General features: G+C 41.3%; 2 long non-coding RNA genes and 1 pseudogene across 4 annotated transcripts; 1 reads left to right on the top strand and 2 right to left on the bottom strand.

Annotated features, from left to right (window-relative positions):
* The first annotated feature begins 68,167 nt into the window (after positions 1 to 68,167).
* LOC149122722 (uncharacterized) lies at positions 68,168 to 75,916 on the top strand. The gene is made up of 3 exons (XR_016219376.1): positions 68,168 to 68,577; positions 69,063 to 69,195; positions 75,814 to 75,916. It is a non-coding gene; the product is annotated as an uncharacterized LOC149122722 (long non-coding RNA).
* A 48,609-nt stretch (positions 75,917 to 124,525) lies between these two features.
* Positions 124,526 to 130,622, bottom strand: LOC149122721 (uncharacterized). Of its 3 annotated transcripts, XR_016219818.1 has the most exons (3): positions 129,267 to 130,622; positions 127,440 to 127,505; positions 124,526 to 126,028 (listed from the first exon to the last, which is right to left on the bottom strand). It is a non-coding gene; the product is annotated as an uncharacterized LOC149122721 (long non-coding RNA). The 3 variants fall into 3 exon arrangements; XR_016219819.1 differs by lacking the exon at positions 127,440 to 127,505; XR_016219817.1 differs by lacking the exon at positions 124,526 to 126,028 and having other exon boundaries at positions 126,124 to 127,505.
* Positions 130,623 to 202,342: 71,720 nt separating this feature from the next.
* On the bottom strand, positions 202,343 to 202,410 carry LOC149122720 (U6 spliceosomal RNA; annotated as a pseudogene).
* Between the last annotated feature and the right edge of the window lie 374,306 nt (positions 202,411 to 576,716).

Here is a 576,716-nt window from a genome sequence, read left to right as displayed (position 1 = left end):
TTTCTAAATAAACTCTGCTGGGCTACTTAACATTAACATGTATTGCAGAATTCTTTCATCAGTTTTTACTTTTAAAAAGTTTCTCTTTCAGTTTTATGGGAGAGGGTAGAAGTTTTCTGCTATGTAACTGAAAATTCATTCATTCATTAAACTTAAAAATATTTGTTGGAAATGAGTGGAATAATATTAATTCTTGTGTGATTTTCATGAAACTAAATACATTCTCTATTTTGTTTTGCTTAAAATTTCTGCATGTGTGGACTTCTTTTTTCCTTCTTGCCCCAAATCCCTTTGTGTATTGGGATGGCAAATGGGTTTTACACTGGAGAAAACATGTTATTTTGGCAAAGAAGTACTTAGCCTTCCTGCTTCAAGTATTCAAATATTACATTAGAAATCAGTAAATTTGTTTACTGTACAAATGTCTTTTATACAATTTTGTAATATTCTGGGATATGAGAGGGAGCAGGAAATAGGAGGGTTATGGGTGGGAGGGAAGTTATGGGGTAGGGGAACCTACTGTAATCCAAAAGCTGTACTTTGGAAATTTATATTTATTAAACAATTTTATAATATTCATCTTCCTTTTTATTTCGTCCTTTTTTTAAAAAAAGATTCATTTATTTTCCTTGAAAGTCAGTGTTACACACACAGAGAAGGAGAGAGAGAGAGAGAGCAGTCTTCCAACCACTAGTTCACTCCCCATTTGGCCACAATGGCTGGAGCTGTGCCGATCCATAGCCAGGAGCTAGCAGCATCTTTTGGGTCTCCTATGCAGGTGCAGGAGCCCAAGGGCCTGGGCCATCCTCTACTGCTGGATAGTAAGTCTTACTTGCCTAAAAAGTTGGATAGTAATTTGAGTAGCCAGGACTTGAACTGGCACCCATGTGGGATGTCAGCACTGCAAGCCACAGCTTTACTTGCTACACCACAGCATCGGATCCTTTATTCTTATGACTATTGCTACACTATTGGAATTTATAATTGATAATGCTGAACAATTGAAACTGTCTTATTTACAATTGTAGTACTGGATATGGCAATTTTACTTGAAGTAAATTATTTAGCCTGCTTATTGTATGATTTTTGGAAAAGCATGTATTTATATATAACAGCAGATCTGTTAATCATTTAAAAGTGAATTATCATGATTACCCAGATGTAAAGAATGCAATATGTGCTAATGAGTTAGCAGTCACAGACATTTAGAATTAGAGGGATTTTGGAACCTTTTCAATACTGCAGTTTTTATGAAAAACTAATAATTTTTTTATTTGACAGGTAGAGTTATAGACAGTGAGAAAGACAGAAAGGTCTTCCTTCCATTGGTTCACTCCCCAAATGGCTGCCACAGTTGGAGCTGTGCCCATCCAAAGCCAGGAGTCAGGTGCTTTCTCCTGGTCTCGCATCTGGGTGCAGGGCCCAAGCACTTGGGCCATCCTCCAATGCCTTCCTGGGCCATAGCAGAGAGCTGGAATGAAAGAGGAGCAACCAGGACTAGAACCCTTTGCCCATATGGGATACCCGCACTACAGGCAGAGAATTAACCAAGTGAGCCATGGCGCTGGCCTCCGATAAATTTACTTTTAACAAAATATCAAAATATCTTATTCAGTATAAAGTTAGTAGTGAAAAAGAGACTACCTTGTTGAACACAGAAATTTGAGATTATATTTCTTGGTATTAATTTGCATCTTAAGGCTTATTGCCTAGTTTATTTCAACATTTTAATCTAATATTACTAATAATATCTTGTACTTAGTGGTTCACTGTGTGCCAGACAATATTCTTTTGATTTTTTAAAGGATTTATTTATTTATTTGGAAGTCAGAGTTACACAGATAGTGAACAAGAGGAAGAGAGAGAGAGAGGTCCCCCATCTGCTGGTTCACTCCCCAGATGGCCTAAAAGGTCAGAGATATGCCAATCTGAAGCCAGGAGCCAGGATCTCTTCAGGGTCTCCCATGCAGATTCAGGGTCCCAAGGACTTGGGCCAACTTCCTACTGCTCTCCCAGGCTATAGCAGACAGCTGGATGGAAAGTGGAGCAGCTGGGACTTGAACCAGCCTCCATATGGGATGCCCCCACTGCATGCAGTGGCTTTACTGGCTACACCACAGCACTGGCCTCAAGACAGTGATCAATTTCAGTTCACAATTGATCATAATGAAAGGACTAAGAGTCAAAGGGAGCACATAAACAAGTCTAGTATCTGCTAACACCAACCGATAGAATAAATAAAGGGGAGAGTGATCCAACATGGGAAGCGAGATACTCAGCAGACTCATAGAATGGTGGATGTCCTAAATAGCACTCTGGCCTCAGAATCAGACCTAAAGGCACTCGGATCTGGCTGAAAAGCCCATGAGAGTATTTCAGGCATGGAAAGCCAAGACACTCTGGCAAAAAGATCTCTGTGAGTGAGATCCCAGTGGAAAGAACAGGTCTTCAAAGAGGGAGGTGCCTTTCTCTGAAGGGAGGAGAGAACCTCCACTTTGACTATGACCGTGTCTAAACAAGATAAGAGTCGGAGAACTCAAGGGGCTTCCATAGCCTTGGAAACTCATAACTGGTGCATAGGGAGATTACTGATGCCATAAACAGGAGTGTCAATTGGTAAAGTCAACAACAGGAGTCACTGTGCACTTACTCCTCATGTAGGATCTCTGTCCTTAACGTGCTGTACACTGAGGCTTAATGCTATAACGAGTACTCAAACAGTATATTTCACTTTGTGTTTCTATGGGGGTGCAAACAACTGAAATCTTTACTTAATGTACACTAAACTGATCTTCTGTAAAAAAAAAAAAAAAAAAGAAAAAAAAAAAGAAAGAAAGAAATTATCAATTCCCAACTTGAATCTCACTGGGATTAAACATGACAATAGGTCTGATCTGATTTCATCATCATTTAAAAAAAATCATCTATTATTTTTCACTTTATGTTTCTGTGTGGGAGCAAACTGTTGAAATACTTACTTAAGGTATACTAAGCTGATCTTCTGTATATTAAGATAATCGAAAATGAATCTTGATGTGAATGGAAGGGGAGAGGGAGTGGGAAAGGGGAGGGTTGTGGGTGGGAGGGACGGTATGGGGGGGAAGCCATTGTAACACATGAGTCGTACTTTGGAAATTTATATTCATTAAATAAAAGATTAAAAAAAAAAAAAGACAATGCTCTAAAATGATGCATTAATTATTCCCAAATATTGAAAAGTGGCATGGTACACATTTGAATGTGTTGTTTTGTACTAGTTGTAGAAAGAGTTTAAAATATATTTAGATTTAAAAATGTAAGCTTTGATCTAAAGTTTTACTTTCCCCTAAGGTGCCTGTTCGGAAACTGAGAGATCGTTGAAGTCTCAAGATAGAGTACAACTGATCTTATCCAAGCCTTCTTTATCACATGAGGATGCTAAATGCCAAGGCCCAGAGAAGTAAAGTGAATTGTTCAAGGTCACATAGGTAAGTTGTAGCAGGGATAATTCTGTATTAGCATTAGGTATCCTGATACATAGGCCACTGTTCTGTCAATTTCATACTCCTTCTGGAGTTAAAGATTCTAAGTTGTGGAAAATTAAGTTTGGAAATTTAGTGGTTGCTATGTTGTTATGGTGAGAAATTTCTGTGTATAGCTATGAGTTGCTTAAATTTTATTCAATATATTTTTCTAGTATGTTTGCTATTTATTTGAAATGTATAACAAGTAGCTTCATCTATTTGCCAAAAGAATTTTTTAAAGATTTATTTATATTATTTGAAAATCAGAATTACACAGAGAGAGAAGGAGAGGCAGAGAGAGTGGTCTTCCATTCACTGGTTCACTCCACAGTTGGCCTCCATGGCTGGAGCTGTGCCGACTGGAAGGCAGGAGCCAGGAGCCTCTTCCTGGTCTCCTATGCAGGTGCAGGGGCCCAAGGATTTGGACCATTTTATAGTGCTTTCCCAGGCCGTAGCAGAGAGCTGGATAGGAAGTGGAGCAGCCAGGTCTTGAACTGATGCCCCTATGGAATATCAGCACTGCAGGTGGCAGCCTCACCCACTATGGCACAGTGCCAGCCCTTGCCAAAAGAATTTATAGAAGCTATTCCATATATACACTTCACAATTATTTAGTTACTTGACACGAACTATCCCTGCATATTTGAAAATTTTGAATGGTATCACTTGGGTTTTAAGAATGTTATATTTTAGGTCTCTTAATATTTTTAGTGATGATGTTTTAAAGGCCCTTTCTGTTTTATGAAAAATGATAAGGATTTTGTTTTACAATGGCCATAGTATTACCACTTAAAGCAATAAATTAAATAACACTTTTAAACAAAGTCATTTAATACTGAATTCTAAAACACTGGTATATTTTAAGTGAGAAGCCGGATTTCTTTCAGATATTCTAAATAAGAATGATAATCAAAATTGAAGACATCTACAGTTTTTAATCACTTGTTTTAAATATTAGTCATAATGGTCCAATTTAGAGTTTTAATTTTCATTAGCTTTTAAAAGATTCAGTACGGTTTATAGAAAAAATTAAGAGAACATAATTATATACTCAACCTCCCTCCCTTCTTTTTCCTTCTTTGTCATTTTTTTTTAGCTTATGATATGACATTTTCCATTTACATTACATTAAAAAAGGGTGTTGAATCAAGGGACAAGTTTAACAGGCAAAAAGCAGAAAGATCGTAATTTAGAGGGAATACAGACAATGGCTCTAAACAATATTTGAATATCACATCTAAACAATATTTGAAGAAATTGATAAAATAAATATTTTAATTTCTCCTACTAAAATGCTCAGAGAAAGTCTTTCATTATTTATCAAATATTAGTGCAAATATATGGATTTAAATGATCCCAAAAAGTGATAATTTTTGTGTAATAAAGTCCAATTTTTGTCAAGGCTTTTTGACAGTCTCACAGAAAACTTATGTTTGTGAATGGGAAGAATAATATCAAAATGTCCATACTACCAAAAGCAATTTGCAAATTCAATGCAATTCCAATCAACATACCAACGATGTTCTCAGAGCTAGAAAAAATGATGCTAAAATTCATATAGAAACATGAGAGATGCTTAAAATCTAAAGAAATATTATAAAACAAAAAAAAAGCTGGAGACATCACACCATATTTTAAGACATATTACAGGGGTCAGCACTATGACAAAGCAGGTAAAGTCACCGTCTGCAGTGCCGGCATCTCATATGGGTGCCAGTATGTTTCCCAGCTGCTCCACTTCTTATACCCCTCTCTGGTATAGCCTGAGAAAAAAGTAGAAAATGGCCAGTCTTTGGGCCCCTGCACCTGCATAGAGACCTGGAAGAAGCTCCTGACACTTGGATTCAGATCAACAGAGCTCCGGCCATTGTGGCCATTTGGGGAGTAAACCAGTGGATGGAAGACCTCTCTCTCTCTCTGCCTCTACCTCTCTGTGACCCTGCCTTTCAAATAAATAAATAAACTGCAAAAAAAAAAAAAACACAAAAAGAAGAAGTGTTAGCACTGATATAATAACAGACACATAGTTCAATGGAAAAAACTAGGTAGCATAGAAATAAACCCAAATTTCTACCAGCAACTCATATTTAACAAAGGAACTAAAATGAACTGGAGAAAGAAGAATCTCTTTCACAAGTGGTGCAGAGGAACTTGATTATCCAAATGTAGAAGCCTGAAAATAGACTCCAACATCACTTACACTATGTGAAAGTGAACTCACAGTGAATGAAAAATGTAATCATAAGACCCAAACCCAAGTAAACATAGGGAAACTCTAAATATTGTCAACACACAATAGCTTTTCGGTAAGATTCCAATAGCAATAGTAACAAAAATAAAAACAGAGACATTTGAGTATATCCAACTAAGATACTTCTTCACAACAAAGTAAACATCAGAGTGTAGATACAATGAACAGATGGCAGGAAAAATTAAAACTCTGAATGTTTACAGATTTCCAGAACATTTACATGAATTGGAAAAACTCCAAAAAATACAGTGAAGAAACAGGCAAGGATCTGAATAGACATTTCTCAGAAGAAATGTAAATGGTCAAAACATGTGAATATGCCCGATGTCACTAGCCATTATGTAAATATAAATCAGAACACCATATCAGTCTCCAACACCTGTGGGAGAATACAACACTCAGGTGTTTGTGTGTGCAGCAAGTGGGTTTAGAGGACCCTGTTCACCTCTGGAGAGCAGAGTCTACGGGGAGACAAAGAAACCTTACTGCTTTCCTAATGGGCTTATTAAGTTCTTGACCAGTGCCTGTTAGTCTTGCCACAAACTTTCTAGTCTCACTACTTTCTTTCTTCTTCCTCTTCTCTGTGACTTGTAAAATAGTATACATTCTGTATGCTGTGGATACTTTAGATTTATTTTATTCCTTCGGTCTCCTATGAAGTTCCTCCACAAAAACACAGCCCTCAAAATATTCATTCATTTATGCAGTCTGCAGATTTCATGAGCTACTAAATTCCAAATAGTATATTAAAGGCAAGATCTAGGCCTAAGAGAAAAGTGGTCTGAATTCTGTGCCTAGAAGAGGATTTGGGACATAGTAGAATTTTGGTGAAGTGCTATGTGAATGACATGCACTCAGTAAACGAGTAATCTAAAGCATACACTGCATTCAAGCAACACAGCAGCCCTACTCACCTCAGGTAGAGCAATTGAGAGGAATAATGTGAACAAAAATAAGACATCAATAAGTTGAATAATAACAGAGAAAAAAACAAAATGAGATAGATGCCAACATTACTGACCTATTTTTGAGGAATTAAATTGATAGAGGGGCTGGCATTGTGGCTAAGTGGGGTAAGCTGCAATCTGTGAGGCCAGCATATCATGTGAGTTCCACTTTGAGCTTATGAATCTCCACTTCCAATTTAGCTCACTGCTAAACACCTGGGAAACCAGCAGAAGATGGACGAAGGACTTGGGTCCTTGCCACTGATGTGGGAGACTTGGATGAAGCTCCTGACTTCAGCATGCCCCAGGCTCAACTGTTGAAACTCTCTGGGGTGTGAGCCAGCAGATGAAAGCTATCTCTGTCTTTCCCCCTCTCTCTAAATCCACTTTTCAAATAAACAAAGATTTAATAAACAAATTAACTGATTTCAAAATACACAAAAACATGAACAATACTATATCATCTTTATGCCAAACTGATAAAAAATAACAAATGCTAGAGAGCACATGGGAAAAGAAAACCGTCATATATGGTGGGTGAAAACACAAGTTAGTACAGATGTTATGCAGAACAGTATGGCCATTCCTTAAAAAGGATAAAAATTGGGCCGGCGCTGTTGTGCAGCGCCTGAGGGGCCAGCATCCCATTTGGGTGCCAGTTCTAGTTCCAGCTGCTCTTCTTCCAATACAGCTCTCTGCTATCTCCTGGGATAGCAGTAGAAGATGGCCCAAGTCCTTGGGCCCATGCACCCATGTGGGAGACCCAGAGGAAGCTCCTGTCTCCAGGTTTCAGAATGGCATAACTCTGGCCTTTGTAGTCATCTGTAGAGCGAACCAGCTAATGGAGGACATCTCTGTGTCCCTATCTCCATTGTAACTCTTTCAAATAAATAACAAAAATTTAAAATAAGATAAAAATTGACCTACCATTTGAGAGTTATCTTGCTCTTGGCTATATATAATAAGGAACTTTTATTAGAAGGAAAGGAGAAGAGCATATCAAAGATACAGCAATTTTCCCATAACACAGCCACTATAACACAGTTCACTGCAGCCAGGATTTGAAACCAATCTAGCTATCCATCAATGAAAAAAATGGACAGGGGAACCTCTTTTAGATACAAAAAAAGAACAAAATATTATTAAATTAATTGAAATAAGCCAGAAGCAGGAACACAAATGTCACCTGGTCCTTGTCACATGTGGAAGTGAAAGAAAATAATGGATCTGAACACAGAACTGTGATTACTAGAGGCTGAGAAGGGAAGCAGCTAGGGATAGAGGGGGATTGGATAATAGGTAACAAAATACAAAGAGGCAGAAAGAACTTCTGGTGTCCCATAATATAATGAGATGACTACATTCAACCATATTAGGTTCTGTGTAAAGAACTGAAAGAGAGGAGCTGGTAGTCTCAAATCATGGAGAAGAATTAGAAACTGTAGTTGCTTGGGGGCCAGCATTATGGCACAGTGGGCTAACACCCTGGCCTGAAGCACCAGCATCCCCTGTGGGTACCAGTTCTAGTCCTGGCTGCTCCTCTTCTGACCCAACTCTCTGCTATGGCCTGGGAAAGCAGTAGAAGATGGCCCAAGTCCTTGGGTCCCTGCACCCAAGTGGGAGATCTGGAAGAAGCTCCTGGTTCCTGGCATCAGATTGGCAGAGCTCCGGCCATTGCGGCCACCTGGGGAGTGAACCAGCAGAGGAAGACCTCTCTCTCTCTCTGCTGCTACTTCTCTCTGTAACTCTGTCTTTCAAATAAATAAATCTTTAAAAAATTAATAAAACTGTAGTTGCTTAGCTTGATCACTTTTTACTGCATAAATGTGTGCAAATATTGCACTGCACCCTGTAATAATGCATGACTAGGACACATTAATCACAAATTATTTCAATGAAATTTTAAAAATTAGAAGCATTTCTTTATATTAACAATGAACTATTTGAAAATGAAATTAGAGAAACATTTCCATGCATAGCAGCATAAGAACCAGGAACAAATGTCTTCAATGTTATCAGTGATGAATCAGATTCACAGACCCCAGCACTCAGTTTTTGCCATAGACCTTACCATGGCAATTGTGGGCATATAGTAGTAAATCAATGGACAGGAATCCTTTGTCTCTATATCTGTTAAATAAATAAACAAGGAATTCATCAAAGAAAAAGAGATATCAATTTGGATGCCAGGTCACAAAAACACATGCACTTGAGCTATCCTCCAGTTTGTGATGCCAACAAATCTTTCAGACATGTTACATTTTCAGAGACTTTTCTGTAATCTTGCTAAGCTTTCTGGAAATCTGCCTTATAGCAAAGCGATTCCCAATTCCATTACACTCATGATTATTCTTTTGTGTGAGTTATTAGTTTACCATCTAGAGATAATTTATGGTACAAAACTTTTCTATGCATGCATGTTTTCTCATTTGTGAGTGTATTCATGGGAATTGAAGACTGATTTATAGCAGAAATACATTTTCCAAATTCATTGCATAGACTTTTGTTCCTTATGAATTCTCTGAAGTCTGTTGATGTCTAATTTCTGGCTAAAGGTTTTATCGTATTTACAGCATGCAAAGAGTACCACCTTTTGTGAATTCTGTATCTATACAAGCCTGAAACAAAGAAAATGTTTTTATACAATCAGTATACTCCTAAGAAACCACCTGTGTCAATTCTCTGATGTACCATTGACTTCTGACAAACAACCTTTTCACACTAATAATATTTATAAGCTTTCTCCTTTACATGAGTCTCTGTTGGATAGGATGTGATTTCCAGCAAAAGGTTTTGTCACAATACTTACATGAATTTTGGAGAAAAGCTCTTCCACATTCATTATATTGTTAAGGTCTCTCCCTTGTTCAAATTCCATGATGGATTATGAGGCATTACCTATGTGAAATGACTTTCTCACATTTATTTCATTCATTAGATATATATGTTGTGCATTCTGATATAAGGAGAGATTTGGGCAGAGCTTTCCAACACTCATTACACCCATAAGGTTTCTCTCCCACGTGAATTCCCTGTTGTCGTATGAGGTATGGCTTCTAATTAAAGGGATTTTACTTTCAAAGGAGTTTTTCCCTATATGAATTTGATGATGTACAATGAGGGCTGAATTATGGTAAAAGGCTCTGAGTCATTACATTCATAAAATTGCTCCCCATGAGAATTCTTTTATGTTTGATGAGGTCTGATTTGCACCACAAAGGCTTATTCACATGTATTACATTCATGCATTTCTCCCCTTGGTGAATTCTCTAATATTTCATGAGATATAACTTGCACAAAAAGGTCATGTAGAAAATTCCTTGTGTGGATTCTCTGATATCTTATGAGTTATGAAGTACAGCAAAGAGGCTTTCCACCATCCTTCCATCCATAAAACCTACCTAAATTGAGCAACAAAGATATAGAAAACGTAAACACACACATAACCGGATGGAAATGATATCAGTAATAAAGACCCTCGCCGCCAAGAAAACCCCAGGACTGGATGGCTTCACTGCTGAATTCTAACAGACATTTAAAGCACTAACTGCAATTCTTCTCAAGTTATTCAAAACAATTGAGAGAGAGGCGATTCTCCCAAATTCTTTCTATGAAGCCAGCATCACCTTCATTCCTAAACCTGAAAAAAGTGCAACAAAGAAAGTAATTATAGACCAACTTCCCTGATGAACATACATGCAAAGATCTGCAACAGAATTCTGGCCAATTGAATCCAACAATGCATCAGAAAGATCATCCACCCAGACCAAGTGGGATTTATCCTTGGTATGCAAGGATGGGACCAAAGGCATTTCCACAGTCATTTCCTTTATAAGCTTTCTCCATGGTGTGAAGGCTCTGATACTTTCTGAGGTTTGACTTCTCAGCAAAGGTTTTTCCACAGTCATTGCACTCATAAGGTTTCCCCCAGTACAAATTGTCTGATGCTTTGTGAGCTTTGACTTCTCAGCAAAGGCATTTCCACAATGATTGCATTCATAAGGTTTCTCCCCTGTGTGACTTCTCTGATGCATTTTGAGTTGTGATTTCTGGCCAAAGCTTTTTCCGCAGGCATTGCATTCATAATGCTTGTCTTCTGTGTGAATTCTCTGATGCTTTCTGAGGTTTGAATTCTGGCCTAAGGTTTTTCCACAGTCATTGCATTCATAAGCTTTCTCCCCTGTGTGAATTCTCTGATGCTTTCTGAGGTTTGCCTTCTGGCCAAAGGCTTTTCCACAGTCATTGCATTCATAAGGCATATCCCCTGTGTGAATTATCTGATGATTTATGAGGTGTGGCTTCTGGCCAAAGAGTTTTACATAGTCATTGCACTCATAAACGCTTATCCCCTGTGTGACTTCTCTGATGATTTATGAGGTTTGACTTCTGGCCCAAGGTTTTTCCACAGTCATTGCATTCATAAGGTTTCTCCCCTGTGTGACTTCTCTGATGATTTGTGAGTGTTGATTTCTGGCCAAAAGCTTTTCCACAATGATTACACTCATAAGGTTTCTCCCCTGTGTGAATTCTCTGATGATTTAGGAGGTTTGCCTTCTGGCCAAAGGATTTTCCACAGTCATTACATTCATAAGGTTTCTCACCTGTGTGAATTCTCTGATGATTTATGAGGTGTTTCTTCTGGCCAAAGAACTTCCCACAGTCATTACATTTATAAGATTTCAACCCTGTGTGAATTCTCTGATGTCTAATGAGATCTGACTTCTGGTGAGTGGTTTCTCCACAATCATTACACACATGAGGGTTTTCCACTTATATGAGTGCTGTGATGGAGGGTATGGCAGAATTTAATACTGAATGACTTCCCACAAGGTTTACATGCATAGGATTTCTTCCCTATATTTGGTCTATGATTCAGTCTAACATGTGATTGGTAAATAACAGGTTCCACAGGCCCAATATACTTATAAACGTTCTCTCTTTTGGGACTTTGTTGATGTATACTGAGGTTAGAATTCTTATGGAAATCTTGTACTATTTGAGTTGTCTTGCCAATAGTGGCAATTGACTTATTACAGGTTTCTACCATAAAAAGCTTCTCAGATTCACAGAATATATTCTTGCTTTTGAAGACTTTCCCTTGTCCAATTTGTTCAAGTGCCTGCTCCATGGTCTGAATATTGTGCTGTTGATTAAGAGGTTCACAGAACTGGAGAGTGTTCCCAGGTACCTTAGTGGCACAAAATTTCTCTCCAGCTTGTAGTTGATCAGGCCCACAATGGGGACACATATTGTGACATATACTGCATTCTTCAGGTTTTATTCCTGAATAGTTTCTCTTTTTGATACTCAGTTTTGGAATATGGCTTATACTTAAATTAAGTGTTTTTCTGAATTCATGTTAGTCATAACATCCTGATTCAGATTTTTCTCCAGACTGTTCTGGTTGGTCTTAATCAGTTCATCCAGTTTCATGGCAACTGAAGTGAGGAAAAAAATGATGTCACTACATCAAATATAATTGTTTCTTCTAGCATACTCGTGTAAAAGGAATGAAGTTACTTGTATTTAAGAGGGATAAGATGTTAGGAAAAGTTCTGCATTTGTGCCTCCTCACACAGGGCACCAAAATGTTAGGAAAAGAGTTGTAGAATAGAGGAGAAAGTGTATGAATTTACAGCCAGACAGAATTTATTCAGAGAAAATTAATCTACAGAGGTGGGTGACCAACTGCCTGTCTGTACAAGATGGAGCATGAAGGCCCCAATTCCCAGGGGCCAGACCTTTTTGAGGAGGGCTAAGGCTTGGCATGAGGGTAGGGGGCAGCAGTGGAGGGGAATTCCAGGAACTGGGTGGGGGCCTTAGGAACCTGGAAAATAATGCAGGGTGGGGTATGAAGGCAATAGGCTGTGAGACCCAATTGAGTTTCAAGGGCAAGGAATACATTCCAAAGTTTATCTACTTTGGGCAATGAGGGAGAATGGCTCAGGCTTATGTCCTCATTCCATCATAAGATTTTCAAAAAATGATTAGAAGATACATATTTATGAATATACAGGTTTTCTCCATTATACATTAATATATTAAATTGTATCCATAGATTTTCCAATGTTCATCCATGATCCTGTTTACTACCAGAATTTTTTCCAAGTATGATTGAATGGTTTTTGTGGTAAGATGTCTTAAGTCACTGCTTGGGATGCCTGTATCTCAAAACAGTGCCAGTTTAAGCCGAGGCTACTCTGCTTCCAATACAGCTCTGAGATAATAGATACTGGAAAGCAGCAGATAATGGTTCATGTGCTTGGGACCCTGTGATAGAGATGAGTAGGTGAAATTCCAGGCTTCTGGCTTCAGATTAGTCATAACTGTTGATAGTATTTGGGGAGAGAGTTAATAGAAAATCTATTCCTCACTGTTTCTCTCTCACTTTCTACTTTCACAAAAATGAATAAGGCTTCACAGAATGGACTAATATTTGATAAATATATTCACCTGTAATCTAGAAACCAATTTTTCCCTGTCCACTTCTTCAGTTCATTTTTTAATGTATTTTTATTTCTTTATTTGTGAGAGTTAGACTGTGAGAGACAGAGACAAAGATCTCCCTTCCATTGGCTCACCCCTCAAATGGCAAATACATTTGGATCTATGCCAATCCAAATCCAGGAGCCAGGTGCTTCCTCCTTATCTCCATTGTAGGTGCAGGGGCCCAAGCATTTGGGCCATCCTCCACTGCCCTCCCGGGCCACAGCAGAGAGCTGGACTGGAAGAGGAGCAACCAGGACTAGAACCCGGGGCCCATATGGGATGCTGGTGCTGCAGGGGGAGGATTAACCATGTGAGCCACGGCGCCAGCCCCTTTTTCAATTCATTTTTAAAAAATTGTGGGTTTTGTACTTCTGTGCTATTTCAACCATAAATATGGGGAAGTTTTACTAGATCATTTCCTTGAAGGTAAAGAGTGAAATGTGTCTATACTCTAAGCAGGATCACATTCATGGGACAAGATTTGAATATGTGGTTGTCTTGTGTTCTGTCTTCCCAGGCAAACAGCATTTGTGGGATTTTTCTAATGAAAATCTCTGTTTTATCTGCACTATTATAGTTTCCCCATATTTCTAAGGAAACCTGACATCCTAATCTTCTTAGAACTACAACAGTTACAGAAAGTTCCAATATACCACCTTGGCTATACATTCCCACCAGTTGAAATAATTTATTCCTGCAACCCAGAGTCTGCTCAATTATTGAAAATTGATTTCTAACTCATTGTGAAGACGTCAGCCCTGGTTACCTCCTCTTGTTTCTTTCTATAAACACTCCTCTATGATAATTTGAGTTTCTGGAGGTTTGTTGATTTTCACAGAAAACTTCATTTCCTTTGCCTTTACCAGAGATACTGATCTCCATAGATACTGTAGAATGTCTGTGTCTGAATCACAGGACCAGCTGTCTTCAGGAGTAAGACTTGGGAAAAACTCGTGGAAAGAACACCAGTCAATATCTGTTGCACTGCTTCTGCTTTGGCCTCCCTGCCCGTTATGTACACACTGATATGGAAGGCTCTGATGTAGGCATTCTTCCCCCATCCATGGCTCTGCTCCTTGCTCCAACTTGAAGATCAAGTCAGGTTTGGTCCTGCAGTGCCCTACTAATGGAAACAATATAGACTTTGTGAAATCACTATCTTGGGTTAATGAAAGGAGTACAGCTTGGTCCCGGAGCTATGCAACAAATGTTCCAATGTGAAATCCTTCCCAGGTGGTAGATATTCAGATTCTTCATGGACTCAAATTCTATACCTGTCCCTCATTCAACTTTATGAATAGTGCTCACTTAGTTGTCAAATAGCAAGAAAATGTTACCATTGGGCATGTGATGAGTGTCACTCACCCAGGGAGAACAGGCTGCTGTAGGTCTCCAGCATCACATCCCTGTACAGGATTTTCTGAGCTTGGTTCATGTTCTGCCATTCCTCCCAGGTAAAGTACACAGCCAGGTCTTCAAATGCTATCATCCCCTGTGACAGAACACTCCTGGTCAACATGTCAACTCTGTCACCTAACAAACAATGGCAGTTGTATATCTTCTACATGGGTATGGATGAAGAAGCAAGAATGCCATTTCATTTCAGATTTGTGAGCATTTGGGCAGCCACACAGAAGCATTCAACAGGGGATCAAACCTATGGTATAAAGGCTGTGAAAATTGCCCAAGCTGGAGGGAAACAGGAATTTCTGTTCACAAAGGCCAGACTATGTCAAGGGCAATTGCACAGTAGGCTGAAAGGGGGACAAGAGTCACTCTGGAATGAGCAGTGTTCAGAAGAATGTAGAAGTATTCAGGAAAAAAGACAAGAAACCATCAGGGAAGTTATGAAGGGATTGAACAGCGAAGAATTTCCAGAAAAACACTGTACACAGTCAATGCAATTATGGCAGAGAAAAAAATTTTTAAAAGAGACAGTAGGCATTTAACTTAGTGTTTATGATGCCAGCTCAGATACTCTCTCTCTGCATCAAATTTCCAAAGTTGGATTTCAGTGCCAGCTCCAGTTTCCAGCTCCCAGCTAATGCAGACCAGGGGAAGCAATGGTGATGCCAACCAAGAGGGAGGCCTAGATTCCATTCCTGACTCTTGGCTTCAGTTGTGCCCCACCTCTGCTTGATATTTTTATTTAGGCAGTGAAGAAGTGCATGGGAGCTTTCTAGCTTTCTCTCACTCCATCAATTTCTTTCTCTATCAGGCTCATAAATATTTTAAGTAAGGGAGGAGATTCAAGAAAGAATAGAAAGTAGCTTTTGCTTTTTCTATAATTATTCTACTCATAAACATTTAAAGAACTGAAATAACATGATAACAAATTAAAGTAAAAGCTATGGAGTTATTTACCCAAGAACAGAACCTGAGAAATTCTGTACTGTAATCTGCATTTGTGACTGAGGGAAATACAGAGAGCTTTGTTTGAGAACCTGCAGTAGGCACCAGCATTGTGGTACAGCAGGTAAGTCTCCACCTGCAATTCAGGCATCCCATGTGGACAGACAATTTGAGTCCTTGGTGCTCCACTTCCAATTGAGTTCCCTGCTAAAGTGGCTGAAAGAGCAGTGAAAGATGGCCTGAGTATTTGGGCCAATTCCACAAATATGGGAGACCCAGATAGAGTTCCAGACTCCTGGCTTTGGCCTGGCCAACCATTGTGGCCATTTGTTGAATGAACCAGCAGATGGAATATATCTCTTTCTCACTACCCATCTCTCCCTATCTCTATTACTCTGCCTTTCAAATAAGTTAATAAATAAACCTTGGGGCTGGCACTGTGGCACAGTGGGATAATGCCCTGGCCTAAAGCACCAGCATCCCATATGGGCACCGTTTCAAGACCCAGCTGCTCTACTTTTGATCCAGCTCTCTGCTATGACCTGAGAAAGCAGTAGAAGAAGGCCCACGGATTTGGGCCTTTGTAGCTGTGTGGGAGACCCAGAAAAACCTCCTGGCTTTAGATGGGTGCAGACCGGCCAGTGCAGCCAATTGGAGAGTGAAATGTTGAATGAAAGATCTCTCCTCTGTCTCTTTCTCTCTGCCTCTCCTCTCTCTGTGTAACTCTTTTAAATAAATAAATAAATTGTTAAATACAATCTTGAAACCTGAAAGAACATGCAGTAGATTATTTTCCCCACTGTGTTCTTACTCTAGCTGGGAATCAAGTTCATCTCCTCAAACTATTAAGGACTGCATTACTCTAACAATTAAAAAAATAAATGCAGCCAGCTCCGTGGCTCACTAGGCTAATCCTCCGCCTTGTGGCGCTGGCACACTTCATTCTAGTCCCAGTCGGGTTGCCAGATTCTGTCCCAGTTGCCCCTCTTCCAGGCCAGCTCTTTGCTGTGACCAGGGAGTGCAGTGGAGGATGGCCCAAGTCCTTGGGCCCTGCACCCCATGGGAGACCAGGATAAGTACCTGGTTCCTGCCATCAGATCAGCACAGTGGGCCGGCTGCAGTGCACCGGCCATGGTGGCCATTGGAGGGTGAACCAACGGCAAAGGAAGACCTTTCTCTCTGTCTCTCTCTCTCTCACTGTCCACTCTGCCTGTCAAAAAAAATAATAAATGTCACTGATTTGTGGTTTAGCCCTAGGTAAGTAATTCTCTTGCAGAATGCTAAGTGTTTATTTCCAGGGTGGAACTAAAACACTGCCCACTACATCATCTGTATAACACTAAAGAATGTGTTGGACATTATGACCCCAAAATTTAGAATATTGTCCTTGACTTCAATTGAAATCATATAACAAATATATATTTTGCTATGGCAACAGAAAATGAGAGATGGCATTGCCTTTTCTTGGATAAATGCAATGATTGATAGTCATGACAAATTCATCATACATCTTGTTTCTATATATTCCCTGAGAATAAAATTTACCTTCCTACATCCATTTTCATTAATAAATTATTATAAATCTAAAAACAAAACAGACAGAAAGCCGGGAATAATTAAGAAAACCACTTACAGGGGCCAGTGCTATCGCACAGTGGGTTAAAGCCCCAGTCCGCAGAACCACCACCAGATATTAATTCCCACCAAATCAGGTGTGAGTGCGATTTTCAGGTGAATTCAATCAGAATTCCACAGCCATTCAGCTGGGAGGGGTGGATGAATCCAGAAACAGCCAGTTTACATGGGACTAAATCAAGCCTAATATCACAAAGGACTTTTGCATTTCTTTGGCTTTTTTCACATTTGTCTTATTTATCATGATTTGTAATGAATTTTCTGATGTGAGCTTTAGTTTTCAGACTGGAATATGGAGCCCAGGGCACGGGAGGAATGGTCTTTTTCATTCAGGGCACAGATGTTGGCTTGCTCCAATTCTGGCTTGCTGTCATTGTTTTGGGTGCCTCAGCCGATTTTTGGTTTTGAGCAGCAATTTTCTAAATGTTTTCTTGGTCTGAGTTTCTTTTGCCTTCTTCCATCCCAAATTTTGTATTCTGACGCAGTACAAACAAGAAGTTAGACAGAGGATCCATTATGAAATAAAAAAAAAAAAAACACAATAAATTGGCTTTTCAGGCTTAGAAATCTACAGGCAGGATGACTAAGATGAATTTTTGTGTTTTGGAAAATGAAATGGAACCAATTTGCTGTGGGGACAGATATTAATTCACTCCAAATCGAGTTTGACTGTGATTTTCAGGAATATTCAATCAGAATTCCACAGCCAGTCAGCTGGGAGGGGTGGATGTATCCAGAAACAGCCGGTTTCCTTGTGACTAAATCAAGCCCAATATCACTAAGGACTCTTGCATTTCTTTGGCTTTTTTCACAGTTTTCTTATTTATCATGGTTTGTAATGAATTTTCTGATGTTAGCTTTGGTTTGGAGGCTGGAATAAGGAGTTCAGGGTACAGCAGGAATCATCTTTTTGAATCAGGGCATAGCTGTTGGCTTGCTCCAATTCTGGCTTTCTGTCACTGTTTTGTGTGCCTCTGCTAATTTTGGTACTTAAGCAGCAATTTTCTAAATGTTTTCTGGGTCTGAGTTGGTTTTGCCTTCTTCCTCCCAAAATTTTGTATTCTGATGCAATACAAACAAGAGTTCAGACAGAGTAGCTATTATGAAATAAAAAAAAAAAAAATTGGTGTTTCATGCTTAGAAATTTACAGGCAACGCAACCAACATGAGTTTTTGTGGTTTGGAAAAAGAAATGGAACCCTTTTACTTAGGGGACAGATATTAATTCCCTCCAAATCGAGTGGGAGTGGGATTTTCAGGTGAATTCAATCAGAATTCCACAGCCAGTCAGCTGGGAGGGGTGGATGAATCCAGAAACAGCCGGTTTCCTTGTGACTAAATCAAGCTGCTGCTCCCTGTGGACTTGTCCTCCTCAGCCTCTGACTAGAGCACACCCACCTCTCCAATGTTGATATCCTCTGACACATGTTTCACTCTTCTGTTCTCTCTAAACTGCAGACTCTTGGGCAACATATGTAACTCTAATGCATCAACTTGCATAGAAGCACACACCTGAGGACTCCAGAGTCTTGGATTTCAGGTTGTAATTAACTTTCCTTTTCAGAGGACTGGTGAAAAAACAAGTCTGGAAGCCAGGGTGTAGCCTTGTGGTTCAAATGCCTATGTCTCATATTGGAGTTTCTTGGTTTGATTCCTGGTTCCAGTACCTGCCTCCAAATTCCTGATAATGTAGACCCTGGGAGCTAGCAAGAAATGGCTCAGATGATTGGGTTCCCTACTCCTGGGACAGCCCTGGCCACTGGGGACATTTCAGCAGTGAACTAGAGGGTGAATACTACTTCTCTGTCTACTTGCTCATTTCTTTGCATCTCCAATTAAAAAACAAAAAAGTATGTTTGTATCATCCATTAAAATAACTTCCTCAATGGAAAAAAAGAGTTTCATTGTTAAATTGGGGAAAAATAATGCTTCTTGGTTGTGATATTAGAATAATGCATAACTGTACATCGGACATCCATTGTGGACAAGGAAGAGAAAGATGGAAGCAATAATTTTTACTTCTGGCTTTGGTACTTGTCATGTAACCTTGAAAAATTCATTTAAACTCATGGTGCCTGAGTGTCCTTAAAATTACAGGCTCATCTAGTTGAGGCAGGTGGTGTAAGGGGAGGTGGCAGGAAGCTGAGAGCTTTCCTTGTTTCTGTGCCAACAGAGCTAAGTGACATTAGCAAGTCATTTGACCCCTCTGGATCTTCCTCCCTTGTGAGATAAGATTGTCTTTATAGTTAAAGGATTTATTCTACACAGTCCTATCTTATGGTAAGGTTCACATGACTGTGAAGTGTTTTATAAACTGGCAGTGCAATAATCAAGTTGGCACTGAAGATGAAATGCTAAACAGCATAGAACTTCTAAAGCTTGTAGTTCTATGAGGAGCTACACAGAAACATTCAAGTTCAGGGGCATTTTTAAATTTAAAAACAGAATCATTGAATCACTGTTCAGAATCAGTATAGTTGCTAAAATTCTTATTTATAATCACTGAGATTGGCAGTGTAATTACTGATAGCATACTCCTAGTGTTGTATATTTTAGTTTATACAATACTTAGACTATATAAAATATAGGTAGCATGGGAAGTGCGATACACAGCAGTCTTGTAGAATGGCAGATGTCCTAAACAGCACTCTGGCCTCAGAATCAGCCCTTAAGGCCCTCAGATCTAGCTGAAGAGCCCATGAGAGTATTTTAGGTATGGAAAGCCACTCTGGCAAAAAAGAAAAAAAAGGACCTAAATAAAAGATCTCTGTGAGTGAGATCCCAGTAGAAAGAACGGGCCATCAAAGAAGGAGGTACCTTTCTCTGAAGGGAGGAGAGAACTTCCACTTTGACTATGACCTTGTCTAAATAAGATGGAAGTCAGTGAACTCAAGAGGCTTCCATAGCCTTGGCAACTCATGACTAGAGCCCAGGGAGATTTCTGATGCCATAAACAAGAGTGTCAGATTGTTCAGTCAACAACAGGAATCACTGTGTGCTTACTCCTTTTGTGGGATCTCTGTCCTTAATGTGTTGTCCAATGTGAAGTAATGCTATAACTAGTACTCAAACAGTATTTTACACTTTATGTTCTGTGTGCTGCAAACTGATGAAAACTTAATATAAACTAAATCGATCTTCTTTGTATAAAGATGATTGAAAAAGAATCTTGATGTAAATGGAATGGGAGAGGGAGTGGGAGATGGGCGGGGTGCTGGTGGGAGGGGAGTTATGGGGGGAAGCCTTTGTAATCCATACACTGTACTTTGGAAAATTATATTCACTAAATAAAAGTTTAAAAATATTAAAAAATAAAAATATAGGTAGCAATATTTAATGCTTCTCTTACTGTTCCTGGATTGGATTATAGCATACATTAATAAACCTTTTTTAAAGATTTATTTATTTATTTATTTGAAAGACAGCATTATAGAGAGTGACACATAAATAGAGATGATCTGTCTGCTGTTTTAATCCCCAGGTGGCTGCAAGCAGCTGCAGCTGGGCTAATCCAAAGCCAGGTGCTTCTTCCAGCTCTCTCACATGGATTCAGGCACCCAAGTATTTGGGCCACCTCCTGCTGCTTTCCCAGGCACATTAGCAGGGAGCTAGATTAGAAGCAGAGCAGCTGGGACATGAACTAGTGCCCATAGGGAATGCCAGCACTGCAGGTGGTGGCTTTACCTTATATGCCACAGCACCATCTACAGCCTATTCATTTTAAATTAATAACTAAAGATTATCTGCTGTTCAGCCTCAAGGCTTTGGCTTGGCCCAGCCTCTGCTGTTGTGGACATTTGGGGAGTGAACCAGAGGTTGAAAGATCTCTCTTCTTATGTCTCTCCCTCTCTAACCTTGCCTTTCAAATAAATAAATGAGTCTTTGAAATAAAAATACATGCATAAATACACACACACACATACACACACACACACGGTACCAACAAAGTGGGTAAAGCCATGGCCTGCTGTGCCAGCATCCCATATGGGTGCTGATTCAACTCCCAGCTGCTCCACTTCCAATCTAGCTCCCTGCTAATGTGCCTGGGAAAGCATCAGAAGGTGGCCCAAGTGCTCGAACCACTGCATTCATGTGGGAGGCCTGGCAGAAGCGCCTGGCTTTAGATTGGCTCAGCTGAGGCCAATTTGGGAAGTGAACCAGCAGATGGAAGATCTGTCTCTACCCCTTCTCTATAACTCTGCCTTTCAAATAAATAATAGATTTTTAAAATGGGGGAAAAGGGCAGTTTTGTTGCCTTCCCTTTACCTAGAGTAACATAATCAAAATCTGTTAGGCAAAGAATAAGGGAAATTCTGAGATCATGTATTGACCATAGAAGAGAATGGATTCCTTGTGCATTTTCTGGAAGCCCATGCTAGTTGGAACCAAGGGAAGGATAACAAAAAAGGGGAGGCCTATATCCCTCTTATTTGTCTTCTTTGTTCATTGGAGCAGTGGAGAGTTGAGTAATGTAATATTGGTGTTTGTCTCCATACAGTTCATGTCTATTTAGCTGGTTCTTTTTATTTGCATTTCTTTTTTATTTATTTTAAGAGATTTATTTGAAAGGCATAGAGACAGGGGTCTTCGATCTGCTGGTTTGATTCCCCAATGTTTGGGTGAGGCTGAAGGCCCATGAGCCCCCTCCCATCTCCCATGTCCTGTGGGGTCCAACCACCTGTCCATCACCACTGCACTCGTTGGCTGGAGTTGGAGAGGAAGTAGGGCGTCAGGGAATGGAACTGGTGCCCATGATGTGGGCCATGCAGGCTGTGGTTGCACCCCCATGCCATGAGTCCGTCCTCGATGAACCTTTCTTTAAAGTGGAATTAGGGGTAAAAATTGTCTGAGGTGCATGCACGTTTCTGTTGTGAGAGAGGCTGAGGCCCCGTGGGTGCCTGGGGGCCAACAGAAACACCTGAAGCCTTGGCCCCCAGGTCCCGGTTTCTCCCCTCTGCTTCTGCCCTGCCTGCAGGCCTGGCCCCGGGCTCCAGTGGTGCCTCAGGGATTTCGGCACCAAACTGGTCACTTTAGGTCACTTTGTGATGCCTGACTTCTGCCCAAAGAAGGAAGCAAGAAGGGGCCCAGCAGGCTTCCCCCGACCTCTGGAGCCCCGAGCCATGGTGCCGGCCCACGACCCAGGGAGCCCGTGATGATTCTGGACCAGCCATTGGGACCCACGACACCTGACCCCAGGCTCCAACCCCTTCGAGGTCACCACCGCAGCCTCCTATTTAGCTGGTTCTTAATCCTCAAGAAGGGATTTAGGTCAATGTTCTATTCTCATCAAAGACCTTAATGTTTAATTAAAGATTCTGTTAGTAATTTTAACCCTGGGTCGTTCTAAAGATGTGCTGTGACTTAGGTTTAGAAAAGAGCATCTTCCTTGCCACCCTCATCTCAGCTCTGGGGGCTGTCAGTTCTCCCTGCACAGATTCAGTAATGCATGCTTCTTCTCTACTACAAAGATCTTATGTTGGTCATATTTCCAGTTACCAAAATCAAATCAACTCACACCTGGACTCTGAGTATTCAATGACATTAGTTATCAAAATAAATGTATTCAAATATTCGAAGACCACTTCAAAGCTTAACTGCCTTCAAGAGTGTTTGGCACTTGGAACAGCCACTGTGGTTTTCTACACATGAGCACTCACTATTTTATATACCATTTAACAATTCAAACATCACTTCAGCTTCAGCAATACACAACAATAGAATGGATGATTCTACATAATAAACATGTTACATTAGTTTGGACTTAAAACCTAGAATTAAAACCATGTGGTAATATGGATGGATTTAAGGAAAGATGTATAGCTAGGTAGCTAAGGCTACAGAATCCCAGACCTATTGATTTTAAGTGAGTCTGGAACAACAGCATTCCATTGCATTATCTTCCATCTCAGAGTCCTGCTTTTCCAGTGAGACCCACCCCACTCAGACCACGTATTTCCTGCCTGTGTCTTCACGGTGGTGGAAGCTGTTCTCATACAGGCATCTCCTGGACAGTCACCAGCTTCCTGATTTACTACCTGAACTGGAATCCCCAGTTGTGAGGTATATTTCCCAAACACCCAGGCTGAATTGAATGTTCGTCTCTGGCAGTCAAAAACTTCTGCCTTAGGAAACAGAACATGTCCTCTACTCTGGGGCTCCTTTTTCTTCTCATGGGGTTCTGTGGTGATCTGTGGTTTTCAACACAAGTCTGGGAGCATTCTGACTCAAAAGAAAGACCAGGGATAAGAGTTCTTTCTGGGGGCTGGTGTTGTGGCATAGCAAGTTACACTGCTGCCTGCAGCACTAACAACCCACATGGATGCCGGTTTGACTCCCAGCTGCTCTACTTCTTCCACAACTCCTTGCTGGGTAAAGCAGCAGAGAATGGCCCAAGCGCTCGGTCCTCTGCCCCCACATGGGAGACCTGGAGGAAGCTGCTGGCTTCAGCCTGGCCCAGCCCTGGCCATTGTGGCCATTTAGGGAGTGAGCCAGCAGATGGACCGCTGTCTTTCCCTCTCTTTTTCTCTCTGTAACTCTGCCTTGCAAAAAAATACAACTTCAGAAAGTTATTCTCCATCAAGCAATACACCCTTTTCCAGGCAGTTGTAAAGCTGGGAGTCATAGCTTCTCTTATATTTTGGATAATAAGAGTTTTGGTTTGAAAGCATGTTCATCTGAAACAAAGATCACTCATTATCCTTTGTTAGAGAAGGGGGCTCTGCTCTTTGAAAGTGAAAATCAGAAGCTGTAATGTGTGATGAGCTCCACCTGCCAGGTCTGGGGAGACTTATTTGAAAGACAGGGCATCAGGAGAGGAAGCTTTTCAGATTCCCTGGCCCTTGCTTTAGTCTTATGTCTTTACTTCTTTTGTTGCTTCTTGATGTCAAGAGTGTACACTTTATGCTGAAATGAGGAATTGTGTCTAACCTCTTTTGGGCCTTCTTCTAAGAAGAGTGTATATATTTTTCTTGCATATAAGGATAGCTTCTGGGGTGGGTGGATTTTTTTGGAAGTTTTCACAAGCTAGCCAGTAGCCTATATTTTCTTCACAGAATTCAGTTTTTAAAAAAGCTTCCAATACAGCCAGACCATCTGTAGGTAGGGAAGAGCAGGCAGAAAAATAAAAAGAAACATGAGGAATATGAGGAAGCTAATGATCAAACATTCCCTTGTGCTTTTCTAGTACTAGGATTAGCTATTCTCTTGTTTTTACTCAATCCTGTAATCCTGCGGATTTAGCACTTTAAAGACAAAGATGCCAGTAGGCAAAATACTTAAGTTGGTTCCATACTACTAAAACAGAAATACTTCAGTTTGTTTTAGTGCCAAAAATGTATTTACAGGAGAGGCATAAATCCTCAGGGAACTAAGTCTCTTGCAAACACTGCATGCAATGAAAAGCATCCTCAGCCTCAACCAAGAGCACTGCCATTACAGAGCTTAAGGCTGATTTATCTTCCCCACCTGGTGTGAATATGTTGAGAAATAAGCGGAGATAAACAGACCTTCTAGGTTAAGTCAAATTCTCCTTGGTGAGCTGCTCATTTGAGGACACAGCCTTTCTGCACTCTTGTGATACTTGGAATGGATTCAATTCAAGCCTAATTCACAATTGCTGGCCAGCAGCTCCTGGAATGCTTCTGACCACAACAGTGCTTCCTTCGGGGAAGGTCTGCAAGAGCAGTTCTCTAATGAGTTGTGCTCAGAGCAGTTCCCCTCCCAGCTCAGCAGTGAGCTCTTCAGATTGCAAACACAGGAATCTCAACTTACTTGATGAAAGCTTGCTACCTGCTTTTCTTGCCAATTGTGGCCTTCCCAGGAATGGTGGAGTTTTGCCATAGGTAGCTCAACCCAGTCTTCAATACTCTTATTCTTACAAAAAAAAAAAAAAAAAAAAAAGACAATTCACTAAGTGGTCATCCTTGAATACACTACTGAGCCTGAATGCATTTTTACCAAATAAAGTTGCCCAATAGCTATAAACCAAAAGCCAACAACAGGCTTGCCCACCTAATATTACACTCAGCCCCGAAGTACTGAGCAGTTTCATCAGTTCCTCAGAATGTAACTACGCTGTGAGGACTACAGATAGGGATACCCAAATTTTAATTATCAATACACTGCACAGCTAATAAAGCAGATGCTGTCTCTTGCCCACAAAAGGAGACAGTTTCTCTGCAAGGTTAACCGCAATCGGGAGACATTTTGCACCTGATGGAACCCGCAGCGGGACTGCTTTGAGCCAGCTCCTCTCCTTCCCTTTCCACCTTCGGTCCAGGATGGGACAGAGACCATGCACAGGAGGTGCCACCAGTCACCCGTTTCCCCCTGTCCACCTGCAATGCTCCTGGGAGGCAGATGCCACAAAACAGTGATTTGTTCCATGATTGTCACTGTGTGAGATCAGCCCATCATGAGAAAATGACCATGGATTCCAATGAGATATGAACCGCAGAAGCACTGTCCCCAGCATCAGTGCAGGAGGGTGGATGATGGAAGGCACAGCATGGCCAGGATCTCTAGGGACCCCGCAGGACTCTGCTGCCCTGGATGCCTACAGCAGGCAGCAGCACAAAGGCCCAGTGCACCTCCAGCACCCTTCTACCAAACCCTTCCCCCTGTCTGCCTATGCAGACCACACAGATGCTGTCAGTGAGTAAATCAGCACCACACACTTGGTTTTCCTGATGAGACTTGGCCTTCATTGCTTGCCCAAGTGCAGCACGTGCTGCAAGCCTCAGCCAGCAGGGCTGGCAGGAGAGGTGGGCAGTCGCACTCACCAGGTCTATCTCTTCTTCTCCTGCCCCTCCTGACTCAGGGGCCACCGCCGGCATTTTAGCCCCAAGGCACGAAACGGGACGGCCAAGAACCTAACACCACCCATGTCATGCGCACACACTGCAAATACCAGCTGCCCACCAATGTCCACCAACTTTATAGCCAGCCTAGCATGGGGCGGGTCTGGCAGCACTGGTCCTGCCTCAGGGCAGCAACGATTGTCCTGTGGCCCCCTGCTGGACTGAGCCTGAACTGCCCTGCAGCAGATTCTGGAAGCAAGAGAGCTGCTGATGGCTGAGGCCCTGGCTCAGAGTACACTTAGAGAGACCCTATGCCTGGCAAGGGCACTGGGGCCCTGGACTTTCCCAGGCTGCAGTCCTAGGGTGGAGGCTGGCTTGGCCTTTCCTCCCCCAGCCCTGCCGCAGGTGGAGCGGGGTTCTCACGGGGGCATCTTCCTTCGAGGGAGAGCGGGTGAACCCCAAATGCCATGACTCACAGTGCCGGGTGCTGGCCTGCAGCCTTCCGGGAGGGAGTAGGTGACAGTGACTTTGTGGGGAGGTGACACTTAAGGTGGGCCTGTATTTTGGGTTAGTTCTGGATGCACATCCCAGTGCACCTGGACCTGCGGGTCTGCTGCAGGCCTCCTGGAGGCTCTGGGAGCTGGGCATCCTGGTGGCAAGGGCAGGAGGGTGGGAGTTCGAGGTGCTGAGCTCCCGCTGGGTGCACCAGACACTTTGGAGCTGTTCAGAGTAAGGAGTCGAGGTCACCTCCTGAACCACTCCTGGTCCCAAACTCCTGGTTTGGGATTTGCCAGAACCCTGAAGTAGGGGTGTGGTGGGGGTGGTAGTGGTTGGCTTCAATGCACTGTATTTGTGAATTCTTCAAACACAGCTTCTCCCTACTCCTGCAGGCTTTCAAGTGATTGACGAGGACAGAGTCCCTCAGCTGCAAAGTGACTGAAGTTTGAAAACTACGTCCAGAACTTCACAGTGTGTATTCAGGTGGTCATCCTTCAGGCCTGCAGGTGGACACCAAGAGCCACAGTAAGATATTAATTACTGTAGATACTCTCCTTTCTTTCCGGTAGACCCACCAAAAGAGAATGGGAGATGAGTACTTGAACATTGGAACCAGTCAGCATGCTAGGGTGAGCTGCCAGTACTTGGAGCTCAGGAGTGGACATGGAGAGCATTGTTACTAAAGAGGACAGTTAGGCATTTTACTGTGAAAAGGGAAATCATTTAGATGTGAACAAGACACCTTAAGAAAAGGTCTGTATAGTTATTTTTGTTTATTTGCAAGGCAGAGAGAGCCCTTCCATTTACTGCTCATTCCTCAAATGTCTGCACCAACCAGAGCTGGGTCAGGCTGAAGCCAGGAACTCAGTGTGGGTCTCCCACACAGGTGGCAGGGACTCAAGTACTTGAGCCATCAGCTGCTGCCTCCCAGGGTTCTGTTAGCAGGAAGCCAGAAGCAGAAGCAGGGCTAGGGCTTGAGCCCTGAGCATTCTGACTGGGATGTGGAAGGCTTTACCACTATGCCAAACACATGCTCCAGTAAGCTGTTTCAACACATTTGCAAAATGTAAGAATGTGGTTTTAAATATATGCTCTTCATCTTAAAAATTTGCATAATCTTATATTCAGTTTCATATGATTCAATACTTATTATTAAATACAAGTAACATTTAGACACATGCTTTCCTCACCAATACAAACCTCAGTAATTTTTTCACTTAGAACCTTGAATATTAGCATTCATTCAGACTGAAGTTCACTCATAGGCTGGGAATTCTGACAGAGACAGTAGGGAAAAAAATCTAGATGTGTATCTGATACCTAGTAAGATTCTGAACCTGACTGATAGAATCTCAGTAACTGTTCAGAGAGTCACTTCATACCTCTCCCCTCTGTAATGAGAAGACTGTGTCCTTTGGCCACTTTCACATGATGTTATGTAAATCTTACCTGAAAAGCCTTTTATAAATTCTGAAGTACCATACAGAAGCATATTATGCATTTCCATATGTGTGAAAAAAGGCAATGTCAAAGGCATAGCTATTCCAGAGAGAAGTTAGGAGGATTAGCTCAGTTTGTAAATGTGTAAGTACCATTAAATATCTACATATTTGAAATAGATTTATAGAGTGTGGAGTTCAAGATAGATATTGAATAAATGCACTCTGGATAATAAGCAAATATCAGAAATAATGCCACACCCATCAGTGTTTAAACTCTTCAGACAGCTCCGTGCCAGGGAAGTGCAGTGATCCCTGTAAATTAACAAAAATCAATCTGTGTATACCCATGGAAGCCACTGGTTTATATGCAGTCTATACTAGAGGTTTTTGTGCTTAGTAAAATTACTTGATTTTTTAATGAATGCTTTCAGACTGATACCTTATGCTGAGTGGCAGACAATTTTTTTCTGAAAAGTATGTGGTTGAGAAATATAAATATAAATCAGTTTATAATTTTTGTGTCTGAATATTTTTCTGCATTGAAACAAAACCTGCAATAATCAGAAGACTTTTCCTCAACAAGTTGCTATATTGATGCATCTTCATTTATGTATGTAATGTATGCTTAGGTAAAAGGAATAGAGAGAGAGATCTCTATCTTCCATCTGCTGGCTCACTTCCAGATGGCCACAAAAGCTGGGGCTGAGCCAGGCTGAAGCCAGGACCCTGGAACTCTGTCCCAGTCCCCCATGTGGGTGCAGGAACCCAAACTCTTGGGCAATCTTTGGTGCTTTCCCAAGCAAAGAGCTGGATGAGAAGTGAAGGTGGTGAGTCTCAAAGCAGTGCCATAAGGCATGCTGCTGTTGCAGTTGGCAACTTACTCCTTTGTACCACAATGCGGGCCCTGGATTGATGACGTATTGAAGTGCTGCCACTGGGTTTTGGCTAAATAGGATGACTTAACATGTGTTCCACTCTGTGGAAGAGGAACAAATAAGGCAGTTGGTTGTAAAAGTTGCCCATGGAAACCACAGCCTGAGAAAGATGAATCAACTCACCTTGCATTTTCCACCTTGCATCTACACCACCCTTTTCTGGACAAACATCTGATTGTATGCCCTTGTGATGGAGGTTCTCAGGGTGCTGGAACCTTTTGTAATTTTTTAAAAATATAGATTAAGAAGAAGGCAAATAAACAAAAAATTACAAACTGCTGCCAATACCAAGAAGAGATTATTGAGAGTAAAAGGTCACCTGTTGGAGCCAGCACTGTGGCACATCAGGTTAAAGCCCTGGCCTGAAATACAGGCATCCCATATGAGTGCTGGTAGAGTTCCGGCTGCACCACTTCCAGTCCAGCCTTCTGCTAATGCACCTGGGAAAGCAGTAGAGGATGGCCCAAGTCCTTGAGACCTTTTGCACATGTGGGAGACCCAGAAGAAACTCCTGGCTCCTGGCTTCAGTTCAGCTCAGCTCTGTCCATTGTAGCCATTTGGGCAGTGAACCAGCAGATAGAAGATTCTCTCTCTCTCTCTCTCTCTCTCTCTCTCTCTCCCTATCTATATAACTTTTTCAAATAAATAAAATAATTTTTCTAAAAAAAGGTATCCTGCCATACTTCTTTCTTCCCTGTTAATTCCTAGGAATTAAAAATTGTCGGGGCCAGCACTGTGGCAAAAATGGGTTATACCAACAGCTGCAGCACTAGCATCCTCTATGGGCACCAATTGCATGTTCTACTTCTGATCCAGCTCCCTGCTAACATACCTGGGAAAGCAGCAGAATATGGTACAAATCCTTGGGTCCTGCACCCAAGCTGGGACCTGGATGAAATTTCCCTGACTCCTGGCTTTTTTTTTAAAGATTTGTTTATTTATTTGAAAGAGTTACACACACACAGAGAGAGAGAGAGAGAAAGAGAGAGAGAGGGAGGGAAGACTTCCATCTGATGGTTTACTCCCCAACTGGTTGTAATGGCTGGAGCTGCACTGATCTGAAGCCAGGAACGAGGAACTTCTTCCACGTCTCCCACTTAGGCTTGGGCCCAAGGACTTGGGCCTTCTCCTACTGCTTTCCCAGGCCATAAGCTGAAAGCTTGATCAGAAGTTGAGCAGCCCGGTCTTGAACCAGCGCCCTTATGGGATGCCAGTGCTTCAGGCCAGGGTGTTAATCTGCTGGGCCATAGCTCTGGCCTCCCATGCATGTGCATGGGCCCAAGCACTTGGGCCATTTTCTACTGCTTTCCCAGGCCATAGCAAGTAGCTGGATCAGAAGTGGAGCAGCAAGGAGCAAGGACTCAAACCAGTTCCCAAATGGGATGCCCATAATGTTTTCTTTAATTGGAGAAATGTTCCTTTGATAGAATGAGCGTATGACCCCACAATATTCTCTACTTACTCATAATAGGGTCTGAGATGTAAAAGTCATGATTAATTTCTTAGAAGAAAATTTACATACCCAGAAGCAAAGAGAGAAAATTAACCTTTTGTTTTTCTCATGATTGAATCAGAGTTTCAAAACTAATACTTCAATTGTATTTTAGAGGAGTTAATGACTTAACCATCTCTTCTATTAGAAATACTATGTTGTGGCTAGTGCTGTGGCACAGTAGGTTAAAGCACTGGCCTGAATGCCAGCATCCCATATGGGCTCCGGTTCTAGTCCCGGCTGCTACTCTTCTGATCCAGCTCTCTGCTATGGCCTGGGAAAGCAGTAGAAGTTGGCCCAAGTCTTTGGGCTGTTCTGAGGCTCTTAAGGTAGTGAAGATATCTTAGATTCTCATTAGTGAAATCTTTAGAAATGTCAGAAAGCATGTAACTTTCTTTAACGATCTGAAACAGATATGAGATCCATAAGGGCAGAACTGCTCAGCAGCCACAATGCAGGAATATGTATCTTTCTGACGATATCTTCATCTGCTTCTTGCAGTTGCAGCCAATCTGTGAGCTTTGGTCTGTTTTCTGCCCTTGGGAGGGCCTAGGGTGCTCTATATTATCTGTAAGGATTCAAAATTTGTTGTATATTAGTGTCTAATCATAAAATTTCCAAAGTGACAAGCTGCATGTAATAAAATATGCAGGACTACAAAAAAAAATACAAACATGGTGTACTGTCTATAAATTACAGCGGGAAATCTCTATTATAGAGATACACATCTCTACATAATTCTCTCTTTCTTTCCCTCTGAAAGTCTACATTCAGCTCTCGATGGTGTGATTACTTAGGAATAGATTTCATATACTTACTTTCATAATCAGTGAACTCGGAATTATTATTGTAGTATTGAGGATTGTACTGACTAAAACACTATGTTTATTCCATGTTAAATAACATCATCCTATCTTTGGATTCCATTTGTCCTGCTACTGATGTATTCACAGGAGAGGGGAGGTGGGAGGAAAACCCAAGATCCATCAGGGTAGAGGAGGAATGTCAGAGGCTGTGGTTCTATTGTACTGCAGCTTGGGTTCTGGAAGAACACATTAATGGACCCAGATGGTTGGAAGCTAACTGAGGGCCTATGTTCTGTACACTTGTCTGTGGTACTGCATTTTCATTTATGTAAAATTTATTTTCTTCAAGCAATATATTAATTTGGATGAAAATGAAGATGTTAAGGAATTTTCAGAATGGGTCTGTTTAACCCTCATTGGCTTTGTTTTTAGGCACTTAACTCAGAAAAGAAAAGATAGAAAAATACATTTTGGGTTCTCTTCATCTATACCACGGCACTCTTTGGTTAAGATTTATCATTTTGTCATATTTGATTCTCTAGACTCCCTGAAAAATCCCCTACTTCATTAGATGGCGTCCGTGTCTCACCATGGCAGTGAAAAGTTTAAAATGTTCCAGCTGTGCATTTAGCTAGGCCATGGACACCTGCCATGGAAATTGCCAGCAAATTGTGTCAGGGGCATCATCTGAAGCAGAATTACTTGCATGAAAACAAGGAGTTGCAGATTCTTCCAGTGAAAGTGGAGAGGAGCAGGAGCTGCAGAACATTGCCAGGGGTGAGTGTGCCATGGGATGCCATGTGGTGGCTGGTGTCTGGGGTGCTGGTTCTGCAGAAGATAGGGCTTATGGGGGCTGGTGCTGTGGTGTAGCAGGTAAGTCTGCCGCCTGCAGTGCCAGCATCCCATATGGTCACTGGTTCAAGTCCCGCTGCTCCATTTCTGATCCAGCTCTACTATGGCCTGAGACAGCATTAGAAGATTGCCCACATCCTTGGACTCCTGAACCCACATGGGAGACCTGGAAGAAGCTCCTAACTCCTGGGTTTGGATCAGCTCAGCTCTGGCCATTGCATCCAATTGGGGAGTAAACCAGCAGATGGAAGATTCTCTCTCTCTCTCTCTCTCTCTCTCTCTCTGCCTCTCTTCTCTCTGTGTAACTCTGACTTTCAAATAAATAAATCTTTCTTTTTTTTAAAATAGCTTATGCTGATGGGTAGTGGTCATGGAAAATGTATGGGACATTTTTCAGCAAGATTTTGGTTGAATTTTCCAACCCCTGAACCTCCTAGAGATTGGAATAGACTTCTAATGCGTAACTTCCTCTTATGCTTAATTAGGTTTTTGTTTTGAATTGTTTTTGATGAAACAGCAAGGAATTCTGAGTTATAGACTTCCTATTTCAGAGACAGAAGAACACTGATGCCTGCATTATAATTAAATAATGCCTATCACCCTTTCTTAAGCAACAAATGATCACAGATTCCCTCTTTTCTGCTAAGTAATGAGCATGGTGATTCTTCCCTCCATAACCACCTTCCCACCTACACTCCCTCCCCTCTTCCTCCTTCCTCTCCTATTGACATGGAATGCCTTACATAGCTAGGGTGAACATTTAACCCGCTGGCCCTAGGTGTTCATACACTTCAACTGTGTGTAATTATTCATATTCCCTTTTTATGACCAAGCTTATGTCAGAACGACAAATTATATATTCACCTAATACTGAGAGTCATCAAATTGATTTCTATTTTCTTCTCTCTTAGGCAGTTCTTGAGGGGCAGAAATATTTATTTTGTATATCATGTATTTATTCAACTAAAAGACTGACTGTCAAGATGCTGAGTTTTAGTGTCAAAGCAAATATGTTTCTAGACCCCATGAAGTTTACAGTCTGACAAGAAAGAGCAATCTACCCAAAGAATATTGTTTAACATAGTAAATGCTGGTGTGAAGCCAGTGGATAAAATTGAAGCATTCTTAATCTAGCACCACCTCTAATCCCATGATCTCTAATTGAGAGAAGTAATCAGAAACACAGAACTCCATGTTACCCAGTTATCTCTTTGAATTTCTGATTAAAAAATAAAACATATCAAACAACACACAAATACCCAGGAGTGCATAATATTTATATACTATCTTGATATTAAAAATAAGAAAAACTAACCATTAAATAATAGCAACTTTGAATCTCCTTTGTTTTCTAGACAAGTTATAATCCTATGTGGTTCTTTACAGTAAATTATTATAGTAAATTACAGTACATCATTACAGTAAATTATTACAGTAAATAACTATAGTAAATTATTTTTGTAGGTACAATTCATCTCTCTCACATTTTTCCATTTGATAAATCAGATTATAAAAACTGAGACCCAAGAGAAAAGAAAGATTTTTAAGCTAGTGTTATATGTTGATTGGCTCTCTAAAAAAGATTTATTTATTTATTTGAAAGTCAGAGTTACACAGAGTAGAAGGCGAGAGAGAGAGAGAGACATCTTCCATCTTTTGGTTCACTCACCAATTGGTCACAATGGCTGGAGCTGTACTGCTCCAATGCCAGCAGCCAGGAGCTTCTTCTGGGTCTCCCACACAGGTGCAGCTTCCCAAGGACTTCGGCCATCTTCCACCACTTTCCCTGGCCATAGCAGAGAGTTGGATCAAAAGCAGAGTAGCCGGGACTCAACCTCCACCCATATGGAATGTCCATGCTGGCAGTAGCTTTACCTGCTATTTCACAGTGCTGGCCCCTTGATTAGACTTTATCTTAGACTTTTTAATGATATTAAAAAACACCATGCTTTTCTAAGCTCTTTCCATTCAGTTTCTACTTTGTAAATTCCAGATAATACTGTCCCCAGAATTAATCTAAGGTATAAATGCTATGATATAAGGCATTTAACCCCTTAACCTGTCTCCTTGAATACTCAGCTATGTTAGCTCTGTGTCCATTCTTCTGTCTCTGTACTAGATGAATAAAAAGACAGTGTAAAATGATTTGAAAAGAACTATAAGGGGTCGGTGCTGTGGTGCTGCTGCCAATTGGGGAGTGAACCAGCAGATGGAAAACACCTCTCTCTCTCTCTCTCTGTCTCTGCCTCTCCTTCTCTGTAACTCTGACTTCCAAATAAATAAATAAATCTTAAAAGAACTATAAACATCAATAAAACACAAATGAAAATTGTATTCTCAAAACTGGATATTAAACCATGCCTTCTACACCTCTGTTAAAAGTTACATTCTATCATAGTCATTTATGATTTCTAGGGCCAAAGTAGTAAATAAGATTTTTCTGGAAGAGACCGAGGTTATGAGGGAGCCAGGATTTGGGGTCAGTTGGCAGCAGTGAGTGTCACTCTTTCAGATTTGATTCAGGAAAGGAAGAACAGCAACTGATCCCTGAGATTTTGGGTTGGGAAGGAAAGGAAGGAGGGACTGAATAAAAGCAAAGGCCCTCTGGTTGTGGGCACCCACCCCCGACTGCAGCCTTTGGGGAGGCCCAGCTGGTGTCTCTAGGGATGCTGCGGACTGGACTCCATTTCCCAGAGTTCCCAGGAACTCCAACATATTCTGCTTCCCGAATGCCTGTGCACATGTGTGTAAAACTGCCAGTCCCTGGGGCTCTGAGTTGGACCAGAGGGAGTTCATTCCCTGATCAGGGTCAGCCCTGGGGGCTGTGGTGCTCCTTCTCTCTCATTTACTGCATCACCTGCTCTGCACGTGCAATCCCAGGCAGTTTCCAAGTGCTCACCCGAGCCTGCCTCCTGCTGCTTCTTCCCTCTTCATTGTCCACCTGTGGGACCCAGTTACCAGGGACTCTGTTCCCCACACTCCCTGCTTGGCTCCCCGTGTTTCTGGAAGAAAGCGTACCTGCTCTGGGACTTTCTGCTGCAGGTTTGGCATGCAGGAAGGGGTGGGGACATGTGTGGGAGAAGGGTGGGTGCCAGGGCACCAGGGATCCTGGCAGTTTCCCCCGAGGTCAGGGCTGGGACCTGGGCTGTTCTGTCTCCCACCTCTGCTTCTCAGGCTCCCAGTGCCTGGACTCTCTCCTGCAGAACCTCACCCAAACTGTCCCTAATGTGCTTAATTTAGTGGTTACAGGAGAGAGAGGGCAGCGTTCTGGGAACCTGCACACGCAGAGAAGGAAGGCGGAAAGACTCCCACTCTCCACAGTTAAATAAGCTGGGTTCCCACTGTGGGTGGTCTCAGAATGCAGTAGGGCTGGGCCTCTTGATGTTTCCTGGGCTCCTTTCTGCAGGGTGGGGCTGGATGGCCTTCAGCAGGGAGCCTGTGGCAGCAGAGGGGTGGGAAGAAGGATCTGACTAGGATCTGCCCCACTGCTCTCATCCTGCATCTCATCTTCCTTGTGGGGAGCAGTGTGAAGCGTGAATAGTTGCTTTGTGTGTTTATCCCTCTCATATTAATTATCAGATTTTTCCAATGTGGAATTTGAAGCTGTTCCAGAAACCTGGGGTGGGAAAACTCCCTTCTTTCAAACAGGCACAGAGACAGTGGAGGATCCAAGGAGTTTCTATTAATGGCCCTAGGCTCAGCTGGAATGATTTCCTGAGAACTGAGCATCAAATTCAAGTTTCTTAGCTGTTACAGCATTGGTGGGTTTAAATGGCAGCCTACATGACTTAGGACCACAATTTCCAATGGTCAGTGGGTCCAGTATGTTTGTAAAAGAGATGCCAGGGACAGATTTATTAGGACAGATTTATGACAGGAGTTTACAGAAGCAGAACTTAGGACATCTTCCCTCCCTAGATAAGATTTCAGTGGGCAGCTGTTTCACTCGTCAATTGTGAGCATCCACTTTTAAAGGTTTGTGTTGGATGAGGTCCACTTCTCTTTCTTTGATGATGTATTTGGCTGCTTTTCATTTTCTGTCTTCAGCTATCTCTTCTCCTGTTAGCAAGGCTGTCAACTGTTTTGACCTGCCACTGATCCCTTTGCAAAGTGAGAAGGGAACTAAAATTAATGCAAGTCTACTGTGTTGTCAATAACTGGAGCTACATTTTTAAAGATTTATTTATTCATTTGAAAGAGTTACACAGAGAGAGGAGAGAGAGAGAGAGAGAGAGAGAGAGAGAGAGAGACATCTTCCATCCGATTGTTCCCTCCCCAATTGGTAGCAACAGCTGGAGCTGTGCCAGTCTGAAGCCTGTAGCCAGGAACTTCTTCTGGGATGAAGCTGTTTTTTGAAATAATTATTTATTTATTTTAAAGGCAGAGTTACAGAGTGGCAGAAACAGAGATCAATGGCTGGAGCTGTTTGGATCCAAAACCAGAAGCCAGGAGCTTTGTCCAGGTCTCATAGGTGGGTGCAGGAGATGAGGGATTTGGGCCATCTTCTACTGTTTTCCCAGGCCACAGCAGAGAGCTGGATGGGAAGTGCAGCAGCCAGGATCCCAACCGGCACCCATATAGGATGCTGACACTGCAGGCAGTAGCTTTACCCACTAAGCAACAGTGCTGCCCACTAACGGGAGCTCATTTAATCTGAGTATGCATAAAGTGGAGAATTACAGCATCATAAATACAGATAAGTTACAGTTTTTCTCTGCGCAGTACTTTACAGTTACCCAGTGATCCACTGAGAATCTTACTTTCCACACTGTGTAAATAAGAAGGTCAGTTACTTGTCTTATTTTTGGTTCTGTGTTTAAACCCATGACATTTTTGACATGGGAGGATATTAGTTCTACAATTTCATAGAGACTGGTCTGTGGAAGCATCGATAGAAGTTATAACTGTGAGAGTGGTAAGAAAGAAGAAGGGAAGAAATAAGTGCCCCTTACGCCACACAGAGGTGTCCACAAATGGAGTAGAAGACGTGCCCTTGAAAACTATGGCTGACTTTCTGGGACAAACTGTGTTTGAGTGCTTCACATGTTCTGATAGAAAGGTGTTGCCACCAGGTTATTAGTATATTTATTTAGTTAGTTTTTAAAGATTTATTTATTTATTTGAAAATCAGAGCTACACAGAGAGAGAAGGAGAGGCAGAGAGAGAGAGAGAGAGAGGTCTTCCATCAGGTTCATTTCCCCAATGGCTTCATCATTGTGAACTTTGCTCAGTTCCTGACCTATACCTTTCCTTTAACCTAGTACTTTGCCATGTAGTAGCCCATGAAAACTGCAGACTGCATAAATGAATGAATACTTGGAGGGTTGTGATTTCTTAGAGGAACATCATGAGACAGAAGGAATAAAACAAAACAAAAGTATCCTCCGTATATAGAAGGTATACTGTTTTTGCAAGCCACAGCGAAGAGGAAGAAGCAGGAAAGTAGTGAGACTGGAAATTTTGTGGCAAAGTTAATAGGCACTGGTCAAGAATTTAACAAGCCCATTAGGAAAACATTAAGGTTTCCTTACTTCCATGTAGACTCTGCCCTCTTATGGTGAACAGGGTCCTCTAAACCCACTTGTTGCACAAATGAAAACCCAAGCATTGTCTTCTCCCACAGATGGAGTCTGCTATTGGTTTTGATTTACATTTCCCTAATGGCTAGTGATATTGGGCATGTTCATATATGTCTTGACCATTGAGATTTCTTCTTCTGAGAAACATCTATTCTGATCATTGCCCATTTCTTAGCTGTACATTTTGCTTCTTATTTGGAGATTTTCCAGTTCTATATATGTATGTTCTGGCTATCAATCTTTTGTCATAGTCAGAGTTTTCAATGTTTCCTGCCATTCTGTCCATTGTATCTTCACTCTGTTGAATACTTTGTTGTGAAGATGTATCTTAATTTGATATGCTCAAATTTGTATATTTTATTTTGTTACTTGTGCTTTTGGAATCTGACCCAAAACTGTTGTCTATGCTAATATTTTACAGTTTCTCATATGTTTACTTAGTTTTTGGTTTTATATTTAGACTTTTAATTCACCTTGAGTTGCTTTTACATAGTGTATAAGGTGTTGGGGTATCTTTTCAGGCTTCTACATATGGATAACCACTTTCCTTTAAACCATTTGCTAAAGGGATTCTTCTTTCTCCTGTTTGTTTTCTTTCCATTGTTAAATAGGAGTTACCTGTAGAAAAGTCGGTTTATTTCAGCTGCCTATTCTTTTCCATTGAACTATGTGTCTGTTTTTGCAACAGGGCTAACACTGCTTCTATTTTTTTAAGATTTATTTATTTATTGGAAAGGCCAGATGCTTCTTCCAAGTCTCTCATGTGGGTGCCAGCACCGTAGAACACAGTCCATCTTCCACCAATTTCCCAGGTGCATTAGTAGGGAGCTGGATTGGAAGTGGAGCACCTGGTCTCCTAGCAGCAACATATGGGATGCATGCACAGCAGGTCAAGGCTTTAACCCACTACACCACAGCACCAAACCCTTCCTTATTTACTTCTGCTGTGATCTTTCATTATTCACTTTTTTCTACTGCCCTGCATCTTGACTCATTCCTGTTTCTTTCTGGGTCCTGGAGGATGGTAGTAGGTTGCTTCTGGGATATCTTTTTTGTGTTAGTAGATACTTGGTAATCTAAAATCACAGTTTTTACTTTCTATATTTCTCTGCTATCACAAGGACCTTCTAGATGACAGCAGAAAATGCTGGCAGAAATGAGGATATATTAATTTGCTAAGAAAATACCACAGAGAATATGATGTAAATCATGGAATTTTACTTCTCAGAGTTGTAGAGGTTGAAAATGTAGATCAAGGGGCTTAAATAGGCTCAATTCTTCCAGAAGCCTTTCTCCGATGTGACAGACACATCTATCATTTTATCTACTTAAAAGCACTTTCTTCAGGTAGAGTCATGTTGGTGGTTAGCACTTTAGTGTTTGAGTTTTAGGGAGGCACATTTCAGTTCACAACAGCAAAAGGGTCCCTGTGGTCTACTTCAGTGACAGCCATCTCTGCGGAGGACAGAAAGTTTAAAATCAGCGTTAGGAATTCTCACAGTATTAATGTCTGCTATCTCCATCAAATGTGCATTCATGTACACACAAACAAAACTACCTGTACACATAAACACATTCAACAGTGGAAATGCCTGATGGTTATGTACAGGTAACATCAATATAATAATCCATAAGATGGCCTATTAGCAGACATTAAAAAGAGAATTAGAAAGAATGACAACAAAATCTGCAGTTACCTATATTTATGTCTATATGTATGATATTCAGTATTTATAGTTGCTAAAAGATGAATACTGATGTGTGGGAATTAAAGCTAAACCTTACCTTGCAATATTGCAGCCTAGTCTACATGAAAGCTGTCTTCCTAAAACCTTTCCCTGGGCCCACTCTGTGGCATAGTAGATTAAGCATCCACCTGCAGCACCAGCATCCCACATGGGCACCAGTTTGAGTCCCTGCTCCTGCACTTCCAATCCAGCTCTTTGCTAATGGCCTAGGAAAGCTGTGGAATATGCCCTGAGTGCTTGGGCCCCTGCACCCATGTGAGAGACCTGGAGGAAGCTGCTGACTCCTGGCTTCTGGCACCTGGCTTCAGATCAGCCCAGCTCCAGCCATTCTGGCCATTTAGGGGTTAACCAGTCGATAGAAGACCTCTCTTTCTCTTCCTCTCTATATCTGTAACTCTGCCTCACAATAAAGAAATACATTTTTTAAAAACCTTTCACATTTTAAATTTCTTAATTGTTTTAAAGATTCATTTATTTATTTATTTACAAGTCGAGTTACAGACAGAGAGGAGAGCCAGAGAGAAAGAGAGAGGTCTTCCATCTGATGTTCACTCCCTAATTGATTGCAACTGCCAGAGCTGTGCTGATCTGAAGCCAGGAGCCAGGAGCCAGTTCCAGGTCTCCCAGATGGGTACAGGGGCCCAAGGCCCAAGGCCATCTTCTACTACTTTGCCAGGCAATAGCAGAGAGCAGGATCAGAAGTGGAGCAGCTGAGTATTGAACCGGCCCCCATATGGGATGCTGGCACTTCAGTCCAGGGTGTTAACCTGCTCCACCACAGCACCAGTCCAACATTTTAAATTTCTGATACTCTAAAATAGCACAGGACTGCATTATATCTAGGAAAGATGCATTTAAAAATTATAAATCTAGTGCATTTTAGCAGAAGTTTTAACAAATACTTCTGATTTTCTCAGCATTATGTACTAAATAAATGACATAATGAGTCATTGTCAGATTTTTAGCTTTTGACAGCCACTTATAATATTTCACAGCTTTTTGAAATTTATTGCTAGTGTGTTTTTCTCAACACATGCACTGGATTTTACCTATAAGGTTGCCTCTTATAAGATTTGCATTTTAATGGGTTTTCATGGCACATGTAATCAACATCTGGAAAGCCTCAAAAACACATAAATAATAACATGAATCAGGCTTTTTTCTTAAAGATTCATTTATTTATTTGAAAGAGTTGCACAAATAGAGGAGAGGTAGAGAGAGACAGACAGACAGAGAGGTCTTCCATCTGCTGGTTTACTCCCAGTTGGCTGCAATGGCTGGTCTGTGTTGATCCGAAGCTAGGAGCTTCTTCCGGTCTCTCACATGTGTGCAAGGCCCCAAGGACTTGGGCCACCTTCTACTGCTTTCTCAGGCCATAGCAGAGAGCTGGTTCAGAAGTGGAGCAGCCACGACTTGAACTGGCACCCATATGGCTTGCCAGCACTGCAGGCAGCAACTTTATCTGCTATGCCACAGCGCCTGCCCCACATTGCATCTCTTTAAGATGATATGGATTTAAGTTCATGAGAAATTATTAGCATCGTGGGAACTGATAGATATGGATGAAGCAGGATGGACTTGTTAGGAAGGGTGATGTTAATTTTCTTATAAAATAAATAAATAAGAAATTAAATATGGTCAGACATAAATGAAGACTAAATTTTATTAGTGGTGATCCAGAAAACACAGATCTCAGGTCTTTTTCTTCCAGTATTAAGTTTACATTTTAAAATGCATATTAAGTGAACAAATTTCATGTAATTTATATATACAGTTTGAAGAGCAAACTGATAACATCCTATCCTATCTTCCCTTGGTCTCATATTTCCAACTTGCTCCTTCTCGTTTTATTTTCTTTTAATTTTGACAGCTGCATGCTTTGATTTTATTTTAGAATCACAAGCTTTAACCCTCTACAAAATAAAGAATTCAGCAAGTAGTAGAAGAAATATCAATGAGTATATGTTGTTTACTCTATCAAAGAGTACAGAAAAGTGCTATGAACAATACTCAAATCTCAAAATGTCATATTAACTCATGCTACTTTTCGTTGTCTATATATTAATTACCACCAGTCAGAGAAAACATATGGTATTTTTCTTTTGGGGACTGGCTTCTTTCATGAAGCATACTTTTTTCCAGTTCATCCATTTAGTTACAAAAGATAGGATTTCATTCACAATTATGGCTGAATAGTATTTTACACTGTATTTATAGCTCATATTCTTTTTCCAGTCACCAGTTGATGGACTTCTGGGTTGATTCCATGTTAGCTATTGTGAATTGAGTTGTAATAAACATGAGGTACAGATAACTCATGCCTATGCATATTCTATTTCATTTCTTGTGGATAAATTCCTAGGAGTCAGATGGCAGGATCATATGGTATGTTTGTTTTCAGATTTCTGAGGAACTTTGATACTGCCTTCCATAATGGCTGTACTAGCTTCATTCCCACCAACAGTGGGTTAGGATACATTTTTCTCTCCCTCTCCACCAGCCTTTATTGTTTGTTGACTTTTTCAAAAGAATTATTTATTTGAAAGGTGAAGTTTATTATAGGGAGAGGCAGTGGCAGAGAGACAGAAGTATTTTATCTGCCTGTTTATTCTCCATATGGCACAACAGGTGGTGCTGGTCCAATCGGAAGCCAGAGTTAGGAGCATCTCCCTGGTCACCCAAGTGGGTGCAGGGACCCAGGCACTTGGGCCATCCTCCACTGCCCTCCCAGTGCAGAGCAGAAAGCTGGACTGGAAGAGGAGCAACCGGGACCAGAACTGGCACCCATAGGGGATGCCAGCTCCACGGGTGGAGGATCAACCCAGTGTGCCACGGCACTGGCCCCCATCAGGGATATTTTTCTATAGTACTCTCTATCCACTGTATCTTTTCCTAGTTGAAGAATTAAGGTGATGCAGGATTAATCAAATGAGTTTGAGAGGATTGTCTCTCTTTCAATTCTTTTGAATAGTTTGAGAAGTATTGGAATTAGTTCTTTAAAAGTTCTGTAGAATTCAATAGTGAGGCTGTCTGATCCTGGACTTTTCCTTGTTGGGAGGGTCTTTATTACTCATCCAATCTCTGTCTTGGTTTTTGATTTCTTTAGCTTTTCTATGTGTCTTCATGACTCAATTTTGATATATTGTGTATGTCCAGGAATCTGTTGATTTTTCCTCTAGGATTTCCAATTTGTTAGCCATCACAACCGATGCCCACATCCTATATTGCAGTGCTAATCTGAGTTTTGGGTACTCCACTTCCAAACCAATTTCATGTTAATACCCCTAGGAAGCAACGGATAATAGCTCAAATTCTTTCCTTCCTGTCATCTAATTTGGAGAACTGTAACCTCAATGGGGACTTGAGAACCTGGTCTTGCACAGTTGTAGCCATATAGAAAGTGAACCAGCAGATGGGAGACCTCTCTGCTTCTCTTTCCTTCTCTCTTTGTCTCTGTGTCTCTCTGCCTTTTTTATCATATTAAAATATTTAATTACTTACTTGAAAGAGTTACAGAGAGAGGGAGAGACAGAAATCTTCCACCACCTAATTCATTTTTGAGATGACTTTAATAGCCAGAGTGTGGCCAGGTTGAAGCCAGGAGCTTTTCCTCCGATGTGTGTGGCATCATCCCAGGCACTTGGGCCATCTTTCCCTGCTTTTTCAGTCCATTGGTAAGGAGCTGGATCAGAAATGGAATAGCTGGTACTTGAACTGGTGCACATACAGGATGCCAATGTAACAGATAGCAACTTTGTCCACTGCACCACAACCACCAGCTCCTCTTTCTGCCTTTCCAATAAATAAATCTTTTGAAAAAGAACTTAAGGTAGTAAAAGTCATCATGACTGAGCAATGGCAAATTTATTGAAGTGATCTATTTTCTTAAAGATCTATTTATGAATTTGAAAGGCAGCACTAGAAAGAGAGAGTGGGAGAGATGGATCTTCCTCCTGGTTTGTTCACTCCTCAAATGGCTGCAATGACTGTGGCTAGGCAAGACTGATATCAGGAGCCGGGGGCTTCTTCCAGTTCTCTCACATGGGTGCAGGAGCCCCAATATTTGAGTCACCCTGTGCTGCTTTTCCAGACACATTAGCAGGGAACTGGATCCATTTGGAGCATTAATGTCTATGATACTCTCCTTGCAGTTGAAGGATTTAGAATCCGTTTCAATTATGGGTGGGCCAAGTACAACAGCTTCCAATTGTCCAAGGTTTGGATTAGATGGGATCTGAGAAATTTTGTTAAAATAGTTATTAATCATAACTCTGAGCTTAAGCATTTCTTACCAAATTTTCGTGTTTGCTGATGTTTATATCTATGGGAAAATTGGGTCTCTGGATTGCAACCAATGAAAGCATCCAGACTAACAGTAATAAGGTCAACAGTCAGCAGAATGATGTCCAGCTGAACTGAAATAGCTTTTCTTATTTGGTAGAGGGGTTACCTCCTGCATTATGCTGACATACTGACATAGACAGTAGATGTTGGAGCCTGTCCCTTCTGCCAAATGGAGAATAATACATTTTGGTCCATCATATATATATTTATATATTATAATATATATTATATTATATATTTCTATACATAATATAGAATTACATGTAATTATTATAAATATATAATTATATATGAATTTATTATTTATATATAAATCTATAATTATTTCTGATCCAGCTCCTTACCAATGGATTGAAAAAGCCGTGAAAGATGGTTCAAGTGCCTGGGTTGCTGTGACACAGAGCGGAGGAGAAGCTCCTGGTTTCAAACTGGCCACACGCTGGCTTTTGAAGTCATCTCAATAATATATATGTATATTATATATAATATTAATAATAAATTATATAATATCTGTTTATAATTATTATATATTATATAATATATTGTATGTTAAACTATAATATATTTTATATTGAATATATTTCTATACATAAATATATAAATAAATGTATATATATAAATTATTTATTTATGTATTTGACAGGTGTACTTACAGACAGTGAGAGGAAGAGACAGAGAAAGGTCTTCCATATGCTCATTTACTCCCCTAATGACTGCTGGGAGCACAAGGACAGTGCCTAGAGTTTATTTTGATGGATTTTAGCCCCTTTCATTGGAGGGAGGCCCAATGAAGCTGGACTGATTTGTAAACCTCAGAAGTGTCTTTTCAAGGTGAAGGCAAACTGAGACTGAGGGGTTTTTGGAAAAACTTGGAACAAAATGCATTTGCCACACTTGGTTAAGACACATCATTTATTTATTGATTTCATCAGATCTGTTAACATTGAGTATAAGGTACAGGGGACATGGTGGATGGCATATAGCAATATGATTTTAGTAATATATCATGAGGTGCTTTTTCTTTTAATGGATTTAGCAGGTAAAATTGGGCTACCTAATGGGATATAGCTGGAATAATCACCTTTTTACTAAATAAATCTGAGGTAATAAATATTAGTGTATGATGACATTGAGTTTTCTTTTATTGGGCCTTCTTGGTTATTTTAATCTGGGATTTGTGAATTCTCATTTTCTCTAGGCAAGTTTTAACTGAAAAATTTTATTTTATTCTTCATCATGTTGGACCAACTCTGCTGCTTCTGGGATTTTTTTAGTACATCTGACAATTGGAAATTTAGACAATAGTATAGTTAATATGAGATGTACCAAGTAAAGTACTTATTTTTATTCAGATACATATTTTCTAAAATTCCTATTGAGTATCCTTGTTAAATTTAGTTGCATCCCAGGTTAAGACGTATTGGAGACAGGTGCCATGGCTCAATAGGCTAATCCTCCAGCTGCGGCGCAGGCACACTGAGTTCTAGTCCTGCTGGGAGAGCCAGATTCTGTCCCAGTTGCTCCTCTTCCAGTCCAGCTCTCTGCTATGGCCCAGGAGTGCAGTGGAGGATGCACAAGTGCTTGGGCCCTGCACCTGCATGGGAGATCAGGAGGAAGCACCTGGCTCCTGCTTTTGGATCAGCGCAGTGTGCCAGCCGCAGCACACTGGCCACAGCGGCCACTGGGGGGTAAACCAACAGAAAAAGGAAGACCTTTCTCTCTGTCTCTCTCTCTCACTGTCCACTCTGCCTGTCAAACTAAAAAATAATTTTTATAAAAAAGACTTATTGGAGCCACTCTAGTGATTATACCCATGAAACTTTGTTAATTAATGCAAATAGAACCTGGGAAAATTGATGTATATCTTATGCTGTAGAGACTTAAGATTGAACATCTTTTTTATCTTTTTTAATTATATAATTTAAAAACAAATTTTAGATTTTTTTTGACTTTACTAAGCCACAGCTCTGGCCCCATTAATATGTCTTAACAATGTTTTTTCCTCTCAGACTTATCTCTATTGGTTCAGTTAACTGCATGCCTTTTCTTTGCATTCAGATTCTCTCAGCTGTCAAAGCTTATTCATCTTAATTCTGTTGTTCCTATTTCCCTCCCTTTTATTCTGTCCCTAGGCTAATTGAGGTCATGATTCTCCATTCCTTCTGTGTGGTGTCACAGTAGGCTTGAAGTGTTCTTTTTCTCTTCTGATTTCTAAAGAAAGAAATTATGTATTCCCCCAGTTTAGATATTTTAATAATTCATTCTAAAACAAAGGTTAAATGTTCTTAATTTGACAAGAATTTTCAGGGCCAGTGGTGTAGCATAGTGGGTAGAGCCACCACTTGTAGTGCTGGCAGCTCATATGGATCCAGATCTCTGCTAAAGCCTGGGAAAGCAGTAGAAGATGGCCCAAGTCCTGGGCCCCTGCACCCATGTGGGAGACCTGGAAGAAGCTCCTTGCTCCTGGCTTTGGATTGGCACAACTCTGGCCATTGCAGCCAACTGGGGAGTGAACCAGTCGATGGAAGACCCCTCTCTCTTCTCTGCCTCTCTCTGTGTAACTCTGACTTTAAAATAAATAAATAACTCTTTAAAAAAAGAATTTTTTCTAATTTTAGAATTGTTCTCCTTCATTGTCACTTCAGGGTGTGTGTAAAGAGTGCATATCCAGTTTTTCTATTTTGGATTTTTGGGATTTTGTATTAGCTCTGCTGTGTATTCATTTTTCTCGAGCATTGGTGATATCTTCTCCTTAGTTGTATTAAGAGAGAGAGCAATAGCCCTCATGTCTTTTTAGGTAAGTAAGACATATTAAAAACAGAGCATTCAGTATACATTCATAGTAGTTTGACTTGTTCAATTGATTTACGTGACCTCCCTTGGACATTCTTGGTCTCTGCTGTACAACTTTCTATACTCATTAATTCTTTGATATTCCCAAATCCAGAAAATGAATGACTCAACAGCTGTGTTCCTGTATTTGCTGGGACTCAGGGTAAGAAGCAAAGTGGAGGTGTTCAGGAATCTAAAGGTACATGCTACATAGCAAAGCACATCATTTCCTATACAAAGTGACTGGGAAATCCAGAATCTTTTGCACACATATTGGATCCTGAACTATTATTGGACTATTCAGTAAGATTTTAATGTATTTATTTTCTGTGTGTGTGTTTGTATTTCTAAATAAACTCTGCTGCGCTACTTAACATTAACATGTATTGCAGAATTCTTTCATCAGTTTTTACTTTTAAAAAATTTCTCCTTCAGTTTTATGGGAGAGGGTAGAAGCTTTCCGCTATGTAACTGAAAATTCATTGATTCATTAAAGTTAAAAATATTTGTTGGAAATGGGTGGAATACTATTAATTCTTGTGTGATTTTCATGAAACTAAATACATTCCCTATTTTGTTTTGCTTAAAATTTCTGCATGTGTGGACTTCTTTTTTCCTTCTTGCCCCAAATCCCTTTGTGTATTGGGATGGCAAATGGGTTTTACACTGGAGAAAACATGTTATTTTGGCAAAGAAGTACTTAGCCTTCCTGCTTCAAGTATTCAAATATTGCATTAGAAATCAGTATATTTGTTTACTGTACAAATGTCCTTCATACAATTTTGTAATCTTCTGGGATGGGAGAGGGAGCAGGAAATAGGAGGGTTATGGGTGGGTGGGGGAAGTTATGATTGTCAGTATAAATTATTGCCCTACACTTTTTATAGACACTCTTCAAAGCATATCCTCAAACTAATTCAATTAATTTAAAGGATTTATTAAATGATAGACTACATGAAATTTATCGATGTATTTTATCAAGCAATCATCCAATGTAAATGATTACCATATGTTTGCACTTCAGTGAATCATTCTATTGTGAATATTTTGGCATCAATATAATTTTGTTTAAAATTCCTTTATGAAAAAATATCTGGACTAGAATTCAATTGAATGCATTGCATGGTTTTGTTACCTAATGACAAATTGCCTTCACTGAGGTTTATAATTATTTATTCTTTCAACACTAATGTTATGTGTTTACCAAATACAGTAATATTAATATACATTTGGGGTTGGCACTGTGGCATAGCGGGTAAAGCTGCAGCCTGGCAGTGCTAGCATCCCAAATGGATGCCGGTTTGAGTCCCGGCTGCTCCATTTCTAAGCCACCTCTCTGCTAAGGCCTGGGAAAGCAATGGAAGATGGTCCAAGTCCATGAGCCCCAGAACTCACATGGGGGACCCAGAAGATGCTCCTGGCTCCTGGCTTTGGGTCAGTGCAGCTCTAGTCATTGCAGCCAATTGGGGAGTGAACCAGCAGATGGAAGACCTATCTCTCTTCTTTCTGCCTCTTCTTCTCTCTCTGTGTAACTCTGGCTTTCAAATAAATAAGTAAATAGATAAATAATTTTTAAAAGATACATTTGTTTGCAAACAATATGTGACATCAATACAACTACTTAAATTTTCTCATACAAGTAGTTTAATTTGGAGGCCTGAATTATGGCTGATTGGTTCTGTAGTCTAATGATATCTTTGAACCCAACTATTTTCCCCTTCTTTATGAATTTCAGTGTTGTATATTACTAGAATTCTGAAAAAAATTCACAGAAACTTTAGGCATCATCTAAACATCATAATCTCCAAAGAGCAAAAATCATTGCAAACTATGATTTTCTAGAATTATTTCTTTGGATAATGCTACAATTTTATTGTAGCTTTAAATTGAGCACACACACACACACACACCCATGTACCATACATACATTCACAAATGTACATACACAATCAGCAAGTCTCCAATGCATTTACCAAAGTGCATCAATGTGCTAGTTTAAGATTACTGCCAAAGAATAGTCCCTTTCTTTAAATACCAATTTACTCTATTGATTTATTTTTGACCAAAAATGATGCAGTTTAGTTACTGTTTTGACAAAGAGGCAGGTATCATCGCAAAGCACAAATGAGTGAATAAGTTACATTATCCAGATAAGAAATGGCTCACTCATCAAATTAAAAGGAATTGAATCTAGTTTGAGTTACCATGTCAAGCAAAATATGAAGTTTTACAAAACTTGAATGTATATAATTTCAAATAAATTTTGAGTTGTATCTAAATGTGTACACTACAACATTAAGCATAAAGGCACAGATATTTAAATACCTTTATTTAGGAAAATGTGAATAGATAATAATAATAATTGCTAACATTTATTTTATACCAGGTGATGTTTCCTGAATTTTATGTTTCCAGAAAAATGGAGGTAGCTCCTGTTATTTTAACTTTAAAGAAAATGCAACTGAGGCATGAAGAGGTAAGTAACTGGTTTGCCCAAGGATATATAATCATGAAGTGGCAAAGCCTTAGACTTGGCATGATCTGAATGGCAGCCATTTTTTTTTTCACAAATTCAATGTTTGATCTATTTCATATATTCACTAAAAGGATTTACTATCAAATGATACTTTCTGATAAAACCTATGAAAACTGCAGAGGAGTATTGCTCCAAAGCAAATACTTGAGGCTAGCATTACGTGTAGCAGGTAAAGCCATTGTCTTTAAATTTAGCAAAGATATGCCTTGTTAGATGAGTGTACTTTGTGTAATTCTTCTTGTCAGTGTATACACTTTAGAAATTGATTACAGGGCACAGCATGTTAAAACCCCAACCTAGGGTGCCAGCATCCCATATGGGTGCTGGTTTGAGTTCCAGTTGCTCCACTTCTGATCTGGCTCCTTGCTAATGCACCTGGGAAAGCATCAGAGGATGGCTCAAGTCCTTGGGCCCCTGCACCCGTGTGGGAGACCTGAGAAAAGCTCCTGGCTCCGGGCTTCAGATCAGCTCAGCTCCGGCTTTTGCAGCCAATTGGGAAGAGAACCAGCAGATTGAAGACTTTTCTCTCTGTCTCTACCTCTCTATATAACTCTGTCTTTCAAATAAATAAAAATAAATCTAGAAAAAAAGAAATTGATTACATCAGGCAACACATATGAACTTTTTTATAGAAAGATTGACCTTTAGAAAAATTTTAGACCTACAGAAAAAAAAATGTGGTACAAATGTGAACTTTTGAATAAAAATCTATTTTTCATGAAAGCATGGTGTTATAAAACAGAGCAATACCTCACTGAGAACCAAAAATAAATTGGACTATCTCATTCTGTGATTTGAAATCTAGGGACAAATGTCCTTTATTTTTCTTACAGAGAATGTAAATAGTGTTGTGATATCAAACTCATTCTAAGTTTAGGTACCCCATGGAAAGTTTGATCTAATGAAAGCAAATCTGTTGGATCATTTACCTCATACATTCCACTACCATGAAAATAATATATCTGTCATGATACATGAAGAAGAAAACATATTTATGCCTAAAAATACAAATTCAACTATTACAAGCTGTTCAGCAAAATTTAAATTGTATGTTTTCAATATTCTAAAATGGAACATTTTTCTTTGCTTCTCAATAAAAATGTGATACACTTTAACATCTTCAGAATAAGAACTGAGAGTGTACAAGGCAAAATTTATTTATTTATTTATTTATTTATTTATTTTTTGCCAGGCAGAGTTAGACAGTGAGAGAGACAGAGAGAAAGGTCTTCCTTCCATTGGTTCACCCACCAAATGGCCACCATGGCCTCCTGATCTCCCATGTGGGTGCAGGGCCCAAGCACTTGGGCCATCCTCCATTGCTCTCCTGGGCCACAGCAGAGAGATGGACTGGAAGAGGAGCAACCGGGACTAGAACCTGGGGTGCCAGCACTGCAGGCGGAGGATTAGCCTTGTGAGCCACGTACCCGGTGAAATATAGTTTAAGGAGAGAATTTATAACGTTCATTTTTAAAGTAACAAAAACATTTTTCACTTCTTGGTTTGCATTTTAAATTTGTACATATATATATATATATATATATATATTAGCCATCCTTACTGGTTATTGCAAATTACCACATCCCAAAAATAATTGCTTCTCAACATTTACAATTTGTTTCTTCACTTTAAAGAAAAATATTTGTGTCTCTTGAGTAAACAAGTAAATATAATGATTTGGCATCATTTTATAAAACTCAAATCTGTAAGAACTCAAAAACCACTGCAGAAATATTCTATAAGAATGTACTCATGCATATTGTTCTTACAATAGATTCACCCATGTCATAGGAGAGCAACTCCTTGCTCAACATTCAAAATGTTCACAGTCTTCGAAATATTCCTTTTAGCATAGTGACCACAGTTGTACACAAGAGAGTCTTTAAAATTAAAAGAAACAATTTGGGTATGCTGACTTTCCTAGTCTTCTTGTTTTCCTGGGACAGAGTATCTTTTTTGAATGTAGGCTGACAAGGATACAACCCCCACCACAAAGTAAAATGCCTAAACATTAGAGCACTGCTCCTGACCCCTGCTCACTTGTTCCTCTATGTGGGATTTATGAATGACTTGCATGAATGGAGAGATGAAAGAGGCAATGAGCTACCAACCCCCCTTTTCTTTATTTAGCACTTTTCTAGGATGCCTATGAGAACATGGGTTCTTGTCTGCCCTTTTTTATACTGTAAATTTAGCAAAAAACCTGTGCTCTGTAAGTGACTAGGTAAGGATGCAATGTAATGTACTAGGGCAATGGAAAGGAATTTTTGTTGCTAAGCACCAAGACCAACAACTCTGTGGGCTAGAAAGCTTACATTTTGACTTCTTTCCATGTCCAGCTTGAACCATTCAGAATTCAGAGAAAGTAGGAATGTAAGTTATGAACACACTTCACTGCCACAAATGTTATGATACTCATCAGTTTGTAATCAGGAATGACTTAAAATTTAACCAAAAATACCACAGTAAACTATGGCGGATTCATCAACACCTACACTTATAACTAACATCCACATTTATAATTGTATCTTTCTATGAAGGATCTGACAGGAATTATTATCTGGGATGGATAATTAACAACTCCTTATACAATTTTTATAATGTACCAAAAAAGTGAACTTTGAATCCTTTGGGAATTGGATAAGCTAAATATATTTGTATTTGATGAATTCAGGCTGAGAACTTGTAAGTATAATACCAACCATAATACCTACGAAAAATTAAATACCTTGGAATAAATTTAAGAATTTGAAAGATCTTCACAATGAAAATTACAAAATATTAAAGGAAGAAATAGAAGAACACACACAAAAATGGAAAAATATTTCATGTTTGTGCACTGGAAAAAATAATATCATCAAAATGTTCATACTACCCAAAGCGATTTATAGATTCAATGAGACCCCAATCAAAACTCCAAGAACATTCTTCTAAGATCTAGAAAAAAGAATGCTTAAATTTGTGTAGAAACACAAGAGACCCCCAAATAACTAAAGCAACATTAAACAAGAAAAAGTTGGAAGTATCAGAAGACCAGATTTCAAGACATACTACAGGGCAGTTACAAACAAAACAGCCTGGGACTGGAACAGAAAAAGACATGTATACCAATGAAACAAAATATAAACCAAAAAAATTAATCCATGCAGCTACAACCAACTAGTCTTTGACAAATGAGCTAAAATCAATCCCTGGAGAAAGGACAGTCTCTTCAACAAATAGTGTTGGGAAAATTGGATCTCAACATGCAGACATATGAAACAAAACCTGTACTTACACCCATACAAAAATCAACTCACAACTGATCATGACTCTAAATCTATGGCCTGATATCAACAAATTACTAGAGGAAAATATTGGGAAAACTGCAAGACATTAGCATAGGAAAGACTTCTTGGAAAAGACCCCAGAAGCACAGGCAATGAAAGCAGAAAGAGACAAAAGGGATTACATCAAGCTTAGAAGATTTGTGCTGCAAAGGAAACACTAAGCAAAGTGAAGAGTGGTAGAAAATATTTGCAAACTATATAACTGATAAAGGGTTAATATCTTGAAGTAACACCTTGACAGTAGGGACTCCACACCATGAGACTCTGGTCTGAGACTATGATCTAAAACAGTTGAATAATAGCAGTCCACTACATCACACTTGGCAGAGCACAGAAACCCCATAGTATGATCGCTCAAGCTTGGAAGTGAATAGACTACACCTGGGTTAATGATAAAAATGTAATTTGTCTATGTCCTATGTATGATTAAAACCAATACCTGGATTAATGTCAACATTATAATTGGAATTGTTAAGATTGTAACTGGTATTGTCAATATTATAATTGATACTAGCTTATTGATACTAGCTTATTGATACTAGATTATAATTGATACTAGTTTCACATAGGTTTTAGGTCAGTGACCAGTAACCAGTAACCATGTATTCCCCCCTATTCCTAGCAACCATGAATTCCCCTCCCAATTTTGTGGTTTTTGCCTTTATAAACCCTGTTGCTTTCGGCTTCAGGGTCGAGAGTTCTTTAGGGCATGAGCACACTCTCCACCACCTGCAATAAAGGACCACCAAATTTTATCAATCTGTGGAGCTCTTTTGTTTGCACTCACTCAGGTACAAACAGCAATCTGATGTTTATAAAGATCTTAAGAGACTCAACTTCAACAAAATAATGCAGTTAAGAAATGGGCAAAGGACATGCACAGAAAATTTTCAAAGGATGCAATCAATACAAATGGCCTACAGACAAATGAAAACATACTCAGCATCACTAACCATCAGGGAAATGCAAAGAAAACCATAAAGTTTCATCTCATCCCAGTTAGAATGTCTATCATCCAAAAATGAAAAAATAATAAATGCTGGTAAGGATGTTGGAGAAAAGGCACACTTATACGCTATTCATAGGAATGTACAGTAGTACAACCATTATGGAAGACAGTAAGGATATTCCTCAGAAATCTGAAAATAGATCTACTATATGACCCAGCCATCCCACCCATGGGAATTTACCCAAACAAGATGAAATCAGGCTTTGAAAGAGTTACTTATAACCCCCATGTTTACTGCACCTCAATTGGCAATAATTAAGATAAGCAATCAAATCAGATTCCCATTAACTGATGTCTGGAAAAAGAAAATGAGTAGTATGGAATACTGCTCAGTCATAAAAAAGAATGAAACCCTGTCTTGCAATACATGAATGCAACTGGAAACCATTATGCTTATTGAAATGAGCAATTCAAGAAAGATAAATGTCATTTCTTCCCTGATAAGTTCTGATTAATATAGGATACAAGAGTAGATAAGAATGAAATGGACTTATGATTTGATTATTGTTTTAAGCCCTTGTGGATACTCTAGTCAAACTGTGGTTTTGGATTTTTTTTATTTGTTGAATAGTATGGTTAGTGGTGCACTAAACCCAAGGTTCAAAAGAAAATTGTGAAATTATGTTTTTTTGAATTTATGTTTTTTGCAAAAATTATAGAGAAAAAGGAAAGGTGAATGGGGATTGATGGAGGGAGTGAGGGGACTATGGATATCTTCTTAGCATTGTATTTATAAAATACATGATATCTGTTCTCTTTATATTAATAATAAAATTTTGGAGAGCCTAAAGGTAAACATCTCCTACGAGCTGATCTTCAACAGAAATGCTAAGAATATTCACTGCAGAAAGGACAGTCTTTTCAATGAATGGTGCTTTGAATATTGAATATTCACACATAGAAGATTTAAACTTTATCTCTCATCATATACAAAACTGAACTCAAAGGTGTTCATTTACCCTAGGCATTAAGATGTCAGTTAAGATGCTAGTGTCTCATATCAAAGTACCTAGTAGATACCCAGCTCTGACTCCTGACTCCAGTTTCCTGCTAATGCAGATACTGGGAGGGAGTAGGGATAACTCAAGTACTGGGTTCCTTCCACCATGCAGGAAAGCTGGGTTGAATTCCACACTATTGGCTTCTGTTTGGCCCAGTCCTGTCCTTTGTGGGCATTTGTGGAGTCAATCAACATGAGAGCTCTCTCTTTTTGTTTATCTGCTCTCAAATAAATAATTTTACACTCAATTCAAAATTATTTAAAGACTTAAATGTAAGACCTGAAACTACTGGAAAAAAAATGCTTCAGGACATTGGATTGAGTAAGTATTTGAAGGATACGACAACAAAGCACTAGAAGAAAAAAAGCAAAAATAGTCAAATGGACTTTTTTATTTATTTAACAGGTAGAGTTACAGACAGTGAGAGACAGAGACAAAGAGAAAGGTCTCCCTTCCATTGGTTCACTCCAGAAATGGCCACTATGGCTGGCGCTGTGCCAATGCAAAGCCAGGAGCAAGGTGCTTCCTTGTGGTCTCCCATATGGGTGCAGGGCCCAAGCACTTGGGCCATCCTCCACTGCCATTCTGGGATGCAGCAGAGAGCTGTACTGGAAGAGGAGCCACTGGGACTAGAACCCAGCGCCCATATGGAATGCCGGCACTGCAGCAAGTGAGCCATGGCACTGGCCCTGGAATTTTACCAAATTAAAAAACTTCTGCAAAGAAACAAAATAATCAACATAACAAAGAGACAATATGAAATTGGAGAAAATACTTAGAAAGTATACACCTACAAAGGTGTATACACCCTTTAAGACATTTTAAAAACTCAATGAAAAATGAACAGATTTTAAAATTGGCATTAGATCTAAATGCTCATTTGTCAAAGAAAGGCATACAAATGGCCAAGAAGTACATGAAAAATGTTCAGCATCACTAATTAACAGGGAAATACAAATACAAATCAAAACCACAATTAGACACCAAGTTACTCCAGTTAGAATGCTTATTATCAAAGACAAAACAGTGGCTGGCATTGTCACACAGCAGGTTAAGCCATGCTCTGTGACACTGGCATCCCATATGAGCACTAGTTCAACTCCACATCCCATCCAGCTCCCTGCTAATGTGTCTGGGGAAGCAGCAGAAGGTGACCCAAGTGCTTGGGCCCCTGTCATCCACATGGGAGACCCAGATGGAGTTCCAGGCTTCTGGCTTCAGTCTGGCACAGACCAGCCATTGTGGTCATTTGTAGAGTGAACCAGTGATGAAAGATCTGTCTCTGTCTCACTATGTGTCTCTCTCTTTGTAACTGTTCCTTTCAAATAAATAAATTAATCGTATAAAAAAGAAAAATACACACTTGAAGGAATTGTATGCAAATTTAACAAAAACTTGGAGAACTCAGTAACAGGAAAATAAATGCCTTCAAATTTAAATACTGCCAGAATACATAGAGACAACGTAAAATGCATAATAAAATAAACATATACGGGGCTGGCACCATGCCTCACTTGGTTAATCCTCCACTTGTAGTGCTGGCATCCCATATGGGCACAGGGTTCTAGTCCCAGTTGCTCCTCTTCCAGTCCAGCTCTCTGTTGTGGCCTGGGAGTGCAGTGGAGGATGGCCCAAGTGCTTGGGCTCTGCACCCACGTCAGAGACCAGGAGGAAGCACCTGGCTCCTGGCTTCGGATCAGCATAGTTCCAGCCATAGTGGCCATTGGGGGGTGCACCAATGGAAGGAAGACCTTTCTCTCTGTCCCTCTCTTTCTTTCTCATTGTCTAACTCTATCTGTCAAATAAATAAAAAAGCATATAAACCAATCTGAATATTAGAGAATTCTGAGAAAAAGAAATGTACTGTACATAAAGGAAGAGCACATTTAGACAGCAACAAGATGGATACACTGTGTATCAGGATGGTTACACTTAAAAACACACATTACAAATGCTTTCAGGATAGAGTAGCAGAACATCTCATTCATTCCTGGTGAGAATGCATCATGGGGCAGATGCTTTATCAGACATCTTGGCATGTTATTAGGAATCCAACACCGTGTCATACACCATACATGTTCTAATATATTTACAGAGCTGGTGTGAAAATGTATGGCTTGATAAAAACTGACATGAAAATATATATAGCAGCTTTATTCACAATGGCTAAAGCTCATAGAAAACCACATTGTTCCTCAACAGTTAACCACATAACCAAACCTTCAAAGTGCATGGAGACCCTGGGAAGAGAACAGGAGATGAAGACACATGTGATGCTTAGGGTATAGGCATTTAGCATGGGGACACAAGAGAAAAGCCGAGGCTGAAGTCATAGGGGATCTAGAAGCCTAAGGAAGACAACAACTTCAAGCAAAGGGCAGAGAGGTATCTGAAGACTGCCATGAGCTGAAGTCACAGGCAATGAAGTCACTCTAGGGTAGCAGGATAATACTCCGGAGTAGAGATGCAGATAACTGATGGGAGATCACGGCTTCATGCAGTGGGGCTGGAGGACCTGACAGCTGGCTTGGGATGCAGGCACAGATGGACACTCAAGGAAAGATGTGATGGAGGGTCTGGCATTGTGGTGCAGTGGGTTACACCACTGCCTATAATGTTGGCATTCCATATGGGTGCTGGTTTGTATGCTGGCTGTTCCTGTTCAGATCCAGCTCCCTGCCAAAGACCTGGGAAAGCAGTGGAAGATGGCCTTACTGTTTTGTCCTCTGCCACCCACGTAGGAGACCCAGAAGAAGCTCCAAAGGCCTGGCTCCTGGCTTCAGATGGGCCCAACCCTGGCCATTGCAACCAACTGGGGAGTGAGCCAGAGGATGGAAGCTCTTTCTGTCTCTCTATGCCTCTGTCTCTCCCTCTATGGGATAAGGAAATAACGAGATATTAAATTTCATGGGTTTTTTTTGGACAGAGTTAGGCAATGAGAGAGAGATAAAGATCTTCCTTCCATTGATTCACACCCCAAATGGTTGCCACGGCCAGTGCATAGTGGCAATCCAAAGCCAGGAGCCAGGTGTTCCCTCCTGGTCTCCATGCGGGTGCAGGGTCCAAGTAGTTGAACCATCCTCCACTGCCTTCCCGGGCCACAGCAGAGAACTGGACTGGAAGAGGAGCAACCAGGACTACAACCTAGTGTGCCAGTGCCACAGCCAGAGGATTAGCCTAGTGAGCCATGGCACTGGCCCTCTATATAATTTTCAAATAAATCTTTTTTAAAAAGAGGTGCTGGAGACACAGGGGATGGAGACTTATGAAGGCACATGGAATAAGACTGTGTCTAGGGAGGCCGTTCATGCATCAGAATTCTGCTTCTCCACTGTCTGTCATGATAAAGCCTCCATTGAGCAACCACCATTTAAAGATGCCACGTGACAGACTCCTTGTCTCTGAGGCTAATATGTGTCTGTAAAGCCTACCTTAGAAGTAAGAAGTACAGATAATCATAACAAAAATTTGTGACTGCCTCTGGAAGACTGAGGGACAAGGGGGTGTGGAAAAACACAAAATTGGGGCCAGTGCCGTGGCTCACTTGGTTAATCCTCCACATGTAGTGCCAGCATCCTATATGGGTACTGGGTTCTAGTCCTGGCTACTCCTCTTGCAGTCCAGCTCTCCGCTGTGGCCCAGGAAGGCAGTGGAAGATGGCCCAACTGCTTGGGCCCTGCACCCACATGGGAGGCCATGAGGAGGTACCTGGCAGCTGGATTTGGATCAGTGCTGCACACCGGCCGTAGCAGCCATTTGGGTGGTGAACCAATGGAAGGAAGATTTTTCTCTATATCTCTCTCTCACCGTCTAACTTTGCCAAAAAATAAAAATAAAAAACACAAAATTTAATATCTCAATTTATTTCCTATGAATTCTTTTTTTAAAAATTTTCACAGCAATGTCTTGCAATCACTTGGAAACAGGTAACAACATAGGGACCTAACATATAGACTGAAAGGATTGCAGACTCAAAACGCAAATCTGGTTATTCACATCGAATGCACCTTTGCTCTAGAGTGACACTGACTGCTGACTGTGAGTTTCCAGCAGTTCTTAGGATGCCAAGTCTTCTGAAAACACTTTGAAACCTGTCTTCCCAGACTGAGAACCCATGGATAACAGGACTGGAGAGAGCAGTGCTCTAAGACTAGCTCAGTATCTGCTTCCACCCTTGGCAGTGAAGTGTCAGGGTCACCCCACACTGAGGGGGAGTAGCTGCATTCTCTGTGCCCTCCAGCAGGCGTGTGTACCAGGGTTCACTCCCAGCCCTGGGGCCTCCAGAAACCCTGCAGCCAGCCTTCCTCCACAGCCATGTGGTGGGGTCGTGGGTGGGCTCCCACAGGGTGTACGGGGCACCTGGTGGCCCTCACCCCCCACCATTCCCTGACCTCTGGTCTGGTGCCCCCACCTCCGGGTTGGAAAAATCCCAGAATCAGTTGAGAGCCACAGATAAGAAGGGAGGATTGGCACAGCACTGGCTGGGAGAGACCCAGAGGGGCCCAGTGGCACCCATGGGGTTGGCCTCAAGGTCCCAGGGTGGCTGCAGCAGGGCCTGCACAGGTCACCCCTGCACTCTCCCCAGACCCAGCTATCTGGAGTTCACAAGTACAGAGATCCTGCATCCTTCAGTGCTGGGAGCACACTTCCTCAGGGTCTCCCACAGCCAGAAGTTCACAAAGGGCCACCACTTCCTCCTGTGCATCCATTTCCTCACTCCTGAGTCAGCACCATCCATTTATGCTGAGTCATCATGAAATTTCTGCTGACTCATCATTACCACCTACCTGGTCCCCACATGTTCTCTTTAGAGACCTGAGCCCTGTCAAGGGGTCCTGAGAGATAGGGTGGTCCCCAGCAGCTCCATCCTGGTCTCTAGCAGGTATACATTGCCCCATCTGGGTCCCCAGGGCTCCATTCAGTCTCTAGGGCCTTCATACAGATCTGGTCTCCATCTGGGTCTCCAGGCCTCCAGCCAGGTCCCCAGGTCCTCCATCCAGGCACCGGGGCCTCCATCCAGGTCTCTAGGGCTCCATCCGGGTCTCTAGCAGGTGCACAGGGATCCATACAGTCTCTAGGAGCCTCATCTGGGTTTCCATGGCTCCATCTGGTTCTCCAGTGCTCCATCTGGGTCTCCAGAGCTCAATTTGGGTCCCCAGGGGCTCCATCCTGGTTTCCAGCAGGTGCATGGGGTCCTCAGGACCTCCATCCAGTCCCAGCAGGTGCAAGGGGCCCCTCCTTCCTTCCTTGCAACCTTGGGTTAGATTTAGGGGTAGAAGCATGACTCAGCTGGCCTGGTGCCATGACTCAGCAGGTTAGGTTTGATGTCAAGGTTAGGGTGGGGATGGGATTCGGGTTAGGGTTCATGTTTGAAGCATGACTCACCAAGTTTAGAAGCACGACTCAGGAGGTCTGGAAGCATGATTCGGCAATTTTAGAAGTGCAACTCACTGGCCTAAGAGTATGACTTGGCAGGTGTAGTTGTCTACCTTTGTGGGTAAGGATGCCTGGTAGGTAATGATGACTCAGCAGGTATAAAATGGTGACTCAGCAGAAGTTTCTCAATGACTCACCAGGTCTGGGATAATGAGGATTAAGTGGGTATGTATAATGATGGCTCACGAGGTGTGTGCTAGTGATGATTCAGCAGAATTTCCTGATGACTCAGCAGGAGTCTCAGCATGACTCATCCCTTCCTTCCTTCCCTCCCCTCTTTGCATTCATTTCTGGTCCACTTTCAATTTCCTAAACCCACTTCTGGTCATTCTAGACCCACTTCCAGTCCACTTCTGCATTCCCAGAGTCAATTCCAGTCAACTTCCCGATTCCTACAGTCACTAACTTCCAGCTAATTTATGTCACTTCGGGGTTCTCAGACTCACTTTAGTCTACTTCTGGGTTCCTAAGTCACTTCCGGTCCACTTCCGGCCATTGTATACCCATTTTCAGTCACTTTGGTTCTGTTTATACCCATTTTTGGGTACTTCTGGTGTACTTCCAGGTTCTTATAGTCACTTCCCAGAGGGTCTCTGTTGGTCCCTGGGGGTCTCTGTGGGTCCCAGTTGTCTCTGGGGTTCTCTCAGTGTCTTTCAGCATCTCTGGGGGTCTCTGAGGGTCTCTGGGGTCTCAGGTTTTCTGGGGGTTCTGGGGTTCTCTGAGAATCTCTGGGGGTCCCAGGGCTCTTGGTGGGGACACCTGTCCATCACCCATCACCCTTGTCCTTCACTAAGATACCTGTCCATCACTCAAAATAGACTTGTCACTCAGGAAAACATTATAATTCTCATACAAGTTTCTGTCAGTAAATTGGTCCTGGGTCCAAAAGACACCTTTTCTTACAGGGACTCCCTTGAGGTTTTGTCAGAGAAGTTTTGTCAGGATCCAATATGGCTATAGCTCCTGTCAAAACAATTGCCAGAATCCAAGATGGCCACCACTGACATCAGAAAACACACTGCCAGACTCCAACATGGCTGCCACTCCTGTCAGAAAAATTTACCAGCCTCCAAGATGCCTGTCATTCCTGTCATAATGAGAATTTGCCAGGATCCAACATTCTGCTGCTGACATCAGAACGAGAATTTGCCAGACTCCAATATGGCTGCCATCAGAAAATCTAAAAATACATTTCTTAAAAATTTCATTTAAAAATTTATTAAAAATTCATTAAAATTAAAAATTAATCCCATCCCATATGGCCACTGTTTGTGTCTCAGCTGCTGTACTTCCCATCTAGCTCTCTGCCAATACATCTGAGAAAGCAGCAGACAACACAAGTTCTTGAGTCCTTGCTGTCGCTCCCCCTCTTCGTGGAGGAATGACACTGAACCCTGCCTAGGCTTCATATCCGAGTAACAGCACCATTATGTCGCTCCCCCTCTTCGTGGAGGAACGACACTGAACCCTGCCTAGGCTTCATATCCGAGTCACGGCACCATTATGTCGCTCCCCCTCTTCGTGGAGGAACGACACAGGACCCTGCGCTGTTCTTTGGTCTGCTCGGCCCTCCCCGGGTTTGCTGCTGGTTCTTCCCGGGTTGGCTACTGTCCCTTCCACCTCCGTGGAAGGGCGGTTCCCCCTGGCCACATTCCCCACTTCCGCAGGGGAGCGGCACACCACCGGCCGGCTCTCTCGGGGGCTGCACAGGTGTTCCCCTTAGATGTTCCCCTTAGATGTTCCTGGTGCATGCCGTCTCTCTCCTCCTTTATAGTCCTCCTCTGCCAATCCCAACTCAGCTGCCCACACGCCTAGTATGCTGCTCTCCTCCAATCAGGAGCAAGTCCTGCTGTTTATTGGTTGAACTGGAGGCAGCTGGGTAGAAGCTGTTTTCTCCTCTCCCAGCGCCTTATTGTGGGAGAGCAGATGCATAGAATAAGTCTTAATTCCAGTAACTTAGTCTAGTCCGAGCTGCTTCCCACACTTGCCACCCATGAGGGAGACTTGGGTGGAGTTCCAGATCCTGGCTTTGATCTGACCCAGACCCAGCCATTGTGAGCATTTGGTGGGTTGACCTGCAGATGGAAGATCTCTCCCTCCCCCTCCCTGTCTCTCCTTCTTTATAACTCTGCCTTCTAGATAAATAAATCCTTTTCCCATATTTATTTTTCAACAATTTTTCTACTTACTTGCTAGTATAGCTTTCTCCCTTGGTGCTGCTGCTCCCTGTGGACTTGTCCTCCTCAGCCTCTGACTAGAGCACACCCACCTCTCCAATGCTGACATCCTCTGACACATATTTCACTCTTCTGTTCTCTCTAAACTGCAGACTCTTGGGCAACATAAGTAACTATCATGGATAAACGTGCATAGATACACACACCTGAGGACTCCAGAGTCTTGGATTTCAGGTTGTAATTAACTTTCCTTTTCAGAGGACTGGTGAAAAAACAAGTCTGGAAGCCAGGGTGTAGCCTTGTGGTTCAGATGCCTGTGTCCCACATGGGAGATTTTGGGTTTGGTTCCAGTCCCTGCCTCCAACTTCCTGATAATGCAGACCATGGAGCTAGTAACTGATGGCTCAGATGATTGAGTTCCCTGCTCCTGGGACAGCCCTGACCACTGTGGATATTTCAGCAGTGAACTAGAGGGTGAATACCACTTCTCTGTCTCCTTGTTCATTTCTTTGCATCTCAAATTAAAAAACAAAACAAGTATGTTTGTATCATCCATTAAAATAACTTCCTCAGTGGAAAAAAGTAGTTTCATTGTTAAATTTGGGGAAAAATAATGCTTCTTGGTTGTAAATGATATATGAATAATGCATAACTGTACATCAGACTTCCATTGTGGACAAGGAAGAGAAAGATGGAAGCAATAATTTTTACTTCTGGCTTTGGTACTTGTCATGTAACCTTGAAAAATTCATTTAAACTCATGGTGCCTGAGTGTCCTTAAAATTACAGGCTCATCTAGTTGAGGCAGGTGGTGTAAGGGGAGGTGGCAGGAAGCTGAGAGCTTTCCTTGTTTCTGTGCCAACAGAGCTAAGTGACATTAGCAAGTCATTTGACCCCTCTGGATCTTCCTCCCTTGTGAGATAAGATTGTCTTTATAGTTAAAGGATTTATTCTACACAGTCCTATCTTATGGTAAGGTTCACATGACTGTGAAGTGTTTTACAAACTGGCAGTGCAATAATCAAGTTGGCACTGAAGATGAAATGCTAAACAGCATAGAACTTCTAAGGCTTGTAGTTCTATGAGGAGCTACACAGAAACATTCAAGTTCAGGGGCATTTTTAAATTTAAAAACAGAATCATTGAATCACTGTTCAGAATCAGTATAGTTGCTAAAATTCTTATTTATAATCACTGAGATTGGTAGTATAATTACTGATAGTATACTCCTAGTGTTGTATATTTTACTTTATACAATACTTAGACTATATAAAATATAGGTAGCATGGGAAGTGCGATACACAGCAGTCTCGTAGAATGGCAGATGTCCTAAACAGCACTCTGGCCTCAGAATCAGCCCTTAAGGCCCTCAGATCTGGCTGAAGAGCCCATGAGAGTATTTTCGGTATGGAAAGCCACTCTGGCAAAAAAGAAAAAAAAAAAAGGACCTAAATAAAAGATCTCTGTAAGTGAGATCCCAGTAGAAAGAATGGGCCATCAAAGAAGGAGGTACCTTTCTCTGAAGGGAGGAGAGAACTTCCCCTTTGACTATGACCTTGTCTAAGTAACATCGAACTCAGTGAACTCAAGAGGCTTCCATAGCCTTGGCAACTCATGACTAGAGCCCAGGGAGATTTCTGATGCCATAAACAAGAGTGTCAGATTGTTCAGTCAACAACAGGAATCACTGTGTGCTTACTCCTTATGTGGGATCTCTGTCCTTAATATGTTTTCCAATGTGAAGTAATGCTATAACTAGTACTCAAACAGTATTTTACACTTTATGTTCTGTGTGCTGCAAACTGATGAAATCTTTACTTAATATATACTAAATCGATCTTCTGTGTATAAAGATAATTGAAAATTAATCTTGATGTGAATGGAGTGGGAGAGGGAGTGGGAGATGGGAGGGGTGCTGGTGGGAGGGAAGTTAAGGGGGGAAGCCTTTGTAATCCATAAACTGTACTTTGGAAAATTATATTTACTAAATAAAAGTTTAAAAAATTAAAACATAAAAAATAAATAATAATATAGGTAGTAATATTTAGTACTTCTCTTACTTTTACTGGATTGGATTATAGTATATGTTAATAAACCCTTTTTAAAGATTTATTTATTTATTTGAAAGACAGAATTATAGAGAGAGACACATAAATAAACAGAGATGTTCTGTCTGCTGTTTTACTCCCCACGTGGCTGCAAGCAGCTGGAGCTGGGCTAATCCAAAGCCAGGTGCTTCTTCCAGGTCTCCCACATGGATTCAGGCACCCAAGTATTTGGGCCATCTCCTGCTGCTTTCCCAGGCACATTAGCAGGGAGTTAGATTAGAAGCAGTGCAGCTGGGACATGAACCAGTGCCCATAATGTTTGCCAGCACTGCATGTGGTGGCTTTACCTTATATGCAACAGCACCAGCTACAGCCTATTCATTTTAAATTAATAACTAAAGATTATCTGCTTTTCAGCCTCAAGGCTTTGGCTTGGCCCAGCCTCTGCTGTTGTGGACATTTGGGGAGTGAACCAGAGGTTGAAAGATCTCTCTTCTTATGTCTCTCCCTCTCTAACCTTGCCTTTCAAATAAATAAATGTGTCTTTGCAATAAAAATACATACATACACAGACACACACACAAACACGGTACCAACACAGTGGGTAAAGCCATGGCCTGCTGTGCCAGCATCCCATATGGGTGCTGATTCAAGTCCCAGCTGCTCCACTTCCAATCTAGCTCCCTGCTAATGTGCCTGGGAAAGCATCAGAAGGTGGCCCAAGTGCTTGAACCACTGCATTCATGTGGGAGGCCTGGAAGAAGCGCCTGGCTTTAGATTGGCTCAGCTGAGGCCAATTTGGGAAGTGAACCAGCAGATGCAAGATCTGTCTCTACCCCTTCTCTATAACTCTGCCTTTCAAATAAATAATAGATTTTTTTTTTTTTTTGACAGGCAGAGTGGACAGTGAGAGAGAGAGACAGAGAGAAAGGTCTTCCTTTGCCGTTGGTTCACCCTCCAATGGCCGCCGCGGCCAGCGCGCTGCGGCCGGCGCACCGCGCTGATCCGATGGCAGGAGCCAGGAGCCAGGTGCTTTTCCTGGTCTCCCATGGGGTGCAGGGCCCAAGCACCTGGGCCATCCTCCACTGCACTCCCTGGCCACAGCAGAGGGCTGGCCTGGAAGAGGGGCAACCGGGACAGAATCCGGAGCCCCGACCGGGACTAGAACCCGGTGTGCCGGCGCCGCAAGGCGGAGGATTAGCCTAGTGAGCCGCGGCGCCGGCCAATAATAGATTTTTAAAATGGGGGAAAAGGGCAGTTTTGTTGCCTTCCCTTTACCTAGAGTAACATAATCAAAATCTGTTAGGCAAATGAATAAGGGAAATTCTGAGATCATGTATTGACCACAGCAGAGATTGTATTCCCTGTACATTTTCTGGAAGCCCATGCTAGTTGGAACCAAGGGTAGGATAACAAAAAAGGGGAGGCCTATATCCCTCTTATTTGTCTTCTTTGTTAATTGGAGCAGTGGAGAGTTGAGTAATGTAATATTGGTGTTTGTCTCCATACAGTTCACTTGTATTTAGCTGGCTCTTTTTTTTTTCGGCATTTCTTTTTTATTTATTTTAAGAGATTTATTTGAAAGGCATAGAGTCCTCCATCTGCTGGTTTGATCCCCCAATGTTTGGTGCATGTGCGGTTCCATTATGAGAGCAGCTGAGGCCCTGCGGGTGCCTGGGGGCCAACAGGAACACCTGCAGCCTTGGCCCACAGGTCCTGGGCATCTCCCATCTGCTTGTGCCCCGCCCGCATCCCGGCCCAGGCCCCAGTGGCAACTCTGGGATTTCTGCCTCGAACTGGTCACTTTAGGTCACTTTGTGATCCCTGACCTCTGCCCAAGGAAGGAAGCAGGAAGCGGTCTTTCCCTCTCTTTTTCTCTCTGTAACTCTGCCTTGCAAATAAATACAACTTCAAAAAGTTATTCTCCATCAAGCAATACACCATTTTCCAGGCAAGTGTAAAGCTGGGAGTCATGGCTTCTTGTATATTTTGGATAATAAGAGTTTTGTTTTGAAAGCATGTTCATCTGAAACAAAGATCACTCATTATCCTTTGTTAGAGAAGGGGGCTCTGCTCTTTGAAAGTGAAAATCAGAAGCTGTAATGTGTGATGAGCTCCACCTGCCAGGTCTGGGGAGACTTATTTGAAAGACAGGGCATCAGGAGAGGAAGCTTTTCAGATTCCCTGGCCCTTGCTTTAGTCTTATGTCTTTACTTCTTTTGTTGCTTCTTGATGTCAAGAGTGTACACTTTATGCTGAAATGAGGAATTGTGTCTAACCTCTTTTGGGCCTTTTTCTAAGAAGAGTGCATATATTTATCTTGGATATAACGATAGCTTCTGGGGTGGGTGGATTTTTTTTTTTTTGGAAGTTTTCACAAGCCATCCAGTAGCCTATATTTTCTTCACAGAATTCAGTTTTTAGAAAAGCCTCCAATACAGCCAGAGCATCTGTAGGTAGGGAAGAGAAGGTAGAAAAATAAAAAGAAGCATGAGGAATATGAGGAAGCTAATGATCAAATAATCCCTTGTGCTTTTCTAGTACTAGGATTAGCTATTCTCGTTTTTACTCAATCCTGTAATCCTGCGGATTTAGCTCTTTAAAGACAAAGATGCCTGTAGGCAAAATACTTAAGTTGGTTCCATACTACTAAAACAGAAACACTTCAGTTTGTTTTAATGCCAAAAATGTATTTACAGGAGAGGCATAAATCCTCAGGGAACTAAGTCTCTTGCAAACACTGCATGCAATGAAAAGCATCCTCAGCCTCAACCAAGAGCACTGCCATTACAGAGCTGAAGGCTGATTTATCTTCCCCACCTGGTGTGAATATGCTGAGAAATAAACAGAGATAAACAGACCTTCTAGGTTAAGTCAAATTCTGCCTGGTGAGCTGCTCATTTGAGGACACAGCCTTTCTGCACTCTTGTGATACTTGCAATGGATTCAATTCAAGCCTAATTCACAATTGCTGGCCAGCAGCTCCTGGAATGCTTCTGACCACAACAGTGCTTCCTTCGGGGAAGGTCTGCAAGAGCAGTTCTCTAATGAGTTGTGCTCAGAGCAGTTCCCCTCCCAGCTCAGCAGTGAGCTCTTCAGATTGCAAACACAGGAATCTCAACTTACTTGATGAAAGCTTGCTACCTGCTTTTCTTGCCAATTGTGGCCTTCCCAGGAATGGTGGAGTTTTGCCATAGGTAGCTCAACCCAGTCTTCAATACTCTTATTCTTACAAAAAAAAAAAAAAAAGACAATTCACTAAGTGGTCATCCTTGAATACACTACTGAGCCTGAATGCATTTTTACCAAATAAAGTTGCCCAATAGCTATAAACCAAAAGCCAACAACAGGCTTGCCCACCTAATATTACACTCAGCCCCGAAGTACTGAGCAGTTTCATCAGTTCCTCAGAATGTAACTATGCTGTGAGGACTATAGAGAGGGATGCCCAAATTTTAATTATCAATACACTGCACAGCTAATAAAGCAGATGCTGTCTCTTGCCCACAAAAGGAGACAGTTTCTCTGCAAGGTTAACCGCAATCGGGAGACATTTTGCACCTGATGGAACCTGCAGCGGGACTGCTTTGAGCCAGCTCCTCTCCTTCCCTTTCCACCTTCGGTCCAGGATGGGACAGAGACCATGCACAGGAGGTGCCACCAGTCACCCGTTTCCCCCTGTCCACCTGCAATGCTCCTGGGAGGCAGATGCCGCAGAACAGTGATTTGTTCCATGATTGTCACGGTGTGAGATCAGCCCACCATGAGAAAATGACCATGGACTCCAATGAGATATGAACCGCAGAAGCACTGTCCCCAGCATCAGTGCAGGAGGGTGGATGATGGAGGCACAGCATGGCCAGGATCTCTAGGGACCCCGCAGGACTCTGCTGCCCTGGATGCCTACAGCAGGCAGCTGCATGAGGGCCCAGTGCATCTCCAGCACCCTCCTACCAAACCCTTCCTTCTGACTGCCAATGCAGTCCACATAGATGCTGCATCAGTGAGCAAATAAGCACTGTGCACTAGGTTGTCCTGCTGAGACTCGGCCTTCATTGCTTCCCCAATTGCAGCACGTGCTGCAAGCCTGAGCTGGCGGGAGAGGTGGAAGGTCGCACTCACCAGGTCTGTCTCTTCTTCTCCTGCCCCTCCTGACTCTCGGGCCATCACCTGCATTCTAGCCCCAAGGTACAAAATGGACAAGAACCTAACAGCACACACGTCAACCGCACACACTGCAACTACAAGCTGCCCACCAATGACCACCACCTTTATAATCAGCCCAGCGTTTGGTGTTCTGGCAGCGCTGGTCCTGCCCCAGGGAACCGAGGATTGGCCCGAAGCCCTCCAATTGGCTGAGCCTGAGCTGCCCTGCAGCAGATTCTGGAAGCAAGGGAGCTGCTGACGGCTGAGGCCCTGGCTCAGAGCACACTTAGGGAGACTCCATGCTCGGCAAGGGTGCTGGGGCCCTGGACTTTCCCAGGCTGCAGTCCTAGGGTGGAGGCTGGCTCAGCCTTCTTCCCCAGCCCTGCTCACAGGTGGAGTGGGGTTCCCACAGGGGCACCTTCCTTCATGGGAGAGCAGGTTTACCGCAAATGCGGTCATTCCCAGTGCCAGGTGCTGGCCTGTGCCCTTCTGGGAGGGAGTAGGAGACAGAGACTTTGTGGGGAGGTGACACTTGAGCTGGGCCTGTATTTTGGGTTAGCTCTGGATGCACATCCCAGTGCACCTGGACCTGCGGGTCTGCTGCAGGCCTCCTGGAGGCTCTGGGAGCTGGGCATCCTGGTGGCAAGGGCAGGAGGATGGGAGGTCGAGGCGCTGAGCTCCCGCTGGGTGCACCAGGCACTTTGGAGCTGTTCAGAGTAAGGAGTCGAGGTCACCTCCTGAACCACTCCTGGTCCCAAACTCCTGGTTTGGGATTTGCCAGAACCCTGAAGTAGGGGTGTGGTGGGGGTGGTAGTGGTTGGCTTCAATGCACTGTATTTGTGAATTCTTCAAACACAGCTTCTCCCTACTCCTGCAGGCTTTCAGGTGATTGACGAGGACAGAGTCCCTCCACTGCAAAGTGACTGAAGTTTGGAAACTACGTCCAGAACATCACAGTGTGTATTCAGGTGGTCATCCTTCAGGCCTGCAGGTGGACAGCAAGAGCAACAGTAAGATATTAATTACTGTAGATACTCTCCTTTCTTTCCAGTAGACCCACCAAAAGAATATGGGAGATGAGTACTAGAACTTGGAACCAGTCAGTTTACTAGGGTGAGCTGCCAGTACTTGGAGCTCAGGAGTGAACATGGAGAGCAAAACATGCACTGTTACTAAAGAGGACAGTTAGGTATTTTACTGTGAAAAGGGAAATTATTTAGAAGTGAGCAAGACACCTTAAGAAAAGGTCTGTATAGTTATTTTTGTTTATTTGCAAGGCAGAGAGAGCCCTTCCATTTATTGCTCATTCCTCAAATGTCTGCACCAACCAGAGCTGGGTCAGGCTGAAGCTAGGAACTCAGCATGGGTCTCCACACAGGTGCCAGGGACTCAAGTACTTGAACCATCAGCTGCTGCCTCCCAGGGTTCTGTTAGCAGGAAGCCAGAAGCAGAAGCAGGGCTAGGGCTTGAGCCCTAGGCATTCTGACTGGGATGTGGAAGGCTTTACCACTATGCCAAACGTATGCTGCAGTAAGGTGTTTCAACACATTTGCAAAATGTAAGAATGCGGTTTTAAATATATGCTCTTCATCTTAAAAATTTGCATAATCTTATATTCAGTTTCATGTGATTCAATACTTATTATTAAATACAAGTAACATTTAGACACATGCTTTCCTCACCAATACAAACCTCAGTAATTTTTTCACTTAGAACCTTGAATATTAGCATTCATTCAGACTGAAGTTCACTCATAAGCTGGGAATTCTGACAAAGAGACAGTAGGGAAAAAAATCTAGATGTGTATCTGATACCTAATAAGATTCTGAACCTGACTGACAGAATCTGAGTAACTGTTCAGAGAGTCACTTCATACCTCTCCCCTCTGTAATGAGAAGACTGTGTCCTTTGGCCACTTTCACATGATGCTATGTAAATCTAACCTGAAAAGCCTTTTATAAATTCTGAAGTACCATACAGAAGCATATTATGCATTTCCATATGAGTGAAAAAAGGCAATGTCAAAGGCATAGCTTTTCCAGAGAGAAGTTAGGAGGATTAGCTCAGTTAGTAAGTGTGTAAGTACTATAAATATCAACATATTTGAAATAGATTTATATAGAGAGTGTGGAGTTCATGATAGATATTGAATAAATGCACTCTGGATAATAAGCAAATATCAGAAATAATGCCACAACCATCAGTGTTTAAACTCTTCAGACAGCTCCATGCCAGGGAAGTGCAGTGATCCCTGTAAATTAACAAAAATCAATCTGTGTATACCCATGGAAGCCACTGGTTTATATGCAGCCTATACTAGAGGTTTTTGTGTTTAGTAAAATAACTTGATTTTTTAATGATTGCTTTCAGACTGATACCTGACGCTGAGTGGCAGACAATTTTTTCTGAAAAGTATGTGGTTGAGAAATATAAATATAAACCAGTTTATAATTTTTGTGTCTGAATATTTTTATACATTGAGACAATACCTGCAATAATTGGAAGACTTTTCCTCAACAAGTTGCTATATTGATGCATTTTCATTTATTTATGTAATGTATGTTTAGGTAAAAGGAAGAGAGAGAGAGAGAGAGAGATCTATCTTTCATCTGCTGGCTCACTTCCAGATGGCCACAATAGCTGGGGCTGAGCCAGGCTGAAGCCAGTCCCCCATGTGGGTGCAGGAACCCAAACTCTTGGGCAATCTTTGCTCCTTTTCCAAGCAAAGAGCTGGATGAGAAGTGAAGGAAGTGAGTCTCAAAGCAGTGCCATAAGGCATCCTGCTGTTGCAGTTGGCAACTTACTCCTTTGTGCCACAATGCTGGCCCTGGATTGATGACATATTTGAGTGCTGCCACTGACTTTTGGCTAAATAGGATGACTTAACATGTGTTCCACTCTGTGGAAGAGGAACAAATAAGGCAGTTGGTTGTAAAAGTTGCCCATGGAAACCACAGCCTGAGAAAGATGAATCAACTCACCTTGCATTTTCCACCTTGCATCTACACCACCCTTTTCTGGACAAACATCTGATTGTATGCCCTTGTGATGGAGGTTCTCAGGGTGCTGGAACCTTTTGTAATTTTTTAAAAATATAGATTAAGAAGAAGGCAAATAAACAAAAAATTACAAACTGCTGCCAATACCAAGAAGAGATTATTGAGAGTAAAAGGTCACCTGTTGGAGCCAGCACTGTGGCACATCAGGTTAAAGCCCTGGCCTGAAATACAGGCATCCCATATGAGTGCTGGTAGAGTTCCAGCTGCTCCACCTCCAGTCCAGCCTCTTGCTAATGCACCTGGGAAAACAGTAGAGGATGGCCCAAGGACCATTTTGCTCATGTGGGAGACCCAGAAGAAGCTCCTGGCTCCTGGCTTCAGATCAGCTCAGCTCTGTCCATTGTAGCCATTTGGGCAGTGAACCAGCAGACAGAAGATTCTCTCTCTCTCTCTCTCTCTCTCTCTCTCTCTCTCTCTCTCTCTCCCTACCTCACTCTCTACCTCTCTATATAACTTTTTCAAATAAATAAAATAATTTTTTTTAAAAAAATGTATCCTGCCATACTTCTTTCTTTCCTGTTAATTCCTAGGAATTAAAAATTGTCAGGGCCAGCACTGTGGCAAAATGGGTTATACCAACATCTGCAGCACTAGCATCCTCTATGGGAACCAATTGCATGTTCTACTTCTGATCCAGCTCCCTGCTAACATACCTGGGAAAGCAGCAGAATATGGTACAAATCCTTGGGTCCTGCACCCAAGCGAGAGAACTGGATGATACTTCCCTGACCCCTGGCTTTTTTTAAAAGATTTGTTTATTTATTTGAAAGAGTTACACACACAGAGAGAGAGAGAGAGAGAGAGAGGGAGGGAGGTCTTCCATCTGACGGTCTACTCCCCAACTTGTTGCAATGGCAGGAGCTGTGCTGATCTGAGGCCAGGAACCAGGAGCTTCTTCCAGGTCTCCCACTTAGGTGCAGGGGTACAAGGACTTGGGCCATCTCCTACTGCTTTCCCAGTCCATAAGCTGAAAGCTTGATCAGCAGTGGAGCAGCCGGGACTTGAACCAGCGCCCTTATGGGATGCCAGTGCTTCAGGCCAGGGTGTTAATCTGCTGTGCATTGCACTGGTCCCTACTCCTTGCTTTACCCTGGCCCAGCCCCAGGTTTTCAGTAAGTTGGGGAGTGAAGCCACAGATGGAAGACCTTTCTCAAGTAAATAAAACAATTCTTAAAAATATATAAATATATTTATGTAATAATCATGTTCATGGTTTAGAAATTTAGGGACCAAAATACATGCTTTTAAAAACCCACTCAGTATCATTCTTTGCTTTGCTGTTTTCTATCATGAAGATGTTTCAGATCTTGAATTTATCAGTCCTGTAAGCTTTTTTATTCTATACCTTTGACAGATTAAGTGGTTTTTATTTTTATTTTGTAAAGGAAGGTTGATGCATGTATTTGAAAATGTAGCAGAGTGGAAGAGACAGATTATCTATCTGCTGGTGTACTCCTCAGGTGGCTGCAGTGGCCTGGGCTGGGCCAGACTGAAGACAGGAACTTCATCTGGGTGTCCCATGTGGGTGGCAGGGCCCCAGTTATCTTCTGTTGCTTTTCTGGGACCATTAGCAGGAAGCCGGATTGGAAGGGGAGCTGCTGGGACTCAGCTAGCACCCATATGGGATACCCACATTGCAGGCAGTGTCTTACCTCATGTTACAGCACTGGCACCAAGTGGTCACATTTTACCTAGGGAAAAGAAAAATTAAAACCTAGGAAATTAAATGCCATGGGCAAAGGATGTGGTGAGTGGAAAAACTGAAAACTTTTAGTACCTAGTTGTTGGTCATATGAAAGAAGTGGGACACTTACCTATATTATTTCCTTTAGTCCAGTTGGTGTTTCTTTAATTTTTTTTTACTTAATTGGGAGGCAGAGGGAGAGAGAATGAAAATGCACTCTGATTTACTTTACTCCCCAAAATGCCTGCAACAGCCAGAACTGGGTCAGGCTGAAGCCAGGAGTGTGAACTTAATTTTTTTTTAATTATTTGACAGGTAGAGATAAAGATAGTGAGAAAAACAGAAAGAAAGGTCTTCCATCTGCTGGTTCATTCCCCAAATGGCCACTACAGCTGGCACTATGCCAATTCAAAGCCCGGAGCCAGGTGCTTCTTCCTGGTCTCCCATGAAGTTGCAGGAGCCCAAGCACTTGGGCCATCCTCCACTGCCCTTCCGGGCCACAGCAGTGAGCTGGACTGGAAGAAGAATAACCAGGACTAGAACACGGCACCCAAATGGGATGCTGGTGCTACAGGCAGAGGATTAACCAAGTGAGCCATGGCACCAGCCCATGAACTCAATCTTAATCTTCCATGTGTGGGCAGAAACCTGAATACTTGAGCCATCAGTGCTGCCTTATAGGATCGGTATTTGCAGGAAGCTGGAGTTAGGAACCAGAGCTAGGCACTGAACCCCAGTACTCTGATGTAAGACTTGGACATCTTTTTTTTTTCCCAAAGATTGATTTATTTATTTGAAAGGCAGAGTTGCATAGAGAGAGAGAAGTCTTCCATCTGCTAGTTCACTTTCCAGTTGGCTGCAACAGCTGGAGCTGGGCTCATCCAAAGCCAAGAGCCAGGAGCTTCAAGGTCTCCCATGCATGTGCATGGGCCCAAGCACTTGGGCCATTTTCTACTGCTTTCCCAGGACATAGCCAGGAGCTAGATCAGAAGTGGAGCAGCAAGGCTCAAACCAGTGCCCATATGGGATGCCCATAATGTTTTCTTTAATTGGAGAAATGTTCCTTTGATAGAATGAGCGTATGACCCCACAATATTCTCTACTTACTCATAATAGGGTCTGAGATGTAAAAGTCATGATTAATTTCTTAGAAGAAAATTTACATACCCACAAGCAAAGAGAAAATTTTTTGTTCTAATGAATGAATCAGAGTTTCAAAACTAATACTTAACTTGTATTTTAGAGGAGTTAATGACTTAACCAACTCTTCTATTGGAAATACTACGTTGTGGCCAGTGCTGTGGCACAGTGGGTTAAAGCACTGTCCTGAAGTGCCAGCATCCCATATGGGTTCTGGTTCTAGTCCCAGCTGCTCCTCTTCTGATCCAGCTCTCTGCTATGGCCTGGGAAAGCAGTAGAAGATGGCCCAAGTCTTTGGGCTGTTCTGAGGCTCTTAGCATAGTGAAGATATCTTAGACACTCATTAGTGAAATCTTTAGAAGTGTCAGAAAGCATGTACCTTTCTTTAACAATCTGAAACAGAGATGAGATCCATAAGGGCAGAACTGCTCAGCAGCCACAATGCAGGAATATGTATCTTTCTGACGATATCTTCATCTGCTTCTTGCAGTTGCAGCCAGTCTATGAGCTCTTGGTCTGTTTTCTGCCCTTGGGAGGGCCTAGGGTGCTCTATATTGTCTGTAAGGATTCAAAATTTGTTGTATATTAGTGTCTAATCATAAAATTTCCAAAGTGAAAAGCTGGATGTAATAAACTATGCCAGAATGCAAAAAAAAATACAAACATGGTGTACTGTCTATAAAGTACAGCGGTAAATCTGTATTATAGAGATACACATCTCTACACAATTCTCTCTTTCTTTCACTCTGAAAGTCTACATTCAGCTCTCGATGTTATGATTACTTAGGAATAGATTTCTTATACTTACTTTCATAATCAGTGAACTCGGAATTATTATTGTAGTATTGAGGATTGTACTGACTAAAACACTATGTTTATTCCATGTTAAATAACATCATCGTATCTTTGGATTCCATTTGTCCTGCTACTGATGTATTCACAGGAGAGGGGAGGTGGGAGGAAAACCCAAGATCCATCAGGGTGGAGGAGGAATGTCAGAGGCTGTGGTTCTATTGTACTGCAGCTTGGGTTCTGGAAGAACACATTAATGGACCCAGATGGTTGGAAGCTAACTGAGGGCCTATGTTCTGTACACTTGTCTGTGGTACTGCATTTTCATTTATGTAAAATTTATTTTCTTCAAGCAATATATTAATTTGGATGAAAATGAAGATGTTAAGGAATTTTCAGAATGGGTCTGTTTAACCCTCATTGGCTTTGTTTTTAGGCACTTAACTCAGAAAAGAAAAGATAGAAAAATACATTTTGGGTTCTCTTCATCTGTACCACGGGACTCTCTGGTTAAGATTTGTCATTTTGTCATATTTGATTCTCTGGACTCCCTGAAAAATCCCCTACTTCATTAGATGGAGTCCGTGTCTCACCATGGCAGTGAAAAGTTTAAAATGTCCCAGCTGTGCATTTAGCTAGGTCATGGACACATGCCATGGAAATTGCCAGCCAATTGTGTCAGGGGCATCATCTGAATCAGAATTACTTGCATGAAAACAAGGAGTTGCAGATTCTTCCAGTGAAAGTGGAGAGGAGCAGGAGCTGCAGAACATTGCCAGGGGTGAGTGTGCCATGGGATGCCATGTGGTGGCTGGTGTCTGGGGTGCTGGTTCTGCAGAAGATAGGGCTTATGGGGGCTGGTGCTGTGGTGTAGCAGGTAAGGCTGCCTCCTGCAGTGCCAGCATCCCATATGGTCACCGGTTCGATTCCCGGCTGCTCCATTTCCGATCCAGCTGTGCTATGGCCTGAGAAAGCAGTAGAAGATGGCCCATATCCTTGAACCCCTGAAACCACATGGGAGACCTGGAAGAAGCTCCTAGCTCCTGGCTTTGGATCAGCTCACTCTGGCCATTGCATCCAATTGGGGAGTAAACCAGCAGATGGAAGATTCTCTCTCTCTCTCTCTCTCTCTCTGTGCCTCTCCTCTCTCTCTGTAACTCTGACTTTCAAATAAATAAATATTTTTTAAAAGAGCTTATGCTGATGGGTAGTGGTCATGGAAAATGTATGGGACATTTTGCAGCAAGATTTTGGATGAATTTTCCAACCCCTGAACCTCCTAGAGTTTAGAATAGACTTCTAATGCGTAACTTCCTCTTATGCTTAATTAGGTTTTTGTTTTGAATTGTTTTTGATGAAACAGCAAGGAATTCTGAGTTATAGACTTCCTATTTCAGAGACAGGAGAACACTGATGCCTGCATTATAATTAAATAATGCCTATCACCCTTTCTTAAGCAACAAATGATCACAGATTCTCTCTTTGCTGCTAAGTAATGAGCATGGTGATTCTTCCCACCGTAACCACCTTCCCACCTACACTCCCTCCCCTCTTTCTCCTTCCTCTCCTATTGACATGGAATGCCTTACATAGCTAGGGTGAACATTTATCCCGTTTGGCCCTAAGTGTTCATACACTTCAACTCTGTGTAATTATTCATATGCCCTTTTTATGACCAAGCTTATGTCAGAATGACAAATTATATATTCACCTAATACTGAGAGTCATCAAATTGATTTCTATTTTCTTCTCTCTTAGGCAGTTCTTGAGGGGCAGAAATATTTATTTTGTGTATCATGTATTTATTCAACTAAAAGACTGACTGTCAAGATGCTGAGTTTTAGTGTCAAAGCAAATATGTTTCTAGACCCCATGAAGTCTACAGTCTGGCAAGAAAGAGCCATCTACCCCAAGAATATTGTTTAACATAGTAAATGCTGGTGTGAAGCCAGTGGATAAAGATTGAAGCATTCTTAATCTAGCACCACCTCTAATCCCATGATCTCTAATTGAGAGAAGTAATCAGAAACACAGAACTCCATGTTACTCAGTTATCTCTTTGAATTTCTGATTAAAAATAAAACATATCAAACAACACACAAATACCTAGGAGTGCATAATATTTATATACTATCTTGATATTAAAAATAAGAACAAATAACCATGAAAAATAAAAACTTTGAATCTCCTTTGTTTTCTAGACAAGTTATAATCCTATGTGGTTCTTTACAGTACATTATTACTGTAAATTACAGTACATCATTACAGTAAATTATTACAGTAAATAATTACAGTAAATTATTTTTGTAGGTATTCTTCATCTCTTTCACATTTTTCCATTTGATAAATCAGATTTTAAAAACTGAGACACAAGACAAAAGAAATATCTTTAAGCAGGTATTATATATTGATTGACATTCTAAAAAACAGTTATTTATTTATTTGAAAGTCACAGTTACACAGAGAGGAAGGGGAGAGAGAGAGAGAGAGAGAAACATCTTCCATCTTTTGGTTCACCCACCAATTGGTCACAATTGCTGGAGCTGTACAGCTCCAATGCCAGCAGCCAGGAGCTTCTTCTGGGTCTCCCACACAGATGCAGCTGCCCAAGGACTTGGGCCATCTTCCACCACTTTCCCTGGCCATAGCAGAGAGTTGGATTGAAAGCAGAGTAGCCAGGACTCAACCTCCACCCATATGGAATGTCAAAGCTGGTGGTAGCTTTACCTGCTATTTCACAGTGCTGGCCCCTTGATTGGCCTTTAACTTAGACTTTTTAATGATATTAAAAAACACCATGCTTTTCTAAGCTCTTTCCATTCAGTTTCTACTTTGTAAACTCCAGATAATACTGTCCCCAGAATTAATCTAAGGTATAAATGCTATGATATAAGGCATTTAACCCCTTAACCTGTCTCCTTGAATACTCAGCTATGTTAGCTCTGTGTCCATTCTTCTGTCTCTGTACTAGATGAATAAAAAGACAGTGTAAAATGATTTGAAAAGAACTATAAGGAGTCGGTGCTGTGCTGCTGCCAATTGGGGACTGAACCAACAAATGGAAAACCTCTCTCTCTCTCTCTGTCTCTGCCTCTCCTTCTCTGTAACTCTGACTTCCAAATAAATAAATAAATCTTAAAAGAACTATAAACATCAATAAAACACAAATGAAAATTGTATTCTCAAAACTGGATATTAAACCATGCCTTCTACACCTCTGTTAAAAGTTACATTCTATCATAGTCATTTATGATTTCTAGGGCCAAAGTAGTAAATAAGATTTTTCTGGAAGAGACCGAGGTTATGAGGGAGCCAGGATTTGGGGTCAGTTAGCAGCAGTGAGTGTCACTCTTTCAGATTTGATTCAGGAAAGGAACAGCAACTGATCCCTGAGATTTTGGTGTGAGAAGGAAAGGAAGGAGGGACTTAACAAAAGCAAAGGCCCTCTGGTTGTGGGCACCCACCCCTGACTGCAGCCTTTGCGAGGGCCAGCTGGTGTCTCTAGGATTGCTGCGGCCTGGACTCCATTTCCCAAAGTTCCCAGGAGCTCTGACATATTCTGCCTTCCAAATGCCTGTGAGCATGCTCATGCCACTGCCAGTCCCTGGGGGTCTGAGTTGGACCAGAGGGAGTTCATTCCCTGATCAGGGTCAGCCCTGAGGGCTGTCCTGCTCCTACTCTGGCATTTACTGCATCTCCTGCTCTGCACGTGCAATCCCAGGCAGTTTCCGAGTGCTCACCCTGAGCCTGCCTCCTGCTGCTTCTTCCCTCTTCATTGTCCTCCTGTGGGTCCCATGTGCCAGGGACTCTCTTCCCCGCACTCCCCGCTTCACTCACTGTGTGTCTGGAAGAATGGGTACCTATTCCAGGGACTTTCTGCTACAGGTTTGGCATGCAGGAAGGGGCAGGGACATGTGTGGGAGAAGGGTGAGTGCCAGGGCACCAGTGATCATGGCAGCTTCCCCTGAGGTCAGGACTGGGACCCGGTCTGTTCTGTCTCCCACCTCCGCTTCCCAGGCTCCCAGTGCCTGGACTCTCTCCTGCAGAACCTCACCCAAACTGTCCCTAATGTGCTTTATTTAGTGGTTACAGGAGAGAGGGGGCAGCGTTCAGGGAACATGCACACACAGGGAAAGAAGGCAGAAAGACCCCTGCTCTCCACAGTTAAATAAGCTGGGTTCCCACTGTGGGTGGTTTCAGAATGCAGTCTGGCCTGGTCTCTTGATGTTTCCTGGGCTGGTTCCTGCAGGGTGGGGCTGGGTGGCCTTCAGCATGGAGCCTGGGGCAGCAGAGGGGTGGGAAGGAGGATCTGACTAGGATCTGCCCCACTGCTCTCATCCTGCACCTCATCTTCCTGGTGGGGAGCAGTGTGAAGCGTGAATAGCTGCTTTGCGCATTGATCCCTCTCAAGTATTAATTATCAGACTTTTCCAATGTGGAATTTGAAGCTGTTCCAGAAACCTGGGGTGGGAAAACTCCCTTCTTTCAAACAGGCACAGAGACAGTGGAGGATCCAAGGAGTTTCTATTAATGGCCCTAGGCTCAGCTGGAATGATTTCCTGAGAATTGAGCATCAAATTCAAATTTCTTAGCTGTTACAGCATTGGTGGGTTTAAATGGCAGCCTACATGACTTAGGGCCACTTTTCCAATGGTCAGTGGGTCCAGTATGTTTGTAAAAGAGATGCTGGGGACAGATTTATTAGGACAGATTTATGACAGGAGTTTACAGAAACAGAACTTAGGACATCTTCCCTCCCTAGATAAGATTTCAGTGGGCAGCTGTTTCACTCATTAATTGTGAGCATCCACTTTTAAAGGTTTGTGTTGGATGAGGTCCACTTCTCTTTCTTTGATGATGTATTTGGCTGCTTTTCATTTTCTGTCTTCAGCTATTTCTTCTCCTGTTAGCAAGGCTGTCAACTGTTTTGACCTGCCACTGATCCCTTTGCAAAGTGAGAAGGGAACTAAAATTAATGCAAGTCTACTGTGTTGTCAATAACTGGAACTACTTTTTTAAAGATTTATTTATTCATTTGAAAGAGTTACACAGAGAGAGGAGAGAGAGAGAAAGAGAGAGAGACGTCTTCCATCGGATGGTTCACTCCCCAAATGGTAGCAACAGGTGTAGCTGTGCCAGTCTGAAGCAAGTAGACAGGAGCTTCTTCTGGGATGAAGCTGTTTTTTAAAATAATTATTTATTTAATTGAAAGGCAGAGTTACAGAGTGGCAGAAACAGAGATAGATGGCTGGAGCTGTTTGGATCCACAACCAGAAGCCAGGAGCTTTGTCCAGGTCTCATAGGTGGGTGCAGGAGATGAGGGATTTGGGCCATCTTCTACTGTTTTCCCAGGCCACAGCAGAGAGCTGGATGGGAAGTGCAGCAGCCAGGATCCCAACCGGCACCCATATAGGATGCTGACACTGCAGGCAGTAGCTTTACCCACTATGCAACAGTGCTGCCCACTAACTGGAGCTCTTTTAATCTGAGTTTGCATAAAGTGGAGAATTACAGCATCATAAATACAGATAAGTAACATCTTTTTCTCTGCCCAGTACTTTACAGTTACCCAGTGATCCACTGAGAATCTTACATTCCACACTGTTTAATTAAGAAGGCCAGTTACTTGTCTTATTTTGGGTTCTATTATTAAACCCATGACATTTTTGAAATGGGAGGATATTAGCTCTACAATTTCATAGAGACTGGTCTGTGGAAGCATCGATAGAAGTTATAACTGTGAGAGTGGTAAGAAAGAAGAGGGGAAGAAATAAGTGCCCCTTACCCCACACAGAGATGTCCACAAATGGAGTAGATGTGCATTTGAAAACTATGGCTGACTTTCTGGGACAAACTGTGTTTGAGTGCTTCACATGTTCTGATAGAAAGGTGTTTAAAAAAAATCATCTATTATTTTTCACTTTATGTTTCTGTGTGGGAGCAAACTGTTGAAATACTTACTTAAGGTATGCTAGGCTGATCTTCTGTATATTAAGATAATCGAAAATGAATCTTGACGTGAATGGAGGGGGAGAGGGAGTGGGAAGGGGGGGTTGTGGGTGGGAGGGACGGTATGGGGGGGGAAGCCATTGTAACACATGAGTCGTACTTTGGAAATTTATATTCATTAAATAAAAGATAAAAAAAAAAGAAAGGTGTTGCCACCAGGTTTTTAGTATATTTATTTAGTTAGTTTTTAAAGATTTATTTATTTATTTGAAAATCAGAGCTACACAGAGAGAGAAGGAGAGGCAGAGAAAGAGAGAGAGAGAGAGAGATAGAGAGAGAGAGAGAGAGGTCTTCCATCAGGTTCATTTCCCCAATGGCTTCATCATTGTGAACTTTGCTCAGTTCCTGACCTATACCTTTCCTTTAACCTAGTACTTTGCCATGTAGTAGCCCATGAAAACTGCAGACTGCATAAATAAATGAATACTTGGAGGGTTGTGACTCCTTAGAGGAACATCATGAGACAATAGGAATAAAACAAAACAAAAATATCCTCCGTGTATAGAAGGTACACTGTTTTTGAAAGCCACAGAGAAGAGGAAGAAGAAGGAAAGTAGTGAGACTGGAAAGTTTGTGGCAAAGGTAATAGGCACTAGTCAAGAATTCAACAAGCCCATTAGGAAAGTATTAAGGATTCTTTACTTCCATGTAGACTCTGCCCTCTTATGGTGAACAGGGTCCTCTAAACCCACTTGTTGCACAAATGAAAACCCAATCATTGTCTTCTCCCACAGATGGAGTCTGCTATTGGTTTTGATTTGCATTTCCCTAATGGCTAGTGATATTGGGCATGTTCATTTATGTCTTGACCATTGAGATTTCCTCTTCTGAGAAACCTCTATTCTGATCATTGCCCATTTCTTACGTGTACATTTTACTTCTTGTTTGGAGTTTTTCCAGTTCTATATATGTATGTTCTGGCTATCAATCTTTTGTCATAATCAGAGTTTTCAATGTTTCCTGCCATTCTGTCCATTGTATCTTCACTCTGTTGAATACTTTGTTGTGAAGATGTATCTTAATTTGATATGCTCAAATTTCTATATTTTATTTTTGTTACTTGTGCTTTTGTAATCTTATGCAAACTGTTGTCTCTGCTAATGTTTTACAGTTTCTCATATGTTTACTTAGTTTTTGGTTTTATATTTAGACTTTTAATTCACCTTGAGTTGCTTTTACATAGTGTATGAGGTGTTGGGTATATTTTCAGGCTTATACATATGGATAATCACTTTCCTTTAAACCATTTGCGAAAGGGATTCTTCTTTTTCCTGTTTGTTTTCTTTCCTTTGTTAAATAGGAGTTGCCTGTAGAAAAGTCGGTAAATTTCAGCTGCCTATTCTTTTCCATTGAACTATGTGTCTGTTTTCCTACAGTGCTAACACTGCTTCTATTTTTTTAAGATTTATTTATTTATTTGCAAGGCCAGATGCTTCTTCCAAGTCTCTCATGTGGGTGCCAGCACCCTAGAACATGGTCCATCTTTCACCAATTTCCCAGGTGCATTAGTAGGGAGCTGGATTGGAAGTGGAGTACCTGGTCTTCTAGCAATAACATATGGGATGCATGCACAGCAGGTCAAGGCTTTAACCCACTACACCACAGAACCAAACCCTTCCTTATTTACTTCTGCTGTGATCTTTCATTATTCACTTTTTTCTACTGCCCTGTAACTTGAATCATTCCTGGTTTTTTCTGGGTTCTGGAGGATGCCAGTAGGTTGTTTCTGGGATATCTTTTTTGTGTTAGTAGATACTTGGTAATCTAAAATCACAGATTTGGTTTCTATATTTCTCTGCTAATCATGAGGACCTTCTAGATGACAGCAGAAAATGCTGGCAGAAATGAGGATATATTAATTTGCTAAGAAAATACCACAGAGAATATGATGTAAATCATGGAATTTTACTTCTCAGAGTTGTAGAGGTTGAACATATCAGATCAAGGTCCCGATAGGCTTGATTTTTCCAGAAGCCCTTCTCTGATGTGACAGAAACATCTATCATTTGATCTGCTTAAAACTACTTTCTTCAGGTAGAGTCATGTTGGTGGTTAGCACTTCAGTGTTTGAGTTTTAGGGAGGCACATTTCAGTCCACAACAGCAAAGGGGCCCTGTGGTCTACTTCAATGACAGCCATCTCTGCGGAGGACAGAAAGTTTGAAATCAGCATTAGGAGTTCTCACAGTATTACTGTCAGTGCTATCTCCATCAAATGTGCATTCATGTACACACAAACAAAACTACCTGTACACATAAACACATTCAACAGTGGAAATGCCTGATGGTTATGTACAGGTAACATCAATATAATAATCCATAAGATGGCCTATTAGCAGACATTAAAAAGAGAATTAGAAAGAATGACAACAAAATCTGCAGTTACCTATATTTATGTCTATATGTATGATATTCAGTATTTATAGTTGCTAAAAGATGAATACTGATGTGTGGGAATTAAAGATAAACCTTACCTTGCAATATTGCAGCCTAGTCTACATGAAAGATGTCTTCCTAAAACCTTTCCCTGGGCCCACTCTGTGGCATAGTAGATTAAGCATCCACCTGCAGCACCAGCATCCCACATGGGCACCAGTTTGAGTCCCTACTCCTGCACTTCCAATCCAGCTCTTTGCTAAAGGCCTAGGAAAACAGTGGAATATGCCCTGAGTGCTTGGGCCCCTGCACCCATGTGAGAGACCTGGAGGAAGCTGCTGACTCCTGGCTTCTGGCACCTGGCTTCAGATCAGCCCAGCTCCAGCCATTCTGGCCATTTAGGGGTGAACCAGTCGATAGAAGACCTCTCTTTCTCTTCCTCTCTATATCTGTAACTCTGCCTCACAATAAAGAAATACATTTTTTAAAAACCTTTCACATTTTAAATTTCTTAATTGTTTTAAAGATTTATTTATTTATTTATTTACAAGTCGAGTTACAGACAGAGAGGAGAGCCAGAGAGAAAGAAAGAGGTCTTCCATCTGATGTTCACTCCCTAATTGCAACTGCTAGAGCTGTGCTGATCTGAAGCCAGGAGCCAGGAGCCAGTTCCAGGTCTCCCAGATGGGTACAGGGGCCCAAGGGCTTGGGCCATCTTTTACTACTTTCCCAGGTCATAGTAGAGAGCAGGATCAGAAGTGGAGCAGCTGAGTATTGAACCGGCCCCCATATGGGATGCTGGAGCTTCAGGCCAGGGTGTTAACCTGCTCCACCACAGCACCAGTCCAACATTTTAAATTTCTGATACTCTAAGGTAGCACAGGACTACATTACATCTAGGAAAGATGCATTTAAAAATTATAAATCTAGTGCATTACAGCAGTTTTAACAAATACTTCTGATTTTCTCAGCATTATGTATAAATAAATGAGATAATGAGTCATTGTCAGATTTTTAGCTTTTGACAGCCACTTATAATATTTCACAGCTTTTTGAAATTTATTGCTAGTGTGTTTTTCTCAACACATGCACTGGATTTTACCAGTTTAGTGCACATGGAGTTGCCTCTTATAGGATTTGTATTTTGATGGCTTTTCATGGCACATGTAATCAACATCTGCAAAGCCTCAAAAACACATAAATAATAACATGAATCAGGCTTTTTTCTTAAAGATTCATTTATTTATTTGAAAGAGTTGCACAAATAGAGGAGAGGTAGAGAAAGAGAGACAGACAGACAGAGAGGTCTTCCATCTGCTGGTTTACTCCCAGTTGGCTGCAATGGCTGGTCTGTGTTGATCCGAAGCTAGGAGCTTCTTCCGGTCTCTCACATGTGTGCAAGGCCCCAAGAACTTGGGTCACCTTCTACTGCTTTCTCAGGCCATAGCAGAGAGCTGGTTCAGAAGTGGAGCAGCCACGACTTGAACTGGCACCCATATGGCTTGCCAGCACTGCAGGCAGCAACTTTATCTGCTATGCCACAGTGCCTGCCCCACATTGCATCTCTTTAAGATGATATGGATTTAAGTTCATGAGAAATTATTAGCATCGTGGGAACTGATAGATATGGATGAAGCAGGATGGACTTGTTAGGAAGGGTGATGTTAATTTTCTTATAAAATAAATAAATAAGAAATTAAATATGGTCAGACATAAATGAAGACTAAATTTTATTAGTGGTGATCCAGAAAACACTGATCTCAGGTCTTTTTCTTCCAGTGTTAAGTTTATATTTTTAAAGGCATATAAAGTGAACAAATTTCATGTAATTTATATATACAGTTTGAAGAGCAAACTGATAACATCCTATCCTATCTTCCCTTGGTCTCATATTTCCAACTTGCTCCTTCTCATTTTATTTTCTTTTAATTTTGACAGCTGCATGCTTTGATTTTATTTTAGAATCACAAGCTTTAACCCTCTACAAAATAAAGAATTCAGCAAGTAGTAGAAGAAATATCAATGAGTATATGTTGTATACTCTATCAAAGAGTACAGAAAAGTGCTATGAACAATACTCAAATCTCAAAATGTCCATTTAACTCATATGCTACTTTTCGTTGTCTATATATTAATTACCACCAGTCAGAGAAAACATATGGTATTTGTCTTTTGGGGGCTAGCTTTTTTCATGAAGCATACTTGTTTCCAGTTCATCCATTTAGTTACAGAAGATGGGATTTCATTCTCAAGTATGGCTGAATAGTATTTTACACTGTATATATAGCTCATATTTTTTTTCTAGTCACCAGTTGATGGACATCTGGGTTGATTCCATGTTAGCTATTGTGAATTGAGCTGTAATAAACATAGGGTACAGATAACTCATGACTATGCATATTCTATTTCATTTAATGTGGATAAATTCTCAGGAGTCAGATGACAGGATCATATGGTATGTTTGTTTTCAGATTTCTGAGGAACTTTGATACTGCCTTCCATAATGGTTGTACTAGCTTCATTCCCACCAACAGTGGGTTAGGGTACCTTTTTCTCTCCCTCTCCACCAGCCTTTATTGTTTGTTGACATTTTCAAAAGAATTATTTTTTTGAAAGGTGGAGTTACAGAGAGGGAGAGACAGAGGCAGAGGCAGAGAGACATAAGTATTTTATCTGCTTGTTTATTCTCCATATGGCACAACAGGTGGTGCTGGTCCAATCGGAAGCCAGAGTTAGGAGCATCTCCCTTGTCACCCAAGTGGGTGCAGGGACCCAGGCACTTGGGCCATCCTCTACTGCCCTCCCAGTCCAGTGCATAAAGCTGGACTGGAAGAGGAGCAACCGGGACCAGAACTGGCACCCATATGGGATGCCGGCTCCATGCGTGGAGGATCAACCCAGTGTGCCACGGCACTGGCCCCCATCAGGGATATTTTTCTATAGTTCCCTCTCTCCACTGTATCTTTTTCTAGTTGAAGAATTAAGGTGATGCAGGATTAATCGAAGGAGTTTGAGAGGATTGTCTCTCTTTCAATTCTTTTGAATAGTTTGAGAAGCATTAGTTCTTTAAAAGTCCTGTAGAATTCAATAGTGAGGCTGTCTGATCCTGGACTTTTCCTTGTTGGGAGGGTCTTTATTACTCATCCAATCTCTGTCTTGGTTTTTGATTTGTTTAGCTTTTCTATGTGTCTTCATGACTCAATTTTGGTATACCGTGTATGTCCAGGAATCTGTTGATTTTTCCTCTAGGATTTCCAATTTGTTAGCAGTCACAACAGATGCCCACATCCTATATTGCAGTGCTAATCTGAGTTTTGGGTACTCCACTTCCAAATCAATTTCATGTTAATATCCCTAGGAAGCAATAGATAATAGCTCAAATTCTTTCTTTCCTGTCATCTAATTTGGAGAACTGCAACCTCAATGGGGACTTGAGAACCTGGTCCTGCACAGTTGTAGCCATATAGAAAGTGAACCAGCAGATGGGAGATCTCTCTGCTTCTCTTTCCTTCTCTCTTTGTCTCTGTGTCTCTCTGCCTTTTTTATCATATTAAAATATTTAATTACTTACTTGAAAGAGTTACAGAGAGAGGGAGAGACAGAAATCTTCCACCACCTAATTCATTTTTGAGATGACTTTAATAGCCAGAGTGTGGCCAGGTTGAAGCCAGGAACTTTTCCTCCAATGTGCATGGCAGCATCCCAGGCATTTGGGCCATCTTTTCCTGCTTTTTCAGTCCATTGGTAAGGAGCTGGATCAGAAATGGAATAGCTGGTACTTGAACTGGTGCACATACAGGATGCCAATGTAACAGACAGCAGCTTTGTCATCTGCACCACAACCACCAGCTCCTCTTTCTGCCTTTCCAATAAATAAATCTTTTGAAAAAGAACTTAAGGTAGTAAAAGTCATCATGACTGAGCAATGGCAAATTTATTGAAGTGATCTATTTTCTTAAAGATCCTTTTATGAATTTGAAAGGCAGCACTAGAAAGAGAGAGTGGGAGAGATGGATCTTCCTCCTGGTTTGTTCACTCCTCAAATGGCTGCAATGAGTGTGGCTAGGCCAGACTGATACCAGGAGCCGGGGGCTTCTTTCAGGTCTCTCACATGGGTGCAGGAGCCCCAATATTTGAGTCACCCTGTGCTGCTTTTCCAGACACATTAGCAGGGAACTGGATCCGTTTGGAGCATTAATGTCTATGATACTCTCCTTGCAGTTGAAGGATTTAGAATCCATTTTGATTATGGGTGGGCCAAGTACAACAGCTCCCAATTGTCCAAGGTTTGGATTAGATGGGTTCTGAGAAATTTTGTTAAAATAGTTATTAATCATAACTCTCAGTTTAAGCTTTTCTTACCAAATTTTCGTGTTTGCTGATGTTTATATCTATGGGAAAATTGGGTCTCTGGATTGCAACCAATGAAAGCATCCAGACTAACAGTAATAAGGTCAACAGTCAGCAGAATGATGTCCAGCTGAACTGAAATAGCTTTTCTTATTTGGTAGAGGGGTTACCTCCTGCATTATACTGACATACTGACATAGACAGTAGATATTGGAGCCTGTCCCTTCTGCCAAATGGAGAATACCATATTTTGGTTCACCATATATATATTTATATATTATAATATATTATATTATATATTTCTATACATAATATAGAATTACATATAATTATTATAAATATATAATTATATAATTATTATATATGAATTTATTATTTATATAAAATATATAATTATTTCTGATCCAGCTCCTTACCAATGGATTGAAAAAGCAGTGAAAGATGCTCCAAGTACCTGGGTTGCTGGGACACACATCGGAGGAGAAGCTCCTGGCTTCAACCTGGACACACTCTGGCTATTGAAGTCATCTCAATAATATATATATAATATATAATACAATAAATTATATAATATTATCTGTTTATAATTATTATATTTATATACATAAATATATAAATAAATGTAAATATATATATAAAGAATTTATTTATGTAGTTGACAGGTTTACTTACAGAGAGTGAGAAGAAGAGACACAGAAAGGTCTTCCATATGCTCATTTACTCCCCTAATGACTGCAATGTCTGCAGCTGGGCCAATCTGAGCTAGGAGCTTCCAGGTCTCCCACATTTTGGCAGGGACCAAAGCACTTGGAACAGCTTCTACTGCTTTCCCAGGCTATTGCAGAGAGCTGGATGGGAAAAGGAGAAATGGGGACCAGAACTGGTGCTCATATGGGGTGCCAGCACTGCAGGTAAAGGATTACACCACTGCACCACAGTGCTGGCCCCAGTCTATCCTTTATTAAGAAGATCTCAGTAATCATGTTCAGGTATTGCTGTCCTATATTCATGGCCAAAGTCCTAGCAGACAACATGGTTTGGAGAATCGTAAGCACAAGGTGTGTAGGAGACTTCATTTCTCATACAGCACAGTTAATAACAAGGTTCCAAGAGGGGAAATTACTTGCATCTTAGTCTTTGAGAACTATTGGACATCACAGGTGATCTAAAGAATTTAGAAGGTTTGTGAGCCCCTAGAGTGAAAAAGTCACTGGGAGCACAAGGACAGTGCCTAGAGTTTATTTTGATGGATTTTAGCCCCTTTCATTGGAGGGAGGCCTGAAGAAGCTGGACTGATTTGTAAACCTCAGAAGTGTCTTTTCAAGATGAAGGCAAACTTAGACTGAGGGGTTTTTGGAAAAACTGAACAAAATGCATTAGCCACACTTGGTTAAGATACATCATTTATCTATTGATTTTCATCAGATCTGTTAGCATTAGGTATAAGGTACAGTGGACATGGTGGTTGGCATATAACAATATGATTTTAGTAATATATCATGAGGTGCTTTTATTTTTAGTGGATTTAGCTGGTAAAATTGGGCTACCTAATGGGATATAGCTGGAATAATCACCTTTTTGTTAAATAAATCTGAGGTAACAAATGTTAGTTAATGAAGACATTGAGTTTTCTTTTATTGGGCCTTCTTGGTTATTTTAATCTGGGATCTGCGAATTCTCATTTTCTCTAGGCAATTTGCAACTGAAAAATTTTATTTTATTCCTCATCATTTCAGACCAACTCTGCTGCTTCTGGGATTTTTAGTACATCTAACAATTGGAAATTTAGACAATAGTATAGTTAAAAAGAGATGTACCAATAAAGTATTTATATTTATTCTGATACATATTTTGGAATTCTTCTAAAATTCCTATTGAGTATCCTTGTTAAATTTAGTTGCATCCCAGGTTAAGATTTATTGGAGGCAGGCGCCATGGCTCAATAGGCTAATCCTCCAGCTGCAGTGCAGGCACACCGAGTTCTAGTCCTGCTGGAAGCACCAGATTCTGTCCCAGTTGCTCCTCTTCCAGTCCAGCTCTCTGCTATGGTCCAGGAGTGCAGTGGAGGATGGCCCAAGTGCTTGGGCCCTGCACCTCCATGGGAGACCTGGAGGAAGAACCTGGCTCCTGCTTTGGATCAGCGCAGTGTACCGGCCGAAGCACACTGGCCACAGCAGCCACTGGGGGGTAAACCAATAGAAAAAGGAAGACTTTTCTGTCTGTCTCTCTCTCTCACTGTCCACTCTGCCTGTCAAAATAAAAAATAATTTTTATAAAAAGACTTATTGGAGCCACTCTAGTGATTATACACATGAAACTTTGTTAATAAATGCAAATAGCACCTGGGAAAATTGATGTATATCTTATGCTGTAGAGACTTAAGATTGAACATCTTTTTTTTAATCTTTTTTAATTATATAATTTAAATCAAATTTTAGATTTTTTTTGACTTTACTAAGCCACAGCTCTGGCCCCATTAATATGTCTTAACAATGTTTTTTCCTCTCAGACTTATCTCTATTGGTTCAGTTAACTGCATGCCTTTTCTTTGCATTCAGATTCTCTCAGCTGTCAAAGCTTATTCATCTTAATTCTGTTGTTCCTATTTCCCTCCCTTTTATTCTGTCCCTAGGCTAATTGAGGTCATGATTCTCCATTCCTTCTGTGTGGTGTCACAGTAGGCTTGAAGTGTTCTTTTTCTCTTCTGATTTCTAAAGAAAGAAATTATGTATTCCCCCAGTTTAGATATTTTAATAATTCATTCTAAAACAAAGGTTAAATGTTCTTAATTTGACAAGAATTTTCAGGGCCAGTGGTGTAGCATAGTGGGTAGAGCCACCACTTGCAGTGCTGGCAGCTCATATGGATCCAGATCTCTGCTAAAGCCTGAGAAAGCAGTAGAAGATGGCCCAAGTCCTTGGCCCCTGCACCCATGTGGGAGACCTGGAAGAAGCTCCTTGCTCCTGGCTTTGGATTGGCACAACTCTGGCCATTGCAGCCAACTGGGGAGTGAACCAGTCGATGGAAGACCCCTCTCTCTTCTCTGCCTCTCTCTGTAATTCTGACTTTAAAATAAATAAATCTTTAAAAAAAGAATTTTTTCTAATTTTAGAATTGTTCTCCTTCATTGTCACTTCAGGGTGTGTGTAAGGAGTGCATATCCAGTTTTTCTATTTTGGATTTTTGGGATTTTGTATTAGCTCTGCTGTGTATTCATTTTTCTTGAGCATTGGTGATATCTTCTCCTTAGTTGTATTAAGAGAGAGAGCAATAGCCCTCATGTCTTTTTAGGTAAGTAAGACATATTAAAAACAGAGCATTCAGTATACATTCATAGTAGTTTGACTTGTTCAATTGATTTACGTGACCTCCCTTGGATATTCTTGGTCTCTGCTGTACAACTTTCTATACTCATTAATTCTTTGATATTCCCAAATCCAGAAAATGAATGACTCAACAGCTGTGTTCCCGTATTTGCTGGGACTCAGGGTAAGAAGCAAAGTGGAGGTGTTCAGGAATCTAAAGGTACATGCTACATAGCAAAGCACATCATTTCCTATACAAAGTGACTGGGAAATCCAGAATCTTTTGCACACATATTGGATCCTGAACTATTACTGGACTATTCAGTAAGATTTTAATGTATTTATTTTCTGTGTGTGTGTTTGTATTTCTAAATAAACTCTGCTGGGCTACTTAACATTAACATGTATTGCAGAATTCTTTCATCAGTGTTTACTTTTAAAAAGTTTCTCTTTCAGTTTTATGGGAGAGGGTAGAAGTTTTCTGCTATGTAACTGAAAATTCATTCATTCATTAAACTTAAAATATTTGTTTGAAATGGGTGGAATACTATTAATTCTTGTGTGATTTACATGAAACTAAATACATTCTCTATTTTGTTTTGCTTAAAATTTCTGCATGTGTGGACTTCTTTTTTCCTTCTTGCCCCAAATCCCTTTGTGTATTGGGATGGCAAATGGGTTTTACACTGGAGAAAACATGTTATTTTGGCTAAGAAGTACTTAGCCTTCTGGCTTCAAGTATTCAAATATTACATGAGAAATCAGTAAATTTGTTTACTGTACAAATGTCCTTCATACAATTTTGTAATATTCTGGAATGTGAGAGGAAGCAGGAAATAGGAGTTTTATGGGTGGGAAGGAAGTTTGGGGGGAGGGGAAACCACTGTAATCCAAAAGCTGTACTTTGGAAATTTATATTTATTAAATAAAAGTTAAACAATTTTGTAATCTCCATCTTCCTTTTTATTTTGTCCTTTTTTAAAAAAGATTCATTTATTTTTCTTTAAAGTCAGAGTTACATGCACAGAGAAGGAGAGAGAGAGAGGGAGAGCAGTCTTCCAACCACTGGTTCACTCCCCATTTGGCCACAATGGCTGGAGCTCTGCCAATCCAAAGCCAGGAGCCAGCAGCTTCTTTTGGGTCTCCTATGCAGGTGCAGGAGCCCAAGGGCTGGGCCATCCTCTACTGCTGGATACTTGCCTAAAAAGCTGGATAATAATTTGAGTAGCCAGGACTTGAACTGGCACCCTTGTGGAAAGTCAGCACTGCAAGCCACAGCTTTACTTGCTACTCCACAGCATCAGCCCCCTAAATACTTATGACTATTGCTACGCTATTGGAATTTATAATTGATAATGCTGAACAATTGAAACTGTCTTATTTACAATTGTAGGACTGGATATGGCAGTTTTACTTGAAGTACAGTATGTAGCCTGCTTATTGTATGATTTTTGGAAAAGCATGTATTTATATACAACAGCAGACCTGTAATCATTTAAAAGTGAATTATCATGATTACCCAGATGTAAAGAATGCAATATGTGCTAATGAGTTAGCAGTCACAGACATTTAGAATTAGAGGGATTTTGGAACCTTTTCAATACTGCAGTTTTTATGAAAAACTAATAATTTTTTTATTTGACAGGTAGAGTTATAGACAGTGAGAAAGACAGAAAGGTCTTCCTTCCATTGGTTCACTCCCCAAATGGCTGCCACAGTTGGAGCTGTGCCCATCCAAAGCCAGGAGTCAGGTGCTTTCTCCTGGTCTCCCATCCAGGTGCAGGGCCCAAGCATTTGGGCCATCCTCAACTGCCTTCCCGGGCCATTGCAGAGAGCTGGACTGAAAGCGGTGTAACCAGGACTAGAACCCTTTGCCCTTATGGGATACCAGCACCACAGGTGGAGAATTAACCAAGTGAGCCATGGCGCTGGCCCCCAATAAATTTACTCTTAACAAAATATCAAAATATCTTATTCAGTATAAAGTTAGTAGTGAAAAAGAGACTACCTTGTTGAACACAGAAATTTGAGATTATATTTCTTGGTATTAATTTGCATCTTAAGGCTTATTGCCTAGTTTATTTCAACATTTCCATCTAATATTACTAATAATATCTTGTACTTAGTGGTTCACTGTGTGCCACACAATATTCTTTTGATTTTTTAAAAGATTTATTTATTTATTTATTTATTTATTTATTTATTTGGAAGTCAGAGTTACACAGATAGTGAACAAGAGGAAGAGAGAGAGAGAGAGAGGTCCTCCATCTGCTGGTTCACTCCCCAGATGGCCTAAAAGGTCAGAGATATGCCAATCTGAAGCCAGGAGCCAGGACCTCTTCAGGGTCTCCCATGCAGATTCAGGGGCCCAAGGACTTGGGCCAACTTCCTACTGCTCTCCCAGGCTATAGCAGAGAGCTGGATGGAAAGTGGAGAAGCCGGGACTTGAACTGGTCTCCATATGGGATGCCCACACTGCATGCAGTGGCTTTACTGGCTACACCACAGCACTGGCCTCAAGACAATGCTCTAAAATGATGCATTAATTATTCCCAAATATTGAAAAGTGGCATGGTACACATTTGAATGTGTTGTTTTGTACTAGTTGTAGAAACAGTTTAAAATATATTTGTATTTAAAAATGTAAGCTATGATCTAAAGGTTTACTTTCCCCTAAGGTGCCTGTTTGGTAACTGAGAGATCGTTGAAGTCTCAAGTTAGAGTGCAACTGATATTATCCAAGCCTCCTTTATCACATGAGGATACTAAATGCCAAGGCCCAGAGAAGTAAAGTGAATTGTTCGAGGTCACATAGGTAAGTTGTAGCAGGGATAATTCTGTATTAGCATTAGGTATCCTGATACATAGGCCACTGTTCTGTCAATTTTGTACTCCTTCTGGAGTTAAAGATTCTAAGTTGTGGAAAATTAAGTTTGGAAATTTAGTGGTTGCTATGTTGTTATGGTGAGAAATTTCTGTGTATAGCTATGAGTTGCTTAAATTTTATTCAATATATTTTTCTAGTATGTTTGCAATTTATTTGAAATGTATAACAAGTAGCTTCATCTATTTGCCAAAAGAATTTTTTGAAGATTTATTTATATTATTTGAAAGTCAGAATTACACAGAGAGAGAAGGAGAGGCAGAGAGAGTGGTCTTCCATTCACTGGTTCACTCCACAGTTGGCCTCCATGGCTGGAGCTGTGCCGACTGGAAGGCAGGAGCCAGGAGCCTCTTCCTGGTCTCCTATGCAGGTGCAGGGGCCCAAGGATTTGGACCATTTTATAGTGCTTTCCCAGGCCGTAGCAGAGAGCTGGATAGGAAGTGGAGCAGCCAGGTCTTGAACTGATGCCCCTATGAAGAAGAAGTGTTAGCACTGACATAATAACAGACACATAGTTCAATGGAAAAGACTAGGTAGCATAGAAATAAACCCAAATTTCTACCAGCAACTCATATTTAACAAAGGAACTAAAATGAACTGGAGAAAGAAGAATCTCTTTCACAAGTGGTGCAGAGGAACTTGATTATCCATATGTAGAAGCCTGAAAAGAGATTCCAACATCTCTTACACTATCTGAAACTGAACTCACAGTGAATTAAACATCTAATCATAAGACCCAAACCCAAGTAAACATAGGGAAACTCTAAATATTGTCAACACACAATAGCTTTTCGGTAAGATTCCAATAGCAATAGTCACAAAAATAAAAACAGAGACATTTGAGTATATCCAACTAAGATACTTCTTCACAACAAAGTAAACATCAGAGTGTAGATACAATGAACAGATGGCAGGAAAAATTAAAACACTGAATGTCTACAGATTTCCAGAACATTTACATGAATTGGAAAAACTCCAAAAAATACAGTGAAGAAACAGGCAAGGATCTGAATAGACATTTCTCAGAAGAAATGTAAATGGTCAAAACATGTGAATATGCCCGATGTCACTAACCATTATGTAAATATAAATCAGAACACCATATCAGTCTCCAACACCTGTGGGAGAATACAACACTCAGGTGTGTGTTTGTGCAGCAAGTGGGTTTAGAGGACCCTGTTCACCTCTGGAGAGCAGAGTCTACAGGGAGACAAAGAAACCTTACTGCTTTCCTAATGGGCTTATTAAGTTCTTGACCAGTGCCTGTTAGTCTTCCCACAAACTTTCTAGTCTCACTACTTTCCTTCTTCTTCCTCTTCTCTGTGACTTGTAAAATAGTATACATTCTATATACTGTGGATACTTTTGATTTATTTTATTCCTTCAGTCTCCTATGAAGTTCTTCCACAAAAGCACAGCCCTTAAGATATTCATTCATTTATGCAGTCTGCAGATTTCATGAGCTACTAAATTCCAAATAGTATGTTAAAGGCAAGATCTAGGCCTAAGAGAAAAGTGGTCTGAATTCTGTGCCTAGAAGAGGATTTGGGACATAGTAGAACTTCAGTGAAGTGCTATGTAATCTAAAGCATACACTGCATTTAAGCAACACAGCAGCCCTACTCACCTCAGGTAGAGCAACTGAGAGGAATAATGTGAAGAAAAATAAGACATCAATAAGTTGAATAATAACAGAGAAAAAAACAAAATGAGATAGATGCCAACATTACTGACCTATTTTTGAGGAATTAAATTGATAGAGGGGCTGGCATTGTGGCTAAGTGGGGTAAGCTGCAATCTGTGAGGCCAGCATATCATGTGAGTTCCACTTTGAGCTTAGGAATCTCCACTTCCAATTTAGCTCACTGCTAAACACCTGGGAAACCAGCAGAAGACGGATGAAGGACTTGGGTCCTTGCCACTGATGTGGGAGACTTGGATGAAGCTCCTGACTTCAGCATGTCCCAGGCTCAACTGTTGAAACTCTCTGGGGTGTGAGCCAGCAGATGAAAGCTATCTCTGTCTTTCCCTCTCTCTCTAAATCCACCTTTCAAATAAAGATTTAATAAAGAAATTAACTGATTTCAAAATACACAAAAACATGAACAATAGTATATCATCTTTATGCCAAAATGATCAAAAATAACAAATGCTAGAGAGCATATGGGAAAAGAAAACCGTCATATATGGTGGGTGAAAACACAAATTAGTACAGATGTTATGCAGAACAGTATGGTCATTCCTTAAAAAGGATAAAAATTGGGGCCGGCGCTGTTGTGCAATGAGTTAAAGCCCTGGCCTGAAGGGCCAGCATCCCATTTGGGTGCCAGTTCTAGTTCCAGCTGCTCTTCTTCCAATACAGCTCTCTGCTATCTCCTGGGATAGCAGTAGATGGCCCAAGTCCTTGGGCCCATGCACCCATGTGGGAGACCCAGAGGAAGCTCCTGTCTCCAGGTTTCAGAATGGCATAACTCTGGCCTTTGTAGTTATCTGTAGAGTGAACCAGCTAATGGAGGACCTCTCTGTGTCTCTACCTCTATTGTAACTCTTTCAAATAAATAACAAAAATTTCAAATAAGATAAAAATTGACCTACCATGTGAAAGTTATCTTGCTCTTGGCTATATATAATAAGGAAATTTTATTAGAAGGAAAGGAGAAGAGCATATCAAAGATACAGCAACTTTACCATAACATAGTTCACTGCAGCCAGGATTTGAAACCAATCTAGCTGTCCATCAATGAAAAAAATGGACAGGGGAACTTCATTTAGATACAAAAAAGAACAAAATATTATTAAATTAATTGAAATAAGCCAGAAGCAGGAACACAAATGTCACCTGGTCCTTGTCACATGTGGAAGTGAGAGAAAATAATGGATCTGAACACAGAACTGTGATTACTAGAGGCTGAGAAGGGAAGCAGCTAGGGATAGAGGGGGATTGGATAATAGGTAACAAAATACAAAGAGGCAGAAAGAACTTCTGGTGTCCCATAATATAATGAGATGACTACATTCAACCATATTAGGTTCTGTGTAAAGAACTGAAAGAGAGGAGCTGGTAGTCTTAAATCATGGAGAAGAATTAGAAACTGTAGTTGCTTGGGGGCCAGCATTATGGCACAGTGGGCTAACGCCCTGGCCTGAAGCACCAGCATCCCATGTGGGTACCAGTTCTAGTCCTGGCTGCTCCTCTTCTGATCCAACTCTCTGCTATGGCCTGGGAAAGCAGTAGAAGATGGCCCAAGTCCTTGGGTCCCTGCACCCAAGTGGGAGATCTGGAAGAAGCTCCTGGTTCCTGGCATCAGATTGGCAGAGCTCCGGCCATTGCGGCCATCTGGGGAGTGAACCAGCAGAGGAAGACCTCTCTCTCTCTCTGCTGCTGCTTCTCTCTGTAACTCTGTCTTTCAAATAAATAACTCTTTAAAAATTTAATAAAACTGTAGTTGCTTAGCTTGATCACTTTTTACTGCATAAATGTGTGCAAATATTGCACTACACCCTGTAATAATGCATGACTAGGACACATTAATCACAAATTATTTCAATGAAATTTTAAAAATTAGAAACATTTCTTTATATTAACAATGAACTATTTGAAAATGAAATTAGAAAAACATTTCAATGCATAGCAGCATAAGAACCAGGAACCAATGTCTTCTGTGTTATCAGTGATGAATCAGATTCACAGCCCTCAGCACTGTTTTTACCATAGACCTTACCATGGCAATTGTGGGCATATAGTAGTAAATCAATGGACAGGAATCCTTTGTCTCTATATCTGTTAAATAAATAAACAAGGAATTCATCAAAGAAAAAGAGATATCAATTTGGATGCCAGGTCACAAAAACACATGCACTTGAGCTATCCTCCAGTTTGTGATGCCAACAAATCTTTCAGACATGTTACATTTTCAGAGACTTTTCTGTAATCTTGCTAAGCTTTCTGGAAATCTTCCTTATAGCAAAGCGATTCCCAATTCCATTACACTCATGATTTTTCTTTTGTGTGAGTTATTAGTTTACCATCTAGAGATAATTTATGGTACAAAACTTTTCTATGCATGCATGTTTTCTCATTTGTGAGTCTATTCATGGGAATTGAAGACTGATTTATAGCAGAAATACATTTTCCAAATTCATTGCATAGACTTTTGTTCCTTATGAATTCTCTGAAGTCTGTTGATGTCTAATTTCTGGCTAAAGGTTTTATCGTATTTACAGCATGCAAAGAGTACCACCTTTTGTGAATTCTGTATCTATACAAGCCTGAAACAAAGAAAATGTTTTTATACAATCAGTATATCAGTATACTCCTAAGAAACCACCTGTGTCAATTCTCTGATGTACCATTGACTTCTGACAAACAACCTTTTCACACTAATAATATTTATAAGCTTTCTCCTTTACATGAGTCTCTGTTGGATAGGATGTGATTTCCAGCAAAAGGTTTTGTCACAATACTTACATGAATTTTGGAGAAAAGCTCTTCCACATTCATTATATTGTTAAGGTCTCTCCCTTGTTCAAATTCCATGATGGATTATGAGGCATTACCTATGTGAAATGACTTTCTCACATTTATTTCATTCATTAGATATATATGTTGTGCATTCTGATATAAGGAGAGATTTGGGCAGAGCTTTCCAACACTCATTACACCCATAAGGTTTCTCTCCCACGTGAATTCCCTGTTGTCGTATGAGGTATGGCTTCTAATTAAAGGGATTTTACTTTCAAAGGAGTTTTTCCCTATATGAATTTGATGATGTACAATGAGGGCTGAATTATGGTAAAAGGCTCTGAGTCATTACATTCATAAAATTGCTCCCCATGAGAATTCTTTTATGTTTGATGAGGTCTGATTTGCACCACAAAGGCTATTCACATGTATTACATTCATGCATTTCTCCCCTTGGTGAATTCTCTAATATTTCATGAGATATAACTTGCACAAAAAGGTCAAGTAGAAAATTCCCTGTGTGGATTCTCTGATATCTTATGAGTTATGAAGTACAGCAAAGAGGCTTTCCACCATCCTTCCATCCATAAAACCTACCTAAATTGAGCAACAAAGATATAGAAAACCTAAACACACACATAACCAGATGGAAATGATACCAGTAATAAAGAACATAACTAGCAAGAAAACCCCAAAACTGGAAGGCTTCACTGCTGAATTCTAACAGACATTTAAAGCACTAACTGCAATTCTTCTCAAGTTATTCAAAACAATTGAGAGAGAAGCGATTCTCCCAAATTCTTTCTATGAAGCCAACATCACCTTCATTCCTAAACCTGAATAAAGTGCAACAAAGAAAGTAATTATAGACCAATTTCCCTGATGAACATACATGCAAAGATCTGCAACAGAATTCTGGCCAATTGAATCCAACAATGCATCAGAAAGATCATCCACCCAGACCAAGTGGGATTTATCCTTGGTATGCAAGGATGGGACCAAAGGCTTTTCCACAGTCATTTCATTTATAAGCTTTCTCCATGGTGTGAAGGCTCTGATACTTTCTGAAGTTTGACTTCTCAGCAAAGGTTTTTCCACAGTCATTGCACTCATAAGGTTTCCCCCCAGTACAAATTGTCTGATGCTTTGTGAGTTTTGACTTCTCAGCAAAGGCTTTTCCACAATGATTGCATTCATAAGGTTTCTCCCCTGTGTGACTTCTCTGATGCATTTTGAGTTTTGATTTCTGGCCAAAGCTTTTTCCGCAGGCATTGCATTCATAATGCTTGTCTTCTGTGTGAATTCTCTGATGCTTTCTGAGGTTTGAATTCTGGCCTAAGGTTTTTCCACAGTAATTGCATTCATAAGCTTTCTCCCCTGTGTGAATTCTCTGATTATTTATGAGGTGTGGCTTCTGGCCAAAGAGTTTTACATAGTCATTGCACTCATAAACGCTTATCCCCTGTGTGACTTCTCTGATGATTTATGAGGTTTGACTTCTGGCCCAAGGTTTTTCCACAGTCATTGCATTCATAAGGTTTCTCCCCTGTGTGACTTCTCTGATGATTTGTGAGTGTTGATTTCTGGCCAAAAGCTTTTCCACAATGATTACACTCATAAGGTTTCTCCCCTGTGTGAATTCTCTGATGATTTAGGAGGTTTGCCTTCTGGCCAAAGGATTTTCCACAGTCATTACATTCATAAGGTTTCTCACCTGTGTGAATTCTCTGATGATTTATGAGGTGTTTCTTCTGGCCAAAGAACTTCCCACAGTCATTACATTTATAAGATTTCAACCCTGTGTGAATTCTCTGATGTCTAATGAGATCTGACTTCTGGTGAGTGGTTTCTCCACAATCATTACACACATGAGGGTTTTCCACTTATATGAGTGCTGTGATGGAGGGTATGGCAGAATTTAATACTGAATGACTTCCCACAAGGTTTACATGCATAGGATTTCTTCCTTATATTTGGTCTATGATTCAGTCTAACATGTGATTGGTAAATAACAGGTTCCACAGTCCCAATATACTTATAAACGTTCTCTCTTTTGGGACTTTGTTGATGTATACTGAGGTTAGAATTCTTATGGAAATCTTGTACTATTTGAGTTGTCTTGCCAATAGTGGCAATTGACTTATTACAGGTTTCTACCATAAAAAGCTTCTCAGATTCACAGAATATATTCTTGCTTTTGAAGACTTTCCCTTGTCCAATTTGTTCAAGTGCCTGCTCCATGGTCTGAATATTGTGCTGTTGATTGAGAGGTTCACAGAACTGGAGAGTGTTCCCAGGTACCTTAGTAGCACAAAATTTCTCTCCAGCTTGTAGTTGATCAGGCCCACAATGGGGACACATATTGTGACATATACTGCATTCTTCAGGTTATATTCCTGAATAGTTTCTCTTTTTGATGCTCAGTTTTGGACTATGGCTTATACTTAAATTAAGTGTTTTTCTGAATTCAACTCCCTTGGGAGATAATGTCTTATTATTTGTCATAACATCCTGATTCAGATTTTTCTCCAGACTGTTCTGGTTGGTCTTAATCAGTTCATCCAGTTTCATGGCAACTGAAGTGAGGAAAAAAATGATGTCACTACATCAAATATAATTGTTTCTTCTAGCATACTCGTGTAAAAGGAATGAAGTTACTTGTATTTAAGAGGGATAAGATGTTAGGAAAAGTTCTGCATTTGTGCCTCCTCACACAGGGCACCAAAATGTTAGGAAAAGAGTTGTAGAATAGAGGAGAAAGTGTATGAATTTACAGCCAGACAGAATTTATTCAGAGAAAATTAATCTACAGAGGTGGGTGACCAACTGCCTGTCTGTACAAGATGGAGCATGAAGGCCCCAATTCCCAGGGGCCAGACCTTTTTAAGGAGGGCTAAGGCTTGGCATGAGGGTAGGGGGCAGCAGTGGAGGGGAATTCCAGGAACTGGGTGGGGGCCTTAGGAACCTGGAAAATAATGCAGGGTGGGGTATGAAGGCAATAGGCTGTGAGACCCAATTGAGTTTCAAGGGCAAGGAATACATTCCAAAGTTTATCTACTTTGGGCAATGAGGGAGAATGGCTCAGGCTTATATCCTCATTCCATCATAAGATTTTCAAAAATGATTAGAAGATACATATTTATGAATATACAGGTTTTCTCCATTATACATTAATATATTAAATTGTATCCATAGATTTTTCCAATGTTCATCCATGATCCTGTTTGCTACCAGAATTTTTTCCAAGTATGATTGAATGGTTTTTGTGGTAAGATGTCTTAAGTCACTGCTTGGGATGCCTGTATCTCAAAACAGTGCCAGTTTAAGCCGAGGCTACTCTGCTTCCAATACAGCTCTGAGATAATAGATACTGGAAAGCAGCAGATAATGGTTCATGTGCTTGGGACCCTGTGATAGAGATGAGTAGGTGAAATTCCAGGCTTCTGGCTTCAGATTAGTCATAACTGTTGATAGTATTTGGGGAGAGAGTTAATAGAAAATCTATTCCTCACTGTTTCTCTCTCACTTTCTACTTTCACTAAAATGAATAAGACTTCACAGAATGGACTAATATTTGATAAATATATTCACCTGTAATCTAGAAACCAATTTTTCCCTGTCCATTTTTTCAGTTCATTTTTAATGTATTTTTATTTCTTTATTTATTTGTGAGAGTTAGACTGTGAGAGACAGAGACAAAGATCTTCCTTCCATTGGCTCACCCCTCAAATGGCAAATATGCTTGGAACTATGCCAATCCAAATCCAGGAGCCAGGTGCTTCCTCCTTATCTCCATTGTAGGTGCAGGGGCCCAAGCATTTGGGCCATCCTCCACTGCCCTCCTGGGCCACAGCAGAGAGCTAGACTGGAAGAGGAGCAACCAGGACTAGAACCCGGGGCCCATATGGGATGCTGGCGCTGCAGGGGAAGGATTAACCAAGTGAGCCATGGCGCCAGCCCCTTTTTCAATTCATTTTTAGAAAAATTGTGGGTTTTGTACTTCTGTGCTATTTCAACCATAAATATGGGGAAGTTTTACTAGATCATTTCCTTGAAGGTAAAGAGTGAAATGTGTCTATACTCTAAGCAGGATCACATTCATGGGACAAGATTTGAATATGTGGTTGTCTTGTGTTCTGTCTTCCCAGGCAAACAGCATTTGTGGGATTTTTTGATGAAAATCTCTGTTTTATCTGCACTCTTACAGTTTCCCCATATTTCTAAGGAAACCTGACATCCTAATCTTCTTAGAACTACAACAGTTACAGAAAGTCCCAATATACCACCTTGGCTATGCATTCTCACCAGTTGAAATAATTTGTTTCTGCAACCCAGAGTCTGCTCAATTATTGAAAATTGATTCCTAACTCATTGTGAAGACGTCAGCCCTGGTTACCTCCTCTTGTTTCTTTCTATAAACACTCCTCTGTGATAATTTGAGTTTCTGGAGGTTTTTGATCAGTTGTTGATTTTCACAGAAAACTTCATTTTCTTTGCCTTTACCAGAGATACTGATCTCCATAGATACTGTAGAATGTCTGTGTCTGAATCACAGGACCAGCTGTCTTCAGGAGTAAGACTTGGGAAAAACTCATGGAAAGAACACCAGTCAATATCTGTTGCACTGCTTCTACTTTGGCCTCCCTGCCCGTTATGTACACACTGACCTGGTAGGCATTATTTCCCCATCCAGGGCTCTGCTCCTTGCTCCAACTTGAAGATCAAGTCAGGTTTGGTCCTGCAGTGCCCTACTAATGGAAACAATATAGACTTTGTGAAATCACTATCTTGGGTTAATGAAAGGAGTACAGCTTGGTCCAGGAGCTATGCAACAAATGTTCCAATGTGAAATCCTTCCCAGGTGGTAGATATTCAGATTCTTCATGGACTCAAATTCTATACCTGTCCCTCATTCAACTTTATGAATAGTGCTCACTTAGTTGTCAAATAGCAAGAAAATGTTACCATTGGGCATGCGATGAGTGTCACTCACCCAGGGAGAACAGGCTGCTGTAGGTCTCCAGCATCACATCCCTGTACAGGATTTTCTGAGCTTGGTTCATGTTCTGCCATTCCTCCCAGGTAAAGTACACAGCCAGGTCTTCAAATGCTATCATCACCTGTGACAGAACACTCCTGGTCAACATGTCAACTCTGTCACCTAACAAACAATGGCAGTTGTATATCTTCTACATGGGTATGGATGAAGAAGCAAGAATGCCATTTCATTTCAGATTTGTGAGCATTTGGGCAGCCACACAGAAGCATTCAACAGGGGATCAAACCTGTGGTATAAAGGCTGTGAAAATTGCCCAAGCTGGAGGGAAACAGGAATTTCTGTTCACAAAGGCCAGACTATATCAAGGGCAATTGCACAGTAGGCTGAAAGGGGGACAAGAGTCACTCTGGAATGAGCAATGTTCAGAAGAATGTAGAAGTATTCAGGGAAAAAGACAAGAAACCATCTGGGAAGTTATGCAGGGATTTGCAATTATGGCAGAAAAAAAAATTTTTTTAAAAGAGACAGTAGGCATTTAACTTAGTGTTTATGATGCCAGCTCAGATACTCTCTCTCTGCATCAAATTTCCAAAGTTGGATTTCAGTGCCAGCTCCAGTTTCCAGCTCCCAGCTAATGCAGACCAGAGGAAGCAATGGTGATGCCAACCAAGAGGGAGGCCTAGATTCCATTCCTGACTCTTGGCTTCAGTTGTGCCCCACCTCTGCTTGATATTTTTATTTAGGCAGTGAAGAAGTGCATGGGAGCTCTCTAGATTTCTCTCACTGCATCAATTTCTTTCTCTATCAGGCTCATAAATATTTTAAGTAAGGGAGGAGATTCAAGAAAGAATAGAAAGTAGCTTTTGCTTTTTCTATAATTATTCTACTCATAAACATTTAAAGAACTGAAATAACATGATAACAAATTAAAATAAAAGCTATGGAGTTATTTACCCAAGAACAGAACCTGAGAAATTCTGTACTGTAATCTGCATTTGTGACTGAGGGAAATACAGAGAGCTTTGTTTGAGAACCTGCAGTAGGCACCAGCATTGTGGTACAGCAGGTAAGTCTCCACCTGCAATTCAGGCATCCCATGTGGACAGACAATTTGAGTCCTTAGTGCTCCACTTCCAATTGAGTTCCCTGCTAAAGTGGCTGAAAGAGCAGTGAAAGATGGCCTGAGTATTTGGGCCAATTCCACAAATATGGGAGACCCAGATAGAGTTCCAGACTCCTGGCTTTGGCCTGGCCAACCATTGTGGCCATTTGTTGAATGAACCAGCAGATGGAAGATATCTCTTTCTCACTACCCATCTCTCCCTATCTCTATTACTCTGCCTTTCAAATAAGTTAATAAATAAACCTTGGGGCTGGCACTGTGGCACAGCAGGCTAATGCCCTGGCCTAAAGCACCAGCATCCCATATGGGCACCGTTTCAAGACCCAGCTGCTCTACTTTTGATCCAGCTCTCTGCTATGACCTGGGAAAGCAGTAGAAGAAGGCCCATGGATTTGGGCCTTTGTAGCTGTGTGGGAGACCCAGAAAAACCTCCTGGCTCCTGGCTTTAGATGGGTGCAGCCCGGCCAGTGCAGCCAATTGGAGAGTGAAATGTTGAATGAAAGATCTCTCCTCTCTCTCTTTCTCTCTGCCTCTCCTCTCTCTGTGTAACTCTTTCAAATAAATAAATTGTTAAATACAATCTTAAAACGTGAAAGAACATGCAGTAGATTATTTTCCCCACAGTGTTCTTACTCTAGCTGGGAATCAAGTTCATCTCCTCAAACTATTAAGGACTGCATTACTCTAACAATTAAAAAAATAAATGCGGCTGGCCCCACGGCTCACTAGGCTAATCCTCCGCCTGTGGCGCTGGCACACTTGGTTCTCGTCCCAGTCAGGGTGCCATATTCTGTCCCAGTTGCCCCTCTTCCAGGCCAGCTCTCTGCTGTGACCAGGGAGTGAAGTGGAGGATGGCCCAAGTCCTTGGGCCGTGCACCCCATGGGAGACCAGGATAAGTACCTGGTTCCTGCCATCAGATCAGCACAGTGTGCCAGCTGCAGTGCACCGGCCATGGTGGCCATTGGAGGGTGAACCAACGGCAAAGGAAGACCTTTCTCTCTGTCTCTCTCTCTCTCTCACTGTCCACTCTGCCTGTCAAAAAAAATAATAAATGTCACTGATTTGTGGTTTAGCCCTAGGTAAGTAATTCTCTTGCAGAATGCTAAGTGTTTATTTCCAGGGTGGAACTAAAACACTGCCCACTACATCATCTGTATAACACTAAAGAATGTGTTGGACATTATGACCCCAAAATTTAGAATATTGTCCTTGACTTCAATTGAAATCATATAACAAATATATATTTTGCTATGGCAACAGAAAATGAGAGATGACATTGCCTTTTCTTGGATAAATGCAATGATTGATAGTCATGACAAATTCATCATACATCTTGTTTCTATATATTCCCTGAGAATAAAATTTACCTTCCTACATCCATTTTCATTAATAAATTATTATAAATCTAAAAACAAAACAGACAGAAAGCTGGGAATAATTAACAAAACCACTTACAGGGGCCAGTGCTATCGCACAGTGGGTTAAAGCTCCAGCCCGCAGAACCAGCACCAGATATTAATTCCCACCAAATCAGGTGTGAGTGCGATTTTCAGGTGAATTCAATCAGAATTCCACAGCCATTCAGCTGGGAGGGGTCCATGAATCCAGAAACAGCCAGTTTACATGGGACTAAATCAAGCCTAATATCACAAAGGACTTTTGCATTTCTTTGGCTTTTTTCACATTTGTCTTATTTATCATGATTTGTAATAAATTTTCTGATGTGAGCTTTAGTTTTGAGACTGGAATATGGAGTTCAGGGCCCCGGAGGAATGGTCTCTTTCAATCAGGGCACAGATGTTGGCTTGCTCCAATTCTGGCTTGCTGTCATTGTTTTGGGTGCCTCAGCCGATTTGTGGTTTTGAGCAGCAATTTTCTAAATATTTTCTTGGTCTGAGTTTCTTTTGCCTTCTTCCATCCCAAATTTTGTATTCTGACGCAGTACAAACAAGAAGTTAGACAGAGGATCCATTATGAAATAAAAAACACAATAAATTGGCCTTTCAGGCTTAGAAATCTACAGGCAGGATGACCAAGATGAATTTTTGTGTTTTGGAAAATGAAATGGAACCAATTTGCTGTGGGGACAGATATTAATTCCCTCCAAATCGAGTTTGACTGCGATTTTCAGGTTAATTCCATCAGAATTCCACAGCCAGTCAGCTGGGAGGGGTGGATGTATCCAGAAACAGCTGGTTTCCTTGTGACTAAATCAAGCCCAATATCACCAAGGACTCTTGCATTTCTTTGGCTTTTTTCACAGTTTTCTTATTTATCATGATTTGTAATGAATTTTCTGATGTGAGCTTTGGTTTGGAGGCTGGAATAAGGAGTTCAGGGTACAGCAGGAATCGTCTTTTTGAATCAGGGCACAGCTGTTGGCTTGCTCCAATGCTGGCTTTCTGTCACTGTTTTGTGTGCCTCTGCTAATTTTGGTTTCTTATGCAGCAATTTATAAATGTTTTCTGGGTCTGATTTGGTTTTGCCTTCTTCCTCCCCAGATTTTGTATTCTGATGCAATACAAACAAAAGTTCAGACAGAGTAGCTAGTAAGAAATAAAAAAAAAAAATCCAAATTGGTGTTTCATGCTTAGAAATTTACAGGCAACGCAACCAACATGAGTTTTTGTGGTTTGGAAAAAGAAATGGAACCCTTTTACTGAGGGGACAGATATTAATTCCCTCCAAATCAAGTGGGAGTGAGATTTTCAGGTGAATTCAATCAGAATTCCACAGCCAGTCAGCTGGGAGGGGTGGATGAATCCAGAAACAGCCGGTTTCCTTGTGACTAAATCAAGCTGCTGCTCCCTGTGGACTTGTCCTCCTCAGCCTCTGACTAGAGCACACCCACCTCTCCAATGCTGACATCCTCTGACACATGTTTCACTCTTATGTTCTCTCTAAACTGCAGACTCTTGGGCAACATAAGTAAATCTAATGCATCAACTTGCATAGACACACACACCGGAGGACTCCAGAGTCTTGGATTTCAGGTTGTAATTAACTTTCCTTTTCAGAGGACTTGTGAAAAAACAAGTCTGGAAGCCAGGGTGTAGCCTTGTGGTTCAAATTCCTATGTCCCACTTTGGAGTTTCTTGGTTTGATTCCTGGTTCCAGTACTTGCCTCCAAATTCCTGATAATATAGACCCTGGGAGCTAGCAAGTAATGGCTCAGATGATTGGGTTCCCTACTCCTGGGACAGCCCTGGCCACTGGGGACATTTCAGCAGTGAACTAGAGGGTGAATACCACTTCTCTATCTACTTGTTCATTTCTTTGCATCTCAAATTAAAAAACAAATCAAGTATGTTTGTATCATCCATTAAAATAACTTCCTCAATGGAAAAAAAGAGTTTCATTGTTAAATTTGGGGAAAAATAATGCTTCTTGGTTGTGATATTAGAATAATGCATAACTGTACATCGGACTTCCATTGTGGACAAGGAAGAGAAAGATGGAAGCAATAATTTTTGCTTCTGGTTTTGGTACTTGTCATGTAACCTTGAAAAATTCATTTAAACTCATGGGGCCTGAGTGTCCTTAAAATTACAGGCTCATCTAGCTGAGGCAGGTGGTGTAAGGGGAGGTGGCAGGAAGCTGAGAGCTTTCCTTGTTTCTGTGCTCACAGAGCTAAGTGACATTAGCAAGTCATTTGACCCCTCTGGATCTTCCTCCCTTGTGAGATAAGATTGTCTTTATAGTTAAAGGATTTATTCTACACAGTCCTATCTTATGGTAAGGTTCACATGACTGTGAAGTGTTTTATAAACTGGCAGTGCAATAATCAAGTTGGCACTGAAGATGAAATGCTAAACAGCATAGAAATTCTAAAGCTTGTAGTTCTATGAGGAGCTACACAGAAACATTCAAGTTCATGGGCATTTTTAAATTTAAAAACAGAATCATTGAATCACTGTTCAGAATCAGTATAGTTGCTAAAATTCTTATTTATAATCACTGAGATTGGCAGTGTATTTACTGATAGCATACTCCTAGTGTTGTATATTTTAGTTTATACAATACTTAGACTATATAAAATATAGGTAGCATGGGAAGTGCGATACACAGCAGTCTTGTAGAATGGTAGATGTCCTAAACAGCACTCTGGCCTCAGAATCAGCCCTTAAGGCACTCAGATCTAGCTGAAGAGCCCATGAGAGTATTTTAGGTATGGAAAGCCACTCTGGCAAAAAAGAAAAAAAAGGACCTAAATAAAAGATCTCTGTGAGTGAGATCCCAGTAGAAAGAACGGGCCATCAAAGAAGGAGGTACCTTTCTCTGAAGGGAGGAGAGAACTTCCACTTTGACTATGACCTTGTCTAAATAAGATGGAAGTCAGTGAACTCAAGAGGCTTCCATAGCCTTGGCAACTCATGACTAGAGCCCAGGGAGATTTCTGATGCCATAAACAAGAGTGTCAGATTGTTCAGTCAACAACAGGAATCACTGTGTGCTTACTCCTTTTGTGAGATCTCTGTCCTTAATGTGTTGTCCAATGTGAAGTAATGCTATAACTAGTACTCAAACAGTATTTTACACTTTATGTTCTGTGTGCTGCAAACTGATGAAAACTTAATATAAACTAAATCGATCTTCTTTGTATAAAGATGATTGAAAAAGAATCTTGATGTAAATGGAATGGGAGAGGGAGTGGGAGATGGGCGGGGTGCTGGTGGGAGGGGAGTTATGGGGGGAAGCCTTTGTAATCCGTACACTGTACTTTGGAAAATTATATTCCTAAATAAAAGTTTAAAAATATTAAAAAATAAAAATATAGGTAGCAATATTTAATGCTTCTCTTACTGTTCCTGGATTGGATTATAGCATACATTAATAAAACTTTTTTAAAGATTTATTTAATTGAAAGACAGCATTATAGAGAGAGACACATAAATAGAGATGATCTGTCTGCTGTTTTGCTCCCCAAGTGGCTGCAAGCAGCTGCAGCTGGGCTAATCCAAAGCCAGGTGCTTCTTCCAGGTCTCCCACATGGATTCAGGGGCCCAAGTATTTGGGCCACCTCCTGCTGCTTTCCCAGGCACATTAGCAGGGAGCTAGATTAGAAGCAGAGCAGCTGGGACATGAACCAGTGCCCATAGGGGATGCCAGCACTGCAGGTGGTGGCTTTACCTTATATGCAACAGCACCATCTACAGCCTATTCATTTTAAATTAATAACTAAAGATTATCTGCTGTTCAGCCTCCAGGCTTTGGCTTGGCCCAGCCTCTGCTGTTGTGGACATTTGGGGAGTGAACCAGAGGTTGAAAGATCTCTCTTCTTATGTCTCTCCCTCTCTAACCTTGCCTTTAAAATAAATAAATGAGTCTTTGAAATAAAAATACATGCATACATACACAGACACAGACACACACACACACACACAGTACCAACATGGTGGGTAAAGCCATGGCCTGCTGTGCCAGCATCCCATATGGGTGCTGATTCAACTCCCAGCTGCTCCACTTCCAATCTAGCTCCCTGCTAATGTGCCTGGGAAAGCATCAGAAGGTGGCCCAAGTGCTTGAACTACTGCATTCATGTGGGAGGCCTGGCAGAAGCACCTGGCTTTAGATTGGCTCAATTTGGGAAGTGAACCAGCAGATGCAAGATCTGTCTCTACCCCTTCTCTATAACTCTGCCTTTCAAATAAATAATAGATTTTTAAAATGGGGGAAAAGGGCAGTTTTGTTGCCTTCCCTTTCCTTAGAGTAACATAATCAAAATCTGTTAGGCAAATGAATAAGGGAAATTCTGAGATCATGTATTGACCACAGAAGAGAATGGATTCCTTGTGCATTTTCTGCAAGCCCATGCTAGTTGGAACCAAGGGAAGCATAACAAAAAAGGGGAGGCCTATATCCCTCTTATTTGTCTTCTTTGTTCATTGGAGCAGTGGAGAGTTGAGTAATGTAATATTGGTGTTTGTCTCCATACAGTTCATGTCTATTTAGCTGGTTCTTTTTATTTGCATTTCTTTTTTATTTATTTTAAGAGATTTATTTGAAAGGCATAGAGACAGGGGTCTTCGATCTGCTGGTTTGATTCCCCAATGTTTGGGTGAGGCTGAAGGCCCATGAGCCCCCTCCCATCTCCCATGTCCTGTGGGGTCCAACCACCTGTCCATCACCACTGCACTCGTTGGCTGGAGTGGGAGAGGAAGTAGGGCATCATGGAATGGAACTGGTGCCCATGATGCGGGCCCTGCAGGCTGTGGTTGCACCCCCATGCCACGGTGCCGTCCTCGATAAACCTTTCTTTAAAGTGGAATTAGGGGTAAAAATGGTCTGAGGTGAATGTGCGTTTCTGTTGTGAGAGAGGCTGAGGCCCCGTGGGTGCCTGGGGGCCAACAGGAACACCTGAAGCCTTGGCCCCCAGGTCCCGGTGTCTCCCCTCTGCTTCTGCCCTGCCTGCAGGCCCGGCCCAGGCTCCAGTGGTGCCTCAGGGATTTCAGCACCAAACTGGTCACTTTAGGTCACTTTGTGATGCCTGACTTCTGCCCAAAGAAGGAAGCAAGAAGGGGCCCAGCAGGCTTCCCCCGACCTCTGGAGCCCCGAGCCATGGTGCCGGCCCACGACCCAGGGAGCCCGTGATGATTCTGACCAGCCATTGGGACCCACGACCCCTGACCCCAGTCTCCAACCCCTTCGAGGTCACCACCGCAGCCTCCTATTTAGCTGGTTCTTAATCCTCAAGAAGGGATTTAGGTCAATGTTCTATTCTCATTAAAGACCTTTATGTTTAATTAAAGATTCTGTTAGTAATTTTAACCCTGGGTCATTCTAAAGATGTGCTGTGACTTAGGTTTAGAAAAGAGCATCTTCCTTGCCACCCTCATCTCAGCTCTGGGGGCTGTCAGTTCTCCCTGCACAGATTCAGTAATGCATGCTTCTTCTCTACTACAAAGATCTTATGTTGATCATATTTCCAGTTACCAAAATCAAATCAACTCACACCTGGACTCTGAGTATTCAATGACATTAGTTATCAAAATAAATGTATTCAAATATTCAAAGACCACTTCAAAGCTTAACTGCCTTCAAGAGTGTTTGGCACTTGGAACATCCACTGTGGTTTTCTACACATGAGTACTCACTATTTTATATACCACTTAACAATTCAAACATCACTTCAGCTTCAGCAATACACAACAATAGAATGGATGATTCTACATAATAAACATGTTACATTAGTTTGGACTTAAAAACTAGAATTAAAACCATGCGGCAACATGGATGGATTTAAGGAAAGATGTAGAGCTAGGTAGCTAAGGCCACAGAATCCCAGACCTATTGATTTTAAGTGAGTCTGGAACAACAGCATTCCATTGCATTATCTTCCATCTCAGAGTCCTGCTTTTCCAGTGAGACCCACCCCACTCAGACCACGTATTTCCTGCCTGTGTCTTCACGGTGGTGGAAGCTGTTCTCATACAGGCATCTCCTGGACAGTCACCAGCTTCCTGATTTACTACCTGAACTGGAATCCCCAGTTGCGACATATATTTCCCAAACACTCAGGCTGAAATGAATGTTCGTCTCTGGCAGTCAAAAACTTCTGCCTTAGGAAACAGAACATGTCCTCTACTCTGGGGCTCCTTTTTCTTCTCATGGGGTTCTGTGGTGATCTGTGGTTTTCAACACAAGTCCTGGGAGCATTCTGACTCAAAAGAAAGACCAGGGATAAGAGTTCTTTCTGGGGGCTGGTGTTGTGGCATAGCAAGTTACACTGCTGCCTGCAGCACTAACATCCCACATGAATGCTGGTTTGACTCCCAGCTGCTCTTCTTCTTCCACAACTCCTTGCTGGGTAAAGCAGCAGAGAATGGCCCAAGCGCTTGGTCCTCTGCCCCCACATGGGAGACCTGGAGGAAGCTGCTGGCTTCAGCCTGGCCCAGCCCTGGCCATTGTGGCCATTTAGGGAGTGAGCCAGCAGATGGACCTCTGTCTTTCCCTCTCTTTTTCTCTCTGTAACTCTGCCTTGCAAAAAAATACAACTTCAGAAAGTTATTCTCCATCAAGCAATACACCCTTTTCCAGGCAGTTGTAAAGCTGGGAGTCATAGCTTCTTGTATATTTTGGATAATAAGAGTTTTGGTTTGAAAGCATGTTCATCTGAAACAAAGATCACTCATTATCCTTTGTTAGAGAAGGGGGCTCTGCTCTTTGAAAGTGAAAATCAGAAGCTGTAATGTGTGATGAGCTCCACCTGCCAGGTCTGGGGAGACTTATTTGAAAGACAGGACACCAGGAGAGGAAGCTTTTCAGATTCCCTGGCCCTTGCTTTAGTCTTATGTCTTTACTTCTTTTGTTGCTTCTTGATGTCAAAAGTGTACACTTTATGCTGAAATGAGGAATTGTGTCTAACCTCTTTTGGGCCTTTTTCTAAGCAGAATGTATATATTTTTCTTGAATATAAGGATAGCTTCTGGGGTGGGTGGATTTTTTTGGAAGTTTTCACAAGCTAGCCAGTAGCCTATATTTGCTTCACAGAATTCAGTTTTTAGAAAAGCCTCCAATACAGCCAGACCATCTGTAGGTAGGGAAGAGCAGGCAGAAAAATAAAAAGAAACATGAGGAATATGAGGAAGCTAATGATCAAATAATCCCTTGTGCTTTTCTAGTACTAGGATTAGCTATTCTCGTTTTTACTCAATCCTGTAATCCTGCGGATTTAGCTCTTTAAAGACAAAGATGCCTGTAGGCAAAATACTTCATTGGTTCCATACTACTAAAACAGAAATACTTCAGTTTGTTTTAGTGCCAAAAATGTATTTACAGGAGAGGCATAAATCCTCAGGGAACTAAGTCTCTTGCAAACACTGCATGCAATGAAAAGCATCCTCAGCCTCAACCAAGAGCACTGCCATTGCAGAGCTGAAGGCTGATTTATCTTCCCCACCTGGTATGAATATGCTGCGAAATAAGCGGAGATAAACAGACCTTCTAGGTTAAGTCGAATTCTCCTTGGTGAGCTGCTCATTTGAGGACACAGCCTTTCTGCACTCTTGTGATACTTGCAATGGATTCAATTCAAGCCTAATTCACAATTGCTGGCCAGCAGCTCCTGGAATGCTTCTGACCACAACAGTGCTTCCTTCGGGGAAGGTCTGCAAGAGCAGTTCTCTAATGAGTTGTGCTCAGAGCAGTTCCCCTCCCAGCTCAGCAGTGAGCTCTTCAGATTGCAAACACAGGAATCTCAACTTACTTGATGAAAGCTTGCTACCTGCTTTTCTTGCCAATTGTGGCCTTCCCAGGAATGGTGGAGTTTTGCCATAGGTAGCTCAACCCAGTCTTCAATACTCTTATTCTTACAAAAAAAAAAAAAAAAAAAAAAGACAATTCACTAAGTGGTCATCCTTGAATACACTACTGAGCCTGAATGCATTTTACCAAATAAAGTTGCCCAATAGCTATAAACCAAAAGCCAACAACAGGCTTGCCCACCTAATATTACACTCAGCCCCGAAGTACTGAGCAGTTTCATCAGTTCCTCAGAATGTAACTACGCTGTGAGGACTACAGATAGGGATACCCAAATTTTAATTATCAATACACTGCACAGCTAATAAAGCAGATGCTGTCTCTTGCCCACAAAAGGAGACAGTTTCCCTGCAAGGTTAACCGCAATCGGGAGACATTTTGCACCTGATGGAACCCACAGCGGGACTGCTTTGAGCCAGCTCCTCTCCTTCCCTTTCCACTTTGGGTCCAGGATGGGACAGAGACCATGCACAGGAGGTGCCACCAGTCACCCATTTCCCCCTGTCCACCTGCAATGCTCCTGGGAGGCAGATGCCGCAGAACAGTGATTTGTTCCATGATTGTCACGGTGTGAGATCAGCCCACCATGAGAAAATGACCATGGACTCCAATGAGATATGAACTGCAGAAGCACTGTCCCCAGCATCAGTGCAGGAGGGTGGATGATGGAAGGCACAACATGGCCAGGATCCCTAGGGACCCCGCAGGACTCTGCTGCCCTGGATGCCTACAGCAGGCAGCTGCACGAGGGCCCAGTGCACCTCCAGCACCCTTCTACCAAACCCTTCCCCCTGTCTGCCCATGCAGACCACACAGATGCTGTGTCAGTGAGTAAATCAGCACTGTGCACTAGGTTGTCCTGCTGAGACTTGGCCTTCATTACTTCCCCAAGTGCAGCACGTGCTGCAAGCCTCAGCCAGCAGGGCTGGTGGGAGAGGTGAGCAGTCGCACTCACCAGGTCTGTCTCTTCTTCTCCTGCCCCTCCTGACTCAGGGGCCACTGATGGCATTTTAGCCCCAAGGCACGAAACCGGACAGCCAAGAACCTAACACCACCCATGTCACGCGCACACACTGCAAATACCAGCTGCCCACCAATGACCACTGACTTTATAGGCAGCCTGGCATGGGGCGGGTCTTGCAGCACTGGTCCTGCCTCAGGGCAGCAAAGATTGTCCTGAGGCCCCCTGCTGGACTGAGCCTGAACTGCCCTGCAGCAGATTCTGGAAGCAAGAGAGCTGCTGATGGCTGAGGCCCTGGCTCAGAGTACACTTAGAGAGACCCTATGCCTGGCAAGGGCACCGGGGCCCTGGACTTTCCCAGGCTGCAGTCCTAGGGTGGAGGCTGGCTCGGCCCTTCCTTCCTCAGCCCTGCCCGCAGGTGGAGCAGGGTTCCCACGGGGGCATCTTCCTTCGTGGGAGAGCGGGTAAACCCCAAATGCCATGACTCCCGGTGCCGGGTGCTGGCCTGCAGCCTTCCGGGAGGGAGTAGGTGACAGTGACTTTGTGGGGAGGTGACACTTGAGCTGGGCCTGTATTTTTGGGTTAGTTCTAGATGCACATCCCAGTCACCTGGACCTGCGGGTCTGCTGCAGGCCTCCTGGAGGCTCTGGGAGCTGGGCGTCCTGGTGGCAAGGGCAGGAGGGTGGGAGGTCGAGGCGCTGAGCTCCCACTGGGTGCACCAGGCACTTTGGAGCTGTTCAGAGTAAGGAGTCGAGGTCACCTCCTGAACCACTCCTGGTTCCAAACTCCTGATTTGGGATTTGCCAGAACCCTGAATTAGGGGTGTGGTGGGGGTGGTAGTGGTTGCCTTCAATGCACTGTATTTGTGAATTCTTCAAACACAGCTTCTCCCTACTCCTGCAGGCTTTCAAGTGATTGACGAGGACAGAGTCCCTCAGCTGCAAAGTGACTGAAGTTTGGAAACTACGTCCAGAACTTCACAATGTGTATTCAGGTGGTCATCCTTGAGGCCTGCAGGTGGACAGCAAGAGCAACAGTAAGATATTAATTACTGTAGATACTCTCCTTTCTTTCCGGTAGACCCACCAAAAGAGAATGGGAGATGAGTACTTGAACATTGGAACCAGTCAGCATGCTAGGGTGAGCTGCCAGTACTTGGAGCTCAGGAGTGGACATGGAGAGCAAAACATGCATTGTTACTAAAGAGGACAGTTAGGCATTTTACTGTGAAAAGGGAAATCATTTAGATGTGAGCAAGACACCTTAAGTAAATGTCTGTATATTTATTTTTGTTTATTTGCAAGGCAGAGAGAGCCCTTCCATTTACTGCTCATTCCTCAAATGTCTGCACCAACCAGAGCTGGGTCAGGCTGAAGCCAGGAACTCAGTGTGGGTCCCCTACACAGGTGGCAGGGACTCAAGTACTTGAGCCATCAGCTGCTGCCTCCCAGGGTTCTGTTAGCAGGAAGCCAGAAGCAGAAGCAGGGCTAGGGCTTGAGCCCTGGGCATTCTGACTGGGATGTGGAAGGCTTTACCACTATGCCAAACACATGCTCCAGTAAGGTGTTTCAACACGTTTGCAAAATGTAAGAATGTGGTTTTAAATATATGCTCTTCATCTTAAAAATTTGCATAATCTTATATTCAGTTTCATATGATTCAATACTTATTATTAAATACAAGTAACATTTAGACACATGCTTTCCTCACCAATACAAACCTCAGTAATTTTTTCACTTAGAACCTTGAATAATAGCATTCATTCAGACTGAAGTTCACTCATAGGCTGGGAATTCTGACAAAGAGACAGTAGGGAAAAAAATCTAGATGTGTAGCTGATACCTAGTAAGATTCTGAACCTGACTGATAGAATCTCAGTAACTGTTCAGAGAGTCACTTCATACCTCTCCCCTCTGTAATGAGAAGACTGTGTCCTTTGGCCACTTTCACATGATGTTATGTAAATCTAACCTGAAAAGCCTTTTATAAATTCTGAAGTACCATACAGAAGCATATTATGCATTTCCATATGTGTGAAAAAAGGCAATGTCAAAGGCATAGCTATTCCAGAGAGAAGTTAGGAGGATTAGCTCAGTTTGTAAATGTGTAAGTACCATTAAATATCTACATATTTAAAATAGATTTATAGAGTGTGGAGTTCATGATAGATATTGAATAAATGCACTCTGGATAATAAGCAAATATCAGAAATAATGCCACACCCATCATTGTTTAAACTCTTCAGACAGCTCCGTGCCAGGGAAGTGCAGTGATCCCTGTAAATTAACAAAAATCAATCTGTGTATACCCATGGAAGCCACTGGTTTATATGCAGTCTATACTAGAGGTTTTTGTGCTTAGTAAAATTACTTGATTTTTTAATGAATGCTTTCATACTCATACCTGATGCTGAGTGGCAGACAATTTTTTTCGGAAAAGTATGTGGTTGAGAAATATAAATATAAATCAGTTTATAATTTTTGTGTCTGAATATTTTTATGCATTGAGACAGTACCTGCAATAATCAGAAGACTTTTCCTCAAAAAGTTGCTACATTGATGCATCTTCATTTATGTATGTAATGTATGTTTAGGTAAAAGGAAGAGAGAGAGAGAGATCTCTATCTTTCATCTGCTGGCTCAGTTCCAGATGGCCACAAAAGCTGGGGCTGAGCCAGGCTGAAGCCAGGACCCTGGAACTCTGTCCCAGTCCCCCATGTGGGTGCAGGAACCCAAACACTTGGGCAATCTTTGCTGCTTTCCCAAGCAAAGAGCTGGACGAGAAGTGAAGCAGGTGAGTCTCAAACAGTGCCATAAGGCATGCTGCTGTTGCAGTTGGCAACTTACCTCTTTGTACCGCAATGCTGGCCCTAGATTGATAACATGTTTAAGTGCTGCCACTGGCTTTTGGCTAAATAGGATGACTTAACATGTTTTCCACTCTGTGGAAGAGGAACGAATAAGGCAGTTGGTTGTAAAAGTTGCCCATGGAAACCACAGCCTGAGAAAGATGAATCAACTCACCTTGCATTTTCCACCTTGCATCTACACCACCCTTTTCTGGACAAACATCTGATTGTATGCCCTTGTGATGGAGGTTCTCAGGGTGCTGGAACCTTTTGTAATTTTTTAAAAATATAGATTAAGAAGAAGGCAAATAAACAAAAAATTACAAACTGCTGCCAATACCAAGAAGAGATTATTGAGAGTAAAAGGTCACCTGTTGGAGCCAGCACTGTGGCACATCAGGTTAAAGCCCTGGCCTGAAATACAGGCATCCCATATGAGTGCTGGTAGAGTTCCGGCTGCTCCACCTCCAGTCCAGCCTCTTGCTAATGCACCTGGGAAAACAGTAGAGGATGGCCCAAGGACCATTTTGCTCATGTGGGAGACCCAGAAGAAGCTCCTGGCTCCTGGCTTCAGATCAGCTCAGCTCTGTCCATTGTAGCCATTTGGGCAGTGAACCAGCAGACAGAAGATTCTCTCTCTCTCTCTCTCTCTCTCTCCCTACCTCACTCTCTACCTCTCTATATAACTTTTTCAAATAAATAAAATAATTTTTTTTAAAAAAAAGGTATCCTGCCATACTTCTTTCTTTCCTGTTAATTCCTAGGAATTAAAAATTGTCAGGGCCAGCACTGTGGCAAAATGGGTTATACCAACATCTGCAGTACTAGCATTCTCTATGGGCACCAATTGCATGTTCTACTTCTGATCCAGCTCCCTGCTAACATACCTGGGAAAGCAGCAGAATATGGTACAAATCCTTGGGTCCTGCACCCAAGCTGGGACCTGGATGAAATTTCCCTGACTCCTGGCTTTTTTTTTTTTTAAAGATTTGCTTATTTCTTTGAAAGAGTTACACACACACACACAGAGAGAGAGAGAGAGAGAGAGAGAGAGAGAGAGAGAGGGAGAAAGGGAAGTCTTCCATCTGATGGTTTACTCCCCAACTGGTTGTAATGGCTGGAGCTGCACTGATCTGAAGCCAGGAACGAGGAGCTTCTTCCACGTCTCCCACTTAGGCAGGGGCCCAAGGACTTGGGCCATCTCCTACTGCTTTCCCAGGCCATAAGCTGAAAGCTTGATCACAAGTGGAGCAGCCCGGTCTTGAACCAGCACCCTTATGGGATGCCAGTGCTTCAGGCCAGGTTGTAAATCTGCTGGGCCATAGCTCTGGCCTCCCATGCATGTGCATGGGCCCAAGCACTTGGGACATTTTCTACTGCTTTCCCAGGCCATAGCAAGTAGCTGGATCAGAAGTGGAGCAGTAAGGACTCAAACCAGTGCCCATATGGGATGCCCATAATGTTTTCTTTAATTGGAGAAATGTTCCTTTGATAAAATGAGTGTATGACCCCACAATATTCTCTACTTACTCATAATAGGGTCTGAGATGTAAAAGTCATGATTAATTTCTTAGAAGAAAATTTACATACCCAGAAGCAAAGAGTGAAAATTAACCTTTTGTTTTTCTCATGATTGAATCAGAGTTTCAAAACTAATACTTAACTTGTATTTTAGAGGAGTTAATGACTTAACCATCTCTTCTATTAGAAATACTATGTTGTGGCCAGTGCTGTGGCACAGTAGGTTAAAGCACTGGCCTGAAGTGCCAGCATCCCATATGGGCTCCGGTTCTGGTCCCAGCTGCTCCTCTTCTGATCCAGCTCTCTGCTATGGCCTGGGAAAGCAGTAGAAGATGGCCCAAGTCTTTGGGCTGTTCTGAGGCTCTTAAGGTAGTGAAGATATCTTAGATTCTCATTAGTGAAATCTTTAGAAATGTCAGAAAGCATGTAACTTTCTTTAACGATCTGAAACAGAGATGAGATAAATAAGGGCAGAACTGCTCAGCAGCCACACTGCAGGAATATGTATCTTTCTGACGATATCTTCATCTGCTTCTTGCAGTTGCAGCCAATCTGTGAGCTCTTGGTCTGTTTTCTGCCCTTGGGAGGGCCTAGGGTGCTCTATATTGTCTGTAAGGATTCAAAATTTGTTGTATATTAGTGTCTAATCATAAAATTTCCAAAGTGAAAAGCTGGATGTAATAAACTATGCCAGACTGCAAAAAAAAAAAAAAAATACAAACATGGTGTACTGTCTATAAAGTACAGCGGTAAATCTGTATTATAGAGATACACATCTCTACACTATTCTCTGTTTCTTTCCCTCTGAAAGTCTACATTCAGCTCTCGATGGTGTGATTACTTAGGAATAGATTTTATATACTTACTTTCATAATCAGTGAACTCGGAATTATTATTGTAGTATTGAGGATTGTACTGACTAAAACACTATGTTTATTCCATGTTAAATAACATCATTCTATCTTTGGATTCCATTTGTCCTGCTACTGATGTATTCACAGGAGAGGGGAGGTGGGAGGAAAACCCAAGATCCATCAGTTTGGAGGAGGAATATCAGAGGCTGTGGTTCTATTGTACTGCAGCTTGGGTTCTGGAAGAACACATTAATGGACCCAGATGGTTGGAAGCTAACTGAGGGCCTATGTTCTGTACACTTGTTTGTGATACTGCATTTTCATTTATGTAAAATTTATTTTCTTCAAGCAATATATTAATTTGGATGAAAATGAAGATGTTAAGGAATTTTCAGAATGGGTCTGTTTAACCCTCATTGGCTTTGTTTTTAGGCACTTAACTCAGAAAAGAAAAGATAGAAAAATACATTTTGGGTTCTCTTCATCTGTACCACGGCACTCTTTGGTTAAGATTTGTCATTTTGTCATATTTGATTCTCTAGACTCCTTGAAAAATCCCCTACTTCATTAGATGGAGTCCGTGTCTCACCATGGCAGTGAAAAGTTTAAAATGTTCCAGCTTTGCATTTAGCTAGGCCGTGGACACATGCCATGACACTTGCCAGCCAATTGTGTCAGGGGCATCATCTGAATCAGAATTACTTGCATGAAAACAAGGAGTTGCAGATTCTTGCAGTGAAAGTGGAGAGGAGCAGGAGCTGCAGAACATTGCCAGGGGTGAGTGTGCCATGGGATGCCATGTGGTGGCTGGTGTCTGGGGTGCTGGTTCTGCAGAAGATAGGGCTTATGGGGGCTGGTGCTGTGGTGTAGCAGGTAAGTCTGCCGCCTGCAGTGCCAGCATCCCATATGGTCACTGGTTCAAGTCCTGCTGCTCCATTTCTGATCCAGCTGTACTATGGCCTGAGACAGCATTAGAAGATTGCCCACATCCTTGGACTCCTGAACCCACATGGGAGACCTGGAAGAAGCTCCTAACTCCTGGCTTTGGATCAGCTCAGCTCTGGCCATTGCATCCAATTGGGGAGTAAACCAGCTGATGGAAGATTCTCTCTCTCTCTCTCTCTCTCTCTCTCTCTCTGCCTCTCCTCTCTCTGTGTAACTCTGACTTTCAAATAAATAAATCTTTCTTTTTTTTAAAAGAGCTTATGCTGATGGATAGTGGTCATGGAAAATGTGTGGGACATTTGGCAGCAAGATTTTGAATGAATTTTCCAACCCCTGAACCTCCTAGAGATTGGAATAGACTTCTAATGCGTAACTTCCTCTTATGCTTAATTAGGTTTTTGTTTTGAATTGTTTTTGATGAAACAGCAAGGAATTCTGAGTTATAGACTTCCTATTTCAGAGACAGAAGAACACTGATGCCTGCATTATAATTAAATAATGCCTATCACCCTTTCTTAAGCAACAAATGATCACAGATTCTCTCTTTGCTGCTAAGTAATGAGCATGGTGATTCTTCCCACCATAACCATCTTCCCACCTACACTCCCTCCCCTCTTCCTCCTTCCTCTCCTATTGACATGGAATGACTTACATAGCTAGGGTGAACATTTAACCCGCTGGCCCTAGGTGTTCATACACTTCAACTCTGTGTTATTATTCATATGCCCTTTTTATGACCAAGCTTATGTCAGAACGACAAATTATATATTCACCTAATACTGAGAGTCATCAAATTGATTTCTATTTTCTTCTCTCTTAGGCAGTTCTTGAGGGGCAGAAATATTTATTTTGTATATCATGTATTTATTCAACTAAAAGACTGACTGTCAAGATGCTGAGTTTTAGTGTCAAAGCAAATATGTTTCTAGACCCCATGAAGTTTACAGTCTGACAAGAAAGAGCAATCTACCCAAAGAATATTGTTTAACGTAGTAAATGCTGGTGTGAAGTCAGTGGATAAAGATTGAAGCATTCTTAATCTAGCACCAACTCTAATCCCATGATCTCTAATTGAGAGAAGTAATCAGAAACACAGAACTCCATGTTACCCAGTTATCTCTTTGAATTTCTGATTAAAAAATAAAACATATCAAACAACACACAAATACCTAGGAGTGCATAATATTTATATACTATCTTGATATTAAAAATAAGAACAAATAACCATGAAAAATAGCAACTTTGAATCTCCTTTGTTTTCTAGACAAGTTATAATCCTATGTGGTTCTTTACAGTAAATTATTATAGTAAATTACAGTACATCATTACAGTAAATTATTACAGTAAGTAACTATAGTAAATTACCTTTGTAGGTAAACTTCATCTCTCTCACATTTTTCCATTTGATAAATCAGATTTTAAAAACTGAGACCCAAGAGAAAAGAAAGATTTTTAAGCTCGTGTTATATGTTGATTGGCTCTCTAAAAATGATTTATTTATTTGTTTGAAAGTCAGAGTTACACAGAGTAGAAGGCGAGAGAGAGAGAGAGACATCTTCCATCTTTTGGTTCACTCACCAATTGGTCACAATGGCTGGAGCTGTACAGCTCCAATGCCAGCAGCCAGGGACTTCTTCTGGGTCTCCCACACAGGTGCAGCTGCCCAAGGACTTGGGCCATCTTCCACCACTTTCCCTGGCCATAGCAGAGAGTTGGGTCAAATGAAGAGTAGCCGGGACTCAACCTCCACCCATATGGAATGTCCATGCTGGCAGTAGCTTTACCTGCTATGCCACAGTGCTGGACCCTTGATTAGCCTTTATCTTAGACTTTTTAATGATATTAAAAAACACCGTATTTTTCTAAGCTCTTTCCATTCAGTTTCTACTTTGTAAATTCCAGATAATACTGTCCCCAGAATTAATCTAAGGTATAAATGCTATGATATAAGGCATTTAACCCCTTAACCTGTCTCCTTGAATACTCAGCTATGTTAGCTCTGTGTCCATTCTTCTGTCTCTGTACTAGATAAATAAAAAGACAGTGTAAAATGATTTGAAAAGAACTATAAGGGGTCAGTACTGTGGTGCTGCTGCCAATTGGGGAGTGAACCAGCAGATGGAAAACACCTCTCTCTCTCTCTCTCTCTGCCTCTCCTTCTCTGTAACTCTGACTTCCAAATAAATCAATAAATCTTAAAAGAACTATAAACATCAATAAAACACAAATGAAAATTGTATTCTCAAAACTGGATATTAAACCATGCCTTCTACACCTCTGTTAAAAGTTACATTCTATCATAGTCATTTATGATTTCTAGGGCCAAAGTAGTAAATAAGATTTTTCTGGAAGAGACAGAGGTTATGAGGGAGCCAGGATTTGGGGTCAGTTAGCAGCAGTGAGTGTCACTCTTTCAGATTTGATTCAGGAAAGGAAGAAAAGCAACTGATCCCTGAGATTTTGGGTTGGGAAGGAAAGGAAGGAGGGACTGAATAAAAGCAAAGGCCCTCTGGTTGTGGGCACCCACCCCTGACTGCAGCCTTTGGGGAGGGCCAGCTCGTGTCTCTATGGATGTTGCGGCCTGGACTCAGTTTCCCTGAGTTCCCAGGAGCTCCAACATATTCTGCCTTCTGAATGGCTGTGCCCATTCGCCTGCTACAGCCAGTCCCTGGGGCTCTGAGTTGGACCAGAGGGAGTTCATTCCCTGATCAGGGTCAGCCCTGGGGGCTGTGCTGCTCCTTCTCTGGCATTTACTGCATCTCCTGCTCTGCACGTGCAATCCCAGGCAGTTTCTGAGTGCTCACCCCGAGCCTGCCTCCTGCTGCTTCTTCCCTCTTCATTGTCCACCTGTGGGTCCCAGTTACCAGGGACTCTGTTCCCCACACTCCCTGCTTTGCTCCCCGTGTTTCTGGAAGAAAGTGTACCTGCTCTGGGACTTTCTGCTGCAGGTTTGGAATGCAGGAAGGGGCGGCAACATGTGTGGGAGAAGGGTGGGTGCCAGGGCACCAGAGATCTTGGCAGTTTCCCCCGAGGTCAGGGCTGGGACCTGGGCTGTTCTGTCTCCCACCTCTGCTTCCCAGGCTCCCAGTGCCTGGACTCTCTCCTGCAGAACCTTACCCAAACTGTCCCTAATGTGCTTTATTTAGTGGTTACAGGAGAGAGAGGGCAGCGTTCTGGGAACCTGCACATGCAGAGAAGGAAGGCAGAAAGACTCCCACTCTCCACAGTTAAATAAGCTGGGTTCCCACTGTGGGTGGTCTCAGAATGCAGTTGGGCTGGGCCTCTTGATGTTTTCTGGGCTGTTGCTTCCTGCAGGGTGGGGCTGTATGGCCTTCAGCAGGGAGCCTGTGGCAGCAGAGGGGTGGGAAGAAGGATCTGACAAGGATCTGCCCCACTGCTCTCATCCTGCACCTCATCTTCCTGGTGGGGAGCAGTGTGAAGCATGAATAGCTGCTTTGTGCATTGATCCCTCTCAAGTATTAATTATCAGACTTTTCCAATGTGGAATTTGAAGCTGTTCCAGAAACCTGGGGTGGGAAAACTCCCTTCTTTCAAACAGGCACAGAGACAGGGGAGGATCCAAGGAGTCTCTATTAATGGCCCTAGGCTCAGCTGGAATGATTTCCTGAGAACTGAGCATCAAATTCAAGTTTCTTAGCTGTTACAGCATTGGTGGGTTTAAATGGCAGCCTACATGACTTAGGACTGTTAGAGTTGGATTGCTCTTGCCACCCCCAAAACGCTCCAAGAGACCTTCTCTCATGCAATTAACAAAGGGTAAGGTTTATTGATGATCTGACATGTTGGGGCCCCCGTCCCAGTACAGGCGAGCGGCCCCAAATAGTCTTGGGTTAGGGTTTTTATACATGTTTAAACAAAGAAAATCAATCATTGCATAGATCAGACAGAGGTATAGAGTAAACAATTGATACAAGTTAAGTGATTTTACAACCAGTTGATTTATGAATACAGGGAGTACAGGATATCGAGTAAGGGCCCGATTAGACCTCAGAGAACCATATGGCCTATACAGGGAGTATCAAAAAGCCTCCTATTGCCAAAAGGGAGGGCCACACAACAAACATAACAAGGTTGCAGGAACTGCCTTGATGATACCTAGGAATGCAGCTGAATGGCGATAAGGGACACATGGTGGGGTCAGGGGTCCAGGAGGCAAAGAGATATATGGTGACTTCTTCTATCTTACTTAGGTGAAACTAAGGTTACGCTCACATTGGGGTAATTTACTGACTAATTAACTTTATAGAGAATGGCTATGCAGAGCAAGTCTAAGGAGGTCAGGAAAGCTCACCAGAGGAGGTTGGTGGGGGGAGCGGCTTTTAACTTTTTAACCCTTCATTCCCCACTCCTCTTAGGCCAGGGTCTCTAATCTTAGAGACCATCTGTTTCCCCTTCCCTGTGTGTTACATATTGTTGACGAATTACCATGAGTTTAACATTTTTAACTTGCTTTCGAAGAAATGTGACAAGCCTATTTAATATACAGGGTCCTATAGTAATAATTAGGAGCAGCACAACTAGGGGACCTGCCAGTGCTGATAATAACGTAGTCAGCCAGGGAGACTTAGTGAACCACGACTCAAACCATCCCTGTTGCTGAAGTCTGTCCCACTGTCTTTCCTCTAAGCGTTTACATAGTTGAGCCATGTTGTCCCTCGCCACCCCTGTCTTGTCTACATAGAAGCAGCATTCCTCCTTAAGGGCTGCGCATAACCCCCCCTCCTCTATGAAAATGAGATCCAACCCCCCACCTGTTCTGCAATACTGAAATGCAGATACTGGGCTGTATCTGGGAGGTTGTAGAAGATTTGTCAGGCAGAAGGGGTGGGGATCTCCACCTGGCAGGTTATCAGGTAGAAGGGGGCAGGGCAGGATGCAAAGGCTGGGCTTCCAGTGAAACATTGTCAGGATGACTGAGGTGCAGATGCATATGCTGGACACATTAGGCCTTTATGTCACACACACATAAGCTCATAACTGACTTTCTGCCTAATATTTTTCTTTCAAGAGGTAATACCCAAAATTCTTCTTTGGGATTATGGATGGAGTTCCGTTTTCTGTAACTTCTTCGAAGCTGGCATGTGGGCGTCGAGGGGGGTTTAGGTATTTCCTCTTGCTACCTGTCTTATGGTGTGCAACAGTGGCCTTGGAAAGACGGTGCCGCTCGGTCCAGAGGGCTGTTCAGGTAGTCCAGTGGAATGGGCTGGAAGCCTTGCCTGATGACCATTTGGAGTTTAACAGCTTTTAGTCTGTTAGAGACAAAACAAACAAGGGCATTAAAAACACACAGTGCAAAGAGAAGCATCAAGATTGCAGAAGTTATTGGGCCAAGGAGAGGAAACAGCCAGGATTTCTGTGACCAGATATCAGGCCAGAAATCCCAGCCCTGCTTTGCCTGCTCCTGGAGCTGTTTGGCTTTTTCCAGGAAAAGTACGAATTTGGATTTGTACCTGTCTAGTCTGATTGACCCAGAGACAACATTTTTCCTGGAACATGGCACAAATAGCTAACGTGCCATGCCATAACTATTGCATACCCTGAGAAGCAGGTCCAGTCTGACAAAGCTGCTTCCATCTGTGACTCAAACCTCATCTGCGTTAGTCAGGGGTTGTCTCTTGGGTCCCTTCTGCTGGCATAGATCAAGTCTATAGTCTCAGTACAGGAGTGGAAGGGACCACTTTCCCCTGGAACTGGCAGGGAGGGCTTTTTAAGTTTAATACTATTGGATGGACTTTTAAGGCCTGGCTGGGTGTGTGAGGCCCAGACCTATCCATGGGGTGCTGTTAAGAGAATTGTAAGAGATGCAAATCTCCCTTAAGGGAGGCACCCTGTTGACTTGCATTACATGGCTGGACTAGGAGGAGAGCTGAATAGGAGGCTGATAGAAATTGGCAACTTGCATTTTACTGACCCTAGGCCATCCCCAATAGCAGTGGCTGGAGCTGGAAGCTGGGCAGAGCCAAAGGCTTTTTAGCTCGGGGCCACAGGGTCTGTGGTTCTGAACCAGGAGTCCTTCGACACCCAGGGCAGTTCCATGTCCAGTGACCGTGCTCTTGGCAGAGCTGACAGAAGGCAGTCGCTGTTACAACAACTGCTTGCCCAATGCAACAGGCACCATTTGGGGTGCATTGGCTTTGCTGGGTTTCCTTGACAGTGGATCACCGTGTAAAGCAGCCACTGATTGGCCTGTTGCCCATCCTTACATCGCTCCTGCTGCTAGCTTGCTCCTCATTTCCCTGGTCTCTAATAAAGTGGACCAAGGAGGCAGCCTCTATGATGTCAGTCAAGGGGGTGCTCAACCCCGTCCCTGATTTTTGGAGTTTTTTTTTTATTTTATTTTATTTTAGGGTGAGCTAGAAAAACTATGGTCATGGGCAAATTCTGACACTTAGTATTTTTCTGTGAGTTAAGACCATGCCCATGAGAACTATGACCATTTAGGTAAGATTCACTGTGGTGACCTGCTTGTATACTTTGAGATTACTAGTGTAACTTTTTATCTATTTCTCAGTTTGGTTTAAAAGGGGAGTTCTGCCCATTTGCTGCGTGCACTGAAAAATCAATCTAGCTGTCACATTTTAACCTCTTATTCTGGCTATGTTGTTTGGTCCTCTATACTGTGACCAGGCATTATTATAGAAATGGTCAGTCATCCCTTACATAAGGTCTGGGGATCAAACTGTATATCACTGTGGAGAGTCCTGCAGAACAGTGGTAACTTCCCTTCTGGAAAAGAAAAGAGGAGAAGTGAGGCAGCGAGTCGGGTCTCTAGCCTGACTTCCTGGGCTTTCAGATTTAACCAGCGTTTAACCAGTGCTTACTGCGTAGCCTGACTTAGAGGAGAAATTGTGGCAGAGGTCTCTGCCATCCTTTGGCCTCCAGATATTTACCGTGAAGCCAGTGGGTTATGGGCCTGGGTTTCTGGGTTTTCACCGTGTAGCCTGTGGACACTAGAGCCTTTTTGGGCTCCTGGAACCGTTTTCTAGCATTTGCCACATAACCATCTCCCGTCGTCTCTAAGTCTCTTTTGGCACACTTTTTCCCTTTTGGCTAGACCTTCATTTGATCTACATTTGAACTAGCAATGCCTGGTTGTTACACAATAAATTACTTAGGCAGAACATGAATTCTATGTCTCTTGTTGTCAAATAAACCAGAAATAAAAACCCTGAACATTAGAGTTAGTACACAAAATTATCACATAACTCAGAATAATTTAACGGAGTCAAAAAGAGCTTACAGGACCTAATTTTAGAAATGGCAGGGTAGCCGATTAAGCAGACACTGTTAAAATAGACATTACAGTTTTTGTGAAAACAGATTTTAAGGTTTATGATTTAGACCATTTTTAAACATTTTAAAACTTTTTATGACTTGTTCACACCTTTGGAAACTTTACACCCGTAGTTACTTTTATATAGCCTTGAATTGTCATGTGTGGACAACCTATGAGAATACATGCTAACAAACTCAAACAGTCTATCTTATCGAATTTGAGATGTTAAAAGTACACATAATACACTCTCCCAAGTTTTACTTAGTACTGATGCCTAGATGTAAACTAGACATGTAAAGACATGTAAAACTGAGCAAGCAAGCCACTGAGCAAACCGAAGGGTATTTGCATTACCTCAATTTTCTGAACCAATCTGCATTGGCTTACTTTAGTTAACAACATAAAGGCTTGTATACACAGAATTTACTCTTATTTTTATAAGACCATTTTAGCTGGAAAGCAAAAACATGAATACAGCATAGGTCTGACACCATTTATAACATTTTAATACATTTTACATAATCTGAATTGACTCAAGCAGCTGTTACTTTAACAAATTCAGAGTCTCATCCTTTGAGAGTTCCAGGGATCCAACTGGAAGTCCAAAGTTGGAAGACTCGATTTAGAATTTAAGCTGTCAGAGTCAAACCATTTAGCCAAAATTAGTACATTTTTGATTAGTTGGGTAATCACTCAAACATTAAAAACAGATAAACAACATAGTCTCAGTACTACAAATAGAAAAACATGAAACCTTCAAGACAAATGAAACTCTTATCAGCTAAGTCAGGGACAGCAGCACAGAAAAGAGCTGATAAAAACCCATTTACATTTTGGAATAACCTGTTAAGAATTTTTAAATTAAGACAACATTTTTAAAGTTTTTATCATACAGTTTAGAACAGTTGGTTCTGAATGGAATTTTCCCATAATGTGTCCCCCTTGGTTGTACAAAACAAGAGATAAAGACCTCCGGAACAGGCACTGATCCGGAGTGAGATTGCTTCGCCCGCCTGGTGAACATGGAGCTGCAGGTTAAGGCCCATTTAGACTCTGTAGCTGCAGGGCCGTGGAGCCACAAACACATTTACACCACACACAAGCTCTTTTCCATTGCAGACACCAGGCAGGTCCCTGGTAGAGGGGCAACAGAAGCACCCCCCTTCCACACAAAGGCGGGCCTGAGTACTGAGTGCCCCAGGGTGACTTACCGGGTCCTGAAGTCCAGGAGATCCATCCATTTGCCCCATTTGGTTGGCCATGGGGAGTCAGTCTGGGGGGACGGGTATGGCTTGGGGAGTTAGGATCCTGAGGAATAAGTCAGGAGGCATGCCTTCCCATCCTCCGCCTGCCATTCCTGGGCTCCAGCTGAGTCCTGCAGGTTGAGGCTCAAAGGGCCAGCTTTGTTTGAACACACAGGGGGTTTCAGCACTTGCTAATGGCACAGCAGGGGTTTCCCTGCTGCCTGTGAAGGGAGAGTGGAGGGATCTGCTGGCCCTTGGGGAGCTGCTTCTTGTACCCTCTCCTGTGGACCCGCTGCTGGCCCCACAGCCACAGGCTGGTAGGGAGTAGGGAAAATCAAATCTTCAGAGTCGCCCTGTAAAACAGAATAGAGCGGCATCGAGGCTGAAGTCTTAGTTTGTTTTATCTGCTTTGCTGGGACAGTCCTGGACAACTAAAATCTTTTTTAAGGCTGTTTCTGAGGGAGTAAAAAAGGCTTTAACCAGGAAAGGGAGTTTTTACCAGATCTTGCCAGACCAGGATGTCAAGGGTGCCCTCAGGCACCCACCCTACTTCAAAGGTAGGCCAATCTGCAGAACAAAGGGTGGTTAGTCTCCCTTTCTAAGAGTTGTCTAAATCTGTCCCATTGTCTGAATTTCAGAAAGGAAATACAAATAGCCAAAAACAAATACCAAAGAGACTCACAAAAAGGCACTGAACAAAACAAAAAAAGACAAAAATGGAACGTCGGCCTCAAGCCGCACTGCGGAGCAACCCGCTTCCTTCCTACAGAGGTGGGGAGCCTGGCCCCCTACAGAGTCCCAGATGGGGTCCAAGAACCACACTGACACACAGACACAGATCGCAGGCTGACAGCACAATATACACGAATAGAGAGACAATGATGGAGATCAACACACAAAGACCTACAAACACAGACTCTGGAACCGCCTCAGAGCCCTGTGAGGATGCTGGCAATACGAATGCAAGTTCCGGAACCACTTCAGAACCTACAAATGCAGACTCTGGGACCACTTCAGAGTCTCGCGACAATGCTGGCAATCAACAAACAGCAAGACAACCAACAAAGTACCTTAACAAATGCAAAAGACCAAGGAGCTTGATCAGTTTCGCCTTCTTGACTGTCAAAGAGAGGTCATGGGCCCGGCTGCTTACCTCCAACCAATGATTCAAAGTTAGAGACAAAGGTGCAGACACAGTCTGGCCCATATTAGCAGTCAACACGATATACACGAACAAACAGTGTAGAAAATCAGCACACAAGGACCACACAAAGTGTCTACAAAGAATCTGAGATAAGCTACTGGTCGCGCAGACTCCAGGACCACTTCAGAGCCTTGCAACAATGCTGGCAATACATATGCAGATTCTAAACCTACCAAATGGGAGCCATCGCAGCGTCCCATACAAATGCTAAATAACAAGAGAATACAATCAACAAACAGCCAGACAACCAACAAAGTACCTTAACAAATGCAAAAGACCAACTAGCTTGATCAGATACCAAAATCTCAGCAGTACAAACAAAACATGAGTCTGAAAACAGTTTATGCAATAGAAAAAAAAAAAAAACAGAAAGAGAAAGGACGAACACTGATGCTGGCACCAAATTCCCAACCACGGGAATTCCCAATGGGAGTTTTCCCTGAGCTTCCTCAGTCTCCCAATCCTCCTTAGGCGTCCCTCAGGGCTGTAGCGTTTTGGCTTCCAGCCACCTCTGCCAGCCCAAACGTCTACCATGCCAGCCCAAACCGAAACCACTTCAGGCCTGAACCCAACCAGATACAGAAACAGAAACGCACGTGCACAGAGTCCCTATCCTTTAGGCGCCTTTACTTACCCCAAGAGATGTCCCTTGGAGACATCCGTGGGCAGCAGAGCTGTCTCGCTAGGGCCTCCAAATGTTAGCCTTGGATTGCTCTTGCCAACCCAAAACGCTCCAAGAGACCTTCTCTCATGCAATTAACAAAGGGTAAGGTTTATTGATGATCTGACATGTCGGGGCCCCCGTCCCAGTACAGGCGAGCGGCCCCAAATAGTCTTGGGTTAGGGTTTTTATACATGTTTAAACAAAGAAAATCAATCATTGCATAGATCAGACAGAGGTATAGAGTAAACAATTGATACAAGTTAAGTGATTTTACAACCAGTTGATTTATGAATACAGGGAGTACAGGATGTCGAGTAAGGGCCCGATTAGACCTCAGAGAACCATATGGCCTATACAGGGAGTATCAAAAAGCCTCCTATTGCCAAAAGGGAGGGCCACACAACAAACATAACAAGGTTGCAGGAACTGCCTTGATGATACCTAGGAATGCAGCTGAATGGCGATAAGGGACACATGGTGGGGTCAGGGGTCCAGGAGGCAAAGAGATATACGGTGACTTCTTCTATCTTACTTAGGTGAAACTAAGGTTACGCTCACATTGGGGTAATTTACTGACTAATTAACTTTATAGAGAATGGCTATGCAGAGCAAGTCTAAGGAGGTCAGGAAAGCTCACCAGAGGAGGTTGGTGGGGGGAGCGGCTTTTAACTTTTTAACCCTTCAGGACCACATTTCCAATGGTCAGTGGGTCCAGTATGTTTGTAGAAGAGATGCCGGGGACAGATTTATTAGGACAGATTTATGACTGGAGTTTACAGAAGCAGAACTTAGGACATCTTCCCTCCCTAGATAAGATTTCAGTGGGCAGCTGTTTCACTCATTAATTGTGAGCATCCACTTTTAAAGGTTTGTGTTGGATGAGGTCCACTTCTCTTTCTTTGATGATGTATTTGGCTGCTTTTCATTTTCTGTCTTCAGCTATTTCTTCTCCTGTTAGCAAGGCTCTCAACTGTTTTTACCTGACGCTGATCCCTTTGCAAAGTGAGAAGGGAACTAAAATTAATGCAAGTCTACTGTGTTGTCAATAACTGGAGCTACTATTTTAAAGATTTATTTATTCATTTGAAAGAGTTACACAGAGAGAGGAGAGAGAGAGAGAGAGAGAGAGAAAGAGAGAGACACCTTCCATCCGATTGTTCCCTCCCCAATTGGTAGCAACAGTTGGAGCTGTGCCAGTCTGAAGCCAGTAGCCAGGAATTTCTTCTGGGATGAAGCTGTTTTTTTAAATAATTATTTAGTTATTTGAAAGGCAGAGTTACAGAGTGGCAGAAACAGAAATCAATGGCTGGAGCTGTTTGGATCCAAAACCAGAAGCCAGGAGCTTTGTCCAGGTCTCATAGGTGGGTGCAAGAGATGAGGGATTTGGGCCATCTTCTACTGTTTTCCCAGGCCACAGCAGAGAGCTGGATGGGAAGTGCAGCAGCCAGGATCCCAACCGGCACCCATATAGGATGCTGACACTGCAGGCAGTAGCTTTACCCACTATGCAACAGTGCTGCCCACTAACGGGAGCTCTTTTAATCTGAGTATGCATAAAGTGGAGAATTACAGCATCATAAATACATGTAAGTTACAGTTTTTCTCTGCCCAGTACTTTACAGTTACCCAGTGATCCACTGAGAATCTTACTTTCCACACTGTGTAATTAAGAAGGTCAGTTACTTGTCTTATTTTGGGTTCTGTGTTTAAACCCATGACATTTTTGAAATGGGAGGATATTAGTTCTACAATTTCATAGAGACTGGTCTGTGGAAGCATCGATGGAAGTTATAACTGTGAGAGTGGTAAGAAAGAAGAATGGAAGAAATAAGTACCCCTTACGCCACACAGAGGTGTCCACAAATGGAATAGAAGATGTGCCCTTGAAAACTATGGCTGACTTTCTGGGACAAACTGTGTTTGAGTGCTTCACATGTTCTTATAGAAAGGTGTTGCCACCAGGTTATTAGTATATTTAGTTTTTAAAGATTTATTTATGTATTTGAAAATCAAAGTTTCACAGAGAGAGAAGGAGAGGCAGAGAGAGAGAGAGAAAGAGAGAGGTCTTCCATCAGGTTCATTTCCCCAATGGCTTCATCATTGTGAACTTTGCTCAGTTCCTGACCTATACCTTTCCTTTAACCTAGTACTTTGCCATGTAGTAGCCCATGAAAACTGAAGACTGCATAAATGAATGAATACTTGGAGGGTTGTGATTTCTTAGAGGAACATCATGAGACAAAAGGAATAAAACAAAACAAAAGTATCCTCCGTGTATAGAAGGTATACTGTTTTTACAAGCCACAGAGAAGAGGAAGAAGAAGGAAAGTAGTGAGACTGGGAAGTTTGCGGCAAAGGAAATAGGCACTGGTCAAGAATTTAACAAGCCCATTAGGAAATATTAAGGTTTCCTTACTTCCATGTAGACTCTGCACTATAATGTTAAACGGCGTCCTCTTAACCCACTTGTTGCACAAATGAAAACCCAAGCATTGTCTTCTCCCACAGATGGAATCTGCTATTGGTTTTGATTTACATTTCCCTTATGGCTAGTGATATTGGGCATGTTCATCTATGTCTTGACCATTGAGATTTCCTCTTCTGAGAAACATCTATTCAGATCATTCTCCATTTCTGAACTGTACATTTTGCTTCTTGTTTGGAGTTTTTCCAGTTCTATATAAGTATATTTTGGCTATCAATCTTTTGTCATAGTCAGAGTTTTCAATGTTTCCTGCCATTGCGTCCATTGTATGTTCACTCTGTTGATTACTTTGTTGTGAAGGTGTATCTTAATTTGATATGCTCAAATTTGTATATTTTATTTTGTTACTTGTGGGAATCTGACCCAAAACTGTTGTCGATGCTAATGTTTTACAGTTTCTCATATGTTTACTTAGTTTTTGGTTTTATATTTAGACTTTTAATTCACCTTGAGTTGCTTTTACATAGTGTATGAGGTGTTGGGGTATCTTTTCAGGCTTCTACATATGGATAATCACTTTCCTTTAAACCATTTGCTAAAGGGATTCTTCTTTCTCCTGTTTGTTTTATTTCCTTTATTAAATAGGGGTTGGCTGTAGAAAAGTCAGTTTATTTCAGCTGCCTATTTTTTCCATTGAACTATGTGTCTGTTTTTCCAACAGTGCTAACACTGCTTCTATTTTTTTTAAGATTTATTTATTTATTTGCAAGGCCAGATGCTTCTTCCAAGTCTCTCATGTGGGTGCCAAAACCGTAGAACACAGTCCATCTACCACCAATTTCCCAGGTGCATTAGTAGGGAGCTGGATTGGAAGTGGAGCACCTGGTCTCCTAGCAGCAACATATGAGATGCATGCACAGCAGGTCAAGACTTTAACCCACTACACCACAGCACCAAACCTTTCCTTATTTACTTCTGCTGTGATCTTTCATTATTCACTTTTTTCTACTGCCCTGCATCTTGACTCATTCCTGTTTTTTTCTGGGTCCTGGAGGATGGTAGTAGGTTGCTTCTGGGATATCTTTTTTGTGTTAGTAGATACTTGGTAATCTAAAATCACAGTTTTTAGTTTCTATATTTCTCTGCTATCACAAGGACCTTCTAGATGACAGCAGAAAATGCTGGCAGAAATGAGGATATATTAATTTGCTAAGAAAATACCACAGAGAATATGATGTAAATCATGGAATTTTACTTCTCAGAGTTGTAGAGCTTGAAAATATCAGATCAAGGTGCTTAAATAGGCTCGATTTTTCCAGAAGCCTTTCTCCGATGTGACAGACACATCTATCATTTTATCTACTTAAAAGTACTTTCTTCAGGTAGAGTCATGTTGGTGGTTTGCACTTCAGTGTTTGAGTTTTAGGGAGGCACATTTCAGTTCACAACAGCAAAAGGGGCCCTGTGGTCTACTTCAATGACAGCCATCTCTGCGGAGGACAGAAAGTTTGAAATCAGCGTTAGGAATTCTCACAGTATTACTGTCTGCTATCTCCATCAAATGTGCATTCATGTACACACAAACAAAACTACCTGTACACATAAACACATTCAACAGTGGAAATGCCTGATGGTTGTGTACAGGTAACATCAATATAATAATCCATAAGATGGCCTATTAGCAGACATTAAAAAGAGAATTAGAAAGAATGACAACAAAATCTGCAGTTACCTATATTTATGTCTATATGTATGATATTCAGTATTTATAGTTGCTAAAAGATGAATACTGATGTGTGGAAATAAGAGCTAAACCTTACCTTGCAATATTGCAGCCTAGTCTACATGAAAGATGTTTTCCTAAAACCTTTCCCTGGGCCCACTCTGTGGCATAGTAGATTAAGCATCCACCTGCAGCACCAGCATCCCACATGGGCACCAGTTTGAGTCCCTGCTCCTGCATTTCCAATTCAGCTCTTTGCTAATGGCCTAGGAAAGCTGTGGAATATGCCCTGAGTGCTTGGGCCCCTGCACCCATGTGAGAGACCTGGAGGAAGCTGCTGACTCCTGGCTTCTGGCACCTGGCTTCAGATCAGCCCAGCTCCAGCCATTCTGGCCACTTAGGGGTGAACCAGTCGATAGAAGACCTCTCTTTCTCTTCCTCTCTATATCTGTCACTCTGCCTCACAATAAATAAATGCATTTTTTAAAAACCTTTCACATTTTAAATTTCTTAATTGTTTTAAAGATTCATTTATTTATTTATTTACAAGTCGAGTTACAGAGAGGAGAGCCAGAGAGAAAGAGAGAGGTCTTCCATCTGATGTTCACCCCCTAATTGATTGCAACTGCCAGAGCTGTGCTGATCTGAAGCCAGGAGCCAGGAGCTAGTTCCAGGTCTCCCAGATGGGTACAGGGGCCCAAAGACTTGGGCCATCTTGTACTACTTTGCCAGGCCATAGCAGAGAGCAGGATCAGAAGTGGAGCAGCTGAGTATTGAACCGGCCCCCATATGGGATGCTGGCACTTCAGTCCAGGGTGTTAACCTGCTCCACCACAGCACCAGTCCAACATTTTAAATTTCTGATACTCTAAAGTAGCACAGGACTGCATTATATCTAGGAAAGATGCATGTAAAATTATAAATCTAGTGCATTTTAGCAGAAGTGTTAACAAATACTTCTGATTTTCTCAGCATTATGTATAAATAAATGAGATAATGAGTCATTGTCAGATTTTTAGCTTTTGACAGCCACTTATAATATTTCACAGCTTTTTGAAATGTATTGCTAGTGTGTTTTTCTCAACACATGCACTGGATTTTACCAGTTTAGTGCACAGTGTGTTGCCTCTTATAGGATTTGCATTTTAATGGGTTTTCATGGCACATATAATCAACATCTGCAAAGCCTCTAAAACACATAAATAATAACATGAATCAGGCTTTTTTCTTAAAGATTCATTTATTTATTTGAAAGAGTTGCACAAATAGAGGAGAGGTAGAGAGAGAGAGACAGACAGACAGAGACAGAGAGGTCTTCCATCTGCTGGTTTACTCCCAGTTGGCCGCAATGGGTGGTCTGTGTCAATCCGAAGCCAGGAGCTACTTCTGGATCTCTCATGTGTGCAAGGCCCCAAGGACTTGGGCCACCTTCTACTGCTTTCCCAGGCCATAGCAGAGAGCTGGTTCAGAAGTGGAGCAGCCACAACTTTAACTGGCACCCATATGGCTTGCCAGCACTGCAGGCAGCAACTTTATCTGCTATGCCACAGCACCAGCTCCACATTGCATCTCTTTAAGATGATTTGGATTTAAGTTCATGAGAAATTATTAGCATCGTGGGAACTGATAGATATGGATGAAGCAGGATGGACTTGTTAGGAATGGTGATGTTAATTTTCTTATAAAATAAATAAATAAGAAATTAAATATGGTCAGACATAAATGAAGACTAAATTTTATTAGTGGTGATCCAGAAAACACTGATCTCAGGTCTTTTTCTTCCAGTGTTAAGTTTATATTTTTAAATGCATATAAAGTGAACAAATTTCATGTAATTTATATATACAGTTTGAAGAGCAAACTGATAACATCCTATCCTGTCTTCCCTTGGTCTCATATTTCCAACTCGCTCCTTCTTGTTTTATTTTCTTTTAATTTTGACAGCTGCATGCTTTGATTTTATTTTAGAATCACAAGCTTTAACCCTCTACAAAATAAAGAACTCAGCAAGTAGTAGAAGAAATATCAATGAGTATATGTTGTTTACTCTATCAAAGAGTACAGAAAAGTGCTATGAACAATACTCAAATCTCAAAATGTCATATTAACTCATATGCTACTTTTCGTTATCTATATATTAATTACCACCAGTCAGAGAAAACATATGGTATTTGTCTTTTGGGGACTGGCTTCTTTCATGAAGCATACTTATTTCCAGTTCATCCATTTAGTTACAAAAGATAGGATTTCATTCTCAATTATGGCTGAATAGTATTTTACACTGTATTTATAGCTCATATTCTTTTTCCAGTCACCAGTTGATGGACTTCTGGGTTGATTCCATGTTAGCTATTGTGAATTGAGTTGTAATAAACATGAGGTACAGATAACTCATGCCTATGCATATTCTATTTTATTTCATGTGGATAAATTCCTAGGAGTCAGATGGCAGGATCATATGGTATGTTTGTTTTCAGATTTCTGAGGAACTTTGATACTGCCTTCCATAATGGTTGTACTAGCTTCATTCCCACCAACAGTGGGTTAGGGTACCTTTTTCTCTCCCTCTCCACCAGCCTTTATTGTTTGTTGACTTTTTCCAAAGAATTATTTATTTGAAAGGTAGAGTTACTTATAGGGAGAGGCAGAGGCAGAGGCAGAGAGACATAAGTATTTTATCTGCTTGTTTATTCTCCATATGGCACAACAGGTGGTGCTGGTCCAATCGGAAGCCAGAGTTAGGAGCATCTCCCTTGTCACCCAAGTGGGTGCAGGGACCCAGGCACTTGGGCCATCCTCCACTGCCCTCCCAGTCCAGAGCAGAAAGCTGGACTGGAAGAGGAGCAACCGGGACCAGAACTGGCACCCATAGGGGATGCCAGCTCAATGGGTGGAGGATCAACCCAGTGTGCCACAGCACTGGCCCCCATCAGGGATATTTTTCTATAGTACTCTCTCTCCACTGTATCTTTTTCTAGTTGAAGAATTAAGGTGATGCAGGATTAATCGAAGGAGTTTGAGAGGATTGTCTCTCTTTCAATTGAGTTGAATAGTTTCAGAAATACTGGAATTAGTTCTTTAAAAGTCCTGTAGAATTCAATAGTGAGCCTGTCTGATCCTGGACTTTTCCTTGTTGGGAGGGTCTTTATTACTCATCCCATCTCTGTTTTGGTTTTTGATTTGTTTAGCTTTTCTATGTGTCTTCATGACTTAATTTTGGTATATTGTGTATGTCCAGGAATCTGTTGATTTTTCCTCTAGGATTTCCAATTTGTTAGCCATCACAACCGATGCCCACATCCTATATTGCAGTGCTAATCTGAGTTTTGGGTACTCCACTTCCAAACCAATTTCATGTTAATACCCCTAGGAAGCAATGGATAATAGCTCAAATTCTTTCCTTCTTGTCATCTAATTTGGAGAACTGTAACCTCAATGGGGACTTGAGAACCTGGTCTTGCACAGTTGTAGCCATATAGAAAGTGAACCAGCAGATGGGAGACCTCTCTGCTTCTCTTTCCTTCTCTCTTTGTCTCTGTGTCTCTCTGCCTTTTTTATCATATTAAAATATTTAATTACTTATTTGAAAGAGTTACAGAGAGAGGGAGAGACAGAAATCTTCCACCACCTAATTCATTTTTGAGATGACTTTAATAGCCAGAGTGTGGCCAGGTTGAAGCCAGGAGCTTTTCCTCCGATGTGCGTGGCAGCATCCCAGCCACTTGGGCCATCTTTCCCTGCTTTTTCAGTCCATTGGTAAGGAGCTGGATCAGAAATGGCATAGCTGGTACTTGAACTGGTGCACATACAGGATGCCAATGTAACAGATAGCAACTTTGTCCACTGCACCACAACCACCAGCTCCTCTTTCTGCCTTTCCAATAAATAAATCTTTTGAAAAAGAACTGAAGGTAGTAAAAGTCATCATGACTGAGCAATGGCAAATTTATTGAAGTGATCGACTTTCTTAAAGATCTATTTATGAATTTGAAAGGCAGCACTAGAAAGAGAGAGTGGGAGAGATGGATCTTCCTCCTGGTTTGTTCACTCCTCAAATGGCTGCAATGACTGTGGCTAGGCAAGACTGATATCAGGAGCCGGGGGCTTCTTCCAGTTCTCTCACATGGGTGCAGGAGCCCCAATATTTGAGTCACCCTGTGCTGCTTTTCCAGACACATTAGCAGGGAACTGGATCCATTTGGAGCATTAATGTCTATGATACTCTCCTTGCAGTTGAAGGATTTAGAATCCATTTCGATTATGGGTGGGCTAAGTACAACAGCTTCCAATTGTCCAAGATGTGGATTAGATGGGTTCTGAGAAATTTTGTTAAAATAGTTATTAATCATAACTCTGAGCTTAAGCTTTTCTTACCAAATTTTCATATTTGCTGATGTTTATATCTATGGGAAAATTGGGTCTCTGGATTGCAACCAATGAAAGCATCCAGACTAACAGTAATAAGGTCAACAGTCAGCAGAATGATGTCCAGCTGAACTGAAATAGCTTTTCTTATTTGGTAGAGGGGTTACCTCCTGCATTATGCTGACATACTGACATAGACAGTAGATGTTGGAGCCTGTCCCTTCTGCCAAATGGAGAATACTACATTTTGGTCCATCATATATATATATATATTATAATATATATTATATTATATATTTCTATACATAATATAGAATTACATATAATTATTATAAATATATAATTATATATGAATTTATTATTTATATAAAATATATAATTATTTCTGATCCAGCTCCTTACCAATGGATTGAAAAAGCCATGAAAGATGGTCCAAGTGCCTGGGTTACTGTGACACAGAGCGGAGGAGAAGCTCCTGGTTTCAAACTGGCCACACGCTGGCTTTTGAAGTCATCTCAATAATATATATGTATATTATATATAATATTAATAATAAATTATATAATATCTGTTTATAATTATATATTATATAATATATTGTATGTTAAATTATAATATATTTTATATTGAATGTATTTATATACATAAATATATAAATAAATGTATATATATATAAATTATTTATTTATGTATTTGACAGGTGTACTTACAGACAGTGAGAGGAAGAGACAGAGAAAGGTCTTCCATATGCTTATTTACTCCCCTAATGACTGCTGGGAGCACAAGGACAGTGCCTAGAGTTTATTTTGATGGATTTTAGCCCCTTTCATTGGAGGGAAGCCCAATGAAGCTGGACTGATTTGTAAACCTCAGAAGTGTCTTTTCAAGGTGAAGGCAAACTGAGACTGAGGGGTTTCTGGAAAAACTTGGAACAAAATGCATTTGCCACACTTGCTTAAGACACATCATTTATCTATTGATTTCATCAGATCTGTTAACATTAAGTATAAGGTACAGGGGACATGGTGGATGGCATATAGCAATATGATTTTAGTAATATATCATGAGGTGCTTTTATTTTTAGTGGATTTAGCAGGTAAAATTGGGCTACCTAATGGGATGTAGCTGGAATAATCACCTTTTTGTTAAATAAATCTGAGGTAATAAATGTTAGTGTATGAAGACATTGAGTTTTCTGTTATTGGGCCTTCTTGGTTATTTTAATCTGGGATCTGCGAATTCTCATTTTCTTTATTTTATTCCTCATCATGTCGGACCAACTCTGCTGCTTTGGGGATTTTTTTAGTACATCTGACATTTGGAAATTTAGACAATTGTATAGTTAAAATGAGATGTACCAAGTAAAGTATTTTTATTCTGATACATATTTTGGAATTCTTCTAAAATTCCCATTGAGTATCCTTGTTAAATTTAGTTGCATCCCAGGTTAAGACTTATTGGAGACAGGTCCCATGGCTCAATAGGCTAATCCTCCACAAGCGGTGCAGGCACACCGAGTTCTAGTCCTGCTGGGAGAGCCAGATTCTGTCCCAGTTGCTCCTCTTCCAGTCCAGCTCTCTGCTATGGCCCAGGAGTGCAATGGAGGATGGCCCAAGTGCTTGGGCCCTGCACCTGCATGGGAGATCAGGAGGAAGCACCTGGCTCCTGCTTTTGTATCAGCACAGTGTGCCGGCCGCAGCACACTGGCCACAGAGGCCACTGGGGGGTAAACCAACAGAAAAAGGAAGACCTTTCTCTCTGTCTCTCTCTCTCACTGTCCACTCTGCCTGTCAAAATAAAAAATAATTTTTATAAAAAAGACTTATTGGAGCCACTCTAGTGATTATACCCATGAAACTTTGTTAATTAATGCAAATAGAACCTGGGAAAATTGATGTATATCTTATGCTGTAGAGACTTAAGATTGAACATCTTTTTTATCTTTTTTAATTATATAATTTAAAAACAAATTTTAGATTTTTTTTGACTTTACTAAGCCACAGCTCTGGCCCCATTAATATGTCTTAACAATGTCTTTTCCTCTCAGACTTATCTCTATTGTTTCAGTTAACTGCATGTCTTTTCTTTAGATTCAGATTCTCTCAGCTGTCAAAGCTTATTCATCTTAATTCTGTTGTTCCTATTTCCCTCCATTTTATTCTGTCCCTAGGCTAATTGAGGTCATGATTCTCCATTCCTTCTGTGTGGTGTCACAGTAGGCTTGAAGTGTTCTTTTTCTCTTCTGATTTCTAAAGAAAGAAATTATGTATTCCCCCAGTTTAGATATTTTAATAATGCACTCTAAAACAAAGGTTAAATGTTCTTAATTTGACAAGAATTTTCAGGGCCAGTGGTGTAGCATAGTGGGTAGAGCCACCACTTGCAGTGCTGGCAGCTCATATGGATCCAGATCTCTGCTAAAGCCTGGGAAAGCAGTAGAAGATGGCCCAAGTCCTGGGCCCCTGCACCCATGTGGGAGACCTGGAAGAAGCTCCTTGCTCCTGGCTTTGGATTGGCACAACTCTGGCCATTGCAGCCAACTGGGGAGTGAACCAGTCGATGGAAGACCCCTCTCTCTTCTCTGCCTCTCTCTGTGTAACTCTGACTTTAAAATAAATAAATAAATCTTTAAAAAAAGAATTTTTTCTAATTTTAGAATTGTTCTCCTTCATTGTCACTTCAGGGTGTGTGTAAAGAGTGCATATCCAGTTTTTCTATTTTGGATTTTTGGGATTTTGTATTAGCTCTGCTGTGTATTCATTTTTCTCGAGCATTGGTGATATCTTCTCCTTAGTTGTATTAAGAGAGAGAGCAATAGCCCTCATGTCTTTTTAGGTAAGACATATTAAAAACAGAGCATTCAGTATACATTCATAGTAGTTTGACTTGTTCAATTGATTTACGTGACCTCCCTTGGACATTCTTGGTCTCTGCTGTACAACTTTCTATACTCATTAATTCTTTGACATTCCCAAATCCAGAAAATGAATGATTCAACAGCTGTGTTCCTGTATTTGCTGGGACTCAGGGTAAGAAGCAAAGTGGAGGTGTTCAGGAATCTAAAGGTACATGCTACATAGCAAAGCACATCATTTCCTATACAAAGTGACTGGGAAATCCAGAATCTTTTGCATACTATATTGGATCCTGAACTATTACTGACCTATTCAGTAAGATTTTATTGTATTTATTTTCTGTGTTTGTGTTTGTATTTCTAAATAAACTCTGCTGGGCTACTTAACATTAACATGTATTGCAGAATTCTTTCATCAGTTTTCACTTTTAAAAAATTTCTCTTTCAGTTTTATGGGAGAGGGTAGAAGCTTTCTGCTATGTAACTGAAAATTCATTCATTCATTAAAGTAAAAATATTTGTTGGAAATGGGTGGAATACTATTAATTCTTGTGTGATTTTCATGAAACTAAATACATTCTCTATTTTGTTTTGCTTAAAATTTCTGCATGTGTGGACTTCTTTTTTCCTTCTTGCCCCAGATCTCTTTGTGTATTGGGATGGTAAATGGGTTTTACACTGGAGAAAACATGTTATTTTGGCAAAGAAGTACTTAGCCTTCCTGCTTCAAGTATTCAAATATTGCATTAGAAATCAGTATATTTGTTTACTGTACAAATGTCCTTCATACAATTTTGTAATATTCCGGGATGTGAGAGGGAGCAGGAAATAGGAGGGTTATGGGTGGGGGGGAAGTTATGATTGTCAGCATAAATTATTGCCCTACACTTTTTATAGACACTCTTCAAAGCATATCCTCAAACTAATTCAATTAATTTAAAGGATTTATTAAATGATAGACTACATGAAATTTATCGATGTATTTTATCAAGCAATCATCCAATGTAAATGATTACCATATGTTTGCACTTCAGGGAATCATTCTATTGTGAATATTTTGGCATCAATATAATTTTGTTTAAAATTTCTTTATGAAAAAATATCTAGACTAGAAATCAATTGAATGCGTTGCATGGTTTTGTTACCTAATGACAAATTGCCTTCACTGAGGTTTATAATTATTTATTCTTTCAACACTAATGTTATGTGTTTACCAAATACAGTAATGTTAATATACATTTGGGGTTGGCACTGTGGCATAGCGGGTAAAGCTGCAGCCTGGCAGTGCTAGCATCCCAAATGGATGCCAGTTTGAGTCCCAGCTGCTCCATTTCTGGGCCACCTCTCTGCTAAGGCCTGGGAAAGCAATGGAAGATGGTCCAAGTCCATGAGCCCCAGAACTCGCATGGGGGACCCAGAAGATGCTCCTGGCTCCTGGCTTTGGGTCGGTGCAGCTCTAGTCATTGCAGCCAATTGGGGAGTGAACCAGCAGATGGAAGACCTCCCTCTCTCCTTTCTGCCTCTTCTCTCTCTGTGTAACTCTGGCTTTCAAATAAATAAGTAAATAGATAAATAATTTTTAAAAAGATACATTTGTTTGCAAACAATATGTGACATCAATACAACTACTTAAATTTTCTCATACAAGTAGTTTAATTTGGAGGCCTGAATTATGGCTGATTGGTTCTGTAGTCTAATGATATCTTTGAACCCAACTATTTTCCCCTTCTTTATGAATTTCAGTGTTGTATATTACTAGAATTCTGAAAAAAATTCACAGAAACTTTAGGCATCATCTAAACATCAAAATCTCCAAAGAGCAAAAATCATTGCAAACTATGATTTTCTAGAATTATTTCTTTGGATAATGCTACAATTTTATTGTAGCTTTAAATTGAGCACACACACACACACACACACACACACCCATGTACCATACATACATTCACAAATGTACATACACAATCAGCAAGTCTCCAATGCATTTACCAAAGTGCATCAATGTGCTAGTTTAAGATTACTGCCAAAGAATAGTCCCTTTCTTTAAATACCAATTTACTCTATTGATTTATTTTTGACCAAAAATGATGCAGTTTAGTTACTGTTTTGACAAAGAGGCAGGTATCATCACAAAGCACAAATGAGTGAATAAGTTACATTATCCAGGGAATTAGATAAGAAATGGCTCACTCATCAAATTAAAAGGAATTGAATCTAGTTTGAGTTACCATGTCAAGCAAAATATGAAGTTTTACAAAACTTGAATGTATATAATTTCAAATAAATTTTGAGTTGTATCTAAATGTGTACACTACAACATTAAGCATAAAGGCACAGATATTTAAATACCTTTATTTAGGAAAATGTGAATAGATAATAATAATAATTGCTAACATTTATTTTATACCAGGTGATGTTTCCTGAATTTTATGTTTCCAGAAAAATGGAGGTAGCTCCTGTTATTTTAACTTTAAAGAAAATGCAACTGAGGCATGAAGAGGTAAGTAACTGGTTTGCCCAAGGATATATAATCATGAAGTGGCAAAGCCTTAGACTTGGCATGATCTGAATGGCAGCCATTTTTTTTTTCACAAATTCAATGTTTGATCTATTTCATATATTCACTAAAAGGATTTACTATCAAATGATACTTTCTGATAAAACCTATGAAAACTGCAGAGGAGTATTGCTCCAAAGCAAATACTTGAGGCTAGCATTACGTGTAGCAGGTAAAGCCATTGTCTTTAAATTTAGCAAAGATATGCCTTGTTAGATGAGTGTACTTTGTGTAATTCTTCTTGTCAGTGTATACACTTTAGAAATTGATTACAGGGCACAGCATGTTAAAACCCCAACCTAGGGTGCCAGCATCCCATATGGGTGCTGGTTTGAGTTCCAGTTGCTCCACTTCTGATCTGGCTCCTTGCTAATGCACCTGGGAAAGCATCAGAGGATGGCTCAAGTCCTTGGGCTCCTGCACCCGTGTGGGAGACCTGAGAAAAGCTCCTGGCTCCGGGCTTCAGATCAGCTCAGCTCCGGCTTTTGCAGTCAATTGGGAAGTGAACCAGCAGATTGAAGACTTTTCTCTCTGTCTCTACCTCTCTATATAACTCTGTCTTTCAAATAAATAAAAATAAATCTAGAAAAAAAGAAATTGATTACATCAGGCAACACATATGAACTTTTTTATAGAAAGATTGACCTTTAGAAAAATTTTAGACCTACAGAAAAAAAAATGTGGTACAAATGTGAACTTTTGAATAAAAATCTATTTTTCATGAAAGCATGGTGTTATAAAACAGAGCAATACCTCACTGAGAACCAAAAATAAATTGGACTATCTCATTCTGTGATTTGAAATCTAGGGACAAATGTCCTTTATTTTTCTTACAGAGAATGTAAATAGTGTTGTGATATCAAACTCATTCTAAGTTTAGGTACCCCATGGAAAGTTTGATCTAATGAAAGCAAATCTGTTGGATCATTTACCTCATACATTCCACTACCATGAAAATAATATATCTGTCATAATACATCAAGAAGAAAACATATTTATGCCTAAAAATACAAATTCAACTATTACAAACTGTTCAGCAAAATTTAAATTGTATGTTTTTAATATTCTAAAATGGAACATTTTTCTTTGCTTCTCAATAAAAATGTGATACACTTTAACATCTTCAGAATAAGAACTGAGAGTGTACAAGGCAAAATTTATTTATTTATTTATTTTTTGCCAGGCAGAGTTAGACAGTGAGAGAGACAGAGAGAAAGGTCTTCCTTCCATTGGTTCACCCACCAAATGGCCACCATGGCCTCCTGATCTCCCATGTGGGTGCAGGGCCCAAGCACTTGGGCCATCCTCCATTGCTCTCCTGGGCCACAGCAGAGAGATGGACTGGAAGAGGAGCAACTGGGACTAGAACCTGGGGTGCCAGCACTGCAGGCGGAGGATTAGCCTTGTGAGCCACGTACCCAGTGAAATATAGTTTAAGGAGAGAATTTATAACGTTCATTTTTAAAGTAACAAAAACATTTTTCACTTCTTGGTTTGCATTTTAAATTTGTACATATATATATATATATATATATATTAGCCATCCTTACTGGTTATTGCAAATTACCACATCCCAAAATTAATTGCTTCTCAACATTTACAATTTGTTTCTTCACTTTAAAGAAAAATATTTGTGTCTCTTGAGTAAACAAGTAAATATAATGATTTGGCATCATTTTATAAAACTCAAATCTGTAAGAACTCAAAAACCACTGCAGAAATATTCTATAAGAATGTACTCATGCATATTGTTCTTACAATAGATTCACCCATGTCATAGGAGAGCAACTCCTTGCTCAACATTCAAAATGTTCACAGTCTTCGAAATATTCCTTTTAGCATAGTGACCACAGTTGGACACAAGAGAGTCTTTAAAATTAAAAGAAACAATTTGGGTATGCTGACTTTCCTAGTCTTCTTGTTTTCCTGGGACAGAGTATCTTTTTTGAATGTAGGCTGACAAGGATACAACCCCCTCCACAAAGTAAAATGCCTAAACATTAGAGCACTGCTCCTGACCCCTGCTCACTTGTTCCTCTATGTGGGATTTATGAATGACTTGCATGAATGGAGAGATGAAAGAGGCAATGAGCTACCACCCCCCTTTTTCTTTATTTAGCACTTTTCTAGGATGCCTATGAGAACATGGGTTCTTGTCTGCCCTTTTTTATACTGTAAATTTAGCAAAAAACCTGTGCTCTGTAAGTGACTAGGTAAGGATGCAATGTAATGTACTAGGGCAATGGAAAGGAATTTTTGTTGCTAAGCACCAAGACCAACAACTCTGTGGGCTAGAAAGCTTACATTTTGACTTCTTTCCATGTCCAGCTTGAACCATTCAGAATTCAGAGAAAGTAGGAATGTAAGTTATGAGCACACTTCACTGCCACAAATGTTATGATACTCATCAGTTTGTAATCAGGAATGACTTAAAATTTAACCAAAAATACCACAGTAAACTATGGCAGATTCATCAACACCTACACTTATAACTAACATCCACATTTATAATTGTATCTTTCTATGAAGGATCTGACAGGAATTATTATCTGGGATGGATAATTAACAACTCCTTATACAATTTTTATAATGTACCAAAAAAGTGAACTTTGAATCCTTTGGGAATTGGATAAGCTAAATATATTTGTATTTGATGAATTCAGGCTGAGAACTTGTAAGTATAATATCAACCATAATACCTACTAAAAAATTAAATACCTTGGAATAAATTTAACTAAGAATTTGAAAGATCTTCACAATGAAAATTACAAAATATTAAAGGAAGAAATAGAAGAACACACACAAAAATGGAAAAATATTTCATGTTTGTGCACTGGAAAAAATAATATCATCAAAATGTTCATACTACCCAAAGCGATTTATAGATTCAATGAGACCCCAATCAAAACTCCAAGAACATTCTTCTCAGATCTAGAAAAAAAGAATGCTTAAATTTGTGTAGAAACACAAGAGACCCCCAAATAACTAAAGCAACATTAAACAAGAAAAAGTTGGAAGTATCAGAAGACCAGATTTCAAGACATACTACAGGGCAGTTACAAACAAAACAGCCTGGGACTGGAACAGAAAAAGACATGTATACCAATGAAACAAAATATAAACCAAAAAAATTAATCCATGCAGCTACAACCAACTAGTCTTTGACAAATGAGCTAAAATCAATCCCTGGAGAAAGGACAGTCTCTTCAACAAATAGTGTTGGGAAAATTGGATCTCAACATGCAGACATATGAAACAAAACCTGTACTTAACACCCATACAAAAATCAACTCACAACTGATCATGACTCTAAATCTATGGCCTGATATCAACAAATTACTAGAGGAAAATATTGGGAAAACTGCAAGACATTAGCATAGGAAAGACTTCTTGGTAAAGACCACAGAAGCACAGGCAATGAAAGGAGAAAGAGACAAAAGGGATTACATCAAGCTTAGAAGATTTGTGCTGCAAAGGAAACACTAAGCAAAGTGAAGAGTGGTAGAAAATATTTGCAAACTATATAACTGATAAAGGGTTAATATCTTGAAGTAACACCTTGACAGTAGGGACTCCATTTTGGAGCACTTGAGACTCCATTCTGGGAAGGTGCCCCCCCCACACCATGAGACTCTGGTCTGAGACTATGATCTAAAACAGTTGAATAATAGCAGTCCACTACATCTCACTTGGCAGAGCACAGAAACCCCCTAGCATGATCGCTCAAGCTTGGAAGTGGATAGACTACACCTGGGTTAATGATAAAAAATGTAATTTGTCTAAGTCCTACATATGATTAAAACCAATACCTGGATTAATGTCAAGATTATAATTGGAATTGTTAAGATTGTAACTGGTATTGTCAATATTATAATTGATACTAGCTTATTGATACTAGCTTATTGATACTAGATTATAATTGATACTAGTTTCACATAGGTTTTAGGTCAGTAACCAGTAACCAGTAACCATGTATTCCCCCCTATTCCTAGCAACCATGAATTCCCCTCCCGATTTTGTGGTTTTTGCCTTTATAAACCCTGTTGCTTTGGGCTTCAGGGTCGAGAGTTCTTTAGGGCATGAGCCCACTCTCCACCACCCGCAATAAAGGACCACCAAATTTTATCAATCTGTGGAGCTCTTTTGTTTGCACTCACTCAGGTACAACAATCTGATGTTCATAAAGATCTTAAGAGACTCAACTTCAATAAAATAATACAGTTAAGAAATGGGCAAAGGACATGCACAGAAAATTTTCAAAGGATGCAATCAATACAAATGGCCTACAGACACATGAAAAGATACTCAACATCACTAACCATCAGGGAAATGCAAAAACGCCATAAAGTTTCATCTCATCCCAGTTAGAATGTCTATCATCCAAAAATGAAAAAAATAATAAATGTTGGTAAGGATGTTGGAGAAAAGGCACACTTATACGCTGTTCATAGGAATGTAAAGTAGTACAACCATTATGGAAGACAGTAAGGATATTCCTCAGAAATCTGAAAATAGATCTACTATATGACCCAGCAATCCCACCCATGGGAATTTACCCAAACAAGATGAAATCAGGCTTTGGAAGAGTTATTTATAACCCCCATGTTTACTGCACCTCAATTGGCAATAATTAAGATAAGCAATCAAATCAGATTCCCATTAACTGATGTCTGGAAAAAGAAAATGAGTAGTATGGAATACTGCTCAGTCATAAAAAAGAATGAAACCCTGTCTTTGCAATACATGAATGCAACTGCAAACCATTATGCTTATTGAAATGAGCAATTCAAGAAAGATAAATGTCATTTCTTCCCTGATAAGTTCTGATTAATATAGGATACAAGAATAAATAAGAATGAAATGGATTTATGATTTGATTATTGTCTTTAGCCCTTGTGGATACTCTAGTCAAACTGTGGTTTTGGATTTTTTTTTATTTGTTGAATAGTATGGTTAGTGGTGCACTAAACCCAAGGTTCAAAAGAAAATTGTGAAATTATGTTTTTTTGAATTTATGTTTTTGCAAAACTTATAGAGAAAAAGGAAAGGTGAGTGGGGATTGATGGAGGGAGTGAGGGGACTATGGATATCTTCTTAGCATTGTATTTATAAAATACATGATATCTGTTCTCTTTATATTAATAAAAAATTTTGGAGAGCCTAAAGGTAAACATCTCCTACGAGCTGATCTTCAGCAGAAATGCTAAGAATATTCACTGCAGAAAGGACAGTCTTTTCAATGAATGGTGCTTTGAATATTGAATATTCACACATAGAAGATTTAAACTTTATCTCTCATCATATACAAAACTGAACTCAAAGGTGTTCATTTACCCTAGGCATTAAGATGTCAGTTAAGATGCTAGTGTCTCATATCAAAGTACCTAGTAGATACCCAGCTCTGACTCCTGACTCCAGTTTCCTGCTAATGCAGATACTGGGAGGGAGTAGGGATAACTCAAGTACTGGGTTCCTTCCACCATGCAGGAAAGCTGGGTTGAATTCCACACTATTGGCTTCTGTTTGGCCCAGTCCTGTCCTTTGTGGGCATTTGTGGAGTCAATCAATATGAGAGCTCTCTCTTTTTGTTTATCTGCTCTCAAATAAATAATTTTACACTCAATTCAAAATTATTTAAAGACTTAAATGTAAGATCTGAAAGTACTAGGAAAAAAATGCTTCAGGACATTGGATTGAGTAAGTATTTGAAGGATACGACAACAAAGCACTAGAAGAAAAAAGCAAAAATAGTCAAATGGACTTTTTTATTTATTTAACAGGTAGAGTTATAGACAGTGAGAGACAGAGACAAAGAGAAAGGTCTTCCTTCCATTGGTTCACTCCCCAAATGGCCACTATGGCTGGCGCCGTGCCAGGAGCAAAGCCAGGAGCAAGGTGCTTCCTTGTGGTCTCCCATATGGGTGCAGGGCCCAAGCACTTGGGCCATCCTCCACTGCCATTCTGGGATGCAGCAGAGAGCTGGACTGGAAGAGGAGCAACTGGGACTAGAACCCAGTGCCCATATGGAATGCCGGCACTGCAGCAAGTGAGCCACGGCACTGGCCCTGGAATTTTACCAAATTAAAAAACTTCTGCAAAGAAACAAAATAATCAACATAACAAAGAGACAATATGAAATTGGAGAAAATATTTAGAAAATATACACCTATTAAGGTGTATACACCCTTTAAGACATTTTAAAAACTCAATGAAAAATGAACAGATTTTAAAATTGGCATTAGATCTAAATGCTCATTTGTCAAAGAAAGGCATACAAATGGCCAAGAAGTACATGAAAAATGTTCAGCATCACTAATTAACAGGGAAATACAAATACAAATCAAAACCACAATTAGACACCAAGTTACTCCAGTTAGAATGCCTATTATCAAAGGCAAAACAGTGGCTGGTATTGTCACACAGCTGGTTAAGCCATGCTCTGTGACACTGGCATCCCATATGAGCACTAGTTCAACTCCACATCCCATCCAGCTCCCTGCTAATGTGTCTGGGGAAGCAGCAGAAGGTGACCCAAGTGCTTGGGCCCCTGTCATCCACATGGGAGACCCAGATGGAGTTCCAGGCTTCTGGCTTCAGTCTGGCACAGACCAGCCATTGTGGTCATTTGTAGAGTGAACCAGTGATGAAAGATCTGTCTCTCTGTCTCACTATGTGTCTCCCTCTTTGTAACTGTTCCTTTCAAATAAATAAATTAATCGTATAAAAAAGAAAAATACACACTTGAAGGAATTGTATGCAAATTTAACAAAAACTTGGAGAACTCAGTAACAGGAAAATAAATGCCTTCAAATTTAAATACTGCCAGAATACATAGAGACAACGTAAAATGCATAATAAAATAAACATATACAGGGCTGGCACCATGCCTCACTTGGTTAATCCTCCACTTGTAGTGCTGGCATCCCATATGGGCACAGGGTTCTAGTCCCAGTTGCTCCTCTTCCAGTCCAGCTCTCTGTTGTGGCCTGGGAGTGCAGTGGAGGATGGCCCAAGTGCTTGGGCTCTGCACCCACGTCAGAGACCAGGAGGAAGCACCTGGCTCCTGGCTTCGGATCAGCATAGTTCCAGCCATAGTGGCCATTGTGGGGTGCACCAATGGAAGGAAGACCTTTCTCTCTGTCCCTCTCTTTCTTTCTCATTGTCTAACTCTATCTGTCAAATAAATAAAAAAGCATATAAACCAATCTGAATATTAGAGAATTCTGAGAAAAAGAAATGTACTGTACATAAAGGAAGAGCACATTTAGACAGCAACAAGATGGATACACTGTGTATCAGGATGGTTACACTTAAAAACACACATTACAAATGCTTTCAAGGATAGAGTAGCAGGACATCTCATTCATTCCTGGTGAGAATGCATCATGGGGTAGATGCTTTATCAGACATCTTGGCATGTTATTAGGAATCCAACACCGTGTCATACACCATACATGTTCTAATATATTTACAGAGCTGGTGTGAAAATGTATGGCTTGATAAAAGCTGACATGAAAATATATATAGCAGCTTTATTCACAATGGCTAAAGCTCATAGAAAACCACATTGTTCCTCAACAGTTAACCACATAACCAAACCTTCAAAGTGCATGGAGACCCTGGGAAGAGAACAGGAGATGAAGACACATGAGATGTTTAGGGTGCAGGCATTTAGCATGGGGACACAAGAAAAAAGCCGAGGCTGAAGTCATAGGGGATCTAGAAGCCCAAGGAAGACAATGACTTCAAGCAAAGGGCAGAGAGGTATCTGAAGGCTGCCATGAGCTGAAGGCTCAGGCTATGAAGTCACTCCAGGGTAGCAGGAGAATACTCCGGAGTAGAGATGCAGATAACTGATGGGAGATCATGGCTTCATGCAGAGGGGCTGGAGGACCTGACAGCTGGCTTGGGATGCAGGCACAGATGGACACTCAAGGAAAGATGTGATGGAGGGTCTGGCATTGTGGTGCAGTGGGTTACACCACTACCTATAATGTTGGCATTCCATATGGGTGCTGGTTTGTATGCTGGCTGTTCCCGTTCAGATCCAGCTCCCTGCCAAAGACCTGGGAAAGCAGTGGAAGATGGCCTTACTGTTTTGTCCTCTGCCACCCACGTAGGAGACCCAGAAGAAGCTCCAAAGGCCTGACTCCTGGCTTCAGATGGGCCCAACCCTGGCCATTGCAACCAATTGGGGAGTGAGCCAGAGGATGGAAGCCCTTTCTCTCTCTCTATGCCTCTGTCTCTCCCTCTATGTGATAAGGAAATAACTTGAGATATTAAATTTCATGGGTTTTTTTTGGACAGAGTTAGGCAGCGAGAGAGAGATAAAGATCTTCCTTCCATTGATTCACACCCCAAATGGTTGCCACGGCCAGTGCATAGTGGCAATCCAAAGCCAGGAGCCAGGTGTTCCCTCCTGGTCTCCATGCGGGTGCAGGGTCCAAGTAAGTTGAGCCATCCTCCACTGCTTTCCCGGGCCACAGCAGAGAACTGGACTGGAAGTGGAGCAACCAGGACTAGAACCTAGAGTGCCAGTGCCACAGCCAGAGGATTAGCCTAGTGAGCCATGGCACTGGCCCTCTATGTAATTTTCAAATAAATCTTTTTTAAAAAGAGGTGCTGGAGACACAGGGGATGGAGACTTATGAAGGCACATGGAATAAGACTGTGTCTAGGGAGGCCATTCAGGCATCAGAATTCTACTTCTCCACTGTCTGTTTGTCATGATAAAGCCTCCCTTTGAGCAACCACCATTTAAAGATGCCACGTGACAGACTCCTTGTCTCTGAGGCTAATATGTGTCCGTAAAGCCTACTTTAGAAGTAAGAAGTACAGATAATCATAACAAAATCTGTGACTGCCTCTGGAAGACTGAGGGACCAGGGGGTGTGGAAAAACACAAAATTGGGGCCAGTGCTGTGGCTCACTTGGTTAATCCTCCACATGTAGTGCCAGCATCTTATATGGGCACCGGGTTCTAGTCCTGGCTGCTCCTCTTGCAGTCCAGCTCTCTGCTGTGGCCTGGGAAGGCAGTGGAAGATGGCTGAACTGCCTGGGCCCTGCACCCATATGAGAGACCATGAGGAGGTATCTGGCAGCTGGATTTGGATCAGTGCTGCACACTGGCTGTAGCAGCCATTTGGGGGGTGAACCAATGGAAGGAAGATTTTTCTGTCTCTCTCTCACTGTCTAACTTTGCCAAAAAATAAAAATAAAAAACACAAAATTTAATATCTCAATTTATTTCCTATCACTTTTTTTTTTTTTAATTTTCACAGCAATGTCTTGCAATCACTTGGAAACAGGTAACAACATAGGGACCTAACATATAGACTGAAAGGATTGCAGACTCAAAACACAAACCTGGTTATTCACATCGAATGTACCTTTGCTCTAGAATGACACTGACTGCTGACTGTGAGTTTCCAGCAGTTCTTAGGATGCCAAGTCTTCTGAAAACACTTTGAAACCTGTCTTCCCAGACTGAGAACCCATGGATAACAGGACTGGAGAGAGCAGTGCTCTAAGACTAGCTCAGCATCTGCTTCCACCCTTGGCAGGCACACTGAGGGGGAGTAGCTGCATTCTCTGTGCCCTCCAGCAGGCGTGTGTACTAGGGTTCACTCCCAGCCCTGGGGCCTCCAGAAACCCTGCAGCCAGCCTTCCTCCACAGCCATGTGGTGGGGTCATGGGTTGGCTCCCACAGGGTGCACGGGGCACCTGGTGGCCCTCACCCCCCACCATTCCCTGACCTCTGGTCTGGTGCCCCCACCTCCGGGTTGGAAAAATCCCAGAATCAGTTGAGAGCCAGAGATAAGAAGGGAGGATTGGCACAGCACTGGCTGGGAGAGACCCAGAGGGGCCCAGTGGCACCCACGGGATTGGCCTCAAGGTCCCAGGGTGGCTGCAGCAGGGCCTGCACAGGTCACCCCTGCACTCTCCCCAGACCCAGCTATCTGGAGTTCGCAAGTACAGAGATCCTGCATCCTTCAGTGCTGGAAGCACACTTCCTCAGGGTCTCCCACAGCCAGAAGTTCACAAAGGGCCACCACTTCCTCCTGTGCATCCATTTCCTCACTCCTGAGTCAGCACCATCCATTTATGCTGAGTCATCATGAAATTTCTGCTGACTCATCATTACCACCTACCTGGTCCCCACATGTTCTCTTTAGAGACCTGAGCCCTGTCAAGGGGTCCTGAGAGATAGGGTGGTCCCCAGCAGCTCCATCCTGGTCTCTAGCAGGTATACATTGCCCCATCTGGGTCCCCAGGGCTCCATTCAGTCTCTAGGGCCTTCATACAGATCTGGTCTCCATCTGGGTCTCCAGGCCTCCAGCCAGGTCCCCAGGTCCTCCATCCAGGCACCGGGGCCTCCATCCAGGTCTCTAGGGCTCCATCCGGGTCTCTAGCAGGTGCACAGGGATCCATACAGTCTCTAGGAGCCTCATCTGGGTTTCCATGGCTCCATCTGGTTCTCCAGTGCTCCATCTGGGTCTCCAGAGCTCAATTTGGGTCCCCAGGGGCTCCATCCTGGTTTCCAGCAGGTGCATGGGGTCCTCAGGACCTCCATCCAGTCCCAGCAGGTGCAAGGGGCCCCTCCTTCCTTCCTTGCAACCTTGGGTTAGATTTAGGGGTAGAAGCATGACTCAGCTGGCCTGGTGCCATGACTCAGCAGGTTAGGTTTGATGTCAAGGTTAGGGTGGGGATGGGATTCGGGTTAGGGTTCATGTTTGAAGCATGACTCACCAAGTTTAGAAGCACGACTCAGGAGGTCTGGAAGCATGATTCGGCAATTTTAGAAGTGCAACTCACTGGCCTAAGAGTATGACTTGGCAGGTGTAGTTGTCTACCTTTGTGGGTAAGGATGCCTGGTAGGTAATGATGACTCAGCAGGTATAAAATGGTGACTCAGCAGAAGTTTCTCAATGACTCACCAGGTCTGGGATAATGAGGATTAAGTGGGTATGTATAATGATGGCTCACGAGGTGTGTGCTAGTGATGATTCAGCAGAATTTCCTGATGACTCAGCAGGAGTCTCAGCATGACTCATCCCTTCCTTCCTTCCCTCCCCTCTTTGCATTCATTTCTGGTCCACTTTCAATTTCCTAAACCCACTTCTGGTCATTCTAGACCCACTTCCAGTCCACTTCTGCATTCCCAGAGTCAATTCCAGTCAACTTCCCGATTCCTACAGTCACTAACTTCCAGCTAATTTATGTCACTTCGGGGTTCTCAGACTCACTTTAGTCTACTTCTGGGTTCCTAAGTCACTTCCGGTCCACTTCCGGCCATTGTATACCCATTTTCAGTCACTTTGGTTCTGTTTATACCCATTTTTGGGTACTTCTGGTGTACTTCCAGGTTCTTATAGTCACTTCCCAGAGGGTCTCTGTTGGTCCCTGGGGGTCTCTGTGGGTCCCAGTTGTCTCTGGGGTTCTCTCAGTGTCTTTCAGCATCTCTGGGGGTCTCTGAGGGTCTCTGGGGGTCCCAGGGCTCTTGGCGGGGACACCTGTCCATCATCCAGTCACCCTTGTCCATCACTCAGAAACCTGTCCATCACTCAGAATAGACCTGTCACTCAGGAAAAACATTTTAATTCTCATACAAGTTTCTGTCAGCAAATTGGTCCTGGGTCTGAAAGACACCTTTTCTTACAGGGACTCCCTTGAGTTTTTGTCAGAGAAAATTTGTCAGGATCCAATATGGCTATAGCTCCTGTCAAAACAATTGCCAGAATCCAAGATGGCCACCACTGACATCAGAAAACACACTGCCACACTCCAACATGGCTGCCACTCCTGTCAGAAAAATTTGCCAGCCTCCAAGATGCCTGTCATTCCTGTCATAATGAGAATTTGCCAGGATCCAACATTCTGCTGCTGATGTCAGAACGAGAATTTGCCAGACTCCAATATGGCTGTCATCAGAATATCTAAAAATACATTTCTTAAAAATTTCATTTAAAAATTCATTAAAAATTAAAAATTAAGTAAAAATTAAAAATGTAAAAAGACATTCAAATTCCATTTAAAAATTCATTAAAATTGGCCGGCGCCGCGGCACACTAGGCTGATCCTCCGCCTTTCAGCACCAGCACACCGGGTTCTAGTCCCAGTCGGGGCACCGGATTCTGTCCCAGTTGCCCCTCTTCCAGTCCATCTCTCTGCTGTGGCCCAGGAGTGCAGTGGAGGATGGCCCAAGTGCTTGGGCCCTGCACCCCATGGGAGACCAGGAGAAGTACCTGGCGCCTGCCATCGGATCAGCGTGGTGCGCCGGCCGCAGCGCGCTGGCGGCAGCAGCCATTGGAGGGTGAACCAATGGCAAAGGAAGACCTTTCTCTCTGTCTCGCTCTCTCACTGCCCATTCTGCCTGTCAAAAAATTAAAAAAAAAATTCATTAAAATTCTTTTAAAATTAATTTAAAAAATAATTAAATAATTAGTGTGCATGAGTGGGATTGCCTAGCAATTTGCTTAAGCCAGAGGCCCTGAACGCACCTTTGAGGGATTGCCTAGCAACTGGGTTAAGCCCCACAGCCCCGGGCAAGCCTGCACGGGGTTGCCTAGCAACGAGAGAAAGCCAGAGGCGTGGAGGATGCCTTCATGGAGTTGCCTAGCCATGTTCCCACAGTCTGCATTTTCCACGGTTCTGGCCCAGGGGCCTTGGGGGTCCCCAGCTTTGGGGGGAGGGTTCCAGCTGGACTGGAAATGGAGCTCCTGGGGGCCCTGGGCACCTGCTGGGGACCTGGATGAAGCCCTGGGGACCCAGATGGAGGCCCGGTGCACTTGCTAGAGACCTGGGTGCAACCCCTGGAGACCCAATGGAGCCCTGGAGACCTGTATGGAGCCCCTAGATACCCAGATGGAGCCCCTGGAGACCTGGATGGAGCCCTAAAGACCTGGAAGGAGCTCCTGGGAGCCCCCGGCACCTGCTAGAGACCCAGATGGAGCCTCTAGAGACCCAGATGGAGCCCCTAGAGATATGGGTAGAGCCTTGGGGACCCAGATGGAGCCTTAGAGACCTGGATGAATCCCTGGAGACCCAGATGGAGCTCCTGCAGACTCGGATGGAGCCTTAAAGACCTGGATGGAGCTCCTGGGAGCCCCAGGCACTTGCTAGAGACCCAGATGGAGCCCTAGAGACCTGGATGGAGCTCCTTGGGGCCCAATGCACCTGTTAGAGATCTGGATGGAGCCCCTAGAGACCCAGATCGAGCCCCTAGAGATATGGGTAGAGCCTTGGGGACCCAGATGGAGCCTTAGAGACCTGGATGGATCCCTGGAGACCCAGATGGAGCCCCTAGAGACTCAGATGGAGCCCCTGTGCACTTGTTAGAGACCCAGATGCAGCCCCTGGAGACCCAGATGGAGCCCTAAAGACCCAGATGGGGCTCCTGGGAGCCCCAGGCACCTGCTAGAGACTCAGATGGAGCCTCTAGAGATATGGATGGAGCCATGGGGACCCGGATGGAGCCCTGTGCACCTGTTAGAGAACTGGTTGTAGCCCCCGAGACCCAGATGGAGCCCTAGAGACCTGGATGGAGCTCCTGGTGGGCCCATGCACCTGCTAGAGACCTGGATGGAGCCTTAGAGATCTGGATGGAGCCCCTGGAGATATGGATGGAGCCATGGGGACTTTGATAGAGCTCTGGAGACCCGGATGAAGCCCTAGAGACCCGTATGGAGCCCCTGGGGACCCATATGGAGCCTTTGAGACCCAGATGGAGACCTGTATGGAGCTTTAGAGACACCAATGCAGCCCCTGGTGCAGGCTTGGGGCCTGGACATGGGCAGGGCTATGGTGATTGATAGTCCTGATCCCCAACCCCATGTTCCCACAAGGTGTGGGTGGTGGGGAAGATGGCTCTGGAGTAGGGGACCTAGGGGTTTCTGGGAGCCAGAAGTGAGGGCGTGGCTTCTCCCAGGGGATTCTGAGCCAGACATGGGGGCCCCAAGGGCCTCTGGGAGCCAGATGTGGGAGCATTCCAGAGAGACCACAGAATCCACAGTCGTGTGCAATCAGTTTATGACATCAATGAGAAAGAGAAACTGAGAGCGAGCTGGGGACAGAGGCTTATGGGACATTCCAGAACATTCTGGAACATTCTGAAAACATCCCAGAACATTCCAGAAGCTTCCAGCAGAGATTGCAAGTGAGGGGCAGGGAGACGTTGGCTTTTTACCTGTTGGGGATGAGAAAAAAATGTGGAGCATTCTGGAAATGTCGCAGAATGCTCTGGAATGTTCCAGAATATTCCTGTTGCCTGAACATCTAGAACATTCTGGGATATTTCGGAAACACTCTAGAATGTTCCCCTGGGAAGGTGTGAGGACTGGCTGGCACCACACTGCTCACCTGGGCGTCAGCATCATCACTGGGGACAGGTGTCTGTCAGGGAGGAGAAATTGGCTGAGTCAGCACAGGATGGCCTGGTGGCTCCATGGAACGTTCTAGAGTTTTCTAGATTTTTCTGGAACCCCCTGGAATGTTCCACCCAGGCCACACCCACCAGTTCATTCCCCTCCACCCAGACCACACCTGATTCTCATCCATGTCAGCCATGCCCCCAGCTCACAGCCATGCCTCCACCCTGGCCACACCCCTGGCTCACTCATGACAGCCATGCCCATCCTGGCCATGAACCCTCCACACTGGCCACACCCCCAGCTCACCCATGCTGGCCACACACTCCATGTTCTCCCGGGGATCCCGTTCTCCTTCATTAACACCAAGAACTGTGCCAGGTGCTCATCGCTCAGCTCCTGGTCCTGGGCTGTGGGTGGCGCCAGCTGTATACACTTGCCCTGTCTAGTGGGCGCTGACTGTATACAGCCAGTCAGACGCACCTCAGGCAGCATGGGCTCCGTGCTGTGTACACCGAGGGTGCCTCTGTCTAGAGGGTGCCCACTAACTACCACTGGGTCTGCACCAACTGTATACAGTCACAGTCAGGATGGCTCCTTCTAGTGTGTGCTGACTGTATACAGTCAACCAAAATCACCCAGGATAGGATGGGGCTGGGATGGTTCTGTTCAGTAAGCACTGACTGTATACATTCAGCAAAACCTGCCCCAGATATCTAGTAGGTGCTGACTGTATGTGCTTGCCCCATCTAGTGGGTGCTGACTGTATACAGTCAGCCAAGCCCACCCCGGACAGGATGGGATCTACTTAGTATGCACTGACTGTATACAGCTGGCCGAGCCCCCCTCTAGGGTATGCTGGGGTTGAGGATCTTGTATTTAGTAGGTGCTGCCTGAACACAGCCAGGGTCAGGCTCTCTCTCTAGTGTGTGCCACCAGTATACAGCTGGCCAAGCCCCTCTAGGATGCACCAGGGTCAAAGTTATTCTGCATAGTAGGCACTGACTGTATACGGTCACGGTCAGAATGTATCTCTCTCTAGTGGGTGCTAACTGTATACAGCAGGGTCAGGCTTTCAGGTTGCAATGTGTGTCTCTAGTAGGAGCCGACTGTATACACTCAGGATCCATGTATACAGTCAGGGTCAAGCTCTGGACTGGCTGCATACACTCAGGGTCTGTGTATACAGTCAGGGTCAGACTCTCTTTCTAGCAGGTGCTGGCTGTATCCACATGTGTGTGCAGGGGGCTCACCAGCAGTAAGGGTGACGCAGGTGGCAGTGCCATCAGTGCCCACATTCTGATTGAGAAAGAAGATGTGGCCATTCTCCTGCACCAGGAACTTGAAGTAGTTCTGGCCTTCAACTTCAGGGGGAGAGGTGGGCATTCAGGGTGTGCCAGGGCATGCTGGAACATGGTGGAATGTTTCAGGGCATTGTGGAGCATGCTGGGACATCCTGGGGCATGCTGGGACGTTCCAGAAGCATTTTCTAGAACATTCTGGAACATTCTAGAACATTATGGAATTTTTCTGGAACACTCTGGATGCTTCCCTAGGGCCTGCTAGAGTCTACTGGGACTGTCTGTAACATTCCGGAATGTTCTGTAATATTCTGGGGGAGAGATTCTAGAACATTCCAGAACATCCTAGAATTGTTAGAAACAAAATTGGATAGATTCTGGAACATTCTAGAACATTGTGGAATTGTCTGGATGTGTTCTAGAACATCCTGGAATATTCTGGAACATTCCAGTTGCTCCCGTAGGGCCTGCTAGAGAGTCTATTGCAATCATCTGGAACATTCTGGAACATTCTAGGACATTATGGAACATTGCACAAATGATGCGAGTGATTGATACCTGGGCACAGGCCACGCCCACCACAAGGGCAAGAATGAGAGCCTTCATCATCGTCTTTTCGTCGTCTGGAACCGGCTGCTACCAGGCATCTCTTTATAGCCAGGGCTTGGGAGAAGTGGGCAGGGCTGAGGTTGTGCAAACATCCAGGTTGGCACTGGGATGGGATGAGGTCCTGGGGCATTCCAGAATGTTCCAGGAGCTTCCAGGAGCTTCCATTATGGATTCTCTGGGGCTAGGGATTTTCCAGAATTTTCTAGAATGTTTCAAGGACACTAGGCGAGTGTTTCTCAGGTCTTAGAATATTCTAGAATTTTATGGAGTTTTTTTTAGAACTTTCTAGAATGTTCTTAGAACTTTTTCTAGAATACCTGCTGAGTGTCTTCAGGGGTCATAGAATTTACTAAAACGTTCTAGAATACACTCAGAATTTTCAAGAATGCTCTCAGAAATTTTTCCAGAATGTTTCCAGAATGTTCTTGGAATTTTTCCTGAACACCAGGTAGGCATCATTGGGGTTTTAGAAATGTTCTAGAAACAATGGTGAATATTCTCAGAATTTTCTAGAATGTTCCCAGAACATGCAGTGAAAGTCTTTGGGGGTCCTGGAATTTTTTAGAATGTTCTCAGTATTTCTAGATTTTTGTAGAATGTCCTAGAACATTCCAGATTGCCCGGTGACCATCTTGGGGGGCCGAGGACCTCTTCTGATGGGCTGGAAATTACTACGGCCCCCAGAGATCAGCACAGGATGTCCTGGAGTGGCCACACCCCATTGACTCTCCTCCCATGTGTGCAGGTGCTTAGGCTATGTGCGCTGTGTAAATGTCAGCCGGGCTGGGCACAGCACCAGGACACCCGCCGCACCTGGCTGGGGAATTTCCACTCAGACCTGCATCCCAGAATTCCCCTAGGATCACTAGGTGGCATTTTGGAACATTCTGGAACATCCTACAAAATCTCTAGGACATTCTGGGAAAATTCTAGAATATTCTAGAATGCTCCAGAAGATTCCAGAATCTGGATTTTTTTTTTCCAACTTTTTCCCTGCCAGGTGTCCAGGCATGGTCTTGTGAGCTCCGGGGAGGTCATTCTGGGTCTCTGTCTCTCAGTGAAAAAACTGGCTTGGAGCAGTTTTGCAGCATGAAATCCTTTAATCCCATTTCCTACTCCAATGACCCCAGGGTTCTGGCTGGCTCCAGCCAAAACAAACTGCCCAGGGGAACCACAGGAGTTTGTGGGGGGCCCCCTGAGAACAGGCAGTGCCGAATCTGGAAGATGCTATGGTGTTCTGGCTTGTACTCTCTTGTACAAAAGTGGTTAAAAGACATCCTCATACTTAAGAATGAGGTATGCCTCCTAAGTAGTGGTTTACCCTGCTGCACCACAATGCTCATCCTTGGCATTTTATCTGATGTTTCCCTGGCATTTGGACTTGATTACCTAAGTTCATTTGTTGGAGCCAGTGTTGTGATGCATTAGGATAATCTGTTGCCACTGATGCTGGCATCCCATATGGCCACTGTTTGTGTCTCAGCTGCTGTACTTCCCATCCAGCTCTCTGCCAATGCATCTGAGAAAGCAGCAGACAACCCAAGTTCTTGAGTCCCTGCCACCCATGAGGGAGACTTGGGTGGAGTTCCAGATCCTGGCTTTGATCTGACCCAGTCCCAGCCATTGTGAGTATTTGGTGGGTTGACCTGCAGATGGAAGATCTCTCTCTCCCCCTCCCTGTCTCTCCTTCTTTATAACTCCGTCTTCCAGATAAATAAATCCTTTTCACATATTTGTTTTTCAACATTTTTTCTCCTTACTTGCTAGTATAGCATTCTCCCTTGGTGCTGCTGCTCTCTGTGGACTTGTCCTCCTCAGCCTCTGACTAGAGCACAGCCACCTCTCCAATGCTGACATCCTCTGACACATGTTTCACTCTTCTGTTCTCTCTAAACTGCAGACTCTTGGGCAACCTAAGTAACTCTCATGCATCAACTTGCATAGACACACACACCGGAGGACTCCAGAGTCTTGGATTTCAGGTTGTAATTAACTTTAATTTTCAGAGGACTGGTGAAAAAACAAGTCTGGAAGCCAGGGTGCAGCCTTATGGTTCAGATGTCTGTGTCCCACATTGGAGTTTTTGGGTTTGATTCCCGGTTCCAGCCCCTGACTCCAACTTTCAGATAATGTAGACCCTGGTAGCTAGCAAGTGATGGTTCAGATGATTAGGTTCCCTGCTCCTGGGCCAGCCCTGACTGCTGTGGACATTTCAGCAGTGAACTAGAGGGTGAATACCACTTCTCTGTCTACTTGTTCATTTCTTTGCATCTCAAAGTAAAAAACAAAACAAGTATGTTTGCATGATCCATTAAAATAACTTCCTCAATGGAAAAAGTAGTGTCATTGTTATTTTGGGGGAAAAATAATGCTTCTTGGTTGTAAATGATATTTGAATAATGCATAAGTGTACATCAAACTTCCATTGTGGACAAGGAAGAGAAAGATGGAAGCAATAATTTTTACTTCTGGCTTTGGTACTTGTCATGTAACCTTGAAAAATTCATTTAAACTCATGGGACCTGAGCATCCTTAAAATTACAGGCTCGTCTAGTTGAGGCAGGTGGTGTAAGGGGAGGTGGCAGGAAGGTGAGAGCTTTCCTTGTTTCTGTGCCAACAGAGCTAAGTGACATTAGCAAGTCATTTGACCCCTCTGGATCTTCCTCCCTTGTGAGATAAGATTGTCTTTGTAGTTAAAGGATTTATTCTACACAGTCCTATCTTATGGTAAGGTTCACATGACTGTGAAGTGTTTTATAAACTGGCAGTGTAAAAATCAAGTTGGCACCGAAGATGAAATGTTAAACAGCATAGAACTTCTAAGGCTTGTAGTTCTATGAGGAGCTACACAGAAACATTCAAGTTCATGGGCATTTTTAAATTTAAAAACAGAAACATTGAATCACTGTTCAGAATCAGTATAGTTGCTAAAATTCTTATTTATAATCACTGAGATTGGTAGTGTAATTACTGATAGCATACTCCTAGTGTTGTATATTTTAGTTTATACAATACTTAGACTATATAAAATATAGGTAGCATGGGAAGTGCGATACACAGCAGTCTTGTAGAATGGCAGATGTCCTAAACAGCACTCTGGCCTCAGAATCAGCCCTTAAGGCACTCAGATCTGGCTGAAGAGCCCATGAGAGTATTTTAGGTATGGAAAGCTGTGGGGAGCAACTCGGACTATACTGTTACTGGAATTAAGACTTATTCTATGCATCTGCTCTCCCACAATGTGGCGCTGGGAGAGAAGCGTACAGCTTCTACCCAGCTGCCCCTTACCAACTTGATAAGCTGCAAGAGCCGCTCCTGATTGGAGGAGAGCGGCGCGCTCGGCGTGTGGGTAGCAGAGCATGGATTGGTGGAGAGGACTATATAGGAGGAGAGAGACGGCATGGTGGTGTGGGTTGGTTGGAGAGTGCGTTGGAGAGTTCGCAGGGAAGTTCGTTACTTCATTCTTTCTCACTTCTCTCTACTCATTCTTGCTTTGGGAGTTTGCTGTTTACTTATTCTTACTTTACTATAGAAAGGACTTGTAAAAAAAGGGAACAACAAGCGTCCAGTCCGGTGTGGCTCCTCCGTGTGCGGAGGAGCAGCAAATGGTGCCGTGACTCAGATAGGAAACCTAGGAGGGAAAAAATGGGAAGAAGTGGGAAATTACCAGAGAGAGAGACTAGCAAAGAGCCTAGGGGAAGGCCGGACGGAAAGAGTGCCGGTGAAAAGCTAGTTAGAACCCAGGAAAAAAGCCGTGGGGGAAGAAAATTAGAAGCTAGGAAAGAGGTATTAACTGGGAACGTCTGGGAGACTCAGTCTTCCATTACGCCCACCGCTCCAACATGTCACAGACGGTACAGACAATGGAGTTCTTTGGCTACTCTTTGCCCACTGGCTACCTCTTCCTCCTGCTAGGCACCATTCTCTATTTCTCCCTAAAGATCATCCATTGTGGGCTGAATGTGGTTTCTCTCTCTTCCTACTCCCCACCTCCTCGCAGCTTTTCTTCTAAGCGAGGGAAACGAGGGGGCAGGAAAATTCATGCATTCGTAAGAGCAGTCGTGGAGACGTCCCCCTGGTTTCTACAGCAGTGGAGGCAGGTGGGACGGAAATTACGTGAGGCTGGGGAATCGATAGAAGTGCTGAAGCTGTGGCAACTCGTTGATCAGGTGCTTCAGGACCCCACGGAAGGGATCGAGTTGTTGCTTAATGAGGGGAGTGAATTGCAGGAAGAATTATGGCAGGGCAGCCAGGCGAGCAGCTATTGTAACAAACAGGTGAGAAGAAAATCAAAGAAGGATTTAGAGAGCCAGGAAGCTTACGTGGGGGAGAAGGAAGCTGAAGAGGGAACCTTGCCCCCGAGAGAGATGCCAAGAATATATCCTGGCCCTACAAGGCTGGCAAATTCAACCATAAAGGATGAATCACCACCCCGGTATCGCCCATTAGTACTACCAAAGTTTCCTCCTGTAAAGAAAAGCCCCTTTTTTCCACATGAGATTGAAGAAGAGTGGGAGGAGGAAAAAGGAGTGATGGAGGGAGTAGGTATGCAGGAGGAGATAGAAAGGCCGAGAACCGAAAGCAAGCAAAGGGGAGCTGTTTATAGAAAACCTGCTTGGGAGCAGTACCAGGAACCAGGCCAGGTGTTTCCTGTAATTCAGGATCAACAGGGAAACAGGGGTTGGACGCCTCTTGACCATAAATTACTTAAAGAGTTGCAACAATCAGTACAATTGTATGGGCCCCATGCAAGTTACACTCAGGCAATCCTTGATAACATTGGGCAGCAAGGCCTAATACCCAAGGATTGGAGAAACTTAGTAAAGGCGGTGTTGGGCGGGGGTGACTTCCTCTTATGGTTAGCTGCTTATAAAGAATTCACGCGAGAATATTCAAAGCAGAACTATCAAGCAGGGAATCAAGCATGGGATGAGGAAATGTTAAATGGAGAAGGGCGATTTGCCAATCCCGATGAGCAGGCCCGATTACCAACAGCTGTCCTCTTACAAGTGAGAGAGATAGCAAGAAGAGCCTGGAAGGTGATACCCAGAAAAGGAGAAATAAGACACAGCCTAACTAAGATAGTACAGGGCCCTACTGAACCTTATGCGACTTCGTGAACAGATTAATGGAAGCAGCAGGAAACATTTTTGAAACTGTGGAAGAAGCAATGCCCTTAGTCAGAAAATTGGCGTATGAACAGGCCAATAAAACATGTCGTGAAGCTCTTAGAAAATGGCAGCATAAAGACATCCCTACCTTTTTGAAAATCTGTAGGGATGTCATGGATGATGTAGCTTCTGGATCACATGCTGCAGTAGCTGTAACCCGACAATTTAGACAGAAAATGAGGGGACGAAAATGCTTTAGATGTGGTCGAGAAGGGCATCTAATGAGGGAATGTAGGGCGAAATTTCCAGCCCGAGATCGGCAGGGCATAGAGAACTCGAGAAGACCAGGCCTTTGCCCACGCTGTAGAAGAGGGAATCATTGGGTCAGTGAATGTTACTTTAAAATGAATAGCGCAGGCAATCCCCTGAGGATGCCAAATGAGCCGGGCCCCATAAGAAGATCAGGTGTATATGGACAACAGCAAAAAAACGGAATGTGGGCCCCTGCACACTGGGGCCAAAACAATCGGTGGGTGCCACGGTCCCAACAATACAAAAACCAAATATTTACTGCGCAGAGTTACGAGCCACTGAATATTCGGTACTAACACCTCAAATGGGGCCACAAGCCATAGAGGTGAGGGCAGAAACAATTTCAGCGGAGCATAAGGGACTTGGAATAATCATAGGAAAAGAAACAAATGCTTTAAGAGGCCTAATGGTCATTACCGGAGTCATTCAATTACCTTTTGATAAGTTAAAAGTGCTAATACAATCTACAAAGGGTATTATTCAAATCAAGCCAGAAGAACCTGTGGCTCAAATGCTGATCATGATTGGAGCACAGGATGTTCATGGACCCCAAGGGGAGAAATTTGCAGCCTTGTCCCTATCTTTAGCAGATCGACCTCTGTGGACCTTAACCATTAGAGGAAAGTCGATTCAGGGCCTGCTAGATACAGGTGCAGATGTAAGTATAATTTCAGAAAATGATTGGCCGAAGTCATGGCCCCTTCAGCCAGGAGATAATACTTTAGTAGGCCTAGGTGCGGCCATGACACCATCAAGAAGTGCTCAGGTGCTTCATTGGCAGGATCAAGAAGGGAACAAGGGAAATGTGCAACCTTATGTTAGTGCACTCCCCATCACATTATGGGGAAGAGACATTTTAGAACAATTGGGACTGACATTAACAAATGAGGACCAATTGGAGAGTTCTACAGGACGGCGTATTATGTATAAAAAGGGATATCAGGAGAGAGGATTAGGCTCCAGAGAAGGCAGAAGGGACCTAGCCCAGCCCAAAGGCGATTTTAAAAGACAGGACACGGGTTTTTCGTGGGGGCCACTGAGATGCAGCCGCTGCCATTGTCATGGCTGGACAACAAGCCAAAGTGGATACCACAGTGGCCCCTTACCCAGGAAAAGTTGGCTGCGGTAAATGATATAGTGTTACAACAATTAGAGGCAGGCCATTTGCAACCATCAACCTCCCCATGGAATACGCCAATATTCGTGATAAAGAAAAAATCGGGGAAATACCGGTTGTTGCATGATTTACGGGCTGTTAATCAGCAGATGCAACCCATGGGGGCATTACAACCCGGACTCCCGGTTCCTACTATGATCCCAAAGCATTGGCCATTAATAGTACTCGATCTGAAGGACTGCTTTTTTAGCATACCTCTACATGAACAAGACATTCAGAGGTTTGCTTTCACCGTACCTTCCATTAATCATCAAGGTCCCGACAAAAGATATGAATGGAAGGTGCTTCCCCAAGGAATGACTAACAGTCCTGCCATATGCCAGCTATATGTTGACCAGGCAGTAGAGCCGGTTCGACAACAGTGCCCAAAAGTACAAATTTTACACTACATGGATGATTTGTTAATAACGGCTGAAAGTGAAAGTCACCTTATGGAAGCATATAAGCTGCTGCTATTATATTTGGAAAAAGTTGGGTTACAAGTAGCGCCAGAGAAGATACAAAAAGGGGAAGTAGTACAGTACTTAGGGCTTTAAGTAACTTCTGAAAAGGTGACCCCATTAGAATTTGAAATTGCAATAGATGGGTTGCAGACCCTTAATGACTTCCAAAAATTATGTGGCAATTTAAATTGGTTGAGGCCCTATTGTAAATTAACCACCGAAGATATGATGCCATTATTCAATATTTTAGAAGGAGATGCCCAGCTTGATTCCCCTCGTAGATTGACAAAAGAAGCCCACTTGGCGTTACAGAAAATCAAAAAACAAATTAAAGCAATGCAGATGGAAAGATGTGATCCACAACAAGCCCTAGAAATATTAATTTTTATGGAACAGCTGTATCCGTTCGCAGTCATTTGGCAAGGAGGACCCTTGTTGTTTGTATACCCACATTCACATGCACCGCGTGTACTATACACCCAAGGCATAGCGGTGGCTGATTTGATATTAACAGCAATAAAAAAGGTGACAGAAATGGTGGGGAAGACTCCAAAGTGATGTGTAGTTCCCTTTGCTCAAGAGGCAGTAGAAGCCTTTACAAGGGAATGCTGGCAATGGGCATACATAGTTCTCATTCTACAAATAGAGATTGACAATCACTACCCTCGCCATCCATTTGTTAACTTCTGCACACAGGTTTCAATAAAACGGGTGCAGAAGGTGTGAAGGGATCCAATTCAAGGGGCAGTTACCATATTTACGGATGGAGCTAAAGGCGGAACAGGAGCAGCTATATTTAACAATCAACGATATTTTGTCTTAACAGCATCCCCTTCTCCACAACATGCAGAATTAGCTATTATCACAACAGTATTACGCAGAGAGAGCGCGCCCATGAATATTTTGTCTGATAGTGCATATGTGGTGAATGCAGTTCAGATGCTTGCTACACAGTGCCTTATTCTTAAATCCTCCTCAGTCTATTCTTATTTAAGTGAAAATCAGGGGTTATTAAATCAAAGAGAGCATGCTATTTACATAGGCCACATAAGAGCTCATTCTAATTTACCTGGCCCACTTACTCGAGGAAACATGATGGCAGATCATTATTCAAGATTCTTGCTTGCATGCACCGCTTTGGAACAAGCTAAAGAATATCACTCTAAATGGCATGTTAACACCCACACTTTAAGTTTTAAATTTAATATTCCCCGCAAGCAAGCAGAAGATATTATTAGATCCTGTGAAAAGTGCGTTGTTACCATAGTTCCAAAGATTCCTGCGGGAGCCAATCCCCGTGGCCTTAAACCAGGACATATCTGGCAGATGGACGTTACACATATCCCCTCTTTTGGGCGACAAAGCTGTGTTCACGTCACTGTAGATACATATTCAGGTGTAGTTATGGCCAGAGCCATGAATAAAGAAGGAGTACAACAAGTAATCCAACACTGCTTGCAGGCTTTTGCAGCCTGGGGAGTTCCTCATGTGATCAAAACGGATAACGGCCCAGCATATACATCAACTCGTTTTGCTGCATTTTTGAAAGAATTCGGAATCTCCCATATTACCGGTATTCCATACAATCCACAAGGGCAAGCTGTGGTAGAACGCACTCACTTATATTTAAAAAATTTAATAATTAAACAAAAAGGGGGAATAGGGGAAATGGCCACATCCAACAAGGATGCCTTGGCCCTAGCTCTTTATACAATTAATTTTTTGAACAAGAAAAAGAACGGTAAAACACCTGCAGAAATGCATGCTCAATCAGCTGATAAGGAATCAATACAGTGGGTAATGTGGAAGGATTTACAGGACAACCAATGGAAAGGCCCATTCCCCTTACTCAGAAGAATACGAGGCGCCGTTTGTTTTTTTCCACAGGTGCGGCACAACCAATATGGACACCTGAGAGAAGAATTCGGTTGGTAAACCTACCAGCAGAAGAGCTAGAAGAAAAAAACTCTATTTGAGGAAGAAAAACAATGAATAACCAATCCCTGGGATCTTGAATATGGGACATTTTTCAACGAACTCTGAAGTAGCACGACAAACAAGACAGTCAATAGCATGAAGATCACGCTGAACTTTACACAGGCGCGTATCAACGCCAAAAAAAAAAAAAGAAAGGGGGATCTGTGGGGAGCAACTCAGACTATACTGTTACTGGAATTAAGACTTATTCTATGCATCTGCTCTCCCACAATGTGGTGCTGGGAGAGGAGCGTACAGCTTCTACCCAGCTGCCCCTTACCAACTTGATAAGCTGCAAGAGCCGCTCCTGATTGGAGGAGAGCGGCGCGCTTGGCGTGTGGGTAGCAGAGCACGGATTGGTGGAGAGGACTATATAGGAGGAGAGAGACAGCATGGTGGTGTGGGTTGGTTGGAGAGTGCATTGGAGAGTTCGCGGGGAAGTTCGTTACTTTGTTCTTTCTCACTTCTCTCTACTCATTCTTGCTTTGGGAGTTTGCTGTTTACTTATTCTTACTTTACTATAGAAAGGACTTGTAAAAAAAGGGAACAACAAGCATCTGGTCCGGTGTGGCTCCTCCGCGTGCGGAGGAGCAGCAGAAAGCCACTCTGGCAAAAAAGAAAAAAAAAGGACCTAAATAAAAGATCTCTGTGAGTGAGATCCCAGTAGAAAGAACAGGCCATCAAAGAAGGAGGTACCTTTCTCTGAAGGGAGGAGAGAACTTCCCCTTTGACTATGACCTTGTCTAAGTAAGATCGAACTCAGTGAACTCAAGAGGCTTCCATAGCCTTGGCAACTCATGACTAGAGCCCAGGGAGATTTCTGATGCCATAAACAAGAGTGTCAGATTGTTCAGTCAACAACAGGAATAACTGTGTGCTTACTCCTTATGTGGGATCTCTGTCCTTAATGTGTTGTCCAATGTGAAGTAATGCTATAACTAGTACTCAAACAGTATTTTACACTTTATGTTCTGTGTGCTGCAAACTGATGAAATCTTAACTTAATATAAACTAAATCGATCTTCTGTGTATAAAGATAATTGAAAATTAATCTTGATATGAATGGAATGGGAGAGGGAGTGGGAAATGGGAGGGGTGCTGGTGGGAGGGAAGTTATGGGGGGGAAGCCTTTGTAATCCATAAACTGTACTTTGGAAAATTATATTTACTAAATAAAAGTTTAAAAAATTAAAAAATAAAAAATAAATAAAAATATAGGTAGCAATATTTAATGCTTCTCTTACTGTTCCTGGATTGGATTATAGTATATGTTAATAAACCCTTTTTAAAGATGTATTTATTAATTTGAAAGACAGAATTATAGAGAGAGACACAGAAATAGACAGAGATGTTCTGTCTGCTGTTTTACTCCCCACATGGCTGCAAGCAGCTGGAGCTGGGCTAATCCAAAGCCAGGTGCTTCTTCCAGTTCTCCCACATGGATTCAGGGGCCCAAGTATTTGGGCCATCTCCTGCTGCTTTCCCCGGCACATTAGCAGGGAGCTAGATTAGAAGCAGAGCAGCTGGGACATGAACCAGTGCCCATAGGGGATGCCAGCACTGCATGTGGTGGCTTCACCTTATATGCCACAGCACCAGCTACAGCCTATTCATTTTAAATTAATAACTAAAGATTATCTGCTGTTCAGCCTCCAGGCTTTGGCTTGGCCCAGCCTCTGCTGTTGTGGACATTTGGGGAGTGAACCAGAGGTTGAAAGATCTCTTTTCTTATGTCTCTCCCTCTCTAACCTTGCCTTTCAAATAAATAAATGAGTCTTTGAAATAAAAATACATACATACACACACACACACACACACACACAGTACCAACACAGTGGGTAAAGCCATGGCCTGCTGTGCCAGCATCCCATATGGGTGCTGATTCAAGTCCCAGCTGCTCCACTTCCAATCTAGCTCCCTGCTAATGTGCCTGGGAAAGCATCAGAAGGTGGCCCAAGTGCTTGAACTACTGCATTCATGTGGGAGGCCTGGCAGAAGCACCTGGCTTTAGATTGGCTCAGCTGAGGCCAATTTGGGAAGTGAACCAGCAGATGGAAGATCTGTCTCTACCACTTCTCTGTAACTCTGCCTTTCAAATAAATAATAGATTTTTAAAATGGGGGAAAAGGGCAGTTTTGTTGCCTTCCCTTTCCTTAGAGTAACATAATCAAAATCTGTTAGGCAAATGAATAAAGGAAATTCTGAGATCATGTATTGACCACAGAAGAGAATGGATTCCTTGTGCATTTTCTGCAAGCCCATGCTAGTTAGAACCAAGGGAAGCATAACAAAAAAGGGGAGGCCTATATCCCTCTTATTTGTCTTCTTTGTTCATTGGAGCAGTGGAGAGTTGAGTAATGTAATATTGGTGTTTGTCTCCATACAGTTCACTTCTATTTAGCTGGTTCTTTTTATTTTTGCATTTCTTTTTTATTTATTTTAAGAGATTTATTTGAAAGGCATAGAGACAGGGGTCTTCCATCTGCTGGTTTGATCCCCCAATGTTTGGGTGAGGTTGAAGGCCGATGAGCCCCCTTCCAGTTCTCCCATGTGGTGTGGGGTCCAAGCACCTGTCCATCACCACTGCACCTGTTGGCTGGAGTGGGACAGGAATTTGGGCGGCAAGGACTTCAATCAGCAACTGTGATGCAGGCCCTGCAGTTCTGGTTGCACCCCCAAACCATGGTGCCAGCCTTGATAAACTTTTCTTAAAAGTGGAATTAGGGGTAAAAACGATCTGAGGTGCATGTGCGGTTCCATTGTGAGAGGGGCTGAGGCCCCACGGGTGACCAGGGGCCAATAGGAACACCTGCAGCCTTGGCCCGCAGGTCCCAGGCATCTCCCCTCTCCTTCTGCCCCACCCACAGCAGCCCGGCCCAGGCCCAGTCATGCCTTAGGGATTTCCACCCCAAACTGGTCAATTCAGGTCACTTTGTGATCCCTGAACAGATTCAGTAATGCATGCTTCTTCTCTACTACAAAGATCTTATGTTGGTCATATTTCCAGTTACCAAAATCAAATCAACTCACACCTGGACTCTGAGTATTCAATGACATTAGTTATCAAAATAAATGTATTCAAATATTCAAAGACCACTTCAAAGCTTAACTACCTTCAAGAGTTTTTGGCACTGGAACAGCCACTGTGGTTTTCTACACATGAGCACTCACTATTTTATATACCATTTCACAATTCAAACATCACTTCAGCTTCAGCAATACACAACAATAGAATGGATGATTCTACATAATAAACATGTTACATTAGTTTGGACTTAAAACCTAGAATTAAAACCATGTGGTAATATGGATGGATTTAAGGAAAGATGTAGAGCTAGGTAGCTAAGGCCACAGAATCCCAGACCTATTGATTTTAAGTGAGTCTGGAACAACAGCATTCCATTGCATTATCTTCCATCTCAGAGTCCTGCTTTTCCAGTGAGACCCACCCCACTCAGACCACGTATTTCCTGCCTGTGTCTTCACGGTGGTGGAAGCTGTTCTCATACAGGCATCTCCTGGACAGTCACCAGCTTCCTGATTTACTACCTGAACTGGAATCAACAGTTGTGAGGGATGTTTCCCAAACACCCAGGCTGAACTGAATGTTTGTCTCTGGCAGTCAAAAACTTCTGCCTTAGGAAACAGAAATGTCCTCTACTCTGGGGCTCCTTTTTCTTCTCATGGGGTTCTGTGGTGATCTCTGGTTTTCAACACAAGTCCTGGGAGCATTCTGACTCAAAAGAAAGACCAGGGATAAGAGTTCTTTCAGGGGGCTGGTGTTGTGGCATAGCAAGTTACACTGCTGCCTGCAGCACTAACATCCCACATGGATGCCAGTTTGACTCCCAGCTGCTCTACTTCTTCCCTAGCTCCTTGCTGGGTAAAGCAGCAGAGAATGGCCCAAGCACTTGGTCCTCTGCCCCCACATGGGAGACCTGGAGGAAGCTGCTGGCTTCAGCCTGGCCCAGCCCTGGCCATTGTGGCCATTTAGGGAGTGAGTCAGCAGATGGACCTCTGTCTTTCCCTCTCTTTTTCTCTCTGTAACTATGCCTTGCAAAAAAATACAACTTCAGAAAGTTATTCTCCATCAAGCAATACACCCTTTTCCAGGCAGTTGTAAAGCTGGGAGTCATAGCTTCTCTTATATTTTGGATAATAAGAGTTTTGGTTTGAAAGCATGTTCATCTGAGACAAAGATCACTCATTATCCTTTGTTAGAGAAGGGGGCTCTGCTCTTTGAAAGTGAAAATTAGAAGCGGTAATGTGTGATGAGCTCCACCTGCCAGGTCTGGAGAGACTTATTTGAAAGACAGGACACCAGGAGAGGAAGCTTTTCAGATTCCCTGGCCCTTGCTTTAGTCTTATGTCTTTACTTCTTTTGCTGCATCTTGATGTCAAGAGTGTACTCTTTATGCTGAAATGAGGAATTGTGTCTTACCTCTTTTGGGCCTTTTTCTAAGAAGAGTGTATATATTTTTCTTGCATATAAGGATGGCTTCTGGGGTGGGTGGATCTTTTTTGGAAGTTTTCACAAGCCAGCCAGTAGCCTATATTTGCTTCACAGAATTCAGTTTTTAGAAAATCCTCCAATACAGCCAGACCATCTGTATGTAGGGAAGAGAAGGTAGAAAAATAAAAAGAAACATGAGGAATATGAGGAAGCTAATGATCAAATAATCCCTTGTACTTTTCTAGTACTAGGATTAGCTATTCTCTAGTTTTTACTCAACCCTGTAATCCTGCGGATTTAGCTCTTTAAAGACAAAGATGCCTGTAGGTAAAATACTTCAGTTGGTTCCATACTACTAAAACAGAAATACTTCAGTTTGTTTTAGTGCCAAAAATGTATTTACAGGAGAGGCATAAATCCTCAGGGAACTAAGTCTCTTGCAAACACTGCATGCAATGAAAAGCATCCTCAGCCTCAACCAAGAGCACTGCCATTGCAGAGCTGAAGGCTGATTTATCTTCCCCACCTGGTGTGAATATGCTGCAAAATAAATGGAGATAAACAGACCTTCTAGGTTAAGTCAAATTCTCCCTGGTGAGCTGCTGATTTGAGGACACAGCCTTTCTGCACTCTTGTGATACTTGCAATGGATTCAATTCAAGCCAAATTCACAATTGCTGGCCAGCAGCTCCTGGAATGCTTCTGACCACAACAGTGCTTCCTTAGGGGAAGGTCTGCAAGAGCAGTTCTCTAATGAGTTGTGCTCAGAGCAGTTCCCCTCCCAGCTCAGCAGTGAGCTCTTCAGATTGCAAACACAGGAATCTCAACTTACTTGATGAAAGCTTGCTACCTGCTTTTCTTGCCAATTGTGGCCTTCCCAGGAATGGTGGAGTTTTGCCATAGGTAGCTCAACCTGGTCTTCAATACTCTTATTCTTAAAAAAAATACAATTCACTAAGTGGTTATCCTTGAATACACTACTGAGCCTGAATGCATTTTTACCAAATAAAGTTGCCCAATAGCTATAAACCAAAAGCCAACAACAGGCTTGCCCATCTAATATTACACTCAGCCCCGAAGTACTGAGCAGTTTCATCAGTTCCTCAGAATGTAACTACGCTCTGAGGACTAAAGATAGGACTGCCCAAATTTTAATTATCAATACACTGCACAGCTAATAAAGCAGATGCTGTCTCTGGCCCACAAAAGGAGACAATTTCCCTGCAAGGTTAACCGCAATCAGGAGACATTTTGCACCTGATGGAACCCACAGCAGAACTGCCTTGAGCCGGCTCCTCTCCTTTCCTTTCCACCTTCGGTCCAGGATGGGCCAGAGACCATGCACAGGAGGTGCCATTGGTCACCCGTTGCCCCCTGTCTACCTGCAATGCTCCTGGTAGGAAGATGCTGCAGAACAGTGATTTGTCCCATGATTGTCACTGTGTGAGATCATCCCATCATGAGAAAATGACCATGGATTCCAATGAGATATGAACCGCAGAAGCACTTCCCCCAGCATCAGTGCAGGAGGGTGGATGATGGAAGGCACAGCATGGCCAGGACTCTAGGGACCCTGCAGGACTCTGCTGCCCTGGATGCCTATAGCAGGCAGCTGCATGCGGCCCAGTGTGCCAACAGCGCCCTCCTACGAAACCTTTCCCCCTGTCTGCCCATGCAGACCACACAGATGCTGTGTCAGTGAGTAAATCAGCACCGCACACTTGGTTTTCCTGATGAGACTTGGCCTTCATTACTTCCCCAAGTGCAGCACGTGCTGCAAGCCTCAGCCAGCAGGGCTGGTGGGAGAGGTGGGCGGTCGCACTCACCAGGTCTGTCTCTTCTTCTCCTGACCCTCCTGACTCTGGGGCCTCCACCTGCATTCTAGCCCCAAGGTACAAAACAGCCAAGAAGCTAAACGACCCACATCACCGGCCTACACTGCAACTACCAGCTGCCCAACAATGACTACCGCCTTTATAGCCAGCCTACATGGGGCGGGTCTGGCAGCACTGGTCCTGCCCCAGGGCAGGAAGGATTGGCCCGAGGTTCCCCCGCTGGGTGGAGCCTGAGCTGTCCTGCAGCAGATTCTGGAAGCAAGAGAGCTGCTGATGGCTGAGGCCCTGGCTCAGAGCACACTTAGTGAGACCCCATGCCTGGCAAGGGCGCTGGGGCCCTGGACTTTCCCAGGCTGCAGTCCTAGGGTGGAGGCTGACTCGGCCCTCCTTCCCAGCCCTGCCCACAGGTGGAGCGGGGTTCCCATGGGGCATCTTCCTTCATGGGAGCATGAGTGAACCCCAAATGCCGCGACTCCCAGTTCTGAGTGCTGGCCCGCAGCCTTCCGGGGGGAGTAGGATACAGAGACTTTGTGGGGAGGTGACACTTGAGCTGGGCCTGTATTTTGGGTTTGCTCTGGATGCACAACCCAGTGCGCCTGGACCTGCGGGTCTGCTGCAGGCCTCCTGGAGGCTCTGGGAGCCGGGCGTCCTGGTGGCAAGGGCAGGAGGGCGGGAGGTCGAGGCGCTGAGCTCCCGCTGGGTGCACCAGGCACTTTGGAGCTGTTCAGAGTAAGGAGTTGAGGTCACCTCCTGAACCACTGCTGGTCCCAAACTCCTGGTTTGGGATTTGCCAGAACCCTGAAGTAGGGGTGTGGTGGGGGTGGTAGTGGTTGGCTTCAATGCACTGTATTTGTGAATTCTTCAAACACAGCTTCTCCCTACTCCTGCAGGCTATCAGGTGATTGACGAGGACAGAGTCCCTCAGCTGCAAAGTGACTGAAGTTTGGAAACTACGTCCAGAACATCACAGTGTGTACTCAGCTGATCATCCTTCAGGCCTGCAGGTGGACAGCAAGAGCAACAGTAAGATATTAACTACTGTAGATACTCTCCTTTCTTTCCGGTAGACCCACCAAAAGAGAATGGGAGATGAGTACTTGAACATTGGAAGCAGTCAGCATGCTAGGGTGAGCTGCCAGTACTTGGAGCTCAGGAGTGGACATGGAGAGCAAAACATGCATTGTTACTAAAGAGGACAGTTAGGCATTTTACTGTGAAAAGGGAAATCATTTAGATGTGAACAAGACACCTTAAGTAAATGTCTGTATATTTATTTTTGTTTATTTGCAAGGCAGAGAGAGCCCTTCCATTTATTGCTCATTCCTCAAATGTCTGCACCAACCAGAGCTGGGTCAGGCTGAAGCCAGGAACTCAGTGTGGGTCTCCCACACAGGTGGCAGGGACTCAAGTACTTGAGCCATCAGCTGCTGCCTCCCAGGGTTCTGTTAGCAGGAAGCCAGAAGCAGAAGCAGGGCTAGGGCTTGAGGCCTGGGCATTCTAACTGGGATGTGGAAGGCTTTACCACTATGCCAAACACATGCTCCAGTAAGGTGTTTCAACACGTTTGCAAAATGTAAGAATGTGGTTTTAAATATATGCTCTTCATCTTAAAAATTTGCATAATCTTATATTCAGTTTCATGATTCAATACTTATTATTAAATACAAGTAACATTTAGATACATGCTTTCCTCACCAATACAAACCTCAGTAACTTTTTCACTTAGAACCTTGAATAATAGCATTCATTCAGACTGAAGTTCACTCATAAGCTGGGAATTCTGACAAAGAGACAGTAGGGAAAAAATCTAGATGTGTATCTGATACCTAAGAAGGTTCTGAACCTGATTGACAGAATCTGAGTAACTGTTCGGAGAGTCACTTCATACCTCTCCCCTCTGTAATGAGAAGACTGTGTCCTTTGGCCACTTTCACATGATGTTATGTAAATCTAACCTGAAAAGCCTTTTATAAATTCTGAAGTACCATACAGAAGCATATTATGCATTTCCATATGTGTGAAAAAAGGCAATGTCAAAGGCATAGCTATTCCAGAGAGAAGTTAGGAGGATTAGCTCAGTTTTTAAGTGTGTAAGTACCATTAAATATCAACATATTTAAAATAGATTTATATATAGAGTGTGGAGTTCATGATAGATATTGAATAAATGCACTCTGGATAATAAGCAAATATCAGAAATAATGCCACACCCATCAGTGTTTAAACTCTTCAGACAGCTCCATGCCAGGGAAGTGCAGTGATCCCTGTAAATTAACAAAAATCAATCTGTGTATACCCATGGAAGCCACTGGTTTATATGCAGCCTATACTAGAGGTTTTTGTGTTTAGTTAAATTACTTGATTTTTTAATGAATGCTTTCAGACTGATACCTGATGCTGAGTGGCAGACAATTTTTTCTGAAAAGTATGTGGTTGAGAAATATAAATATAAATCAGTTTATAATTTTTGTGTCTGAATATTTTTATGCATTGAGACAGTACCTGCAATAATCAGAAGACTTTTCCTCAAAAGGTTGCTACATTGATGCATCTTCATTTATGTATGTAATGTATGTTTAGGTAAAAGGAAGAGAGAGAGAGAGAGAGAGAGAGATCTATCTTTCATCTGCTGGCTCAGTTCCAGATGGCCACAATAGCTGGGGTGAGCCAGGCCGAAGCCAGGACCCTGGAACTCTGTCCCAGTCCCCCATGTGGGTGCAGGAACCCAAACTGTTGGGCAATCTTTGGTGCTTTCCCAAGCAAAGAGCTGGACGAGAAGTGAAGGAGGTGAGTCTCAAAGCAGTGCCATAAGGCATGCTGCTGTTGCAGTTGGCAACTTACTCCTTTGTGCCACAATGCTGGCCCTGGATTGATGACGTATTGAAGTGCTGCCACTGGCTTTTGGCTAAATAGGATGACTTAACATGTTTTCCACTCTGTGGAAGAGGAACAAATAAGGCAGTTGGTTGTAAAAGTTGCCCATGGAAACCACAGCCTGAGAAAGATGAATCAACTCACCTTGCATTTTCCACCTTGCATCTACACCACCCTTTTCTGGACAAACATCTGATTGTATGCCCTTGTGATGGAGGTTCTCAGGGTGCTGGAACTTTTTGTAATTTTTTTAAAAATATAGATTAAGAAGAAGGCAAATAAACAAAAAATTACAAACTGCTGCCAATACCAAGAAGAGATTATTGAGAGTAAAAGGTCACCTGTTGGAGCCAGCACTGTGGCACATCAGGTTAAAGCCCTGGCCTGAAATACAGGCATCCCATATGAGTGCTGGTAGAGTCCCAGCTGCTCCACTTCCAGTCCAGCCTCCTGCTAATGCACCTGGGAAAACAGTAGAGGATGGCCCAAGTCCTTGGGCCCTTTTGCTCATGTGGGTGACCCAGAAAAAGCTCCTGGCTCCTGGCTTCTGATCAGCTCACTCTCTACCTCTCCATAAAATTTTTTCAAATGAATAAAATATTTTTTTAAAAAAGGTATCCTGCCATACTTCTTTCTTCCCTGTTAATTCCTAGGAATTAAAAATTGTTACTGGGGAAGCACTGTGGCAAAATGGGTTATAGCAACACCTGCAGCACTAGCATCCTCTATGGGCCCCATTGCATGTTCTGCTTCTGATGCAGGTCTCTGAAAACATACTGGGAAAGCAGTAGAATATGGTAGAAATCCTTGAGTCTTGCACCCAAGCGAGAGACCTGGATGAAATTTCCCTGACCCCTGGCTTTTTTTTAAAGATTTGTTTATTTATTTGAAAGAGTTACAAACACCCACCCACACAGAGAGAGAGAGAGAGAGAGAGAGAGAGAGAGGTCTTCCATCTGATGGTTTACTCCCCAGCTGGTTGCAATGGCTGGAGCTGCGCTGATCTGAAGCCAGGAGCTAAGAGCTTCAAGTTCTCCCATGCATGTGCATGGGCCCAAGCACTTGGGCCATTTTCTACTGCTTTCCCAGGACATAGCCAGGAGCTAGATCAGAAGTGGAGCAGCAAGGACTCAAACCAGTGCCCATATGGGATGCCCATAATGTTTTCTTTAATTGGAGAAATGTTCCTTTGATAGAATGAGCGTATGACCCCACAATATTCTCTACTTACTCATAATAGGGTCTGAGATGTAAAAGTCATGATTAATTTCTTAGAAGAAAATTTACATACCCAGAAGCAAAGAGTGAAAATTAACCTTTTGTTTTTCTCATGAATGAATCAGAGTTTCAAAACTAATACTTAACTTGTATTTTAGAGGAGTTAATGACTTAACCATCTCTTCTATTAGAAATACTATGTTGTGGCCAGTGCTGTGGCACAGCAGGTTAAAGCACTGGCCTGAAGTGCCAGCATCCCATATGGGCTCCAGTTCTAGTCCCAGCTGCTCCTCTTCTGATCCAGCTCTCTGCTATGGCCTGGGAAAGCAATAGATGGCCCACATCTTTGGGCTGTTCTGAAGCTCTTAGCATAGTGAACATATATTAGATTCTCATTATTGAAATCTTTAGAAATGTCAGAAAGCATGTAACTTTCTTTAACGATCTGAAACAGAGATGAGATCCATAAGGGCAGAACTGCTCAGCAGCCACACTGCAGGAATATGTATCTTTCTGACGATATCTTCATCTGCTTCTTGCAGTTGCAGCTAGTCTATGAGCTCTTGGTCTGTTTTCTGCCCTTGGGAGGGCCTAGGGTGCTCTATATTGTCTGTAAGGATTCAAAATTTGTTGTATATTAGTGTCTAATCATAAAATTTCCAAAGTGACAAGCTGGATGTAATAAACTATTCCAGACTGGAAAAAAAAAAAAACAAGAAAATACAAACATAGTGTACTGTCTATAAAGTACAGCGGTAAATCTCTATTATAGAGATACACATGTCTGCACAATTCTCTGTTTCTTTCCCTCTGAAAGTCTACATTCAGCTCTCGATAGTACGATTACTTAGGAATAGATTTCATATACTTAGTTTAATAATCAGTGAACTCGGAATTATTATTGTAGTATTGAGGATTGTACTGACTAAAACACTATGTTTATTCCATGTTAAATAACATCATCGTATCTTTGGATTCCATTTATCCTGCTACTGATGTATTCACAGGAGAGGGGAGGTGGGAGGAAAACCCAAGATCCATCAGGGTGGAGGAGGAATGTCAGAGGCTGTGGTTCTATTGTACTGCAGCTTGGGTTCTGGAAGAACACATTAATGGACCCAGATGGTGTGAAGCTAACTGAAGGGCTATGTTCTGTACAATTGTCTGTGGTACTGCATTTTCATTTATGTAAAATTTATTTCCTTCAAGTAATATATTAATTTGGATGAAAATGAAGATGTTAAGGAATTTTCAGAATGGGTCTGTTTAACCCTCATTGGCTTTGTTTTTAGGCACTTAACTCAGAAAAGAAAAGATAGAAAAATACATTTTGGGTTCTCTTCATCTGTACCACGGCACTCTTTGGTTAAGATTTGTCATTTTGTCATATTTGATTCTCTAGACTCCTTGAAAAATCCCCTACTTCATTAGATGGAGTCCGTGTCTCACCATGGCAGTGAAAAGTTTAAAATGTTCCAGCTTTGCATTTAGCTAGGCCATGGACACATGCCATGGCACTTGCCAGCCAATTGTGTCAGGGGCATCATCTGAATCAGAATTACTTGCATGAAAACAAGGAGTTGCAGATTCTTGCAGTGAAAGTGGAGAGGAGCAAGAGCTGCAGAACATTGCCAGGGTTGAATGTGCCATGGGATGCTATGTGGTGGCTGGTGTCTGGGGTGCTGGTTCTGCAGAAGATAGGGCTTATGGGGGCTGGTGCTGTGATATAGCAGGTAAGGCTGCCTCCTGCAGTGCCAGCTTCCCATATGGTCACCGGTTGGAGTCCAGCCTGCTCCACTTCCAATCCAGGTGTGCTGTGGCCTGAGAAAGCAGTAGAAAATGGCCCATGTCCTTGGACCCCTGAACCCACATGGGAGACCTGGAAGAAGCTCCTAGCTCCTGGCTTTGGATCAGCTCAGCTCTGGCCATTGCATCCAATTGGGGAGTAAACCAGCAGATGGAAGATTCTCTCTCTCTCTCTCTCTCTCTCTGCCTCTCCTCTCTCTGTAATTCTGACTTTCAAATAAATAAATCTTTTTTTTTAAAAAAGCTTATGCTTAAGGGTAGTGTTTATGGAAAATGTGTGGGACATTTGGCAGCAAGATTTTAGATGAATTTTCCAACCCCTGAACCTCCTAGAGATTAGAATAGACTTCTAATGCACAACTTCCACTTATGCTTAATTAGGTTTTTGTTTTGAATTGTTTTTGATGAAACAGCAAGGAATTCTGAGTTATAGACTTCCTATTTCAGAGACAGGAGAACAGTGATGCCTGCATTTTAATTAAATAATGCCTATCACCCTTTCTTAAGCAACAAATGATCACAGATTCTCTCTTGGCTGCTAAGTAATGAGCATGGTGATTCTTCCCACCGTAACCACCTTCCCACCTACACTCCCTCCCCTCTTCCTCCTTCCTCTCCTATTGACATGGTATGCCTTACATAGCTAGGCTGAACATTTAATCCACTTGGCCCTAGGTGTTCATGCACTTCAACTCTGTGTGATTATTCATATGCCCTTTTTATGACAAGGCTTATGTCAGAATGACAAATTATATATTCACCTAATACTGAGAGTCATCAAATTGATTTCTATTTTCTTCTCTCTTAGGCAGTTCTTGAGGGGCAGAAATATTTATTTTGTATATCATGTATTTATTCAACTAAAAGACTGACTGTCAAGATGCTGAGTTTTAGTGTCAAAGCAAATATGTTTCTAGACCCCATGAAGTTTACAGTCTGGCAAGAAAGAGCCATCTACCCAAAGAATATTGTTTAACATAGTAAATGCTGGTGTGAAGTCAGTGGATAAAGATTGAAGCATTCTTAATCTAGCAGTAACTCTAATCCCATGATCTCTAATTGAGAGAAGTAATCAGAAACACAGAACTCCATGTTACCCAGTTATCTCTTTGAATTTCTGATTAAAAAATAAAACATATCAAACAACACACAAATACCTAGGAGTGCATAATATTTATATACTATCTTGATATTAAAAATAAGAACAAATAACCATGAAATAATAGCAACTTTGAATCTCCTTTGTTTTCTAGACAAGTTATAATCCTATGTGGTTCTTTATAGTAAAATATTACAGTAAATTACAGTACATCATTACAGTAAATTATTACAGTAAATAATTACAGTAAATTATTTTTGTAGGTACTCTTCATCTCACTCACATTTTTTCCTTTTGATAAATCAGATTTTAAAAACTGAGACCCAAGAGAAAAGAAAGATTTTTAAGCTAGTGTTATATGTTGATTGGCTCTCTAAAAAAGATTTATTTATTTATTTGAAAGTCAGAGTTACACAGAGTAGAAGGGGAGAGAGAGACAGAGAGACATCTTCCATCTTTTGGTTCACCCACCAATTGGTCACAATGGCTCGAGCTGTACTGATCTGATGCCAGCAGCCAGGAGCTTCTTCTGGGTCTCCCACACAGATGCAGCTGCCCAAGGACTTGGGCCATCTTCCACCGCTTTCCCTGGCCATAGCAGAGAGTTGGATCGAAAGCAGAGTAGCCGGGTTCAACCTCCACCCATATGGAATGTCAATGCTTTACATGCTATGCCACAGTGCTGGCCCCTTGATTGGCCTTTAACTTAGACTTTTTTATGATATTAAAAAACACCATGCTTTTCTAAGCTCTTTCCATTCAGTTTCTATTTTGTAAACTCCAGATAATACTGTCCCCAGAATTAATCTAAGGTATAAATGCTATGATATAAGGCATTTAACCCCTTAACCTGTCTCTGAATACGCAGCTATGTTAGCTCTGTGTCCATTCTTCTGTCTCTGTACTAGATGAATAAAAAGACAGTTTAAAATGATTTGAAAAGAACTATAAGGGGTCGGTGCTGTGCTGCTGCTGCCAATTGGGGAGTGAACCAGCAGATGGTAAACCTCTCTCTCTCTCTCTGTCTCTGCCTCTCCTTCTCTGTAACTCTGACTTCCAAATAAATCAATAAATCTTAAAAGAACTATAAACATCAATAAAACACAAATGAAAATTGTATTCTCAAAACTGGATATTAAACCATGCCTTCTACACCTCTGTTAAAAGTTACATTCTATCATAGTCATTTATGATTTCTAGGGCCAAAGTAGTAAATAAGATTTTTCTGAAAGAGACAGAGGTTATGAGGGAGCCAGGATTTGGGGTCAGTTAGCAGCAGTGAGTGTCACTCTTTCAGATTTGATTCAGGAAAGGAAGAAAGCAACTGATCCCTGAGATTTTGGTGGGGGGAAGGAAAGGAAGGAGGGACTGAATAAAAGCAAAGGCCCTCTGGTTGTGGGCACCCAGCCCTGACTACAGCCTTTGGGAGGGTCAGCTGGTGTCTCTAGGGATGCTGCGGCCTGTACTCCATTTCCCAGAGTTCCCAGGAGCTCGGATGTATTATGCCTTCTGAATGCCTGTGCACATTCGTGTGCTGCTGCCATTCCCTGGGGCCTGAGTTGGAACAGAGGGAGTTCATTCCCTGATCAGGGTCAGCCCTGGGGGCTGTGCTTCTCCTTCTCTGGCATTTACTCCATTTGCTGCTCTGCACGTGCGATCCCAGGCAGTTTCCAAGTGCTCACCCTAAGCCTGCCTCCTGCTGCGTCTTCCCTCTTCATCCTCCACCTGTGGGTCCCACTTACCAGGGAGTCTCTTCCCGCCACTCCCCGAATCGCTCCCCGCGTGTCCGGAAGAAAGGGTACCTGCTCCAGGGACTTTCTGCTGCAGGTTTGGCATGCAGGAAGGGGCAGGGACATGTGTGGGAGAAGGGTGGGTGCCAGGGTGCCATCAATCATGGCAGCTTCCCCCGAGGTCAGGACTGGGACCCGGGCTGTTCTGTCTCCCACCTCCACTTCCCAGGCTCCCAGTGCCTGGAATCTCTCCTGCAGGACCTCACCCAAACTGTCCCTAATGTGCTTTATTTAGTGGTTACAGGAGAGAGGGGGCAGCATTCTGGGAACATGCACACGCAGGGAAGGAAGGCAGAAAGACTCCGGCTCTCCACAGTTAAATAAGCTGGGTTCCCACTGTGGGTGGTCTCAGAATGCAGTCTGGCCAGGCCTCTTGATGTTTCCTGGGCTGGTTCCTGCAGGGTGGGGCTGGGTGGCCTTCAGCAGGGAGCCTGGGGCAGCAGAGGGGTGGGCAGGAGGATCTGACTAGGATCTGCCCCACTGCTCTCATCTTGCACCTCATCTTCCTGGTGGGGAGCAGTGTGAAGTGTGCATTGATCCCTCTCATATTAATTATCAGATTTTTCCAATGTGGAATTTGAAGCTGTTCCAGAAACCTGGGGTGGGAAAACTCCCTTCTTTCAAACAGGCACAGAGACAGTGGAGGATCCAAGGAGTTTCTATTAATGGCCCTAGGCTCAGCTGGAATGATTTCCTGAGAACTGAGCATCAAATTCAAGTTTCTTAGCTGTTACAGCATTGGTGGGTTTAAATGGCAGCCTTCATGACTTAGGTCCACATTTCCAATGGTCAGGGGGTCCAGTATGTTTGTAAAAGAGATGCCAGGGACAGATTTATTAGGATAGCTTTATGACTGGAGTTTACAGAAACAGAACTTAGGACATCTTCCCTCCCTAGATAAGATTTCAGTGGGCAGCTGTTTCACTCGTTAATTGTGAGCATCCACTTTTAAAGGTTTGTGTTGGATGGGGTCCACTTCTCTTTCTTTGATGATGTATTTGGCTGCTTTTCATATTCTGTCTTCAGCTATTTCTTCTCCTGTTAGCAAGGCTGTCAACTGTTTTGACCTGCCACTGATCCCTTTGCAAAATAAGAAGAGAACTAAAATTAATGCAAGTCTACTGTGTTGTCAATAACTGGAGCTACTTTTTTAAAGATTTATTTATTCATTTGAAAGAGTTACACAGAGAGAGGAGAGAGAGAGAAAGAGAGAGAGACGTCTTCTGTCCGATGGTTCACTCCCCAATTGGCAGCAACAGCTGGAGCTGTGCCAGTCTGAAGCCAGGAGCTTCTTCTGGGATGAAGCTGGTTTTTAAAATAATTATTTATTTATTTTAAAGGCAGAGTTACAGAGTGGTAGAAGCAGAGATGGATGGCTGGAGCTGTTTGGATCCAAAACCAGAAGCCAGGAGCTTTGTCCAGGTCTCATAGGTGGGTGCAGGAGATGAGGGATTTGGGCCATCTTCTACTGTTTTCCCAGTCCACAGCAGAGAGCTGGATGGGAAGTGCAGCAGCCAGGATCCCAACCGGCACCCATATAGGATGCTGACACTGCAGGCAGTAGCTTTACCCACTATGCAACAGTGTTGCCCACTAACTGGAGCCCTTTTAATCTGAGTTTGCATAAAGTGGAGAATTACAACATCATAAATACAGATAAGTAACAACTTTTTCTCTGCCCAGTACTTTACAGTTACCCAGTGATCCACTGAGAATCTTACATTCCACACTGTGTAATTAAGAAGGCCAGTTACTTGTCTTATTTTGGGTTCTGTGGTTAAACCCATGACATTTTTGAAATGGGAGGATATTAGTTCTACAATTTCATAAAGACTGCTCTGTGGAAGCATCAATAGAAGTTATAACTGTGAGAGTGGTAAGAAAGAAGAATGGAAGAAATAAGTACCCCTTACGCCACACAGAGATGTCCACAAATGGAGTAGAAGATGTGCCCTTGAAAACTATGGCTGACTTTCTGGGACAAACTGTGTTTGAGTGCTTCACATGTTCTTATAGAAAGGTGTTGCCACCAGGTTATTAGTATATTTATTTAGTTAGTTTTTAAAGATTTATTTATTTATTTGAAAATCAGAGCTACACAGAGAGAGAAGGAGAGACAGAGAGAGAGAGAGAGAGACAGAGAGAGAGAGAGGTCTTCCATCAGGTTCATTTCCCCAATGGCTACATCATTGTGAACTTTGCTCAGTTCCTGACCTATACCTTTCCTTTAACCTAGTACTTTGCCATGTAGTAGCCCATGAAAACTGCAGACTGCATAAATGAATGAATATTTGGAGGGTTGTGATTTCTTAGAGGAACATCATGAGACAGAAGGAATAAAACAAAACAAAAGTATCCTCCGTATATAGAAGATATACTGTTTTTGCAAGCTATAGAGAAGAGGAAGAAGAAGGAAAGTAGTGAGACTGGAAAGGTTGTGGCAAAGGTAATAGGCACTAGTCAAGAATTCAACAAGCCCATTAGGAAAGTATTAAGGATTCTTTACTTCCATGTAGACTCTGCCCTCTAATGGTGAACAGGGTCCTCTAAACCCACTTGTTGCACAAATGAAAACCCAAGCATTGTCTTCTCCCACAGATGGAGTCTGCTATTGGTTTTGATTTACATTTCCCTAATGGCTAGTGATATTGGGCATGTTCATTTATGTCTTGACCATTGAGATTTCTTCTTCTGAGAAACATCTATTCTGATCATTGCCCATTTCTTACGTGTACATTTTGTTTCTTGTTTGGAGTTTTTCCAGTTCTATATATGTATGTTCTGGCAATCAATGTTTTGTCATAGTCAGAGTTTTCAATGTTTCCTGACATTCCGTCCATTGTATGTTCACTCTGTTGATTACTTTGTTATGAAGATGTATCTTAATTTGATATGCTCAAATTTGTATATTTTATTTTGTTACTTGTGCTTTTGGAATCTGACCCAAAACTGTTGTCTATGCTAATGTTTTACAGTTTCTCATATGTTTACTTAGGTTTTCGTTTTTTTTTAACATACATAATTTTATTACAAAATTTTTTTAAAAAAAACAACACAGAATGCAACATCCTAACAAAAAATCCAAATTTACAAATGATACTAATTCCTACAACTTTGCTGTGCTACCATACACAAGTCAAGAAATTAAAGAAACCATTAAATATTTAGGAACATTCAACATCAGAAGCTTTAAAATCTAACTGTATGTAGTAGCCCCTCAAAAACTACAACCTGCATTTTTTAAAAAAAGTATTTTCTCTACAAAGAATCTTATCAGCTATACAAAAATCTGTACAGTTTTTTTATACTGAAGCTAATATTGAGCTGCACTTGAATTCACATTCTTAGCAAAACAACTGCCTGAGCACACACGCACACTCCACACTCATCATTACAGGATAGCCATTTATTCTTCATCTTCATCCTCTTCCTCATCATCTTCATCTTCTTCCTCTTCCTCTTCTTCCTCCTCATCTTCAGGTTCATTCTTCTTCTTTGAGCCTGTGGGCCTACCAGGGCCCTTCTTTCCCGCTTCACTTTTGCCCTTGGCACGGTATGCAGCAATATCCTTTTCATATTTCTCCTTTAGCTTAGCTGCTTTCTGTTCATATGGTTGTTTATCTTTGGCTGACTGTTCAGACCGCATCTCACCCAATTTTTTTGCAGTGTCCCCAATGGACAGGCCAGCGTGTTCACTTTTGATCTTTGGGTGATGTTCAGAGCAAAAGAGAAAGAAGGCAGATGGTGGTCTTTTAGGAGCATTAGGATCCTTTTTCTTTCCCTTCTTATCACCCTTGGGAGGAACGTAATTTTTCATCTCCCTGTCATAACGAGCTTTATCACTTTTTGCCATATCTTCAAACTTGGACTTTTCCTTTGCAGACATGGTCTTCCATCTCTCCGAGCATTTCTTAGAGAATTCTGTGAAACTGACCGAAGAGTCAGGGTGTTTCTTCTTGTGCTCTTCCCGGCACGTCTGCACGAAGAAGGCATAGGAGGACATTTTGCCCCTCGGCTTGTTGGGGTCTCCTTTACCCATGACAACGGAACGGCGGCCACCTGGTGCGAGTTGTTCCTCAGACTCCCGCAGAGCGGCCAGATCCGACGGCATTGCTTCCTTCCCTCAGCTCCGGCATGAACTCAGGATGTGAGGGCGATCTGGCTGCGACATCTGTCACCCCATTGATCGCCAGGGTTGCTTCGGCTGATCTGGCTGGCTAGGCGGGTGTCCCCTTCCTCCCTCACCACTCCATGTGCGTCCCTCCCGAAGCTGTGTGCTCGGTCGAAGAGGACGACCTTCCCCGCTAGAGGAGGACCTGTCTTCGGTCAAGGGTATACGAGTAGCTGCGCTCCCCTGCTAGAACCTCAAAACAAGCTCTCAAGGTTTTGGTTTTATATTTAGACTTTTAATTTACCTTGAGTTGCTTTTACATAGTGTATGAGGTGTTGGGGTATCTTTTCAGGCTTCTACATATGGATAATCACTTTCCTTTAAACCATTTGCTAAAGGGATTCTTCTTTCTCCTGTTTGTTTTATTTCCTTTATTAAATAGGGGTTGGCTGTAGAAAAGTCAGTTTATTTCAGCTGCCTATTTTTTCCATTGAACTATGTGTCTGTTTTTCCAACAGTGCTAACACTGCTTCTATTTTTTTAAGATTTCTTTATTTGAAAGGCCAGATGCTTCTTCCAAGTCTCTCATGTGGGTGCCAGCACCCAAGAACATGGTCCATCTTCCACCAATTTCCCAGGTGCATTAGTAGGGAGCTGGATTGGAAGTGGAGAACCTGGTCTTCTAGCAACAACATATGGGATGCATGCACAGCAGGACAAGGCATTAACCTACTACACCACAGCATCAAACCCTTCCTTATTTACTTCTGCTGTGATCTTTCATTATTCACTTTTCTACTGCCCCACAACTTGACTCATTCCTGTTTGGTTTTTTTTTTTTTCTGGGTCCTGGAGGATGGTAGTAGGTTGCTTCTGGGATATCTTTTTTATGTTAGTAGATACTTGGTAATCTAAAATCATAGTTTTTACTTTCTATATTTCTCTGCTAATCACAAGGACCTTCTAGATGACAGCAGAAAATGCTGGCAGAAATGAGGATATATTAATTTGCTAAGAAAATACCACAGAGAATATGATTTAAATCATGGAATTTTACTTCTCAGAGTTGTAGAGCTTGAAAATATCAGATCAAGATGCTAATAGGCTCGATTTTTCCAGAAGCCCTTCTCTGATGTGACAGACACATCTATCATTTGTTCTGCTTAAAAGCACTTTCTTCAGGTAGAGTTATGTTGGTGGTTAGCACTTCAGTGTTTGAGTTTTAGGGAGGCACATTTCAGTCCACAACAGCAAAGGGGCCCTGTGGTCTACTTCAATGACAGCCATCTCTGCGGAGGACAGAAAGTTTGAAATCAGCATTAGGAGTTCTCACAGTATTACTGTCAGTGCTATCTCAATCAAGTGTGCATTCATGTACACACAAACAAAACTACCTGTACACATAAACACATTCAACAGTGGAAATGCCTGATGGTTGTGTACAGGTAACATCAATATAATAATCCATAAGATGGCCTATTAGCAGACATTAAAAGAGAATTAGAAAGAATGACAACAAAATCTGCAGTTACCTATATTTATGTCTATATGTATGATATTCAGTATTTATAGTTGCTAAAAGATGAATACTGATGTGTGGAAATAAAAGCTAAACCTTACCTTGCAATATTGCAGCCTAGTCTACATGAAAGATGTCTTCCTAAAACCTTTCCCTGGGCCCACTCTGTGGCATAGTAGATTAAGCATCCACCTGCAGCACCAGCATCCCACATGGGCACCAGTTTGAGTCCCTGCTCCTGCACTTCCAATCCAGCTCTTTGCTAATGGCCTAGGAATGCAGTGGAATATGCCCTGAGTGCTTGGGCCCCTGCACCCATGTGAGAGACCTGGAGGAAGCTGCTGACTCCTGGCTTCTGGCACCTGGCTTCAGATCGGCCCAGCTCCAGCCATTCTGGCCATTTAGGGGTGAACCAGTGGATAGCAGACCTCTCTTTCTCTTCCTCTCTATATCTGTCACTCTGCCTCACAATAAATAAATACATCTTTTAAAAATCTTTCCCTTTTTAAATTTCTTAATTGTTTTAAAGATTTATTTATTTATTTATTTACAAGTTGAGTTACAGACAGAGAGGAGAGCCAGAGAGAAAGAGGGAGGTCTTCCATCTAATGTTCACTCCCTAATTGATTGCAACTACCAGAGCTGTGCTGATCCGAAGCCAGGAGCCAGGAGCTAGTTCCAGGTCTCCCAGATCGGTACAGGGGCCCAAGGACTTGGGCCATCTTCTACTACTTTGCCAGGCGATAGCAGAGAGCAGGATCAGAAGTGGAGCAGCTGAGTATTGAAGCGGCCCCCATATGGGATGCTGGAGCTTCAGGCCAGGGTGTTAACCTGCTCCACCACAGCACCAGTCCAACATTTTAAATTTCTGATACTCTAAAGTAGCAAAGGACTGCATTACATCTAGGAAAGATGTATTTAAAAATTATAAATCTAGTGCATTTTAGCAGAAGTCCTAACAAATACTTCTGATTTTCTCAACATTATGTATAAATAAATGATAGAATCAGTCATTGTCAGATTAATAGAAGTAGTTTGAGAGGATTGTCTCTCTTTCAATTGTGTTGAATAGTTTGAGAAGCATTAGTTCTTTAAAAGACTTGTAGAATTCAATAGTGAGGCTGTCTGATCCTGGACTTTTCTTTCTTGGGAGGGTCTTTATTACTCATCCAATCTCTGTCTTGGTTTTTGATATGTTTAGCTTTTCTATGTGTCTTCATGACTCAATTTTGGTATATTGTGTATGTCCAGGAATCTGTTGATTTTTCCTCTAGGTTTTCCAATTTGTTAACCATCACAACAGATGCCCGCATCATATATTGCAGTGCTAATCTGAGTTTTGGGTACTCCACTTCCAAATCAGTTTCATGTTAATATCCCTGGGAAGAAATGGATAATAGCTCAAATTCTTTCCTTCTTGTCATCTAATTTGGAGAACTGTAACCTCAATGGGGACTTGAAACCTGGTCTTGCACAGTTGTAGCCATATAGAAAGTGAACCAGCAGATGGGAGATCTCTCTGCTTCTCTTTCCTTCTCTCTTTGTCTCTGTGTCTCTCTGCCATTTTTTATCATATTAAAATATTTAATTACTTATTTGAAAGAGTTACAGAGAGAGGGAGAGACAGAAATCTTCCACCACCTAATTCATTTTTGAGATGACTTTAATAGCCAGAGTGTGGCCAGGTTGAAGCCAGGAGCTTTTCCTCCGATGTGCGTGGCAGCATCCCAGCACTTGGGCCAACTTTCCCTGCTTTTTCAGTCCATTGGTAAGGAGCTGGATCAGAAATGGAATAGCTGGTACTTGAACTGGTGCACATACAGGATGGCAATGTAACAGATAGCAACTTTGTCCACTGCACCACAACCACCAGCTCCTCTTTCTGGCTTTCCAATAAATAAATCTTTTGAAAAAGAATTTAAGGTAGTAAAAGTCATCATGACTGAGCAATGGCAAATTTATTGAAGTGATCGACTTTCTTAAAGGTCTATTTATGAATTTGAAAGGCAGCACTAGAAAGAGAGAGTGGGAGAGATGGATCTTCCTCCTGGTTTGTTCACTCCTCAAATGGCTGCAATGACTGTGGCTAGGACAGACTGATATCAGGAGCCAGGGGCTTCTTCCAGGTCTCTCACATGGGTGCAGGAGCCCCAATATTTGAGTCACCCTGTGCTGCTTTTCCAGACACATTAGCAGGGAACTGGATCCATTTGGAGCATTAATGTCTATGATACTCTCCTTGAGGTTGAAGGATTTAGAATCCATTTTGATTATGGGTGGGCTAAGTACAACAGCTCCCAATTGTCCAAGGTTTGGATTAGATGGGTTCTGAGAAATTTTGTTAAAATAGTTATTAATCATAACTCTCAGTTTAAGCTTTTCTTACCAAATTTTCATGTTTGCTGATGTTTATATCTATGGGAAAATTGGGTCTCTGGATTGCAACCAATGAAAGCATCCAGACTAACAGTAATAAGGTCAACAGTCAGCATAATTATGTCCAGCTGAACTGAAATAGCTTTTCTTATTTGGTAGAGGGGTTACCTCCTGCATTATACTGACATACTGACATAGACAGTAGATATTGGAGCCTGTCTCTTCTGCCAAATGGAGAATGCCGCATTTTGATCCATCGTATATATATTTATATATTATAATATATATTATATATTTCTATACATAATATAGAATTACATATAATTATCATAAATATATAATATATAATTATATATAAATATTATATATGAATTTATTTATATATAAATATATAATTATTTCTGATCCAGCTCCATACCAATGGATTGAAAAAGCAGTGAAAGATGGTCCAATTGCCTGGGTTGCTGCCACACACATTGGAGGAGGAGCTCCTGGCTTCAACCTGGCCACACTCTGGCTATTGAAGTCATCTCAATAATATATATATATATAATATATATAATAGTTATAGTAAATTATATAATATTATCTGTTTATAATTATTATATATTATATAATATATTATATGATACAGCATAATATATTTTATATATGAATATATTTATATACATAAATATATATAAATAAATGTAAATATATATATATAGAATTTATTTACGTATTTGACAGGTGTACTTACAGACAGTGAGAGGAAGAGACAGAGAGAAAGGTCTTCCATATGCTCATTTACTCCCCTAATGACTGCAATGTCTGCAGCTGGGCCAATCTGAGCTAGGAGCTTCCAGGTCTCCCACATTTTGGCAGGGACAGAAGCACTTGGAACAGCTTCTACTGCTTTCCCAGGCTATTGCAGAGAGCTGGATGGGAAAAGGAGAAATGGGGACTAGAACTGGTGCTCATATGGGGTGCCAGCACTGCAGGTAAAGGATTACACCACTGCACCACAGTGCTGGCCCCAGTCTATCCTTTATTAAGGAGATCTCAGTAATCATGTTCAGGTATTGCTGTCCTATATTCATGGCCAAAGTCCTAGCAGGCAACATGGTTTGGAGAATCGTAAGCACAAGGTGTGTAGGAGACTTCATTTCTCATACAGCACAGTTAATAACAAGGTTCCAAGAGGGGAAATTACTTGCATCATAGTCTTTGAGAACTAATGGACATCACAGGTGATCTAAAGAATTTAGAAGGTTTGTGAGCCCCTAGAGTGAAAAAGTCACAGGGAGCACAAGGACAGTGCCTAGAGTTTATTTTGATGGATTTTAGCCCCTTTCATTGGAGGGAGGCCCGAAGAAGCTGGACTGATTAGTAAACCTCAGAAGTGTCTTTTCAATGTGAAGGCAAACTGAGACTGAGGGGTTTTTGGAAAAACGTTGAACAAAAGACATTTCCCACACTTGGTTAAAACACATCATTTATCTACTGATTTTCATCAAATCTGTTAACATTAGGTATAAGGTACAGTGGACATGGTGGATGGCACATAGCAATATGATTTTAGTAATATATCATGAGGTGCTTTTTTTAAATGGATTTAGCAGGTAAAATTGGGCTACCTAATGGGATGTAGCTGGAATAATCACCTTTTTGTTAAATAAATCTGAGGTAATAAATGTTAGTGTATGAAAACATTGAGTTTTCTGTTATTGGGCCTTCTTGGTTATTTTAATCTGGGATCTGCGAATTCTCATTTTCTTTATTTTATTCCTCATCATGTCGGACCAACTCTGCTGCTTTGGGGATTTTTTTAGTACATCTGACATTTGGAAATTTAGACAATAGTATAGTTAAAATGAGATGTACCAAGTAAAGTATTTTTATTCTGATACATATTTTGGAATTCTTCTAAAATTCCTATTGAGTATCCTTGTTAAATTTAGTTGCATCCCAGGTTAAGACTTATTGGAGGCAGGCGCCATGGCTCAATAAGCTAATCCTCCACCTGCGGTGCAGGCACACCAAGTTCTAGTCCTGCTGGGAGAGCCAGATTCTGTCCCAGTTGCTCCTCTTCCAGTCCAGCTCTCTGCTATGGCCCAGGAGTGCAATGGAGGATGGCCAAAGTGCTTGGGCCCCGTACCTGCATGGGAGACCAGGAGGAAGCACTTGGCTCCTGGCTTTGGATCAGCGCCATGTGCCAGCCGCAGCACACTGGCCACAGCGGTCACTAGGGGGTAAACCAACAGAAAAAGGAAGACCTTTCTCTCTGTCTCTCTCACTGTCCACTCTGCCTGTCAAAATAAAAAATAATTTTTATAAAAAGACTTATTGGAGCCACTTTAGTGATTATACCCATGAAACTTTGTTAATAAATGCAAATAGAACCTGGGAAAATTGATGTATATCTTATGCTGTAGAGACTTAAGATTGAACATCTTTTTTTAATCTTTTTTAATTATATAATTTAAAAACAAATTTGAGATTTTTTTTTTTTTTTACTTTACTAAGTCACAGCTCTGGCCCCATTAATATGACTTAACAATGTTTTTTCCTCTCAGACTTATCTCTATTGTTTCAGTTAACTGCATGTCTTTTCTTTACATTCAGATTCCCTCAGCTCTCAAAGCTTATTCATCTTAATTCTGTTGTTCCTATTTCCCTCCCTTTTATTCTGTCCCTAGGCTAATTGAGGTCATGATTCTCCATTCCTTCTGTGTGGTGTCACAGTAGGCTTGAAGTGTTCTTTTTCTCTTCTGATTTCTAAAGAAAGAAATTATGTATTCCCCCAGTTTAGATATTTTAATAATGCACTCTAAAACAAAGGTTAAATGTTCTTAATTTGACAAGAATTTTCAGGGCCAGTGGTGTGGCATAGTGGGTAGAGCCACCACTTGCAGTGCTGGCAGCTCATATGGATCCAGATCTCTGCTAAAGCCTGGGAAAGCAGTAGAAGATGGCCCAAGTCCTGGGCCCCTGCACCCATGTGGGAGACCTGGAAGAAGCTCCTTGCTCCTGGCTTTGGATTGGCACAACTCTGGCCATTGCAGCCAACTGGGGAGAGAACCAGTGGATGGAAGACCCCTCTCTCCTCTCTGCCTCTCTCTGTACAACTCTGACTTTAAAATAAATAAATTTTAGATTTGTTCTACTTCATTGCCACTTCAGGGTGTGTGTAAGGAGTGCATATCCAGTTTTTCTATTTTGGAATTTTGGGATTTTGTATTAGCTCTGCTGTGTATTCATTTTTCTTGAGCATTGGTGATATCTTCTCCTTAGTTGTATTAAGAGAGAGAGCAATAGCCCTCATGTCTTTTTAGGTAAGTAAGACATATTAAAAACAGAGCATTCAGTATACATTCATAGTAGTTTGACTTGTTCAATTGATTTTCCTGAACTCCCTTGGATATTCTTGGTCTTTGCTGTACAACTTTCTATACTCATTAATTCTTTGATATTCCCAAATCCAGAAAATGAATGACTCAACAGCTGTGTTCCTGTATTTGCTGGGACTCAGGGTAAGAAGCAAAGTGGAGGTGTTCAGGAATCTAAAGGTACATGCTACATAGCAAAGCACATCATTTCCTATACAAAGTGACTGGGAAATCCAGAATCTTTTGCACACATATTGGATCCTGAACTATTACTGGACTATTCAGTAAGATTTTAATGTATTTATTTTCTGTGTTTGTGTTTGTATTTCTAAATAAACTCTGCTGGGCTACTTAACATTAACATGTATTGCAGAATTCTTTCATCAGTTTTTACTTTTAAAAAGTTTCTTTTTCAGTTTTATGGGAGAGGGTAGAAGTTTTCTGCTATGTAACTGAAAATTTATTCATTCATTAAACTTAAAAATATTTGTTGCAAATGGGTGGAATACTATTAATTCTTGTGTGATTTTCATGAAGCTAAATACATTCTCTATTTTGTTTTGCTTAAAATTTCTGCATGTGTGGACTTCTTTTTTCCTTCTTGCCCCAAATCCCTTTGTGTATTGGGATGGCAAATGGGTTTTACACTGGACAAAACATGTTATTTTGGCAAAGAAGTACTTAGCGTTCCTGCTTCAAGTATTCAAATATTGCATTGGAAATCAGTATATTTGTTTACTGTACAAATGTCCTTCATACAATTTTGTAATCTTCTGGGATGGGAGAGGAAGCAGGAAATAGGAGGATTATGGGTGGGAGGGAAGTTTTGGGGAGGGGAAGCCACTGTAATCCAAAAGCTGTACTTTGGAAATTTATATTTATTAAAAAAATTAAACAATTTTGTAATCTTCATCTTCCTTTTTATTTCATCCTTTTTAAAAAAAGATTCATTTATTTTACTTGAAAGTCAGAGTTACACAGAGAAGGAGAGAGCGAGAGGGAGAGCAGTCTTCCAACCACTGGTTCACTCCCCATTTGGCCACAATGGCTGGAGCTCTGCCAATCCAAAGCCAGGAGCCAGCAGCTTCTTTTGGGTCTCCTATGCAGGTGCAGGAGCCCAAGGGCTGGGCCATCCTCTACTGCTGGATAGTAAGTCTTACTTGCCTAAAAAGATGGATAGTAATTTGAGTAGCCAGGACTTGAACTGGCACCCAATTGGAATGTCAGCACTGCAAGCCACAGCTCTACTTGCTACTCCACAGCGTCGGCCCCCTAAATTCTTATGAGTATTGCTACATGATTGGAATTTATAATTGATAATGCTGAACAATTGAAACTGTCTTATTTACAATTGTAGGACTGGATATGGCAGTTTTACTTGAAGTAAAGTATGTAGCCTGCTTATTGTATGATTTTCGGAAAAGCATGTATTTATATATAACAGCAGATCTGTTAATCATTTAAAAGTGAATTGTCATGATTACCCAGATGTAAAGAATGCAATATGTGCTAATGAGTTAGCAGTCACAGACATTTAGAATTAGAGGGATTTTAGAACTTTTTCAATACTGCAGTTTTTATGAAAAACTAATAATTTTTTTATTTGACAGGTAGAGTTATATACAGTGAGAAATCAGAAAAGTCTTCCTTCCATTGGTTCAGTCCCCAAATGGCTGCCACAGTTGGAGCTGTGCCCATCCAAAGCCAGGAGTCAGGTGCTTTCTCCTGGTCTCCCATCCGGGTGCAGGGCCCAAGCACTTGGGCCATCCTCCACTGCCTTCCTGGGCCATAGCAGAAAGCTGGACTGAAAGAGGAGCAACCAGGACTAGAACACTTTGCCCATAAGGGATACCAGCACCACAGGTGGAGAATTAACCAAGTGAGCCACGGCGCTGGCCCCCGATAAATTTACTCTTAACAAAATATCAAAATATCTTATTTAGTATAAAGTTAGCAGTGAAAAGAGACTACCTTGTTGAACACAGAAATTTGAGATTATATTTCTTGGTATTAATTTGCATCTTAAGGCTTATTGCCTAGTTTATTTCAATATTTCAATCTAATATTACTAATAATATCTTGTACTTAGTGGTTCACTGTGTGCCAGACAATATTCTTTTGATTTTTTAAAGATTTATTTATTTATTCATTTGGAAGTCAGAGTTACACAGATATTGAACAAGAGGAAGAGAGAGAGAGAGAGAGGTCCTCCATCTGCTGGTTCACTCCCCAGATGGCCTAAAAGGTCAGAGATATGCCAATCTGAAACCAGGAGCCAGGACCTCTTCAGGGTCTCCCATGCAGATTCAGGGGCCCAAGGACTTGGGCCAACTTCCTACTGCTCTCCCAGGCTATAGCAGACAGCTGAATGGAAAGTGGAGCAGCCTGGACTTGAACCGGCCTCCATATGGGATGCCCCCACTGCATGCAGTGGCTTTACTAGGTACACCACAGCACTGGCCTCAAGACAATGCTCTAAAATGATGCATTAATTATTCCCAAATATTGAAAAGTGGCATGGTACACATTTGAATGTGTTGTTTTGTACTAGTTGTAGAAACAGTTTGAAATATATTTGTATTTAAAAATGTAAGCTATGATCTAAAGGTTTACTTTCCCTTAAGGTGCCTGTTTGGAAACTGAGAGATCATTGAAGTCTCAAGATAGAGTACAACTGATCTTATCCAAGCCTCCTTTATCACATGAGGATGCTAAATGCCAAGCCCAGAGAAGTTAAGTGAACTGTTCAAGGTCACATAGGTAAGTTGTGGCAGGGATAATTCTGTATTAGCATTAGGTATCCTGATACATAGGCCACTGTTCTGTCAATTTTGTACTCCTTCTGGAGTTAAAGATTCTAAGTTGTGGAAAATTGAATTTGGAAATTTAGTGGTTGCTATGTTGTTATGGTGAGAAATTTCTGTGTATAGCTATGAGTTGCTTAAATTTTATTCAATATATTTTTCTAGTATGTTTGCTATTTATTTGAAATGTATAACAAGTAGCTTCATCTATTTGCCAAAAGAATTTTTTGAAGATTTATTTATATTATTTGAAATTCAGAATTACACAGAGAGAGAAGGACAGGCAGAGAGAGTGGTCTTCCATTCACTGGTTCACTCCACAGTTGGCCTCCATGGCTGGAGCTGTGCTGACTGGAAGGCAGGAGCCAGGAGCCTCTTCCTGGTCTCCTATACAGGTGCAGGGGCCCAAGGACTTGGACCATTTTATAATGCTTTCCCAGGCCATAGGAGAGAGCTGGATAGGAAGTGGAGCAGCCAGGTCTTGAACTGATGCCCCTATGGAATACCAGCACTGCAGGTGGCAGCCTCACCCACTATGGCACAGTGCCAGCCCTTGCCAAAAGAATTTATAGAAGCTATTCCATATATACACTTCACAATTATTTAGTTACTTGACACGAACTATCCCTGCATATTTGAAAATTTTGAATGGTATCACTTGGGTTTTAAGAATTTTATATTTTAGGTCTCTTAATATTTTTAGTGATGATGTTTTAAAGGCCCTTTCTGTTTTATGAAAAATGATAAGGATTTTGTTTTACAATGGCCATAGTATTACTACTTAAAGCAATAGATTAAATAACACTTTTAAACAAAGTCATTTAATACTGAATTCTAACACACTGGTATATTTTAAAGTGAGAAACCGGATTTCTTTCAGATATTCTAAAGAAGAATGATAATCAAAATTGAAGACATCTACAGTTTTTAATCACTTGTTTTAAATATTGGTCATAATGGTCCAATTTTGAGTTTAATTTTAATTAGCTTTTAAATGATTCAATATGTTTTATAGAAAAAATTCGGAGAACATAATTATATACTCAACCTCCCTCCCTTCTTTTTCCTTCTTTGTCATTTTTTTTAGCTTATGAAATGACATTTTCAGTTTACATTACATTAAAAAGGGTTGTTGAGTCAAGGGACAAGTTTAACAGGCAAAAAGCAAAAAGATCCTAATTTAGAGGGAATACAGACAATGGCTCTAAACAATATTTGAATATCACATCTAAACAATATTTGAAGAAATTGATAAATATTTTAATTTCTCCTACTAAAATGCTCAAAGTCTTTAATTATTTATCAAATATTAGTGCAAAATTATGGATTTAAATGATCCCAAAAAGTGATGAATTTTTGTGTAATAAAGTCCAATTTTTGTCAAGGTTTTTTGACAGTCTCACAGAAAACTTGTGTTTGTGAATGGGAAGAATAATACCAAAATATCCATACTACCAAAAGCAATTTGCAAATTCAATGCAATCCCAATCAACATACCAACGATGTTCTCAGAGCTAGAAAAAATGATGCTAAAATTCACATAGAAACATGAGAGATGCTTAACATCTAAAGCAATATTATAAAGCAAAAAAAAGCTGGAGACATCACACCATATTTTAAGACATATTACAGGGGTCAGCACTATGACAAAGCAGGTAAAGTCACCGTCTGCAGTGCCGGCATCTCATATGGGTGCCAGTATGTTTCCCAGCTGCTCCACTTCTTATACCCCTCTCTGGTATAGCCTGAGAAAAAAGTAGAAAATGGCCAAAGTCTTTGGGCCCCTGCACCTGCATAGAGACCTGGAAGAAGCTCCTGACACTTGGATTCAGATCAACAGAGCTCTGGCCATTGTGGCCATTTGGGGAGTAAACCAGTGGATGGAAGACCTCTCTCTCTCTCTGCCTCTACCTCTCTGTAACTCTGCCTTTCAAATAAATAAACTGAAAAAAAAAAAAAAAAAGAAGAAGTGTTAGAACTGATATAATAACAGACACATAGTTCAATGGAAAAGACTTGGTAGCATAGAAATAAACCCAAATTTCTACCAGCAACTCATATTTAACAAAGGAACTAAAATGAACTGGAGAAAGAAGAATCTCTTTCACAAGTGGTGCAGAGGAACTTGATTATCCATATGTAGAAGCCTGAAAAGAGACTCCAACATCTCTTACACTATGTGAAAGTGAACTCATAGTGAATTAAAATGTAATCATAAGACCCAAACCCAAGTAAACATAGGGGAACTCTAAATATTGTCAACACACAATAGCTTTTGGGTAAGATTCCAATAGCAATAGTCACAAAAATAAAAACAGAGACATTTGAGTATATCCAACTAAGATACTTCTTCACAACAAAGTAAACATCAGAGTGTAGATACAATGAACAGATGGCAGGAAAAATTAAAACTCTGAATGTTTACAGATTTCCAGAACATTTACATGAATTGGAAAAACTCCAAAAAATACAGTGAAAAAACATCTGAATAGACATTTCTCAGAAGAAATGTAAATGGTCAAAACATGTGAATATGCCCGATGTCACTAGCCATTATGTAAATATAAATCAGAACACCATATCAGTCTCCAACACCTGTGGGAGAATACAACACTCAGGTGTTTGTGTGTGCAGCAAGTGGGTTTAGAGGACCCTGTTCACCTCTGGAGAGCAGAGTCTACAGGGAGGTAAAGAAACCTTACTGCGCAGGGGCATGCTAATCTTCTCTGTATCGTTCCAATTTTAGTATATGTGCTGCCGAAGCGAGCACATGTGCTGCCGAAGCGAGAAAGAGATGAAAAGAATTTATCTCAGCTAGCCACTAATATTCAAGAAACAAGGTCTTCAGGAAAGCCAACTCAACTGACATTTTCATGTCATTGTTAAATAAAGGAAAAATTATCTAGGTTCAGCAATACGTAGTTTATAAGAGAAAGACTACAGAGTAATTTCCTTGGCATAGAAATAACTTTGTCTTTTTTTTTATCTATGAGGGCTTGCTATCACCACCACACACCCACATCCCATATACAAATGCCTGGCTTGAGTGGTAGCTTCTCTGCTTTGAGGCAAGTTTCTGCTAGTGTGCACCCTGGGAGGAGACGGAGGATGGCAGAAGTGCTTGGGTCCCTGCACCCAAATGGGACATCCAGAATGAATTCCCAGTTCCTGGTTTTGGCTTGGTCAAGCTTTGGCTATTGCAAGTGTCTGGGGAGTGAAACAGTGGTTCCCTCTTCCTGTCACTCTGCCTTTCAAATCAATAACTGTTGTTGGTAATGACTAATAATGATATTCACTGATTGTCAAATTTTGAATCTATTAATTATAGACAATTTCTCTTTGTAATTTTAAACTTTCATAATGTTCTGTTGCCAATTTCATCACTAGAAATAAAAACTTTTCCTCAAAAAAAAAAAAGAAACCTTACTGCTTTCCTAATGTGCTTATTAAGTTCTTGACCAGCGCCTGTTAGTCTTGCTACAAACTTTCTAGTCTTACTACTTTCCTTCTTCTTCCTCTTCTCTGTGACTTGTAAAATAGTATACATTCTATATACTGTGGATACTTTTGATTTATTTTATTCCTTCAGTCTCCTATGAAGTTCCTCCACAAAAGCACAGCCCTTAAGATATTCATTCATTTATGCAGTCTGCAGATTTCATGAGCTACTAAATTCCAAGTAGTATGTTAAAGGTAAGATCTGGGCCTAAGAGAAAAGTGGTCTAAATTCTGTGCCTAGAAGAGGATTTGGGACATAGTAGAACTTCAGTGAAGTGCTATGTGAATGACATGCACTCATTAAATGAGTAATCTAAAGCATACACTTCATTTAAGCAACACAGCAGCCCTACTCACCTCAGGTAGAGCAATTGAGAGGAATAATGTGAACAAAAATAAGACATCAATAAGTTGAATAATAACAGAGAAAAAACAAAATGAGATAGATGCCAACATTACTGAGCTATTTTTGAGGAATTAAATTGATAGAGGGGCTGGCATTGTGGCCAAGTGGGGAAAGCTGCAATCTGTGAGGCCAGCATAACATCTGAGTTCCACTTTGAGTTTAGGAATCTCCACTTCCAATTTAGCTCACTGCTAAACACCTGGGAAACCAGCAGAAGATGGACGAAGGACTTGGGTCCTTGCCACTGATGTGGGAGACTTGGATGAAGCTCCTGACTCCAGCGTGCCCCAGGCTCAACTGTTGAAACTCTCTGGGGTGTGAGCCAGCAGATGAAAGCTATCTATGTCTTTCCCTCTCTCTCTAAATCCACCTTTCAAATAATAAAGATTTAATAAACAAATTAACTGATTTCAAAATACACAAAAACGTGAACAATACTATATCATTTTTATGCCAAACTGATAAAAAATAACAAATGCTAGAGAGCACATGGGAAAAGAAAACCGTCATATATGGTGGGTGAAAACACAAGTTAGTACAGATGTTATGCAGAACAGTATGGTCATTCCTTAAAAAGGATAAAAATTGGGCCGGCGCTGTTGTGCAGTGAGTTAAAGCCCTGGCCTGAAGGGCCAGCATCCCATTTGGGTGCCAGTTCTAGTTCCAGCTGCTCTTCTTCCAATACAGCTCTCTGCTATCTCCTGGGATAGCAGTAGAAGATGGCCCAAGTCCTTGGGCCCATGCACCCATGTGGGAGACCCAGAGGAAGCTCCTGTCTCCAGGTTTCAGAATGGCATAACTCTGGCCTTTGTAGTCATCTGTAGAGTGAACCAGCTGATGGAGGACCTCTCTGTGTCTCTACCTCTATTGTAACTCTTTCAAATAAATAACAAAAATTTCAAATAAGATAAAAATTGACCTACAATGTGAGAGTTATCTTGCTCTTGGCTATATATAATAAGGAAATTTTATTAGAAGGAAAGGAGGAGAGCATATCAAAGATACAGCAATTTTCCCATAACACAGCCACTATAACACAGTTCACTGCAGCCAGGATTTGAAACCAATCTAGCTGTCCATCAGTGAAAAACAATGGACAGGGCAACCTCTTTTAGATACAAAAAAAGAACAAAATATTATTAAATTAATTGAAATAAGCCAGAAGCAGGAACACAAATGTCACCTGGTCCTTGTCACATGTGGAAGTGAAAGAAAATAATGGATCTGAACACAGAACTGTGATTACTAGAGGCTGAGAAGGGAAGCAGCTAGGGATAGAGGGGGATTGGATAATAGGTATCAAAAATCAAAGAGGCAGAAAGAACTTCTGGTGTTCCATAATATAATGAGATGACTACATTCAACCATATTAGGTTCTGTGTAAAGAACTGAAGGAGAGGAGCTGGTAGTCTCAAATCATGGAGAAGAATTAGAAACTGTAGTTGCTTGGGGGCCAGCATTGTGGCACAGTGGGCTAACACCCTGGCCTGAAGCACCAGCATCCCCTGTGGGTACCAGTTCTAGTCCTGGCTGCTCCTCTTCTGATCCAACTCTCTGCTATGGCCTGGGAAAGCAGTAGAAGATGGCCCAAGTCCTTGGGTCCCTGCACCCAAGTGGGAGATCTGGAAGAAGCTCCTGGTTCCTGGCATCAGATTGGCAGAGCTCCGGCCATTGTGGCCATCTGGGGAGTGAACCAGCAGAGGAAGACCTCTCTCTCTCTCTGCTGCTACTTCTCTCTGTAACTCTGTCTTTCAAATAAATAACTCTTTAAAAACTTAATAAAACTGTAGTTGCTTAGCTTGATCACTTTTTACTGCATAAATGTGTGCAAATATTGCACTACACCCTGTAATAATGCATGACTAGGACACATTAATCACAAATTATTTCAATGAAATTTTAAAAATTAGAAGCATTTCTTTATATTAACAATGAACTATTTGAAAATGAAATTAGAAAAACATTTCCATGCATAGCAGCATAAGAACCAGGAACCAATGTCTTCAATGTTATCAGTGATGAATCAGATTCACAGACCCCAGCACTCAGTTTTTGCCATATACCTTACCATGGCAATTGTGGGCATATAGTAGTAAATCAATGGACAGGAATCCTTTGTCTCTAAATCTGCTAAATAAATAAACATGGAATTCATCAAAGAAAAAGAGATATCAATTTGGATGCCAGGCACAAAAACACATGCACTTGAGCTATCCTCCAGTTTGTGATGCCAACAAATCTTTCAGACATGTTACATTTTCAGAGACTTTTCTGTAATCTTGCTAAGCTTTCTGGAAATCTGCCTTATAGCAAAGGGTTTCCCAATTCCATTACACTCATGATTTTTCTTTTGTGTGATATATTAGTTTACCATCTAGAGATAATTTATGGTACAAAACTTTTCTATGCATGCATGTTTTCTCATTTGTGAGTCTATTCATGGGAATTGAAGACTGATTTATAACAGAAATACATTTTCCAAATTCATTGCATAGACTTTTGTTCCTTATGAATTCTCTGAAGTCTGTTGATGTCTAATTTCTGGCTAAAGGTTTTATTGTATTTACAGCATGCAAAGACTATCACCTTTTGTGAATTCTGTATCTATACAAGCCTGAAATAAAGAAAATGTTTTTGCACAATCAGTATACGCCTAAGAAACCACCTGTGTCAATTCTCTGATGTACCATTGACTTCTGACTCTAATAATATTTATAAGCTTTCTCCTTTACATGAGTCTCTGTTGGATAGGATGTGATTTCCAGCAAAAGGTTTTGTCACAATACTTACATGAATTTTGGAGAAAAGCTCTTCCACATTCATTATATTGTTAAGGTCTCTCCCTTGTTCAAATTCCATGATGGATTATGAGGCATTAGCTATGTGAAATGACTTTCTCACATTTATTTCATTCATTAGATATATATGTTGTGCATTCTGATATAAGGAGAGATTTGGGCAGAGCTTTCCAACACTCATTACACCCATAAGGTTTCTCTCCCACGTGAATTCCCTGTTGTCGTATGAGGTATGGCTTCTAATTAAAGGGATTTTACTTTCAAAGGAGTTTTTCCCTATATGAATTTGATGATGTACAATGAGGGCTGAATTATGGTAAAAGGCTCTGAGTCATTACATTCATAAAATTGCTCCCCATGAGAATTCTTTTATGTTTGATGAGGTCTGATTTGCACCACAAAGGCTATTCACATGTATTACATTCATGCATTTCTCCCCTTGGTGAATTCTCTAATATTTCATGAGATATAACTTGCACAAAAAGGTCAAGTAGAAAATTCCCTGTGTGGATTCTCTGATATCTTATGAGTTATGAAGTACAGCAAAGAGGCTTTCCACCATCCTTCCATCCATAAAACCTACCTAAATTGAGCAACAAAGATATAGAAAACGTAAACACACACATAACCAGATGGAAATGATACCAGTAATAAAGACCATCACTAGCAAGAAAACCCCAAAACTGGAAGGCTTCACTGCTGAATTCTAACAGACATTTAAAGCACTAACTGCAATTCTTCTCAAGTTATTCAAAACAATTGAGAGAGAGGCGATTCTCCCAAATTCTTTCTATGAAGCCAACATCACCTTCATTCCTAAACTTGAAAAAAGTGCAACAAAGAAAGTAATTATAGACCAATTTCCCTGATGAACATACATGCAAAGATCTGCAACAGAATTCTGGCCAATTGAATCCAACAATGCATCAGAAAGATCATCCACCCAGACCAAGTGGGATTTATCCTTGGTATGCAAGGATGGGACCAAAGGCTTTTCCACAGTCATTTCCTTTATAAGCTTTCTCCATGGTGTGAAGGCTCTGATACTTTCTGAGGTTTGACTTCTCAGCAAAGGTTTTTCCACAGTCATTGCAATCATAAGGTTTCCCCCAGTACAAATTGTCTGATGCTTTGTGAGCTTTGACTTCTCAGCAAAGGCTTTTCCACAATGATTGCATTCATAAGGTTTCTCCCCTCTGTGAATTCTCTGATGATTTATGAGGTTTGCCTTCTGGCAAAAGGATTTTCCATAGTCATTGCATTCATAAGGTTTCTCACCTGTGTGAATTCTCTGATGATTTATGAGGTGTTTCTTCTGGCCAAAGAACTTCCCACAGTCATTACATTTGTAAGATTTCAACCCTGTGTGAATTCTCTGATGTCTAATGAGATCTGACTTCTGGTGAGTGGTTTCCACACAATCATTACACACATGAGGGTTTTCCACAATATGAGTGCTGTGATGGAGGGTATGGCAGAATTTAATACTGAATGACTTCCCACAAGGTTTACATGCATAGGATTTCTTCCCTATATTTGGTCTATGATTCAGTCTAACATGTGATTGGTAAATGACAGGTTCCACAGTCCCAATATACTTATAAATGTTCTCTCTTTTCAGGTGAATACAATCAGAATTCCACAGTCAGTCAGCTGGGAGGGGTGGATGAATCCGGAAACAGCTGGTTTCCTTGTACTAAAACAAGCGCCATATCACAAAGGACTCTTACATTTCTTTTTCTTTTTTGCATTTTTCACATTTTCTTATTTATCATGGTTTGTAATAAATTTTCTGATGTGGGTTGTGGTTTTGAGGCTGGCTTAAGGACTTCAGGGAACCAGAGGAATGGTCTTTTTCAATTAGGGCACAGCTGTTGGCTCTCTCCAATTCTGGCTTTCTGTCATTGCTTTGGGTGCCTCAGCCAATTTTTCATTTTGAGCAACTTTTTCCTAAATGTTTTGTTGGTCTGAGTTGGTTTTGCCTTTTTCCTTTTCAAATTGTGTATTCTGATGCAATACAAACAAGGGTTTAGAACGAGGATCCATTATGAAATTGAAAAACAGAACATACTGGGTTTTGATGATTAGAAATCATAGGCAACATGACCAAGATGAGTTTTTGGGTTTTGGAAAATGACATAGACCCTTCCACTGAGGGGCAGATATTAATTTCCTCCAAATCGAGAGTGAGTGCGATTTTCAGGTGAATTCAATCAGAATTCCACAGCCAGTCAGCTAGGAGGGGTGGATGAATCCGGAAACAGCTGGTTTCCTTGTGTCTAAATGCAGCCAAATATCACAAAGGACTCTTGCATTTCTTTGGCTTTTTTCTCATTTTTCTTTTTTTCATGGTTTGTAATGAATTTTCGATATGAGTTTGGTTTTGAGGCTGCAATATAGAGTTCAGGGCACCGGAGGAATGGTCTTTTTGAAACACGGCACAGCTGTTGGCGTGCTCCAATTCTGGCTTTTGTCATTGTTTTGGGTGCCTCAGCTAACTTTTGGTTTCTTGAGTGGCAATTTCCTAAATGATTTCTGGGTCTCAGTCGGTTTTGCCTTCTTATTCCCAAATTTTGTATTCTGATGCAATACAAGCAAGATTTTGGACAGAGTAGCCATTATGAAAGAAAAAAAAAAAACAAAGCAAATTGCCCTTTCAGGATTAGAAATCTATAGGCAACACGACCAAGATGAGTTTCTGTGTTTTGGAAAATGGCATGGAAAGCTTCTGCTAAGGGGACAGATTATAATTCCCTCCAAATGGAGTGTGAGAGCAACTTTGAGGTGAATTCAATCAGAATTCCAAAGTCAATCTCTGGAAGGGGGGGATGAATCTGGTAACAGCCAGTTTCCTTGTGTCTAAATCCAGCCAAATATCAAAAAGGACTCTTGCATTTCTTTGGCTCTTTTCACATTTCCCTTATTTATCATGGTTTGTAATGAATTTTATGATGTTAGGTTTGGTTTTGTGGCTGCAATATGCAGTTCAGGGCACTGGAGGAATGGTCTTTTTCAAACAGGGCACAGCTGTTGGCTCGCTCCAATTCTGGCTTGCTGTCATTGTTTTGGGTGCCTCAGCTGAAATTTGGTTTCTTGAGTTTCACTGCGATTTTCAGGTTAATTCAGTCAGATTTCCACAGGCAATCAGCTGGAGGGGTGGATGAATCTGGGAACAGCCAGTTTCCTTGCAACTAAATCAAGCCCAATATCATTATGTATTCTTGCATTTCTTTGGCTTTTTTCTCTTTTTTCTTATTTATCATGGTTTGTAATGAATTTTCTGATGCGAGCTTTGGTTTTGAGGCTGGCATATTGAGTTCAGGGCACAAGAGGAAGGTTCTTTTTCAATCAGGGCACAGCTGTTGGCTTGCTCCACTTCTGTCTTGCTGTCATTGTTTTGAGTGCTTCAGCCGATTTGTGGTTTCTTGTGTGGCAATTTCCCAAATGTTTTCTGGGTCTGAGTTGGCTTTGCCTTCTTCCTTCCCAAATTTTGTATTCTGATGCAATGCTAAGAAGAGTTTGGACAGAGTAGCCATTATGAAATAAAAAACAGAGCAAATAGGCATTTGAAGCTTATAAATCTATAGGTAACATGACCAAGGTGAGTTTTTGTGTTTTGAAAAATACAGTGGAACACTTTGGCTGAGGTGACAGATATTAATTACCTCCAAACTGAGTTTCACTGTGATTTTCAGGTTAATTCAGTCAGAATTCCACAGGCAGTCAGCTGGAGGGGTGGATGAATCTGGGAACAGCTGGTTTCCTTGCAACTAAATCAAGCCCAATATCATTATGGATTCTTGTATTTTTTTTTTTGGCTTTTTTCTCTTTTTTCTTATTTATCATGGTTTGTAATGAATTTTCTGATGTGAGCTTTGGTTTTGAGGCTGGAATATTGAGTTCAGGGCACAAGAGGAAGGTTCTTTTTCAATCAGGACACAGCTGTTGGCATGCTCCAATTCTGGCTTGCTGTCATTGTTTTGGGTGCTTCAGCTGACTTTTGGTTTCTTGAGCAGCAATTTCTAAAATGATTTCTGGGTCTGAGTCGGTTTTGCTTCTTATTCCCAAATTTTGTATTCTGATGCAATACAAGCAAGACTTTGGACAGAGTAGCCATTATGAAAGAAAAAAAACAAACACAGCAAATTGCCCTTTCAGGATTAGAAATCTATAGGCAACACAACCAAGATGATTTTCTGTGTTTTTAAAAACAACATGGAATGCTTCTGCTGAGGTGACAGATTCTAATTCTCTCCATATTGAGTGTGAGTGCGATTTTGAGGTGAATTCAATCAGAATTCCAAAGTCAGTCTGTGGAAGTGGGGGATGAATCTGGAAACAGCCAGTTTCCTTGTGTCTAAATCCTGCCAAATATCACAAAGGACTCTTGCATTTCTTTGGCTTTTTCACATTTCCCTTATTTATCATGGTTTGTAATGAATTTTCTGATGTGAGCTTTGGTTTTGAGACTGCAATATGGAGTTCAGGGCACTGGAGGAATGGTCTTTTTCAATCAGGGCACAGCTGTTGGCTTGCTCCACTTCTGGCTTGCTGTCATTGTTTTGGGTGCCTCAGCTGATTTGTGGTTTCTTGTGTGGCAATTTCCTAAATGTGTTCTGGGTCTGGGTTGGCTTTGCCTTCTTCCTTCCCAAATTTTGTATTCTGACGCAATACAAACAAGAGTTTGGACAGAGTAGCCATTATGAAATAAAAAACACAACAAATAGGCGTTTGAAGCTTAGAAATCTACAGGTAACATGACCAAGGTGAGTTTTTGTGTTTTGGAAAATAAAATGGAACACTTTGGCTGAGGTGACAGATATTAATTGCCTCCAAACTGAGTTTCACTGCGATTTTCAGGTTAATTCAGTTAATTCAGTTAGGATTCCACAGGCTTGCATTTCTTTGGCTTTTTCACATTTCCCTTATTTATCATGGTTTGTAATGAATTTTCTGCTGTGAGCTTTGGTTTTGAGGCTGCAATATGGAGTTCAGGGTACTGGAGGAATGGACTTTTTCAAACAGGGCACAGCTGTTGGCTTGCTCCAATTCTGGCTTGCTGTCATTGTTTTGGGTGCCTCAGCTGAAATTTGGTTTCTTGAGTTTCACTACGATTGTCAGGTTAATTCAGTCAGAAATCCACAGGCAGTCAGCTTTAGTGGTGGATGAATCTGGGAACAGCCAGTTTCCTTGCAACTAAATCAAGCCCAATATCATTATGGATTCTTGCATTTCTTTGGCTTTTTTCTCTTTTTTCTTTTTTTCATGGTTTGTTATGAATTTTCTGATGTGAGCTTTGGTTTTGAGGCTGGCATATTGAGTTCAGGGCACAAGAGGATGGTTCTTTTTCAATCAGGGTACAGCTGTTGGCTTGCTCCACTTCTGGCTTGCTGTCATTGTTTTGGGTGCCTCAGCCGATTTGTGGTTTCTTGTGTGGCAATTTCCCAAATGTTTTCTGGGTCTGAGTTGGCTTTGCCTTCTTCCTTCCCAAATTTTGTATTCTGATGCAATGCTAAGAAGAGTTTGGACAGAGTAGCCATTATGAAATAAAAAACAGAGCAAATAGGCATTTGAAGCTTATAAATCTATAGGTAACATGACCAAGGTGAGTTTTTGTGTTTTGGAAAATACAATGGAACACTTTGACTGAGGTGACAGATATTAATTGCCTCCAAACTGAGTTTCACTGCGATTTTCAGGTTAATTCAGTCAGAATTCCACAGGCAGTCAGCTGGAGGGGTGGATGAATCCGGGAACAGCTGGTTTCCTTGTGAATAAATCAAGCCCAATATCATTATGGATTCTTGCATTTTTTTGGCTTTTTTCACTTTTCTCTTATTTATCATGGTTTGCAATGAATTTTCTGATGTGAGCTTTGGTTTTGAGGCTGCAATATGGAGTTCAGGGTACAAGAGGAAGGTTCTTTTTCAATCAGGACACAGCTGTTGGCTTGCTCAAATTCTGGCTTGCTGTCATTGTTTTGGGTGTTTCAGCTGACTTTTGGTTTCTTGAGCAGGAATTTCCAAAATGTTTTCTGGGTCTGAGTCGGTTTTGCCTTCTTATTTCCAAATTTTGTATTCTGATGCAATACAAGCAAGATTTTGGACAGAGTAGCCATTATGAAAGAAAAAAAAAAAAAAAAGACAGCGCATTGCCCTTTCAGGATTAGAAATCCATAGGCAACACAACCAAGATGAGATTCTGTGTTTTGGAAAATGACATGGAACGCTTCTGCTGAGGTGACAGATTCTAATTCCCTCCAAATGGAGTGTGAGAGTGATTTTGAGGTGAATACAATCAGAATTCCAAAGTCAGTCTGTGGAAGGGGGGGATGAATCTGGAAACAGCCAGTTTCTTTGTGTCTAAATCCTTTCAAATATCACAAAGGACTCTTGCATTTCTTTGGCTTTTTCACATTTCCCTTATTTATCATGGTTTGTAATGAATTTTCTGATGTGAGCTTTGGTTTTGAGGCTGGCATATTGAGTTCAGGACACAAGAGGATGGTTCTTTTTCAATCAGGGCACAGCTGTTGGCTTGCTCCACTTCTGGCTTGCTGTCATTGTTTTGAGTGCCTCAGCCGATTTGTGGTTTCTTGTGTGGCAATTTCCCAAATGTTTTCAGGGTCTGAGTTGCTTTGCCTTCTTCCTTCCCAAATTTTGTATTCTGATGCAATGCAAAGAAGAGTTTGTACAGAATAGCCATTATGAAATAAAAAACACAACAAATAGGCGTTTGAAGCTTAAAAATCTACAGGTAACATGACCAAGGTGAGTTTTTGTGTTTATGAAAATAAAATGGAACACTTTGGCTGAGGTGACAGATATTAATTGCCTCCAAACTGAGTTTCACTGCGATTTTCAGGTTAATTCAGTCAGAATTCCACAGGCAGTCAGCTGGAGGGGTGGATGAATCCGGGAACAGCCGGTTTCCTAGCGACTAAATCAAGCCCTATATCATTATGGATTCTTGCATTTTTTTGGCTTTTTTCAGTTTTTTCTTATGTATCATGGTTTGTAATGAATTTTCTGATGTGAGCTTTGGTTTTGAGGCTGGCATATTGAGTTCAGGGCACTGGAGGAATGGTCTTTTTCAATCAGGGCACAGCTGTTGGCTTGCTCAAATTCTGGCTTGCTGTCATTGTTTTGGGTGTTTCAGCTGACTTTTGGTTTCTTGAGCAGGAATTTCCAAAATGTTTTCTGGGTCTGAGTTGGTTTTGCCTTCTTATTCCCAAATTTTTATTCTGATGCAATACAAGCAAGATTTTGGACAGAGTAGCCATTATGAAAGAAAAAAAAAAAAGACAGCGCATTGCCCTTTCAGGATTAGAAATCCATAGGCAACACAACCAAGATGAGATTCTGTGTTTTGGAAAATGACATGGAACGCTTCTGCTGAGGTGACAGATTCTAATTCCCTCCAAATGGAGTGTGAGAGCGATTTTGAGTTGAATTCAATCAGAATTCCAAAGTCAGTCTGTGGAAGGGGGGGATGAATCTGGAAACAGCCAGTTTCCTTGTGTCTAAATCCTGCCAAATATCACAAAGGACTCTTGCATTTCTTTGGCTTTTTCACATTTCCCTTATTTATCATGGTTTGTAATGAATTTTCTGATGTGAGCTTTGGTTTTGAGACTGCAATATGGAGTTCAGGGCACTGGAGGAATGGTCTTTTTCAATCAGGGCACAGCTGTTGGCTTGCTGCAACAATTCTGGCTTGCTGTCATTGTTTTGGGTGCCTCAGCTGATTTGTGGTTTCTTGTGTGGCAATTTCCTAAATGTGTTCTGGGTCTGGGTTGGCTTTGCCTTCTTCCTTCCCAAATTTTGTATTCTGACGCAATACAAACAAGAGTTTGGACAGAGTAGCCATTATGAAATAAAAAACACAACAAATAGGCGTTTGAAGCTTAGAAATCTACAGGTAACATGACCAAGGTGAGTTTTTGTGTTTTGGAAAATAAAATGGAACACTTTGGCTGAGGTGACAGATATTAATTGCCTCCAAACTGAGTTTCACTGCGATTTTCAGGTTAATTCAGTTAATTCAGTTAGGATTCCACAGGCTTGCATTTCTTTGGCTTTTTCACATTTCCCTTATTTATCATGGTTTGTAATGAATTTTCTGCTGTGAGCTTTGGTTTTGAGGCTGCAATATGGAGTTCAGGGTACTGGAGGAATGGTCTTTTTCAAACAGGGCACAGCTGTTGGCTTGCTCCAATTCTGGCTTGCTGTCATTGTTTTGGGTGCCTCAGCTGAAATTTGGTTTCTTGAGTTTCACTACGATTGTCAGGTTAATTCAGTCAGAAATCCACAGGCAGTCAGCTTTAGTGGTGGATGAATCTGGGAACAGCCAGTTTCCTTGCAACTAAATCAAGCCCAATATCATTAAGGATTCTTGCATTTCTTTGGCTTTTTTCTCTTTTTTCTTTTTTTCATGGTTTGTTATGAATTTTCTGATGTGAGCTTTGGTTTTGAGGCTGGCATATTGAGTTCAGGGCACAAGAGGATGGTTCTTTTTCAATCAGGGTACAGCTGTTGGCTTGCTCCACTTCTGGCTTGCTGTCATTGTTTTGAGTGCCTCAGCCGATTTGTGGTTTCTTGTGTGGCAATTTCCCAAATGTTTTCTGGGTCTGAGTTGCTTTGCCTTCTTCCTTCCCAAATTTTGTATTCTGATGCAATGCTAAGAAGAGTTTGGACAGAGTAGCCATTATGAAATAAAAAACAGAGCAAATAGGCATTTGAAGCTTATAAATCTATAGGTAACATGACCAAGGTGAGTTTTTGTGTTTTGGAAAATACAATGGAACACTTTGACTGAGGTGACAGATATTAATTGCCTACAAACTGAGTTTCACTGCGATTTTCAGGTTAATTCAGTCAGAATTCCACAGGCAGTCAGCTGGAGGGGTGGATGAATCCGGGAACAGCCGGTTTCCTAGCGACTAAATCAAGCCCAATATCATTATGGATTCTTGCATTTTTTTGGCTTTTTTCACTTTTTTCTTATGTATCATGGTTTGTAATGAATTTTCTGATGTGAGCTTTGGTTTTGAGGCTGGCATATTGAGTTCAGGGCACTGGAGGAATGGTCTTTTTCAATCAGGGCACAGCTGTTGGCTTGCTCAAATTCTGGCTTGCTATCATTGTTTTGGGTGTTTCAGCTGACTTTTGGTTTCTTGAGCAGGAATTTCCAAAATGTTTTCTGGGTCTGAGTCGGTTTTGCCTTCTTATTTCCAAATTTTGTATTCTGATGCAATACAAGCAAGATTTTGGACAGAGTAGCCATTATGAAAGAAAAAAAAAAAGACAGTGCATTGCCCTTTCAGGATTAGAAATCCATAGGCAACACAACCAAGATGAGATTCTGTGTTTTGGAAAATGACATGGAACGCTTCTGCTGAGGTGACAGATTATAATTCCCTCCAAATGGAGTGTGAGAGCGATTTTGAGGTGAATACAATCAGCATTCCAAAGTCAGTCTGTGGAAGGGGGGGATGAATCTGGAAACAGCCAGTTTCTTTGTGTCTAAATCCTTTCAAATATCACAAAGGACTCTTGCATTTCTTTGGCTTTTTCACATTTCCCTTATTTATCATGGTTTGTAATGAATTTTCTGATGTGAGCTTTGGTTTTGAGGCTGGCATATTGAGTTCAGGACACAAGAGGATGGTTCTTTTTCAATCAGGGCACAGCTGTTGGCTTGCTCCACTTCTGGCTTGCTGTCATTGTTTTGAGTGCCTCAGCCGATTTGTGGTTTCTTGTGTGGCAATTTCCCAAATGTTTTCAGGGTCTGAGTTGCTTTGCCTTCTTCCTTCACAAATTTTGTATTCTGATGCAATGCAAAGAAGAGTTTGTACAGAATAGCCATTATGAAATAAAAAACACAACAAATAGGCGTTTGAAGCTTAGAAATCTACAGGTAACATGACCAAGGTGAGTTTTTGTGTTTATGAAAATAAAATGGAACACTTTGGCTGAGGTGACAGATATTAATTGCCTCCAAACTGAGTTTCACTGCGATTTTCAGGTTAATTCAGTCAGAATTCCACAGGCAGGCAGCTGGAGGGGTGGATGAATCCGGGAACAGCCGGTTTCCTAGCGACTAAATCAAGCCCTATATCATTATGGATTCTTGCATTTTTTTGGCTTTTTTCTCTTTTTTCTTATTTATCATGGTTTGTAATGAATTTTCTGATGTGAGCTTTGGTTTTGAGGCTGGCATATTGAGTTCAGGGCACTGGAGGAATGGTCTTTTTCAATCAGGGCACAGCTGTTGGCTTGCTCAAATTCTGGCTTGCTGTCATTGTTTTGGGTGCCTCAGCTGATTTGTGGTTTCTTGTGTGGCAATTTCCTAAATGTTTTCTGGGTCTGAGTTGGTTTTGCCTTCTTATTCCCAAATTTTGTATTCTGATGCAATACAAGCAAGATTTTGGACAGAGTAGCCATTATGAAAGAAAGAAAAAAAAAAAGACAGCGCATTGCCCTTTCAGGATTAGAAATCCATAGGCAACACAACCAAGATGAGATTCTGTGTTTTGGAAAATGACATGGAACGCTTCTGCTGAGGTGACAGATTATAATTCCCTCCAAATGGAGTGTGAGAGCGATTTTGAGGTGAATACAATCAGCATTCCAAAGTCAGTCTGTGGAAGGGGGGGATGAATCTGGAAACAGCCAGTTTCTTTGTGTCTAAATCCTTTCAAATATCACAAAGGACTCTTGCATTTCTTTGGCTTTTTCACATTTCCCTTATTTATCATGGTTTGTAATGAATTTTCTGATGTGAGCTTTGGTTTTGAGACTGCAATATGGAGTTCAGGGCACTGGAGGAATGGTCTTTTTCAAACAGGGTACAGCTGTTGGCTTGCTGCAACAATTCTGGCTTGCTGTCATTGTTTTGGGTGCCTCAGCTGATTTGTTGTTTCTTGTGTGGCAATTTCCTAAATGTGTTCTGGGTCTGGGTTGGCTTTGCCTTCTTCCTTCCCAAATTTTGTATTCTGACGCAATACAAACAAGAGTTTGGACAGAGTAGCCATTATGAAATAAAAAACACAACAAATAGGCGTTTGAAGCTTAGAAATCTACAGGTAACATGACCAAGGTGAGTTTTTGTGTTTTGGAAAATAAAATGGAACACTTTGGCTGAGGTGACAGATATTAATTGCCTCCAAACTGAGTTTCACTGCGATTTGCAGGTTAATTCAGTTAATTCAGTTAGGATTCCACAGGCTTGCATTTCTTTGGCTTTTTCACATTTCCCTTATTTATCATGGTTTGTAATGAATTTTCTGCTGTGAGCTTTGGTTTTGAGGCTGCAATATGGAGTTCAGGGTACTGGAGGAATGGTCTTTTTCAAACAGGGCACAGCTGTTGGCTTGCTCCAATTCTGGCTTGCTGTCATTGTTTTGGGTGCCTCAGCTGAAATTTGGTTTCTTGAGTTTCACTGCGATTGTCAGGTTAATTCAGTCAGAAATCCACAGGCAGTCAGCTTTAGTGGTGGATGAATCTGGGAACAGCCAGTTTCCTTGCAACTAAATCAAGCCCAATATCATTAAGGATTCTTGCATTTCTTTGGCTTTTTTCTCTTTTTTCTTTTTTTCATGGTTTGTTATGAATTTTCTGATGTGAGCTTTGGTTTTGAGGCTGGCATATTGAGTTCAGGGCACAAGAGGATGGTTCTTTTTCAATCAGGGTACAGCTGTTGGCTTGCTCCACTTCTGGCTTGCTGTCATTGTTTTGAGTGCCTCAGCCGATTTGTGGTTTCTTGTGTGGCAATTTCCCAAATGTTTTCTGGGTCTGAGTTGCTTTGCCTTCTTCCTTCCCAAATTTTGTATTCTGATGCAATGCTAAGAAGAGTTTGGACAGAGTAGCCATTATGAAATAAAAAACAGAGCAAATAGGCATTTGAAGCTTATAAATCTATAGGTAACATGACCAAGGTGAGTTTTTGTGTTTTGGAAAATACAATGGAACACTTTGACTGAGGTGACAGATATTAATTGCCTACAAACTGAGTTTCACTGCGATTTTCAGGTTAATTCAGTCAGAATTCCACAGGCAGTCAGCTGGAGGGGTGGATGAATCCGGGAACAGCCGGTTTCCTAGCGACTAAATCAAGCCCAATATCATTATGGATTCTTGCATTTTTTTGGCTTTTTTCACTTTTTTCTTATGTATCATGGTTTGTAATGAATTTTCTGATGTGAGCTTTGGTTTTGAGGCTGGCATATTGAGTTCAGGGCACTGGAGGAATGGTCTTTTTCAATCAGGGCACAGCTGTTGGCTTGCTCAAATTCTGGCTTGCTATCATTGTTTTGGGTGTTTCAGCTGACTTTTGGTTTCTTGAGCAGGAATTTCCAAAATGTTTTCTGGGTCTGAGTCGGTTTTGCCTTCTTATTTCCAAATTTTGTATTCTGATGCAATACAAGCAAGATTTTGGACAGAGTAGCCATTATGAAAGAAAAAAAAAAAAAGACAGTGCATTGCCCTTTCAGGATTAGAAATCCATAGGCAACACAACCAAGATGAGATTCTGTGTTTTGGAAAATGACATGGAATGCTTCTGCTGAGGTGACAGATTATAATTCCCTCCAAATGGAGTGTGAGAGCGATTTTGAGGTGAATACAATCAGCATTCCAAAGTCAGTCTGTGGAAGGGGGGGATGAATCTGGAAACAGCCAGTTTCTTTGTGTCTAAATCCTTTCAAATATCACAAAGGACTCTTGCATTTCTTTGGCTTTTTCACATTTCCCTTATTTATCATGGTTTGTAATGAATTTTCTGATGTGAGCTTTGGTTTTGAGGCTGGCATATTGAGTTCAGGACACAAGAGGATGGTTCTTTTTCAATCAGGGCACAGCTGTTGGCTTGCTCCACTTCTGGCTTGCTGTCATTGTTTTGAGTGCCTCAGCCGATTTGTGGTTTCTTGTGTGGCAATTTCCCAAATGTTTTCAGGGTCTGAGTTGCTTTGCCTTCTTCCTTCCCAAATTTTGTATTCTGATGCAATGCAAAGAAGAGTTTGTACAGAATAGCCATTATGAAATAAAAAACACAACAAATAGGCGTTTGAAGCTTAGAAATCTACAGGTAACATGACCAAGGTGAGTTTTTGTGTTTATGAAAATAAAATGGAACACTTTGGCTGAGGTGACAGATATTAATTGCCTCCAAACTGAGTTTCACTGCGATTTTCAGGTTAATTCAGTCAGAATTCCACAGGCAGGCAGCTGGAGGGGTGGATGAATCCGGGAACAGCCGGTTTCCTAGCGACTAAATCAAGCCCTATATCATTATGGATTCTTGCATTTTTTTGGCTTTTTTCTCTTTTTTCTTATGTATCATGGTTTGTAATGAATTTTCTGATGTGAGCTTTGGTTTTGAGGCTGGCATATTGAGTTCAGGGCACTGGAGGAATGGTCTTTTTCAATCAGGGCACAGCTGTTGGCTTGCTCCAATTCTGGCTTGCTGTCATTGTTTTGGGTGCCTCAGCTGATTTGTGGTTTCTTGTGTGGCAATTTCCTAAATGTTTTCTGGGTCTGAGTTGGTTTTGCCTTCTTATTCCCAAATTTTGTATTCTGATGCAATACAAGCAAGATTTTGGACAGAGTAGCCATTATGAAAGAAAGAAAAAAAAAAAGACAGCGCATTGCCCTTTCAGGATTAGAAATCCATAGGCAACACAACCAAGATGAGATTCTGTGTTTTGGAAAATGACATGGAACGCTTCTGCTGAGGTGACAGATTATAATTCCCTCCAAATGGAGTGTGAGAGCGATTTTGAGGTGAATACAATCAGCATTCCAAAGTCAGTCTGTGGAAGGGGGGGATGAATCTGGAAACAGCCAGTTTCTTTGTGTCTAAATCCTTTCAAATATCACAAAGGACTCTTGCATTTCTTTGGCTTTTTCACATTTCCCTTATTTATCATGGTTTGTAATGAATTTTCTGATGTGAGCTTTGGTTTTGAGACTGCAATATGGAGTTCAGGGCACTGGAGGAATGGTCTTTTTCAAACAGGGTACAGCTGTTGGTTTGCTGCAACAATTCTGGCTTGCTGTCATTGTTTTGGGTGCCTCAGCTGATTTGTTGTTTCTTGTGTGGCAATTTCCTAAATGTGTTCTGGGTCTGGGTTGGCTTTGCCTTCTTCCTTCCCAAATTTTGTATTCTGACGCAATACAAACAAGAGTTTGGACAGAGTAGCCATTATGAAATAAAAAACACAACAAATAGGCGTTTGAAGCTTAGAAATCTACAGGTAACATGACCAAGGTGAGTTTTTGTGTTTTGGAAAATAAAATGGAACACTTTCGCTGAGGTGACAGATATTAATTGCCTCCAAACTGAGTTTCACTGCGATTTGCAGGTTAATTCAGTTAATTCAGTTAGGATTCCACAGGCTTGCATTTCTTTGGCTTTTTCACATTTCCCTTATTTATCATGGTTTGTAATGAATTTTCTGCTGTGAGCTTTGGTTTTGAGGCTGCAATATGGAGTTCAGGGTACTGGAGGAATGGTCTTTTTCAAACAGGGCACAGCTGTTGGCTTGCTCCAATTCTGGCTTGCTGTCATTGTTTTGGGTGCCTCAGCTGAAATTTGGTTTCTTGAGTTTCACTACGATTGTCAGGTTAATTCAGTCAGAAATCCACAGGCAGTCAGCTTTAGTGGTGGATGAATCTGGGAACAGCCAGTTTCCTTGCAACTAAATCAAGCCCAATATCATTATGGATTCTTGCATTTCTTTGGCTTTTTTCTCTTTTTTCTTTTTTTCATGGTTTGTTATGAATTTTCTGATGTGAGCTTTGGTTTTGAGGCTGGCATATTGAGTTCAGGGCACAAGAGGATGGTTCTTTTTCAATCAGGGTACAGCTGTTGGCTTGCTCCACTTCTGGCTTGCTGTCATTGTTTTGGGTGCCTCAGCCGATTTGTGGTTTCTTGTGTGGCAATTTCCCAAATGTTTTCTGGGTCTGAGTTGGCTTTGCCTTCTTCCTTCCCAAATTTTGTATTCTGATGCAATGCTAAGAAGAGTTTGGACAGAGTAGCCATTATGAAATAAAAAACAGAGCAAATAGGCATTTGAAGCTTATAATTCTATAGGTAACATGACCAAGGTGAGTTTTTGTGTTTTGGAAAATACAATGGAACACTTTGACTGAGGTGACAGATATTAATTGCCTCCAAACTGAGTTTCACTGCGATTTTCAGGTTAATTCAGTCAGAATTCCACAGGCAGTCAGCTGGAGGGGTGGATGAATCCGGGAACAGCTGGTTTCCTTGTGAATAAATCAAGCCCAATATCATTATGGATTCTTGCATTTTTTTGGCTTTTTTCACTTTTCTCTTATTTATCATGGTTTGTAATGAATTTTCTGATGTGAGCTTTGGTTTTGAGGATGCAATATGGAGTTCAGGGCACAAGACGAAGGTTCTTTTTCAATCAGGGCACAGCTGTTGGCTTGCTCAAATTCTGGCTTGCTGTCATTGTTTTGGGTGCCTCAGCTGATTTGTGGTTTCTTGTGTGGCAATTTCCTAAATGTTTTCTGGGTCTGAGTTGGTTTTGCCTTCTTATTCCCAAATTTTTATTCTGATGCAATACAAGCAAGATTTTGGACAGAGTAGCCATTATGAAAGAAAAAAAAAAAAAAGACAGCGCATTGCCCTTTCAGGATTAGAAATCCATAGGCAACACAACCAAGATGAGATTCTGTGTTTTGGAAAATGACATGGAACGCTTCTGCTGAGGTGACAGATTCTAATTCCCTCCAAATGGAGTGTGAGAGCGATTTTGAGGTGAATACAATCAGAATTCCAAAGTCAGTCTGTGGAAGGGGGGGATGAATCTGGAAACAGCCAGTTTCCTTGTGTCTAAATCCTGCCAAATATCACAAAGGACTCTTGCATTTCTTTGGCTTTTTCACATTTCCCTTATTTATCATGGTTTGTAATGAATTTTCTGATGTGAGCTTTGGTTTTGAGGCTGGCATATTGAGTTCAGGGCACAAGAGGTTGGTTCTTTTTCAATCAGGGCACAGCTGTTGGCTTGCTCCACTTCTGGCTTGCTGTCATTGTTTTGAGTGCCTCAGCCGATTTGTGGTTTCTTGTGTGGCAATTTCCCAAATGTTTTCAGGGTCTGAGTTGCTTTGCCTTCTTCCTTCCCAAATTTTGTATTCTGACGCAATACAAACAAGAGTTTGGACAGAGTAGCCATTATGAAATAAAAAACACAACAAATAGGCGTTTGAAGCTTAGAAATCTACAGGTAACATGACCAAGGTGAGTTTTTGTGTTTTGGAAAATAAAATGGAACACTTTGGCTGAGGTTACAGATATTAATTGCCTCCAAACTGAGTTTCACTGCGATTTTCAGGTTAATTCAGTCAGAATTCCACAGGCAGTCAGCTGGAGGGGTGGATGAATCCGGGAACAGCCGGTTTCCTAGCGACTAAATCAAGCCCAATATCATTATGGATTCTTGCATTTTTTTGGCTTTTTTCACTTTTTTCTTATGTATCATGGTTTGTAATGAATTTTCTGATGTGAGCTTTGGTTTTGAGGCTGGCATATTGAGTTCAGGGCACTGGAGGAATGGTCTTTTTCAATCAGGGCACAGCTGTTGGCTTGCTCAAATTCTGGCTTGCTATCATTGTTTTGGGTGTTTCAGCTGACTTTTGGTTTCTTGAGCAGGAATTTCCAAAATGTTTTCTGGGTCTGAGTCGGTTTTGCCTTCTTATTTCCAAATTTTGTATTCTGATGCAATACAAGCAAGATTTTGGACAGAGTAGCCATTATGAAAGAAAAAAAAAAAAAGACAGTGCATTGCCCTTTCAGGATTAGAAATCCATAGGCAACACAACCAAGATGAGATTCTGTGTTTTGGAAAATGACATGGAACGCTTCTGCTGAGGTGACAGATTATAATTCCCTCCAAATGGAGTGTGAGAGCGATTTTGAGGTGAATACAATCAGCATTCCAAAGTCAGTCTGTGGAAGGGGGGGATGAATCTGGAAACAGCCAGTTTCTTTGTGTCTAAATCCTTTCAAATATCACAAAGGACTCTTGCATTTCTTTGGCTTTTTCACATTTCCCTTATTTATCATGGTTTGTAATGAATTTTCTGATGTGAGCTTTGGTTTTGAGGCTGGCATATTGAGTTCAGGACACAAGAGGATGGTTCTTTTTCAATCAGGGCACAGCTGTTGGCTTGCTCCACTTCTGGCTTGCTGTCATTGTTTTGAGTGCCTCAGCCGATTTGTGGTTTCTTGTGTGGCAATTTCCCAAATGTTTTCAGGGTCTGAGTTGCTTTGCCTTCTTCCTTCCCAAATTTTGTATTCTGATGCAATGCAAAGAAGAGTTTGTACAGAATAGCCATTATGAAATAAAAAACACAACAAATAGGCGTTTGAAGCTTAGAAATCTACAGGTAACATGACCAAGGTGAGTTTTTGTGTTTATGAAAATAAAATGGAACACTTTGGCTGAGGTGACAGATATTAATTGCCTCCAAACTGAGTTTCACTGCGATTTTCAGGTTAATTCAGTCAGAATTCCACAGGCAGGCAGCTGGAGGGGTGGATGAATCCGGGAACAGCCGGTTTCCTAGCGACTAAATCAAGCCCTATATCATTATGGATTCTTGCATTTTTTTGGCTTTTTTCTCTTTTTTCTTATTTATCATGGTTTGTAATGAATTTTCTGATGTGAGCTTTGGTTTTGAGGCTGGCATATTGAGTTCAGGGCACTGGAGGAATGGTCTTTTTCAATCAGGGCACAGCTGTTGGCTTGCTCCAATTCTGGCTTGCTGTCATTGTTTTGGGTGCCTCAGCTGATTTGTGGTTTCTTGTGTGGCAATTTCCTAAATGTTTTCTGGGTCTGAGTTGGTTTTGCCTTCTTATTCCCAAATTTTGTATTCTGATGCAATACAAGCAAGATTTTGGACAGAGTAGCCATTATGAAAGAAAGAAAAAAAAAAAGACAGCGCATTGCCCTTTCAGGATTAGAAATCCATAGGCAACACAACCAAGATGAGATTCTGTGTTTTGGAAAATGACATGGAACGCTTCTGCTGAGGTGACAGATTATAATTCCCTCCAAATGGAGTGTGAGAGCGATTTTGAGGTGAATACAATCAGCATTCCAAAGTCAGTCTGTGGAAGGGGGGGATGAATCTGGAAACAGCCAGTTTCTTTGTGTCTAAATCCTTTCAAATATCACAAAGGACTCTTGCATTTCTTTGGCTTTTTCACATTTCCCTTATTTATCATGGTTTGTAATGAATTTTCTGATGTGAGCTTTGGTTTTGAGACTGCAATATGGAGTTCAGGGCACTGGAGGAATGGTCTTTTTCAAACAGGGTACAGCTGTTGGCTTGCTGCAACAATTCTGGCTTGCTGTCATTGTTTTGGGTGCCTCAGCTGATTTGTTGTTTCTTGTGTGGCAATTTCCTAAATGTGTTCTGGGTCTGGGTTGGCTTTGCCTTCTTCCTTCCCAAATTTTGTATTCTGACGCAATACAAACAAGAGTTTGGACAGAGTAGCCATTATGAAATAAAAAACACAACAAATAGGCGTTTGAAGCTTAGAAATCTACAGGTAACATGACCAAGGTGAGTTTTTGTGTTTTGGAAAATAAAATGGAACACTTTGGCTGAGGTGACAGATATTAATTGCCTCCAAACTGAGTTTCACTGCGATTTTCAGGTTAATTCAGTTAATTCAGTTAGGATTCCACAGGCTTGCATTTCTTTGGCTTTTTCACATTTCCCTTATTTATCATGGTTTGTAATGAATTTTCTGCTGTGAGCTTTGGTTTTGAGGCTGCAATATGGAGTTCAGGGTACTGGAGGAATGGTCTTTTTCAAACAGGGCACAGCTGTTGGCTTGCTCCAATTCTGGCTTGCTGTCATTGTTTTGGGTGCCTCAGCTGAAATTTGGTTTCTTGAGTTTCACTACGATTGTCAGGTTAATTCAGTCAGAAATCCACAGGCAGTCAGCTTTAGTGGTGGATGAATCTGGGAACAGCCAGTTTCCTTGCAACTAAATCAAGCCCAATATCATTATGGATTCTTGCATTTCTTTGGCTTTTTTCTCTTTTTTCTTTTTTTCATGGTTTGTTATGAATTTTCTGATGTGAGCTTTGGTTTTGAGGCTGGCATATTGAGTTCAGGGCACAAGAGGATGGTTCTTTTTCAATCAGGGTACAGCTGTTGGCTTGCTCCACTTCTGGCTTGCTGTCATTGTTTTGGGTGCCTCAGCCGATTTGTGGTTTCTTGTGTGGCAATTTCCCAAATGTTTTCTGGGTCTGAGTTGGCTTTGCCTTCTTCCTTCCCAAATTTTGTATTCTGATGCAATGCTAAGAAGAGTTTGGACAGAGTAGCCATTATGAAATAAAAAACAGAGCAAATAGGCATTTGAAGCTTATAATTCTATAGGTAACATGACCAAGGTGAGTTTTTGTGTTTTGGAAAATACAATGGAACACTTTGACTGAGGTGACAGATATTAATTGCCTCCAAACTGAGTTTCACTGCGATTTTCAGGTTAATTCAGTCAGAATTCCACAGGCAGTCAGCTGGAGGGGTGGATGAATCCGGGAACAGCTGGTTTCCTTGTGAATAAATCAAGCCCAATATCATTATGGATTCTTGCATTTTTTTGGCTTTTTTCACTTTTCTCTTATTTATCATGGTTTGTAATGAATTTTCTGATGTGAGCTTTGGTTTTGAGGCTGCAATATGGAGTTCAGGGCACAAGACGAAGGTTCTTTTTCAATCAGGGCACAGCTGTTGGCTTGCTCAAATTCTGGCTTGCTGTCATTGTTTTGGGTGCCTCAGCTGATTTGTGGTTTCTTGTGTGGCAATTTCCTAAATGTTTTCTGGGTCTGAGTTGGTTTTGCCTTCTTATTCCCAAATTTTTATTCTGATGCAATACAAGCAAGATTTTGGACAGAGTAGCCATTATGAAAGAAAAAAAAAAAAAAGACAGCGCATTGCCCTTTCAGGATTAGAAATCCATAGGCAACACAACCAAGATGAGATTCTGTGTTTTGGAAAATGACATGGAACGCTTCTGCTGAGGTGACAGATTCTAATTACCTCCAAATGGAGTGTGAGAGTGATTTTGAGGTGAATACAATCAGAATTCCAAAGTCAGTCTGTGGAAGGGGGGGATGAATCTGGAAACAGCCAGTTTCCTTGTGTCTAAATCCTGCCAAATATCACAAAGGACTCTTGCATTTCTTTGGCTTTTTCACATTTCCCTTATTTATCATGGTTTGTAATGAATTTTCTGATGTGAGCTTTGGTTTTGAGGCTGGCATATTGAGTTCAGGGCACAAGAGGTTGGTTCTTTTTCAATCAGGGCACAGCTGTTGGCTTGCTCCACTTCTGGCTTGCTGTCATTGTTTTGAGTGCCTCAGCCGATTTGTGGTTTCTTGTGTGGCAATTTCCCAAATGTTTTCAGGGTCTGAGTTGCTTTGCCTTCTTCCTTCCCAAATTTTGTATTCTGATGCAATGCAAAGAAGAGTTTGTACAGAATAGCCATTATGAAATAAAAAACACAACAAATAGGCGTTTGAAGCTTAGAAATCTACAGGTAACATGACCAAGGTGAGTTTATGTGTTTATGAAAATAAAATGGAACACTTTGGCTGAGGTTACAGATATTAATTGCCTCCAAACTGAGTTTCACTGCGATTTTCAGGTTAATTCAGTCAGAATTCCACAGGCAGGCAGCTGGAGGGGTGGATGAATCCGGGAACAGCCGGTTTCCTAGCGACTAAATCAAGCCCAATATCATTATGGATTCTTGCATTTTTTTGGCTTTTTTCACTTTTTTCTTATTTATCATGGTTTGTAATGAATTTTCTGATGTGAGCTTTGGTTTTGAGGCTGGCATATTGAGTTCAGGGCACTGGAGGAATGGTCTTTTTCAATCAGGGCACAGCTGTTGGCTTGCTCAAATTCTGGCTTGCTGTCATTGTTTTGGGTGTCTCAGCTGATTTGTGGTTTCTTGTGTGGCAATTTCCTAAATGTTTTCTGGGTCTGAGTTGGTTTTGCCTTCTTATTCCCAAATTTTGTATTCTGATGCAATACAAGCAAGATTTTGGACAGAGTAGCCATTATGAAAGAAAGAAAAAAAAAAAGACAGCGCATTGCCCTTTCAGGATTAGAAATCCATAGGCAACACAACCAAGATGAGATTCTGTGTTTTGGAAAATGACATGGAACGCTTCTGCTGAGGTGACAGATTATAATTCCCTCCAAATGGAGTGTGAGAGCGATTTTGAGGTGAATACAATCAGCATTCCAAAGTCAGTCTGTGGAAGGGGGGGATGAATCTGGAAACAGCCAGTTTCTTTGTGTCTAAATCCTTTCAAATATCACAAAGGACTCTTGCATTTCTTTGGCTTTTTCACATTTCCCTTATTTATCATGGTTTGTAATGAATTTTCTGATGTGAGCTTTGGTTTTGAGACTGCAATATGGAGTTCAGGGCACTGGAGGAATGGTCTTTTTCAAACAGGGTACAGCTGTTGGCTTGCTGCAACAATTCTGGCTTGCTGTCATTGTTTTGGGTGCCTCAGCTGATTTGTTGTTTCTTGTGTGGCAATTTCCTAAATGTGTTCTGGGTCTGGGTTGGCTTTGCCTTCTTCCTTCCCAAATTTTGTATTCTGACGCAATACAAACAAGAGTTTGGACAGAGTAGCCATTATGAAATAAAAAACACAACAAATAGGCGTTTGAAGCTTAGAAATCTACAGGTAACATGACCAAGGTGAGTTTTTGTGTTTTGGAAAATAAAATGGAACACTTTGGCTGAGGTGACAGATATTAATTGCCTCCAAACTGAGTTTCACTGCGATTTTCAGGTTAATTCAGTTAATTCAGTTAGGATTCCACAGGCTTGCATTTCTTTGGCTTTTTCACATTTCCCTTATTTATCATGGTTTGTAATGAATTTTCTGCTGTGAGCTTTGGTTTTGAGGCTGCAATATGGAGTTCAGGGTACTGGAGGAATGGTCTTTTTCAAACAGGGCACAGCTGTTGGCTTGCTCCAATTCTGGCTTGCTGTCATTGTTTTGGGTGCCTCAGCTGAAATTTGGTTTCTTGAGTTTCACTACGATTGTCAGGTTAATTCAGTCAGAAATCCACAGGCAGTCAGCTTTAGTGGTGGATGAATCTGGGAACAGCCAGTTTCCTTGCAACTAAATCAAGCCCAATATCATTATGGATTCTTGCATTTCTTTGGCTTTTTTCTCTTTTTTCTTTTTTTCATGGTTTGTTATGAATTTTCTGATGTGAGCTTTGGTTTTGAGGCTGGCATATTGAGTTCAGGGCACAAGAGGATGGTTCTTTTTCAATCAGGGTACAGCTGTTGGCTTGCTCCACTTCTGGCTTGCTGTCATTGTTTTGGGTGCCTCAGCCGATTTGTGGTTTCTTGTGTGGCAATTTCCCAAATGTTTTCTGGGTCTGAGTTGGCTTTGCCTTCTTCCTTCCCAAATTTTGTATTCTGATGCAATGCTAAGAAGAGTTTGGACAGAGTAGCCATTATGAAATAAAAAACAGAGCAAATAGGCATTTGAAGCTTATAATTCTATAGGTAACATGACCAAGGTGAGTTTTTGTGTTTTGGAAAATACAATGGAACACTTTGACTGAGGTGACAGATATTAATTGCCTCCAAACTGAGTTTCACTGCGATTTTCAGGTTAATTCAGTCAGAATTCCACAGGCAGTCAGCTGGAGGGGTGGATGAATCCGGGAACAGCTGGTTTCCTTGTGAATAAATCAAGCCCAATATCATTATGGATTCTTGCATTTTTTTGGCTTTTTTCACTTTTCTCTTATTTATCATGGTTTGTAATGAATTTTCTGATGTGAGCTTTGGTTTTGAGGCTGCAATATGGAGTTCAGGGCACAAGACGAAGGTTCTTTTTCAATCAGGGCACAGCTGTTGGCTTGCTCAAATTCTGGCTTGCTGTCATTGTTTTGGGTGCCTCAGCTGATTTGTGGTTTCTTGTGTGGCAATTTCCTAAATGTTTTCTGGGTCTGAGTTGGTTTTGCCTTCTTATTCCCAAATTTTTATTCTGATGCAATACAAGCAAGATTTTGGACAGAGTAGCCATTATGAAAGAAAAAAAAAAAAAAGACAGCGCATTGCCCTTTCAGGATTAGAAATCCATAGGCAACACAACCAAGATGAGATTCTGTGTTTTGGAAAATGACATGGAACGCTTCTGCTGAGGTGACAGATTCTAATTACCTCCAAATGGAGTGTGAGAGTGATTTTGAGGTGAATACAATCAGAATTCCAAAGTCAGTCTGTGGAAGGGGGGGATGAATCTGGAAACAGCCAGTTTCCTTGTGTCTAAATCCTGCCAAATATCACAAAGGACTCTTGCATTTCTTTGGCTTTTTCACATTTCCCTTATTTATCATGGTTTGTAATGAATTTTCTGATGTGAGCTTTGGTTTTGAGGCTGGCATATTGAGTTCAGGGCACAAGAGGTTGGTTCTTTTTCAATCAGGGCACAGCTGTTGGCTTGCTCCACTTCTGGCTTGCTGTCATTGTTTTGAGTGCCTCAGCCGATTTGTGGTTTCTTGTGTGGCAATTTCCCAAATGTTTTCAGGGTCTGAGTTGCTTTGCCTTCTTCCTTCCCAAATTTTGTATTCTGATGCAATGCAAAGAAGAGTTTGTACAGAATAGCCATTATGAAATAAAAAACACAACAAATAGGCGTTTGAAGCTTAGAAATCTACAGGTAACATGACCAAGGTGAGTTTATGTGTTTATGAAAATAAAATGGAACACTTTGGCTGAGGTTACAGATATTAATTGCCTCCAAACTGAGTTTCACTGCGATTTTCAGGTTAATTCAGTCAGAATTCCACAGGCAGGCAGCTGGAGGGGTGGATGAATCCGGGAACAGCCGGTTTCCTAGCGACTAAATCAAGCCCAATATCATTATGGATTCTTGCATTTTTTTGGCTTTTTTCACTTTTTTCTTATTTATCATGGTTTGTAATGAATTTTCTGATGTGAGCTTTGGTTTTGAGGCTGGCATATTGAGTTCAGGGCACTGGAGGAATGGTCTTTTTCAATCAGGGCACAGCTGTTGGCTTGCTCAAATTCTGGCTTGCTGTCATTGTTTTGGGTGTCTCAGCTGATTTGTGGTTTCTTGTGTGGCAATTTCCTAAATGTTTTCTGGGTCTGAGTTGGTTTTGCCTTCTTATTCCCAAATTTTGTATTCTGATGCAATACAAGCAAGATTTTGGACAGAGTAGCCATTATGAAAGAAAAAAAAAAAAAAGACAGCAAATTGCCCTTTCAGGATTAGAAATCCATAGGCAACACAACCAAGATGAGATTCTGTGTTTTGGAAAATGACATGGAACGCTTCTGCTGAGGTGACAGATTCTAATTCCCTCCAAATGGAGTGTGAGAGCGATTTTGAGGTGAATACAATCAGAATTCCAAAGTCAGTCTGTGGAAGGGGGGGATGAATCTGGAAACAGCCAGTTTCCTTGTGTCTAAATCCTTTCAAATATCACAAAGGACTCTTGCATTTCTTTGGCTTTTTCACATTTCCCTTATTTATCATGGTTTGTAATGAATTTTCTGAGCTGAGCTTTGCTTTTGAGGCTGGCATATTGAGTTCAGGGCACAAGAGGATGGTTCTTTTTCAATCAGGGCAAAGCTGTTGGCTTGCTCCACTTCTGGCTTGCTGTCATTGTTTTGGGTGCCTCAGCTGATTTGTGGTTTCTTGAGCAGGAATTTCCAAAATGTTTTCTGGGTCTGAGTCGGTTTTGCCTTCTGATTCCCAAATTTTGTATTCTGATGCAATACAAGCAAGATTTTGGACAGAGTAGCCATTATGAAAGAAAAAAAAAAAAACACAGCGCATTGCCCTTTCAGGATTAGAAATCTACAGGCAACACGACCAAGATGAGTTTCTGTTTTTTGGAAAATGACATAGAACGCTTCTGCTGAGGGGACAGATTCTAATTCCCTCCAAAATGAGTGTGAGTGCGATTTTGAGGTGAATTCAATCAGAATTCCAAAGTCAGTCTGTGGAAGGGGGGGATGAATCTGGAAACAGCCAGTTTCTTTGTGTCTAAATCCAGCCAAATATCAAAAAGAACTCTTGCATTTCTTTGGCTTTTTCACATTTCCCTTATTTATCATGGTTTGTAATGAATTTTCTGATGTGAGCTTTGGTTTTGTGGCTACAATATAGAGTTCAGGGCATAGGAGGAATGGTGTTTTTTTTTTTTTAAACTTTTATTTAATGCATATAATTTTCCAAAGTACGACTTATGGATTACAATGGCTTCCCCCTCATACCGTCCCTCCCACCCACAACCCTCCCCTTTCCCACTCCCTCTCCCCTTCCATTCACATCAAGATTCATTTTCGATTATCTTAATATACAGAAGATCAGCTTAGTATACATTAAGTATGGATTTCAACAGTTTGCTCCCACACAGAAACATAAAGTGAAAAATAATAGATGATTTTTTTAAATGATGATGAAATCAGAGCAGACCTATTGTCATGTTTAATCCCAGTGAGAGTCAAGTTGGGAATTGATAATTTCTTTTTTTTTTTTACAGAGGATCAGTTTAGTATGCATTAAGTAAGGATTTCAACAGTTTGCACCCCCATAGAAACACAAAGTGAAATATATTGTTTGAGTACTCGTTATAGCATTAAATCTCAATGCACAGCACATTAAGGATAGAGATCCTACATGAGGAGTAAGTGCACAGTGACTCCTGTTGTTGACTTTACCAATTGACACTCCTGTCTATGGCATCAGTAATCTCCCTATGCTCCAGTCATGAGTTTCCAAGGCTATGGAAGCCCTCTGAGTTCTCCGACTCTTATCTTGTTTAGACAAGGTCATAGTCAAAGTGGAGGTTCTCTCCTCCCTTCAGAGAAAGGTACCTCCTTCTTTGAAGACCTGTTCTTTCCACTGGGATCTCACTCACAGAGATCTTTTGTCAGAGTGTCTTGGCTTTCCATGCCTGAAATACTCTCATGGGCTTTTCAGCCAGATCCAAATGCCTTTAGGGCTGATTCTGAGGCCAGAGTGCTATTTAGGACATCTGCCATTCTATGAGTCTGCTGAGTATCTCACTTCCCATGTTGGATCACTCTCCCCTTTATTTACTCCATCAGTTAGCGTTAGCAGGTACTAGACTTGTCTATGTGCTCCCTTTGACTCCCAGTCCCTTCACCATGACCAACTGTGAACTGAAAGTGATCACCTGGAACAGTGAGATGGCATTGGTACATGCCACCTCGATGGGATTGAATTGGAATCCCCTGGTATGCTTCCAACTCCACCACTTGGGGCAAGTCAGCCTGAGCATGTCCCAAATTATACATCTCTTCCCTCTCCCATTCCCACCACCATGTTCAACAGGCATCACATTTCAGTTAATTTTCAACACTTAAGAATAACTGTGCATCAATTACAGATCTAAACCAGTCATATTAAGTAGAACAGTTAAAAAAACTACTAAGAGGGATAATGTATTAAGTTGTTCATTAACAGTCAGGGCTATGCTGATCAAGCCACCATTTCCCATAGTGTCCACCTCACTCCAACAGGTTTCCCTCTTGGTGTTCAGTCAGTCGTCACCGATCAGGGAGAACATATGGTATTTGTCCCTTTGGGACTGGCTTCTTTCACTCAGCATGATGTGTTCCAGATTCCTCCATTTTGTTGCAAATGACTCTCACCACTGCTATTCAATATAGTTCTGGAGGTTCTAGCCAGAGCTATTAGGCAAGAAAAAGAAATTAAAGGGATACAAATTGGGAAGGAAGAACTCAAACTATCCCTCTTTGCAGATGACATGATTCTGTATTTAGGGGACCCAAAGAACTCCACTAAGAGACTATTGGAACTCATAGAAGAGTTTGGCAAAGTAGCAGGGTATAAAATCAATGCACAAAAATCAACAGCCTTTGTATACACAGACAATGCCATGGCTGAGGAAGAACTTCTAAGATCAATCCCATTCACAATAGCTACAAAAACAATCAAATACCTTGGAATAAACTTAACCAAAGACGTTAAAGAACTCTACGATGAAAATTACAAAACCTTAAAGAAAGAAATAGAAGAGGATACCAAGAAATGGAAAAATCTTCCATGCTCATGGATTGGAAGAATCAATATCATCAAAATGTCCATTCTCCCAAAAGCAATTTACAGATTCAATGAAATACCAATCAAGATACCAAAGACCTTCTTCTCAGATCTGGAAAAAATGGTGCTGAAATTTATATGGAGGCACAAGAGACCTCGAATAGCTAAAGCAATCTTGTACAACAAAAACAAAGCCGGAGGCATCACAATACCAGATTTCAGGACATACTACAGGGCAGTTGTAATTAAAACAGCATGGTACTGGTACAGAAACAGATGGATAGACCAATGGAACAGAATAGAAACACCAGAAATCAACCCAAACATCTACAGCCAACTTATATTTGATCAAGGATCTAAAACTAATTCCTGGAGCAAGGACAGTCTATTCAATAAATGGTGCTGGGAAAACTGGATTTCCACGTGCAGAATCATGAAGCAAGACCCCTACCTTACACCTTACACAAAAATCCACTCAACATGGATTAAAGACCTAAATCTACGACCTGACACCATCAAGTTACTAGAGAACATTGGAGAAACCCTTCAAGATATTGGCACAGGCAAAGAATTTCTGGAAAAGACCCGGGAGGCACAGGCAGTCAAAGCCAAAATCAACTATTGGGATTGCATCAAATTGAGAAGTTTCTGTACTGCAAAAGAAACAGTCAGGAGAGTGAAGAGACAACCGACAGAATGGGAAAAAATATTTGCAAACTATGCAACAGATAAAGGGTTAATAACCAGAATCTACAAAGAGATCAAGAAACTCCACAAAAACAAAACCAACAACCCACTTAAGAGATGGGCCAAGGACCTCAATAGACATTTTTCAAAAGAGGAAATCCAAATGGCCAACAGGCACATGAAAAAATGTTCAAGGTCATTAGCAATCAGGGAAATGCAAATCAAAACCACAATGAGGTTTCACCTTACCCCGGTTAGAATGGCTCACATGCAGAAATCTACCAACAACAGATGCTGGCGAGGATGTGGGGAAAAAGGGACACTAACCCACTGTTGGTGGGAATGCAAACTGGTCAAGCTACTATGGAAGTCAGTCTGGAGATTCCTCAGAAACCTGAAGATAACCCTACCGTTCGACCCAGCCATCCCACTCCTTGGAATTTTCCCAAAGGAATTTAAATTGGCAAATAAAAAAGCGGTCTGCACCCTAATGTTTATTGCAGCTCAATTCACAATAGCTAAGACCTGGAACCAACCTAAATGCCCATCAACGATAGACTGGATAAAGAAAATATGGGATATGTACTCTTTAGAATACTATACCGCAGTAAGAAACAACGAAATCCAGGAATGGTGTTTTTCAAACTGGGCACAGCTGTTGGCTTGCTCCAATTCTGGCTATTGTCTTTGTTTTGGGTGCCTCAGCTGAAATTTGGTTTCTTCAGTTTCACTGCGATTGTCAGGTTAATTCAGTCAGAATTCCACAGGTAGTCAGCTTTAGTGGTGGATGAATCTGGGAACAGCCAGTTTCCTTGCAGCTAAATCAAGCCCAATATCATTATGGATTCTTGTATTTCTTTGGCTTTTTTCTCATTTTTCTTATTTATCATGGTTTGTAATGAATTTTCTGATGTGAGCTTTGGTTTTGAGGCTGGCATATTGAGTTCAGGGCACAAGAGGATGGTTCTTTTTCAATCAGGGCACAGCTGTTGGCTTGCTCCACTTCTGGCTTGCTGTCATTGTTTTGAGTGCCTCAGCCGATTTGTGGTTTCTTGTGTGGCAATTTCCCAAATGTTTTCTGGGTCTGAGTTGGCTTTGCCTTCTTCCCTCCCAAATTTTGTATTCTGATGCAATGCAAAGAAGAGTTTGTACAGAATTGCCATTATGAAATAAAAAACACAACAAATAGGTGTTTGAAGCTTAGAAATCTACAGGTAACATGACCAAGGTGAGTTTTGTGTTTATGAAAATAAAATGGAACACTTTGGCTGAGGTGACAGATATTAATTGCCTCCAAACTGAGTTTCACTGCGATTTTCAGGTTAATTCAGTCAGAATTCCACAGGCAGTCAGCTGGAGGGGTGGATGAATCCGGGAACAGCCGGTTTCCTTGCGACTAAATCAAGCCCTATATCATTATGGATTCTTGCATTTTTTTGGCTTTTTTCTCTTTTTTCTTAATTTTCATGGTTTGTAATGAATTTTCTGATGTGAGCTTTGGTTTTGAGGCTGCAATATGGAGTTCAGGGCACAAGAGGAAGGTTCTTTTTCAATCAGGGCACAGCTGTTGGCTTGCTCAAATTCTGGCTTGCTGTCATTGTTTTGGGTGCCTCAGCTGATTTGTGGTTTCTTGTGTGGCAATTTCCTAAATGTTTTCTGGGTCTGAGTCGGTTTTGCCTTCTTCCTTCCCGAATTTTGTATTCTGATGCAATACAAGCAAGATTTTGGACAGAGTAGCCATTATGAAATAAAAAACACAACAAATAGGTGTTTGAAGCTTACAAATCTACAGATAACATGACCAAGGTGAGTTTTTGTGTTTTGGAAAATAAAATGGAACACTTTGGCTGAGGTGACAGATATTAATTGCCTTCAAACTGAGTTTCACTGCGATTTTCAGGTTAATTCAGTTAACTCAGTTAGGATTCCACAGGCTTGCATTTCTTTGGCTTTTTCACATTTCCCTTATTTATCATGGTTTGTAATGAATTTTCTGATGTGAGCTTTGGTTTTGACGCTGCAATATAGAGTTAAGGGCACCGGAGGAATGGTCTTTTTCAATCAGGGCACAGCTGTTGGCTTGCTCAAATTCTGGCTTGCTGTCATTGTTTTGGGTGTCTCAGCTGATTTGTGGTTTCTTGTGTGGCAATTTCCCAAATGTTTTCAGGGTCTGAGTTGGCTTTGCCTTCTTCCTTCCCAAATATTGTATTCTGATGCAATACTAGCAAGATTTTGGACAGAGTAGCCATTATGAAAGAAAGAAAAAAAAAACACAGCGCATTGCCCTTTCAGGATTAGAAATCCATAGGCAACACAACCAAGATGAGATTCTGTGTTTTGGAAAATGACATGGAACGCTTCTGCTGAGGTGACAGATTCTAATTCCCTCCAAATGGAGTGTGAGAGCAATTTTGAGGTGAATTCAATCAGAATTTCAAAGTCAGACCATGGAAGGGGAGGATGAATCTGTAAACAGCCAGTTTCTTTGTGTCTAAATCCTTTCAAATATCACAAAGGACTCTTGCATTTCTTTGGCTTTTTCACATTTCCTTATTTATCATGGTTTGTAATGAATTTTCTGATGTGAGCTTTGGTTTTGTGGCTGCAATATGGAGTTCAGGGTACTGGAGGAACGGTCTTTTTCAAAGAGGGTACAGTTGTTGGCTTGCTGCAACAATTCTGGCTTGCTGTCATTGTTTTGGGTTCCTCAGCCGATTTTTGGTTTCTTGTGTTTCAATTTCCTAAGTATTCTCTGGTTCTGAGTCGGCTTTGCCTTCTTCCTTCCCAAATTTTGTATTCTGATGCAATACAAGCAAGATTTTGGACAGAGTAGCCATTATGAAATAAAAAACACAACAAATAGGTTTTGAAGCTTACAAATCTACAGGTAACATGACCAAGCTGATTTTTGTGTTTATGAAAATAAAATGGAACACTTTGGCTGAGGTGACAGATATTAATTGCCTCCAAACTGAGTTTCTCTTCGATTTTCAGGTTTATTCAGTTAATTCAGTTAGGATTCCACAGGCTTGCATTTCTTTGGCTTTTTCACATTTCCCTTATTTATCATGGTTTGTAATGAATTTTCTGCTGTGAGCTTTGGTTTTGAGGCTGCAATATGGAGTTCAGGGTACTGGAGGAATGGTCTTTTTCAAACAGGGCACAGCTGTTGGCTTGCTCCAATTCTGGCTTGCTGTCATTGTTTTGGGTGCCTCAGCTGAAATTTGGTTTCTTGAGTTTCACTACGATTGTCAGGTTAATTCAGTCAGAAATCCACAGGCAGTCAGCTTTAGTGGTGGATGAATCTGGGAACAGCCAGTTTCCTTGCAACTAAATCAAGCCCAATATCATTATGGATTCTTGCATTTCTTTGGCTTTTTTCTCTTTTTTCTTTTTTTCATGGTTTGTTATGAATTTTCTGATGTGAGCTTTGGTTTTGAGGCTGGCATATTGAGTTCAGGGCACAAGAGGATGGTTCTTTTTCAATCAGGGTACAGCTGTTGGCTTGCTCCACTTCTGGCTTGCTGTCATTGTTTTGGGTGCCTCAGCCGATTTGTGGTTTCTTGTGTGGCAATTTCCCAAATGTTTTCTGGGTCTGAGTTGGCTTTGCCTTCTTCCTTCCCAAATTTTGTATTCTGATGCAATGCTAAGAAGAGTTTGGACAGAGTAGCCATTATGAAATAAAAAACAGAGCAAATAGGCATTTGAAGCTTATAAATCTATAGGTAACATGACCAAGGTGAGTTTTTGTGTTTTGGAAAATACAATGGAACACTTTGACTGAGGTGAAAGATATTAATTGCCTCCAAACTGAGTTTCACTGCGATTTTCAGGTTAATTCAGTCAGAATTCCACAGGCAGTCAGCTGGAGGGGTGGATGAATCCGGGAACAGCTGGTTTCCTTGCGAATAAATAAAGCCCAATATCATTATGGATTCTTGATATTTTTTGGCTTTTTTCTCTTTTTTCTTATTTATCATGGTTTGTAATGAATTTTCTGATGTGAGCTTTGGTTTTGAGGCTGCAATATGGAGTTCAGGGCACAAGACGAAGGTTCTTTTTCAATCAGGGCACAGCTGTTGGCTTGCTCCACTTCTGGCTTGCTGTCATTGTTTTGGGTGTTTCAGCTGACTTTTGGTTTCTTGTGTGGCAATTTCCAAAATGTTTTCTGGGTCTGAGTCGGTTTTGCCTTCTTATTCCCAAATTTTGTATTCTGATGCAATACAAGCAAGATTTTGGACAGAGTAGCCATTATGAAAAAAAAAAAAAAAAACACAGCGCATTGCCCATTCAGGATTAGAAATCCATAGGCAACACGACCAAGATGAGATTCTGTGTTTTGGAAAATGACATGGAACGCTTCTGCTGAGGTGACAGATTCTAATTCCCTCCAAATGGAGTGTGAGAGCGATTTTGAGGTGAATACAATCAGAATTCCAAAGTCAGTCTGTGGAAGGGGGGGATGAATCTGGAAACAGCCAGTTTCTTTGTACTAAATCCTTTCAAATATCACAAAGGACTCTTGCATTTCTTTGGCTTTTTCACATTTCCTTATTTATCATGGTTTGTAATGAATTTTCTGATGTGAGCTTTGGTTTTGAGGCTGGCATATTGAGTTCAGGGCACAAGAGGATGGTTCTTTTTCAATCAGGGCACAGCTGTTGGCTTGCTCCACTTCTGTCTTGCTGTCATTGTTTTGAGTGCCTCAGCCGATTTGTGGTTTCTTGTGTGGCAATTTCCCAAATGTTTTCAGGGTCTGAGTTGGCTTTGCCTTCTTCCTTCCCAAATTTTCTATTCTGATGCAATGCAAAGAAGAGTTTGTACAGAATAGCCATTATGAAATAAAAAACAGAACAAATAGGCATTTGAAGCTTAGAAATCTACAGGTAACATGACTAAGGTGAGTTTTTGTGTTTATGAAAATAAAATGAAACACTTTGGCTGAGGTGACAGATATTAATTGCCTCCAAACTGAGTTTCACTGCGATTTTCAGGTTAATTCAGTTAATTCAGTCAGAATTCCACAGCAGTCAGCAGGAGGGGTGGATGAATTCGGGAACAGCCGGTTTCCTAGTGACTAAATCAAGCCCAATATCATTATGGATTCTTGCATTTTTTTGGCTTTTTTCACTTTTTTCTTATTTATCATGGTTTGTAATGAATTTTCTGATGTGAGCTTTGGTTTTGAGGCTGCAATATGGAGTTCAGGGTGCAAGAGGAAGGTTCTTTTTCAATCAGGGCACAGCTGTTGGCTTGCTCAAATTCTGGCTTGCTGTCATTGTTTTGGGTGCCTCAGCTGATTTGTGGTTTCTTGTGTGGCAATTTCCTAAATGTTTTCTGGGTCTGAGTTGGTTTTGCCTTCTTCCTTCCCAAATTTTGTATTCTGATGCAATACAAGCAAGATTTTGGACAGAGTAGCCATTATGAAAGAAAAAAAAAACACAGCAAATTGCCCTTTCAGGATTAGAAATCCATAGGCAACACAACCAAGATGAGATTCTGTGATTTGGAAAATGACATGGAACGCTTCTGCTGAGGTGACAGATTCTAATTCCCTCCAAATGGAGTGTGAGAGCGATTTTGAGGTGAATTCAATCAGAATTCCAAAGTCAGTCTGTGGAAGGGGGGTATGAAGTTGGAAACAGCCAGTTTCTTTGTGTCTAAATCCTTTCAAAGATCACAAAGGACTCTTGCATTTCTTTGGCTTTTTTACATTTTTCTTCTTTATCATGGTTTGTAATGAATTTTCTGATGTGAGCTTTGATTTTGAGGCTGGAATACGGAGTTCAAGACCCAGAAGGAATGGTCTTTTTCAATCAGGGCACAGCTGTTGGCTTGCTCCAATTCTGGCTTTCTGTCATGGTTTTGGGTGCCTCAACCGAGTTTTGGTTTCTTGAGCAGCAATTTCCTAAAGGATTTCTGGGTCTGAGTTGGTTTTGCCTTCTTCCTTCCCAAATTTTGTATTCTGACGCAATACAAACACGAGTTTAGACAGCAGATCCATTATGAAATAAAAAAACCAAAACCAATTAGCGTGTCATGCTTAGAATTCTAGAGGCAGCACGACCAACATGAGGTTTTGTGTTTTGGACAAAGAAATGGAACCCTTTTGCAGAGGGGAACGATAATTAATGCCCCAAATCAGTTTGCCAGCGATTTTCAGGTGAATTGAATGAGTTTTCCAAAGCCAGTTAGCTGGGAGGGGTGGATGAATCCGGAAACAGCCTGTTTCCTTGTGACTAAATCAAGCCCACTATCAAAAAGGACTGTTCCATTTCTTTGGCTCTTTTCACAGTTTTCTTCTTTATCATGGTTTGTAATGAATTTTCTGAGGTGAGCTTTGATTTTGAGGCTGGAATATGGAGTTCAAGACACGGAAGGAATGGTCTTTTTCAATCAGGGCACAGCTGTTGGCTTGCTCCACTTCTGGCTTTCTGTCATGGTTTTGGGTGCCTCAGCCGAGTTTTGGTTTCTTGAGCGGCAATTTCCTAAAGGATTTCTGGGTCTGAGTTGGTTTTGCCTTCTTCCTTCCCAAATTTTGTATTCTGACGCAATACAAACACGAGTTTAGACAGCAGATCCATTATGAAAGAAAAAAAAAATGAAAACAAAACCAATTAGCGTGTCATGCTTAGAATTCTAGAGGCAGCACGACCAACATGAGTTTTTGTGTTTTGGACAAAGAAATGGAACCCTTTTGCAGAGGGGAACGATAATGAATTCCCCAAATTAGTTTGCCAGCGATTTTCAGGTGAATTGAATGAGTTTTCCAAAGCCAGTCAGCTGGGAGGGGTGGATGAATCCGGAAACAGCCTGTTTCCTTGTGACTAAATCAAGCCCACTATCAAAAAGGACTGTTCCATTTCTTTGGCTCTTTTCACAGTTTTCTTCTTTATCATGGTTTGTAATGAATTTTCTGAGGTGAGCTTTGATTTTGAGGCTGGAATATGGAGTTCAAGACACGGAAGGAATGGTCTTTTTCAATCAGGGCACAGCTGTTGGCTTGCTCCGATTCTGGCTTTCTGTCATGGTTTTGGGTGCCTCAGCCGAGTTTTGGTTTCTTGAGCGGCAAGTTCCTAAAGGATTTCTGGGTCTGAGTTGGTTTTGCCTTCTTCCTTCCCAAATTTTGTATTCTGACGCAATACAAACACGAGTTTAGACAGCAGATCCATTATGAAATAAAAAAAACAAAACCAATGAGCGTGTCATGCTTAGAATTCTAGAGGCAGCACGACCAACATGAGTTTTTGTGTTTTGGACAAAGAAATGGAACCCTTTTGCAGAGGGGAACGATAATGAATTCCCCAAATTAGTTTGCCAGCGATTTTCAGGTGAATTGAATGAGTTTTCCAAAGCCAGTCAGCTGGGAGGGGTGGATGAATCCGGAAACAGCCTGTTTCCTTGTGACTAAATCAAGCCCACTATCAAAAAGGACTGTTCCATTTCTTTGGCTCTTTTCACAGTTTTCTTCTTTATCATGGTTTGTAATGAATTTTCTGAGGTGAGCTTTGATTTTGAGGCTGGAATATGGAGTTCAAGACACGGAAGGAATGGTCTTTTTCAATCAGGGCACAGCTGTTGGCTTGCTCCGATTCTGGCTTTCTGTCATTGTTTTGGGTGCCTCAGCCGAGTTTTGGTTTCTTGAGCGGCAATTTCCTAAAGGATTTCTGGGTCTGAGTTGGTTTTGCCTTCTTCCTTCCCAAATTTTGTATTCTGACGCAATACAAACACGAGTTTAGACAGCAGATCCATTATGAAATAAAAAAAAACAAAACCAATTAGCGTGTCATGCTTAGAATTCTAGAGGCAGCACGACCAACATGAGTTTTAGTGTTTTGGACAAAGAAATGGAACCCTTTTGCAGAGGGGAACGATAATGAATGCCCCAAATTAGTTTGCCAGCGATTTTCAGGTGAATTGAATGAGTTTTCCAAAGCCAGTCAGCTGGGAGGGGTGGATGAATCCGGAAACAGCCTGTTTCCTTGTGACTAAATCAAGCCCACTATCAAAAAGGACTCTTGCATTTCTTTGGCTCTTTTCACATTTTTCTTCTTTATCATGGTTTGTAATGAATTTTCTGAGGTGAGCTTTGATTTTGAGGCTGGAATATGGAGTTCAAGACACGGAAGGAATGGTCTTTTTCAATCAGGGCACAGCTGTTGGCTTGCTCCAATTCTGGCTTTCTGTCATGGTTTTGGGTGCCTCAGCCGAGTTTTGGTTTCTTGAGCGGCAATTTCCTAAAGGATTTCTGGGTTTGAGTTGGTTTTGCCTTCTTCCTTCCCAAATTTTGTATTCTGACGCAATACAAACATGAGTTTAGACAGCAGATCCATTATGAAATAAAAAAAACCAAACCAATTAGCGTGTCATGCTTAGAATTCTAGAGGCAGCATGACCAACATGAGTTTTTGTGTTTTGGACAAAGAAATGGAACCCTTTTGCAGAGGGGAATGATAATTAATTGCCCAAATCAGTTTGCCAGGGATTTTCAGGTGAATTGAATGAGTTTTCCAAAGCCAGTCAGCTGGGAGGGGTGGATGAATCCGGAAACAGCCTGTTTCCTTGTGACTAAATCAAGCCCACTATCAAAAAGGACTCTTGCATTTCTTTGGCTCTTTTCACAGTTTTCTTCTTTATCATGGTTTGTAATGAATTTTCTGAGGTGAGCTTTGATTTTGAGGCTGGAATATGGAGTTCAAGACACGGAAGGAATGGTCTTTTTCAATCAGGGCACAGCTGTTGGCTTGCTCCGATTCTGGCTTTCTGTCATGGTTTTGGGTGCCTCAGCCGAGTTTTGGTTTCTTGAGCGGCAATTTCCTAAAGGATTTCTGGGTCTGAGTTGGTTTTGCCTTCTTCCTTCCCAAATTTTGTATTCTGACGCAATACAAACACGAGTTTATACAGCAGATCCATTATGAAATAAAAAAAACAAAAACAAAACCAATTAGCGTGTCATGCTTAGAATTCTAGAGGCAGCACGACCAACATGAGTTTTTGTGTTTTGGACAAAGAAATGGAACCCTTTTGCAGAGGGGAACGATAATTAATTGCCAAAATCAGTTTGCCAGCGATTTTCAGGTGAATTGAATGAGTTTTCCAAAGCCAGTCAGCTGGGAGGGGTGGATGAATCCGGAAACAGCCTGTTTCCTTGTGACTAAATCAAGCCCACTATCAAAAAGGACTGTTCCATTTCTTTGGCTCTTTTCACAGTTTTCTTCTTTATCATGGTTTGTAATGAATTTTCTGATGTGAGCTTTGATTTTGAGGCTGGAATATGGAGTTCAAGACACGGAAGGAATGGTCTTTTTCAATCAGGGCACAGCTGTTGGCTTGCTCCAATTCTGGCTTTCTGTCATGGTTTTGGGTGCCTCAGCCGAGTTTTGGTTTCTTGAGCGGCAATTTCCTAAAGGATTTCTGGGTCTGAGTTGGTTTTGCCTTCTTCCTTCCCAAATTTTGTATTCTGACGCAATACAAACACGAGTTTAGACAGCAGATCCATTATGAAATAAAAAAAAAAACAAAACCAATTAGCGTGTCATGCTTAGAATTCTAGAGGCAGCACGACCAACATGAGTTTTTGTGTTTTGGACAAAGAAATGGAACCCTTTTGCAGAGGGGAACGATAATGAATTCCCCAAATTAGTTTGCCAGCGATTTTCAGGTGAATTGAATGAGTTTTCCAAAGCCAGTCAGCTGGGAGGGGTGGATGAATCCGGAAACAGCCTGTTTCCTTGTGACGAAATCAAGCCCACTATCAAAAAGGACTCTTGCATTTCTTTGGCTCTTTTCACAGTTTTCTTCTTTATCATGGTTTGTAATGAATTTTCTGAGGTGAGCTTTGATTTTGAGGCTGGAATATGGAGTTCAAGACACGGAAGGAATGGTCTTTTTCAATCAGGGCACAGCTGTTGGCTTGCTCCAATTCTGGCTTTCTGTCATGGTTTTGGGTGCCTCAGCCGAGTTTTGGTTTCTTGAGCGGCAATTTCCTAAAGGATTTCTGGGTCTGAGTTGGTTTTGCCTTCTTCCTTCCCAAATTTTGTATTCTGACGCAGTACAAACACGAGTTTAGACAGCAGATCCATTATGAAAGAAAAAAAAAAAAACCAATTAGCGTGTCATGCTTAGAATTCTAGAGGCAGCACGACCAACATGAGTTTTTGTGTTTTGGACAAAGAAATGGAACCCTTTTGCAGAGGGGAACGATAATGAATTCCCCAAATTAGTTTGCCAGCGATTTTCAGGTGAATTGAATGAGTTTTCCAAAGCCAGTCAGCTGGGAGGGGTGGATGAATCCGGAAACAGCCTGTTTCCTTGGGACTAAATCAAGCCCACTATCAAAAAGGACTCTTGCATTTCTTTGGCTCTTTTCACAGTTTTCTTCTTTATCATGGTTTGTAATGAATTTTCTGATGTGAGCTTTGATTTTGAGGCTGGAATATGGAGTTCAAGACACGGAAGGAATGGTCTTTTTCAATCAGGGCACAGCTGTTGGCTTGCTCCGATTCTGGCTTTCTGTCATGGTTTTCTGTGCCTCAGCCGAGTTTTGGTTTCTTGAGCGGCAATTTCCTAAAGGATTTCTGGGTCTGAGTTGGTTTTGCCTTCTTCCTGCCCAAATTTTGTATTCTGACGCAATACAAACACGAGTTTAGACAGCAGATCCATTATGAAATCAAAAAAAAAAAAACAAAACCAATTAGCGTGTCATGCTTAGAATTCTAGAGGCAGCACGACCAACATGAGTTTTTGTGTTTTGGACAAAGAAATGGAACCCTTTTGCAGAGGGGAACGATAATGAATTCCCCAAATCAGTTTGCCAGGGATTTTCAGGTGAATTGAATGAGTTTTCCAAAGCCAGTCAGCTGGGAGGGGTGGATGAATCCGGAAACAGCCTGTTTCCTTGTGACTAAATCAAGCCCACTATCAAAAAGGACTCTTCCATTTCTTTGGCTCTTTTCACATTTTTCTTCTTTATCATGGTTTGTAATGAATTTGCGGATGTGAGCTTTGATTTTGAGGCTGGAATATGGAGTTCAAGACACGGAAGGAATGGTCTTTTTCAATCAGGGCACAGCTGTTGGCTTGCTCCGATTCTGGCTTTCTGTCATGGTTTTGGGTGCCTCAGCCGAGTTTTGGTTTCTTGAGCGGCAATTTCCTAAAGGATTTCTGGGTCTGAGTTGGTTTTGCCTTCTTCCTTCCCAAATTTTGTATTCTGACGCAATACAAACACGAGTTTAGACAGCAGATCCATTATGAAATAAAAAAAAACAAAACCAATTAACGTGTCATGCTTAGAATTCTAGAGGCAGCATGACCAACATGAGTTTTTGTGTTTTGGACAAAGAAATGGAACCCTTTTGCAGAGGGGAACGATAATTAATTGCCCAAATCAGTTTGCCAGGGATTTTCAGGTGAATTGAATGAGTTTTCCAAAGCCAGTCAGCTGGGAGGGGTGGATGAATCCGGAAACAGCCTGTTTCCTTGTGACTAAATCAAGCCCACTATCAAAAAGGACTCTTGCATTTCTTTGGCTCTTTTCACAGTTTTCTTCTTTATCATGGTTTGCAATGAATTTTCTGAGGTGAGCTTTGATTTTGAGGCTGGAATATGGAGTTCAAGACACGGAAGGAATGGTCTTTTTCAATCAGGGCACAGCTGTTGGCTTGCTCCGATTCTGGCTTTCTGTCATGGTTTTGGGTGCCTCAGCCGAGTTTTGGTTTCTTGAGCGGCAATTTCCTAAAGGATTTCTGGATCTGAGTTGGTTTTGCCTTCTTCCTTCCCAAATTTTGTATTCTGACGCAATACAAACACGAGTTTAGACAGCAGATCCATTATGAAATAAAAAAAAAAAAACAATTAGCGTGTCATGCTTAGAATTCTAGAGGCAGCATGACCAACATGAGTTTTTGTGTTTTGGACAAAGAAATGGAACCCTTTTGCAGAGGGGAACGATAATGAATTCCCCAAATCAGTTTGCCAGCGATTTTCAGGTGAATTGAATGAGTTTTCCAAAGCCAGTCAGCTGGGAGGGGTGGATGAATCCGGAAACAGCCTGTTTCCTTGTGACTAAATCAAGCCCACTCTCAAAAAGGACTCTTCCATTTCTTTGGCTCTTTTTACAGTTTTCTTCTTTATCATGGTTTGTAATGAATTTTCTGAGGTGAGCTTTGATTTTGAGGCTGGAATATGGAGTTCAAGACACGGAAGGAATGGTCTTTTTCAACCAGGGCACAGCTGTTGGCTTGCTCCGATTCTGGCTTTCTGTCATGGTTTTGGGTGCCTCAGCCGAGTTTTGGTTTCTTGAGCGGCAATTTCCTAAAGGATTTCTGGGTCTGAGTTGGTTTTGCCTTCTTCCTTCCCAAATTTTGTATTCTGACGCAATACAAACACGAGTTTAGACAGCAGATCCATTATGAAATAAAAAAAAAACCAAACCAATTAGCGTGTCATGCTTAGAATTCTAGAGGCAGCATGACCAACATGAGTTTTTGTGTTTTGGACAAAGAAATGGAACCCTTTTGCAGATGGGAACGATAATTAATTGCCCAAATCAGTTTGCCAGCGATTTTCAGGTGAATTGAATGAGTTTTCCAAAGCCAGTCAGCTGGGAGGGGTGGATGAATCCGGAAACAGCCTGTTTCCTTGTGACTAAATCAAGCCCACTATCAAAAAGGACTCTTCCATTTCTTTGGCTCTTTTCACAGTTTTCTTCTTTATCATGGTTTGTAATGAATTTTCTGAGGTGAGCTTTGATTTTGAGGCTGGAATATGGAGTTCAAGACACGGAAGGAATGGTCTTTTTCAATCAGGGCACAGCTGTTGGCTTGCTCCGATTCTGGCTTTCTGTCATGGTTTTGGGTGCCTCAGCCGAGTTTTGGTTTCTTGAGCAGCAATTTCCTAAAGGATTTCTGGGTCTGAGTTGGTTTTGCCTTCTTCCTTCCCAAATTTTGTATTCTGACGCAATACAAACACGAGTTTAGACAGCAGATCCATTATGAAATAAAAAAAAAAAAACAATTAGCGTGTCATGCTTAGAATTCTAGAGGCAGCACGACCAACATGAGTTTTTGTGTTTTGGACAAAGAAATGGAACCCTTTTGCAGAGGGGAACGATAATGAATTCCCCAAATCAGTTTGCCAGCGATTTTCAGGTGAATTGAATGAGTTTTCCAAAGCCAGTCAGCTGGGAGGGGTGGATGAATCCGGAAACAGCCTGTTTCCTTGTGACTAAATCAAGCCCACTATCAAAAAGGACTGTTCCATTTCTTTGGCTCTTTTCACAGTTTTCTTCTTTATCATGGTTTGTAATGAATTTTCTGATGTGAGCTTTGATTTTGAGGCTGGAATATGGAGTTCAAGACACGGAAGGAATGGTCTTTTTCAATCAGGGCACAGCTGTTGGCTTGCTCCGATTCTGGGTTTCTGTCATGGTTTTGGGTGCCTCAGCCGAGTTTTGGTTTCTTGAGCGGCAATTTCCTAAAGGATTTCTGGGTCTGAGTTGGTTTTGCCTTCTTCCTTCCCAAATTTTGTATTCTGACGCAATACACACACGAGTTTAGACAGCAGATCCATTATGAAAGAAAAAAAAAAAAAACAATTAGCGTGTCATGCTTAGAATTCTAGAGGCAGCACGACCAACATGAGTTTTTGTGTTTTGGACAAAGAAATGGAACCCTTTTGCAGAGGGGAACGATAATGAATTCCCCAAATCAGTTTGCCAGCGATTTTCAGGTGAATTGAATGAGTTTTCCAAAGCCAGTCAGCTGGGAGGGGTGGATGAATCCGGAAACAGCCTGTTTCCTTGTGACGAAATCAAGCCCACTATCAAAAAGGACTCTTCCATTTCTTTGGCTCTTTTCACAGTTTTCTTCTTTATCATGGTTTGTAATGAATTTTCTGAGGTGAGCTTTGATTTTGAGGCTGGAATATGGAGTTCAAGACACGGAAGGAATGGTCTTTTTCAATCAGGGCACAGCTGTTGGCTTGCTCCGATTCTGGCTTTCTGTCATGGTTTTGGGTGCCTCAGCCGAGTTTTGGTTTCTTGAGCGGCAATTTCCTAAAGGATTTCTGGGTCTGAGTTGGTTTTGCCTTCTTCCTTCCCAAATTTTGTATTCTGACGCAATACAAACACGAGTTTAGACAGCAGATCCATTATGAAATAAAAAAAAAAAACCAAACCAATTAGCGTGTCATGCTTAGAATTCTAGAAGCAGCACAACCAACATGAGGTTTTGTGTTTTGGACAAAGAAATGGAACCCTTTTGCAGAGGGGAACGATAATGAATTCCCCAAATCAGTTTGCCAGCGATTTTCAGATGAATTGAATGAGTTTTCCAAAGCCAGTCAGCTGGGAGGGGTGGATGAATCCGGAAACAGCCTGTTTCCTTGTGACTAAATCAAGCCCACTCTCAAAAAGGACTCTTGCATTTCTTTGGCTCTTTTCACAGTTTTCTTCTTTATCATGGTTTGTAATGAATTTTCTGAGGTGAGCTTTGATTTTGAGGCTGGAATATGGAGTTCAAGACACGGAAGGAATGGTCTTTTTCAATCAGGGCACAGCTGTTGGCTTGCTCCGATTCTGGCTTTCTGTCATGGTTTTGGGTGCCTCAGCCGAGTTTTGGTTTCTTGAGCGGCAATTTCCTAAAGGATTTCTGGGTCTGAGTTGGTTTTGCCTTCTTCCTTCCCAAATTTTGTATTCTGACGCAATACAAACACGAGTTTAGACAGCAGATCCATTATGAAATAAAAAAAAAAAAACAATTAGCGTGTCATGCTTAGAATTCTAGAGGCAGCATGACCAACATGAGTTTTTGTGTTTTGGACAAAGAAATGGAACCCTTTTGCAGAGGGGAACGATAATGAATTCCCCAAATCAGTTTGCCAGCGATTTTCATGTGAATTGAATGAGTTTTCCAAAGCCAGTCAGCTGGGAGGGGTGGATGAATCCGGAAACAGCCTGTTTCCTTGTGACTAAATCAAGCCCACTCTCAAAAAGGACTCTTCCATTTCTTTGGCTCTTTTTACAGTTTTCTTCTTTATCATGGTTTGTAATGAATTTTCTGAGGTGAGCTTTGATTTTGAGGCTGGAATATGGAGTTCAAGACACGGAAGGAATGGTCTTTTTCAACCAGGGCACAGCTGTTGGCTTGCTCCGATTCTGGCTTTCTGTCATGGTTTTGGGTGCCTCAGCCGAGTTTTGGTTTCTTGAGCGGCAATTTCCTAAAGGATTTCTGGGTCTGAGTTCGTTTTGCCTTCTTCCTTCCCAAATTTTGTATTCTGACGCAATACAAACACGAGTTTAGACAGCAGATCCATTATGAAATAAAAAAAAAACCAAACCAATTAGCGTGTCATGCTTAGAATTCTAGAGGCAGCATGACCAACATGAGTTTTTGTGTTTTGGACAAAGAAATGGAACCCTTTTGCAGAGGGGAACGATAATTAATTGCCAAAATCAGTTTGCCAGGGATTTTCAGGTGAATTGAATGAGTTTTCCAAAGCCAGTCAGCTGGGAGGGGTGGATGAATCCGGAAACAGCCTGTTTCCTTGTGACTAAATCAAGCCCACTATCAAAAAGGACTCTTCCATTTCTTTGGCTCTTTTCACAGTTTTCTTCTTTATCATGGTTTGTAATGAATTTTCTGAGGTGAGCTTTGATTTTGAGGCTGGAATATGGAGTTCAAGACACGGAAGGAATGGTCTTTTTCAATCAGGGCACAGCTGTTGGCTTGCTCTGATTCTGGCTTTCTGTCATGGTTTTGGGTGCCTCAGCCGAGTTTTGGTTTCTTGAGCAGCAATTTCCTAAAGGATTTCTGGGTCTGAGTTGGTTTTGCCTTCTTCCTTCCCAAATTTTGTATTCTGACGCAATACAAACACGAGTTTACACAGCAGATCCATTATGAAATAAAAAAAAAAAAACAATTAGCGTGTCATGCTTAGAATTCTAGAGGCAGCACGACTAACATGAGTTTTTGTGTTTTGGACAAAGAAATGGAACCCTTTTGCAGAGGGGAACGATAATGAATTCCCCAAATCAGTTTGCCAGCGATTTTCAGGTGAATTGAATGAGTTTTCCAAAGCCAGTCAGCTGGGAGGGGTGGATGAATCCGGAAACAGCCTGTTTCCTTGTGACTAAATCAAGCCCACTATCAAAAAGGACTGTTCCATTTCTTTGGCTCTTTTCACAGTTTTCTTCTTTATCATGGTTTGTAATGAATTTTCTGATGTGAGCTTTGATTTTGAGGCTGGAATATGGAGTTCAAGACACGGAAGGAATGGTCTTTTTCAATCAGGGCACAGCTGTTGGCTTGCTCCGATTCTGGCTTTCTGTCATGGTTTTGGGTGCCTCAGCCGAGTTTTGGTTTCTTGAGTGGCAATTTCCTAAATGATTTCTGGGTCTGAGTTGGTTTTGCCTTCTTCCTTCCCAAATTTTGTATTCTGACGCAATACAAACACGAGTTTAGACAGCAGATCCATTATGAAATAACAAAAAAAAAACCAATTAGCGTGTCATGCTTAGAATTCTAGAGGCAGCATGACCAACATGAGTTTTTGTGTTTTGGACAAAGAAATGGAATCCTTTTGCAGAGGGGAACGATAATGAATTCCCCAAATCAGTTTGCCAGGGATTTTCAGGTGAATTGAATGAGTTTTCCAAAGCAGTCAGCTGGGAGGGGTGGATGAATCCGGAAACAGCCTGTTTCCTTGTGACGAAATCAAGCCCACTATCAAAAAGGACTCTTGCATTTCTTTGGCTCTTTTCACAGTTTTCTTCTTTATCATGGTTTGTAATGAATTTTCTGAGGTGAGCTTTGATTTTGAGGCTGGAATATGGAGTTCAAGACACGGAAGGAATGGTCTTTTTCAATCAGGACACAGCTGTTGGCTTGCTCCGATTCTGGCTTTCTGTCATGGTTTTGGGTGCCTCAGCCGAGTTTTGGTTTCTTGAGCGGCAATTTCCTAAAGGATTTCTGGGTCTGAGTTGGTTTTGCCTTCTTCCTTCCCAAATTTTGTATTCTGACGCAATACAAACACGAGTTTAGACAGCAGATCCATTATGAAATAAAAAAAAAAAACCAAACCAATTAGCGTGTCATGCTTAGAATTCTAGAAGCAGCACAACCAACATGAGGTTTTGTGTTTTGGAAAAAGAAATGGAACCCTTTTGCAGAGGGGAACGATAATGAATTCCCCAAATCAGTTTGCCAGCGATTTTCAGATGAATTGAATGAGTTTTCCAAAGCCAGTCAGCTGGGAGGGGTGGATGAATCCGGAAACAGCCTGTTTCCTTGTGACTAAATCAAGCCCACTCTCAAAAAGGACTCTTGCATTTCTTTGGCTCTTTTCACAGTTTTCTTCTTTATCATGGTTTGTAATGAATTTTCTGATGTGAGCTTTGATTTTGAGGCTGGAATATGGAGTTCAAGACACGGAAGGAATGGTCTTTTTCAATCAGGGCACAGCTGTTGGCGTGCTCCGATTCTGGGTTTCTGTCATGGTTTTGGGTGCCTCAGCCGAGTTTTGGTTTCTTGAGCGGCAATTTCCTAAAGGATTTCTGGGTCTGAGTTGGTTTTGCCTTCTTCCTTCCCAAATTTTGTATTCTGACGCAATACAAACACGAGTTTAGACAGCAGATCCATTATGAAAGAAAAAAAAAAAACCAATTAGCGTGTCATGCTTAGAATTCTAGAGGCAGCATGACCAACATGAGTTTTTGTGTTTTGGACAAAGAAATGGAACCCTTTTGCAGAGGGGAACGATAATTAATTGCCCAAATCAGTTTGCCAGGGATTTTCAGGTGAATTGAATGAGTTTTCCAAAGCAGTCAGCTGGGAGGGGTGGATGAATCCGGAAACAGCCTGTTTCCTTGTGACTAAATCAAGCCCACTATCAAAAAGGACTGTTCCATTTCTTTGGCTCTTTTCACAGTTTTCTTCTTTATCATGGTTTGTAATGAATTTTCTGATGTGAGCTTTGATTTTGAGGCTGGAATATGGAGTTCAAGACACGGAAGGAATGGTCTTTTTCAATCAGGGCACAGCTGTTGGCGTGCTCCGATTCTGGGTTTCTGTCATGGTTTTGGGTGCCTCAGCCGAGTTTTGGTTTCTTGAGCGGCAATTTCCTAAAGGATTTCTGGGTCTGAGTTGGTTTTGCCTTCTTCCTTCCCAAATTTTGTATTCTGACGCAATACAAACACGAGTTTAGACAGCAGATCCATTATGAAATAAAAAAAAAAAAAAAAACAAAACCAATTAGCGTGTCATGCTTAGAATTCTAGAAGCAGCATGACCAACATGAGTTTTTGTGTTTTGGACAAAGAAATGGAACCCTTTTGCAGAGGGGAACGATAATGAATTCCCCAAATCAGTTTGCCAGGGATTTTCAGGTGAATTGAATGAGTTTTCCAAAGCCAGTCAGCTGGGAGGGGTGGATGAATCCGGAAACAGCCTGTTTCCTTGTGACTAAATCAAGCCCACTCTCAAAAAGGACTCTTGCATTTCTTTGGCTCTTTTCACAGTTTTCTTCTTTATCATGGTTTGTAATGAATTTTCTGATGTGAGCTTTGATTTTGAGGCTGGAATATGGAGTTCAAGACACGGAAGGAATGGTCTTTTTCAATCAGGGCACAGCTGTTGGCTTGCTCCGATTCTGGCTTTCTGTCATGGTTTTGGGTGCCTCAGCCGAGTTTTGGTTTCTTGAGCGGCAATTTCCTAAATGATTTCTGGGTCTGAGTTGGTTTTGCCTTCTTCCTTCCCAAATTTTGTATTCTGACGCAATACAAACACGAGTTTAGACAGCAGATCCATTATGAAATAAAAAAAAAAAAACAATTAGCGTGTCATGCTTAGAATTCTAGAGGCAGCACGACCAACATGAGTTTTTGTGTTTTGGACAAAGAAATGGAACCCTTTTGCAGAGGGGAACGATAATGAATTCCCCAAATCAGTTTGCCAGCGATTTTCAGGTGAATTGAATGAGTTTTCCAAAGCCAGTCAGCTGGGAGGGGTGGATGAATCCGGAAACAGCCTGTTTCCTTGTGACTAAATCAAGCCCACTCTCAAAAAGGACTCTTGCATTTCTTTGGCTCTTTTCACAGTTTTCTTCTTTATCATGGTTTGTAATGAATTTTCTGAGGTGAGCTTTGATTTTGAGGCTGGAATATGGAGTTCAAGACACGGAAGGAATGGTCTTTTTCAATCAGGGCACAGCTGTTGGCTTGCTCTGATTCTGGCTTTCTGTCATGGTTTTGGGTGCCTCAGCCGAGTTTTGGTTTCTTGAGCGGCAATTTCCTAAAGGATTTCTGGGTCTGAGTTGGTTTTGCCTTCTTCCTTCCCAAATTTTGTATTCTGACGCAATACAAACACGAGTTTAGACAGCAGATCCATTATGAAAGAAAAAAAACAAAACCAATTAGCGTGTCATGCTTAGAATTCTAGAGGCAGCATGACCAACATGAGTTTTTGTGTTTTGGACAAAGAAATGGAACCCTTTTGCAGAGGGGAACGATAATGAATTCCCCAAATCAGTTTCCCAGCGATTTTCAGGTGAATTGAATGAGTTTTCCAAAGCCAGTCAGCTGGGAGGGGTGGATGAATCCGGAAACAGCCTGTTTCCTTGTGACGAAATCAAGCCCACTATCAAAAAGGACTCTTGCATTTCTTTGGCTCTTTTCACAGTTTTCTTCTTTATCATGGTTTGTAATGAATTTTCTGAGGTGAGCTTTGATTTTGAGGCTGGAATATGGAGTTCAAGACACGGAAGGAATGGTCTTTTTCAATCAGGGCACAGCTGTTGGCTTGCTCCGATTCTGGCTTTCTGTCATGGTTTTGGGTGCCTCAGCCGAGTTTTGGTTTCTTGAGCGGCAATTTCCTAAAGGATTTCTGGGTCTGAGTTGGTTTTGCCTTCTTCCTTCCCAAATTTTGTATTCTGACGCAATACAAACACGAGTTTAGACAGCAGATCCATTATGAAATAAAAAAAAAAACAAAACCAATTAGCGTGTCATGCTTAGAATTCTAGAAGCAGCACAACCAACATGAGGTTTTGTGTTTTGGAAAAAGAAATGGAACCCTTTTGCAGAGGGGAACGATAATGAATTCCCCAAATCAGTTTGCCAGCGATTTTCAGATGAATTGAATGAGTTTTCCAAAGCCAGTCAGCTGGGAGGGGTGGATGAATCCGGAAACAGCCTGTTTCCTTGTGACTAAATCAAGCCCACTCTCAAAAAGGACTCTTGCATTTCTTTGGCTCTTTTCACAGTTTTCTTCTTTATCATGGTTTGTAATGAATTTTCTGATGTGAGCTTTGATTTTGAGGCTGGAATATGGAGTTCAAGACACGGAAGGAATGGTCTTTTTCAATCAGGGCACAGCTGTTGGCGTGCTCCGATTCTGGCTTTCTGTCATGGTTTTGGGTGCCTCAGCCGAGTTTTGGTTTCTTGAGCGGCAATTTCCTAAAGGATTTCTGGGTCTGAGTTGGTTTTGCCTTCTTCCTTCCCAAATTTTGTATTCTGACGCAATACAAACACGAGTTTAGACAGCAGATCCATTATGAAAGAAAAAAAACAAAACCAATTAGCGTGTCATGCTTAGAATTCTAGAGGCAGCATGACCAACATGAGTTTTTGTGTTTTGGACAAAGAAATGGAACCCTTTTGCAGAGGGGAACGATAATTAATTGCCCAAATCAGTTTGCCAGGGATTTTCAGGTGAATTGAATGAGTTTTCCAAAGCCAGTCAGCTGGGAGGGGTGGATGAATCCGGAAACAGCCTGTTTCCTTGTGACTAAATCAAGCCCACTATCAAAAAGGACTGTTCCATTTCTTTGGCTCTTTTCACAGTTTTCTTCTTTATCATGGTTTGTAATGAATTTTCTGATGTGAGCTTTGATTTTGAGGCTGGAATATGGAGTTCAAGACACGGAAGGAATGGTCTTTTTCAATCAGGGCACAGCTGTTGGCTTGCTCCGATTCTGGCTTTCTGTCATGGTTTTGGGTGCCTCAGCCGAGTTTTGGTTTCTTGAGCGGCAATTTCCTAAAGGATTTCTGGGTCTGAGTTGGTTTTGCCTTCTTCCTTCCCAAATTTTGTATTCTGACGCAATACAAACACGAGTTTAGACAGCAGATCCATTATGAAATAAAAAAAAAAAAAACAAAACCAATTAGCGTGTCATGCTTAGAATTCTAGAAGCAGCATGACCAACATGAGGTTTTGTGTTTTGGACAAAGAAATGGAACCCTTTTGCAGAGGGGAACGATAATTAATTGCCCAAATCAGTTTGCCAGGGATTTTCAGGTGAATTGAATGAGTTTTCCAAAGCCAGTCAGCTGGGAGGGGTGGATGAATCCGGAAACAGCCTGTTTCCTTGTGACTAAATCAAGCCCACTATCAAAAAGGACTGTTCCATTTCTTTGGCTCTTTTCACAGTTTTCTTCTTTATCATGGTTTGTAATGAATTTTCTGAGGTGAGCTTTGATTTTGAGGCTGGAATATGGAGTTCAAGACACGGAAGGAATGGTCTTTTTCAATCAGGGCACAGCTGTTGGCGTGCTCCGATTCTGGGTTTCTGTCATGGTTTTGGGTGCCTCAGCCGAGTTTTGGTTTCTTGAGCGGCAATTTCCTAAAGGATTTCTGGGTCTGAGTTGGTTTTGCCTTCTTCCTTCCCAAATTTTGTATTCTGACGCAATACAAACACGAGTTTAGACAGCAGATCCATTATGAAATAAAAAAAAAAAACAAAACCAATTAGCGTGTCATGCTTAGAATTCTAGAAGCAGCATGACCAACATGAGGTTTTGTGTTTTGGACAAAGAAATGGAACCCTTTTGCAGAGGGGAACGATAATGAATTCCCCAAATCAGTTTGCCAGGGATTTTCAGGTGAATTGAATGAGTTTTCCAAAGCCAGTCAGCTGGGAGGGGTGGATGAATCCGGAAACAGCCTGTTTCCTTGTGACTAAATCAAGCCCACTATCAAAAAGGACTCTTGCATTTCTTTGGCTCTTTTCACAGTTTTCTTCTTTATCATGGTTTGTAATGAATTTTCTGAGGTGAGCTTTGATTTTGAGGCTGGAATATGGAGTTCAAGACACGGAAGGAATGGTCTTTTTCAATCAGGGCACAGCTGTTGGCTTGCTCCGATTCTGGGTTTCTGTCATGGTTTTGGGTGCCTCAGCCGAGTTTTGGTTTCTTGAGTGGCAATTTCCTAAAGGATTTCTGGGTCTGAGTTGGTTTTGCCTTCTTCCTTCCCAAATTTTGTATTCTGACGCAATACAAACACGAGTTTAGACAGCAGATCCATTATGAAAAAAAAAAAAAAACAAAACCAATTAGCGTGTCATGCTTAGAATTCTAGAGGCAGCACGACCAACATGAGTTTTTGTGTTTTGGACAAAGAAATGGAACCCTTTTGCAGAGGGGAACGATAATTAATTGCCCAAATCAGTTTGCCAGGGATTTTCAGGTGAATTGAATGAGTTTTCCAAAGCCAGTCAGCTGGGAGTGGTGGATGAATCCGGAAACAGCCTGTTTCCTTGTGACTAAATCAAGCCCACTATCAAAAAGGACTGTTCCATTTCTTTGGCTCTTTTCACAGTTTTCTTCTTTATCATGGTTTGTAATGAATTTTCTGATGTGAGCTTTGATTTTGAGGCTGGAATATGGAGTTCAAGACACGGAAGGAATGGTCTTTTTCAATCAGGGCACAGCTGTTGGCTTGCTCCGATTCTGGGTTTCTGTCATGGTTTTGGGTGCCTCAGCCGAGTTTTGGTTTCTTGAGTGCAATTTCCTAAAGGATTTCTGGGTCTGAGTTGGTTTTGCCTTCTTCCTTCCCAAATTTTGTATTCTGACGCAATACAAACACGAGTTTAGACAGCAGATCCATTATGAAATAAAAAAAAAAAAAAAAAACCAATTAGCGTGTCATGCTTAGAATTCTAGAAGCAGCATGACCAACATGAGGTTTTGTGTTTTGGACAAAGAAATGGAACCCTTTTGCAGAGGGGAACGATAATGAATTCCCCAAATCAGTTTGCCAGGGATTTTCAGGTGAATTGAATGAGTTTTCCAAAGCCAGTCAGCTGGGAGGGGTGGATGAATCCGGAAACAGCCTGTTTCCTTGTGACTAAATCAAGCCCACTCTCAAAAAGGACTCTTGCATTTCTTTGGCTCTTTTCACAGTTTTCTTCTTTATCATGGTTTGTAATGAATTTTCTGATGTGAGCTTTGATTTTGAGGCTGGAATATGGAGTTCAAGACACGGAAGGAATGGTCTTTTTCAATCAGGGCACAGCTGTTGGCTTGCTCCGATTCTGGCTTTCTGTCATGGTTTTGGGTGCCTCAGCCGAGTTTTGGTTTCCTGAGCGGCAATTTCCTAAAGGATTTCTGGGTCTGAGTTGGTTTTGCCTTCTTCCTTCCCAAATTTTGTATTCTGACGCAATACAAACACGAGTTTAGACAGCAGATCCATTATGAAACAAAAAAAAACAAAACCAATTAGCGTGTCATGCTTAGAATTCTAGAGGCAGCATGACCAACATGAGTTTTTGTGTTTTGGACAAAGAAATGGAACCCTTTTGCAGAGGGGAACGATAATTAATTGCCCAAATCAGTTTGCCAGCGATTTTCAGGTGAATTGAATGAGTTTTCCAAAGCCAGTCAGCTGGGAGGGGTGGATGAATCCGGAAACAGCCTGTTTCCTTGTGACTAAATCAAGCCCACTATCAAAAAGGACTCTTCCATTTCTTTGGCTCTTTTCACAGTTTTCTTCTTTATCATGGTTTGTAATGAATTTTCTGAGGTGAGCTTTGATTTTGAGGCTGGAATATGGAGTTCAAGACACGGAAGGAATGGTCTTTTTCAATCAGGGCACAGCTGTTGGCTTGCTGCGATTCTGGGTTTCTGTCATGGTTTTGGGTGCCTCAGCCGAGTTTTGGTTTCTTGAGCGGCAATTTCCTAAAGGATTTCTGGGTCTGAGTTGGTTTTGCCTTCTTCCTGCCCAAATTTTGTATTCTGACGCAATACAAACACGAGTTTAGACAGCAGATCCATTATGAAATAAAAAAAAAAAAAAAACAAAACCAATTAGCGTGTCATGCTTAGAATTCTAGAAGCAGCATGACCAACATGAGGTTTTGTGTTTTGGACAAAGAAATGGAACCCTTTTGCAGAGGGGAACGATAATGAATTCCCCAAATCAGTTTGCCAGGGATTTTCAGGTGAATTGAATGAGTTTTCCAAAGCCAGTCAGCTGGGAGGGGTGGATGAATCTGGAAACAGCCTGTTTCCTTGTGACGAAATCAAGCCCACTATCAAAAAGGACTCTTGCATTTCTTTGGCTCTTTTCACAGTTTTCTTCTTTATCATGGTTTGTAATGAATTTTCTGATGTGAGCTTTGTTTTTGAGGCTGGAATATGGAGTTCAAGACACGGAAGGAATGGTCTTTTTCAATCAGGGCACAGCTGTTGGCGTGCTCCGATTCTGGCTTTCTGTCATGGTTTTGGGTGCCTCAGCCGAGTTTTGGTTTCTTGAGCGGCAATTTCCTAAAGGATTTCTGGGTCTGAGTTGGTTTTGCCTTCTTCCTGCCCAAATTTTGTATTCTGACGCAATACAAACACGAGTTTAGACAGCAGATCCATTATGAAACAAAAAAAAGCAAAACCAATTAGCGTGTCATGCTTAGAATTCTAGAAGCAGCACGACCAACATGAGTTTTTGTGTTTTGGACAAAGAAATGGAACCCTTTTGCAGAGGGGAACGATAATGAATTCCCCAAATCAGTTTGCCAGGGATTTTCAGGTGAATTGAATGAGTTTTCCAAAGCCAGTCAGCTGGGAGGGGTGGATGAATCCGGAAACAGCCTGTTTCCTTGTGACTAAATCAAGCCCACTCTCAAAAAGGACTCTTGCATTTCTTTGGCTCTTTTCACAGTTTTCTTCTTTATCATGGTTTGTAATGAATTTTCTGATGTGAGCTTTGATTTTGAGGCTGGAATATGGAGTTCAAGACACGGAAGGAATGGTCTTTTTCAATCAGGGCACAGCTGTTGGCGTGCTCCGATTCTGGCTTTCTGTCATGGTTTTGGGTGCCTCAGCCGAGTTTTGGTTTCTTGAGCAGCAATTTCCTAAAGGATTTCTGGGTCTGAGTTGGTTTTGCCTTCTTCCTTCCCAAATTTTGTATTCTGACGCAATACAAACACGAGTTTAGACAGCAGATCCATTATGAAAGAAAAAAAACAAAACCAATTAGCGTGTCATGCTTAGAATTCTAGAGGCAGCATGACCAACATGAGTTTTTGTGTTTTGGACAAAGAAATGGAACCCTTTTGCAGAGGGGAACGATAATTAATTGCCCAAATCAGTTTGCCAGGGATTTTCAGGTGAATTGAATGAGTTTTCCAAAGCCAGTCAGCTGGGAGGGGTGGATGAATCCGGAAACAGCCTGTTTCCTTGTGACTAAATCAAGCCCACTATCAAAAAGGACTGTTCCATTTCTTTGGCTCTTTTCACAGTTTTCTTCTTTATCATGGTTTGTAATGAATTTTCTGATGTGAGCTTTGATTTTGAGGCTGGAATATGGAGTTCAAGACACGGAAGGAATGGTCTTTTTCAATCAGGGCACAGCTGTTGGCTTGCTCCGATTCTGGCTTTCTGTCATGGTTTTGGGTGCCTCAGCCGAGTTTTGGTTTCTTGAGCGGCAATTTCCTAAAGGATTTCTGGGTCTGAGTTGGTTTTGCCTTCTTCCTTCCCAAATTTTGTATTCTGACGCAATACAAACACGAGTTTAGACAGCAGATCCATTATGAAATAAAAAAAAAAACAAAACCAATTAGCGTGTCATGCTTAGAATTCTAGAGGCAGCACGACCAACATGAGTTTTTGTGTTTTGGACAAAGAAATGGAACCCTTTTGCAGATGGGAACGATAATTAATTGCCCAAATCAGTTTGCCAGGGATTTTCAGGTGAATTGAATGAGTTTTCCAAAGCCAGTCAGCTGGGAGGGGTGGATGAATCCGGAAACAGCCTGTTTCCTTGTGACTAAATCAAGCCCACTATCAAAAAGGACTGTTCCATTTCTTTGGCTCTTTTCACAGTTTTCTTCTTTATCATGGTTTGTAATGAATTTTCTGATGTGAGCTTTGATTTTGAGGCTGGAATATGGAGTTCAAGACCCGGAAGGAATGGTCTTTTTCAATCAGGGCACAGCTGTTGGCTTGCTCCGATTCTGGCTTTCTGTCATGGTTTTGGGTGCCTCAGCCGAGTTTTGGTTTCTTGAGCGGCAATTTCCTAAAGGATTTCTGGGTCTGAGTTGGTTTTGCCTTCTTCCTTCCCAAATTTTGTATTCTGACGCAATACAAACACGAGTTTAGACAGCAGATCCATTATGAAATAAAAAAAAAAAAACAAAACCAATTAGCGTGTCATGCTTAGAATTCTAGAAGCAGCATGACCAACATGAGGTTTTGTGTTTTGGACAAAGAAATGGAACCCTTTTGCAGAGGGGAACGATAATGAATTCCCCAAATCAGTTTGCCAGGGATTTTCAGGTGAATTGAATGAGTTTTCCAAAGCCAGTCAGCTGGGAGGGGTGGATGAATCCGGAAACAGCCTGTTTCCTTGTGACTAAATCAAGCCCACTCTCAAAAAGGACTCTTGCATTTCTTTGGCTCTTTTCACAGTTTTCTTCTTTATCATGGTTTGTAATGAATTTTCTGATGTGAGCTTTGATTTTGAGGCTGGAATATGGAGTTCAAGACACGGAAGGAATGGTCTTTTTCAATCAGGGCACAGCTGTTGGCTTGCTCCGATTCTGGCTTTCTGTCATGGTTTTGGGTGCCTCAGCCGAGTTTTGGTTTCCTGAGCGGCAATTTCCTAAAGGATTTCTGGGTCTGAGTTGGTTTTGCCTTCTTCCTTCCCAAATTTTGTATTCTGACGCAATACAAACACGAGTTTAGACAGCAGATCCATTATGAAACAAAAAAAAACAAAACCAATTAGCGTGTCATGCTTAGAATTCTAGAGGCAGCATGACCAACATGAGTTTTTGTGTTTTGGACAAAGAAATGGAACCCTTTTGCAGAGGGGAACGATAATTAATTGCCCAAATCAGTTTGCCAGCGATTTTCAGGTGAATTGAATGAGTTTTCCAAAGCCAGTCAGCTGGGAGGGGTGGATGAATCCGGAAACAGCCTGTTTCCTTGTGACTAAATCAAGCCCACTATCAAAAAGGACTCTTCCATTTCTTTGGCTCTTTTCACAGTTTTCTTCTTTATCATGGTTTGTAATGAATTTTCTGAGGTGAGCTTTGATTTTGAGGCTGGAATATGGAGTTCAAGACACGGAAGGAATGGTCTTTTTCAATCAGGGCACAGCTGTTGGCTTGCTGCGATTCTGGGTTTCTGTCATGGTTTTGGGTGCCTCAGCCGAGTTTTGGTTTCTTGAGCGGCAATTTCCTAAAGGATTTCTGGGTCTGAGTTGGTTTTGCCTTCTTCCTGCCCAAATTTTGTATTCTGACGCAATACAAACACGAGTTTAGACAGCAGATCCATTATGAAATAAAAAAAAAAAAACAAAACCAATTAGCGTGTCATGCTTAGAATTCTAGAAGCAGCATGACCAACATGAGGTTTTGTGTTTTGGACAAAGAAATGGAACCCTTTTGCAGAGGGGAACGATAATGAATTCCCCAAATCAGTTTGCCAGGGATTTTCAGGTGAATTGAATGAGTTTTCCAAAGCCAGTCAGCTGGGAGGGGTGGATGAATCTGGAAACAGCCTGTTTCCTTGTGACTAAATCAAGCCCACTCTCAAAAAGGACTCTTGCATTTCTTTGGCTCTTTTCACATTTTTCTTCTTTATCATGGTTTGTAATGAATTTTCTGATGTGAGCTTTGATTTTGAGGCTGGAATAGGGAGTTCAAGACACGGAAGGAATGGTCTTTTTCAATCAGGGCACAGCTGTTGGCTTGCTCCAATTCTGGCTTTCTGTCATGGTTTTGGGTGCCTCAGCCGAGTTTTGGTTTCTTGAGCGGCAATTTCCTAAAGGATTTCTGGGTCTGAGTTGGTTTTGCCTTCTTCCTTCCCAAATTTTGTATTCTGATGCAATACAAACACGAGTTTAGACAGCAGATCCATTATGAAACAAAAAAAAGCAAAACCAATTAGCGTGTCATGCTTAGAATTCTAGAAGCAGCACGACCAACATGAGTTTTTGTGTTTTGGACAAAGAAATGGAACCCTTTTGCAGAGGGGAACGATAATGAATTCCCCAAATCAGTTTGCCAGCGATTTTCAGGTGAATTGAATGAGTTTTCCAAAGCCAGTCAGCTGGGAGGGGTGGATGAATCCGGAAACAGCCTGTTTCCTTGTGACTAAATCAAGCCCACTCTCAAAAAGGACTCTTGCATTTCTTTGGCTCTTTTCACAGTTTTCTTCTTTATCATGGTTTGTAATGAATTTTCTGATGTGAGCTTTGATTTTGAGGCTGGAATATGGAGTTCAAGACACGGAAGGAATGGTCTTTTTCAATCAGGGCACAGCTGTTGGCGTGCTCCGATTCTGGCTTTCTGTCATGGTTTTGGGTGCCTCAGCCGAGTTTTGGTTTCTTGAGCGGCAATTTCCTAAAGGATTTCTGGGTGTGAGTTGGTTTTGCCTTCTTCCTTCCCAAATTTTGTATTCTGACGCAATACAAACACGAGTTTAGACAGCAGATCCATTATGAAACAAAAAAAAAACAAAACCAATTAGCGTGTCATGCTTAGAATTCTAGAGGCAGCATGACCAACATGAGTTTTTGTGTTTTGGACAAAGAAATGGAACCCTTTTGCAGAGGGGAACGATAATGAATTCCCCAAATCAGTTTGCCAGGGATTTTCAGGTGAATTGAATGAGTTTTCCAAAGCCAGTCAGCTGGGAGGGGTGGATGAATCCGGAAACAGCCTGTTTCCTTGTGACTAAATCAAGCCCACTATCAAAAAGGACTGTTCCATTTCTTTGGCTCTTTTCACAGTTTTCTTCTTTATCATGGTTTGTAATGAATTTTCTGATGTGAGCTTTGATTTTGAGGCTGGAATATGGAGTTCAAGACACGGAAGGAATGGTCTTTTTCAATCAGGGCACAGCTGTTGGCGTGCTCCGATTCTGGCTTTCTGTCATGGTTTTGGGTGCCTCAGCCGAGTTTTGGTTTCTTGAGCGGCAATTTCCTAAAGGATTTCTGGGTCTGAGTTGGTTTTGCCTTCTTCCTTCCCAAATTTTGTATTCTGACGCAATACAAACACGAGTTTAGACAGCAGATCCATTATGAAATAAAAAAAAAAAAAACAAAACCAATTAGCGTGTCATGCTTAGAATTCTAGAAGCAGCATGACCAACATGAGGTTTTGTGTTTTGGACAAAGAAATGGAACCCTTTTGCAGAGGGGAACGATAATGAATTCCCCAAATCAGTTTGCCAGGGATTTTCAGGTGAATTGAATGAGTTTTCCAAAGCCAGTCAGCTGGGAGGGGTGGATGAATCCGGAAACAGTCTGTTTCCTTGTGACTAAATCAAGCCCACTCTCAAAAAGGACTCTTGCATTTCTTTGGCTCTTTTCACAGTTTTCTTCTTTATCATGGTTTGTAATGAATTTTCTGATGTGAGCTTTGATTTTGAGGCTGGAATATGGAGTTCAAGACACGGAAGGAATGGTCTTTTTCAATCAGGGCACAGCTGTTGGCGTGCTCCGATTCTGGCTTTCTGTCATGGTTTTGGGTGCCTCAGCCGAGTTTTGGTTTCTTGAGCGGCAATTTCCTAAAGGATTTCTGGGTCTGAGTTGGTTTTGCCTTCTTCCTTCCCAAATTTTGTATTCTGACGCAATACACACACGAGTTTAGACAGCAGATCCATTATGAAACAAAAAAAAAACAAAACCAATTAGCGTGTCATGCTTAGAATTCTAGAGGCAGCATGACCAACATGAGTTTTTGTGCTTTGTACAAAGAAATGGAACCCTTTTGCAGAGGGGAACGATAATGAATTCCCCAAATCAGTTTGCCAGCGATTTTCAGGTGAATTGAATGAGTTTTCCAAAGCCAGTCAGCTGGGAGGGGTGGATGAATCCGGAAACAGCCTGTTTCCTTGTGACTAAATCAAGCCCACTATCAAAAAGGACTCTTCCATTTCTTTGGCTCTTTTCACAGTTTTCTTCTTTATCATGGTTTGTAATGAATTTTCTGAGGTGAGCTTTGATTTTGAGGCTGGAATATGGAGTTCAAGACACGGAAGGAATGGTCTTTTTCAATCAGGGCACAGCTGTTGGCTTGCTCCGATTCTGGCTTTCTGTCATGGTTTTGGGTGCCTCAGCTGAAATTTGGTTTCTTGAGCGGCAATTTCCTAAAGGATTTCTGGGTCTGAGTTGGTTTTGCCTTCTTCCTTCCCAAATTTTGTATTCTGACGCAATACAAACACGAGTTTAGACAGCAGATCCATTATGAAAAAAAAAAAAACAAAACCAATTAGCGTGTCATGCTTAGAATTCTAGAGGCAGCATGACCAACATGAGTTTTTGTGTTTTGGACAAAGAAATGGAACCCTTTTGCAGAGGGGAACGATAATTAATTGCCCAAATCAGTTTGCCAGCGATTTTCAGGTGAATTGAATGAGTTTTCCAAAGCCAGTCAGCTGGGAGGGGTGGATGAATCCGGAAACAGCCTGTTTCCTTGTGACTAAATCAAGCCCACTATCAAAAAGGACTGTTCCATTTCTTTGGCTCTTTTCACAGTTTTCTTCTTTATCATGGTTTGTAATGAATTTTCTGATGTGAGCTTTGATTTTGAGGCTGGAATATGGAGTTCAAGACACGGAAGGAATGGTGTTTTTCAATCAGGGCACAGCTGTTGGCTTGCTCCGATTCTGGGTTTCTGTCATGGTTTTGGGTGCCTCAGCCGAGTTTTGGTTTCTTGAGCGGCAATTTCCTAAAGGATTTCTGGGTCTGAGTTGGTTTTGCCTTCTTCCTTCCCAAATTTTGTATTCTGACGCAATACAAACACGAGTTTAGACAGCAGATCCATTATGAAATAAAGAAAAAACCAAAAAAATTAGCGTGTCATGCTTAGAATTCTAGAGGCAGCACGACCAACATGAGTTTTTGTGTTTTGGACAAAGAAATGGAACCCTTTTGCAGAGGGGAACGATAATGAATTCCCCAAATCAGTTTGCCAGCGATTTTCAGATGAATTGAATGAGTTTTCCAAAGCCAGTCAGCTGGGAGGGGTGGATGAATACGGAAACAGCCTGTTTCCTTGTGACTAAATCAAGCCCACTATCAAAAAGGACTGTTCCATTTCTTTGGCTCTTTTCACAGTTTTCTTCTTTATCATGGTTTGTAATGAATTTGCGGATGTGAGCTTTGATTTTGAGGCTGGAATATGGAGTTCAAGACACGGAAGGAATGGTCTTTTTCAATCAGGGCACAGCTGTTGGCTTGCTCCGATTCTGGCTTTCTGTCATGGTTTTGGGTGCCTCAGCCGAGTTTTGGTTTCTTGAGCGGCAATTTCCTAAAGGATTTCTGGGTCTGAGTTGGTTTTGCCTTCTTCCTTCCCAAATTTTATATTCTGACGCAATACAAACACGAGTTTAGACAGCAGATCCATTATGAAATAAAAAAAAAACCAAAACCAATTAGCGTGTCATGCTTAGAATTCTAGAAGCAGGACGACCAACATGAGTTTTTGTGTTTTGGACAAAGAAATGGAACCCTTTTGCAGAGGGGAACGATAATGAATTCCCAAAATCAGTTTGCCAGCAATTTTCAGATGAATTGAATGAGTTTTCCAAAGCCAGTAAGCTGGGAGGGGTGGATGAATCCGGAAACAGCCTGTTTCCTTGTGACTAAATCAAGCCCACTCTCAAAAAGGACTCTTGCATTTCTTTGGCTCTTTTCACAGTTTTCTTCTTTATCATGGTTTGTAATGAATTTTCTGATGTGAGCTTTGATTTTGAGGCTGGAATATGGAGTTCAAGACACGGAAGGAATGGTCTTTTTCAATCAGGGCACAGCTGTTGGCTTGCTCCGATTCTGGCTTTCTGTCATGGTTTTGGGTGCCTCAGCCGAGTTTTGGTTTCTTGAGCGGCAATTTCCTAAAGGATTTCTGGGTCTGAGTTGGTTTTGCCTTCTTCCTTCCCAAATTTTGTATTCTGACGCAATACAAACACGAGTTTAGACAGCAGATCCATTATGAAATAAAAACAAAACCAATTAGCGTGTCATGCTTAGAATTCTAGAGGCAGCACGACCAACATGAGTTTTTGTGTTTTGGACAAAGAAATGGAACCCTTTTGCAGAGGGGAACGATAATGAATTTCCCAAATCAGTTTGCCAGCGATTTTCAGGTGAATTGAATGAGTTTTCCAAAGCCAGTCAGCTGGGAGGGGTGGATGAATCCGGAAACAGCCTGTTTCCTTGGGACTAAATCAAGCCCACTATCAAAAAGGACTGTTCCATTTCTTTGGCTCTTTTCACAGTTTTCTTCTTTATCATGGTTTGTAATGAATTTTCTGATGTGAGCTTTGATTTTGAGGCTGGAATATGGAGTTCAAGACACGGAAGGAATGGTCTTTTTCAATCAGGGCACAGCTGTTGGCTTGCTCCGATTCTGGGTTTCTGTCATGGTTTTGGGTGCCTCAGCCGAGTTTTGGTTTCTTGAGCGGCAATTTCCTAAAGGATTTCTGGGTCTGAGTTGGTTTTGCCTTCTTCCTTCCCAAATTTTGTATTCTGATGCAATACAAACACGAGTTTAGACAGCAGATCCATTATGAAACAAAAAAAAACAAAACCAATTAGCGTGTCATGCTTAGAATTCTAGAGGCAGCATGACCAACATGAGTTTTGGTGTTTTGGACAAAGAAATGGAACCCTTTTGCAGAGGGGAACGATACTTAATTGCCCAAATCAGTTTGCCAGCGATTTTCAGGTGAATTGAATGAGTTTTCCAAAGCCAGTCAGCTGGGAGGGGTGGATGAATCCGGAAACAGCCTGTTTCCTTGTGACTAAATCAAGCCCACTATCAAAAAGGACTCTTCCATTTCTTTGGCTCTTTTCACAGTTTTCTTCTTTATCATGGTTTGTAATGAATTTTCTGAGGTGAGCTTTGATTTTGAGGCTGGAATATGGAGTTCAAGACACGGAAGGAATGGTCTTTTTCAATCAGGGCACAGCTGTTGGCTTGCTCCGATTCTGGCTTTCTGTCATGGTTTTGGGTGCCTCAGCCGAGTTTTGGTTTCTTGAGCGGCAATTTCCTAAAGGATTTCTGGGTCTGAGTTGGTTTTGCCTTCTTCCTTCCCAAATTTTATATTCTGACGCAATACAAACACGAGTTTAGACAGCAGATCCATTATGAAATAAAAAAAAAAACCAAAATCAATTAGCGTGTCATGCTTAGAATTCTAGAGGCAGCACGACCAACATGAGTTTTTGTGTTTTGGACAAAGAAATGGAACCCTTTTGCAGAGGGGAACGATAATGAATTCCCCAAATCAGTTTGCCAGCGATTTTCAGATGAATTGAATGAGTTTTCCAAAGCCAGTCAGCTGGGAGGGGTGGATGAATCCGGAAACAGCCTGTTTCCTTGTGACTAAATCAAGCCCACTATCAAAAAGGACTGTTCCATTTCTTTGGCTCTTTTCACAGTTTTCTTCTTTATCATGGTTTGTAATGAATTTTCTGAGGTGAGCTTTGATTTTGAGGCTGGAATATGGAGTTCAAGACACGGAAGGAATGGTCTTTTTCAATCAGGGCACAGCTGTTGGCTTGCTCCGATTCTGGCTTTCTGTCATGGTTTTGGGTGCCTCAGCCGAGTTTTGGTTTCTTGAGCGGCAATTTCCTAAAGGATTTCTGGGTCTGAGTTGGTTTTGCCTTCTTCCTTCCCAAATTTTGTATTCTGACGCAATACAAACACGAGTTTAGACAGCAGATAAATTATGAAATAAAAAAAACCAAAACCAATTAGCGTGTCATGCTTAGAATTCTAGAGGCAGCACGACCAACATGAATTTTTGTGTTTTGGACAAAGAAATGGAACCCTTTTGCAGAGGGGAACGATAATTAATTGCCCAAATCAGTTTGCCAGGGATTTTCAGGTGAATTGAATGAGTTTTCCAAAGCCAGTCAGCTGGGAGGGGTGGATGAATCCGGAAACAGCCTGTTTCCTTGTGACTAAATCAAGCCCACTCTCAAAAAGGACTCTTGCATTTGTTTGGCTCTTTTCACAGTTTTCTTCTTTATCATGGTTTGTAATGAATTTTCTGATGTGAGCTTTGATTTTGAGGCTGGAATATGGAGTTCAAGACACGGAAGGAATGGTCTTTTTCAATCAGGGCACAGCTGTTGGCTTGCTCCGATTCTGGCTTTCTGTCATGGTTTTGGGTGCCTCAGCCGAGTTTTGGTTTCTTGAGCGGCAATTTCCTAAAGGATTTCTGGGTGTGAGTTGGTTTTGCCTTCTTCCTTCCCAAATTTTGTATTCTGACGCAATACAAACACGAGTTTAGACAGCAGATCCATTATGAAATAAAAAAAACAAAACCAATTAGCGTGTCATGCTTAGAATTCTAGAGGCAGCATGACCAACATGAGTTTTTGTGTTTTGGACAAAGAAATGGAACCCTTTTGCAGAGGGGAACAATAATTAATTGTCCAAATCAGTTTGCCAGGGATTTTCAGATGAATTGAATGAGTTTTCCAAAGCCAGTCAGCTGGGAGGGGTGGATGAATCCGGAAACAGCCTGTTTCCTTGTGACTAAATCAAGCCCACTATCAAAAAGGACTGTTCCGTTTCTTTGGCTCTTTTCACAGTTTTCTTCTTTATCATGGTTTGTAATGAATTTTCTGATGTGAGCTTTGATTTTGAGGCTGGAATATGGAGTTCAAGACCCGGAAGGAATGGTCTTTTTCAATCAGGGCACAGCTGTTGGCTTGCTCCGATTCTGGCTTTCTGTCATGGTTTTGGGTGCCTCAGCCGAGTTTTGGTTTCTTGAGCGGCAATTTCCTAAAGGATTTCTGGGTCTGAGTTGGTTTTGCCTTCTTCCTTCCCAAATTTTGTATTCTGACGCAATACAAACACGAGTTTAGACAGCAGATCCATTATGAAAGAAAAAAAACAAAACCAATTAGCGTGTCATGCTTAGAATTCTAGAGGCAGCATGACCAACATGAGTTTTTGTGTTTTGGACAAAGAAATGGAACCCTTTTGCAGAGGGGAACAATAATTAATTGTCCAAATCAGTTTGCCAGGGATTTTCAGATGAATTGAATGAGTTTTCCAAAGCCAGTCAGCTGGGAGGGGTGGATGAATCCGGAAACAGCCTGTTTCCTTGTGACTAAATCAAGCCCACTATCAAAAAGGACTGTTCCGTTTCTTTGGCTCTTTTCACAGTTTTCTTCTTTATCATGGTTTGTAATGAATTTTCTGATGTGAGCTTTGATTTTGAGGCTGGAATATGGAGTTCAAGACCCGGAAGGAATGGTCTTTTTCAATCAGGGCACAGCTGTTGGCTTGCTCCGATTCTGGCTTTCTGTCATGGTTTTGGGTGCCTCAGCCGAGTTTTGGTTTCTTGAGCGGCAATTTCCTAAAGGATTTCTGGGTCTGAGTTGGTTTTGCCTTCTTCCTTCCCAAATTTTATATTCTGACGCAATACAAACACGAGTTTAGACAGCAGATCCATTATGAAATAAAAAAAAAAACCAAAATCAATTAGCGTGTCATGCTTAGAATTCTAGAGGCAGCACGACCAACATGAGTTTTTGTGTTTTGGACAAAGAAATGGAACCCTTTTGCAGAGGGGAACGATAATGAATTCCCCAAATCAGTTTGCCAGCGATTTTCAGATGAATTGAATGAGTTTTCCAAAGCCAGTCAGCTGGGAGGGGTGGATGAATCCGGAAACAGCCTGTTTCCTTGTGACTAAATCAAGCCCACTATCAAAAAGGACTGTTCCATTTCTTTGGCTCTTTTCACAGTTTTCTTCTTTATCATGGTTTGTAATGAATTTTCTGATGTGAGCTTTGATTTTGAGGCTGGAATATGGAGTTCAAGACACGGAAGGAATGGTCTTTTTCAATCAGGGCACAGCTGTTGGCTTGCTCCGATTCTGGCTTTCTGTCATGGTTTTGGGTGCCTCAGCCGAGTTTTGGTTTCTTGAGCGGCAATTTCCTAAAGGATTTCTGGGTCTGAGTTGGTTTTGCCTTCTTCCTTCCCAAATTTTGTATTCTGACGCAATACAAACACGAGTTTAGACAGCAGATAAATTATGAAATAAAAAAAACCAAAACCAATTAGCGTGTCATGCTTAGAATTCTAGAGGCAGCACGACCAACATGAATTTTTGTGTTTTGGACAAAGAAATGGAACCCTTTTGCAGAGGGGAACGATAATTAATTGCCCAAATCAGTTTGCCAGGGATTTTCAGGTGAATTGAATGAGTTTTCCAAAGCCAGTCAGCTGGGAGGGGTGGATGAATCCGGAAACAGCCTGTTTCCTTGTGACTAAATCAAGCCCACTCTCAAAAAGGACTCTTGCATTTGTTTGGCTCTTTTCACAGTTTTCTTCTTTATCATGGTTTGTAATGAATTTTCTGATGTGAGCTTTGATTTTGAGGCTGGAATATGGAGTTCAAGACACGGAAGGAATGGTCTTTTTCAATCAGGGCACAGCTGTTGGCTTGCTCCGATTCTGGCTTTCTGTCATGGTTTTGGGTGCCTCAGCCGAGTTTTGGTTTCTTGAGCGGCAATTTCCTAAAGGATTTCTGGGTCTGAGTTGGTTTTGCCTTCTTCCTTCCCAAATTTTGTATTCTGACGCAATACAAACACGAGTTTAGACAGCAGATCCATTATGAAATAAAAAAAACAAAACCAATTAGCGTGTCATGCTTAGAATTCTAGAGGCAGCATGACCAACATGAGTTTTTGTGTTTTGGACAAAGAAATGGAACCCTTTTGCAGAGGGGAACAATAATTAATTGTCCAAATCAGTTTGCCAGGGATTTTCAGATGAATTGAATGAGTTTTCCAAAGCCAGTCAGCTGGGAGGGGTGGATGAATCCGGAAACAGCCTGTTTCCTTGTGACTAAATCAAGCCCACTATCAAAAAGGACTGTTCCGTTTCTTTGGCTCTTTTCACAGTTTTCTTCTTTATCATGGTTTGTAATGAATTTTCTGATGTGAGCTTTGATTTTGAGGCTGGAATATGGAGTTCAAGACCCGGAAGGAATGGTCTTTTTCAATCAGGGCACAGCTGTTGGCTTGCTCCGATTCTGGCTTTCTGTCATGGTTTTGGGTGCCTCAGCCGAGTTTTGGTTTCTTGAGCGGCAATTTCCTAAAGGATTTCTGGGTCTGAGTTGGTTTTGCCTTCTTCCTTCCCAAATTTTGTATTCTGACGCAATACAAACACGAGTTTAGACAGCAGATCCATTATGAAATAAAAAAAACAAAACCAATTAGCGTGTCATGCTTAGAACTCTAGAGGCAGCATGACCAACATGAGTTTTTGTGTTTTGGACAAAGAAATGGAACCCTTTTGCAGAGGGGAACAATAATTAATTGTCCAAATCAGTTTGCCAGGGATTTTCAGATGAATTGAATGAGTTTTCCAAAGCCAGTCAGCTGGGAGGGGTGGATGAATCCGGAAACAGCCTGTTTCCTTGTGACTAAATCAAGCCCACTATCAAAAAGGACTGTTCCGTTTCTTTGGCTCTTTTCACAGTTTTCTTCTTTATCATGGTTTGTAATGAATTTTCTGATGTGAGCTTTGATTTTGAGGCTGGAATATGGAGTTCAAGACCCGGAAGGAATGGTCTTTTTCAATCAGGGCACAGCTGTTGGCTTGCTCCGATTCTGGCTTTCTGTCATGGTTTTGGGTGCCTCAGCCGAGGTTTGGTTTCTTGAGCGGCAATTTCCTAAAGGATTTCTGGGTCTGAGTTGGTTTTGCCTTCTTCCTTCCCAAATTTTGTATTCTGACGCAATACAAACACGAGTTTAGACAGCAGATCCATTATGAAAGAAAAAAAAACAAAACCAATTAGCGTGTCATGCTTAGAATTCTAGAGGCAGCACGACCAACATGAGTTTTTGTGTTTTGGACAAAGAAATGGAACCCTTTTGCAGAGGGGAATGATAATTAATTGCCCAAATCAGTTTGCCAGGGATTTTCAGGTGAATTGAATGAGTTTTCCAAAGCCAGTCAGCTGGGAGGGGTGGATGAATCCGGAAACAGCCTGTTTCCTTGTGACTAAATCAAGCCCACTATCAAAAAGGACTGTTCCATTTCTTTGGCTCTTTTCACAGTTTTCTTCTTTATCATGGTTTGTAATGAATTTTCTGATGTGAGCTTTGATTTTGAGGCTGGAATATGGAGTTCAAGACACGGAAGGAATGGTCTTTTTCAATCAGGGCACAGCTGTTGGCATGCTCCGATTCTGGCTTTCTGTCATGGTTTTGGGTGCCTCAGCCGAGTTTTGGTTTCTTGAGCGGCAATTTCCTAAAGGATTTCTGGGTGTGAGTTGGTTTTGCCTTCTTCCTTCCCAAATTTTGTATTCTGACGCAGTACAAACACGAGTTTAGACAGCAGATCCATTATGAAATAAAAAAAAAAACCAAAACCAATTAGCGTGTCATGCTTAGAATTCTAGAGGCAGCACGACAAACATGAGTTTTTGTGTTTTGGACAAAGAAATGGAACCCTTTTGCAGAGGGGAACGATAATGAATTCCCTAAATCAGTTTCCCAGCGATTTTCAGGTGAATTGAATGAGTTTTCCAAAGCCAGTCAGCTGGGAGGGGTGGATGAATGCGGAAACAGCCTGTTTCCTTGTGACGAAATCAAGCCAACTATCAAAAAGGACTCTTGCATTTCTTTGGCTCTTTTCACAGTTTTCTTCTTTATCATGGTTTGTAATGAATTTTCTGATGTGAGCTTTGATTTTGAGGCTGGAATATGGAGTTCAAGACACGGAAGGAATGGTCTTTTTCAATCAGGGCACAGCTGTTGGCTTGCTCCGATTCTGGCTTTCTGTCATGGTTTTGGGTGCCTCAGCCGAGTTTTGGTTTCTTGAGCGGCAATTTCCTAAAGGATTTCTGGGTCTGAGTTGGTTTTGCCTTCTTCCTTCCCAAATTTTGTATTCTGACGCAATACAAACACGAGTTTAGACAGCAGATAAATTATGAAATAAAAAAAACCAAAACCAATTAGCGTGTCATGCTTAGAATTCTAGAGGCAGCACGACCAACATGAATTTTTGTGTTTTGGACAAAGAAATGGAACCCTTTTGCAGAGGGGAACGATAATTAATTGCCCAAATCAGTTTGCCAGGGATTTTCAGGTGAATTGAATGAGTTTTCCAAAGCCAGTCAGCTGGGAGGGGTGGATGAATCCGGAAACAGCCTGTTTCCTTGTGACTAAATCAAGCCCACTCTCAAAAAGGACTCTTGCATTTCTTTGGCTCTTTTCACAGTTTCCTTCTTTATCATGGTTTGTAATGAATTTTCTGATGTGAGCTTTGATTTTGAGGCTGGAATATGGAGTTCAAGACCCGGAAGGAATGGTCATTTTCAATCAGGGCACAGCTGTTGGCTTGCTCCGATTCTGGCTTTCTGTCATGGTTTTGGGTGCCTCAGCCGAGTTTTGGTTTCTTGAGCGGCAATTTCCTAAAGGATTTCTGGGTCTGAGTTGGTTTTGCCTTCTTCCTTCCCAAATTTTGTATTCTGACGCAATACAAACACGAGTTTAGACAGCAGATCCATTATGAAATAAAAAAAACAAAACCAATTAGCGTGTCATGCTTAGAATTCTAGAGGCAGCATGACCAACATGAGTTTTTGTGTTTTGGACAAAGAAATGGAACCCTTTTGCAGAGGGGAACAATAATTAATTGTCCAAATCAGTTTGCCAGGGATTTTCAGATGAATTGAATGAGTTTTCCAAAGCCAGACAGCTGGGAGGGGTGGATGAATCCGGAAACAGCCTGTTTCCTTGTGACTAAATCAAGCCCACTATCAAAAAGGACTGTTCCGTTTCTTTGGCTCTTTTCACAGTTTTCTTCTTTATCATGGTTTGTAATGAATTTTCTGATGTGAGCTTTGATTTTGAGGCTGGAATATGGAGTTCAAGACCCGGAAGGAATGGTCTTTTTCAATCAGGGCACAGCTGTTGGCTTGCTCCGATTCTGGCTTTCTGTCATGGTTTTGGGTGCCTCAGCCGAGGTTTGGTTTCTTGAGCGGCAATTTCCTAAAGGATTTCTGGGTCTGAGTTGGTTTTGCCTTCTTCCTTCCCAAATTTTGTATTCTGACGCAATACAAACACGAGTTTAGACAGCAGATCCATTATGAAAGAAAAAAAAACAAAACCAATTAGCGTGTCATGCTTAGAATTCTAGAGGCAGCACGACCAACATGAGTTTTTGTGTTTTGGACAAAGAAATGGAACCCTTTTGCAGAGGGGAATGATAATTAATTGCCCAAATCAGTTTGCCAGGGATTTTCAGATGAATTGAATGAGTTTTCCAAAGCCAGTCAGCTGGGAGGGGTGGATGAATCCGGAAACAGCCTGTTTCCTTGTGACTAAATCAAGCCCACTATCAAAAAGGACTGTTCCATTTCTTTGGCTCTTTTCACAGTTTTCTTCTTTATCATGGTTTGTAATGAATTTTCTGATGTGAGCTTTGATTTTGAGGCTGGAATATGGAGTTCAAGACACGGAAGGAATGGTCTTTTTCAATCAGGGCACAGCTGTTGGCTTGCTCCGATTCTGGCTTTCTGTCATGGTTTTGGGTGCCTCAGCCGAGTTTTGGTTTCTTGAGCGGCAATTTCCTAAAGGATTTCTGGGTGTGAGTTGGTTTTGCCTTCTTCCTTCCCAAATTTTGTATTCTGACGCAGTACAAACACGAGTTTAGACAGCAGATCCATTATGAAATAAAAAAAAAAAACCAAAACCAATTAGCGTGTCATGCTTAGAATTCTAGAGGCAGCACGACAAACATGAGTTTTTGTGTTTTGGACAAAGAAATGGAACACTTTTGCAGAGGGGAACGATAATGAATTGCCCAAATCAGTTTGCCAGGGATTTTCAGGTGAATTGAATGAGTTTTCCAAAGCCAGTCAGCTGGGAGGGGTGGATGAATGCGGAAACAGCCTGTTTCCTTGTGACGAAATCAAGCCAACTATCAAAAAGGACTCTTGCATTTCTTTGGCTCTTTTCACAGTTTTCTTCTTTATCATGGTTTGTAATGAATTTTCTGATGTGAGCTTTGATTTTGAGGCTGGAATATGGAGTTCAAGACACGGAAGGAATGGTCTTTTTCAATCAGGGCACAGCTGTTGGCTTGCTCCGATTCTGGCTTTCTGTCATGGTTTTGGGTGCCTCAGCCGAGTTTTGGTTTCTTGAGCGGCAATTTCCTAAAGGATTTCTGGGTCTGAGTTGGTTTTGCCTTCTTCCTTCCCAAATTTTGTATTCTGACGCAATACAAACATGAGTTTAGACAGCAGATCCATTATGAAATAAAAAAAAAAAAAACAATTAGCGTGTCATGCTTAGAATTCTAGAGGCAGCACGACCAACATGAGTTTTTGTGTTTTGGACAAAGAAATGGAACCCTTTTGCAGAGGGGAACGATAATGAATTCCCTAAATCAGTTTCCCAGCGATTTTCAGGTGAATTGAATGAGTTTTCCAAAGCCAGTCAGCTGGGAGGGGTGGATGAATGCGGAAACAGCCTGTTTCCTTGTGACGAAATCAAGCCCACTATCAAAAAGGACTGTTCCATTTCTTTGGTTCTTTTCACAGTTTTCTTCTTTATCATGGTTTGTAATGAATTTTCTGATGTGAGCTTTGATTTTGAGGCTGGAATATGGAGTTCAAGACACGGAAGGAATGGTCTTTTTCAATCAGGGCACAGCTGTTGGCTTGCTCCGATTCTGGCTTTCTGTCATGGTTTGGGTGCCTCAGCCGAGTTTTGGTTTCTTGAGCGGCAATTTCCTAAAGGATTTCTGGGTCTGAGTTGGTTTTGCCTTCTTCCTTCCCAAATTTTGTATTCTGACGCAATACAAACACGAGTTTAGACAGCAGATCCATTATGAAAGAAAAACAAAACAAAGCAAAACCAATTAGCGTGTCATGCTTAGAATTCTAGAGGCAGCACGACCAACATGAATTTTTGTGTTTTGGACAAAGAAATGGAACCCTTTTGCAGAGGGGAACGATAATTAATTCCCCAAATCAGTTTGCCAGGGATTTTCAGGTGAATTGAATGAGTTTTCCAAAGCCAGTCAGCTGGGAGGGGTGGATGAATCCGGAAACAGCCTGTTTCCTTGTGACTAAATCAAGCCCATTATCAAAAAGGACTGTTCCATTTCTTTGGCTCTTTTCACAGTTTTCTTCTTTATCATGGTTTGTAATGAATTTTCTGATGTGAGCTTTGATTTTGAGGCTGGAATATGGAGTTGAAGACACGGAAGGCATGGTCTTTTTCAATCAGGGCACAGCTGTTGGCATGCTCCGATTCAGGCTTTCTGTCATGGTTTTGGGTGCCTCAGCCGAGTTTTGGTTTCTTGAGCGGCAATTTCCTAAAGGATTTCTGGGTCTGAGTTGGTTTTGCCTTCTTCCTTCCCAAATTTTGTATTCTGACGCAATACAAACACGAGTTTAGACAGCAGATCCATTATGAAAGAAAAACCAAAACCAATTAGCGTGTCATGCTTAGAATTCTAGAGGCAGCATGACCAACATGAGTTTTTGTGTTTTGGACAAAGAAATGGAACCCTTTTGCAGAGGGGAACGATAATTAATTGCCCAAATCAGTTTGCCAGGGATTTTCAGATGAATTGAATGAGTTTTCCAAAGCCAGTCAGCTGGGAGGGGTGGATGAATCCGGAAACAGCCTGTTTCCTTGGGACGAAATCAAGCCCACTATCAAAAAGGACTGTTCCATTTCTTTGGCTCTTTTCACAGTTTTCTTCTTTATCATGGTTTGTAATGAATTTTCTGATGTGAGCTTTGATTTTGAGGCTGGAATATGGAGTTCAAGACACGGAAAGAATGGTCTTTTTCAATCAGGGCACAGCTGTTGGCTTGCTCCGATTCTGGCTTTCTGTCATGGTTTTGGGTGCCTCAGCCAAGTTTTGTTTTCTTGAGCGGCAATTTCCTAAAGGATTTCTGGGTCTGAGTTGGTTTTGCCTTCTTCCTTCCCAAATTTTGTATTCTGACGCAATACAAACACGAGTTTAGACAGCAGATCCATTATGAAATAAAAAAAAAAAAAAACCAAAACCAATTAGCGTGTCATGCTTAGAATTCTAGAGGCAGCACGACCAATATGAGTTTTTGTGTTTTGGACAAAGAAATGGAACCCTTTTGCAGAGGGGAACGATAATGAATTCCCCAAATCAGTTTCCCAGCGATTTTCAGATGAATTGAATGAGTTTTCCAAAGCCAGTCAGCTGGGAGGGGTGGATGAATCCGGAAACAGCCTGTTTCCTTGTGACTAAATCAAGCCCACTCTCAAAAAGGACTCTTGCATTTGTTTGGCTCTTTTCACATTTTTATTCTTTATCATGGTTTGTAATGAATTTTCTGATGTGAGCTTTGATTTTGAGGCTGGAATATGGAGTTGAAGACACGGAAGGAATGGTCTTTTTCAATCAGGGCACAGCTGTTGGCTTGCTCCAATTCTGGCTTTCTGACATGGTTTTGGGTGCCTCAGCCGAGTTTTGGTTTCTTGAGCGGCAATTTCCTAAAGGATTTCTGGGTCTGAGTTGGTTTTGCCTTCTTCCTTCCCAAATTTTGTATTCTGACGCAATACAAACACGAGTTTAGACAGCAGATCTATTATGAAAGAAAAAAAACAAAACCAATTAGCGTGTCATGCTTAGAATTCTAGAGGCAGCATGACCAACATGAGTTTTTGTGTTTTGGACAAAGAAATGGAACTCTTTTGCAGAGGGGAACGATAATTAATTGCCCAAATCAGTTTGCCAGGGATTTTCAGGTGAATTGAATGAGTTTTCCAAAGCCAGTCAGCTGGGAGGGGTGGATGAATCCGGAAACAGCCTGTTTCCTTGTGACTAAATCAAGCCCACTCTCAAAAAGGACTGTTCCATTTCTTTGGCTCTTTTCACATTTTTCTTCTTTATCATGGTTTGTAATGAATTTTCTGATGTGAGCTTTGATTTTGAGGCTGAAATATGGAGTTGAAGACACGGAAGGAATGGTCTTTTTCAATCAGGGCACAGCTGTTGGCTTGCTCCGATTCTGGCTTTCTGTCATGGTTTGGGTGCCTCAGCCGAGTTTTGGTTTCTTGAGCGGCAATTTCCTAAAGGATTTCTGGGTCTGAGTTGGTTTTGCCTTCTTCCTTCCCAAATTTTGTATTCTGACGCAATACAAACACGAGTTTAGACAGCAGATCCATTATGAAAGAAAAACCAAAACCAATTAGCGTGTCATTCTTAGAATTCTAGAGGCAGCATGACCAACATGAGTTTTTGTGTTTTGGACAAAGAAATGGAACCCTTTTGCAGAGGGGAACGATAATTAATTGCCCAAATCAGTTTGCCAGGGATTTTCAGGTGAATTGAATGAGTTTTCCAAAGCCAGTCAGCTGGGAGGGGTGGATGAATCCGGAAACAGCCTGTTTCCTTGGGACTAAATCAAGCCCACTATCAAAAAGGACTGTTCCATTTCTTTGGCTCTTTTCACAGTTTTCTTCTTTATCATGGTTTGTAATGAATTTTCTGATGTGAGCTTTGATTTTGAGGCTGGAATATGGAGTTCAAGACACGGAAGGAATGGTCTTTTTCAATCAGGGCACAGCTGTTGGCTTGCTCCAATTCTGGCTTTCTGTCATGGTTTTGGGTGCCTCAGCCGAGTTTTGGTTTCTTGAGCGGCAATTTCCTAAAGGATTTCTGGGTCTGAGTTGGTTTTGCCTTCTTCCTTCCCAAATTTTGTATTCTGACGCAATACAAACACGAGTTTAGACAGCAGATCTATTATGAAAGAAAAGAAACAAAACCAATTAGCTTGTCATGCTTAGAATTCTAGAGGCAGCACGACCAATATGAGTTTTTGTGTTTTGGACAAAGAAATGGAACCCTTTTGCAGAGGGGAACGATAATGAATTCCCCAAATCAGTTTCCCAGCGATTTTCAGATGAATTGAATGAGTTTTCCAAAGCCAGTCAGCTGGGAGGGGTGGATGAATCCGGAAACAGCCTGTTTCCTTGTGACTAAATCAAGCCCACTCTCAAAAAGGACTCTTGCATTTGTTTGGCTCTTTTCACATTTTTATTCTTTATCATGGTTTGTAATGAATTTTCTGATGTGAGCTTTGATTTTGAGGCTGGAATATGGAGTTGAAGACACGGAAGGAATGGTCTTTTTCAATCAGGGCACAGCTGTTGGCTTGCTCCAATTCTGGCTTTCTGTCATGGTTTTGGGTGCCTCAGCCGAGTTTTGGTTTCTTGAGCGGCAATTTCCTAAAGGATTTCTGGGTCTGAGTTGGTTTTGCCTTCTTCCTTCCCAAATTTTGTATTCTGACGCAATACAAACACGAGTTTAGACAGCAGATCTATTATGAAAGAAAAAAAACAAAACCAATTAGCGTGTCATGCTTAGAATTCTAGAGGCAGCATGACCAACATGAGTTTTTGTGTTTTGGACAAAGAAATGGAACTCTTTTGCAGAGGGGAACGATAATTAATTGCCCAAATCAGTTTGCCAGGGATTTTCAGGTGAATTGAATGAGTTTTCCAAAGCCAGTCAGCTGGGAGGGGTGGATGAATCCGGAAACAGCCTGTTTCCTTGTGACTAAATCAAGCCCACTCTCAAAAAGGACTCTTGCATTTGTTTGGCTCTTTTCACATTTTTATTCTTTATCATGGTTTGTAATGAATTTTCTGATGTGAGCTTTGATTTTGAGGCTGAAATATGGAGTTCAAGACACGGAAGGAATGGTCTTTTTCAATCAGGGCACAGCTGTTGGCTTGCTCCGATTCTGGCTTTCTGTCATGGTTTGGGTGCCTCAGCCGAGTTTTGGTTTCTTGAGCGGCAATTTCCTAAAGGATTTCTGGGTCTGAGTTGGTTTTGCCTTCTTCCTTCCCAAATTTTGTATTCTGACGCAATACAAACACGAGTTTAGACAGCAGATCCATTATGAAAGAAAAACAAAACAAAGCAAAACCAATTAGCGTGTCATGCTTAGAATTCTAGAGGCAGCACGACCAACATGAATTTTTGTGTTTTGGACAAAGAAATGGAACCCTTTTGCAGAGGGGAACGATAATTAATTCCCCAAATCAGTTTGCCAGGGATTTTCAGGTGAATTGAATGAGTTTTCCAAAGCCAGTCAGCTGGGAGGGGTGGATGAATCCGGAAACAGCCTGTTTCCTTGTGACTAAATCAAGCCCATTATCAAAAAGGACTGTTCCATTTCTTTGGCTCTTTTCACAGTTTTCTTCTTTATCATGGTTTGTAATGAATTTTCTGATGTGAGCTTTGATTTTGAGGCTGGAATATGGAGTTGAAGACACGGAAGGCATGGTCTTTTTCAATCAGGGCACAGCTGTTGGCATGCTCCGATTCAGGCTTTCTGTCATGGTTTTGGGTGCCTCAGCCGAGTTTTGGTTTCTTGAGCGGCAATTTCCTAAAGGATTTCTGGGTCTGAGTTGGTTTTGCCTTCTTCCTTCCCAAATTTTGTATTCTGACGCAATACAAACACGAGTTTAGACAGCAGATCTATTATGAAAGAAAAAAAACAAAACCAATTAGCGTGTCATGCTTAGAATTCTAGAGGCAGCATGACCAACATGAGTTTTTGTGTTTTGGACAAAGAAATGGAACTCTTTTGCAGAGGGGAACGATAATTAATTGCCCAAATCAGTTTGCCAGGGATTTTCAGGTGAATTGAATGAGTTTTCCAAAGCCAGTCAGCTGGGAGGGGTGGATGAATCCGGAAACAGCCTGTTTCCTTGTGACTAAATCAAGCCCACTCTCAAAAAGGACTCTTGCATTTGTTTGGCTCTTTTCACATTTTTATTCTTTATCATGGTTTGTAATGAATTTTCTGATGTGAGCTTTGATTTTGAGGCTGAAATATGGAGTTCAAGACACGGAAGGAATGGTCTTTTTCAATCAGGGCACAGCTGTTGGCTTGCTCCGATTCTGGCTTTCTGTCATGGTTTGGGTGCCTCAACCGAGTTTTGGTTTCTTGAGCGGCAATTTCCTAAAGGATTTCTGGGTCTGAGTTGGTTTTGCCTTCTTCCTTCCCAAATTTTGTATTCTGACGCAATACAAACACGAGTTTAGACAGCAGATCCATTATGAAAGAAAAACAAAACAAAGCAAAACCAATTAGCGTGTCATGCTTAGAATTCTAGAGGCAGCACGACCAACATGAATTTTTGTGTTTTGGACAAAGAAATGGAACCCTTTTGCAGAGGGGAACGATAATTAATTCCCCAAATCAGTTTGCCAGGGATTTTCAGATGAATTGAATGAGTTTTCCAAAGCCAGTCAGCTGGGAGGGGTGGATGAATCCGGAAACAGCCTGTTTCCTTGTGACTAAATCAAGCCCATTATCAAAAAGGACTGTTCCATTTCTTTGGCTCTTTTCACAGTTTTCTTCTTTATCATGGTTTGTAATGAATTTTCTGATGTGAGCTTTGATTTTGAGGCTGGAATATGGAGTTGAAGACACGGAAGGAATGGTCTTTTTCAATCAGGGCACAGCTGTTGGCTTGCTCCAATTCTGGCTTTCTGTCATGGTTTTGGGTGCCTCAGCCGAGTTTTGGTTTCTTGAGCGGCAATTTCCTAAAGGATTTCTGGGTCTGAGTTGGTTTTGCCTTCTTCCTTCCCAAATTTTGTATTCTGACGCAATACAAACACGAGTTTAGACAGCAGATCTATTATGAAAGAAAAAAAACAAAACCAATTAGCGTGTCATGCTTAGAATTCTAGAGGCAGCATGACCAACATGAGTTTTTGTGTTTTGGACAAAGAAATGGAACTCTTTTGCAGAGGGGAACGATAATTAATTGCCCAAATCAGTTTGCCAGGGATTTTCAGGTGAATTGAATGAGTTTTCCAAAGCCAGTCAGCTGGGAGGGGTGGATGAATCCGGAAACAGCCTGTTTCCTTGTGACTAAATCAAGCCCACTCTCAAAAAGGACTCTTGCATTTGTTTGGCTCTTTTCACATTTTTATTCTTTATCATGGTTTGTAATGAATTTTCTGATGTGAGCTTTGATTTTGAGGCTGAAATATGGAGTTCAAGACACGGAAGGAATGGTCTTTTTCAATCAGGGCACAGCTGTTGGCTTGCTCCGATTCTGGCTTTCTGTCATGGTTTGGGTGCCTCAGCCGAGTTTTGGTTTCTTGAGCGGCAATTTCCTAAAGGATTTCTGGGTCTGAGTTGGTTTTGCCTTCTTCCTTCCCAAATTTTGTATTCTGACGCAATACAAACACGAGTTTAGACAGCAGATCCATTATGAAAGAAAAACAAAACAAAGCAAAACCAATTAGCGTGTCATGCTTAGAATTCTAGAGGCAGCACGACCAACATGAATTTTTGTGTTTTGGACAAAGAAATGGAACCCTTTTGCAGAGGGGAACGATAATTAATTCCCCAAATCAGTTTGCCAGGGATTTTCAGGTGAATTGAATGAGTTTTCCAAAGCCAGTCAGCTGGGAGGGGTGGATGAATCCGGAAACAGCCTGTTTCCTTGTGACTAAATCAAGCCCATTATCAAAAAGGACTGTTCCATTTCTTTGGCTCTTTTCACAGTTTTCTTCTTTATCATGGTTTGTAATGAATTTTCTGATGTGAGCTTTGATTTTGAGGCTGGAATATGGAGTTCAAGACACGGAAGGAATGGTCTTTTTCAATCAGGGCACAGCTGTTGGCTTGCTCCGATTCTGGGTTTCTGTCATGGTTTTGGGTGCCTCAGCCGAGTTTTGGTTTCTTGAGCGGCAATTTCCTAAAGGATTTCTGGGTCTGAGTTGGTTTTGCCTTCTTCCTTCCCAAATTTTGTATTCTGACGCAATACAAACACGAGTTTAGACAGCAGATCCATTATGAAAGAAAAACCAAAACCAATTAGCGTGTCATGCTTAGAATTCTAGAGGCAGCATGACCAACATGAGTTTTTCTGTTTTGGACAAAGAAATGGAACCCTTTTGCAGAGGGGAACGATAATTAATTGCCCAAATCAGTTTGCCAGGGATTTTCAGATGAATTGAATGAGTTTTCCAAAGCCAGTCAGCTGGGAGGGGTGGATGAATGCGGAAACAGCCTGTTTCCTTGGGACTAAATCAAGCCCACTATCAAAAAGGACTCTTCCATTTCTTTGGCTCTTTTCACAGTTTTCTTCTTTATCATGGTTTGTAATGAATTTTCTGATGTGAGCTTTGATTTTGAGGCTGGAATATGGAGTTCAAGACACGGAAGGAATGGTCTTTTTCAATCAGGGCACAGCTGTTGGCTTGCTCCAATTCAGGCTTTCTGTCATGGTTTTGGGTGCCTCAGCCGAGTTTTGGTTTCTTGAGCGGCAATTTCCTAAATGATTTCTGGGTCTGAGTTGGTTTTGCCTTCTTCCTTCCCAAATTTTGTATTCTGACGCAATACAAACACGAGTTTAGACAGCAGATCCATTATGAAAGAAAAACCAAAACCAATTAGCGTGTCATGCTTAGAATTCTAGAGGCAGCATGACCAACATGAGTTTTTGTGTTTTGGACAAAGAAATGGAACCCTTTTGCAGAGGGGAACGATAATGAATTCCCCAAATCAGTTTGCCAGGGATTTTCAGATGAATTGAATGAGTTTTCCAAAGCCAGTCAGCTGGGAGGGGTGGATGAATCCGGAAACAGCCTGTTTCCTTGGGACTAAATCAAGCCCACTATCAAAAAGGACTGTTCCATTTCTTTGGCTCTTTTCACAGTTTTCTTCTTTATCATGGTTTGTAATGAATTTTCTGATGTGAGCTTTGATTTTGAGGCTGGAATATGGAGTTGAAGACACGGAAGGAATGGTCTTTTTCAATCAGGGCACAGCTGTTGGCTTGCTCCGATTCTGGGTTTCTGTCATGGTTTTGGGTGCCTCAGCCGAGTTTTGGTTTCTTGAGCGGCAATTTCCTAAAGGATTTCTGGGTCTGAGTTGGTTTTGCCTTCTTCCTTCCCAAATTTTGTATTCTGACGCAATACAAACACGAGTTTAGACAGCAGATCCATTATGAAAGAAATACAAAACAAAGCAAAACCAATTAGCGTGTCATGCTTAGAATTCTAGAGGCAGCACGACCAACATGAATTTTTGTGTTTTGGACAAAGAAATGGAACCCTTTTGCAGAGGGGAACGATAATTAATTCCCCAAATCAGTTTGCCAGGGATTTTCAGGTGAATTGAATGAGTTTTCCAAAGCCAGTCAGCTGGGAGGGGTGGATGAATCCGGAAACAGCCTGTTTCCTTGTGACTAAATCAAGCCCATTATCAAAAAGGACTGTTCCATTTCTTTGGCTCTTTTCACAGTTTTCTTCTTTATCATGGTTTGTAATGAATTTTCTGATGTGAGCTTTGATTTTGAGGCTGGAATATGGAGTTGAAGACACGGAAGGCATGGTCTTTTTCAATCAGGGCACAGCTGTTGGCTTGCTCCAATTCAGGCTTTCTGTCATGGTTTTGGGTGCCTCAGCCGAGTTTTGGTTTCTTGAGCGGCAATTTCCTAAATGATTTCTGGGTCTGAGTTGGTTTTGCCTTCTTCCTTCCCAAATTTTGTATTCTGACGCAATACAAACACGAGTTTAGACAGCAGATCCATTATGAAAGAAAAACCAAAACCAATTAGCGTGTCATGCTTAGAATTCTAGAGGCAGCATGACCAACATGAGTTTTTGTGTTTTGGACAAAGAAATGGAACCCTTTTGCAGAGGGGAACGATAATTAATTGCCCAAATCAGTTTGCCAGGGATTTTCAGATGAATTGAATGAGTTTTCCAAAGCCAGTCAGCTGGGAGGGGTGGATGAATCCGGAAACAGCCTGTTTCCTTGGGACTAAATCAAGCCCACTATCAAAAAGGACTGTTCCATTTCTTTGGCTCTTTTCACAGTTTTCTTCTTTATCATGGTTTGTAATGAATTTTCTGATGTGAGCTTTGATTTTGAGGCTGGAATATGGAGTTCAAGACACGGAAGGAATGGTCTTTTTCAATCAGGGCACAGCTGTTGGCTTGCTCCAATTCTGGCTTTCTGTCATGGTTTTGGGTGCCTCAGCCGAGTTTTGGTTTCTTGAGCGGCAATTTCCTAAAGGATTTCTGGGTCTGAGTTGGTTTTGCCTTCTTCCTTCCCAAATTTTGTATTCTGACGCAATACAAACACGAGTTTAGACAGCAGATCTATTATGAAAGAAAAGAAACAAAACCAATTAGCTTGTCATGCTTAGAATTCTAGAGGCAGCACGACCAATATGAGTTTTTGTGTTTTGGACAAAGAAATGGAACCCTTTTGCAGAGGGGAACGATAATGAATTGCCCAAATCAGTTTGCCAGGGATTTTCAGATGAATTGAATGAGTTTTCCAAAGCCAGTCAGCTGGGAGGGGTGGATGAATGCGGAAACAGCCTGTTTCCTTGGGACTAAATCAAGCCCACTATCAAAAAGGACTCTTCCATTTCTTTGGCTCTTTTCACAGTTTTCTTCTTTATCATGGTTTGTAATGAATTTTCTGATGTGAGCTTTGATTTTGAGGCTGGAATATGGAGTTCAAGACACGGAAGGAATGGTCTTTTTCAATCAGGGCACAGCTGTTGGCTTGCTCCAATTCAGGCTTTCTGTCATGGTTTTGGGTGCCTCAGCCGAGTTTTGGTTTCTTGAGCGGCAATTTCCTAAATGATTTCTGGGTCTGAGTTGGTTTTGCCTTCTTCCTTCCCAAATTTTGTATTCTGACGCAATACAAACACGAGTTTAGACAGCAGATCCATTATGAAAGAAAAACCAAAACCAATTAGCGTGTCATGCTTAGAATTCTAGAGGCAGCATGACCAACATGAGTTTTTGTGTTTTGGACAAAGAAATGGAACCCTTTTGCAGAGGGGAACGATAATGAATTCCCCAAATCAGTTTGCCAGGGATTTTCAGATGAATTGAATGAGTTTTCCAAAGCCAGTCAGCTGGGAGGGGTGGATGAATCCGGAAACAGCCTGTTTCCTTGGGACTAAATCAAGCCCACTATCAAAAAGGACTGTTCCATTTCTTTGGCTCTTTTCACAGTTTTCTTCTTTATCATGGTTTGTAATGAATTTTCTGATGTGAGCTTTGATTTTGAGGCTGGAATATGGAGTTGAAGACACGGAAGGAATGGTCTTTTTCAATCAGGGCACAGCTGTTGGCTTGCTCCGATTCTGGGTTTCTGTCATGGTTTTGGGTGCCTCAGCCGAGTTTTGGTTTCTTGAGCGGCAATTTCCTAAAGGATTTCTGGGTCTGAGTTGGTTTTGCCTTCTTCCTTCCCAAATTTTGTATTCTGACGCAATACAAACACGAGTTTAGACAGCAGATCCATTATGAAAGAAATACAAAACAAAGCAAAACCAATTAGCGTGTCATGCTTAGAATTCTAGAGGCAGCACGACCAACATGAATTTTTGTGTTTTGGACAAAGAAATGGAACCCTTTTGCAGAGGGGAACGATAATTAATTCCCCAAATCAGTTTGCCAGGGATTTTCAGGTGAATTGAATGAGTTTTCCAAAGCCAGTCAGCTGGGAGGGGTGGATGAATCCGGAAACAGCCTGTTTCCTTGTGACTAAATCAAGCCCATTATCAAAAAGGACTGTTCCATTTCTTTGGCTCTTTTCACAGTTTTCTTCTTTATCATGGTTTGTAATGAATTTTCTGATGTGAGCTTTGATTTTGAGGCTGGAATATGGAGTTGAAGACACGGAAGGCATGGTCTTTTTCAATCAGGGCACAGCTGTTGGCTTGCTCCAATTCAGGCTTTCTGTCATGGTTTTGGGTGCCTCAGCCGAGTTTTGGTTTCTTGAGCGGCAATTTCCTAAATGATTTCTGGGTCTGAGTTGGTTTTGCCTTCTTCCTTCCCAAATTTTGTATTCTGACGCAATACAAACACGAGTTTAGACAGCAGATCCATTATGAAAGAAAAACCAAAACCAATTAGCGTGTCATGCTTAGAATTCTAGAGGCAGCATGACCAACATGAGTTTTTGTGTTTTGGACAAAGAAATGGAACCCTTTTGCAGAGGGGAACGATAATTAATTGCCCAAATCAGTTTGCCAGGGATTTTCAGATGAATTGAATGAGTTTTCCAAAGCCAGTCAGCTGGGAGGGGTGGATGAATCCGGAAACAGCCTGTTTCCTTGGGACTAAATCAAGCCCACTATCAAAAAGGACTGTTCCATTTCTTTGGCTCTTTTCACAGTTTTCTTCTTTATCATGGTTTGTAATGAATTTTCTGATGTGAGCTTTGATTTTGAGGCTGGAATATGGAGTTCAAGACACGGAAGGAATGGTCTTTTTCAATCAGGGCACAGCTGTTGGCTTGCTCCAATTCTGGCTTTCTGTCATGGTTTTGGGTGCCTCAGCCGAGTTTTGGTTTCTTGAGCGGCAATTTCCTAAAGGATTTCTGGGTCTGAGTTGGTTTTGCCTTCTTCCTTCCCAAATTTTGTATTCTGACGCAATACAAACACGAGTTTAGACAGCAGATCTATTATGAAAGAAAAGAAACAAAACCAATTAGCTTGTCATGCTTAGAATTCTAGAGGCAGCACGACCAATATGAGTTTTTGTGTTTTGGACAAAGAAATGGAACCCTTTTGCAGAGGGGAACGATAATGAATTCCCCAAATCAGTTTCCCAGCGATTTTCAGATGAATTGAATGAGTTTTCCAAAGCCAGTCAGCTGGGAGGGGTGGATGAATCCGGAAACAGCCTGTTTCCTTGTGACTAAATCAAGCCCACTCTCAAAAAGGACTCTTGCATTTGTTTGGCTCTTTTCACATTTTTATTCTTTATCATGGTTTGTAATGAATTTTCTGATGTGAGCTTTGATTTTGAGGCTGGAATATGGAGTTGAAGACACGGAAGGAATGGTCTTTTTCAATCAGGGCACAGCTGTTGGCTTGCTCCAATTCTGGCTTTCTGTCATGGTTTTGGGTGCCTCAGCCGAGTTTTGGTTTCTTGAGCGGCAATTTCCTAAAGGATTTCTGGGTCTGAGTTGGTTTTGCCTTCTTCCTTCCCAAATTTTGTATTCTGACGCAATACAAACACGAGTTTAGACAGCAGATCTATTATGAAAGAAAAAAAACAAAACCAATTAGCGTGTCATGCTTAGAATTCTAGAGGCAGCATGACCAACATGAGTTTTTGTGTTTTGGACAAAGAAATGGAACTCTTTTGCAGAGGGGAACGATAATTAATTGCCCAAATCAGTTTGCCAGGGATTTTCAGGTGAATTGAATGAGTTTTCCAAAGCCAGTCAGCTGGGAGGGGTGGATGAATCCGGAAACAGCCTGTTTCCTTGTGACTAAATCAAGCCCACTATCAAAAAGGACTGTTCCATTTCTTTGGCTCTTTTCACATTTTTCTTCTTTATCATGGTTTGTAATGAATTTTCTGATGTGAGCTTTGATTTTGAGGCTGAAATATGGAGTTCAAGACACGGAAGGAATGGTCTTTTTCAATCAGGGCACAGCTGTTGGCTTGCTCCGATTCTGGCTTTCTGTCATGGTTTGGGTGCCTCAGCCGAGTTTTGGTTTCTTGAGCGGCAATTTCCTAAAGGATTTCTGGGTCTGAGTTGGTTTTGCCTTCTTCCTTCCCAAATTTTGTATTCTGACGCAATACAAACACGAGTTTAGACAGCAGATCCATTATGAAAGAAAAACAAAACAAAGCAAAACCAATTAGTGTGTCATGCTTAGAATTCTAGAGGCAGCACGACCAACATGAATTTTTGTGTTTTGGACAAAGAAATGGAACCCTTTTGCAGAGGGGAACGATAATTAATTCCCCAAATCAGTTTGCCAGGGATTTTCAGGTGAATTGAATGAGTTTTCCAAAGCCAGTCAGCTGGGAGGGGTGGATGAATCCGGAAACAGCCTGTTTCCTTGTGACTAAATCAAGCCCATTATCAAAAAGGACTGTTCCATTTCTTTGGCTCTTTTCACAGTTTTCTTCTTTATCATGGTTTGTAATGAATTTTCTGATGTGAGCTTTGATTTTGAGGCTGGAATATGGAGTTCAAGACACGGAAGGAATGGTCTTTTTCAATCAGGGCACAGCTGTTGGCTTGCTCCGATTCTGGGTTTCTGTCATGGTTTTGGGTGCCTCAGCCGAGTTTTGGTTTCTTGAGCGGCAATTTCCTAAAGGATTTCTGGGTCTGAGTTGGTTTTGCCTTCTTCCTTCCCAAATTTTGTATTCTGACGCAATACAAACACGAGTTTAGACAGCAGATCCATTATGAAAGAAAAACCAAAACCAATTAGCGTGTCATGCTTAGAATTCTAGAGGCAGCATGACCAACATGAGTTTTTGTGTTTTGGACAAAGAAATGGAACCCTTTTGCAGAGGGGAACGATAATTAATTGCCCAAATCAGTTTGCCAGGGATTTTCAGATGAATTGAATGAGTTTTCCAAAGCCAGTCAGCTGGGAGGGGTGGATGAATGCGGAAACAGCCTGTTTCCTTGGGACTAAATCAAGCCCACTATCAAAAAGGACTCTTCCATTTCTTTGGCTCTTTTCACAGTTTTCTTCTTTATCATGGTTTGTAATGAATTTTCTGATGTGAGCTTTGATTTTGAGGCTGGAATATGGAGTTCAAGACACGGAAGGAATGGTCTTTTTCAATCAGGGCACAGCTGTTGGCTTGCTCCGATTCTGGCTTTCTGTCATGGTTTTGGGTGCCTCAGCCGAGTTTTGGTTTCTTGAGCGGCAATTTCCTAGAGGATTTCTGGGTCTGAGTTGGTTTTGCCTTCTTCCTTCCCAAATTTTGTATTCTGACGCAATACAAACACGAGTTTAGACAGCAGCTCCATTATGAAAGAAAAGAAACAAAACCAATTAGCTTGTCATGCTTAGAATTCTAGAGGCAGCACGACCAACATGAGTTTTTGTGTTTTGGACAAAGAAATGGAACCCTTTTGCAGAGGGGAACGATAATTAATTCCCCAAATCAGTTTGCCAGCGATTTTCAGGTGAATTGAATGAGTTTTCCAAAGCCAGTCAGCTGGGAGGGGTGGATGAATCCGGAAACAGCCTGTTTCCTTGGGACTAAATCAAGCCCACTATCAAAAAGGACTCTTGCATTTGTTTGGCTCTTTTCACATTTTTCTTCTTTATCATGGTTTGTAATGAATTTTCTGATGTGAGCTTTGATTTTGAGGCTGGAATATGGAGTTCAAGACACGGAAGGAATGGTCTTTTTCAATCAGGGCACAGCTGTTGGCTTGCTCCGATTCTGGCTTTCTGTCATGGTTTTGGGTGCCTCAGCCGAGTTTTGGTTTCTTGAGCGGCAATTTCCTAAAGGATTTCTGGGTCTGAGTTGGTTTTGCCTTCTTCCTTCCCAAATTTTGTATTCTGACGCAATACACACACGAGTTTAGACAGCAGATCCATTATGAAAGAAAAGAAACAAAACCAATTAGTTTGTCATGCTTAGAATGCTAGAGGCAGCACGACCAATATGAGTTTTTGTGTTTTGGACCAAGAAATGGAACCCTTTTGCAGAGGGGAACGATAATGAATTCCCCAAATTATTTTGCCAGCGAATTTCAGGTGAATTGAATGAGTTTTCCAAAGCCAGTCAGCTGGGAGGGGTGGATGAATCCAGAAACAGCCTGTTTCCTTGTGACTAAATCAAGCCCACTATCAAAAAGGACTCTTCCATTTCTTTGGCTCTTTTCACATTTTTCTTCTTTATCATGGTTTGTAATGAATTTTCTGATGTGAGCTTTGATTTTGAGGCTGGAATATGGAGTTCAAGACACGGAAGGAATGGTCTTTCTCAATCAGGGCACAGCTGTTGGCTTGCTCCAATTCTGGCTTTCTGTCATGGTTTTGGGTGCCTCAGCCGAGTTTTGGTTTCCTGAGCAGCAATTTCCTAAATGAATTCTGGGTCTGAGTTGGTTTTGCCTTCTTCCTTCCCAAATTTTGTATTAAGACGCAATACACACACGAGTTTAGACAGCAGATCCATTATGAAAGAAAGAAACAAAACCAATTAGCTTGTCATGCTTAGAATTCTAGAGGCAGCACGACGAACATGAGCTTTTGTGTTTTGGACAAAGAAATGGAACCCTTTTGCAGAGGGGAACGATAATGAATTCCCCAAATCAGTTTGCCAGCGATTTTCAGGTGAATTGAATGAGTTTTCCAAAGCCAGTCAGCTGGGAGGTGTGGATGAATCCGGAAACAGCCTGTTTCCTTGTGACTAAATCAAGCCCACTATCAAAAAGGACTCTTGCATTTCTTTGGCTCTTTTCACATTTTTCTTCTTTATCATGGTTTGTAATGAATTTTCTGATGTGAGCTTTGATTTTGAGGCTGGAATATGGAGTTCAAGACACGGAAGGAATGGTCTTTTTCAATCAGGGCACAGCTGTTGGCTTGCTCCAATTCTGGCTTTCTGTCATGGTTTTGGGTGCCTCAGCCGAGTTTTGGTTTCTTGAGCGGCAATTTCCTAAAGGATTTCTGGGTCTGAGTTGGTTTTGCCTTCTTCCTTCCCAAATTTTGTATTCTGACGCAATACACACACGAGTTTAGACAGCAGATCCATTATGAAAGAAAAGAAACAAAACCAATTAGCTTGTCATGCTTAGAATTCTAGAGGCAGCACGACCAACATGAGTTTTTGTGTTTTGGAAAAAGAAATGGAACCCTTTTGCAGAGGGGAACAATAATTAATTCCCCAAATCAGTTTGCCAGCGATTTTCAGGTGAATTGAATGAGTTTTCCAAAGCCAGGCAGCTGGGAGGGGTGGATGAATCCGGAAACAGCCTGTTTCCTTGGGACTAAATCAAGCCCACTATCAAAAAGGACTCTTGCATTTCTTTGGCTCTTTTCACATTTTTCTTCTTTATCATGGTTTGTAATGAATTTTCTGATGTGAGCTTTGATTTTGAGGCTGGAATATGGAGTTCAAGACCCGGAAGGAATGGTCTTTTTCAATCAGGGCACAGCTGTTGGCTTGCTCCAATTCTGGCTTTCTGTCATGGTTTTGGGTGCCTCAGCTGAGTTTTGGTTTCTTGCGTGGCAATTTCCTAAAGGATTTCTGGGTCTGAGTTGGTTTTGCCTTCTTCCTTCCCAAATTTTGTATTCTGACGCAATACAAACACGAGTTTAGACAGCAGATCCATTATGAAATAAAAAAACAAAACCAATTAGCGTGTCATGCTTAGAATTCTAGAGGCAGCACGACCAACATGAGTTTCTGTGTTTTGGAATACGAAATGGAACCCTTTTGCAAAGGGGAACGATAATTAATTCGCCAAATCAGTTTGCCAGCGATTTTCAGGTGAATTGAATGAGTTTTCCAAAGCCAGTCAGCTGGGAGGGGTGGATGAATGCGGAAACAGCCTGTTTCCTTGTGACTAAATCCAGCCCACTATCAAAAAGGACTCTTCCATTTCTTTGGCTCTTTTCACATTTTTCTTCTTTATCATGGTTTGTAATGACTTTTCTGATGTGAGCTTTGTTTTTGAGGCTGGAATATGGAGTTCAAGACACGGAAGGAATGGTCTTTTTCAAACAGGGCACAGCTGTTGGCTTGCTCCAATTCAGGCTTTCGGTCATGGTTTTGGGTGCCTCAGCCGAGTTTTGGTTTCTTGAGCAGCAATTTCCTAAAGGATTTCTGGGTCTCAGTTGGTTTTGCCTTCTTCCTTCCCAAATTTTGTATTCTGACGCAATACAAACACGAGTTTAGACAGCAGATCCATTATGAAATAAAAAAAAAATAAAACAAAACCAATGAGCGTGTCATGCTTAGAATTCTAGAGGCAGCACGACCAACATGAGTTTTTGTATTTTGGAAAAAGAAATGGAACCCTTTTGCAGAGGGGAACGATAATTAATTGCCCAAATCAGTTTGTCAGCGATTTTCAGGTGAATTGAATGAGTTTTCCAAAGCCAGTCAGCTGGGAGGGATGGATGAATGCGGAAACAGCCTGTTTCCTTGTGACTAAATCAAGCCCACTATCAAAAAGGACTCTTGCATTTCTTTAGCTCTTTTCACATTTTTCTTCTTTATCATGGTTTGTAATGAATTTTCTGATGTGAGCTTTGATTTGAGGCTGGAATATGGAGTACAAGACACGGAAGGCATGGTCTTTTTCAATCAGGGCACAGCTGTTGGCTTGCTCCAATTCTGGCTTTCTGTCATGGTTTTGGGTGCCTCAGCCGAGTTTTGGTTTCTTGAGCGGCAATTTCCTAAAGGATTTCTGGGTCTGAGTTGGTTTTGCCTTCTTCCTTCCCAAATTTTGTATTCTGACACAATACAAACACGAGTTTAGACAGCAGATCCATTATGAAATAAAAAAACAAAACCAATTAGCGTGTCATGCTTAGAATTCTAGAGGCAGCACGACCAACATGAGTTTTTGTGTTTTGGACAAAGAAATGGAACCCTTTTGCAGAGGGGAACGATAATGAATTCCCCAAATTAGTTTGCCAGCGATTTTCAGGTGAATTGAATGAGTTTTCCAAAGCCAGTCAGCTGGGAGGGGTGGATGAATCCGGAAACAGCCTGTTTCCTTGTGACTAAATCAAGCCCACTATCAAAAAGGACTCTTCCATTTCTTTGGTCTTTTCACATTATTCTTCTTTATCATGGTTTGTAATGAATTTTCTGATGTGAGCTTTGATTTTGAGGCTGGAATATGGAGTTCAAGACCCGGAAGGAATGGTCTTTTTCAATCAGGGCACAGCTGTTTGCTTGCTCCAATTCTGGCTTTCTGTCATGGTTTTGGGTGCCTCAGCTGAGTTTTGGTTTCTTGCGTGGCAATTTCCTAAAGGATTTCTGGGTCTGAGTTGGTTTTGCCTTCTTCCTTCCCAAATTTTGTATTCTGACGCAATACAAACACGAGTTTAGACAGCAGATCCATTATGAAATAAAAAAACAAAACCAATTAGCGTGTCATGCTTAGAATTCTAGAGGCAGCACGACCAACATGAGTTTCTGTGTTTTGGAATAAGAAATGGAACCCTTTTGCAGAGGGGAACGATAATTAATTCCCCAAATCAGTTTGCCAGCGATTTTCAGGTGAATTGAATGAGTTTTCCAAAGCCAGTCAGCTGGGAAGGGTGGATGAATCCGGAAACAGCCTGTTTCCTTGTGACTAAATCAAGCCCACTATCAAAAAGGACTCTTCCATTTCTTTGGCTCTTTTCACATTTCTCTTCTTTATCATGGTTTGTAATGACTTTTCTGATGTGAGCTTTGATTTTGAGGCTGGAATATGGAGTTCAAGACACGGAAGGAATGGTCTTTTTCAATCAGGGCACAGCTGTTGGCTTGCTCCAATTCTGGCTTTCTGTCATGGTTTTGGGTGCCTCAGCCGAGTTTTGGTTTCTTGAGTGGCAATTTCCTAAAGGATTTCTGGGTCTGAGTTGGTTTTGCCTTCTTCCTTCCCAAATTTTGTATTCTGACGCAATACAAACACGAGTTTACACAGCAGATCCATTATGAAATAAAAAAACAAAACCAATTAGCTTGTCATGCTTAGAATTCTAGAGGCAGTACGACCAACATGAGTTTTTGTGTTTTGGAAAAAGAAATGGAACCCTTTTGCAGAGGGGAAAGATAATGAATTCCCCAAATCAGTTTGCCAGCGATTTTCAGGTGAATTGAATGAGTTTTCCAAAGCCAGTCAGCTGGGAGGGGTGGATGAATCCGGAAACAGCCTGTTTCCTTGTGACTAAATCAAGCCCACTATCAAAAAGGACTCTTCCATTTCTTTAGCTCTTTTCACATTTTTCTTCTTTATCATGGTTTGTAATGAATTGTCTCATGTGAGCTTTGATTTTGAGGCTGGAATATGGAGTTTAAGACACGGAAGGCATGGTCTTTTTCAATCAGGGCACAGCTGTTGGCTTGCTCCGATTCTGGCTTTCTGTCATGGTTTTGGGTGCCTCAGCCGAGTTTTGGTTTCTTGAGCGGCAATTTCCTAAATGATTTCTGGGTCTGAGTTGGTTTTGCCTTCTTCCTTCCCAAATTTTGTATTCTGACGCAATACAAACACGAGTTTAGACAGCAGATCCATTATGAAATAAAAAAACAAAACCAATTAGCATGTCATGCTTAGAATTCTAGAGGCAGCACGACCAACATGAGTTTTTGTGTTTTGGAAAAAGAAATGGAAACCTTTTGCAGAGGGGAACGATAATTAATTGCCCAAAGCAGTTTGCCAGCGATTTTCAGGTGAATTGAATGAGTTTTCGAAAGCCAGTCAGCTGGGAGGGATGGATGAATGCGGAAACAGCCTGTTTCCTTGTGACTAAATCAAGCCCACTATCAAAAAGGACTCTTCCATTTCTTTAGCTCTTTTCACATTTTTCTTCTTTATCATGGTTTGTAATGAATTGTCTCATGTGAGCTTTGATTTTGAGGCTGGAATATGGAGTACAAGACACGGAAGGAATGGTCTTTTTCAATCAGGGCACAGCTGTTGGCTTGCTCCAATTCAGGCTTTCTGTCATGGTTTTGGGTGCCTCAGCCGACTTTTGGTTTCCTGAGCGGCAATTTCCTAAAGGATTTCTGGGTCTGAGTTGGTTTTGCCGTCTTCCTTCCCAAATTTTGTATTCTGTCGCAATACAAACACGAGTTTAGACAGCAGATCCATTATGAAATAAAAAAAAAAAACAATTAGTTTGTCATGCTTAGAATGCTAGAGGCAGCACGACCAACATGAGTTTTTGTGTTTTGGACAAAGAAATGGAACCCTTTTGCAGAGGGGAACGATAATGAATTCCCAAAATCAGTTTGCCAGCGATTTTCAGGTGAATTGACTGAGTTTTCCAAAGCCAGTCAGCTGGGAGGGGTGGATGAATGCGGAAACAGCCTGTTTCCTTGTGACTAAATCAAGCCCACTATCAAAAAGGACTCTTCCATTTCTTTGGCTCTTTTCACATTTTTCTTCTTTCTCATGGTTTGTAATGAATTGTCTGATGTGAGCTTTGATTTTGAGGCTGGAATATGGAGTTCAAGACACGGAAGGAATGGTCTTTTTCAATCAGGGCACAGCTGTTGGCTTGCTCCAATTCTGGCTTTCTGTCATGGTTTTGGGTGCCTCAGCCGAGTTTTGGTTTCTTGAGCGGCAATTTCCTAAAGGATTTCTGGGTCTGAGTTGGTTTTGCCTTCTTCCTTCCCAAATTTTGTATTCTGACGCAATACAATCACGACTTTAGACAGCAGATCCATTATGAAATGAAAAAAAAAAGAAACAATTAGCGTGTCTTGCTTAGATTTCTAGAGGCAACACGACCAACATGAGTTTTTGTGTTTTGGACAAAGAAATGGAACCCTTTTGCAGAGGGGAACGATAATGAATTCCCCAAATCAGTTTGCCAGCGATTTTCAGGTGAATTGAATGAGTTTTCCAAAGCCAGTCAGCTGGGAGGGGGGGATGAATCCGGAAACAGCCTGTTTCCTTGTGACTAAATCAAGCCCACTATCAAAAAGGACTCTTGCATTTCTTTGGCTCTTTTCACATTTTTCTTCTTTATCATGGTTTGTAATGAATTGTCTGATGTGAGCTTTGATTTTGAGGCTGGAATATGGAGTTCAAGACCCGGAAGGAATGGTCTTTTTCAATCAGGGCACAGCTGTTGGCTTGCTCTGATTCTGGCTTTCTGTCATGGTTTTGGGTGCCTCAGCCGAGTTTTGGTTTCTTGAGCGGCAATTTCCTAAAGGATTTCTGGGTCTGAGTTGGTTTTGCCTTCTTCCTTCCCAAATTTTGTATTCTGACGCAATACAAACACGAGTTTACACAGCAGATCCATTATGAAATAAAAAAACAAAACCAATTAGCGTGTCATGCTTAGAATTCTAGAGGCAGCACGACCAACATGAGTTTTTGTGTTTTGGAAAAAGAAATGGAACCCTTTTGCAGAGGGGAACGATAATGAATTCCCCAAATCAGTTTGCCAGCGATTTTCAGGTGAATTGAATGAGTTTTCCAAAGCCAGTCAGCTGGGAGGTGTGGATGAATCCGGAAACAGCCTGTTTCCTTGTGACTAAATCAAGCCCACTATCAAAAAGGACTCTTGCATTTCTTTGGCTCTTTTCACATTTTTCTTCTTTATCATGGTTTGTAATGAATTTTCTGATGTGAGCTTTGATTTTGAGGCTGGAATATGGAGTTCAAGACACGGAAGGAATGGTCTTTTTCAATCAGGGCACAGCTGTTGGCTTGCTCCAATTCTGGCTTTCTGTCATGGTTTTGGGTGCCTCAGCCGAGTTTTGGTTTCTTGAGCGGCAATTTCCTAAAGGATTTCTGGGTCTGAGTTGGTTTTGCCTTCTTCCTTCCCAAATTTTGTATTCTGACGCAATACACACACGAGTTTAGACAGCAGATCCATTATGAAAGAAAAGAAACAAAACCAATTAGCGTGTCATGCTTAGAATTCTAGAGGCAGCACGACCAACATGAGTTTTTGTGTTTTGGAAAAAGAAATGGAACCCTTTTGCAGAGGGGAACGATAATTAATTGCCCAAATCAGTTTGCCAGCGATTTTCAGGTGAATTGAATGAGTTTTCCAAAGCCAGGCAGCTGGGAGGGGTGGATGAATCCGGAAACAGCCTGTTTCCTTGGGACTAAATCAAGCCCACTATCAAAAAGGACTCTTGCATTTCTTTGGCTCTTTTCACATTTTTCTTCTTTATCATGGTTTGTAATGAATTTTCTGATGTGAGCTTTGATTTTGAGGCTGGAATATGGAGTTCAAGACCCGGAAGGAATGGTCTTTTTCAATCAGGGCACAGCTGTTGGCTTGCTCCAATTCTGGCTTTCTGTCATGGTTTTGGGTGCCTCAGCTGAGTTTTGGTTTCTTGCGTGGCAATTTCCTAAAGGATTTCTGGGTCTGAGTTGGTTTTGCCTTCTTCCTTCCCAAATTTTGTATTCTGACGCAATACAAACACGAGTTTAGACAGCAGATCCATTATGAAATAAAAAAACAAAACCAATTAGCGTGTCATGCTTAGAATTCTAGAGGCAGCACGACCAACATGAGTTTCTGTGTTTTGGAATACGAAATGGAACCCTTTTGCAAAGGGGAACGATAATTAATTCGCCAAATCAGTTTGCCAGCGATTTTCAGGTGAATTGAATGAGTTTTCCAAAGCCAGTCAGCTGGGAGGGGTGGATGAATGCGGAAACAGCCTGTTTCCTTGTGACTAAATCCAGCCCACTATCAAAAAGGACTCTTCCATTTCTTTGGCTCTTTTCACATTTTTCTTCTTTATCATGGTTTGTAATGACTTTTCTGATGTGAGCTTTGTTTTTGAGGCTGGAATATGGAGTTCAAGACACGGAAGGAATGGTCTTTTTCAAACAGGGCACAGCTGTTGGCTTGCTCCAATTCAGGCTTTCGGTCATGGTTTTGGGTGCCTCAGCCGAGTTTTGGTTTCTTGAGCAGCAATTTCCTAAAGGATTTCTGGGTCTCAGTTGGTTTTGCCTTCTTCCTTCCCAAATTTTGTATTCTGACGCAATACAAACACGAGTTTAGACAGCAGATCCATTATGAAATAAAAAAAAAATAAAACAAAACCAATGAGCGTGTCATGCTTAGAATTCTAGAGGCAGCACGACCAACATGAGTTTTTGTATTTTGGAAAAAGAAATGGAACCCTTTTGCAGAGGGGAACGATAATTAATTGCCCAAATCAGTTTGTCAGCGATTTTCAGGTGAATTGAATGAGTTTTCCAAAGCCAGTCAGCTGGGAGGGATGGATGAATGCGGAAACAGCCTGTTTCCTTGTGACTAAATCAAGCCCACTATCAAAAAGGACTCTTGCATTTCTTTAGCTCTTTTCACATTTTTCTTCTTTATCATGGTTTGTAATGAATTTTCTGATGTGAGCTTTGATTTGAGGCTGGAATATGGAGTACAAGACACGGAAGGCATGGTCTTTTTCAATCAGGGCACAGCTGTTGGCTTGCTCCAATTCTGGCTTTCTGTCATGGTTTTGGGTGCCTCAGCCGAGTTTTGGTTTCTTGAGCGGCAATTTCCTAAAGGATTTCTGGGTCTGAGTTGGTTTTGCCTTCTTCCTTCCCAAATTTTGTATTCTGACACAATACAAACACGAGTTTAGACAGCAGATCCATTATGAAATAAAAAAACAAAACCAATTAGCGTGTCATGCTTAGAATTCTAGAGGCAGCACGACCAACATGAGTTTTTGTGTTTTGGACAAAGAAATGGAACCCTTTTGCAGAGGGGAACGATAATGAATTCCCCAAATTAGTTTGCCAGCGATTTTCAGGTGAATTGAATGAGTTTTCCAAAGCCAGTCAGCTGGGAGGGGTGGATGAATCCGGAAACAGCCTGTTTCCTTGTGACTAAATCAAGCCCACTATCAAAAAGGACTCTTCCATTTCTTTGGTCTTTTCACATTATTCTTCTTTATCATGGTTTGTAATGAATTTTCTGATGTGAGCTTTGATTTTGAGGCTGGAATATGGAGTTCAAGACCCGGAAGGAATGGTCTTTTTCAATCAGGGCACAGCTGTTTGCTTGCTCCAATTCTGGCTTTCTGTCATGGTTTTGGGTGCCTCAGCTGAGTTTTGGTTTCTTGCGTGGCAATTTCCTAAAGGATTTCTGGGTCTGAGTTGGTTTTGCCTTCTTCCTTCCCAAATTTTGTATTCTGACGCAATACAAACACGAGTTTAGACAGCAGATCCATTATGAAATAAAAAAACAAAACCAATTAGCGTGTCATGCTTAGAATTCTAGAGGCAGCACGACCAACATGAGTTTCTGTGTTTTGGAATAAGAAATGGAACCCTTTTGCAGAGGGGAACGATAATTAATTCCCCAAATCAGTTTGCCAGCGATTTTCAGGTGAATTGAATGAGTTTTCCAAAGCCAGTCAGCTGGGAGGGGTGGATGAATGCGGAAACAGCCTGTTTCCTTGTGACTAAATCAAGCCCACTATCAAAAAGGACTCTTCCATTTCTTTGGCTCTTTTCACATTTCTCTTCTTTATCATGGTTTGTAATGACTTTTCTGATGTGAGCTTTGATTTTGAGGCTGGAATATGGAGTTCAAGACACGGAAGGAATGGTCTTTTTCAATCAGGGCACAGCTGTTGGCTTGCTCCAATTCTGGCTTTCTGTCATGGTTTTGGGTGCCTCAGCCGAGTTTTGGTTTCTTGAGTGGCAATTTCCTAAAGGATTTCTGGGTCTGAGTTGGTTTTGCCTTCTTCCTTCCCAAATTTTGTATTCTGACGCAATACAAACACGAGTTTACACAGCAGATCCATTATGAAATAAAAAAACAAAACCAATTAGCTTGTCATGCTTAGAATTCTAGAGGCAGTACGACCAACATGAGTTTTTGTGTTTTGGAAAAAGAAATGGAACCCTTTTGCAGAGGGGAAAGATAATGAATTCCCCAAATCAGTTTGCCAGCGATTTTCAGGTGAATTGAATGAGTTTTCCAAAGCCAGTCAGCTGGGAGGGGTGGATGAATCCGGAAACAGCCTGTTTCCTTGTGACTAAATCAAGCCCACTATCAAAAAGGACTCTTCCATTTCTTTAGCTCTTTTCACATTTTTCTTCTTTATCATGGTTTGTAATGAATTGTCTCATGTGAGCTTTGATTTTGAGGCTGGAATATGGAGTTTAAGACACGGAAGGCATGGTCTTTTTCAATCAGGGCACAGCTGTTGGCTTGCTCCGATTCTGGCTTTCTGTCATGGTTTTGGGTGCCTCAGCCGAGTTTTGGTTTCTTGAGCGGCAATTTCCTAAATGATTTCTGGGTCTGAGTTGGTTTTGCCTTCTTCCTTCCCAAATTTTGTATTCTGACGCAATACAAACACGAGTTTAGACAGCAGATCCATTATGAAATAAAAAAACAAAACCAATTAGCATGTCATGCTTAGAATTCTAGAGGCAGCACGACCAACATGAGTTTTTGTGTTTTGGAAAAAGAAATGGAAACCTTTTGCAGAGGGGAACGATAATTAATTGCCCAAAGCAGTTTGCCAGCGATTTTCAGGTGAATTGAATGAGTTTTCGAAAGCCAGTCAGCTGGGAGGGATGGATGAATGCGGAAACAGCCTGTTTCCTTGTGACTAAATCAAGCCCACTATCAAAAAGGACTCTTCCATTTCTTTAGCTCTTTTCACATTTTTCTTCTTTATCATGGTTTGTAATGAATTGTCTCATGTGAGCTTTGATTTTGAGGCTGGAATATGGAGTACAAGACACGGAAGGAATGGTCTTTTTCAATCAGGGCACAGCTGTTGGCTTGCTCCAATTCAGGCTTTCTGTCATGGTTTTGGGTGCCTCAGCCGACTTTTGGTTTCCTGAGCGGCAATTTCCTAAAGGATTTCTGGGTCTGAGTTGGTTTTGCCGTCTTCCTTCCCAAATTTTGTATTCTGTCGCAATACAAACACGAGTTTAGACAGCAGATCCATTATGAAATAAAAAAAAAAAAACAATTAGTTTGTCATGCTTAGAATGCTAGAGGCAGCACGACCAACATGAGTTTTTGTGTTTTGGACAAAGAAATGGAACACTTTGGCAGAGGGGAACGATAATGAATTCCCAAAATCAGTTTGCCAGCGATTTTCAGGTGAATTGACTGAGTTTTCCAAAGCCAGTCAGCTGGGAGGGGTGGATGAATGCGGAAACAGCCTGTTTCCTTGTGACTAAATCAAGCCCACTATCAAAAAGGACTCTTCCATTTCTTTGGCTCTTTTCACATTTTTCTTCTTTCTCATGGTTTGTAATGAATTGTCTGATGTGAGCTTTGATTTTGAGGCTGGAATATGGAGTTCAAGACACGGAAGGAATGGTCTTTTTCAATCAGGGCACAGCTGTTGGCTTGCTCCAATTCTGGCTTTCTGTCATGGTTTTGGGTGCCTCAGCCGAGTTTTGGTTTCTTGAGCGGCAATTTCCTAAAGGATTTCTGGGTCTGAGTTGGTTTTGCCTTCTTCCTTCCCAAATTTTGTATTCTGACGCAATACAATCACGACTTTAGACAGCAGATCCATTATGAAATGAAAAAAAAAAGAAACAATTAGCGTGTCTTGCTTAGATTTCTAGAGGCAACACGACCAACATGAGTTTTTGTGTTTTGGAAAAAGAAATGGAACCCTTTTGCAGAGGGGAACAATAATTAATTCCCCAAATCAGTTTGCCAGCGATTTTCAGGTGAATTGAATGAGTTTTCCAAAGCCAGGCAGCTGGGAGGGGTGGATGAATCCGGAAACAGCCTGTTTCCTTGGGACTAAATCAAGCCCACTATCAAAAAGGACTCTTGCATTTCTTTGGCTCTTTTCACATTTTTCTTCTTTATCATGGTTTGTAATGAATTTTCTGATGTGAGCTTTGATTTTGAGGCTGGAATATGGAGTTCAAGACCCGGAAGGAATGGTCTTTTTCAATCAGGGCACAGCTGTGGGCTTACTCAACTTCAGGCTTTCTGTCAAGGTTTTGGGTGCCTCAGCTGAGTTTTGGTTTCTTGAGCGGCAATTTCCTAAATGATTTCTGGGTCTGAGTTGGTTTTGCCTTCTTCCTTCACAAATTTTGCATTCTGACGCAATACAAACACGAGTTTAGACAGCAGATCCATTATGAAATAAAAAAACAAAACCAATTAGCGTGTCAAGCTTAGAATTTTAGAGGCAGCACGACCAACATGAGTTTCTGTGTTTTGGAAAAAGAAATGGAACCCTTTTGCAGAGGCGGACGATAATTAATTCGCCAAATCAGTTTGCCAGCGATTTTCAGGTGAATTGAATGAGTTTTCCAAAGCCAGTCAGCTGGGAGGGATGGATGAATGCGGAAACAGCCTGTTTCCTTGTGACTAAATCAAGCCCACTGTCAAAAAGGACTCTTCCATTTCTTTGGCTCTTTTCACAGTTTTCTTCTTTATCATGGTTTGTAATGAATTTTCTGATGTGAGCTTTGATTTTGAGGCTGGAATATGGAGTTCAAGACACGGAAGGAATGGTCTTTTTCAAACAGGGCACAGCTGTTGGCTTGCTCCAATTCAGGCTTTCGGTCATGGTTTTGGGTGCCTCAGCCGAGTTTTGGTTTCTTGAGCAGCAATTTCCTAAAGGATTTCTGGGTCTGAGTTGGTTTTGCCTTCTTCCTTCCCAAATTTTGTATTCTGACGCAATACAAACACGAGTTTAGACAGCAGATCCATTATGAAATAAAAAAAAAATAAAACAAAACCAATGAGCGTGTCATGCTTAGAATTCTAGAGGCAGCACGACCAACATGAGTTTTTGTGTTTTGGACAAAGAAATGGAACCCTTTTGCAGAGGGGAACGATAATTAATTCCCCAAATCAGTTTGCCAGCGATTTTCAGGTGAATTGAATGAGTTTTCCAAAGCCAGTCAGCTGGGAGGGATGGATGAATGCGGAAACAGCCTGTTTCCTTGTGACGAAATCAAGCCCACTATCAAAAAGGACTCTTCCATTTCTTTGGCTCTTCTCACATTATTCTTCTTTATCATGGTTTGTAATGAATTTTCTGATGTGAGCTTTGATTTTGAGGCTGGAATATGGAGTTCAAGACCCGGAAGGAATGGTCTTTTTCAATCAGGGCACAGCTGTTGGCTTGCTCCAATTCTGGCTTTCTGTCATGGTTTTGGGTGCCTCAGCTGAGTTTTGGTTTCTTGCGTGGCAATTTCCTAAAGGATTTCTGGGTCTGAGTTGGTTTTGCCTTCTTCCTTCCCAAATTTTGTATTCTGACGCAATACAAACACGAGTTTAGACAGCAGATCCATTATGAAATAAAAAAACAAAACCAATTAGCGTGTCATGCTTAGAATTCTAGAGGCAGCACGACCAACATGAGTTTCTGTGTTTTGGAATAAGAAATGGAACCCTTTTGCAAAGGGGAACGATAATTAATTCGCCAAATCAGTTTGCCAGCGATTTTCAGGTGAATTGAATGAGTTTTCCAAAGCCAGTCAGCTGGGAGGGGTGGATGAATGCGGAAACAGCCTGTTTCCTTGTGACTAAATCCAGCCCACTATCAAAAAGGACTCTTCCATTTCTTTGGCTCTTTTCACATTTTTCTTCTTTATCATGGTTTGTAATGACTTTTCTGATGTGAGCTTTGATTTTGAGGCTGGAATATGGAGTTCAAGACACGGAAGGAATGGTCTTTTTCAAACAGGGCACAGCTGTTGGCTTGCTCCAATTCAGGCTTTCGGTCATGGTTTTGGGTGCCTCAGCCGAGTTTTGGTTTCTTGAGCAGCAATTTCCTAAAGGATTTCTGGGTCTCAGTTGGTTTTGCCTTCTTCCTTCCCAAATTTTGTATTCTGACGCAATACAAACACGAGTTTAGACAGCAGATCCATTATGAAATAAAAAAAAAATAAAACAAAACCAATGAGTGTGTCATGCTTAGAATTCTAGAGGCAGCACGACCAACATGAGTTTTTGTGTTTTGGAAAAAGAAATGGAACCCTTTTGCAGAGGGGAACGATAATTAATTGCCCAAATCAGTTTGTCAGCGATTTTCAGGTGAATTGAATGAGTTTTCCAAAGCCAGTCAGCTGGGAGGGATGGATGAATGCGGAAACAGCCTGTTTCCTTGTGACTAAATCAAGCCCACTATCAAAAAGGACTCTTGCATTTCTTTAGCTCTTTTCACATTTTTCTTCTTTATCATGGTTTGTAATGAATTTTCTGATGTGAGCTTTGATTTGAGGCTGGAATATGGAGTACAAGACACGGAAGGCATGGTCTTTTTCAATCAGGGCACAGCTGTTGGCTTGCTCCAATTCTGGCTTTCTGTCATGGTTTTGGGTGCCTCAGCCGAGTTTTGGTTTCTTGAGCGGCAATTTCCTAAAGGATTTCTGGGTCTGAGTTGGTTTTGCCTTCTTCCTTCCCAAATTTTGTATTCTGACACAATACAAACAAGAGTTTAGACAGCAGATCCATTATGAAATAAAAAAAAAAAAACAATTAGCGTGTCATGTTTAGAATTCTAGAGGCAGCACGACCAACATGAGTTTTTGGGTTTTGGAAAAAGAAATGGAACCCTTTTGCAGAGGGGAACGATAATGAATTCCCCAAATTAGTTTGCCAGCGATTTTCAGGTGAATTGAATGAGTTTTCCAAAGCCAGTCAGCTGGGAGGGGTGGATGAATCCGGAAACAGCCTGTTTCCTTGTGACTAAATCAAGCCCACTATCAAAAAGGACTCTTCCATTTCTTTGGTCTTTTCACATTATTCTTCTTTATCATGGTTTGTAATGAATTTTCTGATGTGAGCTTTGATTTTGAGGCTGGAATATGGAGTTCAAGACCCGGAAGGAATGGTCTTTTTCAATCAGGGCACAGCTGTTGGCTTGCTCCAATTCTGGCTTTCTGTCATGGTTTTGGGTGCCTCAGCTGAGTTTTGGTTTCTTGCGTGGCAATTTCCTAAAGGATTTCTGGGTCTGAGTTGGTTTTGCCTTCTTCCTTCCCAAATTTTGTATTCTGACGCAATACAAACACGAGTTTAGACAGCAGATCCATTATGAAATAAAAAAACAAAACCAATTAGCGTGTCATGCTTAGAATTCTAGAGGCAGCACGACCAACATGAGTTTCTGTGTTTTGGAATAAGAAATGGAACCCTTTTGCAGAGGGGAACGATAATTAATTCCCCAAATCAGTTTGCCAGCGATTTTCAGGTGAATTGAATGAGTTTTCCAAAGCCAGTCAGCTGGGAGGGGTGGATGAATGCGGAAACAGCCTGTTTCCTTGTGACTAAATCAAGCCCACTATCAAAAAGGACTCTTCCATTTCTTTGGCTCTTTTCACATTTCTCTTCTTTATCATGGTTTGTAATGACTTTTCTGATGTGAGCTTTGATTTTGAGGCTGGAATATGGAGTTCAAGACACGGAAGGAATGGTCTTTTTCAATCAGGGCACAGCTGTTGGCTTGCTCCCATTCTGGCTTTCTGTCATGGTTTTGGGTGCCTCAGCCGAGTTTTGGTTTCTTGAGCGGCAATTTCCTAAAGGATTTCTGGGTCTGAGTTGGTTTTGCCTTCTTCCTTCCCAAATTTTGTATTCTGACGCAATACAAACACGAGTTTACACAGCAGATCCATTATGAAATAAAAAAACAAATCCAATTAGCGTGTCATGCTTAGAATTCTAGAGGCAGTACGACCAACATGAGTTTTTGTGTTTTGGAAAAAGAAATGGAACCCTTTTGCAGAGGGGAACGATAATGAATTCCCCAAATGAGTTTGCCAGCGATTTTCAGGTGAATTGAATGAGTTTTCCAAAGCCAGTCAGCTGGGAGGGGTGGATGAATCCGGAAACAGCCTGTTTCCTTGTGACTAAATCAAGCCCACTATCAAAAAGGACTCTTCCATTTCTTTAGCTCTTTTCACATTTTTCTTCTTTATCATGGTTTGTAATGAATTGTCTCATGTGAGCTTTGATTTTGAGGCTGGAATATGGAGTTTAAGACACGGAAGGCATGGTCTTTTTCAATCAGGGCACAGCTGTTGGCTTGCTCCGATTCTGGCTTTCTGTCAAGGTTTTGGGTGCCTCAGCCGAGTTTTGGTTTCTTGAGCGGCAATTTCCTAAATGATTTCTGGGTCTGAGTTGGTTTTGCCTTCTTCCTTCCCAAATTTTGTATTCTGACGCAATACAAACACGAGTTTAGACAGCAGATCCATTATGAAATAAAAAAACAAAACCAATTAGCATGTCATGCTTAGAATTCTAGAGGCAGCACGACCAACATGAGTTTTTGTGTTTTGGAAAAAGAAATGGAAACCTTTTGCAGAGGGGAACGATAATTAATTGCCCAAAGCAGTTTGCCAGCGATTTTCAGGTGAATTGAATGAGTTTTCGAAAGCCAGTCAGCTGGGAGGGATGGATGAATGCGGAAACAGCCTGTTTCCTTGTGACTAAATCAAGCCCACTATCAAAAAGGACTCTTCCATTTCTTTAGCTCTTTTCACATTTTTCTTCTTTATCATGGTTTGTAATGAATTGTCTCATGTGAGCTTTTATTTTGAGGCTGGAATATGGAGTACAAGACACGGAAGGAATGGTCTTTTTCAATCAGGGCACAGCTGTTGGCTTGCTCCAATTCAGGCTTTCTGTCATGGTTTTGGGTGCCTCAGCCGACTTTTGGTTTCCTGAGCGGCAATTTCCTAAAGGATTTCTGGGTCTGAGTTGGTTTTGCCGTCTTCCTTCCCAAATTTTGTATTCTGTCGCAATACAAACACGAGTTTAGACAGCAGATCCATTATGAAATAAAAAAAAAAAAAACAATTAGCGTGTCATGCTTAGAATTCTAGAGGCAGCACGACCAACATGAGTTTTTGTGTTTTGGACAAAGAAATGGAACACTTTGGCAGAGGGGAACGATAATGAATTCCCAAAATCAGTTTGCCAGCGATTTTCAGGTGAATTGACTGAGTTTTCCAAAGCCAGTCAGCTGGGAGGGGTGGATGAATGCGGAAACAGCCTGTTTCCTTGTGACTAAATCAAGCCCACTATCAAAAAGGACTCTTCCATTTCTTTGGCTCTTTTCACATTTTTCTTCTTTCTCATGGTTTGTAATGAATTGTCTGATGTGAGCTTTGATTTTGAGGCTGGAATATGGAGTTCAAGACACGGAAGGAATGGTCTTTTTCAATCAGGGCACAGCTGTTGGCTTGCTCCAATTCTGGCTTTCTGTCATGGTTTTGGGTGCCTCAGCCGAGTTTTGGTTTCTTGAGCGGCAATTTCCTAAAGGATTTCTGGGTCTGAGTTGGTTTTGCCTTCTTCCTTCCCAAATTTTGTATTCTGACGCAATACAATCACGACTTTAGACAGCAGATCCATTATGAAATGAAAAAAAAAAAGAAACAATTAGCGTGTCTTGCTTAGATTTCTAGAGGCAACACGACCAACATGAGTTTTTGTGTTTTGGACAAAGAAATGGAACCCTTTTGCAGAGGGGAACGATAATGAATTCCCCAAATCAGTTTGCCAGCGATTTTCAGGTGAATTGAATGAGTTTTCCAAAGCCAGTCAGCTGGGAGGGGGGGATGAATCCGGAAACAGCCTGTTTCCTTGTGACTAAATCAAGCCCACTATCAAAAAGGACTCTTGCATTTCTTTGGCTCTTTTCACATTTTTCTTCTTTATCATGGTTTGTAATGAATTGTCTGATGTGAGCTTTGATTTTGAGGCTGGAATATGGAGTTCAAGACCCGGAAGGAATGGTCTTTTTCAATCAGGGCACAGCTGTTGGCTTGCTCTGATTCTGGCTTTCTGTCATGGTTTTGGGTGCCTCAGCCGAGTTTTGGTTTCTTGAGTGGCAATTTCCTAAAGGATTTCTGGGTCTGAGTTGGTTTTGCCTTCTTCCTTCCCAAATTTTGTATTCTGACGCAATACAAACACGAGTTTACACAGCAGATCCATTATGAAATAAAAAAACAAAACCAATTAGCGTGTCATGCTTAGAATTCTAGAGGCAGCACGACCAACATGAGTTTTTGTGTTTTGGAAAAAGAAATGGAACCCTTTTGCAGAGGGGAACGATAATGAATTCCCCAAATCAGTTTGCCAGCGATTTTCAGGTGAATTGAATGAGTTTTCCAAAGCCAGTCAGCTGGGAGGGGTGGATGAATCCGGAAACAGCCTGTTTCCTTGTGACTAAATCAAGCCCACTATCAAAAAGGACTCTTCCATTTCTTTAGCTCTTTTCACATTTTTCTTCTTTATCATGGTTTGTAATGAATTGTCTCATGTGAGCTTTGATTTTGAGGCTGGAATATGGAGTTTAAGACCCGGAAGGCATGGTCTTTTTCAATCAGGGCACAGCTGTTGGCTTGCTCCGATTCTGGCTTTCTGTCATGGTTTTGGGTGCCTCAGCCGAGTTTTGGTTTCTTGAGCGGCAATTTCCTAAATGATTTCTGGGTCTGAGTTGGTTTTGCCTTCTTCCTTCCCAAATTTTGTATTCTGACGCAATACAAACACGAGTTTAGACAGCAGATCCATTATGAAATAAAAAAACAAAACCAATTAGCATGTCATGCTTAGAATTCTAGAGGCAGCACGACCAACATGAGTTTTTGTGTTTTGGACAAAGAAATGGAACCCTTTTGCAGAGGGGAACGATAATTAATTGCCCAAAGCAGTTTGCCAGCGATTTTCAGGTGAATTGAATGAGTTTTCGAAAGCCAGTCAGCTGGGAGGGATGGATGAATGCGGAAACAGCCTGTTTCCTTGTGACTAAATCAAGCCCACTATCAAAAAGGACTCTTCCATTTCTTTAGCTCTTTTCACATTTTTCTTCTTTATCATGGTTTGTAATGAATTGTCTCATGTGAGCTTTGATTTTGAGGCTGGAATATGGAGTACAAGACACGGAAGGAATGGTCTTTTTCAATCAGGGCACAGCTGTTGGCTTGCTCCAATTCAGGCTTTCTGTCATGGTTTTGGGTGCCTCAGCCGACTTTTGGTTTCCTGAGCGGCAATTTCCTAAAGGATTTCTGGGTCTGAGTTGGTTTTGCCGTCTTCCTTCCCAAATTTTGTATTCTGTCGCAATACAAACACGAGTTTAGACAGCAGATCCATTATGAAATAAAAAAAAAAAAACAATTAGCGTGTCATGCTTAGAATTCTAGAGGCAGCACGACCAACATGAGTTTTTGTGTTTTGGACAAAGAAATGGAACACTTTGGCAGAGGGGAACGATAATGAATTCCCAAAATCAGTTTGCCAGCGATTTTCAGGTGAATTGACTGAGTTTTCCAAAGCCAGTCAGCTGGGAGGGGTGGATGAATGCGGAAACAGCCTGTTTCCTTGTGACTAAATCAAGCCCACTATCAAAAAGGACTCTTCCATTTCTTTGGCTCTTTTCACATTTTTCTTCTTTCTCATGGTTTGTAATGAATTGTCTGATGTGAGCTTTGATTTTGAGGCTGGAATATGGAGTTCAAGACACGGAAGGAATGGTCTTTTTCAATCAGGGCACAGCTGTTGGCTTGCTCCAATTCTGGCTTTCTGTCATGGTTTTGGGTGCCTCAGCCGAGTTTTGGTTTCTTGAGCGGCAATTTCCTAAAGGATTTCTGGGTCTGAGTTGGTTTTGCCTTCTTCCTTCCCAAATTTTGTATTCTGACGCAATACAATCACGACTTTAGACAGCAGATCCATTATGAAATGAAAAAAAAAAGAAACAATTAGCGTGTCTTGCTTAGATTTCTAGAGGCAACACGACCAACATGAGTTTTTGTGTTTTGGACAAAGAAATGGAACCCTTTTGCAGAGGGGAACGATAATGAATTCCCCAAATCAGTTTGCCAGCGATTTTCAGGTGAATTGAATGAGTTTTCCAAAGCCAGTCAGCTGGGAGGGGGGGATGAATCCGGAAACAGCCTGTTTCCTTGGGACTAAATCAAGCCCACTATCAAAAAGGACTCTTGCATTTCTTTGGCTCTTTTCACATTTTTCTTCTTTATCATGGTTTGTAATGAATTGTCTGATGTGAGCTTTGATTTTGAGGCTGGAATATGGAGTTCAAGACCCGGAAGGAATGGTCTTTTTCAATCAGGGCACAGCTGTTGGCTTGCTCTGATTCTGGCTTTCTGTCATGGTTTTGGGTGCCTCAGCCGAGTTTTGGTTTCTTGAGTGGCAATTTCCTAAAGGATTTCTGGGTCTGAGTTGGTTTTGCCTTCTTCCTTCCCAAATTTTGTATTCTGACGCAATACAAACACGAGTTTACACAGCAGATCCATTATGAAATAAAAAAACAAAACCAATTAGCGTGTCATGCTTAGAATTCTAGAGGCAGCACGACCAACATGAGTTTTTGTGTTTTGGAAAAAGAAATGGAACCCTTTTGCAGAGGGGAACGATAATGAATTCCCAAAATCAGTTTGCCAGCGATTTTCAGGTGAATTGAATGAGTTTTCCAAAGCCAGTCAGCTGGGAGGGGTGGATGAATCCGGAAACAGCCTGTTTCCTTGTGACTAAATCAAGCCCACTATCAAAAAGGACTCTTCCATTTCTTTAGCTCTTTTCACATTTTTCTTCTTTATCATGGTTTGTAATGAATTGTCTCATGTGAGCTTTGATTTTGAGGCTGGAATATGGAGTTTAAGACACGGAAGGCATGGTCTTTTTCAATCAGGGCACAGCTGTTGGCTTGCTCCGATTCTGGCTTTCTGTCATGGTTTTGGGTGCCTCAGCCGAGTTTTGGTTTCTTGAGCGGCAATTTCCTAAAGGATTTCTGGGTCTGAGTTGGTTTTGCCTTCTTCCTTCCCAAATTTTGTATTCTGACGCAATACAAACACGAGTTTAGACAGCAGATCCATTATGAAATAAAAAAAACAAAACCAATTAGCATGTCATGCTTAGAATTCTAGAGGCAGCACGACCAACATGAGTTTTTGTGTTTTGGACAAAGAAATGGAAACCTTTTGCAGAGGGGAACGATAATTAATTCCCCAAATCAGTTTGCCAGCGATTTTCAGGTGAATTGAATGAGTTTTCGAAAGCCAGTCAGCTGGGAGGGATGGATGAATGCGGAAACAGCCTGTTTCCTTGTGACTAAATCAAGCCCACTATCAAAAAGGACTCTTCCATTTCTTTAGCTCTTTTCACATTTTTCTTCTTTATCATGGTTTGTAATGAATTGTCTCATGTGAGCTTTGATTTTGAGGCTGGAATATGGAGTACAAGACACGGAAGGAATGGTCTTTTTCAATCAGGGCACAGCTGTTGGCTTGCTCCAATTCAGGCTTTCTGTCATGGTTTTGGGTGCCTCAGCCGACTTTTGGTTTCCTGAGCGGCAATTTCCTAAAGGATTTCTGGGTCTGAGTTGGTTTTGCCGTCTTCCTTCCCAAATTTTGTATTCTGTTGCAATACAAACACGAGTTTAGACAGCAGATCCATTATGAAATAAAAAAAAAAAACAATTAGCGTGTCATGCTTAGAATTCTAGAGGCAGCACGACCAACATGAGTTTTTGTGTTTTGGACAAAGAAATGGAACACTTTGGCAGAGGGGAACGATAATGAATTCCCAAAATCAGTTTGCCAGCGATTTTCAGGTGAATTGACTGAGTTTTCCAAAGCCAGTCAGCTGGGAGGGGTGGATGAATGCGGAAACAGCCTGTTTCCTTGTGACTAAATCAAGCCCACTATCAAAAAGGACTCTTCCATTTCTTTGGCTCTTTTCACATTTTTCTTCTTTCTCATGGTTTGTAATGAATTGTCTGATGTGAGCTTTGATTTTGAGGCTGGAATATGGAGTTCAAGACCCGGAAGGAATGGTCTTTTTCAATCAGGGCACAGCTGTTGGCTTGCTCCAATTCTGGCTTTCTGTCATGGTTTTGGGTGCCTCAGCCGAGTTTTGGTTTCTTGAGCGGCAATTTCCTAAAGGATTTCTGGGTCTGAGTTGGTTTTGCCTTCTTCCTTCCCAAATTTTCTATTCTGACGCAATACAATCACGACTTTAGACAGCAGATCCATTATGAAATGAAAAAAAAAAAGAAACAATTAGCGTGTCTTGCTTAGATTTCTAGAGGCAACACGACCAACATGAGTTTTTGTGTTTTGGACAAAGAAATGGAACCCTTTTGCAGAGGGGAACGATAATGAATTCCCCAAATCAGTTTGCCAGCGATTTTCAGGTGAATTGAATGAGTTTTCCAAAGCCAGTCAGCTGGGAGGGGGGGATGAATCCGGAAACAGCCTGTTTCCTTGTGACTAAATCAAGCCCACTATCAAAAAGGACTCTTGCATTTCTTTGGCTCTTTTCACATTTTTCTTCTTTATCATGGTTTGTAATGAATTGTCTGATGTGAGCTTTGATTTTGAGGCTGGAATATGGAGTTCAAGACCCGGAAGGAATGGTCTTTTTCAATCAGGGCACAGCTGTTGGCTTGCTCTGATTCTGGCTTTCTGTCATGGTTTTGGGTGCCTCAGCCGAGTTTTGGTTTCTTGAGCGGCAATTTCCTAAAGGATTTCTGGGTCTGAGTTGGTTTTGCCTTCTTCCTTCCCAAATTTTGTATTCTGACACAATACAAACACGAGTTTAGACAGCAGATCCATTATGAAATAAAAAAACAAATCCATTTAGCGTGTCTTGCTTAGAATTCTAGAGGCAGCACGACCAACATGAGTTTCTGTGTTTTGGAAAAAGAAATGGAACCCTTTTGCAGAGGGGCACGATAATTAATTCCCCAAATCAGTTTGCCAGCGATTTTCAGGTGAATTGAATGAGTTTTCCAAAGCCAGTCAGCTGGGAGGGGTGGATGAATCCGGAAACAGCCTGTTTCCTTGTGACTAAATCAAGCCCACTATCAAAAAGGACTCTTCCATTTCTTTGGCTCTTTTCAGATTTACTTCTATGTCATGGTTTATAATGAATTTTCTGATGTGAGCTTTGATTTTGAGGCTGGAATGTGGAGTTCAAGACACGGAAGGAATGGTCTTTTTCAGTCAGGGCACAGCTGTTGGCTTGCTCCAATTCTGGCTTTCTGTCATGGTTTTGGGTGCCTCAGCTGAGTTTTGGTTTCTTGAGCGGCAATTTCCTAAAGGATTTCTGGGTCTGAGTTGGTTTTGCCTTCTTCCTTCCCAAATTTTGTGTTCTGTCGCAATACAAACACGAGTTTAGACAGCAGATCCATTATGAAATAAAAAAAAACAAAAACAATTAGCGTGTCATGCTTAGAATTCTAGAGGCAGCACGACCAACATGAGTTTTTGTATTTTGGACAAAGAAATGGAACCCTTTTGCAGAGGGGAACGATAATTAATTCCCCAAATCAGTTTGCCAGCGATTTTCAGGGGAATTGAATGAGTTTTCCAAACCCAGTCAGCTGGGAGGGGTGGATGAATCCGGAAACAGCCTTTTTCCTTGTGATTAAATCAAGCCCACTATCAAAAAGGACTCTTCCATTTCTTTGGCTCTTTTCACATTTTTCTTCTTTATCATGGTTTGTAATGAATTTTCTGATGTGAGCTTTGATTTTGAGGCTGGAATATGGAGTTGAAGACACGGAAGGAATGGTCTTTTTCAATCAGGGCACAGCTGTTGGCTTGCTCCAATTCTGGCTTTCTGTCATGGTTTTGGGTGCCTCAGCCGAGTTTTGGTTTCTTGAGCGGCAATTTCCTAAAGGATTTCTGGGTCTGAGTTGGTTTTGCCTTCTTCCTTCCCAAATTTTGTATTCTGACGCAATACAAACACGAGTTTAGACAGCAGATCCATTATGAAATAAAAAAAAAAAAACAAAACCAAGTAGGGTGTCATGCTTAGAATTCTAGAGGCAGCACAACCAACATGAATTTCTGTGTTTTGGAAAAAGAAATGGAACCCTTTTGCAGAGGGGGACGATAATGAATTCCCCAAATCAGTTTGCCAGCGATTTTCAGGTGAATTGAATGAGTTTTCCAAAGCCAGTCAGCTGGGAGTGATGAATGAATGCGGAAACAACCTGTTTCCTTGTGACTAAATCAAGCCCACTATCAAAAAGGACTCTTGGATTTCTGTGGCTCTTTTCACATTTTCTTATTTCTCATGGTTTGTAATGAAGTTTCTGATGTGAGCTTTGATTTTGAGGCTGGAATATGGAGTTCAAGACCTGGAAGGAATGGTCTTTTTCAATCAGGGCACAGCTGTTGGCTTGCTCCAATTCTGGCTTTCTGTCATGGTTTTGGGTGCCTCAGCCGAGTTTTGGTTTCTTGAGCGGCAATTTCCTAAAGGATTTCTGGGTCTGAGTTGGTTTTGCCTTCTTCCTTCCCAAATTTTGTATTCTGACGCAATACAAACACGAGTTTAGACAGCAGATCCATTATGAAATAAAAAAAACAAAACCAATTAGCGTGTCATGCTTAGAATTCTAGAGGCAGCACGACCAACATGAGTTTCTGTGTTTTGGAAAAAGAAATGGAACCCTTTTGCAGAGGGGAACGATAATTAATTCCCCAAATCAGTTTGCCAGCGATTTTCAGGTGAATTGAATGAGTTTTCCAAAGCCAGTCAGCTGGGAGGGGTGGATGAATGCGGAAACAGCCTGTTTCCTTGTGACGAAATCAAGCCCACTCTCAAAAAGGACTCTTGCATTTCTTTGGCTCTTTTCACATTTTTCTTCTTTATCATGGTCTTTAATGAATTGTCTGATGTGAGCTTTGATTTTGAGGCTGGAATATGGAGTTCAAGACCCGGAAGGAATGGTCTTTTTCAATCAGGGCACAGCTGTTGGCTTGCTCCAATTCTGGCTTTCTGTCATGGTTTTGGGTGCCTCAGCCGAGTTTTGGTTTCTTGAGCGGCAATTTCCTAAAGGATTTCTGGGTCTGAGTTGGTTTTGCCTTCTTCCTTCCCAAATTTTGTATTCTGATGCAATACACACACGAGTTTAGACAGCAGATCCTTTATGAAATAAAAAAAAAACAAAACCAATTAGCGTGTCATGCTTAGAATTCTGGAGGCAGCACGACCAATATGAGTTTTTGTGTTTTGGACAAAGAAATGGAACCCTTTTACAGAGGGGAACGCTAATTAATTCCCCAAATCAGTTTGCCAGCGATTTTCAGGTGAATTGAATGAGTTTTCCAAAGCCAGTCAGCTGGGAGGGGTGGATGAATCTGGAAACAGCCTGTTTCCTTGTGACTAAATCAAGCCCACTATCAACAAGGACTCTTCCATTTCGTTGGCTCTTTTCACATTTTTCCTCTTTATCATGGTTTGTAATGAATTTTCTGATGTGAACTTTGATTTTGAGGCTGGAATATGGAGTTCAAGACCCGGAAGGCCTGGTCTTTTTCAATCAGGGCACAGCTGTTGGCTTGCTCCGATTCTGGCTTTCTGTCATGGTTTTGGGTGCCTCAGCCGAGTTTTGGTTTCTTGAGCGGCAATTTCCTAAAGGATTTCTGGGTCTGAGTTGGTTTTGCCTTCTTCCTTCCCAAATTTTGTATTCTGACGCAATACACACACGAGTTTGGACAGCAGATCCATTATGAAATGAAAAAAACAAAACCAATTCGTGTGTCATGCTTAGAATTCTAGAGGCAGCACGACCAACATGAGTTTTTGTGTTTTGGAAAAAGAAATGGAACCCTTTTGCAGAGGGGAACGATAATTAATTCCCCAAATCAGTTTGCCAGCGATTTTCAGGTGAATTGAATGAGTTTTCCAAAGCCAGTCAGCTGGGAGGGGTGGATGAATCCGGAAACAGCCTGTTTCCTTGTGACTAAATCAAGGCCACTATCAAAAAGGACTCTTCCATTTCTTTGGCTCTTTTCACATTTTTCTTCTTTATCATGGTTTGTAATGACTTTTCTGATGTGAGCTTTGATTTTGAGGCTGGAATATGGAGTTCAAGACACGGAAGGAATGGTCTTTTTCAAACAGGGCACAGCTGTTGGCTTGCTCCAATTCAGGCTTTCGGTCATGGTTTTGGGTGCCTCAGCCGAGTTTTGGTTTCTTGAGCAGCAATTTCCTAAAGGATTTCTGGGTCTCAGTTGGTTTTGCCTTCTTCCTTCCCAAATTTTGTATTCTGACGCAATACAAACACGAGTTTAGACAGCAGATCCATTATGAAATAAAAAAAAATAAAACAAAACCAATGAGCGTGTCATGCTTAGAATTCTAGAGGCAGCACGACCAACATGAGTTTTTGTGTTTTGGAAAAAGAAATGGAACCCTTTTGCAGAGGGGAACGATAATTAATTGCCCAAATCAGTTTGTCAGCGATTTTCAGGTGAATTGAATGAGTTTTCCAAAGCCAGTCAGCTGGGAGGGATGGATGAATGCGGAAACAGCCTGTTTCCTTGTGACTAAATCAAGCCCACTATCAAAAAGGACTCTTGCATTTCTTTAGCTCTTTTCACATTTTTCTTCTTTATCATGGTTTGTAATGAATTTTCTGATGTGAGCTTTGATTTGAGGCTGGAATATGGAGTACAAGACACGGAAGGCATGGTCTTTTTCAATCAGGGCACAGCTGTTGGCTTGCTCCAATTCTGGCTTTCTGTCATGGTTTTGGGTGCCTCAGCCGAGTTTTGGTTTCTTGAGCGGCAATTTCCTAAAGGATTTCTGGGTCTGAGTTGGTTTTGCCTTCTTCCTTCCCAAATTTTGTATTCTGACACAATACAAACACGAGTTTAGACAGCAGATCCATTATGAAATAAAAAAACAAAACCAATTAGCGTGTCATGCTTAGAATTCTAGAGGCAGCACGACCAACATGAGTTTTTGTGTTTTGGACAAAGAAATGGAACCCTTTTGCAGAGGGGAACGATAATGAATTCCCCAAATTAGTTTGCCAGCGATTTTCAGGTGAATTGAATGAGTTTTCCAAAGCCAGTCAGCTGGGAGGGGTGGATGAATCCGGAAACAGCCTGTTTCCTTGTGACTAAATCAAGCCCACTATCAAAAAGGACTCTTCCATTTCTTTGGTCTTTTCACATTATTCTTCTTTATCATGGTTTGTAATGAATTTTCTGATGTGAGCTTTGATTTTGAGGCTGGAATATGGAGTTCAAGACCCGGAAGGAATGGTCTTTTTCAATCAGGGCACAGCTGTTTGCTTGCTCCAATTCTGGCTTTCTGTCATGGTTTTGGGTGCCTCAGCTGAGTTTTGGTTTCTTGCGTGGCAATTTCCTAAAGGATTTCTGGGTCTGAGTTGGTTTTGCCTTCTTCCTTCCCAAATTTTGTATTCTGACGCAATACAAACACGAGTTTAGACAGCAGATCCATTATGAAATAAAAAAACAAAACCAATTAGCGTGTCATGCTTAGAATTCTAGAGGCAGCACGACCAACATGAGTTTCTGTGTTTTGGAATAAGAAATGGAACCCTTTTGCAGAGGGGAACGATAATTAATTCCCCAAATCAGTTTGCCAGCGATTTTCAGGTGAATTGAATGAGTTTTCCAAAGCCAGTCAGCTGGGAGGGGTGGATGAATGCGGAAACAGCCTGTTTCCTTGTGACTAAATCAAGCCCACTATCAAAAAGGACTCTTCCATTTCTTTGGCTCTTTTCACATTTCTCTTCTTTATCATGGTTTGTAATGACTTTTCTGATGTGAGCTTTGATTTTGAGGCTGGAATATGGAGTTCAAGACACGGAAGGAATGGTCTTTTTCAATCAGGGCACAGCTGTTGGCTTGCTCCAATTCTGGCTTTCTGTCATGGTTTTGGGTGCCTCAGCCGAGTTTTGGTTTCTTGAGTGGCAATTTCCTAAAGGATTTCTGGGTCTGAGTTGGTTTTGCCTTCTTCCTTCCCAAATTTTGTATTCTGACGCAATACAAACACGAGTTTACACAGCAGATCCATTATGAAAAAAAAAACAAAACCAATTAGCATGTCATGCTTAGAATTCTAGAGGCAGCACGACCAACATGAGTTTTTGTGTTTTGGAAAAAGAAATGGAACCCTTTTGCAGAGGGGAACGATAATGAATTTCCCAAATCAGTTTGCCAGCGATTTTCAGGTGAATTGAATGAGTTTTCCAAAGCCAGTCAGCTGGGAGGGGTGGATGAATCCGGAAACAGCCTGTTTCCTTGTGACTAAATCAAGCCCACTATCAAAAAGGACTCTTCCATTTCTTTAGCTCTTTTCACATTTTTCTTCTTTATCATGGTTTGTAATGAATTGTCTCATGTGAGCTTTGATTTTGAGGCTGGAATATGGAGTTTAAGACACGGAAGGCATGGTCTTTTTCAATCAGGGCACAGCTGTTGGCTTGCTCCGATTCTGGCTTTCTGTCATGGTTTTGGGTGCCTCAGCCGAGTTTTGGTTTCTTGAGCGGCAATTTCCTAAATGATTTCTGGGTCTGAGTTGGTTTTGCCTTCTTCCTTCCCAAATTTTGTATTCTGACGCAATACAAACACGAGTTTAGACAGCAGATCCATTATGAAATAAAAAAACAAAACCAATTAGCATGTCATGCTTAGAATTCTAGAGGCAGCACGACCAACATGAGTTTTTGTGTTTTGGAAAAAGAAATGGAACCCTTTTGCAGAGGGGAACGATAATTAATTGCCCAAAGCAGTTTGCCAGCGATTTTCAGGTGAATTGAATGAGTTTTCGAAAGCCAGTCAGCTGGGAGGGATGGATGAATGCGGAAACAGCCTGTTTCCCTGTGACTAAATCAAGCCCACTATCAAAAAGGACTCTTCCATTTCTTTAGCTCTTTTCACATTTTTCTTCTTTATCATGGTTTGTAATGAATTGTCTCATGTGAGCTTTGATTTTGAGGCTGGAATATGGAGTACAAGACACGGAAGGAATGGTCTTTTTCAATCAGGGCACAGCTGTTGGCTTGCTCCAATTCAGGCTTTCTGTCATGGTTTTGGGTGCCTCAGCCGACTTTTGGTTTCCTGAGCGGCAATTTCCTAAAGGATTTCTGGGTCTGAGTTGGTTTTGCCGTCTTCCTTCCCAAATTTTGTATTCTGTCGCAATACAAACACGAGTTTAGACAGCAGATCCATTATGAAATAAAAAACAAAAACAAAACCAATTAGCGTGTCATGCTTAGAATTCTAGAGGCAGCACGACCAACATGAGTTTTTGTGTTTTGGACAAAGAAATGGAACACTTTGGCAGAGGGGAACGATAATGAATTCCCAAAATCAGTTTGCCAGCGATTTTCAGGTGAATTGACTGAGTTTCCAAAGCCAGTCAGCTGGGAGGGGTGGATGAATGCGGAAACAGCCTGTTTCCTTGTGACTAAATCAAGCCCACTATCAAAAAGGACTCTTCCATTTCTTTGGCTCTTTTCACATTTTTCTTCTTTATCATGGTTTGTAATGAATTGTCTGATGTGAGCTTTGATTTTGAGGCTGGAATATGGAGTTCAAGACCCGGAAGGAATGGTCTTTTTCAATCAGGGCACAGCTGTTGGCTTGCTCCAATTCTGGCTTTCTGTCATGGTTTTGGGTGCCTCAGCCGAGTTTTGGTTTCTTGAGCGGCAATTTCCTAAAGGATTTCTGGGTCTGAGTTGGTTTTGCCTTCTTCCTTCCCAAATTTTGTATTCTGACGCAATACAATCACGACTTTAGACAGCAGATCCATTATGAAATAAAAAAACAAAACCAATGAGCGTGTCATGTTTAGAATTCTAGAGGCAGCACGACCAACATGAGTTTTTGTGTTTTGGAAAAAGAAATGGAACCCTTTTGCAGAGGGGAACGATAATGAATTCCCCAAATCAGTTTGCCAGCGATTTTCAGGTGAATTGAATGAGTTTTCCAAAGCCAGTCAGCTGGGAGGGGTGGATGAATCCGGAAACAGCCTGTTTCCTTGTGACTAAATCAAGCCCACTATCAAAAAGGACTCTTGCATTTCTTTGGCTCTTTTCACATTTTTCTTCTTTATCATGGTTTGTAATGAATTGTCTCATGTGAGCTTTGATTTTGAGGCTGGAATATGGAGTTTAAGACACGGAAGGCATGGTCTTTTTCAATCAGGGCACAGCTGTTGGCTTGCTCCGATTCTGGCTTTCTGTCATGGTTTTGGGTGCCTCAGCCGAGTTTTGGTTTCTTGAGCGGCAATTTCCTAAATGATTTCTGGGTCTGAGTTGGTTTTGCCTTCTTCCTTCCCAAATTTTGTATTCTGACGCAATACATACACGAGTTTAGACAGCAGATCCATTATGAAATAAAAAAACAAAACCAATTAGCATGTCATGCTTAGAATTCTAGAGGCAGCACGACCAACATGAGTTTTTGTGTTTTGGAAAAAGAAATGGAAACCTTTTGCAGAGGGGAACGATAATTAATTGCCCAAAGCAGTTTGCCAGCGATTTTCAGGTGAATTGAATGAGTTTTCGAAAGCCAGTCAGCTGGGAGGGATGGATGAATGCGGAAACAGCCTGTTTCCTTGTGACTAAATCAAGCCCACTATCAAAAAGGACTCTTCCATTTCTTTAGCTCTTTTCACATTTTTCTTCTTTATCATGGTTTGTAATGAATTGTCTCATGTGAGCTTTGATTTTGAGGCTGGAATATGGAGTACAAGACACGGAAGGAATGGTCTTTTTCAATCAGGGCACAGCTGTTGGCTTGCTCCAATTCAGGCTTTCTGTCATGGTTTTGGGTGCCTCAGCCGACTTTTGGTTTCCTGAGCGGCAATTTCCTAAAGGATTTCTGGGTCTGAGTTGGTTTTGCCGTCTTCCTTCCCAAATTTTGTATTCTGTCGCAATACAAACACGAGTTTAGACAGCAGATCCATTATGAAATAAAAAAAAAAAAACAATTAGCGTGTCATGCTTAGAATTCTAGAGGCAGCACGACCAACATGAGTTTTTGTGTTTTGGACAAAGAAATGGAACACTTTGGCAGAGGGGAACGATAATGAATTCCCAAAATCAGTTTGCCAGCGATTTTCAGGTGAATTGACTGAGTTTTCCAAAGCCAGTCAGCTGGGAGGGGTGGATGAATGCGGAAACAGCCTGTTTCCTTGTGACTAAATCAAGCCCACTATCAAAAAGGACTCTTCCATTTCTTTGGCTCTTTTCACATTTTTCTTCTTTATCATGGTTTGTAATGAATTGTCTGATGTGAGCTTTGATTTTGAGGCTGGAATATGGAGTTCAAGACCCGGAAGGAATGGTCTTTTTCAATCAGGGCACAGCTGTTGGCTTGCTCCAATTCTGGCTTTCTGTCATGGTTTTGGGTGCCTCAGCCGAGTTTTGGTTTCTTGAGCGGCAATTTCCTAAAGGATTTCTGGGTCTGAGTTGGTTTTGCCTTCTTCCTTCCCAAATTTTGTATTCTGACGCAATACAATCACGACTTTAGACAGCAGATCCATTATGAAATGAAAAAAAAAAAGAAACAATTAGCGTGTCTTGCTTAGATTTCTAGAGGCAACACGACCAACATGAGTTTTTGTGTTTTGGACAAAGAAATGGAACCCTTTTGCAGAGGGGAACGATAATGAATTCCCCAAATCAGTTTGCCAGCGATTTTCAGGTGAATTGAATGAGTTTTCCAAAGCCAGTCAGCTGGGAGGGGTGGATGAATCCGGAAACAGCCTGTTTCCTTGTGACGAAATCAAGCCCACTATCAAAAAGGACTCTTGCATTTCTTTGGCTCTTTTCACATTTTTCTTCTTTATCATGGTTTGTAATGAATTGTCTGATGTGAGCTTTGATTTTGAGGCTGGAATATGGAGTTCAAGACCCGGAAGGAATGGTCTTTTTCAATCAGGGCACAGCTGTTGGCTTGCTCTGATTCTGGCTTTCTGTCATGGTTTTGGGTGCCTCAGCCGAGTTTTGGTTTCTTGAGTGGCAATTTCCTAAAGGATTTCTGGGTCTGAGTTGGTTTTGCCTTCTTCCTTCCCAAATTTTGTATTCTGACGCAATACAAACACGAGTTTACACAGCAGATCCATTATGAAATAAAAAAACAAAACCAATTAGCGTGTCATGCTTAGAATTCTAGAGGCAGCACGACCAACATGAGTTTTTGTGTTTTGGAAAAAGAAATGGAACCCTTTTGCAGAGGGGAACGATAATGAATTCCCCAAATCAGTTTGCCAGCGATTTTCAGGTGAATTGAATGAGTTTTCCAAAGCCAGTCAGCTGGGAGGGATGGATGAATCCGGAAACAGCCTGTTTCCTTGTGACTAAATCAAGCCCACTATCAAAAAGGACTCTTCCATTTCTTTAGCTCTTTTCACATTTTTCTTCTTTATCATGGTTTGTAATGAATTGTCTCATGTGAGCTTTGATTTTGAGGCTGGAATATGGAGTTTAAGACACGGAAGGCATGGTCTTTTTCAATCAGGGCACAGCTGTTGGCTTGCTCCGATTCTGGCTTTCTGTCATGGTTTTGGGTGCCTCAGCCGAGTTTTGGTTTCTTGAGCGGCAATTTCCTAAAGGATTTCTGGGTCTGAGTTGGTTTTGCCTTCTTCCTTCCCAAATTTTGTATTCTGACGCAATACAAACACGAGTTTAGACAGCAGATCCATTATGAAATAAAAAAACAAAACCAATTAGCATGTCATGCTTAGAATTCTAGAGGCAGCACGACCAACATGAGTTTTTGTGTTTTGGAAAAAGAAATGGAAACCTTTTGCAGAGGGGAACGATAATTAATTGCCCAAGGCAGTTTGCCAGCGATTTTCAGGTGAATTGAATGAGTTTTCGAAAGCCAGTGAGCTGGGAGGGATGGATGAATGCGGAAACAGCCTGTTTCCTTGTGACTAAATCAAGCCCACTATCAAAAAGGACTCTTCCATTTCTTTAGCTCTTTTCACATTTTTCTTCTTTATCATGGTTTGTAATGAATTGTCTCATGTGAGCTTTGATTTTGAGGCTGGAATATGGAGTACAAGACACGGAAGGAATGGTCTTTTTCAATCAGGGCACAGCTGTTGGCTTGCTCCAATTCAGGCTTTCTGTCATGGTTTTGGGTGCCTCAGCCGACTTTTGGTTTCCTGAGCGGCAATTTCCTAAAGGATTTCTGGGTCTGAGTTGGTTTTGCCGTCTTCCTTCCCAAATTTTGTATTCTGTCGCAATACAAACACGAGTTTAGACAGCAGATCCATTATGAAATAAAAAAAAAAAAACAATTAGCGTGTCATGCTTAGAATTCTAGAGGCAGCACGACCAACATGAGTTTTTGTGTTTTGGACAAAGAAATGGAACACTTTGGCAGAGGGGAACGATAATGAATTCCCAAAATCAGTTTGCCAGCGATTTTCAGGTGAATTGACTGAGTTTTCCAAAGCCAGTCAGCTGGGAGGGGTGGATGAATGCGGAAACAGCCTGTTTCCTTGTGACTAAATCAAGCCCACTATCAAAAAGGACTCTTCCATTTCTTTGGCTCTTTTCACATTTTTCTTCTTTATCATGGTTTGTAATGAATTGTCTGATGTGAGCTTTGATTTTGAGGCTGGAATATGGAGTTCAAGACCCGGAAGGAATGGTCTTTTTCAATCAGGGCACAGCTGTTGGCTTGCTCCAATTCTGGCTTTCTGTCATGGTTTTGGGTGCCTCAGCCGAGTTTTGGTTTCTTGAGCGGCAATTTCCTAAAGGATTTCTGGGTCTGAGTTGGTTTTGCCTTCTTCCTTCCCAAATTTTGTATTCTGACGCAATACAATCACGACTTTAGACAGCAGATCCATTATGAAATGAAAAAAAAAAAGAAACAATTAGCGTGTCTTGCTTAGATTTCTAGAGGCAACACGACCAACATGAGTTTTTGTGTTTTGGACAAAGAAATGGAACCCTTTTGCAGAGGGGAACGATAATGAATTCCCCAAATCAGTTTGCCAGCGATTTTCAGGTGAATTGAATGAGTTTTCCAAAGCCAGTCAGCTGGGAGGGGTGGATGAATCCGGAAACAGCCTGTTTCCTTGTGACGAAATCAAGCCCACTATCAAAAAGGACTCTTGCATTTCTTTGGCTCTTTTCACATTTTTCTTCTTTATCATGGTTTGTAATGAATTGTCTGATGTGAGCTTTGATTTTGAGGCTGGAATATGGAGTTCAAGACCCGGAAGGAATGGTCTTTTTCAATCAGGGCACAGCTGTTGGCTTGCTCTGATTCTGGCTTTCTGTCATGGTTTTGGGTGCCTCAGCCGAGTTTTGGTTTCTTGAGTGGCAATTTCCTAAAGGATTTCTGGGTCTGAGTTGGTTTTGCCTTCTTCCTTCCCAAATTTTGTATTCTGACGCAATACAAACACGAGTTTACACAGCAGATCCATTATGAAATAAAAAAACAAAACCAATTAGCGTGTCATGCTTAGAATTCTAGAGGCAGCACGACCAACATGAGTTTTTGTGTTTTGGAAAAAGAAATGGAACCCTTTTGCAGAGGGGAACGATAATGAATTCCCCAAATCAGTTTGCCAGCGATTTTCAGGTGAATTGAATGAGTTTTCCAAAGCCAGTCAGCTGGGAGGGATGGATGAATCCGGAAACAGCCTGTTTCCTTGTGACTAAATCAAGCCCACTATCAAAAAGGACTCTTCCATTTCTTTAGCTCTTTTCACATTTTTCTTCTTTATCATGGTTTGTAATGAATTGTCTCATGTGAGCTTTGATTTTGAGGCTGGAATATGGAGTTTAAGACACGGAAGGCATGGTCTTTTTCAATCAGGGCACAGCTGTTGGCTTGCTCCGATTCTGGCTTTCTGTCATGGTTTTGGGTGCCTCAGCCGAGTTTTGGTTTCTTGAGCGGCAATTTCCTAAAGGATTTCTGGGTCTGAGTTGGTTTTGCCTTCTTCCTTCCCAAATTTTGTATTCTGACGCAATACAAACACGAGTTTAGACAGCAGATCCATTATGAAATAAAAAAACAAAACCAATTAGCATGTCATGCTTAGAATTCTAGAGGCAGCACGACCAACATGAGTTTTTGTGTTTTGGAAAAAGAAATGGAAACCTTTTGCAGAGGGGAACGATAATTAATTGCCCAAGGCAGTTTGCCAGCGATTTTCAGGTGAATTGAATGAGTTTTCGAAAGCCAGTGAGCTGGGAGGGATGGATGAATGCGGAAACAGCCTGTTTCCTTGTGACTAAATCAAGCCCACTATCAAAAAGGACTCTTCCATTTCTTTAGCTCTTTTCACATTTTTCTTCTTTATCATGGTTTGTAATGAATTGTCTCATGTGAGCTTTGATTTTGAGGCTGGAATATGGAGTACAAGACACGGAAGGAATGGTCTTTTTCAATCAGGGCACAGCTGTTGGCTTGCTCCAATTCAGGCTTTCTGTCATGGTTTTGGGTGCCTCAGCCGACTTTTGGTTTCCTGAGCGGCAATTTCCTAAAGGATTTCTGGGTCTGAGTTGGTTTTGCCGTCTTCCTTCCCAAATTTTGTATTCTGTCGCAATACAAACACGAGTTTAGACAGCAGATCCATTATGAAATAAAAAAAAAAAAAAACAATTAGCGTGTCATGCTTAGAATTCTAGAGGCAGCACGACCAACATGAGTTTTTGTGTTTTGGACAAAGAAATGGAACACTTTGGCAGAGGGGAACGATAATGAATTCCCAAAATCAGTTTGCCAGCGATTTTCAGGTGAATTGACTGAGTTTTCCAAAGCCAGTCAGCTGGGAGGGGTGGATGAATGCGGAAACAGCCTGTTTCCTTGTGACTAAATCAAGCCCACTATCAAAAAGGACTCTTCCATTTCTTTGGCTCTTTTCACATTTTTCTTCTTTCTCATGGTTTGTAATGAATTGTCTGATGTGAGCTTTGATTTTGAGGCTGGAATATGGAGTTCAAGACACGGAAGGAATGGTCTTTTTCAATCAGGGCACAGCTGTTGGCTTGCTCCAATTCTGGCTTTCTGTCATGGTTTTGGGTGCCTCAGCCGAGTTTTGGTTTCTTGAGCGGCAATTTCCTAAAGGATTTCTGGGTCTGAGTTGGTTTTGCCTTCTTCCTTCTCAAATTTTGTATTCTGACGCAATACAATCACGACTTTAGACAGCAGATCCATTATGAAATGAAAAAAAAAAGAAACAATTAGCGTGTCTTGCTTAGATTTCTAGAGGCAACACGACCAACATGAGTTTTTGTGTTTTGGACAAAGAAATGGAACCCTTTTGCAGAGGGGAACGATAATGAATTCCCCAAATCAGTTTGCCAGCGATTTTCAGGTGAATTGAATGAGTTTTCCAAAGCCAGTCAGCTGGGAGGGGGGGATGAATCCGGAAACAGCCTGTTTCCTTGTGACTAAATCAAGCCCACTATCAAAAAGGACTCTTGCATTTCTTTGGCTCTTTTCACATTTTTCTTCTTTATCATGGTTTGTAATGAATTGTCTGATGTGAGCTTTGATTTTGAGGCTGGAATATGGAGTTCAAGACCCGGAAGGAATGGTCTTTTTCAATCAGGGCACAGCTGTTGGCTTGCTCCAATTCTGGCTTTCTGTCATGGTTTTGGTTGCCTCAGCCGAGTTTTGGTTTCTTGAGCGGCAATTTCCTAAAGGATTTCTGGGTCTGAGTTGGTTTTGCCTTCTTCCTTCCCAAATTTTGTATTAAGACGCAACACAAACACGAGTTTAGACAGCAGATCCATTATGAAATAAAAAAACAAAACCATTTAGCGTGTCTTGCTTAGAATTCTAGAGGCAGCACGACCAACATGAGTTTCTGTGTTTTGGAAAAAGAAATGGAACCCTTTTGCAGAGGGGCACGATAATTAATTCCCCAAATCAGTTTGCCAGCGATTTTCAGGTGAATTGAATGAGTTTTCCAAAGCCAGTCAGCTGGGAGGGGGGGATGAATCCGGAAACAGCCTGTTTCCTTGTGACTAAATCAAGCCCACTATCAACAAGGACTCTTCCATTTCTTTGCCTCTTTTCACATTTTTCCTCTTTATCATGGTTTGTAATGAATTTTCTGATGTGAGCTTTGATTTTGAGGCTGGAATATGGAGTTCAAGACCCGGAAGGCCTGGTCTTTTTCAATCAGGGCACAGCTGTTGGCTTGCTCCGATTCTGGCTTTCTGTCATGGTTTTGGGTGCCTCAGCCGAGTTTTAGTTTCTTGAGCGGCAATTTCCTAAAGGATTTCTGGGTCTGAGTTGGTTTTGCCTTCTTCCTTCCCAAATTTTGTATTCTGACGCAATACACACACGAGTTTGGACAGCAGATCCACTATGAAATGAAAAAAACAAAACCAATTCGTGTGTCATGCTTAGAATTCTAGAGGCAGCACGACCAACATGAGTTTTTGTGTTTTGGACAAAGAAATGGAACCCTTTTGCAGAGGGGAACGATAATGAATTCCCCAAATCAGTTTGCTAGCGATTTTCAGGTGAATTGAATGAGTTTTCCAAAGCCAGTCAGCTGGGAGGGGTGGATGAATCCGGAAACAGCCTGTTCCCTTGTGACTAAATCAAGGCCACTATCAAAAAGGACTCTTCCATTTCTTTGGCTCTTTTCACATTTTTCTTCTTTCTCATGGTTTGTAATGAATTTTCTGATGTGAGCTTTGATTTTGAGGCTGGAATATGGAGTTGAAGACACGGAAGGAATGGTCTTTTTCAATCAGGGCACAGCTGTTGGCTTGCTCCAATTCTGGCTTTCTGTCATGGTTTTGGGTGCCTCAGCCGAGTTTTGTTTTCTTGAGCGGAAATTTCCTAAATGATTTCTGGGTCCGAGTTCGTTTTGTCTTCTTCCTTCCCAAATTTTGTATTCTGACGCAATACAAACACGAGTTTAGACAGCAGATCCATTATGAAATGAAAAAAACTAAACCAATTAGCGTGTCATGCTTAGAATGCTAGAGGCAGCACGACCAACATGAGTTTTTGTGTTTTGGAAAAAGAAATGGAACCCTTTTACAAAGGGGAACGATAATGAATTCCCCAAATCAGTTTGCCAGCGATTTTCAGGTGAATTGAATGAGTTTTCCAAAGCCAGTCAGCTGGGAAGGGTGGATGAATGCGGAAACAGCCTGTTTCCTTGTGACCAAATCAAGCCCACTATCAACAAGGACTCTTCCATTTCTTTGGCTCTTTTCACATTTTTCTTCTTTATCATGGTTTGTAATGAATTTTCTGATGTGAGCTTTGATTTTGAGGCTGGAATATGGAGTTCAAGACACGGAAGGAATGGTCTTTTTCAATCAGGGCACAGCTGTTGGCTTGTTCCAATTCTGGCTTTCTGTCATGGTTTTGGGTGCCTCAGCCGAGTTTTGGTTTCCTTAGCGGCAATTTCCTAAAGGATTTCTGGGTCTGAGTTGGTTTTGCCTTCTTCCTTCCCAAATTTTGTATTCTGACGCAATACAAACACGAGTTTAGACAGCAGATCCATTTTGAAAGAAAAACCAAAACCAATTAGCGTGTCATGCTTAGAATTCTAGAGGCAGCACGACCAACATGAGTTTTTGTGTTTTGGACAAAGAAATGGAACCCTTTTGCAGAGGGGAACGATAATTAATTCCCCAAATCAGTTTGCCAGCGATTTTCAGGTGAATTGAATGAGTTTTCCAAAGCCAGTCAGCTGGGAGGGATGGATGAATCCGGAAACTGCCTGTTTCGTTGTGACGAAATCAAGCCCACTATCAACAAGGACTCTTCCATTTCTTTGGCTCTTTTCACATTTTTCTTCTTTATCATGGTTTGTAATGAATTTTCTGATGTGAGCTTTGATTTTGAGGCTGGAATAGGGAGTTCAAGACACGGAAGGAATGGTCTTTTTCAATCAGGGCACAGCTGTTGGCTTGCTCCAATTCTGGCTTTCTGTCATGGTTTTGGGTGCCTCAGCCGAGTTTTGGTTTCTTGAGCGGCAATTTCCTAAAGGATTTCTGGGTCTGAGTTGGTTTTGCCGTCTTCCTTCCCAAATTTTGTATTCTGACGCAATACACACACGAGTTTAGACAGCAGCTCCATTATGAAATAAATAAAACAAAACCAATGAGCATGTCATGCTTAGAATTCTAGAGGCAGCACGACCAACATGAGTTTTTGTGTTTTGGACAAAGAAATGGAACCCTTTTGCAGAGGGGAACGATAATGAATTCCCCAAATCAGTTTGCCAGCGATTTTCAGGTGAATTGAATGAGTTTTCCAAAGCCAGTCAGCTGGGAGGGGTGGATGAATCCAGAAACAGCCTGTTTCCTTGTGACTCAATCAAGCCCACTATCAACAAGGACTCTTCCATTTCTTTGGCTCTTTTCACATTTTTCTTCTTTATCATGGTTTGTAATGAATTTTCTGATGTGAGCTTTGATTTTGAGGCTGGAATATGGAGTTCAAGACACGGAAGGAATGGTCTTTTTCAATCAGGGCACAGCTGTTGGCTTGTTCCAATTCTGGCTTTCTGTCATGGTTTTGGGTGCCTCAGCCGAGTTTTGGTTTCCTTAGCGGCAATTTCCTAAAGGATTTCTGGGTCTGAGTTGGTTTTGCCTTCTTCCTTCCCAAATTTTGTATTCTGACGCAATACAAACACGAGTTTAGACAGCAGATCCATTTTGAAAGAAAAACCAAAACCAATTAGCGTGTCATGCTTAGAATTCTAGAGGCAGCACGACCAACATGAGTTTTTGTGTTTTGGACAAAGAAATGGAACCCTTTTGCAGAGGGGAACGATAATTAATTCCCCAAATCAGTTTGCCAGCGATTTTCAGGTGAATTGAATGAGTTTTCCAAAGCCAGTCAGCTGGGAGGGATGGATGAATCCGGAAACTGCCTGTTTCGTTGTGACGAAATCAAGCCCACTATCAACAAGGACTCTTCCATTTCTTTGGCTCTTTTCACATTTTTCTTCTTTATCATGGTTTGTAATGAATTTTCTGATGTGAGCTTTGATTTTGAGGCTGGAATAGGGAGTTCAAGACACGGAAGGAATGGTCTTTTTCAATCAGGGCACAGCTGTTGGCTTGCTCCAATTCTGGCTTTCTGTCATGGTTTTGGGTGCCTCAGCCGAGTTTTGGTTTCTTGAGCGGCAATTTCCTAAAGGATTTCTGGGTCTGAGTTGGTTTTGCCGTCTTCCTTCCCAAATTTTGTATTCTGACGCAATACACACACGAGTTTAGACAGCAGCTCCATTATGAAATAAATAAAACAAAACCAATGAGCATGTCATGCTTAGAATTCTAGAGGCAGCACGACCAACATGAGTTTTTGTGTTTTGGACAAAGAAATGGAACCCTTTTGCAGAGGGGAACGATAATGAATTCCCCAAATCAGTTTGCCAGCGATTTTCAGGTGAATTGAATGAGTTTTCCAAAGCCAGTCAGCTGGGAGGGGTGGATGAATCCGGAAACAGCCTGTTTCCTTGTGACTAAATCAAGCCCACTATCAACAAGGACTCTTCCATTTCTTTGGCTCTTTTCACATTTTTCTTCTTTATCATGGTTTGTAATGAATTTTCTGATGTGAGCTTTGATTCTGAGGCTGGAATATGGAGTTGAAGACACGGAAGGCATGGTCTTTTTCAATGAGGGCACAGCTGTTGGCTTGCTCCGATTCTGGGTTTCTGTCATGGTTTTGGGTGCCTCACCCGAGTTTTGGTTTCTTGAGTGGCAATTTCCTAAAGGATTTCTGGGTCTGAGTTGGTTTTGCCTTCTTCCTTCCCAAATTTTGTATTCTGACGCAATACAAACACGAGTTTAGACAGCAGATCCATTATGAACGAAAAAACAAAATCAATTAGCGTGTCATGCTTAGAATTATAGAGGCAGCACGACCAACATGAGTTTTTGTGTTTTGGACAAAGAAATGGAACCCTTTTGCAGAGGGGAACGATAATTAATTGCCCAAATCAGTTTGCCAGCGATTTTCAGGTGAATTGAATGAGTTTTCCAAAGCCAGTCAGCTGGGAGGGGTGGATGAATCCGGAAACAGCCTGTTTCCTTGGGACTAAATCAAGCCCACTATCAACAAGGACTCTTCCATTTCTTTGGCTCTTTTCACATTTTTCTTCTTTCTCATGGTTTGTAATGAATTTTCTGATGTGAGCTTTGATTTTGAGGCTGGAATAGGGAGTTCAAGACACGGAAGGAATGGTCTTTTTCAATCAGGGCACAGCTGTTGGCTTGCTCCAATTCTGGCTTTCTGTCATGGTTTTGGGTGCCTCAGCCGAGTTTTGGTTTCTTGAGCGGCAATTTCCTAAATGATTTCTGGGTCCGAGTTCGTTTTGTCTTCTTCCTTCCCAAATTTTGTATTCTGACGCAATACAAACACGAGTTTAGACAGCAGATCCATTATGAAATGAAAAAAACTAAACCAATTAGCGTGTCATGCTTAGAATGCTAGAGGCAGCACGACCAACATGAGTTTTTGTGTTTTGGAAAAAGAAATGGAACCCTTTTGCAGAGGGGCACGATAATTAATTCCCCAAATCAGTTTGCCAGCGATTTTCAGGTGAATTGAATGAGTTTTCCAAAGCCAGTCAGCTGGGAGGGGGGGATGAATCCGGAAACAGCCTGTTTCCTTGTGACTAAATCAAGCCCACTATCAACAAGGACTCTTCCATTTCTTTGCCTCTTTTCACATTTTTCCTCTTTATCATGGTTTGTAATGAATTTTCTGATGTGAGCTTTGATTTTGAGGCTGGAATATGGAGTTCAAGACCCGGAAGGCCTGGTCTTTTTCAATCAGGGCACAGCTGTTGGCTTGCTCCGATTCTGGCTTTCTGTCATGGTTTTGGGTGCCTCAGCCGAGTTTTAGTTTCTTGAGCGGCAATTTCCTAAAGGATTTCTGGGTCTGAGTTGGTTTTGCCTTCTTCCTTCCCAAATTTTGTATTCTGACGCAATACACACACGAGTTTGGACAGCAGATCCACTATGAAATGAAAAAAACAAAACCAATTCGTGTGTCATGCTTAGAATTCTAGAGGCAGCACGACCAACATGAGTTTTTGTGTTTTGGAAAAAGAAATGGAACCCTTTTGCAGAGGGGAACGATAATGAATTCCCCAAATCAGTTTGCTAGCGATTTTCAGGTGAATTGAATGAGTTTTCCAAAGCCAGTCAGCTGGGAGGGGTGGATGAATCCGGAAACAGCCTGTTCCCTTGTGACTAAATCAAGGCCACTATCAAAAAGGACTCTTCCATTTCTTTGGCTCTTTTCACATTTTTCTTCTTTCTCATGGTTTGTAATGAATTTTCTGATGTGAGCTTTGATTTTGAGGCTGGAATATGGAGTTGAAGACACGGAAGGAATGGTCTTTTTCAATCAGGGCACAGCTGTTGGCTTGCTCCAATTCTGGCTTTCTGTCATGGTTTTGGGTGCCTCAGCCGAGTTTTGTTTTCTTGAGCGGAAATTTCCTAAATGATTTCTGGGTCCGAGTTCGTTTTGTCTTCTTCCTTCCCAAATTTTGTATTCTGACGCAATACAAACACGAGTTTAGACAGCAGATCCATTATGAAATGAAAAAAACTAAACCAATTAGCGTGTCATGCTTAGAATGCTAGAGGCAGCACGACCAACATGAGTTTTTGTGTTTTGGAAAAAGAAATGGAACCCTTTTACAAAGGGGAACGATAATGAATTCCCCAAATCAGTTTGCCAGCGATTTTCAGGTGAATTGAATGAGTTTTCCAAAGCCAGTCAGCTGGGAAGGGTGGATGAATGCGGAAACAGCCTGTTTCCTTGTGACCAAATCAAGCCCACTATCAAAAAGGACTCTTCCATTTCTTTGGCTCTTTTCACATTTTTCTTCTTTATCATGGTTTGTAATGACTTTTCTGATGTGAGCTTTGATTTTGAGGCTGGAATATGGAGTTCAAGACACGGAAGGAATGGTCTTTTTCAATCAGGGCACAGCTGTTGGCTTGCTCCAATTCTGGCTTTCTGTCATGGTTTTGGGTGCCTCAGCCGAGTTTTGGTTTCCTTAGCGGCAATTTCCTAAAGGATTTCTGGGTCTGAGTTGGTTTTGCCTTCTTCCTTCCCAAATTTTGTATTCTGACGCAATACAAACACGAGTTTAGACAGCAGATCCATTTTGAAAGAAAAACCAAAACCAATTAGCGTGTCATGCTTAGAATTCTAGAGGCAGCACGACCAACATGAGTTTTTGTGTTTTGGACAAAGAAATGGAACCCTTTTGCAGAGGGGAATGATAATTATTTCCCCAAATCAGTTTGCCAGCGATTTTCAGGTGAATTGAATGAGTTTTCCAAAGCCAGTCAGCTGGGAGGGGTGGATGAATCCGGAAACAGCCTGTTTCCTTGGGACTAAATCAAGCCCACTATCAACAAGGACTCTTCCATTTCTTTGGCTCTTTTCACATTTTTCTTCTTTCTCATGGTTTGTAATGAATTTTCTGATGTGAGCTTTGATTTTGAGGCTGGAATAGGGAGTTCAAGACACGGAAGGAATGGTCTTTTTCAATCAGGGCACAGCTGTTGGCTTGCTCCAATTCTGGCTTTCTGTCATGGTTTTGGGTGCCTCAGCCGAGTTTTGGTTTCTTGAGCGGCAATTTTCTAAAGGATTTCTGGGTCTGAGTTGGTTTTGCCTTCTACCTTCCCAAATTTTGTATTCTGACGCAATACACACACGAGTTTAGACAGCAGCTCCATTATGAAATAAATAAAACAAAACCAATGAGCGTGTCATGCTTAGAATTCTAGAGGCAGCACGACCAACATGAGTTTTTGTGTTTTGGACAAAGAAATGGAACCCTTTTGCAGAGGGGAACGATAATGAATTCCCCAAATCAGTTTGCCAGCGATTTTCAGGTGAATTGAATGAGTTTTCCAAAGCCAGTCAGCTGGGAGGGGTGGATGAATGCGGAAACAGCCTGTTTCCTTGTGACTAAATCAAGCCCACTATCAAAAAGGACTCTTCCATTTCTTTGGCTCTTTTCACATTTTTCTTCTTTATCATGGTTTGTAATGAATTTTCTGATGTGAGCTTTGATTTTGAGGCTGGAATATGGAGTTCAAGACACGGAAGGAATGGTCTTTTTCAATCAGGGCACAGCTGTGGCTTGCTCCTATTCTGGCTTTCTGTCATGGTTTTGGGTGCCTCAGCCGAGTTTTGGTTTCTTGAGCGGCAATTTCCTAAAGGATTTCTGGGTCTGAGTTGGTTTTGCCTTCTTCCTTCCCAAATTTTGTATTCTGTCGCAATACAAACACGAGTTTAGACAGCAGATCCTTTATGAAAGAAAAACCAAAACCAATTAGCGTGTCATGCTTAGAATTCTAGAGGCAGCACGACCAACATGAGTTTTTGTGTTTTGGAAAAAGATAGGGACCCCTTTTGCAGAGGGGAACGATAATTAATTCCCCAAATCAGTTTGCCAGCGATTTTCAGGTGAATTGAATGAGTTTTCCAAAGCCAGTCAGCTGGGAGGGGTGGATGAATCCAGAAACAGCCTGTTTCCTTGTGACTCAATCAAGCCCACTATCAACAAGGACTCTTCCATTTCTTTGGCTCTTTTCACATTTTTCTTCTTTATCATGGTTTGTAATGAATTTTCTGATGTGAGCTTTGATTTTGAGGCTGGAATATGGAGTTCAAGACACGGAAGGAATGGTCTTTTTCAATCAGGGCACAGCTGTTGGCTTGTTCCAATTCTGGCTTTCTGTCATGGTTTTGGGTGCCTCAGCCGAGTTTTGGTTTCCTTAGCGGCAATTTCCTAAAGGATTTCTGGGTCTGAGTTGGTTTTGCCTTCTTCCTTCCCAAATTTTGTATTCTGACGCAATACAAACACGAGTTTAGACAGCAGATCCATTTTGAAAGAAAAACCAAAACCAATTAGCGTGTCATGCTTAGAATTCTAGAGGCAGCACGACCAACATGAGTTTTTGTGTTTTGGACAAAGAAATGGAACCCTTTTGCAGAGGGGAACGATAATTAATTCCCCAAATCAGTTTGCCAGCGATTTTCAGGTGAATTGAATGAGTTTTCCAAAGCCAGTCAGCTGGGAGGGATGGATGAATCCGGAAACTGCCTGTTTCGTTGTGACGAAATCAAGCCCACTATCAACAAGGACTCTTCCATTTCTTTGGCTCTTTTCACATTTTTCTTCTTTATCATGGTTTGTAATGAATTTTCTGATGTGAGCTTTGATTTTGAGGCTGGAATAGGGAGTTCAAGACACGGAAGGAATGGTCTTTTTCAATCAGGGCACAGCTGTTGGCTTGCTCCAATTCTGGCTTTCTGTCATGGTTTTGGGTGCCTCAGCCGAGTTTTGGTTTCTTGAGCGGCAATTTCCTAAAGGATTTCTGGGTCTGAGTTGGTTTTGCCGTCTTCCTTCCCAAATTTTGTATTCTGACGCAATACACACACGAGTTTAGACAGCAGCTCCATTATGAAATAAATAAAACAAAACCAATGAGCATGTCATGCTTAGAATTCTAGAGGCAGCACGACCAACATGAGTTTTTGTGTTTTGGACAAAGAAATGGAACCCTTTTGCAGAGGGGAACGATAATGAATTCCCCAAATCAGTTTGCCAGCGATTTTCAGGTGAATTGAATGAGTTTTCCAAAGCCAGTCAGCTGGGAGGGGTGGATGAATCCGGAAACAGCCTGTTTCCTTGTGACTAAATCAAGCCCACTATCAACAAGGACTCTTCCATTTCTTTGGCTCTTTTCACATTTTTCTTCTTTATCATGGTTTGTAATGAATTTTCTGATGTGAGCTTTGATTCTGAGGCTGGAATATGGAGTTGAAGACACGGAAGGCATGGTCTTTTTCAATGAGGGCACAGCTGTTGGCTTGCTCCGATTCTGGGTTTCTGTCATGGTTTTGGGTGCCTCACCCGAGTTTTGGTTTCTTGAGTGGCAATTTCCTAAAGGATTTCTGGGTCTGAGTTGGTTTTGCCTTCTTCCTTCCCAAATTTTGTATTCTGACGCAATACAAACACGAGTTTAGACAGCAGATCCATTATGAACGAAAAAACAAAATCAATTAGCGTGTCATGCTTAGAATTATAGAGGCAGCACGACCAACATGAGTTTTTGTGTTTTGGACAAAGAAATGGAACCCTTTTGCAGAGGGGAACGATAATTAATTGCCCAAATCAGTTTGCCAGCGATTTTCAGGTGAATTGAATGAGTTTTCCAAAGCCAGTCAGCTGGGAGGGGTGGATGAATCCGGAAACAGCCTGTTTCCTTGTGACTAAATCAAGCCCACTATCAAAAAGGACTCTTCCATTTCTTTGGCTCTTTTCACATTTTTCTTCTTTATCCTGGTTTGTAATGAGTTTTCTGATGTGAGCTTTGATTCTGAGGCTGTAATATGGAGTTCAAGACACGGAAGGCATGGTCTTTTTCAATCAGGGCACAGCTGTTGGCTTGCTGCAATTCTGGCTTTCTGTCATGGTTTTGGGTGCCTCAGCCGAGTTTTGGTTTCTTGAGCGGCAATTTCCTAAAGGATTTCTGGGTCTGAGTTGGTTTTGCCTTCTTCCTTCCCAAATTTTGTATTCTGACGCAATACTAACAAGTGTTTAGACAGCAGATCCATTTTGAAAGAAAAACCAAAACCAATTAGCGTGTCATGCTTAGAATTTTAGAGGCAGCACGACCAATATGAGTTTTTGTGTTTTGGAAAAAGAAATGGAACCCTTTTGCAGAGGGGAATGATAATTAATTCCCCAAATCAGTTTGCCAGCGATTTTCAGGTGAATTGAATGAGTTTTCCAAAGCCAGTCAGCTGGGAGGGGTGGATGAATCCGGAAACAGCCTGTTTCCTTGTGACTAAATCAAGCCCACTATCAAAAAGGACTCTTCCATTTCTTTGGCTCTTTTCACATTTTTCTTATTTCTTATGGTTTGTAATGAGTTTTCTGATGTGAGCTTTGATTTTGAGGCTGGAATATGGAGTTCAAGACACGGAAGGAATGGTCTTTTTCAATCAGGGCACAGCTGTTGGCTTGCTCCAATTCTGGCTTTCTGTCATGGTTTTGGGTGCCTCAGCCGAGTTTTGGTTTCTTGAGTGGCAATTTCCTAAAGGATTTCTGGGTCTGAGTTGGTTTTGCCTTCTTCCTTCCCAAATTTTGTATTCTGACGCAATACAAACACGAGTTTAGACAGCAGATCCATTATGAACGAAAAAACAAAATCAATTAGCGTGTCATGCTTAGAATTCTAGAGGCAGCACGACCAACATGAGTTTTTGTGCTTTGGACAAAGAAATGGAACCCTTTTGCAGAGGGGAACGATAATTAATTCCCCAAATCAGTTTGCCAGCGATTTTCAGGTGAATTGAATGAGTTTTCCAAAGCCAGTCAGCTGGGAGGGGTGGATGAATCCGGAAACAGCCTGTTTCCTTGTGACTAAATCAAGCCCACTATCAAAAAGGACTCTTCCATTTCTTTGGCTCTTTTCACATTTTTCTTCTTTATCCTGGTTTGTAATGAGTTTTCTGATGTGAGCTTTGATTCTGAGGCTGGAATATGGAGTTCAAGACACGGAAGGCATGGTCTTTTTCAATCAGGGCACAGCTGTTGGCTTGCTCAAATTCTGGCTTTCTGTCATGGTTTTGGGTGCCTCAGCCGAGTTTTGGTTTCTTGAGCGGCAATTTCCTAAATGATTTCTGGGTCTGAGTTGGTTTTGCCTTCTTCCTTCCCAAATTTTGTATTCTGACGCAATACAAACAAGTGTTTAGACAGCAGATCCATTATGAACGAAAAAACAAAATCAATTAGCGTGTCATGCTTAGAATTCTAGAGGCAGCACGACCAACATGAGTTTTTGTGTTTTGGAAAAAGAAATGGAACCCTTTTGCAGAGGGGAATGATAATTATTTCCCCAAATCAGTTTGCCAGCGATTTTCAGGTGAATTGAATGAGTTTTCCAAAGCCAGTCAGCTGGGAGGGGTGGATGAATCCGGAAACAGCCTGTTTCCTTGGGACTAAATCAAGCCCACTATCAACAAGGACTCTTCCATTTCTTTGGCTCTTTTCACATTTTTCTTCTTTATCATGGTTTGTAATGAATTTTCTGATGTGAGCTTTGATTCTGAGGCTGGAATATGGAGTTCAAGACACGGAAGGCATGGTCTTTTTCAATGAGGGCACAGCTGTTGGCTTGCTCCGATTCTGGGTTTCTGTCATGGTTTTGGGTGCCTCAGCCGAGTTTTGGTTTCTTGAGCGGCAATTTCCTAAAGGATTTCTGGGTCTGAGTTGGTTTTGCCTTCTTCCTTCCCAAATTTTGTATCTGACGCAATACAAACAAGAGTTTAGACAGCAGTTCCATTATGAACAAAAAAACAAAATCAATTAGCGTGTCATGCTTAGAATTCTAGAGGCAGCACGACCAACATGAGTTTTTGTGTTTTGGAAAAAGAAATGGAACCCTTTTGCAGAGGGGAACGATCATTAATTCCCCAAATCAGTTTGCCAGCGATTTTCAGGTGAATTGAATGAGTTTTCCAAAGCCAGTCAGCTGGGAGGGGTGGATGAATGCGGAAAAAGCCTGTTTCCTTGGGACTAAATCAAGCCCACTATCAAAAAGGACTCTTCCATTTCTTTGGCTCTTTTCACATTTTTCTTCTTTATCATGGTTTGTAATGAGTTTTCTGATGTGAGCTTTGATTTTGAGGCTGGAATATGGAGTTCAAGACACGGAAGGAATGGTCTTTTTCAATCAGGGCACAGCTGTTGGCTTGCTCCAATTCTGGCTTTCTGTCATGGTTTTGGGTGCCTCAGTCGAGTTTTGGTTTCTTGAGTGGCAATTTCCTAAAGGATTTCTGGGTCTGAGTTGGTTTTGCCTTCTTCCTTCCCAAATTTTGTATTCTGACGCAATACAAACACGAGTTTAGACAGCAGATCCATTATGAACGAAAAAACAAAATCAATTAGCGTGTCATGCTTAGAATTCTAGAGGCAGCACGACCAACATGAGTTTTTGTGCTTTGGACAAAGAAATGGAACCCTTTTGCAGAGGGGAACGATAATGAATTCCCCAAATCAGTTTCCCAGCGATTTTCAGGTGAATTGAATGAGTTTTCCAAAGCCAGTCATCTGGGAGGGGTGGATGAATCCGGAAACAGCCTGTTTCCTTGTGACTAAATCAAGCCCACTATCAAAAAGGACTCTTCCATTTCTTTGGCTCTTTTCACATTTTTCTTATTTCTTATGGTTTGTAATGAGTTTTCTGATGTGAGCTTTGATTTTGAGGCTGGAATATGGAGTTGAAGACACGGAAGGAATGGTCTTTTTCAATCAGGGCACAGCTGTTGGCTTGCTCCAATTCTGGCTTTCTGTCATGGTTTTGGGTGCCTCAGCCGAGTTTTGGTTTCTTGAGTGGCAATTTCCTAAAGGATTTCTGAGTCTGAGTTGGTTTTGCCTTCTTCCTTCCCAAATTTTGTATTCTGACGCAATACAAACACGAGTTTAGACAGCAGATCCATTATGAACGAAAAAACAAAATCAATTAGCGTGTCATGCTTAGAATTCTAGAGGCAGCACGACCAACATGAGTTTTTGTGCTTTGGACAAAGAAATGGAACCCTTTTGCAGAGGGGAACGATAATTAATTCCCCAAATCAGTTTGCCAGCGATTTTCAGGTGAATTGAATGAGTTTTCCAAAGCCAGTCAGCTGGGAGGGGTGGATGAATCCGAAAACAGCCTGTTTCCTTGGGACTAAATCAAGCCCACTATCAAAAAGGACTCTTCCATTTCTTTGGCTCTTTTCACATTTTTCTTCTTTATCCTGGTTTGTAATGAGTTTTCTGATGTGAGCTTTGATTCTGAGGCTGGAATATGGAGTTCAAGACACGGAAGGCATGGTCTTTTTCAATCAGGGCACAGCTGTTGGCTTGCTGCAATTCTGGCTTTCTGTCATGGTTTTGGGTGCCTCAGCCGAGTTTTGGTTTCTTGAGCGGCAATTTCCTAAATGATTTCTGGGTCTGAGTTGGTTTTGCCTTCTTCCTTCCCAAATTTTGTATTCTGACGCAATACAAACAAGTGTTTAGACAGCAGATCCATTATGAACGAAAAAACAAAATCAATTAGCGTGTCATGCTTAGAATTCTAGAGGCAGCACGACCAACATGAGTTTTTGTGTTTTGGAAAAATAAATGGAACCCTTTTGCAGAGGGGAATGATAATTAATTCCCCAAATCAGTTTGCCAGCGATTTTCAGGTGAATTGAATGAGTTTTCCAAAGCCAGTCAGCTGGGAGGGGTGGATGAATCCGGAAACAGCCTGTTTCCTTGGGACTAAATCAAGCCCACTATAAAAAAGGACTCTTCCATTTCTTTGGCTCTTTTCACATTTTTCTTCTTTCTCATGGTTTGTAATGAATTTTCTGATGTGAGCTTTGATTTTGAGGCTGGAATATGGAGTTGAAGACACGGAAGGAATGGTCTTTTTCAATCAGGGCACAGCTGTTGGCTTGCTCCAATTCTGGCTTTCTGTCATGGTTTTGGGTGCCTCAGCCGAGTTTTGGTTTCTTGAGTGGCAATTTCCTAAAGGATTTCTGGGTCTGAGTTGGTTTTGCCTTCTTCCTTCCCAAATTTTGTATTCTGACGCAATACAAACACGAGTTTAGACAGCAGATCCATTATGAACGAAAAAACAAAATCAATTAGCGTGTCATGCTTAGAATTCTAGAGGCAGCACGACCAACATGAGTTTTTGTGTTTTGGACAAAGAAATGGAACCCTTTTGCAGAGGGGGACGATCATGAATTCCCCAAATCAGTTTGCCAGCGATTTTCAGGTGAATTGAATGAGTTTTCCAAAGCCAGTCAGCTGGGAGGGGTGGATGAATCCGGAAACAGCCTGTTTCCTTGGGACTAAATCAAGCCCACTATCAACAAGGACTCTTCCATTTCTTTGGCTCTTTTCACATTTTTCTTCTTTCTCATGGTTTGTAATGAATTTTCTGATGTGAGCTTTGATTTTGAGGCTGGAATATGGAGTTGAAGACACGGAAGGAATGGTCTTTTTCAATCAGGGCACAGCTGTTGGCTTGCTCCAATTCTGGCTTTCTGTCATGGTTTTGGGTGCCTCAGCCGAGTTTTGGTTTCTTGAGTGGCAATTTCCTAAAGGATTTCTGGGTCTGAGTTGGTTTTGCCTTCTTCCTTCCCAAATTTTGTATTCTGACGCAATACAAACACGAGTTTAGACAGCAGATCCATTATGAACGAAAAAACAAAATCAATTAGCGTGTCATGCTTAGAATTCTAGAGGCAGCATGACCAACATGAGTTTTTGTGTTTTGGACAAAGAAATGGAACCCTTTTGCAGAGGGGAACGATAATTAATTGCCCAAATCAGTTTGCCAGGGATTTTCAGGTGAATTGAATGAGTTTTCCAAAGCCAGTCAGCTGGGAGGGGTGGATGAATCCGGAAACAGCCTGTTTCCTTGTGACTAAATCAAGCCCACTATCAAAAAGGACTCTTCCATTTCTTTGGCTCTTTTCACATTTTTCTTCTTTATCCTGGTTTGTAATGAGTTTTCTGATGTGAGCTTTGATTCTGAGGCTGGAATATGGAGTTCAAGACACGGAAGGCATGGTCTTTTTCAATCAGGGCACAGCTGTTGGCTTGCTGCAATTCTGGCTTTCTGTCATGGTTTTGGGTGCCTCAGCCGAGTTTTGGTTTCTTGAGCGGCAATTTCCTAAATGATTTCTGGGTCTGAGTTGGTTTTGCCTTCTTCCTTCCCAAATTTTGTATTCTGACGCAATACAAACAAGTGTTTAGACAGCAGATCCATTATGAACGAAAAAACAAAATCAATTAGCGTGTCATGCTTAGAATTCTAGAGGCAGCACGACCAACATGAGTTTTTGTGTTTTGGAAAAAGAAATGGAACCCTTTTGCAGAGGGGAATGATAATTAATTCCCCAAATCAGTTTGGCAGCGATTTTCAGGTGAATTGAATGAGTTTTCCAAAGCCAGTCAGCTGGGAGGGGTGGCTGAATGCGGAAACAGCCTGTTTCCTTGGGACTAAATCAAGCCCACTATCAAAAAGGACTCTTCCATTTCTTTGGCTCTTTTCACATTTTTCTTCTTTATCATGGTTTGTAATGAATTTTCTGATGTGAGCTTTGATTTTGAGGCTGGAATATGGAGTTCAAGACACGGAAGGAATGGTCTTTTTCAATCAGGGCACAGCTGTTTGCTTGCTCCAATTCTGGCTTTCTGTCATGGTTTTGGGTGCCTCAGCCGAGTTTTGGTTTCTTGAGTGGCAATTTCCTAAAGGATTTCTGGGTCTGAGTTGGTTTTGCCTTCTTCCTTCCCAAATTTTGTATTCTGACGCAATACAAACACGAGTTTAGACAGCAGATCCATTATGAACGAAAAAACAAAATCAATTAGCGTGTCATGCTTAGAATTCTAGAGGCAGCACGACCAACATGAGTTTTTGTGTTTTGGAAAAAGAAATGGAACCCTTTTGCAGAGGGGGACGATCATTAATTTCCCAAATCAGTTTGCCAGCGATTTTCAGGTGAATTGAATGAGTTTTCCAAAGCCAGTCAGCTGGGAGGGGTGGATGAATCCGGAAACAGCCTGTTTCCTTGGGACTAAATCAAGCCCACTATCAAAAAGGACTCTTCCATTTCTTTGGCTCTTTTCACATTTTTCTTATTTCTTATGGTTTGTAATGAGTTTTCTGATGTGAGCTTTGATTTTGAGGCTGGAATATGGAGTTCAAGACACGGAAGGAATGGTCTTTTTCAATCAGGGCACAGCTGTTGGCTTGCTCCAATTCTGGCTTTCTGTCATGGTTTTGGGTGCCTCAGCCGAGTTTTGGTTTCTTGAGTGGCAATTTCCTAAAGGATTTCTGGGTCTGAGTTGGTTTTGCCTTCTTCCTTCCCAAATTTTGTATTCTGACGCAATACAAACACGAGTTTAGACAGCAGATCCATTATGAAAGAAAAAAAAAAAAAAACCAATAGGCGTGTCATGCTTAGAATTCTAGAGGCAGCACGACCAACATGAGTTTTTGTGTTTTGGAAAAAGAAATGGAACCCTTTTGCAGAGGGGAACGATAATTAATTCCCCAAATCAGTTTGCCAGGGATTTTCAGGTAAATTGAATGAGTTTTCCAAAACAGTCAGCTGGGAGGGGTGGATGAATCTGGAAACAGCCTGTTTCCTTGTGACTAAATCAAGCCCACACTCAAAAAGAACTCCTCCATTTCTTTGGCTCTTTTCACATTTTTCTTCCTTATCCTGGTTTGTAATGAATTTTCTGATGTGAGCTTTGATTTTGAGGCTGGAATATGGAGTTCAAGACACGGAAGGAATGGTCTTTTTCAATCAGGGCACAGCTGTTGGCTTGCTCCAATTCTGGCTTTCTGTCATGGTTTTGGGTGCCTCAGCCGAGTTTTGGTTTCTTGAGCGGCAAGTTCCTAAAGGATTTCTGGGTCTGAGTTGGTTTTGCCTTCTTCCTTCCCAAATTTTGTATTCTGACGCAATACAAACACGAGTTTAGACAGCAGATCCATTATGAAAGAAAAAAAAAAAAAACAAAACCAATGAGCGTGTCATGCTTAGAATTCTAGAGGCAGCACGACCAACATGAGTTTTTGTGTTTTAGACAAAGAAATGGAACCCTTTTGCAGAGGGGAACGATAATTAATTCCCCAAATCAGTTTGCCAGCGATTTTCAGGTGAATTGAATGAGTTTTCCAAAGCCAGTCAGCTGGGAGGGGTGGATGAATCCGGAAACAGCCTGTTTCCTTGGGACTAAATCAAGCCCACTATCAAAAAGGACTCTTCCATTTCTTTGGCTCTTTTCACATTTTTCCTCTTTATCATGGTTTGTAATGAATTTTCTGATGTGAGGTTTGATTTTGAAGCTCTAATATGGAGTTCAAGACACGGAAGGAATGGTCTTTTTCGATCAGGGCACAGCTGTTGGCTTGCTCAAATTCTGGCTTTCTGTCATGGTTTTGGGTGCCTCAGCCGAGTTTTGGTTTCTTGAGCGGCAAGTTCCTAAATGATTTCTGGGCCTGAGTTCGTTTTGCCTTCTTCCTTCCCAAATGTTGTATTCTGACGCAATACAAACACGAGTTTACACAGCAGATCCATTATGAAATAAAGAAAAAACAAAACCAATTAGCGTGTCATGCTTAGAATTCTAGAGGAAACATGACCAATATGAGTTTTTGTGTTTTGGAAAAAGAAATGGAACCCTTTTGCAGAGCGGAATGATAATTATTTCCCCAAATCAGTTTGCCAGCGATTTTCATGTGAATTGAATGAGTTTTCCAAAGCCAGTCAACTGGGAGGGGTGGATGAATCCGGAAACAGCCTGTTTCCTTTGACTAAATCAAGCCCAATATCAAAAAGGACTCTTCCATTTCCTTGGCGGTTTTCACATTTTTCTTCTTTATCATGGTTTGTAATGAATTTTCTGATGTGAGCTTTGATTTTGAGGCTGGAATATGGAGTTCAAGACACGGAAGGAATGGTCTTTTTCAATCTGGGCACAGCTGTTGGCTTGCTCCAATTCTGGCTTTCTGTCATGGTTTTGGGTGCCTCAGCCGAGTTTTGGTTTCTTGAGCGGCAATTTCCTAAAGGATTTCTGGGTCTGAGTTGGTTTTGCCTTCTTCCTTCCTAAATTTTGTATTCTGACGCAATACACACACGAGTTTAGACAGCAGATCCATTATGAAATAAAGAAAAAACAAAACCAATTAGCGTGTCATGCTTAGAATTCTAGAGGCAACATGACCAACATGAGTTTTTGTGTTTTGGACAAAGTAATGGAACCCTTTTGCAGAGGGGAACGATAATTAATTCCCCAAATCAGTTTGCCAGCGATTTTCAGGTGAATTGAATGAGTTTTCCAAAGCCAGTGAGCTGGGAAGGGTGGATGAATCTGGAAACAGCCTGTTTCCTTTGACTAAATCAAGCCCACTATCAAAAAGGACTCTTCCATTTCTTTGGCTCTTTTCACATTTTTCCTCTTTATCATGGTTTGTAATGAATTTTCTGATGTGAGGTTTGATTTTGAAGCTGGAATATGGAGATCAAGACACGGAAGGAATGGTCTATTTCAATCAGGGCACAGCTGTTGGCTTGCTCCAATTCTGGCTTTCTGTCATGGTTTTGGGTGCCTCAGCCGAGTTTTGGTTTCTTGAGCGGCAATGTCCTAAAGGATTTCTGGGTCTGAGTTGGTTTTGCCTTCTTCCTTCGCAAATTTTGTATTCTTTTTTTTTTTTTTTAATGATGACGAAATCAGATCAGACCTATTGTCATGTTTAATCCCAGTGAGAGTCAAGTTGGGAGTTGATAGTTTCTTTTCTTTTCTTTTTCTTTTTCTTTTTTTTTTTTTTACAGAGGATGAGTTTAGTATGCATTAAGTAAAGATTTCAACAGTTTGCACCCCCATAGAAACACAAAGTGAAATATATTATTTGAGTACTTGTTATAGCATTAAATCTCAATGCACAGCACATTAAGGACAGAGATCCTACATGAGGAGTAAGTGCACAGTGACTCCTGTTGTTGACTTTACCAATTGACACTCCTGTCTATGGCATCAGTAATCTCCCTATGCTCCAGTCATGAGTTCCCAAGGCTATGGAAGCCCTCTGAGTTCTCCGACTCTTATCTTGTTTAGACAAGGTCATAGTCAAAGTGGAGGTTCTCTCCTCCCTTCAGAGAAAGGTACCTCCTTCTTTGAAGACCTGTTCTTTCCACTGAGATCTCACTCACAGAGATCTTTTGCCAGAGTGTCTTGGCTTTCCATGCCTGAAATACTCTCATGGGAGGCGTTGGTGGTATAGTGGTGAGCATAGCTGCCTTCCAAATTTTGTATTCTGACGCAATACAAACACGAGTTTAGACAGCAGATCCATTATGAAAGAAAAAAAAAAAAAACCAATTAGCGTGTCATGCTTAGAATTCTAGAGGCAGCACGACCAACATGAGTTTTTGTGTTTTGGACAAAGAAATGGAACCCTTTTGCAGAGGGGAACGATAATTAATTGCCCAAATCAGTTTGCCAGCGATTTTCAGGTGAATTGAATGAGGTTTCCAAAGCCAGTCAGCTGGGAGGGGTGGATGAATCCGGAAACAGCCTGTTTCCTTGTGACTAAATCAAGCCCACTATCAAAAAGCACTCTTCCAGTTCTTTGGCTCTTTTCACATTTCTCTTCTTTATCATGGTTTGTAATGAATTTTCTGATGTGAGCTTTGATTCTGAGGCTGGAATATGGAGTTCAAGACCCGGAAGGAATGGTCTTTTTCAATCAGGGTACAGCTGTTGGCTTGCTCCAATTCTGGCTTTCTGTCATGGTTTTGGGTGCCTCAGCCGAGTTTTGGTTTCTTGAGCGGCAAGTTCCTAAAGGATTTCTGGGTCTGAGTTGGTTTTGCCTTCTTCCTTCCCAAATTTTGTATTCTGACGCAATACAAACACGAGTTTAGACAGCTGCTCCATTATGAAATAAAAAAAAACAAAACCAATTAGCGTGTCATGCTTAGAATTCTAGAGGCAGCACGACCAACATGAGTTTTTGTGTTTTGGACAAAGAAATGGAACCCTTTTGCAGAGGGGGACGATAATTAATTGCCCAAATCAGTTTGCCAGGGATTTTCAGGTGAATTGAATGAGTTTTCCAAAGCCAGTCAGCTGGGAGGGGTGGATGAATCCGGAAACAGCCTGTTTCCTTGTGACTAAATCAAGCCCACTATCAAAAAGGACTCTTGCATTTCTTTGGCTCTTTTCACATTGTTCTTCTTTATCATGGTTTGTAATGAATTTTCTGATGTGAGCTTTGATTTTGAGGCTGGAATATGGAGTTCAAGACACGGAAGGCATGGTCTTTTTCAATCAGGGCACAGCTGTTGGCTTGCTCCAATTCTGGCTTTCTGTCATGGTTTTGGGTGCCTCAGCCGAGTTTTGGTTTCTTGAGCGGCAATTTCCTAAAGGATTTCTGGGTCTGAGTTGGTTTTGCCTTCTTCCTTCCTAAATTTTGTATTCTGACGCAATACAAACACGAGTTTAGACAGCAGATCCATTATGAAATAAAAAAAAATAAAACCAATTAGCGTGTCATGCTTAGAATTCTAGAGGCAGCACGACCAACATGAGTTTTTGTGCTTTGGACAAAGAAATGGAACCCTTTTGCAGAGGGGAACGATAATTAATTCCCCAAATCAGTTTGCCAGCGATTTTCAGGTGAATTGAATGAGGTTTCCAAAGCCAGTCAGCTGGGAGGGGTGGATGAATCCGGAAACAGCCTGTTTCCTTGTGACTAAATCAAGCCCACTATCAAAAAGGACTCTTCCATTTCTTTGGCTCTTTTCACATTTTTCTTCTTTCTCATGGTTTGTAATGAATTTTCTGATGTGAGCTTTGATTTTGAGGCTGGAATATGGAGTTCAAGACACGAAAGGAATGGTCTTTTTCAATCAGGGCACAGCTGTTGCCTTGCACCGATTCTGGGTTTCTGTCATGGTTTTGGGTGCCTCAGCCGAGTTTTGGTTTCTTGAGCGGCAAGTTCCTAAATGATTTCTGGGCCTGAGTTCGTTTTGCCTTCTTCCTTCCCAAATGTTGTATTCTGACGCAATACAAACACGAGTTTACACAGCAGATCCATTATGAAATAAAGAAAAAACAAAACCAATTAGCGTGTCATGCTTAGAATTCTAGAGGAAACATGACCAATATGAGTTTTTGTGTTTTGGAAAAAGAAATGGAACCCTTTTGCAGAGCGGAATGATAATTATTTCCCCAAATCAGTTTGCCAGCGATTTTCATGTGAATTGAATGAGTTTTCCAAAGCCAGTCAACTGGGAGGGGTGGATGAATCCGGAAACAGCCTGTTTCCTTTGACTAAATCAAGCCCAATATCAAAAAGGACTCTTCCATTTCCTTGGCGGTTTTCACATTTTTCTTCTTTATCATGGTTTGTAATGAATTTTCTGATGTGAGCTTTGATTTTGAGGCTGGAATATGGAGTTGAAGACACGGAAGGAATGGTCTTTTTCAATCTGGGCACAGCTGTTGGCTTGCTCCAATTCTGGCTTTCTGTCATGGTTTTGGGTGCCTCAACCGAGTTTTGGTTTCTTGAGCGGCAATTTCCTAAAGGATTTCTGGGTCTGAGTTGGTTTTGCCTTCTTCCTTCCTAAATTTTGTATTCTGACGCAATACACACACGAGTTTAGACAGCAGATCCATTATGAAATAAAGAAAAAACAAAACCAATTAGCGTGTCATGCTTAGAATTCTAGAGGCAACATGACCAACATGAGTTTTTGTGTTTTGGAAAAAGAAATGGAACCCTTTTGCAGAGGGGAACGATAATGAATTCCCCAAATCAGTTTGCCAGCGATTTTCAGGGGAATTGAATGAGTTTTCCAAAGCCAGTGAGCTGGGAAGGGTGGATGAATCCGGAAACAGCCTGTTTCCTTTGACTAAATCAAGCCCACTATCAAAAAGGACTCTTCCATTTCTTTGGCTCTTTTCACATTTTTCCTCTTTATCATGGTTTGTAATGAATTTTCTGATGTGAGCTTTGATTTTGAGGCTGGAATATGGAGTTCAAGACACGGAAGGCATGGTCTTTTTCAATCAGGGCACAGCTGTTGGCTTGCTCCAATTCTGGCTTTCTGTCATGGTTTTGGGTGCCTCAGCCGAGTTTTGGTTTCTTGAGCGGCAAGTTCCTAAAGGATTTCTGGGTCTGAGTTGGTTTTGCCTTCTTCCTTCCCAAATTTTGTATTCTGACGCAATACAAACACGAGTTTAGACAGCAGATCCATTATGAAAGAAAAAAAAAATAAACCAATGAGCGTGTCATGCTTAGAATTCTAGAGGCAGCATGACCAACACGAGGTTTTGTGTTTTGGACAAAGAAATGGAACCCTTTTGCAGAGGGGAACGATAATTAATTCCCCAAATCAGTTTGCCAGCGATTTTCAGGTGAATTGAATGAGTTTTCCAAAGCCAGTCAGCTGGGAGGGGTGGATGAATCCGGAAACAGCCTGTTTCCTTGTGACTAAATCAAGCCCACTATCAAAAAGGACTCTTCCATTTCTTTGGCTCTTTTCACATTTTTCTTCTTTCTCATGGTTTGTAATGAATTTTCTGATGTGAGCTTTGATTTTGAGGCTGGAATATGGAGTTCAAGACACGGAAGGCATGGTCTTTTTCAATCAGGGCACAGCTGTTGGCTTGCTCCAATTCTGGCTTTCTGTCATGGTTTTGGGTGCCTCAGCCAAGCTTTGGTTTCTTGAGCGGCAATTTCCTAAATGATTTCTGGGTCTGAGTTGGTTTGGCCTTCTTCCTACCCAAATTTTGTATTCTGACGCAATACAAACACGAGTTTAGACAGCAGATCCATTATGAAATAAAAAAACAAAACCAATTAGCGTGTCATGCTTAGAATTCAAGAGGCAGCACGACCAACATGAGTTTCTGTGTTTTGGAATAAGAAATGGAACCCTTTTGCAAAGGGGAACGATAATTAATTGCCCAAATCAGTTTGCCAGCGATTTTCAGGTGAATTGAATGAGTTTTCCAAAGCCAGTCAGCTGGGAGGGGTGGATGAATGCGGAAACAGCCTGTTTCCTTGTGACTAAATCAAGCCCACTATCAAAAAGGACTCTTCCATTTCTTTGGCTCTTTTCACAGTTTTCTTATTTATCATGGTTTGTAATGAATTTTCTGATGTGAGCTTTGGTTTTGAGGCTGGCATATTGAGTTCAGTGCACAAGAGGGATGTTCTTTTTCAATCAGGGCACAGCTGTTGGCTTGCTCCAATTCTGGCTTCCTTTCATTGCTTTGGGTGCCTCAGCTGACCTTTGGTTTCTTGAGTGGCAATTTCCTTAATGTTTTCTGGGTCTGAATTGGTTTTGCCTTGATCCTTCCCAAATTTTGTATTCTGACACAATACAAACAAGAGTTTGGACAGAGTAGCCATTATGAAATAAAAAACACAACACATAAGCGTTTGAAGCTTATACATCTACAGGTAACAAGAGCAAGGTGAGTTTTTGTTTTTTGGAAAATAAAATGGAACACTTTGGCTGAGGTGACAGATATTAATTGCCTCCAAACTCAATTTCACTGCAATTTTCAGGTTAATTCAGTCAGAATTCCACAGGCAGTCAGCTGGAGGGGTGGATGCATCTGGGAACAGCCGGTTTCCTTGCGACTAAATCCAGCCCATATCATCATGGATTCTTGCATTTCTTTGGCTTTTTTCTCATTTTTCTTATTTATCGTGGTTTGTAATGAATTTTCTGATGTGAGCTTTGGATTTGAGGCTGGCATATGGAGTTCAGGGCATAAGAGGAAGGTTCTTATTCAATCAGGGCACAGCTGTTGGCTTGCTCCAATTCTGGCTTGCTGTCATTGTTTTGGGTGCCTCTGCCGATTTGAGGTTTCTTGAGTGGCAATTTCCTAAACGTTTTCTTAGTCTGAGTTGGTTTTGTCCTCTTCCTTCCCAAATTTTGTATTCTGACGCAATAGAAACAAGAGTTTGGGCAGAATAGCCATTATGAAATAAAAAACACATCAAATAGGCTTTTGAAAGCTACAGGTAACACGACCAAGGTGAGATTTTGTTTTGGATAATAAAATGGAACACTTTGGCTGTGGTGACAGATATTAACTGCCTCCGTTCAGGTTAATTCAGTCAATATTCCTCAGGCAGTCAGCTGGAGGGGTGGATGAATCTGGGAATAGCCGTCTTCCTTTCGACTAAATCAATCCCAATATCATTATGGATTCTTGCATTTCTTTGGCTTTTCTCTCATTTTTCTTATTTATCGTGGTTTGTAATGAATTTTCTGATGTGAGCTTTGGTTTTGAGGCTGGAATATGGAGTTCAGGGCACAAGAGGAAGGTTCTTATTCAATCAGGGCACAGCTGCTAGCTTGCTACAAATATGGCTTGCTTTCATTGTTTTGGGTGCCTCCGCTGATTTGCGGTTTCTTGAGCATGAATTTGCTAAATATTTTATGAGTCTCAGTTGGTTTTCCTTCTTCCTTCCCAAATTTTGTAATCTGACGCAATAGAACAAGAGTTTGGGCAGAGTAGCCATTATGAAATAAAAAACACAACAAATAGGCTTTTGAAGCTACAGGTAACACGAACAGGGTGACATTTTGTGTTTTGGAAAATAAAATGGAACACGTTTTCTGTGGTGACAGATATTAACTGCCTCCGTTCAGGTTAATTCAGTCAGAATTCCACAGGCAGTCAGCTGGAGGGGTGGATGAATCTGGGAATAGCCGGTTTCCTTGCGACTAAATCAAGCCCATTATAATTATGGATTCTTGCATTTCTTTGGGTTTATTCTGATTTTTCTTATTTATCATGGTTTGTAATGAATTTTCTGATGTGAGCTTTGGTTTTGAGGCTGCAATATGGAGTTCAGGGCACCAGAGTAATGGTGTTTTTCAATCAGAGCACAGCTGTTGGCTTGCTCCAATTCTGGCTTGCTGTCATTGTTTTGGGTGCCTCCGCCGATTTGAGGTTTCTTGAGTGGCAATTTCCTAAACGTTTTCTGAGTTTCAGTTGGTTTTGCCTTCTTTCCTTTCCAAATTTTGTATTCTGACGCAATACAAACAAGAGTTTGGACAGACTAGCCATTATGAAAAAAAAAAAAAAAAACATCAAATAGGCTTTTGAAGCTACAGGTAACACGAACAAGGTGACATTTTGTGTTTTGGAAAATAAAATGGAACACGTTGGCTGAGGTGACAGATATTAACTGCCTCCGTTCAGGTTAATTCAGTCAATATTCCAGAGGCAGTCAGCTGGATGGGTGGATGAATCCGGGAATAGCCGGTTTCCTTGCGACTAAATCAAGCCCAATATCATTATGGATTCTTGCATTTCTTTGGCTTTTTTCTCATTTTTCTTATTTATCATTGTTTGTAATGAATTTTCTGATGTGAGCTTTGGTTTTGAGGCTGGCATATTGAGTTCAGGGCACAAGAGGAATGTTCTTTTTCAATCAGGGCACAGCTGTTGGCTTGCTCCAATTGTGGCTTGCTGTCATTGTTTTGAGTGCCTCAGCTGACTTTTGGTTTGTTGAGCAGCAATTTCCTAAATGTTTTCTGGTTCTGAGTTGGTTTTACCTTCCTCCTTCCCAAATTTTGTATTCTGATGCAATAGAAACAAGAGTTTGGACAGAGTAGCCATTATGAAATAAAAAACACAGCAAATAGGCGTTTGCAGCTTAGAAATCTACAGGTAACATGACCAAGGTGAGTTTTTGTGTTTTGGAAAATAAAGTGGAACACTTTGGCTGAGGTGACAGATACTAATTGCCTCCAAACTGAGTTTCACTGCAATTTTCAGGTTAATTCAGTCAAAATTCCACAGGCAGTCAGCTGGAGGGGTGGATTAATCCGGGAACAGCCGGTTTCATTGCGACTAAATCAAGCCCAATATCATTATAGATTCTTGCATTTCTTTGGCTTTTTTTCCCCTTATTCTTTTTATCATGGTTTGTAATGAATTTTCTGATGTGAGCTTTGGTTTTGAGGTTGGCATATTGAGTTCAGGTCACTTTTTCAATCAGGGCACAGCTGTTTGCTTGCTCCAATTCTGGCTTGCTGTCATTGTTTTGGATGTCTCAGCTGACTTCTGGTTCCTTGAGCGTCAATTTCCTAAATGTTTTCAGGTTCTGAGTTGGTTTTGCCTCCTTCCTTCCCAAATTTTGTATTCTGACCCAATACAAACGAGAGTTTGGACACAGTAGCCATTAAGAAATAAAAAACACAACAAATAAGCATTTGAAGCTTATACATGTACAGGTAACACAACCAAGGTGAGTTTTTGTGTTTTGGAAAATAAAATGGAACACTTTGGCTGAGGTGACAGATAGTAATTCCCTCCAAACTGAGTTTCACTGCGATTTTCAGGTTAATTCAGTCAGAATTCCACAGGCAGTCAGCTGGAGGGGTGGATAAATCCGGGAACAGCCGGTTTCCTTTAGACTAAATCAAGCCCAATATCATTATAGATTCATGCATTTCTTTGGCTTTTTTCTCTTTTTTCTCATTTACCATGGTTTGTAATGAATTTTCTGATGTGAACTTTGATTTTGAGGCTGCAATATGGAGTTCAGGGCACCGGAGGAATGGTCTTTTTCAAACAGCCACAGCTGTTGGCCTGCTCCAATTCTGGCTTGCTGTCATTGTTTTGAGTGCCTCAGCCGATCTGTGTTTCCTTGAGCAGCAATTTCCTAAATGTTTTCTGGGTCTGATTTGGTTTTGCCTTCTTCCTTCCCAAATTTTGTATTCTGATGCAATAGAAACAAGAGTTTGGGCAGAGTTTCCATTATGAAATAAAAAACACAACAAATAGGCGTTTGAAGCTTATACATCTACAGGTAACACGACCAAGGTGAGTTTTTGTGTTTTGGAAAATCAAATGGAACACTTTGGCTGAGGTGACAGATATTAATTACCTCCAAACTGAGTTTCACTACGATTTTCAGGTTAATTCAGTCCGAATTCCACAGGCAGTCAGCTGGAGGGGTGGATGAATCCTGGAACAGCCAGTTTCCTTGCGACTAAATCAAGCCCAATATCATTATGGATTCTTGAATTTCTTTGGCTTTTTTCTCCGTTTTGTTATTTATCATGGTTTGTAATGAATTTTCTAATGTGAGTTTTGGTTTTGAGGCTGCAATATGGAGTTCAGGGCACCGGGGGAATGGTCTTTTTCAAACAGGGCACAGCTGTTGGCCTGCTCAATTCTGGCTTGCTGTCATTGTTTTGGGTGCTTCAGCTGACTTTTGGTTTCTTGAGCAGAAATTTTAAATGTTTTCTGGGTCTGAGTTGGTTTTGCCTTCTTCCTTTCCAAATTTTGTATTCTGACGGCATACAAACAAAGTTTCTGCAGAGTAGCCATTATGAAATAAAAAACACAACAAATAGGCATTTGAAGCTTTGAAATCTACAGGTCACACGACCTAGGTGAGTTTGCGTGTTTTGGAAAATAAATTGGAACAGTTTGGCTGAGGTGACAGATATTAATTGCCTCCAAACTGAGTTTCACTGCGATTTTCAGGTTAATTCTGTCCGAATTCCACAGGCAGTCAGCTGGGAGGTGTGGATGCATCCGGGAACAGCCGGTTTCCATGCTACTAAATCCAGCCCAATATCATTATGGATTCATGCATTTCTTTGGCTTTTTTCTCATCTTTCTTATTTATCATGGTTTGTAATGAATTTTCTGATGTGAGCTTTGGTTTTGAGGTTGGCATATTGAGTTCAGGTCACTTTTTCAATCAGAGCACAGCTGTTTGCTTGCTCCAATTCTGGCTTGCTGTCATTGTTTTGGGTGTCTCAGCTGACTTCTGCTTCCTTGAGCGTCACTTTCCTAAATGTTTTCTGGTTCTGAGTTGGTTTTACCTTCTTCCTTCCCAAATTTTGTATTTTGACCCAATACAAACAAGAGTTTAGACACAGGAGCCATTATGAATTAAAAAACACAACAAATATGCATTTGAAGCTTATACATGTACAGGTAACACAACCAAGGTGAGTTTTTGTGTTTTGGAAAATCAAATGGAACACTTTGGCTGAGGTGACAGATATTAATTGCCTCCAAACTGAGTTTCACTGCGATATTCAGGTTAATTCAGTCAGAATTCCACAGGCAGTCAGCTGGAGGGGAGGATGAATCCGGGAACAGCAGGTTTCTTGTGACTAAATCCAGCCTAACATCATTATGGATTCTTGCATTTCTTTGGCTTTTTTCTCTTTTTTCTTATTTACCATGGTTTGTAATGAATTTTCAGATGTGAGCTTTGGTTTTGAGGCTGCAATATGTAGTTCAGGGAACAAGAGGAAGGTTCTTTTTCAAACAGGGCACAGCTGTTGGCCTGCTCCAATTCTGGCTTGCTGTCATTGTTTTGAGTGCCTCAGCCGATTATTGGTTTCTTGAGCGGCAATTTCTTAAATGTTTTCTGGGTCTGAGTTGGTTTTGCATTCTTCCTTCCCAAATTTTGTATTCTGACGCAATACAAACAAGAGTTTGGACAGAGTAGCCATTATGAAATAAAAAACACAACAAATAGGCTTTTGAAGCTTAGAAATCTACAGGTAACATGACCAAGGTGAGTTTTTGTGTTTTGGAAAATCAAATGGAACACTTTGGCTGAGGTGACAAACTGAGTTTCACTGCGATATTCAGGTTAATTCAGTCAGAATTCCACAGGCAGTCAGCTGGAGGGGTGGATGAATCCGGGAACAGCCGGTTTCCTTGTGACTGAATCAAGCCCAATATCATTACGGATTCTTGCATTTCTTTGGCTTTTTTCTCATTTTTCTTATTTATCGTGGTTTCTAATTAATTTTCTGATGTGAGCTTTGGTTTTGAGGCTGGCATATGGAGTTCAGGGCACAAGAGAAAGGTTCTTTCAATCAGGGCACAGCTGTTGGCTTGCTCTAATTCTGGCTTGCTGTCATTGTTTTGGGTGCCTCAGCTGACTTTTGGTTTATTGAGCGACAATTTCCTAAATGTTTTCTGGGTCTGAGTTGGTTTTGCCTTCTTCCTTCCCAAATTTTGTATTCTGACGCCATACAAACAAGAGTTTGGACAGAGTAGCCATTATGAAATAAAGAACACAACAAATAGGCGTTTGAAGCTTAGAAATCTACAGGTAACACGACGAAGGTGAGTTTTTGTGTTTTGGAAAATAAAGTGGAACACTTTGGCTGAGGTTGCAGATATTAATTGCCTCCAAACTGAGTTTCACTGCGATTTTCAGGTGAATTCCGTCAGAATTCCACAGGCAGTCAGCTGGAGGGGTGGATGAATCCGGCAACAGCCGGTTTCCTTGCGACTAAATCCAGCCCAATATCATTATGGATTCTTGCATTTCTTTGGCTTTTTTCTCATATTCTTATGTATCATGGTTTGTAATGTATTTTCTGATGTGAGCTTTGGTTTTGAGGCTGGCATATTGAGTTCAGGGCACCGGAGGAATGGTCTTTTTCAAACTGGGCACAGCTGTTGGCCTGCTCCAATTCTGGCTTGCTGTCATGGTTTTGTGGGCCTCAGCTGATTATTCGTTTCTTGAGCGGCAATTTCCTAAATGTTTTCTGGGTCTGAGTTGGTTTTGCCTTCTTCCTTCCCAAATGTTGTATTCTGATGCAATACAAACAAGACTTTGGACAGAGTACCATTATGAAAGAAAAAAAATTGCCCTTTCAGGAGTAGAAATCTACAGGTAACATGACCAAGATGAGTTTCTGTGTTTTGGAAAAAGACATGGAACACTTTGGCTGAGGTGACAGATATTAATTGCCTCCAAACCGAGTTTCACTGCGAATTTCATTTTAATTCAGTCAGAAACCACAGACACTCAGCTGGGAGGTGTGGAAAAATCTGGAAACAGACATTAACAAGGGAGTAAATCAAGTCCAATATCACTAAGAACTCCTGCATTTCTTTGGATTTTTTCTGATTTTTCTTATTTATCATGGTTTGTAATGAATTTCCTGATGTGAGGTTTGGTTTTGAGGTTGCAATATCGAGTTCAGGGCAGAAGAGGAAGGTTCTTTTTCAATCAGGGCACAGCTGTTGGCTTGCTCCAATTCTGTCTTGCTTTCAAGGTTTTGGATGCCTCCGCGGCCCTTTGTTTCTTGAGCGGCAATTTCCTAAATGTTTTCTGGGTCTGAGTTGGTTTTGCCTTCTTCCTTCCCAAAATTTGTATTCTGCCCAAATACAAACAAGAGTTTGGGCAGAGTAGCCATTATGAAACAAAAAACACAACAAATAGGCGTTTGCAGCTTAGAAATCTACAGGTAACACGACCAAGGTGAGTTTTTGTGTTTTGGAAAATCAAATGGAACACTTTGGCTGAGGTGGCAGATATTAATTGCCTCCAAACTGAGTTTCACTGCGATTTTCAGGTTAATTCAGTCAGAATTCCACAGGAACTCAGCAGGAGGGTTGGATGAATCTGGGAACATCCAGTTTCCTTGCGTCTAAATCAAGCCCAATATCATTATGGATTCTTGCGTTTCTTTGGCTTTTTTCTCATTTTTCTTATTTATCATGGTTTGTAATGAATTTTCTGATGGGAGCTTTGGTTTTGAGGCTGCAATATCGAGTTCAAGGCACAAGAGGAAGGTTCTTTTTCAATCAGGGCACAGCTGCTGGCTTGCTCCAATTCTGGCTTGCGGTCATTGTTTTGGATGCCTCAGCCAATTTGTGGTTTCTAGTGTGGCAATTTCTTAAATGTTTTCTGAGTCTCAGTTGATTTTGCCTTCTTCCTTCCCAAATTTTGTATTTTGACCCAATACAAACAAGAGTTTGAACAGAATAGCCATTATGAAATAAAAAAAACTACAAATAGGCTTTTGAAGCTACAGGTAACATGACCAAGGTGAGATTTTTTGTTTTGGAAAATAAATTGGAACACTCTTGCTGTGGTGACAGATATTAACTGCCTCCAAACTCAGTTTCACTGCAATTTTCAGGTTAATTCAGTCAGAATTCCACAGGCAGTCAGCTGGAGGAGTGGATGCATATGGGAACAGCCGGTTTCCTTACGACTAAATCCAACCCAATATCATCATGGATTCTTGCATTTCTTTGGCTTTTTTCTCATTTTTCTTATTTTTTGTGGTTTGTAATGAATTTTCTGATGTGAGCTTTGGATTTGAGGCTGCCATATGGAGTTCAGGGCATAAGAGGAAGGTTCTTATTCAATCAGGGCACAGCTGTTGGCTGGCTCCAATTCTGGCTTGCTGTCATTGTTTTGGGTGCCTCAGCTGACTTTTGGGTTCTTGAACAGCAATTATCTAAACGTTTTCTGGGTCTGAGTCGGTTTTGCCTTCTTCCTTCCCAAATTTTGTATTCTCACGCAATACAAACAAGAGTTTGGACAGAGTAGCAATTATGAAATAAAAAACACAACAAATAGGCATTTGAAGCTTTGAAATCTACAGGTAACATGACCAAGTGAGTTTTAGTGTTTTGGAAAATCAAATGGAACACTTTGGCTGAGGTGACAGATAGTAATTGCCTCCAAACTGAGTTTCACTGCGATTTTCAGGTTAATTCAGTCCGAATTCCACAGGCAGTTAGTAGGAGGGGTGGATGAATCCGGGAACAGCCGGTTTCCTTGTGACTAAATCAAGCCAAATATCATTATGGATTCTTGCATTTCTTTGGCTTTTTTCTCATATTCTTATGTATCATGGTTTGTAATGAATTTTCTGATGTGAGCTTTGGTTATGAGGCTGCAATATGGAGTTCAAGGCACTGGGGGGATGGTCTTTTTCAAACAGGGCACAGCTGTTGGCCTGCTCCAATTCTGGCTTGCTGTCATTGTTTTGAGTGCCTCAGTCGATTTGCAGTTTCTTGTGCGGCAATTTCCTACATGTTTTCTGGGTCTGAGTTGGTTTTGCCTTCTTTCTTCCCAAATTTTGTATTCTGACGCAATACAAACAAGAGTTTCTGCAGAGTAGCCATTATGAAATAAAAAACACAACAAATAGGCATTTGAAGATTATACATCTACAGGTAACACGACCAAGGTGAGTTTTTGTGTTTTGGAAAATCAAATGGAACACTTTGGCTGAGGTGACAGATATTAATTGCCTCCAAACTGAGTTTCACTGCGATTTTCAGGTTAATTCTGTCCGAATTCCACAGGCAGTCAGCTGGAGGGGTGGATGAATCCAGGTACAGCCGGTTTCCTTGCGACTGAATCAAGCCCAATATCATTATGGATTCTTGCATTTCTTTCTTTTTTTCTCATTTTTCTTATTTATCCTGGTTTGCAATGAATTTTCTGATGTGAGCATTGGATTTGAGGCTGCAATATGGAGTTCAGGGCACCAGGGGAATGGTCTTTTTCAAACAGGCACAGCTGTTGGCCTGCTCCAATTCTGGCTTGCTGTCATTGTTTTGAGTGCCTCAGCCGATTTGTGGTTCCTTGAGTGGTAATTTCCTAAATGTTTTCTGGGTCTGAGTTGGTTTTGCCTTCTTCCTTCCCAAATTTTTTATTCTGACGCAATACAAACAAGAGTTTGGGCAGAGTTTCCATTATGAAATAAAAAACACAACCAATAGGCATTTGAAGCGTAGAAATCTACACGTTACACAACCAAGGTGAGTTTTTGTGTTTTGGAAAATCAAATGGAACACTTTGGCTGAGGTGACAGATATTAATTGCCTCCAAAGTGAGTTTCACTGCGATTTTCAGGTTAATTCAATCCGAATTCTATGGGCAGTCAGCTGGAGGGGTGGATGAATCCGGGAATCGCCAGTTTCCTTGCGACTAAATCAAGCCCAATATCATTATGGATTCTTGCATTTCTTTCGCTTTTTTCTCCGTTTTCTTATTTATCATGGTTTTTAATGAATTTTCTGATGTGAGCTTTGGTTTTGAGGCTGCAATATAGAGTTCAGGGCACCACAGGAATGGTCTTTTTCAAGCAGGGCACAGCTGTTGGCCTGCTCCAATTCTGGCTTGCTGTCATTGTTTTGAGTGCCTCAGCCAAGCTGTGGTTTCTTGAGTGGAAATTTTAAATGTTTTCTGGATCCAAGTTGGTTTTGATTTCTTCCTTCCCAAATTTTGTATTCTGATGCCATAGAAACAAGAGTTTGGGCAGAGTAGCCATTATGAAATAAAAAACACAACAAATTGCTTTTGAAGCTTAGAAATCTACAGGTAACACGACCAAGGTGAGTTTTTGTGTTTTGGAAAATCAAATGGAACACTTTGGCTGAGGTGACAGATATTAATTGCCTCCAAACTGAGTTTCACTGCGATTTTCAGGTTAATTCAGTCAGAATTCCACAGGCAGTCAGCTGGAGGGGTGGATGAATCCGGGAACAGCCGGTTTCCTTGCGACTAAATCAAGCCCATTATCATTACGGATTCTTGCATTTCTTTGGCTTTTTTCTCCGTTTTCTTATTTATCATGGTTTGTAATGAATTTTCTGATGTGAGCTTTGGTTTTGAGGCTGTAATATGGAGTTCAGTGCACCGCAGGAATGCTCTTTTTCAAACAGGGCACAGCTGTTGGCGTGCTCCAATTCTGGCTTGCTGTCATTGTTTTGAGTACCTCACCTGACTTTTGGTTTCTTGAGCAGCAATTTCCCAAATGTTTTCAGGGTCTGAGTTGGCTTTGCCTTCTTCCTTCCCAAATTTTGTATTCTCACGCAATACAATCAAGAGTTTCGGCAGAGTAGCCATTATGAAATAAAAAACACAACAAATATGCGTTTGAAGCTTAGAAATCTACAGGTTACACAACCAAGGTGAGTTTTTGTGTTTTGGAAAATCAAATGGAACACTTTGGCTGAGGTGACAGATATTAATTGCCTCCAAACTGAGTTTCACTGCGATTTTCAGGTTAATTCAGTCAGAATTCCACAGGCAGTCAGCTGGGAGGTGTGGATGCATCTGGGAACAGCCGGTTTCCATGCTACTAAATCCAGCCCAATATCATTATGGATTCTTGCATTTCTTTCGCTTTTTTCTCATTTTTCTTATTTATCATGGTTTGTAATGAATTTTCTGATGTGAGCTTTGGTTTTAAGGTTGGCATATTGAGTTCAGGTCACTTTTTCCATCAGGACACAGCTGTTTGCTTGCTCCAATTCTGGCTTGCTGTCATTGTTTTGGGTGTCTCAGCTGACTTCTAGTTCCTTGAGCATCAATTTCCTAAATGTTTTCTGTTTCTGAGTTGGTTTTACCTTCTTCCTTCCCTAATTTTGTATTCTGACGCAATACAAACGTTTGGACACAGTAGCCATTATGAAATAAAAAACACAACAAATATGCATTTGAAGCTTATACATGTATAGGTAACACAACCAAGGTGAGTTTTTGTGTTTTGGAAAATCAAATGGAACACTTTGGCTGAGGTGACAGATATTAATTGCCTCCAAACTGAGTTTCACTGCGATTTTCAGGTTAATTCAGTCCGAATTCCACAGGCAGTCAGCTGGAGGGGTGGATGAATCCGGGAACACCCGGTTTCCTTTCGACTAAATCAAGCCCAATATCATTATGGATTCTTGCATTTCTTTGGCTTTTTTCTCATTTTTCTTATTTACCATGGTTTGTAATGAATTTTCTGATGTGAACTTTGGTTTTGAGGCTGCAATATGGAGTTCAGGGCACCGGAGGAATGGTCTTTTTCAAACAGCCACAGCTGTTGGCCTGCTCCAATTCTGGCTTGCTGTCATTGTTTTGAGTGCCTCAGCTGACTTTTGGTTTGTTGAGCAGCAATTTCCTAAATATTTTCTGGGTCTGAGTTGGTTTTGCCTCCTTCCTTCCCAAATTTTGTATTCTGCCGCAATACAAACAAGAGTTTGGGCAGAGTTTCCATTATGAAATAAAAAACACAACCAATAAGCGTTTGAAGCTTAGAAATCTACATTAACACAACCAAGGTGAGTTTTTGTGTTTGGAAAATCAAATGGAGCACTTTGGCTGAGGTGACAGATATTAATTGCCTCCAAACTGAGTTTCACTGCGATTTTCAGGTTAATTCAGTCCGAATTCCACAGGCAGTCAGCTGGAGGGGTGGATGAATCCGGGAACAGCCGGTTTCCTTTCGATTAAATCAAGCCCAATATCATTATGGATTCTTGCATTTCTTTGGCTTTTTTCCACTTATTCTTATTTATCATGGTTTGTAATGAATTTTCTGATGTGAGCTTTGGTTTTGAGGCTGCAATATGGAGTTCAGGGCACCGCAGGAATGCTCTTTTTCAATCAGGGCACAGCTGTTGGCGTGCTCCAATTCTGGCTTGCTGTCATGGTTTTGTGGGCCTCAGCCGATTATTGGTTTCTTGAGCGGCAATTTCTTACATGTTTTCTGGGTCTGAGTTGGTTTTGCCTTCTTGCTTCCCAAATTTTGTATTCTGAAAAATACAAACAAGAGTTTTGGCAGAGTAGACATTATGAAATAAAAAACACAACAAATAGGTGTTTGAAGCTTAGAAATCTACAGGTAACACAACCAAGGTGAGTTTTTGTGTTTTGGAAAATCAAATGGAACACTTTGGCTGAGGTGACAGATATTAATTGCCTCCAAACTGAGTTTCACTGCGATTTTCAGGTTAATTCAGTCAGAATTCAACAGGCAGTCAGCTGGAGGGGTGGATGAATCCGGGAACAGCCGGTTTCCTTGCGACTGAATCAAGCCCAATATCATTATGGTTTCTTGCATTTCTTTCTCTTTTTTCTCATTTTTCTTATTTATCATGGTTTGGAATGAATTTTCAGATGTAAGCTTTGGTTTTGAGGCTGCAATATGGAGTTCAGGGCACCAGGGGAATGGTCTTTTTCAAACAGGGCACAGCTGTTGGCTGTTCCAATTCTGGCTTTCTGTCATTGTTTTGAGTGCCTCAGCCGATTTATGGTTTCTTGAGCAGCAATTTCCTAAATGTTCTCTGGGTCTGAGTTGGTTTTGCCTTCTTCCTTCCCAAATTTTATATTCTGACGCAATACAAACAAGAGTTTGGGCAGATTAGCCATTATGAAATAAAAAAACACAACAAATAGGCGTTTGAAGCTTAGAAATCTACAGGTAACACAACCAAGGTGAGTTTTTGTGTTTTGGAAAATCAAATGGAACACTTTGGCTGAGGTGACTGATATTAATTGCCTCCAAACTGAGTTTCACTGCGATTTTCAGGTTAATTCAGTCAGAATTCCACAGGCAGTCAGCTGGGAGGTGTGGATGCATCTGGGAACAGCCGGTTTCCATGCTACTAAATCCAGCCCAATATCATTATGGATTCTTGCATTTCTTTCGCTTTTTTCTCATCTTTCTTATTTATCATGGTTTGTAATGAATTTTCTGATGTGAGCTTTGGTTTTGAGGTTGGCATATTGAGTTCAGGTCACTTTTTCCATCAGGGCACAGCTGTTTGCTTGCTCCAATTCTGGCTTGCTGTCATTGTTTTGGGTGTCTCAGCTGACTTCTAGTTCCTTGAGCATCAATTTCCTAAATGTTTTCTGTTTCTGAGTTGGTTTTACCTTCTTCCTTCCCTAATTTTGTATTCTGACGCAATACAAACGTTTGGACACAGTAGCCATTATGAAATAAAAAACACAACAAATATGCATTTGAAGCTTATACATGTACAGGTAACACAACCAAGGTGAGTTTTTGTGTTTTGGAAAATCAAATGGAACACTTTGGCTGAGGTGACAGATATTAATTGCCTCCAAACTGAGTTTCACTGCGATTTTCAGGTTAATTCAGTCCGAATTCCACAGGCAGTCAGCTGGAGGGGTGGATGAATCCGGGAACAGCCGGTTTCCTTGCGACTAAATCAAGCCCAATATCATTATGGATTCTTGCATTTCTTTGGCTTTTTTCTCAGATTCTTATGTATCATGGTTTGTAATGAATTTTCTGATGTGAGCTTTGGTTTTCAGGCTACAATATGGAGTTCAGGGTACCGGAGGATTGGTCTTTTTCAAACTGAGCACAGCTGTTGGCCAGCTCCAATTCTGGCTTGCTGTCATTATTTTGGGTGCTTCAGCTGACTTTTGGTTTCTTGAGCAGCAAATTCCTAAATGTTTTCTGGGTCTGAGTTGGTTTTGCCTTCTTCCTTCCCAAATTTTGTATTCTGACGCAATACAAACAAGAGTTTCGGCAGAGTAGCCATTATGAAATAAAAAACACAACAAATAGACGTTTGAACCGTAGAAATCAACAGGTAACATGACCAAGGTGAGTTTTAGTGTTTTGGAAAATAAAGTGGAACACTTTGGCTGAGGTTGCAGATAGTAATTGCCTCCAAACTGAGTTTCACTGCGATTTTCAGGTCAATTCCGTCAGAATTCCACAGGCAGTCAGCTGGAGGGGTGGATGAATCCGGGAACAGCCGGTTTCCTTGTGACTAAATCAAGCCAAATATCATTATGGATTCTTGCATTTCTTTGGCTTTTTTCTCATATTCCTATGTATCATGGTTTGTAATGAATTTTCTGATGTGAGCTTTGGTTTTGAGGCTGCAATATGGAGTTCAGGGCACCGGAGGAATCGTCTTTTTCAAACAGCCACAGCTGTTGGCCTGCTCCAATTCTGGCTTGCTGTCATTGTTTTGAGTGCCTCAGCCGATCTGTGTTTCCTTGAGTGGTAATTTCCTAAATGTTTTCTGGGTCTGAGTTGGTTTTGCCTTCTTCCTTCCCAAATTTTGTATTATGCCGCAATACAAACAAGAGTTTGGGCAGAGTTTCCATTATGAAATAAAAAACACAACAAATAGGCGTTTGAAGCTTAGGAATCTACAGGTAACACGACCAAGGTGAGTTTTTGTTTTTGGAAAATAAAGTGGAACACTTTGGCTGAGGTGACAAATATTAATTGCCTCCAAATTGAGTTTCACTGTGATTTTCAGGTTAATTCAGTCAGAATTCCACAGGCAGTCAGCTGGAGCGGTGGATGAATCCGGGAACAGCCGGTTTCCTTGCAACTAAATGAAGCCGAATATCATTATGGATTCTTGCATTTCTTTGGCTTTTTTCTCATATTCTTATGTATCATGGTTTGTAATGAATTTTCTGATGTGAGCTTTGGTTTTGAGGCTGGCATATTGAGTTCAGGGCACCGGAGGAATGGTCTTTTTCAAACTGGGCACAGCTGTTGGCCTGCTCCAATTCTGGCTTGCTGTCATGGTTTTGTGGGCCTCAGCCGATTATTGGTTTCTTGAGCGGCAATTTCCTAAATGTTTTCTGGGTCTGAGTTGGTTTTGCCTCCTTCCTTCCCAAATTTTGTATTCTGATGCAATACAAACGAGAGTTTTGGCAGAGTAGCCATTATGAAATAAAAAACACAACAAATAGGCGTTTGAAGCTTAGAAATCTACAGGTAACACAATCAAGGTGAGTTTTTGTGTTTTGGAAAATCAAATGGAACACTTTGGCTGAGGTGACAGATAGTAATTGTCTCCAAACTGAGTTTCACTGCGATTTTCAGGTTAATTCAGTCAGAATTCCACAGGCAGTCAGCTGGGAGGTGTGGATGCCTCTGGGAAGAGCCGGTTTCCATGCTACTAAATCCAGCCCAATATCATTATGGATTCTTGCATTTCTTTGGCTTTTTTCTCATCTTTCTTATTTATCATGGTTTGTAATGAATTTTCTGATGTGAGCTTTGGTTTTGAGGTTGGCATATTGAGTTCAGGTCACTTTTTCAATCAGGGCACAGCTGTTTGCTTGCTCCAATTCTGGCTTGCTGTCATGGTTTTGAGTGCCTTAGCTAACTTTTGGTTTCTTGAGCGGCAATTTCCTAAATGTTTTCTGGGTCTGAGTTGGTTTTACCTTCTTCCTTCCCAAATTTTGTATTCTGAGGCCACACAAACAAGAATTTGGGCAGAGTAGCCATTATGAAATAAAAAACATAACAAATAGGCGTTTGAAGCTTAGAAATCTACAGGTAACACGACCAACGTTAGTTTTGGAGTTTTGGAAAATAAAATGGAACACTTTGGCTGAGGTGACAGATATTAATTGCCTCCAAACTGAGTTTCACTGTGATTTTCAGGTTAATTCAGTCAGAATTCCACAGGCAGTCAGCTGGAGGGGTGGATGAATCCGGGAACAGCCGGTTTCCTTGCGACTGAATCAAGCCCAATATCTTTATGGATTCTTACATTTCTTTGGCTTTTTTCTCCTTTTTCTTATGTATCATGGTTTGTAATGAATTTTCTGATGTGAGCTTTGGTTTTGAGGCTGCAATATGGAGTTTAGGGCACTGGAGGAATTGTCTTTTTGAAACAGGTCACAGCTTTTGGCTTGCTCCAATTCTGGCTTGCTGTCATTGTTTTGGGTGCCTCAGCTGACTTTTGGTTTCTTGAGCAGCAATTTCCTACATGTTTTCTGGGTCTGAGTCGGTTTTGCATTCTTATTCTCAAATTTTGTATTCTGATTCAATACAAGCAAGATTTTGGACAGAGTAGCCATTAGGAAAGAAAAAAAAAAAACACAGCAAATTGCCCTTTCGGGATTAAAAATCTACAGGCAACATGACCAAGATGAGTTTCTGTTTTTGGGAAATGACATGGAACCCTTTTCCTGAGGGGACAAATTCTAACTCCCTAAAAATTGAGTGTGAGTGTGATTTTGAGGTGAATTCACTCAGAATTCCAAAGTCAGTCTGAGGAAGGGGGCAATGAATCTGGAAACAGCCAGTTTCCTTGTGTCTAAATCCAGCCAAATATCACAAAGGACTCTTGCATTTCTTTGGCTTTTTCACATTTCCCTTATTTATCATGGTTTGTAATGAATTTTCTGATGTGAGCTTTGGTTTTGAGGCTGGCATATTGAGTTCATGGCACAAGAGAAGCTTATTTTTCAATCATGGCACAGCTGTTGGCTTGCTCCAATTCTGGCTTGCTGTCACTGTTTTGGATGCCTCAGCGGATTTGTGGTGTCTTCAGTGGCAATTTCCTACATGTTTTCTGGGTCTGAGTCGGTTCTTGCCTTCTTATTCCCAAATTTTGTATTCTGATGCAATACAAACAAGAGTTTGGACAGAGTAGCCATTATGAAATAAAAAACACAACAAATAGGCGTTTGAAGCTTAGAAATCTACAGGTAACACGACCAAGGTGAGTTTTTGTGTTTTGGAAAATAAAATGGAACACTTTGGCTGAGGTGATAGATATTTATTGCCTCCAAACTGAGCTTCCCTGCGATTTTCAGGTTAATTCAGTCAGAATTCCACAGGCAATCAGCCGGAGGGGTGGATGAATCCGGGATTGGCTGGTTTCCTTGCGACTAAATCAAGTCCAATATCATTATGGATTCTTGCATTTCTATGGCTTTTTTCTCTTTTTTCTTATGTATCATGGTTTGTAATGAATTTTCTGATGTGAGCTTTGGTTTTGAGGCTGCAATATGGAGTTCAGGGCACAAGAGGAAGGTTCTTTTTCAATCAGGGCACAGCTGTTGGCTTACACCAATTCTGGGTTGCTGTCATTGTTTTGGGTGCCTTAGCCGATTTGTGGTTTCTTGAGTGGCAATTTCCTACATATTTTCTGGGTCTGAGTCGGTTTTGCCTTCTTATTCCCAAATTTTGTATTCTGATGCAATACAAGCAAGATTTTGGACAGAGTAGCCATTAGGAAAGAAGAAAAAAACACAGTAAATTGGCCTTTCAGGATTAGAAATCTACAGGCAACACGACCAAGATGAGTTTCTGTGTTTTGGAAAATGACTTGGAACCCTTCTGCTGAGGGGACAGATACTAATACCCTCCAAATTGAGTGTGAGTGCGATTTTCAGGTGAATTCAATCAGATTCCAAAATCAGTCTGTGGAAGGGGGACGAATCTGGAAACAGCCAGTTTCCTTGTGTCTAAATCCAATCAAATATTACAAAGGACTCTTGCATTTCTTTGGTTTTTTTCACATTTCCCTTATTTATCATGGTTTGTAATGAATTTTGTGATGTGAGCTTTGGTTTTGAAGCTGGAATATGGAGTTCAGGACATGGGAGGAATGGTCTTTTTCAAACAGGGCACAGCTGTTGGCTTGCTCCAATTCTGGCTTTCTGTCATTGTTTTGGGTGCCTCAGCTGATTTTGGTTTCTTGAGCGTCAATTTCCTAAATGTTTTCTGGGTCTGAGTTGGTTTTGCCATCTTCCTTCCCAAATTTTGTATTCTGACACAATACAAACAAGAGTTTGGACAGAGTAGCCATTATGAAATAAAAAACACAACAAATAGGCGTTTGAAGCTTAGGAATCTACAGGTAACACGACCAAGGTGAGCTTTTGTGTTTTGGAAAATCAAATGGAACACTTTGGCTGAGGTGACAAATATTAATTGCCTCCAAATTGAGTTTCACTGTGATTTTCAGGTTAATTCAGTCAGAATTCCACAGGCAGTCAGCTGGAGCGGTGGATGAATCCGGGAACGGTCGGTTTCCCTGCGACTAAATCAAGCCCAATAACATTATGGATTCTTGCATTTCTTTGGATTTCTTCTCTTTTTTCTTATGTATCATGGTTTGTAATGAATTTTCTGATGTGAGCTTTGGTTTTGAGGCGGCAATATTGAGTTCAGGGCACAAGAGTAATGGTCTTTTTCAATCAGGGCACAGCTGTTTGCTTGCTCCAATTCTGGCTTGCTGTCATTGTTTTGGGTGCCTCAGGTGACTTTTGGTTTCTTGAGTGTCAATTTCCTACATGTTTTCTGGGTCTGAGTCGGTTTTGCCTTCTTCTTTCCCAAATTTTGTATTCTGATGCAATACAAGCAAGATTTTGGATAGAGTTAGCTCTGTGTCCATTCTTCTGTCTCTGCACTAGATGAATAAAAAGACAATGTAAAATGATTTGAAAAGAACTATAAGTGGTCGGCGCTGTGGTGCTGCTGCCAATTGGGGAGTGAACCAGCAGATGGAAAACACCTCTCTCTCTCTCTCTCTCTGTGCCTCTCCTTCTCTGTAACTCTGACTTCCAAATAAATAAATGAATCTTAAAGGAAGTATAAATATCAATAAAACACAAATGAAAATTGTATTCTCAAAACTGGATATTAAACCATGCCTTCTTCACCTCTGTTATAAGTTACATTCTATCATAGTCATTTATGATTTCTAGGACCAAAGTAGTAAATAAGATTTTTCTGGAAGAGAAAGAGTTTATGAGGGAGCCAGGATTTGGGGTCAGTTAGCAGAAGTGAGTGTCACTCTTTCAGATTTGATGCAGGAAAGGAACAGCAACTGATCCCTGAGATTTTGGTGTGGGAAGGAAAGGAAGGAGGGACTTAACAAAAGCAAATGCCCTCTGGTTGTGGGCACCCACCCCTGACTGCAGCTTTTCGGAGGAACAGCTGGTGTCTCTAGGGATGCTGCAGCCTGGACTCCATTTCCCAGAGTTCCCAGTAGCTCTGAGGTATTCTGCTTTCCAAATACCTGTGGGCATGCACCTGCCACTGCCAGTCCCTGGGGCTCAGAGTTGGACCAGGGGAGTTCATTCCTTGATCAGTGTCAGCCCTGGGGGCTGTGCTGCTCCTTCTCTGGCATTTACTGCAGCTCCTGCTCTGCATGTGCGATCCCAGGCAGTTTCCGAGTGCTCACCCTGAGCCTGCCTCCTGCTGCTTCTTCCCTCTTCATCCACCAACTGTGGGTCCCACATGTCAGGGCCTCTCTTCCCCACACTCCCAATTTCACTCCCCGTGTGTCCGGAAGAAAGGGTACCTGCTCCAGGGACTTTCTGCTGCAGGTTTGGCATGCAGGAAGGGGCGGAGACACATGTGGGAAAAGTGTGCCAGCGATCCTGGCAGCTTCTCCCGAGGTCAGGGCTGGGACCCAGGCTGCTCTGTCTCCCACCTCTATTTCCCAGGCTCAAAGTGCCCAGACTCTCTCCTGCAGAACCTCACCTAAACTGTCCCTAATGCACTTTATTTAGTGGTTACAGGAGAGAGGGGGCAGCGTTCTGGGAACCTGCACTCACAGGGAAGGAAGGCAGAAAGACTCCTGATCTCCACAGTTAAATAAGCCAGGTTCCCACTGTGGGTGGTCTCAGAATGCAGTCTGGCCTGGTCTCTTGATGTTTCCTGGGCTGGTTCCTGCAGGGTGGGGCTGGATGGCCCCCAGGAGGGAGCCTGGGGCAGCAGAGGGGTGGGCAGGAGGATCTGTCTAGGATCTGCCCCACTGCTCTCATCCTGCACCTCATCTTCCTGGTGGGGATCAGTGTGAAGCGTGAATAGCTGCTTTGTGTGTTGATCCCTCTCAAGTATTAATTATCAAATTTTTCCAATGTGGAATTTGAAGCTGTTCCAGAAACCTGGGGTGGGAAAACTCCCTTCTTTCAAACAGGCACAAAGACAGTGGAGGATCCAAGGAGTTTCTATTAATGGACCTAGGCTCAGCTGGAATGATTTCCTGAGAATTGAGCATCAAATTCAAGTTTCTTAGCTGTTACAGCATTGGTGGGTTTAAATGGCAGCCTACATGATTAGAACCACATTTCCAATGGTCAATGGGTCCAGTATGTTTGTAAAAGAGATTTGGAATCTTACCCTAAACTGTTGTCTATGCTTATGTTTTATAGTTTCTCATATGCTTACTTAGTTTCTGGTTTTATATTTAGACTTTTAATTCACCTTGAGTTGCTTTTACATAGTGTATGAGGTTTTGGGTATATTTTCAGGCTTCTACATATGGATTTATTAGGACAGATTTATGACTGGAGTTTACAAAAGCAGAACTTAGGACATCTTCCCTCCCTAGACAAGATTTCAGTGGGCAGCTGTTTCACTCATTAATTGTGAGCATCCACTTTTAAAGGTTTGTGTTGGATGGGGTCCACTTCTCTTTCTTTGATGATGTATTTGGCTGCTTTTCATTTTCTGTCTTCAGCTATCACTTCTCCTGTTAGCAAGGCTGTCAACTGTTTTGACCTGCCACTGATCCCTTTGCAAAGTGAGAAGGGAACCAAAATTAATGCAAGTCTACTGTGTTGTCAATAACTGGAGCTAATTTTTTAAAGATTTATTTATTCATTTGAAAGAGTTACACAGAGAGAGGAGAGAGAGAGGGAGAGAAAGAGAGAGAGGTCTTCCATCCGATGGTTCATTCCCCAATTGGCAGCAATAGCTGGAGGTATGCCAATTTGAAGCCAGTAGCCAGGAGCTCCTTCTGAGATGAAGCTGTTTTTTTAAATAATTATTTATTTATTTGAAAGGCAGAACTTTGTCCAGGTCTCATAGGTGGGTGCAGGAATTGAGGGATTTGGGCCAACTTCTACTGTTTTCCCAGGCCACAGCAGAGAGCTGGATGGGAAGTGCAGCAGCCAGGATCCCAACCGGCACCCATATAGGATGATGACAAGGCAGGCAGTAGCTTTACCCACTATGCAATAGTGCTGCCCACTAACGGGAGCTATTTTAATCTGCGTTTGCATAAAGAGAAGAATTACAGCATCATAAATACAGATAAGTAACAGTTTTTCTCTGCCCAGCACTTTACATTACCCAGTGCTCCACTGAGAATCTTACATTTCACACTGTGTAATGAAGAAGGCCAGTTACTTATCTTATTTTGGGTTCTGTGTTTAAACCCATGACACTTTTGACATGGGAGGATATTAGTTCTACAATTTCATAGAGACTGGTCTTTGGAAGCATCGATAGAAGTTATAACTGTGAGAGTGGTAAGAAAGAAGAGGGGAAGAAATAAGTGCCCCTTACCCCCCACAGAGATGTACACAAGTGCAGTAGAAGATATGGCCTTATGGTTGACTTTCTGGGACAAACTGTGTTTGAGTGCTTCACATGTTCTGATAGAAAGGTGTTGCCACCAGGTTATTAGTATATTTATTTTGTTAGTTTTTAAAGATTTATTTATTTATTTGAAAATCAGAGTTACACAGAGAGAGAAGGAGAGGCAGAGAGAGAGAGAGAGAGAGAGAGGTCTTCCATCAGGTTCATTTCCCCAATGGCTTCATCATTGTGAACTTTGCTCAGTTCCTGACCTATACCTTTCCTTTAACCTAGTACTTTGCCATGTAGTAGCCCATGAAAACTGCAGACTGCATAAATGAATGAATACTTGGAGGGTTGTGATTTCTTAGAGGAACATCATGAGACAGAAGGAATAAAACAAAACAAAAGTATCCTCCATATATAGAAGGTACACTGTTTTTACAAGCCACAGAGAAGAGGAAGAAGCAGGAAAGTAGTGAGACTGGAAAGTTTGTGGCAAAGGTAATAGGCACTGATCAAGAATTTAACAAGCCCATTAGGAAAACATTAAGGTTTCCTTACTTCCATGTAGACTCTGCCCTCTTATGATGAACAGGGTCCTCTAAACCCACTTGTTGCACAAATGAAAACCCAAGCATTGTCTTCTCCCACAGATGGAGTCTGCTATTGGTTTTGATTTACATTTCCCTAATAGCTAGTGATATTGGGCATGTTCATATATGTCTTGACCATTGAGATTTCTTCTTCTGAGAAACATCTGTTTTGATCCTTGCCCATTTCTTAGCTGTACATTTTGCTTCTTATTTGGAGATTTTCCCAGTTCTATATATGTATGTTCTGGCTATCAATCTTTTGTCATAATCAGAGTTTTCAATGTTTCCTGCCATTCTGTCCATTGTATGTTCACTCTGTTGATTACTTTGTAGTGAAGATGTATCTTAATATGATATGCTCAAATTTCTATATTTTATTTTTTAACTTGTGCTTTTGGAATCTTACCCAAAACTGTTGTCTATGCTTATGTTTTATAGTTTCTCATATGTTTACTTAGTTTCTGGTTTTCTATTTAGACTTTTAATTCACCTTGAGTTGCTTTTACATAGTGTATGAGGTTTTGGGTATATTTTCAGGCTTATACATATGTATAATCACTTTCCTTTAAACCATTTGCTAAAGGGGTTCTTCTTTCTCCTGTTTGTTTTCTTTCCTTTGTTATATAGGAGTTGCCTGTAGAAAAGTCGGTTTATTTCAGCTGCCTATACTTTTACATTGAACTATGAGTCTGTTTTCCAACAGTGCTAACATTGTTTCTATATTTTTAACATTTATTTATTTATTGGAAAGGCCAGATGCTTCTTCCAAGTCTCTCATGTGGGTGCCAGCACCGTAGAACACAATCCATCTTCCACCAATTTCCCAGGTGCATTAGTAGGGAGCTGGATTGGAAGTGGAGCACCTGGTCTCCTAGCAGCAACATATGGGACGCATGCACAGCAGATCAAGGCTTTAACCCACTACACCACAGAACCAAACCCTTCCTTATTTACTTCTGCTGTGATCTTTCATTATTCACTTTTTTCTACTGCCCTGCATCTTGACTCCTTCCTGTTTTTTTTTTTCTGGGTCCTGGAGGATGGTAGTAGGTGGCTTCTGGGATATCTTTTTGTGTTAGTAGATACTTGGTAATCTAAAATCATAGTTTTTAGTTTCTATATTTCTCTGCTAATCACTAGGACCTTCTGGATGACAATAGAAAATGCTGGCAGAAATGAGGATATATTAATTTGCTAAGAAAATACCACAGAGAATATGATTTAAATCATGGAATTTTACTTCTCAGAGTTGTAGAGCTTGAAAATATCAGATCAAGGTGCTTAAATAGGCTCGATTTTTCCAGAAGCCTTTCCGATGTGACAGACACATCTACCATTTGATCTACTTAAAAGCACTTTCTTCAGGTAGAGTCATGTTGCTGGTTAGCACTTCCGTGTTAGAGTTTTAGGGAGGCACATTTCAGTCCATAACAGCAAAAGGGACCCTGTGGTCTACTTCAATGACAGCCATCTCTGTGGAGGACAGAAAGTTTGGAATCAGCGTTAGGATTTCTCACAGTATTACTGTCAGTGCTATCTCCATCAAATGTGCATTCATGTACACACAAATCTACCTGTACTCATAAACACATTCAACAGTGGAAATGCCTGATGGTTGTGTATAGGTAACATCAATATAATAATCCATAAGATGGCCTATTAGCAGACATTAAAAAGAGAATTAGAAAGAATGACAACAAAATCTGCAGTTACCTATATTTATGTCTATATGTATGATATTCAGTATTTATAGTTGCTAAAAGATGAATACTGATGTGTGGGAATAAAAGCTAAACCTTACCTTGCAATATTGCAGCCTAGTCTACATGAAAGCTGTCTTCCTAAAACCATTCACTGGGCCCACTCTGTGGCATAGTAGATTAAGCATCCACCTGCAGCACCAGCATCCCACATGGGCACCAGTTTGAGTCCCTGCTCCTGCACTTCCAATCCAGCTCTTTACTAATGGCCTAGGAAAGCAGTGCAATATGCCCTGAGTGCTTGGGCCCCTGCACCCATGTGAGAGACCTGGAGGAAGCTGCTGACTCCTGGCTTTTGGCACCTGGCTTCAGATCGGCCCAGCTCCAGCCATTCTGGCCATTTAGGGGTGAACCAGTCGATAGAAGACCTCTCTTTCTCTTCCTCTCTATATCTGTAACTCTGCCTCACAATAAAGAAATACATTTTTTAAGAACCTTTCACATGTTAAATTTCTTAATTGTTTTAAAGATTTATTTATTTATGTACAAGTCGAGTTACAGAGAGGAGAGCCAGAGAGAAAGAGAGAGGTCTTCCATCTGATGTTCACTCCCTAATTGATTGCAACTGCCAGAGCTGTGCTGATCCGAAGCCAGGAGCCAGGAGCTAGTTCCCAGTCTCCCAGCGCATTGCCCTTTCAGGATTAGAAATCTACAGGCAACACGACCAAGATGAGTTTCTGTTTTTTGGAAAATGACATAGAACGCTTCTGCTGAGGGGACAGATTCTAATTCCCTCCAAAATGAGTGTGAGTGCGATTTTGAGGTGAATTCAATCAGAATTCCAAAGTCAGTCTGTGGAAGGGGGGGATGAATCTGGAAACAGCCAGTTTCTTTGTGTCTAAATCCAGCCAAATATCAAAAAGAACTCTTGCATTTCTTTGGCTTTTTCACATTTCCCTTATTTATCATGGTTTGTAATGAATTTTCTGATGTGAGCTTTGGTTTTGTGGCTACAATATAGAGTTCAGGGCACAGGAGGAATGGTGTTTTTTTTTTTTTTAAACTTTTATTTAATGCATATAATTTTCCAAAGTACGACTTATGGATTACAATGGCTTCCCCCTCATACCGTCCCTCCCACCCACAACCCTCCCCTTTCCCACTCCCTCTCCCCTTCCATTCACATCAAGATTCATTTTCGATTATCTTAATATACAGAAGATCAGCTTAGTATACATTAAGTATGGATTTCAACAGTTTGCTCCCACACAGAAACATAAAGTGAAAAATAATAGATGATTTTTTTTAAATGATGATGAAATCAGAGCAGACCTATTGTCATGTTTAATCCCAGTGAGAGTCAAGTTGGGAATTGATAATTTCTTTTTTTTTTTACAGAGGATCAGTTTAGTATGCATTAAGTAAGGATTTCAACAGTTTGCACCCCCATAGAAACACAAAGTGAAATATATTGTTTGAGTACTCGTTATAGCATTAAATCTCAATGCACAGCACATTAAGGATAGAGATCCTACATGAGGAGTAAGTGCACAGTGACTCCTGTTGTTGACTTTACCAATTGACACTCCTGTCTATGGCATCAGTAATCTCCCTATGCTCCAGTCATGAGTTTCCAAGGCTATGGAAGCCCTCTGAGTTCTCCGACTCTTATCTTGTTTAGACAAGGTCATAGTCAAAGTGGAGGTTCTCTCCTCCCTTCAGAGAAAGGTACCTCCTTCTTTGAAGACCTGTTCTTTCCACTGGGATCTCACTCACAGAGATCTTTTGTCAGAGTGTCTTGGCTTTCCATGCCTGAAATACTCTCATGGGCTTTTCAGCCAGATCCAAATGCCTTTAGGGCTGATTCTGAGGCCAGAGTGCTATTTAGGACATCTGCCATTCTATGAGTCTGCTGAGTATCTCACTTCCCATGTTGGATCACTCTCCCCTTTATTTACTCCATCAGTTAGCGTTAGCAGGTACTAGACTTGTCTATGTGCTCCCTTTGACTCCCAGTCCCTTCACCATGACCAACTGTGAACTGAAAGTGATCACCTGGAACAGTGAGATGGCATTGGTACATGCCACCTCGATGGGATTGAATTGGAATCCCCTGGTATGCTTCCAACTCCACCACTTGGGGCAAGTCAGCCTGAGCATGTCCCAAATTATACATCTCTTCCCTCTCCCATTCCCACCACCATGTTCAACAGGCATCACATTTCAGTTAATTTTCAACACTTAAGAATAACTGTGCATCAATTACAGATCTAAACCAGTCATATTAAGTAGAACAGTTAAAAAAACTACTAAGAGGGATAATGTATTAAGTTGTTCATTAACAGTCAGGGCTATGCTGATCAAGCCACCATTTCCCATAGTGTCCACCTCACTCCAACAGGTTTCCCTCTTGGTGTTCAGTCAGTCGTCACCGATCAGGGAGAACATATGGTATTTGTCCCTTTGGGACTGGCTTCTTTCACTCAGCATGATGTGTTCCAGATTCCTCCATTTTGTTGCAAATGACTCTCACCACTGCTATTCAATATAGTTCTGGAGGTTCTAGCCAGAGCTATTAGGCAAGAAAAAGAAATTAAAGGGATACAAATTGGGAAGGAAGAACTCAAACTATCCCTCTTTGCAGATGACATGATTCTGTATTTAGGGGACCCAAAGAACTCCACTAAGAGACTATTGGAACTCATAGAAGAGTTTGGCAAAGTAGCAGGGTATAAAATCAATGCACAAAAATCAACAGCCTTTGTATACACAGACAATGCCATGGCTGAGGAAGAACTTCTAAGATCAATCCCATTCACAATAGCTACAAAAACAATCAAATACCTTGGAATAAACTTAACCAAAGACGTTAAAGATCTCTACGATGAAAATTACAAAACCTTAAAGAAAGAAATAGAAGAGGATACCAAGAAATGGAAAAATCTTCCATGCTCATGGATTGGAAGAATCAATATCATCAAAATGTCCATTCTCCCAAAAGCAATTTACAGATTCAATGCAATACCAATCAAGATACCAAAGACCTTCTTCTCAGATCTGGAAAAAATGGTGCTGAAATTTATATGGAGGCACAAGAGACCTCGAATAGCTAAAGCAATCTTGTACAACAAAAACAAAGCCGGAGGCATCACAATACCAGATTTCAGGACATACTACAGGGCAGTTGTAATTAAAACAGCATGGTACTGGTACAGAAACAGATGGATAGACCAATGGAACAGAATAGAAACACCAGAAATCAACCCAAACATCTACAGCCAACTTATATTTGATCAAGGATCTAAAACTAATTCCTGGAGCAAGGACAGTCTATTCAATAAATGGTGCTGGGAAAACTGGATTTCCACGTGCAGAATCATGAAGCAAGACCCCTACCTTACACCTTACACAAAAATCCACTCAACATGGATTAAAGACCTAAATCTACGACCTGACACCATCAAGTTACTAGAGAACATTGGAGAAACCCTTCAAGATATTGGCACAGGCAAAGAATTTCTGGAAAAGACCCGGGAGGCACAGGCAGTCAAAGCCAAAATCAACTATTGGGATTGCATCAAATTGAGAAGTTTCTGTACTGCAAAAGAAACAGTCAGGAGAGTGAAGAGACAACCGACAGAATGGGAAAAAATATTTGCAAACTATGCAACAGATAAAGGGTTAATAACCAGAATCTACAAAGAGATCAAGAAACTCCACAAAAACAAAACCAACAACCCACTTAAGAGATGGGCCAAGGACCTCAATAGACATTTTTCAAAAGAGGAAATCCAAATGGCCAACAGGCACATGAAAAAATGTTCAAGGTCATTAGCAATCAGGGAAATGCAAATCAAAACCACAATGAGGTTTCACCTTACCCCGGTTAGAATGGCTCACATGCAGAAATCTACCAACAACAGATGCTGGCGAGGATGTGGGGAAAAAGGGACACTAACCCACTGTTGGTGGGAATGCAAACTGGTCAAGCTACTATGGAAGTCAGTCTGGAGATTCCTCAGAAACCTGAAGATAACCCTACCGTTCAACCCAGCCATCCCACTCCTTGGAATTTTCCCAAAGGAATTTAAATTGGCAAATAAAAAAGCGGTCTGCACCCTAATGTTTATTGCAGCTCAATTCACAATAGCTAAGACCTGGAACCAACCTAAATGCCCATCAACGATAGACTGGATAAAGAAAATATGGGATATGTACTCTTTAGAATACTATACCGCAGTAAGAAACAACGAAATCCAGGAATGGTGTTTTTCAAACTGGGCACAGCTGTTGGCTTGCTCCAATTCTGGCTATTGTCTTTGTTTTGGGTGCCTCAGCTGAAATTTGGTTTCTTCAGTTTCACTGCGATTGTCAGGTTAATTCAGTCAGAATTCCACAGGTAGTCAGCTTTAGTGGTGGATGAATCTGGGAACAGCCAGTTTCCTTGCAGCTAAATCAAGCCCAATATCATTATGGATTCTTGTATTTCTTTGGCTTTTTTCTCATTTTTCTTATTTATCATGGTTTGTAATGAATTTTCTGAGGTGAGCTTTGGTTTTGAGGCTGGCATATTGAGTTCAGGGCACAAGAGGATGGTTCTTTTTCAATCAGGGCACAGCTGTTGGCTTGCTCCACTTCTGGCTTGCTGTCATTGTTTTGAGTGCCTCAGCCGATTTGTGGTTTCTTGTGTGGCAATTTCCCAAATGTTTTCTGGGTCTGAGTTGGCTTTGCCTTCTTCCCTCCCAAATTTTGTATTCTGATGCAATGCAAAGAAGAGTTTGTACAGAATTGCCATTATGAAATAAAAAACACAACAAATAGGTGTTTGAAGCTTAGAAATCTACAGGTAACATGACCAAGGTGAGTTTTGTGTTTATGAAAATAAAATGGAACACTTTGGCTGAGGTGACAGATATTAATTGCCTCCAAACTGAGTTTCACTGCGATTTTCAGGTTAATTCAGTCAGAATTCCACAGGCAGTCAGCTGGAGGGGTGGATGAATCCGGGAACAGCCGGTTTCCTAGCGACTAAATCAAGCCCTATATCATTATGGATTCTTGCATTTTTTTGGCTTTTTTCTCTTTTTTCTTAATTTTCATGGTTTGTAATGAATTTTCTGATGTGAGCTTTGGTTTTGAGGCTGCAATATGGAGTTCAGGGCACAAGAGGAAGGTTCTTTTTCAATCAGGGCACAGCTGTTGGCTTGCTCCAATTCTGGCTTGCTGTCATTGTTTTGAGTGCCTCAGCTGATTTGTGGTTTCTTGTGTGGCAATTTCCTAAATGTTTTCTGGGTCTGAGTCGGTTTTGCCTTCTTCCTTCCCAAATTTTGTATTCTGATGCAATACAAGCAAGATTTTGGACAGAGTAGCCATTATGAAATAAAAAACACAACAAATAGGTGTTTGAAGCTTACAAATCTACAGGTAACATGACCAAGGTGAGTTTTTGTGTTTTGGAAAATAAAATGGAACACTTTGGCTGAGGTGACAGATATTAATTGCCTTCAAACTGAGTTTCACTGCGATTTTCAGGTTAATTCAGTTAACTCAGTTAGGATTCCACAGGCTTGCATTTCTTTGGCTTTTTCACATTTCCCTTATTTATCATGGTTTGTAATGAATTTTCTGATGTGAGCTTTGGTTTTGAGGCTGCAATATAGAGTTAAGGGCACCGGAGGAATGGTCTTTTTCAAACAGGGCACAGCTGTTGGCTTGCTCCAATTCTGGCTATTGTCTTTGTTTTGGGTGCCTCAGCTGAAATTTGGTTTCTTGAGTTTCTCTGCGATTGTCAGGTTAATTCAGTCAGAATTCCACAGGCAGTTAGCTTTAGTGGTGGATGAATCTGGGAACAGCCAGTTTCCTTGCAACTAAATCAAACCGAATATCATTATGGATTCTTGAATTTCTTTGGCTTTTTTCTCTTTTTTCTTATTTATCATGGTTTGTTATGAATTTTCTGATGTGAGCTTTGGTTTGAGGCTGGCATATTGAGTTCAGGGCACAAGAGGATGGTTCTTTTTCAATCAGGGTACAGCTGTTGGCTTGCTCCACTTCTGGCTTGCTGTCATTGTTTTGAGTGCCTCAGCCAATTTGTGGTTTCTTGTGTGGCAATTTCCCAAATGTTTTCAGAGTCTGAGTTGGCTTTGCCTTCTTCCTTCCCAAATTTTGTATTCTGATGCAATGCAAAGAAGAGTTTGTACAGAATAGCCATGATGAAATAAAGAAAACACAACAAATAGGCATTTGAAGCTTAGAAATCTACAGGTAACATGACCAAGGTGAGTTTTTGTGTTTATGAAAATACAATGGAACACTTTGGCTGAGGTGACAGATATTAATTGCCTCCAAACTGAGTTTCAATGCGATTTTCAGGTTAATTCAGTCAGAATTCCACAGGCAGTCAGCTGGAGGGGTGGATGAATCCGGGAACAGCCAGTTTCCTAGCGACTAAATCAAACCCTATATCATTATTGATTCTTGCATTTTTTTGGCTTTTTTCAGTTTTTTCTTATGTATCATGGTTTGTAATGAATTTTCTGAAGTGAGCTTTGGTTTTGAGGCTGCAATATGGAGTTCAGGGCACAAGAGGAAGGTTCTTTTTCAATCAGGGCACAGCTGTTGGCTTGCTGAAATTCTGGCTTGCTGTCATTGTTTTGGGTGCCTCAGCTGATTTGTGGTTTCTTGTGTGGCAATTTCCTAAATGATTTCTGGGTCTGAGTTGGTTTTGCCTTCTTCCTTCCCAAATATTGTATTCTGATGCAATACAAGCAAGATTTTGGACAGAGTAGCCATTATGAAAGAAAAAAAAAAACACAGCGCATTGCCCTTTCAGGATTAGAAATCCATAGGCAACACAACCAAGATGAGATTCTGTGATTTGGAAAATGACATGGAACGCTTCTGCTGAGGTGACAGATTCTAATTCCCTCCAAATGGAGTGTGAGAGTGATTTTGAGGTGAATTCACTCACAATTCCAAAGTCAGTCTGAGGAAGGGGGCAATGAATCTGGAAACAGCCAGTTTCCTTGTGTCTAAATCCAGCCAAATATCACAAAGGACTCTTGCATTTCTTTGGCTTTTTCACATTTCCCTTATTTATCATGGTTTGTAATGAATTTTCTGATGTGAGCTTTGATTTTGAGGCTGGAATATGGAGTTCAAGACACGGAAGGTATGGTCTTTTTCAATCAGGGCACAGCTGTTGGCTTGCTCCAATTCTGGCTTTCTGTCATGGTTTTGGGTGCCTCAGCCGAGTTTTGGTTTCTTGAGCGGCAATTTTCTAAATGATTTCTGGGTCTGAGTTGGTTTTGCCTTCTTCCTTCCCAAATGTTGTATTCTGACGCAATACAAACCAGAGTTTAGAGAGCAGATCCATTATGAAATAAAAAACAAAAGAAATAAGCCAGTCAGCTGGGAGGGGTGGATGAATCCGGAAACAGCCTGTTTCCTTGTGATGAAATCAAGCCCACTATCAAAAAGGACTCTTGCATTTCTTTGGCTCTTTTCACAGTTTTCTTCTTTATCATGGTTTGTAATGAATTTTCTGATGTGAGCTTTGATTTTGAGGCTGGAATATGGAGTTCAAGACACGGAAGGAATGGTCTTTTTCAATCAGGGCACAGCTGTTGGCTTGCTCCAATTCTGGCTTTCTGTCATGGTTTTGGGTGCCTCAGCCGAGTTTTGGTTTCTTGAGCGGCAATTTCCTAAATGATTTCCGGGTCTGAGTTGGTTTTGCCTTCTTCCTTCCCAAATTTTGTATTCTGACGCAACAAACACACGAGTTTAGACAGCAGATCCATTATGAAATGAAAAAAACCAAAACCAATTAGCGTGTCATGTTAGAATTCTAGAGGCAGCACGACCAACATGAGGTTTTGTGTTTTGGACAAAGAAATGGAACCCTTTTGCAGAGGGGAACGATAATGAATTCCCCAAATCAGTTTGCCAGTGATTTTCAGGTGAATTGAATGAGTTTTCCAAAGCCAGTCAGCTGGGAGGGGTGGATGAATCCAGAAACAGCCTGTTTCCTTGGGACTAAATCAAGCCCACTATCAAAAAGGACTCTTGCATTTCTTTGGCTCTTTTCACAGTTTTCTTCTTTATCATGGTTTGTAATGAATTTTCTGATGTGAGCTTTGATTTTGAGGCTGGAATATGGAGTTCAAGACCCGGAAGGAATGGTCTTTTTCAATCAGGGCACAGCTGTTGGCTTGCTCCAATTCTGGCTTTCTGTCATGGTTTTGGGTGCCTCAGCCGAGTTTTGGTTTCTTGAGCGGCAATTTCCTAAAGGATTTCTGGGTCTGAGTTGGTTTTGCCTTCTTCCTTCCCAAATTTTGTATTCTGACGCAATACAAACACGAGTTTAGACAGCAGATCCATTATGAAATAAAAAAAAAAAACCAATTAGCGTGTCATGCTTAGAATTCTAGAGGCAGCACGAACAACATGAGTTTTTGTGTTTTGGACAAAGAAATGGAACCCTTTTGCAGAGGGGAACGATAATGAATTGCTCAAATCAGTTTGCCAGGGATTTTCAGGTGAATTGAATGAGTTTTCCAAAGCCAGTCAGCTGGGAGGGGTGGATGAATCCGGAAACAGCCTGTTTCCTTGTGACTAAATCAAGCCCACTATCAAAAAGGACTCTTGCATTTCTTTGGCTCTTTTCACATTTTTCTTCTTTATCATGGTTTGTAATGAATTTTCTGATGTGAGCTTTGATTTTGAGGCTGGAATATGGAGTTCAAGACACAGAAGGAATGGTCTTTTTCAATCAGGGCACAGCTGTTGGCTTGCTCCAATTCTGGCTTTCTGTCATTGTTTTGGGTGCCTCAGCCGAGTTTTGGTTTCTTGAGCGGCAATTTCCTAAAGGATTTCTGGGTCTGAGTTGGTTTTGCCTTCTTCCTTCCCAAATTTTGTATTCTGACGCAATACAAACACGAGTTTAGACAGCAGATCCATTATGAAATAAAAAAAAAACAAAACAAAACCAATTAGCATGTCATGCTTAGAATTCTAGAGGCAGCACGACCAACATGAGTTTTTGTGTTTTGGACAAAGAAATGGAACCCTTTTGCAGAGGGGAACGATAATGAATTGCCCAAATCAGTTTGCCAGCGATTTTCAGGCGAATTGAATGAGTTTTCCAAAGCCAGTCAGCTGGGAGGGGTGGATGAATCCGGAAACAGCCTGTTTCCTTGTGACGAAATCAAGCCCACTATCAAAAAGGACTCTTCCATTTCTTTGGCTCTTTTCACAGTTTTCTTCTTTATCATGGTTTGTAATGAATTTTCTGAGGTGAGCTTTGATTTTGAGGCTGGAATATGGAGTTCAATACCCGGAAGGAATGGTCTTTTTCAATCAGGGCACAGCTGTTGGCTTGCTCCAATTCTGGCTTTCTGTCATGGTTTTGGGTGCCTCAGCCGAGTTTTGGTTTCTTGAGCGGCAATTTCCTAAAGGATTTCTGGGTCTGAGTTGGTTTTGCCTTCTTCCTTCCCAAATTTTGTACTCTGACACAATACAAACACGAGTTTAGACAGCAGATCCATTATGAAATAAAAAAAACAAAACCAATTCGCGTGTCATGCTTAGAATTCTAGAGGCAGCACGACCAACATGAGTTTTTGTGTTTTGGACAAAGAAATGGAACCCTTTTGCAGAGGGGAACGATAATGAATTCCCCAAATTAGTTTGCCAGCGATTTTCAGGTGAATTGAATGAGTTTTCCAAAGCCAGTCAGCTGGGAGGGGTGGATGAATCCGGAAACAGCCTGTTTCCTTGTGACGAAATCAAGCCCACTATCAAAAAGGACTCTTGCATTTCTTTGGCTCTTTTCACAGTTTTCTTCTTTATCATGGTTTGTAATGAATTTTCTGAGGTGAGCTTTGATTTTGAGGCTGGAATATGGAGTTCAAGACACGGAAGGAATGGTCTTTTTCAATCAGGGCACAGCTGTTGGCTTGCTCCGATTCTGGCTTTCTGTCATGGTTTTGGGTGCCTCAGCCGAGTTTTGGTTTCTTGAGCGGCAATTTCCTAAAGGATTTCTGGGTCTGAGTTGGTTTTGCCTTCTTCCTTCCCAAATTTTGTATTCTGACGCAATACAAACACGAGTTTAGACAGCAGATCCATTATGGAATAAAAAAAACAAAACCAATTAGCGTGTCATGCTTAGAATTCTAGAGGCAGCATGACCAACATGAGCTTTTGTGTTTTGGACAAAGAAATGGAACCCTTTTGCAGAGGGGAACGATAATGAATTCCCCAAATCAGTTTGCCAGCGATTTTCAGGTGAATTGAATGAGTTTTCCAAAGCCAGTCAGCTGGGAGGGGTGGATGAATCCGGAAACAGCCTGTTTCCTTGTGACTAAATCAAGCCCACTATCAAAAAGGACTCTTCCATTTCTTTGGCTCTTTTCACATTTTTCTTCTTTATCATGGTTTGTAATGAATTTTCTGATGTGAGCTTTGATTTTGAGGCTGGAATATGGAGTTCAAGACCCGGAAGGAATGGTCTTTTTCAATCAGGGCACAGCTGTTGGCTTGCTCCGATTCTGGCTTTCTGTCATGGTTTTGGGTGCCTCAGCCGAGTTTTGGTTTCTTGAGTGGCAATTTCCTAAAGGATTTCTGGGTCTGAGTTGGTTTTGCCTTCTTCCTTCCCAAATTTTGTATTCTGACGCAATACAAACACGAGTTTAGACAGCAGATCCATTATGAAATAAAAAAAAAACCAAACCAATTAGCGTGTCATGCTTAGAATTCTAGAGGCAGCATGACCAACATGAGTTTTTGTGTTTTGGACAAAGAAATGGAACCCTTTTGCAGAGGGGAACGATAATTAATTGCCCAAATCAGTTTGCCAGGGATTTTCAGGTGAATTGAATGAGTTTTCCAAAGCCAGTCAGCTGGGAGGGGTGGATGAATCCGGAAACAGCCTGTTTCCTTGTGACTAAATCAAGCCCACTATCAAAAAGGACTCTTCCATTTCTTTGGCTCTTTTCACAGTTTTCTTCTTTATCATGGTTTGTAATGAATTTTCTGAGGTGAGCTTTGATTTTGAGGCTGGAATATGGAGTTCAAGACACGGAAGGAATGGTCTTTTTCAATCAGGGCACAGCTGTTGGCTTGCTCCGATTCTGGCTTTCTGTCATGGTTTTGGGTGCCTCAGCCGAGTTTTGGTTTCTTGAGCGGCAATTTCCTAAAGGATTTCTGGGTCTGAGTTGGTTTTGCCTTCTTCCTTCCCAAATTTTGTATTCTGACGCAATACAAACACGAGTTTAGACAGCAGATCCATTATGAAATCAAAAAAAAAAAAAACAAAACCAATTAGCGTGTCATGCTTAGAATTCTAGAGGCAGCACGACCAACATGAGTTTTTGTGTTTTGGACAAAGAAATGGAACCCTTTTGCAGAGGGGAACGATCATTAATTCCCCAAATCAGTTTGCCAGCGATTTTCAGGTGAATTGAATGAGTTTTCCAAAGCCAGTCAGCTGGGAGGGGTGGATGAATCCGGAAACAGCCTGTTTCCTTGTGACGAAATCAAGCCCACTATCAAAAAGGACTCTTCCATTTCTTTGGCTCTTTTCACAGTTTTCTTCTTTATCATGGTTTGTAATGAATTTTCTGAGGTGAGCTTTGATTTTGAGGCTGGAATATGGAGTTCAAGACACGGAAGGAATGGTCTTTTTCAATCAGGGCACAGCTGTTGGCTTGCTCCGATTCTGGCTTTCTGTCATGGTTTTGGGTGCCTCAGCCGAGTTTTGGTTTCTTGAGCGGCAATTTCCTAAAGGATTTCTGGGTCTGAGTTGGTTTTGCCTTCTTCCTGCCCAAATTTTGTATTCTGACGCAATACAAACACGAGTTTAGACAGCAGATCCATTATGAAATAAAAAAAAACAAAACCAATTAGCGTGTCATGCTTAGAATTCTAGAGGCAGCATGACCAACATGAGGTTTTGTGTTTTGGACAAAGAAATGGAACCCTTTTGCAGAGGGGAACGATAATGAATTCCCCAAATCAGTTTGCCAGCGATTTTCAGGTGAATTGAATGAGTTTTCCAAAGCCAGTCAGCTGGGAGGGGTGGATGAATCCGGAAACAGCCTGTTTCCTTGTGACTAAATCAAGCCCACTATCAAAAAGGACTCTTGCATTTCTTTGGCTCTTTTCACAGTTTTCTTCTTTATCATGGTTTGTAATGAATTTTCTGATGTGAGCTTTGATTTTGAGGCTGGAATATGGAGTTCAAGACACGGAAGGAATGGTCTTTTTCAATCAGGGCACAGCTGTTGGCTTGCTCCAATTCTGGCTTTCTGTCATGGTTTTGGGTGCCTCAGCCGAGTTTTGGTTTCTTGAGCGGCAATTTCCTAAAGGATTTCTGGGTCTGAGTTGGTTTTGCCTTCTTCCTTCCCAAATTTTATATTCTGACGCAATACAAACACGAGTTTAGACAGCAGATCCATTATGAAATAAAAAAAAAACAAAACTAATTAGCGTGTCATGCTTAGAATTCTAGAGGCAGCACGACCAACATGAGTTTTTGTGTTTTGGACAAAGAAATGGAACCCTTTTGCAGAGGGAAACGATAATGAATTCCCCAAATCAGTTTGCCAGCGATTTTCAGGTGAATTGAATGAGTTTTCCAAAGCCAGTCAGCTGGGAGGGGTGGATGAATCCGGAAACAGCCTGTTTCCTTGTGACTAAATCAAGCCCACTATTAAAAAGCACTCTTGCATTTCTTTGGCTCTTTTCACATTTTTCTTATTTCTCATGGTTTGTAATGAATTTTCTGAGGTGAGCTTTGATTTTGAGGCTGGAATATGGAGTTCAAGACACGGAAGGAATGGTCTTTTTCAATCAGGGCACAGCTGTTGGCTTGCTCCGATTCTGGCTTTCTGTCATGGTTTTGGGTGCCTCAGCCGAGTTTTGGTTTCTTGAGCGGCAATTTCCTAAAGGATTTCTGGGTCTGAGTTGGTTTTGCCTTCTTCCTGCCCAAATTTTGTATTCTGACGCAATACAAACACGAGTTTAGACAGCAGATCCATTATGAAATAAAAAAAAACCAAAACCTATTAGCGTGTCATGCTTAGAATTCTAGAGGCAGCACGACCAACATGAGTTTTTGTGTTTTGGACAAAGAAATGGAACCCTTTTGCAGAGGGGAACGATAATGAATTCCCCAAATCAGTTTGCCAGCGATTTTCAGATGAATTGAATGAGTTTTCGAAAGCCAGTCAGCTGGGAGGGGTGGATGAATCCGGAAACAGCCTGTTTCCTTGTGACTAAATCAAGCCCACTATCAAAAAGGACTCTTGCATTTCTTTGGCTCTTTTCACAGTTTTCTTCTTTATCATGGTTTGTAATGAATTTTCTGATGTGAGCTTTGATTTTGAGGCTGGAATATGGAGTTCAAGACACGGAAGGAATGGTCTTTTTCAATCAGGGCACAGCTGTTGGCTTGCTCCAATTCTGGCTTTCTGTCATGGTATTGGGTGCCTCAGCCGAGTTTTGGTTTCTTGAGCGGCAATTTCCTAAAGGATTTCTGGGTCTGAGTTGGTTTTGCCTTCTTCCTTCCCAAATTTTGTATTCTGACGCAATACAAACACGAGTTTAGACAGCAGATCCATTATGAAATAAAAAAAAAAAACCAAAACCAATTAGCGTGTCATGCTTAGAATTCTAGAGGCAGCACGACCAACATGAGGTTTTGTGTTTTGGAAAAAGAAATGGAACCCTTTTGCAGAGGGGAACGATAATGAATTCCCCAAATCAGTTTGCCAGCGATTTTCAGGTGAATTGAATGAGTTTTCCAAAGCCAGTCAGCTGGGAGGGGTGGATGAATCCGGAAACAGCCTGTTTCCTTGTGACTAGATCAAGCCCACTATCAACAAGGACTCTTCCATTTCTTTGGCTCTTTTCACAGTTTTCTTCTTTATCATGGTTTGTAATGAATTTTCTGATGTGAGCTTTTATTTTGAGGCTGGAATATGGAGTTGAAGACACGGAAGGAATGGTCTTTTTCAATCAGGGCACAGCTGTTGGCTTGCTCCGATTCTGGCTTTCTGTCATGGTTTTGGGTGCCTCAGCTGAGTTTTGGTTTCTTGAGCGGCAATTTCCTAAAGGATTTCTGGGTCTGAGTTGGTTTTGCCTTCTTCCTTCCCAAATTTTGTATTCTGACGCAATACAAACACGAGTTTAGACAGCAGATCCTTATGAAAGAAAAAAAAAACCAAAACCTATTAGCGTGTCATGCTTAGAATTCTAGAGGCAGCACAACCAACATGAGTTTTTGTGTTTTGGACAAAGAAATGGAACCCTTTTGCAGAGGGGAACGATAATGAATTCCCCAAATCAGTTTGCCAGCGATTTTCAGATGAATTGAATGAGTTTTCGAAAGCCAGTCAGCTGGGAGGGGTGGATGAATCCGGAAACAGCCTGTTTCCTTGTGACTAAATCAAGCCCACTATCAAAAAGGACTCTTCCATTTCTTTAGCTCTTTTCACAGTTTTCTTCTTTATCATGGTTTGTAATGAATTTTCTGATGTGAGCTTTGATTTTGAGGCTGGAATATGGAGTTCAAGACACGGAAGGAATGGTCTTTTTCAATCAGGGCACAGCTGTTGGCTTGCTCCGATTCTGGCTTTCTGTCATGGTTTTGGGTGCCTCAGCCGAGTTTTGGTTTCTTGAGCGGCAATTTCCTAGAGGATTTCTGGGTCTGAGTTCGTTTTGCCTTCTTCCTTCCCAAATTTTGTATTCTGACGCAATACAAACACGAGTTTAGACAGCAGATCCATTTGAAATAAAGAAAAAACCAAAACCAATGAGCGTGTCATGCTTAGAATTCTAGAGGCAGCACGACCAACATGAGTTTTTGTGTTTTGGACAAAGAAATGGAACCCTTTTGCAGAGGGGAACGATAATGAATTCCCCAAATCAGTTTGCCAGCGATTTTCAGGTGAATTGAATGAGTTTTCCAAAGCCAGTCAGCTGGGAGGGGTGGATGAATCCGGAAACAGCCTGTTTCCTTGTGACTAAATCAAGCCCACTATCAAAAAGGACTCTTGCATTTCTTTGGCTCTTTTCACATTTTTCTTCTTTATCATGGTTTGTAATGAATTTTCTGAGGTGAGCTTTGATTTTGAGGCTGGAATATGGAGTTCAAGACACGGAAGGAATGGTCTTTTTCAATCAGGGCACAGCTGTTGGCTTGCTCCGATTCTGGCTTTCTGTCATGGTTTTGGGTGCCTCAGCCGAGTTTTGGTTTCTTGAGCGGCAATTTCCTAAAGGATTTCTGGGTCTGAGTTGGTTTTGCCTTCTTCCTTCCCAAATTTTGTATTCTGACGCAATACAAACACGAGTTTAGACAGCAGATCCATTATGAAAGAAAAAAAAAAAAACAAAACCAATTAGCGTGTCATGCTTAGAATTCTAGAGGCAGCACGACCAACATGAGTTTTTGTGCTTTGGACAAAGAAATGGAACCCTTTTGCAGAGGGGAACGATAATGAATTCCCCAAATCAGTTTGCCAGCGATTTTCAGGTGAATTGAATGAGTTTTCCAAAGCCAGTCAGCTGGGAGGGGTGGATGAATCCGGAAACAGCCTGTTTCCTTGTGACTAAATCAAGCCCACTATCAACAAGGACTCTTCCATTTCTTTGGCTCTTTTCACAGTTTTCTTCTTTATCATGGTTTGTAATGAATTTTCTGATGTGAGCTTTTATTTTGAGGCTGGAATATGGAGTTCAAGACACGGAAGGAATGGTCTTTTTCAATCAGGGCACAGCTGTTGGCTTGCTCCGATTCTGGCTTTCTGTCATGGTTTTGGGTGCCTCAGCTGAGTTTTGTTTTCTTGAGCGGCAATTTCCTAAAGGATTTCTGGGTCTGAGTTGGTTTTGCCTTCTTCCTTCCCAAATTTTGTATTCTGACGCAATACAAACACGAGTTTAGACAGCAGATCCATTATGAAAGAAAAAAAAAACCAAAACCTATTAGCGTGTCATGCTTAGAATTCTAGAGGCAGCACAACCAACATGAGTTTTTGTGTTTTGGACAAAGAAATGGAACCCTTTTGCAGAGGGGAACGATAATGAATTTCCCAAATCAGTTTGCCAGCGATTTTCAGATGAATTGAATGAGTTTTCGAAAGCCAGTCAGCTGGGAGGGGTGGATGAATCCGGAAACAGCCTGTTTCCTTGTGACTAAATCAAGCCCACTATCAAAAAGGACTGTTCCATTTCTTTGGCTCTTTTCACAGTTTTCTTCTTTATCATGGTTTGTAATGAATTTTCTGATGTGAGCTTTGATTTTGAGGCTGGAATATGGAGTTCAAGACACGGAAGGAATGGTCTTTTTCAATCAGGGCACAGCTGTTGGCTTGCTCCGATTCTGGCTTTCTGTCATGGTTTTGGGTGCCTCAGCCGAGTTTTGGTTTCTTGAGCGGCAATTTCCTAAAGGCTTTTTGGGTCTGAGTTCGTTTTGCCTTCTTCCTTCCCAAATTTTGTATTCTGACGCAATACAAACACGAGTTTAGACAGCAGATCCATTTGAAATAAAGAAAAAACCAAAACCAATGAGCGTGTCATGCTTAGAATTCTAGAGGCAGCACGACCAACATGAGTTTTTGTGTTTTGGACAAAGAAATGGAACCCTTTTGCAGAGGGGAACGATAATGAATTCCCCAAATCAGTTTGCCAGCGATTTTCAGGTGAATTGAATGAGTTTTCCAAAGCCAGTCAGCTGGGAGGGGTGGATGAATCCGGAAACAGCCTGTTTCCTTGTGACGAAATCAAGCCCACTATCAAAAAGGACTCTTCCATTTCTTTGGCTCTTTTCACAGTTTTCTTCTTTATCATGGTTTGTAATGAATTTTCTGAGGTGAGCTTTGATTTTGAGGCTGGAATATGGAGTTCAAGACACGGAAGGAATGGTCTTTTTCAATCAGGGCACAGCTGTTGGCTTGCTCCGATTCTGGCTTTCTGTCATGGTTTTGGGTGCCTCAGCCGAGTTTTGGTTTCTTGAGCGGCAATTTCCTAAAGGATTTCTGGGTCTGAGTTGGTTTTGCCTTCTTCCTTCCCAAATTTTGTATTCTGACGCAATACAAACACGAGTTTAGACAGCAGATCCATTATGGAATAAAAAAAACAAAACCAATTAGCGTGTCATGCTTAGAATTCTAGAGGCAGCATGACCAACATGAGCTTTTGTGTTTTGGACAAAGAAATGGAACCCTTTTGCAGATGGGAACGATAATTAATTGCCCAAATCAGTTTGCCAGGGATTTTCAGGTGAATTGAATGAGTTTTCCAAAGCCAGTCAGCTGGGAGGGGTGGATGAATCCGGAAACAGCCTGTTTCCTTGTGACTAAATCAAGCCCACTATCAAAAAGGACTCTTGCATTTCTTTGGCTCTTTTCACAGTTTTCTTCTTTATCATGGTTTGTAATGAATTTTCTGATGTGAGCTTTGATTTTGAGGCTGGAATATGGAGTTCAAGACACGGAAGGCATGGTCTTTTTCAATCAGGGCACAGCTGTTGGCTTGCTCCGATTCTGGCTTTCTGTCATGGTTTTGGGTGCCTCAGCCGAGTTTTGGTTTCTTGAGCGGCAATTTCCTAAAGGATTTCTGGGTCTGAGTTGGTTTTGCCTTCTTCCTTCCCAAATTTTATATTCTGACGCAATACAAACACGAGTTTAGACAGCAGATCCATTATGAAATAAAAAAAAAAAAACAAAACTAATTAGCGTGTCATGCTTAGAATTCTAGAGGCAGCACGACCAACATGAGTTTTTGTGTTTTGGACAAAGAAATGGAACCCTTTTGCAGAGGGAAACGATAATGAATTCCCCAAATCAGTTTGCCAGCGATTTTCAGGTGAATTGAATGAGTTTTCCAAAGCCAGTCAGCTGGGAGGGGTGGATGAATCCGGAAACAGCCTGTTTCCTTGTGACTAAATCAAGCCCACTATCAAAAAGGACTCTTGCATTTCTTTGGCTCTTTTCACAGTTTTCTTCTTTATCATGGTTTGTAATGAATTTTCTGAGGTGAGCTTTTATTTTGAGGCTGGAATATGGAGTTCAAGACAGGGAAGGAATGGTCTTTTTCAATCAGGGCACAGCTGTTGGCTTGCTCCGATTCTGGCTTTCTGTCATGGTTTTGGGTGCCTCAGCCGAGTTTTGGTTTCTTGAGCGGCAATTTCCTAAAGGATTTCTGGGTCTGAGTTCGTTTTGCCTTCTTCCTTCCCAAATTTTGTATTCTGACGCAATACACACACGAGTTTAGACAGCAGATCCATTATGAAAAAAAAAAAACAAAACCAATTAGCGTGTCATGCTTAGAATTCTAGAGGCAGCATGACCAACATGAGTTTTTGTGTTTTGGACAAAGAAATGGAACCCTTTTGCAGAGGGGAACGATAATTAATTGCCCAAATCAGTTTGCCAGCGATTTTCAGGTGAATTGAATGAGTTTTCCAAAGCCAGTCAGCTGGGAGGGGTGGATGAATCCGGAAACAGCCTGTTTCCTTGTGACTAAATCAAGCCCACTATCAAAAAGGACTCTTGCATTTCTTTGGCTCTTTTCACAGTTTTCTTCTTTATCATGGTTTGTAATGAATTTTCTGATGTGAGCTTTGATTTTGAGGCTGGAATATGGAGTTCAAGACACGGAAGGAATGGTCTTTTTCAATCAGGGCACAGCTGTTGGCTTGCTCCGATTCTGGCTTTCTGTCATGGTTTTGGGTGCCTCAGCCGAGTTTTGGTTTCTTGAGCGGCAATTTCCTAAAGGCTTTTTGGGTCTGAGTTCGTTTTGCCTTCTTCCTTCCCAAATTTTGTATTCTGACGCAATACAAACACGAGTTTAGACAGCAGATCCATTTGAAATAAAGAAAAAACCAAAACCAATGAGCGTGTCATGCTTAGAATTCTAGAGGCAGCACGACCAACATGAGTTTTTGTGTTTTGGACAAAGAAATGGAACCCTTTTGCAGAGGGGAACGATAATGAATTCCCCAAATCAGTTTGCCAGCGATTTTCAGGTGAATTGAATGAGTTTTCCAAAGCCAGTCAGCTGGGAGGGGTGGATGAATCCGGAAACAGCCTGTTTCCTTGTGACGAAATCAAGCCCACTATCAAAAAGGACTCTTCCATTTCTTTGGCTCTTTTCACAGTTTTCTTCTTTATCATGGTTTGTAATGAATTTTCTGAGGTGAGCTTTGATTTTGAGGCTGGAATATGGAGTTCAAGACAGGGAAGGAATGGTCTTTTTCAATCAGGGCACAGCTGTTGGCTTGCTCCGATTCTGGCTTTCTGTCATGGTTTTGGGTGCCTCAGCCGAGTTTTGGTTTCTTGAGCGGCAATTTCCTAAAGGATTTCTGGGTCTGAGTTGGTTTTGCCTTCTTCCTTCCCAAATTTTGTATTCTGACGCAATACAAACACGAGTTTAGACAGCAGATCCATTATGGAATAAAAAAAACAAAACCAATTAGCGTGTCATGCTTAGAATTCTAGAGGCAGCATGACCAACATGAGCTTTTGTGTTTTGGACAAAGAAATGGAACCCTTTTGCAGATGGGAACGATAATTAATTGCCCAAATCAGTTTGCCAGGGATTTTCAGGTGAATTGAATGAGTTTTCCAAAGCCAGTCAGCTGGGAGGGGTGGATGAATCCGGAAACAGCCTGTTTCCTTGTGACTAAATCAAGCCCACTATCAAAAAGGACTCTTGCATTTCTTTGGCTCTTTTCACAGTTTTCTTCTTTATCATGGTTTGTAATGAATTTTCTGATGTGAGCTTTGATTTTGAGGCTGGAATATGGAGTTCAAGACACGGAAGGCATGGTCTTTTTCAATCAGGGCACAGCTGTTGGCTTGCTCCGATTCTGGCTTTCTGTCATGGTTTTGGGTGCCTCAGCCGAGTTTTGGTTTCTTGAGCGGCAATTTCCTAAAGGATTTCTGGGTCTGAGTTGGTTTTGCCTTCTTCCTTCCCAAATTTTATATTCTGACGCAATACAAACACGAGTTTAGACAGCAGATCCATTATGAAATAAAAAAAAAAAAACAAAACTAATTAGCGTGTCATGCTTAGAATTCTAGAGGCAGCACGACCAACATGAGTTTTTGTGTTTTGGACAAAGAAATGGAACCCTTTTGCAGAGGGAAACGATAATGAATTCCCCAAATCAGTTTGCCAGCGATTTTCAGGTGAATTGAATGAGTTTTCCAAAGCCAGTCAGCTGGGAGGGGTGGATGAATCCGGAAACAGCCTGTTTCCTTGTGACTAAATCAAGCCCACTATCAAAAAGGACTCTTGCATTTCTTTGGCTCTTTTCACAGTTTTCTTCTTTATCATGGTTTGTAATGAATTTTCTGAGGTGAGCTTTGATTTTGAGGCTGGAATATGGAGTTCAAGACAGGGAAGGAATGGTCTTTTTCAATCAGGGCACAGCTGTTGGCTTGCTCCGATTCTGGCTTTCTGTCATGGTTTTGGGTGCCTCAGCCGAGTTTTGGTTTCTTGAGCGGCAATTTCCTAAAGGATTTCTGGGTCTGAGTTCGTTTTGCCTTCTTCCTTCCCAAATTTTGTATTCTGACGCAATACACACACGAGTTTAGACAGCAGATCCATTATGAAAAAAAAAAAACAAAACCAATTAGCGTGTCATGCTTAGAATTCTAGAGGCAGCATGACCAACATGAGTTTTTGTGTTTTGGACAAAGAAATGGAACCCTTTTGCAGAGGGGAACGATAATTAATTGCCCAAATCAGTTTGCCAGCGATTTTCAGGTGAATTGAATGAGTTTTCCAAAGCCAGTCAGCTGGGAGGGGTGGATGAATCCGGAAACAGCCTGTTTCCTTGTGACTAAATCAAGCCCACTATCAAAAAGGACTCTTGCATTTCTTTGGCTCTTTTCACAGTTTTCTTCTTTATCATGGTTTGTAATGAATTTTCTGATGTGAGCTTTGATTTTGAGGCTGGAATATGGAGTTCAAGACACGGAAGGAATGGTCTTTTTCAATCAGGGCACAGCTGTTGGCTTGCTCCGATTCTGGCTTTCTGTCATGGTTTTGGGTGCCTCAGCCGAGTTTTGGTTTCTTGAGCGGCAATTTCCTAAAGGATTTCTGGGTCTGAGTTGGTTTTGCCTTCTTCCTTCCCAAATTTTGTATTCTGACGCAATACAAACACGAGTTTAGACAGCAGATCCATTATGAAAGAAAAAAAAAAAAACCAAAACCAATGAGCGTGTCATGCTTAGAATTCTAGAGGCAGCACGACCAACATGAGGTTTTGTGTTTTGGACAAAGAAATGGAACCCTTTTGCAGAGGGGAACGATAATGAATTCCCCAAATCAGTTTGCCAGCGATTTTCAGGTGAATTGAATGAGTTTTCCAAAGCCAGTCAGCTGGGAGGGGTGGATGAATCCGGAAACAGCCTGTTTCCTTGTGACGAAATCAAGCCCACTATCAAAAAGGACTCTTCCATTTCTTTGGCTCTTTTCACAGTTTTCTTCTTTATCATGGTTTGTAATGAATTTTCTGAGGTGAGCTTTGATTTTGAGGCTGGAATATGGAGTTCAAGACACGGAAGGAATGGTCTTTTTCAATCAGGGCACAGCTGTTGGCTTGCTCCGATTCTGGCTTTCTGTCATGGTTTTGGGTGCCTCAGCCGAGTTTTGGTTTCTTGAGCGGCAATTTCCTAAAGGATTTCTGGGTCTGAGTTGGTTTTGCCTTCTTCCTTCCCAAATTTTGTATTCTGACGCAATACAAACACGAGTTTAGACAGCAGATCCATTATGGAATAAAAAAAACAAAACCAATTAGCGTGTCATGCTTAGAATTCTAGAGGCAGCATGACCAACATGAGCTTTTGTGTTTTGGACAAAGAAATGGAACCCTTTTGCAGATGGGAACGATAATTAATTGCCCAAATCAGTTTGCCAGGGATTTTCAGGTGAATTGAATGAGTTTTCCAAAGCCAGTCAGCTGGGAGGGGTGGATGAATCCGGAAACAGCCTGTTTCCTTGTGACTAAATCAAGCCCACTATCAAAAAGGACTCTTGCATTTCTTTGGCTCTTTTCACAGTTTTCTTCTTTATCATGGTTTGTAATGAATTTTCTGATGTGAGCTTTGATTTTGAGGCTGGAATATGGAGTTCAAGACACGGAAGGCATGGTCTTTTTCAATCAGGGCACAGCTGTTGGCTTGCTCCGATTCTGGCTTTCTGTCATGGTTTTGGGTGCCTCAGCCGAGTTTTGGTTTCTTGAGCGGCAATTTCCTAAAGGATTTCTGGGTCTGAGTTGGTTTTGCCTTCTTCCTTCCCAAATTTTATATTCTGACGCAATACAAACACGAGTTTAGACAGCAGATCCATTATGAAATAAAAAAAAAAAAACAAAACTAATTAGCGTGTCATGCTTAGAATTCTAGAGGCAGCACGACCAACATGAGTTTTTGTGTTTTGGACAAAGAAATGGAACCCTTTTGCAGAGGGAAACGATAATGAATTCCCCAAATCAGTTTGCCAGCGATTTTCAGGTGAATTGAATGAGTTTTCCAAAGCCAGTCAGCTGGGAGGGGTGGATGAATCCGGAAACAGCCTGTTTCCTTGTGACTAAATCAAGCCCACTATCAAAAAGGACTCTTGCATTTCTTTGGCTCTTTTCACAGTTTTCTTCTTTATCATGGTTTGTAATGAATTTTCTGAGGTGAGCTTTGATTTTGAGGCTGGAATATGGAGTTCAAGACAGGGAAGGAATGGTCTTTTTCAATCAGGGCACAGCTGTTGGCTTGCTCCGATTCTGGCTTTCTGTCATGGTTTTGGGTGCCTCAGCCGAGTTTTGGTTTCTTGAGCGGCAATTTCCTAAAGGATTTCTGGGTCTGAGTTCGTTTTGCCTTCTTCCTTCCCAAATTTTGTATTCTGACGCAATACACACACGAGTTTAGACAGCAGATCCATTATGAAAAAAAAAAAACAAAACCAATTAGCGTGTCATGCTTAGAATTCTAGAGGCAGCATGACCAACATGAGTTTTTGTGTTTTGGACAAAGAAATGGAACCCTTTTGCAGAGGGGAACGATAATTAATTGCCCAAATCAGTTTGCCAGCGATTTTCAGGTGAATTGAATGAGTTTTCCAAAGCCAGTCAGCTGGGAGGGGTGGATGAATCCGGAAACAGCCTGTTTCCTTGTGACTAAATCAAGCCCACTATCAAAAAGGACTCTTGCATTTCTTTGGCTCTTTTCACAGTTTTCTTCTTTATCATGGTTTGTAATGAATTTTCTGATGTGAGCTTTGATTTTGAGGCTGGAATATGGAGTTCAAGACACGGAAGGAATGGTCTTTTTCAATCAGGGCACAGCTGTTGGCTTGCTCCGATTCTGGCTTTCTGTCATGGTTTTGGGTGCCTCAGCCGAGTTTTGGTTTCTTGAGCGGCAATTTCCTAAAGGATTTCTGGGTCTGAGTTGGTTTTGCCTTCTTCCTTCCCAAATTTTGTATTCTGACGCAATACAAACACGAGTTTAGACAGCAGATCCATTATGAAAGAAAAAAAAAAAAACCAAAACCAATTAGCGTGTCATGCTTAGAATTCTAGAGGCAGCACGACCAACATGAGGTTTTGTGTTTTGGACAAAGAAATGGAACCCTTTTGCAGAGGGGAACGATAATGAATTCCCCAAATCAGTTTGCCAGCGATTTTCAGGTGAATTGAATGAGTTTTCCAAAGCCAGTCAGCTGGGAGGGGTGGATGAATCCGGAAACAGCCTGTTTCCTTGTGACTAAATCAAGCCCACTATCAACAAGGACTCTTCCATTTCTTTGGCTCTTTTCACAGTTTTCTTCTTTATCATGGTTTGTAATGAATTTTCTGATGTGAGCTTTTATTTTGAGGCTGGAATATGGAGTTGAAGACACGGAAGGAATGGTCTTTTTCAATCAGGGCACAGCTGTTGGCTTGCTCCGATTCTGGCTTTCTGTCATGGTTTTGGGTGCCTCAGCTGAGTTTTGGTTTCTTGAGCGGCAATTTCCTAAAGGATTTCTGGGTCTGAGTTGGTTTTGCCTTCTTCCTTCCCAAATTTTGTATTCTGACGCAATACAAACACGAGTTTAGACAGGAGATCCATTATGAAAGAAAAAAAAAACCAAAACCTATTAGCGTGTCATGCTTAGAATTCTAGAGGCAGCACAACTAACATGAGTTTTTGTGTTTTGGACAAAGAAATGGAACCCTTTTGCAGAGGGGAACGATAATGAATTTCCCAAATCAGTTTGCCAGCGATTTTCAGATGAATTGAATGAGTTTTCGAAAGCCAGTCAGCTGGGAGGGGTGGATGAATCCGGAAACAGCCTGTTTCCTTGTGACTAAATCAAGCCCACTATCAAAAAGGACTGTTCCATTTCTTTGGCTCTTTTCACAGTTTTCTTCTTTATCATGGTTTGTAATGAATTTTCTGATGTGAGCTTTGATTTTGAGGCTGGAATATGGAGTTCAAGACACGGAAGGAATGGTCTTTTTCAATCAGGGCACAGCTGTTGGCTTGCTCCGATTCTGGCTTTCTGTCATGGTTTTGGGTGCCTCAGCCGAGTTTTGGTTTCTTGAGCGGCAATTTCCTAAAGGCTTTTTGGGTCTGAGTTCGTTTTGCCTTCTTCCTTCCCAAATTTTGTATTCTGACGCAATACAAACACGAGTTTAGACAGCAGATCCATTTGAAATAAAGAAAAAACCAAAACCAATGAGCGTGTCATGCTTAGAATTCTAGAGGCAGCACGACCAACATGAGTTTTTGTGTTTTGGACAAAGAAATGGAACCCTTTTGCAGAGGGGAACGATAATGAATTCCCCAAATCAGTTTGCCAGCGATTTTCAGGTGAATTGAATGAGTTTTCCAAAGCCAGTCAGCTGGGAGGGGTGGATGAATCCGGAAACAGCCTGTTTCCTTGTGACGAAATCAAGCCCACTATCAAAAAGGACTCTTCCATTTCTTTGGCTCTTTTCACATTTTTCTTCTTTATCATGGTTTGTAATGAATTTTCTGATGTGAGCTTTGATTTTGAGGCTGGAATATGGAGTTCAAGACACGGAAGGAATGGTCTTTTTCAATCAGGGCACAGCTGTTGGCTTGCTCCGATTCTGGCTTTCTGTCATGGTTTTGGGTGCCTCAGCCGAGTTTTGGTTTCTTGAGCGGCAATTTCCTAAAGGATTTCTGGGTCTGAGTTGGTTTTGCCTTCTTCCTTCCCAAATTTTGTATTCTGACGCAATACAAACACGAGTTTAGACAGCAGATCCATTATGAAAGAAAAAAAAAAAAACCAAAACCAATTAGCGTGTCATGCTTAGAATTCTAGAGGCAGCACGACCAACATGAGGTTTTGTGTTTTGGACAAAGAAATGGAACCCTTTTGCAGAGGGGAACGATAATGAATTCCCCAAATCAGTTTGCCAGCGATTTTCAGGTGAATTGAATGAGTTTTCCAAAGCCAGTCAGCTGGGAGGGGTGGATGAATCCGGAAACAGCCTGTTTCCTTGTGACTAAATCAAGCCCACTATCAACAAGGACTCTTCCATTTCTTTGGCTCTTTTCACAGTTTTCTTCTTTATCATGGTTTGTAATGAATTTTCTGATGTGAGCTTTTATTTTGAGGCTGGAATATGGAGTTGAAGACACGGAAGGAATGGTCTTTTTCAATCAGGGCACAGCTGTTGGCTTGCTCCGATTCTGGCTTTCTGTCATGGTTTTGGGTGCCTCAGCTGAGTTTTGGTTTCTTGAGCGGCAATTTCCTAAAGGATTTCTGGGTCTGAGTTGGTTTTGCCTTCTTCCTTCCCAAATTTTGTATTCTGACGCAATACAAACACGAGTTTAGACAGGAGATCCATTATGAAAGAAAAAAAAAAACCAAAACCTATTAGCGTGTCATGCTTAGAATTCTAGAGGCAGCACAACTAACATGAGTTTTTGTGTTTTGGACAAAGAAATGGAACCCTTTTGCAGAGGGGAACGATAATGAATTTCCCAAATCAGTTTGCCAGCGATTTTCAGATGAATTGAATGAGTTTTCGAAAGCCAGTCAGCTGGGAGGGGTGGATGAATCCGGAAACAGCCTGTTTCCTTGTGACTAAATCAAGCCCACTATCAAAAAGGACTGTTCCATTTCTTTGGCTCTTTTCACAGTTTTCTTCTTTATCATGGTTTGTAATGAATTTTCTGATGTGAGCTTTGATTTTGAGGCTGGAATATGGAGTTCAAGACACGGAAGGAATGGTCTTTTTCAATCAGGGCACAGCTGTTGGCTTGCTCCGATTCTGGCTTTCTGTCATGGTTTTGGGTGCCTCAGCCGAGTTTTGGTTTCTTGAGCGGCAATTTCCTAAAGGCTTTTTGGGTCTGAGTTCGTTTTGCCTTCTTCCTTCCCAAATTTTGTATTCTGACGCAATACAAACACGAGTTTAGACAGCAGATCCATTTGAAATAAAGAAAAAACCAAAACCAATGAGCGTGTCATGCTTAGAATTCTAGAGGCAGCACGACCAACATGAGTTTTTGTGTTTTGGACAAAGAAATGGAACCCTTTTGCAGAGGGGAACGATAATGAATTCCCCAAATCAGTTTGCCAGCGATTTTCAGGTGAATTGAATGAGTTTTCCAAAGCCAGTCAGCTGGGAGGGGTGGATGAATCCGGAAACAGCCTGTTTCCTTGTGACGAAATCAAGCCCACTATCAAAAAGGACTCTTCCATTTCTTTGGCTCTTTTCACATTTTTCTTCTTTATCATGGTTTGTAATGAATTTTCTGAGGTGAGCTTTGATTTTGAGGCTGGAATATGGAGTTCAAGACACGGAAGGAATGGTCTTTTTCAATCAGGGCACAGCTGTTGGCTTGCTCCGATTCTGGCTTTCTGTCATGGTTTTGGGTGCCTCAGCCGAGTTTTGGTTTCTTGAGCGGCAATTTCCTAAAGGATTTCTGGGTCTGAGTTGGTTTTGCCTTCTTCCTTCCCAAATTTTGTATTCTGACGCAATACAAACACGAGTTTAGACAGCAGATCCATTATGGAATAAAAAAAACAAAACCAATTAGCGTGTCATGCTTAGAATTCTAGAGGCAGCATGACCAACATGAGCTTTTGTGTTTTGGACAAAGAAATGGAACCCTTTTGCAGATGGGAATGATAATTAATTGCCCAAATCAGTTTGCCAGGGATTTTCAGGTGAATTGAATGAGTTTTCCAAAGCCAGTCAGCTGGGAGGGGTGGATGAATCCGGAAACAGCCTGTTTCCTTGTGACTAAATCAAGCCCACTATCAAAAAGGACTGTTCCATTTCTTTGGCTCTTTTCACAGTTTTCTTCTTTATCATGGTTTGTAATGAATTTTCTGATGTGAGCTTTGATTTTGAGGCTGGAATATGGAGTTCAAGACACGGAAGGCATGGTCTTTTTCAATCAGGGCACAGCTGTTGGCTTGCTCCGATTCTGGCTTTCTGTCATGGTTTTGGGTGCCTCAGCCGAGTTTTGGTTTCTTGAGCGGCAATTTCCTAAAGGATTTCTGGGTCTGAGTTGGTTTTGCCTTCTTCCTTCCCAAATTTTATATTCTGACGCAATACAAACACGAGTTTAGACAGCAGATCCATTATGAAATAAAAAAAAAAAAACAAAACTAATTAGCGTGTCATGCTTAGAATTCTAGAGGCAGCACGACCAACATGAGTTTTTGTGTTTTGGACAAAGAAATGGAACCCTTTTGCAGAGGGAAACGATAATGAATTCCCCAAATCAGTTTGCCAGCGATTTTCAGGTGAATTGAATGAGTTTTCCAAAGCCAGTCAGCTGGGAGGGGTGGATGAATCCGGAAACAGCCTGTTTCCTTGTGACTAAATCAAGCCCACTATCAAAAAGGACTCTTGCATTTCTTTGGCTCTTTTCACAGTTTTCTTCTTTATCATGGTTTGTAATGAATTTTCTGAGGTGAGCTTTGATTTTGAGGCTGGAATATGGAGTTCAAGACACGGAAGGAATGGTCTTTTTCAATCAGGGCACAGCTGTTGGCTTGCTCCGATTCTGGCTTTCTGTCATGGTTTTGGGTGCCTCAGCCGAGTTTTGGTTTCTTGAGCGGCAATTTCCTAAAGGATTTCTGGGTCTGAGTTCGTTTTGCCTTCTTCCTTCCCAAATTTTGTATTCTGACGCAATACAAACACGAGTTTAGACAGCAGATCCATTATGAAAAAAAAAAAACAAAACCAATTAGCGTGTCATGCTTAGAATTCTAGAGGCAGCATGACCAACATGAGTTTTTGTGTTTTGGACAAAGAAATGGAACCCTTTTGCAGAGGGGAACGATAATTAATTGCCCAAATCAGTTTGCCAGCGATTTTCAGGTGAATTGAATGAGTTTTCCAAAGCCAGTCAGCTGGGAGGGGTGGATGAATCCGGAAACAGCCTGTTTCCTTGTGACTAAATCAAGCCCACTATCAAAAAGGACTCTTGCATTTCTTTGGCTCTTTTCACAGTTTTCTTCTTTATCATGGTTTGTAATGAATTTTCTGATGTGAGCTTTGATTTTGAGGCTGGAATATGGAGTTCAAGACACGGAAGGAATGGTCTTTTTCAATCAGGGCACAGCTGTTGGCTTGCTCCGATTCTGGCTTTCTGTCATGGTTTTGGGTGCCTCAGCCGAGTTTTGGTTTCTTGAGCGGCAATTTCCTAAAGGCTTTTTGGGTCTGAGTTCGTTTTGCCTTCTTCCTTCCCAAATTTTGTATTCTGACGCAATACAAACACGAGTTTAGACAGCAGATCCATTTGAAATAAAGAAAAAACCAAAACCAATGAGCGTGTCATGCTTAGAATTCTAGAGGCAGCACGACCAACATGAGTTTTTGTGTTTTGGACAAAGAAATGGAACCCTTTTGCAGAGGGGAACGATAATGAATTCCCCAAATCAGTTTGCCAGCGATTTTCAGGTGAATTGAATGAGTTTTCCAAAGCCAGTCAGCTGGGAGGGGTGGATGAATCCGGAAACAGCCTGTTTCCTTGTGACGAAATCAAGCCCACTATCAAAAAGGACTCTTCCATTTCTTTGGCTCTTTTCACATTTTTCTTCTTTATCATGGTTTGTAATGAATTTTCTGAGGTGAGCTTTGATTTTGAGGCTGGAATATGGAGTTCAAGACACGGAAGGAATGGTCTTTTTCAATCAGGGCACAGCTGTTGGCTTGCTCCGATTCTGGCTTTCTGTCATGGTTTTGGGTGCCTCAGCCGAGTTTTGGTTTCTTGAGCGGCAATTTCCTAAAGGATTTCTGGGTCTGAGTTGGTTTTGCCTTCTTCCTTCCCAAATTTTGTATTCTGACGCAATACAAACACGAGTTTAGACAGCAGATCCATTATGGAATAAAAAAAACAAAACCAATTAGCGTGTCATGCTTAGAATTCTAGAGGCAGCATGACCAACATGAGCTTTTGTGTTTTGGACAAAGAAATGGAACCCTTTTGCAGATGGGAACGATAATTAATTGCCCAAATCAGTTTGCCAGCGATTTTCAGGTGAATTGAATGAGTTTTCCAAAGCCAGTCAGCTGGGAGGGGTGGATGAATCCGGAAACAGCCTGTTTCCTTGTGACTAAATCAAGCCCACTATCAAAAAGGACTGTTCCATTTCTTTGGCTCTTTTCACAGTTTTCTTCTTTATCATGGTTTGTAATGAATTTTCTGATGTGAGCTTTGATTTTGAGGCTGGAATATGGAGTTCAAGACACGGAAGGCATGGTCTTTTTCAATCAGGGCACAGCTGTTGGCTTGCTCCGATTCTGGCTTTCTGTCATGGTTTTGGGTGCCTCAGCCGAGTTTTGGTTTCTTGAGCGGCAATTTCCTAAAGGATTTCTGGGTCTGAGTTGGTTTTGCCTTCTTCCTTCCCAAATTTTATATTCTGACGCAATACAAACACGAGTTTAGACAGCAGATCCATTATGAAATAAAAAAAAAAAACAAAACTAATTAGCGTGTCATGCTTAGAATTCTAGAGGCAGCACGACCAACATGAGTTTTTGTGTTTTGGACAAAGAAATGGAACCCTTTTGCAGAGGGAAACGATAATGAATTCCCCAAATCAGTTTGCCAGCGATTTTCAGGTGAATTGAATGAGTTTTCCAAAGCCAGTCAGCTGGGAGGGGTGGATGAATCCGGAAACAGCCTGTTTCCTTGTGACTAAATCAAGCCCACTATCAAAAAGGACTCTTGCATTTCTTTGGCTCTTTTCACAGTTTTCTTCTTTATCATGGTTTGTAATGAATTTTCTGAGGTGAGCTTTGATTTTGAGGCTGGAATATGGAGTTCAAGACACGGAAGGAATGGTCTTTTTCAATCAGGGCACAGCTGTTGGCTTGCTCCGATTCTGGCTTTCTGTCATGGTTTTGGGTGCCTCAGCCGAGTTTTGGTTTCTTGAGCGGCAATTTCCTAAAGGATTTCTGGGTCTGAGTTCGTTTTGCCTTCTTCCTTCCCAAATTTTGTATTCTGACGCAATACAAACACGAGTTTAGACAGCAGATCCATTATGAAAAAAAAAAAACAAAACCAATTAGCGTGTCATGCTTAGAATTCTAGAGGCAGCATGACCAACATGAGTTTTTGTGTTTTGGACAAAGAAATGGGACCCTTTTGCAGAGGGGAACGATAATTAATTGCCCAAATCAGTTTGCCAGCGATTTTCAGGTGAATTGAATGAGTTTTCCAAAGCCAGTCAGCTGGGAGGGGTGGATGAATCCGGAAACAGCCTGTTTCCTTGTGACTAAATCAAGCCCACTATCAAAAAGGACTCTTGCATTTCTTTGGCTCTTTTCACAGTTTTCTTCTTTATCATGGTTTGTAATGAATTTTCTGATGTGAGCTTTGATTTTGAGGCTGGAATATGGAGTTCAAGACCCGGAAGGAATGGTCTTTTTCATTCAGGGCACAGCTGTTGGCTTGCTCCGATTCTGGCTTTCTGTCATGGTTTTGGGTGCCTCAGCAGAGTTTTGGTTTCTTGAGCGGCAATTTCCTAAAGGATTTCTGGGTCTGAGTTGGTTTTGCCTTCTTCCTTCCCAAATTTTGTATTCTGACGCAATACAAACACGAGTTTAGACAGCAGATCCATTATGAAATAAAAAAAAAACCAAAACCTATTAGCGTGTCATGCTTAGAATTCTAGAGGCAGCACGACCAACATGAGTTTTTGTGTTTTGGACAAAGAAATGGAACCCTTTTGCAGAGGGGAACGATAATGAATTCCCCAAATCAGTTTGCCAGCGATTTTCAGATGAATTGAATGAGTTTTCGAAAGACAGTCAGCTGGGAGGGGTGGATGAATCCGGAAACAGCCTGTTTCCTTGTGACTAAATCAAGCCCACTATCAAAAAGGACTCTTCCATTTCTTTGGCTCTTTTCACAGTTTTCTTCTTTATCATGGTTTGTAATGAATTTTCTGAGGTGAGCTTTGATTTTGAGGCTGGAATATGGAGTTCAAGACACGGAAGGAATGGTGTTTTTCAATCAGGGCACAGCTGTTGGCTTGCTCCGATTCTGGCTTTCTGTCATGGTTTTGGGTGCCTCAGCTGAGTTTTGGTTTCTTGAGCGGCAATTTCCTAAAGGATTTCTGGGTCTGAGTTGGTTTTGCCTTCTTCCTTCCCAAATTTTGTATTCTGACGCAATACAAACACGAGTTTAGACAGCAGATCCATTATGAAATAAAGAAAAAACCAAAACCAATTAGCGTGTCATGCTTAGAATTCTAGAGGCAGCACGACCAACATGAGTTTTTGTGTTTTGGACAAAGAAATGGAACCCTTTTGCAGAGGGGAACGATAATGAATTCCCCAAATCAGTTTGCCAGCGATTTTCAGGTGAATTGAATGAGTTTTCCAAAGCCAGTCAGCTGGGAGGGGTGGATGAATGCGGAAACAGCCTGTTTCCTTGTGACTAAATCAAGCCCACTCTCAAAAAGGACTCTTGCATTTCTTTGGCTCTTTTCACATTTTTCTTCTTTATCATGGTTTGTAATGAATTTTCTGATGTGAGCTTTGATTTTGAGGCTGGAATATGGAGTTCAAGACACGGAAGGAATGGTCTTTTTCAATCAGGGCACAGCTGTTGGCTTGCTCCGATTCTGGCTTTCTGTCATGGTTTTGGGTGCCTCAGCCGAGTTTTGGTTTCTTGAGCAGCAATTTCCTAAAGGATTTCTGGGTCTGAGTTGGTTTTGCCTTCTTCCTTCCCAAATTTTATATTCTGACGCAATACAAACACGAGTTTAGACAGCAGATCCATTATGAAATAAAAAAACAAAACCAATTAGCGTGTCATGCTTAGAATTCTAGAGGCAGCATGACCAACATGAGTTTTTGTGTTTTGGACAAAGAAATGGAACCCTTTTGCAGAGGGGAACGATAATTAATTCCCCAAATCAGTTTGCCAGCGAATTTCAGATGAATTGAATGAGTTTTCCAAAGCCAGTCAGCTGGGAGGGGTGGATGAATCCGGAAACAGCCTGTTTCCTTGTGACTAAATCAAGCCCACTATCAAAAAGGACTCTTGCATTTCTTTGGCTCTTTTCACAGTTTTCTTCTTTATCATGGTTTGTAATGAATTTTCTGATGTGAGCTTTGATTTTGAGGCTGGAATATGGAGTTCAAGACACGGAAGGAATGGTCATTTTCAATCAGGGCACAGCTGTTGGCTTGCTCCGATTCTGGCTTTCTGTCATGGTTTTGGGTGCCTCAGCCGAGTTTTGGTTTCTTGAGCGGCAATTTCCTAAAGGATTTCTGGGTCTAAGTTGGTTTTGCCTTCTTCCTTCCCAAATTTTGTATTCTGACGCAATACACACACGAGTTTAGACAGCAGATCCATTATGAAATAAAAAAAACAAAACCAATTAGCGTGTCATGCTTAGAATTCTAGAGGCAGCATGACCAACATGAGTTTTTGTGTTTTGGACAAAGAAATGGAACCCTTTCAGAGGGGAACGATAATTAATTGTCCAAATCAGTTTGCCAGGGATTTTCAGGTGAATTGAATGAGTTTTCCAAAGCCAGTCAGCTGGGAGGGGTGGATGAATCCGGAAACAGCCTGTTTCCTTGTGACTAAATCAAGCCCACTATCAAAAAGGACTGTTCCGTTTCTTTGGCTCTTTTCACAGTTTTCTTCTTTATCATGGTTTGTAATGAATTTTCTGATGTTAGCTTTGATTTTGAGGCTGGAATATGGAGTTCAAGACACGGAAGGAATGGTCTTTTTCAATCAGGGCACAGCTGTTGGCTTGCTCCGATTCTGGCTTTCTGTCATGGTTTTGGGTGCCTCAGCCGAGTTTTGGTTTCTTGAGCGGCAATTTCCTAAAGGATTTCTGGGTCTGAGTTGGTTTTGCCTTCTTCCTTCCCAAATTTTATATTCTGACGCAATACACACACGAGTTTAGACAGCAGATCCATTATGAAATAAAGAAAAAACCAAAACCAATTAGCGTGTCATGCTTAGAATTCTAGAGGCAGCACGACCAACATGAGTTTTTGTGTTTTGGACAAAGAAATGGAACCCTTTTGCAGAGGGGAACGATAATGAATTCCCCAAATCAGTTTGCCAGCGATTTTCAGGTGAATTGAATGAGTTTTCGAAAGCCAGTCAGCTGGGAGGGGTGGATGAATCCGGAAACAGCCTGTTTCCTTGTGACTAAATCAAGCCCACTATCAACAAGGACTCTTCCATTTCTTTGGCTCTTTTCACAGTATTCTTCTTTATCATGGTTTGTAATGAATTTTCTGATGTGAGCTTTGATTTTGAGGCTGGAATATGGAGTTCAAGACACGGAAGGAATGGTGTTTTTCAATCAGGGCACAGCTGTTGGCTTGCTCCGATTCTGGCTTTCTGTCATGGTTTTGGGTGCCTCAGCCGAGTTTTGGTTTCTTGAGCGGCAATTTCCTAAAGGATTTCTGGGTCTAAGTTGGTTTTGCCTTCTTCCTTCCCAAATTTTGTATTCTGACGCAATACACACACGAGTTTAGACAGCAGATCCATTATGAAATAAAAAAAACAAAACCAATTAGCGTGTCATGCTTAGAATTCTAGAGGCAGCACGACCAACATGAGGTTTTGTGTTTTGGACAAAGAAATGGAACCCTTTGCAGAGGGGAACGATAATTAATTGTCCAAATCAGTTTGCCAGGGATTTTCAGGTGAATTGAATGAGTTTTCCAAAGCCAGTCAGCTGGGAGGGGTGGATGAATCCGGAAACAGCCTGTTTCCTTGTGACTAAATCAAGCCCACTATCAAAAAGGACTGTTCCGTTTCTTTGGCTCTTTTCACAGTTTTCTTCTTTATCATGGTTTGTAATGAATTTTCTGATGTGAGCTTTGATTTTGAGGCTGGAATATGGAGTTCAAGACACGGAAGGAATGGTCTTTTTCAATCAGGGCACAGCTGTTGGCTTGCTCCGATTCTGGCTTTCTGTCATGGTTTTGGGTGCCTCAGCAGAGTTTTGGTTTCTTGAGCGGCAATTTCCTAAAGGATTTCTGGGTCTGAGTTGGTTTTGCCTTCTTCCTTCCCAAATTTTGTATTCTGACGCAATACAAACACGAGTTTAGACAGCAGATCCATTATGAAATAAAAAAAAACAAAACCAATTAGCGTGTCATGCTTAGAATTCTAGAGGCAGCATGACCAACATGAGTTTTTGTGTTTTGGACAAAGAAATGGAACCCTTTTGCAGAGGGGAACGATAATTAATTGCCCAAATCAGTTTGCCAGGGATTTTCAGGTGAATTGAATGAGTTTTCCAAAGCCAGTCAGCTGGGAGGGGTGGATGAATCCGGAAACAGCCTGTTTCCTTGTGACTAAATCAAGCCCACTATCAAAAAGGACTGTTCCATTTCTTTGGCTCTTTTCACAGTATTCTTCTTTATCATGGTTTGTAATGAATTTTCTGATGTGAGCTTTGATTTTGAGGCTGGAATATGGAGTTCAAGACACGGAAGGAATGGTCTTTTTCAATCAGGGCACAGCTGTTGGCATGCTCCGATTCTGGCTTTCTGTCATGGTTTTGGGTGCCTCAGCCGAGTTTTGGTTTCTTGAGCGGCAATTTCCTAAAGGATTTCTGGGTCTGAGTTGGTTTTGCCTTCTTCCTTCCCAAATTTTGTATTCTGACGCAGTACAAACACGAGTTTAGACAGCAGATCCATTATGAAATAAAAAAAAAAAACCAAAACCAATTAGCGTGTCATGCTTAGAATTCTAGAGGCAGCACGACAAAGATGAGTTTTTGTGTTTTGGACAAAGAAATGGAACCCTTTTGCAGAGGGGAACGATAATGAATTCCCCAAATCAGTTTGCCAGCGATTTTCAGGTGAATTGAATGAGTTTTCCAAAGCCAGTCAGCTGGGAGGGGTGGATGAATGCGGAAACAGCCTGTTTCCTTGTGACGAAATCAAGCCCACTATCAAAAAGGACTCTTGCATTTCTTTGGCTCTTTTCACAGTTTTCTTCTTTATCATGGTTTGTAATGAATTTTCTGATGTGAGCTTTGATTTTGAGGCTGGAATATGGAGTTGAAGACACGGAAGGAATGGTCTTTTTCAATCAGGGCACAGCTGTTGGCTTGCTCCGATTCTGGCTTTCTGTCATGGTTTTGGGTGCCTCAGCCGAGTTTTGGTTTCTTGAGCGGCAATTTCCTAAAGGATTTCTGGGTCTGAGTTGGTTTTGCCTTCTTCCTTCCCAAATTTTATATTCTGACGCAATACAAACACGAGTTTAGACAGCAGATCCATTATGAAATAAAAAAACAAAACCAATTAGCGTGTCATGCTTAGAATTCTAGAGGCAGCATGACCAACATGAGTTTTTGTGTTTTGGACAAAGAAATGGAACCCTTTTGCAGAGGGGAGCGATAATTAATTCCCCAAATCAGTTTGCCAGCGAATTTCAGATGAATTGAATGAGTTTTCCAAAGCCAGTCAGCTGGGAGGGGTGGATGAATCCGGAAACAGCCTGTTTCCTTGTGACTAAATCAAGCCCACTATCAAAAAGGACTCTTTCATTTCTTTGGTTCTTTTCACAGTTTTCTTCTTTATCATGGTTTGTAATGAATTTTCTGATGTGAGCTTTGATTTTGAGGCTGGAATATGGAGTTCAAGACACGGAAGGAATGGTCTTTTTCAATCAGGGCACAGCTGTTGGCTTGCTCCGATTCTGGCTTTCTGTCATGGTTTTGGGTGCCTCAGCCGAGTTTTGGTTTCTTGAGTGGCAATTTCCTAAAGGATTTCTGGCTCTGAGTTGGTTTTGCCTTCTTCCTTCCCAAATTTTGTATTCTGACGCAGTACAAACACGAGTTTAGACAGCAGATCCATTATGAAAGAAAAAAAAAAAAACCAATTAGCGTGTCATGCTTAGAATTCTAGAGGCAGCATGACCAACATGAGTTTTTGTGTTTTGGACAAAGAAATGGAACCCTTTTGCAGAGGGGAACGATAATTAATTGCCCAAATCAGTTTGCCAGCGATTTTCAGGTGAATTGAATGAGTTTTCGAAAGCCAGTCAGCTGGGAGGGGTGGATGAATCCGGAAACAGCCTGTTTCCTTGTGACTAAATCAAGCCCACTATCAACAAGGACTCTTCCATTTCTTTGGCTCTTTTCACAGTATTCTTCTTTATCATGGTTTGTAATGAATTTTCTGAGGTGAGCTTTGATTTTGAGGCTGGAATATGGAGTTCAAGACACGGAAGGAATGGTCTTTTTGAATCAGGGAACAGCTGTTGGCTTGCTCCGATTCTGGCTTTCTGTCATGGTTTTGGGTGCCTCAGCCGAGTTTTGGTTTCTTGAGCGGCAATTTCCTAAAGGATTTCTGGGTCTAAGTTGGTTTTGCCTTCTTCCTTCCCAAATTTTGTATTCTGACGCAATACACACACGAGTTTAGACAGCAGATCCATTATGAAATAAAAAAAACAAAACCAATTAGCGTGTCATGCTTAGAATTCTAGAGGCAGCACGACCAACATGAGGTTTTGTGTTTTGGACAAAGAAATGGAACCCTTTGCAGAGGGGAACGATAATTAATTGTCCAAATCAGTTTGCCAGGGATTTTCAGGTGAATTGAATGAGTTTTCCAAAGCCAGTCAGCTGGGAGGGGTGGATGAATCCGGAAACAGCCTGTTTCCTTGTGACTAAATCAAGCCCACTATCAAAAAGGACTGTTCCGTTTCTTTGGCTCTTTTCACAGTTTTCTTCTTTATCATGGTTTGTAATGAATTTTCTGATGTGAGCTTTGATTTTGAGGCTGGAATATGGAGTTCAAGACACGGAAGGCATGGTCTTTTTCAATCTGGGCACAGCTGTTGGCTTGCTCCGATTCTGGCTTTCTGTCATGGTTTTGGGTGCCTCAGCAGAGTTTTGGTTTCTTGAGCGGCAATTTCCTAAAGGATTTCTGGGTCTGAGTTGGTTTTGCCTTCTTCCTTCCCAAATTTTGTATTCTGACGCAATACAAACACGAGTTTAGACAGCAGATCCATTATGAAATAAAAAAAAACAAAACCAATTAGCGTGTCATGCTTAGAATTCTAGAGGCAGCATGACCAACATGAGTTTTTGTGTTTTGGACAAAGAAATGGAACCCTTTTGCAGAGGGGAACGATAATTAATTGCCCAAATCAGTTTGCCAGGGATTTTCAGGTGAATTGAATGAGTTTTCCAAAGCCAGTCAGCTGGGAGGGGTGGATGAATCCGGAAACAGCCTGTTTCCTTGTGACTAAATCAAGCCCACTATCAAAAAGGACTGTTCCATTTCTTTGGCTCTTTTCACAGTATTCTTCTTTATCATGGTTTGTAATGAATTTTCTGATGTGAGCTTTGATTTTGAGGCTGGAATATGGAGTTCAAGACACGGAAGGAATGGTCTTTTTCAATCAGGGCACAGCTGTTGGCATGCTCCGATTCTGGCTTTCTGTCATGGTTTTGGGTGCCTCAGCCGAGTTTTGGTTTCTTGAGCGGCAATTTCCTAAAGGATTTCTGGGTCTGAGTTGGTTTTGCCTTCTTCCTTCCCAAATTTTGTATTCTGACGCAGTACAAACACGAGTTTAGACAGCAGATCCATTATGAAATAAAAAAAAAAAAACAAAACCAATTAGCGTGTCATGCTTAGAATTCTAGAGGCAGCACGACAAAGATGAGTTTTTGTGTTTTGGACAAAGAAATGGAACCCTTTTGCAGAGGGGAACGATAATGAATTCCCCAAATCAGTTTGCCAGCGATTTTCAGGTGAATTGAATGAGTTTTCCAAAGCCAGTCAGCTGGGAGGGGTGGATGAATGCGGAAACAGCCTGTTTCCTTGTGACGAAATCAAGCCCACTATCAAAAAGGACTCTTGCATTTCTTTGGCTCTTTTCACAGTTTTCTTCTTTATCATGGTTTGTAATGAATTTTCTGATGTGAGCTTTGATTTTGAGGCTGGAATATGGAGTTGAAGACACGGAAGGAATGGTCTTTTTCAATCAGGGCACAGCTGTTGGCTTGCTCCGATTCTGGCTTTCTGTCATGGTTTTGGGTGCCTCAGCCGAGTTCTGGTTTCTTGAGCGGCAATTTCCTAAAGGATTTCTGGGTCTGAGTTGGTTTTGCCTTCTTCCTTCCCAAATTTTGTATTCTGACGCAATACAAACATGAGTTTAGACAGCAGATCCATTATGAAATAAAAAAAAAAAAACAAAACCAATTAGCGTGTCATGCTTAGAATTCTAGAGGCAGCACGACCAACATGAGTTTTTGTGTTTTGGACAAAGAAATGGAACCCTTTTGCAGAGGGGAACGATAATGAATTCCCCAAATCAGTTTGCCAGCGAATTTCAGATGAATTGAATGAGTTTTCCAAAGCCAGTCAGCTGGGAGGGGTGGATGAATGCGGAAACAGCCTGTTTCCTTGTGACTAAATCAAGCCCACTCTGAAAAAGGACTCTTGCATTTCTTTGGCTCTTTTCACAGTTTTCTTCTTTATCATGGTTTGTAATGAATTTTCTGATGTGAGCTTTGATTTTGAGGCTGGAATATGGAGTTCAAGACACGGAAGGAATGGTCTTTTTCAATCAGGGCACAGTTGTTGGCTTGCTCCGATTCTGGCTTTCTGTCATGGTTTTGGGTACCTCAGCCGAGTTTTGGTTTCTTGAGCGGCAATTTCCTAAAGGATTTCTGGGTCTGAGTTGGTTTTGCCGTCTTCCTTCCCAAATTTTGTATTCTGACGCAATACAAACACGAGTTTAGACAGCAGATCCATTATGAAATAAAAAAAAAAAAAAAACCAATTAGCGTGTCATGCTTAGAATTCTAGAGGCAGCACGACCAACATGAGTTTTTGTGTTTTGGACAAAGAAATGGAACCCTTTTGCAGAGGGGAACGATCATTAATTCCCCAAATCAGATTGCCAGCGATTTTCAGGTGAATTGAATGAGTTTTCCAAAGCCAGTCAGCTGGGAGGGGTGGATGAATCCGGAAACAGCCTGTTTCCTTGTGACGAAATCAAGTCCACTATCAAAAAGGACTCTTGCATTTCTTTGGCTCTTTCAACAGTTTTCTTCTTTATCATGGTTTGTAATGACTTTTCTGATGTGAGCTTTGATTTTGAGGCTGGAATATGGAGTTGAAGACTCGGAAGGAATGGTCTTTTTCAATCAGGGCACAGCTGTGTGCTTGCTCCGATTCTGGCTTTCTGTCATGGTTTTCTGTGCCTCAGCCGAGTTTTGGTTTCTTGAGCGGCAATTTCCTAAAGGATTTCTGGGTCTGAGTTGGTTTTGCCTTCTTCCTGCCCAAATTTTGTATTCTGACGCAATACAAACACGAGTTTAGACAGCAGATCCATTATGAAATAAAAAAAAAAAAAAAAAAAACCAATTAGCGTGTCATGCTTAGAATTCTAGAGGCAGCACGACCAACATGAGTTTTTGTGTTTTGGACAAAGAATGGAACCCTTTTGCAGAGGGGAACGATAATGAATTCCCCAAATCAGTTTGCCAGCGATTTTCAGATGAATTGAATGAGTTTTCCAAAGCCAGTCAGCTGGGAGGGGTGGATGAATCCGGAAACAGCCTGTTTCCTTGTAACTAAATCAAGCCCACTATCAAAAAGGACTCTTGCATTTCTTTGGCTCTTTTCACAGTTTTCTTCTTTATCATGGTTTGTAATGAATTTTCTGATGTGAGCTTTGATTTTGAGGCTGGAATATGGAGTTGAAGACACGGAAGAAATGGTCTTTTTCAATCAGGGCACAGCTGTTGGCTTGCTCCGATTCTGGTTTTCTGTCATGGTTTTGGGTGCCTCAGCCGAGTTTTGGTTTCTTGAGCGGCAATTTCCTAAAGGATTTCTGGGTCTGAGTTGGTTTTGCCTTCTTCCTTCCCAAATTTTGTATTCTGACGCAATACAAACACGAGTTTAGACAGCAGATCCATTATGAAATAAAAAAAAAAAAACCAAAACCAATTAGCGTGTCATGCTTAGAATTCTAGAGGCAGCACGACCAATATGAGTTTTTGTGTTTTGGACAAAGAAATGGAACCCTTTTGCAGAGGGGAACGATAATTAATAGTCCAAATCAGTTTGCCAGGGATTTTCAGATGAATTGAATGAGTTTTCCAAAGCCAGTCAGCTGGGAGGGGTGGATGAATCCGGAAACAGCCTGTTTCCTTGTGACTAAATCAAGCCCACTCTCAAAAAGGACTCTTGCATTTGTTTGGCTCTTTTCACATTTTTATTCTTTATCATGGTTTGTAATGAATTTTTTGATGTGAGCTTTGATTTTGAGGCTGGAATATGGAGTTCAAGACCCGGAAGGAATGGTCTTTTTCAATCAGGGCACAGCTGTTGTCTTGCTCCAATTCTGGCTTTCTGTCATGGTTTTGGGTGCCTCAGCCGAGTTTTGGTTTCTTGAGCGGCAATTTCCTAAAGGATTTCTGGGTCTGAGTTGGTTTTGCCTTCTTCCTTCCCAAATTTTGTATTCTGACGCAATACAAACACGAGTTTAGACAGCAGATCTATTATGAAAGAAAAAAAACAAAACCAATTAGCGTGTCATGCTTAGAATTCTAGAGGCAGCATGACCAACATGAGTTTTTGTGTTTTGGACAAAGAAATGGAACTCTTTTGCAGAGGGGAACGATAATTAATTGCCCAAATCAGTTTGCCAGGGATTTTCAGGTGAATTGAATGAGTTTTCCAAAGCCAGTCAGCTGGGAGGGGTGGATGAATCCGGAAACAGCCTGTTTCCTTGTGACGAAATCAAGCCCACTATCAAAAAGGACTGTTCCATTTCTTTGGCTCTTTTCACAGTTTTCTTCTTTATCATGGTTTGTAATGAATTTTCTGATGTGAGCTTTGATTTTGAGGCTGAAATATGGAGTTCAAGACACGGAAGGAATGGTCTTTTTCAATCAGGGCACAGCTGTTGGCTTGCTCCGATTCTGGCTTTCTGTCATGGTTTGGGTACCTCAGCCGAGTTTTGGTTTCTTGAGCGGCAATTTCCTAAAGGATTTCTGGGTCTGAGTTGGTTTTGCCTTCTTCCTTCCCAAATTTTGTATTCTGACGCAATACAAACATGAGTTTAGACAGCAGATCCATTATGAAAGAAAAACAAAACAAAGCAAAACCAATTAGCGTGTCATGCTTAGAATTCTAGAGGCAGCACGACCAACATGAATTTTTGTGTTTTGGACAAAGAAATGGAACCCTTTTGCAGAGGGGAACGATAATTAATTGCCCAAATCAGTTTGCCAGCGATTTTCAGGTGAATTGAATGAGTTTTCCAAAGCCAGTCAGCTGGGAGGGGTGGATGAATCCGGAAACAGCCTGTTTCCTTGGGACTAAATCAAGCCCACTATCAAAAAGGACTCTTCCATTTCTTTGGCTCTTTTCACATTTTTCTTCTTTCTCATGGTTTGTAATGAGTTTTCTGATGTGAGCTTTGATTTTGAGGCTGGAATATGGAGTTCAAGACACGGAAGGAATGGTCTTTTTCAATCAGGGCACAGCTGTTGGCTTGCTCCGATTCTGGCTTTCTGTCATGGTTTTGGGTGCCTCAGCCGAGTTTTGGTTTCTTGAGCGGCAATTTCCTAGAGGACTTCTGGGTCTGAGTTGGTTTTGCCTTCTTCCTTCCCAAATTTTGTATTCTGACGCAATACAAACACGAGTTTAGACAGCAGATCCATTATGAAAGAAAAGAAACAAAACCAATTAGCTTGTCATGCTTAGAATTCTAGAGGCAGCACGACCAACACGAGTTTTTGTGTTTTGGACAAAGAAATGGAACCCTTTTGCAGAGGGGAACGATAATTAATTCCCCAAATCAGTTTGCCAGCGATTTTCAGGGGAATTGAATGAGTTTTCCAAAGCCAGTCAGCTGGGAGGGGTGGATGAATGCGGAAACAGCCTGTTTCCTTGTGACTAAATCAAGCCCACTATCAAAAAGGACTCTTGCATTTCTTTGGCTCTTTTCACATTTTTCTTCTTTATCATGGTTTGTAATGAATTTTCTGATGTGAGCTTTGATTTTGAGGCTGGAATGTGGAGTTCAAGACCCGGAAGGAATGGTCTTTTTCAATCAGGGCACAGCTGTTGTCTTGCTCCAATTCTGGCTTTCTGTCATGGTTTTGGGTGCCTCAGCCGAGTTTTGGTTTCTTGAGCGGCAATTTCCTAAAGGATTTCTGGGTCTGAGTTGGTTTTGCCTTCTTCCTTCCCAAATTTTGTATTCTGACGCAATACACACACGAGTTTAGACAGCAGATCCATTATGAAAGAAAAGAAACAAAACCAATTAGTTTGTCATGCTTAGAATGCTAGAGGCAGCACGACCAACATGAGTTTTTGTGTTTTGGACAAAGAAATGTAAGCCTTTTGCAGAGGGGAACGATAATGAATTCCCCAAGTTATTTTGCCAGCGAATTTCAGGTGAATTGAATGAGTTTTCCAAAGCCAGTCAGCTGGGAGGGGTGGATGAATCCAGAAACAGCCTGTTTCCTTGTGACTAAATCAAGCCCACTATCAACAAGGACTCTTCCATTTCTTTGGCTCTTTTCACATTTTTCTTCTTTATCATGGTTTGTAATGAATTTTCTGATGTGAGCTTTGATTTGAGGCTGGAATATGGAGTTCAAGACACGGAAGGAATGGTCTTTTTCAATCAGGGCACAGCTGTTGGCTTGCTCCAATTGTGGCTTTCTGTCATGGTTTTGGGTGCCTCAGCCGAGTTTTGGTTTCTTGAGCGGCAATTTCCTAAAGGATTTCTGGGTCTGAGTTGGTTTTGCCTTCTTCCTTCCCAAATTTTGAATTAAGACGCAATACAAACACGAGTTTAGACAGCAGATCCATTATGAAAGAAAGAAACAAAACCAATTAGCTTGTCATGCTTAGAATTCTAGAGGCAGCACGACCAACATGAGTTTTTGTGTTTTGGACAAAGAAATGGAACCCTTTTGCAGAGGGGAACGATAATGAATTCCCCAAATCAGTTTGCCAGCGATTTTCAGGTGAATTGAATGAGTTTTCCAAAGCCAGTCAGCTGGGAGGGGTGGATGAATCCGGAAACAGCCTGTTTCCTTGTGACTAAATCAAGCCCACTATCAAAAAGGACTCTTCCATTTCTTTGGCTCTTTTCACATTTTTCTTCTTTATCCTGGTTTGTAATGAGTTTTCTGATGTGAGCTTTGATTCTGAGGCTGGAATATGGAGTTCAAGACACGGAAGGCATGGTCTTTTTCAATCAGGGCACAGCTGTTGGCTTGCTGCAATTCTGGCTTTCTGTCATGGTTTTGGGTGCCTCAGCCGAGTTTTGGTTTCTTGAGCGGCAATTTCCTAAAGGATTTCTGGGTCTGAGTTGGTTTTGCCTTCTTCCTTCCCAAATTTTGTATTCTGACGCAATACAAACACGAGTTTAGACAGCAGATCCATTATGAACGAAAAAACAAAATCAATTAGCGTGTCATGCTTAGAATTCTAGAGGCAGCACGACCAACATGAGTTTTTGTGTTTTGGAAAAAGAAATGGAACCCTTTTGCAGAGGGGAATGATAATTAATTCCCCAAATCAGTTTGCCAGCGATTTTCAGGTGAATTGAATGAGTTTTCCAAAGCCAGTCAGCTGGGAGGGGTGGATGAATCCGGAAACAGCCTGTTTCCTTGTGACTAAATCAAGCCCACTATCAAAAAGGACTCTTCCATTTCTTTGGCTCTTTTCACATTTTTCTTCTTTATCCTGGTTTGTAATGAGTTTTCTGATGTGAGCTTTGATTTTGAGGCTGGAATATGGAGTTCAAGACACGGAAGGAATGGTCTTTTTCAATCAGGGCACAGCTGTTGGCTTGCTCCAATTCTGGCTTTCTGTCATGGTTTTGGGTGCCTCAGCCGAGTTTTGGTTTCTTGAGTGGCAATTTCCTAAAGGATTTCTGGGTCTGAGTTGGTTTTGCCTTCTTCCTTCCCAAATTTTGTATTCTGACGCAATACAAACACGAGTTTAGACAGCAGATCCATTATGAACGAAAAAACAAAATCAATTAGCGTGTCATGCTTAGAATTCTAGAGGCAGCACGACCAACATGAGTTTTTGTGTTTTGGACAAAGAAATGGAACCCTTTTGCAGAGGGGAACGATAATGAATTCCCCAAATCAGTTTGCCAGCGATTTTCAGGTGAATTGAATGAGTTTTCCAAAGCCAGTCAGCTGGGAGGGGTGGATGAATCCGGAAACAGCCTGTTTCCTTGTGACTAAATCAAGCCCACTATCAAAAAGGACTCTTCCATTTCTTTGGCTCTTTTCACATTTTTCTTCTTTATCCTGGTTTGTAATGAGTTTTCTGATGTGAGCTTTGATTCTGAGGCTGGAATATGGAGTTCAAGACACGGAAGGCATGGTCTTTTTGAATCAGGGCACAGCTGTTAGCTTGCTGCAATTCTGGCTTTCTGTCATGGTTTTGGGTGCCTCAGCCGAGTTTTGGTTTCTTGAGCGGCAATTTCCTAAATGATTTCTGGGTCTGAGTTGGTTTTGCCTTCTTCCTTCCCAAATTTTGTATTCTGACGCAATACAAAAAAGTGTTTAGTCCGCAGATCCATTATGAACGAAAAAACAAAATCAATTAGCGTGTCATGCTTAGAATTCTAGAGGCAGCACGACCAACATGAGTTTTTGTGTTTTGGAAAAAGAAATGGAACCCTTTTGTAGAGGGGAATGATAATTAATTCCCCAAATCCGTTTGCCAGCGATTTTCAGGTGAATTGAATGAGTTTTCCAAAGCCAGTCAGCTGGGAGGGGTGGATGAATCCGGAAACAGCCTGTTTCCTTGTGACTAAATCAAGCCCACTATCAAAAAGGACTCTTCCATTTCTTTGGCTCTTTTCACATTTTTCTTCTTTATCATGGTTTGTAATGAATTTTCTGATGTGAGCTTTGATTTGGAGGCTGGAATATGGAGTTCAAGACACGGAAGGAATGGTCTTTTTCAATCAGGGCACAGCTGTTGGCTTGCTCCAATTCTGGCTTTCTGTCATGGTTTTGGGTGCCTCAGCCGAGTTTTGGTTTCTTGAGTGGCAATTTCCTAAAGGATTTCTGGGTCTGAGTTGGTTTTGCCTTCTTCCTTCCCAAATTTTGTATTCTGACGCAATACAAACACGAGTTTAGACAGCAGATCCATTATGAACGAAAAAACAAAATCAATTAGCGTGTCATGCTTAGAATTCTAGAGGCAGCACGACCAACATGAGTTTTTGTGTTTTGGAAAAAGAAATGGAAGCCTTTTGCAGAGGGGGACGATCATTAATTCCCCAAATCAGTTTGGCAACGATTTTCAGGTGAATTGAATGAGTTTTCCAAAGCCAGTCAGCTGGGAGGGGTGGATGAATCCGGAAACAGCCTGTTTCCTTGTGACGAAATCAAGCCCACTATCAACAAGGACTCTTGGATTTCTTTGGCTCTTTTCACATTTTTCTTCTTTCTCATGGTTTGTAATGAATTGTCTGATGTGAGCTTTGATTTTGAGGCTGGAATATGGAGTTCAAGACACGGAAGGAATGGTCTTTTTCAATCAGGGCACAGCTGTTGGCTTGCTCCAATTCTGGCTTTCTGTCATGGTTTTGGGTGCCTCAGCCGAGTTTTGGTTTCTTGAGTGGCAATTTCCTAAAGGATTTCTGGGTCTGAGTTGGTTTTGCCTTCTTCCTTCCCAAATTTTATATTCTGACGCAATACAAACACGAGTTTAGACAGCAGATCCATTATGAACGAAAAAACAAAATCAATTAGCGTGTCATGCTTAGAATTCTTGAGGCAGCACGACCAACATGAGTTTTTGTGCTTTGGACAAAGAAATGGAACCCTTTTGCAGAGGGGAACGATAATTAATTCCCCAAATCAGTTTGCCAGCGATTTTCAGGTGAATTGAATGAGTTTTCCAAAGCCAGTCAGCTGGGAGGGGTGGATGAATCCGGAAACAGCCTGTTTCCTTGTGACTAAATCAAGCCCACTCTCAAAAAGGACTCTTCCATTTCTTTGGCTCTTTTCACATTTTTCTTCTTTATCCTGGTTTGTAATGAGTTTTCTGATGTGAGCTTTGATTCTGAGGCTGGAATATGGAGTTCAAGACACGGAAGGCATGGTCTTTTTCAATCAGGGCACAGCTGTTGGCTTGCTGCAATTCTGGCTTTCTGTCATGGTTTTGGGTGCCTCAGCCGAGTTTTGGTTTCTTGAGCGGCAATTTCCTAAAGGATTTCTGGGTCTGAGTTGGTTTTGCCTTCTTCCTTCCCAAATTTTGTATTCTGACGCAATACAAACAAGTGTTTAGACCGCAGATCCATTATGAACGAAAAAACAAAATCAATTAGCGTGTCATGCTTAGAATTCTAGAGGCAGCACGACCAACATAAGTTTTTGTGTTTTGGAAAAAGAAATGGAACCCTTTTGCAGAGGGGAATGATAATTAATTCCCCAAATCAGTTTGCCAGCGATTTTCAGGTGAATTGAATGAGTTTTCCAAAGCCAGTCAGCTGGGAGGGGTGGATGAATCCGGAAACAGCCTGTTTCCTTGGGTCTAAATCAAGCCCACACTCAAAAAGGACTCTTCCATTTCTTTGGCTCTTTTCACATTTTTCTTCTTTATCCTGGTTTGTAATGAGTTTTCTGATGTGAGCTTTGATTCTGAGGCTGGAATATGGAGTTCAATACCCGGAAGGAATGGTCTTTTTCAATCAGGGCACAGCTGTTGGCTTGCTGCAATTCTGGCTTTCTGTCATGGTTTTGGGTGCCTCAGCCGAGTTTTGGTTTCTTGAGTGGAATTTCCTAAAGGATTTCTGGGTCTGAGTTGGTTTTGCCTTCTTCCTTCCCAAATTTTGTATTCTGACGCAATACAAACACGAGTTTAGACAGCAGATCCATTATGAACGAAAAAACAAAATCAATTAGCGTGTCATGCTTAGAATTCTAGAGGCAGCACGACCAATATGTGTTTTTGTGTTTTGGAAAAAGAAATGGAACCCTTTTGCAGAGGGGGACGATAATGAATTCCCCAAATCAGTTTGCCAGCGATTTTCAGGTGAATTGAATGAGTTTTCCAAAGCCAGTCAGCTGGGAGGGGTGGATGAATCCGGAAACAGCCTGTTTCCTTGTGACGAAATCAAGCCCACTATCAACAAGGACTCTTGCATTTCTTTGGCTCTTTTCACATTTTTCTTCTTTATCATGGTTTGTAATGAATTTTCTGATGTGAGCTTTGATTTTGAGGCTGGAATATGGAGTTCAAGACACGGAAGGCATGGTCTTTTTCAATCAGGGCACAGCTGTTGGCTTGCTCCGATTCTGGCTTTCTGTCATGGTTTTGGGTGCCTTAGCCGAGTTTTGGTTTCTTGAGCGGCAATTTCCTAAAGGATTTCTGGGTCTGAGTTGGTTTTGCCTTCTTCCTGCCCAAATTTTGTATTCTGACGCAATACAAACACGAGTTTAGACAGCAGATCCATTATGAAAGAAAAAACAAAACCAATAAGCGTGTCATGCTTAGAATTCTTGAGGCAGCACGACCAACATGAGTTTTTGTGTTTTGGAAAATGAAATGGAACCCTTTTCCAGAGGGGGACGATAATTAATTCCCCAAATCAGTTTGCCAGCGATTTTCAGGTGAATTGAATGAGTTTTCCAAAGCCAGTCAGCTGGGAGGGGTGGATGAATCCGGAAACAGCCTGTTTCCTTGGGACTAAATCAAGCCCACTATCAAAAAGGACTCTTCCATTTCTTTGGCTCTTTTCACATTTTTCTTCTTTATCCTGGTTTGTAATGAGTTTTCTGATGTGAGCTTTGATTTTGAGGCTGGAATATGGAATTCAAGACACGGAAGAAATGGTCTTTTTCAATCAGGGCACAGCTGTTGGCTTGCTCCAATTCTGGCTTTCTGTCATGGTTTTGGGTGCCTCAGCCGAGTTTTGGTTTCTTGAGTGGCAATTTCCTAAAGGATTTCTGGGTCTGAGTTGGTTTTGCCTTCTTCCTTCCCAAATTTTGTATTCTGACGCAATACAAACACGAGTTTAGACAGTAGATCCATTATGAAAGAAAAAACAAAACGAATAAGCGTGTCATGCTTAGAATTCTAGAGGCAGTACGACCAACATGAGTTTTTGTGTTTTGGAAAATGAAATGGAACCCTTTTGCAGAGGGGGACGATAATTAATTCCCTAAATCAGTTTGCCAGCGATTTTCAGGTGAATTGAATGAGTTTTCCAAAGCCAGTCAGCTGGGAGGGGTGGATGAATCCGGAAACAGCCTGTTTCCTTGGGACTAAATCAAGCCCACTATCAAAAAGGACTCTTCCATTTCTTTGGCTCTTTTCACATTTTTCTTCTTTATCATGGTTTGTAATGAGTTTTCTGATGTGAGCTTTGATTTTGAGGCTGGAATATGGAGTTCAAGACACGGAAGGAATGGTCTTTTTCAATCAGGGCACAGCTGTTGGCTTGCTCCAATTCTGGCTTTCTGTCATGGTTTTGGGTGCCTCAGCCGAGTTTTGGTTTCTTGAGTGGCAATTTCCTAAAGGATTTCTGGGTCTGAGTTGGTTTTGCCTTCTTCCTTCCCAAATTTTGTATTCTGACACAATACAAACACGAGTTTAGACAGCAGATCCATTATGAAAGAAAAAAAAAAATCAATTAGCGTGTCATGCTTAGAATTCTAGAGGCAGCACGACCAACATGAGTTTTTGTGTTTTGGAAAAAGAAATGGAACCCTTTTGCAGAGGGGAACGATAATTAATTCCCCAAATCAGTTTGCCAGGGATTTTCAGGTAAATTGAATGAGTTTTCCAAAACAGTCAGCTGGGAGGGGTGGATGAATCCGGAAACAGCCTGTTTCCTTGTGACTAAATCAAGCCCACACTCAAAAAGGACTCCTCCATTTCTTTGGCTCTTTTCATATTTTTCTTCCTTATCCTGGTTTGTAATGAATTTTCTGATGTGAGCTTTGATTTTGAGGCTGGAATATGGAGTTCAAGACACGGAAGGAATGGTCTTTTTCAATCAGGGCACAGCTGTTGGCTTGCTCCAATTCTGGCTTTCTGTCATGGTTTTGGGTGCCTCAGCCGAGTTTTGGTTTCTTGAGCGGCAATGTCCTAAAGGATTTCTGGGTCTCAGTTGGTTTTGCCTTCTTCCTTCCCAAATTTTGTATTCTGACGCAATACAAACACGAGTTTAGACAGCAGATCCATTATGAAAGAAAAAATAACAAAACAAAACCAATGAGCGTGTCATGCTTAGAATTCTAGAGGCAGCACGACCAACATGAGTTTTTGTGTTTTAGACAAAGAAATGGAACCCTTTTGCAGAGGGGAACGATAATTAATTCCCCAAATCAGTTTGCCAGCGATTTTCAGGTGAATTGAATGAGTTTTCCAAAGCCAGTCAGCTGGGAGGTGTGGATGAATCCGGAAACAGCCTGTTTCCTTGGGACTAAATCAAGCCCACTATCAAAAAGGACTCTTCCATTGCTTTGGCTCTTTTCACATTTTTCCTCTTTATCATGGTTTGTAATGAATTTTCTGATTTTAGGTTTGATTTTGAAGCTCTAATATGGAGTTCAAGACACGGAAGGAATGGTCTTTTTCAATCAGGGCACAGCTGTTGGCTTGCTCCAATTCTGGCTTTCTGTCATGGTTTTGGGTGCCTCAGCCGAGTTTTGGTTTCTTGAGCGGCAAGTTCCTAAATGATTTCTGGGCCTGAGTTCATTTTGCCTTCTTCCTTCCCAAATGTTGTATTCTGACGCAATACAAACACGAGTTTACACAGCAGATCCATTATGAAATAAAGAAAAAACAAAACCTATTAGCGTGTCATGCTTAGAATTCTAGAGGAAACATGACCAATATGAGTTTTTGTGTTTTGGAAAAAGAAATGGAACCCTTTTGCAGAGCGGAATGATAATTATTTCCCCAAATCAGTTTGCCAGCGATTTTCATGTGAATTGAATGAGTTTTCCAAAGCCAGTCAACTGGGAGGGGTGGATGAATCCGGAAACAGCCTGTTTCCTTTGACTAAATCAAGCCCAATATCAAAAAGGACTCTTCCATTTCCTTGGCGGTTTTCACATTTTTCTTCTTTATCATGGTTTGTAATGAATTTTCTGATGTGAGCTTTGATTTTGAGGCTGGAATATGGAGTTCAAGACACGGAAGGAATGGTCTTTTTCAATCTGGGCACAGCTGTTGGCTTGCTCCAATTCTGGCTTTCTGTCATGGTTTTGGGTGCCTCAGCCGAGTTTTGGTTTCTTGAGCGGCAATTTCCTAAAGGATTTCTGGGTCTGAGTTGGTTTTGCCTTCTTCCTTCCTAAATTTTGTATTCTGACGCAATACACACACGAGTTTAGACAGCAGATCCATTATGAAATAAAGAAAAAACAAAACCAATTAGCGTGTCATGCTTAGAATTCTAGAGGCAACATGACCAACATGAGTTTTTGTGTTTTGGACAAAGAAATGGAACCCTTTTGCAGAGGGGAACGATAATTAATTCCCCAAATCAGTTTGCCAGCGATTTTCAGGGGAATTGAATGAGTTTTCCAAAGCCAGTGAGCTGGGAAGGGTGGATGAATCCGGAAACAGCCTGTTTCCTTTGACTAAATCAAGCCCACTATCAAAAAGGACTCTTCCATTTCTTTGGCTCTTTTCACATTTTTCCTCTTTATCATGGTTTGTAATGAATTTTCTGATGTGAGGTTTGATTTTGAAGCTGGAATATGGAGATCAAGACACGGAAGGCATGGTCTTTTTCAATCAGGGCACAGCTGTTGGCTTGCTCCGATTCTGGCTTTCTGTCATGGTTTTGGGTGCCTCAGCCGAGTTTTGGTTTCTTGAGCGGCAATGTCCTAAAGGATTTCTGGGTCTGAGTTGGTTTTGCCTTTTTCCTTCGCAAATTTTGTATTCTTTTTTTTTTTTTTAATGATGACGAAATCAGATCAGACCTATTGTCATGTTTAATCCCAGTGAGAGTCAAGTTGGGAGTTGATAGTTTCTTTTCTTTTCTTTTTCTTTTTCTTTTTTTTTTTTTTTACAGAGGATGAGTTTAGTATGCATTAAGTAAAGATTTCAACAGTTTGCACCCCCATAGAAACACAAAGTGAAATATATTATTTGAGTACTCGTTATAGCATTAAATCTCAATGCGCAGCACATTAAGGACAGAGATCCTACATGAGGAGTAAGTGCACAGTGACTCCTGTTGTTGACTTTACCAATTGACACTCCTGTCTATGGCATCAGTAATCTCCCTATGCTCCAGTCATGAGTTCCCAAGGCTATGGAAGCCCTCTGAGTTCTCCGACTCTTATCTTCTTTAGACAAGGTCATAGTCAAAGTGGAGGTTCTCTCCTCCCTTCAGAGAAAGGTACCTCCTTCTTTGAAGACCTGTTCTTTCCACTGAGATCTCACTCACAGAGATCTTTTGCCAGAGTGTCTTGGCTTTCCATGCCTGAAATACTCTCATGGGAGGCGTTGGTGGTATAGTGGTGAGCATAGCTGCCTTCCAAATTTTGTATTCTGACGCAATACAAACACGAGTTTAGACAGCAGATCCATTATGAAAGAAAAAAAAAAAAAACCAATTAGCGTGTCATGCTTAGAATTCTAGAGGCAGCACGACCAACATGAGTTTTTGTGTTTTGGACAAAGAAATGGAACCCTTTTGCAGAGGGGAACGATAATTCATTCCCCAAATCAGTTTGCCAGCGATTTTCAGGGGAATTGAATGAGGTTTCCAAAGCCAGTCAGCTGGGAGGGGTGGATGAATCCGGAAACAGCCTGTTTCCTTGTGACTAAATCAAGCCCACTATCAAAAAGCACTCTTCCAGTTCTTTGGCTCTTTTCACAGTTTTCTTCTTTATCATGGTTTGTAATGAATTTTCTGATGTGAGCTTTGATTTTGAGGCTGGAATATGGAGTTCAAGACCCGGAAGGAATGGTCTTTTTCAATCAGGGCACAGCTGTTGGCTTGCTCCAATTCTGGCTTTCTGTCATGGTTTTGGGTGCCTCAGCCGAGTTTTGGTTTCTTGAGCGGCAATTTCCTAAAGGATTTCTGGGTCTGAGTTGGTTTTGCCTTCTTCCTTCCCAAATTTTGTATTCTGACGCAATACAAACACGAGTTTAGACAGCTGCTCCATTATGAAATAAAAAAAACAAAACCAATTAGCGTGTCATGCTTAGAATTCTAGAGGCAGCACGACCAACATGAGTTTTTGTGTTTTGGACAAAGAAATGGAACCCTTTTGCAGAGGGGAACGATAATTAATTCCCCAAATCAGTTTGCCAGCGATTTTCAGGTGAATTGAATGAGTTTTCCAAAGCCAGTCAGCTGGGAGGGGTGGATGAATCCGGAAACAGCCTGTTTCCTTGTGACTAAATCAAGCCCACTATCAAAAGGACTCTTCCATTTCTTTGGCTCTTTTCACATTTTTCTTCTTTCTCATGGTTTGTAATGAATTTTCTGATGTGAGCTTTGATTTTGAGGCTGGAATATGGAGTTCCAGACACGAAAGGAATGGTCTTTTTCAATCAGGGCACAGCTGTTGCCTTGCACCGATTCTGGGTTTCTGTCATGGTTTTGGGTGCCTCAGCCGAGTTTTGGTTTCTTGAGCGGCAATTTCCTAAAGGATTTCTGGGTCTGAGTTGGTTTTGCCTTCTTCCTTCCCAAATTTTGTATTCTGACGCAATACAAACACGAGTTTAGACAGCAGATCCATTATGAAAGAAAAAAAAAAAATAAACCAATGAGCGTGTCATGCTTAGAATTCTAGAGGCAGCACGACCAACACGAGGTTTTGTGTTTTGGACAAAGAAATGGAACCCTTTTGCAGAGGGGAACGATAATTAATTCCCCAAATCAGTTTGCCAGCGATTTTCAGGTGAATTGAATGAGTTTTCCAAAGCCAGTCAGCTGGGAGGGGTGGATGAATCCGGAAACAGCCTGTTTCCTTGTGACTAAATCAAGCCCACTATCAAAAAGGACTCTTCCATTTCTTTGGCTCTTTTCACATTTTTCCTCTTTATCATGGTTTGTAATGAATTTTCTGATTTTAGGTTTGATTTTGAAGCTCTAATATGGAGTTCAAGACACGGAAGGAATGGTCTTTTTCAATCAGGGCACAGCTGTTGGCTTGCTCCAATTCTGGCTTTCTGTCATGGTTTTGGGTGCCTCAGCCGAGTTTTGGTTTCTTGAGCGGCAGTTTCCTAAAGGATTTCTGGGTCTGAGTTGGTTTTGCCTTCTTCCTTCCCAAATTTTGTATTCTGACGCAATACAAACACGAGTTTAGACAGCAGATCCATTATGAAATTAAGAAAAAACAAAACCAATTAGCGTGTCATGCTTAGAATTCTAGAGGCAGCACGACCAACATGAGTTTTTGTGCTTTGGAAAAAGAAATGGAACCCTTTTGCAGAGGGGAATGATAATTAATTCCCCAAATCAGTTTGCCAGCGATTTTCAGGTGAATTGAATGAGTTTTCCAAAGCCAGTCAACTGGGAGGGGTGGATGAATCCGGAAACAGCCTGTTTCCTTGTGACTAAATCAAGCCCACTATCAAAAAGGACTCTTCCATTGCTTTGGCGGTTTTCACATTTTTCTTCTTTCTCATGGTTTGTAATGAATTTTCTGATGTGAGCTTTGATTTTGAGGCTGGAAGATGGAGTTCAAGACACGGAAGGCATGGTCTTTTTCAATCTGGGCACAGCTGTTGGCTTGCTCCAATTCTGGCTTTCTGTCATGGTTTTGGGTGCCTCAGGCGAGTGTTGGTTTCTTGAGCGGCAATTTCCTAAAGGATTTCTGGGTCTGAGTTGGTTTTGCCTTCTTCCTACCCAAATTTTGTATTCTGACGCAATACAAACACGAGTTTAGACAGCAGATCCATTATGAAATAAAAAACAAAACAAATAAGCCAGTTAGCTGAGAGGGGTGGATGATTCCGGAAACAGCCTGTTTCCTTGTGACTAAATCAAGCCCACTATCAAAAAGGACTCTTCCATTTCTTTGGCTCTTTTCACTTGTTTCTTCTTTATCATGGTTTGTAATGAATTTTCTGATGTGAACTTTGATTTTGAGGCTGGAATATGGAGTTCAAGACACGGAAGGAATGGTCTTTTTCAATCAGGGCACAGCTGTTGGCTTGCTCCAATTCTGGCTTTCTGTCATGGTTTTGGGTGCCTCAGCCAAGTTTTGGTTTCTTGAGCGGCAAGTTCCTAAAGGATTTCTGGGTCTGAGTTGGTTTTGCCTTCTTCCTTCCCAAATTTTGTATTCTGACGCAATACAAACACGAGTTTAGACAGCAGATCCATTATGAAAGAAAAAAAAAAAATAAACCAATGAGCGTGTCATGCTTAGAATTCTAGAGGCAGCACGACCAACACGAGGTTTTGTGTTTTGGACAAAGAAATGGAACCCTTTTGCAGAGGGGAACGATAATTAATTCCCCAAATCAGTTTGCCAGCGATTTTCAGGTGAATTGAATGAGTTTTCCAAAGCCAGTCAGCTGGGAGGGGTGGATGAATCCGGAAACAGCCTGTTTCCTTGTGACTAAATCAAGCCCACTATCAAAAAGGACTCTTCCATTGCTTTGGCTCTTTTCACATTTTTCCTCTTTATCATGGTTTGTAATGAATTTTCTGATTTTAGGTTTGATTTTGAAGCTCTAATATGGAGTTCAAGACACGGAAGGAATGGTCTTTTTCAATCAGGGCACAGCTGTTGGCTTGCTCCAATTCTGGCTTTCTGTCATGGTTTTGGGTGCCTCAGCCGAGTTTTGGTTTCTTGAGCGGCAGTTTCCTAAAGGATTTCTGGGTCTGAGTTGGTTTTGCCTTCTTCCTTCCCAAATTTTGTATTCTGACGCAATACAAACACGAGTTTAGACAGCAGATCCATTATGAAATTAAGAAAAAACAAAACCAATTAGCGTGTCATGCTTAGAATTCTAGAGGCAGCACGACCAACATGAGTTTTTGTGCTTTGGAAAAAGAAATGGAACCCTTTTGCAGAGGGGAATGATAATTAATTCCCCAAATCAGTTTGCCAGCGATTTTCAGGTGAATTGAATGAGTTTTCCAAAGCCAGTCAACTGGGAGGGGTGGATGAATCCGGAAACAGCCTGTTTCCTTGTGACTAAATCAAGCCCACTATCAAAAAGGACTCTTCCATTGCTTTGGCGGTTTTCACATTTTTCTTCTTTCTCATGGTTTGTAATGAATTTTCTGATGTGAGCTTTGATTTTGAGGCTGGAAGATGGAGTTCAAGACACGGAAGGCATGGTCTTTTTCAATCTGGGCACAGCTGTTGGCTTGCTCCAATTCTGGCTTTCTGTCATGGTTTTGGGTGCCTCAGGCGAGTGTTGGTTTCTTGAGCGGCAATTTCCTAAAGGATTTCTGGGTCTGAGTTGGTTTTGCCTTCTTCCTACCCAAATTTTGTATTCTGACGCAATACAAACACGAGTTTAGACAGCAGATCCATTATGAAAGAAAAAACAAAACAAATAAGCCAGTTAGCTGAGAGGGGTGGATGATTCCGGAAACAGCCTGTTTCCTTGTGACTAAATCAAGCCCACTATCAAAAAGGACTCTTCCATTTCTTTGGCTCTTTTCACTTGTTTCTTCTTTATCATGGTTTGTAATGAATTTTCTGATGTGAACTTTGATTTTGAGGCTGGAATATGGAGTTCAAGACACGGAAGGAATGGTCTTTTTCAATCAGGGCACAGCTGTTGGCTTGCTCCAATTCTGGCTTTCTGTCATGGTTTTGGGTGCCTCAGCCAAGTTTTGGTTTCTTGAGCGGCAAGTTCCTAAAGGATTTCTGGGTCTGAGTTGGTTTTGCCTTCTTCCTTCCCAAATTTTGTATTCTGACGCAATACAAACACGAGTTTAGACAGCAGATCCATTATGAAATAAAAAAAACAAAACCAATGAGCGTGTCATTCTTAGAATTCTAGAGGCAGCAGGAACAACATGAGTTTTTGTGTTTTAGACAGAGAAATGCAACCCTTTTGCAGAGGGGAACGATAATTAATTCCCCATATCAGTTTGCCAGCGATTTTCAGGTGAATTGAATGAGTTTTCCAAAGCCAGTCAGCTGGGAGGGGTGGATGAATCCGGAAACAGCCTGTTTCCTTGTGACTAAATCAAGCCCACTATTAACAAGGACTCTTCCATTTCTTTGGCTCTTTTCACGTTTTTCTTCGTTGTCATGGTTTGTAATGAATTTTCTGATGTGAGCTTTGATTTTGAGGCTGGAATATGGAGTTCAAGACACGGAAGGAATGGTCTTTTTCAATCAGGGCACAGCTGTTGGCTTGCTCCAATTCTGGCTTTCTGTCATGGTTTTGGGTGCCTCAGCCGAGCTTTGGTTTCTTGAGCGGCAATTTCCTAAATGATTTCTGGGTCTGAGTTGGTTTGGCCTTCTTCCTACCCAAATTTTGTATTCTGACGCAATACAAACACGAGTTTAGACAGCAGATCCATTATGAATTAAGAACCAAAACCAATTAGCGTGTCATGCTTAGAATTCTAGAGGCAGCAGGAACAACGTTTGAAGCTACAAGTAACATGACCAATGTGAGATTTTTTGTTGTGGAAAATAAAATGGAACACTTTGGCTGTGGTGACAGATAGTAATTACCTCCGTTCAGGTTATTTCAGTCAATATTCCACAGGCAGTCAGCTGAAGGGGTGGATGAATCGGGGAATAGCCGCTTTCCTTGCGACTAAATCAAGCCCAATATCATTATGGATTCTTGAATTTTTGGCTTTTTTCTTATTTTTCTTATTTATCATGGTTTGTATTGAATTTTCTCATGTGAGCTTTGGTTTTGAGGCTGGCATATTGAGTTCAGTGCACAAGAGGGATGTTCTTTTTCAATCAGTGCACAGCTGTTGGCTTGCTCCAATTCTGGCTTCCTTTCATTGCTTTGGGTGCCTCAGCTGACCTTTGGTTTCTTGAGTGGCAATTTCCTTAATGTTTTCTGGGTCTGAATTGGTTTTGCCTTGATCCTTCCCAAATTTTGTATTCTGACACAATACAAACAAGAGTTTGGACAGAGTAGCCATTATGAAATAAAAAACACAACACATAAGCGTTTGAAGCTTATACATCTACAGGTAACAAGAGCAAGGTGAGTTTTTGTTTTTTGGAAAATAAAATGGAACACTTTGGCTGAGGTGACAGATATTAATTGCCTCCAAACTCAATTTCGCTGCAATTTTCAGGTTAATTCAGTCAGAATTCCACAGGCAGTCAGCTGGAGGGGTGGATGCATCTGGGAACAGCCGGTTTCCTTGCGACTAAATCCAGCCCAATATCATCATGGATTCTTGCATTTCTTTGGCTTTTTTCTCATTTTTCTTATTTATCATGGTTTGTAATGAATTTTCTGATGTGAGCTTTGGATTTGAGGCTGGCATATGGAGTTCAGGGCATAAGAGGAAGGTTCTTATTCAATCAGGGCACAGCTGTTGGCTTGCTCCAATTCTGGCTTGCTGTCATTGTTTTGGGTGCCTCTGCCGATTTGAGGTTTCTTGAGTGGCAATTTCCTAAACGTTTTCTTAGTCTGAGTTGGTTTTGTCCTCTTCCTTCCCAAATTTTGTATTCTGACGCAATAGAAACAAGAGTTTGGGCAGAATAGCCATTATGAAATAAAAAACACATCAAATAGGCTTTTGAAAGCTACAGGTAACACGACCAAGGTGAGATTTTGTTTTGGATAATAAAATGGAACACTTTGGCTGTGGTGACAGATATTAACTGCCTCCGTTCAGGTTAATTCAGTCAATATTCCTCAGGCAGTCAGCTGGAGGGGTGGATGAATCTGGGAATAGCCGTCTTCCTTTCGACTAAATCAATCCCAATATCATTATGGATTCTTGCATTTCTTTGGCTTTTCTCTCATTTTTCTTATTTATCGTGGTTTGTAATGAATTTTCTGATGTGAGCTTTGGTTTTGAGGCTGGAATATGGAGTTCAGGGCACAAGAGGAAGGTTCTTATTCAATCAGGGCACAGCTGCTAGCTTGCTACAAATATGGCTTGCTTTCATTGTTTTGGGTGCCTCCGCTGATTTGCGGTTTCTTGAGCATGAATTTGCTAAATATTTTATGAGTCTCAGTTGGTTTTCCTTCTTCCTTCCCAAATTTTGTAATCTGACGCAATAGAACAAGAGTTTGGGCAGAGTAGCCATTATGAAATAAAAAACACAACAAATAGGCTTTTGAAGCTACAGGTAACACGAGCAGGGTGACATTTTGTGTTTTGGAAAATAAAATGGAACACATTTTCTGTGGTGACAGATATTAACTGCCTCCGTTCAGGTTAATTCAGTCAGAATTCCACAGGCAGTCAGCTGGAGGGGTGGATGAATCCGGGAATAGCCGGTTTCCTTGCGACTAAATCAAGCCCAATATAATTATGGATTCTTGCATTTCTTTGGGTTTATTCTGATTTTTCTTATTTATCATGGTTTGTAATGAATTTTCTGATGTGAGCTTTGGTTTTGAGGCTGCAATATGGAGTTCAGGGCACCAGAGTAATGGTGTTTTTCAATCAGAGCACAGCTGTTGGCTTGCTCCAATTCTGGCTTGCTGTCATTGTTTTGGGTGCCTCCGCCGATTTGAGGTTTCTTGAGTGGCAATTTCCTAAACGTTTTCTGAGTCTCAGTTGGTTTTGCCTTCTTTGCTTTCCAAATTTTGTATTCTGACGCAATACAAACAAGAGTTTGGACAGACTAGCCATTATGAAAAAAAAAAAAACATCAAATAGGCTTTTGAAGCTACAGGTAACACGAACAAGGTGACATTTTGTGTTTTGGAAAATAAAATGAACACGTTGGCTGAGGTAACATATTAACTGCCTCTATTCAGGTTAATTCAGTCAGAATTCCACAGGCAGTCAGCTGGAGGGGTGGATGCATCTGGGTACAGCCAGTTTCCTTGCAGCTAAATCCAGCCCAATATCATTATGGATTCTTGCATTTCTTTGTCTTTTTTCTCTTTTTTCTTATTTATCATGGTTTGTAATGAATTTTCTGATGTGAGCTTTGGTTTTGAGGCTGGCATATTGAGTCCAGGGCACCAGAGGAATGGTCTTTTTCAAACTGGGCACAGCTGTTGGCTTGCTCCAATTCTGGCTTGCTGTCATTGTTTTGGGTGCCTCAGCTGACTTTTAGTTTCTTGAACGGCAATTTCCTAAATGTTTTCTGGGTCTGAGTTGATTTTGCCTTCTTCCTTCCCAAATGTTGTATTCTGATGCAATACAAACAAGAGTTTGGACAGAGTACCATTATGAAAGAAAAAAAAAATTGCCCTTTCAGGAGTAGAAATCTACAGGTAACACGACCAAGATGAGTTTCTGTGTTTTGGAAAAAGACATGGAACACTTTGGCTGAGGTGACAGATATTAATTGCCTCCAAACCGAGTTTCACTGCGAATTTCATTTTAATTCAGTCAGAAACCACAGACACTCAGCTGGGAGGTGTGGAAGAATCTGGAAACAAACATTAAAAAGGGAGTAAATCAAGCCCAATATCACTAAGAACTCCTGCATTTCTTTGGATTTTTTCTGATTTTTCTTATTTATCATGGTTTGTAATGAATTTCCTGATGTGAGGTTTGGTTTTGAGGTTGCAATATCGAGTTCAGGGCACAAGAGGAAGGTTCTTTTTCAATCAGGGCACAGCTGTTGGCTTGCTCCAATTCTGTCTTGCTTTCAAGGTTTTGGATGCCTCCGCGGCCCTTTGTTTCTTGAGCGGCAATTTCCTAAATGTTTTCTGGGTCTGAGTTGGTTTTGCCTTCTTCCTTCCCAAAATTTGTATTCTGCCCAAATACAAACAAGAGTTTGGGCAGAGTAGCCATTATGAAACAAAAAACACAACAAATAGGCGTTTGAAGCTTAGAAATCTACAGGTAACATGACCAAGGTGAGTTTTTGTGTTTTGGAAAATCAAATGGAACACTTTGGCTGAGGTGGCAGATATTAATTGCCTCCAAACTGAGTTTCACTGCGATTTTCAGGTTAATTCAGTCAGAATTCCACAGGCAATCAGCCGGAGGGGTGGATGAATCTGGGAACATCCGGTTTCCTTGCGTCTAAATCAAGCCCAATATCATTATGGATTCTTGCGTTTCTTTGGCTTTTTTCTCATTTTTCTTATTTATCATGGTTTGTAATGAATTTTCTGATGTGAGCTTTGGTTTTGAGGCTGGAATATCGAGTTCAAGGCACAAGAGGAAGGTTCTTTTTCAATCAGGGCACAGCTGCTGACTTGCTCCAATTCTGGCTTGCGGTCATTGTTTTGGATGCCTCAGCCAATTTGTGGTTTCTAGTGTGGCAATTTCCTAAATGTTTTCTGAGTCTCAGTTGATTTTGCCTTCTTCCTTCCCAAATTTTGTATTCTGACCCAATACAAACAAGAGTTTGAACAGAATAGCCATTATGAAATAAAAAAAACTACAAATAGGCTTTTGAAGCTACAGGTAACATGACCAAGGTGAGATTTTTTGTTTTGGAAAATAAAATGGAACAATCTTGCTGTGGTGACAGATATTAACTGCCTCCAAACTCAGTTTCACTGCAATTTTCAGGTTAATTCAGTCAGAATTCCACAGGCAGTCAGCTGGAGGAGTGGATACATCTGGGAACAGCCGGTTTCCTTGCGACTAAATCCAGCCCAATATCATCATGGATTCTTGCATTTCTTTGGCTTTTTTCTCATTTTTCTTATTTTTCATGGTTTGTAATGAATTTTCTGATGTGAGCTTTGGATTTGAGGCTGGCATATGGAGTTCAGGGCATAAGAGGAAGGTTCTTATTCAATCAGGGCACAGCTGTTGGCTAGCTCCAATTCTGGCTTGCTGTCATTGTTTTGGGTGCCTCAGCTGACTTTTGGGTTCTTGAACAGCAATTATCTAAACGTTTTCTGGGTCTGAGTCGGTTTTGCCTTCTTCCTTCCCAAATTTTGTATTCTGACACAATACAAACAAGAGTTTGGACAGAGTAGCCATTATGAAATAAAAAACACAGCAAATAGGCGTTTGCAGCTTAGAAATCTACAGGTAACATGACCAAGGTGAGTTTTTGTGTTTTGGAAAATAAAGTGGAACACTTTGGCTGAGGTGACAGATACTAATTGCCTCCAAACTGAGTTTCACTGCAATTTTCAGGTTAATTCAGTCAAAATTCCACAGGCCGTCAGCTGGAGGGGTGGATTAATCCGGGAACAGCCGGTTTCCTTGCGACTAAATCAAGCCCAATATCATTATAGATTCTTGCATTTCTTTGGCTTTTTTTCCCCTTATTCTTTTTATCATGGTTTGTAATGGATTTTCTGATGTGAGCTTTGGTTTTCAGGCAGAAATATGGAGTTCAGGGCACCAGGGGAATGGTCTTTTTCAAACAGGGCACAGCTGTTGGCCTGCTCCAATTCTGGCTTGCTGTCATTGTTTTGGGTGCTTCAGCTGAATTTTGGTTTCTTCAGCAGCAATTTCCTAAATGTTTTCTGGGTCTGAGTTGGTTTTGCCTTCTTCCTTCCCAAATTTTGTATTCTCACGCAATACAAACAAGAGTTTGGACAGAGTAGCCATTATGAAATAAAAAACACAACAAATAGGTGTTTGAAGCTTAGAAATCTACAGGTAACACGACCAAGGTGAGTTTTTGTGTTTTGGAAAATCAAATGGAACACTTTGGCTGAGGTGACAGATAGTAATTGCCTCCAAACTCAGTTTCACTGCGATTTTCAGGTTAATTCAGTCAGAATTCCACAGGCAGTCAGCTGGAGGGGTGGATGAATCCGGGAACAGCCGGTTTCCTTTAGACTAAATCAAGCCCAATATCATTACGGATTCTTGCATTTCTTTGGCTTTTTTCTCATCTTTCTTATGTATCATGGTTTGTAATGAATTTTCTGATGTGAGCTTTGGTTTTGAGGTTGGCATATTGAGTTCAGGTCACTTTTTCAATCAGGGCACAGCTGTTTGCTTGCTCCAATTCTGGCTTGCTGTCATTGTTTTGGATGTCTCAGCTGACTTCTGGTTCCTTGAGCGTCAATTTCCTAAATGTTTTCAGGTTCTGAGTTGGTTTTACCTTCTTCCTTCCCAAATTTTGTATTCTGACCCAATACAAACGAGAGTTTGGACACAGTAGCCATTAAGAAATAAAAAACACAACAAATAAGCATTTGAAGCTTATACATGTACAGGTAACACAACCAAGGTGAGTTTTTGTGTTTTGGAAAATAAAATGGAACACTTTGGCTGAGGTGACAGATAGTAATTCCCTCCAAACTGAGTTTCACTGCGATTTTCAGGTTAATTCAGTCAGAATTCCACAGGCAGTCAGCTGGAGGGGTGGATAAATCCGGGAACAGCCGGTTTCCTTTAGACTAAATCAAGCCCAATATCATCATAGATTCATGCATTTCTTTGGCTTTTTTCTCTTTTTTCTCATTTACCATGGTTTGTAATGAATTTTCTGATGTGAACTTTGATTTTGAGGCTGCAATATGGAGTTCAGGGCAGCGGAGGAATCATCTTTTTCAAACAGCCACAGCTGTTGGCCTGCTCCAATTCTGGCTTGCTGTCATTGTTTTGAGTGCCTCAGCCGATCTGTGTTTCCTTGAGCAGCAATTTCCTAAATGTTTTCTGGGTCTGATTTGGTTTTGCCTTCTTCCTTCCCAAATTTTGTATTCTGATGCAATAGAAACAAGAGTTTGGGCAGAGTTTCCATTATGAAATAAAAAACACAACAAATAGGCGTTTGAAGCTTAGGAATCTACAGGTAACACGACCAAGGTGAGTTTTTGTGTTTTGGAAAATCAAATGGAACACTTTGGCTGAGGTGACGGATATTAATTGCCTCCAAACTGAGTTTCACTACGATTTTCAGGTTAATTCAGTCCGAATTCCACAGGCAGTCAGCTGGAGGGGTGGATGAATCCTGGAACAGCCAGTTTCCTTGCGACTAAATCAAGCCCAATATCATTATGGATTCTTGAATTTCTTTGGCTTTTTTCTCCGTTTTGTTATTTATCATGGTTTGTAATGAATTTTCTAATGTGAGTTTTGGTTTTGAGGCTGCAATATGGAGTTCAGGGCACCGGGGGAATGGTCTTTTTCAAACAGGGCACAGCTGTTGGCCTGCTCAATTCTGGCTTGCTGTCATTGTTTTGGGTGCTTCAGCTGACTTTTGGTTTCTTGAGCGGAAATTTTAAATGTTTTCTGGGTCTGAGTTGGTTTTGCCTTCTTCCTTTCCAAATTTTGTATTCTGACGGCATACAAACAAAGTTTCTGCAGAGTAGCCATTATGAAATAAAAAACACAACAAATAGGCATTTGAAGCTTTGAAATCTACAGGTCACACGACCTAGGTGAGTTTGCGTGTTTTGGAAAATAAATTGGAACAGTTTGGCTGAGGTGACAGATAGTAATTGCCTCCAAACTGAGTTTCACTGCGATTTTCAGGTTAATTCTGTCCGAATTCCACAGGCAGTCAGCAGGGAGGTGTGGATGCATCCGGGAACAGCCGGTTTCCATGCTACTAAATCCAGCCCAATATCATTATGGATTCTTGCATTTCTTTGGCTTTTTTCTCATCTTTCTTATTTATCATGGTTTGTAATGAATTTTCTGATGTGAGCTTTGGTTTTGAGGTTGGCATATGGAGTTCAGGTCACTTTTTCAATCAGAGCACAGCTGTTTGCTTGCTCCAATTCTGGCTTGCTGTCATTGTTTTGGGTGTCTCAGCTGACTTCTGCTTCCTTGAGCGTCACTTTCCTAAATGTTTTCTGGTTCTGAATTGGTTTTACCTTCTTCCTTCCCAAATTTTGTATTTTGACCCAATACAAACAAGAGTTTAGACACAGGAGCCATTATGAATTAAAAAACACAACAAATATGCATTTGAAGCTTATACATCTACAGGTAACACAACCAAGGTGAGTTTTTGTGTTTTGGAAAATAAAATGGAACACTTTGGCTGAGGTGACAGATATTAATTGCCTCCAAACTGAGTTTCACTGCGATTTTCAGGTTAATTCAGTCAGAATTCCACAGGCAGTCAGCTGGAGGGGTGGATGAATCCGGGAACAGCAGGTTTCTTGTGACTAAATCCAGCCTAACATCATTATGGATTCTTGCATTTCTTTGGCTTTTTTCTCTTTTTTCTTATTTACCATGGTTTGTAATGAATTTTCAGATGTGAGCTTTGGTTTTGAGGCTGCAATATGTAGTTCAGGGAACAAGAGGAAGGTTCTTTTTCAAACAGCCACAGCTGTTGGCCTGCTCCAATTCTGGCTTGCTGTCATTGTTTTGAGTGCCTCAGCCGATCTGTGTTTCCTTGAGCAGCAATTTCCTAAATGTTTTCTGGGTCTGAGTTGGTTTTGCCTTCTTCCTTCCCAAATTTTGTATTCTGATGCAATAGAAACAAGAGTTTGGGCAGAGTTTCCATTATGAAATAAAAAACACAACAAATAGGCGTTTGAAGCTTAGGAATCTACAGGTAACACGACCAAGGTGAGTTTTTGTGTTTTGGAAAATCAAATGGAACACTTTGGCTGAGGTGACGGATATTAATTGCCTCCAAACTGAGTTTCACTACGATTTTCAGGTTAATTCAGTCCGAATTCCACAGGCCGTCAGCTGGAGGGGTGGATGAATCCGGGAACAGCAGGTTTCTTGTGACTAAATCCAGCCTAACATCATTATGGATTCTTGCATTTCTTTGGCTTTTTTCTCTTTTTTCTTATTTACCATGGTTTGTAATGAATTTTCAGATGTGAGCTTTGGTTTTGAGGCTGCAATATGTAGTTCAGGGAACAAGAGGAAGGTTCTTTTTCAAACAGGGCACAGCTGTTGGCCTGCTCCAATTCTGGCTTGCTGTCATTGTTTTGAGTGCCTCAGCCGATTATTGGTTTCTTGAGCGGCAATTTCTTAAATGTTTTCTGGGTCTGAGTTGGTTTTGCATTCTTCCTTCCCAAATTTTGTATTCTGACGCAATACAAACAAGAGTTTGGACAGAGTAGCCATTATGAAATAAAAAACACAACAAATAGGCTTTTGAAGCTTAGAAATCTACAGGTAACATGACCAAGGTGAGTTTTTGTGTTTTGGAAAATCAAATGGAACACTTTGGCTGAGGTGACAAACTGAGTTTCACTGCGATATTCAGGTTAATTCAGTCAGAATTCCACAGGCAGTCAGCTGGAGGGGTGGATGAATCCGGGAACAGCCGGTTTCCTTGTGACTGAATCAAGCCCAATATCATTACGGATTCTCGCATTTCTTTGGCTTTTTTCTCATTTTTCTTATTTATCGTGGTTTCTAATTAATTTTCTGATGTGAGCTTTGGTTTTGAGGCTGGCATATGGAGTTCAGGGCACAAGGGAAAGGTTCTTTCAATCAGGGCACAGCTGTTGGCTTGCTCTAATTCTGGCTTGCTGTCATTGTTTTGGGTGCCTCAGCTGACTTTTGGTTTATTGAACGGCAATTTCCTAAATGTTTTCTGGGTCTGAGTTGGTTTTGCCTTCTTCCTTCCCAAATTTTGTATTCTGACGCCATACAAACAAGAGTTTGGACAGAGTAGCCATTATGAAATAAAAAACACAACAAATAGGCGTTTGAAGCTTAGAAATCTACAGGTAACACGACGAAGGTGAGTTTTTGTGTTTTGGAAAATAAAGTGGAACACTTTGGCTGAGGTTGCAGATATTAATTGCCTCCAAACTGAGTTTCACTGCGATTTTCAGGTGTATTCCGTCAGAATTCCACAGGCAGTCAGCTGGAGGGGTGGATGAATCTGGCAACAGCCGGTTTCCTTGCGACTAAATCCAGCCCAATATCATTATGGATTCTTGCATTTCTTTGGCTTTTTTCTCATATTCTTATGTATCATGGTTTGTAATGAATTTTCTGATGTGAGCTTTGGTTTTGAGGCTGGCATATTGAGTTCAGGGCACCGGAGGAATGGTCTTTTTCAAACTGGGCACAGCTGTTGGCCTGCTCCAATTCTGGCTTGCTGTCATGGTTTTGTGGGCCTCAGCTGATTATTCGTTTCTTGAGCGGCAATTTCCTAAATGTTTTCTGGGTCTGAGTTGGTTTTGCCTTCTTCCTTCCCAAATGTTGTATTCTGATGCAATACAAACAAGACTTTGGACAGAGTACCATTATGAAAGAAAAAAAATTGCCCTTTCAGGAGTAGAAATCTACAGGTAACATGACCAAGATGAGTTTCTGTGTTTTGGAAAAAGACATGGAACACTTTGGCTGAGGTGACAGATATTAATTGCCTCCAAACCGAGTTTCACTGCAAATTTCATTTTAATTCAGTCAGAAACCACAGACACTCAGCTGGGAGGTGTGGAAAAATCTGGAAACAGACATTAACAAGGGAGTAAATCAAGTCCAATATCACTAAGAACTCCTGCATTTCTTTGGATTTTTTCTGATTTTTCTTATTTATCATGGTTTGTAATGAATTTCCTGATGTGAGGTTTGGTTTTGAGGTTGCAATATCGAGTTCAGGGCAGAAGAGGAAGGTTCTTTTTCAATCAGGGCACAGCTGTTGGCTTGCTCCAATTCTGTCTTGCTTTCAAGGTTTTGGATGCCTCCGCGGCCCTTTGTTTCTTGAGCGGCAATTTCCTAAATGTTTTCTGGGTCTGAGTTGGTTTTGCCTTCTTCCTTCCCAAAATTTGTATTCTGACACAATACAAACAAGAGTTTGGGCAGAGTAGCCATTATGAAACAAAAAACACAACAAATAGGCGTTTGAAGCTTAGAAATCTACAGGTAACATGACCAAGGTGAGTTTTTGTGTTTTGGAAAATCAAATGGAACACTTTGGCTGAGGTGGCAGATATTAATTGCCTCCAAACTGAGTTTCACTGCGATTTTCAGGTTAATTCAGTCAGAATTCCACAGGCAATCAGCCGGAGGGGTGGATGAATCTGGGAACATCCGGTTTCCTTGCGTCTAAATCAAGCCCAATATCATTATGGATTCTTGCGTTTCTTTGGCTTTTTTCTCATTTTTCTTATTTATCATGGTTTGTAATGAATTTTCTGATGTGAGCTTTGGTTTTGAGGCTGCAATATCGAGTTCAAGGCACAAGAGGAAGGTTCTTTTTCAATCAGGGCACAGCTGCTGGCTTGCTCCAATTCTGGCTTGCGGTCATTGTTTTGGATGCCTCAGCCAATTTGTGGTTTCTAGTGTGGCAATTTCTTAAATGTTTTCTGAGTCTCAGTGGATTTTGCCTTCTTCCTTCCCAAATTTTGTATTTTGACCCAATACAAACAAGAGTTTGAACAGAATAGCCATTATGAAATAAAAAAAACTACAAATAGGCTTTTGAAGCTACAGGTAACATGACCAAGGTGAGATTTTTTGTTTTGGAAAATAAAATGGAACACTCTTGCTGTGGTGACAGATATTAACTGCCTCCAAACTCAGTTTCACTGCAATTTTCAGGTTAATTCAGTCAGAATTACACAGGCAGTCAGCTGGAGGAGTGGATGCATATGGGAACAGCCGGTTTCCTTACGACTAAATCCAACCCAATATCATCATGGATTCTTGCATTTCTTTGGCTTTTTTCTCATTTTTCTTATTTTTTGTGGTTTGTAATGAATTTTCTGATGTGAGCTTGGGATTTGAGGCTGGCATATGGAGTTCAGGGCATAAGAGGAAGGTTCTTATTCAATCAGGGCACAGCTGTTGGCTGGCTCCAATTTTGGCTTCCTATCATTGTTTTGGGTTCCTCAGCTGACTTTTGGGTTCTTGAACAGCAATTATCTAAACGTTTTCTGGGTCTGAGTCGGTTTTGCCTTCTTCCTTCCCAAATTTTGTATTCTCACGCAATACAAACAAGAGTTTGGACAGAGTAGCAATTATGAAATAAAAAACACAACAAATAGGCATTTGAAGCTTTGAAATCTACAGGTAACACGACCAAGTGAGTTTTAGTGTTTTGGAAAATCAAAAGGAACACTTTGGCTGAGGTGACAGATATTAATTGCCTCCAAACTGAGTTTCACTGCGATTTTCAGGTTAATTCAGTCCGAATTCCACAGGCAGTCAGTAGGAGGGGTGGATGAATCCGGGAATAGCCGGTTTCCTTGTGACTAAATCAAGCCCACTATCAAAAAGGACTCTTCCATTTCTTTGGCTTTTTTCTCATATTCTTATGTATCATGGTTTGTAATGAATTTTCTGATGTGAGCTTTGGTTATGAGGCTGCAATATGGAGTTCAAGGCACTGGGGGGATGGTCTTTTTCAAACAGGGCACAGCTGTTGGCCTGCTCCAATTCTGGCTTGCTGTCATTGTTTTGAGTGCCTCAGTCGATTTGCAGTTTCTTGTGCGGCAATTTCCTACATGTTTTCTGGGTCTGAGTTGGTTTTGCCTTCTTTCTTCCCAAATTTTGTATTCTGACGCAATACAAACAAGAGTTTCTGCAGAGTAGCCATTATGAAATACAAAACACAACAAATAGGCATTTGAAGCTTAGAAATCTACAGGTAACACGACCAAGGTGAGTTTTTGTGTTTTGGAAAATCAAATGGAACACTTTGGCTGAGGTGACAGATATTAATTGCCTCCAAACTGAGTTTCACTGCGATTTTCAGGTTAATTCTGTCCGAATTCCACAGGCAGTCAGCTGGAGGGGTGGATGAATCCAGGTACAGCCGGTTTCCTTGCGACTGAATCAAGCCCAATATCATTATGGATTCTTGCATTTCTTTCTTTTTTTCTCATTTTTCTTATTTATCCTGGTTTGCAATGAATTTTCTGATGTGAGCATTGGTTTTGAGGCTGCAATATGGAGTTCAGGGCACCAGGGGAATGGTCTTTTTCAAACAGGCACAGCTGTTGGCCTGCTCCAATTCTGGCTTGCTGTCATTGTTTTGAGTGCCTCAGCCGATTTGTGGTTCCTTGAGTGGTAATTTCCTAAATGTTTTCTGGGTCTGAGTTGGTTTTTCCTTCTTCCTTCCCAAATTTTGTATTCTGCCGCAATACAAACAAGAGTTTGGGCAGAGTTTCCATTATGAAATAAAAAACACAACCAATAGGCGTTTGAAGCGTAGAAATCTACACGTTACACAACCAAGGTGAGTTTTTGTGTTTTGGAAAATCAAATGGAACACTTTGGCTGAGGTGACAGATATTAATTGCCTCCAAACTGAGTTTCACTGCGATTTTCAGGTTAATTCAATCCGAATTCTATGGGCAGTCAGCTGGAGGGGTGGATGAATCCGGGAATCGCCAGTTTCCTTGCGACTAAATCAAGCCCAATATCATTATGGATTCTTGCATTTCTTTCGCTTTTTTCTCCGTTTTCTTATTTATCATGGTTTTTAATGAATTTTCTGATGTGAGCTTTGGTTTTGAGGCTGCAATATAGAGTTCAGGGCACCACAGGAATGGTCTTTTTCAAGCAGGGCACAGCTGTTGGCCTGCTCCAATTCTGGCTTGCTGTCATTGTTTTGAGTGCCTCAGCCGAGTTGTGGTTTCTTGAGTGGAAATTTTACATGTTTTCTGGATCCAAGTTGGTTTTGATTTCTTCCTTCCCAAATTTTGTATTCTGACGCCATAGAAACAAGAGTTTGGGCAGAGTAGCCATTATGAAATAAAAAACACAACAAATTGCTTTTGAAGCTTAGAAATCTACAGGTAACACGACCAAGGTGAGTTTTTGTGTTTTGGAAAATCAAATGGAACACTTTGGCTGAGGTGACAGATATTAATTGCCTCCAAACTGAGTTTCACTGCGATTTTCAGGTTAATTCTGTCCGAATTCCACAGGCAGTCAGCTGGAGGGGTGGATGAATCCGGGAACAGCCGGTTTCCTTGCGACTAAATCAAGCCCATTATCATTACGGATTCTTGCATTTCTTTGGCTTTTTTCTCCGTTTTCTTATTTATCATGGTTTGTAATGAATTTTCTGATGTGAGCTTTGGTTTTGAGGCTGTAATATGGAGTTCAGTGCACCGCAGGAATGCTCTTTTTCAAACAGAGCACAGCTGTTGGCGTGCTCCAATTCTGGCTTGCTGTCATTGTTTTGAGTACCTCACCTGACTTTTGGTTTCTTGAGCAGCAATTTCCCAAATGTTTTCAGGGTCTGAGTTGGCTTTGCCTTCTTCCTTCCCAAATTTTGTATTCTCACGCAATACAATCAAGAGTTTCGGCAGAGTAGCCATTATGAAATAAAAAACACAACAAATATGCGTTTGAAGCTTAGAAATCTACAGGTTACACAACCAAGGTGAGTTTTTGTGTTTTGGAAAATCAAATGGAGCACTTTGGCTGAGGTGACAGATATTAATTGCCTCCAAACTGAGTTTCACTGCGATTTTCAGGTTAATTCAGTCAGAATTCCACAGGCAGTCAGCTGGAGGGGTGGATGAATCCGGGAACAGCCGGTTTCCTTTCGACTAAATCAAGCCCAATATCATTATGGATTCTTGCATTTCTTTGGCTTTTTTCTCATTTTTCTTATTTACCATGGTTTGTAATGAATTTTCTGATGTGAACTTTGGTTTTGAGGCTGCAATATGGAGTTCAGGGCACCGGAGGAATGGTCATTTTCAAACAGCCACAGCTGTTGGCTTGCTCCAATTCTGGCTTGCTGTCATTGTTTTGAGTGCCTCAGCTGACTTTTGGTTTGTTGAGCAGCAATTTCCTAAATGTTTTCTGGGTCTGAGTTGGTTTTTCCTTCTTCCTTCCCAAATTTTGTATTCTGCCGCAATACAAACAAGAGTTTGGGCAGAGTTTCCATTATGAAATAAAAAACACAACCAATAAGCGTTTGAAGCTTATACATCTACAGGTAACACGACCAAGATGAGTTTTTGTGTTTTGGAAAATCAAATAGAACACTTTGGCTGAGGTGACAGATATTAATTTCCTCCAAACTGAGTTTCACTGCGATTTTCAGGTTAATTCAGTCAGAATTCCACAGGCAGTCAGCTGGAGGGGTGGATGAATCTGGGAACAGCCAGTTAGCTTGCGACTAAATCAAGCCCAATATCATTATAGATTCTTGCATTTCTTTGGCTTTTTTCTCATTTTTCTTATTTACCATGGTTTGTAATGAATTTTCTGATGTGAACTTTGATTTTGAGGCTGCAATATGGAGTTCAGGGCACCAGAGGAATCGTCTTTTTCAAACAGCCACAGCTGTTGGCCTGCTCCAATTCTGGCTTGCTGTCATTGTTTTGAGTGCCTCAGCCGATTTGTGGTTCCTTGAGTGGTAATTTCCTAAATGTTTTCTGGGTCTGAGTTGGTTTTGCCTTCTTCCTTCCCAAATTTTGTATTCTGACGCAATACAAACAAGAGTTTGGGCAGAGTTTCCATTATGAAATAAAAAACACAACCAATAAGCGTTTGAAGCTTAGAAATCTACAGTAACACAACCAAGGTGAGTTTTTGTGTTTTGGAAAATCAAATGGAGCACTTTGGCTGAGGTGACAGATAGTAATTCCCTCCAAACTGAGTTTCACTGCGATTTTCAGGTTAATTCAGTCAGAATTCCACAGGCAGTCAGCTGGAGGGGTGGATGAATCCGGGAACAGCCGGTTTCCTTTCGATTAAATCAAGCCCAATATCATTATGGATTCTTGCATTTCTTTGGCTTTTTTCCACTTATTCTTATTTATCATGGTTTGTAATGAATTTTCTGATGTGAGCTTTGGTTTTGAGGCTGCAATATGGAGTTCAGGGCACCGCAGGAATGCTCTTTTTCAATCAGGGCACAGCTGTTGGCGTGCTCCAATTCTGGCTTGCTGTCATGGTTTTGTGGGCCTCAGCCGATTATTGGTTTCTTGAGTGGCAATTTCTTACATGTTTTCTGGGTCTGAGTTGGTTTTGCCTTCTTGCTTCCCAAATTTTGTATTCTGAAAAATACAAACAAGAGTTTTGGCAGAGTAGACATTATGAAATAAAAAACACAACAAATATGCGTTTGAAGCTTATACATGTACAGGTAACACAACCAAGGTGAGTTTTTGTGTTTTGGAAAATCAAATGGAACACTTTGGCTGAGGTGACAGATATTAATTGCCTCCAAACTGAGTTTCACTGCGATTTTCAGGTTAATTCAGTCAGAATTCAACAGGCAGTCAGCTGGAGGGGTGGATGAATCTGGGAACAGCCGGTTTCCTTGCGACTAAATGAAGCCAAATTTCATTATGGATTCTTGCATTTCTTTGGCTTTTTTCTCTTTTTTCTCATTTACCATGGTTTGTAATGAATTTTCAGATGTGAGCTTTGGTATTGAGGCTGCAATATGGAGTTCAGGGAACAAGAGGAAGGTTCTTTTTCAATCAGGGCACAGCTGTTGGCCTGCTCCAATTCTGGCTTTCTGTCATTGTTTTGAGTGCCTCAGCCGATTTGTGGTTTCTTGAGCGGCAATTTCCTAAATGTTTTCTGGGTCTGAGTTGGTTTTGCCTCCTTCCTTCCCAAATTTTGTATTCTGACGCCATAGAAACAAGAGTTTGGGCAGAGTAGCCATTATGAAATAAAAAACACAACAAATAGGCGTTTGAAGCTTAGAAATCTACAGGTAACACGACCAAGGTGAGTTTTTGTGTTTTGGAAAATAAATTGGAACACTTTGGCTGAGGTGACAGATATTGATTGCCTCCAAACTTAGTTTCACTGTGATTTTCAGGTTAATTCAGTCAGAATTCCACAGGCAGTCAGCTGGAGGGGTGGATGAATCCGGGAACAGCCGGTTTCCTTGCGACTGAATCAAGCCCAATATCATTATGGTTTCTTGCATTTCTTTCTCTTTTTTCTCATTTTTCTTATTTATCATGGTTTGGAATGAATTTTCAGATGTAAGCTTTGGTTTTGAGGCTGCAATATGGAGTTCAGGGCACCAGGGGAATGGTCTTTTTCAAACAGGGCACAGCTGTTGGCCTGCTCCAATTCTGGCTTTCTGTCATTGTTTTGAGTGCCTCAGCCGATTTATGGTTTCTTGAGCAGCAATTTCCTAAATGTTCTCTGGGTCTGAGTTGGTTTTTCCTTCTTCCTTCCCAAATTTTATATTCTGACGCAATACAAACAAGAGTTTGGGCAGATTAGCCATTATGAAATAAAAAAACACAACAAATAGGCGTTTGAAGCTTAGAAATCTACAGGTAACACAACCAAGGTGAGTTTTTGTGTTTTGGAAAATCAAATGGAACACTTTGGCTGAGGTGACAGATATTAATTGCCTCCAAACTGAGTTTCACTGCGATTTTCAGGTTAATTCAGTCAGAATTCCACAGGCAGTCAGCTGGGAGGTGTGGATGCATCTGGGAACAGCCGGTTTCCATGCTACTAAATCCAGCCCAATATCATTATGGATTCTTGCATTTCTTTCGCTTTTTTCTCATCTTTCTTATTTATCATGGTTTGTAATGAATTTTCTGATGTGAGCTTTGGTTTTAAGGTTGGCATATTGAGTTCAGGTCACTTTTTCCATCAGGGCACAGCTGTTTGCTTGCTCCAATTCTGGCTTGCTGTCATTGTTTTGGGTGTCTCAGCTGACTTCTAGTTCCTTGAGCGTCACTTTCCTAAATGTTTTCTGGTTCTGAGTTGGTTTTACCTTCTTCCTTCCCTAATTTTGTATTCTGACCCAATACAAACAAGCGTTTGGACACAGTAGCCATTATGAAATAAAAAACACAACAAATATGCATTTGAAGCTTATACATGTACAGGTAACACAACCAAGGTGAGTTTTTGTGTTTTGGAAAATCAAATGGAACACTTTGGCTGAGGTGACAGAAATTAATTACCTCCAAACTGAGTTTCACTGCGATTATCAGTTTAATTCAGTCAGAATTCCACAGGCAGTCAGCTGGAGGGGTGGATGAATCCGGGAACAGCCGGTTTCCTTTTGACTAAATCAAGCCCAATATCATTATAGATTCTTGCATTTCTTTGGCTTTTTTCTCATTTTTCTTATTTACCATGGTTTGTAATGAATTTTCTGATGTGAACTTTGGTTTTGAGGCTGCAATATGGAGTTCAGGGCACCGGAGGAATGGTCTTTTTCAAACTGGGCACAGCTGTTGGCCTGCTCCAATTCTGGCTTGCTGTCATGGTTTTGAGTGCCTCAGCCGATCTGTGTTTCCTTGAGTGGTAATTTCCTAAATGTTTTCTGGGTCTGAGTTGGTTTTGCCTTCTTTCTTCCCAAATTTTGTATTCTGCCGCAATACAAACAAGAGTTTGGGCAGAGTTTCCATTATGAAATAAAAAACACAACAAATAGGCGTTTGAAGCTTAGAAATCTACAGATAACACGACCAAGGTGAGTTTTAGTGTTTTGGAAAATAAAGTGGAATACTTTGGCTCAGGTTGCAGATAGTAATTGCCTCAAAACTGAGTTTCACTGCGATTTTCAGGTCAATTCCGTCAGAATTCCACAGGCAGTCAGCTGGAGGGGTGGATGAATCCGGGAACAGCCGGTTTCCTTGCGACTAAATGAAGCCGAATATCATTATGGATTCTTGCATTTCTTTGGCTTTTTTCTCAGATTCTTATGTATCATGGTTTGTAATGAATTTTCTGATGTGAGCTTTGGTTTTCAGGCTGCAATATGGAGTTCAGGGTACCGGAGGATTGGTCTTTTTCAAACTGGGCACAGCTGTTGTCCAGCTCCAATTCTGGCTTGCTGTCATTATTTTGGGTGCTTCAGCTGACTTTTGGTTTCTTGAGCAGCAATTTCCTAAATGTTTTCTGGGTCTGAGTTGGTTTTCCCTTCTTGCTTCCCAAATTTTGTATTCTGACGCAATACAAACAAGAGTTTCGGCAGAGTAGCCATTATGAAATAAAAAACACAACAAATAGACGTTTGAAGCGTAGAAATCAACAGGTAACATGACCAAGGTGAGTTTTAGTGTTTTGGAAAATAAAGTGGAACACTTTGGCTGAGGTTGCAGATAGTAATTGCCTCCAAACTGAGTTTCACTGCGATTTTCAGGTCAATTCCGTCAGAATTCCACAGGCAGTCAGCTGGAGGGGTGGATGAATCCGGGAACAGCCGGTTTCCTTGTGACTAAATCAAGCCAAATATCATTATGGATTCTTGCATTTCTTTGGCTTTTTTCTCATATTCCTATGTATCATGGTTTGTAATGAATTTTCTGATGTGAGCTTTGGTTTTGAGGCTGCAATATGGAGTTCAGGGCACCGGAGGAATCGTCTTTTTCAAACAGCCACAGCTGTTGGCGTGCTCCAATTCTGGCTTGCTGTCATTGTTTTGAGTGCCTCAGCCGATCTGTGTTTCCTTGAGTGGTAATTTCCTAAATGTTTTCTGGGTCTGAGTTGGTTTTGCCTTCTTCCTTCCCAAATTTTGTATTATGCCGCAATACAAACAAGAGTTTGGGCAGAGTTTCCATTATGAAATAAAAAACACAACAAATAGGCGTTTGAAGCTTAGGAATCTACAGGTAACACGACCAAGGAGAGTTTTTGTGTTTTGGAAAATCAAATGGAACACTTTGGCTGAGGTGACAGATAGTAATTGCCTCCAAACTGAGTTTCACTGCGATTTTCAGGTTAATTCAGTCAGAATTCCACAGGCAGTCAGCTGGGAGGTGTGGATGCCTCTGGGAACAGCCGGTTTCCATGCTACTAAATCCAGCCCAATATCATTATGGATTCTTGCATTTCTTTGGCTTTTTTCTCATCTTTCTTATTTATCATGGTTTGTAATGAATTTTCTGATGTGAGCTTTGGTTTTGAGGTTGGCATATTGAGTTCAGGTCACTTTTTCAATCAGGGCACAGCTGTTTGCTTGCTCCAATTCTGGCTTGCTGTCATGGTTTTGAGTGCCTTAGCTAACTTTTGGTTTCTTGAGTGGCAATTTCCTAAATGTTTTCTGGTTCTGAGTTGGTTTTACCTTCTTCCTTCCCTAATTTTGTATTCTGAGGCCACACAAACAAGAATTTGGGCAGAGTAGCCATTATGAAATAAAAAACATAACAAATAGGCGTTTGAAGCTTAGAAATCTACAGGTAACACGACCAACGTTAGTTTTGGAGTTTTGGAAAATAAAATGGAACACTTTGGCTGAGGTGACAGATATTAATTGCCTCCAAACTGAGTTTCACTGCGATTTTCAGGTTAATTCAGTCAGAATTCCACAGGCAGTCAGCTGGAGGGGTGGATGAATCCGGGAACAGCCGGTTTCCTTGCGACTGAATCAAGCCCAATATCTTTATGGATTCTTGCATTTCTTTCTCTTTTTTCTCCTTTTTCTTATGTATCATGGTTTGTAATGAATTTTCTGATGTGAGCTTTGGTTTTGAGGCTGCAATATGGAGTTTAGGGCACTGGAGGAATTGTCTTTTTGAAACAGGTCACAGCTTTTGGCTTGCTCCAATTCTGGCTTGCTGTCATTGTTTTGGGTGCCTCAGCTGACTTTTGGTTTCTTGAGCAGCAATTTCCTACATGTTTTCTGGGTCTGAGTCGGTTTTGCATTCTTATTCTCAAATTTTGTATTCTGATTCAATACAAGCAAGATTTTGGACAGAGTAGCCATTAGGAAAGAAAAAAAAAAAAACACAGCAAATTGCCCTTTCGGGATTAAAAATCTACAGGCAACACGACCAAGATGAGTTTCTGTTTTTGGGAAATGACATGGAACCCTTTTCCTGAGGGGACAAATTCTAACTCCCTAAAAATTGAGTGTGAGTGTGATTTTGAGGTGAATTCACTCAGAATTCCAAAGTCAGTCTGAGGAAGGGGGCAATGAATCTGGAAACAGCCAGTTTCCTTGTGTCTAAATCCAGCCAAATATCACAAAGGACTCTTGCATTTCTTTGGCTTTTTCACATTTCCCTTATTTATCATGGTTTGTAATGAATTTTCTGATGTGAGCTTTGGTTTTGAGGCTGGCATATTGAGTTCATGGCACAAGAGAAGCTTATTTTTCAATCATGGCACAGCTGTTGGCTTGCTCCAATTCTGGCTTGCTGTCACTGTTTTGGATGCCTCAGCGGATTTGTGGTGTCTTCAGTGGCAATTTCCTACATGTTTTCTGGGTCTGAGTCGGTTCTTGCCTTCTTATTCCCAAATTTTGTATTCTGATGCAATACAAACAAGAGTTTGGACAGAGTAGCCATTATGAAATAAAAAACACAACAAATAGGCGTTTGAAGCTTAGAAATCTACAGGTAACACGACCAAGGTGAGTTTTTGTGTTTTGGAAAATAAAATGGAACACTTTGGCTGAGGTGATAGATATTTATTGCCTCCAAACTGAGCTTCCCTGCGATTTTCAGGTTAATTCAGTCAGAATTCCACAGGCAATCAGCCGGAGGGGTGGATGAATCCGGGATTGGCTGGTTTCCTTGCGACTAAATCAAGTCCAATATCATTATGGATTCTTGCATTTCTATGGCTTTTTTCTCTTTTTTCTTATGTATCATGGTTTGTAATGAATTTTCTGATGTGAGCTTTGGTTTTGAGGCTGCAATATGGAGTTCAGGGCACAAGAGGAAGGTTCTTTTTCAATCAGGGCACAGCTGTTGGCTTACACCAATTCTGGGTTGCTGTCATTGTTTTGGGTGCCTCAGCCGATTTGTGGTTTCTTGAGTGGCAATTTCCTACATATTTTCTGGGTCTGAGTCGGTTTTGCCTTCTTATTCCCAAATTGTGTATTCTGATGCAATACAAGCAAGATTTTGGACAGAGTAGCCATTAGGAAAGAAGAAAAAAACACAGTAAATTGGCCTTTCAGGATTAGAAATCTACAGGCAACACGACCAAGATGAGTTTCTGTGTTTTGGAAAATGACTTGGAACCCTTCTGCTGAGGGGACAGATACTAATACCCTCCAAATTGAGTGTGAGTGCGATTTTCAGGTGAATTCAATCAGATTCCAAAATCAGTCTGTGGAAGGGGGACGAATCTGGAAACAGCCAGTTTCCTTGTGTCTAAATCCAATCAAATATTACAAAGGACTCTTGCATTTCTTTGGTTTTTTTCACATTTCCCTTATTTATCATGGTTTGTAATGAATTTTGTGATGTGAGCTTTGGTTTTGAAGCTGGAATATGGAGTTCAGGACATGGGAGGAATGGTCTTTTTCAAACAGGGCACAGCTGTTGGCTTGCTCCAATTCTGGCTTGCTGTCATTGTTTTGGGTGCCTCAGCTGCTTTTGGTTTCTTGAGCGTCAATTTCCTAAATGTTTTCTGGGTCTGAGTTGGTTTTGCCATCTTCCTTCCCAAATTTTGTATTCTGACACAATACAAACAAGAGTTTGGACAGAGTAGCCATTATGAAATAAAAAACACAACAAATAGGCGTTTGAAGCTTAGGAATCTACAGGTAACACGACCAAGGTGAGCTTTTGTGTTTTGGAAAATCAAATGGAACACTTTGGCTGAGGTGACAAATATTAATTGCCTCCAAATTGAGTTTCACTGTGATTTTCAGGTTAATTCAGTCAGAATTCCACAGGCAGTCAGCTGGAGCGGTGGATGAATCCGGGAATGGTCGGTTTCCCTGCGACTAAATCAAGCCCAATAACATTATGGATTCTTGCATTTCTTTGGATTTCTTCTCTTTTTTCTTATGTATCATGGTTTGTAATGAATTTTCTGATGTGAGCTTTGGTTTTGAGGCGGCAATATTGAGTTCAGGGCACAAGAGTAATGGTCTTTTTCAATCAGGGCACAGCTGTTTGCTTGCTCCAATTCTGGCTTGCTGTCATTGTTTTGGGTGCCTCAGGTGACTTTTGGTTTCTTGAGTGTCAATTTCCTACATGTTTTCTGGGTCTGAGTCGGTTTTGCCTTCTTCTTTCCCAAATTTTGTATTCTGATGCAATACAAGCAAGATTTTGGATAGAGTTAGCTCTGTGTCCATTCTTCTGTCTCTGCACTAGATGAATAAAAAGACAATGTAAAATGATTTGAAAAGAACTATAAGGGGTCGGCGCTGTGGTGCTGCTGCCAATTGGGGAGTGAACCAGCAGATGGAAAACACCTCTCTCTCTCTCTCTCTCTGTGCCTCTCCTTCTCTGTAACTCTGACTTCCAAATAAATAAATGAATCTTAAAGGAAGTATAAATATCAATAAAACACAAATGAAAATTGTATTCTCAAAACTGGATATTAAACCATGCCTTCTACACCTCTGTTAAAAGTTACATTCTATCATAGTCATTTATGATTTCTAGGGCCAAAGTAGTAAATAAGATTTTTCTGGAAGAGAAAGAGTTTATGAGGGAGCCAGGATTTGGGGTCAGTTAGCAGAAGTGAGTGTCACTCTTTCAGATTTGATGCAGGAAAGGAACAGCAACTGATCCCTGAGATTTTGGTGTGGGAAGGAAAGGAAGGAGGGACTTAACAAAAGCAAATGCCCTCTGGTTGTGGGCACCCACCCCTGACTGCAGCTTTTCGGAGGAACAGCTGGTGTCTCTAGGGATGCTGCAGCCTGGACTCCATTTCCCAGAGTTCCCAGTAGCTCTGAGGTATTCTGCTTTCCAAATACCTGTGGGCATGCACCTGCCACTGCCAGTCCCTGGGGCTCAGAGTTGGACCAGGGGAGTTCATTCCTTGATCAGTGTCAGCCCTGGGGGCTGTGCTGCTCCTTCTCTGGCATTTACTGCAGCTCCTGCTCTGCATGTGCGATCCCAGGCAGTTTCCGAGTGCTCACCCTGAGCCTGCCTCCTGCTGCTTCTTCCCTCTTCATCCACCAACTGTGGGTCCCACATGTCAGGGCCTCTCTTCCCCACACTCCCAATTTCACTCCCCGTGTGTCCGGAAGAAAGGGTACCTGCTCCAGGGACTTTCTGCTGCAGGTTTGGCATGCAGGAAGGGGCGGAGACACATGTGGGAAAAGTGTGCCAGCGATCCTGGCAGCTTCTCCCGAGGTCAGGGCTGGGACCCAGGCTGCTCTGTCTCCCACCTCTATTTCCCAGGCTCAAAGTGCCCAGATTCTCTCCTGCAGAACCTCACCTAAACTGTCCCTAATGCACTTTATTTAGTGGTTACAGGAGAGAGGGGGCAGCGTTCTGGGAACCTGCACTCACAGGGAAGGAAGGCAGAAAGACTCCTGATCTCCACAGTTAAATAAGCCAGGTTCCCACTGTGGGTGGTCTCAGAATGCAGTCTGGCCTGGTCTCTTGATGTTTCCTGGGCTGGTTCCTGCAGGGTGGGGCTGGATGGCCCCCAGGAGGGAGCCTGGGGCAGCAGAGGGGTGGGCAGGAGGATCTGTCTAGGATCTGCCCCACTGCTCTCATCCTGCACCTCATCTTCCTGGTGGGGATCAGTGTGAAGCGTGAATAGCTGCTTTGTGTGTTGATCCCTCTCAAGTATTAATTATCAAATTTTTCCAATGTGGAATTTGAAGCTGTTCCAGAAACCTGGGGTGGGAAAACTCCCTTCTTTCAAACAGGCACAAAGACAGTGGAGGATCCAAGGAGTTTCTATTAATGGACCTAGGCTCAGCTGGAATGATTTCCTGAGAATTGAGCATCAAATTCAAGTTTCTTAGCTGTTACAGCATTGGTGGGTTTAAATGGCAGCCTACATGATTAGAACCACATTTCCAATGGTCAATGGGTCCAGTATGTTTGTAAAAGAGATTTGGAATCTTACCCTAAACTGTTGTCTATGCTTATGTTTTATAGTTTCTCATATGCTTACTTAGTTTCTGGTTTTATATTTAGACTTTTAATTCACCTTGAGTTGCTTTTACATAGTGTATGAGGTTTTGGGTATATTTTCAGGCTTCTACATATGGATTTATTAGGACAGATTTATGACTGGAGTTTACAAAAGCAGAACTTAGGACATCTTCCCTCCCTAGACAAGATTTCAGTGGGCAGCTGTTTCACTCATTAATTGTGAGCATCCACTTTTAAAGGTTTGTGTTGGATGGGGTCCACTTCTCTTTCTTTGATGATGTATTTGGCTGCTTTTCATTTTCTGTCTTCAGCTATCACTTCTCCTGTTAGCAAGGCTGTCAACTGTTTTGACCTGCCACTGATCCCTTTGCAAAGTGAGAAGGGAACCAAAATTAATGCAAGTCTACTGTGTTGTCAATAACTGGAGCTAATTTTTTAAAGATTTATTTATTCATTTGAAAGAGTTACACAGAGAGAGGAGAGAGAGAGGGAGAGAAAGAGAGAGAGGTCTTCCATCCGATGGTTCATTCCCCAATTGGCAGCAATAGCTGGAGGTATGCCAATTTGAAGCCAGTAGCCAGGAGCTCCTTCTGAGATGAAGCTGTTTTTTTAAATAATTATTTATTTATTTGAAAGGCAGAACTTTGTCCAGGTCTCATAGGTGGGTGCAGGAATTGAGGGATTTGGGCCAACTTCTACTGTTTTCCCAGTCCACAGCAGAGAGCTGGATGGGAAATGCAGCAGCCAGGATCCCAACCGGCACCCATATAGGATGATGACAAGGCAGGCAGTAGCTTTACCCACTATGCAATAGTGCTGCCCACTAACGGGAGCTATTTTAATCTGCGTTTGCATAAAGAGAAGAATTACAGCATCATAAATACAGATAAGTAACAGTTTTTCTCTGCCCAGCACTTTACATTACCCAGTGCTCTACTGAGAATCTTACATTTCACACTGTGTAATGAAGAAGGCCAGTTACTTATCTTATTTTGGGTTCTGTGTTTAAACCCATGACACTTTTGACATGGGAGGATATTAGTTCTACAATTTCATAGAGACTGGTCTTTGGAAGCATCGATAGAAGTTATAACTGTGAGAGTGGTAAGAAAGAAGAGGGGAAGAAATAAGTGCCCCTTACCCCCCACAGAGATGTACACAAGTGCAGTAGAAGATATGGCCTTATGGTTGACTTTCTGGGACAAACTGTGTTTGAGTGCTTCACATGTTCTGATAGAAAGGTGTTGCCACCAGGTTATTAGTATATTTATTTTGTTAGTTTTTAAAGATTTATTTATTTATTTGAAAATCAGAGTTACACAGAGAGAGAAGGAGAGGCAGAGAGAGAGAGAGAGAGAGAGAGGTCTTCCATCAGGTTCATTTCCCCAATGGCTTCATCATTGTGAACTTTGCTCAGTTCCTGACCTATACCTTTCCTTTAACCTAGTACTTTGCCATGTAGTAGCCCATGAAAACTGCAGACTGCATAAATGAATGAATACTTGGAGGGTTGTGATTTCTTAGAGGAACATCATGAGACAGAAGGAATAAAACAAAACAAAAGTATCTTCCATATATAGAAGGTACACTGTTTTTACAAGCCACAGAGAAGAGGAAGAAGCAGGGAAGTAGTGAGACTGGAAAGTTTGTGGCAAAGGTAATAGGCACTGATCAAGAATTTAACAAGCCCATTAGGAAAACATTAAGGTTTCCTTACTTCCATGTAGACTCTGCCCTCTTATGATGAACAGGGTCCTCTAAACCCACTTGTTGCACAAATGAAAACCCAAGCATTGTCTTCTCCCACAGATGGAGTCTGCTATTGGTTTTGATTTACATTTCCCTAATAGCTAGTGATATTGGGCATGTTCATATATGTCTTGACCATTGAGATTTCTTCTTCTGAGAAACATCTGTTTTGATCCTTGCCCATTTCTTAGCTGTACATTTTGCTTCTTATTTGGAGATTTTCCCAGTTCTATATATGTATGTTCTGGCTATCAATCTTTTGTCATAATCAGAGTTTTCAATGTTTCCTGCCATTCTGTCCATTGTATGTTCACTCTGTTGATTACTTTGTAGTGAAGATGTATCTTAATATGATATGCTCAAATTTCTATATTTTATTTTTTTAACTTGTGCTTTTGGAATCTTACCCAAAACTGTTGTCTATGCTTATGTTTTATAGTTTCTCATATGTTTACTTAGTTTCTGGTTTTCTATTTAGACTTTTAATTCACCTTGAGTTGCTTTTACATAGTGTATGAGGTTTTGGGTATATTTTCAGGCTTATACATATGTATAATCACTTTCCTTTAAACCATTTGCTAAAGGGGTTCTTCTTTCTCCTGTTTGTTTTCTTTCCTTTGTTATATAGGAGTTGCCTGTAGAAAAGTCGGTTTATTTCAGCTGCCTATACTTTTACATTGAACTATGAGTCTGTTTTCCAACAGTGCTAACATTGTTTCTATATTTTTAACATTTATTTATTTATTGGAAAGGCCAGATGCTTCTTCCAAGTCTCTCATGTGGGTGCCAGCACCGTAGAACACAATCCATCTTCCACCAATTTCCCAGGTGCATTAGTAGGGAGCTGGATTGGAAGTGGAGCACCTGGTCTCCTAGCAGCAACATATGGGACGCATGCACAGCAGATCAAGGCTTTAACCCACTACACCACAGAACCAAACCCTTCCTTATTTACTTCTGCTGTGATCTTTCATTATTCACTTTTTTCTACTGCCCTGCATCTTGACTCCTTCCTGTTTTTTTTTTCTGGGTCCTGGAGGATGGTAGTAGGTGGCTTCTGGGATATCTTTTTGTGTTAGTAGATACTTGGTAATCTAAAATCATAGTTTTTAGTTTCTATATTTCTCTGCTAATCACTAGGACCTTCTGGATGACAATAGAAAATGCTGGCAGAAATGAGGATATATTAATTTGCTAAGAAAATACCACAGAGAATATGATTTAAATCATGGAATTTTACTTCTCAGAGTTGTAGAGCTTGAAAATATCAGATCAAGGTGCTTAAATAGGCTCGATTTTTCCAGAAGCCTTTCCGATGTGACAGACACATCTACCATTTGATCTACTTAAAAGCACTTTCTTCAGGTAGAGTCATGTTGCTGGTTAGCACTTCCGTGTTAGAGTTTTAGGGAGGCACATTTCAGTCCATAACAGCAAAAGGGACCCTGTGGTCTACTTCAATGACAGCCATCTCTGTGGAGGACAGAAAGTTTGGAATCAGCGTTAGGATTTCTCACAGTATTACTGTCAGTGCTATCTCCATCAAATGTGCATTCATGTACACACAAATCTACCTGTACTCATAAACACATTCAACAGTGGAAATGCCTGATGGTTGTGTATAGGTAACATCAATATAATAATCCATAAGATGGCCTATTAGCAGACATTAAAAAGAGAATTAGAAAGAATGACAACAAAATCTGCAGTTACCTATATTTATGTCTATATGTATGATATTCAGTATTTATAGTTGCTAAAAGATGAATACTGATGTGTGGGAATAAAAGCTAAACCTTACCTTGCAATATTGCAGCCTAGTCTACATGAAAGCTGTCTTCCTAAAACCATTCACTGGGCCCACTCTGTGGCATAGTAGATTAAGCATCCACCTGCAGCACCAGCATCCCACATGGGCACCAGTTTGAGTCCCTGCTCCTGCACTTCCAATCCAGCTCTTTACTAATGGCCTAGGAAAGCAGTGCAATATGCCCTGAGTGCTTGGGCCCCTGCACCCATGTGAGAGACCTGGAGGAAGCTGCTGACTCCTGGCTTTTGGCACCTGGCTTCAGATCGGCCCAGCTCCAGCCATTCTGGCCATTTAGGGGTGAACCAGTCGATAGAAGACCTCTCTTTCTCTTCCTCTCTATATCTGTAACTCTGCCTCACAATAAAGAAATACATTTTTTAAGAACCTTTCACATGTTAAATTTCTTAATTGTTTTAAAGATTTATTTATTTATGTACAAGTCGAGTTACAGAGAGGAGAGCCAGAGAGAAAGAGAGAGGTCTTCCATCTGATGTTCACTCCCTAATTGATTGCAACTGCCAGAGCTGTGCTGATCCGAAGCCAGGAGCCAGGAGCTAGTTCCCAGTCTCCCAGATGGGTACAGGGGCCCAAAGACTTGGGCCATCTTGTACTACTTTGCCAGGCCATAGCAGAGAGCAGGATCAGAAGTGGAGCAGCTGAGTATTGAACCGGCCCCCATATGGGATGCTGGCGCTTCAGACCAGGGAGTTAACCTGCTCCACCACAGCACCAGTCCAACATTTTAAATTTCTGATACTCTAAAGTAGTACAGGACTGCATTACATCTAGGAAAGATGCATTTAAAAATTATAAATCTAGTGCATTTTAGCAGAAGTTTTAACAAATACTTCTGATTTTCTCAGCATTATATATAAATAAATGACATAATGAGTCATTGTCAGATTTTTAGCTTTTGACAGCCACTTATAATATTTCACAGCTTTTTGAAATGTATTGCTAGTGTGTTTTTCTCAACACATGCACTGGATTTTACCTATAAGGTTGCCTCTTATAGGATTTGCATTTTAATGGGTTTTCATGGCACATGTAATCAACATCTGCAAAGCCTCTAAAACACATAAATAATAACATGAATCAGGCTTTTTTCTTAAAGATTTATTTATTTATTTGAAAGAGTTGCACAAATAGAGGAGAGGTAGAGAGAGAGAGACAGACAGACAGAGACAGAGAGGTCTTCCATCTGCTGGTTTACTCCCAGTTGGCCGCAATGGGTGGTCTGTGTCAATCTGAAGCCAGGAGCTTCTTCAGGGTCTTTCACATGTGTGCAAGGCCCCAAGGACTTGGGCCACCTTCTACTGCTTTCCCAGGCCATAGCAGAGAGCTGGTTCAGAAGTGGAGCAGCCACAACTTGAACTGGCACCCATATGGCTTGCCAGCACTGCAGGCAACAACTTTATCTGCTATGCCACAGCGCCAGCCCCACATTGCATCTTTTTAAGATGATATGGATTTAAGTTCATGAGAAATTATTAGCATAGTGGGAACTGATAGATATGGATGAAGCAGGATGGACTTGTTAGGAATGGTGATGTTAATTTTTTTTATAAAATAAATAAGAAATTAAATATGGTCAGACATAAATGAAGACTAAATTTTATTAGTGGTAATCCAGAAAACACTGATCTCAGGTCTTTTTCTTCCAGTGTTAAGTTTATATTTTTAAATGCATATTAAGTGAACAAATTTCATGTAATTTATATATACAGATTGAAGAGCAAACTGATAGCATCCTATCCTATCTTCCCTTGTTCTCATATTTCCAGCTCCCTCCTTCTTGTTTTATTTTCTTTTAATTTTGACAGCTGCATGCTTTGATTTTATTTTAGAATCACAAGCTTTAACCCTCTACAAAATAAAGAATTCAGCAAGTAGTAGCAGAAATATCAATGAGTATATGTTGTGTACTCTATCAAAGAGTACAGAAAAGTGCTATGAACAATACTCAAATCTCAAAATGTCCATTTAACTCATATGCTGCTTTTTGTTGTCTATATATTAATTACCACCAGTCAGAGAAAACATATGGTGTGGGGAGCAACTTGGACTAGACTAAGTTACTGGAATTAAGACTTATTCTATGCATCTGCTCTCCCACAATATGGCGCTGGGAGAGGAGAAAACAGCTTCTACACAGCTGCCTCCAGTTCAGCCAATAAACTGTAGGACTTGCTCCTGATTGGAGGAGAGCAGCGTACTCGGCGTGTGGGCAGCCAAGTTGGGATTGGCAGAGGAGGACTATAAAGGAGGAGAGAGACGGCATGCACCAGGAACATCTAAGGGGAACATCTAAGGGGAACACCTGTGCAGCCCCAGAGAGAGCCGGCCGGTGGTGTGCCGCTCCCCCACGGAAGTGGGGAAGGTGGCAGGGGGAACCGCCCTTCCACGGAGGTGGAAGGGACAGTAGCCAACCCGGGAAGAACCAGCAGCAAACCCGGGGAGGGCCGAGCAGACGAAAGAACAGCGCAGGGTCCTGTGTCGTTCCTCCACGAAGACGGGGAGCGACATAATGGTGCCGTGACTCGGATATGAAGCCTAGGCAGGACTTAGTGTCGTTCCTCCATGAAGAGGGGGAGCGACAATATGGTATTTGTCTTTTGGGGACTGGCTTCTTTCATGAAGCATACTTGTTTCCAGTTCATCCATTTAGTTACAGAAGATGGGATTTCATTCTCAATTATGGCTGAATAGTATTTTACACTGTATATATAGCTCATATTTTTGTTCCAGTCACCAGCTGATGGACATCTGGGTTGATTCCATGTTAGCTATTGTGAATTGAGCTGTAATAAACATGAGGGTACAGATAACTCATGCCTGTGCATATTCTATTTCATTTCATGCGGATAAATTCCCAGTAGTCAGATGGCAGGATCACATGGTATGTTTGTTTTCAGATTTCTGAGGAACTTTGATACTGCCTTCCATAATGGTTGCACTAGCTTCATTCCCACCAACAGTGGGTTAGGGTACCTTTTTCTCTCCGTCTCCACCAGCCTTTATTGTTTGTTGACCTTTTCAAAAGAATTATTTATTTGAAAGATTGAGTTACAGAGATGGAGAGGCAGAGGCAGAGAGACATAAGTATTTTATCTGCTTGTTTATGCTCCATATGGCCCAACAGGTAGTGCTGGTCCAATCGGAAGCCAGAGTCAGGAGCATCTCCCTGGTCACCCATGCGGGTGCAGGGACCCAGGCACTTGGGCCATCCTCCACTGCCCTCCCAGTCCAGTGCAGAAAGCTGGACTGGAAGAGGAGCAACCGGGACCAGAACTGGCACCCATATGGGATGCCGTCTCCACGGGTAGAGGATCAACCCAGTGTGCTATGGCACTGGCCCCCATCAGGGATATTTTTCTATAGTACTCTCTCTCAACTGTATCTTTTTCTAGTTGAAGAATTAAGGTGATGCAGGATTAATCGAAGGAGTTTGAGAGGATTGTCTCTCTTTCAATTGTGTTGAATAGTTTGAGAAGCATTAGTTCTTTAAAAGTCCTGTAGAATTCAATAGAGAGGCTGTCTGATCCTGGACTTTTCCTTGTTGGGAGGGTCTTTATTACTCATCCAATCTCTGTCTTGGTTTTTGATTTGTTTAGCTTTTCTATGTGTCTTCATGACTCAATTTTGGTATATTGTGTATGTCCAGGAATCTGTTGATTTTTCCTCTAGGATTTCCAATTTGTTAGCAGTCACAACAGATGCCCACATCCTATATTGCAGTGCTAATCTGAGTTTTGGGTACTACACTTCCAACTCAGCTTCATGTTAATATCCCTGGAAAGCAATGTATAATAGCTCAAATTCTTTCATTCCTGTCATCTAATTTGGAGAACTGCAACCTCAATGGGGACTTGAGAACCTGGTCTTGCACAGTTGTAGCCATATAGAAAGTGAACCAGCAGATGGGAGATCTCTCTGCTTCTCTTTCCTTCTCTCTTTGTCTCTGTGTCTCTCTGCCTTTTTTATCATATTAAAATATTTAATTACTTACTTGAAAGAGTTACAGAGAGAGGGAGAGACAGAAATTTTCCACCACTTAATTCATTTTTGAGATGACTTTAATAGCCAGAGTGTGGCCAGGTTGAAGCCAGGAGCTTTCCCTCCGATGTGCATGGCAGCAAGGAGCTTTTCCTGCAATGTGCGTGGCAGCATCCCAGGCACTTGGGCCATCTTCCCCTGCTTTTTCAGTCCATTGGTAAGGAGCTGGATCAGAAATGGAATAGCTGGTACTTGAACTGGTGCACATACAGGATGCCAATGTAACAGATAGCAGCTTTGTCCACTGCACCACAACCACCAGCTCTTCTGTCTGCCTTTCCAATAAATAAATCTTTTGAAAAAGAACTGAAGGTAGTAAAAGTCATCATGACTGAGCAATGGCAAATTTATTGAAGTGATCTATTTTCTTAAAGATCCTTTTATGAATTTGAAAGGCAGCACTAGAAAGAGAGAGTGGGAGAGATGGATCTTCCTCCTGGTTTGTTCACTCCTCAAATGGATGCAATGGCTGCGGCTAGGCCAGACTGATATCAGGAGCCAGGGGCTTCTTCCAGGTCTCTCACAAGGGTGCAGGAGCCCCAATATTTGAGTCACCCTGTGCTGCTTTTCCAGACACATTAGCAGAGAACTGGATCCGTTTGGAGCATTAATGTCTATGATACTCTCCTTGCAGTTGAAGGATTTAGAATCCATTTCGATTATGGGTGGGCCAAGTACAACAGCTTCCAATTGTCCAAGGTTTGGATTAGATGGGTTCTGAGAAATTTTGTTAAAATAGTTATTAATCATAACTCTCAGTTTAAGCTTTTCTTACCAAATTTTCATGTTTGCTGATGTTTATATCTATGGGAAAATTGGGTCTCTGGATTGCAACCAATGAAAGCATCCAGACTAACAGTAATAAGGTCAACAGTCAGCAGAATGATGTCCAGCTGAACTGAAATAGCTTTTCTTATTTGGTAGAGGGGTTACCTCCTGCATTATGCTGACATACTGACATAGACAGTAGATATTGGAGCCTTTCCCTTCTGCCAAATGGAAAATACCATAGTTTGGTCCATCATATATATATTTATATATTATAATATATATTATATTATATATTTCTATACATAATATAGAATTACATATAATAATTATAAATATATAATTGTATATAATTATTATATATGAATTTGTTATTTATATATAAATAATTATTTCTGATCCAGCTCCTTACCAATGGATTGAAAAAGCAGTGAAAGATGCTCCAAGTACCTGGGTTCCTGGGACACACATCAGAGGAAAAGCTCCTGGTTTCAACCTGGCCACACTCTGGCTATTGAAGTCATCTCAATAATATATATATATATTATATATATATATAATACATATAATAAATTATATAATATTATCTGTTTATAATTATATATTATATAATATATTGTATGATAAATTATAATATATTTTATATATAAATATATTTATATACATAAATATATAAATAAATGTAAATATATATATAAAGAATTCATTTATGTAGTTGACAGGTTTACTTACAGAGAGTGAGAAGAAGAGACACAGAAAGGTCTTCCATATGCTCATTTACTCCCCTAATGACTGCAATGTCTGCAGCTGGGCCAATCTGAGCTAGGAGCTTCCAGGTCTCCCATATTTTGGCAGGGACCAAAGCACTTAGAACAGCTTCTACTGCTTTCCCAGGCTATTGCAGAGAGCTGGATGGGAAAAGGAGAAATGGGGACTAGAACTGGTGCTCATATGGGGTGCCAGCACTGCAGGTAAAGGATTACACCACTGCACCACAGTGCTGGCCCCAGTCTATCCTTTATTAAGGAGATCTCAGTAATCATGTTCAGGTATTGCTGTCCTATATTCATGGCCAAAGTCCTAGCAGGCAACATGGTTTGGAGAATCATAAGCACAAGGTGTGTAGGAGACTTCATTTCTCATACAGCACAGTTAATAACAAGGTTCCAAGAGGGGAAATTACTTGTATCATAGTCTTTGAGAACTAATGGACATCACAGGTGATCTAAAGAATTTAGAAGGTTTGTGAGCCCCTAGAGTGAAAAAGTCACTGGGAGCACAAGGACAGTGCCTAGAGTTTATTTTGATGGATTTTAGCCCCTTTCATTGGAGGGAGGCCCAAAGAAGCTGGACTGATTTGTAAACCTCAGAAGTGTCTTTTCAAGGTGAAGGCAAACTTAAGACTGAGGGGTTTTTGGAAAAACTTGGAGCAAAATGCATTTGCACACTTGGTTAAGACACATCATTTATCTATTGATTTTCATCAGATCTGTTAACATTAAATATAAGGTACAGGGGACATGGTGGATTTCATATAGCAATATGATTTTAGTAACATATCATGAGGTGCTTTTTTCTTTTAATGGATTTAGCAGGTAAAATTGGGCTACCTAATGGGATATAGCTGGAATAATCACCTTTTTGTTAAATAAATCTGAGGTAATAAATGTTAGTATATGAATACATTGAGTTTTCTTTTATTGGGCCTTCTTGGCTATTTTAATCTGGGATCTGCGAATTCTCATTTTCTCTAGGCAAGTTGTAACTGAAAATCTTTATTTTATTCTTCATCATGTTGGACCAACTGTGCTGCTTCTGGGATTTTTTTAGTACACCTGACAATTGGAAATTTAGACAATAGTATAGTTAATATGAGATGTACCAAGTAAAGTACTTATTTTTATTCAGATAACATATTTTGGGAATTCTTCTAAAATTCCTATTGAGTATCCTTGTTAAATTTAGTTGCATCCCAGGTTAAGAATTATTGGAGACAGGTGCCATGGCTCAATAGGCTAATCCTCCACCTGCGGTGTAGGCACACCGAGTTCTAGTCCTGGTGGGAGCACCAGATTCTGTCCCAGTTGCTCCTCTTCCAGTCCAGCTCTCTGCTATGGCCCAGGAGTGCAGTGGAGGATGGCCCAAGTGCTTGGGCCCTGCACCTGCATGGGAGATCAGGAGGAAGCACCCCGCTCCTGCTTTTGGATCAGCGCAGTGTGCCGGCCACAGCACACTGGCCGCAGCGGCCACTGGGGGGTAAACCAACAGAAAAAGGAAGACCTTTCTCTCTGTCTCTCTCTCTCACTGTCCACTCTGCCTGTCAAACTAAAAAATAATTTTTATAAAAAAGACTTATTGGAGCCACTCTAGTGATTATACCCATGAAACTTTGTTAATTAATGCAAATAGAACCTGGGAAAATTGATGTATATCTTATGCTGTAGAGACTTAAGATTGAACATCTTTTTTATCTTTTTTAATTATATAATTTAAAAACAAATTTTAGATTTTTTTTTTCACTTTACTAAGCCACAGGTCTGGCCCCATTAATATGTCTTAACAATGTTTTTTCCTCTCAGACTTATCTCTATTGGTTCAGTTAACTGCATGCCTTTTCTTTAGATTCAGATTCTCTCAGCTGTCAAAGCTTATTCATCTTAATTCTGTTGTTCCTATTTCCCTCCCTTTTATTCTGTCCCTAGGCTAATTGAGGTCATGATTCTCCATTCCTTCTGTGTGGTGTCACAGTAGGCTTGAAGTGTTCTTTTTCTCTTCTGATTTCTAAAGAAAGAAATAATGTATTCACCCAGTTTAGATATTTTAATAATTCATTCCAAAACAAAGGTTAAATGTTCTTAATTTGACAAGAATTTTTGGGGCCAGTGGTGTGGCATAGTGGGTAGAGCCACCACTTGTAGTGCTGGCAGCTCATATGCATCCCGTTCTCTGCTAAAGTCTGGGAAAGCAGTAGAAGATGGCCCAAGTCCTTGGCCCCTGCACCCATGTGGGAGACCTGGAAGAAGCTCCTTGCTCCTGGCTTTGGATCGGCGCAACTCTAGCCATTGCAGCCAACTGGGGAGTGAACCAGTCGATGGAAGACCCCTCTCTCTTCTCTGCCTCTCTCTGTGTAACTCTGACTTTCAAATAAATAAATAAATCTTTAAAAAAATAAGTTTTTCTAATTTTAGATTTGTTCTAATTCATTGCCACTTCATTGTATGTGTAAAGAGTGCATATCCAGTTTTTCTATTTTAGATTTTTGGGATTTTGTATTAGCTCTGCTGTGTATTCATTTTTCTTGAGCATTGGTGATATCTTCTCCTTAGTTGTATTAAGAGAGAGAGCAATAGCCCTCATGTCTTTTTAGGTAAGTAAGACATATTAAAAACAGAGCATTCAGTATACATTCATAGTAGTTTGACTTGTTCAATTGATTTTCCTGAACTCCCTTGGATATTCTTGGTTTTTGCTGTACAAGTTTGTATACTCATTAATTCTTTGATATTCCCAAATCCAGGAAATAAATGACTCAACAGCTGTGTTCCTGTATTTGCTGGGACTCAGGGTAAGAAGCAAAGTGGAGGTGTTCAGGAATCTAAAGTTACATGCTACATAGCAAAGCACATCATTTCCTATACAAAGTGACTGGGAAATCCAGAATCTTTTGCACACATATTGGATCCTGAACTATTACTGGACATTAAGATTTTAATGTATTTATTTTCTGTGTGTGTGTTTGCATTTCTAAATAAACTCTGCTGGGCTACTTAACATTAACATGTATTGCAGAATTCTTTCATCAGTTTTTACTTTTAAAAAGTTTCTCTTTCAGTTTTATGGGAGAGGGTAGAAGTTTTCTGCTATGTAACTGAAAATTCATTCATTCATTAAACTTAAAATATTTGTTTGAAATGGGTGGAATACTATTAATTCTTGTGTGATTTACATGAAACTAAATACATTCTCTATTTTGTTTTGCTTAAAATTTCTGCATGTGTGGACTTCTTTTTTCCTTCTTGCCCCAAATCCCTTTGTGTATTGGGATGGCAAATGGGTTTTACACTGGAGAAAACATGTTATTTTGGCAAAGAAGTACTTAGCCTTTCTGCTTCAAGTATTCAAATATTGCATTAGAATTCAGTATATTTGTTTACTGTACAAATGTCCTTCATACAATTTTGTAATCTTCTGGGATGGGAGAGGGAGCAGGAAATAGGAGGGTTATGGGTGGGTGGGAAGTTATGATTGTCAGTATAAATTATTGCCCTACACTTTTTATAGACACTCTTCAAAGCATATCCTCAAACTAATTCAATTAATTTAAAGGATTTATTAAATGATAGACTACATGAAATTTATCGATGTATTTTATCAAGCAATCATCCAATGTAAATGATTACCATATGTTTGCACTTCAGGGAATCATTCTATTGTGAATATTTTGGCATCAATATAATTTTGTTTAAAATTTCTTTATGAAAAAATATCTGGACTAGAATTCAATTGAATGCATTGCATGGTTTTGTTACCTAATGACAAATTGCCTTCACTGAGGTTTATAATTATTTATTCTTTCAACACTAATGTTATGTATTTACCAAATACAGTAATGTTAATATACATTTGGGGTTGGCACTGTGGCATAGCAGGTAAAGCTGCAGCCTGGCAGTGCTAGCATCCCAAATGGATGCCAGTTTGAGTCCCAGCTGCTCCATTTCTGGGCCACCTCTCTGCTAAGGCCTGGGAAAGCACTGGAAGATGGTCCAAGTCCATGAGCCCCAGAACTCGCATGGGGGACCCAGAAGATGCTCCTGGCTCCTGGCTTTGGGTCGGTGCAGCTCTAGTCATTGCAGCCAATTGGGGAGTGAACCAGCAGATGGAAGACCTCCCTCTCTCCTTTCTGCCTCTTCTCTCTCTGTGTAACTCTGGCTTTCAAATAAATAAGTAAATAGATAAATAATTTTTAAAAAGATACATTTGTTTGCAAACAATATGTGACATCAATACAACTACTTAAATTTTCTCATACAAGTAGTTTAATTTGGAGGCCTGAATTATGGCTGATTGGTTCTGTAGTCTAATGATATCTTTGAACCCAACTATTTTCCCCTTCTTTATGAATTTCAGTGTTGTATATTACTAGAATTCTGAAAAAAATTCACAGAAACTTTAGGCATCATCTAAACATCATAATCTCCAAAGAGCAAAAATCATTGCAAACTATGATTTTCTAGAATTATTTCTTTGGATAATGCTACAATTTTATTGTAGCTTTAAATTGAGCACACACACACACACACACACACACCCATGTACCATACATACATTCACAAATGTACATACACAATCAGCAAGTCTCCAATGCATTTACCAAAGTGCATCAATGTGCTAGTTTAAGATTACTGCCAAAGAATAGTCCCTTTCTTTAAATACCAATTTACTCTATTGATTTATTTTTGACCAAAAATGATGCAGTTTAGTTACTGTTTTGACAAAGAGGCAGGTATCATCGCAAAGCACAAATGAGTGAATAAGTTACATTATCCAGGGAATTAGATAAGAAATGGCTCACTCATCAAATTAAAAGGAATTGAATCTAGTTTGAGTTACCATGTCAAGCAAAATATGAAGTTTTACAAAACTTGAATGTATATAATTTCAAATAAATTTTGAGTTGTATCTAAATGTGTACACTACAACATTAAGCATAAAGGCACAGATATTTAAATACCTTTATTTAGGAAAATGTGAATAGATAATAATAATAATTGCTAACATTTATTTTATACCAGGTGATGTTTCCTGAATTTTATGTTTCCAGAAAAATGGAGGTAGCTCCTGTTATTTTAACTTTAAAGAAAATGCAACAGAGGCATGAAGAGGTAAGTAACTGGTTTGCCCAAGGATATATAATCATGAAGTGGCAAAGCCTTAGACTTGGCATGATCTGAATGGCAGCCATTTTTTTTTCACAAATTCAATGTTTGATCTATTTCATATATTCACTAAAAGGATTTACTATCAAATGATACTTTCTGATAAAACCTATGAAAACTGCAGAGGAGTATTGCTCCAAAGCAAATACTTGAGGCTAGCATTACGTGTAGCAGGTAAAGCCATTGTCTTTAAATTTAGCAAAGATATGCCTTGTTAGATGAGTGTACTTTGTGTAATTCTTCTTGTCAGTGTATACACTTTAGAAATTGATTACAGGGGCCAGTGCTGTGGCACAGCATGTTAAAACCCCAACCTAGGGTGCCAGCATCCCATATGGGTGCTGGTTTGAGTTCCAGTTGCTCCACTTCTGATCTGGCTCCTTGCTAATGCACCTGGGAAAGCATCAGAGGATGGCTCAAGTCCTTGGGCCCCTGCACCTGTGTGGGAGACCTGAGAAAAGCTCCTGGCTCCGGGCTTCAGATCAGCTCAGCTCCGGCTTTTGCAGTCAATTGGGAAGTGAACCAGCAGATTGAAGACTTTTCTCTCTGTCTCTACCTCTCTATATAACTCTGTCTTTCAAATAAATAAAAATAAATCTAGAAAAAAAGAAATTGATTACATCAGGCAACACATATGAACTTTTTTATAGAAAGATTGACCTTTAGAAAAATTTTAGACCTACAGAAAAAAAAATGTGGTACAAATGTGAACTTTTGAATAAAAATCTATTTTTCATGAAAGCATGGTGTTATAAAACAGAGCAATACCTCACTGAGAACCAAAAATAAATTGGACTATCTCATTCTGTGATTTGAAATCTAGGGACAAATGTCCTTTATTTTTCTTACAGAGAATGTAAATAGTGTTGTGATATCAAACTCATTCTAAGTTTAGGTACCCCATGGAAAGTTTGATCTAATGAAAACAAATCTGTTGGATCATTTACCTCATACATTCCACTACCATGAAAATAATATATCTGTCATGATACATCAAGAAGAAAACATATTTATGCCTAAAAATACAAATTCAACTATTACAAGCTGTTCAGCAAAATTTAAATTGTATGTTTTCAATATTCTAAAATGGAACATTTTTCTTTGCTTCTCAATAAAAATGTGATACACTTTAACATCTTCAGAATAAGAACTGAGAGTGTACAAGGCAAAATTTATTTATTTATTTATTTATTTATTTATTTATTTTTTGCCAGGCAGAGTTAGACAGTGAGAGAGACAGAGAGAAAGGTCTTCCTTCCATTGGTTCACCCACCAAATGGCCACCATGGCCTCCTGATCTCCCATGTGGGTGCAGGGCCCAAGCACTTGGGCCATCCTCCATTGCTCTCCTGGGCCACAGCAGAGAGATGGACTGGAAGAGGAGCAACCGGGACTAGAACCTGGGGTGCCAGCACTGCAGGCGGAGGATTAGCCTTGTGAGCCACGTACCCAGTGAAATATAGTTTAAGGAGAGAATTTATAACGTTCATTTTTAAAGTAACAAAAACATTTTTCACTTCTTGGTTTGCATTTTAAATTTGTACATATATATATATATATATATATATATATTAGCCATCCTTACTGGTTATTGCAAATTACCACATCCCAAAATTAATTGCTTCTCAACATTTACAATTTGTTTCTTCACTTTAAAGAAAAATATTTGTGTCTCTTGAGTAAACAAGTAAATATAATGATTTGGCATCATTTTATAAAACTCAAATCTGTAAGAACTCAAAAACCACTGCAGAAATATTCTATAAGAATGTACTCATGCATATTGTTCTTACAATAGATTCACCCATGTCACAGGAGAGCAACTCCTTGCTCAACATTCAAAATGTTCACAGTCTTCGAAATATTCCTTTTAGCATAGTGACCACAGTTGGACACAAGAGAGTCTTTAAAATTAAAAGAAACAATTTGGGTATGCTGACTTTCCTAGTCTTCTTGTTTTCCTGGGACAGAGTATCTTTTTTGAATGTAGGCTGACAAGGATACAACCCCCTCCACAAAGTAAAATGCCTAAACATTAGAGCACTGCTCCTGACCCCTGCTCACTTGTTCCTCTATGTGGGATTTATGAATGACTTGCATGAATGGAGAGATGAAAGAGGCAATGAGTTACCACCCCCCTGCTGCACAAGGGCCCAGTGTGCCTCCAGCACCCTCCTACCAAACGCTTCCCCCTGTCTGCCCATGCAGACCACATAGATGCTGCATCAGTGAGCAAATTAGCACCACACACTTGGTTTTCCTGCTGAGACTCAGCCTTCATTGCTTCCCCAACTGCAGCACATGCTGCAAGCCTCAGCCAGCAGGGCTGGTGGGAGAGGTGGGCAGTTGCACTCACCAGGTCTCTCTCTTCTTCTCCTGCCCCTCCTGACTCTCGGGCCACCACCTGCATTCTAGCCACAAGGTACAAAATGGGACGGCCAAGAACCTAACACCACCCACATCACCCACACACACCACAACTACTAGCTGCCCACCAATGACCACCGCCTTTATAGCCAGCCTATCATGGGGTGGGTCTTGCAGCTCTAGTCCTGCCCCAGGGCAGCAATGATTGGCCTGATGCCCCCTGCTGGGCTGAGCCTGAGCTGCCCTGCAGCAGATTCTGGAAGCAAGAGAGCTGCTGATGGCTGTGGCCCTGGCTCAGAGCACACTTAGGGAGAACCCATGACCGGCAAGGGCGCTGGGGCTCTGGACTTTCCTAGGGTGGAGGCTGGCTCAGCCCTTCTTCCCCCAGCCCTGCCCGCAGGTGGAGCGGGGTTCCCACGGGGGCATCATCCCTCATGGGAGAACGGGTGAACCCCAAATGCCGCAACTGCGAGTGCTGGGTGCTGGCCTACACTCTTCCGGGAGGGAGTAGAAGACAGTGACTTTGTGGGGAAGTGACACTTGAGCTGGGCCTGTATTTTGGGTTAGCTCTGGACACACATTCCAGTCTGCAGGTCTGTTGCAGGCTTCCTGGAGGCTCTGGGAGCCGAATTCCTGGTGGGGAGGGCAGGAGGGCGGGAAGTCGAGGCGCTGAGCTCCCGCTGGGTGCACCAGGCACTTTGGAGCTGTTCAGAGTAAGGAGTCGAGGTCACCTCCTGAACCACTGCTGGTCCCAAACTCCTGGTTTGGGATTTGCCAGAACCCTGAAGTAGGGGTGTGGTGGGGGTGGTAGTGGTTGGCTTCAATGCACTGTATTTGTGAATTCTTCAAACACAGCTTCTCCCTACTCCTGCAGGCTTTCAGGTGATTGACGAGAACAGAGTCCCTCTGCTGCAAAGTGACTGAAGTTTGGAAACTACGTCCAGAACTTCAGTGTGTATTCAGCTGGTCATCCTTCAGGCATGCAAGTGGACAGCAAGAGCAACAGTAAGATATTTATTACTGTAGATACACTCCTTTCTTTCCGGTAGACCCACCAAAAGAGAATGGGAGATGAGTACTTGAACATTGGAACCAGTCAGTTTACTAGGGTGAGCTGCCAGTACTGGGAGCTCAGGAGTGGACATGGAGAGCAAAACATGCACTGTTACTAAAGAGGACAGTTAGGTATTTTATTGTGAAAAGGGAAATCATTTAGAAGTGAGCAAGACACCTTAAGAAAAGGTCTGTATAGTTATTTTTGTTTATTTGCAAGGCAGAGAGAGCCCTTCCATTTACTGCTCATTCCTCAAATGTCTGCACCAACCAGAGCTGGTTCAAGCTAAAGCCAGGAACTCAGTGTGGGTCTCCCACACAGGTGGCAGAGACTCAAGTACTTGAGCCATCAGCTGCTGCCTCCCAGGGTTCTGTTAGCAGGAAGCCAGAAGCAGAAGCAGGGTTAGGGCTTGAGGCCTGGGCATTCTGACTGGGATGTGGAAGGCTTTACCACTATGCCAAACACATGCTCCAGTAAGGTGTTTCAACACGTTTGCAAAATGTAAGAATGTGGTTTTAAATATATGCTCTTTATCTTAAAAATTTGCATAATCTTATATTCAGTTTCATGTGATTCAATACTTATTATTAAATACAAGTAACATTTAGACACATGTTTTCCTCACCAATACAAACCTCAGTAATTTTTTCACTTAGAACCTTGAATAATAGCATTCATTCAGACTAAAGTTCACTCACAGGCTGGGAATTCTGACAGAGACAGTAGGGAAAAAAAATCCAGATGTGTATCTGATACCTAATAAGATTCTGAACCTGACTGACAGAATCTGAGTAACTGTTCAGAGAGTGACTTCATACCTCTCCCCTCTGTAATGAGAAGACTGTGTCCTTTGGACACTTTCACACGATGTTATGTAAATCTTACCTGAAAAGCCTTTTATAAATTCTGAAGTACCATACAGAAGCATATTATGCATTTCCATATGAGTGAAAAAAAGCAATGTCAAAGGCATAGCTTTTCCAGAGAGAAGTTAGGAGGATTAGCTCAGTTTGTAAGTGTGTAAGTACCATTAAATATCTACATATTTGAAATAGATTTATAGAGTGTGGAGTTCAAGATAGATATTGAATAAATGCACTCTGGATAATAAGCAAATATCAGAAATAATGCCACACCCATCAGTGTTTAAACTCTTCAGACAGCTCCATGCCAGGGAAGTGCAGTGATCCCTGTAAATTAACAAAAATCAATCTGTGTATACCCATGGAAGCCACTGGTTTATATGCAGCCTATACTAGAGGTTTTTGTGTTTAGTAAAATAACTTGATTTTTTAATGAATGCTTTCAGACTGATACCTGATGCTGAGTGGCAGACAATTTTTTCTGAAAAGTATGTGGTTGAGAAATATAAATATAAATCAGTTTATAATTTTTGTTTCTGAATATTTTTATGCATTGAGACAATACCTGCAATAATCAGAAGACTTTTCCTCAACAAGTTGCTATATTGATGCATCTTCATTTATGTATGTAATGTATGCTTAGGTAAAAGGAAGAGAGAGAGAGAGAGGGAGAGAGAGAGATCTCTATCTTTCATCTGCTGGCTCACTTCCAGATGGCCACAATAGCTGGGGCTAGCCAGTCTGAGGCCAGGACCCTGGAACTCTGTCCCAGTCCCCCATGTGGGTGCAGGAACCCAAACTCTTGGGCAATCTTTGCTCCTTTTCCAAGCAAAGAGCTGGATGAGAAGTGAAGGCGGTGAGTCTCAAAGCAGTGCCATAAGGCATGCTGCTGTTGCAGTTGGCAACTTACTCCTTTGTGCCACAATGCTGGCCCTGGATTGATGACATATTGAAGTGCTGCCACTGGCTTTTGGCTAAATAGGATGACTTAACATGTGTTCCACTCTGTGGAAGAGGAACAAATAAGGCAGTTGGTTGTAAAAGTTGCCCATGGAAACCACAGCCTGAGAAAGATGAATCAACTCACCTTGCATTTTCCACCTTGCATCTACACCACCCTTTTCTGGACAAACATCTGATGGTATGCCCTTGTGATGGAGGTTCTCAGGGTGCTGGAACATTTTGTAATTTTTTAAAAATATAGATTAAGAAGAAGGCAAATAAACAAAAAATTACAAACTGCTGCCAATACCAAGAAGAGATTATTGAGAGTAAAAGGTCACCTGTTGGAGCCAGCACTGTGGCACATCAGGTTAAAGCCCTGGCCTGAAATACAGGCATCCCATATGAGTGCTGGTAGAGTTCCGGCTGCTCCACTTCCAGTCCAGCCTCCTGCTAATGCACCTGGGAAAGCAGTAGAGGATGGCCCAAGTCCTTGGGCCCTTTTGCTCATGTGGGAGACCCAGAAGAAGCTCCTGGCTCCTGGCTTCAGAGCAGCTCAGCTCTGTCCATTGTAGCCATTTGGGCAGTGAACCAGCAGACAGAATATTCTCTCTCTCTTTCTCTCTCTCTCTCTCTACATCTCTATATAACATTTTCAAATAAATAAAATATTTTTTCTAATAAAAAGGTATCCTGCCATACTTCTTTCATCCCTGTGAATTCCTAGGAATTAAAAATTGTCGGGGCCAGCACTGTGGCAAAAATGGGTTATACCAACAGCTGCAGCACTAGCATCCTCTATGCGCACCAATTGCATGTTCTACTTCTGATCCAGCTCCCTGCTAACATACCTGGGAAAGCAGCAGAATATGGTACAAATCCTTGGGTCCTGCACCCAAGCGAGGGACCTGGATGAAATTTCCCTGACTCCTGGCTTTTTTTTTTAAAGATTTGTTTATTTATTTGAAAGAGTTACAGACACACACACACACACACAGAGAGAGAGAGAGAGAGAGAGAGAGGTCTTCCATCTGATGGTTTACCCCCAACTGGTTGCAATGGCTGGAGCTGTGCTGATCTGAAGCCAGGAACCAGGAGCTTCTTCCAGGTCTCCCACTTAGGCTTGGGCCCAAGGACTTGGGCCATCTCCTACTGCTTTCCCAGACCATAAGCTGTAAGCTTGATCAGAAGTGGAGCAGCCCCGTCTTTCACCAGCACCCTTATGGGAGCCAGTGCTTCAAGCTAAGGTTGTAAATCTGCTGTGCCATAGCATTGGCCCCTACTCCTGGCTTTGCCCTGGCCCAGCCCAAGGTTTTCAGTAAGTTGGGGAGTGAAGCCACAGATGGAAGACCTTTCTCAAGTAAATAAAACAATTCTTAAAAATATATAAATATATTTATGTAATAATCATGTTCATGGTTTAGAAATTTAGGGATCAAAATATATGCTTTTGAAAACCCACTCAGTATCATTCTGTATATTGCTCTTTGCTTTGCTTTTTTCACTCATGAAGATGGTTTAGGTCCTGAATTTATCAGTGCTGTATACTTCTTTCTTGTATACCTTTGAAAGCTTAAATGGTTTTCGTTTTTATTTTTTAAAGGAAGATTGATGCATATATTTGAAAATGTAGCAGAGTGGAAGAGACAGATTATCTATCTGCTGGTGTACTCCTCAGGTGGCTGCAGTGGCCTGGGCTGGGCCAGACTGAAGACAGGAACTTCATCTGGGTGTCCCATTGGGTGGCAGGGCCCCAGTTATCTTCTGTTGCTTTTCTGGGACCATTAGCAGGAAGCCGGATTGGAAAGGGAGCTGCTGGGACTCAGCTAGCACCCATATGGGATACCCACATTGCAGGCAGTGTCTTACCTCATGCTACAGCACTGGCACCAAGTGGTCACATTTTACCTAGGGAAAAGAAAAATTAAAACCTAGGAAATTAAATGCCATGGGCAAAGGATGTGGTGAGTGGAAAAACTGAAAACTTTTAGTACCTAGTTGTTGGTCATATGAAAGAAGTGGGACACTTACCTATATTATTTCCTTTAGTCCAGTTTGAGTGTCTTTAATTTTTTTTTACTTAATTAGGAGGCAGAGGGAGAGAGAATGAAAATGCACTCTGATTCTCTGCTTTACTCCCCAAAATGCCTGCAACAGCCAGAACCGGGTCAGGCTGAAGCCAGGAGTGTGAACTTAATTTTTTTTTAATTATTTGACAGGTAGAGATAAAGACAGTTAGAGAAACAGAAAGAAAGGCCTTCCATCTGCTGGTTCATTCCCCAAATGGCCACTACAGCTGGCATTATGCCAATTCAAAGCCCGGAGCCAGGTGCTTCTTCCTGGTTTTCCATGAAGGTGCAGGAGCCCAAGCACTTGGGCCATCCTCCACTGCCCTCCCATGCCACAGCAGAGAGCTGGACTGGAAGAAGAATAACCAGGACTAGAACACGGCACACAAATGGAATGCTGGTGCTGCAGGCAGAGGATTTACCAAGTGAGCCATTGCGCCAGCCCATGAACTCATTCTTAATCTCCCATGTGTGGGCAGAAACCTGAATACTTGAGCCATCAGTGCTGCCTTATAGGATCAGTATTTGCATGAAGCTGGAGTTAGGAACCAGAACTAGGCACTGAAGCCCAGTACTCTGATGTAAGACTTGGACATCTTTTTTTTTTTCCCAAAGATTGATTTATTTATTTGAAAGGCAGAGTTGCATAGAGAGAGAGAAGTCTTCCATCTGCTGGTTCACTTTCCAGTTGGCTGCAACAGCTGGAGCTGGGCTCATCCGAAGCCAAGAGCCAGGAGCTTCAAGGTCTCCCATGCATGTGCATGGGCCCAAGCACTTGGGCCATTTTCTACTGCTTTCCCAGGCCATAGCAAGGAGCTGCATTAGAAGTGGAGCAGCAAGGACTCCAACCAGTGCCCATATGGGATGCCCATAATGTTTTCTTTAATTGGAGAAATGTTCCTTTGATAGAATGAGCGTATGACCCCACAATATTCTCTACTTACTCATAATAGGGTCTGAGATGTAAAAGTCATGATTAATTTCTTAGAAGAAAATTTACATACCCAGAAGCAAAGAGTGAAAATTAACCTTTTGTTTTTCTCATGAATGAATCAGAGTTTCAAAACTAATACTTAACTTGTATTTTAGAGGAGTTAATGACTTAACCAACTCTTCTATTAGAAATACTACATTGTGGCCAGTGCTGTGGCACAGTGGGTTAAAGCACTGGCCTGAAGTGTCAGCATCCCATATGGGCTCCGGCTTTAGTCCCGGCTGCTCCTCTTCTGATCCAGCTCTCTGCTATGGCCTGGGAAAGCAGTAGAAGATGGCCCAAGTCTTTGGGCTGTTCTGAGGCTCTTAGCATAGTGAAGATATTGTAGATTCTCATTAGTGAAATCTTTAGAAATTTCATAAAGCATCAACTTTCTTTAATGATCTGAAACAGAGATGAGATCCATAAGGGCAGAACTGCTCAGCAGCCACACTGCAGGAATATGTATCTTTCTGATGATATCTTCATCTGCTTCTTGCAGTTGCAGCCAGTCTATGAGCTCTTGGTCAGTTTTCTGCCCTTGGGAGGACCTAGGGTGCTCTATATTATCTGTAAGGATTCAAAATTTGTTGTATATTAGTGTCTAATCATAAAATTTCCAAAGTGACAAGCTGGATATAATAAACTATGCCAGACTGCCAAAAAAAAAAATACAAACATGGTGTACTGTCTATAAAGTACAGCGGTAAATCTCTATTATAGAGATACACATCTCTACACTATTCTCTCTTTCTTTCAATTTGAAAGTCTACATTCAGCTCTCGATGTTATGATTACTTAGGAAGAGATTTCTTATACTTACTTTCATAATCAGTGAACTCCGAAATATTAGTGTAGTATTGAGGATTGTACTGACTAAAACACTATGTTTATTCCATGTTAAATAACATCATCGTATATTTGGATTCCATTTGTGCTGCTACTGATGTATTCACAGGAGAGGGGAGGTGGGAGGAAAACCCAAGATCCATCGGGGTGGAGGAGGAATGTCAGAGGCTGTGGTTCTATTGTACTGCAGCTTGGGTTCTGGAAGAACACATTAATGGACCCAGATGGTTTGAAGCTAACTGAGGGCCTATGTTCTGTACACTTGTCTGTGGTACTGCATTTTCATTTATGTAAAATTTATTTTCTTCAAGCAATATATTAATTTGGATGAAAATGAAGATGTTAAGGAATTTTCAGAATGGGTCTGTTTAACCCTCATTGGCTTTGTTTTTAGGCACTTAACTCAGAAAAGAAAAGATAGAAAAATACATTTTGGGTTCTCTTCATCTGTACCACGGAACTCTTTGGTTAAGATTTGTCATTTTGTCATATTTGATTCTCTAGACTCCCTGAAAAATCCCCTACTTCATTAGATGGAGTCCGTGTCTCACCATGGCAGTGAAAAGTTTAAAATGTTCCAGCTGTGCATTTAGCTAGGTCATGGACACATGCCATGGCACTTGCCAGCCAATTGTGTCAGGGGCATCATCTGAATCAGAATTACTTGCATGAAAACAAGGAGTTGCAGATTCTTGCAGTGAAAGTGGAGAGGAGCAGGAGCTGCAGAACATTGCCAGGGGTGAGTGTGCCATGGGATGCCATGTGGTGGCTGGTGTCTGGGGTGCTGGTTCTGCAGAAGATAGGGCTTATGGGGGCTGGTGCTGTGGTGTAGCAGGTAAGGCTGCCTCCTGCAGTGCCAGCATCCCATATGGTCACTGGTTCAAGTCCCAGCTGCTCCTCTTATGATCCAGCTGTGCTATGGCCTGAGAAAGCAATATAAGATGACCCACGTCTTTGCACCCTTGAACCCACATGGGAGACCTGGAAGAAACTCCTAGCTCCTGGCTTTGGATCAGCTCAGCTCTGGCCATTGCATCCAATTGGGGAGTAAACCAGCAGATGGAAGATTCTCTCTCTCTCTCTCTCTCTCTCTCTCTCTCTGTGCCTCTCCTCTCTCTGTGTAACTCTGACTTTCAAATAAATAAATCTTTTTTTAAAGAGCTTATGCTTATGGATAGTGGTCATGGAAAATGTATGGGACATTTTTCAGCAAGATTTTGGATGAATTTTCCAACCCCTGAACCTCCTAGAGATTAGAATAGACTTCTAATGCGTAACTTCCTCTTATGCTTAATTAGGTTTTTGTTTTGAATTGTTTTTGATGAAACAGCAAGGAATTCTGAGTTATAGACTTCCTATTTCAGAGACAGGAGAACACTGATGCCTGCATTATAATTAAATAATGCCTATCACCCTTTCTTAAGCAACAAATGATCACAGATTCCCTCTTTGCTGCTAAGTAATGAGCATGGTGATTCTTCCCTCCGTAACCACCTCCCCACCTACACTCCCTCCCCTCTTCCTCCTTCCTCTCCTATTGACATGGAGTGCCATACATAGCTAGGGTGAACATTTATCCCGCTTGGCCCTAGGTGTTCATACACTTCAACTGTGTGTAATTATTCATATTCCCTTTTTATGACCAAGCTTATGTCAGAACGACAAATTATATATTCACCTAATACTGAGAATCATCAAATTGATTTCTATTTTCTTCTCTCTTAGGCAGTTCTTGAGGGGCAGAAATATTTATTTTGTGTATCATGTATTTATTCAACTAAAAGACTGACTGTCAAGATGCTGAGTTTTAGTGTCAAAGCAAATATGTTTCTAGACCCCATGAAGTTTACAGTCTGGCAAGAAAGAGCCATCTACCCCAAGAATATTGTTTAACATAGTAAATGCTGGTGTGAAGTCAGTGGATAAAGATTGAAGCATTCTTAATCTAGCACCACCTCTAATCCCATGATCTCTAATTGAGAGAAGTAATCAGAAACACAGAACTCCATGTTACCCAGTTATCTCTTTGAATTTCTGCTTAAAAATAAAACATATCAAACAACACACAAATACCTAGGAGTGCATAATATTTATATACTATCTTGATATTAAAAATAAGAAAAAATAACCATGAAATAATAGCAACTTTGAATCTCCTTTGTTTTCTAGACAAGTTATAATCCTATATGGTTCTTTACAGCAAATTATTACAGTAAATTACAGTACATCATTACAGTAAATAATTACAGTAAATAATTACAGTAAATTATTTTTGTCGGTATACTTCATCTCTCTCACATTTTTTCCCTTTGAGAAATCAGATTTTAAAAACTGAGACCCAAGAGAAAAGAAAGATTTTTATGCTAGTGTTATATGTTGATTGGCTCTCTAAAAAAGATTTATTTATTTATTTGAAAGTCAGAGTTACACAGAGTAGAAAGGGAGAGAGAGAGAGAGAGAGACATCTTCCATCTTTTGGTTCACCCACCAATTGGTTACAATGGCTGGAGCTGTACAGCTCCAATGCCAGCAGCCAGGAGCTTCTTCTGGGTCTCTCACACAGGTGCAGCTGCCCAAGGACTTGGGCCATCTTCCACCACTTTCCCTGGCCATAGCAGAGAGTTGGATTGAAAGCAGAGTAGCCGGGCTCAACCTCCACCCATATGGAATGTCCATGCTGGCAGTAGCTTTACCTGCTATTTCACAGTGCTGGCCCCTTGATTGGCCTTTTTAATGATATTAGAAAACACCGTATTTTTCTAAGCTCTTTCCATTCAGTTTCTACTTTGTAAACTCCAGATAATACTGTCCCCAGAATTAATCTAAGGTATAAATGATATGATATGAGGCATTTAACCCCTTAACCTGTCTCCTTGAATACTCAGCTATGTTAGCTCTGTGTCCATTCTTCTGTCTCTGTACTAGATGAATAAAAAGACAGTGTAAAATGATTTGAAAAGAACTATAAGGAGTCGGTGCTGTGGTGCTGCTGCCAATTGGGGAGTGAACCAGCCAATGGAAAACACCTCTCTCTCTCTCTCTCTGCCTCTCCTTCTCTGTAACTCTGACTTCCAAATAAATCAATAAATCTTAAAAGAACTATAAACATCAATAAAATACAAATGAAAATTGTATTCTCAAAACTGGATATTAAACCATGCCTTCCACACCTCTGTTAAAAGTTACATTCTATCATAGTCATTTATGATTTCTAGGGACAAAGTAGTAAATAAGATTTTTCTGGAAGAGACAGAGGTTATGAGGGAGCCAGGATTTGGGGTCAGTTAGCAGCAGTGAGTGTCACTCTTTCAGATTTGATTCAGGAAAGGAAGAATAGCAACTGATCCCTGAGATTTTGGGTTGGGAAGGAAAGGAAGGAGGGACTTAACAAAAGCAAAGGCCCTCTGGTTGTGGGCACCCACCCCCGACTGCAGCCTTTGGGGAGGGCCAGCTGGTGTCTCTATGAATGCTGCAGCCTGGACTCCATTTCCCAGAGTTCCCAGGAGCTCCAACCTATTCTGCCTTCCAAATGCCTGTGCCCATGTGCCTGCTAACAGCCAGTCCCTGGGGGTCTGAGTTGGACCAGAGGGAGTTCATTCCCTGATCAGGGTCAGCCCTAGGGGCTGTGCTGCTCCTTCTCTGGCATTTACTGCAACTCCTGCTCTGCACATGCAATCCCAGGCAGTTTCCAAGTGTTCACCCGAGCCTGCCTCCTGCTGCTTCTTCCCTCTTCATCTTCTGCCTGTGGGTCCCATGTACCAGGGACTCTCTTCCCCACACTGCCCGCTTCACTCCCCATGTTTCTGGAAGAAAGCATACCTGCTCCAGGGACTTTCTGCTGCAGATTTGACATGCAGTAAGGGGTGGGGACATGTGTGGGAGAAGGGTGGGTGCCAGGGCACCAGTGATCCTGGCAATTTCCCCTGAGGTCAGGGCTGGGACCTGGGCTGTTCTGTCTCCCACCTCTGCTTCTCAGGCTCCCAGTGCCTGGACTCTCTCCTGCAGAACCTCATCCAAACTGTCCCTAATGTGCTTTATTTAGTGGTTACAGGAGAGAGAGGGCAGCGTTCTGGGAACCTGCATATGCAGGGAAGAAAGGCAGAAAGACTCCCACTCTCTACAGTTAAATAAGCTGGGTTCCCACTGTGGGTGTTTTCAGAATGCAGTCTGGCCTGGTCTCTTGATGTTTCCTGGGCTGGTTCCTGCAGGGTGGGGCTGGATGGTCTTCAGCAGGGAGCCTGGGGCAGCAGAGGGGTGGGAAGGAGGATCTGACAAGGATCTGCCCCACTGCTCTCATCCTGCACCTCATCTTCCTGGTGGGGAGCAGTGTGAAGCGTGAATAGCTGCTTTGTGCATTGATCCCTCTCAAGTATTAATTATCAGATTTTTCCAATGTGGAATTTGAAGCTGTTCCAGAAACCTGGGGTGGGAAAACTCCCTTCTTTCAAACAGGCACAGAGACAGGGGAGGATCCAAGGAGTTTCTATTAATGGCCCTAGGCACAGCTGGAATGATTTCCTGAGAACTCAGCATCAAATTCAAGTTTCTTAGCTGTTACAGCATTGTTGGGTTTAAATGGCAGCCTACATGACTTAGGACCACAATTTCCAATGGTCAGTGGGTCCAGTATGTTTGTAAAAGAGATGCCAGGGACAGATTTATTAGGACAGATTTATGACTGGAGTTTACAGAAGCAGAACTTAGGATATCTTCCCTCCCTAGACAAGATTTCAGTGGGCAGCTGTTTCACTCGTTAATTGTGAGCATCCACTTTTAAAGGTTTGTGTTGGATGGGGTCCACTTCTCTTTCTTTGATGATGTATTTGGCTGCTTTTCATATTCTGTCTTCAGCTATCTCTTCTCCTGTTAGCAAGGCTGTCAACTGTTTTGACCTGCCACTGATCCCTTTGCAATGTGAGAAGGGAACTAAAATTAATGCAAGTCTACTGTGTTGTCAATAACTGGAGCTACATTTTTAAAGATTTATTTATTCATTTGAAAGAGTTACACAGAGAGAGGAGAGAGACAGAGAGAGAGAGAGAGAGACGTCTTCCGTCCGATGGTTCACTCCCCAATTGGTAGCAACAGCTGGAGCTGTGCCAGTCTGAAGCCTGTAGCCAGGAACTTCTTCTGGGATGAAGCTGTTTTTTGAAATAATTATTTATTTATTTGAAAGGCAGAGTTACAGAGTGGCAGAAACAGAGATCAATGGCTGGAGCTGTTTGGATCCAAAACCAGAAGCCAGGAGCTTTGTCCAGGTCTCATAGGTGGGTGCAGGAGATGAGGGATTTGGGCCATCTTCTACTGTTTTCCCAGGCCACAGCAGAGAGCTGGATGGGAAGTGCAGCAGCCAGGATCCCAACCGGCACCCATATAGGATGCTGACACTGCAGGCAGTAGCTTTACCCACTAAGCAACAGTGCTGCCCACTAACGGGAGCTCATTTAATCTGAGTATGCATAAAGTGGAGAATTACAGCATCATAAATACAGATAAGTTACAGTTTTTCTCTGCCCAGTACTTTACAGTTACCCAGTGATCCACTGAGAATCTTACTTACCACACTGTGTAAATAAGAAGGTCAGTTACTTGTCTTATTTTTGGTTCTGTGTTTAAACCCATGACATTTTTGACATGGGAGGATATTAGTTCTACAATTTCATAGAGACTGGTCTGTGGAAGCATCGATAGAAGTTATAACTGTGAGAGTGGTAAGAAAGAAGAAGGGAAGAAATAAGTGCCCCTTACGCCACACAGAGGTGTCCACAAATGGAGTAGAAGACGTGCCCTTGAAAACTATGGCTGACTTTCTGGGACAAACTGTGTTTGAGTGCTTCACATGTTCTGATAGAAAGGTGTTGCCACCAGGTTATTAGTATATTTATTTAGTTAGTTTTTTTTTGTTTTTTTTTTTAAATTTTTTTTTTTTTATTTTTTTTTTTGATAGGCAGAGTGGACAGTGAGAGAGAGAGACAGAGAGAGAAAGGTCTTCCTTTGCCGTTGGTTCACCCTCCAATGGCCACCGCTGCAGCCGGCGCACCGCGCTGATCCGATGGCAGGAGCCAGGATCCAGGTGCTTTTCCTGGTCTCCCATGGGGTGCAGGGCCCAAGCACCTGGGCCATCCTCCACTGCACTCCCTGGCCATAGCAGAGAGCTGGCCTGGAAGAGGGGCAACCGGGACAGAATCCGGCGCCCCGACCGGGACTAGAACCCGGTGTGCCGGCGCCGCAAGGTGGAGGATTAGCCTATTGAGCCACGGCGCCGGCTTATTTAGTTAGTTTTTAAAGATTTATTTATTTATTTGAAAATCAGAGCTACACAGAGAGAGAAGGAGAGGCAGAGAGAGAGAGAGAGAGAGAGAGAGAGAGAGAGGTCTTCCATCAGGTTCATTTCCCCAATGGCTTCATCATTGTGAACTTTGCTCAGTTCCTGACCTATACCTTTCTTTTAACCTAGTACTTTGCCATGTAGTAGCCCATGAAAACTGCAGACTGCATAAATGAATGAATACTTGGAGGGTTGTGATTTCTTAGAGGAACATCATGAGACAGAAGGAATAAAACAAAAGTATCCTCCGTATATAGAAGGTATACTGTTTTTGCAAGCCACAGCGAAGAGGAAGAAGCAGGGAAGTAGTGAGACTGGAAAGTTTGTGGCAAAGGTAATAGGCACTGGTCAAGAATTTAACAAGCCCATTAGGAAAACATTAAGGTTTCCTTACTTCCATGTAGACTCTGCCCTCTAATGGTGAACAGGGTCCTCTAAACCCACTTGTTGCACAAATGAAAACCCAAGCATTGTCTTCTCCCACAGATGGAGTCTGCTATTGGTTTTGATTTACATTTCCCTAAAGGCTAGTGATATTGGGCATGTTCATATATGTCTTGACCATTGAGATTTCTTCTTCTGAGAAACATCTATTCTGATCATTGCCCATTTCTTAGCTGTACATTTTGCTTCTTATTTGGAGATTTTCCAGTTCTATATATGTATGTTCTGGCTATCAATCTTTAGTCATAGTCAGAGTTTTCAATGTTTCCTGCCATTCTGTCCATTGTATCTTCACTCTGTTGAATACTTTGTTGTGAAGATGTATCTTAATTTGATATGCTCAAATTTCTATATTTTATTTTTTTTACTTGTGCTTTTGGAAAATTACGCAAACTGTTGTCTCTGCTAATGTTTTACAGTTTCTCATATGTTTACTTAGTTTTTGGTTTTATATTTAGACTTTTAATTCACCATGAGTTGCTTTTAAATATTGTATGAGGTGTTGGGTATATTTTCAGGCTTATACATATGGATAATCACTTTCCTTTAAACCATTTGCTAAAGGGATTCTTCTTTTTCCTGTTTGTTTTCTTTCCTTTGTTAAATAGGAGTTGCCTGTAGAAAAGTCGGTAAATTTCAGCTGCCTATTCTTTTCCATTGAACTATGTGTCTGTTTTCCAATAGTGCTAACACTGCTTCTATTTTTTTTTAAGATTTATTTATTTATTTGCAAGGCCAGATGCTTCTTCCAAGTCTCTCATGTGGGTGCCAGCACCGTAGAACACGGTCCATCTTCCACCAATTTCCGAGGTGCATTAGTAGGGAGCTGGATTGGAAGTGGAGCACCTGGTCTCCTAGCAGCAACATATGGGATGCATGCACAGCAGGTCAAGGCTTTAACCCACTACACCACAGAACCAAACCCTTCCTTATTTACTTCTGCTGTGATCTTTCATTATTCACTTTTTTCTACTGCCCTGCATCTTGACTCATTCCTTTTTTTTTTTTTTCTGGGTCCTGGAGGATGGTAGTAGGTTGCTTCTGGGATATCTTTTTTGTGTTAGTAGATAATTGGTAATCAAAAATCATAGTTATTAGTTTCTATATTTCTCTGCTAATCACGAGGACCTTCTAGATGACAGCAGGAAATGCTGGCAGAAATGAGGATATATTAATTTGCTAAGAAAATACCACAGAGAATATGATTTACATCATAGTTGTAGAGATTGAAAATATCAGATCAAGGTGCTAATAGGCTCGAGTTTTCCAGAAGCCTTTCTCCGATGTGACAGACACATCTATCATTTGATCTACTTAAAAGCACTTTCTTCAGGTAAAGTCATGTTGGTGATTAGCACTTCAGTGTTTGAGTTTTAGGGAGGCACATTTCAGTTCACAACAGCAAAAGGGGCCCTGTGGTCTACTTCAATGACAGCCATCTCTGCGGAGGACAGAAAGTTTGAAATCAGCGTTAGGAATTCTCACAGTATTACTGTCAGTGCTATCACCATCAAATGTGCATTCATGTACACACAAACAAAACTACCTGTACACATAAACACATTCAACAGTGGAAATGCCTGATGGTTGTGTATAGGTAACATCAATATAATAATCCATAAGATGGCCTATTAGCAGACATTAAAAAGAGAATTAGAAAGAATGACAACAAAATCTGCAGTTACCTATATTTATGTCTATATGTATGATATTCAGTATTTATAGTTGCTAAAAGATGAATACTGATGTGTGGGAATAAGAGCTAAACCTTACCTTGCAATATTGCAGCCTAGTCTACATGAAAGATGTCTTCTTAAAACCTTTCCCTGGGCCCACTCTGTGGCATAGTAGATTAAGCATCCACCTGCAGCACCAGCATCCCACATGGGCACCAGTTTGAGTCCCTGCTCCTGCACTTCCAATCCAGCTCTTTACTAATGGCCTAGGAAAGCTGTGGAATATGCCCTGAGTGCTTGGGCCCCTGCACCCATGTGAGAGACCTGGAGGAAGCTGCTGACTCCTGGCTTCTGGCACCTGGCTTCCAAACGACCCAGCTCCAGCCATTCTGGCCACTTAGGGGTGAACCAGTCGATAGAAGACCTCTCCTTCTCTTCCTCTCTATATCTGTAACTCTAACTCACAATAAATAAATACATTTTTAAAAACCTTTCACATTTTAAATTTCTTAATTGTTTTAAAGATTTATTTATTTATTTATTTACAAGTCGAGTTACAGACAGAGAGGAGAGCCAGAGAGAAAGAGAGAGGTCTTCCATCTGATGTTCACTCCCTAATTGATTGCAACTGCCAGAGCTGTGCTGATCCGAAGCCAGGAGCCAGGAGCTAGTTCCAGGTCTCCCAGATCGGTACAGGGGCCCAAGAACTTGGGACACCTTCTACTACTTTCCCAGTCCATAGCAGAGAGCAGGATCAGAAGTGGAGCAGCTGAGTATTGAACCGGCCCCCATATGGGATGCTGGTGCTTCAGGCCAGGGAGTTAACCTGCTCCACCCCAGCACAAGTCCAGCATTTTAAATTTCTGATACTCTAAAATAGCACAGCACTGCATTACATCTAGGAAAGATGCATTTAAAAATTATAAATCTAGTGCATTTCAGCAGTTTTAACAAATACTTCTGATTTTCTCAGCATTATGTATAAATAAATGACATAATGAGTCATTGTCAGATTTTTAGCTTTTGACAGCCACTTATAATATTTCACAGCTTTTTGAAATGTATTGCTAGTGTGTTTTTCTCAACACACACTGGATTTTATCAGTTTAGTGCACATGGAGTTGCCTCTTATAGGATTTGCATTTTGATGGGTTTTCATGGCACATGTAATCAACATCTGCAAAGCCTCTAAAACACATAAATAATGACATGATTCAGGCTTTTTTCTTAAAGATTTATTTATTTGAAAGAGTTGCACAAATAGGGGAGAGGTAGAGAGAGAGAGAGACAGACAGAAACAGAGAGGTCTTCCATCTGCTGGTTTACTCCCAGTTGGCCGCAATGGGTGGTCTGTGTCGATCCAAAGCCAGGAGCTACTTCCAGATCTCTCATGTGTGCAAGGCCCCAAGGACTTGGGCCACCTTCTACTGCTTTCCAAGGCCATAGCAGAGAGATGGTTCAGAAGTGGAGCAGCCACGTCTTGAACTGGCACCCACATGGCTTGCCAGCATTGCAGGAAGCAACTTTATCTGCTATGCCACAGCGCCTGCCCCACATTACATCACTTTAAGATGATATGGATTTAAGTTCATGAGAAATTATTAGCATAGTGGGAACTGATAGACATGGATGAAGCAGGATGGACTTGTTAGGAAGGGTGATGTTAATTTTCTTATAAAATAAATAAATAAGAAATTAAATATGGTCAGACATAAATGAAGACTAAATTTTTTTAATGGTGATCCAGAAAACACTGATCTCAGGTCTTTTTCTTCCAGTGTTAAGTTTATATTTTTAAATGCATATTAAGTGAACAAACTTCATGTAATTTATATATACAGTTTGAAGAGCTAACTGATAACATCCTACCCTAACTTCCCTTGGTCTCATATTTCCAACTCCCTCCTTCTCGTTTTATTTTCTTTTAATTTTGACAGCTGCATGCTTTGATTTTATTTTAGAATCACAAGCTTTAACCCTCTACAAAATAAAGAATTCAGCAAGTAGTAGCAGAAATATCAATGAGTATATGTTGTATACTCTATCAAAGAGTTCAGAAAAGTGCTATGAACAATACTCAAATCTCAAAATATCAATTTAACTCATATACTACTTTTTGTTGTCTATATCTTAATTACCACGAGTCAGAGAAAACATATGGTATTTGTCTTTTGGGGGCTGGCTTCTTTCATGAAGCATACTTGTTTCCAGTTCATCCATTTAGTTACAGAAGATGGGATTTCATTCACAATTATGGCTGAATAGTATTTTACACTGTATATATAGCTCATATTCTTTTTCCAGTCACCAGTTGATGGACTTCTGGGTTGATTCCATGTTAGCTATTATGAATTGAGCTGTAATAAACATGAGGGTACAGATAACTCATGCCTATGCATATTCTATTTCATTTCATGTGGATAAATTCCTAGGAGTCAGATGGCAGGATCATATGGTATGTTTGTTTTCAGATTTCTGAGGAACTTTGATACTGCCTTCCATAATGGCTTCATTCCCACCAACAGTGGGTTAGGGTACCTTTTTCTCTCCCTCTCCACCAGCCTTTATTGTTTGTTGACTTTTTCCAAAGAATTATTTATTTGAAAGGTGGAGTTAATTATAGGGAGAGGCAGTGGCAGAGAGACATAAGTATTTTATCTGCTTGTTTATTCTCCATATGGCACAACAGGTGGTGCTGGTCCAATCGGAAGCCAGAGTTAGGAGCATCTCCCTGGTCACCCAAGTGGGTGCAGGGACCCAGGCACTTGGGCCATCCTCCACTGCCCTCCCAGTGCAGAGCAGAAAGCTGGACTGGAAGAGGAGCAACCGGGACCAGAACTGGCACCCATATGGGATGCCGTCTCCACGGGTGGAGGATCAACCCAGTGTGCTATGGCACTGGCCCCCATCAGGGATATTTTTCTATAGTACTCTCTATCCACTGTATCTTTTTCTAGTTTAAGAATTAGGGTGATGCAGGATTAATCGAAGGAGTTTGAGAGGATTGTCTCTCTTTCAATTGTGTTGAATAGTTTGAGAAGCATTAGTTCTTTAAAAGACTTGTAGAATTCAATAGTGAGGCTGTCTGATCCTGGACTTTTCCTTGTTGGGAGGGTCTTTATTACTCATCCACTCTCTGTCTTGGTTTTTGATTTGTTTACCTTTTCTATGTGTCTTCATGACTCAATTTTGGTATATTGTGTATGTCCAGGAATCTGTTGATTTTTCCTCTAGGATTTCCAATTTGTTAGCAGTCACAACAGATGCCCACATCCTATATTGCAGTGCTAATCTGAGTTTTGGGTACTCCACTTCCAAACCAATTTCATGTTAATACCCCTAGGAAGCAATGGATAATAGCTCAAATTCTTTCCTTCTTGTCATCTAATTTGGAGAACTGTAACCTCAATGGGGACTTGAAACCTGGTCTTGCACAGTTGTAGCCATATAGAAAGTGAACCAGCAGATGGGAAATCTCTCTGCTTCTCTTTCCTTCTTTCTTTATCTATGTGTCTCTCTGCCTTTTTTTTTAATCATATTAAAATATTTAATTACTTATTTGAAAGAGTTACAGAGAGAGGGATAGACAGAAATCTTCCACCACCTAATTCATTTTTGAGATGACTTTAATAGCCAGAGTGTGGCCAGGTTGAAGCCAGGAGCTTTTCCTCCGATGTGTGTGGCAGCATCCCAGGCACTTGGGCCATCTTCCCCTGCTTTTTCAGTCCATTGGTAAGGAGCTGGATCAAATATGGAATAGCTGGTACTTCAACTGGTGCACGGAGAGGATGGCAATGTAACAGATAGCAGCTTTGTCCACTGCACCACAACCACCAGCTCCTCTATCTGCCTTTCCAATAAATAAATCTTTTGAAAAAGAACTGAAGGTAGTAAAAGTCATCATGACTGAGCAATGGCAAATTTATTGAAGTGATCTATTTTCTTAAAGATCTATTTATGAATTTGAAAGGCAGCACTAGAAAGAGAGAGTGGGAGAGATGGATCTTCCTCCTGGTTTGTTCACTCCTCAAATGGCTGCAATGACTGTGGCTAGGACAGACTGATATCAGGAGCCAGGGGCTTCTTCCAGGTCTCTCACATGGGTGCAGGAGCCCCAATATTTGAGTCACCCTGTGCTGCTTTTCCAGACACATTAGCAGGGAACTGGATCCATTTGGAGCATTAATGTCTATGATACTCTCCTTGCAGTTGAAGGATTTAGAATCCATTTCAATTATGGGTGGGCCAAGTACAATGTCTTCCAATTGTCCTAGGTTTGGATTAGATGGGTTCTGATAAATTTTGTTAAAATAGTTATTAAAAAATATATATTATATATAATACTTATAATAAATTATATAATATTATCTGTTTTTAACTAACATATATAATATATTATATGCTAAATTATAATATATTTTATATATGAATATATTTATATACATAAATGTATATGAATAAATGTAAATATATATATAAAGAATTTATTTATGTATTTGACAGGTGTACTTACAGACAGTGAGAGGAAGAGACAGAGAGAAAGGTCTTCCATATGCTCATTTACTCCCCTAATGACTGCAATGTCTGCAGCTGGGCCAATCTGAGCTAGGAGCTTCCAGGTCTCCCACATTTTGGCAGGGACCAAAGCACTTGGAACAGCTTCTACTGCTTTCCCAGGCTATTGCAGAGAGCTGGATGGGAAAAGGAGAAATGGGGACTAGAACTGGTGCTCATATGGGGTGCCAGCACTGCAGGTAAAGGATTACACCACTGCACCACAGTGCTGGCCCCAGTCTATCCTTTATTAAGGAGATCTCAGTAATCATGTTCAGGTATTGCTGTCCTATATTCATGGCCAAAGTCCTAGCAGACAACATGGTTTGGAGAATCGTAAGCACAAGGTGTGTAGGAGACTTCATTTCTCATACAGCACAGTTAATAACAAGGTTCCAAGAGGGGAAATTACTTGCATCATAGTCTTTGAGAACTAATGGACATCACAGTTGATCTAAAGAATTTAGAAGGTTTGTGAGCCCCTAGAGTGAAAAAGTCACTGGGAGCACAAGGACAGTGCCTAGAGTTTATTTTGATGGATTTTAGCCCCTTTCATTGGAGGGAGGCCCGAAGAAGCTAGACTGATTTGTAAACCTCAAAAGTGTCTTTTCAAGGTGTAGGCAAACTGAGACTCAGGATTTTTGGAAAACTTTGAACAAAACGCATTTGCCACACTTGGTTAAGACACATCATTTATCTATTGATTTTCATCAGATCTGTTAACATTAGGTATAAGGTTCAGTGGACATTGTGGATGGTATATAGCAGTATGATTTTAGTAATATATCATGAGGTGCTTTTTTTTTAATTGGATTTAGCAGCTAAAATTGGGTTACCTAATGGGATATAGCTGGAATAATCACCTTTTTGTTAAACACATCTGAGGTAATAAATGTTAGTGTATGAAGACATTGAGTTTTCTTTTATTGGGTCTTCTTCTTTATTTTAATCTGGGATCTGAGAATTCTCATTTTCTCTAGGTAAGTTGTAACTGAAAAACTTAATTGTATTCCTCATCATGTCGGACCAACTCTGCTGCTTCTGGGATTTTTTTAGTACATCTGACAATTGGAAATTTGGACAATAGTATAGTTAAAAAGAGATGTACCAAGTAAAGTATTTATTTTTATTCTGATACATATTTTTGAATTCTTCTAAAATTCCTATTGAGTATCCTTGTTAAATTTAGTTGCATCTCAGGTTAAGAGTTATTGGAGGCTGGCGCCATGGCTCAATAGGCTAATCCTCCACCTGCAGCACAGGCACACCGAGTTCTAGTCCTGCTGGGAGTGCCAGATTCTGTCCCAGTTGCTCCTCTTCAAGTCCAGCAAACTGGCTGCAGCAGCCACTGGGGGGTAAACCAACAGAAAAAGGAAGACCTTTCTCTCTGTCTCTGTCACTATCCATTCTGCCTGTCAAAATAAAAAATAATTTTTATAAAAAGACTTATTGGAGTCACTGTAGTGATTATACCCATGTAACTTTGTTAATAAATGCAAATAGAACCTGGGAAAATTGATGTATATCTTATGCTATAGAGACTTAAGATTGAACATCTTTTTTATCTTTTTTAATTATATAATTTAAAAACAAATTTTAGATTTTTTTTGACTTTACTAAGCCACAGCTCTGGCCCCATTAATATGTCTTAACAATGTCTTTTCCTCTCAGACTTATCTCTATTGGTTCAGTTAACTGCATGTCTTTTCTTTAGATTCAGATTCTCTCAGCTGTCAAAGCTTATTCATCTTAATTCTGTTGTTCCTATTTCCCTCCATTTTATTCTGTCCCTAGGCTAATTGAGGTCATGATTCTCCATTCCTTCTGTGTGGTGTCACAGTAGGCTTGAAGTGTTCTTTTTCTCTTCTGATTTCTAAAGAAAGAAATTATGTATTCACCCAGTTTAGATATTTTAATAATTCATTCCAAAACAAAGGTTAAATGTTCTTAATTTGACAAGAATTTTTAGGGCCAGCGGTGTGGCGTAGTGGGTAGAGCCACCACTTGCAGTGCTGGCATCTCATATGGATCCAGATCTCTGCTATAGCCTGGGAAAGCAGTAGAAGATGGCCCAAGTCCTTGGCCCCTGCACCCATGTGGGAGACCTGGAAGAAGCTCCTTGCTCCTGGCTTTGGATTGGCACAACTCTGGCCATTGCAGCCAACTGGGCAGTAAACCAGTGAATGGAAGACCCCTCTCTCTTCTCTGCCTCTCTCTGTGTAACTCTGACTTTCAAATAAATAAATAAATCTTTAAAAAAAGAAGTTTTTCTAATTTTAGATTTGTTCTACTTCATTGTCACTTCAGGGTGTGTGTAAAGAGTGTATATCCAGTTTTTCTATTTTAGATTTTTGGGATTTTGTATTAGCTCTGCTGTGTATTCATTTTTCTTGAGCATTGGTGATATCTTCTCCTTAGTTGTATTAAGAGAGAGAGAGCAATAGCCCTCATGTCTTTTTAGGTAAGTAAGACATATTAAAAACAGAGCATTCAGTATACATTCATAGTAGTTTGACTTGTTCAATTGATTTTCCTGAACTCCCTTGGATATTTGGTCTCTGCTGTACAATTTTCTATACTGATTAATTCTTTGATATTTCCAAATCCAGAAAATGAATGATTCAAGAGCTGTGTTCCTGTATTTGCTAGGACTCAAGGGTAAGAAGCAAAGTGGAGGTGTTCAGGAATCTACAAGTACATGCTACATAGCAAAGCACATCATTTCCTATACAAAGTGACTGGGAAATCCAGAATCTTTTGCACACTATATTGGATCCTGAACTATTAATGGAGTATTCAGTAAGATTTTAATGTATTTATTTTCTGTGTGTGTGTTTGTATTTCTAAATAAACTCTGCTGGGCTACTTAACATTAACATGTATTGCAGAATTCTTTCATCAGCTTTTACTTTTAAAAAGTTTCTCTTTCAGTTTTATGGGAGAGGGTAGAAGTTTTCTGCTATGTAACTGAAAATTCATTCATTCATTAAACTTAAAAATATTTGTTGGAAATGAGTGGAATACTATTAATTCTTGTGTGATTTTCATGAAACTAAATACATTCTCTATTTTGTTTTGCTTAAAATTTCTGCATGTGTGGACTTCTTTTTTCCTTCTTGCCCCAAATCCCTTTGTGTATTGGGATGGCAAATGGGTTTTACACTGGAGGAAACATGTTATTTTGGCAAAGAAGTACTTAGCCTTCCTGCTTCAAGTATTCAAATATTACATTAGAAATCAGTAAATTTGTTTACTGTACAAATGTCTTTTATACAATTTTGTAATATTCTGGGATATGAGAGGGAGCAGGAAATAGGAGGGTTATGGGTGGGAGGGAAGTTGTGGGGTAGGGGAACCTACTGTAATCCAAAAGCTGTACTTTGGAAATTTATATTTATTAAACAATTTTATAATATTCATCTTCCTTTTTATTTCGTCCTTTTTTTAAAAAAAAGATTCATTTATTTTCCTTGAAAGTCAGTGTTACACACACAGAGAAGGAGAGAGAGAGAGAGAGCAGTCTTCCAACCACTAGTTCACTCCCCATTTGGCCACAATGGCTGGAGCTGTGCCGATCCATAGCCAGGAGCTAGCAGCATCTTTTGGGTCTCCTATGCAGGTGCAGGAGCCCAAGGGCCTGGGCCATCCTCTACTGCTGGATAGTAAGTCTTACTTGCATAAAAAGATGGATAGTAATTTGAGTAGCCAGGACTTGAACTGGCACCCATGTGGGATGTCAGCACTGCAAGCCACAGCTTTACTTGCTACACCACAGCATCGGATCCTTTATTCTTATGACTATTGCTACACTATTGGAATTTATAATTGATAATGCTGAACAATTGAAACTGTCTTATTTACAATTGTAGGACTGGATATGGCAATTTTACTTGAAGTACAGTATGTAGCCTGCTTATTGTATGATTTTTGGAAAAGCATGTATTTATATATAACAGCAGATCTGTTAATCATTTAAAAGTGAATTATCATGATTACCCAGATGTAAAGAATGCAATATGTGCTAATGAGTTAGCAGTCACAGACATTTAGAATTAGAGGGATTTTGGAACCTTTTCAATACTGCAGTTTTTATGAAAAACTAATAATTTTTTTATTTGACAGGTAGAGTTATAGACAGTGAGAAAGACAGAAAGGTCTTCCTTCCGTTGGTTCACTCCCCAAATGGCTGCCACAGTTGGAGCTGTGCCCATCCAAAGCCAGGAGTCAGGTGCTTTCTCCTGGTCTCCCATCCGGGTGCAGGGCCCAAGCACTTGGGCCATCCTCCACTGCCTTCCTGGGCCATAGCAGAGAGCTGGACTGAAAGAGGAGCAACCAGGACTAGAACCCTTTGCCCATATGGGATACCCGCACTACAGGCGGAGAATTAACCAAGTGAGCCATGGTGCTGGCCTCCGATAAATTTACTTTTAACAAAATATCAAAATATCTTACTCAGTATAAAGTTAGTAGTGAAAAAGAGACTACCTTGTTGAACACAGAAATTTGAGATTATATTTCTTGGTATTAATTTGCATCTTAAGGCTTATTGCCTAGTTTATTTCAACATTTTAATCTAATATTACTAATAATATATTGTACTTAGTGGTTCACTGTGTGCCAGACAATATTCTTTTGATTTTTTAAAGGATTTATTTATTTATTTGGAAGTCAGAGTTACACAGATAGTGAACAAGAGGAAGAGAGAGAGAGAGGTCCTCCATCTGCTGGTTCACTCCCCAGATGGCCTAAAAGGTCAGAGATATGCCAATCTGAAGCCAGGAGCCAGGATCTCTTCAGGGTCTCCCATGCAGATTCAGGGGCCCAAGGACTTGGGCCAACTTCCTACTGCTCTCCCAGGCTATAGCAGAGAGCTGGATGGAAAGTGGAGCAGCTGGGACTTGAACCAGCCTCCATATGGGATGCCCCCACTGCATGCAGTGGCTTTACTGGCTACACCACAGCACTGGCCTCAAGACAATGCTCTAAAATGATGCATTAATTATTCCCAAATATTGAAAAGTGGCATGGTACACATTTGAATGTGTTGTTTTGTACTAGTTGTAGAAAGAGTTTAAAATATATTTAGATTTAAAAATGTAAGCTTTGATCTAAAGGTTTACTTTCCCCTAAGGTGCCTGTTCGGAAACTGAGAGATCGTTGAAGTCTCAAGATAGAGTACAACTGATGTTATCCAAGCCTTCTTTATCACATGAGGATGCTAAATGCCAAGGCCCAGAGAAGTAAAGTGAATTGTTCAAGGTCACATAGGTAAGTTGTAGCAGGGATAATTCTGTATTAGCATTAGGTATCCTAATACATAGGCCACTGTCCTGTCAATTTCATACTCCTTCTGGAGTTAAAGATTCTAAGTTGTGGAAAATTAAGTTTGGAAATTTAGTGGTTGCTATGTTGTTATGGTGAGAAATTTCTGTGTATAGCTATGAGTTGCTTAAATTTTATTCAATATATTTTTCTAGTATGTTTGCAATTTATTTGAAATGTATAACAAGTAGCTTCATCTATTTGCCAAAAGAATTTTTTAAAGATTTATTTATATTATTTGAAAATCAGAATTACACAGAGAGAGAAGGACAGGCAGAGAGAGTGGTCTTCCATTCACTGGTTCACTCCACAGTTGGCCTCCATGGCTGGAGCTGTGCTGACTGGAAGGCAGGAGCCAGGAGCCTCTTCCTGGTCTCCTATGCAGGTGCAGGGGCCCAAGGATTTGGACCATTTTATAGTGCTTTCCCAGGCCGTAGCAGAGAGCTGGATAGGAAGTGGAGCAGCCAGGTCTTGAACTGATGCCCCTATGGAATACCAGCACTGCAGGTGGCAGCCTCACCCACTATGGCACAGTGCCAGCCCTTGCCAAAAGAATTTATAGAAGCTATTCCATATATACACTTCACAATTATTTAGTTACTTGACACGAACTATCCCTGCATATTTGAAAATTTTGAATGGTATCACTTGGGTTTTAAGAATGTTATATTTTAGGTCTCTTAATATTTTTAGTGATGATGTTTTAAAGGCCCTTTCTGTTTTATGAAAAATGATAAGGATTTTGTTTTACAATGGCCATAGTATTACCACTTAAAGCAATAGATTAAATAACACTTTTAAACAAAGTCATTTAATACTGAATTCTAAAACACTGGTATATTTTAAGTGAGAAGCCGGATTTCTTTCAGATATTCTAAATAAGAATGATAATCAAAATTGAAGACATCTACAGTTTTTAATCACTTCTTTTAAATATTAGTCATAATGGTCCAATTTAGAGTTTTAATTTTCATTAGCTTTTAAAAGATTCAGCACGGTTTATAGAAAAAATTAAGAGAACATAATTATATACTCAACCTCCCTCCCTTCTTTTTCCTTCTTTGTCACTTTTTTTTAGCTTATGATATGACATTTTCCATTTACATTACATTAAAAAAGGGTGTTGAATCAAGGGACAAGTTTAACAGGCAAAAAGCAGAAAGATCGTAATTTAGAGGGAATACAGACAATGGCTCTAAACAATATTTGAATATCACATCTAAACAATATTTGAAGAAATTGATAAAATAAATATTTTAATTTCTCCTACTAAAATGCTCAGAGAAAGTCTTTCATTATTTATCAAATATTAGTGCAAATATATGGATTTAAATGATCCCAAAAAGTGGTAATTTTTGTGTAATAAAGTCCAATTATTGTGTAGGCTTTTTGACAGTCTCACAGAAAACTTGTGTTTGTGAATGGGAAGAATAATATCAAAATGTCCATACTACCAAAAGCAATTTGCAAATTCAATGCAATTCCAATCAACATACCAACGATGTTCTCAGAGCTAGAAAAAATGATGCTAAAATTCATATAGAAACATGAGAGATGCTTAACATCTAAAGAAATATTATAAAACAAAAAAAAAGCTGGAGACATCACACCATATTTTAAGACATATTACAGGGGTCAGCACTATGACAAAGCAGGTAAAGTCACCGTCTGCAGTGCCGGCATCTCATATGGGTGCCAGTATGTTTCCCAGCTGCTCCACTTCTTATACCCCTCTCTGGTATAGCCTGAGAAAAAAGTAGAAAATGGCCAAAGTCTTTGGGCCCCTGCACCTGCATAGAGACCTGGAAGAAGCTCCTGACACTTGGATTCAGATCAACAGAGCTCTGGCCATTGTGGCCATTTGGGGAGTAAACCAGTGGATGGAAGACCTCTCTCTCTCTCTGCCTCTACCTCTCTGTGACCCTGCCTTTCAAATAAATAAATAAACTGCAAAAAAAAAAAAAAAAACACAAAAAGAAGAAGTGTTAGCACTGATATAATAACAGACACATAGTTCAATGGAAAAAACTAGGTAGCATAGAAATAAACCCAAATTTCTACCAGCAACTCATATTTAACAAAGGAACTAAAATGAACTGGAGAAAGAAGAATCTCTTTCACAAGTGGTGCAGAGGAACTTGATGATCCAAATGTAGAAGCCTGAAAATAAACTCCAACATCACTTACACTATGTGAAAGTGAACTCACAGTGAATGAAAAATCTAATCATAAGACCCAAACCCAAGTAAACATAGGGAAACTCTAAATGTTGTCAACACACAATAGCTTTTCGGTAAGATTCCAATAGCAATAGTCACAAAAATAAAAACAGAGACATCTGAGTATATCCAACTAAGATACTTCTTCACAACAAAGTAAACATCAGAGTGTAGATACAATGAACAGATGGCAGGAAAAATTAAAACTCTGAATGTTTACAGATTTCCAGAACATTTACATGAATTGGAAAAACTCCAAAAAATACAGTGAAGAAACAGGCAAGGATCTGAATAGACATTTCTCAGAAGAAATGTAAATGGTCAAAACATGTGAATATGCCCGATGTCACTAGCCATTATGTAAATATAAATCAGAACACCATATCAGTCTCCAACACCTGTGGGAGAATACAACACTCAGGTGTTTGTGTGTGCAGCAAGTGGGTTTAGAGGACCCTGTTCACCTCTGGAGAGCAGAGTCTACGGGGAGACAAAGAAACCTTACTGCTTTCCTAATGGGCTTATTAAGTTCTTGACCAGTGCCTGTTAGTCTTGCCACAAACTTTCTAGTCTCACTACTTTCCTTCTTCTTCCTCTTCTCTGTGACTTGTAAAATAGTATACATTCTGTATGCTGTGGATACTTTAGATTTATTTTATTCCTTCGGTCTCCTATGAAGTTCCTCCACAAAAACACAGCCCACAAAATATTCATTCATTTATGCAGTCTGCAGATTTCATGAGCTACTAAATTCCAAATAGTATGTTAAAGGCAAGATCTAGGCCTAAGAGAAAAGTGGTCTGAATTCTGTGCCTAGAAGAGGATTTGGGACATAGTAGAATTTCGGTGAAGTGCTATGTGAATGACATGCACTCAGTAAATGAGTAATCTAAAGCATACACTGCATTCAAGCAACACAGCAGCCCTACTCACCTCAGGTAGAGCAATTGAGAGGAATAATGTGAAGAAAAATAAGACATCAATAAGTTGAATAATAACAGAGAAAAAAACAAAATGAGATAGATGCCAACATTACTGACCTATTTTTGAGGAATTAAATTGATAGAGGGGCTGGCATTGTGGCTAAGTGGGGTAAGCTGCAATCTGTGAGGCCAGCATATCATGTGAGTTCCACTTTGAGCTTAGGAATCTCCACTTCCAATTTAGCTCACTGCTAAACACCTGGGAAACCAGCAGAAGATGGACGAAGGACTTGGGTCCTTGCCACTGATGTGGGAGACTTGGATGAAGCTCCTGACTTCAGCATGCCCCAGGCTCAACTGTTGAAACTCTCTGGGGTGTGAGCCAGCAGATGAAAGCTATCTCTGTCTTTCCCCCTCTCTCTAAATCCACTTTTCAAATAAACAAAGATTTAATAAACAAATTAACTGATTTCAAAATACACAAAAACATGAACAATACTATATCATCTTTATGCCAAACTGATAAAAAATAACAAATGCTAGAGAGCACATGGGAAAAGAAAACCGTCATATATGGTGGGTGAAAACACAAGTTAGTACAGATGTTATGCAGAACAGTATGGCCATTCCTTAAAAAGGATAAAAATTGGGCCGGCGCTGTTGTGCAGCGCCTGAGGGGCCAGCATCCCATTTGGGTGCCAGTTCTAGTTCCAGCTGCTCTTCTTCCAATACAGCTCTCTGCTATCTCCTGGGATAGCAGTAGAAGATGGCCCAAGTCCTTGGGCCCATGCACCCATGTGGGAGACCCAGAGGAAGCTCCTGTCTCCAGGTTTCAGAATGGCATAACTCTGGCCTTTGTAGTCATCTGTAGAGTGAACCAGCTGATGGAGGACCTCTCTGTGTCTCTACCTCTATTGTAACTCTTTCAAATAAATAACAAAAATTTCAAATAAGATAAAAATTGACCTACCATGTGAGAGTTATCTTGCTCTTGGCTATATATAATAAGGAAATTTTATTAGAAGGAAAGGAGGAGAGCATATCAAAGATACAGCAATTTTCCCATAACACAGCCACTATAACACAGTTCACTGCAGCCAGGATTTGAAACCAATCTAGCTGTCCATCAGTGAAAAACAATGGACAGGGCAACCTCTTTTAGATACAAAAAAAGAACAAAATATTATTAAATTAATTGAAATAAGCCAGAAGCAGGAACACAAATGTCACCTGGTCCTTGTCACATGTGGAAGTGAAAGAAAATAATGGATCTGAACACAGAACTGTGATTACTAGAGGCTGAGAAGGGAAGCAGCTAGGGATAGAGGGGGATTGGATAATAGGTAACAAAATACAAAGAGGCAGAAAGAACTTCTGGTGTCCCATAATATAATGAGATGACTACATTCAACTATATTAGGTTCTGTGTAAAGAACTGAAAGAGAGGAGCTGGTAGTCTCAAATCATGGAGAAGAATTAGAAACTGTAGTTGCTTGGGGGCCAGCATTATGGCACAGTGGGCTAACACCCTGGCCTGAAGCACCAGCATCCCCTGTGGGTACCAGTTCTAGTCCTGGCTGCTCCTCTTCTGATCCAACTCTCTGCTATGGCCTGGGAAAGCAGTATAAGATGGCCCAAGTCCTTGGGTCCCTGCACCCAAGTGGGAGATCTGGAAGAAGCTCCTGGTTCCTGGCATCAGATTGGCAGAGCTCCGGCCATTGCGGCCACCTGGGGAGTGAACCAGCAGAGGAAGACCTCTCTCTCTCTCTGCTGCTACTTCTCTCTGTAACTCTGTCTTTCAAATAAATAAATCTTTAAAAAATTAATAAAACTGTAGTTGCTTAGCTTGATCACTTTTTACTGCATAAATGTGTGCAAATATTGCACTGCACCCTGTAATAATGCATGACTAGGACACATTAATCACAAATTATTTCAATGAAATTTTAAAAATTAGAAGCATTTCTTTATATTAACAATGAACTATTTGAAAATGAAATTAGAGAAACATTTCCATGCATAGCAGCATAAGAACCAGGAACCAATGTCTTCAATGTTATCAGTGATGAATCAGATTCACAGCCCCCAGCACTCAGTTTTTGCCATAGACCTTACCATGGCAATTGTGGGCATATAGTAGTAAATCAATGGACAGGAATCCTTTGTCTCTATATCTGTTAAATAAATAAACAAGGAATTCATCAAAGAAAAAGAGATATCAATTTGGATGCCAGGTCACAAAAACACATGCACTTGAGCTATCCTCCAGTTTGTGATGCCAACAAATCTTTCAGACATGTTACATTTTCAGAGACTTTTCTGTAATCTTGCTAAGCTTTCTGGAAATCTGCCTTATAGCAAAGCGATTCCCAATTCCATTACACTCATGATTATTCTTTTGTGTGAGTTATTAGTTTACCATCTAGAGATAATTTATGGTACAAAACTTTTCTATGCATGCATGTTTTCTCATTTGTGAGTGTATTCATGGGAATTGAAGACTGATTTATAGCAGAAATACATTTTCCAAATTCATTGCATAGACTTTTGTTCCTTATGAATTCTCTGAAGTCTGTTGATGTCTAATTTCTGGCTAAAGGTTTTATCGTATTTACAGCATGCAAAGAGTACCACCTTTTGTGAATTCTGTATCTATACAAGCCTGAAACAAAGAAAATGTTTTTATACAATCAGTATACTCCTAAGAAACCACCTGTGTCAATTCTCTGATGTACCATTGACTTCTGACAAACAACCTTTTCACACTAATAATATTTATAAGCTTTCTCCTTTACATGAGTCTCTGTTGGATAGGATGTGATTTCCAGCAAAAGGTTTTGTCACAATACTTACATGAATTTTGGAGAAAAGCTCTTCCACATTCATTATATTGTTAAGGTCTCTCCCTTGTTCAAATTCCATGATGGATTATGAGGCATTACCTATGTGAAATGACTTTCTCACATTTATTTCATTCATTAGATATATATGTTGTGCATTCTGATATAAGGAGAGATTTGGGCAGAGCTTTCCAACACTCATTACACCCATAAGGTTTCTCTCCCACATGAATTCCCTGTTGTCGTATGAGGTATGGCTTCTAATTAAAGGGATTTTACTTTCAAAGGAGTTTTTCCCTATATGAATTTGATGATGTACAATGAGGGCTGAATTATGGTAAAAGGCTCTGAGTCATTACATTCATAAAATTGCTCCCCATGAGAATTCTTTTATGTTTGATGAGGTCTGATTTGCACCACAAAGGCTTATTCACATGTATTACATTCATGCATTTCTCCCCTTGGTGAATTCTCTAATATTTCATGAGATATAACTTGCACAAAAAGGTCATGTAGAAAATTCCTTGTGTGGATTCTCTGATATCTTATGAGTTATGAAGTACAGCAAAGAGGCTTTCCACCATCCTTCCATCCATAAAACCTACCTAAATTGAGCAACAAAGATATAGAAAACGTAAACACACACATAACCGGATGGAAATGATATCAGTAATAAAGACCCTCGCCGCCAAGAAAACCCAAGGACTGGATGGCTTCACTGCTGAATTCTAACAGACATTTAAAGCACTAACTGCAATTCTTCTCAAGTTATTCAAAACAATTGAGAGAGAGGCGATTCTCCCAAATTCTTTCTATGAAGCCAGCATCACCTTCATTCCTAAACCTGAAAAAAGTGCAACAAAGAAAGTAATTATAGACCAACTTCCCTGATGAACATACATGCAAAGATCTGCAACAGAATTCTGGCCAATTGAATCCAACAATGCATCAGAAAGATCATCCACCCAGACCAAGTGGGATTTATCCTTGGTATGCAAGGATGGGACCAAAGGCATTTCCACAGTCATTTCCTTTATAAGCTTTCTCCATGGTGTGAAGGCTCTGATACTTTCTGAGGTTTGACTTCTCAGCAAAGGTTTTTCCACAGTCATTGCACTCATAAGGTTTCCCCCAGTACAAATTGTCTGATGCTTTGTGAGCTTTGACTTCTCAGCAAAGGCATTTCCACAATGATTGCATTCATAAGGTTTCTCCCCTGTGTGACTTCTCTGATGCATTTTGAGTTGTGATTTCTGGCCAAAGCTTTTTCCGCAGGCATTGCATTCATAATGCTTGTCTTCTGTGTGAATTCTCTGATGCTTTCTGAGGTTTGAATTCTGGCCTAAGGTTTTTCCACAGTCATTTCATTCATAAGCTTTCTCCCCTGTGTGAATTCTCTGATGCTTTCTGAGGTTTGCCTTCTCGCCAAAGGCTTTTCCACAGTCATTGCATTCATAAGGCATATCCCCTGTGTGAATTATCTGATGATTTATGAGGTGTGGCTTCTGGCCAAAGAGTTTTACATAGTCATTGCACTCATAAACGCTTATCCCCTGTGTGACTTCTCTGATGATTTATGAGGTTTGACTTCTGGCCCAAGGTTTTTCCACAGTCATTGCATTCATAAGGTTTCTCCCCTGTGTGACTTCTCTGATGATTTGTGAGTGTTGATTTCTGGCCAAAAGCTTTTCCACAATGGTTACACTCATAAGGTTTCTCCCCTGTGTGAATTCTCTGATGATTTAGGAGGTTTGCCTTCTGGCCAAAGGATTTTCCACAGTCATTACATTCATAAGGTTTCTCACCTGTGTGAATTCTCTGATGATTTATGAGGTGTTTCTTCTGGCCAAAGAACTTCCCACAGTCATTACATTTATAAGATTTCAACCCTGTGTGAATTCTCTGATGTCTAATGAGATCTGACTTCTGGTGAGTGGTTTCTCCACAATCATTACACACATGAGGGTTTTCCACTTATATGAGTGCTGTGATGGAGGGTATGGCAGAATTTAATACTGAATGACTTCCCACAAGGTTTACATGCATAGGATTTCTTCCCTATATTTGGTCTATGATTCAGTCTAACATGTGATTGGTAAATAACAGGTTCCACAGGCCCAATATACTTATAAACGTTCTCTCTTTTGGGACTTTGTTGATGTATACTGAGGTTAGAATTCTTATGGAAATCTTGTACTATTTGAGTTGTCTTGCCAATAGTGGCAATTGACTTATTACAGGTTTCTACCATAAAAAGCTTCTCAGATTCACAGAATATATTCTTGCTTTTGAAGACTTTCCCTTGTCCAATTTGTTCAAGTGCCTGCTCCATGGTCTGAATATTGTGCTGTTGATTAAGAGGTTCACAGAACTGGAGAGTGTTCCCAGGTACCTTAGTAGCACAAAATTTCTCTCCAGCTTGTAGTTGATCAGGCCCACAATGGGGACACATATTGTGACATATACTGCATTCTTCAGGTTTTATTCCTGAATAGTTTCTCTTTTTGATACTCAGTTTTGGAATATGGCTTATACTTAAATTAAGTGTTTTTCTGAATTCAACTCCCTTGGGAGATAATGTCTTATTATTTGTCATAACATCCTGATTCAGATTTTTCTCCAGACTGTTCTGGTTGGTCTTAATCAGTTCATCCAGTTTCATGGCAACTGAAGTGAGGAAAAAAATGATGTCACTACATCAAATATAATTGTTTCTTCTAGCATACTCGTGTAAAAGGAATGAAGTTACTTGTATTTAAGAGGGATAAGATGTTAGGAAAAGTTCTGCATTTGTGCCTCCTCACACAGGCCACCAAAATGTTAGGAAAAGAGTTGTAGAATAGAGGAGAAAGTGTATGAATTTACAGCCAGACAGAATTTATTCAGAGAAAATTAATCTACAGAGGTGGGTGACCAACTGCCTGTCTGTACAAGATGGAGCATGAAGGCCCCAATTCCCAGGGGCCAGACCTTTTTGAGGAGGGCTAAGGCTGGGCATGAGGGTAGGGGGCAGCAGTGGAGGGGAATTCCAGGAACTGGGTGGGGGCCTTAGGAACCTGGAAAATAATGCAGGGTGGGGTATGAAGGCAATAGGCTGTGAGACCCAATTGAGTTTAAAGGGCAAGGAATACATTCCAAAGTTTATCTACTTTGGGCAATGAGGGAGAATGGCTCAGGCTTATATCCTCATTCCATCATAAGATTTTCAAAAAATGATTAGAAGATACATATTTATGAATATACAGGTTTTCTCCATTATACATTAATATATTAAATTGTATCCATAGATTTTCCAATGTTCATCCATGATCCTGTTTACTACCAGAATTTTTTCCAAGTATGATTGAATGGTTTTTGTGGTAAGATGTCTTAAGTCACTGCTTGGGATGCCTGTATCTCAAAACAGTGCCAGTTTAAGCCGAGGCTACTCTGCTTCCAATACAGCTCTGAGATAATAGATACTGGAAAGCAGCAGATAATGGTTCATGTGCTTGGGACCCTGTGATAGAGATGAGTAGGTGAAATTCCAGGCTTCTGGCTTCAGATTAGTCATAACTGTTGATAGTATTTGGGGAGAGAGTTAATAGAAGATCTATTCCTCACTGTTTCTCTCTCACTTTCTACTTTCACAAAAATGAATAAGGCTTCACAGAATGGACTAATATTTGATAAATATATTCACCTGTAATCTAGAAACCAATTTTTCCCTGCCACTTCTTCAGTTCATTTTTTAATGTATTTTTATTTCTTTATTTGTGAGAGTTAGACTGTGAGAGACAGAGACAAAGATCTTCCTTCCATTGGCTCACCCCTCAAATGGCAAATACATTTGGATCTATGCCAATCCAAATCCAGGAGCCAGGTGCTTCCTCCTTATCTCCATTGTAGGTGCAGGGGCCCAAGCATTTGGGCCATCCTCCACTGCCCTCCCGGGCCACAGCAGAGAGCTGGACTGGAAGAGGAGCAACCAGGACTAGAACCCGGGGCCCATATGGGATGCTGGTGCTGCAGGGGGAGGATTAACCATGTGAGCCACGGCGCCAGCCCCTTTTTCAATTCATTTTTAAAAAATTGTGGGTTTTGTACTTCTGTGCTATTTCAACCATAAATATGGGGAAGTTTTACTAGATCATTTCCTTGAAGGTAAAGAGTGAAATGTGTCTATACTCTAAGCAGGATCACATTCATGGGACAAGATTTGAATATGTGGTTGTCTTGTGTTCTGTCTTCCCAGGCAAACAGCATTTGTGGGATTTTTCTAATGAAAATCTCTGTTTTATCTGCACTATTATAGTTTCCCCATATTTCTAAGGAAACCTGACATCCTAATCTTCTTAGAACTACAACAGTTACAGAAAGTTCCAATATACCACCTTGGCTATACATTCCCACCAGTTGAAATAATTTATTCCTGCAACCCAGAGTCTGCTCAATTATTGAAAATTGATTTCTAACTCATTGTGAAGACGTCAGCCCTGGTTACCTCCTCTTGTTTCTTTCTATAAACACTCCTCTATGATAATTTGAGTTTCTGGAGGTTTGTTGATTTTCACAGAAAACTTCATTTCCTTTGCCTTTACCAGAGATACTGATCTCCATAGATACTGTAGAATGTCTGTGTCTGAATCACAGGACCAGCTGTCTTCAGGAGTAAGACTTGGGAAAAACTCGTGGAAAGAACACCAGTCAATATCTGTTGCACTGCTTCTGCTTTGGCCTCCCTGCCCGTTATGTACACACTGATATGGAAGGCTCTGATGTAGGCATTCTTCCCCCATCCATGGCTCTGCTCCTTGCTCCAACTTGAAGATCAAGTCAGGTTTGGTCCTGCAGTGCCCTACTAATGGAAACAATATAGACTTTGTGAAATCACTATCTTGGGTTAATGAAAGGAGTACAGCTTGGTCCAGGAGCTATGCAACAAATGTTCCAATGTGAAATCCTTCCCAGGTGGTAGATATTCAGATTCTTCATGGACTCAAATTCTATACCTGTCCCTCATTCAACTTTATGAATAGTGCTCACTTAGTTGTCAAATAGCAAGAAAATGTTACCATTGGGCATGTGATGAGTGTCACTCACCCAGGGAGAACAGGCTGCTGTAGGTCTCCAGCATCACATCCCTGTACAGGATTTTCTGAGCTTGGTTCATGTTCTGCCATTCCTCCCAGGTAAAGTACACAGCCAGGTCTTCAAATGCTATCATCCCCTGTGACAGAACACTCCTGGTCAACATGTCAACTCTGTCACCTAACAAACAATGGCAGTTGTATATCTTCTACATGGGTATGGATGAAGAAGCAAGAATGCCATTTCATTTCAGATTTGTGAGCATTTGGGCAGCCACACAGAAGCATTCAACAGGGGATCAAACCTATGGTATAAAGGCTGTGAAAATTGCCCAAGCTGGAGGGAAACAGGAATTTCTGTTCACAAAGGCCAGACTATGTCAAGGGCAATTGCACAGTAGGCTGAAAGGGGGACAAGAGTCACTCTGGAATGAGCAGTGTTCAGAAGAATGTAGAAGTATTCAGGAAAAAAGACAAGAAACCATCAGGGAAGTTATGAAGGGATTGAACAGCGAAGAATTTCCAGAAAAACACTGTACACAGTCAATGCAATTATGGCAGAGAAAAAAATTTTTAAAAGAGACAGTAGGCATTTAACTTAGTGTTTATGATGCCAGCTCAGATACTCTCTCTCTGCATCAAATTTCCAAAGTTGGATTTCAGTGCCAGCTCCAGTTTCCAGCTCCCAGCTAATGCAGACCAGGGGAAGCAATGGTGATGCCAACCAAGAGGGAGGCCTAGATTCCATTCCTGACTCTTGGCTTCAGTTGTGCCCCACCTCTGCTTGATATTTTTATTTAGGCAGTGAAGAAGTGCATGGGAGCTTTCTAGCTTTCTCTCACTCCATCAATTTCTTTCTCTATCAGGCTCATAAATATTTTAAGTAAGGGAGGAGATTCAGGAAAGAATAGAAAGTAGCTTTTGCTTTTTCTATAATTATTCTACTCATAAACATTTAAAGAACTGAAATAACATGATAACAAATTAAAGTAAAAGCTATGGAGTTATTTACCCAAGAACAGAACCTGAGAAATTCTGTACTGTAATCTGCATTTGTGACTGAGGGAAATACAGAGAGCTTTGTTTGAGAACCTGCAGTAGGCACCAGCATTGTGGTACAGCAGGTAAGTCTCCACCTGCAATTCAGGCATCCCATGTGGACAGACAATTTGAGTCCTTAGTGCTCCACTTCCAATTGAGTTCCCTGCTAAAGTGGCTGAAAGAGCAGTGAAAGATGGCCTGAGTATTTGGGCCAATTCCACAAATATGGGAGACCCAGATAGAGTTCCAGACTCCTGGCTTTGGCCTGGCCAACCATTGTGGCCATTTGTTGAATGAACCAGCAGATGGAAGATATCTCTTTCTCACTACCCATCTCTCCCTATCTCTATTACTCTGCCTTTCAAATAAGTTAATAAATAAACCTTGGGGCTGGCACTGTGGCACAGTGGGTTAATGCCCTGGCCTAAAGCACCAGCATCCCATATGGGCACCGTTTCAAGACCCAGCTGCTCTACTTTTGATCCAGCTCTCTGCTATGACCTGGGAAAGCAGTAGAAGAAGGCCCACGGATTTGGGCCTTTGTAGCTGTGTGGGAGACCCAGAAAAACCTCCTGGCTTTAGATGGGTGCAGACCGGCCAGTGCAGCCAATTGGAGAGTGAAATGTTGAATGAAAGATCTCTCCTCTGTCTCTTTCTCTCTGCCTCTCCTCTCTCTGTGTAACTCTTTTAAATAAATAAATAAATTGTTAAATACAATCTTAAAACCTGAAAGAACATGCAGTAGATTATTTTCCCCACTGTGTTCTTACTCTAGCTGGGAATCAAGTTCATCTCCTCAAACTATTAAGGACTGCATTACTCTAACAATTAAAAAAATAAATGCAGCCAGCTCCGTGGCTCACTAGGCTAATCCTCCGCCTTGTGGCGCTGGCACACTTCATTCTAGTCCCAGTCGGGTTGCCAGATTCTGTCCCAGTTGCCCCTCTTCCAGGCCAGCTCTTTGCTGTGACCAGGGAGTGCAGTGGAGGATGGCCCAAGTCCTTGGGCCCTGCACCCCATGGGAGACCAGGATAAGTACCTGGTTCCTGCCATCAGATCAGCACAGTGGGCCGGCTGCAGTGCACCAGCCATGGTGGCCATTGGAGGGTGAACCAACGGCAAAGGAAGACCTTTCTCTCTGTCTCTCTCTCTCTCACTGTCCACTCTGCCTGTCAAAAAAAATAATAAATGTCACTGATTTGTGGTTTAGCCCTAGGTAAGTAATTCTCTTGCAGAATGCTAAGTGTTTATTTCCAGGGTGGAACTAAAACACTGCCCACTACATCATCTGTATAACACTAAAGAATGTGTTGGACATTATGACCCCAAAATTTAGAATATTGTCCTTGACTTCAATTGAAATCATATAACAAATATATATTTTGCTATGGCAACAGAAAATGAGACATGACATTGCCTTTCCTTGGATAAATGCATGATTGATAGTCATGACAAATTCATCATACATCTTGTTTCTATATATTCCCTGAGAATAAAATTTACCTTCCTACATCCATTTTCATTAATAAATTATTATAAATCTAAAAACAAAACAGACAGAAAGCTAGGAATAATTAAGAAAACCACTTACAGGGGCCAGTGCTATCGCACGGTGGGTTAAAGCCCCAGTCCGCAGAACCACCACCAGATATTAATTCCCACCAAATCAGGTGTGAGTGCGATTTTCAGGTGAATTCAATCAGAATTCCACAGCCATTCAGCTGGGAGGGGTGGATGAATCCAGAAACAGCCAGTTTACATGGGACTAAATCAAGCCTAATATCACAAAGGACTCTTGCATTTCTTTGGCTTTTTTCACATTTGTCTTATTTATCATGATTTGTAATGAATTTTCTGATGTGAGCTTTAGTTTTCAGACTGGAATATGGAGCCCAGGGCACGGGAGGAATGGTCTTTTTCATTCAGGGCACAGATGTTGGCTTGCTCCAATTCTGGCTTGCTGTCATTGTTTTGGGTGCCTCAGCCAATTTTTGGTTTTGAGCAGCAATTTTCTAAATGTTTTCTTGGTCTGAGTTTCTTTTGCCTTCTTCCATCCCAAATTTTGTATTCTGACGCAGTACAAACAAGAAGTTAGACAGAGGATCCATTATGAAATAAAAAAAAAAAAACACAATAAATTGGCTTTTCAGGCTTAGAAATCTACAGGCAGGATGACTAAGATGAATTTTTGTGTTTTGGAAAATGAAATGGAACCAATTTGCTGTGGGGACAGATATTAATTCCCTCCAAATCGAGTTTGACTGTGATTTTCAGGAATATTCAATCAGAATTCCACAGCAAGTCAGCTGGGAGGGGTGGATGTATCCAGAAACAGCCGGTTTCCTTGTGACTAAATCAAGCCCAATATCACTAAGGACTCTTGCATTTCTTTGGCTTTTTTCACAGTTTTCTTATTTATCATGGTTTGTAATGAATTTTCTGATGTTAGCTTTGGTTTGGAGGCTGGAATAAGGAGTTCAGGGTACAGCAGGAATCGTCTTTTTGAATCAGGGCATAGCTGTTGGCTTGCTCCAATTCTGGCTTTCTGTCACTGTTTTGTGTGCCTCTGCTAATTTTGGTACTTAAGCAGCAATTTTCTAAATGTTTTCTGGGTCTGAGTTGGTTTTGCCTTCTTCCTCCCAAAATTTTGTATTCTGATGCAATACAAACAAGAGTTCAGACAGAGTAGCTATTATGAAATAAAAAAAAAAAAAATTGGTGTTTCATGCTTAGAAATTTACAGGCAACGCAACCAACATGAGTTTTTGTGGTTTGGAAAAAGAAATGGAACCCTTTTACTTAGGGGACAGATATTAATTCCCTCCAAATCAAGTGGGAGTGGGATTTTCAGGTGAATTCAATCAGAATTCCACAGCCAGTCAGCTGGGAGGGGTGGATGAATCCAGAAACAGCCAGTTTCCTTGTGACTAAATCAAGCTGCTGCTCCCTGTGGACTTGTCCTCCTCAGCCTCTGACTAGAGCACAGCCACCTCTCCAATGTTGACATCCTCTGACACATGTTTCACTCTTCTGTTCTCTCTAAACTGCAGACTCTTGGGCAACATATGTAACTCTAATGCATCAACTTGCATAGAAGCACACACCTGAGGACTCCAGAGTCTTGGATTTCAGGTTGTAATTAACTTTCCTTTTCAGAGGACTGGTGAAAAAACAAGTCTGGAAGCCAGGGTGTAGCCTTGTGGTTCAAATGCCTATGTCTCATATTGGAGTTTCTTGGTTTGATTCCTGGTTCCAGTACCTGCCTCCAAATTCCTGATAATGTAGACCCTGGGAGCTAGCAAGAAATGGCTCAGATGATTGGGTTCCCTACTCCTGGGACAGCCCTGGCCACTGGGGACATTTCAGCAGTGAACTAGAGGGTGAATACTACTTCTCTGTCTACTTGCTCATTTCTTTGCATCTCCAATTAAAAAACAAAAAAGTATGTTTGTATCATCCATTAAAATAACTTCCTCAATGGAAAAAAAGAGTTTCATTGTTAAATTGGGGAAAAATAATGCTTCTTGGTTGTGATATTAGAATAATGCATAACTGTACATCGGACATCCATTGTGGACAAGGAAGAGAAAGATGGAAGCAATAATTTTTATTTCTGGCTTTGGTACTTGTCATGTAACCTTGAAAAATTCATTTAAACTCATGGTGCCTGAGTGTCCTTAAAATTACAGGCTCATCTAGTTGAGGCAGGTGGTGTAAGGGGAGGTGGCAGGAAGCTGAGAGCTTTCCTTGTTTCTGTGCCAACAGAGCTAAGTGACATTAGCAAGTCATTTGACCCCTCTGGATCTTCCTCCCTTGTGAGATAAGATTGTCTTTATAGTTAAAGGATTTATTCTACACAGTCCTATCTTATGGTTAGGCTCACATGACTGTGAAGTGTTTTATAAACTGGCAGTGTAATAATCAAGTTGGCACTGAAGATGAAATGCTAAACAGCATAGAACTTCTAAAGCTTGTAGTTCTATGAGGAGCTACACAGAAACATTCAAGTTCATGGGCATTTTTAAATTTAAAAACAGAATCATTGAATCACTGTTCAGAATCAGTATAGTTGCTAAAATTCTTATTTATAATCACTGAGATTGTCAGTGTAATTACTGATAGCATACTCCTAGTGTTGTATATTTTAGTTTATACAATACTTAGACTATATAAAATATAGGTAGCATGGGAAGTGCGATACACAGCAGTCTTGTAGAATGGCAGATGTCCTAAACAGCACTCTGGCCTCAGAATCAGCCCTTAAGGCACTCAGATCTAGCTGAAGAGCCCATGAGAGTATTTTAGGTATGGAAAGCCACTCTGGCAAAAAAGAAAAAAAAGGACCTAAATAAAAGATCTCTGTGAGTGAGATCCCAGTAGAAAGAACGGGCCATCAAAGAAGGAGGTGCCTTTCTCTGAAGGGAGGAGAGAACTTCCACTTTGACTATGACCTTGTCTAAATAAGATTGAAGTCAGTGAACTCAAGAGGCTTCCATAGCCTTGGCAACTCATGACTAGAGCCCAGGGAGATTTCTGATGCCATAAACAAGAGTGTCAGATTGTTCAGTCAACAACAGGAATCACTGTGTGCTTACTCCTTTTGTGGGATCTCTGTCCTTAATGTGTTGTCCAATGTGAAGTAATGCTATAACTAGTACTCAAACAGTATTTTACACTTTATGTTCTGTGTGCTGCAAACTGATGAAAACTTAATATAAACTAAATCGATCTTCTTTGTATAAAGATGATTGAAAAAGAATCTTGATGTAAATGGAATGGGAGAGGGAGTGGGAGATGGGCGGGCTCTGGTGGGAGGGGAGTTATGGGGGGAAGCCTTTGTAATCCATACACTGTACTTTGGAAAATTATATTCACTAAATAAAAGTTTAAAAATATTAAAAAATAAAAATATAGGTAGCAATATTTAATGCTTCTCTTACTGTTCCTGGATTGGATTATAGCATACATTAATAAACCTTTTTTAAAGATTTATTTATTTATTTATTTGAAAGACAGCATTATAGAGAGTGACACATAAATAGAGATGATCTGTCTGCTGTTTTAATCCCCAGGTGGCTGCAAGCAGCTGCAGCTGGGCTAATCCAAAGCCAGGTGCTTCTTCCAGCTCTCTCACATGGATTCAGGCACCCAAGTATTTGGGCCACCTCCTGCTGCTTTCCCAGGCACATTAGCAGGGAGCTAGATTAGAAGCAGAGCAGCTGGGACATGAACTAGTGCCCATAGGGAATGCCAGCACTGCAGGTGGTGGCTTTACCTTATATGCCACAGCACCATCTACAGCCTATTCATTTTAAATTAATAACTAAAGATTATCTGCTGTTCAGCCTCAAGGCTTTGGCTTGGCCCAGCCTCTGCTGTTGTGGACATTTGGGGAGTGAACCAGAGGTTGAAAGATCTCTCTTCTTATGTCTCTCCCTCTCTAACCTTGCCTTTCAAATAAATAAATGAGTCTTTGAAATAAAAATACATGCATAAATACACACACACACATACACACACACACACGGTACCAACACAGTGGGTAAAGCCATGGCCTGCTGTGCCAGCATCCCATATGGGTGCTGATTCAACTCCCAGCTGCTCCACTTCCAATCTAGCTCCCTGCTAATGTGCCTGGGAAAGCATCAGAAGGTGGCCCAAGTGCTCGAACCACTGCATTCATGTGGGAGGCCTGGCAGAAGCGCCTGGCTTTAGATTGGCTCAGCTGAGGCCAATTTGGGAAGTGAACCAGCAGATGGAAGATCTGTCTCTACCCCTTCTCTATAACTCTGCCTTTCAAATAAATAATAGATTTTTAAAATGGGGGAAAAGGGCAGTTTTGTTGCCTTCCCTTTACCTAGAGTAACATAATCAAAATCTGTTAGGCAAAGAATAAGGGAAATTCTGAGATCATGTATTGACCATAGAAGAGAATGGATTCCTTGTGCATTTTCTGGAAGCCCATGCTAGTTGGAACCAAGGGAAGGATAACAGAAAGGGGGAGGCCTATATCCCTCTTATTTGTCTTCTTTGTTCATTGGAGCAGTGGAGAGTTGAGTAATGTAATATTGGTGTTTGTCTCCATACAGTTCATGTCTATTTAGCTGGTTCTTTTTATTTGCATTTCTTTTTTATTTATTTTAAGAGATTTATTTGAAAGGCATAGAGACAGGGGTCTTCGATCTGCTGGTTTGATTCCCCAATGTTTGGGTGAGGCTGAAGGCCCATGAGCCCCCTCCCATCTCCCATGTCCTGTGGGGTCCAACCACCTGTCCATCACCACTGCACTCGTTGGCTGGAGTTGGAGAGGAAGTAGGGCATCATGGAATGGAACTGGTGCCCATGATGCGGGCCCTGCAGGCTGTGGTTGCACCTCCATGCCACGGTGCCGTCCTCGATAAACCTTTCTTTAAAGTGGAATTAGGGGTAAAAATGGTCTGAGGTGAATGTGCGTTTCTGTTGTGAGAGAGGCTGAGGCCCCGTGGGTGCCTGGGGGCCAACAGAAACACCTGAAGCCTTGGCCCCCAGGTCCCGGTGTCTCCCCTCTGCTTCTGCCCTGCCTGCAGGCCTGGCCCCGGGCTCCAGTGGTGCCTCAGGGATTTCGGCACCAAACTGGTCACTTTAGGTCACTTTGTGATGCCTGACTTCTGCCCAAAGAAGGAAGCAAGAAGGGGCCCAGCAGGCTTCCCCCGACCTCTGGAGCCCCGAGCCATGGTGCCGGCCCACGACCCAGGGAGCCCGTGATGATTCTGGACCAGCCATTGGGACCCACGACCCCTGACCCCAGGCTCCAACCCCTTCGAGGTCACCACCGCAGCCTCCTTTTTAGCTGGTTCTTAATCCTCAAGAAGGGATTTAGGTCAATGTTCTATTCTCATCAAAGACCTTAATGTTTAATTAAAGATTCTGTTAGTAATTTTAACCCTGGGTCGTTCTAAAGATGTGCTGTGACTTAGGTTTAGAAAAGAGCATCTTCCTTGCCACCCTCATCTCAGCTCTGGGGGCTGTCAGTTCTCCCTGCACAGATTCAGTAATGCATGCTTCTTCTCTACTACAAAGATCTTATGTTGGTCATATTTCCAGTTACCAAAATCAAATCAACTCACACCTGGACTCTGAGTATTCAATGACATTAGTTATCAAAATAAATGTATTCAAATATTCGAAGACCACTTCAAAGCTTAACTGCCTTCAAGAGTGTTTGGCACTTGGAACAGCCACTGTGGTTTTCTACACATGAGCACTCACTATTTTATATACCATTTAACAATTCAAACATCACTTCAGCTTCAGCAATACACAACAATAGAATGGATGATTCTACATAATAAACATGTTACATTAGTTTGGACTTAAAACCTAGAATTAAAACCATGTGGTAATATGGATGGATTTAAGGAAAGATGTAGAGCTAGGTAGCTAAGGCTACAGAATCCCAGACCTATTGATTTTAAGTGAGTCTGGAACAACAGCATTCCATTACATTATCTTCCATCTCAGAGTCCTGCTTTTCCAGTGAGACCCACCCCACTCAGACCACGTATTTCCTGCCTGTGTCTTCACGGTGGTGGAAGCTGTTCTCATACAGGCATCTCCTGGACAGTCACCAGCTTCCTGATTTACTACCTGAACTGGAATCCCCAGTTGTGAGTTATATTTCCCAAACACCCAGGCTGAATTGAATGTTCGTCTCTGGCAGTCAAAAACTTCTGCCTTAGGAAACAGAACATGTCCTCTACTCTGGGGCTCCTTTTTCTTCTCATGGGGTTCTGTGGTGATCTGTGGTTTTCAACACAAGTCTGGGAGCATTCTGACTCAAAAGAAAGACCAGGGATAAGAGTTCTTTCTGGGGGCTGGTGTTGTGGCATAGCAAGTTACACTGCTGCCTGCAGCACTAACAACCCACATGGATGCCGGTTTGACTCCCAGCTGCTCTACTTCTTCCACAACTCCTTGCTGGGTAAAGCAGCAGAGAATGGCCCAAGCGCTTGGTCCTCTGCCCCCACATGGGAGACCTGGAGGAAGCTGCTGGCTTCAGCCTGGCCCAGCCCTGGCCATTGTGGCCATTTAGGGAGTGAGCCAGCAGATGGACCGCTGTCTTTCCCTCTCTTTTTCTCTCTGTAACTATGCCTTGCAAAAAAATACAACTTCAGAAAGTTATTCTCCATCAAGCAATACACCCTTTTCCAGGCAGTTGTAAAGCTGGGAGTCATAGCTTCTCTTATATTTTGGATAATAAGAGTTTTGTTTTGAAAGCATGTTCATCTGAAACAAAGATCACTCATTATCCTTTGTTAGAGAAGGGGGCTCTGCTCTTTGAAAGTGAAAATCAGAAGCTGTAATGTGTGATGAGCTCCACCTGCCAGGTCTGGGGAGACTTATTTGAAAGACAGGGCATCAGGAGAGGAAGCTTTTCAGATTCCCTGGCCCTTGCTTTAGTCTTATGTCTTTACTTCTTTTGTTGCTTCTTGATGTCAAGAGTGTACACTTTATGCTGAAATGAGGAATTGTGTCTAACCTCTTTTGGGCCTTTTTCTAAGAAGAGTGTATATATTTTTCTTGCATATAAGGATAGCTTCTGGGGTGGGTGGATTTTTTTGGAAGTTTTCACAAGCTAGCCAGTAGCCTATATTTTCTTCACAGAATTCAGTTTTTAAAAAAGCTTCCAATACAGCCAGACCATCTGTAGGTAGGGAAGAGCAGGCAGAAAAATAAAAAGAAACATGAGGAATATGAGGAAGCTAATGATCAAACATTCCCTTGTGCTTTTCTAGTACTAGGATTAGCTATTCTCTTCTTTTTACTCAATCCTGTAATCCTGCGGATTTAGCTCTTTAAAGACAAAGATGCCTGTAGGCAAAATACTTAAGTTGGTTCCATACTACTAAAACAGAAATACTTCAGTTTGTTTTAGTGCCAAAAATGTATTTACAGGAGAGGCATAAATCCTCAGGGAACTAAGTCTCTTGCAAACACTGCATGCAATGAAAAGCATCCTCAGCCTCAACCAAGAGCACTGCCATTACAGAGCTTAAGGCTGATTTATCTTCCCCACCTGGTGTGAATATGTTGAGAAATAAGCGGAGATAAACAGACCTTCTAGGTTAAGTCAAATTCTCCTTGGTGAGCTGCTGATTTGAGGACACAGCCTTTCTGCACTCTTGTGATATTTGCAATGGATTCAATTCAAGCCTAATTCACAATTGCTGGCCAGCAGCTCCTGGAATGTTTCTGACCACAACAGTGCTTCCTTCGGGGAAGGTCTGCAAGAGCAGTTCTCTAATGAGTTGTGCTCAGAGCAGTTCCCCTCCCAGCTCAGCAGTGAGCTCTTCAGATTGCAAACACAGGAATCTCAACTTACTTGATGAAAGCTTGCTACCTGCTTTTCTTGCCAATTGTGGCCTTCCCAGGAATGGTGGAGTTTTGCCATAGGTAGCTCAACCCAGTCTTCAATACTCTTATTCTTACAAAAAAAAAAAGACAATTCACTAAGTGGTCATCCTTGAATACACTACTGAGCCTGAATGCATTTTTACCAAATAAAGTTGCCCAATAGCTATAAACCAAAAGCCAACAACAGGCTTGCCCACCTAATATTACACTCAGCCCTGAAGTACTGAGCAGTTTCATCAGTTCCTCAGAATGTAACTACGCTGTGAGGACTACAGATAGGGATACCCAAATTTTAATTATCAATACACTGCACAGCTAATAAAGCAGATGCTGTCTCTTGCCCACAAAAGGAGACAGTTTCTCTGCAAGGTTAACCGCAATCGGGAGACATTTTGCACCTGATGGAACCCGCAGCGGGACTGCTTTGAGCCAGCTCCTCTCCTTCCCTTTCCACCTTCGGTCCAGGATGGGACAGAGACCATGCACAGGAGGTGCCACCAGTCACCCGTTTCCCCCTGTCCACCTGCAATGCTCCTGGGAGGCAGATGCCACAAAACAGTGATTTGTCCCATGATTGTCACTGTGTGAGAACAGCCCATCATGAGAAAATGACCATGGATTCCAATGAGATATGAACCGCAGAAGCACTGTCCCCAGCATCAGTACAGGAGGGTGGATGATGGAAGGCACAGCATGGCCAGGATCTCTAGGGACCCCACAGGACTCTGCTGCCCTGGATGCCTACAGCAGGCAGCAGCACAAAGGCCCAGTGCACCTCCAGCACCCTTCTACCAAACCCTTCCCCCTGTCTGCCCATGCAGACCACACAGATGCTGTGTCAGTGAGTAAATCAGCACCACACACTTGGTTTTCCTGATGAGACTTGGCCTTCATTGCTTCCCCAAGTGCAGCACGTGCTGCAAGCCTCAGCCAGCAGGGCTGGCAGGAGAGGTGGGCAGTCGCACTCACCAGGTCTGTCTCTTCTTCTCCTGCCCCTCCTGACTCAGGGGCCACCGCCGGCATTTTAGCCCCAAGGCACGAAACGGGACGGCCAAGAACCTAACACCACCCATGTCATGCGCACACACTGCAAATACCAGCTGCCCACCAATGTCCACCAACTTTATAGCCAGCCTAGCATGGGGCGGGTCTGGCAGCACTGGTCCTGCCTCAGGGCAGCAACGATTGTCCTGTGGCCCCCTGCTGGACTGAGCCTGAACTGCCCTGCAGCAGATTCTGGAAGCAAGAGAGCTGCTGATGGCTGAGGCCCTGGCTCAGAGTACACTTAGAGAGACCCTATGCCTGGCAAGGGCACTGGGGCCCTGGACTTTCCCAGGCTGCAGTCCTAGGGTGGAGGCTGGCTTGGCCTTTCCTCCCCCAGCCCTGCCGCAGGTGGAGCGGGGTTCTCACGGGGGCATCTTCCTTCGAGGGAGAGCGGGTGAACCCCAAATGCCATGACTCCCGGTGCCGGGTGCTGGCCCGCAGCCTTCTGGGAGGGAGTAGGTGACAGTGACTTTGTGGGGAGGTGACACTTAAGCTGGGCTGTATTTTGGGTTAGTTCTGGATGCACATCCCAGTGCACCTGGACCTGCGGGTCTGCTGCAGGCCTCCTGGAGGCTCTGGGAGCTGGGCATCCTGGTGGCAAGGGCAGGAGGGTGGGAGTTCGAGGTGCTGAGCTCCCGCTGGGTGCACCAGACACTTTGGAGCTGTTCAGAGTAAGGAGTCGAGGTCACCTCCTGAACCACTCCTGGTCCCAAACTCCTGGTTTGGGATTTGCCAGAACCCTGAAGTAGGGGTGTGGTGGGGGTGGTAGTGGTTGGCTTCAATGCACTGTATTTGTGAATTCTTCAAACACAGCTTCTCCCTACTCCTGCAGGCTTTCAAGTGATTGACGAGGACAGAGTCCCTCAGCTGCAAAGTGACTGAAGTTTGAAAACTACGTCCAGAACTTCACAGTGTGTCTTCAGGTGGTCATCCTTCAGGCCTGCAGGTGGACACCAAGAGCCACAGTAAGATATTAATTACTGTAGATACTCTCCTTTCTTTCCGGTAGACCCACCAAAAGAGAATGGGAGATGAGTACTTGAACATTGGAACCAGTCAGCATGCTAGGGTGAGCTGCCAGTACTTGGAGCTCAGGAGTGGACATGGAGAGCAAAACATGCATTGTTACTAAAGAGGACAGTTAGGCATTTTACTGTGAAAAGGGAAATCATTTAGATGTGAACAAGACACCTTAAGAAAAGGTCTGTATATTTATTTTTGTTTATTTGCAAGGCAGAGAGAGCCCTTCCATTTACTGCTCATTCCTCAAATGTCTGCACCAACCAGAGCTGGGTCAGGCTGAAGCCAGGAACTCAGTGTGGGTCTCCCACACAGGTGGCAGGGACTCAAGTACTTGAGCCATCAGCTGCTGCCTCCCAGGATTCTGTTAGCAGGAAGCCAGAAGCAGAAGCAGGGCTAGGGCTTGAGGCCTGGGCATTCTGACTGGGATGTGGAAGGCTTTACCACTATGCCAAACACATGCTCCAGTAAGCTGTTTCAACACATTTGCAAAATGTAAGAATGTGGTTTTAAATATATGCTCTTCATCTTAAAAATTTGCATAATCTTATATTCAGTTTCATATGATTCAATACTTATTATTAAATACAAGTAACATTTAGACACATGCTTTCCTCACCAATACAAACCTCAGTAATTTTTTCACTTAGAACCTTGAATATTAGCATTCATTCAGACTGAAGTTCACTCATAGGCTGGGAATTCTGACAGAGACAGTAGGGAAAAAAATCTAGATGTGTATCTGATACCTAATAAGATTCTGAACCTGACTGATAGAATCTCAGTAACTGTTCAGAGAGTCACTTCATACCTCTCCCCTCTGTAATGAGAAGACTGTGTCCTTTGGCCACTTTCACATGATGTTATGTAAATCTAACCTGAAAAGCCTTTTATAAATTCTGAAGTACCATACAGAAGCATATTATGCATTTCCATATGTGTGAAAAAAGGCAATGTCAAAGGCATAGCTATTCCAGAGAGAAGTTAGGAGGATTAGCTCAGTTTGTAAATGTGTAAGTACCATTAAATATCTACATATTTGAAATAGATTTATAGAGTGTGGAGTTCAAGATAGATATTGAATAAATGCACTCTGGATAATAAGCAAATATCAGAAATAATGCCACACCCATCAGTGTTTAAACTCTTCAGACAGCTCCATGCCAGGGAAGTGCAGTGATCCCTGTAAATTAACAAAAATCAATCTGTGTATACCCATGGAAGCCACTGGTTTATATGCAGTCTATACTAGAGGTTTTTGTGCTTAGTAAAATAACTTGATTTTTTAATGAATGCTTTTAGACTCATACCTGATGCTGAGTGGCAGACAATTTTTTCTGAAAAGTATGTGGTTGAGAAATATAAATATAAATCAGTTTATAATTTTTGTGTCTGAATATTTTTCTGCATTGAAACAAAACCTGCAATAATCAGAAGACTTTTCCTCAACAAGTTGCTATATTGATGCATCTTCATTTATGTATGTAATGTATGCTTAGGTAAAAGGAATAGAGAGAGAGATCTCTATCTTCCATCTGCTGGCTCACTTCCAGATGGCCACAAAAGCTGGGGCTGAGCCAGGCTGAAGCCAGGACCCTGGAACTCTGTCCCAGTCCCCCATGTGGGTGCAGGAACCCAAACACTTGCGTAATCTTTGCTGCTTTCCCAAGCAAAGAGCTGGACGAGAAGTGAAGCAGGTGAGTCTCAAACAGTGCCATAAGGCATGCTGCTGTTGCAGTTGGCAACTTACCTCTTTGTACCGCAATGCTGGCCCTAGATTGATGACATGTTTAAGTGCTGCCACTGGCTTTTGGCTAAATAGGATGACTTAACATGTGTTCCACTCTGTGGAAGAGGAACAAATAAGGCAGTTGGTTGTAAAAGTTGCCCATGGAAACCACAGCCTGAGAAAGATGAATCAACTCACCTTGCATTTTCCACCTTGCATCTACACCACCCTTTTCTGGACAAACATCTGATTGTATGCCCTTGTGATGGAGGTTCTCAGGGTGCTGGAACATTTTGTAATTTTTTAAAAATATAGATTAAGAAGAAGGCAAATAAACAAAAAATTACAAACTGCTGCCAATACCAAGAAGAGATTATTGAGAGTAAAAGGTCACCTGTTGGAGCCAGCACTGTGGCACATCAGGTTAAAGCCCTGGCCTGAAATACAGGCATCCCATATGAGTGCTGGTAGAGTTCCGGCTGCACCACTTCCAGTCCAGCCTTCTGCTAATGCACCTGGGAAAGCAGTAGAGGATGGCCCAAGTCCTTGAGACCTTTTGCACATGTGGGAGACCCAGAAGAAACTCCTGGCTCCTGGCTTCAGTTCAGCTCAGCTCTGTCCATTGTAGCCATTTGGGCAGTGAACCAGCAGATAGAAGATTCTCTCTCTCTCTCTCTCTCTCTCTCTCTCTCTCTCTCCCTATCTATATAACTTTTTCAAATAAATAAAATAATTTTTCTAAAAAAAGGTATCCTGCCATACTTCTTTCTTCCCTGTTAATTACTAGGAATTATAAATTGTTATGGGGCCAGCACTGTGGCAAAATGGGTTATACCAACAACTGCAGCACTAGCATCCTCTATGGGCACCAATTGCATGTTCTACTTCTGATCCAGCTCCCTGCTAACATACCTGGGAAAGCAGCAGAATATGGTACAAATCCTTGGGTCCTGCACCCAAGCTGGGACCTGGATGAAATTTCCCTGACTCCTGGCTTTTTTTTTAAAGATTTGTTTATTTATTTGAAAGAGTTACACACACAGAGAGAGAGAGAGAGAGAGAAAGAGAGAGAGAGGGAGGGAAGACTTCCATCTGATGGTTTACTCCCCAACTGGTTGTAATGGCTGGAGCTGCACTGATCTGAAGCCAGGAACAAGGAACTTCTTCCACGTCTCCCACTTAGGCTTGGGCCCAAGGACTTGGGCCTTCTCCTACTGCTTTCCCAGGCCATAAGCTGAAAGCTTGATCAGAAGTTGAGCAGCCCGGTCTTGAACCAGCGCCCTTATGGGATGCCAGTTCTTCAGGCCAGGGTGTTAATCTGCTGGGCCATAGCTCTGGCCTCCCATGCATGTGCATGGGCCCAAGCACTTGGGCCATTTTCTACTGCTTTCCCAGGCCATAGCCAGGAGCTAGATCAGAAGTGGAGCATCAAGGAGCAAGGACTCAAACCAGTTCCCAAATGGGATGCCCATAATGTTTTCTTTAATTGGAGAAATGTTCCTTTGATAGAATGAGCATATGACCCCACAATATTCTCTACTTACTCATAATAGGGTCTGAGATGTAAAAGTCATGATTAATTTCTTAGAAGAAAATTTACATACCCAGAAGCAAAGAGAGAAAATTAACCTTTTGTTTTTCTCATGATTGAATCAGAGTTTCAAAACTAATACTTAACTTGTATTTTAGAGGAGTTAATGACTTAACCATCTCTTCTATTAGAAATACTACGTTGTGGCCAGTGCTGTGGCACAGTAGGTTAAAGCACTGGCCTGAATGCCAGCATCCCATATGGGCTCTGGTTCTAGTCCCGGCTGCTACTCTTCTGATCCAGCTCTCTGCTATGGCCTGGGAAAGCAGTAGAAGATGGCCCAAGTCTTTGGGCTGTTCTGAGGCTCTTAGCGTAGTGAAGATATCTTAGATTCTCATTAGTGAAATCTTTAGAAATGTCAGAAAGCATGTAACTTTCTTTAACGATCTGAAACAGAGATGAGATCCATAAGGGCAGAACTGCTCAGCAGCCACAATGCAGGAATATGTATCTTTCTGACGATATCTTCATCTGCTTCTTGCAGTTGCAGCCAATCTGTGAGCTTTGGTCTGTTTTCTGCCCTTGGGAGGACCTAGGGTGCTCTATATTATCTGTAAGGATTCAAAATTTGTTGTATATTAGTGTCTAATCATAAAATTTCCAAAGTGACAAGCTGCATGTAATAAAATATGCAGGACTACAAAAAAAATACAAACATGGTGTACTGTCTATAAATTACAGCGGTAAATCTCTATTATAGAGATACACATCTCTACACAATTCTCTCTTTCTTTCCCTCTGAAAGTCTACATTCAGCTCTCGATGGTGTGATTACTTAGGAATAGATTTCATATACTTACTTTCATAATCAGTGAACTCGGAATTATTATTGTAGTATTGAGGATTGTACTGACTAAAACACTATGTTTATTCCATGTTAAATAACATCATCCTATCTTTGGATTCCATTTGTCCTGCTACTGATGTATTCACAGGAGAGGGGAGGTGGGAGGAAAACCCAAGATCCATCAGGGTAGAGGAGGAATGTCAGAGGCTGTGGTTCTATTGTACTGCAGCTTGGGTTCTGGAAGAACACATGAATGGACCCAGATGGTTTGAAGCTAACTGAGGGCCTATGTTCTGTACACTTGTCTGTGGTACTGCATTTTCATTTATGTAAAATTTATTTTCTTCAAGCAATATATTAATTTGGATGAAAATGAAGATGTTAAGGAAATTTCAGAATGGGTCTGTTTAACCCTCATTGGCTTTGTTTTTAGGCACTTAACTCAGAAAAGAAAAGATAGAAAAATACATTTTGGGTTCTCTTCATCTATACCACGGCACTCTTTGGTTAAGATTTATCATTTTGTCATATTTGATTCTCTAGACTCCCTGAAAAATCCCCTACTTCATTAGATGGCGTCCGTGTCTCACCATGGCAGTGAAAAGTTTAAAATGTTCCAGCTGTGCATTTAGCTAGGCCATGGACACCTGCCATGGCACTTGCCAGCCAATTGTGTCAGGGGCATCATCTGAATCAGAATTACTTGCATGAAAACAAGGAGTTGCAGATTCTTGCAGTGAAAGTGGAGAGGAGCAGGAGCTGCAGAACATTGCCAGGGGTGAGTGTGCCATGGGATGCCATGTGGTGGCTGGTGTCTGGGGTGCTGGTTCTGCAGAAGATAGGGCTTATGGGGGCTGGTGCTGTGGTGTAGCAGGTAAGGCTGCCGCCTGCAGTGCCAGCATCCCATATGGTCACTGGTTCAAGTCCCGCTGCTCCATTTCTGATCCAGCTCTACTATGGCCTGAGACAGCATTAGAAGATTGCCCACATCCTTGGACTCCTGAACCCACATGGGAGACCTGGAAGAAGCTCCTAACTCCTGGGTTTGGATCAGCTCAGCTCTGGCCATTGCATCCAATTGGGGAGTAAACCAGCAGATGGAAGATTCTCTCTCTCTCTCTCTCTCTCTCTCTCTCTCTCTCTTCTCTCTGTGTAACTCTGACTTTCAAATAACTAAATCTTTCTTTTTTTTTAAAATAGCTTATGCTGATGGGTAGTGGTCATGGAAAATGTATGGGACATTTTGCAGCAAGATTTTGGATGAATTTTCCAACCCCTGAACCTCCTAGAGATTGGAATAGACTTCTAATGCGTAACTTCCTCTTATGCTTAATTAGGTTTTTGTTTTGAATTGTTTTTGATGAAACAGCAAGGAATTCTGAGTTATAGACTTCCTATTTCAGAGAGGAAAACACTGATGCCTGCATTATAATTAAATAATGCCTATCACCCTTTCTTAAGCAACAAATGATCACAGATTCTCTCTTTGCTGCTAAGTAATGAGCATGGTGATTCTTCCCTCCATAACCACCTTCCCACCTACACTCCCTCCCCTCTTCCTCCTTCCTCTCCTATTGACATGGAATGCCTTACATAGCTAGGGTGAACATTTAACCCGCTGGCCCTAGGTGTTCATACACTTCAACTCTGTGTAATTATTCATATTCCCTTTTTATGACCAAGCTTATGTCAGAACGACAAATTATATATTCACCTAATACTGAGAGTCATCAAATTGATTTCTATTTTCTTCTCTCTTAGGCAGTTCTTGAGGGGCAGAAATATTTATTTTGTATATCATGTATTTATTCAACTAAAAGACTGACTGTCAAGATGCTGAGTTTTAGTGTCAAAGCAAATATGTTTCTAGACCCCATGAAGTTTACAGTCTGACAAGAAAGAGCCATCTACCCAAAGAATATTGTTTAACATAGTAAATGCTGGTGTGAAGCCAGTGGATAAAGATTGAAGCATTCTTAATCTAGCACCAACTCTAATCCCATGATCTCTAATTGAGAGAAGTAATCAGAAACACAGAACTCCATGTTACCCAGTTATCTCTTTGAATTTCTGATTAAAAAATAAAACATATCAAACAACACACAAATACCCAGGAGTGCATAATATTTATATACTATCTTGATATTAAAAATAAGAAAAACTAACCATTAAATAATAGCAACTTTGAATCTCCTTTGTTTTCTAGACAAGTTATAATCCTATGTGGTTCTTTACAGTAAATTATTACAGTAAATTACAGTATATATTACAGTAAATTATTACAGTAAATAACTATAGTAAATTATTTTTGTAGGTACACTTCATCTCTCTCACATTTTTCCATTTGATAAATCAGATTATAAAAACTGAGACCCAAGAGAAAAGAAAGATTTTTAAGCTAGTGTTATATGTTGATTGGCTCTCTAAAAAAGATTTATTTATTTATTTGAAAGTCAGAGTTACACAGAGTAGAAGGCGAGAGAGAGATATCTTCCATCTTTTGGCTCACTCAGCAGTTGGTCACAATGGCTGGAGCTGTACTGCTGCAATGCCAGCAGCCAGGAGCTTCTTCTGGGTCTCCCACACAGGTGCAGCTTCCCAAGGACTTGGGCCATCTTCCACCACTTTCCCTGGCCATAGCAGAGAGTTGGATCAAAAGCAGAGTAGCCGGGACTCAACCTCCACCCATATGGAATGTCCATGCTGGCAGTAGCTTTACCTGCTATTTCACAGTGCTGGCCCCTTGATTAGACTTTATCTTAGACTTTTTAATGATATTAAAAAACACCATGCTTTTCTAAGCTCTTTCCATTCAGTTTCTACTTTGTAAATTCCAGATAATACTGTCCCCAGAATTAATCTAAGGTATAAATGCTATGATATAAGGCATTTAACCCCTTAACCTGTCTCCTTGAATACTCAGCTATGTTAGCTCTGTGTCCATTCTTCTGTCTCTGTACTAGATGAATAAAAAGACAATGTAAAATGATTTGAAAAGATCTATAAGGGGTCAGTGCTGTGGTGCTGCTGCCAATTGGGGAGTGAACCAGCCAATGGAAAACACCTCTCTCTCTCTCTCTCTCTCTGCCTCTCCTTCTCTGTAACTCTGACTTCCAAATAAATCAATAAATCTTAAAAGAACTATAAACATCAATAAAACACAAATGAAAATTGTATTCTCAAAACTGGATATTAAACCATGCCTTCTACACCTCTGTTAAAAGTTACATTCTATCATAGTCATTTATGATTTCTAGGGCCAAAGTAGTAAATAAGATTTTTCTGGAAGAGACAGAGGTTATGAGGGAGCCAGGATTTGGGGTCAGTTAGCAGCAGTGAGTGTCACTCTTTCAGATTTGATTCAGGAAAGGAAGAACAGCAACTGATCCCTGAGATTTTGGGTTGGGAAGGAAAGGAAGGAGGGACTGAATAAAAGCAAAGGCCCTCTGGTTGTGGGCACCCACCCCCGACTGCAGCCTTTGGGGAGGCCCAGCTGGTGTCTCTAGGGATGCTGCGGACTGGACTCCATTTCCCAGAGTTCCCAGGAGCTCCAACATATTCTGCTTCCCGAATGCCTGTGCACATGTGTGTAAAACTGCCAGTCCCTGGGGGTCTGAGTTGGACCAGAGGGAGTTCATTCCCTGATCAGGGTCAGCCCTGGGGGCTGTGGTGCTCCTTCTCTCTCATTTACTGCATCACCTGCTCTGCACGTGCAATCCCAGGCAGTTTCCAAGTGCTCACCCGAGCCTGCCTCCTGCTGCTTCTTCCCTCTTCATTGTCCACCTGTGGGACCCAGTTACCAGGGACTCTGTTCCCCACACTCCCTGCTTGGCTCCCCGTGTTTCTGGAAGAAAGCGTACCTGCTCTGGGACTTTCTGCTGCAGGTTTGGCATGCAGGAAGGGGTGGGGACATGTGTGGGAGAAGGGTGGGTGCCAGGGCACCAGAGATCCTGGCAGTTTCCCCCGAGGTCAGGGCTGGGACCTGGGCTGTTCTGTCTCCCACCTCTGCTTCTCAGGCTCCCAGTGCCTGGACTCTCTCCTGCAGAACCTCACCCAAACTGTCCCTAATGTGCTTAATTTAGTGGTTACAGGAGAGAGAGGGCAGCGTTCTGGGAACCTGCACACGCAGAGAAGGAAGGCGGAAAGACTCCCACTCTCCACAGTTAAATAAGCTGGGTTCCCACTGTGGGTGGTCTCAGAATACAGTCGGGCTGGGCCTCTTGATGCTTCCTGGGCTCCTTTCTGCAGGGTGGGGCTGGATGGCCTTCAGCAGGGAGCCTGTGGCAGCAGAGGGGTGGGAAGAAGGATCTGACAAGGATCTGCCCCACTGCTCTCATCCTGCACCTCATCTTCCTGGTGGGGAGCAGTGTGAAGCGTGAATAGTTGCTTTGTGTGTTTATCCCTCTCATATTAATTATCAGATTTTTCCAATGTGGAATTTGAAGCTGTTCCAGAAACCTGGGGTGGGAAAACTCTCTTCTTTCAAACAGGCACAGAGACAGTGGAGGATCCAAGGAGTTTCTATTAATGGCCCTAGGCTCAGCTGGAATGATTTCCTGAGAACTGAGCATCAAATTCAAGTTTCTTAGCTGTTACAGCATTGGTGGGTTTAAATGGCAGCCTACATGACTTAGGACCACAATTTCCAATGGTCAGTGGGTCCAGTATGTTTGCAAAAGAGATGCTGGGGACAGATTTATTAGGACAGATTTATGACTGGAGTTTACAGAAGCAGAACTTAGGACATCTTCCCTCCCTAGATAAGATTTCAGTGGGCAGCTGTTTCACTCGTCAATTGTGAGCATCCACTTTTAAAGGTTTGTGTTGGATGAGGTCCACTTCTCTTTCTTTGATGATGTATTTGGCTGCTTTTCATTTTCTGTCTTCAGCTATCTCTTCTCCTGTTAGCAAGGCTGTCAACTGTTTTGACCTGCCACTGATCCCTTTGCAAAGTGAGAAGGGAACTAAAATTAATGCAAGTCTACTGTGTTGTCAATAACTGGAGCTACTATTTTAAAGATTTATTTATTCATTTGAAAGAGTTACACAGAGAGAGGAGAGAGACAGAGAGAGAGAGAGAGAGAGAGAGAGAGACATCTTCCATCCGATTGTTCCCTCCCCAATTGGTAGCAACAGCTGGAGCTGTGCCAGTCTGAAGCCTGTAGCCAGGAACTTCTTCTGGGATGAAGCTGTTTTTTGAAATAATTATTTATTTATTTGAAAGGCAGAGTTACAGAGTGGCAGAAACAGAGATCAATGGCTGGAGCTGTTTGGATCCAAAACCAGAAGCCAGGAGCTTTGTCCAGGTCTCATAGGTGGGTGCAGGAGATGAGGGATTTGGGCCATCTTCTACTGTTTTCCCAGGCCACAGCAGAGAACTGGATGGGAAGTGCAGCAGCCAGGATCATAACCGGCACCCATATAGGATGCTGACACTGCAGGCAGTAGCTTTACCCACTATGCAACAGTGCTGCCCACTAACGGGAGCTCATTTAATCTGAGTATGCATAAAGTGGAGAATTACAGCATCATAAATACAGATAAGTTACAGTTTTTCTCTGCCCAGTACTTTACAGTTACCCAGTGATCCACTGAGAATCTTACTTTCCACACTGTGTAAATAAGAAGGTCAGTTACTTGTCTTATTTTGGGTTCTGTGTTTAAACCCATGACATTTTTGACATGGGAGGATATTAGTTCTACAATTTCATAGAGACTGGTCTGTGGAAGCATCGATAGAAGTTATAACTGTGAGAGTGGTAAGAAAGAAGAAGGGAAGAAATAAGTGCCCCTTACGCCACACAGAGGTGTCCACAAATGGAGTAGAAGACGTGCCCTTGAAAACTATGGCTGACTTTCTGGGACAAACTGTGTTTGAGTGCTTCACATGTTCTGATAGAAAGGTGTTGCCACCAGGTTTTTAGTATATTTATTTAGTTAGTTTTTAAAGATTTATTTATTTATTTGAAAATCAGAGCTACACAGAGAGAGAAGGAGAGGCAGAGAGAGAGAGAGAGAGAGAGGTCTTCCATCAGGTTCATTTCCCCAATGGCTTCATCATTGTGAACTTTGCTCAGTTCCTGACCTATACCTTTCCTTTAACCTAGTACTTTGCCATGTAGTAGCCCATGAAAACTGCAGACTGCATAAATGAATGAATACTTGGAGGGTTGTGATTTCTTAGAGGAACATCATGAGACAGAAGGAATAAAACAAAACAAAAGTATCCTCCGTATATAGAAGGTATACTGTTTTTGCAAGCCACAGCGAAGAGGAAGAAGCAGGAAAGTAGTGAGACTGGAAAGTTTGTGGCAAAGGTAATAGGCACTGGTCAAGAATTTAACAAGCCCATTAGGAAAACATTAAGGTTTCCTTACTTCCATGTAGACTCTGCCCTCTTATGGTGAACAGGGTCCTCTAAACCCACTTGTTGCACAAATGAAAACCCAAGCATTGTCTTCTCCCACAGATGGAGTCTGCTATTGGTTTTGATTTACATTTCCCTAATGGCTAGTGATATTGGGCATGTTCATATATGTCTTTGACCATTGAGATTTCTTCTTCTGAGAAACATCTATTCTGATCATTGCCCATTTCTTAGCTGTACATTTTGCTTCTTATTTGGAGATTTTCCAGTTCTATATATGTATGTTCTGGCTATCAATCTTTTGTCATAGTCAGAGTTTTCAATGTTTCCTGCCATTCTGTCCATTGTATCTTCACTCTGTTGAATACTTTGTTGTGAAGATGTATCTTAATTTGATATGCTCAAATTTGTATATTTTATTTTGTTACTTGTGCTTTTGGAATCTGACCCAAAACTGTTGTCTATGCTAATATTTTACAGTTTCTCATATGTTTACTTAGTTTTTGGTTTTATATTTAGACTTTTAATTCACCTTGAGTTGCTTTTATATAGTGTATAAGGTGTTGGGGTATCTTTTCAGGCTTCTACATATGGATAATCACTTTCCTTTAAACCATTTGCGAAAGGGATTCTTCTTTCTCCTGTTTGTTTTCTTTCCATTGTTAAATAGGAGTTACCTGTAGAAAAGTCGGTTTATTTCAGCTGCCTATTCTTTACCATTGAACTATGTGTCTGTTTTTGCAACAGGGCTAACACTGCTTCTATTTTTTTAAGATTTATTTATTTATTGGAAAGGCCAGATGCTTCTTCCAAGTCTCTCATGTGGGTGCCAGCACCGTAGAACACAGTCCATCTTCCACCAATTTCCGAGGTGCATTAGTAGGGAGCTGGATTGGAAGTGGAGCACCTGGTCTCCTAGCAGCAACATATGGGATGCATGCACAGCAGGTCAAGGCTTTAACCCACTACACCACAGCACCAAACCCTTCCTTATTTACTTCTGCTGTGCATTATTCACTTTTTTCTACTGCCCTGCATCTTGACTCATTCCTGTTTCTTTCTGGGTCCTGGAGGATGGTAGTAGGTTGCTTCTGGGATATCTTTTTTGTGTTAGTAGATACTTGGTAATCTAAAATCACAGTTTTTAGTTTCTATATTTCTCTGCTATCACAAGGACCTTCTAGATGACAGCAGAAAATGCTGGCAGAAATGAGGATATATTAATTTGCTAAGAAAATACCACAGAGAATATGATGTAAATCATGGAATTTTACTTCTCAGAGTTGTAGAGGTTGAAAATGTGGATCAAGGGGCTTAAATAGGCTTGATTCTTCCAGAAGCCTTTCTCCGATGTGACAGACACATCTATCATTTTATCTACTTAAAAGCACTTTCTTCAGGTAGAGTCATGTTGGTGGTTAGCACTTCAGTGTTTGAGTTTTAGGGAGGCACATTTCAGTCCACAACAGCAAAAGGGTCCCTGTGGTCTACTTCAATGACAGCCATCTCTGCGGAGGACAGAAAGTTTAAAATCAGCGTTAGGAATTCTCACAGTATTAATGTCTGCTATCTCCATCAAATGTGCATTCATGTACACACAAACAAAACTACCTGTACACATAAACACATTCAACAGTGGAAATGCCTGATGGTTATGTACAGGTAACATCAATATAATAATCCATAAGATGGCCTATTAGCAGACATTAAAAAAAGAATTAGAAAGAATGACAACAAAATCTGCAATTACCTATATTTATGGCTATATGTATGATATTCAGTATTTATAGTTGCTAAAAGATGAATACTGATGTGTGGGAATTAAAGATAAACCTTACCTTGCAATATTGCAGCCTAGTCTACATGAAAGATGTCTTCCTAAAACCTTTCCCTGGGCCCACTCTGTGGCATAGTAGATTAAGCATCCACCTGCAGCACCAGCATCCCACATGGGCACCAGTTTGAGTCCCTGCTCCTGCACTTCCAATCCAGCTCTTTGCTAATGGCCTAGGAAAACAGTGGAATATGCCCTGAGTGCTTGGGCCCCTGCACCCATGTGAGAGACCTGGAGGAAGCTGCTGACTCCTGGCTTCTGGCACCTGGCTTCAGATCAGCCCAGCTCCAGCCATTCTGGCCATTTAGGGGTGAACCAGTCGATAGAAGACCTCTTCTTCTCTTCCTCTCTATATCTGTAACTCTAACTCACAATAAAGAAATACATTTTTTAAAAACCTTTCACATTTTAAATTTCTTAATTGTTTTAAAGATTCATTTATTTATTTATTTACAAGTCGAGTTACAGACAGAGAGGAGAGCCAGAGAGAAAGAGAGAGGTCTTCCATCTGATGTTCACTCCCTAATTGATTGCAACTGCCAGAGCTGTGCTGATCTGAAGCCAGGAGCCAGGAGCTAGTTCCAGGTCTCCCAGATGGGTACAGGGGCCCAAGGCCCAAGGCCATCTTCTACTACTTCGCCAGGCAATAGCAGAGAGCAGGATCAGAAGTGGAGCAGCTGAGTATTGAACCGGCCCCCATATGGGATGCTGGCACTTCAGTCCAGGGTGTTAACCTGCTCCACCACAGCACCAGTCCAACATTTTAAATTTCTGATACTCTAAAATAGCACAGGACTGCATTATATCTAGGAAAGATGCATTTAAAAATTATAAATCTAGTGCATTTCAGCAGTTTTAACAAATACTTCTGATTTTCTCAGCATTATGTACTAAATAAATGACATAATGAGTCATTGTCAGATTTTTAGCTTTTGACAGCCACTTATAATATTTCACAGCTTTTTGAAATGTATTGCTAGTGTGTTTTTCTCAACACATGCACTGGATTTTACCTATAAGGTTGCCTCTTATAGGATTTGCATTTTAATGGGTTTTCATGGCACATGTAATCAACATCTGGAAAGCCTCTAAAACACATAAATAATAACATGAATCAGGCTTTTTTCTTAAAGATTTATTTATTTATTTGAAAGTGCTGCACAAATAGAGGAGAGGTAGAGAGAGAGACAGACAGACAGACAGAGACAGAGAGGTCTTCCATCTGCTGGTTTACTTCCAGTTAGCCGCAATGGCTGGTCTGTGTCAATCCTTAGCCAGGAGCTACTTCCGGATCTCTCATGTGTGCAAGACCCCAAGGACTTGGGCCACCTTCTACTGCTTTCCCAGGCCATAGCAGAGAGCTGGTTCAGAAGTGGAGCAGCCACAACTTGAACTGGCACCCATATGGCTTGCCAGCACTGCAGGCAGCAACTTTATCTGCTATGCCACAGCGCCTGCCCCACATTGCATCTCTTTAAGATGATATGGATTTAAGTTCATGAGAAATTATTAGCATCGTGGGAACTGATAGATATGGATGAAGCAGGATGGACTTGTTAGGAAGGGTGATGTTAATTTTCTTATAAAATAAATAAATAAGAAATTAAATATGGTCAGACATAAATGAAGACTAAATTTTATTAGTGGTGATCCAGAAAACACAGATCTCAGGTCTTTTTCTTCCAGTGTTAAGTTTACATTTTTAAATGCATATTAAGTGAACAAATTTCATGTAATTTATATATACAGATTGAAGAGCAAACTGATAACATCCTATCCTATCTTCCCTTGGTCTCATATTTCCAACTTGCTCCTTCTCGTTTTATTTTCTTTTAATTTTGACAGCTGCATGCTTTGATTTTATTTTAGAATCACAAGCTTTAACCCTCTACAAAATAAAGAATTCAGCAAGTAGTAGAAGAAATATCAATGAGTATATGTTGTTTACTCTATCAAAGAGTACAGAAAAGTGCTATGAACAATACTCAAATCTCAAAATGTCATATTAACTCATGCTACTTTTCGTTGTCTATATATTAATTACCACGAGTCAGAGAAAACATATGGTATTTGTCTTTTGGGGGCTAGCTTTTTTCATGAAGCATACTTGTTTCCAGTTCATCCATTTAGTTACAAAAGATAGGATTTCATTCACAATTATGGCTGAATAGTATTTTACACTGTATTTATAGCTCATATTCTTTTTCCAGTCACCAGTTGATGGACTTCTGGGTTGATTCCATGTTAGCTATTGTGAATTGAGTTGTAATAAACATGAGGTACAGATAACTCATGCCTATGCATATTCTATTTCATTTCATGTGGATAAATTCCTAGGAGTCAGATGGCAGGATCATATGGTATGTTTGTTTTCAGATTTCTGAGGAACTTTGATACTGCCTTCCATAATGGCTGTACTAGCTTCATTCCCACCAACAGTGGGTTAGGGTACCTTTTTCTCTCCCTCTCCACCAGCCTTTATTGTTTGTTGACTTTTTCAAAAGAATTATTTATTTGAAAGGTGGAGTTAATTATAGGGAGAGGCAGTGGCAGAGAGACAGAAGTATTTTATCTGCCTGTTTATTCTCCATATGGCACAACAGGTGGTGCTGGTCCAATCAGAAGCCAGAGTTAGGAGCATCTCCCTGGTCACCCAAGTGGGTGCAGGGACCCAGGCACTTGGGCCATCCTCCACTGCCCTCCCAGTGCAGAGCAGAAAGCTGGACTGGAAGAGGAGCAACCGGGACCAGAACTGGCACCCATATGGAATGCCGTCTCCACGGGTGGAGGATCAACCCATTGTGCCACGGCACTGGCCCCCATCAGGGATATTTTTCTATAGTACTCTCTATCCACTGTATCTTTTTCTAGTTGAAGAATTAAGGTGATGCAGGATTAATCGAATGAGTTTGAGAGGATTGTCTCTCTTTCAATTCTTTTGAATAGTTTGAGAAGTATTGGAATTAGTTCTTTAAAAGTCCTGTAGAATTCAATAGTGAGGCTGTCTGATCCTGGACTTTTCCTTGTTGGGAGGGTCTTTATTACTCATCCAATCTCTGTCTTGGTTTTGGTTTGTTTAGCTTTTCTATGTGTCTTCATGACTCAATTTTGGTATATTGTGTATGTCCAGGAATCTGTTGATTTTTCCTCTAGGATTTCCAATTTGTTAGCCATCACAACCGATGCCCACATCCTATATTGCAGTGCTAATCTGAGTTTTGGGTACTCCACTTCCAAACCAATTTCATGTTAATACCCCTAGGAAGCAATGGATAATACCTCAAATTCTTTCCTTCTTGTCATCTAATTTGGAGAACTGTAACCTCAATGGGGACTTGAGAACCTGGTCTTGCACAGTTGTAGCCATATAGAAAGTGAACCAGCAGATGGGAGACCTCTCTGCTTCTCTTTCCTTCTCTCTTTGTCTCTGTGTCTCTCTGCCTTTTTTATCATATTAAAATATTTAATTACTTACTTGAAAGAGTTACAGAGAGAGGGAGAGACAGAAATCTTCCACCACCTAATTCATTTTTGAGATGACTTTAATAGCCAGAGTGTGGCCAGGTTGAAGCCAGGAGCTTTTCCTCCGATGTGTGTGGCAGCATCCCAGGCATTTGGGCCATCTTTCCCTGCTTTTTCAGTCCATTGGTAAGGAGCTGGATCAGAAATGGAATAGCTGGTACTTGAACTGGTGCACATACAGGATGCCAATGTAACAGATAGCAACTTTGTCCACTGCACCACAACCACCAGCTCCTCTTTCTGCCTTTCCAATAAATAAATCTTTTGAAAAAGAACTTAAGGTAGTAAAAGTCATCATGACTGAGCAATGGCAAATTTATTGAAGTGATCTATTTTCTTAAAGATCTATTTATGAATTTGAAAGGCAGCACTAGAAAGAGAGAGTGGGAGAGATGGATCTTCCTCCTGGTTTGTTCACTCCTCAAATGGCTGCAATGACTGTGGCTAGGCAAGACTGATATCAGGAGCCGGGGGCTTCTTCCAGGTCTCTCACATGGGTGCAGGAGCCCCAATATTTGAGTCACCCTGTGCTGCTTTTCCAGACACATTAGCAGGGAACTGGATCCATTTGGAGATTAATGTCTATGATACTCTCCTTGCAGTTGAAGGATTTAGAATCCATTTTGATTATGGGTGGGCCAAGTACAACAGCTTCCAATTGTCCAAGGTTTGGATTAGATGGGATCTGAGAAATTTTGTTAAAATAGTTATTAATCATAAATCTGAGCTTAAGCATTTCTTACCAAATTTTCGTGTTTGCTGATGTTTATATCTATGGGAAAATTGGGTCTCTGGATTGCAACCAATGAAAGCATCCAGACTAACAGTAATAATGTCAACAGTCAGCAGAATGATGTCCAGCTGAACTGAAATAGCTTTTCTTATTTGGTAGAGGGGTTACCTCCTGCATTATGCTGAGATACTGACATAGACAGTAGATGTTGGAGCCTGTCCCTTCTGCCAAATGGAGAATACTACATTTTGGTCCATCATATATATATTTATATATTATAATATATATTATATTATATATTTCTATACATAATATAGAATTACATATAATTATTATAAATATATAATTATATATGAATTTATTATTTATATATAAATCTATAATTATTTCTGATCCAGCTCCTTACCAATGGATTGAAAAAGCCGTGAAAGATGGTTCAAGTGCCTGGGTTGCTGTGACAAAGAGCGGAGGAGAAGCTCCTGGTTTCAAACTGGCCACACGCTGGCTTTTGAAGTCATCTCAATAATATATATGTATATTATATATAATATTAATAATAAATTATATAATATCTGTTTATAATTATTATATATTATATAATATATTGTATGTTAAACTATAATATATTTTATATTGAATATATTTATATACATAAATATATAAATAAATGTATATATATAAATTATTTATTTATGTATTTGACAGGTGTACTTACAGACAGTGAGAGGAAGAGACAGAGAAAGGTCTTCCATATGCTCATTTACTCCCCTAATGACTGCTGGGAGCACAAGGACAGTGCCTAGAGTTTATTTTGATGGATTTTAGCCCCTTTCATTGGAGGGAGGCCCAATGAAGCTGGACTGATTTGTAAACCTCAGAAGTGTCTTTTCAAGGTGAAGGCAAACTGAGACTGAGGGGTTTTTGGAAAAACTTGGAACAAAATGCATTTGCCACACTTGGTTAAGACACATCATTTATTTATTGATTTCATCAGATCTGTTAACATTGAGTATAAGGTACAGGGGACATGGTGGATGGCATATAGCAATATGATTTTAGTAATATATCATGAGGTGCTTTTTCTTTTAATGGATTTAGCAGGTAAAATTGGGCTACCTAATGGGATATAGCTGGAATAATCACCTTTTTACTAAATAAATCTGAGGTAATAAATATTAGTATATGATGACATTGAGTTTTCTTTTATTGGGCCTTCTTGGTTATTTTAATCTGGGATTTGTGAATTCTCATTTTCTCTAGGCAAGTTTTAACTGAAAAATTTTATTTTATTCTTCATCATGTTGGACCAACTCTGCTGCTTCGGGGATTTTTTTAGTACATCTGACAATTGGAAATTTAGACAATAGTATAGTTAAAAAGAGATGTACCAAGTAAAGTACTTATTTTTATTCAGATACATATTTTCTAAAATTCCTATTGAGTATCCTTGTTAAATTTAGTTGCATCCCAGGTTAAGACTTATTGGAGACAGGTGCCATGGCTCAATAGGCTAATCCTCCACCTGCGGCACAGGCACACTGAGTTCTAGTCCTGCTGGGAGAGCCAGATTCTGTCCCAGTTGCTCCTCTTCCAGTCCAGCTCTCTGCTATGGCCCAGGAGTGCAGTGGAGGATGCACAAGTGCTTGGGCCCTGCACCTGCATGGGAGATCAGGAGGAAGCACCTGGCTCCTGCTTTTGGATCAGCGCAGTGTGCCAGCCGCAGCACACTGGCCGCAGCGGCCACTGGGGGTAAACCAACAGAAAAAGGAAGACCTTTCTCTGTCTCTCTCTCTCACTGTCCACTCTGCCTGTCAAAATAAAAAATAATTTTTATAAAAAAGACTTATTGGAGCCACTCTAGTGATTATACCCATGAAACTTTGTTAATTAATGCAAATAGAACCTGGGAAAATTGATGTATATCTTATGCTGTAGAGACTTAAGATTGAACATCTTTTTTTTAATCTTTTTTAATTATATAATTTAAAAACAAATTTTAGATTTTTTTTGACTTTACTAAGCCACAGCTCTGGCCCCATTAATATGACTTAACAATGTTTTTTCCTCTCAGACTTATCTCTATTGGTTCAGTTAACTGCATGTCTTTTCTTTAGATTCAGATTCTCTCAGCTGTCAAAGCTTATTCATCTTAATTCTGTTGTTCCTATTTCCCTCCCTTTTATTCTGTCCCTAGGCTAATTGAGGTCATGATTCTCCATTCCTTCTGTGTGGTGTCACAGTAGGCTTGAAGTGTTCTTTTTCTCTTCTGATTTCTAAAGAAAGAAATTATGTATTCCCCCAGTTTAGATATTTTAATAATTCATTCTAAAACAAAGGTTAAATGTTCTTAATTTGACAAGAATTTTCAGGGCCAGTGGTGTGGCATAGTGGGTAGAGCCACCACTTGTAGTGCTGGCAGCTCATATGGATCCAGATCTCTGCTAAAGCCTGGGAAAGCAGTAGAAGATGGCCCAAGTCCTGGGCCCCTGCACCCATGTGGGAGACCTGGAAGAAGCTCCTTGCTCCTGGCTTTGGATTGGCACAACTCTGGCCATTGCAGCCAAGTGGGGAGTGAACCAGTCGATGGAAGACCCCTCTCTCTTCTCTGCCTCTCTCTGTGTAACTCTGACTTTCAAATAAATAAATAAATCTTTAAAAAAAGAAGTTTTTCTAATTTTAGATTTGTTCTCCTTCATTGTCACTTCAGGGTGTGTGTAAAGAGTGCATATCCAGTTTTTCTATTTTGGATTTTTGGGATTTTGTATTAGCTCTGCTGTGTATTCATTTTTCTCGAGCATTGGTGATATCTTCTCCTTAGTTGTATTAAGAGAGAGAGCAATAGCCCTCATGTCTTTTTAGGTAAGTAAGACATATTAAAAACAGAGCATTCAGTATACATTCATAGTAGTTTGACTTGTTCAATTGATTTTCCTGAACTCCCTTGGACATTCTTGGTCTCTGCTGTACAACTTTCTATACTCATTAATTCTTTGATATTCCCAAATCCAGAAAATGAATGACTCAACAGCTGTGTTCCTGTATTTGCTGGGACTCAGGGTAAGAAGCAAAGTGGAGGTGTTCAGGAATCTAAAGGTACATGCTACATAGCAAAGCACATCATTTCCTATACAAAGTGACTGGGAAATCCAGAATCTTTTGCACACATATTGGATCCTGAACTATTACTGGACTATTCAGTAAGATTTTAATGTATTTATTTTCTGTGTGTGTGTTTGTATTTCTAAATAAACTCTGCTGGGCTACTTAACATTAACATGTATTGCAGAATTCTTTCATCAGTTTTTACTTTTAAAAAATTTCTCTTTCAGTTTTATGGGAGAGGGTAGAAGCTTTCCGCTATGTAACTGAAAATTCATTGATTCATTAAAGTTAAAAATATTTGTTGGAAATGGGTGGAATACTATTAATTCTTGTGTGATTTTCATGAAACTAAATACATTCTCTATTTTGTTTTGCTTAAAATTTCTGCATGTGTGGACTTCTTTTTTCCTTCTTGCCCCAAATCCCTTTGTGTATTGGGATGGCAAATGGGTTTTACACTGGAGAAAACATGTTATTTTGGCAAAGAAGTACTTAGCCTTCCTGCTTCAAGTATTCAAATATTGCATTAGAAATCAGTATATTTGTTTACTGTACAAATGTCCTTCATACAATTTTGTAATCTTCTGGGATGGGAGAGGGAGCAGGAAATAGGAGGGTTATGGGTGGGTGGGGGAAGTTATGATTGTCAGTATAAATTATTGCCCTACACTTTTTATAGACACTCTTCAAAGCATATCCTCAAACTAATTCAATTAATTTAAAGGATTTATTAAATGATAGACTACATGAAATTTATCGATGTATTTTATCAAGCAATCATCCAATGTAAATGATTACCATATGTTTGCACTTCAGGGAATCATTCTATTGTGAATATTTTGGCATCAATATAATTTTGTTTAAAATTTCTTTATGAAAAAATATCTGGACTAGAATTCAATTGAATGCATTGCATGGTTTTGTTACCTAATGACAAATTGCCTTCACTGAGGTTTATAATTATTTATTCTTTCAACACTAATGTTATGTGTTTACCAAATACAGTAATATTAATATACATTTGGGGTTGGCACTGTGGCATAGCGGGTGAAGCTGCAGCCTGGCAGTGCTATCATCCCAAATGGATGCCGGTTTGAGTCCCAGCTGCTCCATTTCTAAGCCACCTCTCTGCTAAGGCCTGGGAAAGCAATGGAAGATGGTCTAAGTCCATGAGCCCCAGAACTCACATGGGGGACCCAGAAGATGCTCCTGGCTCCTGGCTTTGGGTCAGTGCAGCTCTAGTCATTGCAGCCAATTGGGGAGTGAACCAGCAGATGGAAGACCTATCTCTCTTCTTTCTGCCTCTTCTTCTCTCTCTGTGTAACTCTGGCTTTCAAATAAATAAGTAAATAGATAAATAATTTTTAAAAAGATACATTTGTTTGCAAACAATATGTGACATCAATACAACTACTTAAATTTTCTCATACAAGTAGTTTAATTTGGAGGCCTGAATTATGGCTGATTGGTTCTGTAGTCTAATGATATCTTTGAACCCAACTATTTTCCCCTTCTTTATGAATTTCAGTGTTGTATATTACTAGAATTCTGAAAAAAATTCACAGAAACTTTAGGCATCATCTAAACATCATAATCTCCAAAGAGCAAAAATCATTGCAAACTATGATTTTCTAGAATTATTTCTTTGGATAATGCTACAATTTTATTGTAGCTTTAAATTGAGCACACACACACACACACACACACACCCATGTACCATACATACATTCACAAATGTACATACACAATCAGCAAGTCTCCAATGCATTTACCAAAGTGCATCAATGTGCTAGTTTCAGATTACTGCCAAAGAATAGTCCCTTTCTTTAAATACCAATTTACTCTATTGATTTATTTTTGACCAAAAATGATGCAGTTTAGTTACTGTTTTGACAAAGAGGCAGGTATCATCGCAAAGCACAAATGAGTGAATAAGTTACATTATCCAGATAAGAAATGGCTCACTCATCAAATTAAAAGGAATTGAATCTAGTTTGAGTTACCATGTCAAGCAAAATATGAAGTTTTACAAAACTTGAATGTATATAATTTCAAATAAATTTTGAGTTGTATCTAAATGTGTACACTACAACATTAAGCATAAAGGCACAGATATTTAAATACCTTTATTTAGGAAAATGTGAATAGATAATAATAATAATTGCTAACATTTATTTTATACCAGGTGATGTTTCCTGAATTTTATGTTTCCAGAAAAATGGAGGTAGCTCCTGTTATTTTAACTTTAAAGAAAATGCAACTGAGGCATGAAGAGGTAAGTAAATGGTTTGCCCAAGGATATATAATCATGAAGTGGCAAAGCCTTAGACTTGGCATGATCTGAATGGCAGCCATTTTTTTTTTCACAAATTCAATGTTTGATCTATTTCATATATTCACTAAAAGGATTTACTATCAAATGATACTTTCTGATAAAACCTATGAAAACTGCAGATGAGTATTGCTCCAAAGCAAATACTTGAGGCTAGCATTACGTGTAGCAGGTAAAGCCATTGTCTTTAAATTTAGCAAAGATATGCCTTGTTAGATGAGTGTACTTTGTGTAATTCTTCTTGTCAGTGTATACACTTTAGAAATTGATTACAGGGGCCAGTGCTGTGGCACAGCATGTTAAAACCCCAACCTAGGGTGCCAGCATCCCATATGGGTGCTGGTTTGAGTTCCAGTTGCTCCACTTCTGATCTGGCTCCTTGCTAATGCACCTGGGAAAGCATCAGAGGATGGCTCAAGTCCTTGGGCTCCTGCACCTGTGTGGGAGACCTGAGAAAAGCTCCTGGCTCCGGGCTTCAGATCAGCTCAGCTCCGGCTTTTGCAGCCAATTGGGAAGTGAACCAGCAGATTGAAGACTTTTCTCTCTGTCTCTACCTCTCTATATAACTCTGTCTTTCAAATAAATAAAAATAAATCTAGAAAAAAAGAAATTGATTACATCAGGCAACACATATGAACTTTTTTATAGAAAGATTGACCTTTAGAAAAATTTTAGACCTACAGAAAAAAAAATGTGGTACAAATGTGAACTTTTGAATAAAAATCTATTTTTCATGAAAGCATGGTGTTATAAAACAGAGCAATACCTCACTGAGAACCAAAAATAAATTGGACTATCTCATTCTGTGATTTGAAATCTAGGGACAAATGTCCTTTATTTTTCTTACAGAGAATGTAAATAGTGTTGTGATATCAAACTCATTCTAAGTTTAGGTACCCCATGGAAAGTTTGATCTAATGAAAACAAATCTGTTGGATCATTTACCTCATACATTCCACTACCATGAAAATAATATATCTGTCATGATACATCAAGAAGAAAACATATTTATGCCTAAAAATACAAATTCAACTATTACAAGCTGTTCAGCAAAATTTAAATTGTATGTTTTTAATATTCTAAAATGGAACATTTTTCTTTGCTTCTCAATAAAAATGTGATACACTTTAACATCTTCAGAATAAGAACTGAGAGTGTACAAGGCAAAATTTATTTATTTACTTATTTATTTTTTGCCAGACAGAGTTAGACAGTGAGAGAGACAGAGAGAAAGGTCTTCCTTCCATTGGTTCACCCACCAAATGGCCACCATGGCCTCCCGATCTCCCATGTGGGTGCAGGGCCCAAGCACTTGGGCCATCCTCCATTGCTCTCCTGGGCCACAGCAGAGAGATGGACTGGAAGAGGAGCAACCGGGACTAGAACCTGGGGTGCCAGCACTGCAGGCGGAGGATTAGCCTTGTGAGCCACGTACCCGGTGAAATATAGTTTAAAGAGAGAATTTATAACGTTCATTTTTAAAGTAACAAAAACATTTTTCACTTCTTGGTTTGCATTTTAAATTTGTACATATATATATATATATATATATATTAGCCATCCTTACTGGTTATTGCAAATTACCACATCCCAAAATTAATTGCTTCTCAACATTTACAATTTGTTTCTTCACTTTAAAGAAAAATATTTGTGTCTCTTGAGTAAACAAGTAAATATAATGATTTGGCATCATTTTATAAAACTCAAATCTGTAAGAACTCAAAAACCACTGCAGAAATATTCTATAAGAATGTACTCATGCATATTGTTCTTACAATAGATTCACCCATGTCATAGGAGAGCAACTCCTTGCTCAACATTCAAAATGTTCACAGTCTTCGAAATATTCCTTTTAGCATAGTGACCACAGTTGGACACAAGAGAGTCTTTAAAATTAAAAGAAACAATTTGGGTATGCTGACTTTCCTAGTCTTCTTGTTTTCCTGGGACAGAGTATCTTTTTTGAATGTAGGCTGACAAGGATACAACCCCCACCACAAAGTAAAATGCCTAAACATTAGAGCACTGCTCCTGACCCCTGCTCACTTGTTCCTCTATGTGGGATTTATGAATGACTTGCATGAATGGAGAGATGAAAGAGGCAATGAGCTACCACCCCCCTTTTCTTTATTTAGCACTTTTCTAGGATGCCTATGAGAACATGGGTTCTTGTCTGCCCTTTTTTATACTGTAAATTTAGCAAAAAACCTGTGCTCTGTAAGTGACTAGGTAAGGATGCAATGTAATGTACTAGGGCAATGGAAAGGAATTTTTGTTGCTAAGCACCAAGACCAACAACTCTGTGGGCTAGAAAGCTTACATTTTGACTTCTTTCCATGTCCAGCTTGAACCATTCAGAATTCAGAGAAAGTAGGAATGTAAGTTATGAACACACTTCACTGCCACAAATGTTATGATACTCATCAGTTTGTAATCAGGAATGACTTAAAATTTAACCAAAAATACCACAGTAAACTATGGCAGATTCATCAACACCTACACTTATAACTAACATCCACATTTATAATTGTATCTTTCTATGAAGGATCTGACAGGAATTATTATCTGGGATGGATAATTAACAACTCCTTATACAATTTTTATAATGTACCAAAAAAGTGAACTTTGAATCCTTTGGGAATTGGATAAGCTAAATATATTTGTATTTGATGAATTCAGGCTGAGAACTTGTAAGTATAATACCAACCATAATACCTACGAAAAATTAAATACCTTGGAATAAATTTAAGAATTTGAAAGATCTTCACAATTAAAATTACAAAACATTAAAGGAAGAAATAGAAGAACACACACAAAAATGGAAAAATATTTCATGTTTGTGCACTGGAAAAAATAATATCATCAAAATGTTCATACTACCCAAAGCGATTTATAGATTCAATGAGACCCCAATCAAAACTCCAAGAACATTCTTCTAAGATCTAGAAAAAAAGAATGCTTAAATTTGTGTAGAAACACAAGAGACCCCCAAATAACTAAAGCAACATTAAACAAGAAAAAGTTGGAAGTATCAGAAGACCAGATTTCAAGACATACTACAGGGCAGTTACAAACAAAACAGCCTGGGACTGGAACAGAAAAAGACATGTATACCAATGAAACAAAATATAAACCAAAAAAATTAATCCATGCAGCTACAACCAACTAGTCTTTGACAAATGAGCTAAAATCAATCCCTGGAGAAAGGACAGTCTCTTCAACAAATAGTGTTGGGAAAATTGGATCTCAACATGCAGACATATGAAACAAAACCTATACTTACACCCATACAAAAATCAACTCACAACTGATCATGACTCTAAATCTATGGCCTGATATCAACAAATTACTAGAGGAAAATATTGGGAAAACTGCAAGACATTAGCATAGGAAAGACTTCTTGGAAAAGACCCCAGAAGCACAGGCAATGAAAGCAGAAAGAGACAAAAGGGATTACATCAAGCTTAGAAGATTTGTGCTGCAAAGGAAACACTAAGCAAAGTGAAGAGTGGTAGAAAATATTTGCAAACTATATAACTGATAAAGGGTTAATATCTTGAAGTAACACCTTGACAGTAGGGACTCCACACCATGAGACTCTGGTCTGAGACTATGATCTAAAACAGTTGAATAATAGCAGTCCACTACATCACACTTGGCAGAGCACAGAAACCCCATAGTATGATCGCTCAAGCTTGGAAGTGAATAGACTACACCTGGGTTAATGATAAAAATGTAATTTGTCTATGTCCTATGTATGATTAAAACCAATACCTGGATTAATGTCAACATTATAATTGGAATTGTTAAGATTGTAACTGGTATTGTCAATATTATAATTGATACTAGCTTATTGATACTAGCTTATTGATAGTAGATTATAATTGATACTAGTTTCACATAGGTTTTAGGTCAGTAACCAGTAACCAGTAACCATGTATTCCCCCCTATTCCTAGCAACCATGAATTCCCCTCCCAATTTTGTGGTTTTTGCCTTTATAAACCCTGTTGCTTTCAGCTTCAGGGTCGAGAGTTCTTTAGGGCATGAGCACACTCTCCACCACCTGCAATAAAGGACCACCAAATTTTATCAATCTGTGGAGCTCTTTTGTTCGCACTCACTCAGGTACAAACAGCAATCTGATGTTTATAAAGATCTTAAGAGACTCAACTTCAACAAAATAATGCAGTTAAGAAATGGGCAAAGGACATGCACAGAAAATTTTCAAAGGATGCAATCAATACAAATGGCCTACAGACAAATGAAAACATACTCAGCATCACTAACCATCAGGGAAATGCAAAGAAAACCATAAAGTTTCATCTCATCCCAGTTAGAATGTCTATCATCCAAAAATGAAAAAATAATAAATGCTGGTAAGGATGTTGGAGAAAAGGCACACTTATACGCTATTCATAGGAATGTAAAGTAGTACAACCATTATGGAAGACAGTAAGGATATTCCTCAGAAATCTGAAAATAGATCTACTATATGACCCAGCCATCCCACCCATGGGAATTTACCCAAACAAGATGAAATCAGGCTTTGAAAGAGTTACTTATAACCCCCATGTTTACTGCACCTCAATTGGCAATAATTAAGATAAGCAATCAAATCAGATTCCCATTAACTGATGTCTGGAAAAAGAAAATGAGTAGTATGGAATACTGCTCAGTCATAAAAAAGAATGAAACCCTGTCTTTGCAATACATGAATGCAACTGGAAACCATTATGCTTATTGAAATGAGCAATTCAAGAAAGATAAATGTCATTTCTTCCCTGATAAGTTCTGATTAATATAGGATACAAGAGTAGATAAGAATGAAATGGACTTATGATTTGATTATTGTTTTAAGCCCTTGTGGATACTCTAGTCAAACTGTGGTTTTGGATTTTTTTTATTTGTTGAATAGTATGGTTAGTGGTGCACTAAACCCAAGGTTCAAAAGAAAATTGTGAAATTATGTTTTTTTGAATTTATGTTTTTTGCAAAAATTATAGAGAAAAAGGAAAGGTGAATGGGGATTGATGGAGGGAGTGAGGGGACTATGGATATCTTCTTAGCATTGTATTTATAAAATACATGATATCTGTTCTCTTTATATTAATAAAAAAATTTTGGAGAGCCTAAAGGTAAACATCTCCTACGAGCTGATCTTCAACAGAAATGCTAAGAATATTCACTGCAGAAAGGACAGTCTTTTCAATGAATGGTGCTTTGAATATTGAATATTCACACATAGAAGATTTAAACTTTATCTCTCATCATATACAAAACTGAACTCAAAGGTGTTCATTTACCCTAGGCATTAAGATGTCAGTTAAGATGCTAGTGTCTCATATCACAGTACCTAGTAGATACCCAGCTCTGACTCCTGACTCCAGTTTCCTGCTAATGCAGATACTGGGAGGGAGTAGGGATAACTCAAGTACTGGGTTCCTTCCACCATGCAGGAAAGCTGGGTTGAATTCCACACTATTGGCTTCTGTTTGGCCCAGTCCTGTCCTTTGTGGGCATTTGTGGAGTCAATCAACATGAGAGCTCTCTCTTTTTGTTTATCTGCTCTCAAATAAATAATTTTACACTCAATTCAAAATTATTTAAAGACTTAAATGTAAGACCTGAAACTACTGGAAAAAAAATGCTTCAGGACATTGGATTGAGTAAGTATTTGAAGGATACGACAACAAAGCACTAGAAGAAAAAAAGCAAAAATATTCAAATGGACTTTTTTTATTTATTTAACAGGTAGAGTTATAGACAGTGAGAGACAGAGACAAAGAGAAAGGTCTCCCTTCCATTGGTTCACTCCAGAAATGGCCACTATGGCTGGCGCTGTGCCGATGCAAAGCCAGGAGCAAGGTGCTTCCTTGTGGTCTCCCATATGGGTGCAGGGCCCAAGCACTTGGGCCATCCTCCACTGCCATTCTGGGATGCAGCAGAGAGCTGGACTGGAAGAGGAGCCACTGGGACTAGAACCCAGCGCCCATATGGAATGCTGGCACTGCAGCAAGTGAGCCATGGCACTGGCCCTGGAATTTTACCAAATTAAAAAACTTCTGCAAAGAAACAAAATAATCAACATAACAAAGAGACAATATGAAATTGGAGAAAATACTTAGAAAATATACACCTACTAAGGTGTATACACCCTTTAAGACATTTTAAAAACTCAATGAAAAATGAACAGATTTTAAAATTGGCATTAGATCTAAATGCTCATTTTTTAAAGAAAGGCATACAAATGGCCAAGAAGTACATGAAAAATGTTCAGCATCACTAATTAACAGGGAAATACAAATACAAATCAAAACCACAATTAGACACCAAGTTACTCCAGTTAGAATGCTTATTATCAAAGACAAAACAGTGGCTGGCATTGTCACACAGCAGGTTAAGCCATGCTCTGTGACACTGGCATCCCATATGAGCACTAGTTCAACTCCACATCCCATCCAGCTCCCTGCTAATGTGTCTGGGGAAGCAGCAGAAGGTGACCCAAGTGCTTGGGCCCCTGTCATCCACATGGGAGACCCAGATGGAGTTCCAGGCTTCTGGCTTCAGTCTGGCACAGACCAGCCATTGTGGTCATTTGTAGAGTGAACCAGTGATGAAAGATCTGTCTCTGTCTCACTATGTGTCTCTCTCTTTGTAACTGTTCCTTTCAAATAAATAAATTAATCTTATAAAAAAGAAAAATACACACTTGAAGGAATTGTATGCAAATTTAACAAAAACTTGGAGAACTCAGTAACAGGAAAATAAATGCCTTCAAATTTAACTACTGCCAGAATACATAGAGACACACGTAAAATGCATAATAAAATAAACATATACGGGGCTGGCACCATGGCTCACTTGGTTAATCCTCCACTTGTAGTGCTGGCATCCCATATGGGCACAGGGTTCTAGTCCCAGTTGCTCCTCTTCCAGTCCAGCTCTCTGTTGTGGCCTGGGAGTGCAGTGGAGGATGGCCCAAGTGCTTGGGCTCTGCACCCACGTCAGAGACCAGGAGGAAGCACCTGGCTCCTGGCTTCGGATCAGCATAGTTCCAGCCATAGTGGCCATTGGGGGGTGCACCAATGGAAGGAAGACCTTTCTCTCTGTCCCTCTCTTTCTTTCTCATTGTCTAACTCTATCTGTCAAATAAATAAAAAAGCATATAAACCAATCTGAATATTAGAGAATTCTGAGAAAAAGAAATGTACTGTACATAAAGGAAGAGCACATTTAGACAGCAACAAGATGGATACACTGTGTATCAGGATGGTTACACTTAAAAACACACATTACAAATGCTTTCAGGATAGAGTAGCAGAACATGTCATTCATTCCTGGTGAGAATGCATCATGGGGCAGATGCTTTATCAGACATCTTGGCATGTTATTAGGAATCCAACACCGTGTCATACACCATACATGTTCTAATATATTTACAGAGCTGGTGTGAAAATGTATGGCTTGATAAAAACTGACATGAAAATGTATATAGCAGCTTTATTCACAATGGCTAAAGCTCATAGAAAACCACATTGTTCCTCAACAGTTAACCACATAACCAAACCTTCAAAGTGCGTGGAGACCCTGGGAAGAGAACAGGAGATGAAGACACATGAGATGCTTAGGGTATAGGCATTTAGCATGGGGACACAAGAGAAAAGCCGAGGCTGAAGTCATAGGGGATCTAGAAGCCTAAGGAAGACAACAACTTCAAGCAAAGGGCAGAGAGGTATCTGAAGACTGCCATGAGCTGAAGTCACAGGCAATGAAGTCACTCTAGGGTAGCAGGATAATACTCCAGAGTAGAGATGCAGATAACTGATGGGAGATCACGGCTTCATGCAGTGGGGCTGGAGGACCTGACAGCTGGCTTGGGATGCAGGCACAGATGGACACTCAAGGAAAGATGTGATGGAGGGTCTGGCATTGTGGTGCAGTGGGTTACACCACTGCCTATAATGTTGGCATTCCATATGGGTGCTGGTTTGTATGCTGGCTGTTCCCGTTCAGATCCAGCTCCCTGCCAAAGACCTGGGAAAGCAGTGGAAGATGGCCTTACTGTTTTGTCCTCTGCCACCCACGTAGGAGACCCAGAAGAAGCTCCAAAGGCCTGGCTCCTGGCTTCAGATGGGCCCAACCCTGGCCATTGCAACCAATTGGGGAGTGAGCCAGAGGATGGAAGCTCTTTCTGTCTCTCTATGCCTCTGTCTCTCCCTCTATGTGATAAGGAAATAACTTGAGATATTAAATTTCATGGGTTTTTTTTGGACAGAGTTAGGCAATGAGAGAGAGATAAAGATCTTCCTTCCATTGATTCACACCCCAAATGGTTACCATGGCCAGTGCATAGTGGCAATCCAAAGCCAGGAGCCAGGTGTTCCCTCCTGGTCTCCATGCGGGTGCAGGGTCCAAGTAGTTGAACCATCCTCCACTGCCTTCCCGGGCCACAGCAGAGAACTGGACTGGAAGAGGAGCAACCAGGACTAGAACCTAGTGTGCCAGTGCCACAGCCAGAGGATTAGCCTAGTGAGCCATGGCACTGGCCCTCTATATAATTTTCAAATAAATCTTTTTTAAAAAGAGGTGCTGGAGACACAGGGGATGGAGACTTATGAAGGCACATGGAATAAGACTGTGTCTAGGGAGGCTGTTCATGCATCAGAATTCTGCTTCTCCACTGTCTGTCATGATAAAGCCTCCATTGAGCAACCACCATTTAAAGATGCCACGTGACAGACTCCTTGTCTCTGAGGCTAATATGTGTCTGTAAAGCCTACTTTAGAAGTAAGAAGTACAGATAATCATAACAAAAATTTGTGACTGCCTCTGGAAGACTGAGGGACAAGGGGGTGTGGAAAAACACAAAATTGGGGCCAGTGCCATGGCTCACTTGGTTAATCCTCCACATGTAGTGCCAGCATCCTATATGGGTACTGGGTTCTAGTCCTGGCTACTCCTCTTGCAGTCCAGCTCTCCGCTGTGGCCCAGGAAGGCAGTGGAAGATGGCCCAACTGCTTGGGCCCTGCACCCACATGGGAGGCCATGAGGAGGTACCTGGCAGCTGGATTTGGATCAGTGCTGCACACCGGCCGTAGCAGCCATTTGGGTGGTGAACCAATGGAAGGAAGATTTTTCTCTATATCTCTCTCTCACCGTCTAACTTTGCCAAAAAATAAAAATAAAAAACACAAAATTTAATATCTCAATTTATTTCCTATGAATTCTTTTTTAAAAAATTTTCACAGCAATGTCTTGCAATCACTTGGAAACAGGTAACAACATAGGGACCTAACATATAGACTGAAAGGATTGCAGACTCAAAACGCAAACCTGGTTATTCACATCGAATGCACCTTTGCTCTAGAGTGACACTGACTGCTGACTGTGAGTTTCCAGCAGTTCTTAGGATGCCAAGTCTTCTGAAAACACTTTGAAACCTGTCTTCCCAGACTGAGAACCCATGGATAACAGGACTGGAGAGAGCAGTGCTCTAAGACTAGCTCAGTATCTGCTTCCACCCTTGGCAGTGAAGTGTCAGGGTCACCCCACACTGAGGGGGAGTAGCTGCATTCTCTGTGCCCTCCAGCAGGCGTGTGTACCAGGGTTCACTCCCAGCCCTGGGGCCTCCAGAAACCCTGCAGCCAGCCTTCCTCCACAGCCATGTGGTGGGGTCGTGGGTGGGCTCCCACAGGGTGTACGGGGCACCTGGTGGCCCTTACCCCCCACCATTCCCTGACCTCTGGTCTGGTGCCCCCACCTCCGGGTTGGAAAAATCCCAGAATCAGTTGAGAGCCACAGATAAGAAGGGAGGATTGGCACAGCACTGGCTGGGAGAGACCCAGAGGGGCCCAGTGGCACCCACGGGGTTGGCCTCAAGGTCCCAGGGTGGCTGCAGCAGGGCCTGCACAGGTCACCCCTGCACTCTCCCCAGACCCAGCTATCTGGAGTTCGCAAGTACAGAGATCCTGCATCCTTCAGTGCTGGGAGCACACTTCCTCAGGGTCTCCCACAGCCAGAAGTTCACAAAGGGCCACCACTTCCTCCTGTGCATCCATTTCCTCACTCCTGAGTCAGCACCATCCATTTATGCTGAGTCATCATGAAATTTCTGCTGACTCATCATTACCACCTACCTGGTCCCCACATGTTCTCTTTAGAGACCTGAGCCCTGTCAAGGGGTCCTGAGAGATAGGGTGGTCCCCAGCAACTCCATCCTGGTCTCTAGCAGGTATACATTGCCCCATCTGGGTCCCCAGGGCTCCATTCAGTCTCTAGGGCCTTCATACAGATCTGGTCTCCATCTGGGTCTCCAGGCCTCCAGCCAGGTCCCCAGGTCCTCCATCCAGGCACCGGGGCCTCCATCCAGGTCTCTAGGGCTCCATCCGGGTCTCTAGCAGGTGCACAGGGATCCATACAGTCTCTAGGAGCCTCATCTGGGTTTCCATGGCTCCATCTGGTTCTCCAGTGCTCCATCTGGGTCTCCAGAGCTCAATTTGGGTCCCCAGGGGCTCCATCCTGGTTTCCAGCAGGTGCATGGGGTCCTCAGGACCTCCATCCAGTCCCAGCAGGTGCAAGGGGCCCCTCCTTCCTTCCTTGCAACCTTGGGTTAGATTTAGGGGTAGAAGCATGACTCAGCTGGCCTGGTGCCATGACTCAGCAGGTTAGGTTTGATGTCAAGGTTAGGGTGGGGATGGGAGTCAGGTTAGGGTTCATGTTTGAAGCATGACTCACCAAGTTTAGAAGCACGACTCAGGAGGTCTGGAAGCATGATTCGGCAATTTTAGAAGTGCGACTCACTGGCCTAAGAGTATGACTTGGCAGGTGTAGTTGTCTACCTTTGTGGGTAAGGATGCCTGGTAGGTAATGATGACTCAGCAGGTATAAAATGGTGACTCAGCAGAAGTTTCTCAATGACTCACCAGGTCTGGGATAATGAGGATTAAGTGGGTATGTATAATGATGGCTCAGGAGGTGTGTGCTAGTGATGATTCAGCAGAATTTCCTGATGACTCAGCAGGAGTCTCAGCATGACTCATCCCTTCCTTCCTTCCCTCCCCTCTTTGCATTCATTTCTGGTCCACTTTCAATTTCCTAAACCCACTTCTGGTCATTCTAGACCCACTTCCAGTCCACTTCTGCATTCCCAGAGTCAATTCCAGTCAACTTCCCGATTCCTACAGTCACTAACTTCCAGCTAATTTATGTCACTTCGGGGTTCTCAGACTCACTTTAGTCTACTTCTGGGTTCCTAAGTCACTTCCGGTCCACTTCCGGCCATTGTATACCCATTTTCAGTCACTTTGGTTCTGTTTATACCCATTTTTGGGTACTTCTGGTGTACTTCCAGGTTCTTATAGTCACTTCCCAGAGGGTCTCTGTTGGTCCCTGGGGGTCTCTGTGGGTCCCAGTTGTCTCTGGGGTTCTCTCAGTGTCTTTCAGCATCTCTGGGGGTCTCTGAGGGTCTCTGGGGTCTCAGGTTTTCTGGGGGTTCTGGGGTTCTCTGAGAATCTCTGGGGGTCCCAGGGCTCTTGGTGGGGACACCTGTCCATCACCCATCACCCTTGTCCTTCACTAAGATACCTGTCCATCTCTCAGAATAGACTTGTCACTCAGGAAAACATTTTAATTCTCATACAAGTTTCTGTCAGGAAATTGGTCCTGGGTCCAAAAGACACCTTTTCTTACAGGGACTCCCTTGAGGTTTTGTCAGAGAAATTTTGTCAGGATCCAATATGGCTATAGCTCCTGTCAAAACAATTGCCAGAATCCAAGATGGCCACCACTGACATCAGAAAACACACTGCCAGACTCCAACATGGCTGCCACTCCTGTCAGAAAAATTTACCAGCCTCCAAGATGCCTGTCATTCCTGTCATAATGAGAATTTGCCAGGATCCAACATTCTGCTGCTGACATCAGAACGAGAATTTGCCAGACTCCAATATGGCTGCCATCAGAAAATCTAAAAATACATTTCTTAAAAATTTCATTTAAAAATTTATTAAAAATTCATTAAAATTAAAAATTAATCCCATCCCATATGGCCACTGTTTGTGTCTCAGCTGCTGTACTTCCCATCTAGCTCTCTGCCAATACATCTGAGAAAGCAGCAGACAACACAAGTTCTTGAGTCCTTGCTGTCGCTCCCCCTCTTCATGGAGGAACGACACTGAACCCTGCCTAGGCTTCATATCCGAGTCACGGCACCATTATGTCGCTCCCCCTCTTCGTGGAGGAACGACACTGAACCCTGCCTAGGCTTCATATCCGAGTCACGGCACCATTATGTCGCTCCCCCTCTTCGTGGAGGAACGACACAGGACCCTGCGCTGTTCTTTGGTCTGCTCGGCCCTCCCCGGGTTTGCTGCTGGTTCTTCCCGGGTTGGCTACTGTCCCTTCCACCTCCGTGGAAGGGCAGTTCCCCCTGCCACCTTCCCCACTTCCGTGGGGGAGCGGCACACCGCCGGCCGGCTCTCTCGGGGGCTGCACAGGTGTTCCCCTTAGATGTTCCCCTTAGATGTTCCTGGTGCATGCCGTCTCTCTCCTCCTTTATAGTCCTCCTCTGCCAATCCCAACTCGGCTGCCCACACGCCGAGTACGCTGCTCTCCTCCAATCAGGAGCAAGTCCTGCTGTTTATTGGTTGAACTGGAGGCAGCTGGGTAGAAGCTGTTTTCTCCTCTCCCAGCGCCTTATTGTGGGAGAGCAGATGCATAGAATAAGTCTTAATTCCAGTAACTTAGTCTAGTCCGAGCTGCTCCCCACACTTGCCACCCATGAGGGAGACTTGGGTGGAGTTCCAGATCCTGGCTTTGATCTGACCCAGACCCAGCCATTGTGAGCATTTGGTGGGTTGACCTGCAGATGGAAGATCTCTCCCTCCCCCTCCCTGTCTCTCCTTCTTTATAACTCTGCCTTCTAGATAAATAAATCCTTTTCCCATATTTATTTTTCAACAATTTTTCTACTTACTTGCTAGTATAGCTTTCTCCCTTGGTGCTGCTGCTCCCTGTGGACTTGTCCTCCTCAGCCTCTGACTAGAGCACAGCCACCTCTCCAATGCTGACATCCTCTGACACATATTTCACTCTTCTGTTCTCTCTAAACTGCAGACTCTTGGGAAACATAAGTAACTATCATGGATAAACGTGCATAGATACACACACCTGAGGACTCCAGAGTCTTGGATTTCAGGTTGTAATTAACTTTCCTTTTCAGAGGACTGGTGAAAAAACAAGTCTGGAAGCCAGGGTGTAGACTTGTGGTTCAGATGCCTGTGTCCCACATGGGAGATTTTGGGTTTGGTTCCAGTCCCTGCCTCCAACTTCCTGATAATGCAGACCATGGAGCTAGTAACTGATGGCTCAGATGATTGGGTTCCCTACTCCTGGGACAGCCCTGACCACTGTGGATATTTCAGCAGTGAACTAGAGGGTGAATACCACTTCTCTGTCTACTTGTTCATTTCTTTGCATCTCCAATTAAAAAACAAAACAAGTATGTTTGTATCATCCATTAAAATAACTTCCTCAGTGGAAAAAAGTAGTTTCATTGTTAAATTTGGGGAAAAATAATGCTTCTTGGTTGTAAATGATATATGAATAATGCATAACTGTACATCAGACTTCCATTGTGGACAAGGAAGAGAAAGATGGAAGCAATAATTTTTACTTCTGGCTTTGGTACTTGTCATGTAACCTTGAAAAATTCATTTAAAATCATGGGGCCTGAGTGTCCTTAAAATTACAGGCTCATCTAGTTGAGGCAGGTGGTGTAAGGGGAGGTGGCAGGAAGCTGAGAGCTTTCCTTGTTTCTGTGCCAACAGAGCTAAGTGACATTAGCAAGTCATTTGACCCCTCTGGATCTTCCTCCCTTGTGAGATAAGATTGTCTTTATAGTTAAAGGGTTTATTCTACACAGTCCTATCTTATGGTAAGGTTCACATGACTGTGAAGTGTTTTATAAACTGGCAGTGCAATAATCAAGTTGGCACTGAAGATGAAATGCTAAACAGCATAGAACTTCTAAGGCTTGTAGTTCTATGAGGAGCTACACAGAAACATTCAAGTTCAGGGGCATTTTTAAATTTAAAAACAGAAACATTGAATCACTGTTCAGAATCAGTATAGTTGCTAAAATTCTTATTTATAATCACTGAGATTGGTAGTATAATTACTGATAGTATACTCCTAGTGTTGTATATTTTAGTTTATACAATACTTAGACTATATAAAATATAGGTAGCATGGGAAGTGCGATACACAGCAGTCTTGTAGAATGGCAGATGTCCTAAACAGCACTCTGGCCTCAGAATCAGCCCTTAAGGCCCTCAGATCTGGCTGAAGAGCCCATGAGAGTATTTTCGGTATGGAAAGCCACTCTGGCAAAAAAGAAAAAAAAAAAGGACCTAAATAAAAGATCTCTGTAAGTGAGATCCCAGTAGAAAGAACGGGCCATCAAAGAAGGAGGTACCTTTCTCTGAAGGGAGGAGAGAACTTCCCCTTTGACTATGACCTTATCTAAGTAAGATCGAACTCAGTGAACTCAAGAGGCTTCCATAGCCTTGGCAACTCATGACTAGAGCCCAGGGATATTTCTGATGCCATAAACAAGAGTGTCAGATTGTTCAGTCAACAACAGGAATCACTGTGTGCTTACTCCTTATGTGGGATCTCTGTCCTTAATATGTTTTCCAATGTGAAGTAATGCTATAACTAGTACTCAAACAGTATTTTACACTTTATGTTCTGTGTGCTGCAAACTGATGAAATCTTTACTTAATATATACTAAATCAATCTTCTGTGTATAAAGATAATTGAAAATTAATCTTGATGTGAATGGAGTGGGAGAGGGAGTGGGAGATGGGAGGGGTGCTGGTGGGAGGGAAGTTAAGGGGGGAAGCCTTTGTAATCCATAAACTGTACTTTGGAAAATTATATTTACTAAATAAAAGTTTAAAAAAATTAAAACATAAAAAATAAATAATAATATAGGTAGTAATATTTAGTACTTCTCTTACTTTTACTGGATTGGATTATAGTATACGTTAATAAACCCTTTTTAAAGATTTATTTTTTTATTTGAAAGACAGAATTATAGAGAGAGACACATAAATAAACAGAGATGTTCTGTCTGCTGTTTTACTCCCCACGTGGCTGCAAGCAGCTGGAGTTGGGCTAATCCAAAGCCAGGTGCTTCTTCCAGGTCTCCCACATGGATTCAGGCACCCAAGTATTTGGGCCATCTCCTGCTGCTTTCCCAGGCACATTAGCAGGGAGTTAGATTAGAAGCAGTGCAGCTGGGACATGAACCAGTGCCCATAATGTTTGCCAGCACTGCATGTGGTGGCTTTACCTTATATGCCACAGCACCAGCTACAGCCTATTCATTTTAAATTAATAACTAAAGATTATCTGCTGTTCAGCCTCAAGGCTTTGGCTTGGCCCAGCCTCTGCTGTTGTGGACATTTGGGGAGTGAACCAGAGGTTGAAAGATCTCTCTTCTTATGTCTCTCCCTCTCTAACCTTGCCTTTCAAATAAATAAATGTGTCTTTGCAATAAAAATACATACATACACAGACACACGCACAAACACGGTACCAACACAGTGGGTAAAGCCATGGCCTGCTGTGCCAGCATCCCATATGGGTGCTGATTCAAGTCCCAGCTGCTCCACTTCCAATCTAGCTCCCTGCTAATGTGCCTGGGAAAGCATCAGAAGGTGGCCCAAGTGCTTGAACCACTGCATTCATGTGGGAGGCCTGGAAGAAGCGCCTGGCTTTAGATTGGCTCAGCTGAGGCCAATTTGGGAAGTGAACCAGCAGATGGAATATCTGTCTCTACCCCTTCTCTATAACTCTGCCTTTCAAATAAATAATAGATTTTAAAAATGGGGGAAAAGGGCAGTTTTGTTGCCTTCCCTTTACCTAGAGCAACATAATCAAAATCTGTTAGGCAAATGAATAAGGGAAATTCTGAGATCATGTATTGACCACAGCAGAGATTGTATTCCCTGTACATTTTCTGGAAGCCCATGCTAGTTGGAACCAAGGGTAGGATAACAAAAAAGGGGAGGCCTATATCCCTCTTATTTGTCTTCTTTGTTAATTGGAGCAGTGGAGAGTTGAGTAATGTAATATTGGTGTTTGTCTCCATACAGTTCACTTGTATTTAGCTGGCTCTTTTTTTTGGCATTTCTTTTTTATTTATTTTAAGAGATTTATTTGAAAGGCATAGAGTCCTCCATCTGCTGGTTTGATCCCCCAATGTTTGGTGCATGTGCGGTTCCATTATGAGAGCAGCTGAGGCCCTGCGGGTGCCTGGGGGCCAACAGAAACACCTGCAGCCTTGGCCCACTGGTCCTGGGCATCTCCCATCTGCTTGTGCCCCGCCCGCATCCCAGCCCAGGCCCCAGTGGCACCTCTGGGATTTCTGCCTCGAACTGGTCACTTTAGGTCACTTTGTGATCCCTGACCTCTGCCCAAGGAAGGAAGCAGGAAGTGGTCTTTCCCTCTCTTTTTCTCTCTGTAACTCTGCCTTGCAAATAAATACAACTTCAAAAAGTTATTCTCCATCAAGCAATACACCATTTTCCAGGCAAGTGTAAAGCTGGGAGTCATGGCTTCTTGTATATTTTGGATAATAAGAGTTTTGGTTTGAAAGCATGTTCATCTGAAACAAAGATCACTCATTATCCTTTGTTAGAGAAGGGGGCTCTGCTCTTGGAAAGTGAAAATCAGAAGTGGTAATGTGTGATGAGCTCCACCTGCCAGGTCTGGGGAGACTTATTTGAAAGACAGGACACCAGGAGAGGAAGCTTTTCAGATTCCCTGGCTCTTGCTTTAGTCTTATGTCTTTACTTCTTTTGTTGCTTCTTGATGTCAAGAGTGTACACTTTATGCTGAAATGAGGAATTGTGTCTAACCTCTTTTGGGCCTTTTTCTAAGAAGAGTGCATATATTTATCTTGGATATAAGGATAGCTTCTGGGGTGGGTGGATTTTTTTTTTTTTGGAAGTTTTCACAAGCCATCCAGTAGCCTATATTTTCTTCTTCACAGAATTCAGTTTTTAGAAAAGCCTCCAATACAGCCAGAGCATCTGTAGGTAGGGAAGAGAAGGTAGAAAAATAAAAAGAAACATGAGGAATATGAGGAAGCTAATGATCAAATAATCCCTTGTGCTTTTCTAGTACTAGGATTAGCTATTCTCGTTTTTACTCAATCCTGTAATCCTGCGGATTTAGCTCTTTAAAGACAAAGATGCCTGTAGGCAAAATACTTAAGTTGGTTCCATACTACTAAAACAGAAACACTTCAGTTTGTTTTAATGCCAAAAATGTATTTACAGGAGAGGCATAAATCCTCAGGGAACTAAGTCTCTTGCAAACACTGCATGCAATGAAAAGCATCCTCAGCCTCAACCAAGAGCACTGCCATTACAGAGCTTAAGGCTGATTTATCTTCCCCACCTGGTGTGAATATGCTGAGAAATAAACAGAGATAGGGAATAGTGAGGGCGCACACCGATAGTCCGGGAAAATTTAGTTTAATAAAAGGGGAGTTACGGTAGCCGCAGAAAAAAGAACCAGGAAAAAATTGCACGGGAATCGTGAATCGGAGGACCTACTGGGAGAACAAGGTCGCCCACCGTGCGGAAGCCAAGTCGCGGGACGGAGCCGCAGAAGCCCCAGTGCTCCAAGGGGAGTGCATGCCACACAGACAACAGCGGGGAGACTTGGGACGCTCCACACATCGGCGCTGGAAGGGGAGGTGAGCTCAATAACCCGAGACATTGGTGGGGAAACGGGGGTCAGAATCTAGAGGGGGGCCGGAAAGTGCAGCAAACTCACTACCGGAAAGAAGGAAAAAAAAAGCTTCGGGGTTTCTCTTCCCCCTAACCTTGCAAAGGTTACAAGGCGGCAAGGCTAGAATCCCCAAGAGACAAAGAGCAGGCCTGCGCTCTGGTTTTACATATCAATGGGGGAGAGCTAAGGAACTGAGTCACTACAATTCAGTAGCCTAGGCAACCCAGTGGGAGTCCAGAGGAGCCAAAGACTGGAAGCTAAATACCATCAATTCTGCACAGCCGTGCCCTGCGGTGTTACTTACCCCCTGAATAAATAAAATAAATAAATAAATAAAAAGAGAGAGATTTACCACACATAACCTGAGGGTGTCACCTTTGCACACCCTTATCCTGGAAGAACCAGGCAGAGCTCTCAGGCCGCACCCATCTCAAGCCTCCAAGGCTCCTCCAACAGCAGGCAGTCCACTTAACACGGACACAGTATAAATAAAAAAAAAAAAAAAAGAAAAAAAAAACGCACAGTGAAGCAAGAAGAATTAACTATGCCGAGTAACAAACACAGAAATAGAGGGAGCAAGATCAACGATGACACTATGATGCCTCCAAATAAGCAAAACACCCCAAGCCAAGAGTATGAAGATGATGAGATAGAAGAAATGCAAGATACAGATTTCAAAAAATTTATGATAAGAACATTTAGAAGTTTTCAAAAGCAAATCCTTGAACTACAGAAATCCTTAATGGACAAGATTGAAAATCTCTCTCGTGAAAACGAAATTTTAAGGAAGAGTCAAAATGAAACTCAGAAACTAGTAGAACAGGAAAGTGTTATAGTGAAGAGAAATCAAAATGAAATAAAGAGCTCAATAGATCAAATGACAAACACATTAGAAAACCTTAAAAACAGAATGGGTGAAGCAGAAGAGAGAATATCGGACTTAGAAGATAGAGCACAGGAAAACATACAGTCAAACCAAAGAAAAGAAGAGGAAATTAGAAACCTAAAAAATATTGTTGGGAATCTACAGGATACTATCAAAAAAACCAACATTCGAGTTCTAGGAGTTCCTGAAGGCATGGAGAGAGAGAAAGGATTGGAAGGCCTTTTTAGTGAGATACTAGCAGAGAACTTTCCAGGTTTGGAGAAGGACAGAGATATCCTAGTACAGGAAGCTCATAGAACCCCCAATAAACATGACCAAAAGAGATCCTCACCACGACACGTGGTAATTAAACTTACCACAGTGAAACATAAAGAAAAGATCCTAAAATGTGCAAGAGAGAAACGTCAGATTACTCTCAGAGGATCTCCAATCAGACTCACAGCTGACTTCTCATCAGAAACCCTACAAGCTAGGAGGGAATGGCGAGACATAGCACAGGTGCTAAGAGAGAAAAATTGCCAGCCCAGAATATTATATCCTGCCAAGCTCTCATTTGTGAATGAAGGTGAAATAAAGACCTTTCATAGCAAACAGAAATTGAAAGACTTTGTGGCCACTCCTCCGGCCCTGCAAAAGATACTTAAAGATGTGCTACACTCAGAAACACAGAAACACGGCCATCAATATGAAAGAAAGAAGGGAAAGGAAGAACACCTACCAGTAAAAGAGCATGGGAAGCTCAAAGCATATACTAGAAAATATTTCCGGGAAAATGGCAGGGCAAAGTCACTACGTATCAATAGTCACATTGAACATTAATGGTCTGAATTCTTCAGTTAAAAGACACCGTTTAGCTGACTGGCTCACAGAACACAACCCAACTATTTGTTGCCTACAAGAAACACATCTCTCTAACAAAGAGGCATGCAGACTGAAAGTGAAAGGTTGGAAAAAGATATTCCATGCCAACAGAAATCAAAAAAAAGCAGGTGTAGCCATATTAATATCAGACAAAATAAACTTTAATACAAAAACTGTTAAGAGAGACAAAGAGGGACACTATATAATGATTAAGGGTTCAATTCAACAGGAAGATGTAACTATTATAAATGTATATGCACCTAATTACAGGGCACCGGTCTATTTAAAAGATATGTTAAGGGACTTAAAGGGAGATTTAGATTCCAATACAATAGTACTGGGGGACTTCAATACTCCACTCTCAGAAATAGACAGATCATCCGGACAGAAGATCAACAAGGAAACAGCAGATTTAAATGACACTATAGCCCAAATGGATCTAACAGATATATACAGAACTTTCAACCCTACATCTACAGACTTCACATTCTTCTCAGCAGCGCATGGAACCTTCTCTAGGATTGACCACATACTAGGCCATAAAGCAAGTCTCAGCAAATTTAAAAGAATTAGAATCATACCATGCAGCTTCTCAGACCACAGCGGGATGAAGCTGGAAATTAGCAACTCAGGAAACCCCAGAAAGTATGCAAACACATGGAGACTGAACAACATGCTCCTGAATGAACACTGGGTCATTCAAGAAATCAAAAGAGAAATCAAAAACTTTCTGGAAGTAAATGAAGACAACAACACAACATATCAAAACTTATGGGATACAGCAAAAGCAGTATTGAGAGGCAAATTTATAGCAGTAGGTGCCTATACCAAGAAATTGGAAAGGTACCAAATAAATGAGCTTTCAGCGCACCTCAAGGACCTAGAAAAACTGCAGCAAACCAAACCCAAATCTAGTAGGAGAAGAGAAATAATTAAAACCAGAGAAGAAATTAACAGGATTGAATCCAAAAAAACATTACAAAAAATCAGCCAAGCGAGAAGCTGGTTTTTTGAAAAAATAAACAAAATTGACACCCCATTGGCCCAACTAACTAAAAAAAGAAGAGAAAAGACCCAAATCAATAAAATCAGAGATGAAAAAGGAAACGTAACAACAGACACCACAGAAATAAAAAGAATCATCAGAAATTACTACAAGGACCTGTACGCCAGCAAACAGGAAAACCTATCAGAAATGGATAGATTCCTGGACACATGCAACCTACCTAAATTGAACCATGAAGACATCGAAAACCTAAATAGACCCATAACTGAAACAGAAATTGAAACAGTAATAAAGGCCCTCCCAACAAAGAAAAGCCCAGGACCAGATGGATTCACCGCTGAATTCTACCAGACATTTAAAGAAGAACTAATCCCATTTCTTCTCAAACTATTCAGAACAATCGAAAAAGAGGGAATCCTCCCAAATTCTTTCTATGAAGCCAGCATCACCTTAATCCCTAAGCCAGAGAAAGATGCAGCACTGAAAGAAAATTACAGACCAATATCCCTGATGAACATAGACGCAAAAATCCTCAATAAAATTCTGGCCAATAGAATACAACAACACATCAGGAAAATCATCCACCCAGACCAAGTGGGATTCATCCCTGGTATGCAGGGATGGTTCAACATTCGCAAATCAATCAATGTGATTCACCACATTAACAGACTGCAGAAGAAAAACCATATGATTATCTCAATTGATGCAGAGAAAGCATTTGATAAAATTCAACACCCTTTCATGATGAAAACTCTAAGCAAATTGGGTATAGAAGGAACATTCCTCAATATAATCAAAGCAATTTATAAAAAACCCACAGCCAGCATCCTATTGAATGGGGAAAAGTTGGAAGCATTTCCACTGAAATCTGGCACCAGGCAGGGATGCCCACTCTCACCACTGCTATTTAACATAGTTCTGGAAGTTTTAGCCAGAGCCATCAGACAAGAAAAAGAAATCAAAGGAATACAAATCAAGAAGGAAGAAGTCAAACTATCCCTCTTTGCAGACGATATGATTCTGTACTTAGAGGATCCAAAGAACTCTACTAAGAGACTATTGGAACTCATAGAGGAGTTTGGCAAAGTGGCAGGATATAAAATCAATGCACAAAAATCAACAGCCTTTGTATACACAAGCAATGCCATGACTGAGAAAGAGCTGCTAAGGTCAATCCCATTCACAATAGCTACAAAAACAATCAAATACCTTGGAATAAACTTAACCAAGGACGTTAAAGATCTCTACGATGAAAATTACAAAACCTTAAAGAAAGAAATAGAAGAGGATACCAAAAAATGGAAAAATCTTCCATGCTCATGGATTGGAAGAATCAACATCATCAAAATGTCCATTCTCCCAAAAGCAATTTATAGATTCAATGCAATCCCAATCAAGATACCAAAGACATTCTTCGCAGATCTAGAAAAAATTATGCTGAAATTCATATGGAGGCACAAGAGACCTCGAATAGCTAAAGCAATCTTGTACAACAAAAACAAAGCCGGAGGCATCACAATACCAGACTTCAGGACATACTACAGGGCAGTTGTAATCAAAACAGCATGGTACTGGTACAGAAACAGATGGATAGACCAATGGAACAGAATTGAAACACCAGAAATCAACCCAAACATCTACAGCCAACTTATATTTGATCAAGGATCTAAAACTAATTCCTGGAGCAAGGACAGTCTATTCAATAAATGGTGCTGGGAAAACTGGATTTCCACGTGCAGAATCATGAAGCAAGACCCCTACCTTACACCTTACACAAAAATCCACTCAACGTGGATTAAAGACCTAAATCTTCGTCCTGACACCATTAAGTTATTAGAGAACATTGGAGAAACCCTTCAAGATATTGGCACAGGCAAAGAATTTCTGGAAAAGACCCGGGAGGCACAGACAGTCAAAGCCAAAATCAACTATTGGGATTGCATCAAATTGAGAAGTTTCTGTACTGCAAAAGAAACAGTCAGGAGAGTGAAGAGACAACCGACAGAATGGGAAAAAATATTTGCAAACTATGCAACAGATAAAGGGTTAATAACCAGAATCTACAAAGAGATCAAGAAACTCCACAAAAACAAAACCAACAACCCACTTAAGAGATGGGCCAAGGACTTCAATAGACATTTTTCAAAAGAGGAAATCCAAATGGCCAACAGGCACATGAAAAAATGTTCAAGGTCACTAGCAATCAGGGAAATGCAAATCAAAACCACAATGAGGTTTCACCTCACCCCGGTTAGAATGGCTCACATACAGAAATCTACCAACAACAGATGCTGGCGAGGATGTGGGGAAAAAGGGACACTAACCCACTGTTGGTGGGAATGCAAACTGGTCAAGCCACTATGGAAATCAGTCTGGAGATTCCTCAGAAACCTGAATATAACCCTACCATTCGACCCAGCCATCCCACTCCTTGGAATTTACCCAAAGGAGTTTAAATTGATAAACAAAAAAGCGGTCTGCACCCTAATGTTTATTGCAGCACAATTCACAATAGCCAAGACCTGGAACCAACCTAAATGCCCATCAACGGTAGACTGGATAAAGAAATTATGGGATATGTATTCTTTAGAGTACTATACCGCAGTAAGAAACAACGAAATCCAGTCATTTGCAACAAAATGGAGGAATCTGGAACACATCATGCTGAGTGAAGTAAGCCAGTCCCAACGGGACAAATACCATATGTTCTCCCTGATCGGTGACAACTGACTCAACACCAAAAAGGAAACCTCCTGAAGTGAAATGGACACTATGAGAAATGGTGACTTGATCAGCATAGCTCTGACTGCTAATGGACAACTTAATACATTATCCCTCATAGTATTTTTTTTGTCTGTTCTACTTAATATGACTGGTTTAATTCTGTAATTATCACACAGTTATTCTTAAGTGTTGAAAATTAACTGAAATGTGATCCCTGTTAAACATAAGAGTGGGAATAAGAGAGGGAAGAGATGTATAATTTGGGACATGCTCGGGCTGACTTGCCCCAATTGGTAGAGTTGGAAACATACCAGGGGATTCCAATTCAATCCCATCAAGGTGGCATGTGCCAATGCCATCTCACTACTCCAAGTGATCAATTTCAGTTCACAATTGATCATAATGAAAGGACTAAGAGTCAAAGGGAGCACATAAACAAGTCTAGTATCTGCTAACACCAACCGATAGAATAAATAAAGGGGAGAGTGATCCAACATGGGAAGTGAGATACTCAGCAGACTCATAGAATGGCGGATGTCCTAAATAGCACTCTGGCCTCAGAATCAGCCTTAAAGGCACTCGGATCTGGCTGAAAAGCCCATGAGAGTATTTCAGGCATGGAAAGCCAAGACACTCTGGCAAAAAGATCTCTGTGAGTGAGATCCCAGTGGAAAGAACAGGTCTTCAAAGAGGGAGGTGCCTTTCTCTGAAGGGAGGAGAGAACCTCCACTTTTACTATGACCGTGTCTAAACAAGATAAGAGTCGGAGAACTCAAGGGGCTTCCATAGCCTTGGAAACTCATAACTGGTGCATAGGGAGATTACTGATGCCATAAACAGGAGTGTCAATTGGTAAAGTCAACAACAGGAGTCACTGTGCACTTACTCCTCATGTAGGATCTCGGTCCTTAACGTGCTGTACACTGAGGCTTAATGCTACAACGAGTACTCAAACAGTATATTTCACTTTGTGTTTCTATGGGGGTGCAAACGACTGAAATCTTTACTTAATGTACACTAAACTGATCTTCTGTAAAAAAAAAAAAAAAAAAAAAAGAAAGAAATTTTCAATTCCCAACTTGACTCTCACTGGGATTAAACATGACAATAGGTCTGATCTGATTTCATCATCATTTAAAAAAAATCATCTATTATTTTTTTTTTTTTTTTGACAGGCAGAGTGGACAGTGAGAGAGAGAGACAGAGAGAGAAAGGTCTTCCTTTGCCGTTGGTTCACCCTCCAATGGCCGCCGCTGCAGCCGGCGCACCGCGCTGATCCTGGCAGGAGCCAGGAGCCAGGTGCTTTTCCTGGTCTCCCATGGGGTGCAGGGCCCAAGCACCTGGGCCATCCTCCACTGCACTCCCTGGCCATAGCAGAGAGCTGGCCTGGAAGAGGGGCAACCGGGACAGAATCCGGCGCCCCAACCGGGACTAGAACCCGGTGTGCCGGCGCCGCAAGGTGGAGGATTAGCCTATTGAGCCACGGCGCCGGCTAAAATCATCTATTATTTTTCACTTTATGTTTCTGAGTGGGAGCAAACTGTTGAAATACTTACTTAAGGTATACTAAGCTGATCTTCTGTATATTAAGATAATCGAAAATGAATCTTGATGTGAATGGAAGGGGAGAGGGAGTGGGAAAGGGGAGGGTTGTTGGTGGGAGGGACGGTATGGGAGGGGAAGCCATTGTAACCCATGTGTCGTACTTTGGAAATTTATATTCATTAAATAAAAGATAAAAAAAAAATTAAAAAAATAAAAAATAAAAAAATCATCTATTATTTTTCACTTTATGTTTCTGTGTGAGAGCAAACTGTTGAAATCCTTACTTAATGTATACTAAGCTGATCTTCTGTATATTAAGATAATCGAAAATGAATCTTGATGTGAATGGAAGGGGAGAGGGAGTGGGAAAGGGGAGGGTAGTGGGTGGGAGGGACGGTATGTGGGGGAACCCATTGTAATCCATAAATCGTACTTTGGAAATTTATATTCATTAAATAAAAGTTAAAAAAAAAAAGAAATAAACAGAGATAAACAGACCTTCTAGGTTAAGTCAAATTCTGTCTGGTGAGCTGCTGATTTGAGGACACAGCCTTTCTGCACTCTTGTGATACTTGCAATGGATTCAATTCAAGCCTAATTCACAATTGCTGGCCAGCAGCTCCTGGAATGCTTCTGACCACAACAGTGCTTCCTTCGGGGAAGGTCTGCAAGAGCAGTTCTCTAATGAGTTGTGCTCAGAGCAGTTCCCCTCCCAGCTCAGCAGTGAGCTCTTCAGATTGCAAACACAGGAATCTCAACTTACTTGATGAAAGCTTGCTACCTGCTTTTCTTGCCAATTGTGGCCTTCCCAGGAATGGTGGAGTTTTGCCATAGGTAGCTCAACCCAGTCTTCAATACTCTTATTCTTCCAAAAAAAAAAAAAAAAAAGACAATTCACTAAGTGGTCATCCTTGAATACACTACTGAGCCTGAATGCATTTTTACCAAATAAAGTTGCCCAATAGCTATAAACCAAAAGCCAACAACAGGCTTGCCCACCTAATATTACACTCAGCCCCGAAGTACTGAGCAGTTTCATCAGTTCCTCAGAATGTAACTATGCTGTGAGGACTATAGAGAGGGATGCCCAAATTTTAATTATCAATACACTGCACAGCTAATAAAGCAGATGCTGTCTCTTGCCCACAAAAGGAGACAGTTTCTCTGCAAGGTTAACCGCAATCGGGAGACATTTTGCTCCTGATGGAACCCGCAGCGGGACTGCTTTGAGCCAGCTCCTCTCCTTCCCTTTCCACCTTCGGTCCAGGATGGGACAGAGACCATGCACAGGAGGTGCCACCAGTCACCCGTTTCCCCCTGTCCACCTGCAATGCTCCTGGGAGGCAGATGCCACAGAACAGTGATTTGTTCCATGATTGTCACTGTGTGAGATCAGCCCATCATGAGAAAATGACCATGGATTCCAATGAGATATGAACCGCAGAAGCACTGTCCCCAGCATCAGTGCAGGAGGGTGGATGATGGAGGCACAGCATGGCCAGGATCTCTAGGGACCCCGCAGGACTCTGCTGCCCTGGATGCCTACAGCAGGCAGCTGCATGAGGGCCCAGTGCATCTCCAGCACCCTCCTACCAAACCCTTCCTTCTGACTGCCAATGCAGACCACATAGATGCTGCATCAGTGAGCAAATAAGCACTGTGCACTAGGTTGTCCTGCTGAGACTCGGCCTTCATTGCTTCCCCAATTGCAGCACGTGCTGCAAGCCTCAGCTGGCGCGAGAGGTGGAAGGTCGCACTCACCAGGTCTGTCTCTTCTTCTCCTGCCCCTCCTGACTCTCGGGCCATCACCTGCATTCTAGCCCCAAGGTACAAAATGGACAAGAACCTAACAGCACACACGTCAACCGCACACACTGCAACTACAAGCTGCCCACCAATGACCACCACCTTTATAATCAGCCCAGCGTTTGGTGTTCTGGCAGCGCTGGTCCTGCCCCAGGGAAGCGAGGATTGGCCCGAAGCCCTCCAATTGGCTGAGCCTGAGCTGCCCTGCAGCAGATTCTGGAAGCAAGGGAGCTGCTGACGGCTGAGGCCCTGGCTCAGAGCACACTTAGGGAGACTCCATGCTCAGCAAGGGTGCTGGGGCCCTGGACTTTCCCAGGCTGCAGTCCCAGGGTGGAGGCTGGCTCAGCCTTCTTCCCCAGCCCTGCTCACAGGTGGAGTGGGGTTCCCACAGGGGCACCTTCCTTCATGGGAGAGCAGGTTTACCGCAAATGCGGTGATTCCCAGTGCCAGGTGCTGGCCTGCGCCCTTCTGGGAGGGAGTAGGAGACAGAGACTTTGTGGGGAGGTGACACTTGAGCTGGGCCTGTATTTTGGGTTAGCTCTGGATGCACAACCCAGTGCGCCTGAACCTGCGGGTCTGCTGCAGGCCTCCTGGAGGCTCTGGGAGCTGGGCATCCTGGTGGCAAGGGCAGGAGGATGGGAGGTCAAGGCGCTGAGCTCCCGCTGGGTGCACCAGGCACTTTGGAGCTGTTCAGAGTAAGGAGTCGAGGTCACCTCCTGAACCACTCCTGGTCCCAAACTCCTGGTTTGGGATTTGCCAGAACCCTGAAGTAGGGGTGTGGTGGGGGTGGTAGTGGTTGGCTTCAATGCACTGTATTTGTGAATTCTTCAAACACAGCTTCTCCCTACTCCTGCAGGCTTTCAGGTGATTGACGAGGACAGAGTCCCTCCGCTGCAAAGTGACTGAAGTTTGGAAACTACGTCCAGAACATCACAGTGTGTATTCAGGTGGTCATCCTTCAGGCCTGCAGGTGGACAGCAAGAGCAACAGTAAGATATTAATTACTGTAGATACTCTCCTTTCTTTCCAGTAGACCCACCAAAAGAATATGGGAGATGAGTACTTGAACTTGGAACCAGTCAGTTTACTAGGGTGAGCTGCCAGTACTTGGAGCTCAGGAGTGAACATGGAGAGCAAAACATGCACTGTTACTAAAGAGGACAGTTAGGTATTTTACTGTGAAAAGGGAAATTATTTAGAAGTGAACAAGACACCTTAAGAAAAGGTCTGTATAGTTATTTTTGTTTATTTGCAAGGCAGAGAGAGCCCTTCCATTTATTGCTCATTCCTCAAATGTCTGCACCAACCAGAGCTGGGTCAGGCTGAAGCCAGGAACTCAGCATGGGTCTCCACACAGGTGGCAGGGACTCAAGTACTTGAACCATCAGCTGCTGCCTCCCAGGGTTCTGTTAGCAGGAAGCCAGAAGCAGAAGCAGGGCTAGGGCTTGAGGCCTGGGCATTCTGACTGGGATGTGGAAGGCTTTACCACTATGCCAAACGCATGCTGCAGTAAGGTGTTTCAACACATTTGCAAAATGTAAGAATGCGGTTTTAAATATATGCTCTTCATCTTAAAATTTGCATAATCTTATATTCAGTTTCATGTGATTCAATACTTATTATTAAATACAAGTAACATTTAGACACATGCTTTCCTCACCAATACAAACCTCAGTAATTTTTTCACTTAGAACCTTGAATAATAGCATTCATTCAGACTGAAGTTCACTCATAGGCTGGGAATTCTGACAAAGAGACAGTAGGGAAAAAAATCTAGATGTGTATCTGATACCTAATAAGATTCTGAACCTGACTGACAGAATCTGAGTAACTGTTCAGAGAGTCACTTCATACCTCTCCCCTCTGTAATGAGAAGACTGTGTCCTTTGGACACTTTCACATGATGCTATGTAAATCTTACCTGAAAAGCCTTTTATAAATTCTGAAGTACCATACAGAAGCATATTATGCATTTCCATATGTGTGAAAAAAGGCAATGTCAAAGGCATAGCTATTCCAGAGAGAAGTTAGGAGGATTAGCTCAGTTAGTAAGTGTGTAAGTACCATAAATATCAACATATTTGAAATAGATTTATATAGAGAGTGTGGAGTTCATGATAGATATTTAATAAATTCACTCTGGATAATAAGCAAATATCAGAAATAATGCCACAACCATCAGTGTTTAAACTCTTCAGACAGCTCCATGCCAGGGAATTGCAGTGATCCCTGTAAATTAACAAAAATCAATCTGTGTATACCCATGGAAGCCATTGGTTTATATGCAGTCTATACTAGAGGTTTTTGTGTTTAGTAAAATAACTTGATTTTTTAATGAATGCTTTCAGACTGATACCTGATGCTGAGTGGCAGGCAATTTTTTCTGAAAAGTATGTGGTTGAGAAATATAAATATAAACCAGTTTATAATTTTTGTGTCTGAATATTTTTATACATTGAGACAATACCTGCAATAATTGGAAGACTTTTCCTCAACAAGTTGCTATATTGATGCATTTTCATTTATTTATGTAATGTATGTTTAGGTAAAAGGAAGAGAGAGAGAGAGAGAGAGAGATCTATCTTTCATCTGCTGGCTCACTTCCAGATGGCCACAATAGCTGGGGCTGAGCCAGGCTGAAGCCAGTCCCCCATGTGGGTGCAGGAACCCAAACTCTTGGGCAATCTTTGCTCCTTTCCCAAGCAAAGAGCTGGATGAGAAGTGAAGGAAGTGAGTCTCAAAGCAGTGCCATAAGGCATCCTGCTGTTGCAGTTGGCAACTTACTCCTTTGTGCCACAATGCTGGCCCTGGATTGATGACATATTTGAGTGCTGCCACTGACTTTTGGCTAAATAGGATGACTTAACATGTGTTCCACTCTGTGGAAGAGGAACGAATAAGGCAGTTGGTTGTAAAAGTTGCCCATGGAAACCACAGCCTGAGAAAGATGAATCAACTCACCTTGCATTTTCCACCTTGCATCTACACCACCCTTTTCTGGACAAACATCTGATTGTATGCCCTTGTGATGGAGGTTCTCAGGGTGCTGGAACCTTTTGTAATTTTTTAAAAATATAGATTAAGAAGAAGGCAAATAAACAAAAAATTACAAACTGCTGCCAATACCAAGAAGAGATTATTGAGAGTAAAAGGTCACCTGTTGGAGCCAGCACTGTGGCACATCAGGTTAAAGCCCTGGCCTGAAATACAGGCATCCCATATGAGTGCTGGTAGAGTTCCAGCTGCTCCACCTCCAGTCCAGCCTCTTGCTAATGCACCTGGGAAAACAGTAGAGGATGGCCCAAGGACCATTTTGCTCATGTGGGAGACCCAGAAGAAGCTCCTGGCTCCTGGCTTCAGATCAGCTCAGCTCTGTCCATTGTAGCCATTTGGGCAGTGAACCAGCAGACAGAAGATTCTCTCTCTCTCTCTCTCTCTCTCTCTCTCTCTCTCTCTCTCCTACCTCACTCTCTACCTCTCTATATAACTTTTTCAAATAAATAAAATAATTTTTTTAAAAAAAAGGTATCCTGCCATACTTCTTTCTTTCCTGTTAATTCCTAGGAATTAAAAATTGTCAGGGCCAGCACTGTGGCAAAATGGGTTATACCAACATCTGCAGCACTAGCATCCTCTATGGGAACCAATTGCATGTTCTACTTCTGAACCAGCTCCCTGCTAACATACCTGGGAAAGCAGCAGAATATGGTACAAATCCTTGGGTCCTGCACCCAAGCGAGAGAACTGGATGATACTTCCCTGACCCCTGGCTTTTTTAAAAAGATTTGTTTATTTATTTGAAAGAGTTACACACACACACACACACAGAGAGAGAGAGAGAGAGAGAGAGAGAGGGAGGTCTTCCATCTGACGGTCTACTCCCCAACTTGTTGCAATGGCAGGAGCTGTGCTGATCTGAGGCCAGGAACCAGGAGCTTCTTCCAGGTCTCCCACTTAGGTGCAGGGGTACAAGGACTTGGGCCATCTCCTACTGCTTTCCCAGTCCATAAGCTGAAAGCTTGATCAGCAGTGGAGCAGCCGGGACTTGAACCAGCGCCCTTATGGGATGCCAGTGCTTCAGGCCAGGGTGTTAATCTGCTGTGCATTGCACTGGTCCCTACTCCTTGCTTTACCCTGGCCCAGCCCCAGGTTTTCAGTAATTTGGGGAGTGAACCAGCAGATGGAAGAACTTTCTCATGTAAATGAACAAATCTTAAAAATATATAAATATATTTATGTAATAATCATGTTCATGGTTTAGAAATTTAGGGACCAAAATACATGCTTTTAAAAACCCACTCAGTATCATTCTTTGCTTTGCTGTTTTCTATCATGAAGATGTTTTAGATCTTGAATTTATCAGTCCTGTAAGCTTTTTTATTCTATACCTTTGACAGATTAAGTGGTTTTTATTTTTATTTTGTAAAGGAAGGTTGATGCATGTATTTGAAAATGTAGCAGAGTGGAAGAGACAGATTATCTATCTGCTGGTGTACTCCTCAGGTGGCTGCAGTGGCCTGGGCTGGGCCAGACTGAAGACAGGAACTTCATCTGGGTGTCCCATTGGGTGGCAGGGCCCCAGTTATCTTCTGTTGCTTTTCTGGGACCATTAGCAGGAAGCCGGATTGGAAGGGGAGCTGCTGGGACTCAGCTAGCACCCATATGGGATACCCACATTGCAGGCAGTGTCTTACCTCATGCTACAGCACTGGCACCAAGTGGTCACATTTTACCTAGGGAAAAGAAAAATTAAAACCTAGGAAATTAAATCCCATGGGCAAAGGATGTGGTGAGTGGAAAAACTGAAAACTTTTAGTACCTAGTTGTTGGTCATATGAAAGAAGTGGGACACTTACCTATATTATTTCCTTTAGTCCAGTTGGTGTTTCTTTAATTTTTTTTACTTAATTGGGAGGCAGAGGGAGAGAGAATGAAAATGCACTCTGATTTACTTTACTCCCCAAAATGCCTGCAACAGCCAGAACTGGGTCAGGCTGAAGCCAGGAGTGTGAACTTAATTTTTTTTTAATTATTTGACAGGTAGAGATAAAGATAGTGAGAAAAACAGAAAGAAAGGTCTTCCATCTGCTGGTTCATTCCCCAAATGGCCACTACAGCTGGCACTATGCCAATTCAAAGCCCGGAGCCAGGTGCTTCTTCCTGGTCTCCCATGAAGTTGCAGGAGCCCAAGCACTTGGGCCATCCTCCACTGCCCTTCCGGGCCACAGCAGTGAGCTGGACTGGAAGAAGAATAACCAGGACTAGAACACGGCACCCAAATGGGATGCTGGTGCTACAGGCAGAGGATTAACCAAGTGAGCCATGGCACCAGCCCATGAACTCAATCTTAATCTTCCATGTGTGGGCAGAAACCTGAATACTTGAGCCATCAGTGCTGCCTTATAGGATCGGTATTTGCAGGAAGCTGGAGTTAGGAACCAGAGCTAGGCACTGAACCCCAGTACTCTGATGTAAGACTTGGACATCTTTTTTTTTTTTTTCAAAGATTTATTTATTTATTTGAAAGGCAGAGTTGCATAGAGAGAGAGAAGTCTTCCATCTGCTAGTTCACTTTCCAGTTGGCTGCAACAGCTGGAGCTGGGCTCATCCGAAGCCAAGAGCCAGGAGCTTCAAGGTCTCCCATGCATGTGCATGGGCCCAAGCACTTGGGCCATTTTCTACTGCTTTCCCAGGCCATAGCAAGTAGCTGGATCAGAAGTGGAGCAGCAAGACTCAAACCAGTGCCCATATGGGATGCCCATAATGTTTTCTTTAATTGGAGAAATGTTCCTTTGATAGAATGAGCGTATGACCCCACAATATTCTCTACTTACTCATAATAGGGTCTGAGATGTAAAAGTCATGATTAATTTCTTAGAAGAAAATTTACATACCCACAAGCAAAGAGAGAAAATTTTGTTGTTCTAATGAATGAATCAGAGTTTCAAAACTAATACTTAACTTGTATTTTAGAGGAGTTAATGACTTAACCAACTCTTCTATTGGAAATACTATGTTGTGGCCAGTGCTATGGCACAGTGGGTTAAAGCACTGGCCTGAAGTGCCAGCATCCCATATGGGTTCCGGTTCTAGTCCCAGCTGCTCCTCTTCTGATCCAGCTCTCTGCTATGGCCTGGGAAAGCAGTAGAAGATGGCCCAAGTCTTTGGGCTGTTCTGAGGCTCTTAGCATAGTGAAGATATCTTAGATACTCATTAGTGAAATCTTTAGAAGTGTCAGAAAGCATGTAACTTTCTTTAACGATCTGAAACAGAGATGAGATCCATAAGGGCAGAACTGCTCAGCAGCCACAATGCAGGAATATGTATCTTTCTGACGATATCTTCATCTGCTTCTTGCAGTTGCAACAATCTGTGAGCTCTTGGTCTGTTTTCTGCCCTTGGGAGGGCCTAGGGTGCTCTATATTGTCTGTAAGGATTCAAAATTTGTTGTATATTAGTGTCTAATCATAAAATTTCCAAAGTGAAAAGCTGGATGTAATAAACTATGCCAGACTGCAAAAAAAAAAAATACAAACATGGTGTACTGTCTATAAAGTACAGCGGTAAATCTGTATTATAGAGATACACATCTCTACACAATTCTCTCTTTCTTTCACTCTGAAAGTCTACATTCAGCTCTCGATGGTGTGATTACTTAGGAATAGATTTTATATACTTACTTTCATAATCAGTGAACTCGGAATTATTATTGTAGTATTGAGGATTGTACTGACTAAAACACTATGTTTATTCCATGTTAAATAACATCAGCCTATCTTTGGATTCCATTTGTCCTGCTACTGATGTATTCACAGGAGAGGGGAGGTGGGAGGAAAACCCAAGATCCATCAGGGTGGAGGAGGAATGTCAGAGGCTGTGGTTCTATTGTACTGCAGCTTGGGTTCTGGAAGAACACATGAATGGACCCAGATGGTTTGAAGCTAACTGAGGGCCTATGTTCTGTACACTTGTCTGTGGTACTGCATTTTCATTTATGTAAAATTTATTTTCTTCAAGCAATATATTAATTTGGATGAAAATGAAGATGTTAAGGAATTTTCAGAATGGGTCTGTTTAACCCTCATTGGCTTTGTTTTTAGGCACTTAACTCAGAAAAGAAAAGATAGAAAAATACATTTTGGGTTCTCTTCATCTGTACCATGGAACTCTTTGGTTAAGATTTGTCATTTTGTCATATTTGATTCTCTAGACTCCCTGAAAAATCCCCTACTTCATTAGATGGAGTCCGTGTCTCACCATGGCAGTGAAAAGTTTAAAATGTCCCAGCTGTGCATTTAGCTAGGTCATGGACACATGCCATGGCACTTGCCAGCCAATTGTGTCAGGGGCATCATCTGAATCAGAATTACTTGCATGAAAACAAGGAGTTGCAGATTCTTGCAGTGAAAGTGGAGAGGAGCAGGAGCTGCAGAACATTGCCAGGGGTGAGTGTGCCATGGGATGCCATGTGGTGGCTGGTGTCTGGGGTGCTGGTTCTGCAGAAGATAGGGCTTATGGGGGCTGGTGCTGTGGTGTAGCAGGTAAGGCTGCCTCCTGCAGTGCCAGCATCCCATATGGTCACCGG

The sequence above is a fragment of the Oryctolagus cuniculus genome, chromosome 13 (genome assembly GCF_051225735.1).
Source record: "Oryctolagus cuniculus isolate XC-2025 breed Fujian yellow rabbit chromosome 13, ASM5122573v1, whole genome shotgun sequence".
Taxonomy (NCBI): domain Eukaryota; kingdom Metazoa; phylum Chordata; class Mammalia; order Lagomorpha; family Leporidae; genus Oryctolagus; species Oryctolagus cuniculus.
Note: the sequence above shows the minus strand (reverse complement) of the source record. Positions and strands in the feature narration are given on the sequence as shown.